This window comes from Homo sapiens, chromosome 13 (assembly GCF_000001405.40).
Source record: "Homo sapiens chromosome 13, GRCh38.p14 Primary Assembly".
Classification (NCBI taxonomy): domain Eukaryota; kingdom Metazoa; phylum Chordata; class Mammalia; order Primates; family Hominidae; genus Homo; species Homo sapiens.
Window position 1 is genome coordinate 47,805,988 of NC_000013.11, and position 576,716 is coordinate 48,382,703.

General features: G+C 39.8%; 5 protein-coding genes, 7 long non-coding RNA genes and 3 pseudogenes across 24 annotated transcripts in view, besides 34 other annotated features; 5 read left to right on the plus strand and 10 right to left on the minus strand.

Annotated features, from left to right (window-relative positions):
• Positions 7,665 to 8,207: an enhancer, noted in NCBI's record as "OCT4-NANOG hESC enhancer chr13:48387787-48388329 (GRCh37/hg19 assembly coordinates)". NCBI's record gives its function as "activates a minimal SCP1, AML or CMV promoter by ChIP-STARR-seq in primed H9 embryonic stem cells {active_cell/tissue: H9 hESC(primed)}" and the evidence as "EXISTENCE:reporter gene assay evidence [ECO:0000049][PMID:30033119]".
• Positions 51,642 to 52,841: an enhancer, noted in NCBI's record as "CDK7 strongly-dependent group 2 enhancer chr13:48431764-48432963 (GRCh37/hg19 assembly coordinates)". NCBI's record gives its function as "activates an origin of replication core promoter dependent on BRD2, BRD4, P300/CBP, MED14 and CDK7 cofactors, with strong dependence on CDK7, by STARR-seq in HCT116 cells {active_cell/tissue: HCT116}" and the evidence as "EXISTENCE:reporter gene assay evidence [ECO:0000049][PMID:35650434]".
• Positions 124,166 to 126,635, minus strand: LINC00562 (long intergenic non-protein coding RNA 562). Its single transcript, NR_047492.1, has one exon. It is a non-coding gene; the product is annotated as a long intergenic non-protein coding RNA 562 (long non-coding RNA).
• Positions 136,669 to 195,286, minus strand: SUCLA2 (succinate-CoA ligase ADP-forming subunit beta). Its single transcript, NM_003850.3, has 11 exons — positions 195,193 to 195,286; positions 190,856 to 191,036; positions 182,895 to 182,994; positions 182,554 to 182,716; positions 167,277 to 167,405; positions 162,608 to 162,746; positions 148,409 to 148,570; positions 148,153 to 148,295; positions 143,496 to 143,616; positions 142,953 to 143,041; positions 136,669 to 137,458 (listed from the first exon to the last, which is right to left on the minus strand). The coding sequence occupies exons 1-11, from the start codon at positions 195,280 to 195,282 to the stop codon at positions 137,384 to 137,386; spliced, it is 1,392 nt and encodes a 463-aa protein (NP_003841.1). The 5' UTR covers positions 195,283 to 195,286; the 3' UTR covers positions 136,669 to 137,383.
• Positions 194,921 to 194,970: an enhancer, noted in NCBI's record as "active region_7717". NCBI's record gives its function as "activates an Ori minimal core promoter by ATAC-STARR-seq in GM12878 lymphoblastoid cells {active_cell/tissue: GM12878}" and the evidence as "EXISTENCE:reporter gene assay evidence [ECO:0000049][PMID:35858748]".
• Positions 194,991 to 195,040: an enhancer, noted in NCBI's record as "active region_7718". NCBI's record gives its function as "activates an Ori minimal core promoter by ATAC-STARR-seq in GM12878 lymphoblastoid cells {active_cell/tissue: GM12878}" and the evidence as "EXISTENCE:reporter gene assay evidence [ECO:0000049][PMID:35858748]".
• Positions 195,061 to 195,250: an enhancer, noted in NCBI's record as "active region_7719". NCBI's record gives its function as "activates an Ori minimal core promoter by ATAC-STARR-seq in GM12878 lymphoblastoid cells {active_cell/tissue: GM12878}" and the evidence as "EXISTENCE:reporter gene assay evidence [ECO:0000049][PMID:35858748]".
• Positions 195,371 to 195,480: a silencer, noted in NCBI's record as "silent region_5330". NCBI's record gives its function as "represses an Ori minimal core promoter by ATAC-STARR-seq in GM12878 lymphoblastoid cells {active_cell/tissue: GM12878}" and the evidence as "EXISTENCE:reporter gene assay evidence [ECO:0000049][PMID:35858748]".
• Positions 195,418 to 196,704, plus strand: SUCLA2-AS1 (SUCLA2 antisense RNA 1). The gene is made up of 2 exons (NR_189308.1): positions 195,418 to 195,835; positions 196,448 to 196,704. It is a non-coding gene; the product is annotated as an SUCLA2 antisense RNA 1 (long non-coding RNA).
• Positions 195,627 to 196,826: an enhancer, noted in NCBI's record as "CDK7 strongly-dependent group 2 enhancer chr13:48575750-48576949 (GRCh37/hg19 assembly coordinates)". NCBI's record gives its function as "activates an origin of replication core promoter dependent on BRD2, BRD4, P300/CBP, MED14 and CDK7 cofactors, with strong dependence on CDK7, by STARR-seq in HCT116 cells {active_cell/tissue: HCT116}" and the evidence as "EXISTENCE:reporter gene assay evidence [ECO:0000049][PMID:35650434]".
• Positions 197,498 to 198,095: an enhancer, noted in NCBI's record as "H3K27ac-H3K4me1 hESC enhancer chr13:48577621-48578218 (GRCh37/hg19 assembly coordinates)". NCBI's record gives its function as "activates a minimal SCP1, AML or CMV promoter by ChIP-STARR-seq in naive H9 embryonic stem cells {active_cell/tissue: H9 hESC(naive)}" and the evidence as "EXISTENCE:reporter gene assay evidence [ECO:0000049][PMID:30033119]".
• Positions 198,694 to 199,291: an enhancer, noted in NCBI's record as "NANOG-H3K27ac-H3K4me1 hESC enhancer chr13:48578817-48579414 (GRCh37/hg19 assembly coordinates)". NCBI's record gives its function as "activates a minimal SCP1, AML or CMV promoter by ChIP-STARR-seq in naive and primed H9 embryonic stem cells {active_cell/tissue: H9 hESC(naive and primed)}" and the evidence as "EXISTENCE:reporter gene assay evidence [ECO:0000049][PMID:30033119]".
• Positions 220,958 to 232,005, minus strand: LOC124903172 (uncharacterized). Its single transcript, XR_007063788.1, has 2 exons — positions 231,619 to 232,005; positions 220,958 to 222,181 (listed from the first exon to the last, which is right to left on the minus strand). It is a non-coding gene; the product is annotated as an uncharacterized LOC124903172 (long non-coding RNA).
• Positions 230,867 to 231,743: an enhancer, noted in NCBI's record as "OCT4-NANOG-H3K27ac hESC enhancer chr13:48610990-48611866 (GRCh37/hg19 assembly coordinates)". NCBI's record gives its function as "activates a minimal SCP1, AML or CMV promoter by ChIP-STARR-seq in naive H9 embryonic stem cells {active_cell/tissue: H9 hESC(naive)}" and the evidence as "EXISTENCE:reporter gene assay evidence [ECO:0000049][PMID:30033119]".
• On the plus strand, positions 231,739 to 246,768 carry NUDT15 (nudix hydrolase 15). Of its 4 annotated transcripts, none has more exons than NR_136687.2 (5): positions 231,739 to 231,917; positions 234,933 to 235,129; positions 239,673 to 239,855; positions 241,598 to 241,715; positions 244,628 to 246,768. NR_136687.2 is itself a non-coding variant. In NM_018283.4 (3 exons), the coding sequence occupies exons 1-3, from the start codon at positions 231,760 to 231,762 to the stop codon at positions 239,810 to 239,812; spliced, it is 495 nt and encodes a 164-aa protein (NP_060753.1). In that variant the 5' UTR covers positions 231,739 to 231,759; the 3' UTR covers positions 239,813 to 241,234. The 4 variants fall into 4 exon arrangements, 2 of the variants coding, with proteins under 2 accessions (NP_060753.1, NP_001291674.1); NR_136688.2 differs by having other exon boundaries at positions 239,673 to 239,812; NM_018283.4 differs by lacking the exons at positions 241,598 to 241,715; positions 244,628 to 246,768 and having other exon boundaries at positions 239,673 to 241,234.
• Positions 231,744 to 232,619: an enhancer, noted in NCBI's record as "OCT4-NANOG-H3K27ac hESC enhancer chr13:48611867-48612742 (GRCh37/hg19 assembly coordinates)". NCBI's record gives its function as "activates a minimal SCP1, AML or CMV promoter by ChIP-STARR-seq in primed H9 embryonic stem cells {active_cell/tissue: H9 hESC(primed)}" and the evidence as "EXISTENCE:reporter gene assay evidence [ECO:0000049][PMID:30033119]".
• Positions 231,786 to 232,025: an enhancer, noted in NCBI's record as "active region_7720". NCBI's record gives its function as "activates an Ori minimal core promoter by ATAC-STARR-seq in GM12878 lymphoblastoid cells {active_cell/tissue: GM12878}" and the evidence as "EXISTENCE:reporter gene assay evidence [ECO:0000049][PMID:35858748]".
• Positions 232,076 to 232,235: an enhancer, noted in NCBI's record as "active region_7721". NCBI's record gives its function as "activates an Ori minimal core promoter by ATAC-STARR-seq in GM12878 lymphoblastoid cells {active_cell/tissue: GM12878}" and the evidence as "EXISTENCE:reporter gene assay evidence [ECO:0000049][PMID:35858748]".
• Positions 260,039 to 261,238: an enhancer, noted in NCBI's record as "MED14-independent group 3 enhancer chr13:48640162-48641361 (GRCh37/hg19 assembly coordinates)". NCBI's record gives its function as "activates an origin of replication core promoter dependent on BRD2, BRD4, P300/CBP and CDK7 cofactors, and independent of MED14, by STARR-seq in HCT116 cells {active_cell/tissue: HCT116}" and the evidence as "EXISTENCE:reporter gene assay evidence [ECO:0000049][PMID:35650434]".
• Positions 260,591 to 260,970: an enhancer, noted in NCBI's record as "active region_7722". NCBI's record gives its function as "activates an Ori minimal core promoter by ATAC-STARR-seq in GM12878 lymphoblastoid cells {active_cell/tissue: GM12878}" and the evidence as "EXISTENCE:reporter gene assay evidence [ECO:0000049][PMID:35858748]".
• Positions 260,666 to 260,960: an enhancer, noted in NCBI's record as "tiled region #3717; HepG2 Activating DNase matched - State 14:Gen5', and K562 Activating DNase unmatched - State 17:Gen3'". NCBI's record gives its function as "activates a minimal TATA promoter and a strong SV40 promoter by Sharpr-MPRA in HepG2 cells, with weak activation in K562 cells {active_cell/tissue: HepG2 | K562}" and the evidence as "EXISTENCE:reporter gene assay evidence [ECO:0000049][PMID:27701403]".
• Positions 265,978 to 267,177: an enhancer, noted in NCBI's record as "MED14-independent group 3 enhancer chr13:48646101-48647300 (GRCh37/hg19 assembly coordinates)". NCBI's record gives its function as "activates an origin of replication core promoter dependent on BRD2, BRD4, P300/CBP and CDK7 cofactors, and independent of MED14, by STARR-seq in HCT116 cells {active_cell/tissue: HCT116}" and the evidence as "EXISTENCE:reporter gene assay evidence [ECO:0000049][PMID:35650434]".
• Positions 266,309 to 266,809: an enhancer, noted in NCBI's record as "H3K27ac hESC enhancer chr13:48646432-48646932 (GRCh37/hg19 assembly coordinates)". NCBI's record gives its function as "activates a minimal SCP1, AML or CMV promoter by ChIP-STARR-seq in naive H9 embryonic stem cells {active_cell/tissue: H9 hESC(naive)}" and the evidence as "EXISTENCE:reporter gene assay evidence [ECO:0000049][PMID:30033119]".
• MED4 (mediator complex subunit 4) lies at positions 269,737 to 289,117 on the minus strand. Of its 2 annotated transcripts, none has more exons than NM_001270629.2 (7): positions 289,073 to 289,117; positions 284,365 to 284,431; positions 280,295 to 280,465; positions 277,384 to 277,441; positions 275,658 to 275,744; positions 273,857 to 273,988; positions 269,737 to 271,324 (listed from the first exon to the last, which is right to left on the minus strand). In NM_001270629.2, the coding sequence occupies exons 2-7, from the start codon at positions 284,416 to 284,418 to the stop codon at positions 271,152 to 271,154; spliced, it is 675 nt and encodes a 224-aa protein (NP_001257558.1). In that variant the 5' UTR covers positions 284,419 to 284,431; positions 289,073 to 289,117; the 3' UTR covers positions 269,737 to 271,151. The 2 variants fall into 2 exon arrangements, with proteins under 2 accessions (NP_001257558.1, NP_054885.1); NM_014166.4 differs by having other exon boundaries at positions 288,967 to 289,117.
• Positions 271,150 to 274,006, plus strand: MED4-AS1 (MED4 antisense RNA 1). Its single transcript, NR_046511.1, has 3 exons — positions 271,150 to 271,364; positions 271,455 to 271,566; positions 273,790 to 274,006. It is a non-coding gene; the product is annotated as an MED4 antisense RNA 1 (long non-coding RNA).
• Positions 288,326 to 288,620: a silencer, noted in NCBI's record as "tiled region #5997; K562 Repressive non-DNase unmatched - State 2:TssF". NCBI's record gives its function as "represses a minimal TATA promoter and a strong SV40 promoter by Sharpr-MPRA in K562 cells {active_cell/tissue: K562}" and the evidence as "EXISTENCE:reporter gene assay evidence [ECO:0000049][PMID:27701403]".
• A 12,940-nt stretch (positions 289,118 to 302,057) lies between the features above and the next one.
• Positions 302,058 to 416,322, minus strand: LOC105370198 (uncharacterized). Of its 6 annotated transcripts, none has more exons than XR_007063789.1 (7): positions 414,412 to 416,322; positions 375,903 to 377,189; positions 374,894 to 375,072; positions 371,270 to 371,349; positions 360,289 to 360,404; positions 323,635 to 323,787; positions 302,058 to 302,563 (listed from the first exon to the last, which is right to left on the minus strand). It is a non-coding gene; the product is annotated as an uncharacterized LOC105370198 (long non-coding RNA). The 6 variants fall into 6 exon arrangements; XR_007063790.1 differs by lacking the exon at positions 414,412 to 416,322 and having other exon boundaries at positions 375,903 to 376,094; positions 376,927 to 377,622; XR_007063792.1 differs by lacking the exon at positions 374,894 to 375,072.
• Positions 327,969 to 328,566, minus strand: POLR2KP2 (RNA polymerase II subunit K pseudogene 2; annotated as a pseudogene).
• Positions 350,628 to 350,747: an enhancer, noted in NCBI's record as "active region_7723". NCBI's record gives its function as "activates an Ori minimal core promoter by ATAC-STARR-seq in GM12878 lymphoblastoid cells {active_cell/tissue: GM12878}" and the evidence as "EXISTENCE:reporter gene assay evidence [ECO:0000049][PMID:35858748]".
• Positions 353,718 to 354,328: an enhancer, noted in NCBI's record as "NANOG-H3K27ac hESC enhancer chr13:48733841-48734451 (GRCh37/hg19 assembly coordinates)". NCBI's record gives its function as "activates a minimal SCP1, AML or CMV promoter by ChIP-STARR-seq in primed H9 embryonic stem cells {active_cell/tissue: H9 hESC(primed)}" and the evidence as "EXISTENCE:reporter gene assay evidence [ECO:0000049][PMID:30033119]".
• Positions 380,399 to 380,628: an enhancer, noted in NCBI's record as "active region_7724". NCBI's record gives its function as "activates an Ori minimal core promoter by ATAC-STARR-seq in GM12878 lymphoblastoid cells {active_cell/tissue: GM12878}" and the evidence as "EXISTENCE:reporter gene assay evidence [ECO:0000049][PMID:35858748]".
• Positions 393,466 to 393,760: a silencer, noted in NCBI's record as "tiled region #1366; K562 Repressive non-DNase unmatched - State 23:Low". NCBI's record gives its function as "represses a minimal TATA promoter and a strong SV40 promoter by Sharpr-MPRA in K562 cells {active_cell/tissue: K562}" and the evidence as "EXISTENCE:reporter gene assay evidence [ECO:0000049][PMID:27701403]".
• Positions 427,095 to 427,454: a silencer, noted in NCBI's record as "silent region_5331". NCBI's record gives its function as "represses an Ori minimal core promoter by ATAC-STARR-seq in GM12878 lymphoblastoid cells {active_cell/tissue: GM12878}" and the evidence as "EXISTENCE:reporter gene assay evidence [ECO:0000049][PMID:35858748]".
• On the plus strand, positions 427,219 to 464,370 carry ITM2B (integral membrane protein 2B). Its single transcript, NM_021999.5, has 6 exons — positions 427,219 to 427,490; positions 447,821 to 447,949; positions 450,190 to 450,396; positions 452,139 to 452,249; positions 452,810 to 452,960; positions 455,152 to 464,370. The coding sequence occupies exons 1-6, from the start codon at positions 427,374 to 427,376 to the stop codon at positions 455,235 to 455,237; spliced, it is 801 nt and encodes a 266-aa protein (NP_068839.1). The 5' UTR covers positions 427,219 to 427,373; the 3' UTR covers positions 455,238 to 464,370.
• Positions 427,465 to 427,674: a silencer, noted in NCBI's record as "silent region_5332". NCBI's record gives its function as "represses an Ori minimal core promoter by ATAC-STARR-seq in GM12878 lymphoblastoid cells {active_cell/tissue: GM12878}" and the evidence as "EXISTENCE:reporter gene assay evidence [ECO:0000049][PMID:35858748]".
• Positions 427,730 to 428,427: an enhancer, noted in NCBI's record as "NANOG-H3K27ac hESC enhancer chr13:48807853-48808550 (GRCh37/hg19 assembly coordinates)". NCBI's record gives its function as "activates a minimal SCP1, AML or CMV promoter by ChIP-STARR-seq in primed H9 embryonic stem cells {active_cell/tissue: H9 hESC(primed)}" and the evidence as "EXISTENCE:reporter gene assay evidence [ECO:0000049][PMID:30033119]".
• Positions 429,532 to 430,119: an enhancer, noted in NCBI's record as "OCT4-NANOG hESC enhancer chr13:48809655-48810242 (GRCh37/hg19 assembly coordinates)". NCBI's record gives its function as "activates a minimal SCP1, AML or CMV promoter by ChIP-STARR-seq in naive and primed H9 embryonic stem cells {active_cell/tissue: H9 hESC(naive and primed)}" and the evidence as "EXISTENCE:reporter gene assay evidence [ECO:0000049][PMID:30033119]".
• Positions 435,314 to 435,814: an enhancer, noted in NCBI's record as "H3K4me1 hESC enhancer chr13:48815437-48815937 (GRCh37/hg19 assembly coordinates)". NCBI's record gives its function as "activates a minimal SCP1, AML or CMV promoter by ChIP-STARR-seq in naive H9 embryonic stem cells {active_cell/tissue: H9 hESC(naive)}" and the evidence as "EXISTENCE:reporter gene assay evidence [ECO:0000049][PMID:30033119]".
• Positions 481,260 to 481,319: an enhancer, noted in NCBI's record as "active region_7725". NCBI's record gives its function as "activates an Ori minimal core promoter by ATAC-STARR-seq in GM12878 lymphoblastoid cells {active_cell/tissue: GM12878}" and the evidence as "EXISTENCE:reporter gene assay evidence [ECO:0000049][PMID:35858748]".
• On the minus strand, positions 490,526 to 497,715 carry RB1-DT (RB1 divergent transcript). The gene is made up of 3 exons (NR_046414.2): positions 497,304 to 497,715; positions 496,352 to 496,505; positions 490,526 to 491,143 (listed from the first exon to the last, which is right to left on the minus strand). It is a non-coding gene; the product is annotated as an RB1 divergent transcript (long non-coding RNA).
• Positions 496,892 to 497,617: an enhancer, noted in NCBI's record as "NANOG-H3K27ac-H3K4me1 hESC enhancer chr13:48877015-48877740 (GRCh37/hg19 assembly coordinates)". NCBI's record gives its function as "activates a minimal SCP1, AML or CMV promoter by ChIP-STARR-seq in primed H9 embryonic stem cells {active_cell/tissue: H9 hESC(primed)}" and the evidence as "EXISTENCE:reporter gene assay evidence [ECO:0000049][PMID:30033119]".
• Positions 497,618 to 498,341: an enhancer, noted in NCBI's record as "NANOG-H3K27ac-H3K4me1 hESC enhancer chr13:48877741-48878464 (GRCh37/hg19 assembly coordinates)". NCBI's record gives its function as "activates a minimal SCP1, AML or CMV promoter by ChIP-STARR-seq in primed H9 embryonic stem cells {active_cell/tissue: H9 hESC(primed)}" and the evidence as "EXISTENCE:reporter gene assay evidence [ECO:0000049][PMID:30033119]".
• Positions 497,764 to 576,716, plus strand: part of RB1 (RB transcriptional corepressor 1) — a 178,140-nt gene continuing 99,187 nt past the window's right edge. For 2 of the 4 annotated variants that reach the window (NM_001407165.1, NM_000321.3), the window contains exons 1-17: positions 497,764 to 498,062; positions 501,293 to 501,419; positions 536,612 to 536,727; positions 539,093 to 539,212; positions 541,838 to 541,876; positions 542,969 to 543,036; positions 554,030 to 554,140; positions 556,828 to 556,970; positions 558,907 to 558,984; positions 561,507 to 561,616; positions 562,540 to 562,617; positions 567,418 to 567,505; positions 570,931 to 571,047; positions 573,607 to 573,663; positions 574,066 to 574,097; positions 574,178 to 574,254; positions 575,260 to 575,456. In NM_001407165.1, the coding sequence (NP_001394094.1) occupies positions 497,926 to 498,062; positions 501,293 to 501,419; positions 536,612 to 536,727; positions 539,093 to 539,212; positions 541,838 to 541,876; positions 542,969 to 543,036; positions 554,030 to 554,140; positions 556,828 to 556,970; positions 558,907 to 558,984; positions 561,507 to 561,616; positions 562,540 to 562,617; positions 567,418 to 567,505; positions 570,931 to 571,047; positions 573,607 to 573,663; positions 574,066 to 574,097; positions 574,178 to 574,254; positions 575,260 to 575,456 (1,695 nt within the window). In that variant the 5' untranslated portion in view covers positions 497,764 to 497,925. Of the gene's footprint in view, positions 498,063 to 501,292; positions 501,420 to 527,029; positions 528,926 to 536,611; positions 536,728 to 539,092; positions 539,213 to 541,837; positions 541,877 to 542,968; positions 543,037 to 554,029; positions 554,141 to 556,827; positions 556,971 to 558,906; positions 558,985 to 561,506; positions 561,617 to 562,539; positions 562,618 to 567,417; positions 567,506 to 570,930; positions 571,048 to 573,606; positions 573,664 to 574,065; positions 574,098 to 574,177; positions 574,255 to 575,259 lie in introns of those variants that run through there. The other 2 variants (NM_001407166.1, NM_001407167.1) reach the window with 2 other exon arrangements.
• Positions 497,916 to 498,205: a silencer, noted in NCBI's record as "silent region_5333". NCBI's record gives its function as "represses an Ori minimal core promoter by ATAC-STARR-seq in GM12878 lymphoblastoid cells {active_cell/tissue: GM12878}" and the evidence as "EXISTENCE:reporter gene assay evidence [ECO:0000049][PMID:35858748]".
• Positions 498,416 to 498,465: an enhancer, noted in NCBI's record as "active region_7726". NCBI's record gives its function as "activates an Ori minimal core promoter by ATAC-STARR-seq in GM12878 lymphoblastoid cells {active_cell/tissue: GM12878}" and the evidence as "EXISTENCE:reporter gene assay evidence [ECO:0000049][PMID:35858748]".
• Positions 498,706 to 498,775: an enhancer, noted in NCBI's record as "active region_7727". NCBI's record gives its function as "activates an Ori minimal core promoter by ATAC-STARR-seq in GM12878 lymphoblastoid cells {active_cell/tissue: GM12878}" and the evidence as "EXISTENCE:reporter gene assay evidence [ECO:0000049][PMID:35858748]".
• On the minus strand, positions 510,702 to 514,568 carry PPP1R26P1 (protein phosphatase 1 regulatory subunit 26 pseudogene 1; annotated as a pseudogene).
• Positions 520,391 to 522,587, minus strand: PCNPP5 (PEST containing nuclear protein pseudogene 5; annotated as a pseudogene).
• Positions 557,201 to 573,887, minus strand: LOC112268118 (uncharacterized). Its single transcript, XR_002957522.2, has 3 exons — positions 573,848 to 573,887; positions 568,173 to 568,253; positions 557,201 to 558,989 (listed from the first exon to the last, which is right to left on the minus strand). It is a non-coding gene; the product is annotated as an uncharacterized LOC112268118 (long non-coding RNA).

Sequence of the window (576,716 nt, forward strand, 5' to 3'; positions counted from 1 at the left end):
TGATTTCTAGTTTTTTAGGCTCCCAGAAAAATGAAATACAAAGAGAACCAAAATAGAATTGCAAATTTATGATTTAAAAAGTAATACTTTTAAGCAAATATGCATATAAAAAGACACTCAACATCATATGTCATTAGGGAATTTAAAATAAAACAACAATGAGATACCATTACACACCTATTGGAATGGCCAACATCCAAAACACTGACAACACCAACTGCTGGCAAGGATGAGCAACAAGAACTCTCATTCATTCATTCTAATTCTGGTGAGAATCCAAAATGATACAGCCACTTTGGAAGAAAGTTTGGCAATTTCTTACAAAATGAATGTACTTTTACCACATAATCCAGCAATCATGCTCCTTGATATTTACTTAGATGAGATAGAAATTTATTTCCACACAAAAATCTCTACATCGATGTTTATAGAAGCTTTATTCATAATGGCCAAAACTTGAAAATAATCAAAATGTCTTTCAGTAGGTGAGTGGTTAAATAAACTGTGATACATCCATACAATGAAATACTATTGGGTGCTAAGAAGAAATTAGCTATTAAGCCATGAAAAGACACGGAGGACACTTAAATGCATATTACTAAGTAGAAGAAACAAATCTGAAAAACTATGTGATTCCAATTCTAAGACATTTTGGAAAAGGTAAAACTACAGAGAGGTAAAATGATCAGTGATTGCCAGGGGCTTAAGGGGAAAGAGGGAGAGAGAGGTGGAACATGGAGGATTTTTAGGGCAGCAAAATGACTCTGCATGATACTATAATATTGGATACATATAATTGTACATTTGCCAAAACCCGTACAGTGTACAACTCTAAGAGTAAATTCTAATGCACACTATGGATTATGGGTGATAATGACATGTCATTGTAGATTCACCGATTGTAACCAGTCTTGTGGGGGGTGTTGATAATGGAGAAAACTATGCATGTGTCGGGGCAGGGAATATGGAAACTCTGTGTACTCTCCACACAATTTTGCTGTGAATCTAAAACTGATCTGAAAAATAATCTATTCAAAAAATTAATGCTTATAACATGTACATACACACACACAAAAATACAAATGTATGTATAACTCCATTGAGAGATAACATCAAAGCTCTTAATTTGAGGCCCATAGCAATTAGTATTGGTAGTTGCAAACAATACTCTCTGGTTTAAACAGAAGGTAATTTATTAAAGGATATGGTTAGCTTGCAGAATTTCTAGAGAAACCAAAGAATTCCATCTAAATGGTGCATATCTTGAAACCATCCACAAGCAATAATCACAGGAAAGACTAGCCACCTTGGCCACCGGCCACTTGTCCCAGAACACACATGGGACTGGATGCCAAAACTCTGCCACAGGAGCCCCAGAAGAACCAGATACCTCCACCATCGCTTACCAGATGGTCAGTCTTCCCACAGCTGCCTCCTTATGTTACTTCTCTATCCAAGTCTTGCACGGATGTATCTGACTGGAAGTACCTGAATCGCATTCTTCCAAATAGCCTAGAACAAAAATTTTTTAATCTATCATGAAATGGTGAGACTACCAACATGGGAAACTATCAAAATGCTGGAAATCTAGAAAGTAACTCAAATCTCAAGTTATAGTAAACAGACGTAGTATGGAACAAGTTAAACCTGAAGAAAATCCAAAAGAGCCCAACAGAGAACTAGATGTGGGAATCTGTAGCAAATTGGAGAGGTTAAGCATGGAGATATACAGATAAGGAATCATAGTATATGGCGATAGTTAAAACCTAGAGAGCAGATGAGAGAGACCAGGAAGAGAACATTCAGTGAAAAGAACAAAGACCAAAGCTGAAGCCTTTGGAATCACCAGTGTTTAAGGGTAAGACGGCGTAAGAGAATTCATGAAGGAGATGAAAACTGATGAAGGTCCTCAGCTTTCAAGAAGAATGGAGTATCAAGGTTCAAAATCAGCAAAGCATTCCTGTAAGATAAGGACTGAAAAATCCCTGTTGGATTTGGAGATCTAGAGACAGCTGGTGAGCACCATGAATGTACCTGCATTCTAACACTACCATGGTACATCAAAATGGTCTGTTTTGTTGGCTCCTCTCTTAGCCTGTTATCTTCTAAAAGGCAGGAATGATGTCTCATTTAACTCAGAATCTCAGCACGTAATACAGTAGATGGAACAGGAAATTCATTAAAGATGTGTTGATCCTAACTGAACTGAGACCTGAGGTTTCCCTTTGAAAGTTCATCCAAGAAGCTAACAGTGAAATTCCTAAACATTCAAATCTTTGTGCTTCTTGACACCCTGACTTGCCAACTTCTCTGATCCAGAATTACTCATTATTAGCTCCTAATATCACAAGTTTAAATGAGACCCCCCTTCCTTGCTTTTTGGAACCTTTCAATAATTACCTTCTCTTTAACAAGGTAATGATAATTAAAACAATAATAGCAGAAATAGCAATCACCTGTAGAGTACTTTACATTTTACAAAGTATTTTAATACTCATAATTCCCATTCAATAAAAATAACAGCCCTGTGAAATGAGTATTTTTATTTTCCCTATTTTGTGACTGATCTAAAAATCACTCATACTTAGAGGTTCCTGCTGGACTCACCAAGGTCCTCTGGCTTCAAATCTCAAGCTCGTTTCTCTCTGCCACACTAGCTGGGATGGCCCACAAAGATGTTGGTTCCGTCATTTTATGCCTCCAGGCTCATATGTGATTAGCATTTGGAGATATAATTTATCAGTTGGCATCTGTTGCTGGAGGTACTGAGAGTGGATATTAGTCATTTCAAGGGATTCAATTTAAACCTAGTGAGTGAGATGATTTCTTAAACTCTTGGAGGAAGATGTTGAAAGACTCACATCTTGATATATTGAAGAGGGAAGAGATTTTTCTAAGTATTTGGGAATCAGGATTCCAACCTGGCCAGTTGACTTGAACTTTGAGTTCCTTCTTACATTTAGGAGAATGATGATGTGGGTGAGACCCAGGGTAAATTATTAGGACTACTGGGGTTGGTGGTAGGTTCTGCTTTACCAGGTTCTGATGATACTGCAACTGACCAAGGAACCCAAAATTCCAGGGTTACAGCAATAGGGATAACGAAAGTAACTGCTGCTGCCCTTGTTTTCCCCAAGTTTTACAAATACTTGCTCTTGTGTCTCGCTCTCTCTCTCAAATTTGAGCACAAAACTCAATTTCAGGCTATATGGTTCAGTATCAGATAGCCCAGAACAACAAAAAAAAAAAGCAGGAGAAACTGGGCAATTTCATTCAAAGCAAATCAAGCAAAGCTGTAACCTGAGCTTTTTTCTTCCTTAAAGGTGTTAAAAATCCTTCAGTACCTCAAGTGGATAGGAAATTAAGATTACGTTCTTTGATTTTAAAATATTTAATTCAGTTTCTTTCCAAAGTTCAGCTCTCAGGATGGCTCAACTCATAGCTCCTTCCTAATGTAAATGAATTCAAAAGCAAGACATGCTGGGATGGGAGGGCAACTTGGAGGCCAGCAAAGTGGGGTATGAGGAAAAACTAGGCAAAAACTTGTAGCAAGGGGCCCAGTAGCAATGGCTGGCCAGGGAGAGCTTAGCCAAATGGTCTAAAGTATCCAAAGAATGTGGTTAGTCCAGATATGGCCCTGGGACTGTAACCTGGCATTCAGGGCAAGTCATGGAGTGAGCCCATGGGTCAGAGGATAATGCAGAGTTGGGAAGAGCTGCATCAGCATCCTGGAAAAGAGCAGAGAAACAACATAGTAGAGAGCTCTGCTACTGAGCCAGAGAAACGTGGCTTGAAATTCAGCTTTGCTCTTCCTTAGCTGTGTAACTGGGGCTCCTCTTGAACCAGTTTCTTTTTTATAATAAGGGATGTTCATACCTTCCTTTTATGATTGCTGTGAGAATTAAAGAAAATATTTATAAAGCACCTTCTATAATACTTCTACAAAACAAACACAAAATGAATGTAAGCAATTATAATTATATAATGATCTGTCCTTTCACCACAGCCACTAACAGTAGCTGGGAACATGGAGAATACAGAGAACGTTAGCCAAAATTAAGAGGAATTATATCAAGATTGGGGTTTGGAAACTTGAAACGGTATTTATTCCATAAATATATGAGGAGCTGCATATTACCCCAGGCATTGGGGGATTTTTCCTTAAACAAAAAATACCAAATAACACATAAGAACAGTTATTATTACTTTTAACATCCCCCTAGTAGAGACTCTTGTGGATAAATTCCAGCTTGGTTAGGAAAGGAAAGATGGATGTGCAAGTATAAGATGCAGCCACGCATTATAAATCATTTCTGACCAAAAGGGCTGTCTAAAGTGAAACTGGCCACTACATCTGATCACAAATTACTTCCAAAGACACATAGAATAATTGGAGATTAAGATAAGAAAGATCGCCTGTAGGAGAGAGTATAGGCTCTGAGTTGTTTCTCTTAAAAGTTTTGATACGGATTTTTCTGAATAGGTCTCCATCCTGAAGAGCAAACCATCAATATAAGCACTCATTACTTCAACATTTGTGTTCATTGTTAAACATGTTTCTCCAGCAAAGATAGGCTAAAAATGCAAGGAAGATAAAATTCAATAAGTTTATTTTGCAATCCTTCTCAAAGACGCTGAAATAAATATTCAAAAAAGTTTAGTGATAGTGATTATCCCTAGGAATAGGGATAGTACATTTCATTTTTCACACAGATCCCAGCTTCATCCAAGGACAATCAAAAAGTCACTAAATGACGAGCTCTGTAAAAATGGCAAAGACGGCCAACAAATTAAGTAAGCCCAGAGACACAGCAGGAGGGAAGCCATGAATCCAAGACACAAAAGGAAATTTGTTCTTTGAACTTTATTTCTTCTTTCCTAAAATTAATGGCCTAAAACTGTAGCAATCATTTGTAAAAATATAAGTCACATATTCACTTACACAATTTGCCCATTTTACTTTCTACATTTACTCTCAAGTAAGCTGACAGCTGGAGAGAAAAAGGTGCAATCAGCCAAGAAAGTGGCTTTAGAATGAAGCTAATAGGCAGTTATTATGTTGGTTAAAGCTGGTCTCATAGCCAGGGTTCTTTAGAAAAACAGAACCAATAGGATAGATTCCACATAAATAGAGATAGAGAAAAGATGTTTCATGGGAATTGGCTCACGTGATTATAGAGGCCGAGAAGTCCTATAACCTGCCACCTGCAACCTGGAGAATCAGGAAAACCAGCGGTGTAATTCAGTCCAAGTTGGAAGGTCCAAGAACAAGGAGCACCAACGTCTGAGGGCAGGAGAAAATAAATGTTCCGGCTCTAACAGGAAGAAAATTGGCTTTCACTCTGCCTTTTTGCTTTACTCAAGCTCTCAGTGGATTGGATGATGCCTGCCCACCTTGATGAGGGTGGGTTGTACTCAGCCTAGAGATTCAAATGTTAATCTCTTCCAGAAACACAGACACACCTAGAAGTACTGTTTGCCAGCTCTCTAGGAATCTTTTAGCCCAGTCTAGCTGACACATAAAATTAACCATCACAGCTGGTAAAAGAATTTCTCATGATAGTTTTCATTGTTCTTCAGGATAAAAATATGAAAATGTTAAAGTGCCCTAAGAAAATTCAGGAAATTGAGAGAAGGGCCTCATTTTGGGAAGGTGAGCAGAGAGCCTCAGTTGCTACCATGCTGAGGAAAAAACAGACTTTGTCGAGTGAAAATGTAAAACTTGATTGATGTGGAAAAATCTCCTCCTCTGCCTTCCCTATAAAACCCTCAGTGACATCTTCTTTGGTCTACCAGGTATCTGGGTAAGTTGCTTCTTTAAGAGATGACAAAGAGTTGCTGGGTCTGCATCCAGGTAGTTACAGGATGAACACAGAGAAGGTGGTTGTGGCTTCTGGAGCCAGAGGATGACAGTACAGCTGACATCTGGGTTACAGGATGTGGGGAATCCAAGAATCAATCCACAGCTATTCATCAAAAACCTGATAAGTACTTAGCATGGACCTTGCCAACCAACGTAGGGAAACAAATTAAAAATAACACATAGTAGGGCTGGAAAGAGAATCTTGAGTGAAGAAAAAACCCACTCATAAAGCACCACTTGGAGTAGACAAGGAAGCCACAAATGAAACCTGAGTTTTCCAAATATTCTTAGCTTGAAAGCAGCCTGTTCATTAGAATAGCACAGGAATCTAGGGAAATCATCACTGATTTCTTCCTTCAAATACATCAAAATCAAAAAAATCATCTTTCTTTCACTCATCTTTTATGTTTAATATCTGGAAGTCTTTTCCATCCCTAGTCTCTCTTCTCTCAGCCTTTCTCACTTCATCTTTAGGTCCACAATATCAGAAAAGAAATGTAGTCATGTATGGTATAGACAGGTGTTTATGTCTCAAAACATTGCCACTTTCCAGTAAACAGTCATCAAATCCAGGAATAAAAAAGAGCCATCTCTCAAAATAAGGATGGACAGTATAGAGTGCCTTCTGTACAGTCAGTTTGGAGACTTATCAAGAGCAGAAAACACTGAGTTTCTTCTTTTGTTTCCTTGTATGTCTGTCTCCCCTATTTGAATGTCTCCCCTATTTGAATGTCTCCCCTACTAGATGCTCTAATGTACACACATCCTCTTTCTTGTTCATTGTTAGAGCCCCAGCACATATGACAAGGCCAGTAGTAACTTCCAAAGGAAAATTTGTTGAATGAACAAATGAATGATGTGTTTTTCCTGAAAACTTGGCTAGTCTATTCAACTCTTCAGGAGGGAAAGATGTGTTGCTCATTTAAATCATTGGAATATTTCTTTAGAATTGTAGTTGTAACAATTGAGGAAGGAAAAAGAGCAGCCCCTGACACCCAGAAGCTGGCCTGGCTCTCACAGGTAGACCCTGTGATTCTCCCATTAGACATGAACCATCTCACAGAAAACCAGCCTCTGACCAGGCAACTTTGAGATCATGATTACATAAGACCAAGCAGGGCCACTTCATAATTTTGTCTAAGTACAGACAAAAGCAAGTCACTGTACCACCCACAAAATACCAAACACCCTATCTCTTGGCTGAAATGAGGACTGCTACTTCTTTACCAATGACAACTTTATTCTCCCTATAGTTTCCCCTTCCTATAGATAAAAGTCATTGAGATCCATAATCAGAGAATTGCCCGGCTTTCTAACACCATCCAATCTAGAGGGAATCCCTGCTACCTCAGACCCTGCCTCAAATCACCCAATCAAAGTCCAATCTTACAAGGTCCTTTCTAACACTCTCTTACTGAGACACCCATAATTCCCATAATGTGTGTTCTCCCTCACTGCAACAAGTAATGAACCAGCCTTATTCAAGTACAAGAGTGTTTCTGGAGGTCTTTGGCTGGACATCATTAATGGAGTATTACATCAAAAAAACACAAAAAACAAAAACATGAGATGAGAGTTAGAAGTTCAAACTTAGAATGATCACAAAATACCAGCTACTGTTAGATATTTGATTGATAATAGTAATAATAGCTAGCACTACTTGAGCTACTACACCCTGCCAGACACCGTGCCCTATCTCCTTTAATCCCTATAACACTATTAGGTCAATTCTATTACCTTCCCCCCTTACAGATGGGGAAACTGAGGCTCAGTGAAGTAACTTGTTCAAGTTCACACAGTAAGTGGAGGAAGTGGCTTTAAACCCAGATATTATACTGACCTTTCTACAGGTGGTTTACTTTCAGAGGGGGTTAAATTTTAATGTACTACATTCCTGAAGTTTCTTGACAAAGATACTATGTTCAGTGTGAGAGAGACAACCTTCAAACCAAGAAAGGTAAGAACTTCAGCATCTGTTCAGAATATCCTGGAGGGCTCCAGGCCTCTGCCAAAGCAACTCTCCAACTTTCACTCTTCAAAGAAGCTTAGTCATTGGCACCAAATTTGCATCACAAAACTACTTCTCAATTGGTATGTTTTCTAAAAGCTAAAAGCAACTGTCTTTCTGTCTGCATAAGTGTTTCTCTCTGCCAGATAAGATAGAATATGGGTTTTGTTCCTGCCAAAGGAAAGATCACTGCTTTCAATAAAAGCAACAGACTACTTTTCCAACTGTGCCATGAATGTTCTCCAGCCATCCCGAATGGGCTGAATTGACAAAATATCACTCTCTCTCTTCTGAACCAATAATAACCAGGAATGGTTATATCTAAAGCTAAAACAGGGCAGAAAGCTGCAAGATTGGCACCCCAGAGAAATCAAAAGAAGTGTCAACAATGCAATATCTTATCAAAATGTGATTCTATTTCTTCTCTCACTTCGGAAGGAAATCTGCAGAATCGCACTGAAGTTGCATTATTGCTCTCCAATGCCAATCCAGGCGAGAGGCACACAAGATTATGAGAAAAGTTCTGAGACACTTGGCCCACATGTAACAATAAAAACAAGACCAATAGCCAGCCAAGAGGCTCTTTGCAATGTCATCATTTGGCTTAATTCTGTTGGGACAAAGCGGGTGTTTACAATATTCCAAAGGAAGGAGACACAGGGCCATATTGCAGGAATATGGTTTCCTGTGTGGGCCTGGCATGAGAGACCTAAATAAGATAAATTCACACAACAAGGAAGCTGGAAAAATTTCTGCAATATGAAGACATTTCCAGGGGGAAAAAGAGGGGCCCCTGGGAACACTTCCATTTCCCACAATAAGAGTCTTTCTTTACAATTTGTTTCCTCTTCTCTAGTAACTCAGTGGCTAAAGCCCAGCCTATGGACTGGGGCTGGGTAATTATTTCACAGAACCCACTAATCCACATACATATTTACTTCAACGAAGTAAACAAAAACATTATTATATGAGGGTCTATAACATCATTTCACTTTGTAAAGAGGCCAACACTGGAAACATTTGGTCTACACCATATCTCCTCATTCTGCTATTAACAATTTCATGCAAAACAAAACTCAAAAGCTTACTAAAGTCAATGCTTGTTAAGCAGCAATTTAATTTTTTTAAACCTACAACTCTCAAAAGAATTTCCAGGTCACTGAGATATGGAAAAATGTAATGAAACTGTGACAATTAAATTTATTTTGGACAAGGATCATTAGATATCTCAAGTAAAAAGTAATCTACTGAGTGCTGCCTTCATATGATTCACACTTTGGCTGTGTCTAAAAGTTGTTTGTGTATTTACTGTCATATTTACTTGTCCCTGGTTTGGGTTCATTAGTTCTCATTTATTAATTCTCTCTATAATGGGTCACTTTTAGAGCAGTCTTAAAATAGTAGATGAGGACTCTGAAGTCAGATGTGCTCCATTTCTCATTATAATATAAATTAAGATAATAAAATATACCAGACCACTCTTTTAGATTTATTCAAACAGTGTTTCTAAGATTTGGAAATTCAGCCCTGAGTATTTCATGCATTTGTTACTCTCTTATCTCCTGTTTTGTCTTCTTAAATTTTTCTTGCTAAATTCATATCCATGTTTCCCAGAAGCTTCTGAGAATTCTTCAGATTTCCATTTTAAAAATTGCAGGAGGAAATGCACTAAAGCTAAGTGATTGCTCCAGACGATGAAAGTAGTTTCTTTTTTTACAATGAGCATATGCTTTTATAATGAGGAAAATATATTAAAAATAAAATGTGGAAATAATAATTCTAACTCCATAATCACGTGCAAACACTGCAGTAGCTAACTTCCTCCCCTTATCATAAATTCTGATCTCTTAGTTTTTACTCAATACTTACAAAAAAGCATTTGCAATAACATTTGATAAAAACAGAAATATCCTAAGACTGTTTCTTGTTCACACAGATCACAGAGGACAACTGGTCCTTCCACCTGTCTTTCCTTGTCGCTCTCGGCAATCAACAACCATGGAGTTTGTACTTTACTTTTTCTGTTTCATATCCTTCCTCCACTACTGGGAAGTAGGACTTTGAAATTTTGGAGACAAAGGAACAACCCTGCATCTGCATCCTTCAGGACTGGTTCTTGATCTACTAAATTAATCTAGAAAATTCTGTCTTACCCATGCCTATTTTCAAAACTTCTTAGTTGTACTGAAAAGATGGAAGGCTATAGGGAGAACTTTGTTTAAAAGAAACATTTAAATGCATCCAGTTATTATTTGTAAGATATTTCCCAGTTGTACATTTTCTGTTTATTGTTGTGACCAATATTTTAAGTATTTTTGTATTATTAACTGGGTTTCCAGGAATAGTCTTAATTTATGATATTGCTTTTAGAGAAAATAAGGACTTAATACAACCATCATATAGGATGGAATTAGGTAGCAAGTTGAAGGCATAAAACCCAGTTTCCTCCTATTTCCACCCTTTTTTTAACCATCTACTTTAACTAAGTTTTCCTTCTTAAAGCAATGGCCTGCCATAATTATTTGACCAGCTTCCACTGTCCTTTCTGACAAAATAAAGAGGGAGCAATGACATTCTGGTTTTCTATAAAGAAGAATATCAAAAGGTGAATGCAGAGACAAAAGAAAACAACTGATGATGTTGCCTGTACCCTGGGGAAGAAATATACTTAACATAATCCATGCCCAGGGAAGTATCCCCTTCTTATATTGATAGGAAATTAGATGCTCGAAAATTAAACTGCAAAACCATGGTGATTTGACCACATATCAAGTTGACACTATTGAAAAAGTAACAGCCCAGATCCAATATTTCAATATCATCAGGCATCTCTAGAACTGTTGTTCCCTTTTCTCTCTGTATGATGCCACATAGAATAAATCTGCCTCCACTAGTAATTTGCATACAGAATCTGGTGACATCCATCTTCCCTAATAACTCAACCAACTTCATTTCTTAGGTTCTCTCCATAGTCCCTAAAAAACCAGCCAGGCACCCTCCCAGGCCACTGTTCCTAAACCTTAGGCTTTCCCTGCACACAGCACTTCTTCGTTGTATACATACAATTGCAGTTATTTCTAACTTGCTTCTCTGTGGTTTATCCTCCCATTCTCAGCAGGGCTTCATTAACATAAGAGTAGGGCATTAATGATCTCCATTCAACCTTCTCTATTCTTATCAGCAATGGAATAATTGGGCCGGGCCGCTGACCTTTCTGGGTCCTGCCTCCCTTCCCACCACCTCAGCCTCACCCAAGGCCCATTTGTGAATATGATCGGTCCCCATTCACTTCTCTCCACTCAGCTCTCTGTGGGGCTTGGAAACATGCCACAAGCATTATTGTGTGTTGTCAGAAAGAGGCTTCGCTCTGGATGGTGTGTTTTGCTCCCTATAATTCATCATTACTTTCTTTGAAAAGATTACTTTTGTAATCCTTCATCCTAGAATATTGATCAAATCAGAGGGGGAAAAAAGCAGGCTAAGAAATATAATTAGGGTCCCTTACTGGGTTGGTGTGAGGGAAGTTACTGACTATTTGTGAAGTAAGAAAAAGAAGAACATAGCTTTAAGGACCACTAGAGGACTTAGGTTTATGTTTAAAGCATTTTGAGATGCTAAGAGATGTTTAAAGGTTAAATAAAACCAGAACATGTTTGGTATAATTGAGAGTACATACCCCTTAAAGACACTGGGCACTTGATTCTGTAGGTTACTGAGGGAGGGCAGAGCTGTATCAGTTAGGATATGCTGGACTGCAAGTAACAGCAACCCTGATTCAACTGGCTTAAATAAATAAGGAAGTTTATTAGATTACATACGAGGAAGTCAATAGTCAAGGGGGCTGCACGCACAAAATGACCAGGGTTCCAGTTTTGTTTGCCTACAGCTCATTTGATTCAGATGTCTTCTATGTGCCTATGTGTACGTTTTGTCTGCAGGTTCCCTGTCCTCATAGGTTACTGAATCACCTGTCCTCATTCAAGAAGGCTACCAGCCATGACTAGCACAACTTACTATCTTGTTTATTTCCTGTAGGTGAGACAATCTCTCCCCTCATCGTGAAACATAAGGCCATGCTTGGGCGTAGTTAAATCTCATGCCTCACCTAGACCAATAATTGACTGCAGAACTGTCACATATTTCTTCCCTAAATCACAGGACTAAATGAAGAAAAGCTGACACCAGAACCAAATCAGAGGACTGTCCTGTTAGGATGGGAGGAAGAAGAGGACAGGCAGCCAATAGTATCCATTGCAAAAGCATCATGATTACAATTGTGGGTTTTGGTGTCCCATGGACCAGCACTGAAATTCCAGCTTCAGACCTTAACCTTAATTATTTAGCCTCTTCTTGCCTCAGTTTTTGCATATGTACAGAATGTCAGATGGTTGGTCTGAGGATTAACTGACACTGCATGTAAAGAAGCAGGCACAATATATGGGATGTTGGTGAGCACTGAGTAAATGATGGCCTATGGGGAATATTCCTAAGGCTACTGTTACTGACATCACTGGGGATGTTGTTATCATGACAATCATTATTCATTATTAAAGTCCTCCTTAGCAGCTCTGATTCTGGGCCCAATTTGTAGATTTGGGGGGTTTCTGAGCAGCTAATGAATCAAGGCTCATAAACTGGACAAGTTCACCCCCTCATCCCTGCATGAGGGGATTTCTGTAAGTAGATAAGAGGTGCTGCCCTCCCCACTCCCAGGGAAGCCATGGCACAGACCTCCACTGACCTTCCACCTTTTAAAAATTCTCCCGATGACTGTGCTTACAGAGACGTGCACCATACCTGCAGACCAGGAGCATGCAGCCCGGAAGAAAGTTGCAGCACCAGTCCTGGGAGTTCATCTTTCCCCTTTCCTGGCTGCCCCTGGTATCCGGTGTCAGAAGAGGCTCCCCAGGAAGTAGCATCTGTGGATCAGGATGGTTTCTGCTTCCCTTTCTTTTTATTATATTCTTGTCTCACACATGGAAAAGGTGAGCCAGTGAGTTCTAAGGATATTTGTTCTGCCACTATACTCCGAAACTAAACCATCTGCCATCCCCAGTATACAATCCTGGTTGAGTACAGATCAGCTACAGGGTAGTTATGAATTTAAGAATACTGTAGTGCCTTTTCCCATTTCCACCATCAGCTATGAGAATTCCAAGGACACCAGGTGAATGTTCTTCCCCGCCTAACTGTCATGCACCATTCTTCCCTGCATCCTGGAGACTACCCCCGCTCCCCTGTCCTGTCATGACCCTGCTCCAAGTAGGTCTGTTGGCCTTGTTAGCTAGTGCAAACCTTCAGACTGCAACAGAGTCTGATGTGTTTATCTTTATTTCTCAGTGTCCTCGCCCTTCTTATCCTCCAAAGCCCTCTCTTTACACATCTCCTCTACCCCTAATACCCCCATTTATCTTCAGCATTAGTTCCTGGGAGCCCTTTCTATTCTTTTGCTTCAGTCAGTGATATGGTTTGGCTCTGTGCCCTCACCCAAATCTCATGTGGAATTGTTATTCCCAATGTTGGGGGAGGGACCTGGTGGGAGGTCCCTTGGATCATGATCATGAGGGTGGATTTGGATCATGGGGATGAATTTGGACCATGCGGGTGGATTTGGATAATGGGGGCAGATTTCCCCCTTGCTGTTTTCATGATAGCGAGAGAGTTCCCATGAGATCTGATGGTTTGAAAGTGTGTGGCATCTCCCCTTCACTCTTTTTCTCTCTCCTGCCGCCGTATGAAGACATGCTTGCTTCCCCTTCACCTTCCAGGCATGCCTCCTTTACAGCCTATGGAACATTTTTATGAGTCAACTAAACCTCTTTTCTCCATAAGTTACCCAGTTTCAGGTATGTGTTTAGAGCAGCATGAGAAGGAACTAAAGCAGGCAGTGATGGTGTTTTCTAAGGGAATCAGCAAAATTGAAAATAGTTTTTCCATGAACAGTGACATTAGTGGCAGAGTGGAAGGAACAGGAATCTAGAGTCAGTCATACCTGGCTTCAGAGCCCAGCACTGCCACAGCCATGTGACCCTGTGGAAGTTACTTAACTTCTCTGAACTTCAATTTATTCATCTGTCTGCTGGCATTTTTTAAAGGTTAAATAAGACATAACTGAAAAGTGCTGAGCTTAGGACCTAGCCCAACAAATGACAGCTTTAAATTGTGATAGTTACAGCACTAACAGAAGTAAGTCAATAAGGAAGATTCTATTTTAGGGGAATTCTCAGCCAAGATAAGGGGCACTGTCTTCTCCTTGTCAAGTCCTAATTTAATAAACAAATCATTTTTACAAGATTGTGAAGGAAAAATTCAGAACACCAGGAGGTGGACATCAACCAGAAGGATTTTTACACAAAGCCCCTTCATTTTCTACTTAGCCCTTGGCTGGTGAGTTTTCTGTCATGAAAGGCTTTAAAAGGGATTTCAGTGAGGACCCCTCTGTTTTTCACAAGTCAAGTAAAAAGAGTCCCTTCTACTGTCAACCTTCATGGACCATCCCTGCTCACTCTTCCTGGAGGTGAGGTCACCTCCTCCCTCTTTTATCCTGAATAATTGACAGTAATATATCCCGTTACAGCTTTTCATTTCTCATTTGGAGCAATGAACAGTGGGCTTCCTCTATTCTCTAATAGTGATATTGGAAAGTTGCAAGTAGGTAAAAATTATCATCACAAGTTATATAGCCAGGTATAGAGATTTTTGAAGTATAACTTATGTTCTCATTCTCTCTCTCTCTCTTTTTTTTTTTTTTTTTCTGAGACAGAGTCTCACCCTGTCACCCAGGCTAGAGTACAGTGGTGTGGTCTTGGCTCACAGCAACCTCCGCCTCCCGCATTCAAGCAATTCTCCTGCCTCAGCCTCCCAAGTAGCTGGGACTACAGGTGCATGTCACTATGCCTGGCTAATTTTTTGTATTTTTAGTAGAGATGGGGTTTCACCGTGTTGGCCAGGATGCTCTCAATCTCCTGACTTTGTGATCTGCCCACCTCAGCCTCCCAAAGTGCTGGGATTACAGGAGTGAGCCACCACGCCCGGCCCATTCTCTCTAAGTGTATAACTTGTATATATCATCTCTTGGGATCCTAACCTCTCTTAGTGACAATTTACTGATGTTATCCTTTTCCAAATGAAGGTCAGATTATTACAGTGTGTCAGTCAGACTCCAACCAGGAGACAGCAACTACTAGCAATTTGAGCAGGAAATTGAATGTAAAGAATTATTGGGGCTGGGTGCAGTGGCTCACGCCTGTAATCCCAGCACTATGGGAGGCCGAGGCAGGCGGATCACGAGGTCAGGAGTTCGAGACCAGTCTGGCCAGCATGGTGAAACCCCATCTCTACTAAAAGTACAAAAACTTAGCCGGGCATGGTGGCACGTGCCTGTAGTCCCAGCTACTCAGGAGGCTGAGGGAGGAGAATTGCTTCAACCCAGCAGGCAGAGGTTGCAGTGAGCCAAGATCACACCACCGCACTCCAGCCTGAGTGACAGAGCAAGACTCCATCTCAAAAAAAAAAAAAAAAAAAAAAAAAGAATTATTAACTAAAATAGGGGATTGGCATGACAGGGGATTGACTAGTAAGAGGTAAAAAAGAATTCTTGAGAATTTAGGAATCACAAAAGGAGGCACAGCCACGACTATGAGGCTGAGGGAGCACCCAGGGAAGAGGCTCCTTCTCTCAGGCTTAGATGCAAAACTCATGGGAGAGCTGTCACTAGATGACAGAGAAGTTGCTGAGGTGCCACAGGAGTGGAACTTGCTGGAAACCACCCCTCTGGGGTGCAGGACAAAGCTAGCCTCAAAAAGGTGCTTCACCTAGGACCTCACTTCAAAGCCCCATGAGGAGTTAAAGAAGGCAAGCATGGGAAGGTGTCTCAATGGCAGCACTCTGCTGTGAGGCCATTTGGAAGGGTTCAGAGGAATCTTCTGGATGCCTATGGAGAAAGCTGCTCCCTGCAGGTTGCTGGAGAAGTCACAGGCAGCAGACACCTGTTGAGAGAACACCAGGACCAAGAAATGTTAGCAACCCCTTGAGGTGGAAACCAGAGTGGGAGAAGAATAGTGAAACATTCTTATATGTAAGAAGGAGCTGGAGGCATCTACGCAGGCATGGGGCACACCTCCCCACATGCACCCCGGGGAGGCGGCATGCCTCTAGGATCACACTGTCCAATAAGGTGGCCACAAGCCACATCCTTGTATCTTCCTTTACATTTTAAATAATTAAGATTAAAATTAAAATCAGTTTTTCGGTTGTATTAGCCATATTCCAAGTGCTCAATTGCCACACGACACCAGTGGCTACCCTCTGGGACAGCCCCGCTCTGGGAGCTGCTCTGCCTGTGTATCTGGCCATCTGGCCTGGGAGCAGCAGTGTGGTATTTGTTGTGTTTGACCCTGAGGCAGTATTTCTGGTTTCTCACAATATTTGTGACACATTCAGGAGATTCAGAATGTCCTGAGTGCTCTGGTGAGGGGACCCAGGTGTTCTAAAAGGGCCAGCTTTATTTTCTTTAGGAGTCTTGCATAGCGTATCAAATTTGTGACCCTATTACACCTATACTTCTTAAACTGGAATCCCTTGGCACATTTAGAAGCCTCCCTGGGGTCCATGTGGGGAGGTGTGCCCCATGCCCACATGGATGCCTCCAGCTCCTTCTTACATATAAGAATGTTTCACTATTCTTCTCCCACTCCTGGTTTCCACCTCAAGGCGTTGCTTACAATTCTTGGTCCTGGTGTTCTCTCGGCAGATGCCTGCTGCCTGTGACTACTCCTTAGAAGTGTGCCAAGGAACCAGTGTTCCATGCCCAATTCAGATTTTTGAAATATTGGGTTAGGGTTCTTTCTACATAACAAACAACGTCCATATACTCTGTTCATCCTAAATTCCTCTACCTGACCTCCATGGCCATGATCTGTATTGCTTTCCCTGAGAGACTTCTCCAAAGCCTGGGAGGCTGTTCTGCCAGTGACAGGCTGGAAGTGCAAGAAATTGGGAGCAGCTATCAGCAATAGCTGACAGAAGTTGGTGTAAAAATAACACAGCTTCTTGTTCCTCAAGTAGGACCATTCTAAGGCATGCATTTCACATAATCTCCCAAAGTTTCCCCTTGGAGTTAAGCTCTATTCACTTTCTTGGTAATGCACACTTTATTGGCTTTCTTTCCATCCTTGTATCACTTTCCTACTTCTCTTCTATCATATCCTATATCTCCCAAATAAATTACTTGCCCTGAGACCCTGCTTTCACAATCTGCTACTAGGAAAACCCAAGCTAAGATACCCTATGTGACTTCTTAGCATTTTAACACACTAATGAACAGTATCAGTCCTCAAGAGAGGCAGAGCACACGCAGCAGCTCCCAAATGTGCTGTGGTTGGGTCTACCTATTCTTGGCATTCCTGTCACATCTCCCTGAACTGTGTTCCATAAAACCCACCTTGGGAAATGCTGGTTTGGAGCAAAAAGATTCCAAGCTTATAACTCTCAGAGTCACTCTAAAGTAGATGTCAGCTTAAAGGCATCAGTCCAATGGGCTGCTGTGGCCTTTGGCTTTATCTTTACAATATTAGGGGTTCTTCTGAGTCAGAATAGAAATAAAATAGAATGCACTTTCCTGTCTCATTCAGAGCCATAATGCATTCCCGAGAGAGCTCTGTGGGAAGCTCTGCTTAAAAAATGGCATCATGCTTGATATGGTTTGGTTGTGTCCCTACCCAAATCTCATCTTGAATTGTAGCTCCCATAATTCCCACGTGTTATGGGAGGGACCCAATGGGAGGTAATTGAATCATGGGGGCAGGTTTTTCCCATGCTGTTCTCATGATCGTGAATAAGACTCACAAGATCTGATGGTTTTATAAAGGACAGTTCCCCTGCACATGCTCTCTTGCCTGCCACCATGTAAGATATGCCTCTGTTCCTCCTTTGCCTCTGCCATGATTGTGAGACCTCCCCAGCCATGTGGAACTGTGAGTCCATTAAACCTCTTTTTCTTCATAAATTACCCAGTCTCAGGTATGTCCTTATTAGCAGTGTAAGAATGGACTACTACAATGCTACTAAGAAGAGTGCAGAGAAGGCAGAACACAAGGCCGAAGGGAGTAGGTGGTAGCCACCTGGGAATACAGTGAAAAGTTAGCCTTGCTGTGTTGGGGTGAAAAGTCAGAAAAGTGATAAGCTAGAAATAAATAAACAATAAATAGCAAAAAATGGAATAAATGTCTTTGTTCTCCACATTTCAGAATATTAGCCTTAAAGGAAAGCTCTTCATGTCTAAAAGAAATACGTCAAAGATAAAATGGAGTAATTGTTACCATATATGGAAGGTACTTCTTGCAACAGGTGTTATGGGATCTTTCCTCACTTCCTACCTCAAGAGTTAAAAACTGAATATAAAAAAAAAAGTGGAGTCTGAAAAAGGTTAACAAATACTGTATGTTCTCACTTATAAGTGGGAGCTAAACATCAGGTACTCATGGACATAAAAATGGCAACGATACACATTGGGGACTACTAGAGCAGGGGAGGACAAGGGTTGAAAAACTACCGATTGGGTTCTATGCTCACTGCCTGGGTGACAGAATCATTTGTACCCCAAACCTCAGCATCACGAAATATATCCATGTAACAAACTTGCACAGGTACCCCCTGAATCTAAAATAAAAGTTGAAAAAGAAAAAAATAAAAAAGATTAAGCAAAATCCTACTCATCAGAGCAATAAAGAAATACTGTTACATGATATAAATTTTGGAATCAAATAGACCTCGGTTGAATAACGGCCCTGCTATTCAAGTGCACCTATCTGCACTTTAGGTTCCTTATCTATAAAGTGAATACAAAAGTACCTACCTTGTAGGATTGTTGTGAGAAATAAAACTAATTAAATACCCAACATAGTGCCTCAATAAGTAGTACTATCATTAAGTCCACAATAAGTTACTAAAGCATTTAGTATGTCTTGGTTATATTGTTCCCAAAATCTACTGTGGCCAGTTTTAGGGAAAACAGCTAAGAACAGGACCCAGGGATGGATGGACCAGGGCAGGACAGGGCCCACCTGGGAAGAGCAAAGCCCAGCCTGTTCTCTACAGCTCCCACAGCAAACTCACAGAGGCCTCGCTCTCCCCTGTCCAGCAAGACCAGATTCGCTGCTACGTTTCTATTACAAACGGTTTCAATCTTTCATCAGTGCCCAGAAATATCTCCAGGCTTTAGATTTTCTGACAGTTTCTCAGTCCTACAAAATCAAATAAAAGCCAGGATGCTGAATGTAGTTTTGCCAGTCCATAGAAACATTTCTGAGCATCCCAACCACTCCCCTTAATAAAAGCCTCTCTTGATTCCATTTTTGCTTCCAGCCACCTCCCAACTTTTCCACTCTCTTTTTATTAGTCCATTCTCACGCCACAACAAAGACATACCCAATACTGGGTAATTTATAAAGAAAAGAGATTTAATTAACTCACAGTTCTGCAGGGCTGAGGAGGCCTCAGAAAACTTATAATCACAGCAGATGGGGAAGCAAACACGTCCTTCTTCACATGGCAGCAGGAAGGGGAAGTACTAAGCAAAAAGGGGAAAAGCCCTTTATAAAACCATCAGATTTGTGAGAACTCACTCACTATCATGAGAACAGCATGAGGTTAACCATCCCCGCGATTCAATTACCTCCCACCAAGTCCCTCCTAAAACACAAGGGGATTATAGGAACTAAAATTCAAGCTGAGATTTGGATGGGGACACAGCCAACCATATCACCCTTCTAAGTACAACTTCTTGCAAGAATCACTCATCCTATCTCCAACCCTCTCCTCCGGTCCTCTCTTGAGCCCACTGCAATCAGGCCTATCCACCTACTGTTGCCAAACCCAATGTTCACTTCTCAGTTTGCACCTACCACAACTGACCCACCAGCAGTGTCCCAGGACATAGTGCTCTCTGCTCTTCCTACCTCACCAGCCCATTGTCAGCCCCAGCTGCTCTTCATCAGGCCTCTCCTCTTCCACATCTGCCTCACTCCCTTAGTGACCTCATCCATGGCTTTCAGTATCCTCTTCAAGATTTTCTAACATGTCTCAATAAGCTGTCAGCTCTCAAAGGTAGCTCACCAGTGTGGACTTCTGCCCTGAAAATAATCCAAAATCCTTCTTTTGTCCTGTCTATGTCCTGCTTCCTTTTGTGAGAGAGACAAAACATTTCCAATGGATCAGGTCCTTTCTTGGGTCAAGGGTGGACATTGACAACAATCCCACATAGATCCATTTATAAACTGACCTGTTGCTTGTGGAAGATCTTTTATCCTCTTTAAGGTTTTCCAACATGACCTCATGACATATGACATTTTCACTTGTTACAAGACTCTGGACATTTCTTAAGCTGTCTCAGTTTGGGATTCTCATCTATACCTCGGCTTATCAACATTTCACCTACAGGCCAGGTATACAAAGAACATTTTAATCACTTCAGATAGTAGAAGATAGAATACAGCGCACAATATTTAAACAATAGTGAGGCACAGATTTTATTTGCTCTCCCAGAGTTTCCCCTTGGGGTTAAGTCCTAGTAACCCACTGCAGTCATTGACTTGGTAATGCACACTTTCAGAAAGTACACATTTTTAAGATCCTCTATTATGTAATATAACCCAAGATTTTTTTTAGAAGTATTTTCCTGGCAGCAAAGTGAAGGGACAGAGAGACTGATTAAGGGCCTAGAATGAGAGTCTAGTGAAGAAATAATAAAGGCCTGAAGTCCGGCAGTGACTTGGAGGTTGGGTAGGTGCCAAATTTTTTAAAAGTCTGAGCTTATGAGTATAAGATAAAAAATGGTATAAACATCTCCAGCATGTGAACGTGGAAGCTTGTGACATCATGGAATAAAACTGGAAATACAGAAAGAGAAAGAGCAGACAAGGGGCTAATTGATGAACCCTTGTGATGGTAGGTTCTTTTTGCCTCAGAAACTAGTAACCCACTTTCTAACTCATAGGAAAAAGGAGGCCTAAAAATAATCATGATAGGCCGGGTGCAGTGGCTCACGCCTGTAATCCCAGCACTTTGGGAGGCCAAGGAAGGCAGATCACAAGGTCAGGAGTTCGAGACCAGCCTGACCAACATGGTGAAACCCTGTCTCTACTAAAAATACAAAAATTAGCTGGGCGTGGTGGTGCATGCCTGTAATCCCAGCTACTCCAGAGGTTGAGGCAGAAGAATCGCTTGAACCCGGAAGGCAGAGTTTGCAGTGAGCCGAGATCACGCCACTGCACTCCAGCCTGGGCAGCAGAGTGAGATTCCATCTCAAAAAGTAATAATAAAAAATAATCATGATAATCATAAAAAGCACCAAGATAATCAAGAATAGGTCGCCCATGTTCCTGCCTTCCTCCTGCTTGTTGGAGATACTGAAAAACTACATATCCAGGAAAATGTTCTGAACTCACCAAGGCAACAGTATTACATGAAGACAAGGCTAGGGGAGCCAGGCCATACCCTAGGCAGGTATTTGTCCAGTCCAATGGGCATGGCATGTTTAGCGGAGTAAATCCACTAGGAGAGCTGACAAATTAAACTAAGAGCACCACTCAGTAGATACGAAAAAGTCCTGCTTGGTAAAGTGATGGGAAATGGCAGAAGTCAACGAAACAATTGACCCTTCAACCAGAGGTCCCACCTGGGAATCAGCTCCAAAGACTGTAACTGGGTTACTGATGATCAGCGCAGCTCATAGGCCATGAATGTGAATGTTTCTCGTCTCGGTTGTCTCACTGTGCTTTCTATTTTTCAGAAATCATTCCTGTTGTTCTGTTTTCAGACTTAAGGAATATGGATGCTGTCGAAATGACACTGCACTCAGAGATGGAAGGAAGGTGTTCTGGCTGTTCAGTTATCCCACTAACATTTTTCAACTCCCACCATGGACCACCCATGGTGGACCCAAACCAGGGATGCTAACATTGCCCACAAAAGACTTTCAGATTAGTAGCCATAACCACAAACATGTTATACAGCACTGATTCCTTTCCAGGCACTGTCCTATATAATTCTGTTATATTTTAGTGCCTTATATATATTAACTCATTTAATCCTCACAACAACTCAGTAAGATAAGTGCACTATTGTTATCATCCCCATTTTAAAGATGAGAAAACTGAAGCAATAAAGGGTAAGAAACTTGCCCAAGGCTACACACAGAATAAGCTAGGATTTCAAATCGGGCTGGCTGAGTTCAGGGGCTGCGCTAGACTATTCTACGCTCTATAGAAACAAATTATCAACAATTGAAATGGAGCATTTCTGGTATTAGATATTAGAAGTGAGGACATGCTGCCCCCAGGGCCAATTTGCATGGAGAAAAGTCAGGAAAAACTTTTCAGCCCTTGAACAGGGTCTTGCCAGATGAATATGGATTCAGTTTCAGAGAGAGGGAAACTTGTGTGCAGAGGCACTAGACAGGCAGCTGGAGGATGTTAGTTCAAGGTGGCTGGGATAAAGGACTGGAAATGGCATAGCAAGGGGGAAATGTGGGCATGTGCCGAGGCCTTATATATTATACCAAAAATAAATAAAAATATCTTGTTTCTGGGCCATACTTTTTCACTTGGTTCACTTAGTTCAGCACTTGAAGTCATCAGAAAATGAGAGAAGCACAGCCCCCGTGTGATGAAATGGAATGATAATCTCTCCAGCTAGCTCAGAACTGCTTTTGTTCAAGGCTCCTTAAGTTGCGACTATAGCACAATGAGCACATGTAGCCGCGTAACCACCACCAAGGCATTTAATGGGGTAACACAAACCAAGCCGGCTTCCATGATTCTTCTGCTCAACAGGGAGCTCTGTTTTTGGGTCCAACGCCAATCAGAAGTGATTCTTCATGCCACGAGATGTCTACAACTCCCTTTCCATTAGACAACAGTCACAGAGCAGAGAAAAGCCAGGCTTAGAAAGCAAAGCTGCAGTACCAAACAAGAAACTATTCCAGGGAAATAGACAATAAGTAAAGCAAGCAGCCAGCACTCCCTTTAAAGTATCAGAATTGGGGTGAGGGAGGATGAAGCCTCCATAGCAAAGCACAGGATAAATAAGGTGCTTAAAGAAACCCAAAGCAAGCACAGATGCACAGACAGAAGATTTGTGCACCTGACTCTGGAAAATCCAATCCTACGTAGACTGGTGTGAGAAAAGAAGTGTGAGACGTGCAAAGGAATCTAGAGAACTCAGACATGGCAGGAAGAATCCAGCCCAGACCGAAGTAATTCCCTGACCACACCAGTAAGGGCTTTGGTTGTTTCCTCAGAGGGAAAGGACAGGATATTTCCAACCGCATCATCTCTCTAGTGCCCTTCTTGCTCTTTCCTCCCCTCAGCCCACCCAGCTTACCTCCATTCCCAGGGTAGGAAACTCGAGCCCCAATCCCCAGCTCACTTCACCTGAGGCCTCAGAGAATCGAAACATAGGAACAGTCTCTTGCGATGGGTACCGCAAGCACCAGTCCCACTCCTGTGTCTCCCAGACCTAAAGGCTGGGTCTGGGTCCTCTGTTCCCACCACGGCTCCACATCTGGAAGAGCAGATGTGCACCCAAGGAAGTTCCCTCCAGCCCCAGACCTGACTGCTCATGGATTGGAGGCAGCGCGGGAGTCCAGGACAACCTTGCCTTTTCTGCCGCTCCATCTGCACAGGGCACTGCAGCCTCTGTCTCCAGACCTCTGAAAATGAACAGGTTGCACACAAGCTCCAGTTCATCCCCCTCTGCTGAAAGGGGCACTTCCTGTCCTTCAGTCCCCCAAAAATGACTCACTCTCCAAAGTAGTGGTCTCTGATACTTCTTGCTGGAGAGAACCAAAGTACATATTTTCATCAGTGAGGAAGCAGTCTACTATATCTATATTTCTGCACTATTAGTTACACATTGTTGACTGCATAGTAAAATGTGTATAGTTCTTTTTCCATAATGTGAACTCAAATACTTTGGGTTTTTTCTCTTCATAAAGTGCTGAGTCACAGGACCACTTCTGGAACAGATCAGTGTAGATTATCTGGTCCCTCATGACAAATATAGTTACAATTCTGATGTCCAGAGCAGACCTCATCTGGATTCATGTCTGCTAGATGTGTTGTAATCATTCAAATTAACCCAAGCACAGAAAACCCTAGAAAAAACAAGATAGGCCTATGTTATAAGCGAAATGAAATATGGATGAGCTACATGGCTCTTCCAAGAGGCAGAGCTGGGTGCTGATTCTACGTATCATCATGTGTGTGTGTGTGTGAAAAAGAGAGAGAGTGAGAGAGAGAGAGAGAGAGAAATTGCCTGAAAGCTTTGGGCTGGCCCTATGGTAAGAATGGTCCAACAATGTCCTACCTCATCCCCTCCCAGGACTCACTTCTGAAATCCTGATTGAAGTCTGTGGTATGCCTGGTGCCCTAGTACTTAGGGAGTCAACTTGGAGATTTATCCCTTAGGATCCCTGGCTTGAATTGTCACTTTCCAGAAGTCACAACTAATTTATTCTTACTTTGCCCAGGATGCAACGCCCCCCACACTCAAATATTCACCTAAGTGGTGATGTAGGGGAAGACTGGTTATGAAGGATTCACGGTTTTCTCAGTCAATTCCAGATTCTGCTTCACATGAGCTGAGCACCACCTCAAAGCCTCAGGCCACTAATCGCTGTCAAGTCACAGCTGTGCCAATCAATGTGCCTCCCTGTAATTTAAATCTCACATGACTGACTTTTTAAAACCTATCTAACTCAAAAATGTTAAGTACATAGGCTCTGGGATATGTTTTATTTTTATCTCAGAACTGTATCTTCTCCCCCAAAATTGTATTTAAGTGGTTATTTCCTTTTAATTTTTGGAATGAAGACACTGCCTTTTGGCCAGATGCAGTGGCTCACACCTGTACTCTCAGCACTTTGAGAATCCAAGGCCAGAGGATCACCTGAGGTCAGGAGTTCAAGGCCAACCTGGGAACACAGCAAGATCTCATCTCTTTAAAAACAATTAGCTAGGTGTTATGGCTTGTGCCTGTAGTCTCAGCTACTCAGGAGGCTGAGGCAGGAGAATCCCTCGAGCCCAGGAGTTTGAGGTTAAAGTGAGCTATAATCATGCCACTGCACTCCAGACTGAGTGAAAGAGTGACTCTGTCTCAAAAAAAATAAAAAAATGCCTAGAAAGAAAATAAACTTGAATTTTGTGGCAAAACAAGTCTCACTAGGAAATACAATTGAGAAAGCATATTGGCTCTTATATATATTTATCTCCTGTAAACAGACTCTAAAATAACTGAAGCACATATGTTGGGGTTAGGGGCCTGGTTCCTTTCTTTATGAAGTGAGTAAAGTAGTCCCAGAAAATGAGAAAAATTACCATTGCTAGAAGACTCTAATTTAAAACCAAACAAAGTTGAAGAATTGCTAATACCTTCAGAATCTCTGATGAAACAAACATCTACTAAGTTCATCAGAAGACAGAAGTAGGGCACCTTGCCTTTTAACACTTTCCACATTTTCCTTTGTGCATCCTCTTAGTTTGGATATACAGTCATTCATTGCTTAACAACAGGGATATGTTCTGGAAATGCATCATTAGGCAATTTCATCATTGTGCAAACATCATGGCATGTACTTACACAAACCTAGATGGGATAGCCTGCTGTACATCTATACTCTATGGTACAGCCTATTGCTCCTAGGCTACAAACCTGTGCAGCATGTGACTGTACTGAATTCTGTATGCAACTGTAACACGATACTAAGTATGTGTGTAGACTGTCCTGCTCCTTACCTCTCACTTCTTATGGAGATCCCCTGCCTCCGCAGCTGGCCACCATGGCAGCAGGGAGACAAATGGAGTCATCACTCAGAGCTCCTTTTACCTTCCTGTCCATAGGACTTCAAGAGGCTGCAACAACTTGCAGAGAACAGAGTGGATAGAGTGTGGCTGAAATGCACCCGTGCTCAGCATCAGCGAAAGCCACCATTCACTGGGGAGCATTGGAAAGCGAGAAATACAGGCAGACTCCTGTCTACACCTGGCTCATCAGAGAGCCAAACCCCAAAATGACCTAGAAAGCAAGGAGCTCAACCCACAGCCCAGGCTTCATTCTGCAGCCACCTTAGAGAAACCCCTCTACCCATCCCCTCCTTTAGTGGATAGTGGAGCTTCGTTTTGAACATTGAGGTTTGTGATATACAAGTATGGGAGCTTTAAAGTGAAGCAAGGACAAACACCATAAAAAGAAAACAGTTTTGAGCATCCCAAAAGAATCTCTGCAGAACACCAAGAAATGTCCAAAAGACACTTCCACAGACTAAAATGCTCTGTGGTCACCATCTTGAAATTCTTAAGAATTTTTTAACAAGGGGCCCCATATTTTCATTTTGCCCTGGGTTCCACAAATTCTGTAGTCCTTCCTGATAGAGTCTTCCCATATTGGCAACACCTGTGTCTAAACAACCAGAGAAAATACTTTGGGAAGAGATGTCATAAAAGAACTGAAATCAGCAAAAACCCCCAGGTGGGATATATTACCTCTCCTGCTTACAAAATTTATCTTTCAGGTTGTCTGAATTTTTTCACTTCACTTTGTCAAATGGCCTGAAATGTTTTTCCCTTGGGAAAAAAATGGTGAAGAAAGGAAAGAAAGAAGAGGAGAAAAATTCTGTTTTCTAAAAAATAGCACTATAAACACACAATGATATCACTCATCCAGACAACAGTGTGAATTAATTTAATCTACCCACTTCTCTTCTTCCTCCTGGCAGAGATCAGCTGCAACACTGCCACTGGGTGGGGAGAGAGAGGCAGAACGGGTGGTCTGGAGAAAGGGCTCCCAGTCACAGAGATGCCACAGTGGCACCTCTGGGTATCAGTTAGGACACTGATGTTGGAGACAGGAGAGTGCCCCAGAAGGCAGATAAGGAGTGCAGAGAAGGAGTCAGAACATGCTAATGACACACTTAGCCTCTTCCATTCTAGAAATTTGCCTAGGACAGGTGAGTGCCAAGGACAAGTCAAGATCCCTTTCCTTTTCTGCATGCACTGAGTCCTATTCCATAATGAATTATAGAATTAATTAACATCAGCAATTTAGCTACATTGTGTCCCAAAGACATTTACAAACAGGCCTAGCACAGTGCATACACAGCAGATTTTCCAAGGGCAACAAATGCCCTTAAAATACCAAAATGCTGCTTTACAAATTAATGTTTAGGAAACTTCTAGCCAAAGGTTAGATATAACCTGAATCCTGTTCCACTGATGCACATAACGAAGGTAAATACCAGAGATATATTCCTACAAATAAATTTATTTTTAATGTGCATCCGTCCTTTCTACGGATACACTTAATTAGTAAAATAAATGAAACAATAACTTTTGGCATCACTTGCCAAGAATGTTGAAGATTGAAATCGAATGATTAAATCTTTTAACCTAGAATGTAATGGGCACTTTTCTTCCCAAAACTCCACCTTCCTAATTCATCCTTATGCGAAATGAACAACGGATGAATTTCCATATTTCCATGGAAACCAGCAGGAGTCGCTTGCCCATCTGACAGGTGAATGCACAAGCCCATAGTGGAACACGTTCCCAGACTAACATTTTTCTCTCTCTGCCGCCCTACGTATCCGTGATCACCAGCACACAGCCCTATGTAGCCCACAAAGTCTTTCTCCCTGTTTCTCTCTGCACACCAGCCAGCAGCAGGTAAAATGTACAAAGCACCAACCATGGGCTGCTCTAAGTGCCTTTCTTCTAATCCTGATGACAGCCGTTGAAACTGGTGCTATTGGCCCAGTTTTGCAGATGGGAAAACTGAGGTTCAATGAAGTAAGGGGTTCACTCAAAGTCACCAAGCAAGCTAATGGTCATGTTAGACTCTCCACCAGCTACTGTGCTGCTTGGGAGAGCAGGTAGGTGGGTAAAGGGAGTTGGGAGAAGGCAGAAGGGGGAGCAAACATTGAAGACTCACTGTTCACTTTACAACTTAACTCTCAGTCAGGCTAGGTATCAACCCAGGTGGACAGAAGGAGGCTCCCTCTTCACCCATGAAGATCTCAGCCCCAGAACACAGCCTGCATATCGCCTTTACAGCAGGAGCTGTGTCCTACCCTCACAACCAAGCCTGAAATCTGTCATTGTATCTCCACCAGGATCACCAGAGAGGCTTTGCATAAGTGCACAGACTGTAAGCGGCTAGGCTGAAGATGACAGGACAGCAGCTATAGCTATTACTAGCATTGTGAAGATTATGCTGTATGTGACCGTGAGCAAAGAGAACGAGAGGGTCTCCTTTCTTCCATGCTTCCTTGTTTTATCATTTTCATGTGCCCCAACAGCTCTTAAGATGTCCCAAAATATCCCTTTGGATCATATATTATGAACATTTAAATATTATCTATTTTATCGCCCTAGGCATTCCAACAAATCTCAATGTATAGCTTTTTTTTTTTTTTTTTTTTTTTTTGAGGCAGAGTTTTGCTCTGTCGCCCAAGCTGGAGTGCAGTGGCACAATTTCAGCTCACTGCAACCTCCACCTCCTGGGTTCAAGAGATTCTCCTGCCTCAGACTCCCAAGTAGCTGGGATTACAGGCGTGCACCACGATGCCCAGCTAATTTTTGTATTTTTAGTAGAGATGCAGTTTCACCATGTTTGGCCAGGCTGGTCTTGAACTCCTAGCCTCAAGTGATCCACCCGCCTCAACCTCCCGAAGTGCTGAGATTACAGGTGTGTGCCATCATACCTGGCCAGCATTTTTATTAACTAAGCTTTGCCACAAGAATGACATAGAATGTGAAATTAACGTAAAGTCATAAGCATGGAAATCATTGACATATATAAATGTTCTCAATTTTACCTTTCTAACTCCTTTATTAACAAATAACTTATGGGCTGGGTGCAGTGGCTCAGGCCTGTAATCCCAGCACTTTGGGAGGCCAAGGCAGGTGGATCACCTGAGGTCAGGAGTTTGAGACCAGCCTGGCCAACATGGCAAAACCCTGTCTCTACTGAAAATACAAAAATTAGCCAGGCATTGTGGCGGGCACCTGTAATCCCAGCTACCAGGGAGGCTGAGGCAGGAGAATCATTTTAACCTGCGAGGCGGAGGTTGCAGTGAGCCAAGATCACGCCATGGCACCCCAGCCTGGGCGACAGAGCGAGACTCTGTCTCTAAATAAATAAATAACGTATTTTCTCCTGGGTTGCTACCCAAAGTCTCACTGATGACAACGATTCTCAAATCTGACTGCACATTCAAATCACCTGTGGATCTTTTACACACCATGGTACCTAAGCCCCAGCCCAGACCAAGTGAATCAGGCAGGGCAAGGCCTGGATGTTGTTTAAAAATTCCTGGATGATACAAAAAAGCTTCTATAACTGAGACACTTTAGGGTAATTTGCATCACCTGGGGATATTTTTTAAGTACTGGTGCCTGGACCACCCCCACCCACGAGATTTCCATGTAATTGGTCTGGGATGAGCCTATACAAAGCTCCCCAGGTGACTGTAATGTGCAGCCAAGTTTGAGAACCACTGCAGAGCCCAAAGAGAAATGATTATTCAATAGAAAAGATGGGAAATTAAAGAGCCAAAAAAAGTAAGAAAACCATTCACACTTCTCTGAGCAGTTGAAACCCAACACTTCTGGTTCCATTCTGGTCTCCTTCCAAACATAAGCATTAGTGGAGGTAAAGCTTGCTCCTCACACATCCTCAGGCTGCCTCCTTTCTGTTCCCTCCAAGACTTCCTGCTTAGCTCTTAAAAGCGTGGACTTAGAAACAAAGAACCCTGGGTTACAGTCGCAGCTGGGTGACTCAGGCAGTGTACTTACCTCCCTGTCCCAGTCCCCTCCTATATAAAGTGATTAGCAAAGAGCTGACACACCGTAAGTACTCAATAAACACTGGCTGTTCTACTTACTGGTGGTCTTTCTTCAACTCTTGTGAGGCAGGAGAATAGGGTCTGGAGGCAGGGAACCTAAGGCTGATTCACTCTGACTTCGTAGAACTAAATCAAAAGGAAAACCCCAACTTTCCACACCTAAGTAACAGAAGGACTGGAGGCTACTCCCTTTGCAAACCCCCAACCCCCTTTCTGCCTGGAAGATGGAAAATTGAAAGTAAGTACCTCTGATTGGTTGCGAAAAGAACCAATCAGATATCTGCATAGGAGTGTAACTTTGTAACTTCACTTCAGCCTTGCGGGCCACTACTTTATTTGCATGAGGTGTACACCAAGTGGCCAGTGGAAAACCTCTAGAGGGTATTTGGACCCCAGAAGATCCTGTAACCATGTCCCTTGAGCCGCTGCTCTGGCGGCTCCCACCCTATGTAGTGCACTTTCACTTTCAATAAATCTCTGCTTTCCTTGCTTTGATGTGTGTTTTGTCCAATTCTTTGTTCAAAATACCAAGAACCTGGACAACTTGCAGTCAAGACCCTCTACTGGTAACATTTGTTGGTAATAACTAATAATGATAATTAACACAAATAGGCTTATGATGTTCTAGGTCCTGTTCTAAATGCTTTACATATATTACCTCATTTAATTCTCACAATCACCCACAACTCTGAGGTAGTCATGAGCTTTGGCAGAAACTAATGTGATCCTCGATCATCCGAAGAGTCCATCGACCCTCTCCCAACAGTTAGGGAGAGCCCAGCACTGCCTTCTCTTTGTCCACCTCTTTGTAGGTTTAACATCTGCCTAAGCAATTTTACCTGTGTCTTTTCCGTTTGTTGAAAGGCTTCAAACAAAATAACTTGTTTAAAGGCCCAGACACAGTGCCCAGCACCTAGGACTTTCAGGCAATATATATTTCCCTGTCGTCCTTAACGAGTTTGACTTCTCAAGCCCCTTGGGGATTATTTTCTCCAGAGCAATGTGCCTGCAGTTCTAAGTTCACAGCCCAGTGAACAGCTGTGCCTTCTGTTCTGGCCCCCAAATTGGCCTGTGGGCTGGCCTACAGGTCCAGTGCTGGGGAATGGCAGCAGGTGTCAGGCATGAAGGAAGCACATCCGGAAGGGACCACCACTCCTCGGAGAGACATCATTGCCCTGACAAGCTGGCATCTGAATGTCATCTCCTTACCCACTCCATCCACCCATTGACCCTACATTCAAGCTAAGTGATTTCCTTCCACCGTTCATTCTTCCCCACAGTCTATAGAGCACTGTACTTCCCCTGAGTTTGCATCCAGTATATATTTTGAACCCTTCCTCCAGGCCTCCCTGAGCCTCCCATTTAGCTTTGTTGGTTCAATGTAAGCACTTCTTCAAAGTCACCCCTGCTTTGATGTGCATCCATGCCAAGAATTACCAGTAATGTCTGTATCTTATTCCTGATTGCCCAAACCTTTTACATAGCTTCCTAGAAGCCAACTTTTAAGGTATGGTTCAGTAATATCACCACTTCTGAATCATCCATTAACTTCCCTTACTTATGGCTCTGCTTTTTGTCTGGTACTATCTGTCTGGGCATCATTTTTGACATTTTCCTGGCCCTTTATTTTTAAGCCATGAAGTTTACAAAACCAGTTCATCTAAGTATGGGTAAAAACAATTTCTCCCCTTCTAGAAACATAAGGAGGAAAGCGCATGTAGAAAACCTTTCCGACTATATTGGGGGATTAGAGGTGGGTTCTGAAGATGTTGTGGAATGCTGTTTCCCCATGGTTTCCAGGATAGCTTTCAGGAATCCTTTTCTGTAGAATAGTCAAAGGGAGCCCCACTGAGTCGTCTGCAGGATTATTATTCAGTGGGAGGAATTCATGATCTGGGGTCCAACTGTGTGAGCTGGGATTCTGAACTCCATTAGGTAGTTGTGAACCTGTGTCAGGTAGCTGAGTATGTAGCCTTAGGCTATACTTCACATTCCTGACTTCAGTTTCCCCTTCTATATAATGAAGACAATAGGATTGTTGGTAAATCAAAGGAGATAATACATTTTAAAGACCGAGCACACAGTTAATATTCCAGAAATTATTGCCGTGGTTTTTATTATCATCTTCATTATGTTTATTGGGAACTTCTATTCTCCAGGCTGCATCAAAAACTGAGTGCTGGAAAACACATCTGAGAATAGGGAGGCAGGACTAGATAGGCGTTGATATTCTCCGACTCTGTGGTCAGTGTGCATGCAGAAGGAAGCAGAGCCCCATCCCTGGCATTTCTGGCCCTCTCCCATCCCACTTTCCCCATCCTGCTGCCTCACTCCTTCCTCAGCTTGTGCTAGTGACAGCTGAGAGTTTCGACCGTGCAGTCTGGCCCAGCATCTATCTCCTTAACCAGTACAAGCCTCTGTCTCCTTAGCCCTGCTCCTCTTCCTCTCCTTTGTTTCCTGAGGGTACTGCTGTAGACTCAGATGAGCTGCTGGTAGCTCAGTGAGGAAGCACTCAGAGCTCATTTTTCCCCCTTATCATATGAATTGTGTTAAAGACTAAAAATGCCAGGATGCACTCTAAACTAGTAACAGCAGTTGGAGGCGTGGAGGTAGCAGGGGGAGAAGGAGGTGGTTGAGAGTGTACGTTTTTGACTTTTTATTTTATATAATTTTTAAGCATTGTGATTACAGGTAACATTTGCCTTCTTTTTAGTGTTTTTTCATTATTCAAATATTTTAACCTGACTCATACCTTTTGAAGATTAAAGAAATGAATAATAAAGATTTATCATTCCAATTAAATGAATTTTTCTCTGAGTCAGGAATTCCACAGCAGTAATGCTTCTTTCATTTGGGTTCTATAGAATGAATATCCCATGCTACATCTTTGAGCCTTGCAAGATGGTAGAGGAAATTCACTGCCATGCATGAGAAAGGCCAACAGGGAGTCTGAAGGGGAGAGGATGAGGTGATCCTTAGAAGGAAAGAAGCAACTGCCAGCCAGGGCTTGGCCTGCAGGTCTCCTGCGTTCCTCCTCCAATACCCTGTATTCTGGAAGAATCTCTGCATTCATCTTCTAAGCTTACTTTGTAGTTGTCTTTTGTAGTTAGGGCACAGTTAAAAAGAGATTTACTTGCTCAATATTTGACACATGGACTCACCTATTGATGCTAAGTGCTAGACACACATATGGAGCAAAGCAATGTTCTTTGTGTTCATTGTTAGGCATGCGGTGATGCTTTTGAAAGGCGTGCAGCGCCAAAGGGTAGATACTACCTTTGCAAACAGTGCACTGTGTATTCTCTTTTTTTTTTTTTTTGAGACGGAATCTCTCTCTGTCATCCAAGCTGGAGTGCAGGGGCGTGATCTTGGCTCACTGCAACCTCTGCCTCCTGGGTTCAAGTGATCCTTCTGCCTCAGCCTCCCAAGTAGCTGGGACTACAGGTGCATGCCACCAGGCCCGGCTAATTTTTGTATTTTTAGTAGAGACGGGGTTTCACCATATTGGCCAGGCTGGTCTCGAACTCCTGACCTCATGATCCACCCACCTCGGCCTCCCAAAGTGCTGGGATTACAGGTGTGAGCCATGGCACCCGGCCACTCTGTGTATTCTTAAATCCAGCTTCAGACCTAGGGTGAGCTCCTATTCAAAACATAAGGTCTAAGTTTATCTCAGTCCATGTGTTGCCAAACTTTCTGCCAAACATCGCCATAGACACATTTCTCTGAATCTTAAATTCATTCCCATCAACTAAATACGTGCTTAGCGTTGTCATTGTACTTTAATTTAAAAGAGTCCAAACCAAGTATAAATGGATAAACCTTTTGGAGGGCAATTCAGCAAGACCTACCAAAATTTATTTTACTTCTATGAATTTACTTGCCTGTGTGCAGAAATAAATGCACACATCTATGCATTATAACATTCTTTGTTAACATACTCATTGGAAGCAACACAAGTCTATTTTTAGAGGACTGGTTAAATAAATTATTCTACACCCATACAATGGAATATATGGAGTCATTAAAAAGAATGAGGTAATCTCTAAATACTGACAATGAAGATGTCTAAGACACATTATCAAGGGGGAATAAAAGAGGTCCACTCTATGTATGAGGAGCCTACTTATATAAGCAGAAAAATAATTTGTTGATATGCTCACATAGATATTAAAAATGTGGAAAATATTTGAAAATCTTTGATTTCATATAGTACTTTCTAATATAAGGCTATGATGTGCCAAGCACTGTTTTAAGCTCTTTATAGATATCAACTCATTTAATTCTCATGAGAACCTCTGGGGTAGGTGCTATTGCTATCCCCACATTTCAGATAAGGAATGGGAAGACAGAGAGCTTGAGGTCACACCCTGAAAGCCTGTACTGGCTACAGCAGATAGTTTGACCCATGCAGTCTGGCCCAGCCTGCTCCTTCTTTCTAGTACTGCTTTAGTTTTTTTTAAATAAGCAGCTATTGCTTTTATTTAAAATTTCAAGAATTAATAGAAAAAAAAGAATCTAAACCCATTTGGGGCATATCAGTTGCCATTATAAGGCATTCATACACATTACTGCCTCAGGTTCAGGTATTGAGGACAAGATTCAAAAATGTGAGCAGGTTACTTGTCTTTTAAGTGATAGAAAAAGCAGAATTTGTTTCAACTCTTGATGTTTCCTGAAATCCAGCTCAAGAGGGAAAGTTGGTTTTAGAGATCCTGTTTTTCAGACATGCTTCTATGAAATCTTGATAGAGGAGCCAAGAGTACAAGCCTTAAGCAAGGGAGCTCTCCAATAAGACCCTCATTCAACAAGGAGGCCGGGGAATAGATTGGGAGAAGTGGGAAGCTGTGTTGGCTGTGGATACCCAAGAGTCATGGAGAGCTTAGGAACAGCATAGCAATTACCCTCCCCTCTAAGGCAGACACTTAAATTGTGGGAAACACCCCACAGGTCACTTCCTATTGGTGGTTTTAGCATTAACAAGCTGGAGGGTTATTTTTGCTGTTCCACTTAGCTGATGGCATCCCACATGAAGGTTTATTAGAAGTACTAAGATGTATACAAGGGTGTGGAAAACAAAGAAGAAAACATAATTAACTGGAAAACAGAAAGAGAGGAAGGTCCATGATCTGACTGAGGAAGGAAAACAGCAACCCTAAGCCACATATATAGAAAGAAACAAACAAGAGTGCAAGAGTGGGGAAGGGAATCCCAAGGACACTCCGGTCTGCTGGGGAGGGTAACCATAACAGTCACAAATTTTGGTTGCAAATAACAAGAACCAGGCCAAGGTAGCTTAAGGAAAAGGTGGTGGGTGCAGTATTACAAGGGTGGATCAGTGTCTCACAGAAGCCAGCAGCCACTCACAGTCAGGTAGGAGCAGAACTGGAAACTGGAAATCCGGAGGCACCCTGGGAGCAGAATTTTCAGACATGCCAAAATTTCAGTCAGTGGATCTCCTTCACCCCACCTACATGGCAGAAGGAAGCAATGTCTGTATTTGGTCATCTTCCCCAAGCTCTAGTGGTTGGCCTCCAAAACTCAAGAGACAGTTCCAACATCTACAGCAAGTTGGCGGTGTCCTTGGCTCCCCGGATTATTTTGCAATCTGCTGCTCACACCTCTTAGCTGTCTTGACAGGAGGAAAGGGAGAGACGGCATTTCCTTTTCTCTGTATGATGCCAACTTCTTTTCTCCCCTCATTTTTATCTTCCTTCTTTCTTCTTCTATGACACTTCTTTGGCTGGCCAGAAAATTACTTACAGTCTCCCTTATGGCATCTTTTGCCCCCTCCCCCAGCCATGAAGCACCCCCATTGTACATTTCTGGAACTGTTCATTGATTGCTCAGAATGGAGTAATTCTCCGTCTGCATCTAAGCCCAATGCACACACAGCAGCAGCTCCCAGGGTCCATGGAACTGCAGATAGCAGGGTCCAGAAACCTTAGACTGCAAATCTCATCTCAGGATTACTAGTTTTCAGATAAGGAACAGTCTTGGTTTGGTTTCTACTGAAAGCAGAGCCTGAGATGAGGACTCAGTGCAGGTAGTTTATTTGGGAGACGAGCCTAGGAAGCAGTAACAGGGGAGTATGAGAGAGAAAGGGAAAATGTCCATTTCAGAGTATGTTATTGAGTCATCTCTGTAGGCAACAGGGGCTCCACTATGCTGGGGACCTTTGGGAAGTGTTCTTATTCTTCCCCTAATTATCAGCCTGAAGTTGTATCCACTCATTCCAACCATCTTCTGTTGAAACGTTATCCCCCAGGGGTCTGTGTGCCTCTCCACTTCCTGGTTGCTCCTGTGCATGGGCCAAGAGGGCTCCCACGATTTTGAAGAAGGTCCTCGAAGCAGAGGAAAAAAAGAAAGCCAGGCTTGGAGCAAGATGCTGTCAGCAGAAGGGAAATCCAACCTTGCAAGGAACAGCCCACTACACTGAGCCAAATTCAGGGGTAGGCTAGGGGGATGTAACACAAAACCCCACCTAGGATTTGTTTTTAATTGCTCAAAGTAATATGTGTACATGGTAAAAAAAAAAAAATCAAATAGAGAAGAGTATACAGTAAAAGCAGCAATCTCCCACTCCACTCAGCCCAATACCAAGTTCCGCTACCCAGAACCAACCACGTGAAACTGCTACTAGTTTTTCTTACCTCCAGTTGCCCCTCATTCTTACTCTTCCTCAAAAGAAATACACTGTAAAATCATCCATCCTCTCCATATCAAGGATTTCTCATGAAGTTTTGGGTTTTGATCCTAATCTACCTTTCACCCAAGGAATCATAGATAGGAAAATATATAAGGGATTTAACCCCAGAAAATTAGCTCTTTGCATATAGGCATTCACACCTAATCAGGGCTGCTCTTAGCACTGAGCTCTTCAGTACAGGCATACCTTGGAGATATTGTAGGTTCAGTTCCAGACCACAACAATAAAGCAGATATTGCAGTAAAATAAGTCACAAGAATTTTTTGGTTTTCCGGTGCACATAAAAGTTATGTTTACACTATGCTTAATAGACTATAATCTATTAAGTGTGCAATAGCATTGTGTCTAGAAAAATGTTCATATCTTAATTGAAAAACACTTTTGCTGAAAAATACTAATGATGGTCTGAGCCTTCAGCAAGTTGTAATCTTTTTGCTGGTGGAGGTTCTTTCCTTGATGTTATGGGCCTTGACCTGGATTAGGCTCTGGTTTATGGGAATGCTATGGCTGATTTGATCTTCTATTTAGACTACTCAAACATTCTTCATATAAGCCATCGGGCTATTTCACTTTCTTATCATTCATGTGTTCGCTGGAGTAGACTTTTAGTTTCCTTCAAGAACTCTTCCTTTGCATTCACAATTTGGCTGTTTGGCTCAAGAGGCCTAACTTTCAGTCTATCTCAGCTTTCAACATGCCTTCCTCACTAAGCTTAATCATTTCTAGCTTTCAATTTAAAGAAACACATGACTCTTCACTTGAACAGTCTGAAGCCATTGCAGGGTTATTAATTGACCTAACTTTAATATTGTTCTGCCTCAGGAAATAGGAAAGCCCAAGGAGAGGAAGAGAGATGGGGGAGCTGCTGGTCGGTGGGGCAGTCAGAGCACACACGCATTTATTAAGTTTGCCATCTATGGGCATGGTTCATGGCACCCTAAAACAATTACAATAGTAACTTCAAAGTTCACAAATCACAGATCACTTTAATGGATATAATAATAATGAAAGTGTTTGAAATATTGAGGAATATGTCCTATTAGTTTGGCTTAGTTTTGAGGGGACTTGATTGAGCTGAAGGATGATGAAGACTTCCAAGGTGATGCAGAATTCTGTGTCATGTTAAAATTCAGTATATTACTTCCAGAACTGTTATGAAACTTATGAAATTTATGTGCCTAAAGTTTAGGCAACTTTTGCTTCTACCTAACTTTCTGAAAATATTTTCTTTTTCAGAAAGGTGTTGAAATAAAAATTAAATACAAGTTGAGAAACATGTTAAGAGTTACTCTCTGTGAAATAAATCTGGAGTCAGAATGTAAACATATGCTTATTGAATAGATCTCAATTTTTTGAGACCAGTTTATTCCTGTTATTGCCACTAGTTTCATTGACTTGATCAATATTATGCACTCTGAATGAATAAAGTTGATTAAATTTTTTTGTGTGTGTTGCTTTTGTATTCAGGCTTTAACCCATCCATTGCCATTTTTAGCATTAAAAAATTTATAGAACTACGGATATTTGGCTGGCTTTCTTTCTTTCTTTCTTTCTCTCTCTTTCTTTCTTTTCTCTCTTTCTCTCTTTCTTTCTTCTTTTTTTTTTGGACGGACTCTCGTTCTCTTGCCCAGGCTGGAGTGCAATGGCACGATCTCGGCTCATGGCAAGCTCCGCCTCCCAGGTTCACACCATTCTCCTGCCTCAGCCTTCTGAGTAGCTGGGACTACAGGCACCCACCACCACGCCCAGCTAATTTTTTTTTTTTTTTTTTTGTATTTTTAGTAGAGACGGGGTTTCACTGAGTTAGCCAGGATGGTCTCGATCTCCTGACTTCTTGATCCGCCCGCCTCAGCCTCCCAAAGTGCTGGGATCACAGGCGTGAGCCACTGTGCCCGGCAGGGTATTTGGTTTTCTAATCAGGTAGCCTGCTATGGATTGAATTTTTGTATCTCCCCCAAATTCATGTGTTGAAGCCCTAATCCTCAGTATGATAGTGTTTGGAGGTGGGGCCTTTGATAGGTTATTAGGTCATGAGGGTGCAAACTTTCATGAATGGCATTAGTGCTCTCATAAGAAAGGATATGAGAGAAATGATTTCTATCTTGGCCACATGAGGCTACAGTGAGAAGAGATGGCTGTCTACAAGCCAGAAAATGGGCCATCACCATTCACCAAATCTGCTGGCACATTTTTCTTAGACTTCCAAACCTCCATAAATGTGAGAAATAAATGTTTATTGTTTAAACCACTCCAGTCTATGGTATTTTTGGTATTAGCAACTTGAACTAAGACATGCTGTATTGTTAAAAATTCTTGAATGTTTTTGTGTTAAAATATTTGTCTGTGTATGTGTGTATGTGTATAGATCAGATATACTTCCTTGTTGCTTTATTCATTGGTCCCTGTTAATTTAGCTCTGATTATGTCTAATCTAGGGAATATTGAAGACAATTATGTTATTGCCTACCCACCCTTACGAGTCTCTTTTTGCAGCAAAAGATTCCCAAGTTGTGTTCCTTACTATCCTCATCACCTACCTTTGAGTCCTGTCCAGTGTGGCAAAGTCCTTAAAAGTAATGTCTCAGGAGTGGTAGCTCACGCCTGTAATCTCAGCATTTTGGGAGGCTGAGGCAGGCAGATCACTTGAGGCCAGGAGTTCGAGACCAGCCTGGCCAACATGGCAAAACCCCATGTCTACTAAAAACACAAAAATTAGCTGAGCTTGATGGCACATGCCTATATTCCCAATTACTTGGGTAGCTGAGTCACAAGAATCACTTAAACCTGGGGTGAGGCTTGTCGTGGGGGAGGTTGGTTGCAGTGAGCTGAGATTGCGCCACTGCACTATAGTCTGGGTGACAGAGCAAGACTATGTCTCAAAAAAAAAAAAAAGAAAGAAACAAAGAAAAAGAAAAAAAATAGAATACGTTGATCATAAGAGGAGACTAAAACAAGTGAGCATTGACATAATCAGCTCTAGTAAATCTACTAGGCAGAGCTAATGAGAATTCTGTGTATACATTTTCCTACTCAAGTAATTTGAAATATTATGTGAAAAAGTTATAACTAAGTCTGTGGTTCATGGAATGGTTTTTAAGCAATATTCCTTAGAAAGGAAGAAAAAGTTGGGTTTTGCTATGTCACCTGTCTTCTTATACATTTTTAAAAAAGATCCTTCATTTTGTTCAAATTATTCATAGACTTTGCATCTGTTTTTGAGTTGGATTTCCTAAATGGTACTATTTGTTCATCTGCAAACACCTGAGTTACAAAAGGTTTTCTCAAATGAGGTCATTCATTGAGTCAGAATATTTCTCCAAAAAAGGCCACAGGGCGGGCGCCTGTAGTCCCAGCTACTTGGGAGGCTGAGGCAGGAGAATGGCGTGAACCCGGGCGGCGGAGCTTGCAGTGAGCCGATATCCCGCCACTGCACTCCAGCCTGGGCGACAGAGCGAGACTCCGTCTCAAAAAAAAAAAAAAAGCCACAGGGAAGGGCAAGTGTTTGTCATCTGAATTTTGCCCTTTCTTAGGAAGTTGCTTTGGCTACATGTTAGGAGACCAGTTTCTGGGGGAAAAAAAAATCTATGTGTGAATGTTCTGGCCTTTCCATAGGCAACAACAAAGGCTTTCCCTGGCAGTCTTCTGGGGAAATCTGCCCTGCCCACACAGCCTTGGTGCACAGCCAGTGCACTGTGGTCTTTGAGGAGACCTGCGGTCTCTTCACTGCAAGAGACAAGGAGTCCTGCCCACTGGCTGGTCATGCTCTTATGCACAGTGACTTCCTAGCCAGGCACCTCCACTGGAAAAGGTGCCTCCTTATCTGTAAACCTTGAAGATATTTTCTCCACTCTGACTGACTCAGTGTCCAGTAACTTTTCCACTTCTAGCCCTCCCCTCTCCTCTGGGTCCCAGGTCCATAAAACTGCAAAAGCCTTTTGTTCCAGGCTTCTTACTCAATGAGACACTGCCCCCTACCCCACCCCCAGGGATCCATCTGATCCTCAACAGGTGCACTGTTCCATGCAGAAATGGAACAGGGAAGAGACGACAGCTTTCTCTGGTTTTAGCCTCTTGCTTTTATTATCACAGTACATGGATAAAGGCTTCACTCTTGCTTTCATTTTGGCGCACTGCTTTTAACTTGCTGCTCTGGCAATTCAGTTCTAGTTAGCTCAGCCTGAGACAGGTCCTGACAACGCAGTTCCCATCAATAAAAGCTTTTACCATAAAATGGGCACACCAGGCAGTAATAATTATAAAAGCCAACATTTACTGAGCTCTTACTGTATGCCAGAAACCATGATAAGCCTTTTAAATATATGATTGCTGTATTGCTCAAAGTGTGGTCCAGGAACTAGTGCCGACTGACACAGTTTGTTACCAATTTAAGACATGATAAGTAGAAAAACTGAGAGTATGTATTTAGAAACTTGTATTTGTCACTGCTATGTAACTGGTATTTTTTTTTGTATTTGTATGAGTATTCGTCCACAACAGATTGAAAATTTTAGAAATATGTTCTTTCACCACAGATGAATGGAGAAGCACTATGCTATCTCATCTAATCTTTAAAACGATCTTTTGAAGTACGTCCCATTAGTACCCCTCATATACTGATGAGTAACCCAAGGCCCAGACAGGCTGAGTAACTTGCTCAGGGTCATGCTGATAAGTAGTGTCAATGCTGTGGCAAGACAGCTCGCTCCAGCTGCTGGGCTTCCTTACTCTAGGGCTAGACTCACAGCTCTTTTTATCAGTGAATATCTTGTGCTACCCAAATGTGATCTAACAAGTGTCCTATGGAGCCACTTGGGTAGAATATCTGTCATTGTGTTTGCCCCAGCAAATCCAGGGTGTACAGCTGCCTTAGACAAGTACCTCTGTCACATAATTAAATGACACTCTCTACCTACATTGGCAAGGAGAAGTTCTGAGTCTTTGCAGGAAGCCCACCACATTCCAAGGTATCTTCTTGTGTTGGATGTAGGGTTTTCAGAACTTCAATTCTTGTTAGAATCAGTATTTACCCAAATCAATTTTCCCTGTCCTTAGCACCAATTTCCAAACTTATAATTCCATTTACTTTCAGTTTTAGGATTCTGCGTCTGTATGGTCACGGGTACGTATTTCCTGCTGTCATCACAGGCATGGAAATAAAATTTTGTGAATCCGAGTATTTCCCATAGACTGAGGTCTCGACTGCTTATACTGGCACACCTCGTTTTATGCACTTCACTTTATTGTGCTGTGCAGATATCGTATTCTTACAGACTGAAGGTTTGTGGCAACCCTATATCCAGCAAATCTATTGGTGCCATTTTCCCAACAGCATGTGCTCACTTCATGTTTCTGTGTTACATTTTAGTAATTCTCTCAATATTTCAAACATTTTCATTATTTTTGGGGAGCAGCTGGTTTTGGTTACATGAATAAGTTCTTTAGTGGTGATTTCTGAAATTTTGGTGCACTCATCACATGGTCAGTGTACACTGTACCCAATGCATAGTCCTTTAACCCTCATGCCCCACCCGCCCTTTCGCCTGAATCCCCAAAGTCTATTACATCATGTTTATGCCTTTGTGTCCTCATAGCTTAGTTCCCACTTATAAGTGAGAATACACAACATTCCATTCCTGAGTTACTTCACCTATAATCATGGTCTCCAACTCCATGCAGGTTGCTGCAAATGTCATTATTTTGTTTCGATTTATGGCTGATTCGTTTTCCATGGTGCATATATACCACATTTTCTTTATTCACTAATTGTTTGATGGACATTTAAGCTGGTTCCACATTTTTTGCAATTGCAAATTGTGCTGCTATAAACATGTGTGTGCCAGTGTCTTTTTCATATAATGACTTCCTTTCCTTTGTGTGAAGAATACCCAGTAGTGGGATTACTGGATTGAATGGTGGTTCTACTTTTAGTTATTTAAGGAATCTCCATACTGTTTTCCACAGTGGTTGTACTGGTTTACATTTCTACCAGCAGTGTAAAAATGTTCCTTTTTCACCACATCCATGCCAACATCTATTTTTTTTTTCATTTTTAAATTATGGCCATTTTTGCAGGAGTAAGGTGGTATCACATGTGGTTTTTATTTGCATTGCCCTGATAATAAGTGATGCTGAGTATTTTTTTTTATACTTTAAGTTCTAGGGTACATGTGCACAACGTGCAGTTTTGTTACATATGTATACATGTGCCATGTTGGTGTGCTGCACCCATTAACTCGTCATTTACATTAGGTATATCTCCTAATGCTATCCTTCCCGCCCCCCCCACCCCCCACCCCACCACAGGCCCCGGTGTGTGATGTTCCCCTTCTTGCGTCCATGTGTTCTCATTGTTCAATTCCCACCTATGAGTGAGAACATGTGGTGTTTGGTTTTTTGTCCTTGTGATCGTTTGCTGAGAATGATGGTTTCCAGCTTCATCCATGGCATTTTTTTATTTGTTTGTTGGCCATTTGTTTATCCTCTTTTGAGAATTGTCTGTTCATGTCTTTTGCCCACTTTTTGTTGGGATTATTTCTTTTTCCTTGCTGATTTGTTTGAGTTCCTGTATACTAGTCCTTTGTTAAATGCATAGTTCACAAATATTTTCTCCCACTCTGTGGGTTGTCTGTTTACTCTGCTGATTATTTCTTTTGCTGTGCAGAAGCTTGTTAGTTTAATTAGGTCCCATTTATTTATTTTTGTTTTTGTTGCATTTGCTTTTGGGTTCTTGGTCATAAAGTCTTTGCATAAGCTCATATCTAGAGAGTATTTCTGATGTCTTCTTCTAGAATTTTTATGGTTTCAGGTCTTAGATTTAAGTCTTTGTTCAATCCTGAATCAATGTTTGTATAAGGTGAGAGATGAGGATCAAGTTTTATTCTTCTACATGTGGCTTGCCAATTATCCCAGCACCATTTGTTGAATAGGGTGATCTTTCCGTAATTTATGTTCTGTTGTGGTGTGTTTGAGACGGAGTTTCACTCTTGTCACCCAGGCTGGAGTGCAATGGCACAATCTGGGCTCACTGCATCCTCAGCCTCCCAGTTTCAAGCAATTCTCCTGCCTCAGCCTCCCAAGTAGCTGGGATAACAGACACCCGCCACTATGCCCGGCTAATTTTTGTATTTTTAGTAGGGATGAGGTTTCACCAGGTTGGCCAGGTTTGTCTCAAACTCCTGACTTCAGTGATCTGCCCACCTTGGCCTCCCAAAGTGCTGGGATTACAGGTGTGAGCCATGGCGCCCAGCCCCCAATTTATGTTTTTGTTTCTTTGTCAAAGATCAGTTAGCTGTAAGTATTTGGATTTATTTTTGGGTTCTCTATTCTGTTCCATTGGTCTACATGCCAATTTTCACACCAGCCCCATGCTGTTTTGGTAACTGTAGCCTTGTATTATAGCTTAAAGTCGGGTAATGTGATGCCTCCAAATGTGTTCTTTTTGCTTAGTCTTGCTTTGACTATGTGGGCTCCTTTTTGGTTCCATATGAACTGTAGAATTTTTTTTTCTAGTTCTGTGAAAAGTGATGATACTATTTTGATGGGAAGTACACTGAATCTGTAGATTTTGGCAGTATGGCCATTTTCACAATATTGATTCTACCCATCCATGAGCATGGGATGTGTTTCCATTTATTTGTGTCATCTATGATTTCCTTCAGCAATGTTTTGTAGTTTTCCTTGTAGAAATCTTTTACCTCCTTGGTTAAGTACATTCCTAGGTTTTTCGGGGTTTTTTTGTTTTTGTTTTTGTTTTTGTTTGCAGCTGCTGTAAAACGGATTGAGTTATTTATTTGATTCTCTGTTTGGTTGTTGTTGGTGTATAGTCATACTACTGGTTTGTGTACATGAATTTTGTATCCTGAAAATTTATTTAATTCATTTATCAGTTCTTCGAGTTTTATGGATGAGTCTTCAGGGTTTTCTAGGTATATGTCATATCATCAGTGAACAGCGACAGTTTGACTTTCTCTTTACTGATTTGGATGCCCTTTACTTCTTTCTCTTGTCTGATTGCTCTGGCTAGGACTTCCAGTACTATGTTGGGTAGAAGTGGTGAAAGTTGGCATCCTCGTCTTGTTCCAGTTCTCAGGGGCAACGCTTTCAACTTTTCCCTGTTCAGTATTATGTTGCTCCTGACTTTATTTCTGTGTGAGTTGTTTCTTCAGGATAGCTTTTCTTTGTAACACAATGGTAGCAGCAAGTTCAGGCTGTAAATCCATATTCTTTGTCATCCAAAAAGAAAGAGATTTCCTGTGTCCCACAACTCCCAAAAAATTTTTCAAAGCATCACATTGATTAGACAACCTCTAAAGCAATCCCTTGAACTAAGGGAATATCATGTACTGAATGGCTTAGTATTCAATTACCTGGAGCAGTAAACATGGACTCAGGGCAAGATGTGGATTTGCAGCATTTGCCAATTTCCATGGTGTAAATATTCCCACGATAGCCAATAAAGTGTGTGAGAGAGAGGAAAAATGGAAACACTATGAAGAATGCCAGAAATATTGTCAAGAGACAGGGAATGAAGAAACAACAGAACATATCTTAAGGCATTGAGGGAAAAATAATATCTTTTGCTGATTTAAGTCTACTTAATAAAATGGTTACACACATAAATACTAGAATAATAGATACCAAACTATGAACAGTTATTATTTCTTGGTGGTAGCCATATGAGTAAACTTCCTTGTATTTTTTAAATATATATATATATGAATAAACAACATATTTCTTTTACAAGAGGAAAATATGGTATTTTCATAATACTATTTGCCAAAACACATCTGGAATTGATGTCAGAATTCAGCACTCCTAATGCAGCATTCTCTACTTAATTATGTAAAATCACTCAACAAACATTCTCCTCATGCAAAGAAGTAGAATGAAATTGTTGGTAAAGGAAATGGCTGATTTTACACATTATAAACTCACTCCTTCTGCAGTGTCATTCAAATATTTATTGATCACCCTCTACCTACCATAATCATTTTCCATGAATTGTTCCCAAAACAATTTTATTGATATTAATCTTTATAATAATATTCCAAACTTTTAATTGCAATAAAAATCATCAAAATAAATGCATGTTATACTGATTTATCATCTTATTTAGCTATTACTGTGATGCTTACTTCACACTACAAGACATGAAAAAATTGAAAAAATGATGAAGTTGATAGACCAGAAAAACTATCTATTAATTATGTGAGGAACTTAAATTATCAAAAACTAAGTGGTTTTCCTTGCTTTAAAGAAATTACAATGTCTGAGTGGCAGATGAAATGAAATAAGACAGAAATTCATCTTTCTTCCTCTGCCCCTCATTCATAAGCCTTTTTGTTCATTTCAAAATGGAAAGCAAGAAGAATTAATGAGATTTTTGCCTGAAGCATATCCCTCTAAACCCACATCTATTTAAATTAAAAATTCACCAAAATAGTGTCTGCATTTTCAGTAATTCTTGAAAAACAATTGTATAGCCTCCAAATGACAATCTCAAAAGATAAAGAAATAATACAAATATATTTAAAAAACAACTGTCTGAATCTATATATTTTTCCTCTTGAGTCTTTTTTCAAATTGAAGTCTTCAGATGAAATGTTTATAAGCCTATTCAAGTGTCTGCACTTATTTCTACACCTAGCATAAGATCATAACATTTTATCGTGTTAGAAAAGCAGCACTTACAGGACAACTGCTCTGAAATTCATATGCCACAGCATATAACTGAAGGATTTTCAGTGGAGTGGTCTTGAGAGTAGATGATTTTTCTCCCCAGGGGTCTGCCTTCCATACTAGATTAGGAACTCCTCAAGGCAAGGGATTTTCTTTATGTCATAGGCACCTTTGCATATTGGTGGACATATAATTGGTTTCAGTGAATATTTATTAAATAAATGAATCAGTAATTGAATAAAGCTCTGCTTTGCCCAGTGGCTCAAATTCATGAATCCAGAAACAACCTTAAATTTGAATAAGCAGAGATGTAAAATTGCATGTAGGACATAGTCACATGGTGGCTTCTCAAGTCATCCGCAGTCCATCCATCCTCAAAACCTCAAAAGCTCCTTGAGCCTTCTGACCACTTTCTAAGGCAAAGAAATTATGGCATCTCCATCTTATTCATTGAAAGGTGTTGCCCAATTTAGGTTTCAAGGGGTCCTTCTAGCAAGCTGTTAAGATAAGCACCCAGTGTGTGACTGGAACACTGAATCCTGAGTTATGGGTGCCCCTCTATCACAGAATTCTCCCCTATCCAGCCTATACTCCTCCCTCTCAGGACTAACATTTTCAAGATCCACCTCTGATGTGCTGCCTCATTTCCTCCGGGCACTTCTTACCCACATTCTCTAACTCCTTTATAGGGACCACTTCACCCTAAAGAAGGGCTCTACTTCCCCATTCAGGCTGAGCTGAGACCTGAATCTGGTTATCGGCCTGAAGGCAATGAGGGTGGTGGACTTGAGCTTGAGGAGAACCAGCCAGTCGACTGCCTCGCCCTCACCTGAAGCTTCTCAAAGTATCCAGACAATGGGAAGCAAGAGGGCTTGTTTTCCTTTGGAAAGGGTGATGGAGCTGCTTCTGCCAATGAGGAGGATCCAGAGGAACTGGGACCCTTACGGTACCCTCCTGTGTCTCAAAGTGCCCATCTTTTCCTCTCAGGGTGCTAAATTTGTCAGAGGAACCTTGTTGAGATGGTGCGCATAATATGTCTTGCATTTCTGCCGCCCTTATAATTAAATCCAGAGCTGGATTTTCAGCACAGGCTTCATGGTAGCTGTGAGAAATGAGTCCTTTAAAGCTGCCTTAGGAACACTCTGGCTGACAAAGCATGGCTTAAATGTGTCTGTGATTCTCTTTTTATAAAGCTACTAATTCCATCAAAAGAAGATACCTCATGCCACAATCCTTATAAATTTTGTTCCTCTCATAACAACCAGATGCATCAGTCACGCATCTACCAATGCCTTGTCTTATAACTACACTTCTCAATAAACCACAAGTGAAAACTTCAGTAATTTTTATGAGTAATCAGCAGAAGAATGCTCCCTGCAGAGATATGTACTTTCCAGAAGCTGTGAATATGCCACTTTACATATAGACAAAAGGGACTTTGTGGATGTGATTGAGGTTAGGTAGTTTGAGATGGGGAGATTATCCTGGATTATCAAATGGGCTCAGTCTAACCATTCGAGTTCTTAAAGACAGAGATACTTTCCTAACTGGGTAAGAAGTGACCATGGAATAAGGGTCAGGGAGCTGCTACTGCATTGCTGGCCTTTGAAGACAGAAAAAGGGGCCACAAGCCAAGAAAGTACAGGTGACTTCTAGAAGCTAGAGAAGACAAGGAGCCAGCTTCTCCTTTGGAGCCTCTGGAAAAGAACACAGCCTTACTGACACTTTGACTTTAGCCCAGTGAGACCTCTATCAGACTTCCACCCTACAAATTTTAAGATAATAAATTAGGCCAGGCTCACATCTGTAACCCCAGCACTTTAAGAGGCTGAGGTGGGTGCATCACTTGAGGTCAGTAGTTCGAGACCAGCTTGGCTAACATGGTGAAAATTCTTTCTCTACTAAAAATATAAAAATTAGATGGGCATGGTGGCAGGTGCCTGTAGTCCCAGCTACTTGGGAGGCTGAGGCAGGAGAATTGCTTGAACCCAGAAGGCAGAGGCTGCAGTGAGCCAAGATCACACCACTACACTCCAGCCTGGGCAACAGTGTGAGACTCCATCTCAAAAAAATTTTTTAAATTTAATTTAAAAAAAAATAATTAATGCCTTGTGTTGTTTTAAGCCACTAAGATTATGGTAATTTGTCACGACAGCAATAGCTAATTCAGGATGCTGCTGTATGCCAGAATTGTCAGCATTTCATTTTCCACAAGCAATGAAGTTCCTAATGCTTTCAGACAGATAGGCAACTCAACCCAAAATCCAGTCTTGAGGGTCTGCGTTCTAGACCCACTCCTCTACCTGCGTTTCCTAGAAAACAAAACCTGTGGCAGTTACCCATGTACTGAGGCTTTATAAAAAAGGACAATCCCAGGACAGCAAGAGTGTGGAAGGAAGTAGATCAAGTTAGCAAATATAAGGTCCACCTCATTTATCCACTTATCTAGCCACAGCTTATAAGACAACACAGCCAGTTGCTTGGCCATGTGGCCCATCTTCCAGACAGATCATGGAAAACCATTTCCCCTCAGAAGAGTCCAGCAGGGGAAGAAAGGGAAATGAATGGAACCTTTGAGCACATCTCCTGCCTTCATTAGTCAGAATGTTCCCTCCACACTTTCAAAGTCTTCACCCAGTAGGGCAACCCACTAGGGAACCCAGGTCCCGCTGCCTGTAGCGCAGAAGTGGAGTAATGGGCCAAGACTCCCCCGATCCTTAGGTGATGGCTGGGTGCAAGGTTGATGCAGCTCCTGCCAAGACATGCACCACGGACACCATGGAGAGCCCAACCATCGCCAAGTGGGCGGGGGAGGACTGAGACCCAGAGGGAGAAGATGAGGGGCCTTCCATTGAGCGAGCTGCTCAGGACCTGGGGGACAGGGCGAGCAATGAGAATCTATGGAGGCACATGAACAAGGTCTCATACAGCAGCTTAGAAAATTCCATAATGCAAGACCTCTAAAATTAGAAACCTAAGACAAATAGCAGAGGCAAAAATTTCCACTTTTAAAAGTTTTGTAATCACAAAATTTCATCAGCACACACACATACACACACGCACACAATCACCTAATTCATAATAACTACATGTTGATATACAAATTTTTGAGTTGGCCAGTCGTATTCAATAGACTTTTTGGACTGCCTTGGAAAAGTTCCACTTTTCTGAGTCTAACGTTTCTATACTAGATTAGCACTTCTTTTGTTGGTCAATGGGGAAATGGGACAAGACCAGACAATCTTACCTAGGTCTTATTGGAAGGGCTGGACCTACTATCCTTTGGTACCCTTTGATTCCAGGATGTCTTCTTGGCAGCCAATCATGCCACTGTCTTAGGTCAGCTCTGGTGTAACTTCTTTTTTTTTTTTCTCCCCAGACAGTGTCTCGTTCTGTCACTTAGGCTGGAGTGCGACAGAGCAGTCATGGTTCTTCCTGGGCTCAAACAATCCTCCCACCTCAGCCTCCTGAGTATCTGGGAACACAGGTGCACACCACCATGCCCAGCTAATTTTTTAAATTTTTTGTAGAGACATGGTCTTGTCATATTGCCCAGGCTAGTCTGAAACTCCTAGGCTCAAGCGAGTCTCCTGCCTTGCTCCCAAAGCCCTGGGATTACAGGCATAAGCCACCCTGCCAGCCCTGATGTAGCTTTTTTTTTTTTGTTTGAAACAGGGTCTAACTCTCACCCAGGCTGGAGTGCAGTGGACAGTAATGCCTCACTGCAGCCTCAACCTCCCAGGCCCAGGTGATCCTCCCACTTCAGCTTCTCGAGTATCTGGGACTACATGTGTGCACCACCACGTCCAGCTAATTTTTTGTATTTTTCTGTAGAAACAAGGTCTTGCTCTATTATCCAGGCTGGTCTCAAACCCATGGGCTCAAGTGATCCACATACTTCAGGATCCCAAAGTGCTGAGATTACAGGCATGAGCCACCGCGCAGGGCCTGGTGTAGTTTCTTTCATGGAGCAATGTTCCTCAGCAAATGTCTGTTGATATTCTTCTTCAATGCTTTCTACCTGCCTGGTTTCTTATACATATACCCCTTTCCTTATTGGCTTTTTAACTCTACACTATTTTTGTATCACAGTTATAGCTATTATAGTTGACCTAGTATTCACAGTTATTAAAATCAAAATTAGTTACAATTAAATTCATAGCACACCACCATAGGATTTTTTTCTCACTGGGCATGAATTTCAAAAAAAAGAAGCCCAGGGTAGACCAAAGAAATAACTTGCTGATTCAGAGGCTTCCAAACGCTGTAGTGGGCTGGGGAACGTTATAGATCACACTTCCTGTAAATATCCAAACTGCTTAGAAATAGACTGTTCCCTACACAGTACAGTATGAGAGTCACTGCAGTTTCTCTAAATTAAAAAAAAAAATCAATGGATTAGCTGACCATATGTCCTTATACATTTAGTATACTGGAGACTTAACTTATGGTCTCTTTGTGCTTTAAGTTTAAATCCATAAAGCAGTACAGCAGCAGTTTTCTTCATGAACAGCTTTTTATCAGCTGTCTGGGCAGTGTCCAGGTAATGAAGCCCAGGGACCTCAGAGAGCTGGCCCTGTGAAATTAATTCCATGGCTAGGGGAACATTCATTAAAATAATGGGTGACCACCGAAGTGTGTTTTTATAAGAGCTACAGTTGTAGTTGTTGTGAAATGTACTCAAGTATTCAAAGTAGTTTCAGTACTTGGCATTTTAAATAAAATACAGTTAGTGGATTGAAATGGTAATAGCCTGTCAGGATTCTTAAAATAAACGGGGCCTGGTAGGATAAATTACTTTATATGGAAATTACCTCCGAGTCTACTCTGATACATTACTGTTTTTGAACGTGTTGAGCAAGATTTAATAAAGCTAACTCCAGTAGAGTCTGATAGCCTATGTTTTCTTAGTGGTTCTTAAGGTTTAGTCAGCTTAAGAATCACCTGACTACTTGTTAAGTATGCCTATCTTAGTTCCTATCCCCAGAGACTTCTGAATCAATAGATCTGAGGTGGGACCCAGAAATCTACATTTTAAGGAGCATTTCCTCTCTTTAGTTGATTCTGACACAGGTAGTTTACAAAGCACTCTCTTAAGATAACCAGTGTGGGAGTCTATGGCTCGATCCACTATCCCAAAACCTCAGTGGGCGCACCAGCCAGGGATACCATGGAGAAGTTGGTAAGTCATAAGCACTGTGTGCAAGGACGGCTCCTACAGCACTCTTCAGATCCTCCCAGGCCTCACTTGTCACCAGTAACTTCAAACTAGCAGCTAGTAGCCTGTTCTCCATGAACTGTGACCAGATTGTGGGTCTGGGACATATGGTCAGCTAATCCATTGATTTTTTTTTTTAATTTAGAGAACTTGCAGTGACTCTCATACTGTACTGTGTAGGGAACAGTCTATTTCTAAGCAGTTTGGATATTTACAGGAAGTGTGATCTATAACGTTCCCCAGCCCGGTACCGGCGTTTGGAAGCCTCTGAATCAGCAAGTTATTTCTTTGACCTACCCTGAGCTTCTTTTTTTGGAAATTCACACCCAGTGAGAAAAAAATCCTAGGGTGGTGTGCTATGAGATTAATTGTAACTAATTTTGATTTTAATAACTATAAATACTAGGTCAACTGTAATAGCCATAACTGTGATACAAAAATAGTTTAGAGTTAAAAAGCCAATAAGGAAAGGGATATATGTATAAGAAACCAGGCAGGTAGAAAGCATTGAAAGAGAATATCAACAGACATTTGCTGAAGACATTGTGACCAGGGATCACAATCCATCAGGATTTCATCTCATGCCTGTGCCTCCCATTCTCACTTCCTGCCCTATGGTTGCACTGTTGGCATAGAGGCATGAGACATCGTGGGTCTCAGCGGCACCCATATACATGCAACCTGGACGTCCTTGGGGAATTAATGTCCCATGATGAAAATCTTGGATCCAGGGAAATGGAGACAGCAGATGACTTTTTAATAATTCTCCCTCAGTGGACGATCAAAAGAGGCAGTCCTTTCTATGACCTCCTGAAACATGGTTCCACTGAGATCAAGCGATGATCACAGTGGATACCTCAAATGGCTCTCTATCCCTGTCATTCCCTGTCTCTTCCTCTTGTTCCTCATGTGCTCTGGGGAATTGCACTCCTTGATAGCATAAGAGCACATAATCTTTGCCTCAGGCTCTGCTTTCTGGGGAACCCAAGCTAAGATACATTCTAGAATTTAGTTATTTAACTGTAGTGCAGCAAATAATTATAAATTCACAAGCTCCTCTGACTAGACCCATTCTTGCTTCACTGCACATGGCTGAGACCTCTGAACTTTGGACAGAACATTTCCACAAGGGACAAAGAAGATATTGAGAAGCCACATCCACCAATACCAGCATGTAGCCTTCATCTTTTGTGTATCTTTGCACTGCTAGCTAGCTAAAGAACCTTCGCCAAGTCTAATCTAAGTTGTCACTCTCACCATTCCCCAGACCTGGACTGACCAAGCTTTATAGTCTAGCACGGCTCAACTGGGTTACATCAACTTCAACTAGATTAAAAGATTTGTCTGTTCAGCTAGAATGTGATTTGAGTTAGAGATCCAGAACTATTATTCCAACAAAACTTAGTTCCATTTCTCAGCTGTATCCTTTTTATGACCTAGATTAGGACATCACTCCCACCACATTCTGTTAGTTAGAAGTGAGTCACCAAGTACAGCTTATGTTCACACTCACATGAACGGAAATTAGACTTCACCTTTTGTACGTAGGATTATCAAGGAACAGAAAGCCACCATCTGGCTTCGTGCTGGACAGGCTTACCAACATATTCACATTTCAGAAGCCCTAGTTAAACTGCCACTTCTCGAGGACAGAATTGTGACCACTTTTCAGTACAAAGCTGTACATACAGTAGACCCCAAATATTTGCTAAATAAATAATCAAAAAAGAAAAGGACTTGATCTTCATGGTCCCCTGCACTTCCATTATTTCAATCATCACTAGAACTAGGCATTTATTCACATCATAGCTATCAGTTCATATGCTTCATATCTTAACTGACATGCCAGGTAGAAAATTGAAGCAGTTAGCTAAATAACTCAGGCTAAAAGTATTTTCACTTCAATTACATGCAAAGATGATGCAGGAATTTTTGCCCATAGTGAGATTTTTTTTTTCCCACCAGAGGCAGCATACTTTCTCCTAAAGATTTTTCCTCCTTCAAGTCAACCTCAAATTTCTTCCAGATGGTTCTGAGAAATTCATAGCAGCAATTTGTCACCATTCCTTTTATTGAAGGTGTAACACACTGCTGCAGTTTTAACTAGTCCCAGGTCAGCAGTAACATATCAAGCACTAATGCCTTCGTTAGCTTCTTATAGGCTGTTGCTTCTGGAATTTCCAGGGACTGAGAACTACAGTGTCTCAACCAAAGAATCAGCAACCCCTTTAGAATCCGCAAGGAGATGTGTGGTGTGCATCAAGTATAAGAGGCCAAATGTATATGCTTTAAATCTATAGTACCTGAGGCCAAAAGCAGTTTTTAAAAATTATTCCATAGCTTTTTCAAGTACATTTATGATTTCATTGTTTGAGTTTAAATATTTTTAAAGTATTATACGAAATGCAGAAGCAGAAAGGATATTGTTGATATATTTAAACAAATGAAAGTATAACATTTCTACAAGGCAAAAATCCTCCATAATTAAAATCAAAAGACAAATAACAAATAAGAAAAAAATCTACAACTCATTTAAGTGACTAAACATTGCTTTTCTTAATATATGAAGAGCTTCTATAATTTAATAAAAAACAACAAGCCAATGAAAAAGTGGACAAAAGATATGAACTGATAGCTTAAGGTCAAGGAAGTGGAAGTGGCTCAAACATATAAACAGATGCCCAACCTTATACCTAATAAGAGAATGCAAGTTGAAAGAACACTAGGGCATCATTTTTACCTATTAAATTTGAAAATACGAAAAAAAGTTTGATAACATTCTGTTAGGGAAGGCGTAGGAAACAGGCACTCTTATATAGCTTGATGGTGGGAGTAAAAACTCCATGGAGACCAATGTGCTCACACTGATCTCTATTACAAATGTATGTGCCTTTTGGCCTCCATGAACCACTTCTAGGACTATGTCCTAGAGTTACTCCCATGCGAGTATAAAATGACAGATATATGAGCCTTCATTACAGCATGGTATAGAATATTAAAACCACTTAAATGTCTACCAAGAGCAGATGGGTTAAACAAAATAGTGCAAATGTGTGCAATGCAACACAGCTACTAAAAAACTAAGTACATCTTTATATACCAATATGGAGTAAGTTCCAAAACATATTGTTAAGAAAAAATTAAAAATAAAGTGCAGAACAATTTACATAGTATGTTATGTTTCTACCTTAAGAATATATATCAAAGCTATATTGAAACAGGGTTGCTGGGAGACAGAGATGGAAAGGAGATCTATTTTTTCATTTTGTTGCACTTAAACCTTTTATATTTTATATTATGAGAATGAATTACTAATTTAATTAATAAATAAAAATTTTTAAATCATGCACTGCCAGAATGTGGTTCTATAATGGGACAAAGCATAGACTTTTCAATTGACCCACCCCCCAATACAGCAAAAGCAGTGCTAAGAGGAAAGTTTATAGCATTACATGCCTACATCAGAAAAGTAGAAAGATTACAAATTAACAATCTAGCAACCCACCTCAAATAACTAAAAAAGCAAGAACAAACCAAACCCAAAATTAGCAGAAAAAAAAAGAAATAACAAAGATCAGAGCAGAACTAAATTAAATAGGACCAAAAAACAATACAAAGGATTAATGAAACAAAAACTTGGTTCTTCTAAAAGATAAAGAAAACTCATAAACCACTAGCTAGAAGAGAGAAGACCCAAATAAACAAAATCAGAAATGAAAAAGAAAACACTACAGCTGATACCAGAAATACAAAAGATTATTAGAGACTATCATGAAGCATTGTACACTCACAAACATGAAACCTGGAGGAAATGGATAAATTCCTGGAAACATAAATCCTCCCAAGATTGAGCCAAGAAGAAATAGAAAACCTGAACAGACAAATAACAAGCTGAGATTGAATCACTAATAAAAAAATCTACCAACAACAATAAAAAGCCCAGGACCAGATGAAGTCACAGCTGAATTCTACCAAACATACACAGAAGAACTAATACCAATCCTCCTAAAACTGTTCTAAAACATTGAGGAGAATGGAATTCTCCCTAACTCATTCTATGAGACCAGTATCAGCAAAACAAGACAAAGGCACAACAAAAAAAGAAAGACACACCAATATCCCTGATGAACATAGACACAAAAATCATCATCAAAATGCTAGCAAACAAAATCCAACAGGACATTAAAAAGGTAACACACTATGATCAAATGGGCTTTATACCAGGGACATAAGGATGGTTTGACATATGCAAATCAATAAATGGGATTCATCACATAAACAGAATGAAGCACAAAAGCCATATAGTCATCTCAATAGACACAGAAAAAGCATGTGATAGAATTTAGCATTCCTTCATGATAAAAACCCCCAAAAAACTAGGCACAAAAGGAACATACCTCAAAATACTAAAAGCCATATATGAAAATCCACAGTCAACATCATACTGAATAGGGAAAAGTTGAAAGCCTTTCTCCTCTAAGAACCGGAACAAGATAAGTATACCCACTTTCACCACTGTTCTGGCTAGGACTTCCAGTACATGCAACATAGTGCTGGAAGTCCTAGCCAGAGCAATCAGGCAAGAGAAAGAAAGAAAGGGCATCCAAATTAAAAAACAAGTCATATTACCCTGTTTGCTAACAATACAATCTTACATCTAGAAAAACCTAAAGACTCCACCAAACAACTCTTAGATTTGATATATGAATTTAGCGAAGTTGCAGGTTACAAAATCAACATACAAAAATCAGAAATGCTTCTTATTTTTGTATGTGGATTTTGTATCCTGCAACTTTACTAAATAATAATGGTCCAATAATGATCCATTAATGCCTCAATAATGACCTAGCTAAAAAGGAAATCAAGAAAGCAATTCCCTTTATAATAGCTGCAAAAAATAAAGTACCTAGGAATAAATTTAACCAGGGAGGTAAAAGATCTGTACAAGGAGCAAAACACTGATGAAAGAAATTGTAAATGACATAAACAAATGGGAAAATATCCAATGCTTGTGGACTAATATTGTTAAAATGACCATACTGACCAAAGCAATATATGAATTCAATGCAACCCCTATCAAAATACCAATATCGTTTTTCACATAATCAGAAAAAACAATCCTACAATTCAAATGGACCCCAAAAAGTATCTGATAGCCAAATCAATCCTAAGCAAAAAGAAAAAAGCTATAGTCACACTGCCTGACTTCAAATTATATGACAAGGATTTAGTAGCCAAAACAGCATGGTACTGGTATAAAATACATAGACCAATGGAACAGAATAGAGAACCCAAAAATAAAACCATATATTTACAGCCAACTGATCTTTGACAAAGCTGAAAAGAATATACATTGGAGAAATGACACTGTTTTCCTTTTTTTTATTATTATACTTTAAGTTCTGGGGTAAGTGTGCAGAATATGCAGGTTTGTTACATACGTATACACGTGCCATGGTGGTTTGCTGCACCCATCAACCCATCATCTACCTTAGGTATTTCTCCTAATGCTATCCCTACCCTAGTCCCCCACCCCCCAACAGGCCCCAGTGTGTCATGTTCCCCTCCCTGTGAGAAATGACACTGTTTTCAATAAATGGTGCTGTGAAAATTGGATTGCCATATGCATAAGAATGAAACTAGACCCCATCTCTCACTATACATAACAATCAACTCAGGATGAAATGTAAGAGCCGAAACTATAAAATTACTAGAGGAAAATCTCGGGAAAACTCTTCTGAACATTGGCCAATGCAAAGAAGTTATGACTAAGACCTCAAAAGCACAGGCAACAAAAAATTAGACAAATGAGATTTAATTAAGCTAATGCACTTCTGCACATAAAAAGAATCAGCGGAAGGACAGACAATTTGCAGAATGGAAAAATATTTGCAAACTATTTATCCAACAGGGAACTAATATTCATAATCTACAAGGAACTCAAACAACCCAACAACAACTAAAAAAACGCCATTAAAACTTGGGCAAATGACATGAATAGACATTTTTTAAAAGAAGACACACAAATGGCCAAGAGGTATATTTTTTAAAATGTTCAACCTCAGCCGGGCGCGGTGGCTGGCGTCTGTAATCCCAGCACTTTGGGAGGCTGAGGCGGGCGGATCACGACGTCAGGAGATCAAGACCATCCTGGCTAACATGATGAAACACCGTCTGTACTAAAAATACAAAAAAATTAGCCGGGCGTGGTGGCGGGCGCCTGTAGTCCCAGCTATTCCGGAGGATGAGGCAGGAGAATGGCATGAACCCACCCGGGAGGCGGAGCTTGCAGTGAGCCGAGATCACCACTGCACTCCAGCCTGGGTGACAGAGCGAGACTCCGTCTCGGAAAAAAAAAAAAAAAAAAAAAAAAGCTCAACCTCTCTATTCATCAGAGAAATGGAAATTAAAACCACAACAAGATATCATTTTACCCCAGTCAGAATGGCTATTATTTAAAAGACAAAAAATAACAGATGTTGGAGAGGATGTGGAGAAAAGGAAATGCTTATACACTGTTAGTGGGAACGTAAACTGTGGAAACTATGGAAAACAGTATCGACATTTCTCAAAGAACTAAAAATAATGGCCAGTGGCTCACACCTGTAATCCCAGCACTTTGGGAGGCCAAGGCGGGTGGATCACCTGAGGTCAGGAGTTCCAGACCAGCCTGGCCAACATGGTGAAACCCCGTCTCTACTAAAAATACAAAAATTAGCCAGGTGTGGTGGCGTGTGCCTGTAATCACAGCTACTCAAGAGACTGAGGCAGGATAATTACTTGAACCTGAGGAGGCAGAGGTTGCAGTGAGCCAAGATCGCACCACTGCACTGCAGCCTGGGCGACAGAATGAGACTCCACCTCAAAAAAAAAAAAAAAAAAAAAAAGGAAATAAAAACAGAATTACCATTTTATCCAGCAAACCCTCTACTGGATATCTACCCAAAGGAAAAGAAGTCAATATATCAAAAACAGTACTTGTATGTTTATCACAGCACTGTTTACAATAGCAAAGATATAGAATTAACCTAAGTGTGAATCAATGGATGATTCAATAAATAAAATGTAGTATATATACACAATGGAATATTATTCAGCCGTAAAAAAAGAATAAAATCAGCCGGACGTGGTGGCTCACGCCTGTAATCCCAGCACTTTGGGAGGCTGAGGCAGGTGGATCACGAGGTCAGGAGTTCAAGACCAGCCTGGCCAACATGGTGAAACCCGGTCTCTACTAATAATACAAAAATTAGCTGGGCGTGGTGGCGCATGCCTGTAATCCCAGCTACTCGGGAGGCTGAGACAGGAGAATCACTTGAACCTGGGAGGCGGAGGTTGCAGTGAGCCAAGATAGCGCCACTGCACTACAGCCTGGGCAACAAGAGTGAAACTCCGTCTCAAAAAAAAAAAAAAAGAATAAAATCATATCCTTTGTGACGACATGAATAGATCTTGAGATTATTATTTTAAGTGAAACAACCCAGACACAGACAAATATTGCATGTTCTCGCTCATAAGTGGGTACTAAAATATGTATACACGTGGGCATAGAGAGTGGAATGATAGACAACGGAGACTCAGAAAGGTGAGAGGGCAGGAGGCAATGGAGGATAAGAAATTGGTTAATGGGTGCAATGTGCATTATTCAGGTGACAGATACTCCAAAAGCCCCGACTTAACCACTATGCAATCTATGCATGTAACAAAATTGCAGTTGTACCCCACAAATTTATACAAATAAAATAAATAAATAAATAAATAAATAAATAACAAAAAAATTGGCCCACCCCCATATGTACCTGGCTAGACCCTGGGTCAGGCACTGGATGTCTTCATAGCCCCTTCCCCTTATTTTGCAGCTTGCTTCTGGTGATATCCTGGGGTCACTTACACTTACACTACACAGTACCATTGCATTTAATAGCTTCTACATTCAGAAGATGCTGCCTCTGACAGTGAGAGATACTAGGATCCAAAGAGAGTTTTTCTGGATAAAGGGGGCTTTTCTTTCTCCTAAGAACCGCTGCATGCAGCTAGATGGAATTGGTTTGTGGTGATAGGAATAGAGAGCTGAACCTTATGACTCTTTCTGATATATTTTTTTGAGTCAGGGTACCTGTTATTCATGCATTACAATTGGCTTTTTTGGCTTTGACCCTTCCTTCCCTCCCTCCCTCCCTCATTCCTTCCTTCTCTCCGTTTGCTCCTTCTTGTATAAATCCATCTGGAAGCAGGTCATAGTTGGAAGTTCTATTTGCCTGTGATTGCAAAATCACAGTCGCCTTTTGGCAACACGGGAATTACCTGAGAAAAGATTCTGCAGCTTCAAACTTTAACTGCATTGCCACTTTTTTTTTGCTAATTCCTTTTCTAAACAATAAAACTATGTTAATGATCACAAGAAAATCATCACATCAACTGAGTTAGAAATTAAGAGAGCAACTGGATGTCAATAAAATATTGACCACAGCTCTGAGAAAGCCAGTTTCATTTGGCGGGAGGTGTGATTCTCAGGGGAAGCATTTATTCTGTGTGTCAGATCCTGGGGGCCGGAGGTGCCATGGTGGGAGTTTACAGGTGGTGGTAGAGGAGAGGAGGCATTGGCCAGATCTTAATTTTGAAGAGCACTCTTTTCCTTCAATGAGGAAGTTCACTTCTTATCTAGGGTAAATTTCTGCATTGAGGTCTTGTGGCCGAAGGTGATACTCCTGACTCTGATTGGGCATCTTGGGTCAAGACAGGCTATCTCCCATCTACAGATGGTGACTGTTCAATAGACTTCCTAAGAATTCATGACTTTCTGAGGCGCCTGGCTACATCCTAGTTTTGGCACTTACATAAGTCAGATTTTGCAAAACATGATGTAAACCTTTCTTATTTCATATGGTTGAAATACTATTTCCTTAACAATTTTAATAATTTCATGTGGGAATCTTGCCTATCGAATTAGATTAGAAATTGCAATCTCTCCTTTCTCCCTCTTTATTTACCTTCCTCTCCCTCCAGAAGTGGTTCTAAAGAAAAGTTCTGCTATAGTTGATAACTGACAAGCCAAAACAACTATCTGATTTTTGCATAAAGCTGAGAATTATACCAACACTCTTGCTTTCATAATTTGATTGAAACACAACATAGAAAAGGGGAAATAAACAAAATGGCCATAAAAATCAATTTGGCAATGAAAAGGCAACCTGAGATTGTCAAAGTGAAACTGTCTGGATTGGAGAAAGAAAGTATTACATCTTTTTTTTTTTTTTTTTTTTTTTTTTTGAGACGGAGTCTCACTCTGTTGCCCAGGCTGGAATGCAGTGGTGCTATCTCGGCTCACTGCAAGGTCCACCTCCTGGGTTCACGCCATTCTCCTGCCTCAGCCTCCCCTGTAGCTAGGACTACAAGCGCCTGCCACCATGCCTGGCTAATTTATTTGTATTTTTTTTAGTAGAGATGGGGTTTCACTGTGTTAGCCAGGATGGTCTCAATCTCCTGACCTCGTGATCTGCCCGCCTTGGCCTCCCAAATTGCTGGGATTACAGGCGTGAGCCACTGCGCCAGGCCGAAAGTATTACATATTTAGAAATGCAAAATAAAAACTGAATTAGACCTTTTATCAAATGTGTTATTAATATATTGCTGAACCTTTCTAGAATTCTAGACCTATGAAGTTCAAGAATTGAAACTTTCAATACTATCTATATGTGTCCCTTCTGTCTTGAGCTTCATAAGGGCCCAGAGGGTGAAATGCAACCCCCATTGGACTTGGGGCACTGCCAGCTCATAGTTCTTTTTAGGGTTGTTTTTCTTTTTGTTTTTTATGTTTGAACGGCTAGCACACGCCCTAGTAGACCAATGGATCTTTTGTGCAATTTACTGCTCTGAGTATGCAATTATTAGGAAACAGTTAATCATTTAAATTGAAGTTGAATGTTATTGATGGCATGATGTTGAGCTTTTAAAGTTTATATCAGCCATATCAAACTGAAACATGGTGAAAAAATTACCAAACTGCTTCTTAACGTTTTTGCATTCAGCAACTATTTTTGAGTATGTGCTATGTTTTTAGCTATATTCTTGAAAGAATTAAGACTTGAATATCCACTTGAAGGATGGATTTGGTGAAAAATAACTTTGTATGGTTATCACTCCATTCCTCTAGGTGCAAGCCCCTTTGCTCTATGGTGGCTCACCTGTGAAAAGCTGTGCTTTTCTGAGTGAGAACCACTGGATTTTTTACAAAAGGAAACTAGGCAAGGCTTATACTTGGACGATGCTTGAGATCCTTTTGACTATTACCAGTGGACAATTCACGGAGCCTATGAGCAAGTGGATTTCTTTTTTATTACTTTATTTTATTTTTTGAGACAAGGTCTCACTCTGTCACCCAAGCCTGAGTGCAGTGGCGTGATCATGGCTCACCACAGCCTTAACCTCCAGGGTTCAAGCGATCCTCCCACCTCAGCCTCCCTTGTAGCTAGAACTACAGACACACACCATCAGGCCCAGCTAATTTTTTTTTTTTTTTGGTAGAGATGGGGGTCTCACCATGTTACCCAAGCTGGTCTCAAACTTCTGAACTCAAGCAATCCATTCACCTTGGCCTCCCAAAGTGCTGGGATTACAGGCATGAGCCACTGCTCCTGGCAGCAAGTGGATTTCTATTGCTATGTCCCTACCACTGAAAAATCCAAGTTCTATGCTTCCTTCTACATTGTTTTTAACACTCAGGACAAATTTTGAAGTAATAATTATCCCAAATTTGTTTGTAGAAAGTCTTAAAAATTAGGAGACTTAATTTATCACATTTCCTTCTATGAGGACATTCCACCAGCGAGTCTGCTCACTGCTTCTGGTGATGTGTGTTATGTGGATGACATAAGACAATGAACTTTTTTGTCTTTCTTTTGGTCCATGTTTAATTCCTCACACTTGGCAACTAAGCAAAAGTTGGTTGGGTTGGTTTTGTTTTGTTTTGTTTTCCAAAAGGGCTCACTCAGGTTGTCTTTTCATTCAAATAATTGAACCAAAATGGCAGTCAATATTCATTGAAGGTTTACCAGGAATGTAGTTTTGTGGGGACATAGAGGAAAAGGAATGTCTACTTGAATGAAAAGGTCCACTTTATTTAAAAACAAAATACACAAAGTAACAAAAAAAAATCTACATATTGAGTTTAAAGGGATGGAAAAGACAAAGGAAAAATTAAGGACGGGAATATCTGAAATTTTTAATAATAAACAATCAAGTCTTGGCTCTACAGAGGAGACCAAGAGTGTTTGCATATTCCACTCTGTATGTGCTTGGCAGGTACAGAGAGAAGTAAATGAAGAAAGAATGAAGACTTTGAGAAGTGCAGTTCCACTCAAGTTCTTGGTTGGTTACAATCAACCAAAACTAACTCAGGTGCCCTTGGTTTCACCACACTTGACGATCCCTGGGCCTTTGAGTCATTCCCTTAAGACTGGAGGGCTCAAGTGGAAACACTGGATTTGCTGAGCCCATGGGACCAGGTTGCTCAGAGAGTGAATACTTGGCCCTCTTTGGCTTCCGTAGAGGAAGGTGCAGACTTGTCTTCCACTTGTGTGGTATTCCCCACCCCCACATTAGAAAAGGTTTTGAGAAGCCCTTTGTATCTATCACAAGTAGGTAGGATTCACAAATGGTATCACTAAGTAGTTTGGATTTTCCCCTTCAAATATCAAAACGCTGCACACTACCTTGGTGAGTTATAAAAAAGCTGTAATTAAAAAATGTTTTCACTGGAGGACTGAAGTCACTAAAGACTATTCCTCGATAATTTGAGATAGATTTCAAATTATTTTGACTATCCTCATTAAGTTTTAAGAGCTTAAAATCTGATTAATAATAATAAAGTTTAATTTTTATAGTCTCAGAGTGCTTGGCTGCTTATGTAGTAATCTGAGGGTCATCTCTTCATTAGGCCTTTTGGGAGATGCTATTTCTTCATGCCAGCCTGAAATTTCATGCTCTGCTTTGAGATGAAAAGAAGCAATTCCAAGAGTTTTTGACCAAAAGCAACACAAATTCAAGTTATAAAATACCCTTGACATGTTCACTGTTCAGCACCTTGCACCAAATGTCAAGGAATTATCAATACTAATTTACTTCCTTTGCCTTTCTAATGACTATGTTTGTGGAAAATTTTGATTAAAATGTGGCTACCTGTGGCCATTTTGCTGGAAAGGGTTTTTCAATAACCTTTGAATGATTATTCTTTCATGTGACTTCAAGGAAGAGATATTTATGAATTGGGCAATTAAAGTAAAATTTAACATTAAGAAAATGAGTGCTGTCCAAGAATTACAATTTTATGTACTGAGCAATTTCCTAACAGGAGAAGCTTAGCTCAGGTCCCAAATGCTGAACATGGCTCGTGAGTGTGTGTGTGTGTGTGTGTGTGTGTGTGTGTGTGTGTGTGTGTTGATCAACAGTGGCTCTCAATCTTGTCTCCAAATTAAAATCACCCCTGGGGAGCTTTCAAAAGTCCCAATGCCCAGTCTACATTTCAGACCAATTAAATCAGAATCTTTGGGTGTAAGTCACAAGCATCACCATTTTCTAAAGCTTCCTAGATGACTCTAATGTGTGGCTAAAGTGGAGAATCCCCTGGTTCATCAGATTGACTGGCACATGACTAACTAATGAGTAAACCATAAACTCTGTATCCTGCTTCATTCTGGAGACCTTAGCTCCCAAATCTACAGCTTTAACTCTGAACCTTCTCCTGAGTTATACACCCATATTTTATTCAAAACAAAAGTCATGCTACTGGCTTTTTTCTTTCCCCAGCAGGCAGACAGCCTATTGTGAGATTTCCCCTTGTAATCGTGTGAGCCAATTCTCCCTAATTAACTCCCTTTTATATATACCTATATCCTACTGGTTTTGTCCTTCTGGACAACCCTGGCTAACACACCTGTGAGACCCAATTAGGGTATCTGATCCCCAGGACTGTAAGAAAATAAATGTGTGTTGTTTTAAGCCAAAAAAAAAAAAGTCATGATCTAGCTTTCACCAATCTTCCCCTTTCCCTTTGTTTTCTTTATCAGTTAGTGGTGTATGAGTTCTTGTAGTGCATTGCATCAGGCCAAGGGAGGTCTGCAATAGCTTTTACCTGAAGTAGTGTTTCTCAGATTTGGGAGATCTTGTTAAAATGTAGATTCTTACCTAATAGGTCTGGAGTGGTTCTACATTTTCTACAGACTTCCAAGTAAGGGCCCCACCGCTGGTCCAAAGACCACACTTGATTGACAAGGATCTAATGTAACACCTGTTCCAGTTATTCTGTTATAATGTCTTGTTTATTTCCTTCACATATCAGAGTTATGTTGCTTAATTATGTGTTTACTTGTTTACTATCTCCCCACTGAATACAAACTCCAATAGTCCTATAGCTATTTTATCTACTGAGTACCTATTATACTACCTGGCATTTAATAGTGGGTTACTAAATATTGAATAAATACATGAATGAAAGAACATGCTAAAGAGACTGTCATAGGAACTGAGTCAAGCTGGAAGGGCTCTTGCCTGAGAGATTCTCGATGGAAATGCTGTCAAGGGGAGCTGAGAGGTAAAAGATAAAGAGAAATTAAGAGTATAAATGGAGAGTAGGAAGCAATTGGATAATTGAGCCTGTTGAGTAGAAGGAGTAAGGGCTCAAGTGCAGAGTGGATAAATATCAGAGCTTAGAGGTCTAATATTAAAATTATGAGCATTCTTTCTATGCAAGCCTTGCACATCATTGCCATATTGATGGTAAGCTAAAGAAGAACTAGCCTGGACAAATATCAGCTTTCATATCCAAGTTCTCTGGAATGTCACAGAAGGTTTCCAGAGTTTACCTTTAGCTCTCTTGTCCAGACTCATCTCCCAACTTATTCTCCCTCTCTCTCCAAGACCCGTCACTGCCCACCAGGCACTGACTATACTGTACTGCTTATTGATATGTGCTCTTATTGAAATTTTATTCATTTTCAGCCCATATTCTTCCTCCTCCTTTAAGCCATATTTAATCCTATTAATATTGCCTTCCTCGTCTATACTGATTTAGCATGTCAATTCCATGTCTAGTCTCATTCTGCCACCCAGGCATGATCTCAGCTCACTGCAACCTCCGCCTCCCAGGTTCAAATGATTCTCATGCCTCAGCCTCCCGAGTAGCTGGGACTACAGGTGTGCACCACCACACCTGGTAATTTTTGTACTTTTAGTAAAGACATGGTTTCACCATATTGCCCAGGCTGGTCTCGAACTCCCAGCCTCAAGTGATCCACCCACCTCAGCCTCCCAAAGTGCTGGGATTACAGGTATGAACCACCGCACCCAGCCTCAATTCCATTTCTTAACATGTTTTATCACCAGTGCACAGGTCTATCTCTCCCAGGAGTTTAGGGTTCTATTAAGGTCAGACCCCTGTCTTCTAAATCTTTGGCTCTCCGTGGTACGTTACAGTGTTATTATATGTAGTTGGAGCCCAACAAATGTTGCTTAAAATGATGTATAACAAAATAATGGTAAAACTTCATATTCATATATGGATATTATAACTTCAAAATACATTCATAGACTCCCTCTTCTGACCATAATGAAATAATAAGGGCTGGATTTTCTTCCTCTCCTCCCACCACCATAAATAATCAGAAAACTGGAAAAATATAAGAGATCTGTTTTCAGACAACAAATGACACAGGGCTGTGATCCTTGAGAAAAGGGAAACAGGTGAGATGGGCCCTATGATCACTTCAGATTTCTGCCTGGTGGTACTCCACATCATGGAGCTGAGTGATAGCATGTTGATCAGAAGCAGACAATGATTATTTTACTGAGTTTAAGAGACAGTGATCAGAGTTGAGAGAGGCCGAGGCAGCTAAAAGTTGTAGAGAATGATGCAGAATAATAACTGTATTAGTCCATTTTCACACTGCTGATAAAGACATAGCTGAGACTGGGTAAATTATAAAGAAGAAAAAGGTTTAATGGACTTATAGTTCCATGTGGCTGGAGAGGCCTCACAATCATGGCAGAAGGCAAAAGGCAAGTCTTACATGGCAGCAGGTGAGAGAGAGAATGAGAGCCAATCAAAAGCAGAAATCCCTTATAAAACCATCAGATCTCATAAGATTATTCACTACCATGAGAACAGTGTTGGGGAAACTGCCACCATGATTCAATTATCTCCCACTGGATCCCTCCCACAACATGTGGGAATTTTGAGAGCTACAACTCAAGATAAAATTGGGGTGGGGACACAGCCACACCATATCATTCCACCCCTGACCCATCCCAAATTTCATGTCCTCACATTTCAAAATCAATCAGTCCCCCAAAGTCTTAACTCATTTCAGCATTAACTCAAAAGTCCACAGTCCAAAATCTTATCCAAGACAAGGCAAGTCCCTTCTGACTATAAGCCTGAAAAATCAAAAGCAAGTTAGTTACTTCCTAGATACAATGGGGGTACAGGCATTGGGTAAATATACCCATTCCAAATGGGGGAAATTGGCCAAAACAAAGGGGCTACAGGCCCATGCAAGTCTGAAATCCAGCAGGGAAGTCAAATCTTAAAGCTCCAAAATGATCTCCTTTGACTCCATGTCTCACATCCAGGTCATGCTGATGCAAGAGGTGGGTTCCCATGGTCTTGGGCAGCTCTGCCCCTGTGGTCTTGCATGGTACAGTCTCCCTCCCAGCTGCTTTCACAGGCTGGCATTGAGTGTCTGTGGCTTTTCCAGGTGCATGGTGCAAGCTGTCAGTGGATCTACCATTCTGGGGTCTGGAGGATAGTGGCCCACTTTTCACAGCTCCACTAGGCGGTGCCCCAGTAGGGACTCTGTGTGACAGCTCTGACCCCACATTTCCCTCCCACACTGCCCTAGCAGAGGTTTTTCATGAGACCCCCTCCCATACAGCAAACTTCTGTCTGGGCATCCAGGTATTACCATATATCCTCTGAAATCTAGACAGAGGTTCCCAAACCCCAGTTCTTGATTTCTGTGCACTCACAGGCTTAACATCATGTGGAAGCTGCCAAGGCTTAGGGCTTGCACCCTCTGAAGCCACAGCCTGAACTCCACATTGGCCCCTTTCAGCCACAGCTGGAGCAGCTGGGATGCAGGACACCAAGTCCCTAGGCTGCACACAACACAGGGACCCTGTGCCCCTTCCATGAAACCATTTTTTCCTCCTAAGCTTCCAGGCCTGTGATGGGAGGGGATGCTGTGATGACCTCTGACATGCCCTGGAGACATTTCCTCCATTGTCTTGGTGATTAACATTTGGCTCCTCGTTACTTATGCAAATTTCTGCAGCCAGCTTGACTTTCTCCTCAGAAAATGGGATTTTCTTTTCTATCACATTGTCAGGCTGCAAATTTTTCAAACTTTTATACTCTGTTTCCCTTATAAAACTGGATGCCTCTAACAGTACCCAAGTCACCTCTTGAATGCTTTTCTGCTTAGAAATGTCTTCCACCAGATACCTTAAATCATCTCTACCAAGTTCAAAGTTCCACAAATCTCTAGGGCAGGGGAAAAATGCCACTAGCATCTTTGCTAAAACATAACAAGAGTCACCTTTGCTCCAGTTCCCAACAAGTTCCTCATATCCATCTGAGACTACCTCAGCCTGGACTTTACTGTCCATATCACTATCAGCATTTTGGGCAAAGCTATTTTAACAAGTCTCCAGGAAGTTCCAAACTTTCCTACATTTTCCTGTCTTCTTCTGAGCCCTCCAAACTGTTCCAAACCCTGCTCACTACCCAGTTTCAAAGTCACTTCAAAGTCACTTCCAAAAGTTCAGGTATCTTTTCAGCAGCACCCCACTCCTGGTACCAATTTACTGTATTAGTCCATTTTCATGCTGCTGATAAAGACATACCTGAGACTGGGTAAGTTATAAGAAAAAAAAGTTTAATGGACTTACAGTTCCAGATGGCTGGGGAGACCTCACAATCATGATGAAAGGCACATCTTACATGGCAGCAGGCAAGACAGAGAATGACAGCCAATTGGAAGCAGAAATCCCTTATGAAACCATCAGATGTCATGAGACTTATTCACTACCATGAAAACAGTATGGAGGAAACCACTCCCATCATTCAATTATCTCCCACTGTATCTTTCACACAACATGTGGGAATTGTGGGAGCTACAATTCAAGATGAGATTGGGGTGGGGACACAGCCAAACTCCAGAAATTTGCATAGGTCCCTTTGTGTCTTTACTGAATACATGAGGGTATAGCATGAAACTCCATGAAGCAGAGCATAGAAAGACAAGGGAGCAGTGATCCAAACAACTGCCTAACCTCTCACAGGGCTTTTGAGACATTTGAGTTAACTAGCCAGTTTGAAGAATTATTGTGATCACTGGAGGCATTCAGTAGACTCCAGAAGAGCCATGCCTTAGTAGTGTGGTAAACTATCATTAAAGAGTAATCTCTGTTTACTGTAATACATCTTACAAACAAGTCTCTAAAAGGCCTAACTGTGCTGCAGTTAACTTAACTGGCTGCTAGAACAAAGACCAATACTCTTTAAAGGAAGAGAACAGAGTATAGATTTTCAACAATGTAAAAATCACAATGTGTATTATTCAACAAAAAATTATTATACATATCAAGAAGCAAGAAAACATGGTACAAAACCAGAAGGAAATGCCATCAATAGAAATGGACCCAGAAAATTAACAGAATTAGCAGACAGAAGGAAAAAAGCTGTTATAACTATGATCAATTATATTTTCTAAAAACAAGAATATAGTGAAGAGAGACATGGCAGATAAAAAGGAGAGCCTTCTGGGGATATGAAATATAGCATCTAAGATGAAAAATTCACTGGTTGGGACTAACAACAGGTTAGACATTGTATTAGTCCATTCTCATACTGCCATAAATAAATACTTGAAACTAAGTAATTTATAAGGAAAAAAGGTTTAATTGGCTCACATTTCTGTAGGCTGTACCAGACACATGGCTGGGGAGGCCTTAAGAAACTTTAAGTCATAGCAAAAGGGGAAGCAGGCACATCTTACATGGCCAGAGCATGTAAGAGGAAGAGAGTGAAGGGGGAGGTGCTACACACTTTTAAACAACCAGATCTCATGAGAACTCACTCACTGTCATGAGAACAGCAAGAGGGAAATCCATCCCTGTGATCCACTCATCTCCCACCAGGCCCCTCCTCCAATACCGGAGTTATAATTTGACAAGAGATTTGGGTGGGGACACAAACCCGAACCATATCTGACACTATATAAAACAATATTAGTAAGTTTCAACACAGAGCAATCAAAAATATCCAAAGTGAAGCACAGAGAGAAAAAAAGACTAAAAAGGAAGGAAAAAAAAAAGAATAAACAGAGCTTCAGTGACTTAGAAAAAAGTCTAGAGTTGTCTCACATTTATGAAACTGAAATCTCAAAAAGAGGGGTGGGGATGGGAGGGGTGCAAAAAAAGATTTGAAGAACTAACAAATGAAAAATCTCTACAAATTTTATGAAAACTATAAATTCTTAGATCCAAGAAGTTTAAAATACCACATGCAAGATAAACAAAAAAGAAAAACACACCAAGGCACATTCGAATCGAATTCCTGAACCTAGTGATAATGCCTGGGTTTAAATCCCTGGGCTGTGTCCTCTTTTGCAGACTGCTTAATTGATGGGCCTGTCTCAGGAGACATGCAAGGTTAGCTTTGGCAATATCCTTGTGTTCCTGACTCTCCTGTGATGGGAGTCTTATCTCAAGATTAAAATCCTTCCATGCTTCACATGCCCTAATTGTTGTAAGTTACGGAGGGAAGGCAAAAGTAGATTAAGTCTGTGTGATTTCTCATGAGGGTGGTGAGGCACATGGGATAGTCATTGCTTAGGCTGTTGTTTTTAACCCCTGAACTAGTGAAAGGGCCTTTGCTATCACGCAGGGTTTCAGATTTGCAAAGCAAGCACCTGGTCCACTTGTTGCTATCTTCCTATGCTTTCTCTCTACAGATCAAAGCAGAACTCTGTGGGATCAAGGATTTCCTCAGACAGGGGTTAACTAAGCATAGGTTAGCTCCTGGATAACCAAATTAAAATTTTGTTATAAAAATAATGCCATGCATAATCATGCACAGTCAATCCTCATTATTTGTGTATTCCATATTTGTGAATTTGTCTACTCACAGGATTTGTTTGTAACCCCAAAATCAATGGTGCTTTCATGGTCATTAGTGGACATATGCAGAGCAGTGAAAAATTTGATTCACCCAATGTGCACAGTCATGGCTGAGGTCAAACAAGGTGACACTCTGCCTTCTTGTTCCAGCTCTCATACTGTAAACAAGAGTCTTTCTTGTGGTCTATTTAGTACCTTGCTTTTTGCATTATTGTGCTTTCTGTGGATGATTTTGCTATTTACAATGGTCTCCCCAAGCACAGAGCTGACGGGCTGTCTAGTATTCCTAAGTGCAAGGCAAGTGTTCGATAAGCTTCCTTCAAGCAGGAGTGATAGTGCCATTGGCCATGAGTTCAGTGTTAATGAATCAACAATATATATTAAATAAGATTGACATAAGACTTTGCATAAAGATCCAGAAAATGTCCATGAGTCCAAGTCCCATCCCAACATCCCTTGTGATGCCTTGTGGGGCCCATGGCATTTCGGTATTGGGAGGCAGGGCAACAGGAAGTATCCTAGGTCATGGCACATAGCTGGTGTCAGTAAAAACCCCAATCTCACAGGGAATGGCAAAGAGCAAACCCATTACCAACTCTCTAAGTGCCAAAAGCAGACAAAACTCAAGAATCAGAGCCATCACCTTAGTACTCATAGCAGAGTAACCAGCAGGAACATTAGCAAAGCGGGACCAGTTCCACCACCCTTGTGGGGCATGATGGCTCGGGATGGGTGTTACATGCCATGGGTTACATCACAGTTGAGGAACCCAGGGCCAAAGTCCTCATACCTTTTAGAGCAAGCAGCAAGAAACAAGCCAATCCCCCTCCTCAGGGAAACAAGCAGTTACATGGTGGTTATACTGTCACTGCCTTGATCGTTCAGTATCAGGAAATGGACGAGCCTTGTGGTCTGGCACAGTTGGCAAGAACATGCAAGATGCTCGGGGCCCATGGTGGGTGGCATCTCCCAATGGGAAGTGTTTATAACTGTTTGTTGAATGAATAAAACGAGCAGAATAGTGGGCTCTGTTTAGAGTGAAAGGTCTTTGTCAGGTTTCATTTGGTGGTTTGGAATGAAAAACTTGTTTCTATCAGTGTATAGTTTTAACTATGCAGTTTTAGCTATAACTTGTTCTCACTATACTTGGGGCCTTGGGGAGTGCTAGAAAGAAATATGGGTGCGTAGGAGGGCAGGACATTGGCAGATGAAATGCAAATTTTGCTGGGAAAATAGAGAGGCATTTTGGGAAACAGGTTGATGAGCCTTAGAATTATTTGCAAAACTGCTAGAAATTCCCACATAGTGCTGTGCTGTGATTGGCTATTAAGTTGCAGCTGCAACTTGAAACAAGTTGCTAACCAAGTTTTAAATAATTCTTTGAAATGTGCAATTCTCCATGGAATGGTAGATTAAAATTCATATTCTCTTTTTTTAATACTTCATAAAATCTTCCTTTTAAAATCCACTTCTATTTGGACAGAGGAAAGCGAAAGATACCAAAGGGAGTTTGTAAAACAACCAAGGTAGCAATACCTGAAAGGAGCTAACTAGAGAGTGTTTTATCTGAGGTTAAGAATTAATAATGTCATCTTTTTAAGACTAAGGACTGCTTGAACTGTTTTAACTGAGAGATTAAATTAGATCAAGTATCAGAGCCCAGGATTAGACTGAATTATTCACTGATAAAATTATGGCTAATGTGTTTTGAATCTACTCTTAACTATGATGCAGCAATTTGATTACCTTCAGCAATCAATGAATGAATGATGAAATGAAGCCTTCAGCCAGGTGCGATGGTTCATGCCTGTAATCCCAGCACTTTGAGAGGCCTACCTGGGCAGATAACTTGAGGTCAGGAGTTTGAGACCAGCCTGGGCAACATGGTGAAACCCCATCTCTATTAAAAATACAAAACCTAGCCAGCGTGGTGGCACACATCTCTAATCCCAACTGCCCGGGAGGCTGAGGCATGAGACTCTCTTGAACCCAGGAGGTGGAGGCTGCAGTGAGCTGAGATTGTGCCACTGGGCACAATCTGTACAGCCTGGGCAACAGAGCAAGACCCCATCTTGAAAAAAAGTAAAGAAAAGAAAAAGAAAAAACGAAGCCTTCAGGTCCCATGTGGACAGTGGCAGAGGATTCACTGGTATGTGCACATACCAGCCCTTCTCTACTCTGGTGCCATTTTCTCCTCATTCTTTGTACTTCTCTTTCTCTCCTCACTCTTACTCATTTTCCAGGGTCTAACTTAGGCCCTGAGATGTCTTCACTGACCACTTCAGCCCCCAGAGCTCTCACCTTGGAGGTGCAAAACCTTATTTTGTATGTCAGTGGTTCTCAGATTTTAGCATGCATCAGAATCACCCAGAGAGCTTGTAAAAACACAGATTCCTGGGTCCCACCCCCAGAGAATTCAGGAGATCTGGGATGGTGTGAGCAATTTTGCACTTCTAACAAGTTCCCAGGAGCTGCCAATGCTCTTTCTAGTACCATACTTTGAGAACCACTGATCTATATTCCTGGTGTTTTTCACTTAGTTGTATAAGTGAAATAAGAGATATATTTCACTCTTATATTTGAGATAAGAGACCTTTCTTTCCATATTGCTATTGAAATTTTCATAAGAATATGCCTGGTTTGGAACACAGAATGTACTCAACAAATGTTAGTTCCATTCACCATCCCTACTTCCTTATTTAAATTATAAATTCTTTGAAGGAAGGGGTATTTAATATATGCAGCTATGTACTTAGGAAGTACTCAATATATATTTACTAAATAAATGGATAAATAGAAGGTTCCTGATTCCGGTGAAGATTTTTTCCTAAGACCTCTAGCTGATTTTGTTCTGTTATGAATACCTTCAGTTTTCCTCAAGACATAGTTCAGTAGTATAGAAATATCTTTTATTAGTTGTGTGTTGTGGAAAGAACTGACAGATTAAAATGTCTCACTTCAATGTAGTTCCCAGTTGGACAGGTAGTTTTCTCTTTCTTGGATCTTTCACACTGCTGAATTGAGTGACACGGTCGTGGGTCTTTCTGGCTGATGTCTCCATAGTCTCTTGACACAGGGCTGCCACCAGGGTTTGGTTCAACTGATGGAGATACAATTTTTCTTTGTCTGAAAGGCATTGTTTACCTTGACCTTAACAGGGTGGCAGCAGGACTGAGGCTGCCTGATACCTGTGATTTTGTTTCTCTGTTATCAATGGGACTTAACTCTTGCATCTATGTCCAATTTGGGAAGAGCGCTTGGGTAGAGAGATATTAAACTCTTACTTTTCGCATGCTATTGGCAAGTACAGGAGCTCCATTCCCACAGAGCAAGCATCCAGGAGCACAGAGGCAAGTCACTGCATGTTTCAAACACACTCTCAGAACTCAGAAGTTGAAAAAAATCCCCTAAAGGGTCCAATAATTTAGGAAATAATAAAAATTACCCCTTAATTGATTTTTTAAATTATTTTCATGTCCAGTGTTATGGATTAGTCCATTCGCTATTTGACATCTAAGATAATGGGTTCTTATTAGCTGTAATTATTAGAGTAACAATTTTTTCTGTCTACAACTATTCCTGTGAGTAAAGTAAAAAGAACACAGATTTGAAAAGTATCTGTTTCTGGCTTCTGGCTGAAGGCTGTGCTTCCCAGCCTGCCAGAACAGCCACCCCGAAGGCTGTTAAATAAAACATAAAATAACATAATATAGATTTGAGGTCACATAGACTAGAGCTCAACTCTTAGCTTTGCCTCTGCATTAGTTCTGGTCTGTTAAGAAGCAGACTGTCAGAAGGGATTAGACAGAACTTCAGATCACGTGCAGGTCTGACACCTGGAGAAAGAGAGAGGGAAGGAGGATGGGGTGGGAGGTCTCAAACTGTAGTGCCAAAAGGACGGTTTGGCCAGGTTTCTGGGGATTCATCAAGTCAAAGGTGCCCATGAGAGGAATCCTGTGTCTCACTGGAATGGCCCTGCATTGGTCCTCACTTAGTGACCCGACTGTGCTCAATCACTGGCTGGGAGAAGCTGGGAGATGTGTGGCTCAGGAGGAAAGTGATGGTGCATCCAGAGGGCAACAGCAGGGGCTGCCAGACAACTCTGTCCTTGCAGCAGGAGATCCGAGGCTCATTCCCATGGCCACCATGGCCTCTAAACACACACTCTGTTTTTACTGCCCCATGGAAACTGTCTCATGGGGATGTCAGTTAGGATGCCACACCTTTCCTTAACTGAACACATCTATGAATGATTTCTTCCTAGAAGTGGTATCTTGAGTGGAGGGACAAAGAAATTAGAAACAACAAAGCTGATTCATCTTAGCAACCACTGCCTTGGTTCATGAGTGAAATTTCTGAATCTGGTTCCCAAACTTTCCTTTCATTTCTTAAATTATTCGCCATCTTCCTGCTCAAACGTCATTATTGTTGCCTGGAACCAAAGAACCCTGACTGATCTGATTAACTCTGATTTTGGGGGGGTCACTCAATCTTTTAGCTCCACTTGTGAAGTGTGGGAATCTGGGAGGATTAAATAAGATAGAATATGTAATAAGATAGAATAGGTAAAACATTTGGTACATGGATCTTGCCCAACAATTTTTCCTCCTTCAACATTGATTTCAGCCAGGTGCAATTGCTCATGCCTGTAATCCCAACACTTTGGGAGGCAAAGGTGGGAGCATCGCTTGAGACCAGGGTTCAAGATTAACCTGGGTAACAAAGTGAGACTCTGTCTCTCCAAAAAAAATTTTTTCATTGACTGCATATTTTAACAACATATATCTCTGATATTTGAATTTGAATTAAATTGCATGAGGTTGTAAATGTTCATTTTTGCAAACATCACACCACCACTATTTATTGACTATTGCAGGGGCAGCAAAACTCTACCTCCATCCTCTTAAAGTCCTGGCTGGGCCTGAGAATTAAATTGACATAAGAGAGATTAACAGGAGAAAAGCAGCATACAAATTCATTTAATACAAGTTTTATGTGGCCTGGGGAGCCCTCATAAGGAAAATAAGACCCAAAAAACCAGCTACAGTCAGTTACTTATATACTGCATTGGACAAAAGAATACTAAGTTGTGAAGAAGCAACTAAATTATGTGGGGAGACTTCAACAATATGAGTTATCTTAACAAGGTCTGTAAAGAAGTCTTTCAGCCTTGGCTTCTCGTCCTTAAGGATACAGATGTTGCTTTTCCTTCTAGTATAGGAAGGGTGTCTTTCACATGGGAATTTCATCTTCTGCTTTTAAGAAACAGAAAAGAGGTCAGAATGATCTTCTTGCAATTTCTGTCTTTCAAATGCCTTTAATTCAAAACAGTCAATATGTGAAAGCGGTATTTTTTAACCCCTTCAGTGTGAACTATGTATGAAGTAAAATTCCACAAAAGATACTCAAGCCATGGTTCCCAGTCTTGGAAGGAAACAATCTCAACTCCCTATTGTCTAGAATAAATTTCAAAATACCTTTCTTATCCTTTAAGGCCACTCAGCATCTGAGCGTGTCTTTCCTCTCTAGCCTTATTTCCCAGTCCTGCCCATCACATTCCCAGAGCACTCACCCAGATGGAACCCACCTTGCTCTTCTGAGCCTGGGGCTCTTCTTATGACACTCCCTCTGCCCCTTTGTCTGTGCCACTTGTCCTGCACTGTGTTCTGCTGTCAAATTCCACCTGTCCTCATGGCTGACCTCAAGTGTCCTCTACATGATCCCTTCCATGGTCTCAACAAGCCCCCATGCCTTCTCCCTGCTCTTGTGTCCTTCCTCATGTTTGGCCCTGCATGTGGCAGCCTCCATCTCACAGGGTGGTCATGGTGTCCATACTTGAACCCCCCACTGAGCTGAGGGTGAGGCTTGCATTGCACTGATCTTTATTTCCCTGAGAGTTCCTAGCATGGTGGTTCTGACATAAATGCTCCCCAAGCCATAACGAAAATCACAGAGAAGAAGGACAGATGGAAGGAATCAACGTGATGGTAGGAAGCAGGCAGGAAGTGGCTCAGTGCACTATGAGAGGCACAGTACAACCCAATTTAAATTTTATCTTGAAATTTCAAACTTAGAGAAATATTGTAGCTACAATTTAAAAAACTCCTGTACATGTTTTACCCTGATTTACCAATTGCTAATATTTTGCCTCATATGCTTTATCATTTTCTCACTGTATGTTATTTTTCTGAACCATCTGAGAATAAGTTGCAGAAATCATGCCACTTGCTCTTAAACACTTCAGTGTGTATTTACTAAGAATAAAGATATTCTCTTACACAGCCATATTACACTTATCAAAATCAGGAAATTTAACGTTGATATAGGATTAATCTATACCTTCATTAAATTTCTCCAATTGACCCAATATCTATTATATCTTTTTTTTTTTCTGGTTCAGGAGCCAATCTATGATCTTATATTAAATCGTGTATTCATGACAGATAAAGTTTTAAGGACAAAAATGGCATTGTTTGGGGGTCCAGATTCTACTCAAATTCAAGGTGCATGTTTCTGCTCATCCCAGCAAATTATGACAGCAAAGCCGGGAGTTGTGTGATCTTACACAGCAATGCTATGCTGCCCATTGTTTTTGATTTGCAGACCTATCAGAGGTTCTGCGCAGATGGAGGCCTCGGGGTGCTCTCCCCAACTGGTGGTGAAAAAGGCTTCCAGTGGAATGAGATGATGCCTGTCTGCTTGCAACTTCTCACATTTCCCGGAGATTGGCAAGTGGACTCCTGTTAGACGCCACATGGCAGGAAACAATCACTCTGAAGTGTTTTTTGTGAAGCAAAATTACTAATGTTAATTATTCATCATATTTATTTCAAGATTCTAAATTAACACAATTATCCACATCTTATGGATTACAGAAATATAAAATATTACACTTTTGACTTACACACGTATAAATACTAATTTTAGGCTTTTATGATTTGAAAGGCAAATCACCCCAAACATTACCAGCTGGAGATGCTAAGGGAGAACAGAGGCCATCTCCTTTGTTCCTTTGGCATGATCCTGACACTTTTAGTATTTGAGAGTCCCAGGTTTTGCTGTTATTTTAAATCAGATCACTTTCAGAAAGGTAAGTCATCTTGCTTGACTCCCACTCCTTTGCAGAAAGACAGAAGATCTTCATCAGGGACCTTTTACCCTGAATGACTTGTGTATACCTTAATTAAATTTCTCCAATTTGCTGATTGTTCCAATATCTATTATGTCATTTTGTTTCTGGCTCAGGATCTAAGATCATATAGTAAAGTGTGCATTCACAACAGATAATGTTTTAAAGAGAAAAAATGGCATCATTTTGGGGCCCAGTTTCTACTCAAATTCAAGATGCGTGTTTCTGCTCATACCAGAAAATCATGACAGCAAAGGAAAGAATTGTGTGATCTTACACAGGGATTCTATGTTTCCTGTTGCTTTTTATTTACAGATCCATCAGAGGTCCTGCATGCCAGCTCTTCTTCCTGGATTGTTCATTCAGGCCTCATTGGAATCTCTATTCCATAGTTAAGATCTAGTTCAGTGGCCACCTCCTCCATGAAGTCCATCAACCCTTCAACAGTTATTTGTCCTCCCTTCCATACACCTTCAGCATTTATTCATTGTTGTAGTAACACACTGTGCTATGCAATGATGTGATGGTCCTTGAGATTACAAATGAATTTCATCTTCATCTTCTCATACCCAACAAGGTTCCTGGAATATGGCCAGTGAGCAAGGAATGAATGAATCCCTGACAGTCTCATACTGACCCTCTAAGACTCCCCGAATCCTCATCACTTTACTTTGGAAGCTGCTAGTTCTAATTCTTTGTGCTTTCCTTCTCTCTGATGCCCTCTGGTTACTTTTCTTTGCACTTGGATGAAATCGATACAGCAGCTTTATTGCAGTTGGGAAGGCTTTTGGATTACAAAGCAGATGTGGTGGTTTGGGGTCGGGGGTAATTGCTTGTGAAGGCTATTGGAAAGCAGAAACTTGGAGGGCTCTGCAAGTTCATCTTGTCACTTCTACTCCTCTTTGACTGATGGGTATTTTCCTCATTCTCAGTGACCTCTGGGGACAGCAATTTTGTATGGCCCCCACTGGAAACCTTTACAGCGGCAGCATGGTGAAGCAGGTGTGAGAGTTTAGATGCATAAAGATGGGTATTCTCAGATGCCCCGGCACAGAATACAGCTTCTCCAAGGCTGTCAGGGCTGGGTTGAAAAGAGGTCTGGCCACACCAAGAATGGTTATCAGTGTGAATTTACCTGATCTCACAGATATGTTCTCTAGTCCCACTGTCCTTTCCTTCTACCTTGCCAATTCAGCAGGTCTGGCCCAGCCCAGACCATTGGCCCTTCCCATCCTTGGCAGCTACTTCTATTAAGTGCATATCTTATCTAATACCACCCTTGCTTCACTCTTGCTTTACCTCCCAGACCTTGAAATTCTATTCATATCTGATCTCAGCCTCCCAGCACCAGCACCTACATATTCTATTAGTGCTGTAATGGCTAGCATATAAAGTGTGGCTTAAAAGAGCCAGGGTACCCATTTGCCAGTAGAGCAAAATTTTGGCATCTTTTTTTTTTTTGTGAGACGGAGTCTCGCTCTGTCCCCCAGGCTGGAGTGCAGTGGCACGATCTCGGCTCACTGCAAGCTCCGCCTCCAGGGTTCACGCCATTCTCCTGCCTCAGCCTCCCGAGTAGCTGGGACTACAGGTGCCCGCCAATACGCCCGGCTAATTTTTTGTGTTTTTAGTTGAGACGGGGTTTCACCGTGTTAGCCAGGTAGGTCTCAATCTGCTGACCTCGTGATCCGCCCGTCTCAGCCTCCCAAAGTGCTGGGATTACAGGCGTGAGCCACCGCGCCCGGCCTATTTTGGCATCTTATGTAATGATGCCTCTTATATTCAGCAAGTAAATTCCATAATGTGTCACCCACCCATTTTAAATGCTAATAAAAGAAATGAGTGCATCTCTCGTAACTATCACAGTAGTGGGAGTTGTAAGGGGAAAAAAAGGCCAGATGCATTTTGCTTTCTTTCTTAGTTACCACTAACATCTTTGCTCTATATTTGTGTCTCAGTGATGTTCCCTTCTTGCTGCTAAGCCTGGTCTATTGTTGGCATGGCACATGTGGGCTGCATGGGTAATTTGTGTCCTAGGAGGTTTCAGTTTACAAAAATAGGCAAAGCTTGACTTTTCACAGTCACTTCCTCTGTAATTAAAATGGCATATTTCTTAAGTTAGGAAAAGATGAGTTTATGGTAAGGGGAATAACAGTCTCTTCAAAGAGACTGAATTTATATTCTTGAACCATTGCCATATATAATAAAAGGCCTAGCAATTACTTGAAAGTCAATTTAAACATTGGATATAACAAAATAGTGCAAATTGGATAAATTAAGCTTCGGGTTCTTTTTTATTGAAGGACATATTGACTTTTTTGTTTTGTTTTGTTTTTTTTTGTTTGATCCTGGGGAAGTGGAGTCAATGGAAGCATTTTGGCACACATTTCTTTAAAAAAAAATGGAGTTAGGAATATGCACAACTTCCTCTGTAAGGGTGGGGAGAATCTGTTTTGTTTTTCAATATTTGCTCCACTGTGAATTTATTTTTGGTGTAATGGTGCGTCCCAACACCATTTGTTGACTGATTCATCTTTTCTCCACTGATTAGAAACACAACATTTTCCTACTGTAAAAAGAAATAATGTTAATTTTATATTTTAGGACTAAAACAACTATATTTACATGTGTTAAGATATTTCCTTATTAAATTTAAACATGTAAGCCACACAAGTTTTAATATCCTGTCTTGGCATTTCTTCACTTTTAAAGATATGCTAAGAAACAAACAGGAAACTGGCCAAGACTTCTGTTAACTGTTGAGAAGCTCCTAGAAATATGACCCACTACCTCACAGCTCTGCCTCTAGCAAGATTCCCCTAAGTCTTGGCCCTAGAGACTTTTAAACAAAGACCAAGACATTCAGGTCACAAGGGCGGTGGCTGCGATGATCTCAGAGCCAATGATGGCAAACTGCTCAGCTCTGGCTCAGCACAGGTGAGGGCTGCAATGACATGGAGGAGATGAGGCACCAACCGGAGTCTAACCTGCTTGCTGCTGTGTCCACTGCTAAGAGTCCTCAGAAGTCACTGACAGCAGAACGGAGAGGACAAGGTGCTGATGAGCAAAAGATAGCCCCAGACTCTGACTGGAAGGGGCCAAGTCAGAGTCCCACTGTATGCTCACTGCCTCGGAGAAGGGCACCGAGTGTGTGTGTGTGTGTGTGTGTGTGTGTGTGTGTGTGTGTGTGTGTGTATAGCAGAGGAGGGGGCTGGCTGGGGAGGCCTCACAGTCATGGTGGCAAGGCAAAAGAGAAGCAAAGTCCCGTCTTGCAAGGCAGAGGCAAGAGAGAGAGCATGAGCAGGGGAACTCCCCTTTATAAAACTGTCAGATTTCATGAGACTTATTCATTGTCACAAGAACAGCATGGGAAAGACCCACCCTCATGATTCAGTTACCTCCCACCGGGTCCCTCCCATGACACGTGTGAATTATGGGAGCTACAATTTGAGATTTGGGTAGGGACACAGCAAAACCATATCAGTTGCTTATGATTTGGAGCAGATTTTTTGGTTTGGTATTGGTTTTTGCTTTGTCCCATAAAATGGCTTCTGAGCCTGAATGTCCTTCTTGTTGCCCTGAATTGTTTTGACTGGATCCCAAAAGGCTTTCCCCAGGGGATGTTTGGAGAAGGAGCTCAGAATAGTTCAAATGGATCTAGTCCTCCTGGCTACTAAGAGACATAGATAGGAATCATATAAACTTGCTTTGTTTTCGGTTCTTTGGTGGCTTTTTTTTTTCTCTCTCTCTCTTGACTCGGAAACAAGTTTACTGCAGGAAATGGATGCAGATAAAAATATATTCAAGTGATTAGGACTTGGAATACCCTACAGAAAAGGTAGGCTATTTAATGTCAGAAAGCATAACAAGAAGATTGTTTTTTTTATAATGAATGTTGAGCTGAATTATGTCCATCCCCTATGGGGTAGGGTTGGTAAAGGGGTAGTATGAACCCCACCCCAAGGGAAGTTATAGTCTAAGACTAGTAGGACAGAGGCAGGAAGCAGAAATATCACTTTTCACAATACAATAACTACTGAGAACATTAGAAAGTACCCATATGAAGGCCCTCATTTTTATAGATAAGGAAACAGAAACCATTTCCAAATAGTTAAGGAGAATGATGAGGCTTCAGGTTGAGTGCTTTGTGCACTCAACATGAAGAGCACTCATTTACTCTTCACCATGGCTACATGGGGTAGACAATGTAGTTACAGCCATTTCCAAAAAGTTTCATTCACTAGGTTCTCAATAAATAACTGATGAAGGAATGAATTAACAACTCTAATGCATTTATTCTTTTACGGGAGATGTTCTTTCTTTAGGCATCCTCTTGATAAGTTCCCCCACCAAGCCTGTTCCTCTTCCAAGGTTCCCTGTCTCTATGAACTGCCCACCTTGCAACCATTTGCACAAGCCAGAAACCTGTCTCCTTCATACCTTCCTCTCTGACACACGCTTAGAGAATTCATTATCCAGTCCTGATGGCTTTGCCGCCTAGAATTCTCCTGAATCCATCCATAGATCTCTGCCTCCACCACCACTACCCTCATCCAAATTGCCATCAACTCTCACCTGATGACCGTGGCCACCTCCTGACTGGGTCCACATATCAATTCTGAGCTCCCCTAAATCTGCTTCCCACACTGTAGCAAGAGTAGCCTTTTCAAAAGACAAATCCCCTCTTTCTATTTATTCGTTTCCTTTCCTTCCTGAAAAATTCAGACCCAAAGCCACTAGGTAGGACAAAGCAAGGCAGGCATTCCAGCCTGAGATGTAAGAAGTTGCCTTAAAAGAGCCCTCCAGGATACTACATACCCTAATGTAGGTACATAGGACCCAAATCAACCCTACTCTGGGATTGGGGGTCAAATATCAAGGATTCCAGCAGTAACAGTATCTGGTGACGAGGCTGAAGTGGGAGAAGAGACCACAGAACACAGCAACAATGCAATATCTCTCCAGATAACAGTTTTCTCAGCCTCTTGACTCTGATGTACATGGAGATCCCATCTTGTTTTTTCACTCCTTGCCCCTTCCTATTGAGCTTTTTACACAGACCCTCGCCATTGCCTTTTAATTCATCAGGAAATAGACAGAGCTTCACAGTGGCAGCAGCACCTGTTCCCTGCCCAGCCCCAAGCACAGATATTGGAAAATTATTCAATTATTAATTAACACTTGCAGCCCACAGTGTACATTCTCAAGTCTAAAGTGAGGGCTAGTGAATAAGGCAATAATATACTGTTTTACATTTTCAAAAATTAAAGAATACTACTACACACCTATCGGAATGGCCAAAATCCAGAATGCTGACCACCCAAATGCCAGTAATAATGTGAACCAACAGGAGCTCTCATTTATTGCTCATTGGAATGCAAAATGGTACAGCTACTTTGGAAAAGAGTTTGGCAGTTTCTCATAAAACTAAACATACTCTTACCATATGGCCCAGCAGTCATGATCCTTGGTAGTCAAAGGAGCGGAAAAGTTATGTCCACACAAAAATCTGCACATGGATACTTACACCAGCTCTATTCATAATTGCCAAAACTTAGAAGTGATTAAGATGTCCTTCAGTAGGTGAATGGATAAACTGTGGTACATCCACACAATGGAATATTAATTCTGTGCCAAAAAGAAATGAGCTATCAGCTGGGCGTGGTGGATCACGCCTGTAATCCCAGCATTTTGGAAGGCCGAGGCAGGTGGATCACAAGGTCAGGAGTTCAAGACCAGCCTGGCCAATATGGTGAAACCTCATCTCTACTAAAAATAGAAAAATTAGCTGGGCGTGGTGGCGGGCACCTGTAGTCCCAGCTACTCGGGAGGCTGAGGCAGGAGAATCGCTTGAACCCGGGAGGCAGAGGTTGCAGTGAGCTGAGATCGTGCCACTGCACTCCATCCTGGGCAACAGAGTGAGACTCTATCCCAAAAAAGAAAAAAAGAAAGAAAAGAAGTGAGCTATCAAACCACAAAAACATGGAAGATGCCAGGTGCATTGGCTCAAGCCTATAATCCCAGCACTTTGGGAAGCCAATGTGGGCTGATCACTTGAGGTTAGGAGTTCAAGACAGCCTGGCCAACATGGTGAAACCCCGTTCCTACTAAAAATACAAAAGTTAGCTGGAAACGGTGACGCACGCCTGTAATCCCAGCTACTCGAGAGGCTGAAGCATGAGAATTGCTTGAACCCAGGAGGCAGAGGTTGCAGTAAGTGGAGATTGCACCACTGCACTCCAGCATAGGTGACAGTGAGACTCCATCTCAAAAAAAAAAAAAATGGTGATGATTATATTAATATAATCTTAATGCCGTTGAATTATACATTTAAGGATGGTTAAAATGATAAATACTATGTTATGTATATTTTACCACAATACTAAGAAGAATAACTAATGCCCCCCTCCACTCATTTTCCACTGTATACTCTTTGTATATTTATATCACGGGCTTGTATTACCTATTTAAAGCAGATGTTTTTAACCAAAAGATTTAACTTTATACATTTATAGGATGTTCTTTCAACTGCATAAAAGTGGCTCTACTGTATCTTAGAAATGAAAAATTATTGAAAAAAACTGCAAAGGGTTAAAACTGCATCTGAGGTAAGTAAATTCATCAATTGCTGCTGTTCCTCCACAGAAAGAATGTACAGCCTCCTCCTTTCTTCCTCTCCTCATAGCCCCACCCCAGCTTCCTGTCATGCACACTGAGAATTTCATCATTCTAGCAACCTCATATCCAAAAAAAGGTCCCTGGCAAAAGATTTATCACTCCCCAAAATTATCATGAAAATTATATTTTAATACCTGGCATATTAATGCAAGAATGTAAGCAATAATTGCAGGACTGTCATGAAAAGATTTTCAGTCTTTTATTTTTCTTTCTAGAATTGAGAACAGTGGTAGATATGGAAGCTGTGACTAGCCTGAAGAGTGCAGACAACCAAAATGAGTTTCCAGTAATATCAAGGCAAACCACAACAAAACAGGTAAGTCAGCCTTTATTTCTCAGGTGACACCTTGCACTGTGATACCACAGTGTTCATAAAAGGTATCAGAAGTATACAAGCCAAGTTAAGCTATTTAAGAACTTTTCAGAGGCTACTGTGTGCCCAGCACTGTAACTTCAAGTCTCTATTCTACCAAATCTATGATGTCAAGTGGAAAAGACAAATTTTCCAGTTCTGCAGTGTACCATGTAGAACTCTTTGAGAGGAGGGAATATGCTTTGCTTCTGTCTACTGCGCAACACAGAGTAGGTGCTTACAAGATGCATGAAGTTCTAATGTTCCATAGCACTGCAGGATGACTACAGAAAACAATATATAGATTCAAATACCTAGAAGGAGGATAATGAATGTTCCCAACAAAAAGAAATAATAAATGTTCAATTTGATGGATAAGCTAATTACCCTGACCTGATCACTATACATTATATATTGAAACATCACTCTGTATCCCATAAATATATACAATTACTATATGTCAATTTTACAAATAAAAGAAAAAAAGATGTTTGAAGTAATGAATGAGTAACAAAATGAAGTGGATGGCTATGCGCAGTGGCTCACACCTATAATCCCAACACTTTGGGAGGCCAAGGTGAGAGGATTACTTGAGGTCAGGAGTTCGAGACCAGCCTGGCCAACATGGTGAAACCCTGTCTCTATTAAGAATACAAAAATTAGCTGGGCGTGGTGGCACATGCCTGTAATCCCAGCTACTCAGGAGGCTGAGGCAGGAGAATCGCTTAAACCCAGGAGGCAGAGGTTGCAATGAGCTGAGTTCACACCACTGCATTCCAGCCTGGGCAACAGAGCAAGACTCTGTCTCAAAAAAAAAAAAAAAATGAAGTGGAGATATGGAGCACCTACCCCATCAGTTTGCATGGCAATAATCAGTTACCTCTTCTTCAACACTCAGAGTGAACACAAGCCGTTAATCATCCCCAACCAAGCTGTGACCATGCTGAGCAGTGGCCAGGAAATTAGGAATAACATTCATTCCATAAGCATATATTGAATGTCTACTATGCTCCAAATAAATGCAGGGTGCAGAGGACAAGGGAATGCTGTCCCTGCTCTTTTACTGCTGTATTAATCATAGCTTTTTGTTTTATATATATCTGATGCTCTGGCATCTGGGGCTTTGCTGACCTTGGAGAGACTGCCCTTCCCAGGGCTAGCCAATTCCTAGAGATAGTAAATAAATTGCCTGCAAGTGCACCTTCCGAGCAATCCAGAGCCCATGCCCCCACCACCTCCTCTATCAGACTCTGACACACAGAGCTTTTATTTCCCCACCCTAATCACCCCCAGGCAGGTACCAGACAACTCAGGACAATCCCTATGCCCCAAAACCCACTGAAATCATTTGAACTAGCCAATCCTAAGATGCTTACCCTTCCTCCCCAGCTCTTTCCCACAGAAACCATGATAAAGGCTCCTGCCCACATTTCCCTCTCACTCCCCTGCCTCCTGACTGACCCTGGTGCCTCCCCAGGTGGCCCAGCATGGTGTGGCATGCCCCTCCTCTTGGGAACTGTGAGCAACAAACTATCTTTTCAGTGGCAATCATCTCTTAATCCGTTGGCCTCACCATACCTGGATAATAATAAAACCCACATTTAAAAAGAGTTGCTTACAGTCTAGGAGGGGACACCAACATATCTCCCTACAATTACAGGGCTGGATGAGAACTTCTACAAAGGAGACGTGAGCAGAGCGCTGTGGGGGTGCAGGGGGGGTAGTAGCTGATGTGGGCACTGCTGGAGATTCCAGCAAGAACCCTAAAACGAGCTTGGGTTGGTCAGTTTGTTGCTAAGGCAGACAATGCAAACATGAGAAAAGGCTGAGGGTTGGAAAGGCTTCACCTGGAGCTGGGAGGAGCCCTCTTCACAAAGAAAGGAGACGGGCACCACTGCCCTCCTGCCTCTGGGACACGGCTGCTAACCTGTGGAAGGTTCTGGCTGACTGTCTTCTGTACCTGCACAGAGAAGGGTAGGTAGTAACTTCAGCCCAGACCAGAGTTAAAAGACGTTGGCCTTGTGGTGGAAGAAAGTTGGGATTCTCTATTTTCTTTTAGCCCAGATTTTAAAAATATGAACATTAAAGAGTTTCTGGCCAGGCGTAGTGGCTCACACCTGTAATCCCAGCACTTTGGGAAGCCGAGGCGGGTGGATCACCTGAGGTCAGGAGTTCAAGACTAGCCTGGCCAAATGAGGAAACCCCGTCTCTACTAAAAATACAAAAATTAGTGGGGCGTGGTGGTGGGCACCTGTAATCCCAGCTACTTGGGAGGCTGAGGTAGGGAGAATCACCTGAACCTGGGAGGCAGAGGTTGCAGTGAGCCAAGATCATGCCATTGCACTCCAGCATGGGCAACAGAGCGAGACTCTATCTCAAAAAAAAAGTTTCCATTCTCCCTCTTAAATTCAGGTTCCTCATCTGTAAAGTGAGTGAGGAGGACCAGGCATCTGAACTCCACTCCAGTCCTTGACTTAGTATCTATTCCAGGTACAGAGAATAATACAGTGTTACGGGCTGAATCATGTCACCCTAAAATTAATTTGTTAAAGCCCTTGCCACCAGTACCTCAAGGTGTGATATTATTTGGATATGAGCATTACCAGCATGAGGTCATGTGGGTGGGCTCTAATCCAGTTTGACCAGTACCCTTATAAGAAGAAAAAATCTGTATACAAAAAGAGAAACACCAGTGATGCATGCACACAGAGGAAAGACCGTGTGAGGACATGTGAGGCAGCAGCCATCTGCAGGCCAAGGAGAGGGGCCTCAGGAGAAACAACTCTGCTCACACCTTGATCTTAAAGTTCCAGCCTCCAGAACTGGGAAAAAATTAATTTCTGTTTTTTAAGCTACCTAGTCTGTGACAGCAGCCCTAGCAGACTATATGGTAACAGATCAATTGTTAAAAACTTAAAGTCTCTAGGAAAAAGACTTCCTCAATAGGAAGCCACAAAATGCTCTCTGGTTATTTTGATGTTCAGCCAATTCACCCAAAACTCTGTGCCATGACTAATAAGATGCAATTTAATATAACAAACATTGATCGAATGCCAGTCACAATGAGAGGCACTGGCAAACACATCTAATTCTCCAAGGTCATGAGGATTCAGACAGGGGGAAGAAAGAACAGGTTCTTCAAAAATCTCACTTTAGCTAAATAAACAAAACCTCTCCCTCTTTTCCATGTGACCTGAGTCTCAAATAACTGATGGATTCACCCCCATCAGGACTGCCTCAGTCTCTCCCAGAGGTGAGACAATCAAGCGTGACAAGGAAGAAAAGTAAAGTATAGAAATCCACATGTGTGGACTGGCCATTCTTACAGAGGAGAAGCTGTGGCTGTTCAATGTGAGAAATTCTCCAACTCAAAAGGAGACAATTGAGAAAGGAACAAGAACTATAAAAACTTTCCAGAGTTTGTCATCAGAACAACCTCCTTCACTAGGGCCATAATCAGCAGAATGGAAAAGAACAGGTGGCACAACACTTAGATAATATTCTTGGATATGCTCAGAAAAGTAGGGAGATGGGAAAACTCAAACCTAAGCTCTGTCTTTGGATAAAAATATAACAAAACAGGGGGACAGGGAAAACAGAGAAATGGCAAAAAGGAAAGAAAGGTCTGGCAATTGGTATATTTTTATCATTAATACCCAGGGATGAACATCTTTAGAAGCCATTTCACTATCACGAATCTTTAAGACATCAACAATGTTAAAATAGAAAAGCAGAGACTAAATATTCTACCTTAATGCCTTAAGAATCAAAGTCCCACAAATCCACCCACTGGGAAGCTAAGCATTCCCAGACATCTCAGGAAGAAAACCTTCCATCAGGAGAGCCCAGAGTCCTTATTTTTCAAGTGGCAAAGATCTAAACTTGATTCTAGAGCATGGTCCTAGCAGGATAGCATAGCACAAATATTTTATTTTCTAAATATTCCTTTTGAAATTCTTTCTATATCCTTTCCCAGCAGAGAAAGCCAGTGGGTTTATCCTTCCAGGGCCCTCTCCTCTTCTTTCTCAAAAAAAGCTGGCAGTTGCTTCCAGGAATGGGCTCTGCACCTCCCATAAGTCATTCTTGCCCCACAATCAGGGCCAGGACTGTGTTGAATCAGAGCAACCCAAGACCAAATTGCAGCCCGTCAGCTAAGGGTACAGCAGGTGGGTGTTGAGTCTCTAAGAACAATCCTCACAGAGAATCAGAGCCTGAGATTTGCATTAATATGATGCTGGTGTTTGGACCTAAAAGAAACCCAATTTTGAAAGGAACCATGAGCAGGAAAACCTCTGGACAGAGTTCAAGATCTGGCTCTATCTTTGCTGTGTGACTTTAAGCAAGTCACATAACTCCTCTGGACCACTGTATTTTTTCACTGGAAGAAAGCAAATATCAGGTGAATTGCCAAGGTTCTTTCCAGCTGTAAAAGTGTAATGGCTTCAGTTTCTTCAATTCATTCTGGTTAATATTCATAGAAAATAATTTTTAGAAAATAATTAATAGAAAATAATTTTTAAATTATTTAAAATAATTTTAATAGCCACATAAGACTGTATTATCAACAATAAGCTGTTAAAGCATCACAGATTGGAAATACAATTTTCTGAATTTATACTTGATATTTCTCATTCTTTTTTACTTTTTTCTGCATTTAAAGAGTCTCCTGGCCGTGTACGGTGCCTGTAATTCCAACACTTTGGGAGGCTGAGGTGGGTGGATCACATGAGATCAGGTGTTTGAGACCAACCTGGCCATCTCTACTAAAAAATACAAAAAATAGCCAGGCGTGGTGGTGCTTGCCTGTAATCCCAGCTACTCAGGAGGCTGACGCAGGAGAATCACTTGAACCTGGGAGGCAACGGTTGCAGTGAGAGAAGATCGTGCCACTGCACTCCAGCCTGGGTGAAAGAGCGAGACTCGTTCTCAAGAAAAACTGAAAACATTAAAAAGAAAAGTCTCCCACCCATAGGAGGTATTATGAGTTGAATTTATGTCCCCTCAAAAATCATATATTAATGCCCATATCTCAGAATGTTACTTGATCTGGAAATAGGGTGACTAATTAGTCAAGATAAGTTCGTAGTGGAGTAGGGTAGGCCCCTAATCCCATGGGACTGGTGTCCTTATAAAAAGGAAAATTTGGAGACAATCATATCCACAGGGAGAATACATGAAGGCTGGCGTTGTGCTGCCACAGCCAGGGAACTACCAAAAACTGGAGAGAAGCCTGGCACAGATCCTTTTCCAGTTCCTTCAGAGGAAGCACGGCCCTGCCGTCACGTTAATCTTGGACTTGGACTTTCCAGACCCGTGAGGCAGGAAGTTCTGCTAGTTAAGCCACTCAGTGTGTGGTGCTTTGCTATGACAGCCTTAGCAAACTCATACAGAAGGTTAAACCTACCTCTCGCTATAAAGCAAGAAAGGCAGCTCCTCACTTTCTCAGGATTCCCTGTGGTTGGGGCCAGGATATGTGGCCTGGGCTCTGCCCATCAGACACATCTGCCACAGCTCTGAAGCAGAGAAGCAGGGACTTCCCTTCAGATGACATGCGGCAGAACAGCAGCCACTCCATGCAGCTCCAGGAGGTGCCTGCAACAGAAGCCCCTGCAGCAGCAGCCAGCGTGGCCCATCCACAGTGTGCGTGGTGTCAGCAGGACCTGCTCCTGATGGCAAGGGCGACTCATCTCCATAGGACTCGTTCTGCAGCCTCTGAGCCTGGTCCTTCTGGAGATTCCATAAGTTACTCCATACTTTCTCATCAATTTCCTTTCTGCTTTAACAGGGAAGGCTTCTATTGCTTGCCTAGAACAGTTCCTGACACAGTAGGTTCTTAGTATTTGTCAGTGTCTAATAAACCCTAAATTGACATAAGTGGTATTATATAAATCACATAACTTTCTAAAATAATTTCAATTTAATACACATATATTTTTGTGAATATCAAAAAAAAAACAACAGTTACTTGTTACCTCACAACAGCACCTTGGGAAGACCTTTCTAGTATCCTGACTTTCACAGATGGGGAAATCCCTGTTTGGAGACTTGCCCAAGGTCCGGAGCTAGCAGATGGCAAATACAAGGTTTGAACCGAGGCATTCTGCAATAGTAAATGTGAACAGTGCTCTCTGGCACAGTACTGAAAAATTTTTTTTTTTACATATTACTAGTCAAAGGTTTGAAGTCTCTGATTCTAAAGTAGTTATACAACAATGTTTGAAATTTGCCTGGGTGTCAATTTGTCTGGAAAAAGTGACATGTGTCTTGCCCTGAAGGAGGAGAACTAGAATAGAAACACTCTGTTTTTTGGGTGATGGTCCAAAGGAGAATGATGTCAATAGCTCTGTAACTTGGGGCACAAATTATTCAGGCAACAGCAAAGTTGGGGACTTAATTTGTCCGAAAAATTGTGTTGTGTCAGCTTGACTTATAAAACCAAATTCATTTTTAAAAGTGTTAGCCATTACAAATTCTGAGATACTTTTTAAAGCTTTAGTTTGGCAAATGAGAACAGTTGGGAAAATAAATATGTGCAGTGAAAAGAGTTAAAATATCTTGTTCAAAAAAGAAATTATGATAACTGTGAAAACTAAGTATCAGAACAAATGTCCATTCTCAAGTTAGGCAGAGATGTCACCCTCAGAATCAAAGCATCATTTTTGGAAAAATGTTGGAAAGAAGCCCATGGTGTAGGTGACAGTAACTAATTTTCTGTTGCAGTTTCTAAGGTGAGGATGAATCAGGTCAGCTGGGACCTGCCTTCCCAGTGTCAAGTAGGAATCCTCTCTTGTAGAACTTACTGCTGAAACCAGGTACTTACTTCCCTGCATGTGGATCCAGAATCATAGCAAGTTCTGTTGATTCATCGCTTCCCACGCTGAGCCTGGAATGCAGCCATACCACCTCTTTCCTGGCCTGTCCTAGATGGAATTTGTGGCTTCTCTGGGCTCTGGCTTTCTCACAAAGTGAAGGGGCCACCTGCCTTATCCTGTCTGATCTTTGATGTCTGATAGTGGTGGCTGGGGTTGCTCCTGAAATTCCTGCAAGGTACTAGAGACCTTCCAGCTAAGCTGCCACTTAGCTCCCAGTTATTTCCCACATATCCTCTCCCCAGTCTCTGGGCTCAGAAGTACTGCATTATGAGTAAGCTGGGGAACCTGAAGCTCACCAAGGCAAAGGCTTCAAGTTCAAGGTTCAAATGAGACTCAGGGAAACTATCTGATCAAATCTACTAAAACTAAATATGTGCCTACCCTATGACCCAGCAATTCTACTGCAGAGCATATGCCCAAGAAACTGAGTGTATGTCTCTTTCAGAAGACATGTGCTCATCATAGACAAAAACTAGACACTATCCAAATGTACATCCACAGTACAATGGGCAAACAAACTGTGGCAGGTTCATATTTTATTACATAACAACAAAAAGAATAAACCCCTTTTATATTCAACAATATGGATAGACATAACATTGAGTAAAAGAAGCTAGACACCAAAAGTACCTACTGTATAATTCCATTAAGTTCAAGAACCAGAAACACAAATCTGTGGTGAAAGAGGTCAGACTAGGGGTTATCTCTGGGGAAGAGGGTGAGTATTGACTGGGAAGGGACATAAAAGAACTTTCTGCGATGCTGGAAGTGTCCTAGATATTTGTCCTAATGGTGATTACAGGGGTATATACATAGGTAAAATTTTAAAAGATGTGTGTTCGTTTACCTATGTAACAAACCTGCACATTAAGCTCCCGTACCCCAGAACTTAAAATAAAAGTTGAAAAAAAAAAAAGATGGTGTTTATCTGTAGGTATATTACATTCTTTCTTTGTTGTTGTTGAGACGGAGTCTCGCTCTGTCTCCCAGTCTGGAGTGCAGTGGCGCAATCTCGGCTCACTGCAAGCTCTGCCTCCCAGGTTCACAACATTCTCCTGCCTCAGCCTCCCGAGTAGCTTGGGACTACAGGCGCGTGCCACCACTCCCGGCTAATTTTTTGTATTTTTAGTAGAGACGGGGTTTCACCGCGTTAGCCAGGATGGTCTCGATCTCCTGACCTCGTGATCTGCCCGCCTTTGCCTCCCAAAGTGCTGGGATTACAGGCGTGAGCCACTGTGTCCGGCCTACATTCTTTTAAAAAATTTGAAAGCATGGGCTATGGGAGCTCAAGACGTCAGTGTTAAAACAGTGATGAGTAAGGGAGATTCCAATTAGGTTGCTCAGGTCAGAGCTATCAGGCTTCAGTGCTCAGTATTTAAGATAGCTCAGAATTCAGAGCTCATAATCAAAATATCTGCAAGTAAACATAATAATTGCTACCAGCTGTTAATCACTTTCTAGGTGCCAGGCTCTAGACAAAGCATTTTATGAACACGACCTCATTTCGTGCCTGCAACAATTTTATAAGGTAGGTGCTAGTAATATTTCCATTTTACAGAATAATGACATGCCTTGCTCAAGGTCATGCTGCTGGTAAGTAGTAGTCAGGAAGCTAAAGAGGATCTATCCAGGACAGAGAGATTGAATGGCATCAAGGGGTGTGGGGGAGCAAATTGTCCAGGTTCCTCTGCTCTGGACACTGTATTTCTTAGTAAGAGATTAATCAGCAAGACAAGGATGCCCTCTCTCACCACTCCAGTTCAACATATTGGAAGTTCCGGCCAGGGCAATCAGACAAGAGAAAGAAATAAAGGGTATTCAAATAGGAGGAGAGGAAGTCAAATTGTCTCTGTTTACAGATGACATGATTGTATATTTAGAAAACCCCATCGTCTCAGCCCAAAATCTCCTTAAGCTGATGAGCAACTTCAGCAAAGTCTCAGGATACAAAATCAATGTGCAAAAATCACAAGCATCCCTACACACCAATAACAGACAAACAGACAGCCAAATCATGAGTGAACTCCCATTCACAATTGCTACAAAGAGAATAAAATACCTAGGAATACAACTTACAAGGGAAGTGACAGACCTCTTCAAAGAGAATTACAAACCACTGCTCAAGGAAATAAGAGAGGACACAAACAAATGGAAAAACATTCCAGGCTCATGGATAAGAAGAATCAATATCATGAAAATGGCCAAACTGCCCAAAGTAATTTATAGATTCAGTGCTATCCCCCATCAAGCTACCAATGACTGTCTTCACAAAATTGGAAAAAAACTACTTTAAAGTTCATATGGAACCAAAAAAGAGCCCACATAGCCAAGACAATCCTGGGCAAGAAGAACAAAGCTGAAGGCATCACGCTACCTGACTTCAAACTATACTACAAGGCTACAGTAAACAAAACAGAATGGTACTGATACCAAAATAGATATATAGACCAATGGAACAGAACAGAGGCCTCAGAAATAACACCACACATCTACAACCATCTGATCTTTGACAAATCTGACAAAAACAAGCAATGGGGAAAAGATTCCCTATTTAATAAATGGTGTTGGGAAAACTGGCTAGCCATATGCAGAAAACTGAAACTGGACCCCTTCCTTAAATCTTATACAAAAATCAACTCAAGATGGATCAAAGACTTAAACATAAGACCCAGGACCATAAAAATCCTAGAAGAAAACCTGGGCAATACCACTCAGGATGTAGGCATGGGTAAAGACTTCATGTCTAAAACAACAAAAGCAATGGCAACAAAAGCCAAAATTGACAAATGGGATCTAATTAAATGAAAGACCTTCTGCACAGCAAAAGAAACTATTATCAGAGTGAACAGGCAACCTACAGAATGGGAGAAAATTTTTGCAATCTACCCATCTGACAAAGGGCTAATATCCAGAATCTACAAAGAACTTAAACAAATTTACAAGAAAAAAACAACCCCTCAAAAAGTGGGCAAAGGATATGAACAGACACTTCTCAAAAGAAGACATTTATGCAGCCAATAGACATATGAAAAAAAAGCTCATCATTACTGGTCACTAGAGAAATGCAAATCAAAACCACAATGAGACACCATCTCATGCCAGTTAGAATGGCGATCATTAAAAAGTCAGGAAACAATAGATGCTGGAGAGGATGTGGAGAAATAGGAACGCTTTTACACTGTTGGTGGGAGTGTAAATTAGTTCAACCATTGTGGAAGACAGTGTGGCGATTCCTCAAGGATCTAGAACTAGAAATACCATTTGACCCAGCAATCTCATTACTGGGTATATACCCAAAGGATTATAAATCATTCAATTATAAAAAGACATGCACACGCATGTTTATTGCAGCACTATTCACAATAGCAAAGACTTGGAACCAACCTAAATGTCCACAATAATAGACTGGATAAAGAAAATGTGGCACATATACACCATGGAAAACTATGCAGCCATAAAAAAGGATGAGTTCTTGTCCTTTGCAGGGACATGGATGAAGCTGGAAAACATCATTCTCAGCAAATATCACAAGGACAGAAAACCAAACACCACATGTTCTCACTCATAAGTGGTAGTTGAACAATGAGAACACTTGGACACAGGGAGGGAAACATCACACACCAGGGCCTGTTTGGGGGTGCGGGGCTAGGGGAGGGTTAACATTAGGAGAAATACCTAATGTAGGTGATGGGTTGATGGGTGCAGCAAACCACCATGGCACATGTATACCTATGTAACAAACCTGCATGTTCGGCACATGTACCCCAGAACTTAAAGTGTAATTAAAAAAAAAAGAGAGAGAGATTAATCAAAACTTCAGAAACAGAAATTCCTCTCTTTCCCCAGGCAACCAAGCCATCAATACACTGATGTGAGGGAAATCAGAAGAGCGCAAATCAGGTCCAGGCGTGAAATGGCTTCTGACTTTGTCAGCCAGTAGATTTTCTCCCTTGTAAAGAAATCACCACAGGAATGAACAGTGCCCCAGCAGGGGCTTATCATTCTCTTCCTTGAGAGTGTAAAGCTCCAGTGCTGACTCACATATGTGGAAGGGGTCAGAACTAAGTCAGGGCACAAGGGCCAGAAGCTCCTGTAGCTGTGGCCTCCAGGCCACCTGCCCACAGCCTTTCCCACACTTGTGACACTTTTATTTCCCTTTCGTGAATTGCCCCCAGAGTCTTTTCAATGAATCCTGTGTTACTCATAGTTAGGGCTCTTGGTTACAGTGAAAACCTAATTTGAACCAGGTTAACTGAACAGAGGAATTCACTGGAAAGATCCAGCGTTTCTCACAAACTTCAAAGACAGGGATGCAGCCAGCCTCAGGAATGGAACCATGGCTGGAGCCCTGTAGAGAACCTGGAGGCATCTCTCTGCAACACCCCATCTGTCTCTCCCTCTATGTCTGCTCTATTCTTCCCTGTTACTACAAACCAGCCTCCTCTGCTTCTCCATCTATGTGGTGGGACCTGGCCACCACTGCTCCCAGGATTTCTACACTCTCAGTCATGCACCCAACAAGAAGCCTATCTCCAGCTCTTACTCCCCAGCCTAAAATCTCAGGGAAATGACTGATTGGCCCCAGTTGGATCAAATGCCCCAGACCAGACAAATGTGGCAGGAAGTCCAGGTTCTGTAGAAACATGGCAACTCCTACCACAATTGTGGGAATGGACTGGGGAAGAAGGAACCAGCAGGAAAGGGAGGGCAGACAACAATCTTATGGGCATCCATCACATGGCCTACCTTAACAAATCTTTTGACAGTGGGGAAAACATCAGCCTTGGAGAAACAGGGACTAGCTCTATCATTTATCAGTTGTGTGATCATGGGCAAGCTGCTTGACTTTCCCAAGCCTTTGTTCCCTCATCTGCAAAGTAAGGACAGTAACACCTACTTCTTGGTGTCACTGAGAAGATTAAGCAAGAAAGAATCTGTGCAGCACCTAGTACAGTGCCTGACACACCTAAATGCTAAATAGTCCTAACCTTATTTTGAACATCAAAACAGTCATGGGAGGACTGAGGGTGCTTTGAGTATAATTAATTGTTTTGCTGAAGAGGAGGTTTTCTTATGCTATGAAGCCTGCCAACTTATGGCATTTCACCAGGGCATCACATGCTTTCAAAAACGTGTTTTTAAAAAAAATGGATATAAATTATCTTTAGTGTTTGTCACAAGAAAAGTGAGAGGCCAAGACTGTAACATACTGCAGGTACCCAAACTAAATCCTCCCTATGAAGCAGATAACAGTAAACTTTGTCCCTGGGATGTTTGGATTTGTTGAATGATAAGCAGTAAGTGTGGACACTTATCAGCGATAAGTTATAAATAAGAAAGTTCTGAAGAGGCTGAAAAGCTTATCAGACTACATGGGGAGGAGAGTTCTAGTTGTCAAAAAGACAGGTGGAAGTTTTCCTTTTTCTCTTTTTATAGAGTAAAGAGAACAATTTTTTATTTTAGGAAATCCTAGACTATCTCAGACACTTCTTTCTAGGTCTGATTTAACACCTTGAATAAGTTGGCTTCATGTCACCCATATCAAGATGGTATTTCAGAAAACAAAGACAACAGATACTGACTTTGAACACAGCATGTTGAAATGGTGAGAAAGTGTCTTGTTAAGAGAAAGGGCCAAACTCTTGAAGTTTATCAATTTGATATATCTTGGCTTAGGATTCTCAGGACTTCTCACTTACAACAGGATCTGTAATAATTCCCATTCTCTGAAGCTGAATGAAGAAGGCCATAGAAATTGCTCCATCTACAGTGCTTGCTGGAAATTAGTGCATGTGTGTCTAATATTCAGAGTAGAGCAGCATTTTGTTTGTGAATATTTATAAGCAACAACTCACATATACTTAACATTTTATATTGAAAAACTGTTTCTCAGGTAGATTAAAAATTTCTCTGCAACCTAAAATTTTAGTGCACATTTTATGATGTGAAAAGACTCAAGGATTTTTTTTTTTTTTTTTTTTTTTTTTTTTGAGACAGAGTCTCGCTCTGTCACCCAGGCTAGAGTGCAGTGGCATGATCTCTGCTCACTGCAAGCTCCGCCTCCCAGGTTCCCGCCATTCTCCTGCCTCAATCTCCTGAATAGCTGGGACTACAGGCGCCTGCCACCACGCCCGGCTAATTTTTTGTATTTTTAGTAGAGAGGGGGTTTCACCATGTTAGCCAGGATGGTCTCGATCTCCTGACCTTGTGATCCGCCCGCCTCGACCTCCCAAAGTCCTGGGATTACAGGCGTAAGCCACTGCGCCCAGCCAAGAATTGTTTAAATTAATCCATTTTAAATTAACAAAGCAAGTATTTCCTCTTTAGCATCATGAAAAACGGAGCATGCTCATATAAGAATCATAAAAATCCACCCAGCACAGGAAATGCCTTTAAAATTTGTAGGACTAAAATAGTCCTACAAATAATCGTTGACCCTCTTGCTTAATACTCTCAAATGATGGGGAGTGACTCACTAATTTATGAGGTGTCCTTGCCATCATTTGCTTTCACTTTCTACCGATCGGTACTTAGTATGTCTCAGAAGCAAAACAGAACAAGCCAGCCTTTAAATACCCTCTCAAAGATGGACAATGGCCACAGGCATCCGTCTGTCCTATCTCCTTTATATCAGACTGAACTTTTGCTATACTCCTGCTACGTTGTTTCACCTAAAGCTGCTTCCTCGCATATTTTAAGTTCAGCCTCAAGGTTTCTGGGTACATAGTGAACTGAAACCTGACTGGATGTGGAAACAGACCGGAACCTGCTCTTGGAACAAGTAGCTAAGTCTCAGCTAATCCCAGCAGCCAGACTTTGACCACTCACAGGCAGCCAACCTCTCAAACCGTGCTAAGAAGGCAAACGCGAGCTGTAAGCAACCCAGCAGTTTCCGTACCTCACTTCCGTTTTCTGTACCTCACTTCCGTCTTCTGTACCTCACTTCCGTTTTCTGTACCTCACTTCGATTTTCTGTACATCATTTTCCTTTATCTGTGCGTATATCCTTTTGAACTCCTGGCAATGCCTGAGTAACTCCGAACCTATTCGGGTTGGGAGGTGGGGGGTAGCTACTCAATTTACAAATCGTTCTTCACTCAGTTAAAATCTGTTCAATTTAATTTGTCTAAAGTTTTTTTTTTTAAACACTCCCAACAAGATATTTTTTCTAGGCCCTTTATCATCTTGAATACCTTCCTCTAATCCATGACAATCTCTCCTGAAACGCCATATTGGGAACTGAATTGGATCCAGCCCACGTTGTGGAGGAGCTTTCTGGTGGTGGGATGTGGTGTGAGCTTTCTTTAGAAACCGCTTCACACCATTGGCTACTACTTTAAAAATAGCAGAAAAACGAACTATTTTCTCTAAGATGTTATCACATCTCAATATTACACATTATTTCCATTTTTCTTTGAAGTTACACTTATTTAAGTAGTTCTATTATAGGCCAGCACTGACCTTAAATGGGTTCCATTGTAAAGGAGCTGACTGCTGGTGCTGATCAGGAAATGATTCTTTTGTTTGCAAGCAGAAAGGTCATGAGAGGGCTTTCATAGAAGACTAAAGAAAATGTCTTCCAAATTGGACATTTCCTTTTAGATGGAGGGAGGATAAGAAATGATGTGAACATCAATTTCTTACATTGGAGGAAAATAATGAGCCATGAAAAGAGGTAAAGTCACATAAAATTACATTTGTTTTGTTAATTAGGTGACACACCATGCCAAGACTGAATAAAATAAAAGGAAGGAAAAGCAACATACCATTTTTGATGCTAACTTCCTGATTCAAAGGCGAGGGACAGCTCAACCACCTGCTCACCCAGAAGATGGGCTTCAAAGAAAGATGCAGTTAGAGAGACTGGTTTTATAATTAATCTTTGGACAATGCGGTTGACATAACCTGCAAAAGACTTATAATGAGAAGCATGTTCCTGGGAGCTGGTCTGATATATATATATATATATATATATGCACACATACATACCTACATACATACACACACACACAATATATTTTAATTCAGGCCAGGTGCCATGGCTCATGCCTGTAATCCCAGCAATTTGGGAGGCCAAGGCAGGAGGATCATGTGAGGCCAGGAGTTAGAGACCAGCTTGGGCAAAATAGTGAGACCTCATCTTTACAAAAAAAAAAAAGCTAGGCACAGTGGGGCATGCTTGCACTCCCATCTACTCGGGAGACTGAGGTGGGAGGATCATGAGCTCAAGAGATCGAGGTTACAGTGAACTATGACCATGCGACTGCACTCCAGCCTGGGTGGAAAAGTGACACCCTGACCCCCCCCCAAAAAAAAAAAAATTAAAACATTCTCATTCCTTCCTTCTAGTTCTTGAATATATCTCAGCTATAACTGGTGAAACTGTAGGTAAAAGTACAAAAACTACTCTTCAAAGACAGGTAACTGACAAAACACAAGTGTGCAGCATGAAAATTAGAATGATTATTGTATCACTTCTCAGTCTTTCAGCTAAAACCAAGTACAAAATGACTGCTGTTACCTGGTCAAATAGTGTGGACTTTCCAATGATGATAACCTAGTGTGCTGTGAAAATGTTCCAGAAGAGAACTGGAAGACACCACACCCACACCCCTCACAAACAAATAGTTTCTTCTATCCAGAGAGTAGCTCCTGGTTCATGTAACTTCAGTTGAATTCTCTTAAGTTACTATTTGAGGAAATATCTTTGCCCTCTCCCCACATACATGCAAAACCACTTTTTAGCACTCCTGGGTATCTCTGAAGTTTGACAAAAACATTTCTACCCTCAGTGATTTCAACTATAATTAATAGAGCATGCTATTTGACATAGATAGTAACATGAAGTTTATGCTCTATGTCCACTCTGAGAATTCCTAGGCCATCCTGGTAGTCAGCATCTTCTCTTTCTCACAATTTTCCATTCCAAATATCACCATTCTGTCACTTTCCACTAGCTCTCAGTCACCTTCACTCTCTTCTAGGACTAGTATTTCTGGCTGTATGCCTGTACCACAACTCATTACATAAAATTTCCTGGGTCCTGGCAAACTTCATTAAAGTTAAACGAGGATTTTCCTGGTTACATCTCTGAAACCACAAATTTTAATCCCAGCTGCACATTAGAATCACTTGGAGAGCTTTTTAAAAATGTCATTGCCAAGGCCTCACCCTCAGAGATTCTGATTTAATTCAGGGATGCCCAGCACTAAGTCTCTTTTTTACTTTTCTTTTCTTTTCTTTTTTTCTTTTTTAGAGAAAGCGTTTTGCCATGTTGCCCAGGCTGGTCTTGAAGTCCGAGGCTCAAGCAATCCACCCACCTTGGGCCTCCCAAAGTGCTGGGATTACAGGCATGAGCCACCATGCCTGGCCAGCATTGATAAGTCTTAAAAGCTTTTCAGGTGATTCTAATCTACAGCCAACGTTAAGATTTAGTGTGCTAATGCCCAAAATACCTGAAATGTGTGATGTATGCCATTAGTAACTGGTTCTCATCACTGCAATTGTTTTCATGAGGCAGAGACAGCAAGATTCTTACAGACAGACAGCTTCTAACACTGAGTCCCAGAACACCTGCAGGAATGAATACAATCAAGAATTAAATGTCAACGCTGGGTACAGTGGCTCACACCTGTAATCCCAACACTTCGGGAGGCTGAGGTGGGTGAATCTCCTGAGCTCAGGAATTCAAGACCAGCCTGGGAAACATGACGAAACCCTGTCTCTACCAAAAATACAAAAAAAATAGCCAGGTGTGGTTGCATGTACCTGTGGTCCCAGCTATTCAGGAGGCTGAGGAGGGAGGATCATTTGAGCCTGGGAAGCAGAGGCTGCGGTGAGCTGAGATTACACCACTGCACTCCAGCCTGGGTGATGGAGTGAGACTTTGTCTCAAAAAAAAAATAAATAAATAAATAATAACAAGAAAATAATTAAATTTCAGATAAGAGATAATGCTTAAGTTCACATGGAAAAATAAACACACTGAAGAGTTAAGAAAACACTGACAAGGGGCTGGGCACAGTGGCTCATGCCTGTAATCCCAGCACTTCAGGAGGTCAAGGCAGGTGGATTGCTTGAGGTCAGGAGTATGAGACCAGCCCGGCCAACTTGGTGAAACCCCATCTCTACTAAAAGTACAAAAATTAGCTGGGCATGGTGGTGCATGCCTGTAGTCCCAGCTACTTGGGAGGCTGAGGCAGGAGAATCACTTGAACCCAGGAGGTGGGGGTTGCAGTGAGCCAAGATTGTGCCACTGCACTCTAGCCTGGGTGACAGAGCAAGATTCCATCTCAAAAAAAAAATAAAAAGAGAGAAAGAAAAGAAAACACTGATGACAAGGAAGGGCTCTGAAGAAAACAAGTTCAATCGGATATTAAAAATACACTACACAGCTCTTGAGGCTTCCAAGATGGCTGAATAGGAACAGCTCCAGTCTGCAGCATCCAGCAAGATCAACACAGAAGACAGGTGATTTCTGCATTTCCAACTGAGGTACCTGGTTCATCTCATTGGGACTGGTTGGACAGTGGGTGCAGCTCACAGAGGGCAAGCCGAAGCAAGGCAGGGTGCCGCCTCACCCGGGAAGCACAAGGGGTCGGGTGATTTCCCTTTCCTAGCCAAGGGAAGCTGAGACAGTCTGTACCTAGAGGAACAGTACACTCCTGCCAAAATACTGTTTTTTTCCCATAGTCTTTGCAACTGGCAGACCAGAAAATTCCCTCCTGTGCCTGACTCAGCAGGTCCCACACCCACGGAACCTTCCTCACTGCTAGTGCAGTGGTCTGAGATCGACCTGTGATGCTGCAGCTTGGCAGTGGGAGGGGAGTCCAACATTGCTCAGGCTTGAGTAGATAGTTTTGTCCTCACACTGTAAACAAAGAGGCCAGGAAGCTTGAACTGGGCGGAGCCCACCGCAGCTCAGCAAGGTCTACTGCCTTGCTGTAGATTCCACCTCTGTGGGCAGAGCATATCAGAACAAAAGGCAGCAGACAGCTTCAGCAGAACTAAACGTCCCTATCAGACAGCCCTGAATAGAGCAGTGGTTCTCCCAGCACGGCGTTCGAAATCTGAGAACGGACAGACAGCCTCCTCAAATGGGTCCCTGAACCCCATGTAGCCTGATGGTAGACACCTTCCAGTAGGGTCCGACAGACACCTCACAGGCAGATGCCCCTCTGGGATGAAGCTTCCAGAGGAAGGATCAGGCAGCAATATTTGCTGCTCTGCAGCCTCTGCTGGTGATACCCGGGCAAACAGTGTCTGTAGTGGACCTTCGGCAAACTCCAACAGACCTGCAGCTGAGGGTCTCAACTGTTAGAAGGAAAACTAATAGAAAGGAATATCATCAACATCAACAAAAAGCACATCCACACCAAAACCCCATCTGTAGGTCACCATCTTCAAAGACCAAAGGTAGATAAAACCACAAAGATGGGGAGAAACCAGAGCAGAAAAGCTGAAAATTCTAAAAACCAGAGCACCTATTCTCCTCCAAAAGGTCGCAGCTCCTCACCAGCAAAGGAACAAAACTGGATGGAGAATGAGTTTGACGAGTTGACAGAAGTACGCTTCAGAAGGTCGGTAATAAGAACTTCTCCAAGCTAAAGGAGGGTGTTCGAACCCATCTCAAGGAAGCTATAAACCTTGAAAAAAGGTTAGATGGATGGCTAACTAGAATAAACAGTGTAGAGAAGACCTTAAATGACCTGATAGAGCAGAAAGACACAGCACGAGAACTTCTTGACGCATGCACAAGCTTCAAGAGCCAATTTGATCAAGTGGAAGAAAGGATATCAGTGATTGAAGATCAAACGAATGATATAAAGTGAGAAGACAAAATTAGAGAAAAAAGAGTGAAAAGAAATAAACAAAGCCTCCAAGAAATATGGCACTATGTGAAAAGACCAAATCTATGTTTGATTGGTGTTCCTGAAAGTGACGGGGAGAATGGATCCAAGTTAGAAAACACTCCAGGATATTATCTAGGAGAACTTCCCCAACCTAGCAAGGCAAGCAAACATTCAAATTCAGAAAATGCAGAGAACACCACAAAGATACTCCTTGAGAAGAGCAACCGCAATACACTTAATTGTCAGATTCTCCAAGGTTGAAATGAAGGAAAAAACGTTAAGGGCAGCCAGAGAGAAAGGTAGGGTTACCACAAAGGGAAGCCCATTAGACTAACAGCAGATCTCGTGGCAGAAACCCTACAAGCCAGAAGAGAGTAGGGGCCAATATTCAACATTCTTAAAGAAAAGAATTTTCAATCAGGAATTTCATATCCAGCCAAACTAAGCTTCATACGCAAAGGAGAAATAAAATCCTTTACAGACAAGCAAATGCTGAGAGATTTTGTCACCACCAGGCCTGCCTTACAAGAGCTCCTGAAGGAAGCACTAAACATGGAAAGGAACAACCGGTACCAGCCACTGCAAAAACATACCAAATTGTAAAGACCTTCAATGCTAGGAAGAAAGTGCATCAATTAACAGACAAAATAACCAGCTAACATCATAATGACAGGATCAAATTCACACATAACAATATTAACCTTAAATGTAAATGGGCTAAATGCCCCAATTAAAAGACACAGACTGGCAAATTGGATAAAGAGACAAAACTCATCAGTGTGCTGTATTCAGGAGACCCATCTCATGTGCAAAGACACGCATAGGCTCAAAATAAAGGGATGGAAGAAGATCCACCAAGCAAATGGAAAGCAAAAAAAAAAGCAGGGGTTGCAATCCTAGTCTCTGATAAAACAGACTTTAAACCAACAAAGATCAAAAAGGACAAAGAAGGGCATTACATAATGGTAAAAGGATCAATTCAACAAGAAGAGCTAACTATCCTAAATATGTATGCACCCAATACAGGAGCACCCAGATTCATAAGGGAAGTCCTTAGGGACCTACAAAGAGACTTAGACTCCCACACAATAATAATAGAAGATGTTAACACCCCACTGTCAATATTAGACAGATCAACGAGACAGAAGGTTAACAAGGATATCCAGGACTTGAACTTAGCTCTGGACCAAGCCGACCTAATAGATACAGAACTGTCCACCCCAAATCAACAGAATATACATTCTTCTCAGCACCATATTGCACTTATTCTAAAATTGACCACATAATTGGAGGTAAAACACTCCTCAGCAAATGCAAAAGAAGAGAAATCACAACAAACTGTCTCTCAGACCACCGTGCAATCAAATTACAACTCAGGATTAAGAAACTCACTGAAAACCACACAATTACATGGTAACTGAATATCCTGCACCTGAATGACTACTGGTTGAATAACAAAATGAAGGAAGAAATAAAGATGTTCTTTGAAACCAATGAGAACAAAGACACAATGTACCAGAATCTCTGGGGCCCATTTAAAGCAGTGTGTAGAGGAAAATTTATAGCACTAAATGCCCACAGGAGGAAGTAGGAAAGATCTAAAATCAACACCCTAACATCACAATAAAAAAAACTAGAGAAGCAAGAGCAAACAAATTCAAAAGCTAGCAGAAGACAAGAAATAACTAAGATCAGAGCAGAACTGAAGGAGATAGAGACACGAAAAACCCTTCAAAAAATCAGTGAATCCAGGAGCTGGTTTTTTGAAAAAATCAACAAATAGACCACTAACAAGACTAATAAAGAAGAAATGAGAGAAGAATCAAATAGATGCAATAAAAAATAATAAAGGGGATATCACCACTGATCCCACAGAAATACAAACTACCATTAGAGAATACTCTAAACACCTCTACGAAAATAAACTAGAAAATCTAGAAGAAATAGATAAATTCCTGGACACATACACCCTTCCAAGACTAAACCAGGAAGAAGCTGAATCTCTGAATAGACTAACAGGTTCTGAAATTGAGACAATAATTAATAGCTTACCAACCAAAAAAAGTCTAGGACCAGATAGATTCACACCCGAATTCTAACAGAGGTACAAAGAGGAGCTGGTACCATTCCTTCTGAAACTATTCCAATCAACAGAAAAAGAGGGAATGCTCCCTAACTCATTTTATGAGGCCAGCATCATCCTGATACCAAAGCCTGGCAGAGACACAATAAAAAAGAATTTTAGGCCAATATCCCTGATGAACATCGATGCAAAAATCCTCAATAAAATACTGGCAAGCTGAATCCAGCAGCATATCAAAAAGCTTATCCACCACAATCAAGTAGGCTTCATCCCTGGGATGCAAGGCTCATTCAACATATGCAAATCAATAAACGTAATCCATCACATAAATAGAAACAATGACAAAAGCCATATGATTATCTCAATAGATGCAGAAAAGGCCTTCGACAATACTCAACAGCGCTTCATGCTAAAAACTCTCAATAAACTAGGTATTGATGGAACATATCTCAAAATAATAAGAGCTATTTATGACAAACCCACAGCCAATATTACACTGAATGAGCAAAAACTGGAAGCATTCCCTTTGAAAACCGGCACAAGACAAGGATGCCCTCTCTCACCACTCCTATTCAACATAGTGTTGGAAGTTCTGGCCAGGACAATCAGACAAGAGAAGGAAAGAAAGAGCACTCAATTAGGAAAAGAGGAAGTCAAATTGTCTGTGTTTGCAGATGACATGATTGTATGTTTAGAAAACCCCATCGTCTCAGCCCAAAATCTCCTTAAGCCGATGAGCAACTTCAGCAAAGTCTCAGGATACAAAATCAATGTGCAAAAATCACAAGCATTCCTATACACCAATAACAGACAAAGAGAGAGCAAATCATGAGTGAACCCCCATTCACAGGTGCTACAAAGAGAATAAAATACCTAGGAATCCAACTTACAAGGGATGTGAAGGACCTCCTCAAGGAGAACTACAAACAACTGCTCAGCAAAACAAGAGAGGACACAAATAAATGGAAGAACATTCCATGCTCACAGATAGGAAGAATCAATATCGTGAAAATGGCCATACTGCCCAAGGTAATTTATAGATTCAATGCCATCCCCATCAAGCTACCATTGACTTTCTTCACAGAATTGGAAAAAAATACTTTAAAGTTAATATGGAACCAAAAAAGAGCCCGCATAGCCAAGACAATCCTAAGCAAATAGAACAAAGCTGAAGGCATCACGCTACCTGACTTCAAACTATACTACAAGGCTACAGTAACCAAAACAGCATGGTTCTGGTACCAAAATAGATATATAGACCAATGGAACAGAACAGAGGCCTCAGAAATAATACCACACATCTACAGCCATCTGATCTTTGACAAATCTGATAAAAACTAGCAATGAGGAAAGGATTCCCTATTTAATAAATGGTGCTGGGAAAACTGGCTAGCCATATGTAGAAAGCTGAAACTGGATCCCTTCCTTACACCTTATACAAAAATTAATTCAAGATGGATTAAAGACTTAAATGTAAGACCTAAAACCATAAAAACCCTAGAAGAAAACCTAGGCAATACCATTCAGGACATAGGCATGGGCAAAGACCTCATGAATAAAACAACAAAAGCAATGGCAGCAAAAGCCAAAATAGACAAATGGGATCTAATGAAACTAAATAGCTTCTGCACAGCAAAAGAAACTATCATCACAGTGAACAGGCAACCTACACAATGGGAGAAAATGTTTGCAATCTACCCATCTGACAAAGGGCTAATATCCAGAATCTACAAAGAACTCAAACAAATTTACAAGAAAAAAAACAACTCCATCAAAAAGTGGGCAAAGGATATGAACAGACACTTCTCAAAAGAAGATACTTATGCAGCCAACAGGCATATGAAAAAAATGCTCATCATCACTGGTCATCAGAGAAATACAAATTAAAACCACAATGAGATACCATCTCATATCAGTTAGAATGGGGATCATTAAAAAGTCAGGAAACAATAGATGCTGAAGAGGATGGGGAGAAATAGGAATGCTTTTACACTGTTGGTGGGAGTGTAAATTAGTTCAACTCTACTGTGGAAGACAGTGTGGCGATTCCTCAAGGATCTAGAACTAGTAATACCATTTGACCCAGCAATCTCATTACTGGGTATATACCCAAAGGATTATAAATCATGCTACTATAAAGACACATGCACACTTACGTTTACTGCAGCACTATTCACAATAGCAAAGACTTGGAACCAACCCAAATGTCCATCAACAATAGACTGGATTAAGAGAATGTTGCACATAAATACCATGGAATAACATGCAGCCATAAAAAGGGATGAGTTCATGTCCTTTGTGGGGACATGGATGAAGCTGGAAACCATCATTCTCAGCAAACTATCACAAGGACAGAAAACCAAATACTGCATGTTCTTACTCATAAGTGGGAGTTGAACAACGAGAACACATGGACACAGGGAGGGGAATATCACACACTGGGACCTGTTGGGGGGCTGGGGGCTGGGGGAGGGATAGCATTAGGAGAAATACCTAATGTAAATGGTGAGTTGATGGGTACAGCAAACCAACATGGCACATGTATACCTATGTAATAAACCTACACGTTGTGCACATGTACCCTAGAACTTAAAGTACAATAAAATAAATAAATAAATAAAATAAAAATAAAAATACACTACACGCCTCCATAGCTAAAACAGTGTAGTATTGTCATATGACTGGACAAATAGATCAAAGAAATAGAAAGTTCAGAAACAGACTCAACTATTTATAAAGATCAAGCATATAATAAAGGTGATATATCAAAACACTGGAACAAATGTAGTCATGTGCAGTAAATGGTGTTGGTACAACTAGACAGCCATCTAGAAAAAATATAAAATTAGATTCATTCCTTAAAGCGGAGAAAAGAAAAAATCTCAAATGGATCAGAGGTCCAAATGCAGAAAAGGAAAATATACAAGTACATGAAGAAAACATGAGTGTATTCTCCTTTAACTCTGGAGTAGAAAAAGCCTTTCTAATCATGACTCAAAATTCAGAGGCAATAAAAGAAAAGACTGATAAACTTGACAACATTTAAAAAGATTAAAACTTTTGGCCGGGCACGATGGCTCACTCCTGTAATCCCAGCACTTTGGGAGGCCAAGGCAAGAGGATCACTTGAGCCCAGAATTTGAAGACCAGCCTGGACAACATAGTAAGACCCCATCTCTACAAAAACAAACAAAATTAGCCAGATGTGGTAGTGCATACATGTAGTCCCAGCTACTCAAGAGGCTGAGGTGGGAGGATAGCTTGATTCTGGGAAGTAGAGGCTGCAGTGAGCCAAGATCATACCACTGCACTCCAGCCTGAGCAACAGAATGAGACACTGTCTCAAACTTTTGCATGATTAAAAATACCATAAGCAAAGCTGAAAGACAAAAAACTGGGAATAAATATTTGCATCATATATAATAGCTAATGGGCTAATATCCCCAATTCACTTTTTAAACTTTAAAATTGAGGGAAAATGATCAAAAATCGTATGTTAAATAGGCAGTAGACATCAACAGATAATTCACAAAAAGGATACAGTATACGAATGGATTTAAAGCAAATGAAAAGATGTTTAATTTCACTCATAATAAATGCAAATTAAAACTTTACTGAGTTAGCATTTATCACTTATCAGAAAAAAATAACAAATCAGACCAAAAAACTCAAAAAGTTTCAATATACTTTGCTGGCAACACTGTGGGCAAATGGGCACACTCATACATTGTTGGAAGGAAATGCAAAATGGAATAGCCCCTATGGAGGACAATTTGGCAATATCTAAAAAAACTACACGTACATTTACTCTTCAAATCAGTAAACTCACATCTAGGAATTCACCCTAAAAAAGATACAACTTCAATAACATCAAAATACATGACCACATACATTAAAGCATTAATTATAACTGCAAAATATTGGAAACCACCTGTATGTCCAAGCAAAGGGGATTGGTTGCATAAAATATGGAAAATACACACACAAGAGTACCACGCACCTAAAAAGAATGAGGAAAATCCTCTGTGAACTAATAATAGATTTCCAGGAGATACTGCCCAGTAAAAAAGAAGAAAAAAAGACAACTTTTAGGTAAATTTATTGAAAACAAGAAAAAAAATCATATTTTCTTATCATTCCAAAAAAAACCAGAATAACAAACTAGTAAACAATGTAATTCATTACGTACAAAGGATGAGGAGGGAAGGAAAAATGGGAAAGTGATGCTTCTCTGAATATATCTTTTTGTATAGTTTTGACTTTTGAAAGCATATTTATATCTTACCTGTTCAAAACGATAAAGTTAAATCAATAAGATTAGAAACTGGGGGGAAAAAACTCAAATTGAAAGCAATTTCAAACAAATGAACCTAACTGTATTTCAAATAAATAACATAACCACAGCAAAGGGAAAAACAATAAAAAGAGAACTAGTGCAAGTAACTTATGAATACAGTATAGCAAAGTATTTGACCATATATCCTCAGTCTGGGGAGGGTAGAATATGGGACAAGGGAAAGAAGCAAAAACAAATCCTAAACGCTTCTTAATAGGCTTCGTTTTATAGTGATATAGCAAAACGGTTCTGTAACTACTGTGGATGTATTATTGAACTGAGCAAAAGAGTGAATATGTTGATACTGTAGATATATAGGATTTCATCATGGAATAGATATCAAATGGGAGACAGCAAGAAAAATCCCTGTTGATATAGATTGAAATTAGAGTATTGGTGTGAGTTCATGATTTCTAAAATAAGTATACACACACACAGGGTGTATATACATCTGCATGTGCATACACATACATACACGTGTGTGAATATTATACATGCATTAATTTACTAGTTCTGTCTGCTAAAGGGCCAAGAAGCAGTGACATCCCAGTAGAAATGAGTATACTTACAGCCCAGATCTTGGTCTCTAGTACTACTTCCCACTAAAGGAAACAGGGATCCTGGGAGAAACTTCTGATTCCATGGATAGAACAAAGTAAGCCTAAGAAGAAAGTGCTTTAAAAAAAAAAGATGAGGCATATCATGAAGACATAGAAGCCAGCTTGAAGGGGTTTCCATTGGTCAAATCTGGTGTAAACTGAGCACCAAAATAGTTTAAAATAGTAATGAGGTAGGGAAAAATGGTGAATAGGGGGCAGGACTAATTTGCAGCTCCCACCTGGATGAAAACAGAAGCATGTGGAGACTCACATTGTGAATTTTTACTGCAAGAAATACTGCAGAAATATACCAGGAAGACCAAGAGAATCCACAGACCCTTTAAAGGAAGTGGCTTGCTTCTGCAGGCTCCATGAGACAGCCAAAAAACTGTGAGTCCTCAAAGTGTGAAGGGAGACTGTCCACCCCTGAACACACATCCTCACTGGAGAACCTGAAAGTCCAGATCATGGGAGAAGGATTAGACCTAACCTGGAGCTGAGACAAATTTCGAGAGTTGAGCAAAATATAGGGGTAAAGGAAGCAGCAGGAAGAGCCCTGTGGGCACTTCCAATCCCCAGGGAAGCCATTTCCGACTTTGTCTTGCAGGGATCCTTGAGGAGGGCTGCTAGTGGAATTGGGGAAAGGTCATAGGGAGAAAGAAACTTCCAGCTGAACTCTGTTAACAAGTTAACAATTTCAACTGAATGCAAAGTTTCCCGGACAGAATCTGGGAGAGAGGGTAAACCGGGAGAGCAGGTACCAGCACAGAAGCCATGGCAGCCAAGGAGTGGTGAAACCCAAAAGCCCTGCTTGCTTTCTCAGCAGGGAGGTTTGTAACCTGAGGCAAGTTCTCAGCCCTGCTTATATGCTGCCTGGAAATAAACTCAGTGCTGTTGAGGGGGCACAGTGGGAGTGAGACTGGCCTTTCCAGCTGTGTGAGACCTGGGTGAGGCTTTCCCCCATTTCCCTGGGGACCTGTAAGAAGCAGCAGAGGCAGCCATAATCCCCCTGGGACCATGACTCCATCAGCCTAAGAACCACACCCCATCCCCCTCACTGGCACAGCAAGTTCCACCCAAAGACGGTCTGAACTCAGACACCCCTAACCCTGCCCCCACCTGATGGTCTTTCTCTAGCCACCCTGGTAGCCAAAGACAAAGGACATAATCTCTTGGGAGCTCTATGGTCCCACCCACCACCTGAGGAACAGGAAAACTTATCCAGGCAAGCTTAGGCAAGCTTGTATCCTCCCTATACTACCATAGCTGGTGCTCTCTTGAAAGCGCCACCTTCTAGCTGGAGACCAACGAACACAAAACCAGCACGCTAAACAAAACTGCAACCAAGGACCCTCACAGAGTCCACTTCACTCCCCCACTACCTCCATCAGAGCAGGTGCAGGTATCCACAGTTGAGAGACCTGAAGATAGTTCACATCATGGGCCTCTTCGCAGACACCCTCCAGTACCAGCCCAAAGCCCAGTAGCTCTGCTGGGTGACTAGACCCAGAAGAGACATAACAATCACTGCAGTTAGGCTCTCAGAAAGCCACATCCCTAGCAGAATGGGGAGAGCACCACATCAAGTGAGCATCCTGTTGAACAACAGAATTTGATCAGCAGCGCTTGAGCCCCAGATCTTCCCTGTGACATAATGTAACCCAATGAGAAGGAACCAGAAAAACAATTCTGATAATATGACAAAACAAGGTTCTTTACCACCCCCGAAAGATCACACTAGGTCACCAGCAATGAATCCAAACCAAGATGAAATCTCTGGATTGCCAGAAAAAGAATTCAAAAAGTCAATTGTTAAGCTAACCAAGGAGGCACCAGAGAAAGAAGAAATCCAACTTAAATCCAAAAAGTGATATAGGATATGAATGAAAAATCTCCAGTGAAAGAGATACCATAAATAAAAAACAATCACAACTTCTGAAAATGAAGGACACACTTAGAGAAATGCAAAACTCACTGGAAAGTCTCAGCAATAGAATCAAACAAGTAGAAGAAAGAACTTCAGAGCTTGAAGACAAGGCTTTTGAGTTAGCCCAATCTGACAAAGACAAAGAAAAAAGAATTTTAAAAAATAAACAAAGCCTCCAAAAAGTTTTGGATTATGTTAAACAACCAAATCTAAGAATAATTGGTGTTCCCGAGGAAGAAGAGAAATGTAAAAGTTTGGAGAACACATTTGAAGGAATAATCAAGGAAAACTTCCCTTGTCTTGCTAGTGATCTAGACATGCAGATATTAATACCAGAAGCTCAAAGAACACCCAGGAAATTCACCACAAAAAGATCATTGCCTGGGCACATAGTCATCAGATTATCTAAAGTCAAGACAAAGGAAAGAATCTTAAGAGCTGTGAGGCAAAAGCATCTGGTAACCTATAAAGGAAAACCTATCAGATTAACAGCAGATTTCTCAGCAGAAACCCTATAAGCTAGAAGGGATCAGGATCCTACCTTTAGACTCCTTAAACATAACAATTTCCAGCCAAGAGTTTTGTATCCAGCAAAACTAAGCTTCATAAATGAAGGAAAAATCGTTCTTTTTAGACAAAAAAGCGCTGAGAGAACTCACCTCCACTAAGCCTGCACTACAAGAAATGCTAAAAGGAGTTCTAAATCTTTAAAGAAATCCTCAAAATACACCAAAATAGAACCTCCTTAAAGCATAAGTCTCACAGGACCTATAAAATCATAACACGATGGAAGAAAAAAAACACAAGGTATTCAGGCAACAATTAGCACAACAAATAGAATACTACCTCACATCTCAGTACAAACATTGAATGTAAATGGCCTAAATACTCCACTTAAAAGATACAGAATGGCAGAATGGCTAAGAACTCACCAAGTATCTGCTGTCTTCAAGAGACTCATTTCTTTTTTCTTTTTTGTTTTGAGACGGAGTTTCACTCTTGTTGCCCAGGCTGGAGTGCAATGGCACAGTCTCAGCTCACCACAACCTCCGCCTTCCAGGTTCAAGTGATTCTCCTGCCTCAGGCTCCCAAGTAGCTGGGATTACAGGCATGTACCACCATGCCCAATTAATTTTGCATTTTTAGTAGAAACAGGGTTTCTCCATGTTGGTCAGGCTGGTCTCGAACTCCTGACCTCAGGTGATACCCACCTCAGCCTCCCAAAGTGTTGGGATTACAGGCGTGAGCACCGCGCCCAGCCAAGAGACTCATTTCTAACACAGAACAACTCGCATAGGCCAGGTGTGGTGGCTCATGCCTGTAATCCCAGCACTTTGGGAGGCCAAGGCAGGCGTATCACCTGAGGCCAGGAGTTCAAGACCAGCCTGGCCAACATGGCGAAACCCTGTCTCTACTAAAAATACAAAAAAATTAGCCAGGCATGGTGGCGCACACCTGTAGTCCCAGCTACCTGGGAGACAGAGGCAGGAGAATGGCTTGAACTTGGGAGGTGCATTGAGTGGAGATTACACCATTGCACTCCAGCCTGGGTGACAGAGTCAGACTCCATCTCAAAAAAAAGAGGGGTGTGGAAAAAGATATTCCATGCAAATGGACACTAAAAGTATGTAAGAGTAACTATTCTTATATCATACAAAACAGACTTTAAAACAACAACAGTTAAAAAAAGATGAAGAGGCACATTACATAATGATAAAAGGACTAGTCCAACAGGAAAATAGCACAATCCTGAATATATATGCACCTAGGACTGAAGCTCGCAAATTTATAAAAACAGTTACTACGAGACCTAAGAAATGAGATAGATGGCAACACATAATAGTTGGGGACTTCAATACTTCACTAATAGCACTAGACAGGTCATCAAGACAGAAAGTCAACAAAGAAACAATGAACTTAACTACACCCTAGGACAAATGGACTTAACAGGTATTTACAGTACATTCTACCCAACAACAGCAGAATATACATTCTATTCCTCAGCACACGAAACATTCTCCAAGATAGACCATATGATAGGCCACTTTTCAAGTCTCAATAAATTTTAGAAAATCAAAATTGTATCAAGTACTCTCTCAGACCACAGTGGAATAAAATTGAAAATTAACTCCAAAAGGAACCCTCAAAACCATGCAAATACATGGAAATTAAACAACCTGCTCCTGAATGATCATTGGGTTAACAATGAAATCAAGAAGGAAATTTAAAAATTCTTTGAACTGGACAATAATAGTGACACAACCTATCAAAACCTCTGGGATACAGAAAAGCAGTGCTAAGAGGGAAGTTCATAGCATTAAATACCTACATAAAGCAATCTGAAAGAGCACAAATAGACAATCAAAGGTCGCACCTCAAGGAACTAAAGAAATGAGAACAAAGCAAACTCAAACCCAGCAGAAGAAAAGAAATAACAAAGATCAAAGCATAACTAAGTTAAATTGAAACAAACAAACAAACAAAAAACAATGCCAAAGATAAATGAAACAAAAAGCTGGTTCTTTGAAAAGAAACTGGAAAACCTAAAGGAGATGGATAAATTCCTGGAAATATACAAACCTCCTCGATTAAACCATGAATAGAAACTCTGAACAGACCAAGAACAAGCAGCAAGATTGAAATGGTAATTTTAAAATTGCCAACAACAAAAAAAGTCCAGGACCAGACAGATTCATAGCTGAATCCTATCAGACATTCAAAGACAAATCAGTACCGATCCTATTGACACTATTCCAAAAGATACAGAAAGAGGAAATCCTCCCGAAATCATTCTATGAAGCCAGTGTCACCCTAATACCAAAATAAGGAATGGATATAACAGAAAAAGAAAACTACAAACCAATATCCCTGATGAACATAGATGCAAAAATCCTCAACAAAATACTAGCTAACTGAATCCAACAGCATATCAAAAAGATAATCCACCACAATCAAGTGGGTTTCATACTAGCGATGCAGGGATGGTTTAACATATGCAAGTCAATAAACGTGATACACTACATAAACAGAATTTAAAACAAAAATCACATGATCAACTCAATAGACACAGAAAATCACTTAACAAAATCCACCATCCCTTTAACATTTAAACCCTCAGCAAAATGGGTATAGAAGGGACATACCTAAATGTAATAAAAGGCATTTATGACAAACCCACAGCCAACATAATACTGAATGGGGAAAAATTGAAAGCATTGCCCTTGAAAACTGGAACAAGACAAGGATACCCACTTTCACCACTTCTATTCAACATAATACTGGAAGTCCTAGTCACAGCAACCAGAAAAGAGAAAGAAATAAAGGGCATTCGAATTAGAAAAGAGGAAGTCAAACTGCCAATATGATTGTATACCTAGAAAACTCTAAAGACTCGTCCAAAAAGCTTCTAGAACTGGGCTAGGCACAGTGGCTCATGCCTGTAATCCTAGCACTTTGGAAGGCCAAGGTGGGCAGATCACTAGAGATCAGGAGTTCGAGACCAGCCTGGCCAACACAGCAAAACCCTGTCTCTACTAAAAATTCAAAAATTAGCTGGGTGTGGTGGCACATGCCTGCAATCCAGGCTAATCGGAAGGCTGAGGGAGGAGAATCACTGGAACCCAGGAGATGGAGGTTGCAGTGAGCCGGGATCGTACCACTGCACTCCAGCCTGAGCAACAGGGCAAGACTCCATTTCAAAAACAAGACAAAGCAAAACAAAACTCCTAGAACTGATAAATGAATTCAGTATACAAAATTAATATACAAATCAGTAGCATTGCTATACACAAACAGCAACCAAGCTGACAATCAAATCAAGAACTCAACCCCTTTTACTATAGCTGCAAAGAAAAATAAAATACTTAGAAATATACCTAACCAAGGAGGTGAAAGACCTCTACAAGGAAAACTACAAAACACTGCTGAAAGAAATTACAAATGACAAAAAAAAAATGGAAACACATCCCATGCTCATGGATGGGTAGAATCAACACTGTGAAAATGACCATACTGCCAAAAGCAGTCTACAAATTCAATACAATTCCCATCAAAATACCACCATTATTCTTCACAGAACTGGAAAAAACAATCCTAAAATTCATATGGAACCAAAAAAAGAAAAAAAAAAAAATCCCTGTGTAGCCAAAGCAAGACTAAGCAAAAAGAACAAATCTGGAGGCAGGCATCACATTACCCAACTTCAAACTAGACTATAAGGCTATAGTCACCAAAAAAGCATGGTACTGGTATAAAAATAGGCACATAGACCAATAGAACAGAACAGACAACCCACAAAATCAAGCCAAATACTTACAGACAACTCATCTTTGACAAAGCAAACAAAAACATAAAGTATTTGGCCGGGCGCGGTGGCTCATGCCTGTAATCCCAGCACTTTGGGAGGCCAAGGCAGGCAGATCACGAGGTCAGGAGATCAAGACCATCCTAGCTAACACGGTGAAACCCCGTCTCTACTAAAAATACAAAAAATTAGCTGGGCGTGGTGGCAGGCGCCTGTAGTCCCAGCTACTAGGGAGGCTGAGGCAGGAGAATGGCATGAACCTGGGAGGTGGAGCTTGCAGTGAGCCAAGATCACGCCACTGCACTCCAGCCTGGGTGACAGTGCAAGACTCTGTCTCAAAGAAAAAAAACAAAAAAAAAAAACCATAAAGTATTCAACAAATGGTGCTGAGATAATTGGCCAGCCACATATAGAAGAATAAAACTGGATCCCCATCTCTCACCTTATACAAAAATCAACTCAAGATAGATCAAAGGCTTAAATTTAAGACGTGAAAACATAAAAATTCTAGAAGATAACATTGGAAAAATCCTTCTAGACATTGTCTTAGGCAAAGACTTCATGACCAAGAACCCAAAAGCAAATGCAACAAAAAACAAGGATAAATAGGTGGGACTCAATTAAACTAAAAATCTTCTGCACAACCAAAGAAATAATCAACAGACTAAACAGACAACCCACAAAATGGGAGAAAATATTCACAAAGTATGCATCCAACAAAGGACTAGACTGGCCAACATGGCAAAACCTGGTCTCTACTAAAAATACAAAAAAAATAAAATAAAATTAGCTGGTCACAGTGGTGCATGACTCTAATCCCAGCTACCAGGGATGCTGAAGCAGGAGAATCACCTGAACTCAGGAGGCGGAGGTTGCAGTGAACCAAGATCACACCACTGCACTCCAGCCTGGGTGACAGAGACTCAAAAAAACAAAGAATCATATCCAGAATCTACAAGGAACTCAAATCGGCAAGAAAAAAGAACAGTTCCATCAAAAACTGGGCTAAGGACACGAGCAGACAATTCTCAACAGAGGATATACAAATGGCCAACAAACATATGAAAAAATGCTCAACATCACTAATTATCAGGGAAATGCAAATCAAAACCACAATGTGATACCACCTTACTCCTGACTCCTGCAAGAAAGGCCTTAATTAAAAACTCTAAAAATAATAGATGGTGGTGTGGATCTGGTGAAAGGGGAACACTTTTACATTTTTGGTGGGAATGTAAACTAGTACAACCACTATGGAAAACAGTTGGGAGATTCCTTAAAGAAATAAAAGTAGATCTACCATTTGATGCAGCAGTCCCACTCTCGGGTGCCTACCAAAAGGAAAAGAAGTCATTATATGAAAAAGATACTTGCACACGCATGTTTTACACTCACAATTTGCCCTTGCAAAAACATGGAACCAGCCCAAATGTCCATCAATCAATGAGTGGATAAAGAAAATGTGGTATAAATATACCATGGAACTCTACTCAGCCATAAAGGAATGAAATAATGGCATTTGCAGCAACCTGGATGGAATTGGAGACCATTATTCTAAGTGAAGTAACTCAGGAATGGGAACCCAAACATCGTATGTTCTGACTCATATGTGGGAGCTAAGTTATGAGGACACAAAGACCTAAGAATGATACAGTGGAGTTTGTGAAAGGTTGGGAGGGGAGTGAGGGATAGATACAATGGACTTTGGGGACTCAGCAGAATGGGTGGGAGGGGAGTGAGGGATAAAGGACTACATATTGGGTTCAGTGTACACTGCTTGGGTGATAGGTGCACCAAAATCTCAGAAATCACCACTAAAGAACTTATCCATGTAACCAAACACCACCTGTTCCCCTCCACAAAAAAAAAAAAAAACCATTAAAATTAAAAAAAAAAAATTAAGACAGATGGGAAAAACAAAAAAAGTAAAAAGTAAAATAGTAGTGAATTGTAAACCATTGAAAAACAGGAATTCACGAGTCCAAGCAAGAGATGGCTCCTGCTTGTAGTATTAGGTTGGTGCAAAACTAATTGTGGTTGGCCAGGCGTGGTGGCTCACGCCTGTAATCCCAGCACTTTGGGAGGTCAAGGCGGGCGGATCACGAGGTCAGGAGATCAAGACCATCCTGGCTAACACGGTGAAACCTCGTCTCTACTAAAAATACAAAAAATTAGCCGGGCATGGTGGCGGGTGCCTGTAGTCCCAGCTACTCAGGAGGCTGAGGCAGGAGAATGGCGTGAACCCAGGAGGTGGAGTTGGCAGTGAGCCGAGATCGTGTCACTGCACTCCAGCCTGGGCGACAGAGCGAGACTCCGTCTCAAAAAAAAAAAAAAGTAATTGTGGTTTTTGCCATTACTTTCAATGGCAATTACTTTTGCACCAACCTAACAGAATGCTGAGGGGTGACTAGTCAATGCAGAACAAATTGGAAAAAATCATCATTTGGGGGCTATCACTGTGATGTCTGGATAAAGCAAGAAACATCAATGGATGCTAAAACCAAGGGGGAATTTTTAATGAGCACAATATTTGGCTGGTCTTAAAAGTGTCTCCCTACAGAATGCATATTAATTACAAAGAAAAAAGAAGAGAGGTAATGGTAATGTGTAATTGTAAGTGTAAATGTATTACAGTGGAGAAATGGAGGAAAACTTTGACAAAGTAATTGAAATGATCACCAGTGAGGGCCAGACAGACACCATGCACTTGTCAATGCGCTGAGAGCACAAAATGAATGACACAGTGCTCTTTCAAGCCAAGAATGCAGAATCTGTATCTAATCATAAGAAAAAAACTAGATCAATATAAAATTTAAAACATTAAAGTTTGTTAAAGGCTGTGGAAATGTTTCAGGTTAAAAAAAGCCTGAGACATGACAACTACATGCAATACCTAACCCTAGACTGAATCCTGCACTGGAGGGAGAAATGCCACAAAAGACATTATGAGGTCAACTGACAAAACTGGAATATAGATGGTAAAGAATTCTATCAATGTGCATGTCTCACACCGACAACAGTACTAATGTTATATAAATGAATATTCTGTTATTTGAGAAGTTTATAAATAGTTTCTTCTATTGACATTATGCAGAATTGCAGTATCATCCACAATGTGAGTACAGTAACTGAAACACAAAGGAGAAAGCAAGGCAGTGGCGTCAGGGTAAGGTTCAATGCGTGGCCTGACAAAGCCCAAGAGTTCTCTCCTTTAGTATGCATCTCCTACAAGCAAATAATATCAGTTCATTGTTTGAAGGAGAGTAGCCTATGCAGGATTCATTTATTGTTCAGGTGTCTTTTCCAAAGTATGATAAAACAGGAGTAAGTTCAACAATGAATATCTGCAATCCAAACCAATTTAGCTATAATCAAGGATATCTGTCTTATCTATTATCACAAACATCCCTGTTGCCTCCATCTGTCTTAAAAGAGTTTTTCAAAAGTAAAGACACAATTAATTATACCTTATTAATTTCCTCAAAAACAAATAAAAAAATGTGCGTACCACTCAGCATACAAAAGTTACACATTAAACGTGCATATATATACATATATATCTCTTTCTTAATTGGCCCAGTCATGAAATTTACATTATTTACATTTGGCCATCCTCACTTTTAACATGTACAGAATTCTTCATGTAAATGTAGATGACCATACAATTTTTTAAAAAATTACTTCCATATAGTACATGCTTCCTTCATGAAATCCTAACCTCAGTTCTCTATATTGTAAACTTGGATAAACCCACAGTTTTTTGGACAGCTAACATACAAGCATCACGAATTTTACTAAAAATTTGGGCCAACTCATTGTACATTTGCCCCCTGAAATGAAAAATACACTAGAATTAAAGCAGTATATTGCCATAACTGACCTTAAGGGTAAGGAGATTCTCCTATATTTATAGACTAAGACTGGAGACATGACTGGTAATCTCCAATAAGAGTGCTTTTAAAGATAATCTAATTTTAAGCTTTGAGGTAGCATAGGATGAACCCTATAAAATTCATTTTTCTTTTCTCAAAATAATGGAAGAGCCTTTTAAAACCTAATATCTCATCAATATTACCGCATTATAGAGCTAATGCAATCCTGATAGCTTGATCAAAAAGACAAAATACAATAGAAAAATTAAGGTATTATATGAAGGAGAGAAGACATTGAAGATAATTTAAGGCCTTGAAGTGAATTAATCAGTTTAATTTAAAGCTGAAGAATAAATCATAAATTATTCACCTGAAATGCAAGCAGTATGCTTTTTCAGCTTCTGTTCTGTGGATAAAACAATAGAAGAGAATATTCTTATCCTTAAGAAATACTCAAAGCATTTAGGGAGAAAGAGCCATGATATATGTAGCTTACTCTCAATTGGTTCAAAAAACATCATGAAGAAAGAAAGAGAAAGAGAGAGCAAAAGATTAAGCAAATGGAGTGAAATGTTAAGAATAGGCAAATTTGGGTGAAGGATACATGACTATTCCTTGTACTATTTTTATTTTAGCAACTTCTAGTAAGTTTGGAATTATTTCCAAATAAATTTTTAAGTCTTTTAATACTAATATTCCAGGCCAGATTAAACAAAAGATTCAACCAATGAAATACTAACCAATAATTCCTTTGTGCTGTCAAATTGAAGACGTACAGTTTGTTGGGCCACTTGTGGTTTTCACAGATCATTTCCCATGTATTTGGCAGCTAGTGGATTTATTTGCCACCATTAGATGTAGAAAATCTAAAGTACCTTTGGAAGACAAGGTTGAAGCTCAGAAGAAATGATTAAGACTCCAAGTCCCACAACAAGTGGTTACAAAACAAATTTAAATTCACCTTACAGGTGTGAAGTGTAGAAGTAAGTGTCCTTTCTCTATTATGCTGTCATTCAAGAATAACTACTCATAAAGATCCTTTGAGCCCTGGGCCCTACTGGCTGCCTGGAAACTCAGAAATGAATGGAGGAACACCACTACCTTCATATTTCATCACCTAGTCCTCCTCCCTGCTTCTATCCTAATGTTCCATTTCTAGGCTAGTGTCCCTGGGCACATGGTACCTGCTCACAAGCCACAGTATCTCACCTCTCCACGTGTGCTCAGTCCCTCCAGCCTACCTGTCCCCACCTGGTAGATTCCTACTCCTGCTTCAAGATCTGGCTTTGAAAGCCTTCCCTCTCTCCACACCATCTCTTCTCCCTCAGCACCCTGAATATACCATTGTGAAAGCTACAGTCTAGTAAAAGGGCAGCGTGTTTTTCCTGTATTTCCCTCGAAGCTCCTTAAAGGGCAGAAATCATGCCTCAGTCATCTTTGCACTCCCTATTTCCAACTAAGTGTCTATTTTGTTTAACCAAATGGAACTGCAAGTCTTTTGCTGTAGCCACCAAAAGTCCTTTTGTTGAAAGAAGAATATAAATAAAACTGAAATATGAAATAGATTGAGTTACGAGGTAAGCAGTAGCTCTACCTCTCAGAGAAAGAAACGATCCCTCCTGCAGACGCCCTTTTGCTGGATCTTAGGTGTGTCACCATAGAAAATAAGGACAGAACCTTTAACCCATAAAGAACTATTTGGTTTAAGTTGAGGAAAATAAATCTCTGATGCTGTCTTTCAGGGTGATAGAGATTTCCATATGAGAAAAAGCAGCTAATTCCTGGGCAGTTAATAATAGCACTATCTTGTCTAAAAACGGCAAAAGCAGTATCCTGGCCAATGCCGACCTAAGGTGACAGCTTATAGTAAAATGAAAGCAAATTGTAAGCACAAATCTTACTCTGCATAAGTTATTTACTACCCAGATATGTATTCTTTGCTGATTAAAGGTACAGCATCAGTGAACTACTGGAGTTATTTTTAGCCAGAGACAGAAGAGATTTTTTAATCCTTGAAAATTAAGGGGCAAGATGTTCCTTACACTATGCTGCCTCTAGGGAGTTCATGTCTCATTCCTTCTCATAAGGTCTGATATTCTTTCTACTCCCATGCAACATTAACAGCTTTTCTGGAATATGATTATAACAGCACTATCTTAGTCCATTTGTGTCGCTATAAAGGAATACCTGAGACTGGGTGATTTATAAAGAAAAGAGGTTTATTTGGCTCATGGTTTTGCAGGCTATACAAGAAGCATGGAGCCAGCATCTGCTTTTGGTGAGGGCCTCAGACTGCTTCCACTCATGCTGGAAGGTGAATAGGGGCTGCATATGCAGAAAGCACATGGCAAGAATGAAGCCAAAAGAGAGAAGGGAGGTGCCAGACATTTTTTAACAACAAGCTCTCAGGCTCTCACAGGAACTTATAGAGTGGGAACTCATTCATTACCTCAAGGATAGTACCAAGTCATTCATGAGAGATTCCTCCAAGACCCAAATACTTCCCACGAGGCCCCACCTCCAACCCTGAAGATCAAATTTCAACTTGAGGTTTAGAGGGTCAGATATCCAAGCTATAGCAGCACCATCCCATTATACATTTGGTATCTATGTCCTAAACCAAAACTCCCTCCAGCTTTACTGTAGTTTACTAAGTTGTATATTATACTTTATGTGGGATTTTCTCACTGCCCCCTAACATGGAGCATAGAATCTACTGCTGGAGCAATTTCCTCCAAATACTTTTCAATTTGGTGGCTTAATGGGTATGCTTATTGCACCTCCTCTGCAGACTCAGAGGTACTTGGAGTCTGGCCACTGCTCGTGCCAATGACAAAGAATGCTTTAGCTCTGAAGTCAGAGCTCAGACCATGAGAGTAAAACCTATGTATTAGCAGAAGAGAAAAGCAAAAAGAAAAACAAAGAATAGAAAAGAAAGGCAGGGAAATGAAGGGAAGCAGGGAAGAGGAATAAGTGAAACGAATCCCAGGAGTGGTAAGGCACAGTGGGCGCCACCAGGAACTGCCCTCCGATCTAGTTCTCCTAACATGCAGAAAAGGATCCTTTGTAGATTGAACTCACTATTCTTCCAGCAACAACTATCTGATGTCAGAAATTCTAAAGCCTAACATCACTTCCACTTTAAGACCAGCAAGGTATGGAGGAGGTGGGTAGTAATAGAGTATGAAGAACATGAGGCTGGGCACTGTGGCTTACACCTGTAATCCCAGCATTTCGGGATGCTGAGACAGGAGGATGGCTTGAACTCAGGAGTTCTAGACCAGCCTGGGCAATATAGCAAGATCCTGTCTCTACAAAAAAATACAAAAAAAAAAAAAAAGAAAGAAAGAAACAAAAAACATAAAATTTGAAGGCAGAAGGCCTGGTTCAGGTCATAGGCTATGACACACAGGGTAAGCCACTTCTTAACTTTTTCATCTCAGCGTCCTTATCTGTTAAATGGTGATGATAACACCTGGCACACAGGATTGTTGTGAGCATCAAATGACTGCACATGAAAGGGTAAGTTTCTATTTCAACCGTGATGGAGAGATGGTTAACATGCCTGCACTTCATAGATTCTGAGAACTAAAGGACAAATACACCCAACAAGCAAAATTCGAGGTGCAATTGCTTTATTAGATGATATCCAAGTACTCGTGTATCTACACATATTTCTCTATATCAGCTAACAAAATGGGGAGCCTTAAAAGAAACACAAGTATTTTTTTCAAATATTTGAAGGGTTCCCAGAAAGAAGGATTAGCTATTTCCAAACTGGTTCAAATATAGAACCTTAGTCAGACTAGCAGGTAAAAGCTACAGGGAAAAGGATTTGGGATCAGTATAATAAAGAGCTTTCCAATATTTCAAACTGTTTAAAAATGAGACAACTCCCCATAAGGAGATGAGTTCTCTGATAGTGAAGATGTTTAAGTTGAAAGGAATGACCGACTGTCAGGATATGTTAAACGTTGGGTGAGGTGCAAGTTGCATGAGGGGAGGGGGTGTGTGTCTGTTTTGTTCACTGCTATTACCCCGTGCCTAGAACAGTGCCTAGCATGTGGAAGACTCCCAGATACAATAAATAAATGAGCAAACTGGGCATGGTGGTGCATGCCTGTAGTCCCAGCTACTTAAGAGGCTGAGACAGGGGCATTGCTTGAGCCCAGAGGTTTGAGTCTAGCCTGGGCAACATAGGGAGACCCTGAGAAAGAAGAAAGCAAAGCAAAGCTAAAAAAAAAAAGAAAGAAAAGGAAGGAAAGAAAGGAAGGAAAGAGAGAAAAATAGAGAGAAAGAGAAAAAGAGAAAAGAGAGAAAGGAAGGAAGGAAGAAAGGGAAGGAAGGAAGGAAGGGAGGGAGGGAAGGGAAGGGAAGGGAAGAAATGAGCATATCCTGTGATCACTTTGAATCTAAGCCTATAATTTTATGATAGATGTTCAACAATTCTTAGTTCTGTTGAGTCTGTGTCCGCTCAGCAGCTCAGCTGGGCATCTCAAAGGTCAAATCATTTAAATATTTTCTCTGAGTCAAATTCACAAACACAAGAGTTGATTCTACATCTGCAGACAAACAGGTACCAGAAAGCCCTACCTCACTGTTACACACTAAGAGTGTGGAATGAACAGCAGGTGAAATAGCCAAACCTACACAAATCAACCAACAAAATCAAATGGGAGTTGAGGAGAGGCGTAGGTGTTACTCAGGTATAGTGCCAAGTGGATCTGAGGACAAGAATGTTCTCCTATGCATCTCTGTATCCTTAATACTAAGCACAGTGCCTGGCACAAAATAGATGCTCAAAAACCATTTGCTGAATTCAACTGAACTGAAATTTATGTCTGACAATTATTAACTATTTGCCTTTTCATTTCGTATGAGGTTCACGATTCATTGTTATATATTTATTCATACATTGACTTGGATTTAATTGCTTATATCTCCCCCACTACATTACAAACACCATAAGGGACCATGTCTCCTATTGATCATTGTATACCATGTAGCCCTGGTACATTGTGTGGCACATAGGAGGTGTGCACTTAATATTTGTTGAATGAAGTGAATAAATACTGGAAGTGGATCTCTAAAATAACTGTGTACTTGAAAGAATTCTAGAATCATAGAATCTTTCTAATCCTTTTAGTTATTATTTGTTTATTATCAAGTCTTCCCATTTAGACTGAACCATTTAAGAAATGAAGCAATTTAATCTAGATAAAATAATGGTAATGCAATAGTAATATCAGAATATTTCTTCTAAATTGATGGTCAAAAATGCTCATGAGAGTCCCCAGAAACACTCAGCTTCAAGTTTTGTTTTTTCTTTTTTTTTGAGACGGAGTCTTGCTCTGTTACCCAGGCTGGAGTGCAGTGGCGCTATCTGGGCTCACTGCAAGCTCCGCCTGCCGGGTTCACGGCATTCTCCTGCCTCAGCCTCCCGAGTAGCTGGGACTACAGGCGCCTGCCACCACGCCCAGCTAATTCTTTGTATTTTTAGTAGAGACGGGGTTTCACTGTGTTAGCCAGGATGGTCTCGATCTCCTGACCTCATGATCCACCCGCTTCAGCCTCCCAAAGTGCTGGGATTACAGGCGTGAGACACTGCGCCCGGCCTCAGCTTCGAGTTTTTTAGGGAAACATTTTACTGGCCAACACTCCCATTTTCAAACAGACTTCACAGTCAATCCAGAGGCTGCAGATAACTAACTTAATCCTCTTCTTTGGGCTATATAACTGGGTTTGTCTTTTTTTTTTTTTTTTTGGCACTTCTACTGAAGGGCATACTAAGCAGAGAAAAGAAATCCAGTCAAACCATAAGCATGAATTTTGGCAGCTTTTATAACAGCCAAGCCTAGTGAACAGTTAGTATTTGGTGACTCCAATGTTGTCTTTCTGGACCTTTTCCCACCCAGTCATGGAGATATCCCTCCACCCAAAGCTGCTCCATTCATACCTAAGGCTCAAATGGCTGTGAAGACAGTGTTTGTTACCGGTCTGCAATAAGATAACTTACATCAGAATATAAATGAAAGCACTGAAGCTTCCTGCATTGGAAAAGTCTTGCTACCTTGCTACCAAGATAAAAATATATTTCAGATGAACTAAATAGTGTGCTTCATGACATAATTGACTTAAATCCTGGCAAAAGATCCTTACCTGGTTGCAAGTCAGGAACAAAGAGCTTCAGAGACTGGCGCTTTGAGCAGCATTCTGCTAAGCCATAAAAAGATATCTCCTCCTGCATATCTGCATTTTAAAGGACAATAAGAAGCTTCAAACTGAAGGAATCATTCCCTAAGCACAGGTTCTCACAAACATAGGGATATTATGTCTCGAACAGGTGGACATGGTATTTGGGGTTTAGAAGGGAACCACTGAAATGAGGCATCCTGCCATAACCAGATCTAGTACATAACACATGCATAAAACGGTATCAATTCCTTTTCTCCTACATCCTGACCCAATCCAATTTTTTTTCAAAGGAACACATGCATTAGAATCACCTAAGAAATTTATTAAACATGCCTGTTGCCAGGCCAGCTGAATTAGAATAGCTGGGTATGGGCCTAGGAATCTGTATGCTTAACAGGCATCCAAAAGATTTATGTACACTGAAATCTGAGAACCACTGCATTAGATCAGCTGAGGCTACAGAAAAGATCTTTGCAACTGCAAAGGAAACAAAAATAAAAGTCCAAAGTGAGCACCAAATAGGAACTTTTGTCCCTGCCACAGATATTTCAGAAAGCAAGTGAATACAGCATAGCCGATCAACTGATGCAAGCACCCCCTACACCACAAATAGGCTTTGCCCTATAGCATTTGCCAGTTACTGTTTAAGCAAACCATTGTTTAACTGCCATTAACCTCATAGGATTATTGACACTGGGTATCCATTTCTCAAAGAGATGTCAGATATTTGACTAGGTTAAATTGAGAAACACTGGATTCTTTGGCTTGGTTTCGTTTTGTTAATGGAACTTCCTCACCTCAGAAACAGCATGTAAGTCAATTAGCCTTTTTCTAACTAAGGAAACAATGGACTTTATTCACATGGTATTTCACTCACAAGTCCCCTAAATTACTGGCTTGCCAAACCCTGCTCAAGTAAGCAGGCTGAGTGACAATAACAAAAGCTAAATCATTTGGCATTTCAGTGACAATGTATAACAGTGTATAAATTTTTTAAATCCCCTTACTGTTCTGCCTTCTCAGCAATGACACATCTACAAAATGGGCACTAGGCCAAGTACCCTACCACAAAACAAAATCGTTGCCTGTTGTGGTATTAATGTTCAGTGAAGCAACTGGTCTCAGTACACAGTCAAGTAAACAGGCATCAAAGGGTAGAACCTAACTGTTAACCCAAAGTATCTGAGACGGGTCTCAGTCAATTTAGTAAGTTTTTCTTTTGTCTTTTTGGCCAAGATTAAGGAGGCACCCGTGACACAGCCTCAGGGGGCCCTGACGACATGTGCCCAAGGTGGCTGGGGTACAGCTTGCTTTTATACATTTTAGGGAGACATGAGACATTAGTCAACATGTGTAAGATGTACATTGGTTTGGCCAGGTAAGGCGGGACAACTCAATGTGGGGGCTTCCAGGTTAGAAGTAGATAAAAGACATTAGGGTGCATTCTTTTGAGTCCTGATGAGCCTTCCACTCAATACACAACTTAGTCTGACTCAGTGAATCTGCATTTTTACATAAACAATAGGGCAAAGGAAGCAATCAGATATGCATTTGTCTCAGGTGAGTCTCAGAGGGATGACTTTGAGTTCTGTCTGTCCTTTGTCCACAGTGAATTTCCTTGTGGACGAGGATCTGTGGCAAATTGCGAGGGAGGTATGTAGCTATGTTATTTAGGAATAAAATGGGAGGCAGGTTTGCCTGACATAGCTCCCAGTTTGATTTTTCCCTTGGCTTAGTGATTTATTTTCCTTTCACATAACCACAGAGGAGAATGCCATGGAGAGGGGCAATAACAGGCACTGAACATCAGGAATGCTGGCAGGCGAGTCAGATATGGCTCCAAGTCTGTTCAGTGGTCTCCACAAGGCTTCCACAAAGGCCAAAGGTTTCATGCTGACGTATGATAACAAACACAAGAGAACCAACAGCCTGGGCAAATTAAATCTACGGTTTTTTATGAGCTAGTCCATAATGAAAAGTCTCTCACAGACTGAAAAAATGTTCCATATCAATCGAATCACAATATTTAAGAAAGCCATGACCAATTTGCTTAAGACTGCTCCTTCAGCTGCCCCTCTTCAGCATCCCTCCCAGAGGAAGAAAAAGCATTAGACAAAAAGATTCAGATCAACACTGCCCCCCTTCAAGAGAGTCATGGCACACCAGACACAAAGCAGTGAATCACCTGTCATTTGTTTCCAGTTCTTCCTCATCAGCCCACAGTCATACATCTGGCATCAAATAGTATAGCTTTTACTTTTTTCCTAGTAGAATCAGTGTCATTCAATTGCAAGTTGAAAGTTAGGAAAATGGAAAGTTCAATTTTTCTACAAATAAGCAAGGATAACTTTGACAGGCGCTGCAACACTCTCTGTCATGGTTTCAACAGATCTCTTTCCTACCTCCTACTTTAAGTAAAAGTTAAATAAAGAGTCTCCCTGTATGTGCCAGTTTCATATACACGCAAGAACATACAGGAAGTTAGTATATGATAAAGATGACATTTTAAAATTGGTGGGAAATAGATCAAATAGGGAAAAGTAAATCCCTTAAGGGATAAGTAAATGGTGTTTGGGAAACAGATTAGGCATTTGAGAGGGGAAATTTGCATTCATAACTCAAGTTCAGACTTTGTAACAAAACAATTAAGCCTTTCAAAACATATCATGAAAACTAGAAACCACAAAGACTAATACATTTCATTATATTTAAAATGACATATGACATATATATAAAATACATAATAGGCAAAAATGGTTAATCTCAAATATACAAAAAGTTATTAATACTAGGAAGAATGAACAGTCAATAGAAAAACAGTCAAAGAACATGAAAAGGGCTGGGCGCGGTGGCTCACGCCTGTAATCCCAGCACTTTGGGAGGCTGAGGCAGGCGGATCACGAGGTCAGGTGATCGAGACCATCCTGGCTAACACGGTGAAACCCTGTCTCTACTAAAAATACAAAAAATTAGCGGGGCGGGTGCCTGTAGTCCCAGCTACTCAGGAGGCTGAGGCAGGAGAATGGCGTGAACCCAGGAGGCGGAGCTTGCAGTGAGCCGAGATCGCACCACTGCACTCCAGCCTGGGCGACAGAGCGAGACTCCGTCGCAAAAAAAAAAAAAAAAAAAAAAAGAACATGAAAAGGAAGTCACACGCTGACACACACAAACACACACACACATACACTTCCACAAATGCCCAGTCAACAGATGAAAGCTCAATCAACATTAAACAGGACATGGTTTTTGCCCATTGGAATTAGCAATACAATGTTATCAAGTATGGAAATATTATTGTGCATTATGAATGGAAGAGTAACCAAAAGAGACTTTCTGGAAAGCGGTTCATGCTTTTACACAGCTATTCCACTTACAGGTTTTTACCCTAAGGAGAAATTACCCATGTGCTGAAAGACATATGCACCAGAGTGTTCACCTATTATTTATAATGTTAAAGACATATAAACCAAATGTCAATAATTGCAAGGCTAGGTTAAATAAACCATGATATACACATTCTCTTGTATGTGCAGCTATTAAAAATTATGTAGTCCTATATTTGATGCCATGGAAAGATCCTTATTTGAAGAAATGCAGATTATAGAACATTATGTTTATGATCCTATTTATATAAAAGTGTATTCATATCTATCCACATATGCTCATATTTAGAGACGACCAGAAGATTGTTTACAAAACTGTTAACATTAGTTATTTCTGGGTTCTGGCACTGCAGGTGATCTTTACTTGTCTGCACTTTCTTGTATCATTCCAGTTTTGAAGGGGTTTATTTTTTCAATGAGTATGTGTCATTTTTACTAAAACAAAGATATTTTTTCTAAAACGATGCTGGTTTCATCAAACAAGGATATCAAAAACAAATAAAAAGATGCTTCTCTGCTTTAAGAACAAATCATAGGAATAATCATAAAGTAGTTGAGGCTTTTCTCCAGTTTCCTTCATATTACATGCTCAGCTGGTCACTCTGGAATTGTCACTCTCAACTGATGAACTGCAGGCTCTCAACTGGTGGTCAATCAACTCCTATTGAAGACATTAATAGATGTTAGTGTTTAGTTGGTGATATGGTTTGACTGTGTTCCCACAATTCTCATGTGTTGTGGGAGGAACCTGGTGGGAGGTAATTGAATCACGGAGGTGGGTCTTTCCTGTGCTGTTCTCGTGACAGTGAATAAGTCTTGTGGGAGCTGATGGTTTTTTGGTTTTTGCTTTTTGGGTTTCTTTTTTTTTTTTTTTTTTTTGAGATGCAGTCTCGCTCTGTCACCAGGATGGAGTGCAATGGCACAATCTCGGTTCAGTGCAACTTCCACCTCCCGGGTTCAAGCAATTCTCCTACCTCAGCCTCTGGAGTAGCTGGGATTACAGGCACACACCACCATGCCTGGCTAATTTTTGTATTTTTTTTTCAGTAGAGACAGGGTTTCACCATGTTGGCCAGGCTGGTCTTGAGCTCCTGACAATCAGGTGATCTGCCTGCATTGGCCTCCCAAAGTGCTAGGATTACAGCTCGTGAGCCACTGGTTTTATAAGGGGGAGTTTCCCTGCACAAGCTCTCGCTTTGCTTGCTGCCATCCATGTAAGACATGACTTGCTCCTTCTTGCCTTCCACCATGATTGAGGTCTCCCCAGCCATGTGGAACTGTGAGTCCATTAAAACTCTTTCCTCTATAAATTACCCAGTCTCAGGTATGTCTTTATTAGCAGTGTGAAAATGGACTAATATAATTGGCAACAAATGAACCAGGAAGCTTAGGCCACTCCTGGCCCTTTCAATACTTCTCCCAACTTGCTAAACTTAGTGATTTCTGTGTTACTGTATTAGTGCTGACTAGACTCTAGGGCACCCAACAGTCATGACTTCTTTAGTTAATGGCAATTGTTTCGCAGATTTACATAGCTATGAGTACCATAATGTTAATCACAACTACTCAATGCTGAGTCTCTTATCCCTAGACATTTGTTTATAGCTTACTTCCAATTTGTGTTTATATCTTCACAAATTGGATGTGATGGTGCTTTTTTCAGTCCTGCTCAAAATGTTATCTGTGGACTGATGCCAGTCCACAAACAGATCACAAATCTGCAAGTGATAAACAGATATTTTAAAATATTTAGAAACTTCTACAGCAGTTTGAAAGAGCAATTTTATCCTGTAGAATCAAAAATAAATGAATAAAAGAATTGAGGCTTTTCTGTGCTTTTTGAAAATTTCACTTTTCTAGTAATTGTTTTTTATAAAAGAATCAGTCCATTATAGAATTTTAATTTCCAATTTAAAAAAAATGGCCCTTATTTTTAAAAACTCATCTTTCCTCTCAGTTTAAGAGCTGGCTTATTATAACTTATGCACAGAAGCATAAATATGGTAGTGTATTAAATTTCCTAACTCTGCCATCAAAAATTAGCAGCAATTTCATAGCCTAAAACAACACAAACGTATTATCTCACAGTTCTGTAGGGCAGGCATCTGGATAGGCTTGGCTGGTTTCTCTGCTTAATTTCACAAAACCAAAATCATGGAGTCAGTGAGCTGTGCTCTCATCAGGAGGCTGTGAGAAGAACCTACCTCAGAATGCATTCAGATGGCTAGCAAAAGCCAGCTCCTTGCACTTGTAGGACTGAGACCCCCACATCCTTGCTCGCTGTCAGCTAACAGCCACACTCAGCTAAAGGTCTCTCTCCAGTCCTTGCACACAAACCCTACATCTCAGAAGCAGCAACAGGGCATTGAATTGTTGCCTCCAGCTGTGGATTATTCTTTGCTTTTAAGGGTTCATGTGATTAGACTGGGCCTGCAGGGAAATCCAGGATAATCTCCCCTATTTTATGCCACCATGCCTGGTTTTTGTATTTTTAGTAGAGATGGGGTTTCACCATGTTGGCCAGGCTGGTCTTGAACTCCTGACCTCAGGTGATCCACCTGCCTCAGCCTCCCAAAGTGCTGGGATTACAGGTGTGCTCCACTGCTCCCAGCCTACTTTTTTCCTCATTTTATACTGCAAACCTCTAAATCTGTTTTACCACTACACGTTAAATTATAGAAATCTAAAAGCCACAGGACTTTCCTCACCCTTTACATTTTGACAGGACAAAAGAGTATGACTAACTACAGACCTCTACCCTTGACCCACCATCCAACATTTACATCCATCATTTTGCAACTTCTTTCATTTTTTTATTTTTTTGAGACAGAGTCTCGCTCTGTCGCCCAGGCTGGAGTACAGTGGCACGATCTCGGCTCACTGCAACCTCCACCTTCTGGGTTCACGCCATCTCCTGCCTCAGCCTCACAAGTAGCTGGGACTACAGGTGCCCACCACCACGCTCGGCTAATTTTTTGTATTTTTAGAAACCTAACACGGCTTTCACCGTGTTAGGCCAGGATGGTCTCGATCTCCTGACCTCGTGATCTGCCCACCTTGGCCTCCCAAAATGCTGGGATTACAGGCATGAGCCACTGTGCCCGGCCTTGCAACTTCTCTAAATAGAATTCTTTGCCAGATGGAAACAACTCACCAAAATATTAACAGCTTCATTGCCTTCTGCTGGAGTTTTGAGAGTTGGTTTCTGTTTTTTGGTTTTTGCCTGCTTATTTTTCCCCTTCATGGGCATCTGCTACCAAGTGCCAGAATCAAGCTGGCTTGGTCTAGGCTTTGCAACTGCAAGGTTAACAGTCAAAATTGGTTATACTCTTGGTACAAACCATAGTATTTAGTATCTACTCAACTATACCTTAGAGAACTCAAATGTTAAAATAGGCTTTTTTCATATGAAGCGGGTAGGGCCACAAGGAAGCAAGTATCAGCACTGCATAAAGAATACTCAAGGTTTTATGTGTTTTAGGAAATGAGGTGTGAAGGTGTGTAAGTAGCTACCAGCTGGTTGTTTCAAGTCTCCATTCTCCACAATCATTCTCCATAACCATTCTTGCCAAGACTAGTTAGTTTCAATTCCACTGGTTACTTTTTAGTCCTTACTATACTTGACTTCTGAGCTGCATTAGATACCATTGATGACTCTATCCTTGAAATATTTTTCCCTTGCCTTCCCTAAAATTTTGTTACAGTTTTCCCCTTCAGTCACTTAAGAAACACTTTAAAGCCATGCACTCTTCTTTTTGCATTCCAAGCATCAGACGTCTTCCAAACTCCTAGCAGATTCGAAGTACCACCTCTGTCCTAGCAGCTACTAAACTCTGAGTTAACTCAACATCCACTGTTTGTTCTTTCAGTCTCCAAGCATGAATTGTGATGGTTTTGAAAAATGTTAACAAAATATTTGATGCTTCTCCCTTCAAAAAGTGGGGCTTAATTTCCCTCCCCTTTGTGGGCTGGATTTTCTAATAAACAGTGCAGCAGAAGTGACAATGAGACTAGAACACAAAGGCACTGTGGCTTGGGGGGCAGGGGGCGGGCAGCAAAGAGCCAGCTGCCATGTCACAAGGACACGAGCAGCCCTGTGGATAGGTCCACATGGTAAGAAACTGAGGCCTCTGGCCAACAGCCATACAAGTTAGCCACCTTGGAAGTAGGTCATCCAGGCTCAGTGTCACCTTTGAATAACTGCAGCACAAGAACTAATCCCAGCTAAACTGATCCCAAACCTACAGATATGAGATATAAATGAGATAGTAAATGTTGTTGTTTGAAACTCACTAAGTGTTTGGGGTAATCTGTTATGCAAGAATAGATAACTAAAACACTAGTATTACCAATAATCTGTATTATATCCTCTCTGATATACCAAGCATTGTTTTTAACTCCTAAGTAGACCTTGAATAATACAAATAATACAAATAATGCCAATCTTAGTTAATCACTGGCTGGTATTCTTTGGAATGAATCTTTAAAAAGTAAAAACTAAATGACTGGACTTTTAATTATCACAAGTTTTGTTTTTTTTTAAGATGGAGTTTTGCTCTTTGTTGCCCAGGCTGGAGTGCTGTGGCGTGATCTCAGCTCACTTCAACCTCCGCCTGCCTCCCAGGTTCAAGTGATTCTCCTCTCTCAGCCTCCCAAGTAGCTAGGATTACAGGCGCCCGCCACCATGTCTGGCTAATTTTTGTATTTCTAGTAGAGACAGGGTTTAACCATGTTGGCCAGGCTGGTCTCAAACTCCTGACTTCAGGTGATCCACCCACCTCGGCCTCCCAAAGTGCTGGGATTACAGGCGTGAGCCACCGCACCTGGCTATAATTTTAAATGGTTTATGGCTCTGATACTCTGTGTCATATATATGTAAACTACCAAATATATATTTGGCTAAAAATACATATTGTTTTCTACATATAAATTCTCTCACATATTTTTGTTCTCTTCCCTTACTAAATAAACTTCACTGATAAGAAAAGAGCTAAGTAAACTGAGGGACACTAGCATTAAAACTTACTCTAAGGCAGAAAGACTGCTTGATGCCAGCCTGGGCAATGTAGCAGGACCCCATCTCTATAAAAAATAAATTAGCTGGGCATGTTGGCATGCACATGTAGTCCCAGCTACAAAAGGAGGCTGAGGCAGGACGATCACTTGAACCCAGGAGATTGAAACTGCAGTGAGTCATGATTGTGCCACTGCACTCCAGCCTGGTTGACAGACTGAGATCCTGTCTCAAAAAAACAAAAAACAAAAGAAGCCCTCATACAGCTAGTAAGTAGTGGATCCAGATTCAAAGCAGACAGTCTACTTTCAAAGTCTGTGCTCATCATCACTACGTTATGCTGCCTCTCATAGTATATACATCTGATCACACTTTAAGAACATCACAATAGGTAGAAGTTCTTAAATCCATCAGTATGGTTAAATAGTCTACTGCTTGGTCAACATTTCCTTCCATGGCATTAGTTAACTACCAAGTTTTATGCAGTGAGCAAAAGGTCAATATGTATATATACACACACACATATATTTACATATATGGACAAAAAGAACCATGTGACTACAATCTGTCTAAAAATATCCACCTGTTACCATATAAAACATCATACAGACTTTGGGAGTCCGAGGCGGGCAGATCACGAGATCAGGAGATCAAGACCATCCTGGCTAACTCGGTGAAACCCTGCCTCTACTAAAAATACAAAAAATGAGCTGGGTGTGGTGGCAGGCGCCTGTAGTCCCAGCTACTCGGGAGGCTGAGGCAGGAGAATGGTGTGAACCCCAGAGGCGGAGCTTGCAGTGAGCTGAGATCGTGCAACAGCACTCCAGCCTGGGCAACAGAGCGAGACTCCATCTCAAAACAAAAACAAAAACAAAAACATCATACAAATTTAGACATGTCCAAGACCAAAAAATAAACTCAGCTTCTCTCTTCCTCAGTAAAATAGTTAAGAAAAGGCTTTGAAGTTAGGCATCTTGGATTCAATTCTCCCCTCTGTTTCCTTTAGAGGATATACTAGATGGCATACACATAAATAGCAGACTTCCAGTGAACTATCTATCTATAAGTAGCTGTATAATATGTATGGTTGGCTGGGTGCAGTAGTTCATACATGTAATCTCAACATTTTGGGAGGCAAAGCCAGGAGGATTGCTTGAGCTCAGGAGTAAGAGACCAGCCTAAGCAACATAGTGATACCCTGTCCCTACCAAAAAAAAAACAAAAATCAAAAACAAAAAAAAACACATATGTTTTTTTGTGGTGTGTGCCTGTAGTCCCTGCTACTTAGGAGGCTCAGGTGGGAGGACTGCTTGAGCCCAGGAGGCAGAGGTTGCAGTGAGCATGATCATACCACTGCACTCCAGCTTGGGTGACAGAGTGAGACCCTGACTCAAAAAAAAAAACAAATCACTGTCATGGCAAGTATATGATCTAAGAATTGGTGCTTAGACCTCTATACTGCAATAACGAACAAATCAACTTCTACTGTGTTTACCTCAAAACAAGCAAACAAAAGCCATGAACCCAAATCATATTGGGAGATTTTTATTAACTTAAATTGACATTCTTAATTTTGTCTGTAAGTCCTTGGTATATATGCCTTTATTTGAAGCAAACCTACAGGTGTTTCTTAATATGACAGAATCATGAAGACTTGCAGTTAATCAGTGTTTCCTAATGATTAAAACAATGTTCAAATAATTACAAAGTTACTTCATCAAAATACTTAGAAGAATATTCTGAGGAGTGTTTGAAAGCTCTGTTTATAAATAGTGATTGATACATTTATCATGTATTTGGTGCTGAAGATAAACACTTTTTACATAAAACATTGTTTTAATATACTGCTCTACTAATGAGGCTAGTTATTAGATATACTGTATTTTAACACTAAAGAATAAAGCTTTATCTTCGTATTTATCTTATTTATAGGACTCTTATCAATGAAGAACTTTGTATCCAACAATAATAAACTGGCAAATTGCAAGTTACGTTTTGTAGGAGAAGCAAAAAAGACTGGCTGCGACAAAAGAAAGAAGATAACTGCATTATACATGCTTCGTACAAACAGTCCATTCTGAATGGTACAATTAAATGCAGTCCAAATCCTTTTAAATGTTTGTGTGCCTAGATGGCAATTACAATCTCCACACACTAAAAAGAAAAAGAACAATAACACAGAACACAGTATTCTTAATGATTATAGCACATTTAACACCTTCAGCCATCCACTGGGTTTTCAGATCATATTGGCAACTGAAATTTCACATCCACATGTGCTTGCTTCGCTAAGGTCACTATTTCAGAGAGCTTTACAACCTAAAAGAAAAGAACGAAGAATTTTCACAAAAAGGTAAATTCAGAACTACAGGTCAGTGCAAAATTAATGTACACTCAATTTTTTCCATTTAAAACATCTGGACTATTCTGACATTGCTATAAATCACATTACGTTCTTATAAGCAAATGACATTCTCAAAGGATAATCAAGTCTGACACTCCTCATAGTCCAAACTTCAATTAAATACTTTCTGATTAAGATGTTATACCACCTGCTAGGATTACACATATGTATTACATAAGATTATATATGTGTGTATAAAATGTGTGTGTATGTATGTGTGTGTGTGTGTGTGTGTGTATATATATATATATTATTCTAAATTTTATCTTAAAGACAGAAACAGTGAGTGTCTTTGTTGGATACTCCACAACTCAAAGCACATCTAAGTAAAAATTTGTTTTGAAATAAGTATACAATCTTAACTTAAAATGTTGGGATAGAAATTTGGGTCTACTAGTTAGTATTTTACTTTTTGTCAGTAAGTTAACAATTGCTAACCTGAGTTCCAATTCTCTCTACAATCTGTCTAAAAATATCCACCAGTTACCATACAAAACATCATACAAATTTAGACATGTCTAAGACCAAAAAAACAAACTCAGCTTCTCTCTTCCTCAGTAAATTAGTTAAGAAAAGGCTTTGAAGTTAGATATCTTTGGCTGCAAATCCCCCCTCTGATGCTTATGACATACAACCTTGAATAAGTTAACTTATCTAGCCTGTTTCTTCATCTATAAAAATGGAAATTTTATCACCAAATTCATATTAAATGAGATAATCCTTGAAGAAAACAGCTTAGCATTGCATGCACAGTAAACACTCAATAAACAGTAGTAACTGCTAATATCATCATCATCTCATTCAATATTATTATTGTTATGACTTCTATAATCTCCCAGTCAATAAAAACACTGTAGTCATAATTTAAATCAACTGTTCACTTTTACCTCTCATGATCTATTTGATCAAGGTCCTACTGGTTCTTCTCCTTCTTTTCATGTCCTCCAAGCTTTTCTTAATTTAAGTTTTCATTCCAAAAAAGTGCACTTTCAGAGACAAGTTATAACCTATTTATTACCTTCACCTTTTCTCATATCTAAGTATTGCACTAGATGGACTCCTACTATCTCTCCCCTTTTCCCTTCAATATATCCCACATCTCAAAGTCAAAATAGGCTTTCTGAAATACTTTCTCCTACTATTCCCTTGCTCAAATTCTTTATTTTTAATTCAGGTTTAAGTTTAAATTCTTCTGTCTCCAAGCTAGAGTTAAATTTTGTTTACTAGTAAGTACTTTCCCAAAGAAGGACATAAGACTTTTATTATTTTTGTGAAATGACATCACATTAACTCGGTAAATTCAAGAGTCTGGCCAAGCCTGGGGGCTCATGCTTGTAATCCCAGCACTTTGGAAGGCCGAGGTGGGAGGATCATATGAGGTCTGGAGTTCGAGACCAGCCTGGTCAACATGGCAAAACCCTATCTCTACTAAAAATACAAGGCTGGGCGCAGTGGCTCACACCTGAATCCCAGCACTTTGGGAGGCCGAGGCAGGTGGATCACAAAGTCAGGGGTTCAAGACCAGCCTGACCAACATGGTGAAACCGCATCTCTACTAAAAATACATAATTAGCCAGGCATGGTGGTACATGCCTGTAATCCCAGCTGCTTGGGAGGCTGAGGCAGGAGGATTGCTTGAACCTGGGAGATGGAGGTTGCAGTGAGCCGAGATCACACCACTGCACTCCAGCCTGGGCAACAAGACCAAAACTCTGTCTTAAAAAAAAAAAAAAAAAAAAAAAATTAGCTGGGCGTGGTGGCACACACCTGTAGTCTCAGCTACTCAGAAGGCTGAGACACAAGAATTGCTTAAACCCAGGAGGCAAAGGTTACAGTGAGCTGAGATCACGCCACTGTACTCCAGCCTAGGTGACAGAGCAAGACTCAGTCTCAAAAAAAAAAAAAAAAAAAAAATCAAGAATCTACTATTGATTAAGCTATAGAGCCCAAAGAGTGTTCGAGTGTTCAATGAAATGTCTATAAACATAATGGAAGGGAAGACAAAAAATTCTCATCTCTCTGTATCTACTATGAAGTGTTCTCTGATACACATTATTGTTAAGTAAAAGAAACAAAGTATAGATTACCATTAATCTAAAGTGGGAAAAGGGAGACACACACACACACACACACACACACACACACACACACACACAAAGTCCCCCCCTTATCCAATTTCACTTTCTACAGTTTCAGTTACCTGCAGTCAACTGTGGTCCAAAAATTTTAAATGAGAAATTCCAGAAATAAAAAAGTCATTAAGTTTTAAACTGTGTGTTGTTCTGAGAAGTGTGATGAAATCTTGCACCATCCTGCTCCAAGTGGAATGTGAACCATCTCTTTGCCCAGCGTATCCACGCTGTATAAACTACTCTTCCATTAGTCATCAACATTATCTACTCTTGACATCCAACAATCAACATCATGGCTCAATGATCCAGGATGAACCAAAGCAGATGATTCTCCTTCTGTTACATCATTAGGTCAGTAGTAGCCTAACACTATGTCACAATGCCTTCATCATTCACCTCAGTTCATCTCACCAAGTAAGCATTTTATCATCTCATTATCACCACAAAGGTGAGTATAGAACAATAAGATATTTTGAGAGACCACATTCACATTTATCACGGTATATTGTTATAATTGTTCTACTTTATTATTAGTTGTTGTTAATCTGTTACTATGTCTAATACATAAACTTTATCAAAGGAATATATGTACAGGAAGAAGCACAGTATATACAGGTTTGGAACTATCTGTGATTCAGGCACCCACTAGGGGTCTTGCAACACATTCCCTGCAGATAAGGGGGGACTACTGCACACATACATATAGTTATATACATACAATTAGCTTATGTTTTTAAGAAGTGGAAAGATAAACCAAAACTTTCTTAAAAAACAAACAAAAAAAAAAGGTAAAAAGGTTGCCTGTTGGGGAAGAAGTAAAGAGGGAAATATATAAAAGCTAGATTCCCTGATAATACCTTGTTCTATACTTTCCACTTTGGAATCATGTAAATACAAAATAAAAAACAAAAGGTTGTGTTTTTTTTTTTTTAAAAAAAGCAATCCCTTTAAAAACAATGAAACTATACAAAGCTGAGACAAAACACACAGAGAATTATTTCACATGAATTTTAAAATCCACTAAGTTGTGGGACATACCCTAAAGGACAGAAAGAAATGCAGATATAATTGCTTTCAGTAATCAGACTGTTGGTATTCTTATTATAAAACTGTCATATCTGTACTAAGGGACAAAGCAAATGAATAATTATGATAGTATGGCATGAACGAAGGTACAAACAGATGTCAGATAAGAAAAAAAAATCTATACTCCTGGACTTGCATTGAAAATATCAGTATGAACTCAAGTATTACCTCTTTAAAAAATACATGTTTTCTCAGACTTGCCACTTAAAAAGCTCAGAAACAATAATCAACCCAGTATCTATGAATACTCATAAGGCCAAATTGTGCTCTCTAAATACCATTTGGCCCATTCAAGTTCTGACTCAAGAAACGTAAAGATGAGCCTGAAACATTTTATCATACCAGATAGAGGGCTTCTCAGAAGGATGCAACAGTTAACCTGAAGAGGTTCCCAAAGACCAAAGGTTGGACAATTTCAATCACAACTTACATGAACTGAACTACATCAATGTTTTAAGTCATAAGTTCAAAACAGTATGCCAGTGGAACACACATGTGTATGCATGTGTATGCACACACGCACAATACACACACACACACACACACACACACCTGAAAACAAAAAGTAAACAAAATACAAAAAAAACAAAAAACAAAAAAAACCCTAGGTCACCTTTATTGGACATAATAGAACAAACATTATTTTGAAAATTGGTCAATAAAGGCAAATAATCAGGTAATTATCCTACTTTTCCTATGCAAAATGTACTCCATGGTAACAAATGGTTGACACGTGGAAGTATTACTTTTTAGAAGCATTACATATAATAAGTGAAGAATGACAGAATTACAATAGCAACGCTTTGCAACACAAACAAAATACTGGATCTAAGCTATGATGTCAATGGCTAGTAATACCACAAAAAGATTAACATTGTATACGTTTTGATGAAATTAAACACCTACTATGAAATATTCTTGTTCCCTGCTCCCCAAAATCAAATATGAATATGGTCAAGCCTACAGACTGAACTCCCAGTTTACAGGAAATACACAAGGCAGAGAACACAGAGAGGGCAGAGAACACAGTAAATGAATGACAGCCTAAAGATGCAACCATTAAAATCCAGACTATGAGAAACTTAACAAGACCATCAACCTGGATTTTTCAACAAATAAACCACAGAAAATACTTTTCTTTTTAAAAGGGGAAACCAACAGATTAAGAAACTTACTGACATATTAACCAACTACAATGCAGAGACTTATTCTGACCCTTACAAAGAACTTAAACAAAAGATATAAGAGACTCAGAAATTTCAACAGACTGTATTTTTATAAAACATAACCATAATACCATTACCCCACCTAAAACAAGTAACAGTAATTTTTTTATACCATTATCAATACCTTTATCTTTTACAGATGCATGATGAAATGTATGAAATGATATAATGTCTGGGATTTGCTTGAAAATAATCACAGTTGTGGGAGGAAGTAAGAATACAGACAAAACAACAAACAAGATTGGGCAGGAGCTGACCGTTGTTTAAGATGATCACAGATATAAGACGTTCTGACAAAGATTCTCTCCTTGACCAAACTCTCTTTTGTTTTTTCAATATATATTTATCGAATATATAGATAGATACACACACATACATACATATGCGTGCATGTGTGTGTGCGTGCATGTGTGTGTGCGCACATGTGTGAAGATAGGGTCTCCCTATGTTGCCCAGGCTAGTCTCAAACTCCTGGACTCAAGCAATCCTCCTGCCTCAGCCTCCCAAAGGCTACTCTGAACTCTCTTCTCAACTTGGCCCTAACTTTTGGACTTCTGTATTTGTCCCTGCATAGTCCAATTTTACCAAGAATCTTGCTTAAGTCAGTTTAGCCAGGATCCTCCCTTACCCATAATGTATCCTTTTAGTAATTTTTCATCCACTGCCCCGACCCTCTTCCTTGGTTATAAATTCCCACTTTTCCTTGCTGTATTTGGAGTTGGGCCCAATCTTTCTCCCCTACTGCAAAACTCCACTGCAGTAGTCTCTATGCTTATTGCAACAGTCCCTCTGAATAAAGTCTGCCTTAACATCTTTCAGCAAGAGTCATGAATAATCGTTTTCTTTAACCATTCATTACACTCATAATATTTAGCTGAAACACAAATTATTAGCTGTATTAATAATTAGGTTCATTTTAGAATCTGTGTTTATAAATCCTCCTTAGATGAACATGGCCAATTTACCATTCTAGCAGCTTCATCCAAGTCATCACAAGCAAGTATTTTAAGTCCACTGTCCGCTATCAGTGCCTTAGCATCATCGACTCGTGTACCTGTAAATGATTTATGCAAATATAAATGTTTTAAATACACACACAAAAGCATTTTAAAATGTTTGCCAAAACATGGTATAAGAATAAAACCTCAACAGAGGAGACTTCCATTATTTAGTATAAACACTTCTAAACCAAAGAAAACACTGTAAAAGCCCAGGTTATCTTATAAAATATTTTGCCTTACAATAATTCTGACTTGCTTAGTAATTCAGGCAAGTCAGAATTCAAGACAAATCACAACAAATAAAAAGTGTATCAAATTATACCAAGCAAAAGTATAAACATTTTGCCCCAATGTTAAAATGTTTTAAAAACTATAGTTTTAATTTCATATTGTATAATGCTTTCAAAGACACAGCTATTTAAAAACTATGTTTTAACAAACTGAACTCCATGGAAATGTGAACTTTTAAAGAATTAGGAACAACTGCAAGATACCTTTTATACTCACCTTGTAACCGTACCACAACAGGTATTTTAATTTCCAAGTCTTTTACTGCCATGACTATACCCTGTGCAATAACATCACAGCGCATGATTCCTCCAAAAATGTTGACCAGAATAGCCAGTACCTATGAATAAAGTGTTCTGATAGATTAAAATTTAAAAGAAATTTAAGTTCTTTTCCCCAAAAAATACTAGTATATGTGCTTCATGATAAACATTAACTTGATAGAAAGATTTTCAGACCAAACCACAATACCCTCTTCTAGCTCTCTTTATTGAAGTCTATGTAGTCCACTGCCCACCAGAACTTATTTCCATCTCCTTGGGTAATTTCAACACCTAGTTCACATTTCCTTCTCTACTATATCCCATATGAACAAGACCATCTAATTCCATTTACTTTCTCTTGTTAAATTTGGCCATTCACCAACGTGACTACCCCCAGATCATACTGTAAGATAGTCTCATGTGCAAGATCTCCAATTTAGTGTTTGTCACCTATCATTTCCTCATTTATCCCTGTAGGAAAAGGGCGTGTTGTGTGGCAAGAGTAACACCATCCTGAAGCAAAACTGTCATAATGACTAATGTTTGACTCCTGCAGAGCAAGGCCTTCTGCAGCAAGGTCAAGAAATACTGCCTGTAACATAGATAACCCTTATAAAGAAACAATGCCTGTAGCATAAATGACAACTCATAAAGATGTTTACCTAACTTCCTCAATGGTCACAAGTTTGACAAGAGGGTCTGAGATGTGACCAGCTGTGCAAGTGTTACCAAGAAAAAAAGCTCACTACATAAAGGATAATTTCTGGAGGGCTAGTGTGGGGATCCACCATCTCGCAGCCACCCAAGCCATAGCTTCTGTTTCTAAGTCCCTATATAAATTTAGTTTCTTTCTGAGAACTGGATTTGCCAGCCTCTTTCTCTGGCCTCTCAGATCCCCTGGCCTCTGGGGGTACATATGCATAGACCTGCTCACTGCAAAACAATCCCCATCAATGTAATCAACGTTTTACACAAACCAGGCCCTAAGAATCACCCAGCTTCTCCTGTATGGCCCTCTCTTGGGTACATTTCACATCCAAATCTCAGGACCTGTTTGGGTCAGCATTCTTTCAACATCACAATGATAGTTCTGAATCAGTGTTCTCCTATCCTTTCCAAATAATCTCTCTTTTTTAAAAAAAAGAGGTTTAGTTCACTCAGCTATACCAGGGCTTCTCAAACAATGAGATTAAAATGCATTGTAGATACACCAAAATATCATTCCCCTCAATTCTTGGGGCAGCTAGTAATGTTCTGGGGCAGCAGGAGCCTCAGGGCCAGTGGACTCTGACTACAAGCAATCTTCTCCATCTACCTCCAAGGCCCCACTGAAATACCTTCTGTGAATGCCATGACATGAAAAGGGGTGAGACACACTGAGCTATACTATACATTCTTTACCTTACCACTATTATTCCCAGACCTTTAAGAAATGAAGCTCTGGAATTCATAACAGACTAGAACTCATAGCAGCCTTTGGCATCTCTCATCTCTCTCCCTCTCACCTCATTCTGGAGAGTTTCCATATTCACCACCAGGCACCATCTAACACTCCAGCCTTAAAGTTCTTGGATCTTTACTCTACCAAGCCACTTTCACCTGTAGTCAATTTAAACGAATTACTACCATGGATAAATCCTGGACTAGGCCAGAATGAGTGTCTCTAGAATATTAAATGTATAAATCTCATTCTCCGCTCAACCTCCTTCCCCTTTCACTTTAATGCCTTTCTCCTCTAGCTCTATCAAACACAATCTTTTCTTCTTAAAAGCCTCTAGTCCGCCACCCCGCCCCCGCTCCCAAGAAAAAGCCTCTAGTCCCTCAATCCCTCTCTAATCTTCTACTCTATTAGCTCTCAATGGAACTGACTTTCTTCACTATAGAGCCTGGGACATATGGCTAAGCAATTCAGTGTCACTGCCACCTGCATGCTCAATTCTGTCATACCTATTCCTCTGCCATCCTACTTCAAACAATGCATCTTTGGATGATTCCAGCCATAGCTTATTCAGGGAAAAGTAAAAAAGTAAAAACTGAAAACAAAACTGGAAACACTAGCATAACCTGAAGAGCAATAAAATAATAATTCATCAGCAATCCTCAACTTAGCAGTCAGCCTCATACCTTTAACTCTCTTCATAAGCCTTCTATCCCATGCAAGCTCTCTAACTTTTAGCATACAACCTTCCTTTCTTTAGTGGCACCTCAAGAAAGGAGTAACCACCTTTCCAAAGCTGACCTGGCCAGATAATTATCTCCATCTATTTACTACATAGTATTTCCTCCAGGTCTTCACCCCTCTAGCTACATTCACTCTCTTTATTTTCAAATCTCTTCTCTTCCTCCAACTAGAAAGAGCTCATCTTCTTGATCTTCTAAACAAGCAAGAAAACATACACCACAAAACTCTCCTCAGTCCTACTGCCTTTGACTGATAGCACTGCATCCCTTCCATGCCTTTGTAAAAAAAAAAAAAAAAAAAGTCCTGGAAGAGTAATCTCTCCTGGATATCTCTATTCCCTCAATTCCTCATCAAATCAATCCATTACAATCTGGCCTATGCCCCCATCTCTTCTACTATTCTTACGAAGGTTCCCACTCACCTCTTTCAGTTCTTACTCTGTCTGAATAGTCCTACAACATTTGACATTGTTTCCCAATGCCTTACTTCTCAAAACTCTTCACCTTGGTCCTTCGATGTCACCACTCTCTCCCGATCTGTTCTTATCTCTGTCATTTGTTCTCTGTTTTTCATTTGGGTTTTCCTTCTCTATTCAACCCTTCAACAAAAATGGAGGGGCCAGGTTCCATTCTTGGTTCCTCATCTCACTTGCACAGATCACCTCACCAACTCCTAAGACTTCAACTTTTCTCCAATATAGGAAGTACAATATCTTTTCAATGAACTGTCTACTAGATATAGTCACCACAATCCAAACTTGACATTCATTCTGAAATACCTATTCCTCGACTTTGCCTCTGACAGCATGAAAGTCATCACCACCCAATGATTCTCCCCAGCCCAAAGTCCTAATGTTAACTTAACCAACCCTTCTATGAGGCTCCCAGAAAAGAAGAAAAAAAATGAATTTAATGACCCTATCTCAGAAATGCCTCTAATTTATTCTTACTGATATTGCCTTTGTCAGGGATCTCTTCCACAAGAGAATTCATTATGAATTCTCTTGTGTATGTGCTGGGGTAGGGAGTTAAAATCCAAACTCCTTAACTATAGATAATAGGGATCTTCACAAATGTGGTCACAATTTGCCAACATTATCTCTTATCATTTATCCCAATAATGCCATATTCTTACACATAAGCATCTTACCACCCCATGAACATAATGGCCCTCTCTGGATTCTATGTCTTTGTACATTTTCTTCCTCTTGCCCTCATTTAATTTTCAAGACAGCTTAAGGTATCATCCATTCAGTGAAGGCCACCCTGATTCTCCCAGTTTTTGCCTCTGTCCTCTGTTCTTCCACAGCACTACTTTGTGTCAATCACCCCAGTAAAACTATAAGTAACTTAAGAGAAGGGCCCATGTATTTCCAAGTCCAAGCACAGTGACCATCACAAAATATATGGCCACTTCAATGCTATCCACATTGACACCCTGGGTTACCATTCTGTTTCCAACTCTGACGCCCATCATGTCAGTCCCCTACACTGTAACTCTTCATATACTTTTCTCCATTCTTGCACCTGGGCCCTAAAAGCCATGCTTAGAAAAATAAACAACTAGAATTCTAATTCTAGTTGTAAGTACTCAACTCAATTCTAGTAGTAAGTACTCAACAGTTAGATAATTAGATTGTCTTTAATACTCTGCTTCTCGAGTTTGTCAAAAGAAGCTATAGAAATATAGTTCTAATAAAATGTTTACTTGTTTTAGTAATTACTAAACAAGGGAAATAATGCACATTTTACATCTCATTTAGTTTAATCCTCCTTGCAAAATTAATAAATATGGAAAATAAGGCTGTAGGCTCAAAGGAAAAGGCATTGAAATAAATTTATATTTTAAACAATTCTACGGTCTAACACCACAAATAAAAATATACATTGCCAGCAGCATCATCAATAATAAATATTGATTAATGACCTACATATGTACTGGGCATTATACCAGACACTACGAGAAGCAACAATTAGTAAGATATCATCCCTATCAGTGAAGAATTCTCGGTTTAAATCCAGTAAGAATAGTTCCACAGAGATTATTATCTTTTTTGTAAGCCTTACAAAATCTACACTGGCCACACAATAGATACACTCCTTAACAAATATCTAGTGATTAATAATATATATGTCTTTTGAATTATGATACTTCACATCCCTTATACTTTGATAATCATTAATAAACACATAGTTCTAAATTATGGCACATCTATAATGACAGATTACACAAACATTAAAATGAGTGTTTCAGAAGAGTCTCTTGGTGAATTGCAAAAATCTTCAAGATATGATAGCAAAAAAAGACTCAAAATATATATTAAAAGACATATATATGAATTCTAAATTCTAAAACATAAAAATATACATTTTTATAAGTATTTATTTTATATATTTACATGATATAAAAATATATCAAGCCCTGCCCTTACCTTTTTATCTGAAGTGATAAGCTTAAATGCTTCTGTTACTTGATGGACTGTAGCACCACCACCAACATCAAGGAAGTTGGCTGGAGTCCCTCCATGAAGTTTTATTATATCCATTGTGGCCATAGCCAAACCAGCACCATTTACTATATAGGGGAAAATGATTTGTATAAGCAACAAACACAGAGAAAATAAATTAAACTTAGTAAATCCAAATTAAACTTAGTGAATCCAATTCTAACATAAAAACACATGGTACCTAGGCAGCCTATATTTCCATCGAGGCCAATGTAGTTGAGATTTGCCTTAGCAGCATCTTTGTCCCTTTCATCTTCCTGGGTCCAGTCCTGTAGATCAAAGATTTTCTTTTGGCGATAGGCTGAATTAGAGTCAAAATTGATCTTTGCATCCATACACAATACTTTGAAGGGAAAAAGAGAAAAATGACCTTAATTTCAAGACAGATACAATAAAGTATCAAATAGTCAAATGGTCTTTCATTTAGGGAAAAGACACATTTTAATTTTGTTACTTAATGAAAATATTTCAATTTATGTTCACTATGAATTCAAACTGTTCTTTAAAAAAGAATATTTGGGAATTAAAACTGCCCCATCAAAGTTATTGGGTCTACATCCATGCTATGCACTACATAAAGAAAAAGAAAACCTCAAAAATATTTTAAATTATTTAAAAATTGTCAAAAATTAACTATCCTTGTTCGTAGCTAACCCCATCACTTGGGCCCCATATCCCATCCCCTCTCCTCTACTCAAAAATAATGTTCCAGCAATTCTGTCTCCCCTACATTATAAATCTGCCTCCCCCCACCCCTTACCTTTCTATTGGCTAAATCTTGCCGACTTGCTAAAACAGTTTTATTTCCTCACCTTAATAAAAAGAAAAAAAAATCTTTTAACTCCTATCTCCCCCTTACTCTTTACTACATAGCAACTCCTTGAAGATTTGTCTAATTAAAAGAGGGGTCTCAGAACAAGGGTTTCTGGGGAAAAAAAAGAAATAGAGGGGTGAGCAAACTATGGCCAGATTCGGCCTGTGCTTGTTTTTATTTTTTATTTTTTTGAGACAGGGTCTCGTTCTCACACCCAGACTAGAGTGCAGTGGCATGCTCTCAGCTCACTTCAACCTCCACCTCCCAGGCTCAAGCAATTCTCATGCCTCAGCCTTCCGAGTAGCTGGGAATACAGGCATGCACCACAACACCCAGCTAATTTTTGTAGTTTTAGTAGAGATAGGGTTTTGCCATGTTGGCCAGGCTGGTCTCGAATTGCTGACCTCAAGTAATCCACCCGCCTCAGCCTCTCAAAATGCTGAGATTAAAAGTGTGAGCAACTGAGCCCAACTTGTGCCTGTTTTCAAATGGCCTGTAAGCTAAGAATGGATTTTACACTTTTAAAGGATTATGAAGTCAAAAGGGGAAAAGAAAGAGAAGAAGAAGAAGCAAAACAGCAGCATCAAAAACTATATGTGATCCATAAAGCCTAAAATACTTATTAAATGCCAACCCCTGTGCTTAAACTCCTTGTACCAAATTTTTTTCCTGCCATTCTCTCTTATACCCACTCTAATCAGGCTTTTACTCCCAGCACTCTACCAAAATGGCTCTTAACAAAGGTCACCTCTCTGACTTCACCTTTCAGTACCCTACCCCTTCCTCACTCCAATCTAACCACAACATTCTCCTTGCAGCTCCTGAAAAGATACAGGGTTGAAAGAAGCAAGCAATTTCAGCTGCTGCCCAACACAGGAGAAAAAGTTTGGAGCCCAGCTAAGTTAAGTACCCTTAATACCAAAAGTCAATATTCTTTCAGAGGAAGATAACAGAATTCAGTCTTTACACCATAGCTCCCAAAATGCACAGTGTATGAGTCAAACTTACTAGATCCGTAATGAAACGGGGAAATGTAACCACTAGTAAAGAGAAGAAACAGTCAACTGAAACCAAACCCACAGTAACCCAAATTTAGAATAATCAGAAGACTATTATAAACTTTTTAAAACATGTTTAAGGATTTAAGAGAAAATATGGTCATAATAAATGAACACACAGGTAATCTAAGCAGAGAATAAAACAAGGGAACAACATGGAAAATCCAGAACTAAAAAGTATAATATCTGAAATAAAAAATTCACTGGATGAACTTAACAGCAGACTGGTGATGGGTCAGTGAACCTGAAGACAAAGAGAAATTATCCAATCTGCAGGAAGAAAAAAAAAGAAAAAAGAAACTGCACCTCAGTGACCTCTTGGACAATATCAAGAAGTCTAATGTGAAACTGGAAGAAAAGGAGAATGGGACAGGAAAAAAGTGATGAAAGAAAAATATATCAAGCCAAGATTCTATATCCAGTGAAAATATACTTCAAAAGAAGGACAGAATAAAGATATTTGCAGAATAATGGAAACAATATTCATCACTAGCAGACCTGTGCTAAGAGAAATGCTACAGAAAGTTCTTCAGGCTCAAGGGATGTAACGTGGAAATCTGAATCTAAAGTAGTAAATGTCAAGAAGGGGCAGTTTTGTCCCACAGGGGACATCAGGAAATGTCTGGAGGCATTTTTGTTTGTCACAAATGGAGGTTGCTACTGGCACCTGAATGCTACTGGATAAACATCCTGTTAAACATCCGACCAAGCACAGGACAGCCTCCCATAACAACAACAAAAAAATCAACCTACCCTAAAATGTCAATAGTGCCAATGTTGGTAAATCTTCATCTATGGGTAGGAAAGAACAACAAAAATATATGAGCAAATTGAAACCAACCCAATAGTCCCACAGACTATTCTTTTGGATAAACAGTGAAATTGATCTTTCTGGTCTTAAAGCTTGAAGCTTACATTTGTTTTATCTCAGTTCCTTCCTCAGGAAGGGACCTTCATGGCTCTCAAAAAAATGTGTCAAAGAACTGAAACTCACCAGATCACCACATCCAGACAATGAGACTAGACTCTGGACCTCTCATTCATCATGATTGCTTCCTTGACCCTCCCTAGTTCCTATTTTCTTACACATTGTTACATTTTTTTCCTTGCTATATAAACCCCGAGTTTTAGCCAGTCAGGGAGATGGATTTGAGACTGAGCTCCGATCTCCTCAGCTGCAGCACCCGATTAAAGCCTTCTTCCTTGGCAATACTTGTCTCAGTAATTGGCTTTCTGTGTGGCGAGCAGCAGGACCTAGACCAAACCCCTAGTGATTCCGTAACAGATTTTGGTTAGTTGACAGGGAACATGTTGCTTGTGACTCAGCTGATGTGGGCAGGGAGTCTCAGAAGCCATCCTAAGCAGCTGCCCACCCAGTTTTGGCTGAAGGTGAGTGTCAGTCTCTCTCTGGCCCCACCACAGCCGGCCCCAACCACATTCCTGATTGCCTCATTAGAACTGCCTTTGAAACTTGACATTGCATCGATATAGGTAAGTGTCCCTTATGGGCCTAGACATAAGGATTTGCTCCTCTCATTTTGGGAAATCTTTAAAGAATTTTCATTTGTAGATTGAACAAGCCCAAATGACTGAGAGAGGGAAGCACCCTAACTGTTTCAGTAAGAACATTCTTGGAGGTTTTTCTGTAATTGCGTGTTGTGTCCGGGCAAGTGAGCGTCCTTTGTGGGTACCGGACAGTTGGATCAGCTCCTCTCAATTTGGGAAATTCCTAAGGAATTTTTGTTTGCAGTTGACCAAGCCCAACTAATGGAGAGAGGAAGCACCTCAAGTGTGTCAGTTTGGACACTTTTGGGGCTTGTTTGTTGCTGTAGCAGCTGGATTGTGTTTGGGTGATTGTGTTTCATATAGTCATGAGAAATTAGAATTTGGTAAAATGATACACTTTTGCAATACTGTTTGGTCCCAGTGTTGTTTGGAATCTGGGGTTTGCTGCTGAATGAAAAAGTGGGATGGAGTTGTGTGTTACCCAGACTTTTGTGCTGCTACGCTAAGCAGGGTTGAGCCTGGTTAGTATGTGATGTTCTCCTTTGCTGATGTTTGGCCCCAGTGTTCTTTGGAGTCTGGGGAGGTTTGGCCTTTAGAAAATCAAACTGCCCTGAAAACTGCTTTACCCAAAGTTTTGGTTCACAGCTTTCAGTGAATTACCTATTGGAGTAAACAAAGTGTAACCATGTAAAATCAGTGAGTTTGTATTGCTATCTCATGGCTAGAGTTCCAAGGTAAACACTACTGGATTTTCATTTGTGTGTGTGTATACATACATGTCTAGATGTGTTTATTTGTATGAACACTTATTGTTATATGTTGTGTCTACCAAATTGGCTTATAAGTAAAAGAGCACTCATAAATTAAGTCCAAGCAATTTTTAAGTTCATGTGAGTTAAGTAAATCTTTACTAAACAAGCTAGCTTTAAAATAGTTAGTAAAATGAAAATAGCAACGTCCTCAGAATTGTCAGCATACATTTTTGCCTGGATTTTATATTTGTCTCTGGTAGGTATTTTGAGGTGTCAGGGTTTGGCATAGAAGGTTATAAAACTATAAACCCAGCCAAAACAAAATGATCTTTGTGCAAATTTTTTGAAAAGAGTAATTAAGTTATTGGTTTAATGAAAATAGTTATTGGTGAAAATGCCTATGTAGTTAACTTTAAAGTTCTTATTTCAGTGAATGACTGATATTCATAGATTATAAAATGGTTAATAAGGAAATAACTTTAAATGATGGCATCTAATATATGTTTTCAGAAGTAATCTAGATAAACTGTTTAAAATGAAAGAACTGAATACTTGTAATTGGGATAAATGTTTTAGGTAAACTTCTTGTGTAATTTAAAATTTTGAAATTATTTTTGATGCTCATTGGATATCTGGGTCATTTCCAGTTAAGAAAGGGTTGTGATATAGGGAAATACGTTTCTAAAAATTGTGGAACTGTTCTCATCTATAAAATGCTAATATAGTTCAGGACTGCTTTCTAGGGTTTCACTAACATTTAAGGTTACTAAGGATAAGATATAATTCTGTTTAAAAAATGTGCCCCAAAAAATGTTATGAGAAAAATAATAATTTTGTTTAATTCAGAAGTTATCTAAAAGTTAATTCAAATTATGGGCTTGAAAAAGTTTTTTATGAAACAAGGTAGTAAGGAAACAAGTGGGGGAGAAAGGTATGAAAAAAATTATGTATATGATGATCATGTATTTTTGGTAAGGAAGGTTATAAAGATAATAATTTTGTATGTGAAAAGATCTTGCTGTCCTGGAGTAAAATGATGTTATTTAAACAAATAAGAAAGAAGAAGGGAGAGGGAGAAGGAGGAGGGAGAAGGAGGAGGAGGGGGAGGAGGAGAGGTGGAGGAGGAGGGGCGGAGGAGGAGGGGGGAAGGGGAGCGGGGGGAGGAGGAGGAGGAGGAGGAGGAGGAGGAAAATCTGGGACTGATCGGAAAGCCCAGGAGAAGGAGGAGGAGGAAGAGGAAAAAAATCTGGTACTGATTGGAAAGCCCAGGCATGTCATGGATGGTCTGTGTAAGTCATATGTAGCTTTTCTGGTTTTCCAGTGTATAGTCTATCTTCATGCACAAAAAGAGAAAACAGAACACAGAAGAGTTTAGACAATAGATTCTTTAAAACCTGAGAATGAGAGAAATTTGGCTAATTAACATTTCATAGTTAAAGCTCTTAGTCTTGATGAAGGTAAAATAAGAAATACTGTAAAGAAATGCATCAGCAATTTAGCAATTCTTAATAGTTAAGCATGAAGCCAGATCTAGTGTGGACCCATATTTCACATACATGCTTACATTGCTTCACACTATGTTAGCTGTTTTGCATGGATACTGCTGGAGTATTTACTGATCATGGGCCTAGAGTGAATTTCTTGATTGCACAAGATGTATGGTGATATTGGTGGACTTAAGGTTATTGAATTGTGTACCAGGAATAAAATATTCATCATGTGGTTTTTTTGGGAGGTTCTGGGTAACACTGTAGCCTCCAGGGTAGACTGAGTAGGGGAAAGATTGAGGGCTGGGTTTCCTGTTTGTTTTTTGCTTCTAATTTTCATTTGTTTGCTGTTGTTCTCCTGTGGGTTTTGCTTGTGTATACATATATATAAAACCGTAAACTTTTTAAGTTTCTAATGGAAAGCTTTTGTTTGGTTCTACAATTTGCCCTATTTATCTAAAGTTCCTAAGCTACTGTGGTCAAGCCTTTAAAAATTGATAGAGGACACCAGCCATTTAAAATTTGGTGGATTTTGCTTACCTCTGATGATCTAAAGAACTACAAGAGCTTTAAGATTTCTGGCACACACACAAAAATAATAATAAAAGACAAGTTCTGAACAGTACATTATATATTCTGTTATTTGGAAAAAGTAGGGGAGAATAAAAATGTTTAAATGTTTATATCCAAGATAATTCAATTCAATCAATAATTTAATGAAGAAAAACTGTGATGTGGGTACAAAGTTTTAATGTTCAGAAAAGACGGGCCCTGTCATTAAGGAAATTATATTGATTAGGATTTCTCTTCAAACTAATTTAGTTGTGTGGACCATTATTAAAATTAAGTGACATTCATTTGAATTAAGTAGTTAAAAAAAAAAAAGAGAGACTTTCTAGTGACTTTTGATCCCAAGAAGTTTATCAATGATGGGCTTTCATCTGTACTTGTAAACAGAATATGTGCAGGTGTCGCACTGGTTTGAAGATGAACACTCATAATGAACTGCTTTTATGAGACACAGGGCCAGAAGTTAAAACGATTCAATCCCTCTAGGCCCAGGGATCACTGCGGAAGAGGTAGCCATGTAAGACTGTAAAGGCCGATTTTGAGGGATAAGATCAGAGTTTTTCTATAAATTAAACATTAATACCAAAAGCACACTGATGCAAGGCCAGCATCTGGGTCTATGTGTTAGAAGAACATGGTTTTCTTGGAGCACTGATATGCTCTTTAAAAAGAAAATTGGGGCCAGTTATTAAAAGTTTATGGAAATCTTACCTTATGGTCAAACTGATTAAAATTAGATAGATTTGTTTATATAGTTTTATTAACTTTAATAATATATAAAGGAAAATTTTGGTTTTTGCTTTTGAACAAAATGTTTGTGTAATATTAAGAGATAAAAGATTTTGTTTGCCTTCTGAGTAAGTTGCAAAGAGAAAATGGAGTGGGGGGGGCCAGACAGGTTTAGTTGGCATGCTATCTTTATTACATCTTATTGCTTAGGAAAATTAGTCTCCTCTCTATGAAAAAGTAAATGTTTTTGTATAATTTTGGCTAAATGAATGACATTTTACAGTGACTTTGTGATTCTATTTTGTGATAACAAGTGTCTTAAAACTTTGATATTTGGCAAACTTTCTATAAGCAAAATTTCAAGATCGAAATTCAGTCTTTTTGACCTCAAACTATTTTTTTTGGATATTAGGTTCCCTGACATCCAAGAGAGATATATCAGGCTTATTAGGCTTGTTATGTTAGAATTATACAGGAAGCATTATCAAATGTGAGGTAGTATTTAACTGTCTTTGGGTTATATTTATTTAGATATGTTGTTAATATGCATTCCAGGATTCTACGACATTCCTGAAATTCTGATGTGTCTTAATATATGTTGTCAGTAGTAATTATGATTATGTTAAATTGTTGTATGCCACACAAGTAACCAAATATCCTTATCAACTGTGTCTTTATGACTGTCTTATGACTTTCAACATCCACAATTGATATATTGCTTTTAATCTCCTCAAAAAGTGACTTATAATCACCTATGGTCCAGGGCTTGCTTCTTTGGAGGAGTTCATGAAAAGGATTCTTTAATGCAGGTTTCTAAAAACTTTGCAGTTTGTGCCCCTGGATTAGAGAGACCTTTCAGGACTCTAATTAAAGAGCTGATGTGTTTATAAAGATTGCTAACCCAATATGAAGCAGAGCAGGAGTTCATTGCATGGACTGAAATAATGAAGACTGAAATAATTTTTATGGCTTTTTTTGTTTGAAATATTGATGATTCTTTTGTTTGTTTTTTGTTTTTCAGAGTCTGGAGAATATGTTCCTTTTGAGCTATATATAGCCTTGATATATACTTTAAGTGTATTGAGTAGAGGATACTTTAATAAGTAGAATTTGAGGCATATTTCTCTCTCTGCCTAATTTCTCCAGAATTTGGAAACTGTGAATATTCTTAATTCATGGAAAATGTGTTTATTTGCATATATTTAATAAAAACCTGTTTTCTTTTGTAATGGGACACAGCCAGAGGAACTGGCTATTTTCCTAGGACTTTGACTCAAATGACCTTGTGAAATGTTCCAGCAAAGCCAATTTGGAAGAATCTATGGGCAATGATTCTTGTCGCACTGTGTGTGGGTAATCAGGCCAAGTATATGGGACTGAAGATTATTTTGCAGGTAGATTGGTAGAAGCTTATTTTGCAGGTAGATCCTGCTGTGATTTGTCTTTGGTGGAAGTGGTACACCAGAGAGAGAAATATTATGTGTCAGAAGAAACTCTCTATTAGATGAAACTTTGATTCCTGGGTGGCTACATGGTCACCTATGGTATGGAGCTGCCTATGACACCCTTCCTCAGCATGAAGCAGCCAGAAAGACCAATGACTGGATTCCTCATGATTGAGGAACTGATAAATAGAAAGGGAAGACTGAAACTGACCCAACAGTCCCATAGACTGTTCTTTTGGATAAACACAGAAATTGACCTTTCTGGTCTTAAAGCTTAAAACTTAGGAGTTTTTCCTCAGGAAGGGACCTTGGGACCTCTCAAAAAAATGTATCGAAGAACTGCAACTCACCAGATCACCACATCCAGACAATGAGACTCTTACCACGTATTCATCATGACTGCTTCCTTGCCCCTCCCTAGTTCTTGTTTTCTTACACATTGTTACGTTTCTTCCCTGCCATATAAACCCCTGGTTTTAGTCAGTCAGGGAGATAGATTTGAGACTGAGATCCTATCTCCTCAGCTGCAGCACCCAATTAAACCCTTCTTCTTTGGCAATACTTCTCAGTGATTGGCTGTCTGCGCAGCAGGACCTTGACCAAACCCCTGGTGTTTTGGTAACGAAAGGAATAACTATATTGAAGCTAATAAAAACCATTTATGTAAATGTTGAATAAGAAAATTATAAACATAGAAAGTGGTAAAGCTAGAATGAACCTTGAAGAACTCAAGTGGAATTAGAGTTATCAGTATAAATTTGGAGATTTTTAAAAACACAGATAGAAGGCCAGGTGCAGTGGCTCACGCCTGTAATCCCAGCACTTTGGGAGGCTGAAGCAGGCGGATCACCTGAGGTCAAGAGTTTGAGACCAGCCTGGCTAACATGGAGAAACACCATCTCTACTAAAAATACAAAAAAGTAGCCAGGCATGGTGGCACGTGCCTGTAATCCCAGCTACTCGGGGGGCCGAGACAGGAGAATCGCCTGAACCCGGGAGGCGGAGGTTGCAGTGAGCTGAGATCACGCCACTGCACTCCAGCCTAGGCAACAGAACGAGACTCTGTCCCAAAACAAACAAACAAAAAAAAAAACAGACATAAATATAGGTGTGTTTTTATGTACGTGTACAAACATATACATACACATACACACACACATACTTCTTGGTTCTGTTTGTTGAAAAGGCCTGGAAGCAATGACACAAGATTAGCAATATGCATTAAGTAGTATGTCTATCTTGGTACCTATTAATAAATATTGTTTTCCACAAAAAGAAGCCAGGGTCCTTTGGAGAAAAGGTGGATTGCCGAACTGTGACAAGGAAAACTGAAGATAATCCTGGAATATCTTGTTGCACAAAATGTAAAAGGCTTGCTCAAATAAAAATATGGGCATATCAAAAGGACAAAGGGAGGACTTACAGTCACACAAACCTTGCAAATGTTTGTAGCAGCTTGTTGGTAATAGAAAACTACCGGAAATAACCCAAATACCCTTCAAAGTGTAAACGGTTGAATGAAATCAGGTACTTCTATACAGTGGAATGCTACTCAGCAATGAAAAAGAAAAAGATGCAACAACCTGGATAGACCTCAAAGGCATTATGTATAGTAAAAAGGTCAACCTTAAAAGGTTATATATTATATGATTGCATTTATATAACATTCTCAAAATAAAAAAAAAACTATAGAGGATGAAGAATAGACTAGTGATTTTCAGGGCACAGGGACAGGGTAGGAAAGAATTGGTAGACAATGTGAATGCAAAGAGGTCTCCTGTGTTGATGGAACAGTCTGTATCTTGATTGTGGTAGTGGCTACTCAAATCTATGTATGGAATAAATTAAATAAAATTATACATATACACACAAATAACTGCAGGTTTAAAATGTTAAAAAAAATGTTGAAAACTAAGTAAAATATTTAGTCTAGCTAACAATAATGAACCAATGTCAACTAACTGTTTGGGTATATACAGCTAAATAAGATGTCATCATTGGGCCAGGCGTGGTGGCTCAAGCCTGTAATCCCAGCACTTTGGGAGGCCAAGGCGGGCGGATCACAAGGCCAGGAGATCGAGACCATCCTGGCTAACACGGTGAAACCCCGTCTCTACTAAAAATACAAAAAATTAGCCGGGCGTGGTGGCGGGCACCTGTAGTCCCAGCTGCTTGGGAGGCTGAGGCAGGAGAACGGCATGAACCTGGGAGGCGGAGCTTGCAGTGAGCTGAGATCGTGCCACTGCACTCCAGCCTGGGTGACAGAGCAAGACCCCGTCTCAAAAAAAAAATGTCATCACTGGGTGAAGGGCATGCAAGACTATTAATTTAACAACCTCCTGAAAGTCTGTATTTGTTTCAATATTGTAAGTTAAATTATAATTTTATTTATAATTTTTCATTTATTTAAAAAAAAAAAAAAAAGAGGCCACAGGAGCAAGCCTGAAAGTGGCCTCTGCTGGCCAAATCTGGGACAGTCTGCGTAACAAAATAAGGATTAAAATGGATAACTCATTGATTAAAGAATGGATGAGCCCATCCTGATACAAACGAATGGGGCAGAAGAGAAAGCTCTTCCGTATAATACAAAGCCAACTAGTAAATATAGAGGGAATGATGTAGTTAGAAAATCATCAGCAGATGCCAAAACTAATGGGTAAAAGTTTGACAAGGAATATAATATTTTCCCACAAATTTCATAGTAATTACAACGGGAAAAACTAATGACTCTATAATGAAAAAAGCTTCTGGAAACGATCTTAAACAAGTGAGCCAAGTTAACATTATCAATACTGGAACAAACCAACATAATGTACCTCCTGACATTGTGCACTATGAAGGAAAAAAAAACCATGAGGGAACATCAAACAGAGAAACACAAACTGAAGGGCATTCTATGAAATAAATGACCCCTTCTTTAAAAAAAAAAAAACAAACAAACAAAAAAAAAAAACAAAGAAAAACAGGAACAACAAAAAATAAGGTCAAGAAATAAATCAAACTTCCAGATCTGTTCCAGGTCAAATGGATGTGACAACTCAATTCAATGTGTGATCCTGGTGGTCCTGGGGAAAAATAGTATAAAGGACATCAGTAGGACAGCTGGCTACATTTGAATATGTATTATGAATTAGATAATATTTTCTCAGTATTAAATTTCTTGGTTTTAATAAATGTAGTCAGGTTATATAAGAGAACGTTCTTGGCTTGCGCCTGTAATCCCAGGACTTTCGGAGGCCGAGGCAGGCAGATCACGAAGTCAGGAGATCAAGACCATCCTGGCTAACATGGTGAAACCCCATCTCTACTAAAAATACAAACAATTAGCCGTATGCGGTGGTGAGCACCTGTAGTCCCAGCTACTCGGCAAGCTGAGGCAGAAGAATGGTGAGAACCCGGGAGGTGGAGCTTGCAGTCAGCCGAGATTGCACCACTGCACTCCAGCCTGGGCGACAGAGCAAGACTCTGTCTCAAAAAAGAAAAGAATATTCTTGTTTTTAGACACTAGAAGAACAATGTCTCCAACTTACTCTTAATGGTTCCAAATATATTTGTATTTTTATACACACAAATGCATGTGTACACAGACAGAAAGAGAGCAGAAAGAGAATAAAACACAGGGTGAAATGTAAACAACCGGCAATGTTGACTAAAGTGTATTTAGGAGTTCCTTATAGTATTTATTTCTGTATCAAAATTTAAAAGTAAGGGGAAAAAAGCACACATGGTACCATATTCATAGTAAGGAATGATTTAGTTCAGCAAAACATCACCCATTAAATTAAATTAATGCTGTTGAATAGGAAAAAAATTGGCAATTCTTATCCTTTTACTTTCCATATAAATTGCATAAGGATCCACTCTTGGATGGTTCTTGGACAGTTTTTAGTTAATCCTTAGATAATTACATTTAAGTTAGATAGGCTGGTGCAAAAGTAATTGCCGTTTTTAAAAAAAAAAAAAAAAGGCAAAAACTGCAATTACTTTTGCACCAACCTAAATATTAAGAAACTGACCCCTTTGATAATGAGTATTCCTCACAATTCCTACATTCCTTGCAGTTGTTCAGTTTGAAATATTTTCTCATTTCCATTATTATTTCTTCATTAATTCAGAAATTATTTTCAAGTATTTTCTTTAAATAAAAAAAAAAAAATAGGCTGGGTGTGATGGCTCACACCTTTAATCCCAGCACTTCAGGAGCTGAGGTAAGAGGATGGCTTGAGTACATGCGTTGGATGAGCCTAGGCAACATATTGAGGGCCCGTCTCTACAAAAAATTTTAAAAAGAATTAGCCAGGCATGGTGGTGGCATGGGCCTGTAGTCCCAGCTACTCAAGAGGCTGAAGAGGGAGGATCGCTTGAGCCCAGAAGTTTAAGGCTGCAGTGAGCTGTGATTGTGTCAGCGTACTCCAGCCTGGGCAACAAAGCAAGACCGTGTCTCAAAAAATTTAAAAATATAATATTTTATATTAATTTCCAATGTTATTGCTTTGTGTTTACAGATCATTATCTGTGTTATAAATTCTTGGATATCTGCTGAAACTTTTTAATTTGTGACTCAGTATTAAGGTTTTTTAAATCAGTATTTGGATTAAAAAAGTGTTTTTCTAAATGTTGGGTAGCCCATTAAATTTTTAAAAAGTTGGGGGAAGAGGGGCATAAGGAACATCTAGTGAAGGCAATTTAATCTAATTTTAGTTTTACTAGAAAGCTTAAAAAAAGAAAATAAAGTTCTCACTGCAGAACCTTTACTTTAGCATTACTAAAAGTAGAATAAGATACTCTAAAAAACTAAAAGTAAAGCTAAAGTAAAATATTAATTGATTAAAGACTTAAAAGTAAAAATGAAACAATTTAAAAAATAGAACATCTCTAACTAAACTGACCCAAAAGAAAAAAACAGAACACATTGAGGATGAATATTTACTGATCTTAAGATGGAGAATAAAAAAATCTCTCAGCATAAAAGTAATGGAACTCGGCTGGGCGCAGTGACTCACGCCTGTAATCCCAGCACTTTGGGAGGCAGGGGCAGGCAGATTACCTAAGGTCAGGAGGTCAAGACCAGCGTGGCCAACATGGTGAAACCTCATCTCTACTAAAAACACAAAAAAAATTATCCAGGCGCGGTGGTGCATGCCTGTAGTCCAAGCTACTTGGGAGGCTGAGGCAGAAGAATTACTTGAACCCAAGAGGTGGAGATGGCAGTGAACCCAGATCACGCCATTGCACTCCAGTGTGGGCGACAAAGCAAAGCAAGACTCAGTCTCAAAAAAAAAAAAAAAAAAGTAATGAGATTTGAGTACATGCAAAAACAAAAATATTTCCCCAAAAATCAAATAACATTAAACAATAAAGGACAATCTCAGAAAAAGATTCACACCAAATGTCAGAAAAAAGATTGACATCCCTAATATATAAAGACCCCATATACATAAAGAGTTCCCCAGGATATGTTATTAAGTGAATAAAGAAAGATGCAAAATGTATATAGTATGCAATCTATATATCCAGATAGCTAATTCCATAAAATTACAGCTCAATCACCACCACACTGCATACACTAACCCAGCACTGCCCAATAAAACCTTCTGCAATGATGGGAATGTTCTGTGTGTGTGCTCTTTTAATATGGTAACCACATTTGGCTATTGAGTATTTGAACCATGACTAGTGCAACTGAGTAAATGAATTTTTAAATCTTATGTAACTTTAATTAATTTTAATAACTACGTGTGGCTGATAGTCACTGTATTGGACAGTACAGTTCCGACCCCTCTGTGCACGTCTCTATAAGGTGTTTGTTTTATTTTTTGTTTGTTTGTTTAATGGGTCTAATAGTGTTTTGTTTTAATGGGTTTAATATTTGTTCATATTCATTCTATCTGATTTTTTTTTAAAAAGCTTCTACATAGGTAGAAGTTTAACTACTTTAACTTCTATGATTTAACTTCCTTAGGGAAGCATATTAGAGAAATAAATGCATAATCATGTTAGACAAAAGAAGATACTTTACCAGCTCCATCTGAATCTTCCACCATTGGATTTATTTCTATCATGGTTGCATCGTATTTCAGAAAAAGGCTGTAAAGCTTGACCATGTTTTCTGCTGCTGATTCCACAATATTAGGTGGAAATCCCATCTTCTGTGCAAGCTGAAATCAATATGTCTTTTTATTATAGGTAGTTTGCATATGTCTAATCAACATTACTATAAATAAAAAGCCTTGTAGTTTATCACTTAAATGATAAACATGAGTCATTTATAGTCAAACATTACTGAAATAGCAGCTACCATTACTAAATGGTTAAACAAAACTTTTTATTCAAAATCTTCAAAAGATAGATATTATGCCCATTTTATAGATAAGAAAGAGATTCAGAGAGATCAAGTAACTTGCCATTCATTGGCCTAGATTCCAGTTCCATAGTGTCCATACTGCCTAAGCTTTACTGCCAACCTAAGCTGAAAGAAGAGGTTTATATTTTATTAAAACTATATATAAAATGTGAGCCGGGCACAGTGGCTCACACCTGTAATGCCTGCAATTTGAAAGACTGAGGGGCCAGATCACTTGAGGCCAGGAGTTACGGACCAGCCTGGCCACCACAGTGAAACCCCATCTCTACTAAAAATATAAAATGTGGACTGACAACCCTTATGGTCCAAAGAAAAGCCAAAATATTAGAAGACCCTATTTTACCTTTTGTATAATTTATAAAGAGTGTCTACCAAGCAATAAGAATACATGTCATACAGTCAAATGAGTGTTATCCCATTTATTCAAAAATCTACCAAGCACCTATTACATTCCAGGCACTGTGCTAGGCCCAAAAGATAAAGATGTTTAACTTTATAATAAAAGAGTTTACAGTCTTGAGGGATTCCCAAATAGAGATACCCACAGAGCTTTTAAACAATACAATATCAAGGTCCCAACTCAGAAGTTCTGGTTGACAAGTTTTTTACTGGATCAAGCATCTATCATGTTTCAAGTTCCATGAGCAATTCTGAACCACTGGTACAGAGGATACATGTCTATGTGTTTATTCTAACAGTGCTGCCACTGCTCAGGAACCCTATAGAGAATTCTTTCCTCTTTTTCAGTTGCTATCTAAGGTTGTAACACATTCTTTTGATTTTCAATAACAAAAAATCTTAAATTCTTTGAAGATGAAGAAGATATTTGCAAAGAGTCAAATGCCAATAAGTAAAGTGAATGATCAAGCTAAACAATGTAGGCTGGGCGCAGTGGCTCAAGTCTGTAATACCAGCACTTTGGGAGGACAAAGAGGGCGGATCACTTGAAGCCAGGAGTTTGAGACCAGCCTGGGCAACATGGTGAAACACTGTCTCTATCAAAAATACAAAAATTAGCCAGGTGTGGTGACGCATGCCTGTAATCCCAGCTACTCGAGAGGCTGAGACACAAAAACTGCTTGAACTCAGGAGGTGGAGGTTGCAGTGAGCCGAGATCACACCACTGCACTCCTGCCTGGGCGACAGAGTGAGACTCTGTCTCCCCCCCACAAAAAAAAAAAAAGCACTAAGGAATGTAATCTTTTGTTTTGACCTATTTCAAATAAAGAATAATATGAAAGTACCATTTTATTATGAAAGTTTTTCACTATGTCACAACTCACCTAAAAAAACAAAAACTAAAACCAAATGTTTAGGCTTAAACATTTGAAAACTACAAAGTAATTCTGATCAATCCATTATGACATCAATTTTCTAATGCTAGGCTCTATTTCCACTCATCACCATCATGCAAAATGCTATAATCTTAGATTATTCCTCCATGTATTCTTGTAAATCAAGTATTTTCTTCCTCATCTAAATTTCACTCTCCAGTCATCATCTTCACGTAACTACCTAATAAATCAAATCCATGCCTTTTAAACATTTATATCATTCATTTGCCAAAATCAATTTGCTTTATTCTCCATCAGAAACATTTATCTCCTTAAAACTTTGTGCCGGTCAAAATTCTTGCACTTGGCTGGGCACGGTGACTCACGCCTGTAATCCCAGCACTTTGGAAGGCCGAGGTGGGCAGATCATGAAGTTAGGAGTTTGAGACCAGCCTGGCCAACATGGTGAAACCCCATCTCTACTAAAAATACAAAAATTAGCTGGTCATGGTGGCGGGCGCCTGTAATCCCAGCTACCTGGGAAGCTGAGGCAGGGGAATCGCTTGAACCCGGGAGGCAGAGGTTTCAGTGAGCCAAGATCATGCCACTGCACTCCAGTCTGGGCAACAGAGCAAGACTCCGTCTCAAAAAAAAAATAATTCTTGCACTTGCTGTACTTCAATACCACAAACTTATTCTGACATAGTTTTCTCATTAAGAAATGTTTAAGGAGAATGGTGTGAACCCGGGAGGCAGAGCTTGCAGTGAGTCAGGATCGCGCCACTGCACTCCAGCCTGGGCGACAGAGCGAGACTCCGTCTCAAAAAAAAACTAAAAATAAAAATCAATAATAAAAAAAAAGAAATGTTTAACTTCGAAGTCCAATATTCAAATTCTTCTTTTAAGGTGAGTCATTAGGCCAGGCGCGGCGGCTCACACCTGTAATCCCAGCACTTTGGGAGGCCCAGGCAGGCAGATCACTTGAGGTCAGGAGTTCTGGAGCAGCCTGCCAATATGGTGAAACCCTGTCTCTACTAAAAATACCAATGAAAAGTTAGCTGGGCATGGTGGTGCATGCCTGTAATCCTAGCTACTTGGGAGGCTGAGGTGGGAGGATTGCTTGAACCCAGGAGGCGGAGGTTGCAGTGAGCCAAGATTGCGCCACTGCACACTCCACCCTGGGCGACAGAGCAAGAATCTCCATCTCAAAAACAAACAAACGAAAAGATGAGTCACTTATTTTTATATCCAAAGCAAACAATTTAATTCGATAGCAGCATTACAAATATTACCAAGCAACTCTCACAGGCCTTAATATTAAACTCAATGGGGGCTTTTTTTTAGTGGGGGGAAGAATGGAGGGGAAGCAGCACACAAGGACAATAGAGAAAACCAGTAAAACTGTAGGCAAAATTTTATTGTGAACACATACAAATTGAAAGAATTGAAAGAAGGACCACAGCGTTCATCGAATTCTTAAAATCATTCATAAACCACAGCTCTATTATGGAGATATATAAGACAGTGTCCCATCCATTCTACACAATTTACAGAAAATAAAGGGGACACAGGAATATTTTAAATGTTTAACCACTTAAACCATGGAGATATAAAATCCAGACTACGAAAAACAATGAATAATAATCACCTCAGTTTCTTCAACAACTGAACTGAAAGAAAAAAGATGACAGCAAAAAAGAGAAACCTGTAAGTTATAAAAGACCTATGAGACTTATCAGTCAACAACAATGAAGGGACCGGACGCGGTGGCTCACGCCTGTAATCTTAGCACTTCAGGAGGCCGATGAGGGTGGATCACCTGATGTCAGGAGTTCAAGACCAGCATGGCCAACATAGCAAAACCCCATCTCTACTAAAACAAAATACAAAAATTAGCCGGGCATGGTGACGTGCGCCTGTAGTCCCAGCTAGTCGGTAGGCTGAGGCAGGAGAATAGCTTGAACTCAGAAGGCAGAGGTTGGAGTGAGCCAAGGTGGCAACACTGCACTCCAGCCTAGGTAACAGAGCAAGACTCCATCTCAAAGAAAATAAATAAAATAACAATGAAGAACCGTATTTGGATGCTGACTCAAACAAATTGTAAATGAAAAATTGATTTGAAACAACTAGAGAAATTTGAATGACTAAGTGATGATACTAACAAATTATTGTTGGCTGGGCGCGCTGGCTCACGCCTATAATCCCAGCACTTTGGGAGGCCGAGGCGGGTGGATCACCTGAGGTCAGGAGTTCGAGACCAACCTGATCAACAAGATGAAACTCCATCTCTACTAAAAACAAAAAAATTAGCCAGGTGTGTTGGCAGGTGCCTGTAGTCCCAGCTACTTGGGAGGCTCAAACAGGAGAATTGCTTGATCCTGGGAGGCGGAGGTTGTGATGAGCCAAGATGGCGCCACTACACTCCAGCCTGGGTGACGGAGCAAGACTCCGTCTTAAAAAAAAAAAAAAAAGAAAGAAAGAAAAGAAAAGAAATTATTGTTAATTTTACTAGATAGGGTAATGGTATAGTGACTCTTTTTTTTTTTTTTTTTTGAGATGAGTCTCACTCTGTTGCCCAGGCTGGAGTGCAGTGGCACAATCTCGGCTCACTGCAACCTCCGCCTCCTGGGTTCAAGCGATTCTTCTGCCTCAGCCTCCCGAGTAGCTGGGACTACAGGCACGCACCACCATGCCCGGCTAATTTTTTTTGTATTTTTAGTAGAGACGGGGGTTTCACCATATTGGCCAGGCTGGTCTCGAACTCCTGACCTCATGATCCGCCCACTTTGGCCTCCCAAAGTGCTGGGATTACAGGCGTGAGACACCGTGCCCGGCCAGTGACTCTTTTAAAAGAATCCACATTGAAATATTTATAGAGATATGAAAAAATTGTAAATAATTCCAAAATGAGCTATTTCAAACAAGTTATTAACTTTCCTGACACTCAAAATGTTTAAATAAGTTTTGACAATTACTTCAGTTGTACGGTTATCTTTAAGTATCATAATTCTCTAATCATAAGCTAGAAATTTTTCAGGAATACAACATACCTGGAGAGCTTGTTCCTTTTTGATGCCTTCTTCAATATCAATAGGTTCTTTAATTATTGCTTCAGGAGACTCAGCAGCAACATCTTCAATGTTGACACCACCATGTGAACTTCCTATTAATACAGGACCCTGGCAAGGGAAGTAAACAACCAAAACTCTAGATTTATTTTAGACTCATCAATGAAACTTTAAAACCTACCCGTGCATAATATCAGATGTAAGCATCTATTACTCTCTACCCACATTTTAAAATTTTCTTGAGAATTTATCCTCACATCTCCAGCACAGTGCCCTCTTATAAATATTCAATTAAAGCAATGGATAAAAAAGTAAAAAAAGAAGAAAATAATGGCTTGCCTGCAAGGAAAATAGATTTAAAATATACACAAAAACTTATACCACAATAGCAACAACTTGGAACCAACCCAAATGCCCATCAATGATACACTGGATAAAGAAAATGCGGCACATATACCATGGAATACTATGCAGCCATAAAAAAAGAATGTGTTCATGTCCTTTGCAGGGACATGGATGAAGCTGGAAACTATCATTCTCAACAAACTAACACAGGAACAGAAAACCAAACATCACATGTTCTCACTCGTAAGTGGGAACTGAACAATGAGAACACATGGACACAGGGAGGGGAACATCACATACCAGGGCCTGTCAGGGGGCTGGGGCAAGGGGAGGGATAGCATTAGGAGAAATACTTAATGTAGATGACAGGTTGATGGGTGCAGCAAACCACCATGGCACATGTACAACTATGTAACAAACCTGCACTTTCTGCACATGTATCCCAGAACTTAAAGTATAATTAAAAAAAAAAAGAAAAAAAACTTAACACCAAATATGTAAACATATGTATGTGAAATATAACCTATGCATTTTTCATAAAAACTGAGGGGACATTAAAAGTATTGCTTAAAGCATAAACACTAGAAAATCCTGAAAACAGATATTTGAAAGAAAAAGCCTAAGAAAAGGGAAAGTCTAAGCTCTAGCCCTACTGCAAGACAATAAAAAAGAAAGCTGGCCAGGCACAGTGGCTCACACCTGTAATCACAGCACTTCGGGACGCCAAGGCAGAAGGACTACTTGAGTTCAGGAGTCAAGACCAGCCTGGGCAACATAGTAAGACTCCATTTCTACAAAAAATACAAATAAATTAGCCAGGCATGGTGGCATGCCCCTTTAGTCCCAGCTACACAGCAGGCTGAAATGGGACGATGGCTTGAGACTGAGAGATCAAGGCTGCAGTCAGCTGTGATCACACCATGGCACTCCAGCATGGGGACAGAGAAAGACCCTGTCTCAAAAAAAAAGTAAAATACAATAAATAAAAGAGAGAGCTAACTAGTTTGAAAGAATAGCTCTGGCTATTGTCATGAACAATATGAGAAGGTAAGGTATCAATACTAACAATTATTAACATTTAAGGCCTTGAAAATCAATCAAGAAAAAATCATAAATTATCTAATAGATCTACTAATTTATGCATTAAACTAGAAATAATGTTAACATGAAAAAAAGAGAAATAGTAAAACTGCATTTAAAGATTGTTTACTGACAGGAAACTACTGATCTGTAGTGGGTAATGTAGTGTATGTGTACATGTAGTGTTACGTATGAAAAAAATGATACAAAGCCCTAGGTCGTTTTCTCAATTGTATTATTTTTTAACATAAAGTGCGTTTCAAGTGCTCCATATTGACAGAAACAATAAAAGAGTGGGAAATAAAACATTAAAAGACTTTTGTTATTTTAAATGCAACTATTTTCCAAATAAAATTTTTTTACAATGAACATACTACTCTTACATCCAGAAAAAAAAACAGGCATGACAACTTTTTTTTTTAATCAAAAGACTAATTCCACTTTTCTTTCTTTCTTTTCTTTTTTTTTTTTTTATCTGGAGTGTCGTTCTGTCACCCAGGCTGGAGTGAAATGATGCGATCTCAGCTCACTGCAACCTCCGCCCCCCAGGTTCAAGGGATTCTCCTCTCTCAGCCTCCCAAGTAGTTGGGATTACACGCATGCACCACCATGCCCAGCTAATTTTTGTATTTTTAGTAGAGACAGGGTTTTACCATCTTGGCCAAGCTGGTCTCGAACTCCTGACCTTAGGTGATTCACCTCCCAAAGTGCTGGGATTATAGGCATGACCCACCATGCCCAGCCTAATTCCACTTTTCTATCCTAGCACTTAGTGTTTTAGTAACATACTCATTTAAAGTATAAATTAAAGGAATAGGATTGCATTCATTACTGTTTAGAGAACGAAACAGTCCTTCAAATACTTAAAATAAGGCAATAACAAAAATTAAAAAGAAGAATCTATCACTTTTTTAAGAGTGTTAAACTTTTATTTAGGAAAAAAATGATTTTGTACCATGTATTCGATTTCTGTATACATTTGTAACAAGGAATTCGGATGACTTTTGTCCCCAGGGTCTTGGAAGTAACTTCTAAACCCTCCAACCACATCTGATAGTTGATGCGACCAAGGAGCCGCATGGTGGGCCCCTAGACAGTTTACACTAAGGAGATGACTCAGGTGGGCAATGGCCATGCCAGAAAGATTGACAATGTGATTAGAGGTTTGGGGCTTTCAGTCAAATTGTATCAACCCACTCTGCATAGAAGAAATGGGCTAAGTCAACTGCACAGACAATGATTCAATCAGTGATACCCAGGCTGGGTGTGGTGGCTCACATCTGTAATCCTAGCACTTTGGGAAGCCAACGCAGGAGGACTGCTTGAGTCTGGGAGTTCGAGACCAGCCTGGGCAACATAGTGAGAACCTGTCTCTACAAAAATTTAAAATTAAAAAAAAATTTTTGTTTAATGCCTACACCATAGAACCCCAATGAAAACTCTGGACACCAAGGTCAGCAAGATGACAAAATAGGAAGCCCAAGACCTTGCTCCCTGACAAAAACACTGACTTTAGCAACAATATATGATCCAAAAACCTTTTATGACAATGACAGTAACCAATTAGGAAGTCACAGTACCCCAGGTAAGCTCAAAGCCAAGAACATCTGCAATGAAATCAGTAAGAAAAGCCATTTCATTTTATCCACATCAGCATCCTTCCCCCCACCACTCCAAACTAACATAGTTTGGGATTAAGAAGCTTCTCCATTGGGAGAGAAAGAGAAGAGTAGAACACATGTTCAACATTCCAGCTTCTTGGAGGGCTGTCCAAGGGACTGTTTCCTGTCTCAACTGATATGGGTGCTGATGGGGAACCAGCATACTCTGGATGCCTGTGGGGCATCGAGAACAAAGGAGAGTACACAGGCTCATGGCAGTACCAGAAAATGTGTAACATCCCAGAGGGAAGTTGACACAGCTTGCTACAACTAAGAAAACACACCCAGCTCCTGATTTTTTAACAGGTTGAGTACTCCTCATCTGAAATGCTTAGGACCAGAAGATTTTGGATTTCTTTGAATTTTGAAATATTTGCATTATACTTACCATTGGAGAATCCCAAATCTAAAAATCTGAATTCCAAAATGCTCCAATGAGCATTTCCTTTAAGTGTCATGTCAGTGCTCCAAAAGCTTAGGATTTTATAGCATTTTGGATTTCAGAATTTCAGATTTGGGATGCTCAACCTATATTTATACCACAAGAAACTAGAAAAAGAATAACTAAACCCAAAGTTGGCAAAAGGAAGAAAATCATAAAGATTAGAGCAGAAATAAAAGAAACAAGGAACAGAAAAAAAAAAAATCAACAAAACTGCATATTGGCTCATTGAAAAAGTGAATAAAATTGACAACCCTTTAACTATAAAAAAATAGAAAAGACTGAAATAACAAAAATCAGAAGTGAAAGGAGACATTACAGCTGTCACAGAAAGAGTCTGAGACTGCTATGAAAAATTATGTATCAACAAATTGAATAACCTAGAAGACATTGATAACTTGCTAGAAACAATCTTCAAAATCATAAAGAAATAAAAAATATGAACAGCTCTATAACTAGTAATGATACTGAATCAGTAATCAAAAACTTCTAAGCAACAGGAAGCCCGGGACCAAATGGCTTCACTGGAAAATTCTATCAAACATTTAAAGAACTGAACCAATCTTTCCCAAGCTCTTTTCAAAAAATTGAAAAGGACGGAAAATTTCCATACTCACTCTATGAAGCCAGCATTACCATGATACCAAAATCAGAAGGTATTAAAAGAAAACTACAAGCTAATAGCTCTGAAAAAATAATGATGAAAAAAAAACTCAAAAAATACTAGCAAACTGAATTCAACAACACATTAAAGGGACTTTACATCATGATCAAGTGGGACTTAACTCCTAGAATACAAGGATGGTTCAACATACAAAAATTCAGTGTAATACATGCTATTAACAGAATGAAGGACAAAAACCACAATAATCTCAATTGATACATAAAAGGCATTTAACAAAATTGAATACCCTTTCACGATAAAAATACTCAACAAAGACTGAAGGAAACAACCTCAATATAATAAAGGCCATATAAGAAAACTCATAGCCAACATCATACACAATAATGAGAAACTGAAAATCAATGTGCAAAAATCATAAGCATTCCTATACACAAATAATAGACAAACAAGAGTCAAATCATGAGTGAACTCCCATTCACAATTGCTACAAAGAGGATAAAATACCTAGAAATACAACTTACAAGAGATGTGAAGAACCTCTTCAAAGAGAACTATAAACCACTGCTCAAGAAAATAAGAAAGAACACAAAGGGAAAAACATTCCATTCCATGCTCATAGATAGGAAGAATCAATATCATGAAAATGGCCATACTGCCCAAAATAATTTATAGATTCAATGGTATCCCATCAAGCTACCAATGACTTTCTTCACAGAATTAGAAAAAACTACTGTAAATTTCATATGGTACCAAAAAAGAGCCCATAAAGCCAAGACACTCCTAAGCAAACAGAACAAAGCTGGAGGCATCACGCTACCTGACTTCAAGCTATACTACAAGGCTACAGTAAACAAAACAGGATGGCACTGGTACCAAAACAGATATATAGACCAGTGGAACAGAACAGAGGCCTCAGAAATAACGCCACACATCTACAACCATCTGATCTTTGACAAACCTGACAAAAACAAGCAATAAGAAAGGATTCCCTATTTAATAAATGGTGTTGGGAAAACTGGCTAGCCATATGCAGAAAACTGAAACTGGATCCCTTCCTAACACTTTATACAAAAATTAACTCAAGATGGATTAAAGACTTAAATGTAAGACCTAAAACCATAAAAACCCTAGAAGAAAACCTAGGCAATACCATTCAGGACATAGGCATAGGCAAGGACTTCATGATGACGAAAACACCAAAAGCAATGGCAGCAAAAGACAAAATTGACAAATGAGATCTAATTAAACTAAAGAGCTTCTGGACAGCAAAAGAAACTATCAGCAGAGTGAACAGGCAACCTACAGAATGGGAGAAAATTTTTGCAATCTATACATCTGACAAAAGGCTAATATCCAGAATCTACAAGGAACTTAAACAAATTTACAAGAAAAAAACAACCCCATCAAAAAGTGGGAGAAGGATATGAACAGATACTTTTCAAAAGAAGACATTTATGCAGTCAAAAAACATACGAAAAAAAGCTTATCATCACTGGTCATTAGAGAAATGCAAATCAAAACCACAATGTGATAGCATCTCATGCCAGTTAGAATGGTGATCATTAAAAAGTCAGGAAACAACAGATGCTGGAGAGAATGTGGAGAAACAGGAACACTTTTACACTTTTGGTGGGAGTGTAAATTAGTTCCACCATTGTGGAGGACAGTGTGGTGATTCCTCAAGGATCTAGAACCAGAAATACCATTTGACCCAGCAATCCCATTACTGAGTATATACCCAAAGATTATAAATCAGTATGTTTATTGTGGCATGATTCACAATAGCAAAGACTTGGAATCAACCCAAATGCCCATCAGTGATAGACGGGATAAAGAAAATGTGGCACATATACACCATGGAATACTATGCAGCCATAAAAAGGATGAGTTCATATCCTTTGCAGGGACATGGATGAAGCTGGAAACCATCATTCTCAGCAAGCTAACACAGAAACAGAAAACCAAACACCGCATGTTCTCATCATAAGTGGGAGTTGAACAATGAGAACACATGGACACAGGGAGTGGAACATCACACACCGGGGCCTGTCGGGGGGTGGGGGGCTAGGGCAGAGATAGCATCAGGAGAAATACCTAATGTAGATGACAGGTTGATGGGTGCAGCAAACCACCATGGCACGTGTATACCTATGTAACAAACCTGCACATTCTGCACATGTATCCCAGAACTTGAGTATAATAATAATAAAAATAAAAAAGAAAACTTACAGCCAACATCATACACAAAAATGAGAAGCTGAAAGCTTTTCCTCTAACATCAGAAACAAAGCAAGGATGCCCACTCTTGCCGCTTCTGTTCAACACAGCACTAGATGTCCTAGACACAGAAAACAGGTAAGAAAAATAAAAAGCATCCAAAGAGAAAAGGAAAGGTAAAATTCTGTGTTTGCAGATGAGATGTTGTCATATGTAGAAATCCCTAAAGATTCTGCACACACACAAAAAAAACTCTTAGAATAAATCAGTTCAGCAAAGTTGCAGAATACAAAATCAACAAACAAAAATAAGTTGCCTTTTAATACAGTAACAGTGAACAATGTGAAAAGGAAATTATGGAAATAATTCCAGTTAAAATCAAAGAGAATAAAATACTTAAGGATAGCCTAATCGAGGAGGCATAAGACTTATGAACCAAAAACTACAAAACACTGCTGAAGGGAATTAAAGAAGACACAAACAGGCAGGGCGCGGTGGCTCACGCCTGTAATCCCAGCACTTTGGGAGGCTGAGGCGGGCAGATCATGAGGTCAGGAGATCGAGACCATCCTGGCTAACACGGTGAAACTCCATCTCCACTAAAAATACAAAAATTAGCTGGGCGTGGTGGCGGGAGCCTGTAGTTCCAGCTACTCGGGAGTCTGAGGCAGGAGAATGGTGTGAACCCGGGAAATGCAGGTTGCAGTGAGCTGAGATCATACCACTGCACTCCAGCCTGGGTGACAGAGTGAGACTCCATCTCAAAAAAAAATAAAAAATAAAATAAAAATAAAAAGACACAAACAAATGGAAAGACATCTTGTGATCACAGATTGGAAGACTTAATATTGTTAAACTGTGCATACTACCCTAAGCAATCTACAGATTCAATGTAATCTCTATCAAAATCCCAATGGCTTTTTTTTATAAAAATAGAAAAATACACTAAAATGCATACATAATCTCAAAGGACCCAGAACAGTCAAAACAATCTCGAGAAAAAAAAAGAAACTAGAGGCCTCACACTTCTTTTAAAATATATTACAAGGTTACAGTTATCAAAACAGCATGATAATGCATAAAAAAACAGACATATAGACCAATGGAATAGAACAGAAAACCCAGAAATAATCCCTAAGGTATATGATTAAATGATCTTCAACAATGGTGGGAAAGCTACACAAGAGGGCAAAAAGAACAGTCTCTTCAACAAATGGTGCTAGAAAAATTGGATATCCACATGCAAAAGAATGAAGTTAGACCCTTACCAATACTACTATATGCAAAAATTTACTCAAAATAGATTAAAGACCTAAACATAAAACCTGAAACTATAAAACTCATAGAAGAAAACAGGGAGAAAAAAGTTTATGACATTGGATTTAGCAATGATTTCTTAAACATGATACCAAAGGCACAGGCAGAAAAAAAGCAAAAATTGACAAATGGAACTCTATCAAACTTAAAAACTTCACAGCAAAGGAAATAATCAACAAAGTAAAAAGGCAATCTACAAAATGAGAGAAAATATTTGCAATCCATATATCTAGTTAAAAGCTGAAATTCGGAATATGTAAGATCTTCTACAACTCAATAACCAAAAAAGTAAAAAATAAAAAACCCAAACAAAAAAATTTAAAGATGGGCAAAGGACTTAAATAGACATTTCTCCAAAGCAGATCTGCAAATGGCCTGTAAGCATATGAAAAGATACTCAGTATCACTAATAACGGGGGAAATGCAAATAAAAACCACAGTGAAATATAATCTCACACCCTTTAGGATGGCCACTACCAAAAAAACAGAAAATGAATATTGGCGAGGATGCAGAAAAACTGGAAGCTTTGTCTGCTGTTAGTTGGAATATAAAATGGTACGGCTCAGCTAGGTGCAGTGGGCTCATGCCTGTATTCCCAGCACTTTGGGAGGCCAAAGCAGGCAGAACACCTGAAGTCAGGAGTTCAAGACCAGCTGGCCAACATAGTGAAACCCTGTCTCTACTAAAAATACAAAAACTAGCCGGGCATGGTGGTGCACGCCTGTAGTCCCAGCTACTCAGAAGGCTGAGGCAGAAGAATCACTTGAACCCAGGAGGCGGAGGTTGTGAGCCGAGATCGCACCACTGCACTCCAGCCTGGGCAACAGAACGAGACTCCGTCTCAAAAAAATACAAAAATAAAAAAATTAGCAGGGTGTGGTGGTGGGTGCCTGTAATTCCAGCTACTCAGGAGGCTGAGGGAGAAGAATCACTTGATCCCGGGAGACTGGGGTTGCAGTGAGCCGAGACTGCACTACTGCACTCCAGCCTGGGAGACATAGCGAGACTCTGTCTCAAAAAAATAATTAATTAAATAAAACGGTACAGCTGCTATGGAAAACATTATAGAAGCTTCTCAAAAAAATTAAAAATAGAATTACCATATGATCCAGTAATCCCACTTCTAGGTATACATCCAAAAGAAATGAAAACAGGATCTCAAAGAAATATTTGAACATCTATGTTCACTGTAGCATTACTGACAATAGCCAAGAGATGAAAGCAATCTGAATGTCCATCAAAAGATGAATGGATAAAGAAAATGCAGTATATACATAAAATGGAATAGTACTCAGCCATAAATAAGGAAACTTTGTCATATGCTACATCATGAATAAACCTTGAGGACATTATGCTGAGATAAACCAGTTACAAAAAGACAGCTACTTCAGGTATCTAAAATACTCAAACTTTTAGAAACACAAAGAATGGAGATTACCAGGAGCTGGAGGGAAGTGGGAGAGGGAAAAGGGAGCTGTTCAATGAATAGTTTTAATTTTGTAAGACAAAAAAAGTTCTAGAAAAATTAAAGAAAAAAAAAGATTTGGATATCTGTTCTGGAGATGTTGCACAAAATGTGCACAAATTGTTTTACTCTGTTCCTTTTACCAAAAGAGAAATTAACATTCTCCTTCCTTCCTCTCTCCCTCCTTCCTTCCTTCCTTCTTTCTTTCTGAGAATGCACTATTATACTGCATACTCAAAATGGGTAAGGTAAATTTTTTGTTATATTTTTGACAATCTAAAAAAAAAAAATCTCTGAACACCAAAAGCTTGGGGAGCTTTGGGTTGGCAATATTCTGCATACTGCCACACATTAAGATGCTAGCAAGACAAAACATTCCTGAGAACAGTGGAAACTTAGTGTTTGGGAACCCTCCCAGACCTTGTTGGCTGGTTATGATTTTTATATCCTTTGGCTATAATAAAACTGTAATACTAAGTTTAACATTTTCCTGAGCTCTGTGAGTCGTTCTAAGGAATTAACCCTCAAATTTGTAGCTAGCTAGTCAGAAATGAGGGTAACCTGGGGACCACCAAAATTGAGACTGGTGTCTAAAGTAAGGGCAATCAAGTGCAGGACTATGCTCTTAGCCTCTGAAGTTTAGCTAAACCATGGGCACTTAGTATTAGAACTCCTTTCAATATAAAAAAAAAACTTTTTTAAATAAAAGAATTCAGAGCCTTCTGAGGCTAAAGAAGAGAACATTAGCAAGTCTAAGTAAAGAGAAATGTTTGAAATGATGGTTTAATTTTCAGTTCCTCTATAAATTTCAAATGAAAGGGTATTCTTCGTTTTCTCTCTAGCAAGGCAGTGCATAATTATTAGCTTTTACAAAGATCTAAAGAGCAGGAAAAAATTCTGATTGAAGAAGAGGCGGTTCAGTTTTAGTCATGCCACTGAAATAGAATATAGACAAATCTACAGATAACCATAAAATATAATTTTATTCAACAGGAGAGGTACAGACCAACAAATCTTTAAAATATTCTAACATTTTAGTTTAGTTTTCTTTTCCCTTTTTTTTTTTTTTTTTTGAGACGGAGTCTCGCTCTGTCGCCCAGGCTGGAGTGCAGTGGTGCGATATGGGCTCACTGCAAGCTCCGCCTCCCGGGTTCACGCCATTCTCCTGCCTCAGCCTCCGGAGTAGCTGGGACTACAGGCGCCTGCCGCCACGCCTGGCTAATTTTTTGTACTTTTAGTAGAGACAGGGTTTCACCGTGTTAGCCAGGATGGTCTCGATCTCCTGACCTTGTGATCCACCCGCCTCGGCCTCTCAAAGTGCTGGGATTACAGGTGTGAGCCACCGCACCCAGCCTCTTTTCATTTTAGTTTTACTCTCTTTTTATACCAACTGGTAAAAGAAATGAAAAGCCACAGAGAAGGCAACACGAGGAGAAAAGTTAATATTAAATTCTCACTAAAGTAAAAATTAAGTCAACAATTGGTTATAAGTTAGAAAAAAAAGGAAACAATAATACATAGAAGAAAGTGGAGTCTCTATTTGTCTTAATTCCACAACCAATTAGAAAGAAACCAACTTGCATGGGTAAACGTTAAACAATGACTATAGTTCCACATTTAGTCAACACTGTAGAATGAATAGCTATTTCATGTTCAAACGACTTGGCTTCACTTTTAAATCTTAGTAATAAACTTTCAAAACAATTTCATTTCAAGCAAGTAGCTGAAATTTCAAATATATTAATAATTCTACTTTTCACTTTTTTTTTTTTTTATTTTGACACAGTCTCACTCTGTCACCCAGGCTGGAGTGCAGTGGTGCAATCTCGGCTCACTGCAAGCTCCGTCTCCTGAGTTCATGCCATTCTCCTGCCTCAGCCTCCCGAGTAGCTGGGACTACAGGCACCCCCCACCACGCCCAGCTAATTTTTTGTTTTTTTTGTATTTTTAGTAGAGACAGTGTTTCACTGTGTTAGCCAGGATGGTCTCGATCTCCTGACCTCATGATCCGCCCGCCTCAGCCTCCCAAAGTGTCGGGATTACAGGTGTCAGCCACCACGCCCAGCCCTACTTTTCACTTTCTTAACCTAAGTTCTTCTTCTCTTGTTGGTATTTTTTTAAATTTGCCTTAAAATAGGCTTAAATGTAAAAGGCTTAAATGAGAAAGCAGCCACATGATATAATAAAGATCTGTAGCAGGGCATCGTGGAATGCACCTGTAATCCCAGCTACTTGGAAGGCTGAGGCAGGGGAATCACTTGAACTTGGGAGGCGGAGGTTGCAGTGAGCAGAGATGGCACCACTGCACTCCAGCCTGGGCGACAGAGCAAGACTCTCAAAAAAATTAAAAATAAAAATAAAAAATAAAGATGTGTATTTAAAAAAAATCACACGAAGTAAAATTAGAATTCTTAAGCACATTTTATAACTATTTCAGGTAAAGTCAAAAATTGACACAGGAAAATGTCCCACTCATTTGCAGAAGACTGCAGTTGTTTTACCAGAAAAATAAAAGTAGTAAATGTGATTTATTAAATAGACTTGACTCAGACCAAAAGTACCCAACAGGCACTAGGCAAATGTTAAGAAATCTAATTTAACAAAGGTATCACACAGAGAGTAGGTACTTGAATTCACTTTCTGGCAAGCCAACCCCATAGAAGTTACCTCCCGGAATCAGGATGTGAAAGGTACTAAAGACCAGTAGAACCTATGATACATCTCCTAAAAACAAGTCAGTAATAGAAGTAATTGTTTTCTGTTTTGTTTTAGTTTTGCTTTGCTTATTCTTTTTTTTTCTCTTCAACTTTTAAGTTGAGGTGTACATGTCCAGGATGTGTAGGTTTGTTACATAGGTAAACATGTGCCATGGTGGTGTGCTGTACAGATCATCCCATCACCCAGGTATTAAGCCCAACATTCACTAGCTATTCTTTCTGATGCTCTCCCTCCCTCCACCCCCACCCCGACAGGCCCCAGTGTGTGTTGATCCCCACCTTGTGTCCATGTGTTCTCATCATTCAGTTCCCACTTTTAAGTGAAAACACACGGTGTTTGGTTTTCTGCTCCTGCATTAGTTTGCTGAGGATAATGGCTTCCAACTCCATCCATATCCCTGCAAAGGACATAATCTCATTCCTTTTTTATGGCTGCAGAGTATTCCATGGTGTATATGTACCACATTTTCTTATCCAGTCTATCATCGGTGGATGTTTAGGTTGATTCCATGTCTTTGCTATTGTGAACAGTGCTGCAGTGAACATACCGATGCATGTATCTTTATAACAGAATGATTTATATTCTTTTGGGTATATACCCAGTAGTGGGATTGCTGGGTCAAATAGTATTTCTGCCTCTAGGTCTTTGAGGAATTGCCACACTGTCTTCCACAATGGTTGAACTAATTTACACTCCCGTCAACACTGTAAAGGCATTCCTTTTTCTGCAAAACCTCACCAGCATCTGTTGTTTTTTGACTTTTTAATGATAGCCACCTGAGTGGCATGAGATGGTATCTCATTGTGGTTTTGATTTGCTTTTCTCTAAAGATCAGTGATGAGCTTTTTAATCACATGTGTGTTGGCCATATGTATAGTTTTTTTTTTTTTTTTTTTGAAACGGATTCTTACTCTGTCGCCCAGACGGGAGTGCAGTAGCACAACCTCGGCTCACTGCAACCTCCACCTCCCAGATTCAAGCCATTCTCCTGCCTCAGCCTCCCAAGTAGCTGGGATTACAGGAACTCACCACCATGCCCAACTAATTTTTTTATTTTTAGTAGAGACAGGGTTTCACCTTGTTGGCCATGCTGGTCTCAAACTCCTCACCTCAGGTAATTCGTCCACCTCGGCCTCCCAAAGTGCTGGGATTACAGGCGTGAGCCACCACACCCAGCCTGTGTCTTCTTTTGAGAAGTGTCTGTTCATGTACTTTGCCCCCTTTTTAATGGGGTTGTTTGCTTTTTTTCTTGAAAATTTGTTTTAAGTTTCTCATAAACTTTGGATATTAGACCTTTGTCGGAAGGATAGATTGCAAAAATCTACTCCCATTCTGCAGGTTGTGTGTTCACTATGATGATAGTTTCCTTTGCTGTGCAGAAGCTCTTTAGCTTAATTAGATCCCATTTGTCAATTTTTGCTTTTGTTGCAATTGCTTTTGGCGTTTTCATCATGAATCTTTGCCCGCGCCTATGTCCTGAATGAATGGTATTACCTAGATTTCCTTCTAGAGTTTTTATAGTTTTGAGTTTTACATTTAAGTCTTTAATCCATCTTGAGTTAACTTTTGTATATGGTGTAGGGAAGGGGTTCAGTTTCAATTTTCTGCATGGCTAGCCTGTTCTCCCAGCACCATTTATTAAATAGGAAATCCTTTCCCCATTTTAACAAAAGCAATTTCTAATGATTAGTTAATTCCCATGCATGGGACATTAACTCAATCACAAGTGCTCTTTGTAGTTTAAATAGGTGACTAATTTTTGTTGTTCAACAGAGATCTGTCCACAGGGATTCCCAAAAACATGGCTATACCCCAAAAAGTAACACCAACCAACTCTACATTGGTCTAATGTGATAATATCAAAGAATTTATAATGTCTTCGGTCAAACAGTTTTACTGGTACTACAGTATTTTTAACCTGAATTATAACCACGTATTATTAGTAAGCAAGTATTAAAATAAAAACATTTTATCCTCAACAAGACCTAAATAGTTGTCAGGAAATTCAAGTTCATAAGATGAACTCAAATTTGATCCTTTTCCCAAATGCCTTAAACATATCTTTAATAATACATATTCAGTATCCTACCTTTACTACAATAAAGATGAATTACTATGGATAGAACTCCTATCTCAATTCATCCAGGTATTTATACCTTGTTTCTGGCTACTGTAACAAAAAGTAAAAACATAACTAACAAAATGACAGATGCCGATATATAATGTCAATGAAAAGAAAAATAAAATGTAGTGAAAATAAGTGAATGTGTAAAAATATAATTTATGTAAATTTTGGGTAATATATGAGGTTACTGTCATGGGATTTTTAAAATAACTTACAAACTAAATTCTATCACATAGAATATCACTTAAGAATAAAACAATGCTTCTTAATTTTATATTCTGAGTGGATTTTTACTACCATCTAGTGTTATATCTTTAGAAATACTTCCTTATAAAAATTAAAAGTTGCAAAAGACATATCATTCAAACATTAATAGATTTAATTGTAAATAAGAAAAATCACAATACAGAAAGTTGTTATTTTTAAAAAAGTTGTTCTACATAAGAAAATTATTTTCATGACTCTTAAAATTTTTGTTACTCTAAATTCTACACAATTAATGTTCTACATGAAATCCGTACTGGGGCTTTCAAATATATACCCAGTTGCTTCAAAAAACAAGCTAGTTAACACACAGATTCAGCTTGTAAAACCTAATACCCTCGAAAAACAGATAATTCTAGTATAAAATGATTATCAATGCTCTCTTCCAAACACCAGGTCTATAAAGGGATTTTCTCTTCACCAGAAGCTTTATGTTCAACATTTTAGGTTCCATAAAGAGAGGAGAGCTGTGCTAATGTAATACTCCTTAAAACCATATTGTTTGCTACTTAATGTCATCCCTCAATTTACCAAATATTGAATCATATAGTGAAACAAACCCGAAACTATTAAAAAAAAAAAAACAAACCCAAGAAGTTGAGAAAACAGAAGATGAGGCAATGGATACACATTCTTCTAGTGGGTTCAGCAACTTTCTCTTTCATTAGAATATTTTACTATGCTAGATATAATTTTCTCAATCTGGAGATGATCCAGAGATGATTTAAGCTGCTTTTAGTGAATTAACAATTTGAGAATCCCATGAAATTTATTACAGCAGAATTTTTCCTATAATTTTAAGATCATGATATTATATATCAAATTTTACGGCATTAAAGAAGCTGTTTTTTAAATGACATAAATATCATGCTCATGACATACAAACAGATTATAATTTGTACTTTTAAAATCTTTCCCACATAAATAGAAACAATAATGGACTTTTGAAATTGAATGTCATAAATTTATCCCGTATGTATCATGTCTACAATTACTCACTTGAAATGACCTTTCCATTGTTATTGCAAAGTAGTATTCTCTCCTGGGATATTTTCGCTCACAGACCAATACTTGATTGCATATTCTGCCCTTTTCTCCCGTTTGCTTGGTAAACAATTTTTTCCCAATCATTTGTGAAGAAACAGCTTTTGCTTCTTCTGGACTAAAATAAGAAAAAGAACTCAAATTTTTCTTTCCTCCAGTTGAGAAAAAGCAAATCCACATAATAGCCAAAATTTTATCTCATCTAATATTTAAATTTCAGTATTTTCATCAATTCAATAAGTAATCTTTAATCAGTCTTTAACAAGGATGATTTTTCCTTAAAAAATGTGACTTACGAGAAAACTATCTTCACTCCTCCTTTGAGGCCACTTTCAAATGTTCCTTTTCCTCTACCACCAGCTAAAACCTGTGCCTTTATCACGACATCTTTTGAACCTAGAAGAAAAACACTTCTATTAAATATGAAGCATGGAGCAGCATGCCAGACATAGTATTTTGTTATTTAACATACATATTGACAGGTGTTATTAAATCAAGTCTAATTTATTCACAATGTCCAAAAATAAGGCATTCTCTTTATGTAGATTTTCTAGATTAGAACACTAAAATAATCACTGTCTAAAAGGCCCACAATTTTCAAAATTCGTCACTTACATTAAACCATTTCTTTTTTTTTTTTTTTGAAACAGAGTCTCGCTCTGTCGCCCAGGCTGGAGTGCAGTGGCGCGATCTCGGCTCACTGTAAGCTCCGCCTCCCAGGTTCACGCCATTCTCCTGCCTCAGCCTCCCGAGTAGCTGGGACTACAGGCGCCCGCCACCATGCCTGGCTAATTTTTTTGTATTTTTAGTAGAGACAGGGTTTCACCATGTTAGCCAGGATGGTCTCGATCTCCTGACCTCATGATCTGCCCACCTCGGCCTCCCAAAGTGCTGGGATTACAGGCGTGAGCCAGTGCTGGGATTACAGGCATGAGCCACCGCACCTGGCCACATTAAACCATTTCTTAAAAGTAAACTGAAAATAATTTAACCATTTCTTGACACTTTGGAAAGTGTCATCTAGAACTCTGGAAAGTATCAAAAGTACAAAATTGAATTTCATGTCTTCCTAACACGTCCCTCCCTCTCTATTCACATGTAAACTTGCTGTCCTGAGAACATCTGAGTTATATCGCTATAGCAGGAATATGTCATGATTTGGGGGATATTACCATTACCAGTATTGATACTGATTTATACTGTCCCACTAAGAGAAAGTTCTATTAAAATACATTATTGAGCAGTACTGCATGAGTAGTACTATCAGGAGTTATTAAGGTATCTGTATCAAAAGATTTCAGAATTCTATGCTTGCAAAGCTTATGCATATTTTTAAATAAATGGACTGAATTTTTCTTCTTTAACAGGTAGACTGATTACTATTTATCCCTTTTCCTCTCCTTTCTAATTTGCTGTGGAAAACCAGCAAACTGGCTGTTTAGCCTAGATAGTACTCATCATTCATGATCAAGAGTAAATGGGCCCGGTGCGGTGGCTCACTCCTGTAATCCCAGCCCTTTGAGAGGCTGAAGCAGGCGGGTCACATGAGGCCAGGAGTTCGAGACCAGACTAGCCAATATGGTGAAATCTCATCTCTATTAAAAATACAAAAATTAGCCAGGCATGGTGGTACATGTCTGTAATCCCAGCTACTTGGGAGGTTGAGGCACAAGAATCACTTGAATCCGGGAGGCGGAGGTTGCAATGGGCCAAGATTGTGCCATTGCACTCCAGCCTGGAGGACAGAGCAAGGCTGTCTCAAAAGAGTAAATGCTCTGGGTGATGGGTATCCTAAATGCCCTGAATTGATCATTACACACTCTATGCATGTAACAAAATATAACATGTACCACAAAAATATTATGTATCAGTTAAAAAAAAAGAGTAATACCTCTTAGAAAGGCATTCTCTGTGTACCAGACAGGCAGAATTCAGAGCCTCCTCATTTTGCCTCTCATAGCATTTTGCCCACACTGGCAGGGTGGCACCAACTATACATTATGGCAAAATAACCTTTGAGATCAGGGCTAAAGGTCTCACTGTATTCATTATATCCCAAGCACAAGGAAGTCTCTGGGATATAACAACTACTCCATAAACATGGATTTGAACAGACTGAAGTAGAGTCCTCTACAACTAGGATGTCACTCCACGATGCATTTATCAAGCAGAATGAGAGGAAGCTCCCACCTAATCAGATGAACCAACCAAATCAATGAGGTAGGAAATGGAGTTTGAAACCAAACAAAAACAACCTAAAGTTTACACATTAACAATTATTTTAAAAGAACATTTAGAAAATTACTGATGTAAGCCTTCACCAGAAATACATGCTATTTAAACCAGATGATGACCCTATGCGTAGTCAGCCAAGAGAGTGTTTAAAAAACTTGTCTTTCTCAAACCCCACTTCCATTCAGCCAGGAAATCATACTGGTTCTATCTTCAAATTTATCCAGAATCTTCACCATTCCTCATCACCTGCAGTTTAGACTCTGATCCCAACCACCACTATCTCTTAACTATATGACCTTTGTCCCCCACAGAATATTCTCAAGGCAGCAGCCAAAGCAGGCACACCATTCCTCTACTTAAAACCTTGCACTGAATGCCAGTCTCACTCAGTTAAATGCCAAAGTGCTTACAATGGCCTAGAAGACCTTATAATACCCTCTACACTTTTTATCTCCTAGGCCCTCCTGGTTGCTCACTCTGTTCCAACTGCACTAATCCCCTCACTATTCCTGGGCATGTTCCTGCCTTCAGGACTTGGCTCTAATGCACCCTCTGCCTAGAATACTCTTCACCAGGTGTCCATGTGGGAAAAGCCCCCGATCCTTCAAGTTTCTCTTTAAATCTCATGTTGCCCATGAAGCTTACCCTACTAACCTGCCCACCTGTGACCAATCCCCCTTACCTACTACACTTCTTTCCGCCATAGAATTCATCATCTTCGTACATATGTAATTCTCTTACATATATCATTTGTTGTTTTGCTTCCCCATCAGAAAAGAGGCCCAGGAGGGCAGAATCTTTGTTGTATTCATAGATGTTAACAAGCGTCTGGGAGAGTTCCTAGCACATAATATTTTGCTGAATGTTGAAAAAAAGGAACATTTAAAAATATGAACAGAATTCTTATAAATCTAGATTTCTTCACTGCTCTTACGAAAACTCCCAATGGGAAAAACTGGGTGCACAGTACTACAACTAGAGCTGATTAGAAAAAGTATCTTGTTTAGATAAGACAAACCCTTTTCAATTACCCTGTCTCTACTATTCACAAATGTATCACAACTAATATTAGGTAACAAATAGAAACAACTCAGAAATTTCCTTAAAACCAACAATAACGTTCTTATTGAGAATACTACAGGTTGTCTCTGAACCATGGCAAATTAGAGAGTTTGTGCCCAAACGGAAGGGAGCAGCCACTATTTATTCCACTTGTTTCTGTTTACCTGTCCAGTCCTGATTTTCCAGCACTTTAAATATTTGTTTATATCCGAAGAAGAGAACTACAAGGCAAACAGTGCAAATGTAATGTAAAAAATGGTCATAGTTACACTGTGCTTTACTGAGCTAAATTCAATCATTCCTATTCATTAAACTGGGAACTTAACACATTGACCTATTAAGAGTAACGAAGCTCTATTTTTTCAAAAACACTTGGCAAGACAGAAGGTTCTTCTCTTCCCCGCAAAGTGTCAATTTCCTTTCTTTAGGAATATAAAGTCTTTAAGGGCAAAAGATGATTCTTCGAAAGTTCCTTCTAAAAAAAAAAAGCCCTTCACAACGAAAGCAAAAAAAAAAAAAAAAAAAAAATTTTTCATGAAATACAGTCTCATCAACTATCAAGAAAGGAAGAAAGATTAGAAGAGAAGTCTGAGGACAACTGGTCGAAACAAACATTTTATTCAATTCCATTAATTCACTCAACAGGTTCATCTACATACCAGACACTGTGCTAGCGTTGTAGATACAACAGTGAGTGAGACCTCTCCTGCCCTCATAGAACCTGCAGTCTTATTACATTTGGCACTGCTCTAGTCAGACAAGATCTTTTTTGGATCCCAAGACTGTCTCTAAAACACAATCACTATCCCAGCTACCTTTAGTCACTCACAAACATTTTAAGCATTCCTTGTATACAGGTATCTAACTAATAAATATTTAAAAGAAAGAAAGAAGGTAAAGTCCTATTATATGCCATTAGAAATCTCCCTCCGGGCTGACATTCATTAATCAGCACCCTTTACATGTATCTATTCAACCAGATAGGGATTCCACCTTAAATATACTAGAAGCCAAACTATCTTTCTATAGTCAATAGGGAAATTATAAAAATTCTGCCAAATCTGTGCCCAGGCGCAGTGGCTCACGCCTGTAGTCCCAGCACTTTGGGAAGCCAAGGGTGGGTGGAAGGCTTGAGCCCCGGAGTTTGAGACCAGCCTGGGCAACATGGTGAAACCCCATCTCAAGAAAAAATACAAAAATTAGCCAGGCATGGTGGAGCACACCTATAGTCCCAGCTACTCAGCAGGCTGAGACGGGAGAAGTGGCTTGAGCCCAGGAGGTCGAAGCTGCAATGAGCCATGATCACACCACTGCACTCCAGCCTGGGTGACAGAACAAGACACTGTCTCAGAAACAAAACAACAAACATTCTGCCAAACCCTTACTAAAATCATATTTCCTTGAACTATGAACTGTTAGAGATAATTTGCTCTCAGAACTGACCCCAAATAATATCTACTACATTTATCTGTGCTAATAACCATCCCTTTGATAATCTATTCCAGAAACTTCATGATCTTCAAGCTCACCAACCTTCATTTTGGGGACTCATATAGTCTTTTAAAATATTAGAATTAGATTTCTTTCTAACCATTCCTCCATTCCTAACCTCAATTATTCACAGCAGGTAAAACTTGCCTACAGGACAATGCCTCTCAACTTTTTTCACATCATCACACAAACAGAAAATGATGGACATGGTAGGAAATACTGGGTAAAGAGGCTCAGTGGCCCCAAACCCCATGCTAACTCAACTTCTCCTGCCACCACAGGACTGGGAAGAAACAATAGTTTGGCACACCTGTAAAGCATTTATGTTCTATTATGTCACTTGTTGAGCAAAGCGCTGAGTTAAGAGTTTTTATGAAGGCCAGGCCTGGTGGCTCACGCCTATTGTAATCCCAGCACTTTGGGAGGGTGAGGCAGGTGGATCACCTGAGGTCGGGAGTTTAAGACCAGCCTGATCAACATGGAGAAACCCTGTCTCTACTAAAAATACAAAATTAGCCGGGGTGGTGGCACATGCCTGTAATCCCAGCTACTCAGGAGGCTGAGGCAGGAGAACTGCTTGAACCCAGGAGGCAGAGGTTGCTTGAACCCAGGAGGCGGAGGTTGCGGTGAGCTGAGATGGCGCCATTGCACTCCAGCCTGGGCAACAAGAACGAAACTCCGTCTCAAAAAAAAAAAAAAGAGTTTTTATGAAATGAAAATTAGCATTTTATGAATTTTGCAGAAAGTCAAAAAGCAAAAATCACCCTGAAGTAATGAAAACTCAGCATTGGGAATTGCTAGCTACATGAACAAAACCAAGTGTATTTCTAAGGTCCCTCATTCTACACCTTGTGCAACTAGATCCCATAATCGTTATCTTTTGTTATCAATGACTCACTAAAAACACAAAATTGGGCTGGGTGCGGTGGCTCACGCCTGTAATCCCAGCACTTTGGGAGGCCTAGGCGGGTGGATCACAAGGTCAGGGGTTCGAGACCAGCCTGACCAACATGGTGAAACCCCGTCTCTACTAAAAATACAAAAATTAGCTGGGCATGGTGGCGGGCACCTGTAATCCCAGCTACTCAGGAGGCTGAGGCAGGAGAATTGCTTGAACCTGGGAGACGGAGGTTGCAGTGAGCCGAGATCGCGCCACTGCACTCCAGCCTGGGCGACAGAGTGAGACTCCGTCTCAAAAAAAAAAAAAAAAAAAAAACCACGAAATTGTCCTCCATATTTTCATAGACGTTTCTAAATTTATCTTTTAAAAACTAGCATTTCTGCTCCTCTAGATTTAAATTTCCTTGTTAATTATTAGTCTCCCTCCCACACTATAATCATCATTTGCAATATTCTTTGACAAAAAACACACTTTCTAAATGAACAAGGTATCTGTTCCAAGGGGCTCAAAATCAGAGCTGCCTACCTGCTTCTTATTACTTGTGAGTTCTGGTCCCAGAGAACTTGCCAGAAATACTCATAGTTACAGTTTATCCTGCACATATTATTTCTTTCTTCTGTACCTAAGAATCATTAAGTTTTTATAAGGCATAATCAAAACAGATTGGCATCTGAATTAATCCTATTCATTTTATGAAAAAGTTTCTATGCAAATTATTTTTTCTGACAAAACAATGGAATTTCACTAAATGAGAAAATATACGGAAAACTAGTTAAAGAAACCAATTATAATACTCAAAAAATAGACACAGTGGCATGTGCCTGTAGTTCCAGCTACTCAGAGGCCTAAGTAGGAGGATCACTTGAGCCCAGGAGTTTCAGACTAGCCTGGGCAACATAGTGACCCTATCTCTAAAAAAAATTTTTTTTTGGAATTTTAAAATCTGGAAACAAGAGGAAAACCATTTTTACCGACGTAATTATATATAAATCAGGTCCCATTAACATTAACCATGCAGAAGTTCCAATTATAGGTCACCATTAACAAAAATTTCACCACAATTAGTATGAACTTATACAAAGCTTTTGCTTAATAAAAAGTTTGCTTGTAATCTGATTTAAAATAATTCTTTCTGATTAACAACAATAAAAACAACAAAACTATAAATGAAAAATCATGCTTCCAAGTCAAGGAAATCATGGCCATCTCATTCAAAAACATAGCTTATATGACAGTTTTCTGAACTTGTATATATCCTTAATTTTGAAAGAAAAATCCATTCTAGATACAAATAAGTACTACACAAGATGAATACTTTTAAAATTTCAATCACTTTGAAAATGCTCATCTTTCTTAAAAAATATAAAAGCAAAGTATTCACCAAATCATATTTAAAGCCTATTAATTAAATGTACATAGAAGAGAGATTATTTATGCTAATCTACGTAAAATTGGTGGGATTTAAAATACTGCTAAAAAGAAACTGCAGTGTATAGCTAGTACATCAGCTCATGGTTTTCATGCTAAATCTTTAAAAATGTAAGCTTATTTTCTGAAATCAAAAATTATTTTTTGATTAAGAGATTAATTCAAATTGACAAAAGCTATTAAGGCTTCTGTTATCAATAAAGGAATCTGCTAATAAACATGGGCAACTATTAAATTCATTTAATATTTATTCATTTAGTATTTATTGATTACCTAAGTGTCAGGCATTCTTCTAAGATTTTGGGATATATCAGTGAACAAATAAGAAAAAGAAACTCGGGCTGTATGTGGTGGCTCACACCTGTAATCCCAGCACTTTGGGAGGCGGAGGCGGGCAGATCACGAGGTCAGGAGTTCAAGACCAGCCTGGCCAACATAGTGAAAACCCGTCTCTACTAAAAATACAAAAAAATTAGCCGGACATGGTGGTGGTGCTTGTAATACCAGGTACTCGGGAGGCTGAGGCAGGAGAATCCCTTGAACCCGGGAAGCGGAGGTTGCAGTGAGCCAGGATTGCACCATTGCACTCCAACCTGGGCAATAAGAATGAAACTCCGTCTCAAAAAAAAAAAAAAAAGAAAAGAAAAAGAAACTCTGCTCTCAAGGAGTTTACATTCTAGCACTCTACTTTTTGTTCCCCTTTGGTTCCATATTTTTCATGACAAAAAAATGGAGGGGGAAGCACGGACCTCTCCTTATAAGCACATAAACAGCTAAGATTTTCCTTCACCATTTCCCTGAAGAATCATCACAACTGCCATCCTTTAAGCTCCAGAGTAGTTAGAGTGGTAGTAGTAGAATTCCCTTCCCCATAATTATATTCCAACTAAAAACAGGACTTCAGCTTCCTAATGCCAATGTAAGTGACTCCCACGTCACTGGCATTATGGGTGCTCATAATAATAATAATAATAATAATTTTAGAATTTCAATAATAATAAAGTTCTACCTTCTATTTTAAGCAAAGAAAATGTATTTTTTTTAAAAAAAAGCTAAAAGTTGTTATCAAACCAAAAACAAACTTCAAATCTTCTCAGAGCTCTCATGTCAAGGTGGCAAAAGCTTTTCTTAATTTAGTACCTAATTTTTTGGCAATTGCATAAGCTTCATCTGGTGACTTTGCCACATATCCTTTGGGAACGGAGACACCAGCTTCTTGCAATAATTCCATACTCATGTATTCATGTAGTGAGAGATTCCTTTGCTGTTGCTGCTGTACTTGGAGTCCATGGTTATTAAACAATCCAGAACTTCCCAGAACCTAGAAAGATTGGGGACATATTTATATATGACAGTGATTTGGCAGTCACTCTTGCTAACTACTTGGTTCTTCATAACTATAACAAAACTGTTACATTACATTAGCAAAGTACAATATTCAGAGTACCTGAATTACAGCATAAAACTAAAAGCTAGCCTATCAGCTAAATATCACTGTTACCACTGTCATTTTAATTATTTCCTCATCATCTCTATTCCTTATTTCAGATTTCAGCTTTACTATCATATCTCCAATGATCTACAGGGCAGTTCTACCTCAATGCCAAATTCAGCGGATCTAAAACCAATCTCATCTTTTCCACCAAACCAAAAATCCTTCCCAATTTTCTTCTCTCTACCATTCCTCCACACCTAACAAGTCACCTGGCACTAGATATGTAATAATAAAATGATTTGATACCATTACTCTTTCATACACTCGATATTCAAAACCATGGCTTCATCTGTAGTGGATGTTGCAGTATGCTGCCCAGATCTCCCTGGCACTCCCCATTCAGGACCAAGGCATTCATAGCCCCCACTGCTGCTGCTGGGAGTGCTGGTTGCTGACAGCTCTCAGCCAAGTCCTCTTACTGGAGCCTACTTGCCCAAAGTCACACCTCCTTCCCACTGTCAGCCTGCACCCAATGACTGGTCAATGGAATCACACATTTAAATGTTATCCACGCATTTCCATAATCTCAATACAGAATGCAGTATACTGAAACATGGTTCATATGAAACACACAGTGTCCTAAGAATTAAATTTAAAGAGGTCATAGAAACAATCTGTTTCTTAAAGTAGGTTCATAAGCTTTTGCCTCAAAATTAACTGGGTGCTTGTAATCTGCAGATTCCTGAGACCCATTCTCAACTGCACTATTAGAATCTCTGGACTGGGCCCAAGGAAATCTGCATTCATAACAAGTCACTCAGTTGATTCTTAAGAACCCTACAGTTATGAGAACTACTAGTCTTACAAATCAATCATATATAATAGCAACTTATTTCTGATCCATTTAGCAAGCTAAAATCCTTGGTAACATTTGACCTAGGTAGCTCAATTCCTTGATTTAGTGTCACTTCAATATTAAAAGCCAGCAACCAAGCTGGGCACAGTGGCTTACACCTATAATCCCAGCTACTCCTGAGACTGAGGCAGGAGGATCCCTTCAGCTCAGGAGTTTGAGACTGCAGTGAGCTGTGATTTCACCACTGTCCTCCAGCTTGGTCAACAGAGCAAGACCCTGTCTAAAAAAACAAATAAATAAGTTAAAAAAAAAAAAAAAAAGAAAAAAAAACCCAGCAACCTCTCAAACTACTGTTTAGTATACCTCCACCTTCTGACTCAGAAATCCCATTCCTGGGTATGTATCAATAGAAATTAGTCCTTACATCTGTCAAAAGGCACACATAAAAATGTCTAGAGTGTCCAGAGCAGGCTTATTTATAACAGACAGAAAACAGAAATTAGCTGATTGCCCATCAACAGGAGAATGGATAAACTGTGGTATATGTATATAATAGTATACTACAGAGAAATAAAAAGAAAAAAAGTACTATGGCTCACACATCGATGGATTAATCTCACAAACATAATGTAGAGAGAAAGAAGCCAGAAACAAGAATATATACTTACATGATTTATTTTTATAGCGTTCAAAACCAGTCAAAATTAGCCTATGGTGACAGAAGTCATAATTGGTTGCTACCTTCTGTCAGGGAGTATTGATAAGAGAGAGGACATGAGAGCCTTCTGAGGGCTGGAAACATTGTATATCTTGATGCAGACGATGGTTACACAGGTGAATACATACATAAAAATTAATCTAGCTATCCACTTAAGCTGTACATCTTACTGTACATAAATTATACGTCAAAATAATAATAAAAATTAGTGGGTAGGGGAGTAACTAGCATAAGCCTGGCAAAAAGTCATACACTCAAATATTTTTTGTGATGACTATGAACTAGACAGTGGGCTAGGGACACTAAAAAAATAAAGACACTTGGGTCCCAGCCACAGAGTTCACAGGCATGTAAATAAACAACTGCAACACATATAAGAGCACTAGGTCACTAGCACATAAGTCACTAGGTGGCACCTAATTGGTTAGTTGGTCAGAGAAAATGTCACAAGGTCTCATCCCAGTTTAAATTTTTAAAAAATCTAATGTCTATAAAGAACACTTTGGGGACAACTAGAAAAATCTGAATCTAAACTATATATATTCATGTTACAGCAATGTTGAATTCCTAAGTATGATCACTGCGGTTATTTGGAAGAATGTCCTTATTCTTAAAGACATATGCTGAAATATCTATTTTCAACGAAGGTACACTAGGCTAAAGATACCAAGAAATTGGAGGAGGGTCAGAGAACTTAAACAAATGTTTAAAACAGGCCGGGTGCGGTGGCTCAAGCTTGTAATCCCAGCACTTTAGGAGGCCGAGGCGGGAGGATCACGAGGTCAGGAGATCGAGACCGTCCTGGCTAACACGGTGAAACCCCGTCTTTACTAAAAATACAAAAAATTAGCCGGACGTGGTGGCAGGCGCCTGCAGTCCCAGCTACTAGGGAGGCTGAGGCAGGAGAATGGCATGAACCCGGGAGGCGGAGCTTGCAGTGAGCCAAGATCGCGCCACTGCACTCCAGCCTGGGCGACAGAGCAAGACTCCGTCTCAAGGAAAAAAAAAAAAAAATGTGGAAAACAAATTGCTAAATTAAATGTGTGACCTTGAACGAGTTTCTTAAGACTCCGTACTTCTATGTCCTCATCTACAAAAGCAAAGGGTTGGACTAAGGTCCTTCCAAACTCTAGAGCTGCATTTCTTAATACCAGGGTAGAAGACAGCAACTGTTATAAAGAAAATAATATTGGAAATTTCCATAAGGAGAAATGAAGGCTTTTAAATGAACTTCCAAAAAGATAAAGATTTTGACTAGAATGAAAACGTATTTGTCACTAAATTCCCCATTTTCTAAAAACTAAATAGCACTCTTCTAAGATTCATAAGAAGGAAGTTCAAGGTCAAAAAGTCACTTCTATCGGGAAGCAAACTCACAGAACTCACTACCCCTAGGCTGAAAGTATGAACAACTTCAATAAAAATGAAAAAAAAAAAAAAAGGTAGGGGCGGGAGGGCCCTAAATCAATTCATACTATGACATGTATGAAGAGTTACTTCAGAAAAAAACCCAAAACTCTGGAATTGACTTAGGACACCAATAATGCCCTTCCACAGTTTTTTGTTGTCAAAGTTGGAAGGAAGATGTTTGTTTTCGAAGTTGTGGAGCCAACTCAAGTACACGGCTTTAGAACCAGACACCTCTGGGATTAAATCTCAGCTTTGATCTTACCTCCTATATGACCTAGTCCAAATTACTTGTTCTCTTAACCATAATATGTTCAACAATGATGCAGGTGTTGAATGACTTCCTCACAGTTGCTGAAAAACCTGAGAAACTACACGTAAAGCGCTTAGCACATTACCTGGCACACATCAAATATTCAAAACAAGGCCAGTAACTATTATGCTATAGCCTATCCAGAAATAAGGCTATACAAAAGATTATTTTCTTACCTCTCCAACTGGTTAGGTAGAAAACATAATCTTATTACTGCTATTAACAAGTAGAACAGTATACAACTACTTGGAGGAGAGGGGAAACTTCCCTACCTTGCCCCACAAAAGGCAAGTCAGTAAGCACCGCTGGTCCTCTGACATTCCCACCTATGACAGCTCCCAAGAAACACAAAAGTACTTTTGAAGGGCATTCCCCCCTGCCCAAAAAGGGGCGGCGCAAGTCTCAGCCCACCGTGCCAGACGCCGGAATGGCAGCAGAAAATGTCCTGACCCCCTCACCTCCACTCAGAGCCCACCTGCTCCCGCCCATCTCTTAGAAACTGCAGGAGCAGCCACGGCCGGGCCGCCGGGGATCCTCGCGGACTAAGGGCTGGGTCAGAGCCGCGCAAACATGGGCTCGCTCGTAGTCCTGGCGAGCAGCACTCCCAGGCAAGTCGCCCGAGGGCCTTGCAGGGCACCCAGAAAATGTCACTGCCGGCGAAGTGACCCCGAGCCGGGCCACGGGACCCCTCACACCTCACCCTTTCTCCTGCCGACCCTCGAGACGACAGCGGACTGGAAGGCATTACCTGAGCAGCAGCCCGCTGGGCCGTCCGAGGCCGGTGGTTCCGAAGGGTGGCCACGGCCACTAGCCTGCCGTAGAACATGGAGGCCGCCATTTCTGAGTCGGACCCCGTCCCCTCGGCGCCGCGCGCAGGCGCACAGGCGACAGGCGGCCCAAGGCGCAGCCTCTCTGCAGCGCTCACCTACGCCCCGCCTCGCGCCACCCGTTGGGGGCGGGGCCTCGGGTTAACACTGCAGCCGCTAGACCAGCTCCCTGGCGGGCGCGGAGCAAGCTTTGACCTTTGGAACTGGGCACCGCAGCCCCAATATCTGCCCTGCGGTCAGAGCAACCTGAACACTTCCTAGTGAATTGCAATGTAAAGGTGACCAGCGCCGCCACTTGGGTGATCTTAACTTCTCTCAGCCTCAGTTGCCTCATCTGTAAAATGTGTTTCATTCAAGAAATGATTACCCAGTGTCTACTTCGTGCTAAACAGCCTTGAGCCCTTGGCCTACAGCAATGAATAAAACCATTTGTGATGCTCAAAGAGAAGATGGTCGGTGTAACGCGCTTGTGATGCTCAAAGAGAAGATGGTCGGTGTCATGCGCTTCTGATGCTCAAAGAGATCGGTGTCACGCGCATCCGTGTGAAGACACCGCCAAACAGGGTGTGAGCAATAAGGCTGTTTATTTTAACTGGGTGCAGGCGGGCTGAGTCCGAAAAGAGAGTCAGCAAAGGGAGATAGGGGTGGGGCTGTTTTATAGGATTTGGATGGGTAGCGGAAAATTACAAAGGGGGTTTTTCTCTTACGGGCAGGGGCGGGGGTCACAAGGTGCTCAGTGGGGGAGGTTCTGAGCCAGGAGAAGGAATTTCACAAGGTTAATCACTCAGTTAAGGTGGGGCAGGAACAAATCACAATGGTGGAATGTCATCAGTTAAGGCAGGAACCGGCCAATTTCCCTTCTTTTGTGATTCTTCACTTGCTTCAGGCCATCTGGATGTACACGTGCAGGCTTGGGCTCAGAGGCCTGACAGTCGGCCACTAGTTACCAAAGCTGGTGGCAGGCTGGAGTCTCCAGGGAAGCTATTGATTGATTGATTGACTGATTGACAGGGTCTTGGTCTGTCACCCAGGCTGGAGTGCAGTGACGCGATCACAGCTCACTGCAGCCTCAACCTCCCATGCTCAAGGGATCCTCCCACCTCAGCCTCTGGAGTAGTTTGGGACCACAGATGTGTGTCACCAGGCTTGGTTGATTTTTTTATTTTATTTTTTTAGGGACAGAATCTCTCTATGTTGCCCAGGCTGGTCTCCAACTCGTGGGTTCAAGCGATCCTCCTGCCTCAGTCTCCCAAAGTGCTGGGATGACAGGTGTGGGCAACCACACCCAGCCAAGGATCTGGTTTTTGAAAAGATAAATAAATTTAACAAACCTCCAGCAAGACTGCAAAGAAAAAAGAAAAAGAGAAGACACAAATTACCAATGTGAGGAACATACCAGGGAATATAATTACAGAACCTTCAGACACCAAAAAGGAATGCCATAAATAACACCACATAACATAAATTTGACAACTTTGACAAGATGAGCGAATTCTTCAGAAGGCACAAATTACTACAAATAACCTAATATGAAAAGGTAATTTAAATAGTCCTCTAACTAGAGAAAATTGTAATTGTAATTTTTAAACTAAAAAAAAAAAAAACCTGAGATCTCCAGGCCCAAAAGCTTTCACTGATGAATTCTATAAAATGTTTACACAAGAATTAACACCAATTCCATACAGCCTCTTCCAGAAGATAGAAGAGGAAGGAACAGTTGCCAATGTACTGTATGAAGTTAGAATCACCCCACTACCAAAGCCAGCAAAAGACCGTACAAAAAGAAAAAAATACCAACACTTCTCATGAATATTGATGGAAAAATCCATAGCAAAATATTAGCAAATATAATTCAGAAATATATAAAAAGAATTGTACAATATGACCAAGTGGGATATATTCCAGAGATGTAAGTTTGTTTTAATATTTGAAAATATGTGTAATGCACTATATTAAGTTAGAAAAATCACATGATAATTTCGATCAAAACAAAAAAAGTAGCTGGGCACAATGGTTCATGCCTGTAATCCAAACACTTTGGGAGGCCGAGGTGGGAGGATTGCTTGAACCCAGGAGTTTGAGACCAAACTGGTTGGGCCACATAGCAAGACTTCATTTCTATAAATAATTTTAAAATTAGCCAGTCATGGTGGTGTACACCTGTGGTCCCAGCTACTCCAGAGACTGAGATGGGGGGGAAATCACTTGAGCCCAGGAGGTCCAGGCTGCAGTGAACCGTGATCGTGCCCCTGCACTCCAGCCTGAGTGACATAATGAGACCCCCATTACAAAAAAAAAAAAAAAACAGGCCAGGCATGGTAGCTCACGCCTGTAATCCCAGCACTTTGCGAGGCCGAGGCAGACAGATCATCTGAGGTCAGAAGTTTGAGACTAGCCTGACCAACACAGAGAAACCCCGTCTCTACTAAAAATACACAATTAGCTGGGTGTGGTGGCATGTGCCTGTAATTCCAGCTATTCAGGAGGCTGAGGCAGGAGAATCATTTGAACCAGGGAGGCAGAGGTTGCAGTGAGCCGAGATCGTGCCATTGCACTCCAGCCTGGGCAACAGGAGTGAAACTCCATCTCAAAAAAAAAAAAAACAAAAAAAGCATCTTACAAATTCCAACATTCATTCATGATTAAAAACTCAGATAAACAGGAATAGAGGGGAACTTCCTCATCTTGATAAACCGGATTACAAAAAACTTACGGCTAATATACTTAATGGTGAGAGAAGACTGAATGCTCTTCTCATAAGACTGGGAGCAAGGCAAGGGTGTTCGCTCTCACCACTTTTATTCAATATAGTGCTGGGAGTTCTTGTCAGTGCAATAGACAAGAAAAGCAATTACAAACATATGGAGTGAAAAGAAAGAAAGAAAACTCTCACTATTTACAGATAACATAATTGTTGCTATAGTTTGGATATCTGACCATCCAAACCTCATGGTGAAATCTGATTCTCCAATGTTAGAGGTGGGGCCTGGTGGAAGGTGTTTGGATCACGGAGGCCGATCCCTCATGAAGGGCTTGGTGCTGTCCTCTGGGTAATGAGAAGTTCTCATTGTATTGGCTCCTGTGAGAGTTCTCCCAAGAACTCATTGTTAAAAACAGCCTAGCACCTTCCCTCTTTCTCTCTCTCACTTCTGCTCTCTTCCAGTGTGATCTCTGCACATGCCAGCTCCCATTCACCCTCTGCCATTTGGGGAAGTTTCCTGAGTCCCTCACCAGAAGCAGATGCTGGCTCTAGGCTTTTTGTTTAGCCTGCAGAACCATGAGCCAAATAAACCTTTTTTCTTTATGAATTACCAACCCTCAGGTAATTTATACACAATTTTCACACGCGTCCATGTGAAGAGACCACCAAACTCACTTTGTGTGAGCAATAAAGCTTTTTAATCACCTGGGTGCAGGCGGGCTGAGTCGGAAAAGAGAGTCAGCAAAGGGAAATAGGGGTGGGGCCGTTTTATAGGATTTGGGTAGGTAAAGCAAAATTACAGTCAAAGGGTGTTGTTCTCTGGCAGGCTGGGGTGGGGGTCACAAGGTGCTCAGTGGGGGAGGTTCTGAGCCAGGAGAAGGAATTTCACAAGGTTAATCGCTCAGTTAAGGTGGGGCAGGAACAAATCACAATGGTGGAATGTCATCAGTTAAGGCAGGAACAGGCCATTTTCACTTCTTTTGTGAATCTTCAGTTACTTCAGGCCATCTGGATGAATACGTGCAGACTTGGGCTCAGAGGCCTGACAAGAATAAGATGATTGTCTGTGTATAAAATCCCAAACATTTTACCAAAAAAAAAAAAAAAAAACTCTTTGAATTGATAAGTGAGCCCTGCAAGATCTCAGGAAACAAGAAAAATATACAAAAATCAATTGTATTTCTAGGTACAAGCAATGAACACATGGACCCAAATCGAAAATACAATACCACCTAAAATTCCTTTTAAAAATGAAATGCATGTAAATCTAATAAAACATGAACAGGACTTACCTGCTGAAAACTACACAATACTGATGACATAAATCAAAGAAGATAAATAAGTGAAGAGATATTACCATGTTAATGGATTGGAAGACCTAACACAGTAAAGATGTCAATTCTTCCCCAAATTGATATATACATTTAATGTATTTCTATTAAAATTCAAGCAAAACTTTTTATACATACAGACGTAGTATTATAAACTTTATGTGAAAAGACAAACTAGAATAGCTGAAACAATTTTGAAAAGAACAAAGTGGGAAGAAACAGTCTGAGTTCAACATTTACTATAATAGCTACAATAATCAAGACTGTGTGGTATTGCTGGAGAGAGAGACACATAGATTGATGAAACTTAATAAGAAACCTAAAAATAGGCTCACACAAATATGCCCAACTGATTTTTGACAAAGGTGCAAAAGTAATTCAACGGAGGAAATATGGTCTTTTAAACAAATGGTGCTGGAGGAATTGGACATCCATAAGCAAGCAAACAATCAAAAAGAGCCCTGACCAAAATCTCACATATTATACAAAACTTAACTCAAAATTACCTTAACTGTAAAACACAAAACCATAAAACATTTAGAAAAAAATAGGAGAAAATTTCAAGATCTAAAACTAGGTAAAGAATTCTTAGACAACACCAAAAGCATGATCCATAAAAAAAAAATTGATAAATTGTGCCCCATCAAAATAAAAGCTTTGGCTTTGCAAAAGGCCATGTTAAGGTAAAAATTCAGCCAGGTGTGGTGGCTCACACCTGTAATCCCAGCATTTTGGGAGGCTGAGGGGGGTGGATCACCTGAGGTCAGGAGTTTAAGACCAGCCTGGCCAATGTGGCAAAACCTCATCTCTAATAAAAAAATATAAAAATTAGCCAGGTGTGTTGGCGCAGACCTGTAGTCCCAGCTACTTGGGAGGCTGAGGGAGGAGAACTGCTTGAACCTGGGAGGTAGAGGTTGCAGTGAGCCGAGAATGAGCCACTGCACTACAGCCTGGGAGAGACTCCATCTCAAAAAAAAAAAAGGATAAAAAGTCAAGCTACACACAGAGGAAAAATATTTGCAAACCACATCCAACAAAGCTAATACATAGAATATATGAATTACTTTCAAACACAACATATAAAAGCAAATAATCCAATTATAAAATAGGCAAAAAACATGAACATATATTTTCCCAAGGAGGACATATAAACAGCAAATAAGCACATGAAAAGATGTTCAACATCTTTAGACATTGGGGGAAATAAAAATTAAAACAACAATGTGGTATTACTACACACCTGTCAGATTAGCTAAAATAAAAAGTAGTGCAATAAAAATGCTGACATGGGCATGAATCATTCACACATTGCTGGTGGGAATGTAAAATGGGAAACAGTTTGTCAGTTTCTTCAAAAAACTAAACATGCAACTACGGTACAACCCAGGAAATGCACTCCTGGGCATTTATCCCAGTGAAAGGAAGACCTGTGTTCACACAAAAACCTGTACACTAATGTTTATAGCAGCATTATTCATAGTAGCCAAAAATTAGAAATAATTCTGATGTCCTCTAATTAATGAATAGCTAAACAAATTGTGATAAATTCATACCACAGAATACTAAGAAATAAAAAGGAATAAACGATTAATACATTCAGAATTCTACTGAGTTTAAAAAGCCAATCCCAGCCAGGCATGGTGGCTTATGCCTGTAATCCCAGCACTTTGGGAGGCCAAGTCGGGCAGATCATTTGAGGTCAGGAAGGAGTTCAAGACCAGCCTGGCCAACATGGTAAAACCACGTCTCCACAAAAATACAAAAATAAGCCAGGCATGGTGGCACATGTCTGTAGTCCCAGCTACTAGGGAGGCTGAGATAGGAGAATTGCTTGAACTGTGGAGACAAGGGTTGCAATGAACCAAGATCCGGCCACTGCACTCCAGCCTGGGCAACAGTGAGACTTTGTCTCAGAAAAAAAAAAAAAAAGGCCAATCCCAAAAGGTTACACATTATATGATTCCATTTTTTTTTTTTTTTCTTTAGACGGAGTCTCCCTCTGTCGCCCAGGCTGGAATGCCATGGCGTGATCTCGGCTCACTGCAACCTCTGCCTCCTGGGTTCAAGCGATTCTCCTACCTCAGCCTCCTGAGTAGCTGAGATTACAAGCGCATGCCACTACGCCCGTCTAATTTTTGTATTTTTAGTAGAGACTGGGTTTTACCATGTTGGTCAGACTGGTCTCGAACTCCTGACATCGTGATCCACCCGCCTCAGCCTCCCAAAGTGCCGGGATTACAGGCGTGAGCCACCGCGCCCGGCCTATATGATTTCATTTAAATAACATTCTCAAAATGACAAAATGGAGAACAAATTAGTAGGTGCCAGAATGAGAGAGAGGTATGGGAGAGAAGTATGGCTATAAAAGGACAACAAGAGGGATCCTTATTAGTGATGGAAATGTTCTGTATCTAGACTGTATCAATATCTTAGTTATGATGTTACTATTGTTGGAAACTAAGTAAAGGGTCCAAGGGATCACTCTGTATTATTTCCTACAACTGCATGTGAACCTATAATTATCTCAACCTATAATTATCTACCTATAATGAATGTAAACATTAAAAAAGAATGTATCATATTACAAGTCATTAATAAAATAAAAATTCATGGGCCCATAATTTAAAACTTAAATTAAAATGGGGGGAAAGGCCGAGCATGGTGGCTCACGCCTGTAATCCCAGCACTTTGGGAGGCTGAGGTGGGCGGATCACAAGGTCAGGAGTTCAAGACCAGCCTGACCAACATGGTAAAACCCCGTCTCTACTAAAAATACAAATATTGGCTAGGCGTGTTGGCGTGTGCCTGTAATCCCAGCTACTCAGGAGGCTGAGGAAGGAGAATTGTCTTAGCCGATAAGTGACGGAGCTGACCTTCTAAACCAGACTTGGCGACTCTAGCTGCAGAATTTTCCCCACAATACCACATTTCCTCTCTGCCCTGCCAATGGAATACAGAAAGATCTACTTCTTTTCTTCCTCCTTAATATGTCTGTAGCCTGTAATCTCTTGATCCGTCTACCGGGTCCCTCCCACAACAGGGAGGAATTATGGGAGCCACTATTCAAAACAAGATTTGGGTGGGGACTCAGAGCCAAACTCTATCAGGATTCAATGCAAGGGACAACTCATCTTGGAACCCTTTCCTGACTGCCTCTGCCTACCTCTCATGCTCCACTCTCACCGTGGCTGAGGCAGAAGTTGTTGTGCTGTGTATGCCTTTTCACAGCACATATCACATTATATTGAAATCACTGGGGTATTTGACCTCTTTTCCTCTCCAGACTTGAGCTCCTTGAAGGCAAGTCTATGCGCTTGATCTTTGGTGCTGATTCAGTGTCAAGAAGTTAAGTGCTGAATGAATGAAGAAATTTAACCAAAAAATAACTATTGAGTGAATGCCAGCTCTGTTCCAGCTGTGGATCTAAGCAGCTGAAGGTCCAATGGCAAGCAAAAATCCACACAGCATCACTGTTCACGTGACTTACACTCTACTTGGAGTGCAGACACGAGTTAAATACCCACACTAATGAATAAATAACTAAAACTAAAATATGTGCTTTGCAGGATGAAGAGTACGGCTCAACAAGAGCAGTTAAAAAGGACCATGACCTTGACTATTTTTGTTCCTTTCATTTTGTTTTCATTTGTTTATTTGTTTGGATTTTAGATGGAAGAGATCTGAGTATGATTAAGACTTAATGGGAATAATTCAGGTGCATGTGAGAGGTTAAATAATAGCAAACAATAAAAGGAGAGAAAATGATTAAATAACACAGTAGGCCTCTTGAGGATAGAAAGAATTCTACAACTCTTGTCGAGACACTAGCCTGGATGAGAGAAGAAACACCTCTCCTGAAGCCACAGGAGGGAAAACTGAGGAAGTAGATGCAGAGGTAGGTAGAGGGTAGGTTTTGTACAAGTGAATTGAATGAGGTCCTGTCAAAAGCTTAGATTTTGTCTGAGTGAAAGGAGTCAAAATGATCTACTGGAAATTAGGTGAAAGGTGAGGGAGTCAGAAATTTGAAGGGAGTGAAGAGGGTTTGAAGTTTTCATTATAGAGTGCAGGAAAGAAAGTTAACAGAAAAAAGTAGCAGGATTGCTGGGGTGTGTTAAGAACCATCTGAGGTTGGTGATGGTGACTATATACCTACAAAAATGTGCCTATTGTGTAATTTTTCTCCAGCAGCCTGGGAGGCCCGGGGCAAACACAGGGAAAGCAAACCATTGTGTTCATTCAGGGTGTGGTTTTGCCAAATTGTAATGAGGAAGTGGCAGTGGGTCAAGGCAATTTAGAGTATTTGGTGAGAATGTTATTGAAATAAAAGACCATGAATCCAAGAGGAGAAGCCTGATGGACTGGAAGGAGTAAAGGAGAGGGGGCAGTAGTGGACTGGAGGACCCAAGGAGATTAAAGAACAACAATAGCGAAAATGGTTGAATATGAGGCTAGAAGGGAAAGTAGAAGCATGGCTTGTGGAAAGTGGGGTGGTGGAGCTACCCCGAACGTTCTCCAAACATTGCACTTCTTCAACAATGTTCAGGATATTAAAATTATGATGAAAAGGTATTAGAGGATACAGCATGAAAGCTAGGCAGTGAGAGCCAAGATGCAAAGACAAGTAGTAAAAGGTGATGACTTTTTAGCATCCTTGTTGCTCCTCTGTCAATCACTATTAGCACAGGCCTCAGATTACACTCTACGCTCTACCCCCTCCCAGGTTCCATCCTCCCAGGGTCAGAGACCGGCTGGGACTGTTAAGAGGGGAGGGCATGGTTACAGATCAAAATGCTTAAATTTGCTATTTTGAAGGTAGAAGGTCCAGGTGATAACAGTGTCGTGGAAGTACATGGAAGAGGTAGAGAGATTAGTGGAAATGAGGAAACTGGAGTTTTTGAGGGCCCTCCACGGAAGGTGAGGGCACACTGGAAAGAGAAGTCTGTGAGCCACACATCTAAGTCTTTGTTGAATGATAGAGTGTAACCTGGAGGCAAGTATGGGACAGGGACTAGGAAAGAGTCAAAAGGTATGACTTGCCAGGCGCGGTGGCTCACGCCTGTAATCCCAGCACTTTGGGAGGCCGAGGCAGGCAGATCACGAGGTCAGGAGTTTGAGACCAGCCTGACCAACATCGTGAAACCCCGTCTCTACTAAAAATACAAAAAGAAATTAGCCGGGTGTGTGCCTGTAATCCCAGCTACTCTGGAGGCTGAGGCAGGAGAACTGCTTGAACCTGGGAAGCGAAGGTTGCAGTGAGCTGAGATCGTGCCACTGCACTCCAGCCTGGGTGACAGAGTGAGACTCCATTACAAAAAAAAAAAAGTATGACCTGTGGTATGAGATAATTTGTCTCAGGAGAGTGAGGCAGTAATGATCTAGAAGAAGCAGTGGAAAGCAAGGCAGACACAAAACCTCATGGCAGATCCTGAGGTAAGTGCAGCAGAAAAGAGTAAACAGCCAGCACTAAACGTAGAGAAAGAGACATGTTAGAAGAATCATTGCCTACGCTGTGCTCCAGTGGACTGTGTCAGCTCAAAAGGTATGCCTTTCAAATTGTTCAGACCCACACTCTGGGCTAGCTTGGCCTTGTCTGGGAAAGTGCTGACCTCAGGAAAAACCAGATTTCAGTTAAGATACGTTGATGAAGAGATGGAGGAAAAAGGCTATTTCTGGTATAGTAGAATAAATAAATATTCATTCATTTAAGAGAAAACAGATTGGCCGCCTCTAAGATTGTGTTTTATCACTTGACTAAAAGCTGTGTGAGGCTGGGTGCAGTGGCTCACACCTGTAATCCCAGAACTTTGGGAGACAGAGGGGGGTGGATCACCAGGTCAAGAGATAGAGACCATACTGGCCAACATGGTGAAACCCCCCATCTCTACTAAAAATATAAAAATTAGTTGGGTGTGGTGGCAGGCACCTGTAGTCCCAGCTACTCGGGAGGTTGAGACAGGGGAATTGCTTAAACCCAGGAGGCGGAGGTTGCAGTGAGCCGAGATCATGCCACTGCACTCCAGCCTGGGTGACAGAGCAAGACTCTGTCTCAAAAACAAAAAGTGAGAATGAATTAACTCTTGCTCCAGTTGTAGTATGGAAGGGATGTGGGTAGGAAAATTCACAGTTTAAACCTCCATCAGTGGAAATAAGGTGGATATAAAGCACAAAGTAAATTGAAAGTTGATATGGTTTGGCTGTGTCCCCACCCAAATCTTATCTTGAATTATAATCCCCATAATCCCCACATATCAAGGGAGAGACCAGGCGGAGATAATTGAATCACGGGGATGGTTTCCCCCAGGCTGTTCTCATGATAGTGAGTGAATTCTCAGTAGATCTGACAGTTTTATGAGGGGCTCCTCCCTTTCACTCAGCACTTCTCCTTCCTGCTGCCTTGTGAAGAAGGTGCTTTGCTTCTCCTTTGCCTTCCACTCTGATTGTAAATTTCCTGAGGCTGCGCCAGCCATGCTGAACTGTGAGTCAATTAAACCTCTTTTCTTTATAAATTACCCAGTTTCGGGCAGTTCTTCATAGTAGTGTGAGAACAAACGAATACAAAAGTCTATACTCTCAAGAGAAGCTTTGCAAAGTGCCTCTGTCCCTGACTTCCAAAGTCATTGTTTCAGAAATTCTCTGGAAAGCTTCCTCCCCAGGTGAGCTTTCAAGTACTATAGCAGAGGCTGAGCAGTAGTGGAAATAGGGGAGAGAAAGAGAGGAAGAGAGAAATAGGAGAGAAAGAGAGACCTGTTAGAAGAGGGTGTAACTAGGAATCACCTGAACTCAAAGGTGGAAATTCAGGTCTCAATTAATTTTATTCTAAGTTTTATCTGAAGGAAAGAGCAGTGGCTAGATAAGACACTTGCTAATTCTTAGAAGGACTGGAAAGAAATACAGCATAATGTTAAAAATACCATTGTGGTCTCTGGCTAGGAGACATTTTTTCTTCTTTGTACAATTCTTTATATCTGTATTGTCTATATCGAATATATATAATTTTGATATTTAGAAAAACTGTAGAAAAATATTTATGCCCTGTTAAAATTCCTCACAAGCACATAACAGCTATTTTTAGGGTAAAATTGGTTGCAAACTAAAGGAATTACAAAGCTCCAAAATAAATTATCTCCAATAATTTCAGTAGTAGTACAGTAATGATGAAGAATCAATATAGTAAATTTCATAAAAATGAAACGTGTTAGAAAAGCAAACAACATGCTAAAACACCAGCTGTGTGACTTAATGTCAATACGTATCACAAAACACCATCTACAGTATATAAAAGAGAAAATTCAGAGCTGCAGGAAAACTTGTTACCTATAATGGGAGGAAGATACACATTTTAGGAAATCAGCATGACAAGCTACTAAAGTGGAAATAAGTAAATAACTATTATTTTCAAATAGTTTCAGAGTAATATTAGTCACTAGATGAGAATTTTTAAATTAAACACAATTTTTCCTTAAAGTATCAACAAGGATATATCCTCTATTTCAGCACAACTAAGAACCAAAAATGTGTATTAGTCTGCTTTAGCTAGATTGTGTTACAGTAACAAACAGCCCCGTAAATCTCAGTGGCTTACAACAATAGTGTATTTCTCACTCATGTTACATGTTAGGGGCTGCAGGTTGGCTATGGCTTCACTCCATCTTTCTTTTCATTCTAGGACTTAGGCTGAACAAACAGTCTCCACTGAGACATATTCTCAAGTCTGAGGAAAATATTGACTTACTGGCAAACAGCAAAGACTCAAAGCTTCTACTAAGAATTGGATATTGCAACCTCATTTTATTGGTCAAAGGAAGTCACGTTGCTAAGCCTGATACTATGGCAGGGGTGTATACTCCTTCCAAGGGATGCACTAAATTCACATGGCCTTGGACAGAGATGTGCAATCCTTTTATAGGGAAAGGGACAATGAATATTTGGCATAATAATATAATACATCACAAAATTCATTCACTTACAGAGCATTTACTATGGTGGTAAACACTAGAAAAGTGCAGTGAAGAAGGCTGGGTGTGGTGGCTCACACCTGTAATCACAGCACTTTGGGAGGCCGAGGCAGGAGGATCATGAGGTCAGGAGTTCAAGACCAGCCTGGCCAACAGAGTGGAACCCCATCTCTACTAAAAATACACAGACACAAAAAAATTATCTGGGCATGGTGGCGGGCGCCTGTAATCCCAGCTACTTCGGAGGCTAAGGCAGGAGAATTGCTTGAACCCAGGAGGCAGAGGATGCAGTGAGCAGAGATTGCGCCATTGTACTCCAGCCTGGGTGACAGAGTGAAACTCTGTCTCAAGAAAAATGCAGTGAAGATAAAAAACATTGTTTATATCCTTAGGAGCTTAGTGGATAGCTACCATAGAATGTTTGCTATAGATATATACCACACTATATCCTGTACTTATGGATCCCATTTAAGCCTTTCAGTAGCTCTATAATGTATTATAGGTATTTATCATTCATATTTTATTTAAGGGAAAACTGAAGTTTTCCAATTAGCCCAAAGTATGTGTGGTAGATTGGGAAAATGATCAAAATTCTTCCTCTTCTGGCTACCATACCCTTGCATGTCTTAAAATATACTTGTTAAAGTGAGAACGCCTGTAATCCCAGCACTTTGGGAGGCCGAGACAGGCGGATCACGAGGTCAGGAGATGGAAACCATCCTGGGTAACACGATGAAACCCTGTCTCTACTAAAAATACAAAAAAATTAGCCGGGCATGGTGGTGGGTGCTTGTAGTCCTAGCTACTCGGGAGGTTGAGGCAGGAGAATGGCGTGAACCCAGGAGGCGGAGCTTGCAGTGAGTCGAGATTGCGCCACTGCACTCCAGCCTAGGCGACAGCGCAAGACTCCGTCTCAAAAAAAAAAGTGAGAATGAATTGACTGTTGCTCCAGTTGTAGTATGATGGGGAAATGGGTGGGAAAATTCAGTTTAAACCTCCCTCAATGGAAATAAGGTGGATATACAGCACAAAGTAAATTGAAAGTCTATCCCCTCAAGAGAAGCTTTGCAAATTGCCCTTGTCCCCTGACTTCCAAAGTCACTGTTTCAAAAATGCAATGTACCCTGGAAGCCTCCTCCCCAGGTGAGCTTTCAAATACTATAGCATATCTGATCTTCTCAGCAAGAAGTGTAGACTCTTTCTCCACTCTTAAATCTGAGCTAGTCATGTGAGTTTCTTTGACTAACGGGCTATTAACAAATACAGCAAGCAGAGGCTTGAAATATGTTTGCACACAGGGACTTGCCCTTTTCCTGCTCTTGGAACCATGCTGCCATGATCACCCTTCTAAATGAGTGACACGTGGCTCAGCTGCCCCTATTGTACTAACTTATAGCCTATACATCACCAGACAAGTGAATGAGGCCACCTTAGATCATCTAGGCATGTGCCAGTGCACCACCTTGCAACAGATACATGAAAGCCCAGCAGAGACATGCTGAGATGGCCATCCACCTGGGCCTCAGAATGAAAAGCTAAATAAATAGTTGTTGTTTTGAATCACCAACTTTTGGGGTGGTTTGTTATGCAGAAAAAGCTAACTAATATACAGGAAGAAAGGACAGAACAGAAATATATATACAAGCCTATCTGTTTCCAAAGCCTTGTTCTTTCTATTAAGCTATACCTCCCTCTCTGGGATGGAAGAGGGATCTTGAAAAGTCAGGTACTCCATTCACGCAAAATGAATCTAACAGATATTTACTGGGTGACCAGTTTAGCACGTGTCAGGCACTTTACTATGTTTAGATGCACTGTATTGAACAAGAAGGAAATAGCTCTGTCATCAAACAGCTTACAGTGTAATGGCTAGGGGAAAGGAGTAACGAGTAATAATTACATAAAAAAAGAATGTATTATTTTACCCTTGATCCCAGGAGGTCAAGGCTGCAGTGAGCCGTGCTTGTACCACTGCACTCCAGCCTAGGCAACAGAGCAAGACCCTGTCTCAAAAACAAAAAACAAAAAAAGAATTCATTATTTTACATTGTTATGAGAGATACAAAGAAATCCAACATAATTATGAGAAAACTATGGGATAGAAGAAAAACAGGGAGTTAGAAAAGGAGCTCTAGTGTAAGTAGAGGTGTAAGGGGAGTAAGTCCTCTCTAAAGAAATGGTGCCAGTTGTGGTCTCCAGAAAACAGAGGTTGAGATGGAGTTAGGAGTGCAATGCGTTTAGCAAAGAGTAATACTTGTTTTCCAGAAGGTGAGAAAGAAATATTGGACAGAGAAAAACCACATGATTATCTCAATAGATGCAGAAAAGGCCTCTGACAAAATTCAACAACCTTCATGCTAAAAACTCTCAATAAATTAGGTATTGATGGGTCGTATCTCAAAATAGTAAGAGCTATCTATGACAGACCCACAGCCAATATCATACTGAATGGGCAAAAACTGGAAGCATTCCCTTTGAAAATGGGCATAAGACAGGGATGCCCCCTCTCACCACTCCTATTCAACATAGTGTTGGAAGTTCTGGCCAGGGCAATCAGGCAGGAGAAGGAAATAAAGGGTATTTAATTAGGAAAAGAGGAAGTCAAATTGACCCTGTTTGCAGATGACATGATTGTATATCTAGAAAACCCCATCGTCTCAGCCCAAAATCTCCTCAAACTGATAAGCAACTTCAGCAAAGTCTCAGGATACAAAATCAATGTACAAAAATCACAAGCATTCTTATACACCAATAACAGACAAACAGAGAGCCAAATCATGAGTGAACTCCCATTCACAATTGCTTCAAAGAGAATAAAATACCTAGGAATCCAACTTACAAGGGATGAGAAGGACCTCTTCAAGGAGAACTACAAACCACTGCTCAATGAAATAAAAGAGGATACAAAGAAATGGAAGAACATTCCATGCTCATGGGTAGGAAGAATCAATATCGTGAAAATGGCCATACTGCCCAAGGTAATTTATAGATTCAATGCCATCCCCATCAAGCTACCAATGCCTTTCTTCACAGAACTGGAAAAAACTACTTTAAAGTTCATATGGAACCAAAAAAGAGCCCACATCACCAAGTCAACCCTAAGCCAAAAGAATGAAGCTGGAGGCATCACACTACCTGACTTCAAACTATACTACAAGGCTACAGTAACCAAAACAGCATGGTACTGGTACCAAAACAGAGATATAGACCAATGGAACAGAACAGAGCCCTCAGAAATAATGCCGCATATCTACAACTATCTGATCTTTGACAAATCTGACAAAAACAAGAAATGGGGAAAGGATTCCCTATTTAATAAATGGTGCTGGGAAAACTGGCTAGCCATATGTAGAAAGCTGAAACTGGATTCCTTCCTTACACCTTATACAAAAATTAATTCAAGATGGATTAAAGACTTAAATGTTAGACCTAAAACCATAAAAACCCTGGAAGAAAACCTAGGCAATACCATTCAGGACATAGGTATGGGCAAGGACTTCATGTGTGAAACACCAAAAGCAATAGCAACAAAAGCCAAAATTGACAAATGGGATCTAATTAAACTAAAGAGCTTCTGCACAGCAAAAGAAACTACCATCAGAGTGAACAGGCAACCTACAGAATGGGAGAAAATTTTTGCAACCTACTCATCTGACAAAGGGCTAATATCCAGAATCTACAATGAACTCAAACAAATTTACAAGAAAAAAACAACCCCATCAAAAAGTGGGTGAAGGATATGAACAGACACTTCTCAAAAGAAGACATTTATGCAGCCAAAAAACACGTGAAAAAATGCTCATCATCACTGGCCATCAGAGAAATGCAAATCAAAACCACAATGAGATACCATCTCACACCAGTTAGAATGGCGATCATTAAAAAGTCAGGAAACAACAGGTGCTGGAGAGGATGTGGAGAAATAGGAACATTTTTACACTGTTGGTGGGACTGTAAACTAGTTCAACCATTGTAGAACTCAGTGTGGCGATTCCTCAGGGATATAGAACTAGAAATACCATTGACCCAGCCATGCCATTACTGGGTATATACCCAAAGGATTATAAATCATGCTGCTATAAAGACACATGCACACGTATGTTTATAGCAGCACTATTCACAATAGCAAAGACTTGGAACCAACCTAAATGTCCAACAACGATAGACTGGATTAAGAAAATGTGGCACATATACACCATGGAATACTATGCAGCTATAAAAAATGATGAGTTCATGTCCTTCATAGGGACATGGATGAAACTGGAAACCATCATTCTCAGCAAACTATCACAAGGACAAAAAACCAAACACGGCATGTTCTCACTCATAGGTAGGAATTGAACAATGAGAACACATGGACACAGGAAGGGGAACATCACACACCGGGGACTGTTGTGGGGTGGGGGGCGGGGGGGAGGGATAGCATTAGGAGATATACCTAATGCTAAATGACGAGTTAATGGGTGCAGCACACCAACATGGCACATGTATACATATGTAACAAACCTGCACGTTGTGCACATGTACCCTAAAACTTAAAGTATAATAATAATAAAATTTTTTAAAAAAAGAAATATTGGACAGAGGAATCATCAAATCATAACCTGACAAGAAGCCAGAAAGACCGGAGCCCAACACGGAGCTCTGGAGCAGAGATTGCCTGTTAGAGGAATTCCATATTGGGTGGAAATGCCTTATACCACTGATTCTGACAATAATCACAGTCACTGGCTGGGGACACCCTGAGAAAAGTGTGACCTCAGTTCAAATAGAGGGGGACCCTGAAGGAGCCACCACTGGACACTGTTGCCTAACCATGCTCTTCACAACTGGGCAGTGAATCCTTTTTTTCTTTTTTTTCTTTGATTATTATTATTATGAGACAGGGTCTCCCTCTGTCACCAAGGCTGGAGTGCAGTGGCATGATCACAGCTCACTGCAGCCTTGACCTCCTGAGTAGCTTGAGCTACAGGCACGTGCCACCACACTTAGCTAAGTTTGTATGTTTTGTAGAGATGGGGATTTGCCATATTGCCCAGGCTGGTCTCCAACTCCTGGGCTCAAGCGATCTGCCCACCTTGGCCTCCCAAAGTGCTGGGATTACAGGTATGAGCCACCATGCCCAGCCAAAATTTACCCTTTTAAAGTGTACAGTTCTGTAACATTAAGTACCTTCACATTGTTTACTAACCATTACTACCATCTATCTCCAGAATTTTTTTATCTTCCCCAACTTAAATTATGTACCCATTAAATACTTCCCAATACCCTTTCCTTTTAGCCCCTCGCAGCCAATATTCTATTTTCTGTCTCTATGAATTTGCCTACTCTAGGTACCTCATCATAAGTGTAAAATCATACAATATTTGTCCTTTTGTGACTGGCTGACTTCACTTAGCATAATGTCTTCAAGGTTCATCTATGTTGTAGCTTATGTCAAAATTTAATTAATTTTTAAGATGGAATAGTATTTCATTGTGTTTATATTCCACATTTTGTTTGTCCATTCAAACATCAATGAACACTTGGGTTGCTTCCTTGTTTTAGCTATTCTGAATAATGCTGCTTTGAACACAGTATGTAAATATTTGTTTAAGTCCCTGCCCTGCCTTCATTTATTTTGTATATGTACCTAAAAGTGTGATTGCTGGATTATATGGTAATTCTACATTACATTTTTTTGAGGAACCAGCATACTGTTTTCCACCGTGGCTGTACCATTTTATATTCCCAACAGCGCACAAGGGTTCCAAATTCTCCACATTCTCACCAACACTTGTTATTTTCTGGTTGTTGTTTTTTATAATCCATCTTAATGGGTGTGAAGTGATCTCATTGTAGATTTTTTTTTTTTTTTTTTTTTTTTTTTTTTTTTGACAGTCTCACTCTGTTACCCAGGTTGGAGTACAGTGGAGTGATCTCGGCTCACTGCAAGCTCCGCCTCCCAGGTTCAAGTGATTCTCCTGCTTCCGCCTCCCAAGTAGCTGGGATCACAGGCACCTGCTACCACTCCGGGCTAATTTTTGTATTTTCAGTAGAGACAGGGTTTCACCATGTTGGCCAGGCTGGTCTTGAACAGCTGACCTTAAATGATCCATCCACCTCAGCCCCCCAAAGTGCTGGGATTACAGGCATAAGCCATCATGCCTGACCTAATTGTAGCTTTTTTATTGTATTTCCTCAACAATAAGTGGTGCTGAAAATCTTTTCATGTAGTTTTTTTTGTTGTTATTGCTGTTTAGACAGAGTCTCACTGTATTGCCCAGGCTGGAGTGCAATGGCACGATCTTGGCTCACTGCAACCTCCACCTCCTGGGTTCAAGTGATTTTCCTGCCTCAGCCTCCCAGTTAGCTGGGATTACAGGCATGTGCTACCAGGCCTGGCTAATTTTTGTATTTTTAGTAGAGACAGGGTTTCACCATGTTGGTCAGGCTAGTCTTGAACTTTTGACCTCAGGGGATCCACCCTCCTCGGCCTCCCAAAGTGCTGGGATTACAAGCATGAGCCACCGCACCCGGCCAATCTTTTTATGTATTTATTAGGCATTTGTATATCTTTTTTGGAGAAATGCCTATTCAAGTCCTTTGTTCATTTTTTAATCAGGTTGTTTGTTTTTTGTTGTTGTTGTGTTATAGGAGTTCTTTATATATTCAAAATATTAATCTGTGGCTCAAGACACTAGAGATTGTTGGGATGGCTTCAAACAGGCCATATATCTGGAGCAGGTCTGAATTCATGGATGTGTGACCTGTGCTTACGCAATAATAAAAAGGTCCCACCATCTTGAAGTTCTCAACAAATTTCAAATAAGGAGTTCCACATTTTTATCATTGGGCCCTTCAAATTATGTAGCCAGTCCCTCACTTCTGGTTGTCAGTTGGGTTCTTCATTCTTCTCTACCTTTTGTCTGCATACACAGAAATGTCAAAGATGACTTCTTTATGCACATATCTGGTTGCCTGTGTTGGAATGGATGAAAAAGTTACGGATGGCCAAGCATCTTTGTCCCTTTCTCCTGTTTTTTTTTTAGATGATGTCGTTTATTTAAAATGTTTACTCCAAGAAATATATATATATATATATATATATATATATATATATATATAAAATAAGACAATTATAGCACTAAACCAGTCACCTTCAGCCAAATCACAACCTCCTCTTTGATTCCCCTTCACGCTAAGCCTCTTTCAAATCCTTTTTCCTGAGCTGGAAGACCAGTCAGATGCCCGCGGGGTCGTGCCAAGCACGTTCCCAGCCGGACAACTGTGTACCTTTCTCTAGGAATGCACGACACTCTTCCCCCCCAACTCCTTGTTTTAAAGGATTTAACCCATTAGGAAACCCATTGTTCAATCTAAGCCAGAAGGAGGTGCAGGACAAGGCAGTCTTCACTTTGAAGGTCCATTTCCTGCTCCAGTCCTTGGGCTAGGGTTCTAGAAGAGGCTGGCTGCCGAGTTTACATGAGGCCACTGAAGATCTAAGTCCAGCTCCGCCCAGGGCGGCTCCTGAAAAGCTTTGTCCGTTTCTCTACATAGCCTCCCTATGTGGCTAGCATGGGCTTCTTTAAAACATGGCAGTTGTATGGCAATCATACTTTTTACATGGTGCTGATTTTCCTCTAGAGTGAGTAGTCTAAGAGCCTGAGAAAAAAACTGCAAGGATTCTTATGACCTAGCCTGGCAAAACATATAGCATACTTTATGTCACATCCTATTGGTCACCAGCCTGCTTGTACCATCTGGTCCTTCTGCTTTTCAAGAGGCACTATAAAAAATTAAAAAGCTTCCAATTATGTGGTCAATTTTAGAATAAGTGCGATGTGCTGAGAAGAATGTATATGCTGTTGATTTGGGGTGAGGAGTGCTGTAGATGTCTATTAGGTCTCCTTGGTCCAGAGCTGAGTTCAAGTCCTGGACATCGTTGTTAATTTTTTGTCTCATTGATCTGTCTAATATTGACAATGGGGTGTTAAAGTCTCCCACTATTATTGTGTGGGAGTTTAAGCAAATGCAAAAGAACAGAAATCATAACAGTCTCTCAGATCACAGTGCAATCATATTAGAACTCAGGATTAAGAAACTCATTCAAGGCTGGGCGCAGTTGCTCACACCTGTAATCCCAGCACTTTGGGAGGCCAAGGCGGGCGGATCACCTGTGGTCGGGAGTTCAAGACCAGCCTCACTAACATGGAGAAACCCCATCTCTACTAAAAATACAAAATTAGCCAGAGTGGTGGTGCATGCCTGTAATCCAAGCTACTCGGGAGGCTGAGGCAGGAGAATCACTTGAACCGTGGTGGAAGTGGAGGTTGCAGTGAGCCGAGATGGTGCCATTGCACTCCAGCCTGGGCAAAAAGAGCGAAACTCCGTCTCAAAAAAAAAAAAAAGAAACTCATTCAAAACCGCACTACTACATGGAAACTGAACAAGCTGCTCCTGAATTACTACTGGGTAAATAACAAAATTAAGGCAGAAATAAAGATGTTCTTTGAAACCAATGAGAACAAAGATACAATGTACCAGAATCTCTGGGACACATTTAAAGTAGTGTGTAGAGGGAAATTTATAGCACTAAATGCCCACAAGAGAAAGCAGGAAAGATCTAAAATTGACACCCTAACATCACAATTAAAAGAACTAGAGAAGCAAGAGCAAACAAATTCAAACAGTAGCAGAAGACAAGAAATAACTAAGATCAGAGCAGAACTGAAGGAGATAGAGACACGAAAAACCCTTCAAAAAATCAGTGAATCCAGGAGCTGCTTTTTGAAAAGATCAACAAAATTGATAGACTGCTAGCCAGACTAATAAAGAAGAAAAGAGAGAAGAATCAAATAGACGCAATAAAAAAATGATAAAGGGGATATCACCACTAATCCCACAGAAATACAAACTACCATCAGACTACTATAAACACGTCTACACAAATAAACTAGAAAATCTTGAAGAAATGGATAAATTCCTGCAAACACACACACTCCCAAGACTAAACGAGGAAGAAGTCAAATTCCTGAGTAGACCAGTAACAAGTTCTGAAATTGAGGCAGTAATTAATAGCCAACCAAACAAAAACAGTCCAGGACCAGATGGATTCATAGCCAAATTCTACCATAGGTACAAAGAGGAACTGGTACCATTCCTTCTGAAACTACTCCAAACAATAGAAAAAGAAGGAATCCCCCCAACTCATTTTACGAGGCCAGCATCATCCTGATACCAAAACCTGGCAGAGATACAACAAAAAAAGAAAATTTCAGGCCAATATCCCTGTTGAACATCGATGCAAAAATCGGCAACAAAATACTGGCAAATGAAATCCAAGAGCACATCAAAAAGTGTATCCACCACGATCAAGTCGGCTTCATCCCTGGGATGCAAGGCTGATTCAACATATACAAATCAATAAACCTAATCCATCACATAAACAGAACAAATGACAAAACCACATGATTATCTCAATAGATGCAGAAAGGCCTTTGACAAAATTCAACAGCCCTTCATGCTAAAAATTCTCAATAAACTAGGTATTCATGAAACATTATCTCAAAATAATAAGAACTATTTATGACAAACCCACAGCCAATATTATACTGAATGGGCAAAAACTGGAAGCATTCCCTTTGAAAACCGACACAAGACAAGAATGCCCTCTCTCACCACTCCTATTCAACATAGTATTGGAAGTTCTGGCCAGGGCAATCAGGCAAGAGAAAGAAATAAAGGGAATTCAACTAGAAAAGAGGAGGTCAAATTGTCCCTGTTTGCAGATGACATGACTGTATATTTAGAAAACCCCATCATCTCATCCCCAAATCTCCTTAAGCTGATGAGCAACTTCAGCAAAGTTTCAGGATACAAAATCAACGTGCAAAAATCACAAGCATTCCTATACACCAATAACAGACAGAGAGCCAAATCATGAGTGAACTCCCATTCACAATTGCTACAAAGAGAATAAAATACCTAGGAATCCAACTTACAAGGGATGTGAAGGACCTCTTCAAGGAGAACTACAAACCATTGCTCAAGGAAATAAGAGGGAAACAAACAAATGGAAAAACATTCCATGCTCATGGATAGGAAGAATCAATATCATGAAAATGGCCACATTGCCCAAAGTATTTTATAGATTCAATGCTAACCCCATCAAGCTACCAATGACTTTCCTCACAGAATTGGAGAAAACTACTTTAAATTTCATATGGAACCCAAAAAGAGCCCGCATAGCCAAGACAATCCTAAGCAAATAGAACAAAGCTGGAGGCATCACGTTACCTGACTTCAAACTATACTACAAGGCTACAGTAACCAAAACAGCATGGTACTGGTACCAAAACAGAGATATAGACCAATGGAACAGAACAGAGCCCTCAGAAATAACACCACACATCTACAACCATCTGATCTTTGACAAATCTGACAAAAACAAGCAATAAGAAAGGATTCCCTATTTAATAAATGGTGTTGGGAAAACTGGTTAGCCATATGCAGAGAGCTGAAACTGGATCCCTTCCTTATACCTTATACAAAAATTAACTTAAGATGGATTAAAGACTTAAACATAAGACCTAAAACCATAAAAACCCTAGAAGAAAACCTAGGCAATACCATTCAGGACATAGGCATGGGCAAAGACTTTGTGACTAAAACACCAAAAGCAATGGCAACAAAAGCCAAAATAGACAAATGGGATCTAATGAAACTAAAGAGCTTATGCACAGCAAAAGAAACTATCATCAGAGTGAACAGGCAACCTACAGAATGGGAGAAAATTTTTGCAATCTATACATCTGACAAAGGGCTAATATCCGGAATCTACAAAGAACATAAACAAATGTACAAGAAAAAAAAACAAACAACCCCATCAAAAAGTGGGCAAAAGATATGAATAGACACTTCTCGAAAGAAAACATTTATGCGGCCAACAAACATATGAAAAAAAGCTCATCATCACTGGTCATTAGAGAAATGCAAACCAAATCACAATGAGATAGCATCTCATGTAAGTTAGAATGGCAATCATTAAAAAGTCAGGAAACAACAGATGCTGGAGAGAATGTAGAGAAATAGGAACACTTTTACACTGTTGGTGGGCGTGTAAATTAGTTCAACCATTGTGGAAGACAGTGTGGCAATTCCTCCAGGATCTAGAACTAGAAATGCCATTTGACCAGCAATCCCATTACTGGGTATATAACCAAAGGATTATAAATCATTCTACTATACAGACACATGCACATGTATGTTTACTGCAGCACTGTTTACAATATCAAAGACTTGGAACCAATTCAAATGCCCACCAATGATAGACTGGATAAAGAAAATGTGGCACATACACACCATGGAATATATGCAGCCATAAAAAGGGATGAATTCACGTTCTTTGCAGGGACATGGATGAAGCTGAAAACCATCATTCTCAGCACACTAACACAACAACAGAAAACCAAACACCTCATGTTCTCACTCATAAGTGGGAGTTGAACAATGAAAACACATGAACACAGGTGGGGGGGCATCACACACCAGGGCCTGTCGGGGGCTGGGGTGCTGGGGGAGAGATAGCATTAGGAGAAATACCTAATGAAGATGACGGGTTGATGGGTGCAGCAAACCACTACAGCACGCGTATAACTATGTAACAAACCTGCACGTTCTGCACTTGTACCCCAGAACTTAAAGTATAATAAAAAATAAATAAGCGGGTGCAGCACTGGGGAGAGGGAACCATTTACAGTGGTAGTAGAGAGCTTCTTAGGAAATCAAGCTAATGTAGTCAAACATCAAGTAAATCTGGGCCAATAGAAAAAATTTTCAGAAACCAGAGATCTGTGTGGTGTGGTTACATTTCTGTCAATCAAAAGGACAATACTACTTGCTTCAGAAGAATAGAGTTAAAAGGCTGATGGCTCGGTCTGGAAGATGCTTACCAAGTCCTGAAACTTAGAGAGCCAATGGTTGCAGTCAAGAGTTACTTAAGGAAAAATGATATACACCACCTTTTGGGATTCTGTACCTGGGATACAAATAAGGTTTAATATTAAGGTGTACTCTCCTTGTAGCAAACACGAGGGTAATGAATTATGAACTCTTACTTCCATGCTGTGATGGTTAATATTAGGCATCAACTTGACTGGATTGAGGGATGCCTAGATGGCTGATGAAGCATTGTTTCTGGGTGGGTCTGTGAGGGTGTTGCCAGAAGAGATGGAAATGTGAGTCAGTGGACTAGGAGAGGAAGACCCACCCTCAGTGCAGGTGGGCACCATCCAATCAGCTGCCAGGGCAGCTAGAACAAAGCAGGTGGAAGAAGGGGGATAAGTAGCGTGGCTTTCTGAGTCAGATTTCTCTCTCTCTTCCTGTGTGGTGCTGGAAGTCAGCTTTTCCTCCTCCTGTCCTCTTTGGACATCAAGCTCCCAGTTCTTCAACCTTTGGACTATGGGACTTGCACTAGCAGCCCCCCATGGGCTCTTGGGCTTTTGGCCTCAGATTGAGAGCTGCACTGTCAGCTTCCCTGGTTTTGAGGCTTTCAGACTTGGACTGAGGTACTACTGGCTTCTCTCTTTCCCCAGCTTGCTGGTGGCCTATGGTGGGACTTCACCTTGTAATCATGTGATTTAATTATTCCTAATAAACTCATATATATATAAAAGCAAACTGTGCACTGAGATAAAATATCTGCAAAACAAATATTTGATAGAGGGACTGTAAGAAAGTCACTATTGGCAGCCCAGATCCAAAGGAAGGGAAAATAAATTCCACATCTCAATGGAAGAAGTAGCAAAGAATTTGGCTAATATTGTCTTTAATTTACCACAGGCTGACATACGACTAACACATTCATTTTGCAGGGCCAAATAATTAGTGTTTGTTGCAGAAGGAATGCAAAGAGATAGACCAATGTAATATTCGATTTCTTTTTCTTTTTTTTTTTTTTTGTTGAGATGGAGTCTTGCTCTGTCCCCCAGGCTGGAGTGCAGAGGCGCAATCTCAGCTCACTGCAGCCTCCACCTCCTGGGTTCAAGTGATTCTCGTGCCTCAGCCTCCCAAGTAGCTGAGATTACAGGCATGCACCACCACACCCAGCTAATTTTTGTAATTTAGTAGAGATGTGGTTTCACCATGTTGGCCAGGCTAGTCTCAAACTCCTGACTCAAGTGATTCGCCTGCCTTGGCCTTCCAAAGTTCTCGGATTACAGGCTTGAGCCACCGTGTCCAGACTAAATATTCAATTTCTAACATTCAAAATAGGATTATGGAGTAAGGCAATATGCCTGCAAGTCGGACCTATATCTCTCCCTTAAGAATATGAAAGATCAGGGCTAGTCCATAAATTATAGATTTTATAGAGTGAGGGTGGTAACCTTCCCCTTTCTGTCCCATAAGGATAGTAGTAAATAGAAATAAAGAGGAAAGACTGGAGTGAAATGTTAGTTTTTCATCTCTGTGATCTTTACTCTGGTGAAAGAAGGTGCATTAGATAAATGAGGATAGTGTTGAAGGCAGGAGGGGATTCTCCTGTTCTGCCCCAGCCTTGTCGTGCTTCCCATCTGAGGCCTCATCTGAGAGGTCATTGCAGTGAGCTGAGATCACACCACTGCACTACAACCTGGGTGATAGAGTGAGACCCTGTCTCAAAAAAAAAAAAAAAAAAAAAGAGGCACAAGAAGAAGAAAGATGACTGAGAGGACAGCCCTTTAAACCAGGACAGAGTGAACATGATTTAATGAGACCAAGTTGAACCACATTGAACATTTGATTCATTTTACACAGACCCATATCCCAACTAATGACAAAGAGATTTAGGAAAAAATCAGACTCCCTATTAAGAAAAGAAAGAAAGAAACTCATTTTCTTCACACATCTGAGTTGCAGTGTGAGTTAAATTTGTGATTCAGTTACAATACATACCATATAATACTACATGAAACCATAAGGTGGATTCTTGAGTTTTACATATGAAGCTTCAAATATCAAACATAGGGATAGACCAGAGGAAAGAGGGAAAAGAAACTGGATGAGTTTAAACAAGAGGCTCAGGTCTGGGAGTAGAATCAAGCACATCCAGTCCAGCGCGGTGGCTCACGCCTGTAATTCCAGCACTTTGGGAGGCCGAAGCAGGCGGATCATGAGGTCAGGAGATCGAGACCATCCTGGCTAACATGGTGAAACCCCGTCTCTACTAAAAATACAAAAAAATTAGCCAGGCGTGGTGGCAGGTGCCTGTAGTCCCAGCTACTCAGGAGGCTGAGGCAGGAGGATGGCATGAACCCGGGAAGCGGAGCTTGCAGTGAGCCAAGATTGTGCCACTGCACTCCAGCCTGGGCGACAGAGCAAGACTCCATCTTACAATAAAATAAAATAAAATAAAATAAAATATAATTAAAATAAAATAAAATAAAATAATAATCAAGCACATCCAGTCAGCACAGGGTTGCCCAGGGCAGGGTGGGGTGAAAGAATGGTTCCAGCTACAGTGGACTCTCTCTTCCAAATCAATCTCCTGAGAAAGAGTTACAGGTGAAGGAAAGAGGAATTGGGCAGCATGACCTTAACTGCATTATTTCACCTTATAACCTAACTGTATTCGTTACATGTTCTTCAGGTAAATTAAGGAGGGCCTGCTTCATACTTCATTGCTAGGAATATTCTCAGCCTCAGTTATCTTCTGGTAAAAAGCTGACTCAATAATAATAGATACATAAAAGAGGTATGAAAATAGAACAGAGAGGCTGCCATTAACATAAGGATATACTGGAGCAGAACAAAATAGCCAGTATGAGGAGCATTCCAGCATCCCCCAGACTGAGGCTATTTCTGTGTAAATGGAGGGAGGAAAATGGTGCTCTCCTGGTAGAGTCCTGGAATTGGGCAGGAGAGGGGCCTCTTTGCCTGGATCACCTTTCCTTCATCTAGGAATCTGGAAAAATGCAAAAGAAAGTGTAGCAATAAGGAGCTGCATCAGGTTCTCATGCTGCAATAACTCCTGGTAGATCCTGTTCAACTGGTTGAGAATCCTGCAGAAGGGAATTCAATATGGGGGTTCTCTAATTAGAGTAATATTTATGTGGGTTGACACTTCTTTTATATGATTCATAAACATCAGCTTGGTGCTTTTTTTTTCATGACCATTTGTACTTTATGTGAATCATGCCACCTTTCTCCACACAGGCTAAAGTTTTCAGGAGAAGAAAAATGTTTTCTAGTTTAACTATTTAAAAGGACAGATGCTCCTCGACTTACAATGGGGTTACATCTAAATAGACCCATTGTAAGTTGAAAACAAGATTTTCAACTTGACTATATTTTCAACTTACAACGAGTTTATCTGGAAATAGCCCATCATAAGGAGCCTACTGAATGTTATTGCTTTTGCACCACTGTAAAATAGAAAAATCATTAAATCAGACCATTTAATCTGGGGACATCTGTATTTTGTTACACTGGTATAAGGTAGAGCAGCTTTTACTCAAATACTCATTTATGGGGTACATATGTGTTAGTCACCATTTGGGTACTAGAGATACTGACATCAAAGGCATCCTCCTTGACTTTAATGCTTCTCTGGGCTGATGCTCCTTTCTTGTCATTCCTTTATGGGAGGGTAGACTTAGGCTATTCCAACTCTTCAAAGCTTAGTAAAGATCAGGCTATAACATATAACCAGGTTTTATTGAAGGTTTTGGGATAATAAAATGCAACTACTATGCAATAAAAGAAAACTTTAAACTGGCTAGCAAATGTGACTTCTGAATGTATAGGTTCTCCTATTCACCTTCCCATCCCCTCTTAGCCCCAGATTTCCTACTTACTATGTTCTAGGAGCGGCCTACTCACCTCAACAGGAATGCCTGGGACGATGAATACCATCACCCCAGAGCCAGGCTCTCCAAGTCCTCTAAGGCCCAGAGAGAGGAGGAACCTGCTAAGGCTAGCCTCTGCAGATATATAATCTTCATAAACTCAGCTCCACCCACAAGGATGACCACTTTTGATATTAAGTGGAGCAGTTCAGCTCAGCTTTGCTTTGACCCTTTCTACTGCTGAATTGTATCTTGATTTTTTTCTTTCTGCAAATCCACGTTACATTTTTCTTTTTTTGGCTTTTTAAAAAAGTTTGATTTTAGTTTTAATATACAGATAGTAAAATTCATCTTTTTTAGTGTGCAGTTCTATGAGTTTTAACAAATACATCATCATATTACCACCATGATAATCAAGATACAGAACCATTCCATCACCCCCAAAAAATCCCCCATGTCCTTTTGTCGTCAACCCCTCTCCACATCCTCAGCCCCAGGCAAACACTGGCCTGTTTTCTATGTCCAGAATTTTGCCTGTTCCAAAATGCATATAAATGAAATCATACAGCATGTAGCCATTTATATCTGATTCTTTTCATGTAGCATAATGCAGTTGAGATTCATCCATGTTGTTGAGTGTATCAGATGTTTGCTCTGTTATCTTGCTGAGTGGGTTTCCATTGTATGAATTTACCACAGTTGATTTATCCATTCACCAGTTGAAGAACGTTTGTTTCCAGATTTTGATGATTATGAATAAAGCCAGTGTAACTGTTACATACAGGTCTTGGTATGAACGTAAGTTTTCATTTCTCGTGAGTAAATATCTTGGAGTAAGGTTACTGGGTTCTATTATAAGTGTATGATTAACATTATACATGTTTTCCAAAGCAGTTGTGCAATTTTGCATTCTCACCAACAATGTATGAGAGTTCTAACAACTCTGTATCTTCACCTGCCTTTGGTATTGCCAGTTTTCATGGGGATTTTTTTCTTATTCATTCTAATAGATGTGCAGAGGTACCTCAGTTTGGTTTAGGCTTTTATTTTCCTAATGACTCATGACGTTTAGCATCTTCTCATGTGCTTATTTGCCATCATATCTGATATGGTTTTGCTGTGTCCCCACCCAAATCTCACCTTGAATTGTAGCTCCCATAATCCCCATAAGTTGTGGGAGGAACCCAGTGACAGAAATTGAATCATAAAGGCAGTTTCTCCCATACTGTTCTCATGGTAGTGAATAAGTCTCATGAGATTTGATGGTTTTACAAGGGGTATCCCTTTTCACTTGGCTCTCATTCTCTCTTGCCTGCTGCCATGTAAGATGTGACTTTCACCTTCCACCACGATTGTGAGGCCTCCTCAGCTACATGGAACTGTGAGTCCATTAAATCTATTTTTCTTTATAAATTATCCAGTCTTGTGTATGTCTTTATAAGCAGTGTGAAAATGGACTAATACAATATCTCTTCTTGGTGAAATATCTGTTCAATTCTTTTGTCCATATATTTATCAGGTTGTTTGCTTTATTATTGATTGCTGAGGATTCTTTACATATTCTAGGTCCAAGTCCTTCATAAGATATGTTCTTTGCAAACATTTTCTCCCAGTCCACAGCTTGCCTTTTTGTTTTCTTAACTAGTGTCTTAGTGAACTGAGGCTACTATAACAAAATACCATAGAGTGAGTGTCTTAAACAAGAGACATTTATTTCTCACTGTTCTGGGGGCGGGCAAGTCCAAGAAGATCAAGGTGACAGTAGGGTTTCTTCCTGGTCAGGGCCTTCTTCCAGGCTTGCAGATGGCTGCCTTCTCACTGTCTTCTCACAGAGCAGAGAGATTGTCTTAGTCTGTTTTGTGCCACTATAAGGGATGGTTTCTGTTTGGTAATTTATAAAGAACAGAGACTTATTTCTGACAGTTATGGAGGCTGGAAAGACCAAAGTCAAGAGACGGCATCTAATAAGGGCTTTCTTGCTGTATCATCCCATGGTGGAAGGGTAGAGGGTTAAGAGAACATATATGCACACACGTGTGCATGAGAGAGAGAGAAGGGAAAAGTTGGAAGGGCCAACTCGTCTCTTTATCAGGAACCCACTCCCACAATAACTAACCTCCTCTCAAGATATTAGCATTAATGCATTCATGAGGGCTCTGCCATAATCACCTCTTAAAGCTCTCACCTCTCAACACTGTTGCACTATGGATTAAGTTTTTAACACATGAACTTTGGGGTACATATTCAAACCACAGCAGATAGAGTGACAACCAAAATGAGTGATTGAGGCATAAGTCTCAAATCACCCAGGTTTATTGAGCCAGCTTGAGGCTGTGCCTGGGAAAAACGTAAGTCACAGAAGCATCTGTGGCTATTTTTTCCAAAAAGGTTCACAGGAGCTTTAGTATTTATACATTTTCCTTAAAAAACAGGAGACAGCAGTGAGATAAATGATTACCTACTTATGAGACTTTAGTTAAAGCCAAGTAAATCTATATTTTACATATGATAAGGTGAACATTTGAAGAAAAAGGGACTAGAGGAAGCAGCCATCTAGGGGAGAGGTAAAGGAACCATTAATCTCATCTTATCTCAGGGACTGGTGAAGGAACTATTAATTTCATCTTGTTTTTGTTCTACACCTGGGAAGATAAAACTAGCAGTCTTTTGAAAGGGCTAGCTTCTGTTCAGCCTTTAGGGAAGAAAACCTAATGACTGTTTTTTGTGTTTTTTTTTTTCTGAGACACTTTCACTTTGTCAGCCAGGCTGGAGTGCAGTGGTGCAATCTCGGTTCACCACAATGTTGGGGTGATCAGACCCAACACCAGGTCATGGGGGGTGATGAAGTCCGGCAGAGTCAAAGGAATGAGAAAAGACAGTTTGAGAGAGAAAGTGGGTCCAGGGGGCCAACGCAAGTATGGAGGCTGTGAAGGCCCTGAGCTCTGGAAGCCCACGCTATTTGTTGGTGATCAAACAAAGAAACAGGTGGTGAGGATGTGGAGGTTGAAAGGTAGCGATGCATCAAGCAAATAAGCTATAGCTGTGATGCTTTAGCATTTTCTTTGAAGCATATGGAACATGTTCTGCTACTTGAGATAATGGGAGTGCTAGAAGCAAGGAGCCAGCAAGTCTGACACATTCCAGAGGCCGTGAGGGGTTTTATGCCCTGAGCCCTGGGTTCCATCCAAGCCATGAGGGGTTTTATGCCCTGGCCTTAGATTATGGTGCGGCACGGCAGCCTTCCACCCTTTAGCACAGAGCTTGGTGTTCTAAAGGCCACGAGGGGTTTTAGACCCTGGACCCCGGACATGTTCCAAGACTCTTTCACATTATATCAGACATGCAAGCCCTGCCTCAGCTTCTCTCCCAACACTCAGCTTTTCTCCCAACACACAACTTCCACCTCCTGGGTTCAAGCGATTCTCCTGCCTCAGCCTCCCAAGTAGCTGGGACTACGGGCACCAGCCACCGCGCCTGGCTAATTTTTGTATTATTAGTAGAGACGGGGTTTCACCATGTTGGCCAGGCTGATCTCGAATTCCTAACCTCAGGTGATCTGCCTGCCTCAGCCTCCCAAAGTGCTGGGATTACAGGTGTGAGCCACAGAGCCCGGCTGAAAACCTAATGACTGTTAACAAGGGAGGGGGTATAATGAGGTGTGTCCAACCTCCTATCCTATCATAGATGTAAATTCAGCATCCAAGGTTTCTCTGGCATTCCCTTGGCCAAGTTGGGGGTGTGAGGGGTCCATTCAGTCAGTTGGAAGCTTAGAATTCTGTTTTCATTTCGCAAGAGCAAGAAAGCTCTGTGGTCTCTTCTTACAAGGCCACTAATCCTATCATGAAAACCCTAGCCTCACGATCTCATTTAACCTAATTACCTCCCAAAGACCCCATCTCCAAATACCATCATTTTAGGGATTAGGGCTTCAACATGTCAATTTTGTGGGAACACAGTTGAGTCCACAGCAGTATCTCTCAAAGAGAAAAAGGTTTTAATTTGGGTGAAAGCCAGATTATCATTTTTTAAGGGTCATTCTTTTCATAGCTACGAAATCTATACCTAACCAAAGATCACAAAGATTTTTACCTATATTTTCTTGTACAAATTGTATACTTTAGATGTTTTTATTTAGGTCTACAATCCACTTTGAGCTAATTTTTATATATGGTGCCAATTATAAATCAAGGCTTTTTGTTTACATTTATGTCAACTTGTTCCAGCACCATTTGTTAAAAATACTATCTTTTCTTTATTGAATTGCCTTTGCACATTTTTCAAAAATTAATTTATATATGGATATATACATATATATGGATCTATTTCCAGTCCATTTTGTTTCACTGATCTATATGTCTATGTTTTTACCAACACCATACTCTCTTGATTACTGTGGCTTAATCCTAAGTCTTGAAATCAAATGGTGTGAACCCTCTAAATGTTTTCTTTTTAAAAACTGTTTCTATTATTCTAGTTATTTGTGTTTCCATACCAATTTTAGAATCAACCTATCTATTTCTACTGGAAAGGGAAGCCTTCTGGTATTCTGATCAGGACTGCATTGAATCTATATAAATTAATTTGTAGAGAATTGATATTTTAACAATATTGAGTCTTCTGATCCATGAGTATAATATTTCTCTTCTTTTACTTAAGTATTTTATTTTCTTCAGCAACATTCTATCAATGAAAAGAGTCCAACTCTGGCAAACTACGCATCTGACAAAGGACTAGTATGCAGAATCTACAAGGAATGCAAACAAATCAGCAAGAAAAAAACAAACAATCCCATCAAAAAGTGGGCAAAGGACATGAATAAACATTTATCAAAAGAAAATATACAAACAGCCAACAAACATGAAAAAATGTTCAACATCACAAGCATCAGGGAAACGCAAATTAAAACGTGAGATACCACCTTACGCCTGTAAGAATGGCCATTACAAAAAAGTAAAAAAACAATAGATGTTGGCCTGGATGTGAGGAAAAGGGAACACTTTTACACTGCTACTGGAAATGTAAACTAGTACAACCACTATGGAAAACAGTATAGACATTCCTTAAGGAACTAAAAGTAGAACTACCATTCAATCCAGCAATCCCACTACGGAATATCTACCCAAAGGAAAATAAGTCATTACATAAAAAACACACATGCGGCCGGGCTCGGTGGCTCACGCCTGTAATCCCAGCACTTTGGGAGGCCGAGGCAGGCAGATCACGAGGTCAGGAGATCAAGACCATGGTGAAACCCCGTCTCTACTAAAAATACAAAAAAATTAGCCAGGCGCAGTGGTGGGCGCCTGTAGTCCCAGCTACTCAGGAGACTGAGGCAGGAGAATGGCGTGAACGTGGGAGGCGGAGCTTGCAGTGAGCCGAGATTGCGCCACTGCACTCCAGCCTGGGCAACAGAGTGAGACTGTCTCCAAAAAAAAAAAAAAAAAAAAAAACACATGCACATATAGCAGCACAATTTGCAATTGCAAAGACATGGAACCAACCTAAGTGTCCATCAACCAACGAATGGATAAAGAAAATGTGGTATATATACACCATAAAATACTACTCAGCCATAAAAAGGAACAAGATAATGTCTTATGCAGCAACTTGGATGGAGCTGGAGGCCATTATTCTAAGTGAAGTAACTCAGGAATGGAAAAGCAAATATTGTAAGTTCTCACAAGTGGGAGTTAAGCTATGAGGATGCAAAGGCATAAGAGTGATACAGTGGGCTTTGGGGACTCGGAGGGGAAAGTTTGGAGGGGAGTGAGGAATAAAAGACTACATATAGTGTACACTACTCAGGTGATGGGTGCACTAAAATTTCAGAAATCACAGCTAAAGAACGAATCCATGTAACCAAAAACTTGAAATTAAAAAAAAGGAAGAAGTCAAACTCTGTAAAATAGTTGAAGGGATGTATTCTGAGCCAAATATGAGTGACCATGGCCTGTGACACAGCCCTTGGGAGACCCTGACAACATATGCCCAAGGTGGTTGGGGAGCAGCTTGGTTTTATACATTTTAGGGAGACATGAGACTTCAATCAAATACACTTAAGATACAGATTGACCATTGGTTTGGTCCAGAAAGGCGAGACAACTTGAAGTGGGGCAGGGGTTCCAGGTTATAGGTAGATTTAAATTTTTCTGATTGGCAATTGGTTGAAACAGTTATTATCAATAGAAAGGAATGTCTGGGTTAAGATAAGACGTTGTGGAGACCAAAATTTTATCATGCAGCTGAAGCCTCCAGGTAGCAGGCTTCAGAGAGACTAGATTGTAAATGTTTCTTATCAGACTTAAGGTCTGTGTTAATGTTAAATGCTAGTTGGCTTTTCCTGAATTCCAAAAGAAAGGTGGCATAATGAGGCATATCTGACCCCTGCTCTGTCATGGCTTCAACCAGTTTTTCAGGTTAACTTTGGAGTGCTCTGGCCAAGAGGAAGGAGTCCATTCAGATGGCTGGGGGTGGAGGTGCTTAGAATTTTATTTTTGGTTCAGTTTTATAGTCTTCTGTATACAAGTGTTCCATATCTTTTGCTAAATATATTTCTAAGTATTTTATGTTTTTTATGGTATTATAAATGGTATTGTTTTAAAAATTTACTTTTCAATTGTTCATTGCTAATATATAGAAATATAATCAATTGTGTATATTAACCTTGAATCCTACGACCTTGCTAAACTTATTTCTTCTAATGGCTTTTTAATTAATTCCTCAGGATTGTTTTAAAAAAAAAAGACGGTTACTTATTCCTTTCCAATTTAACTACGTTTTATTGATTTTTAAATTTTATGAGTTGTGCTAACTAGAATCTCCAGCAACATGATGACTAAACGTGCTCAGAGTGGATACCCTAGCTCCTCCCAAATCTTGTCTTTCACCAAGATAAGGCTAGGCTAGTGCTATGGCTGCCATAACAAAGTATCAAGCCATAACAAAGTATCAAAGATTGTGTGGCTTAAATAACATAAATTAATTTTCTCACAATACTGGAGGCTAGAATTCTAAGATCAAGGTGTCAGCAGACTTGGTTTCTTCTGAGGCTGCTCTCCTTGGCTTGTAGACGGCTGCCTTCTCCCTGTGTCATCATACAGTCTTCCAATAGAACACAGTCTGGGTTCTAATCTCTACTTCTTGCGAGGACACCAGTCATAACATTAGAATAGGGCCTACCCTAGTGGCTTCATTTTAACTTGATCCTGTCTCCAAATGCTGAGGTACTGGGGGATAGGACTTCGACATAGGAATTTTGAGGGGACACAATTCAGCTCAAAACAGTCATTAAATATGATGTTAGCTGTAGGTCTTTGTAGATGCCATATATCATGTTAAAGTTTCATTTTATTTCTAGTTTGCTCAGAGATTTTGTGGAGTTTTTTTAATCACAACTGAGTATCGGATTTTATTAATTTTTTTCTGCATCTATTGAGATGATTATATGTATTTCCTTTCTCCCTCTGTTAATATGCTGAATTACATTGGCTTTTCAAATATTAAGCCAACCTAGTATTTCTGGGATTAATCTCATTGTTCAATATATTATCCTTTTTATATACTACCATTTTTTGAGAAGATATTGTAAGTACCTTTGTAATGAATGTGAATGTTGATAGTGAGGAGAGATGCTGTGAAAAGCTTAATACCCATTTAGTATAACATGGAGAGTAAGCATATTACTTAGAAATAAGTAGGCAAATATCAGAAATACAGTTCAAAGAGTTAAAAGTGATTGTTTCTGAAAGTAGGAGGGTCAGGTTGCTCTTGTTGCGGTTTTTGCACCATTTTACTTCTTAAAATTATAGCTATAGGTCAGGCGCAGTGGTTCACGCCTGTTATCCCAGCACTCTGGTAGGCCCAAGTGGAAGGACTGCTTGAGGACAGGAGTTGGAGATCAGCCTCGACAAAAGACCGACAGCCCACCTCCACAAAAAAAAAAAAAAGAAAGAAAATTAGCTAGCTTGGTGAAAATTAAAATAAAATAAAATTACCAGTATGTGCACATTACTTTGGTAGAAGTAAAAATAATGAGAAAGAGAGAAAACCCTCCCAGTAACTAGTCATTTGTTTTTATGATTCAGCTGGTTTGTATTTTGCATGGTGCATGGTGTGCAAACATCTGAAAATGTCTGTTTTCCACTGTTTGTAACTAACTCTTCCCAGCATGATTTATCAATTAGCCTTTATTTCCTCCCATGACTTATGAATATACCTTAAGCATAGTTGTTTATAATGGGATGTTTCTAAACGACCTATCCTTATCCTGGTACCACGCTGATTTGAGCTACAGGGCAAATGGGTGCACCATGGTGGGCGAGGTCATTCACGGAAAAAAGAATGTGCAGTGGTGCCGAGGTTGGTAAGAGCAGGCGGCTTGTACATGTAAATGCATGGTTTGCAGGAATCTGGGAGTGGATAGGCTGACGGGTGATGAATATTCAAAGCACAACTGTAAGCGACTTTAGTTACAGCGAAACTCTAAGGCACGCTGCCCTTCGGAAGGAAACACGGCATTCCCCAACCTGATAGCCCTCCGCGACGCATTACGCACCGCGGACAGCTGGAGAGGCCGAGGCGCTCTCGCTTTGATTTCGGCGCCTCCGCCCTCGCGGGGAGAGATTGGCTGCGGCCGCGGGACGGGGTAGTGAGCGCGTCACTTCCTGCCGCTGCCAGGCGCGTCCTCCCGCGCGCTATGACGGCCAGCGCACAGCCGCGCGGGCGGCGGCCAGGAGTCGGAGTCGGAGTCGTGGTGACCAGCTGCAAGCATCCGCGTTGCGTCCTCCTGGGGAAGAGGAAAGGCTCGGTTGGAGCTGGCAGTTTCCAACTCCCTGGAGGTCATCTGGAGTTCGGGTGAGCAGCCGCGGACGCGAGGAAACCGGGGCGTGCGCAGAGGGACGAACTCACGCCGTGCTTGCTTCCGTGTGCCGTGCGTGAGAACGTCCGCGCTGACGCTGCGTCCTTTCTTGCGCGTTCCCTCGGTTCCTCCCCTCGACTTCTGGGCGACGTAGGATCGCGCCCAGGAGGGGGCGCTGTGCTGGGTCAGGCGAGGTCTTTGCTAGCTGGGTCTTTCCGGCTGCGCCCCTGCTGGGTGGTGGTTGGGAGTTCGTCTGTGAGGTGTGTTTCTCACAGCTTACACACAAAAGGAGGAAAGCAGGTGTGTGTAAACCTCCAGCAGCCCGATATTGTCAGCTAAGACATTGCACCGTTTCCATGTGATTGATTGATTGATCGATTGATTGATTTGAGACTGTGTCTCGCTCTGTAGCCCAGGCCAGAGTGCAGTGGTGCTATCTCCAGTCACTGCAACCTCCGCCTCCTGGGTTCAAGCGATTTTTGTGTCTCAGCCTCCTGGTAGCTGGGATTACAGGCGCCCGCTACCACGCCGTGCTAATTTTTGTATTTTTAGTAGAGACGGGGTTTCGCCATGTTGGCCAGGCTGGTCTCGAACTCCTGACCTCAGGTGATCCACCCGTGAGGTCAATGACCATAGCCAACATTGAGCTCTAATGGGCTTTTTGTTAAAGGCTGGATAATATGCCAAGCTCTTTGCATGTATACTTTCATTTGATCTTTACATAACTGGCATACTCAGTGGGCTAAATTTGATGGGAGAACAAACAGGAAATGGTTTTATTTTCTCCTTCCACTGCCTTCAAACATGATTTTTTCTTTCCCTCTTCAGTGACGTTTCCTGCAAATTCTATAGTTTTCTTGTCACTTGGTTATAAAAATAAATCACATTTGGGTCAGTATGATTCACTTCCAAGCATTTAAAAGTCCAATCCAATTTAAACCTTCAGTGTCACTTCCAGTTTCTAATCCCTCCCCTGCAGTGCATAAAGGAGGTGTGAGCCATTGTTCTGCTTTTCTGTATCCTCCTCCTCTTCTCACCTGGCTGTCTCTGAGTTTCCTTCTTTCTCCAGTGTGTTGGAGGAGGAGAGAGAGCAAGCCATTCAGGTGACTGATGCTGCTCTGATCCATCCATTGGTGTCCTCTGGGCATGATATCCACATGTGTGCTTTCTCAGGGTATGTTTGTCAGTTGTTGGGAAGTCCCACAGAGATTTTCCTGACATAGGTGACGGGCTTTCTGTGATGCTGGCCCACCTCCTAGCTCTTGCTTTTAGCACATCACCCCACATTTTCTTTCTACTGGGATCTCCTATTTGATTACCCAGCAGTCTCTTGTGGCATCTGCTTGGCCCAAAGGAAACACACAATGGGAATGATATTTCCACTGCTGCCCTTTTTCCTTGCTCTACCTCTGTATTCATCTGCATCTGGAAACTCCGAGGGACACATTTCAGATTTACCCAAGAGCTTTCACCCTTGTAGCACACCTTTTCTGATGCACTGGGGTAGGCCTGTGAGTTTCTGCAGCTCAGGATGTCTTTAGCAGGGGAGTGACACACTGAGTATCTCCTTCTTGAGTCACTCCCAATCTTGTGACTGATTCTCTTGGAATGTTCCTCACCTGTCTTGGGGGGGCAGAGTTGGCCCCTTGTAGTCTGGAAGGGAAATGCTCCTACTAGGCTGAAAACTCCAAACTTTCCTCTGTCTCAAACATCTCCTTTTTTTTTTTTTTTTTTTTTTTTTGAGACGGAGTCTCGCTCTGTCACCCAGGCTGGAGTGCAGTGGCGGGATCTCGGCTCACTGCAAGCTCCGCCTCCCGGGTTCACGCCATTCTCCTGCCTCAGCCTCCCAAGTAGCTGGGACTACAGGCGCCCGCCACTACGCCCGGCTAATTTTTTGTATTTTTAGTAGAGACGGGGTTTCACCGTTTTAGCCGGGATGGTCTCGATCTCCTGACCTCGTGATCCGCCCGCCTCGGCCTCCCAAAGTGCTGGGATTACAGGCGTGAGCCACCGCGCCCGGCCTCCTGTCTTTCTTATGTAGCCTGGATACGGAGAAGTCACAGGTCTAGTCTGGCCTTCCTTAGCTTGAGCTTGAGCTCAGATGACATCTGTTTGCCCTTTTGCTTGAGAATTTAGAAGTGCTTTTTACCTATTGTCTTCAGTTTTGAGGCTTAAATTGAAATTCTGAGACTGCTGGAAAAGACATAGTGGCACTTCTTGATACAATTACAGTGACCCCATGAGGAAGTAATATAATCTCTTTTTACTTGTCCAAGGTGGAAAGTAATGAACTTTGAGCTCAATCCCAGGTCTAGTTGACTCCAAAGTCTGCTCTTAATGCACTAAACTGCCTCCTTGTTACACACAGGTTCCAGGGCTGTAAATTAGTGCTGAGATGGCTAAATGTTAATTTTTATTCAATATTAAGTCCTTTTCATCTTTAGATAACTAGATACAGGATATAATGTCAAGGGCAAGGTTGCTGATTTACTGGTTTTAAATCTTTATCTTTTTAATTAATTATTATTACTATTTTTTGAGACAAAGTCTTGCTGTTTGTCCAGGCTGGAGTGCAATGGCACCATCATGGCTCACTGCAGCCTTGACTTCCCAGGCTCAAACTATCCTCTTGCCTCAGCCTCTTGAGTAGCTGGGACCACAGACCATAGGCACGCACCACCATGCCCGGCTATTTTTTTTTTTTTTGAGAGATGAGGTCTCACTATGTTGGCCTCAGCTGGTCTCCAACTCCTGAACTCAAGCTGTCCTCTTGCCTCGGCCTTCCAAAAGATTACAGACATGAGCCACATGCCCAGCTGATTTGTTGTTTTAAAGCAGGAACCAATTACAGTTCTTTTTGTTTTACACTAGAATTTTCTAGCCAAGAATTTCATGGCAAAATATATACACACACACACACGTATATACATTTATATATATACATATATATACACACACATGTGTATATATAAAAAAATAGAATTAATCTAATTTTTGTTTCTGTTTTCCAGTGAAACCTGGGAAGAATGTGCTCAAAGGGAAACCTGGGAAGAAGCAGCTCTTCACCTGAAAAATGTTCACTTTGCCTCAGTTGTGAATTCTTTCATTGAGAAGGAGAATTACCATTATGTTACTATATTAATGAAAGGAGAAGTGGATGTGACTCATGATTCAGAACCAAAGAATGTAGAGCCTGAAAAAAATGAAAGTAAGAGAATTATATATAATCATGCATTTTTCTTTCAGGAGAGCAAGTGGTCTGGAGGAATATTACAGTATGTTGCCATATGAAGAGAATGCTATTGTCTGAATGCTTGTGTTCCCCCAAAATTCTATGTAGAAATCCTAACTCCCATGACGAGGTTTTAGGAGGTTGGGGCCCTTGGGAGGTGATTAGATCATAAGATAATGAATGGGATTCATGCCCTTATAAAAGAGACCCCTGACCCCTTCCATGATGTAAAGATACAGAGAGAAGATCGTTGTCTGTGAACCTGGAAGTGGGCCCTCCCCAGATATGGAATCTGCCAGTGTCTTGATCTTGGACTTCCCAGTCTCTAGAACTGTTGAGAAATAAATTTCTGTTGCTCATAAGCCATGTAGTCTGAAGTATTCTGTTATAGCAGTCCAAATAGCCTAAGATATATGAATGTAGAGATGTAATATAGAGATATAGATAGGTAAATATATTTGGACCATGAGGAACCAGACTGTGTTTGTGTCCTGGTTCTTAGAGCTTTGTGACCTTGGGCAAATTATTTCATGCCTGGGCCTCTTTTCTTATCCGTGATAATAATAAGTACCTTGGATGGATTCTTGTAAGGATTTACATACGAAGAACCTCGTGAACACAGTAAGTTTTATTGTTATTGTTTAATTTTGTTTCAGGCAGTAATTTTAAGGAAAATATTTTATCTGTTTTACTCAGTTTTCTCACCTGCGCAGGAGAGTTAATACCATCCATTTACGGTAAATAATTACACTGATAAAACAATTATTGTTTCACAGCAGTTGGGTTCTTCTTGCCTGCCACCCAGAAAAAGCCAGTACCCTGAGACAGTAGGAGTTGTAGCAGAGAAAGAGTTTAATAATCACAGGGCAGCTGCATGAGGAGGACGGGAGATAATTCTTAAATCCTACCCATAGAGAATTCAGAGGCTAGGGTTTTTCAAGGATGGTTTGACAAGCAAGGGGCTAGGGAATGAGAAATGCTGCTTTGTTGGGTTGGGGATAAAACCATACGGATGTCAAAACTGTCTTCTTGTGCTGAGTCAGTTCCTCGATGGGGGGTTCACAGGACCACTTGAGTCAGTTTCTTTGTGTGGCTTACCGATTTGGGTGGTACCAGTTGGTCCATTAGAATGCAAAGTCTGAAAAATATCTCAAACACTAGTCTTAGGTTTTACAATAGCAATGTCATCTGTAGGTGTAAATAGGAAAGTTATAAATCTTTTGACCACGGGCTACATGCTTCCTGAGCAGTAAGCAGTTACAAAAAAGCAAGTTATAAAATGATGCCTGGTTAGAGTTTAACTATGCCTACATCTTTATTAATAGAGTTCTGGCCCTTACCATAATTTTAACCTTGTGGCCTTTTATTAGTTCTACAAAAGCAGCTTTGGTCCCTTAACAAGGAGGGGGTTAGTTTTGGGAAAGGACTATTACCATCCTTGCTTTAAAGTTAAACTGTAAACTAAATTCCTCCCATAGTTAGGTTGGCCTGTGTGTAGAAATGAGGAGACAGTTTGTGAGGTTAGAAGCAAGGTGGAGTCAGCTTTGTTAGATATCTCTCACTGTTATAATATTGCAAAGGTGGTTTCATTATCTGTTACCCTCTATGTTGAATTGAGTGCACTGAAAGTTTATTTACCGTGTGCTAAGCATTGTTCTAAGGGTTTTCTGTTTACCATCTCTCCTCAAATTCTCATAAAACAGTCAGAAAAGGAACTAAAGAGAAAAATATCAAACTTTTTGAATATATTCCTTGCCATATGAAACTTTATCCAAGTGGTCTTATGTATTGAACCTCCCCTCTAAACATTTAATTTCTTCTCTAATAGGGAAGAATCTTTTCATTCAACAGATACCTATTGAGTACAGTGTTTTGAGTATTGAGACACTGTTCTAGGCACTAAAGAAACAATGGTGCGTAGAACAAAGTCCCTGCCCTCTTGGACTTTACATTTTAGTGGGCGGGGGAAATGACAGATTACAGATATTTTATGATAGTAGCAATAAGGACTAAAAAGAGCAATAAAGCTGTGTAAGAAAGGGATATATGAGTGCTGTATCAGATAGGGTGGTTAGGAAGGGTCTCTGACAAAGGGATGTACACACATATACTGGGCAACATAGTGAGACCCTGTCTCTACAAAACTAAAAATGTTAGCCAGAGTGGTGGCACATGCCTGTAATCCCAGCTACTTGGGAGGCTGAGATGGAAGGATCATGTGAGCCTGGGAGATCAAGGCTGCAGTAAGCTATGATTGCACCACTGCTGTCCAGCCTGAGCAGCGACAGAGTGAGACCCTGTCTCAAAAAGAAGAAATGGACTAAACATTTTCTTATTTTTCTTTTTTCTATGGGCAAATAAAGCTGAGACTAGAAGAGACAAATATGATGGAATAGTTTTTTTTTAAATTCAGTATCCTTCACAGGAAGCAGATATAGAAAGCCTTCATTTTTAGAGAAGGTGCTATAGAGAAAACACCAAGGTCACTGACTGTCCCACAAGCTTTATTTGACCATTCTCACCAAGCCACCTCTGGGTGCTTCCTCATTCTTCAGTCCTCTTTTTGCCCTGTCTAGCCTCTGTAGGGATTTGAGTTGGGGAATCCTGATGCAAGTTATAATTTTGAATCTCACTCCTCTGAGCTGCGGGCCTGTGTTTCCAGTTGCTTTCTAAGTATCTTCCCTTAATGTTCAGAAGGCATCTCAAATTCAACTCAACTTCAAATTATGCTCATTATTTTTTTTACTGAACTTTGAATCTATAAAGAACAGTTCTTTTGGCTTATACATTTTGAACTCTTCCCTGCCAAACACAGTGTCTGACTCATAATCAGAATTCAAAATATGTTGAAGGAAGGAAGGACCCAGTGAATGAACATACAAGCCAACCTCTTCCTGTGAAGCTGTCATTTAGTACTAGACTGCCCTACTTTTTAATAACTTCCATAAGATTACTATTCTACTTTAAGTACTAAATCATGAGTTTTTATAACCATGTAACTATATGTATTGTTTTATTCCTCTTAGGATATAGTAGTTAGGAGTAGTTTTACATGCTTTGTGGTTTTTAAAATTCATTTATGTAACTTTTTTATTTGTTCACTTTCATTTTGTTAACTCCCTGACATGAACCTTGCTAGTAGTCTCAAATAAAGCAGTATGATTTACAAGGTCCAAGATTACTAGCATCAAATCAGATTTGATCAAAAACATTTATTGCTCTATATCTGTTAGTAACAATACAGCAGGAATTATGTTCACTTTATTCCCAGTTGCAGCCTGATAACCAACTACACTGATAACCAGCTGCAGCCTAGCCAAGGTACAAGGACTTGGTGGGTCTTTGTTTTATTTCTAGGATAAAGACACAGTCTCTCTATCCCGTGCTCCTCAGGCCTTGGATCTGGGTAGCCTGCTTCAGTTTACTATTTAGTGCATCTTTCCTCCAACCATCTAATTATAGTTCGGAGGCTCATCCAGACACTTCATTTTCTAGGGGATGGGGTAAACTTCATGGATGGGTTTTTGGAGACCTGGTTAATTAAGCATCTTGCACCACATTGTTGGGTACTCAGTCTGTCTGTGTCTGTCTGTCTGTCTCTCTTTCTCGCTCTCTCTCTCTCCCTCTCCCGCCCTCCCTCTCCCCCTCCCGCCCCCACCTCATTAGTGTATGGTCACAGTTACTGATCACAGTTACTCTTCCTGTACTTATTCCAGTTTCATGGATTTTCGGCCCCTGCATTCCCAAAGTGAAAATACGTACCTATATACCTGTATTTTATGGACAGAAAGATACTTAGTGCTTACACATAGTAAAAACAGGTGATCATAAAGAAACTAGAACATGGAGTGTGTATCTTAATATAATATGTAGGTATTTGTCATAAGCATCTGTGCGTCTATGTTATTTACATTTAAATCATGAAAGAAACACCATTCTCTAGAATCTTTTTCTAGAATTTCATGTACTTTATAACTGATAGACACTGTTAAATCTTTGTTTCAATGGATTTTTAAAAATCATCTCCTTCTGTATTTGTTTAAAATATACCAAGGTACAATATTTTATTTTCCTCTGCACAGCTTTCTACTTTTTTAAGAGATGGAGGATATCTTAGAAACTTTGTAATCTACTTTATTTTATAGGTGAAGGAAGTGGTTTATTTTAATGTAGTATAACCTATAGTATATAACGTTATTTGCATTTTTTACAAAAATATTTACATAAACATTGACTAATACTAAATCTGGGTTTACCATGGCATAGCCTTTGTAAACTGGGCTTCACATTCAAATAACACAATGTTTTAAATGACCACCATTCTCTTCATAAGACCTTCATTCTACATGCAAATTATATTTGTATAGCCAAGCAAATGCAAAGCATCACTATGAGTTTATTAGTAGCAAGTTATTTTTAAATTCAATTAATTTTTTCTAAATATAGGTTAGCTTACCCAAATAAACACCCTTTGTTTTCTGTTATCTAAATAAATTGATTTAGCATCTTTCTTTTCTAGGTTGGGAGTGGGTTCCTTGGGAAGAACTACCTCCCCTGGACCAGCTTTTCTGGGGACTGCGTTGTTTAAAAGAACAAGGCTATGATCCATTTAAAGAAGATCTGAACCATCTGGTGGGATACAAAGGAAATCATCTCTAGGTGGCCGAGAAGATTTGATTTTCTTTAAAAAGACAAGAATAAGGTCTGGTTAGGGAATGAAAAATGTATACATTTCGGAACAACTCCATTTTATCTAAAAAAGTTCTTGTGATTGCCAGTTTATTTGCAGTCTCTTAATGTATCCCCCACTCTTTCAGCCAGTACTTGAGAAAATTTTTCTGAAATATGTCATTGAATTGTATTCCAGACACAGAATACATGATAAATACTGATATTATGGGTAATCTGCTTTCCATATTTACCTATGATATTTACTGTGCAGTTTGTCATTACTAGCTTGCATGGAGTAGGATGCAGTCAAATTTGCCTTAGTGTTTCTGTTCAAATAGAGACCTGAATTCAAATATTGTAGTTTAGGTTCAAACAGAGTATGGCTGTTGCAAAATTTACCAAATTTGTTGATTACCTCTTTTATTAAAGAAATGTTGGGGAGAGGGTAATATATTGTGACAATTTTTGCAACTTACAGGGAATAGGACAGGTCATTAGGGTGTATTTCCCAGGTTTCCAATTGAGAATCTAAACCAAGAGAAGTGAGACAAACCATCTAATATCTGTATCATGCTATTAATAGGCTGTGATGTTGAGTTTCTCACTTACTCTTTCTGAGGTCCAGGGTCCTTATATGAAGAGATTCATATATATGAAGAGATTCGTCTAGAGCAGTGGTTGTCAAAGTGTGGTCTGGGGGGGCCTCAAGAGCCTTTCAAGGGTATTCTAGGTCAAAGCTGTTTTTATAACACTAAGACATCATTTCACTATTTATAGCTTTTCCTTTTTTTTATTTGAGAAGGAGTCTTGCTCTGTTGCCCACATTGGAGTGCAGTGGCACGATCTCAGCTCATTGCAGCCTCCGCCACCTGGGTTCAAGCAATTCTCCTACCTCAGCTTCCCGAGTAGCTGGGATTATAGGCACCCACCACCACACCTGGCTAATTTTTGTATTTTTAGTGGAGACGGGGTTTCACCATGTTGGCCAGGCTGGTCTGGAACTCCTGAGCTCAAGTGATCTGCCCATCTCAGCCTCCCAAAGTGCTGGGATTACAGGTATGAGCCACAACGCCCAGCCATCATTTATCTTTTTCACTCATTTTTTCATGAGTATGCAGAGGAGTTTTCAAGAGGCTATCTGGTGTGATATTGTAATAGGCTGAATGCAAAAGCAGATACAAGATTCCAGCTTTCGTCTGTCATCAGACATTGAAGAGATTTGGAGAAATGTAAAGCAGCAGTACTCTTCTCACTAATTTTTGTTGTGGTTAGTTAGAAAAATGGTTATTTTTAGTGGGTTTTAATATGTGAAAAAAATAAAATTAGCTATTTGCCAAAAATGTTTTTATGTGTTTATATATACTTGGTTCTTGTTACTTGCAAATGATTAATAAAAATTTTAAGAAATTTCTCAGTTTTCATTTCTATATGATAAATATTTCTAGATAAAACCATACAAAAACAAAATCTCTTTGTGGTCCTTGGTAATTTTTAAGAGTACAAAGGGATCCAAATTTTTGCCAGATTAGGCCAAAAGCTCACATTTTTAATTTTGAGCGCACTTCTGTGAAATCCTGTGCTTCTCTTAGAGTTGATTACCTTTGAATTTTGCTCTTTCAAAAGACCCCAGTACTATCATAATACTTGCTAAGGAATCTTTTTCCAGTGAGTATCATTTTTTAAGTTCTTTCTTGTTTGCTTTTTCAAAATTATATATGTACATTGTATAATTTGTCATGTAGAAATCTCATTTTCTTTTTTTTTCTGAGACAGGGTCTCACTCTGTCAACCAGGCTGGAGTGCAGTGGTGCAATCTCGGCTCACTGCAACCTCCAGCTCCCAGGCTCAAGGGATCCTCTTGCCTCGGCCTCCTGAGTACCTGGGATTACAGGTATGGTATGCACCACCACGCCCAGCTAATTTTTGTATTTTTAGTAGAGATGGTTTCACCATGTTGCCCAGTTGATCTCGAACTCTTGACCTCAAGTGATCTGCCCACCTTGGCCTCCCAAAGTGCTGGGATTACAGGCATGAACCACCACGCCCTGCCCATATTTTTGATGTTAGATGCATGATTTTGAAATGTTTGAAGAGCTCAAATATAATAAGTGTGTATGTATGCCTTGTTCTTTGGATATATGGATTAATTTCACACTAATTTTTCTACTCCTATTTGATTATTCCATGTCCTTCTGTTGCTTGCTTCCTCATTTTACTTAATTTCAGTAAAATTCAGTCCCTCAGTTGACTGAATCCCTGTCCCTGGCTTCTCCTAAGTGATAGACATGTGAAGCTTGATAAGAAAGCAGGCGAGCTTATGGATTAAATCCTTTCATAGGTTTATCTCAACTACAGTTCATTGGTAATTCATTAAGATATCTCTTTATGTTAGTACTTATCCATGCAGATATTTTATAGCTTCAAAAACTCATCACAAGGCCTGGCACAGTGGCTCACACCTGTAAACCCAGCACTTTGTGAGGCTGAGGTGAGAGGATTGCTTGAGTTCAGGAGCTCAAGACCAGCCTGGGCAACACAGGGAGACCCTGTCTTTATGAATAATTTAAAAATTAGCCAGGCATGGTGGCACATGCCTGTGGTCCCAGCTACTTGGAAGGCAATGACAAACTCATTGAAAGCTTGTGAGGTTTGTTTGTTTGTTTTTTAACTCAACCAACTTGACATGAAATGTGTTTCAATGGAAAGAAAAAACTAACCAGGAGTTTTATTCATAGGAAAAGGTAAAAAGGTAAGAATTCCATATTAATTAGAAGGGGATTGTGTGTACATCAGCACTTAATGTGCTCAGGTGGCATTCAGTGACAACTCAGTAATTAGGAAATATTTCTTTAAATAAGTCAATGAATGAAGCAGGATTTAGAACTGTTAAGAAAGCAGTTAATGCCTGGATGGTTTGAGTATTGCCTTTAATAGAAAAAAAACTAAAGCTGACTAGCAACATTCTCATAAAACTAAATGTCAGCTAGAGTTCCGGAAGTGTACTTTACTGCCAGGTTGCTGGGAGGGAAATATCTTTTCGTCTATTTGCTGGACCAACCCTGAGGTGTCATCTGTCCCAGGATAGGCAAGTGCTCCTATACTGACTCTGGCAACACCTTACCAAAAGTCTTCCCAGTGGAGCCTGAGGTGAATTCGGCCTCTTTCCGATCCACTTGGAGGAGTCACTTCTTTGTTATCTTGACTGCCAGCTTCCCAAACAAGGCAAATACTTTTAGGTGAAATAGTCTCTTCTTTGTGGCACGAAATGATCACAATAAATGGAGATTGTGGGAGAAAGCAAGCTCAGGGAATCATTCATATAAGAGAAGACATCCAAAGTCTTCTTTCAACATAAAATCATATATTGAAGCTGCCTCTGTTTTTAGTAATTATTTATGTTGTACGCAGATGTCTGTGCTGCACTTGAGTAGTTTTTTTGTTTTTGAGATGGAGTTTCACTCTTGTTGCCCAGGCTGGAGTGCAGAGGCACGATCTCGGCTCACCGCAACCTCCGCCTCCCGCGTTCAAGCAGTGCTCCTGCCTCAGCTTCCTATTTGGGTTTACAGGTGCCCACCACCACGTCCAGCTAGTTTTTGTATTTTCAGTATAGATAGGGTTTCTCCATGTTAGTCAGGCTGGTCTTCCGACCTCAGGTGATCTGCCTGCCTCGGCCTCCCAAAGTGCTATGATTACAGGCATGAGCCACCGCGCCCAGCTGAGTAGTTTTATAAAAAGTGAAAATTAAAGGTAACAATGTGCATTGTGTTCCACATCTTCCATTTTATGTACTTCAATAAATTAAAAGTATAAATTAATACTTAAGGTTCTCCAAAACATCTAATTTTTCATCTATTGTGTGCCAAGTCGTATGATAAGGACTTTACAATATTTGTACTGTCAGTTAAACCTACCACACTTCCTTAAATTCCCATTCCAGACTTTTTCTCATTTTCATGTTCAAAATGTTTAAATAGGCCAGGCACAGTGGCTCATGCCTGTAATCCCAGCACTTTGGGAGGCCGAGACAGGTGGATCACCTGAGGTCAGGAGTTCAAGACCAGCCTGGCCAATATTGTGAACCCCTGTCACAACTGAAAATAGAAAAATTAGCCGGGTGTGGTGGTATGCACCTGTAGTTTCAGCTACTCAGGAGGCTGAGACGGGATAAGTGCTTGAACCTGGGAGGAGGAGGTTGCAGTGAGCCAAGATCACACCACTGCACTCCAGCCTGGGGGACAGAATGAGACTCTGTCTCAAAACAGAAAAGAAAGAAATGTTTAAATAGCCAGGCACAGTGTAATCCCCACACTTTGGGAGGCCAAGGCCAGAGGATCACTTGAGCACAAGAGTTTGAGACCAGCATAAGCAACATAGTGAGACCCTGTCTCTACAAAAAGTTAAAGATTAGCTAGGTGTGGTGGAGTTGGTGGGACATGGTGGTGCTTGCCTGTAGTCCCAGCTCCTTGGGAGGCTGAGGTGGGAGGATTGCTTGAGCCCAGGATATCGAGGCTACAGTGAGCTATGATCCCACCACTGCATTCCAGCCTGGGCGACAGAGTGAGACCCTATCTCAAAAAATAAAATATTTAAATATTTGGCTTTTTGCATAATAATATTGGTTAATAACGTTGTATTCAATCATGTATCACTCTTCATTTTGTTTATCAGATCAATTCGTGGGCAAAAGCAACATAGTAGCAAGTAAGCCAAACTTTTCACGAACTTCAGTTTGGCTTGATACTTGTTATTTTTGATAACAAGACTTATTTTTGATAACTTGATACTTTTTGTTTTCCTTCATAGATTCACTTTCTACCTATTCTTGGATGACTCCCCAAACAATATTATCTACAGCCCAGATGTTTCTAAGCTCCAGGCCCCACCGCACACCAGGCATCTCTACTTGATTGTCCACATCCTTCTGGCTTGCTGTGTTTCAGACTGAACTTCCTCCTATTCTTCTCAGAGAAGGGCTCTACCATCTGCTGAATTGCTCAAATTTGATTCCCTTCCCCGCATCCAGCAGTTGCTCTTTCTTGTCCATTCTGTTTCTTGTCTCTTGAATCCACCCCCATCACATGGTCCCACCTGCCTCTCCCCTAGGCCAGGCCCGTGCCACCTTTTCCCCAGACTCTTCCTGCAGCTTTACTCCGCCAATCAACTGAATGGCTTATTTTTATTCTTGTGGTAAAATACACGTAACATAAAACTTACCATCTTAACCCTCCAATTCATTTTTGACATTACTCCTGGAGTGACTTTTCAAAGCATAAATTTAGTTATGTCTCATCTTCCCAAACGTCTTTGGAAGTTCCCATCACCTGTAGAATAAAATCCCTAACCTGACGTATGAGCTTTCCTAATTTCCCTGGACTAATTTTCTCATTATATCACACCCTGCTGTTGCACCCTGCACTCTCAGCATCTTTGTGCTTCATCCAGTGCAACAGGCTGGTTCCTACCTCCTTGCCAGTGCGCCTGCAGCTCCTTCTGAACTGAATGCGACACCCACCTTCAATGTGCCTTAACAGATCCTTACTAGTTTTTCGTACCTTAGTTCAAGGTTCCTTCCTCTGTGAAACCTGGACTCACCCAATTGGACCTTGACATATCTCACCTTACACCATTTCTACTGTATGTTGACTTCAGAGGTAGCGCTTGATTTCATAAGGCCCTAGGCTTAAATGAGACATGTCACAAGTTGTGTTCTTCCAAAGCCGCCCATTTTTGTCTTTTTGAATAGCATGGTTTAAATTTCTAATGGGTTGAATTCACCTCTGATGCATTTGTGAAGCAATAAGTTAAATTCTGCAGATAAAATGCCCGCAAGTCAGCCTCCTCCTTCAAAATGGCTGAAGACAAGTATACATCAATATTGTAGTTTTCATAAGTGCTATTCATGTGAATGAAAAGGAAATATGTTCACCTTTCAGGGATCACATGTGACTCTGGAAGGGTATTTTCTGTGGCTGAGCACAGCTTTGATTATTTGAGGATTTAGGTCTGATGCATCTGATAAGGCTGCCAGTACTTGTATATTATGGAAGATGTCATGTTGATTTCTATTGATTGCTTGTCTCCCCAGTAGAAAGTAAACTCCTTTAGACTAAAGACCATGTCTTTCTATTATATACCTAGCAGCCAGAGTGGTAACTGCTAATGCTAAATGCCTAATATATACTAGCTGAATGAAAAAAGTGACCTTTTAGTATTTCTTTTTCTTAACTTTTTCTTTTTCTGGGTCAGAAAGAAAACAAGTAGTATTGAGGATCCTCAGAATAGGAAATGCAAATACTGCATTCCAATTATTGGCAGGGACATGAAGAATATCTGTTTCTATAGTAAGGAGGAGTTAGGGTCCAAAATAGAAACAGAAGTGATACTCTGGCTAAAGATGTACACAAAGTTCACAACTGGGTAAGGAAGCTGAAATCCAAATGCCAATTTACTAATGTGAGGAAAAATGAGGGTAACTTACTATGTTGTAGGGGAAATTATTAAGTAACATGCATGTGAAATGTACCTTATAACAGGTTCTGTATTTTTAAAGGGATATAATTATGTGTTCATGCATATTTGAGAATTTTATTATGTTGTGTTTTATTAGTGGAAATAAATCAGTAGAATTAGATAAACCTGACTCACACAATAAGATGTTTCAATCAACAAGATACTTGGGATGCAGAGAAAGTGACTATTTAGGTAAGATATTCTTGCAACCCCAAGAGAGGTAAACCAGACCACAGGTGGAAGTCTGTCAAGTAGGAGCCATGAACTGCCTTGAGGGAGTTGGAAGCAGCTTTAAGACAGTATGAAGAAGGGCTCAACTTGTCCACAAAATGTTTTAGGTCTACCAGTTTGAGAACTGCAGGACACACACCTGCACTTTGTTCCTCCCTCTGTTGTTGCCATTGGTGAAAATAAACCAAGTGCTCTCGACCACACATTGCTTCACCCGTCTTTCTTATCAGCAGTGCTACACAGAAGCAATCCATGGCCAGGAGAGTTTTCATTTTCTTAATGGCTTTTGCGTACACTGGGTTTACAAATACTTATGGCAGTTCACTAACTTAACCAACGTCCCTGCTCATGCCACCACCAAAGAGTTGAATTCAAATGGAAGGAGAAAGAATAGGTGGTCAACAGGTTCAGTAATGAAAGATGCCATGTTGGGCAAGAACCATACTAAGGGACTAAAGGGCTGGGGGATGGAATGAGGAGTTTAGAATCAGGGAAATAGTAGATCAGCAGGTCAGAACAGGAGAGTGCAGTGAGGTCCCGAGAGGCCACCATCCCACCCCAGCTACCATGCACGGATTTTTCTCCATGAGCCATCCCAGGTGAACTGTTTGGGTGTCTAGCTGACTGACCCAAAGGGCTAGAAGTGAAGTGGCCAGGAGAAATAGTTGCCAGAACCGATGGTAAGAACGGTGGTAGAAACACCAGTTCAGTAGCTAGTTCTATCCCCTAAGAGTTTGTTTTATGTAGGATCTAACAAAACAGGCAAGCAATATAACCAAGAAGTATTTATTAAGCAATCTTCTGTGCTAAGTAAAGAAGGCTCTTGCCAGGCGCGGTGGCTCACACCTGTAATCCCAGCACTTTGGGAGGCCGAGGTGGGTGGATCACTTGAGGTCAGGAGTTCGGAACCAGTCTGGCCAACATGGTGAAACTCCATCTCTACCAAAAAAATACAAAAATTAGTTGGGCATGGTGGCACACACCTTTAGTGGCAGTTATTCAAGAGGCTGAGGTGGAAGGATCACTTGAGCCCAGGAGGTCGAGGCTGCAGTGAGCCAAGATTGTGCCACTGCACTCTAGCCTGGGTGACAGAGTGAGCCCCTATCTCAATAAATAAATAAATAAGGCTCTTTAGGTATCCTTAATGCCTAGTGTAGTCCCTGGCGTTTTAGTAGGGCTCCATAAATATTTGAATCTATTTGAAAGATTCAAATGGATTATGGAAACAAGACGATAGCTAATTAAGTAAAGTGGCAGCATTTTTTTTTTTTAACTTTTAAATTCAGGTATAGCATGCACATAGGCTTTCAATGAACTTTTACAAAATGAACACACCTATATAACCACCACCTAGATCAAGAACTGTTTTACCATCACCCCAAAAGTGTCACCTTGCGAAGATAACCACTATTACCACCATCTCATAGTTTGTTTCTAATTTGGTCTGAGTGGAATCATACATTATGCATTTTTGTGTCTGGTATCTTTCAGTCAACATTGTTTTTGAGATACTTATCTCTGTATGGCTGTAATTCATAGTATTCCATTGTTTATAACAAAATTTACCTAATGTTGATGTTCACTTGCGTTGTTTCTAATTCAGGGCTATTACAAATAAAGCTTCTATAATGTGCACATCTGTTTTACATGTGCGTGTGTGCTTATTTCTGTTGGAAGAATATAAACCTAGGAGTGAAAAGGCTGGGTCATGGAGTATATGTGTTTTTGCCAAACAAATTTTCATATGCTTGTTTGACTTATAAGGTGCTGCTGCTGGCTTTAATGGGGACATATAACACATGGTATATAAATCCTATTAACCTTCCAAAATGCAAAAAAAGAATTTCAAATTCTGAAATACATTTAGACCCAAAGGTTTTGGATGAGGGGTTATGGAGCTATATATATAAATACACATGAACATGTACATAGCAATTTTATTTCTTAGAGGCACATGTGAAATTCCCATTTCTTTTTTTAAATTCACTCCCCATTAATGCTTCTTAAAAGTAATCTATGTATTCTTAGTTCTACCTGTTTTTCTGTTTGGGTTTCTTTGTTGTTATCTTTGTCTATGTTGGCTTATAAATAAAAACGCCTAGGGGAAAGAGGTGCTAAGATTCTCAGATAGTGAATGGCAATGACTAAGACAGGTCCTTAAAGGCTTCAGGGCTCCAGTGCTCAAATATGCATAGGGTCTCACACAAAACTTCCCATTCAGATGGTAAGGAACAGGTTCTTGAATCACTCTTGTAACAAACACCCAGGTGATTCTGATATGCATGGTTCATGGTTACACTTTGAGAAATACCACTTTGAAATTTAACAAATGGTCAGGCGTGGTGACTCACGCCTGTAATCCCAGCATTTTGGGAGGCCGAAGCGGGTGGATCACCTGAGGTCAGGAGTTTGAGATCAGCCTGACCAACATGGCGAAACCCTGTCTCTACTAAAAATACAAAAATAAGCTGGGCGTGGTGGTGGGCGCCTGTAATCCCAGCTACTTGGGAGGCTGAGGCAGGAGAATCGCTTGAACCCGGGAGGCAGAGGTTGCAGTGATCTGAGATCATGCCATTGCACTCCAGCCTGGGCAACAAGAGCAAAACTCTGTCTCAAAAAAACAAACAAACAAAAAATAACAAATATGACCATTGTGCCTTGCACAAGTCTAACATCATTAGTATGGGGTGTGCTTTTCCTAAAGGTAATTGTAGGTTACTGAAGCACATTATTTCAAACCTTGGACACTTTAAATAGAACACTGTTATAATAAATTTGACCAAATATCAACATTACATTTCATCAAAATGAGACTGTCAGGCCTCTGAGCCCAAGCTAAGCCATCATATCCCCTGTGACCTGCACGTATACATCCAGATGGCCTGAAGTAACTGAAGAATGACAAAAGAAGTGAAAATGGCCTGTTCCTGCCTTAACTGATGACATTACCTTGTAAAATTCCTTCTCCTGGCTCATCCTGGCTCAAAAGCTCCCCTGCTGAACATCTTGTGACCCCCATCCCTGCCTGCCAGAGAACAACCCCCCTTTGACTGTAATTTTCCTTTACCTACCCAAATCTTATAAAATGGCCCCACCCCTATCTCCCTTCGCTGACTCTCTTTTCGGACTCAGCCTGCCTGCACCCAGGTGAAATAAACAGCCTTGCTGCTCACACATAGCCTGTTTGGTGGTCTCTTCACATGGACACGAGTGAAAGAGACCCTACTGTTACACAGTAGGAGGACACGGTACTCTCTGTGTACAGAAAACTTACCCAGGTTAGAAGAGGAGTGAGTACAGGACATTTTGAAAAAGCCCTTTCTTATAGTACTTGTGATGCCTGCGGATATTTCATACCAACCCACAGAAAGGGTGTTTTTGATGACAGAAATGAGTAATGTTGGGCCGCTGACTAGGGATGATTTTGTTGTGAGAAAATAAAGGTATTTTGTGAACTATAATTTGGACACTTCCCCTTGCTTCAGATAGAACATTTTAGTGTGAGAAAAACAGTGTTCCCAAAGCGTGACATTTCTTGCTTTTGTTTTAAATTGTATGCAAACTTTGGATTGTACTTCATAAGAGACCCACGTGTTTATAAAATGTTTTGTCATATCCTTAATCATAATATCTTTAACACTCAAATATTTACTTATTTGTCTTTGAATACCTTTCTGATCTCTGCCACAGCCCTCGGGAGGAATTTTTTACCTCCTTTTGAGAAACAAGGGTGTTGTAATAATTGTTGAATTAGGAATTCTTCATTCCTTATATTTTCATTTCTTTATTATTGTCAGGCTTCTGAGCCCAAGCTAAGCCATCATATCCCCTGTGACCTGCACGTACACATCCAGATGGCCAGTTCCTGCCTCAACTGATTGCCTTAACTGATGACATTCCACCGCAAAAGAAATGAAAATGGCCTGTTCCTGCCTTAACTGATGACATTATCTTGTGAAATTCCTTCTCCTGGCTCATCCTGGCTCAAAAGCTCCCCTACTGAGCACCTTGTGACCCCCACTCCTGCCCGCCAGAGAACAAGCCCCCTTTGACTGTAATTTTCCTTTACCTACCCAAATCATAAAATGGCCCCACCCCTATCTCCCTTCACTGACTCTCTTTTCGGACTCAGCCCGCCTGCACCCAGGTGATTAAAAGCTTTATTGCGCACACAAAGCCTGTTTGGTGGTCTCTTCACACAGACGTGCATGAAATTTGGTGCTGTGACTCGGATTGGGGACCTCCCTTGGGAGATCAATCCCCTGTCCTCCTGCTCTTTGCTCCATGAAAAAGATCCACCTACGACCTCGGGTCCTCAGACCCACCAGCCCAAGGAACATCTCACCAATTTTAAATTGGATAAGCAGCCTCCTCTTACTCTCTTCTCCAACCTCTCTCACTATCCCTCAACCACTTTCTCCTTTCAATCTTGGTGCCACCCTTCAATCTCTCCCTTCTCTTAATTTCAATTCCTTTCATTTTCTGGCAGAGACAAAGGAGACACATTTTATCCGTGGACCCAAAACTCCGGCGCCGGTCACGGACTCAGGAAGGCAGCCTTCCCTTGGTGTTTAATCATTGCAGGGACGCCTCTCTGATTATTCACCCACGTTTCAGAGGTGTCTGACCACGCAGGGACGCCTGCCTTGGTCCTTCACCCTTAGCGGCAAGTCCCACTTTTCTGGGGGAGGGACAAGAACCCTGACCCCTTGTCTCCCTGTCTCTACCCCTTCTCTCTATCCCTTATTTCCACGCCCCGACCCCTTATCTCTGCGCCCCAATCCCTTATTTCCATGCCCCGACCTCTTATTTCTGCACATCGATCCCTTATTTCCGTGCCCCAACCTCTTATCTCTGTGCCCTAACCCCTTATTTTCCAAGCCCCAACCTCTTATCTCTGCGTCCCAACCCCTTATTTCCATGCCCCGACCCCTTCTCTGCTTTTCTGGGGGACAAGAACCCCCCCGACCCCTTCTCTCCGTGTCTCTACCCCTTCACTGCTTTTCTGGGGGGCAAGAACCCCCCACCCCTTTTCTCCATGTCTCTACTCTCTCTTTTCTCTGGGCTTGCCTCCTTCACTATGGGCAAGCTCCCGCCCTCCATTCCCTCTTCTTCTCCCTTAGCCTGTGTTCTTAAAAACCTAAAACCTCTTCAATTCACACCTGACCTAAAACCTAAATGGCTTATTTTCTTCTGCAATGCCCTTGACCCCAATACAAACTCAACAGTGGTTCCAAATAGCCAGAAAATGGCACTTTCAATTTTTCCATCCTACAAGATCTAAATAATTCTTGTCGTAAAATGGGCAAATGGTCCGAGGTGCCTGACGTCCAGGCATTCTTTTACACATCGGTCCCTCCCTGGTCTCTGTTCCCAATGCAACTCGTCCCAAATCTTCCTTCTTTCCCTCCTGCCTGTCCCCTCAGTCCCAACCCCAAGCATCGCTGAGTCTTTCTAATCTTCCTTTTCTACAGACCCATCTGACCTCTCCCCTCCTTGCCAGGCCGAGCTAGGTCCCAGTTCTTCCTCAGCCTCTGCTCCTCCACCCTATAATCCTTTTTATCACCTCCCCTCCTCACACCCGGTCCAGCTTACAGTTTCCTTCTGTGACTAGCCCTCCCCCACCTGCCCAGCAATTTCCTCTTAAAAAGGTGGCTGGAGCTAAAGGTATAGACAAGTTTAATGCTCCTTTTTCTTTATCCCAAATCAGATAGCGTTTAGGCTCTTTATAAAAACCCAGCCCAGTTCATGGCTCATTTGGCAGCAACCCCGAGACGCTTTACAGCCCTAGACCCTAAAAGGTCAAAAGGCCGTCTTATTCTCAATATGCATTTTATCACCCAATCCACTCCTGACATTAGGAAAAAACTTCAAAAATTAGAATCTGACCCTCAAACCCCACAACAGGAATTAATCAACCTCGCCTTCAAGGTGTACAATAATAGAGAGGAAGCAGCCAGACGGCAATACATTTCTGAGTTACAATTACTTGCCTCTGCTTTGAGACAAAACCCAGCCACACCTCCAGCATACAAGAACTTCAAAATGCCTAAGCCGCACACACCTAAGCTCAGCAGTCAAGCATTCCTACAAGACCTCCTCCCCCAGGAGCTTGCTATAAGTGCCGGAAATCTGGCCACTAGGCCAAGGAATGCCCACAGCCCAGGATTCCTCCTAAGCCACATCCCATCTGTGCAAGACTCCACTGAAAATCGGACTGTTCAACTCACCTGGCAGCACTCCCAGAGCCCCTGGAACTCTGGCCCAAGGCTCTCTGACTGACTCCTTCCCAGATCTTCTTGGCTTAGCAGCTGAAGACTGACACTGCCCGATCGCCTCGGAAGCCTACAGGACCATCACAGACACTCTGGGTAACTCTCACAGTGGAAGGTAAGTCCGTCCCCTTCTTAATCAATATGGAGGCTACCCACTCCACATTACCTTCTTTTCAAGGGCCTGTTTCCCTTACCTCCGTAACTGTTGTAGGTATTGACGGCCAGGCTTCTAAACCTCTTAAAACTCCCCAACTCTGGTGCCAACTTAGACAATACTCTTTTAAGCCCTCCTTTTTAGTTATCCCCACCTCCCCAGTTCCCTTATTAGGCCGAGACACTTTAACTAAATTACCTGCTTCTCTGACTATTCCTGGACTACAGCCACATCTCACTGCCGCCCTTCTTCCCAATCCAAAGCCTCCTTTGCGTCCTCCTCTTGTATCCCCCCACCTTAACCCACAAGTATAGGATACCTCTACTCCCTCCTTGGCGACCGATCATGCACCCCTTACCATCTCACTAAAACCTAATCACCCTTATCCCGCTCAATGCCAATATCCCATCCCACAACATGCTTTAAAAGGATTAAAGCCTGTTATCACTCGCCTGTTACAGCATGGCCTTTTAAAGCCTATAAACTCTCCTTACAATTCCCCCATTTTACCTGTCCTAGAACCAGACAAGCCTTACAAGTTAGTTCAGGATCTGCGCCTTATCAACCAAATTGTTTTGCCTATCCACCCCGTGGTGCCAAACCCATATACTCTCCTATCCTCAATACCTCCCTCAACAACCCATTATTCTGTTCTGGATCTCAAACATGCTTTCTTTACTATTCCTTTGCACCCTTCATCCCAGCCTCTCTTCACTTTCACTTGGACTGACGCTGACACCCATCAGGCTCAGCAATTTACCTGGGCTGTACTGCCACAAGCCTTCACTGACAGCCCCCATTACTTCAGTCAAGCCCAAATTTCTTCCTCATCTGTTACCTGTCTCGGTGTAATTCTCATAAAAACACATGTGCACTCCCTGCTGATCGTGTCTGACTGATCTCTCAAACCCCAACACCTTCTACATCCTAGGCATGGTTGGATACTTTCGACTTTAGATACCTGGTTTTGCCATCCTAACAAAACCATTATATAAACTCACAAAAAGAAACCTAGCTGACCCCATAGTTCCTACATCCTTTCCCCACTCCTTTTTCTGTTCCTTGAAGACAGCTTTAGAGACTGCCATCACCCTAGCCCTCCCTGACTCATCCCAACCCTTTTCATTACCCACAGCCAAAGTGCAGGGCTGTGCAGTTGGAATTCTTACACAAGAACCGGGACCGTGCCCTGTAGCCTTTTTATCCAAACAATTTGACCTTACTGTTTTGGCTAGCCCTCAAGTCTGCGTGCAGCGGCCGATGCCACCCTAATACTTTTAGAGGCCCTTAAAATCATAAACTATGCTCAACTCACTCTCTACAGTTCTCATAACATACAAAATCTATTTTCTTCCTCACACCTGACACATATACTTTCTGCTCCTTGGCTCCTTCAGCTGTACTCACTCTTTGTTGAGTCCCACAATTAACACTGTTCCTGGCCCAGACTTCAATCTGGTCTCCCACATTATTCCTGATACCACAGCTGACCCCCATGACTGTCTCTCTCTGATCCACCTGACATTCACCCCATTTCCCCATATTTCCTTCTTTCCTGTTCCTCACCCGGATCACACTTGGTTTATTGATGGCAGTTCCACCAGGCCTAATCGCCACACACCAGCAAAGGCAGGCTATGCTATAGTACAAGCCACTAGCCTGCCTCTTAGAACCTCTCATTTCCTTTCCATCGTAGAAATCTGTCCTCAAGGAAATAACTTCTCAGTGTTCCATCTGCTATTCTATGACTCCTCAGGGATTATTCAGGCCCCCTCCCTTCCCTACACATCAAGCTCGGGGATTTGCCCCTGCCCAGGACTGGCAAATTGGCTTTACTCAACATGCCCCAAGTCAGAAAACTAAAATACCTCTTAGTCTGGGTAGACACTTTCACTGGATGGGTAGAGGTCTTTCCCACAGGGTCTGAGAAGGTCACCGCAGTCATTTCTTCCCTTCTGTCAGACATAATTCCTCGGTTTGGCCTTCCCACCTCTATACAGTCCAATAGCAGACTGGCCTTTATTAGTCAAATCAGCCAAGCAGTTTTTCAGACTCTTAGTATCCAGTGAAACCTTTATATCCCTTACAGTCCTCAGTCTTCAGGAAAAGTAGAACGGACTAAAGGTCTTTTAAAAACACACCTCACCAAGCTCAGCCACCAACTTAAAAAGGACTGGACAATACTTTTACCACTTTCCCCTCTCAGAATTCAGGCCTGTCCTTGGAATGCTATAGGGTACAGCCCATTTAAGCTCCTGTATAGATGCTCCTTTTTATTAGGCCCCAGTCTCATTCCAGACACCAGACCAACTTAGACTGTGCCCCAAAAAACTTGTCATCCCTACTATCTTCTCTCTAGTCATACTCCTATTCACCGTTCTCAACTACTCATACATGCCCTGCTCTTGATTACACTGCCGGTTTACACTGTTTCTCCAAGCCATCACAGCTGATATCTCCTGGTACTATCCCCAAACCGCCACTCTTAACTCTTAAAGTAAATAAATAATCTTTGCTGGCAAGGCTATGCTGAACCTCCTTAGGCACTCTCTAATTAGATGTCCTAGGTCCTCCCAATTCTTAGACCTTTAATACCTGTTTTTCTCCTTCTTTTATTCCCTTTAGTTTTTCAATTCATACAAAACCATATCCAGGCCATCACCAATAATTCTACATGACAAATGTTTCTTCTAACAACCCCATAATATCACCCCTTACCACAAAATCTTCCTTCAGCTTAATCTTTCCCACTCTAGGTTCCCACGCTGCCCCTAATCCCGCTTGAAGCAGCCCTGAGAAACATCGCCAATTATCTCTCCATACCACCCCCCAAAATTTTCGCAGTCCCAACACTTTACCACTATTTCATTTTATTTTTCTTATTAACATAAGAAGACAGGAATGTCAGGCCTCTGAGCCCAAGCTAAGCTGTCATATCCCCTGTGACCTGCACGTACACATCCAGATGGCCGGTTCCTGCCTTAACTGATGACATTCCACCACAAAAGAAATGAAAATGGCCTGTTCCTGCCTTAACTGATGACATTATCTTGTGAAATTCCTTCTCCTGGCTCATCCTGGCTCAAAAGCTCCCCTACTGAGCACCTTGTGACCCCCACTCCTGCCCACCAGAGAACCCCACTTTGACTGTATTTTACTTTACCTATGCAAATCTTATAAAACGGCCCCACCCCTATCTCCCTTCACCGACTCTCTTTTCAGACTCAGCCCGCCTGCACCCAGGTGATTAAAAGCTTTATTGCTCATACAAAGCCTGTTTGGTGGTCTCTTCACACAGACTCACATGAAAATTATACTTAGCACTATCTGACTTATTCTATTTATTGATGTGCTTATTATCTGTCTTCTCCCCTACTCCCCCAACCCTGCTCCTCTGACTCATAAATTCTGGTAAGGCAGGCTCACTCTGTCTTATTCACTGCCATATCCTCAGCACCTAGAGAAGTGCCTGGCACACAGAGGTTCTCAAACATATGGTGAATGATGATTGACAGCTATGAGGACACTAGGCTGCACTGGGTATGGTATATACTGTTTCTCACTGATTGAGCCCAGATTCAGCCTAGGAAGCCTTTTCAACACAGCGACCAGCGTCACTGGATGGGTAATGGTGCACAACTGAAACGTATTCCATATCCCTGAATTGCATGCCCTCAAAGGTCTCTAATGCTAATATTCTTTGATTCTACGTATCAGAAGTTAAAATAGCCAAAGCATTTAAAAGAGAGGTTTAAGCAAAAGATTCAGGAGAGAATACTAAACTCCTTATTAGGAATTTTAAAAGTAGCTACTTTGTAGCAACCAAACTTTCCTTTAAAATGCCATGAAGTCAGTTGTTACAAAGAAAACCATTTTCCCATTCAAATATTATAATTAGGGAGATAATATCACTGATCAAAGGTTTAGTCGTATAAAAACTGCTGGAAAGAACTATGTATTGGGCTGGACCAGGTGGCTCATGCCTATAATCCCAGCACTTCGGGAGGCCAAAGCAGGCAGATCACTTGAGCCCAGGGGTACAAGACCAGCCTGGGCCACATGGCGAAACCCTATCTCTACTAAAAATACAAAAAATTAGCTTGGCATGGTGGCGCTTCTAATCCCAGCCACCTGGGAGGCTGAGGTGGGAGGTGCACCCAAGTCCAGGAGTTTGAGGCTGCAGTAAGCCGTGATCATGCCACTGCACTCCAGCCCGGGTGATGGAGTGAGACACTGTCTCAAAAAATAAAATAATTACATATTAATTCAACATTTAATTAATAAAGTTTATACAGGCTCTTGGGTGGTGTTATGCTCTGAACTGTGTCCCACCAAAATTCATGTGCTGAAGCCCTAACCCTCAGTACTTCAGAATGTGACTGTATTTGGAGATAGGGCCTTTAAAGAGGCAGTTTAAGTTAAAATGAGGTAATTAGGGTGGGCCTTCATCCATTCTGACTGGTGTCCTTATAAGAAGAGAAAATCTGGACACACATGTGACACTAGGGATGCATGAACAGAGAAAAGGCCACAGGAAGATTCAGCGAGCAGGTGGCCATAGGCAAGCCAAAATCACTGCATCTTGTTATGGCAGCCCTAGCAAACTAATCCAGATGGCCTAAATCTCACAGCTGTGTTCAAAGTACTGTGATAGAGTCAATAAATATTCACTACAGTGGGCCCCACACACTCCTTCCACATCTATCATCCTTGAATTGGAATTCTGGCAACATCAAGGACATCTTTAGAGAGTGCCCAAACTTTTCCACTCCCTGGCATTTTAAAACAGGGTATTGGGGAAATACTTTTGATGTGGAGAACAAAGGAATTTTTTTTACATGAAAAATTTAAAACATACCAGAAATAGAAAATAGGGCAATGAACTCCCACACACCTATCACCATTCAACGAGTACCACGATTTCACCTTATTTGCTTCCTTGTCTCCATGCCCCCTATTTTCCTTAGCTGTAGTATGTTTTTTTATTCATCACCATTTTATTTATTTATTTTTAGACGGAGTCTCGCTCTGTTGCCAGGCTGGAGTGCAGTGGAGCAGTCTCGGCTCACTGCAACCTCCAACTCCTGGGTTCAAGCAATTCTCCTGCCTCAGCCTCCCAAGTAGCTGGGACTACAGGTGCACGCCACCACACCCAACTAATTTCTGTATTTCTAGTAGAGACAGGTTTTCACTATGTTGGCCAGGCTGGTCTCGAACTCCTGACTTCAGGTGATCCACCCGCCTCAGCCACCCAAAGTGCTGGGATTATAAGCATGAGCCACCATGCTTGGCCCATCAACATTTTATTTTCTTCAATGCACTATGGGATGACTTAATTTATGTATATTGGTATACATACAAAGGTAAAGAAACTGAACTAAACTGAGAAAACATATTTACACTGTCAGAATTCCAAACTATAATACTGACTCTATGCCCTATAATATTTCAAGTTACCAATCTAAAAAACAATTTTGTCCCTGGGAAATTGCAGAAGTTGAAACACAAATTTTTTAAGTTGTTTCCCTACATTGACATATTTCAAATTCATATTATACTTTTTCATTGAGATATAATTCACACACCATAAAATTTACCCTTTTAAAGTGTGCAATTCAGTGGTTTTTAGTACATTCATAGTTATTCAAGAACCACCATCTAATTTCAGAACATTTTCACTGCACTGAAAAGAAACCCAGCACCTATTAGTTGCTCCCCATTGCTCCCTCCCCCATCCCTTTGGAAACCACTCATCTACTTTCTGTCTCTGAAGATTTGTCTATTCTGGACATTTCATATACGTGGAATCACACCATATGGGGCTTTGTGTCTGGCTTCTTTCACTTAGTATCTATTTTCTTCAAGGTTCATTCAGGTTGTAACATATATCAGTACTTTATTCCTTTTTATAGCCGAAGCATATTCCATTATATGGACTTAACACATTTTATTAACCCACTCATTAGTTGGACAGTTTGGTTGTTTCTGCTATTGACTATTATGAATAATGCTTCTATAAATACTTGTGTACAAGTTTTTGCACAGATGTGTTTTCAAGTCTCTTGGGTATATAACTAAGAAGTGGAATTGCTGGGTCATAAAGTTTAACTGTTTTTAGCTTTTTTACATATATATTTTTGAGACAGAGTCTTGCTCTGTTGCCCAGGCTGGAGTGCAGTAGCATGATCTTGGCTCACTGCAACCTCCACCTCCTGAGATGAAGCAATTCTCGTGTCTCAGCTACCTGAGTAGCTGGGATTACAGACGTGCATCACCACATCCGGCTAATTTTATTTCTGTATTTTTCTTAGAGACAAGGTTTTGCCCTGTTGGCCAGGCTGGTCTCGAACTCCTGGCCTCAAGTGGTCCACCTGTATTGGCTTCTTAAAGTGCTGGGATTACAGGCATGAGCCACCACACCCACCCTTGTATTTAGCTTTTGAGGGATTGTTAAAAGGTTTATCAAAGTGGTTGTCACATTTTATACCAGCAATATATGAGAGTTCCAATTTCTCCATCTCCCTTCCCCACTACCGCTGGCAAAAACTGTTCTACTTTCTGTCACTATGAGTTTGGCTACTCTAGGTACATCATATAAGTGGAATCATATAGTATTTGTCCCTTTGTGACTGCCTTATTTCACTTAGCATCATGTCCTCAAAGTTCATCTGTATCGTAACAAGTGTCAGAATTTCCTACCATTTTAAGGTGGAATGATATTCCATTGTATGTATATACCACATTTTTAAAATTGATTCATCTGTCAATGGACATGGGTTGGTTCTACCTTTTGGCTATTATAAATGATGCTGTTATGAGCAAGAGTGTACAAATATCTGTTCAAGTCCTTGCCTTCAATTCTTTTGGGTATATCAATGATATTTTAGAGTTTATAATGTAAGTCTTACAATTCTTATGTTCAATGTGTTTCTTAGTGTGTTGCTCTTTTTTATGCTATGGTAAATTGAATTATTTTATTAATTTTATTTTCAGATTATTCATTGCTACTGTATAGAAATGCAGTGTTGCATGTTGATCTTGTATTCTGCAACCTCACTGATTTTACTTACTGATTCTAATAGCTTTTTAGTAGATTTCTTATGGTTTTCTATACGCAAGATCATGTCATCTGTAATATATTGTGTATGATCCTTGAAGTTTTACTGTTAGTTTAGTGGTTAGCTTATGATTAGACAGAGGTTTCCATAATTACCTCAAACAAGTAAGTCTCCCTGCCTTTGCCAAGTGAGCTCTACGTGCATGTTGGAGCACACTTTCAATGCTTTTGCAGGCAGTTTACAACTCTACCGTGCCTTCACTCCCTGCTTGCCGGAAGCCTCAAGGTCAGACAGAGGTGACAGATTAGGGCCATCTTAGGTATTACCTGGGCATACACACAACACTGAGCATGCATGTCACCTTCTAGATTTCCAGGAATATGTCAGAGCTTTTCAAAGCCCAATGTGGATATCTTATTTTCCAAACTTTCCTTTCTACGTTTTAAGTCAGCTGTTTATTTGCTTCAGTTGTTATTGCAGCCTCAGGCAGCTGTGATACTAAACTCTTGTCACTGATTGTTTTTGACAAATGCATCCAGAGAAAAGACTGTTCACAATGAGAGAGCGCTCAGTCAGGTCAAATAAAGACAAACCTTATTGAGACAGCCAAATGCCTAGGCAGATAAAAAGGGGTCCCCAGAGAATCTCCAACCTGCCCCACAAGTGTTTACATCAGATACTTTTGCACAGAGGGAACCTGCCCAGGGCTTGTCTGGGCATGCCCATAACTGACTGGATCCTGATATGCACATGGGGGGAAGTGGGTGGAGCCAGAGGGAATTCACCCCTTATGCAAGGGAGGAGCCTGCCCTCTTCAGCTTGTGTGGTGACCTGGGAATCAATCTGTGAGGTGGGGGGGGCCTGTTAGCAGGACTACATTTTGCTTTGCTGAGTTTTATTCTTTTTTTCCCTTTCACCCAATAAAATCCTGCTCTACTCACCCTTCAATGTGTCCACGTGCCTAAATTTTCCTGATCGTGTGACAAGATTCTGGTTTTAGCTGAACTAAGGAGCAAAATTCTGCTACATTTTGGCACCCAGATGTAGGACTTGAGGAAGAGTAAGATGCAAACCAAAAACTTTTTTCCTTTTGCTTCTAAGCCTTTTTGTCCTCGAACTTCTGAAGGTAGAGAAAACTATGCCTCCCTCCCCCCCCAACCACTGTTGCTCCCAGGGGTTGGGAATGTCAGCCTTTTCCTTCTTTTTCTGGATAGACAGGCAAACTGGCAGCTCCCCTGCTCCCCTCTTAAGTTTCTCTCCCTGTTGGAAGAACCCACTTGCATTTAAGAGTAAGAGGTTCTTCCTCCAGGTGTCTTTCCAACCCTGCACTTTAAACTTTTTCCTTTTCTCTACCCTGTCAGCAGTTAACTTTTAAGTAAGAGTTTTTTCTTTTTTCTTTTTAGAAGACATTTTACTAGGCCAGAAATGATAAGGATCATTGTTTATATTCTCTGTAAAGTTTTAACTATGAAAAAGGATCTGTAAGGTTTGTCTTAAGCTGTAGCCAATCTGGTGTGCTTTGCATGACTTTCTGTATAGTCAGCAGCAAACTTCGCTGCAGGCCTCCATCTTGTTTTACATCCTTGAGAGCATGACCTGTAACCATGTGGCAATGTTTTGTTTAGCCCATTTTACAATGGCAGCTGGGTTCAATCCTGGCTTAGGGAATGTATCCTTTCTGGTCTGATGTCTGTGCAACCTTTGCTATTTGTTGATTCTCTTCCCCTCATGAACCACTTTGGATTTTCCTTTCTCTGAGCCTCTAGTAAAGTTTGAAAGCAAATAATATGGCCGCTTGGTATGTCTAAAGTCAGATAACAAGGGATTTAAAAGGATTTTAGTAAAGAGCACTCAGGTTAATTAAAAGTGGATATCTAAGTTATCAGTATATTTAAAAGGCCTTTATGTTTTTCTTTTCTTGGATCTTGTTTTGCTGGAAAAAGGGTTTTTTCTCAGTCGACCGAATTATTTTTCTTCATTTTGCCTTGTCACTCTCAATGCATGCATGACAAGCCCCAAGATAACTCCTGGGGGCATGGGACTACTTGGGAAAAACAGAGAAGGCACCACTGACTCCATTTTGGGAAGAAACTTGTTTTCCTCATGGAACCCCAGGAATTAAAAGTGGTTGGATCCCTCTCAAAATCTGTTTTTGCCCAACCTATGCCTGTTTATTAGGCCTTAGAAGCTGCATGTTTTTCTAGCCCTGTCTCTTAAAGGGCTCCACCTGGAGGCCAATAATCCAATTAGGAGATTGGCAAATGAAAAATCTTAGGGCTGCTAAAAATCCTTCTGCCTGTCTGTGTAGTTACATATGTGTGTGCATGTGACATCTATAAAAAAGAGCTCTAATTTACTTAAAGAAGGATAAGCACTTGAATCAAATATTTTGTAAAAGGGAGGATAAAAGGTGTGGTACCTTTCAGTTTACATGACTTTAATCTTTGAGAAATAAAAACAGTCTTAAAGATTACTGGTAAAATGCAGATGTGATCAAAATGTAAATAGGTGGACTAAATTATGCAGGTCAGATACTAAGTTTGCTAAATATTTTAAGGTAATAAACTGCTTTTTTGGTCTTTGAGAACTGTTTGACTTGCCTGTTTCACAACTGGTAAGCCCTGGGGACATACGGAATTAACCACAACCTTAATTATGCTGGAAGGAGTCAAAACTTGGCTGCACCTAGCACGTAATTAAAACATCTTAACAGGTTTTACATTAAAGTTACAAATTGCTAGGAGTTACCATTATAATGTAATTGAAACTACTGGAAATAGATTTACATGAGAGGTGCATAAGAACAGTAAAGTAAGTCTTTAGAAAAAGATTATAAGAAGGTGTGGAAATGTAAATTCTTGCCTAAGTTAAAGGATTGCCTTGAATTAGATAAGCTAAAAGTTCAAACAAGTTGTGGAAGGACTGTAAAAATTAATCTTGCAAAAGAAATTCCATGTGGGAACATATTGACTAAATTCACAAAGGTATTATATGGTTTTTCTATAAATTGAGCATTGAAATAAAAGCACAACAAAGTCCTCTTAAGACACTAATCTCTAGCAAAATTTGTAAAGGGTTATAAAAAGTTTTTGCTTTTTCAAAATTTCTGAGTCATCATTTTGGCAAAATAAATAACTTACAGTAATCTGGAATTCTGTTTCATAACATCAAGTGTTTTAAACCTCTAACGTATTTAACAGGCTCCCCAAAATAATCAAACTTCAGTTTCAAAATAGTCTTTCCTGATGCTTGGATTTTGGATGTGAAAAGGGCCCCCGGAGTATCCAAAAGAGAGGTAAACAGGATTATTTGACATGTTTAGGTACATGGGATTGTCAAAATGATATTCAATCTTCTTTAGGTTATATTTTAGTGAATACTACTACTATATGTTCCAAAATTACTTGGGATTTCTAAAATTCTAATGTCTGAAGTATATGCTATCAATCATAATTAAGGGGGTTATGTCTTTGTCAATTATGTTTCTAACTGTAACTACTCTGGACATTTTGTTATCATAGACAATTGTTGTCTTGTTTGGATCCTCTTCAAAAGATCGTTTATAATCAGCTGTATATCTTTGACAGGTGCTCTCAAATACAGGTTTCTAATAACTTTGGAGATTGTGACACTGGGATAAAGGAAAAATGTACAGGAGTCATGAAGAGCTGAAATGTTCATGAATATCAAGCAAAACAAGAGTTAACTGAATGGAGTGAACTAGTAGAAAACTGAAGTAATCTTTTTGACTTTTGCTTGGAATATTGCTGGTCCTTGTTTTTTTTTGTTTGTTTTTCAGAGTCAAGGAAACTTATTTTGAGCTATTTATAGCCTTTAATAATTGAGTAAGGTATACTCCTGTGAACAAAATTTGGAGCATATTTGTCTCTCTCTCTCTGCCTGGCTTCTCCAGAATTTGGGAACTACTTGTGAGTATTCTTAACTTATGGCAATATAGTTGTTTGCATTGGTGCAAGAAAAATCCATTTTCTTTTGCAACAGGATGCAACCGGAGAAACTGGTTGTTTTACCAAGGCTTTGACTGGAAGGATATGCTTCCCTTTAAGGAGTCAAGCTCGACTTGCAGAGCCAATAAAAGCCCCTCAGGAAAACTGGCTTCATGCCCTTGTCTACACAGTCCCTGTAGACTACAGCTTCCTGACCTGTAGTCAGTAAAGAATGTCACTTTCTAACAGGCCCAGGAGCTCCAAGTTTATCTTGGGACCTTAAGAGGAGAGGATCACCCAACTCACAGGTATCTGAGGATACAAACCTATGACTGGGCTCAGCTTTAAAAGATCTTATCTGAGATTTCTTGTGGAACAGAGTTCCACCAAAGCCAATCTAAAAGGCCTATGTAGATATAGTTATTCTTACTGCACTTTATGCAATAATCAGGCTAAGTACAAGACTAAAGTCTATTTTGCAAACAACTCAGTCCTATCATGATTTTTTTTTAACAAAAATGAGGACTGGAGAGAGAGAAATTATATTTCAAAACTTATACATTTGTCATTAAATTATAAACTCATTAGTTGTTTTTAAGTTTTTGCCTACATTTTAGACTAACCATGCTTGTTGCTGTGAACTAACCAGAAATCTCTGGCTGCAGCTCAGAAGGAACAAAAGAGAATGGGTGATATAAAAATCTGGATCAATAGTCTAGTTTTGAGCAATTATCCTGCGAATCCTGCCAGGTGATGGGAATAAATAGGGTGCTCATAACATGGGGGTTTCCTTTTTGGGAAAGTAAGACCAAGGGAGCTAACCAAAGCCAAGCCCCATGCACCCAAATCTTAGCAAGCATAACTATAGCCACCAGTTATCTGGGTGTGTAACAGGACATTCTTTTCTCTCCCTTGTTGGAGGAGGACTCAATCCCACAGCTTCACCTTAGCATTTGGCTTATGATGAGGAGTCAGTGCAACCCCTCAAGACACAATTTTGTCCCAAACTCAATTCTAAGCTTCGAGTTGAAGCCCTTGGAAAGAAAACTGGGTCTGAGGGATCCAGAGGCAGATATGGAGGTTAAAAGGCACAGCATAGGTGAGCATGACTAATTCCTGGCAATAAAGCCAAGCTTCCCATTTCATGGATAAAGGTCATGCTAGTATCCATAGCATAAACAAGGTCTAGGGAATTCAAAGACTACTGATAGCAGGGGAGGTACGGTGTACATGGGTAAGAGTGGATACTCCCACACCCTAGGCCCCCGTTAACATGGGTGAAAGCCGCTTTGACACCCATGGGTGGCACCATGTCACGGTTGCTGGGAAATGGGGATATAAGGACAGAAGACAGAAAGAGTGACACCTTGCTTTCCCCCCCTCACATACCCCGGGTATTTGCTAGGAAGAGAAGGGAACCTGGAATGCCTCATTCCCCTCGTTCTAAATGAGTAGACATTCATCTTCAGTCTGTACTCCTTTCTTTTTTTTAAGATGGAGTCTTGCTTTGTCGCCCAGGCTGGAGTGCAGTGGCACTATCTCAGATCACTGCAACCTCCACCTCTGAGGTTCAAGAGATTCTCATGCCTCAGCCTCAAGAGTAGCTAGGACGACAGGTGTGTATCACACCTGGCTAATTTTTGTATTTTTAGTAGAGATGGGGTTTCACCATGTTGTTCAGGCTGGTCTCAAACTCCTACCCTCAGATGATCCACCTGCCTCAGCCTCCCAAACAGCTGGGATTACAGGCATGAGCCACTGCACCCGGCCAGTCTGTACCACTTTCAAATGCATCCTGAACATCTGGGACTCCTCTGGAAAAAACACCTTTTTTCCTTTTTCCTCCTGTCCTCTCTTCACTAATAAGCAATTATGTCTCCATACTATGGGACACTCCCCTGAGATGCATCCTCCAAACTGGGAAGAATTAATTTCCCAAACCTTAGACTTTGGCTTAGGATTGGGCTTAGGGGAAGGCAACCCAGAAGCCTGACATGCTGGCAAAAGGGTAAAAGGTCTTTTACCAGTGGGGCTTTTGGCCTCTTTCTCCGTGTGCAAACTGGTAAAAGGCCTCGGGATTTCTGAGCTGTCCTTACCCCCGCCCTGCTTTGTTTTGATATGTTTTCCAATAACCCAGTTTGTCTCTTCTAGCCTTTGGGCCGTCAAATTCCAAATAGTCATGCAAAGCAGCCTCAGAGGATGGTCCCTTTTGCCAGGGACCCTTAGGTATGCCTCTGAGGGAAATCTGACTGCCATTTTCCCAAAATAGCACTGCTTGTTACCAGGAAGCAGTTAAGCTCGATCTTCATCCTTATCCTTATCCTTATTCTAAAAGCAGTTAGATGTACTTCTTTAGAGGAGGGAATAAGACAGCCAGATGCCTAGGCAGATAAAAAAGGGTCCCTTGAGAATGTTCGCCTCGCCCCATAAGTGTTTATATCATATGCTTTTTTGCACATGAGGGAACCTGTCCAGGGCTTGTCTGGGCATGCCCACAAAGGACTGGAGCCCAACATACGCACTGGGGGAAGTGGATGGAGCCCCAGGGAATTTGTGTCTCACAGGGGAGGAGCCTGCTCTCTTCAGCTTGTGTGGTGACTGATCTCAGAATCAATCTGTGGGGTGGGGGGCCTATTAACAGCACTCCATCTTGTTTTGCTGAGGTTTCTTTTTTCCAATAAAATCCTGCTCTACTCACCCTTCAATGTGTCTGCATGCCCAAATTTTCCTGGTTGTGTGACAAGATCCCAATTTTAGCTGAAGGAGCAAAATTCTGCAACATTGTGAAGGGGGGTTTCCAGAAAAATGCCACACAGAACTGTCAGGTCAAATAACAATTCTCAGCAGATGGTGTTTTGAGGGAGCTTCAGAGCCCCTTCTACACCCTCCAGTGGCTGCTGGTTTTCCCTGGGATTGTGGCACTGTTGGTTGTCAAGGCTAACACAAAGTTTGGGAGATGAGATGAAATTAGGGTTAGTGGAAATGCTACAAAGCAGGCTGTTCTTGCTGAGATTCAGGTGGTTTTCTTGAGTAAAACTTCCCACATTGCCTTTGGTTAATTTCCTGAATTCTGGAGTTCATTTTGACATATTTGTTGTTCTCATTGTTCTTAAAGAGTGGCTTTTCATAGGTTCTTTCTCTACCATTCCCATTGGTATCTTAAAGACAATCCTTGGCGTCACCCCATTTCACTCTTACGGTTCAGCTCAATATGCAGACATAGCTCTACAGAACCACACTGCCATTGTTTAACTGCTCACAAAATTTCGTTATCATCTAATACTCAATTTATAATTAAATAACATCTATTACCTCAGAAATGCCTCTTTATACGATATTATTTGTTATTTTCTCTTCTTTCAGTGAGCTATGGGAGGTTAATTCTTTGTATTGGCTATATAATTAGGGGAGATGCAGGTAGGGCACCCCGCAAGGGTCTAGCGCTAGTTAAGTGGATTCTGGCTTTAAACAAGAGGTGTAAAGGGGGCCCTTAGAGTTTTCTTTAACATCTTCAAGCCAGTCCTCCAGGGACATAAATTGAAATTTATTCTTTTTTTGAGAGAGGGTCTTGTTCTGTCACCCACGCTAGAATGCAGTGGCACGATCACAGCTCCCACACTCAAGTGATCCTCCCACCTCAGTCACCCCTAGTAGCTGGCACTATAGGCATGTGCCACCATGTCTGGCTAATATTTGCATTTCTTCTACAGATGGGATTTCGCCATGTTGCCCAGGCTGGACCCAAACACCTGGACTCAAGCAATCTGCCCACCTTGGCATCCCAAAGTGCTGGGATTATAGGTGTGAGCCACTGCACCGAGCTGAGATTCATTCTTGCAATAATTATTTACTGGGGGCCTGGGGGCCTACAAAGTGCCAAGCACTATGCTGAGAAGGCAGAAACCTACTCAGAACACCCCTGCATTTCACATGTCACAAGTATGGCAGAAGTTTAGGAGGATAAGATTAGTGGAAGAGAGACCCTTAAACAGTTACAAGTCTTTCTAGCACCAAGATCATTTCAAAAAAGCTGACCGACATCCCCAGAGTTAAAAGTTATACTTATCAGTAGGAAAGAATAAACAGCCTACAGATTTCCTTAGAGGGGACATTGGAGAAACAAATACAAGATAGTAACTTCCTATGAACAAATTTAGAAATCTGCCTACAGAAGTGTGGCTTTGCAAATGTTTTTCTTCCTCTACCCTTTGTTTTTATCCCCAAGGTGTTTCCCTTTACCACTTAAAAATAACTGCTGATGCAGCTGAGGGATGGATTTGTCCACTCACAACCTCAGAATACATAATTCTTAGGCAGATCTCACTCTAGCTTCCCAAAGCGACAACTGCACAAAGTTATACCAAGATCAAAAACTGGTACTTCTGAGCCCAGCATGGTGGCCTGTAATCCCAGAACTCTGAGAGGCTAAGGCAAGAGGATTGCCTGAGGCCATGAGTTCATGAACAGCCTGAGCAACAAAGTAAGACCTCATCTCTGGAAAAACAAAGAAACAAACAAACAAAACAGGCACTTTTGGGCTAGATTTGTCCCACAGTTTATATAATCTAATTTTAAAAGCCTGGGCATACACTCTAGTTTTGGCCAAAATTTCTACCACTCCCTGTTAAGTAATATCTAGCCAACTCCTTACATTTGTGTGAGTGGCCTCGTCTCTGAAGATAAATTTGAGTTTATGACCTTTTATAGACATCATTTCCAGAGGCAGTTATTTTAAGGGCATCTACTGGGACACACACAAAAACCTTTAAAAAAATTTTTCAGGCTGGGCGCAGTGGCTCACACCTGTAATCCCAACACTTTGGGAGGCTGAGGAGGGTGGATCACGAGGTCAGGAGATCAAGACCATCCTGGCTAACATGGTGAAACCCCGTCTCTACTAAAAATACAAAAAAATTAGCCAGGCGTGGTGGTGGGCACCTGTAGTCCCAGCTACTCAGGAGGCTAAGGCAGGAGAATGGCGTGAACCCAGGAGGTGGAGCTTGCAGTGAGCCGAGATAGAGCCACTGCACTCCAGGCTGGGTGACAGAGCAAGACTCCGTCTCCAAAAAAAAAAAAATTCAGAAATATATAGACTTATGATATTGACTTAGTACTGATAGAATGTATATTTGTGTAATTTTCAGGGGAAAAGTTTGGATTATTTCTGATAGGCTGGATAATGACCCCCTTTCCCCAAAGATGTCTAAATCCCAATCTACAGAACCTATGAATGTTGTTTTGTTACATGGCAAGGAAGAATTAAGGTTGCAAACAGAATAAAGGTTGCTAATCATCTCACTTTAAATAAGAAGATTATTCTGGGTTATCCAGTGGGCTCAGAATGATCACAGGATCCTTTAAATATGGGACAGGTAGGCAGAAGAGCATCACAGTAATGCAGAATGAGAAACACTCACCAACCAGGGGCCTGGAGCAGGACCAAGGGCGGCCTCTAAAACCTGGAAGACACAGGGGACAGATTCTCCCCTATGGCCTCCAGGAAGGAATGCAGCCCTGCTCACACCTTGATTTTAGGTGAGACCCACTTCACATTTGTGATGTACAAAACTAAGATAAATTTGTGTTGTTTTGAGCCAAGTTTGTGGTAATTTGTTACGGCAGCAACTGAAAACTAATACAGTATTAAAGAATTTGAAAAACACAATCCTTTTGAATCTACCCTAAAGATTTGGTGATAAAAACAGGCAGTTACATTATGGCACATACCACAATAAAATTTTAGCCATTAAAGTAAATCTTTCAAGAATGTATACACATGGATCAATATTCCTAGTATACGGACAAGGCAAGGTTAAAATTAGATATTGTGTTAGTCCATTCCTAAAAATAACCCTGGAGGGAAAGACATTCAAACATTGTATGTCCTTAATTCTAGATGGTGAAAATATAAGATTAATCTCCTATTTTCCAATTTTTCTAGAGATCGAAAATAATCAAAAGGAAAAAATGATGGAAAAATGGAATTCTCAGTTCATTTGAAGAATACAGATTAGCAATTAAAAAATACAGCAGTATCTCAGGAAATAAACATTATTCTCATTTTACAAAAAAGTGTATGTGAACTTTAAAAAAATCTACACTACAATATGAATTGATATTATCTCTGGGTAGAATGCTAACAATTTTATTTTCTCCTTTACTGTATTCACTAAATGTTTCACATTAAATGTTGTATTACCTTTGAAATCAGAAGATACATTGTCTAAAACTGATACATCAAGAAATAGTTGTATAAGCATATTACCTAAACACAGAGGTTACCAACAGAAATTAAAAGTGGTTAAAAATGACTCCTGGGGAACTGTAAGAAGAGGAAGGTGAAGGGAAGAAATGGTTGCTTTCCATTCTAAATCTTCACACAATCTATTCTTAAAATCAGACAAGGCTGTGGTAAATTTTTTCAATTATTAAAAAAAATTATTTCTTCTAATAGGAATAGGCCTTTGAGAACCCTATTAATTGTAATAGGTTTCAATTCAGTTAGTCACTCAAGTATTATAAAATGCAACTGGATTTACAGAAATAATTTCCTACCTACACTGACAGTATATTTAAACTAAAAAAAAAGCATACAATGTACAAACAAATTTATTTACAAAAATTACAATTACAAACTGTACAAATTGAGACAATTTCCCATGCCTCCAACAGAAGCCAAGAGCCTTTACTGTCAAATGGCAGTTTTTGTTACTTTTAAATGACACACAAAAAGAAATATGATGCCTATTCAGTCATCCACTGCCAGTTTAAAAATGCTTTTCTAAATAATTCCAAGAAGCCTATTAGTGATATGTATATGGATAATTTCCCTCAACTCTATTTCTAGAATGGCTATGTACAAATCCAGCAAAACTGGAACAGAACAGGGTAAGAAAGCACATAGCAACTGCTTTTTCAACAGTAAATTTTGACTATTCCCCTAAATATCTACCTAGTGGCTTAAAACTAAAACTATGGTCTTTGGCTTTAAAAAGAAAGTCAAAAAATTTTGACTTTTAATGACTGCACAATTCTACCAAAGCCAGTGTTTACCTGGGTATTTTTTGTCACCTGTAGTTTACATTTCCCTGCTACTGTTAAAGAAACAGAATTCTACAGTATTCAATTCTGTATATTGTCTTTTAAGGTTTTTCAATCAGACTCACTACTACTGCTTGAGGAGTCCGTTGACATAATCTCTACATCATCTTCATTTTCTTTATTATGCCCAGGAGGTTCCAACAAAAAGTCACTACTATGATTTGGTGGTAACATATTCATCGACATGTCATTTGACTGCCATGGATACTGTGGAGCAAGGACATCTGGAGAAAAAAAGAAGCATAGATAAGAACAGCTCTATCTGTAATTAATCTAGTTCTTACTTTTCCCTTTATGCAACAATTTGAAGTATTTTTTTTAATTTTACTTTTTTCTCTTCTTTTTTTGACACAGGGTCTCATTCTGTCACCCAGGCTTGAGTGCAGTGGCACGAATACATCACTGAAGCCCTGACCTAGGCTCAAGCAATCCTCCTGCCTCAGCCTCCTGAGTAACTGGGTTACAGGTATGTGCCACCATGCTTGAGTACTTTTTAAAGTTTTTGTAGAGATGAGGTCTCACTATGTTAACCAGGCTGGTCTCCAACTCCTGGGCTCAAGCTATCCTGCTACCTCAGCCTCCCAAAGTGTTGGGATTACAGGCATAAGCTATTGTGCCAATTTTTTTAAGACTAGGAAAAAAATACACATTTAGCCAAATTAATAAAAATCAAATTTATCAAGGAAAAGTTGATATTTTAGCAACTGGGGACTTTTTTAAAAAAATCATACTACTCTGTAAGAAACTATTTAGTCAGTTGACATAATTTTTCTTTTGTAAGACATTTGTAATTACAAATTTTTCCTGTATCTATGTATCTATTATATGCATATATAATACATACTTATGTATACTAGGTTATGTAGATTATTCTACATATTATAAACAAGTAATAGGTACTTTAGTATTATAATAGATTTGAATGATTTCTTGATAGAGGAACTGCTATTGTAAGTGACTCTCATCAAAGAGAGGTTGATTAGCAATGTATGCATATGAAATACCTTAAAAAAGGGCCCAAGTTACATTTAAAGTCTGTATTTCTGAAGCAAAGGGACAGAGCACATAAACAGGTATAGTTCAAGACTCAAATAAAGAAGGCAGATTTTTAAAGGGTCAAAAGAAAGAGTTATGGTATTAACTAGAAAGGTATGCCAGTTAGCCTCAAATCTACCCTTCTCTCTGGCCCCTGAAACCATTTCTCCTTTGCCAGCTGCCACAATTAAGTTTTGTCAGTAGAGGGCACAGGTGGGACTCCACTAGCAAACAAGTTTCACTTCCTGGATCAGGTGGTTTTGTCTCCTTTACTGCTGTGATGCCTGGTTGGTGTGCAGGACATTAAGTGGTGTTCACCACAGCAACTTTCGGTGGCGCCTCTAAAGGTGGTTTCCTAGCAGGTTTCACCAGAATCCCAAAGGGCAGCTTCCCAGCAAGTCTCCCTGGAACCCCAGTGGGTAATTTCCTGCTTGCCAGCTCTGGCCTCTGATGCCTCATCTAACTTCTCTGCCATGGAGTGGGCCACATTACACTGCACCCTCTCCAATGACAGCACCATGATATGAGAGTATCGGCCTTGGGATGGAGCTGGGGAAGACTGTTTTTAGGTCTGTCCCTTCCTTGGTCCAAAATGTGGCAGTGACTCCCCATATCTGTTTTTCCTGTACTTTTAAAACATGAGAAATATGAGGTGATATCCAAGGATATCACAGTTGAGTTCCCCTGGTTGTACTTTAGGTAGCTAACAAAAATGATGCATACAAAGCATTATTAATGACACAGGGACAGCCTTATGATGTAACATTAAGCAAAAAATGTATAGGGGAAAAAAGGAAACAGGCTAAAATATTTAAAGTGACTGCCTCAGAAAGGGTATATTTTTTTCCTTTTTTAAATGCCTTTTTCTACTTCCCAAATGTTCTACCACATCAAAACAAAAGTCACCTACAAACTATAAAAGATGAGGAATAATATAAAACAAATATATATAAAAATAGCACAAACCTATGAAAAACTTGAGGAAAACTGAAGCTCAGAATGAACTGGGTCTCACAGAAATACTATTTTATAAAGTTATAAAAGTTTATAAAAAGCTATTGTTATTCATTTTGTTAACTTGGGGGTTGTTCAGGAGTGTGTTCACTTTATTCCGTAAACTATCTTACTCTATTTACATAGCATGTTTCACAATTATAAAAAAGCTATGTTTAGAGCAATAATTTAAAAAGAGAGGCCAAATGCCTGAGGAAGACAGTGTAATATTTACAAATAAGAGAAAGGCAGCTTGTTCTAATTTCATACCTCCCTCAAGGAGAATCTTTAGAGCAGAATAAACCGGCAAAGAATCTAGCTATTACAATGAACTGGGTCTGAGAGGCAGGCACACTGGCTCACACCTGTAATTCCAGTACTTTGGGAGGCTGAGGCAGGTGATTGCTTGGGGTCAGGAGTTCGAGACCAGCCTGGCCAACAGAGCGAAACCCCATATCCACTAAAAATACAAAAATTAGCCAGGCCTGGTGGCACACACCTGTAATCCCAGCTACTCGGGAGGCTGAGGCACAAGAATCACTTGAACCTGGGAGCCAAGATTTCGCCAACACGCTCCAGCCTGGGTGACATAACAAGACTGTCTCAAATTTACAAAAAAAAAAAAATTGTGTCGGGAATCTCAAACTTGCTTTACCGCCAGATATTCCAACCTTGTCATCTCTGGAAAACCCTGATCTGTTTGAAAACACTCTTCGGCTTAACATTACCTGGCAATCTTCCTGCTGCAAGTGCATCTCCTGGTAAATGGCCATTCACGCCATTAGTGGAAGGATTGTTCATCTGACCCAGTAACCCACTTCTCATCTCTAAATCAGTTGGGTAGGGTCTCCGGGGGTCCCCTAAAACAATAAAGACTGCATTTAATTCAATCATATTTTAAAAAATAAGTGTTAATATGTTATTTGACATACTCATTTTCGCTGGTTCATGCTGAAAAGTTCAGGCTACATTTTCAATTTTGAAATACAGAAGTCATCTGGCCAGGTGCAGTGGCTCACGCCTGTAATCCCAGCACTTTAGGAGGACGAGGTGGGTGGATCACCTCAAGTCAGAAGTTCAAGACCAGCCTGGCCAGCATGGTGAAACCCCGTCTCTACTAAAAATAAGAAAATTAGTCAGGCGTGGTGGCACGCACCTATAATCCCAGCTACTCGGGAGGCTGAGGCAGGAGAATCGCTTGAACCCGGGAGGCAGAGGTTGCAGTGAGCTGAGATTGCACCACTGCACTCCAGCCTGGGCCACAGAGCAAGACCCTGTCTCAAAAAAAAAAAAAAAAAAAAAAGAAAGAAAGAAATATAAAAGTCACCTTATAAATTGTTATTAATAGCATATTACTTTTTAAAATACACGCATTTTAATTTCTTTTCTGAATCTTCCCAAGAATATACTATTTTCTACACTTTAAAAAAAAAGAGATGTCATTTTTTTGTAGACATTCCAGATGACAACTTAAGAAAATTATAATAATCTCAATTATTCAAACTTAACTGTATTTTCTAGCAAGAAAATGACAATGATTATGCTGCAAGGGAGAAAAAAATCATGACACTTATAAGACAGAAAGGACTGGAATGTTTAATAGAAGGACTGTCTCAATTTAAAATCTTTTTTTTTTTTTACATTTTTCATCTTTTTGTTTTACTTTTATTTTCCTCATGCCACCTTGTCTAAGATAAAACCTTTTTCTAACCAACCTCTTTGATCTTGTAATTCAGAAACTAATTCGTGTAAGTGGCAAAATAGCAGGAGCAGGTAATGTCCATCCCAAACATGAAAGCACACTAAATAGCAGTATGTGGTTGACAAAAACTTGACCAGATTTGGATTGACTTTTTGGGCACATCTCACCAACTGCAGCTTATCCATCCCCAAAATTATAGTCACCCTTAGTGCTTTCAGCATGGTAACACAGCACCTTCAGAAGTTATTTTGAAGTGGAGATAACTACTAATATTTCCCCTTCCTCCAATAAGGCTGCTACCTTACGTCTCCTGTTTTATGTTTCATCCACTGTCAATATAGTTGCAGCTTGATCCTCTCTTTTGCTGTCTAATTATCCCAGCTCTTTCCAAGCCTGTATGTTCACTGTTGGGTGCGTAGTGCTTTGTCTTTAGCATCTAAGAGAACTGGAATTGTCTTTCTCAGGCTGGAACCTTTGTGGAAATCCTAATGGCTCTAAAGAGTTTGCTTCTGGCCAGCCCTGATAAAATGGTATATAAATCCAAAGCTTTAGAAGCATCACATTATTATCTCGTACTTTAAAAAATTATCAATTTATTATTTCAAAAGACGAAAGAAACACAGTCCCTAGCAACAATGGCTTCACAGAAAACCAAATTTATAAAACCCATGGCCTATATCATTACTTATAAACCATTAAAGATGTGAAAATATGTGGCAGAGGTTTCTAAGGATAAATACATTTTAAATTAAATCTATGTCTGTACATAGTCACCTAAGAATCTTCAAAACCACATATATCTAGTATAATAAGACGAGTATGTTTACCTGGAACCCAGGTCAGTGGAGCACATACAGCATTACTTGCACTGATCCTATGTGCATACTTAATTATTTCTTCAGAGGAGATAGCACCTGAAAGAGTTTTAAGAGGACAGTATAACCTGTAGTCTAACAAACATACAAGTTTAGAAATGTATCTATCAGTTACACATCGTATTTAATTTTAAATTATCTGAAAATAAAATAATCTCAGTCACCTGCCTTCCTTAACAATACCTACATGTTTAGTATAAACTTAAATCTCCAAAAACAGGACACTAATCCAGAAAAATTAGCTGACATAAACAAATTTCGGAGATTAGCACCATAGCACTCAATAATCTCAATTATTAACTACCGTTAAATACCATTCCTCTTCTGAAAGCATAGTGAGCACAAATAAAATAGAGAAAACAGTGTTTCATTTCTCAAAGACATCCAAGCTATGAAATCAGAGCAGACAGTTCACACCACTCTGTTCGATCAATATGCCCTAAGGCTCTTAAGTAGACCTAAATAGAAAGATGTCTACAATGTATTCATTAGGTAAAAAAAAAAACTAAACTGCTAAATAATATGTACGGTATGACCCGACTGTTCAAAATGTATGTACATATGTGTATTTGTATTTTTATTACATACATACTCACAGATCTAGAAAAAAAAAATCTAGGACATATACCAAACATTAATAGTTACCTCTGAGAAGTGAGAACCACACACTTCATTTTACAAACTTTAGATACTGTTTCAATGTAACAAAGTGTATGTGTGTACAGTTTTTGAAGATTAAAAACAGAATCAAACAACGGTCTAGAAGTCAACAGCCAGCCTCAGCCATCTCTCCTAGAGATTTGTTTCTTGCTACAGAAGCCTAACCTAACTCTCAAAAGAATATTAGCTATTTGGCTGGGCGCAGTGGCTCATGCCTGTAATCCCAGCACTTTGGGAGGCCGAGGTGGGCAGATCACGAGGTCAGGAGATCAAGACCATCCTGGCTAACACAGTGAAACCCCGTCTCTACTAAAAATACAAAAAATTAGCCGGGTGTGGTGGCGGGCGCCTGTAGTCCCAGCTACTCGGGAGGCTGAGGCAGGAGAGTGGCGTGAACCCGGGAGGCGGAGCTTGCAGTGCGCCGAGATCGCGCCACTGCACTCCAGCCTGGGCGACAGAGCGAGACTCCGTCTCAAAAAAAAAAAAAAGGAGTATTAGCTATTTAACAGAAGCCTTTGAAAAAGGGACAGCAGGGCAGGAAGGCATGTGGGCCTCTGCACCACCAAATGTGCTTATATGCCAAGGGTATAACTGGCTCTGACTTCATGTACGTCTGGCTCTGACTTCATGATGTTTCAGTCCCAGCGCAGTTGCCCAATGGATGTCTTTTCACTCTCTCTGTCCTAACCTTCAAGATTTGGTACAAATCCCACTTCTAACCCATACTTCTCTTTCCCTCTCCCACCAATTTTATAAACTCACTGTTTTTACTGCACATTTGGGCACACAGCCATAAACTGCCTTGTATTAATTGCTTTTTATAATCTGAAAAAAGATGTGATACTTCTACCTCCCTCACAAAACCCAGCACAATGCTAGAACACAACACACTTTACAATAAAAATTTACTGAATCTTTTCAACAGCAGCAAATGATTATCAGTAATATCCTCTTGTATTGGTTTCCTGAAACCAGAACCTTAACTTTTCAGGTCATTCAGTCTTCCCATGATACTAACCTTTTCTTGCTTTTTCTATTGACTTGAGTTTCTCCTTCGCTTGGTAAACAGCTGTTGCCTAATTTAAACAACATTTAAAAAACGTGGTTTATTCTTCAACTATATCAAACTTAGTTTTTGGCTTAATTCACAAGATCCTTTAGCCTACAAGAACAATCTTTGAAACTTGGAAATCCCAACAATTTATTTGTAATGTTCTGAAATACCACTTGACATTATTTATTTCAGTCATATTTAATGAAAGAAATATTATATTTATGAACTAGTCTCCCATTCACAAATTAGTTGTAGAAACAAAACATAAATTGGATTGTCTTTTTCTTCACGTCTTCTACCATAAACATGCAGAAGACACCCAGACTATGGACGACCCCAAAAGCATCCTATTCTTGCAACTAGTTCAAGAATAAAATACCCTTTTTTCCCCTAGTTTGGAAGATACAACCTTGAATTCATATTCTTATTCGTTTATATATCAGCTCAATGTTTAATGACTTTATCACAAAAACACTCCCTCCAAGCCCTCAGGTACACTAAAGGACAAAATGAAGTTAACCTAGTATATGCATATCTTCGACTATGACACTGTGGTTAAGAGTATGGAGTCAGGCCAGGCACAATGGCTCACACCTGTAATCCCAGCATTTTGGGAGGCCGAGGCAGGCAGATCATTTGAGATCAGGAGTCTGAGACCAGCCTGACCAACACGGTAAAAACCCATCTCTACTAAAAATACAAAAAATTTATATGGGCATGGTGACACACGCCTATCTCAGCTACTTGGGAGGCTGAGGCAGGAGAATCGCTTGAACCCAGGAGGCAGAGGTTGCAGTGAGCCAAGACTGTGCCATCGCACTCTGGCCTGGGCAATAGAGCAAGAGCAAGACTCTGTCTCAAAAAAAAAAAAAAAAAAAAAAAAAGAGTATGGAGTCAGAGAGATCAAGGTTTAAATTCAATCTACTTTTTAGCCTCCATGGGCAAGTTAGTTATTAAAGTATTGGTTTCTTCCTCTAAATGACGACACTGACTTGATATAAACTGTTAGGAAGATGGAAGTAATGCATATAAAATGCAAGGCACAGGGCCTGGTGCCTAAGTGCTCAATCAATGTTAGTTACTACTATTTAAGTCATGAAATTCAGTTTTATGGTCCTGTGTTCACTGTCTTTAATTATTTATAACACAAAGTGGGAAAATCAAACAAAGTGGATACAATTATATGAAAAATGCTTAAGTTTCAATAAACAGTAATTGAAAGTCTGTTAGTATCCTGCTAACTACAATTACCTAAAAAATTAATACACCTGAGACTCAAAGGAAATAGACCAAACTATGAATAGTGGCATTCTTTCCGCAGCTGAACTAAAGACAATTTTTTCCCTCTTCTTTCCATTTTTCTGTATTTTCTGAATTTTGTTTGATAAGCAAGTATTACATACATAAGGATTTTTATATACATATTTACAGATTTTAATATATATATAATATATACAAACATATAAATAATATATTTTGAGACAGAGTCTCCCTCTGTCGCCCAGGCTGGAGTGCAGTGGGGTGATCCCAGTTCATTGCAACCTCTGCCTCCCGGGTTCAAGAGATTCTCCTGCCTCAGCCTCCCAAGTACCTGAGATTACAGGCGTGAATCACCATGCCCAGCTAAATTTTTTTGTATTTTTAGTAGAGATGGATTTCACCATGTTGACTAGGCTAGTCTTGTACTCCCGACCTCAGGTGATCTGCCCACTTTGGCTTCCCAAAGTGCTGGGATTACAAGTGTGAGCCACTGTGCCCAGCTAATTTTTTTTTTTTTTTTTTTTTTTGAGAGTCTTGCACTGTTGCCTGGGCTGGAATACAATAGCGCAATCTCAGCTCACTGCAACCTATGCCTCCCAGGTTCACGCGATTCTCCTGCCTCAGTCTCCTGAGTAGCTGGAATTACAGGCACACACCACCACACCTGGCTAATTTTTTGTATTTGTAATAGAGACAGGGTTTCACTATGTTGGCCAGACTGGTCTCGAACTGAGACTGGTCTCAATCACAGACTGACCTCGCGATCCACCTGCGTTGGCCTCCCAAAGCCCTGGGATTACAGGCATTAGCCACCATGCCCGGCCTGATTTTAATATATTTTTAAAAACTATTTACTAGTGAGTTGTTTCCTTAGTAGAGGTGATTAATTTACCCTGAACTGCCCAGGCTTCTAGTTACTGGAGCTCATTTTAATACATTTGTTAAGAGATTAATCAGTGGTAAGGATGCCAGCAATGTCTGGTCGACATGAGAATCAAGCTCAGCTATTTCTGCAATACTATCATGTTATATTAGTTAGTATTTAGTGAAGTAACTGGGCAAATAATAGCAAATAAGTTGCCTCTTTGAAATAGTAGCCAAGAACAGCAAAGGGAAAACTAGGATCCTTGATCTATGTCCAAATCCTACCTAGATGAGGATGAATGACTAAATTAATGTCAATTTTAATCAATTTATAAAATGTGTATATATTTTTATTGATTTCAAAATATATAAAAAATGAAAAATTTCCCTGATTTTTATGCTAAGGATCAGAGACCAAAAAAAAAAAAAGAGAGATTTAGACTACTGATAATTAAAATTTATATCAGACCAGGATAAAAGTAAAACTTTCCATTTCTATAATTCAATACTGTAAAATCTTTAAGCATCGAAAATGTGGCTCACAAGTAATGCAGACTATTTGAAAACAGTAAGTAAAAAAGAGAATGACAATAGCCTTTCATTTAACCACTGGCAATGGTGAGTGACAAGATATCACCTTTAGACTTGGAAAGTCTAGTTTTCTGCTCTTCAAAATATTGATAACAGATTTTTCAGAAACAGATTAAACAACATCCTTTTTAACCTTAAGAACCAACCTCTGTCAACTTACCAGTATTTGTTCTGCTTCCTTTAGCTGTTTTTGTAGCTGCTGAATATCACTGTCTCTCTTCTCTACTTCTTTTTCTAAAACTTGCATTTCATGATGAATTTTTCCCTGATTAAGTGCCAATTTCATTAGTTCTTGAAATTCCCCATCTCGGTGAATTAACAACTCCAGGACCTGTCAGATAACAGTCAATTAAATCAGACAATAGACTACTGAAAGGCTGCATTCCAATGAAACAAAGAATCCGTAACTGAATTGGCTAGGCTATAAATTTCAACACCTTCAAAATTTTATTCCTAATTCTTGTTAAGAATAAAAAGAGCCTACCTATGATTATTTTGGGAAACATTAATATCAAACTTTTCTACTTTTTCAGATATTCTTTCATACAAAACAAAATAAAACTAGCCTTTCAGAACTAGCAATATGGCAACATGAGCAAGTTTAGTGATTTCCTAGGGAAGACACGATTTTAAAGTTTATCCTTATGGCTGGGCACAGTGACTCATGCCTGTAATCCCAGAACTTTGGGAGGCTGATGCGGGCAGATCACTTGAGGTCACGAGTTCTAGACTGGCCTGGCCAACATGGTGAAACCCCATCTCTACTAAAAATACAAAAATTAGTTGGGTGTGGTGGCGCCTAAAATCCCAGTTACTCAGCAGGCTGAGGCAGGAGAATTGCATGAGCCTGGGAGGTGGAGGTTGCAGTGAGCCAAGATCACGCCACTGCACTCTAGCCTGGGTGACAGAGTAAGACACTGTCTCAAAAAAAAAAAAAAGTTTATCCTTAAAAATACAATATAGGCCAGGCGCGGTGGCTCACGCCTGTAATCCTAGCACTTTGGGAGGCCGAGGCAGGCGAATCACCAGAGGTCAAAAGTTCGAGACCAGCCTGACCAACATGGAGAAACCCCATCTCTACTGAAAATACAAAATTAGCTGGGCGTGGTGGTGCATGCCTATAATCCCAGGTACTCAGGAGGCTGAGGAAGGAGAATCGCTTGAACCCGGAGGCAGAGGCTGCGGTGAGCTGAGATCGCGCCATTGCACTCCAGCCGGGGCAACAAGAGCGAAACTCCATCGCAAATATATATATGTATATATAAATAATGAAAGTTCTCCCAAAATTTGGTATTTGAGATGATTTTAGGTGGCACCAAGAACTTAAGAAAACTTTTACACTTACACATTTGTGCTAATATATATTAGAAAAAACTGAGACACTGAAACTCTGAGTTTATGCACAGTATTGTTTACAATGAAGATGATCTTAAAAATACGGTGATTTCGGCCAGGCGCAGTGGCTCATGCCTGTAATCCCAGCACTTTGGGAGGCCGAGGTAGGCGGATCACAAGGTCAGGAGTTTGAGACCAGCCTAACCAACATGGTGAAACTTCGTCTCTACTAAAAATATAAAAATTAGCCGGGGGTGGTGGCACATGCCTGTAATCCCAGCTACTCAGGAGGCTGAGGCAGAAGAATTGCTTGAACCCAGGAGGCGGAGGTTGCTGTGAACCCAGATCACGCCACTGCACTCCAGCCTGGGTGACAGAGCAAGACTTCGTCTCAGGAAAAAAAAAAAAATACAGTGATTTCATAAAACAGTAAACAAACAAGTGGTATGCAGATACGGCAAAAACCATGAAGGCTAAAACACATAAAATAGAAAGTCTGGTGGTTCATATCTCTAGTCCTCCATCTGCTAGCTGTGTGACACAGGGAAAGTTACCAGCCTCTCTGAGCCTGTGTTCTTAATAGGAAAAGGAATATAATATTAATAGTAGCCATTACATGAAGCTATTGTGAGGATTCATGATATATTGCACTTTAAGTACATACAGGAAGAGTTCAGCAAAGGCTAGTTATTACGATCACTACCCCAGTACAGAATTAAGATGCAAGTCTAGTCTAAATATCCTTTACTGTGCTAAGTAGAGAATACTACTTCAGAAAGAAAATATCTATCAAAATTCAGAATCAATTTTAAAACTATTTAAAAAGATTTGTTGAAGACTAAAAAGTACAGGTATGCCTCTTCAAGATCCTTTTGACATGAAGTTCTTCTCATTTTATAGGAATTCTTCTAATACAATAGACAAAAGACTGAGCTACAAACTGCCAAATATTAAGAGTATTTTAAATAACAACAGAAAGCTTTTTCTGTAAAAAGTAAAGTATATTCTATTTATTTAACAGACTTCTAATCCTCATTCCTCCCACATCGTAGGAGAAAGCTAGGTTTCCATTTCTATAAAAGCTGTATTATTAAAGCAAGTAGTACACAGTAGTTCCCTGACAACTTTCAAGAAGTTTACACAGGTTGAATTAATTTGTATACTACCCATGAGTAAAAAATATTCTCTTTAGATCTTATTGTTCAGTAGAAAAAAATTATTCAACTAAAGTCAGAAGACCTAGGTTCTGGTTCCACTCACCATTAACCTCTACCTCATCCGTCCACCCTGGAGCTTATTCTCACAGGAGGTTGAACTGAACATCGTTAAGATCCTTTCTAATTCTAAAATTCTATATAAAATTATAAATATCCAAATAAAATGGTGGCTAGAAAATTTTCAAATGGGCACATCCCTCTCTAATAGTAACAGTTTCAATGAAAATTACATAGGAATCCACAGTACTAAGACACAATTCACAAATTGCTACTCTTTAAAAAGTGCAAGAAAGATCAGTGCTGATTATAGGTCTTAATTATCACCTTCTGAATAATCTGTGTGCCTGGCTCATAGCAAGCATTTAATAAGTGTCTATCAAATAAAGTCAAGCCTTGCATTTTACTTCTTGCATACTTTGTATAAATTCCTATTTAATCCCACGGGTATTAACAGAGTACCTGAGAGACTAGTAGTCTTCTATTAACATATTTATCTCTAGCCTCTTTCTTTTTTGAAAAAAAACAAAACAAAAACCTTACTACCCCTAAGGTTAGCTGTTTCTCCTAGCTTGTGGCCTCATCTGGATCCCCTCCTCCCCTTTTGAGGCTCACTGACACTTTTCTATTGAGTCCGTCAGATTTCCCTGCCCTCAAAACGTAAGACAGAACTAAGGTAATGATGCAGACAAAAGATTTATTACTGTCTCCTCTTCTCCTTTACATCATCTTTAGAAAGGTTAATCCTCTCCATTCATTTTCTCTTAAACATTTTTTTTGGCCAGCTATGGTGGCTCATGCCTATAGTCCCAGCACTTTGGTAGGCCAAGGTGGGGAGGATCCCTTGAGGACAGGAGTTCAAGACAGTTCAAGACTGACCTGGGCTACACAGTGAGACTATGTCTCTACCAAAAAAAAAAATTTCTTTTAAATTAGCAAGGCATTATAGCGCATGCCTATAGTCCCAGATACTGGTGAGGATAAGTGGGAGATCGCTTCAGTCCAGCAGGTTGAGGCTGCAGTGAGCAGTCATCATGCCACTGCACTCTAGCCTGGGCTACAGAGCGAGAACTTGTCTCAAAAAAGAAAAAACTGTGCCAAAAACATAATATAAAATTTATCCTCTTACCTCTAAAAAAATTCTGAATCAGGAAAAAAAGTCTGTTCACCCACCATGGAAAATTAGAAAGCACCGAAAAGTGAGCAAATAAAAACTGCCCGTACTTTCACCCCTATAAGGCAATGTCTAATAAGAGTTGTATGCTCTTTTATTTCCCTGCATGTTCAAGTTGCATTAGGGAACTATACTTACAATACACGGTAAGTTTTTGAGCATTAACTTTTGATTCTAAATATTGTTGTAATCTCCATACAACAAGCCTTTCTTGGTTAATTCAAAGGACAAAAATAAATAAACATGTAAGTGTGACTAGAATTGTAAGAGAAAATAACAAAATACTGCTAAACCCTCAGGCAACTATTCTTCTTAAGCGCACTGTTATCTTAAGTAAATGATACAAAGAAAATACCAATATTAAAGTTTTAATTAATAACTTAAAAGGATCCAACATTCCTGTTCCCACACAAAGTAAATATAAAGAGGAAACTTGCAGAAATCAAGTTTTTTTCTTTTAATTAAAAAACAAAGAGAAATTAACTAATTTAAAAAGAAGCCACTTACCTGGTTTTCCTCTCCAGCCTGTAACAACTTTTGGTTTCTTGAAATTGCCAGCATTTCTATAAGTTCCCTAAAAAAAAAAAACCAACAACAACAAAAACCCTTTCACAGCATACTGAACACTCAGGGCTACTCCCTACAGTCCGCTATTGACTGTGAACTACAGCTCACCAAGACTCGCTTGTGCCGGTTACCAAACTTATTTATAAAAGTTCTACTTAATACTATCATTATATAAATAGCTATCACCTAAATGCCAATGAAAGACTATTGTGAATAGAGAGAGTTCTTTCTATAAAAACCTAAGCCTAATGCTTGGAAAGACTCTACAGAGGCTTGCAAAGGACAGCTATAAAGAAAGGACCAGGGAAAAGTCATAAAAACTAAGGGTCTGCCCTAAGACTGCTTGATAAGAGGATAAGTTCTCATTTTGATTTGATCTAGAAATCAAACTACAAATTGCAGACAATGCATTATGAGCGATTTATGCAAGAAAAACTCATACATCAGGGGTCTACAGGCCAAATCCAGCACTTCTGCAGTTTTTGTAAATAACATTTTCCTAAGACAGTCTGCCCATTAATATACAAATTGTCTATGGCAGTTTTCCCTAAATACAGAGGCAGAGTTGAGTTGTTACAGCAGAGACTATATGGCCCATAAACCCAAAAGTATTTATTATCTGGCCTTTGCAGAAAAAGTTTTCTGACTCCTGTCTTACATAACATGATTAGTGAATGAACATATGTTTATATATTTTAAGGTAAAATAAAACAATTAAGGGATGCATGGACCATTTTTTAATGATTCTCCACTTTATTTGAATTTTTTAAATTAAACATCAACTAAGAGGGATCCTTACACATAATAAAATGATATCCTTTTAGAATGCTCATTTAATAAATATGACAATTTCCCTGTATGAAAATTAGTATCTGATGAGCAAAATAAGATTGGGAAAAATGTATAGCAGGTAATGTTTATATATTAGTTTCAAACTTGTTGATAGATGGGACTTTTGAGAAATTATGCAGAAGGGGCAGCTTCACAACTAGCTACCTGACACTGCTCTGATCAGCCTGAGCATTTGTACTTTCTCACTGGCTACCAGGCTATTTTTACCTTCAAATTTCCACCTTCCTTCCAGCTAGCATCATATCATTTTTCTGGATCATGTCAATTAGACCCAACCCTTCCCACTACTACTTCCCCATACCATTATTTATGAATTAATCAATGAATGAAAAAAGTAGATATAAGAATGCAAAGTCTTCATTTATTCACTAATTCATCAAATATTTATTGAGTGCCTATCATGTGCCAGGCACTTTCTAGATACTTGGGGTATCAAAGTGAACAATGGCACTTAAATTCTAATACAAGAGACAAGAAGAACTAAGAGAAGAAATAAACCTAGAGTGATAAGGGTTGGGAAGGAAATAAAGCAATGTTTTATTAGAGACTACTGGGGGAGTGGGTTGGCTACTTCAATAGGGTGGTCAGAGAAGGTCTTCCTAAGGGCACAGCTTTGACATAAGACACGGATTAAATGAGAGAAGTCAGCCAAGATGTCTGGAAGGAAAGAGCACAGTAGAAGACACAGACAGTTCAGTGCCCCAAAGATGGAGCTGAGGAGGTGTAGCCAGGGCCTGGCACAATGGGGAGAGGAAAGCAAAGTGAGGATGTAGCAGCCAGGTGGCTAGGGGTGAGATTACGTAGGGCCTTATAGTTATGGTAAAGATTAGTGTTTCATTCTTTTTTTATTTTTTATTTTTTGAGATGGAGTTTTGCTCTTGTTGCCCAGGCTGGAGTGCAATGGCGCGATCTCGGCTCACCCCAACCTCCACCTCCCGGGTTCAAAGAATTCTCCTGCCTCAGCCTCCCTAGCAGCTGGGATTACAGGCATGTGCCACCACGCCCGGCTAATTTTGTATTTTTTTTTTAGTACAGATGGGGTTTCTCCCTGTTGGTCAGGCTGGTCTCGAAATCCCGACCACAGGTGATCCGCCGGCCTCGGCCTCCCAAAGTGCTGGGATTACAGGCATGAGCCACTGCGCCCGGCCTAGTGTTTCATTCTAAATGCAATGAGAAGCCACTGGGTTATTTTAAACAGGGAAATGGCATGACCTGATTTATACTTTTAAAAACTGTTGAGTGATCTGGTAAATAGACTGTAAGAGGGCCAGAACAGGAAGTAAGTTAGGTGGTTTCTGTAGTGTTCCAGGCAAAAAATGACACTGGTTTTGACGAGGTTATAGCCTCCAGGACTTAGTAATCGTGATGGGAGAAACATGGACAGATTTCAGATATCTTTTGGAGGTAGAGCTAACAGGACTTGCTGATGGATCAACAGCGTATGAAAACAGCATGTTAAGTAAACTTTTTAGTGTACGCCACAAGTGAGACATAGACGGTTGAGAACCTCTGGTCTAAGTAAAAGCTGGTTTCAGGTGGGGCAGGAGTGGTGCTGACTAGAGTGGGGCTATGGTAGGAGATGTGGGATAAGCCTTCCTCTGTTCTTGCAAATCTGGGAGCGTGAGTCCACAGAAGGCTTTACAAGGCTTGCCTTAGGCGCCGGAGTAGAGGGGAGGTAGAAGTCTCTAAGACTTAGTCATGTTCTGTAACAGTCCAGGACAAAATAGAAACCCCTGTCCTCCCCAACTGCGAAAAAGAGGCCAAAGGAAGCCCCCACACTCAAGAGCCCTGTCCTGCTAAAAAGAAGGTGCATTCCCAGCATACTGCATTAGAATCCAGACACAATTCCCCATAGAAATAAAATTTCCATAGCGGTTAGAGCCTACATTATTAGCAGTAATACACTTTTCAGGTAAACAGAATTAACAGGCTGGTGTGGAAAACTCAAGATTCCTATCAACATGGTTCTGTGGAACAATGAGTTTTGAGTTACAAATGGGTTAAAAAAAACGTTTAGCCTACAACCTGTGTTTCAACTTTTTAAGACTATCTCCTTGCATTACATTTTATAAACTAATAAATATCCCGAAAGGCTATATAATCAGGTTAATAGAAAAAAAAAGATCCTAAGTTATAAATCCACTATTTTTAAAGAGGCTAAATCTAAAAATATGTAAGGTATATTCGTGATTTTTCTTCTCATTTTCATAAATGCAAGCCAGACACAAATTACATTCAGAGACTGACAAACTTCACAGATCACAGAATCAGTACACATAACTACCTCTGAGTGAACACATGAGACCTTTCTGGAAGCCAGTCACACCACCAGAGCAGCTTCATTCTGTGAAGAAGTTCCAATGATCCGCCCGCCTTGGCCTCCCAAAGTGCTCGGATTATAGGCGTGAGCCACCACACCCGGCCCTAATACAGTTTATTTTAAACAGTGGATCAAACACATAAGCCATTTAATTTCTGCTGTCTAGGTGTTTTCGGGTTTTCTTCCATCATTAAATATTGTGCTGACCTGGTAACTTGGTAGCAATACGATGGCAAGGACTAAATTTACACCAAAAATAAAGTGCTGATTATATCACGTATATTTTAAAATACAACAGGTAAGATTTATTCTAAAGCTGTCAAAGAATGTTGGCTATAGAAAAAGTGACATTTGAGCTGGATTCTGAAGGATATATGAATCATTCACCAAATCGGGAGTAGACTGGGAATGGCACTGAAGATGTGGAAGTCTGACTAAAGAATTTGAACTTTACCTCACTGGACAACGCAAACCTACCAATGAGGTAGCTTTTATATAATTTTTCTGCAGAAAAGTGATATAAGATGCCTTTTAAAACTGGTATCGGCCAATATAAAAGGATAAAGTGCAGAAGCATGAGGCAATTAAAACTGTTTGGGAGGCTACATTTAAGAAGGAGTTATGAACAGCGGGGTTGGAACGAGAGGGCAAATTGGAGCGACACTTTAGGAGGTAGAACCAAGATAATTTACCATCCAAGTCAATGGGAGGGAGTCAAGGAAGGCTTCAACTTGAAAGACTTATCATGAAAGGTGACAGAATATGAAGAACGACATCTAATTTCATCTCCTATCTCTGACACACAACCATCCTAAACAACTTGCAACTCCACCAAGCCAGGCTTTTTGCACTTGCTGTTCCATCTATCTGTGCTGCCTAGTGAGTTTGGCGAGCTCATGCTTCCCAAGCAGCACTTTCTTCAGAGGGCCTGCCCTGACTACAACCAAAAAAGGTGCCTAGTCCCTGTGCTCCAGTACCCCGCAGCGCAGCCCTCTAATAAAAACAGGCCCCAAGCCAGTTTACACATCTGTCTCTCTCTCGACAGCTGGCATCCAGTCTACCCTTCACTACCGTCTCCCCAATGCTGAGCCCCCAAGGAGCGTTCCATAAATGTTAAGTGGCTGGCCGCGGACGAAGAGGCTCAGACCGCGCGAGTTCTTATCATTACTAAAATTCCCTCTAACGGGAAAAACCGCCGCCCAGAGTGCCAGAGGGCTGCGGACCCCACGTCCATGACCCTCATGCACCCGAAACTCCCGAGCTGGCCCTCCCCGCCGAACCCCGAGAACGAGCACAAACGCAGGGCCGGCCGGCTCCGGGGTCAGTCCCCCGGCCCAGCTCCAGCCCGGCTCTCAGGCTCGCCGCATTACCTAGACAGGACCTCCAAGTCCTCAAGCGCAGACAGCAGCCGCTCTCGTGTGCTGTTACCACCCGCCACTCCCAAACCGCCTCCCAGCCGCTCCTTCTCCTTCTCACCACTCGAAGACGCAGCCATTTTCCCCAGAGTCCCGCCACCGGCGCACGCGCAGAGCGAGCTGACGCAGGTGCGTGGCGAGAAGGCGGGCTCGGAAGGCGGAAGAGTCACCCAGGAGAGGAAAAAGAGGCCTGGCGAGAGCGCCCCCTTTGGGCCTGGAGGCGCACTGCGGACACCGGCGCCATCTGTTGGGCCGGCGAGGGCTTTCTGGTCCAAACCCTGGGAGCGACAGCTGAACTGAGAACAGTGGGGGCAACGCAGTCTGATTCTCCTGGGCCTAATGGTTTTTTTTCTTTCTTTCTTTCTTTTTTTTTTTTTGAGACGAGTCTCGCTCTGTTGCCCAGACTGGAGTGCATCGCCGCGGATGTCTTGGCTCACTGCAAGTTCCGCCTCCTGGGTTCACGCCATTTTTCCTGCCTCAGCCTCCCGAGTAGCTGGGACTACAGGCGACCGCCACCACGCCCGGCTAATTTTTTGTATTTTTAGTAGAGACGGGGTTTCACCTTGTTAGCCAGGATGGTCTCAATCTCCTGACCTCGTGATCCGCCTGCCTCAGCCTCCCAAAGTGGTGGAATTACAGGCGTGAGCCACCGCACCCGGCCCACCTTAACCATTTTTAAGTGGATAGTTCAGTGGCATTAAATACATTCATACTGTTGAGCAACTATCCATCTCCAAAACCTTTTATCTTGTAAAACAAACTCTGTACTCACTAAATGCTAACTCCTTATCCCTCCCTTCTCCAGGCCCTGGCAACCACCATTCTACTTTCCATTGCTGTAAGTTTGGCTACTCTAGGTACCTCATATAAGCAGAATCATACAGTATTTGTCTTTTTGTGTCTGGCTTATGTCACTCAGCATTATGTCCTCCAGGTTCATCCATGATGTAGCATGTGCTGGAATATCTTTCCTTTTTAAGACTAATATTCCATTGTATGCATATGGCACCTTTTGTTCATCCATTCATCTGACGATGGACAGTTAGGTTACTTCCACATTGCTATAATCCATCTTTATAGCCATACATCTTCCAACAAAATGTTTTGCTCATTACTCAGGTTAATTATTGAACTGAAGGAACCAATACAGTACATAAGTAGTAGTTAATTAACATAGTTTAAGTCATTGATGTACCACACATTCCAAACCAGAACTGGTTGTCAAAGGCAAAAATACGTCTTAGCCTACTTTTCCTAGGGATAACAATGTAGTAGGGATCACTCTCTACCAGAAAAAAGCAAAGTTACAAGCCTATTGGGAATGAGGATTCCATATTGCTATTATAAAAGATGGTCTGGGACTGCCTCACTCCCATGAGGTAGTAGTACCTGTAGTCCTTTCATTTCAGGGTCTCATCCTCTACTCTGTCTTTTTGGAGGTGCTAAACCTGACTCCTGGGCACCCAGAGTTGACAAGTCTTTTAGAAATTCATGTTAAATAAATTCACTCATAGCAACTGCTGCGTAATCTAGAATGCTGATTTACTCACTTACGATGAAAAGTAATAGTGCCAAACATATCTTTTTCCCATAGACAAAACTATATGAGAAGCCATATTATCACAGGATGTTGCTTGTTAAACTTGGATCAGAACAAACAAGGATAGATTAAAAATTAATGACACAATCATGAGGCTTTGTGTCTCCACAGTGTAGGGATATTTGTGTTCAAGAGATTGGATTATTTGTGTTCATAGGTCAGGGTACCTTTTCCTCTAGACAGTGCAAGAGATCCTTGTCACCTTTTGTTTTCTGACCGTTCCCTGCATCTGCTGTTGGCTAACCCTTTTTTGTTAATGCAGTCAATTCTCAGGCAATGGGCTAAAGTAGATTGAAGCTTTGTTCATTACACTTGCATTCTAAACATGCCTCTCAGTACTCTAGTCAATCATTTCTTATGTTAAGTTTCCAGGGTGCCAAACTTCTGCGGTATGTGTTGGTTTTGTTTACTCAACTCTCACGGGTCATATTGAGCCATGACTCTGGTAGGAGGAGAGAGAACATTATATTAGTGTAAACATAAAAATTCTAGAAGGATTCTAATTAGTTAAAAATGACCAATTATAGTCCTACTTTGCAGACACTGAGGATCAGTGTGTGGAGCATGTATGTGTATTGTGAACTCCTGACCTCCTCAGATTTATTGCAAATTCATATGCATATTAAACAGTTTCTATAGACTGATAAGTAATAGCATCTTTCACAGATATACTGTCTTGCAAATTGTACAAATCCAGGCGTGATAAACAAATATGAATTATTTTATATAGTATTACTGAATTCATGGTAATTTGGAGTTAGGTACATATTTTCTCAATCTGTAGATTCAAAAAGGACACTACTTTCTCATGAAATTTTATTGACATGGTGGGCAGTGTTCTAAGCACTTCAAAAATATTAACTTGTTTAATTTTCCTAACACTCCTATGAGGTAAGTACTGTTACTATCCCTATGTTACAGATAATGAAACTGAGGGGCAGAAATGTTAAGACACATGCCGGGGTCATATAGTAAATGGCAAAGCTGGAATCTGAACCCAGAGTCTGGCTCCAGGGTCTGTGCTCTTTACCACTGGTTATCCCAGCTCTCTGTAAAGAAAGAAGGATATTCAGGTACTAAAAGGACTGGGAACCTCTGACCTAAAATATGAGAGGACTTCAAAAAGTTCATGGAAAAATGGAATTAAAAGATAATAATTTAAAATATAAACTTTATTTCTCAACATAAGCTCCATCTAGTTCAAGACACTTTTGTAAATGACGATACCAGCCATTTAGTTCATCCCTAAATAAATGAGGGCCCTTGGAATTTAACCGTGTCAATGCTGTCTTTTTTACTTTTTTCTTTTCTTTTTTTTTTTGCCACAGGGTCTCACTCTCTGTCACTCAGGCTGGAGGGCAGTGGTGCAACCACAGCTCACTGCAACCTTGACCTCCCAGGCTCAAGCAATCCTCCCAATACATTATTAACTGAAGAAAAATGAGTGCCCTTTACAGATTTTATTTATTTATTTAGTTTTGAGACAGAGTCTTGCTCTGTTGTCTTGCTCAAGCTGGAGTGCAGTGGCACAATCTTGGCTCACTGCAACCTCCACCTCCCGGGTTCAAGTGATTCTCCTGTCTCAGCCTCCCGAGTAGCTGGGATTACAGGCATGTGCCACCATGCCTAGCTAATTTTTGTATTTTTAGTAGAGATGGGGTTTTGCCATGATGGCCAGGCTGGTCTCAAACTCCTGACCTCAAGTGATCCACCCCCCTCGGCCTCCCAAAGTGCTGGGACTACAGGCATGAGACACTGAGCCTGGCCCAGATTTTTTTAAGATTAGGAAACAAAAAGAAGTCAGATCAGGACTGTAAGGTGGATGTTCAATGATTTCCCATTGAAACATTTCCAAAATTGTCCTTGTTTGATGAGAGGAATGAGCAGGAGTATTGTTGTGGTGGAGAAGGACTCTCCGGTGAAGCTTTCTCGGGTGTTTTTCTGCTAAAGCTTTTGCTAACTTTCTCAAAACACTCTCATAATAAGCCATTGTTATCATTCTTTGGCTTTCCAGAAAGTCACCAGACAAAATGCCTTGAGCATCCCAAAAACTGTTGCCATGCTGTTTGATCTTGACTGGTCTGCTTTTGCTTTGACTGGACCACTTCCACCTCTTGATAGCCATTGCTTCGATTTTGCTTTATCATCAGGATTGTGCTGGTAAAGCCATTTTTCATCTCCTGTTACAGCTCTTCAAAGAAGTGCCTCAGGATCTTGATCTCACTTGTTTAAAATTTCCATTGAATGCCCTGCTCTTGTCTGCAGGTGATTTGGGCATAACAGTTTTGGCATCCATTGATTGGAAAGTTTGCTCAACTTTAGTTTTTGAGTCAGAATTGTATAGGCTGAACAAATTGAGATGTCTATAGTGTTGTCTATTAATTGCTTGTCCTCTGCAATTAGGGCACAAACAAGATAAATATTTTCCTTGCAAATTGATGTGGATGGTCTGCTGCTGCAGGCTTTATCTTCAACATCATCTCATCCCTTCTTCAAATGAGTTTTCTATTTGTAAAACTGCTGATTTCTTTAGGGCATTGTCCTCATAAACTTTTCATAAAGCATCAAGATTTCACCATTCTTCCACACAAGCTTCACCATCAATTTGATATTCTTGCTTCAATTTTAGTAGAATTCATATTGTTCTGATAGGGGCTCTTGTCAAACTGATGTCTTATCCTTCTTGTGCCTCAAACTAGATCCTGTTCATACATGTTATAACAAGTTAGTATGACTTTATTTTGGTGGAAAAATATTTTGAAATGCATCTATAGTTTTTCTATAATACACACTTTTCATGAACTTTTTGAAGAACCCCTCATACAAACACTATCAAATAAATGCACAGCTTGAAATTCTGAGCAAAAAGCAGCTGCAAGCAGTTGGTGTGGAGGTTTGGAGGTGCAGCGAGAAACTCAACCAAGGCTGTCCCTAAGGGTAGGCGGAATAGATAGCTGAATACACTATGTATCTTTAAAAAAATTTTTTTAATTTTATTATTATATTTTTGAGACAGAGTCTTGCTCTGTCACCTAGGCTGGAGTGCAGTGGCACGATCTCAGCTCACTACAACCTCCACCTCCCAGGTTCAAGCAATTCTCCTGCCTCAGCCTCCCAAGTAGCTGGGATTACAGGCATGTGCCACCATGCCTGGCTAATTTTTGTATTTTTAGTAGAGATGGGGTTTCGCCATGTTGGCCAGGCTGGTCTCGAACTCCTGACCTCAGGTGATCTGCCCGCCTTGGCCTCTCAAAATGCTGGGATTATAGGCAGGAGCCACTATGCTTGGCCTATTTTATTTTTTTAAGGCAGAGCCTTGCTATGTGAGCCACTTCACCCGGCCTATTTTTTATTTTCATCAAACAACATATATACATAGTCTAAAGTCAAATGGTACTCAGAAGCTTCTAATGAAAATAAAAAAGTTCTAAATTACCACCTCCTGAGCCCCACTTCCTAGCATATCCTTCTCACTAAAGGTGGGCACTCTCAGCATTTTTAACCATTACTTCTATTCTTTGCTCACATATTTTAAAATAATATGCATATATTCTATATCTCTATTCAACTGCTTTTGAAATTTATTTCCTATTATGATAAATGAGGATTTTATCTCTCTTACATGTGTCATTTATCTTCCCATTAGTTAGAACACAGTTCTGGCCAGGCATGGTGGCTTATGCTTATAATCCCAGTACTTTGAGAAGCCAAGGCATTTGAGACCAGCCTGACCAACATGGTGAAACCCCATCTCTACTAAAAAAGTACAAAAAATTGGCTGGGCATGGTGGCACATGCCTGTAATCCCAGCTACTTAGGAGGCTGAGGCAGGAGAATCGCTGGAACCCAGGAGGTAGAGGTTGCAGTGAATCAAGATCATGTCATTGCACTCCAGTCTGGGCAACAAGAGTGAAACTCAGTCTCAAAAAAAAAACAAAACACAATTCTTTGTTAAGTCAATAGTTAGTGTTTACATTACTACACTATATCTACACATAACTATGTAATTATTATTTGTTTGACATGCCTAACATATCCCTGTGGAGATTTTTTTTAATAGAAAAGAAAATATCTAAAATATCAAAGTGCATTGTGCATCTTGTGGAAACTTTTTTCACTTAAATATCTAGGTATGTGTGCACTGGGTCAAATGTAAAATGTATTTTTTACTTTGTACTGAAAAAGTGTGAATGCTTTGGAGATGGGGTCTTCAAAGAGGTGATCAAGTTAAAATGAGGCCATTAGGGTAGACCCTAATTCAATCTGACTGGTGTCCTTTTAAGAAGAGGAAAAGATGCCAGGGATGAGTGTGCACAGAGAAAAGACCATGTGAGAATATGGCAAGAAGGCAGACACGGGCTAGCCAAGGAGAGAGGCCTTGGAAGAAACCAGTCCTGTTGACACCTATATCTTGGACTTTTGGCTTCCAGAATTGTGAGAAAATAAATTCTTGTTGCTTAAACCACTCAGTCTGTGGCATTTTGTTATGATAGCCCTAGCAGACTAATAAAGAGGGGTTGCAGGTCAATGGGCATCTGGAGATGTCTAATCATTGCCTTGCACATACCTTTGACTTTCTTGCCCCCATCTTGATTTGTTTCATTCCCTTGGCAAGGCCACGCACTGAGCTACATGCAGCTGTGCCTACTACATGCCTATACCAATGCAGCTGAATATGGATGGAGAAAAACACAAAAGCCAGTCAGTTTGTTGTAACTGAAATTCATGACTTTAACCCCCAAATCTTCAGTGGGTCCTTAGTGCTTCTGGGTAATGAGACTATGCATCCCTATTCTGACCCCTCTCCACTGTCCTTCATACAATTTCACACCATTGCCTCTCTCCACCCCTCAACATCTCCTTTCCCTTCCTCTTTCTCAATTTAGGATCTTGCCTCACTTGATTCACTGAGGAAAACAAAAAACAAAAAACAAAAAAACATATTCAAGGTCAAGGTTCAGATGGAAAGTCAGAGTCAGGTATTTCTTTCCTGGCAGGCAGGTAGTGAGAGAAGGAAAACAGAACAACTGCATTCACTAACTCTTCTCCAAGAAACAAAAAGAGTTGAAACTCTACCTCAAGACATGAACCTCAGAGCCTTTAATCCCAAGTAAAAATAACACTCAATTCAGTATCAAGCTCCAATATCAAGAACCACCATTTATGGTTTCTGAAGACATAAATCACCTCTCAAAAAGCTACTGGGAGAAAGGGATGAATTCCCAGCAAGTTGCTGGCATATAGGGAAGCAAATCTAATTTTTAAATAAATTACAAAGCCTCAAAATGTGCCATTTTAACTGCTTTTAATTAGCCAAGTTATCTCACTTAGAACCAACTAGGGCTGCTCCACCTCAAGAGAAGATTCACCCCTTACTCCTTCACGCCCCCATCCTAGTTACATTTTGAGGCTTTCCTCAAAAGAACCTCAGCCTGCACTTTCAAAAGCAATACAACAAAAAACTCCCACTCTTCAAAATTACTCAGTTAATTAAAGTCATTAGCCCTCTAGTAACTGTGGCATTTGACTTTAACTCCCTACATTCTTGTGCCTTGAGAATAAAAAACAGTTTAGGTTAAGCCTCTCATTCCCTTTATTTATTTATTTTTATTTATGTACTTATTTTGAGACTGAGTGTCACTCTGTCACCCAGGCTGGAGTGCAGTGGCACAATCTCGGCTCACTGCAACCTCTGCCTCCGGCATTCAAGCGATTCTCCTGCCTCAGCCTCCCGAGTAGCTGGAATTTCAGGCGTGTGCCACCACACCCAGCTAATTTTTGTATTCTTAGTAGAGACAGAGTTTCGCCATGTTGACCAGGCTGGTCTTAAACTCCTGACCTCAGGTGATCCTCCCGCCTTGGCCTCCCAAAGTGCTGGGATTACAGGCGTGAGCCACTGCACCTGGCCTCATTTCCCTTAAATATTTGCAGTGTGATATCGATGGAAAAATCTCCTGGAATTTATCAGACTCTCAAATACGAGAAATGTCATCCTCTCCCTGAAATTCTCCAGGCATCATTAAAAATTTACGACTTCTCAGTAACTCAGAAGAAGGGTGGGCATCATCTTTGACCTCCTTTGGTAGATTCGTTGATTCTTTCAACAAATATTTATTAAGTTCTGTGTATATGCCACACTAAATGCTAGGCCTATAGAGGTGAGCAAGACAACATTGGTCAGGAAAGGCCTCCTGGATGGGGTGAAAGCAGAGATTCTTAAGATAGAAGGTGGCTGGAATAAGTATCAGAGGTGGGCAGGAAGATTGGCAGGTCTAGAGGAAGAAGGACTAGAACAAAGAATCAGTATCAGAAAGCAAGTTGTCAAAATGCCTCACAAACTTCTTAATTGTGGATTGAATGGTGGCCTTCCCAAAATATATGTCCACCTCCCAGAACTTGTAAATGTGATTTTATTTGGAAAGGTTTTTGGAGTTGTAATTAAGGATCTCAAGATGAGATGATCCTGGATTATCCAAGTTGACCCTAAATCCAATATCGAGGTGTCATTATAAGAGATACACAGAGGAGAGACACAGAAGGAAGAGGAGAAGGTCATGTGAAGACAGAGGCAGAGACTGGAGTTAGGCAGCCACAAGCCAAGGAATGCCTGCAGCCTCCCGAAGCTGGGAGAAGCAAGGAAGCACTCTTCCCTAGAGCCTCTGAGGGAGCACAGCTCTGTTGACACCTTGATTTTGGGACTTCTCGCCTCTGCAACCATGAGAGGAAAATTTTCTGTTGTTTCTAGCCACGCAGGTTGTGGTAATTTATTATAGCAGCCCTAGGAAACCAATACAAGATGAAAAAAAGTCTAGTTTGAATGAGTAAAAATTCTCAGATTATTCTAAGAAAATACAGGTTCATTTTATCCTAATACATAAAACAAATCTCTAAGTGTTCTTGGGTGCTTGGAGAGATGAATAAACTAAATGTATTTATATTAACAGCATCAATTTGTACATCGTGAGCTAAAACAATTAAAAACATTTTGTGTTCTTAAGTAGAGGCCCAGGTTATGGAATAAAAGCTAAAGAGATCTCAGAAGTCATCTGATCTAGCCTGATCCCAGCCTGTGATCAAACCCTTTCTGGTAGAGGGGAGGTGGCTACCTCACATCAGCTAATTTTATGTATAATAAGCCCAAATGTGCTTCAAGATAATTTTCACATATTGAGCACAAACTCTGTCTTCTGAAGTCATAAACAAAACATTTAATCTGTCTTTCACACAACAGCCTAATTTTTTTAAACCACAATTTATTAAGATTTTTTCTTACAAAATTTCATATATACATGCATATTTTTATTGCTTTTTAAAATTTTCTATATTTTCTATGATGCATTTTTTATATTTTCTAGATTTTCTGATGCATATATATGCTCATATATACATCATAGAAAATATATATTATGATTATGATTATGATTTTTATTTATTTATTTATTTATTTATTTATTTATTTTGAGATGGAGTCTCACTCTGTTGCACAGGCTGGAGTGCAATGGCACAATCTCAGCTCACTGCAACTTCCACCTCTCGGGTTCAAGCTATTCTTGTGCCTCAGCCTCTCAAGTAGCTAGGATTACAGGCGCTTGCCACCATGTCCGGCTAATTTTTGTATTTTAGTAGAGACAGGGTTTCACCATGTTGGCCAGGTTAGTCTCAAACTCCTGACCTCAGGTGATCCACCCACCTTGGCCTCCCAAAGTGCTGGGATTAAAGGCATGAGCCACCGCACCAGGCCGATTTTGTTTTTATATGTCTAGATTTACTATGATGCATGTATATGTGCATATATATGATGCATCATAGAAAATCTAGAAATATATGAAAAAATAAATATCGCCTGTTAGCCCACCATTGAGAGACACACGTTGTTAACATTTTGGTTTATTTCATCTCTAATATTTTATTTTTTCACCCATGTAATCATCCCTAGTTCCTTCAGTCAAACCTCATTTAAAAGGGTTTCCAGACCTTTCATCAACTTGATCATCTGTTTCATACATTCTAGTTTGTCCTTCATAAAATGTGACAACCCAGAGTAAAGATGATGTTGCAGGTCCAGTATGTCTAGGGCTGCATGAAAGGAAACTTCTCTTTTGGTCTGGGGAATCACTGTAATGAAGTTGAATGATCACAGCCTTCGTAAAATGACTAACCTCAATTCAAGTCCTGGTTCTAATGATTTATAGTCTCTGCATTTCAGGTTCTCAGTCTATAAAATGGGGAAATGAAGCTTTCCCTATTTTTGCTGGAAGGCATAAAGGGATGTAAGTAATGTGCTTGCTGCATTGCATGTACAAATAAAAATAAATTACAGAAGTGGGTAATGTCTACTGGACTGGGTGTTGTTTCATACCCTATAGGTACAATTGCTATCCCTGTTTACAAAAAAGGACACTGAGGCACAGAGAAGTTAGGTCATCCATCTAAGACCACATACTGGGGGGTGGCAGCACCCAGGCAGTCTAAAGTCAGAGCCAGTATTCTTCACCACCATACCGCAATGTCCAGCAGCTATCATCATAACTATTATACTTCCTTCAGCATATCCCAATGCATTCAGTAAGTTTTTTGGAAGTCATATTACTTTGTGGATACATGAAAGTTTGCAACATATTAAAAAATTCTAACTGAAAGTAACCAGAATGTCATTCAATGGGTTGGATAAGTAATGGAATTACATAACAAACATTAGTACATCTATATAATGAAATACTATACAGTAACAAGAAGGAATGAGCTATCAAAGCCACCCTAAGACATGGAAGAATCTTAAATGTGTATTGCTAAGTGAAACAAGCCAATCTGTAAAGGCTACATGCTATGTGATTCCATTTATATGACATTCTGGAAAAGGTAAATCTATAGAGATAGTAAACAGATCAGTGGTTACGAAGAAATCAGAGGATGAGGAGACTGGAGTAGGCGAAGCACAGAGGATTTCTTTAAGGTACAGAAACTATTCTGTATGATATTGTAATGGTAGATACATGAAACCATGCATTTATAAAAATCCACAGAACTTTACAGCACAAAGGATAAACCTTAATGTATGCAAATTAAAACAATTATTTAGGAAGTTTGATGATCCCAGTATGGAGTGCAGAATGTGAAAAAAGAATCTAACTGTATTATGAATGTTTCATCCCCTGAAAGAAGGGAGGAAAAAGTTGCAGAGAAGGGGAGAAGGCTAGAATGATCCATGTGGTACTGGATTAGATCAGTATGAACTCTTATATAGCTTAACATAGGTACACAGGGTTACAAATAGAAATATTTATGGATATGTTTCTATATGCTGATTGGTATACATACATGTATCTCTTTGCTTTTAATTACCCAGGTTCAAGGAATCCTTTATAGTTTATTTGCATTGCTATAAAGGATTCCTTGAACCTGGGTAATTAAAAGAGAAGTCATTTATTTGGCTCACAGTTCTGCAGGCTGTACAAAAAAACATGGCAAGAACATCTTTTTTTTTTTAAGTTTTAAAAATATTTAAATAGCAGAGATAGGGTCTTGCTATATTGCCCAGGCTGGTCTCGATCCCCCTGCCTTCACCTCTCAAAGTGCTGGGATTATAGGCATGAACCACTACATTCAGCCAAGCATCTGCTTCTGGTAAGGGCTTCAGGGAGCTTCCAATCATGGCAAAAGGAGAAAGGGGAGCAAGTGTGCCACACAGTGAGGGAGGAGGAAGCAAGAGAGAGAGGAGGAGGTGCCAGGCCATTTTTTACAATCACATCTTGAGGTACCTAATAGACCTGGAACTCACTCATTACCAGGAGGATGCCACCAAGAAGTTCATGAGGGATCTGCCACATGATCCAAACACCTTCTCCGAGGCTCCGCCTCCAACACTGAGGATCAAGTTTCCACAAGAGATTTAGAGGGGATGAATATCTAAACTATATCAGAGGCCGGGCGCAATGGCTCATGCCTGTAATCACAGCACTTTGGGTGGCCAAGGCAGGTGGGTCACCTGAGGTCAGGAGTTCGAGGCCAGCCTGGCTAACATGGCAAAACCCCGTCTCTACTAAAAATACAAAATTTAGCTGGGTGTGGTGGTGGGCGCCTGTAATCCCAGCTACTCAGAGGCTGAGGCAGGGAACCGCTTGAACCTGGGAGGTGGAGGTTGCAGTGAGCCGAGATTGCACCATTGTACTCCAGCCTGGGTGACAGAGCAAGACTCCATCTCAAAATAAATAAATAAATAAATAAATAAATAAAATTAAAAACTGTATCAGAGATTGGGGGTGAGGGAGTAACTTACAGAGGAGGAGCCTGACAAACACTACTTCAGCCACATGATCAAGGACAACGGCGAGAAGTCAGTTGATAGTACCTGTTACAGGCTGAATTGTGTCCCCCTCCTGCCCAAATTCACATGTTGAAGCCCTAAGTCCCAGGACCAAAGAATGGGACTGTATCTGGAGACAGGGACTTTCAGTAGGTAATAAGTTAAAGTGAGGCCGTTACGGTCCCTATTCAAGCTGTCTGGTGTTCTTTTTTTTTTTTTTTTTTTTTTATACTTTAAGTTTTAGGGTACATGTGCACATTGTGCAGGTTAGTTACCTATGTATACGTGTGCCATGCTGGTGCGCTGCACCCACTAACTCGTCATCTAGCATTAGGTATATCTCCCAATGCTATCCCTCCCCCCTCCCCCCACCCCACCACAGTCCCCAGAGTGTGATATTCCCCTTCCTGTGTCCATGTGATCTCATCGTTCAATTCCCACCTATGAGTGAGAATATGCGGTGTTTGGTTTTTTGTTCTTGCGATAGTTTACTGAGAATGATGATTTCCAATTTCATCCATGTCCCTACAAAAGACATGAACTCATCATTTTTTATGGCTGCATAGTATTCCATGGTGTATATGTGCCACATTTTCTTAATCCAGTCTATCATTGTTGGACATTTGGGTTGGTTCCAAGTCTTTGCTATTGTGAATAATGCCGCAATAAACATACGTGTGCATGAATCTTTATAGCAGCATGATTTATAGTCATTTGGGTATATACCCAGTAATGGGATTGCTGGGTCAAATGGTATTTCTAGTTCTAGATCCCTGAGGAATCGCCACACTGACTTCCACAATGGTTGAACTAGTTTACAGTCCCACCAACAGTGTAAAAGTGTTCCTATTTCTCCACATCCTCTCCAGCACCTGTTGTTTCCTGACTTTTTAATGACTGCCATTCTAACTGGTGTGAGATGGTATCTCATAGTGGTTTTGATTTGCATTTCTCTGATGGCCAATGATGATGAGCATTTTTTCATGTGTTTTTTGGCTGCATAAATGTCTTCTTTTGAGAAGTGTCTGTTCATGTCCTTTGCCCACTTTTTGATGGGGTTGTTTGTTTTTTTCTTGTAAATTTGTTTGAGTTCATTGTAGATTCTGGATATTAGCCCTTTGTCAGATGAGTAGGTTGCGAAAATTTTCTCCCATTTTGTAGGTTGCCTGTTCACTCTGATGGTAGTTTCTTTGAAGAGGAGATTAGGACACAGGGAGAGAAGCCCTAAGAAGGTGGGTGCATGGAGAAAGAGCCATGTGAGAACACAATGAGAAGGCAGCCATCTGCACGACAAGGAGAGAGGCCTCAGAATAAACCGACCCTGCGGATTTTATATTTCCAGGCTTCATAACAAATTTCTGTTGTTTAAAACACACAGTCTGTGGTATATTGCCATGGCAGCCCTGACTGACTAACACCAGCACTCTTGACAGGATGTGATGGAAATGGCACTTTACCTTTGGGGTTTTCCTCCAAACTCTAACTCCATCAGATAAATCCCAAGTGAAGGGCTTTCTACAAAACACCTGACCCATACTCTTCAAAATATTCAAGGCCATTAAAAACAAGGACGCTCTGAGAAACTGACAGCCAAGAGGAGCCAGAGGAGACACTGTGACTAATGGTAATGTGGTGTCCTGAATGAGATCCTGAAACAGAAAAGCAACATTAAGTAAGAACTAAAAAACTCTGGAAAAAAGTATTGACTTTAGTTAATAATAATGTATCAGTATTGGTTTCTTTTCTTTTTCTTTTCTTTTTTTTTTTTTTTTGAGACAGTCTCACTCTGTTGCTCAGGCTGGAATGCAGTGGCATGATCTTGACTCACTGCAACCTCCCAGGTTCAAGCAATTCTCCTGCCTCAGCCTCCCAAATATCTGGGATTACAGATGCCCACCATCACACCCAGCTAATTTTTGTATTTTTAGTAGAGACAAGGTTTCGCCATGTTGGCCAGTCTGGTCTTGAACTCCTGACCTCAGGTGATCCACCCACCTCGGTCTCCCAAAGTGCTGGGATTACAGGTGTGAGCCACACCGTGCCTGGCCCAGTATTGGTTTGTTAATTGTAACAGATGTACTTAATTATTGTAAGAAGTTAATAATAGGGAAAACTAGTATGAGGTAGATGGAAACTCTTTACTATCTTCACAATTTTTTCCCAGGATGGAGTGCAGAATTTTTTCTCAGCTCACTGTAGCCTCGACCTCCCTGGCTCAAGTGATCCTCCCACCTCAGCCTCCCCAAGTAGCTAGGACTACAGTCACGCGCCACCATTCCCAGCTAATTTTTTTGTATTTTTTGTAGAGACAGGGTTTCACCATGTTGCCTAGGCTGGTAAAACTATTCTAAAATAAAAAATTTATTTGAAAAAATCTTTGTGTTTTTCAGATCCATTACCACTAAATTCTATTTAGATATTCAACAATGTTTTCAGTATAGTAACTATGTAATTGCTGCTCAGGGCAGAGCCAAGTAGGGTATTATGGTGATAATTTCCTTCCTATACAGCTTTTAGTTCTTCCAGTAGTTTCTATTTCTTTTTCTTCTTGTAACCTCTTACAATAATTTTTCATTTGTCTTCCAAAAGTTCCATCATATCCAGAATTTTATTTGTCTCACCTTCTTTTTGGGGAAACCTTGCCTCTCAGAGCCTCTGCGGCCAGCAAAGGTCATTTGGTGAGAGGCTAATTTAATGTGGTTCAAGCATACGGTCTTCTGGTGGCCTAATCTGATTTAAGGATAGAATTTAGGGTAGCTAAAGAAGTGAGTAAATGACATATACAGTAAATGTCCTTTCCCACTTTACTCATCTAGCACTTGGTGGTGAAGTTGATATAATTCCAGTTCACAGCAAAGATATTTGATATTTCAGTTAGTCCCAATAGCATTGATACTTTTAAGAACCTTCTGGGATTCAAGGACTCAAGGTGGAGGCTGACTACTCTCAGCAACCAGTAAAAAAAAATCAATGGTGCTGAGGCACAGCCAATTAACCAAAACAAAACCACCTAATGATATCATCACCCAGTCCACATTTCTTCATTTGATGGACAAAGAGTCTCTGATAGATTTTGCCAAAGTCATAAACTTCAGATAACAATAACTCTTAACTTTCTTATCCTTCTAACATTCCTAAATAACAACAACAAAGAAGTTTTGAGGACAAAGGAAATTTTTTGGCACAGAATAGTACCTGTTTTGCACAGAATAATATATTTTTAAATGTCTTCATAAATGACACCATATCTTTTCAACTTCCTATAAGCAGTACCTACCACAGAGTAAGTGACCAGTATTTAATTGAAGTTCTTTGACTTATCTAGTATCTGAATGGGAAGGTCAGTTTTACATTCACTTAAAATTTTGTTTTCTCCCAGATCAAAATATTTGTTTTGGCTCTATAAAGAGAGATTTCCCAGAAAAAATTTTCCTTTCTGGCTGTTAGTAAGTTAGTTCACTTCCTGTCTCTGAGTCTGTGGAAACAATTCAGAAAAGATCAACTATAATTCCCATTTTCCACCTTGTTTTTCATTTCTTTGCATTTCAAATCCTGTTTGTTTTTGTGTGTTAGCCTCTCACATAAGTACCTGCTTGATAAATACTTACTGATTTGATTTAATTTAGAAAAACACTTTATGATTTACACAATATTGTTTAATTGGCAAAATTTGCCTCTGATGGTCGTACCCTGTCTCTGAATGTTTATCACAATTCAGAAAGTACTACATGACCCTGTGTGCAAATGAGTCACTGTATCTCCCCTACAATGGCACAGAGATTAACATCGAAGTGGCAGGAAATGAAGAATCGAATCCAACTCAAAACCACCAAATTCCCAGCTCATTTAGCCTTCTTGGTAACTACAGTATCATTACTTTCCATTTACTTTCAAATACATCCAAACTCATGCTATCTGATTCTGACCCTGGCCAGAATATATGTATATATATATATATATATATATATATATATATATATATATATATATATATATATATGTATGTGTGGGTATATATATATTTATTTATATATATATATATAACCATTAAAAGCCATAAGGATGAGTTTACCGTTAAATCTTTGAGTAAAAGCAAAGAGGTTAAAGGAGGTTTCTTGGCACTTGTCAGGGCAGAACAGTGGCTTCTTTGTCCTTTCAGATTCTCTGTGGCTTGGCCTTTGCCTCTTCTTGGATAAAACGTTGCTCTTTGACATGCTGGGCTTCAGCCAGGTCTGCTCCTCAATCCTCCCCATAAGTTATCCCTTTCAGCCAGCCCCAGTCCAGTGGTGAACACAGTGACTCCCTGTCTCAGCAGTTAGCTTTCCAGAAAGTTGCCTGCCCACTTTGTGAATCTAACACCTGATATAAAATTTCTAATTACAAACACCAAATTCTTTCTCCTAGGAGATCTGAAACTGCATGCTCTGCTCTTTGTTTCGACCTTTTATTTTCATTGGAAAGCCCTTGCCAAACATTGGGAACATTTCACTCCATCTGATACAGGCTTTTATCTCTTCTCAACTAGAAAAATGCATAATGCTTCATTTTCAGTATAACCAGGCAATCCATTTCCAAGATCTGCTGTATACAATGCTCCTGCCTGGCCAGTATGCTGTGCAAAGTGCCTCAAAGGTATTTCTCAGATTCTGGCAGGACCACTTTGTTGACATTCCTCAACAAAGGCCTTACAATTTCAAAGGCAGTTTAGCTAATTTGATTTTAGAAGTGTCAGTGGTTCTTCTTTAAGTCCTTAGACATCAAACCCACAGAGCCCTTAATACCAGATTTAGATGTGAAGTGGTGGAATTATAGAACACAAACATCATGTGGCAAGTGACCATCTGACAGATGCATATTTAAATCTGTTTGCAAAAATGTACCCTGTTGACTTGTTGGCATCCTAAGGTGTTGGTTAATAGACTTTACATCCCCAACACAATTGAAGAGCCTGGCCCACGTCTATTACCAAGGAAAACAAGGTAGGGAGATGTCCAGGGATTACAAAACTCTAATAAATCCTGTTTCTTATTCCACATAATACTTAGTATACTCACAGTTTCTATTTGGTTTACACCCCTGCAGAAACCTGGATAAGTTCAGGGTGGCCCCAGGAAACAGGGAGAAAGGAAGACTGCAGGGACTGGCTGTCAGTCAATGTCAATGTCAGAGGTTGAAGTAAGGGGGAGGGAGAATCAGGGATCCTGGAGGAGTCTGCAGGGGAGAACAGACTATGCAGCAGCCTCTATCAGGACAGTTGGTGTACACTTGGCTGAACTGTCTCCTTTTTGCATTTTTCTTAGGAAACTATAATGGCAGAAAACTGAAGAGAGTTCAGATAGAAATCTTGTGTTCAACTCTGAGCACAAGACTTTCTGTTCATTTATTCATTCATTCATTCTGTATATTTATTGAGCAACTATGTTTCTAAGAATTGTTTTAAATTCTGGTGATACAGGAGGACCAGTCAAACAATTCCCAGCCCTCCTAAAGCTTACTTTCTACTGGAGGTGGGGCAGAGTGTTAACAAGTAAATTTACCAGATAATTTTAGTTTATGATAAGTGTTGCGAAGAGGTGGGAACCACATTACACAGCAGGGCCAGAGAAGGCCTCTTTGAGGAGGGTGATGCTATGGCTAAGAACCAAGAAATGGGGCTGGGCGCAATGGCTCACGCCTATAATCCCAGCACTTTGGGAGGCAGAGATGGGTGGATCACCTGAGATCAGGAGTTCAAGACCAGCCTGGCCAACATGGTGAAACCCCATCTCTACTAAAAATACAAAAAAATTAGCTGGGCATGGTGGCGTGCCCCCGTAGTCCCAGCTACTCGGGAGGCTGAGGTAGGAGAATCGCTTGAACCCAGGAGACAGAGGTTGCAGTGACCCGAGATAGCACCACTGCACTCCAGCCCGTGCAAGAGAGTGAGACTCTGTCTCAAAAGAAAAAAAAAAAAAAGAGCTAAGAGATGAAAAGGAGAACATAACTGTGTGACCACTGAGGGAAGAGGTCCAGGTAGAGCGAACAGCAAGTACAAAGGCCCCGAAGCAGGGAGGCTGGGGGGAGGTGTTTGAGGAAATGAGTCTGAATTAGGTTTCTGTCTGCTAATGCAGGAACACAAGCCTTTAAAACCACCTTAGTCTAGTGTCCTCATACTTACTTATTAATATACTGTGGTAAGTGAGAAGACAGGTGAGCACAGGTTCTATGGGTTTACAAAGAGCATTTAGATCAACCTGGAGGTTCAAAATATGACATCTAAGCTCAGATATAAAGGATGAGTCATAGTTATGCAGGGGATTTCAGTAAGTGCAAAATTTTAGGTGTACAGTAGGCCCCCTTTATCCATGAGGGATATGTTCCAAGACCCCTAGTAGATGTCTGATAGTACCAAACCCTCTATAGACTATGTTTTTTTGATCTGATAACAGAGATGTCTACCAAGTGACTCACGGGTGGATAGTGTATACAGCATGGATCCCCAGGACAAACGGAAGATTCACATCCCAGGCAGGATGGAGTGGGAAGGTGCAAGATTTCATTATGATACTCAGAATGACATGCAATTCAAGTTTACATATTTTTTTTTCTGGAATTTTCTGTTTAATGTGTTCAGACCTCAACTGACTGCTAGTAACTGAAACTGTGGAAAGTGAAACTGTCTAAAAGGGGACTACTGTATTTGGGAGGAGTTGGAATACCAGAAAAAGTGAGAGGTAGGAAATAGCAGAATAAAAGCCTGGAATGTTAAAAATAAGCCATGAGGCTGGGCGTGGTGGCTCATGCCTATAGTTCCAGCACTTTGGGAAGCTGAAGCAGGAGGATTGCTTGAGGCCAGGGATTTGAGACCAGCCTGGGCAACATAGCAAGACCTCATCTCTACAAGAAACTAAAAATAAATAAATAAATAAATAAATAAATAAAGAGAAGCCATGTCATGAATGGCATTTTTTATCTCCAAGATCAAAATCTTAGACTTGGTTTTATAAGTCACTGAAAGATTTTTAAGCAAGGGAGTGACAGAACCACATGGTGACTAGGTTAAAGGGGAATGAGGAAAGACAAGAGGAAGGAAATCAGTGGATATGTTACAACAATCCAAGAAAGTAATAATGTGGGTCTGACTTAAACAGTGGGGAATAAAAAGGAATAGAAAATTTGAGAAATATTTAGTAGATAAAATAAGAATTGGCTGATTGACTTGGGAGGACAGGGAGTGTGTCTGAGGCGGTGGGGGAGGAGTTAAATGGTTAGATTAGATGATGGAGACTGGAGGCAGTGTCACTAGTTTAGGTGAATAATATAAAAGAAGGAATAGGTTTTGAGGGAAATGGAGAATTCAGCTTTGGGCTCATGGCACTTGAAGAACATAGCCTGTAGTCCAGTTTATAGAGAGAAAGAAAACTGCAAATTGCTATTACCATTATGACTCTCCTTTTTTTGCAGAAGAAATTCATAGCTAAGGCCATGAAAGGTGAGAGTGTCAGGGTTCCTTTTATTTGGTGCCTGATAGAGACCAGGTGCTCCTGGTGGGAGCAGCCAATCAAAAGTACTTAATAGGGAATCTATTGAGGCCAGGAGTTCAAGGCCAGCCTAGGCAACATAGCAAAATCCAGTATCTGGGAAAAAAAAAATTTTTGTTTTAATTAGCAAAGGGTGGTGGAACATGCCTGTAGTCCTAGCTACTCGGGAGGCTGAAGCAGGAGAATTGCTCGAGCCCAGGAGTTCGAAGCTGCCATGAGCTATGATTGCACCACTGCACTTTAGCCTTGGTGACAGTGAGACTCTGTCTCTTTTTTTTTTTTTTTTTTTTTTGAGATGGAGTCTCGCTCTTGTTGCCCAGGCTGGAGTACAGAGGCACGATCTCGGCTCACTGCAACCTCCGCCTCCTGGGTTCAACGAAAGAGTACTTAATAGGACTTTACACTACCCATCTCTTACACCCAGGATTTGCCTGGGAATAATTAAGAAACATGTTTCTTAACATATACACATGTTTAGGTGTATGCTTATGATGAGGGCAACAAATGTCCAATCAAGGTAGGAAGATAAAGCTAAGGTCTATATAACAAATGTCCACTAATGCAATACTTAATTCTAGACAAGGAGATAGGACTGTGGGTGGCACAAGAAGAGGAGCTTTGATTTAAAAGGTCAAATCGTTGGGAGGCATAGCCATCTTTCAGGTACTCGGAGAGTTTCCAAAGAATGGCTTATAGCCAAGAATAAGCTTCATGTGTTGGGGGCAGGGGGTGTGAATCAGGACCCAGGGGCACACTGGGTGGGTGGAGGGTTGGGAGTGGGACACAGGGTGGGGCTGCAACCTGGAAAGGAGTTCAAACTCAGCAAGGCAGACAAAGGGTGATGTGGCAAAGATTATGTCAGTAAGATAGTTGCTTCCTGAGCTCTTACATAAATTAAAGTCATTAAAATTAATTTTACTATGTGATTTTTTTTACACTCCTAGTGAAAAAGATGATACCTGGCAAATTTTCCCAAGAGTGTCTCTATACTTCTTTGGATAATTGATATCCAAGGCAGATGAGATTCAGGAGAGACTTTTATCCAATATAGACAAAAACAGCCTTGCCTTTTGCTTTCACGTTTGAGGATTAAAGGACTTCGATTATTTAAGGGGGCTTAGTAAGTGTTGATTGCAATGACTTAGAAAATCCTTTCAGTGTCAAATGATGATGCAACGTAAGCTTTCTTGAAGAGTGAACTTAACTGTTACTGCTCTAAAGGCAGGTAATATAGAGGACATGAACAAAGAAACAGACCTGCTTTGGCCACTGAGGAGTCTCAAGTAAATGGCATGACCTCTTTCACCTGCAGTTTTCTAGTCTGTAAAATGGGGATTGTAATTTTTTCATTGATTCAACAAATATTTTATGAGCATCTCCTGGCACATCTCCTATGTGACAGGTACTGTTCTACCCAGTTCATAAAGTTATTTTGAGAATTACATGAAATAGCGTAAGTGAAAAATGCTTAGCATAGTTTCTACACTCTATCAGATGCTGATTGTATTAGTTTTCTATCCAAGAAGCTTTTTCAGCTTGAAAAAGATGGATGTTGAATGTTGGAGCCATTACTGGGTCAGGCCAACAATGGCGAAGACACTCAAGAGTGTTTGTTGTAAATATCAGGGTGTCTTGCACAGGGGAAGAATTGACTAAATTGGGGATCCAAGAATGAAAAGACTTTTAATTTAATGATTTTCTTTTTTTTTTTTTTTGAGACAGAGTTTCACTCTTGTCGCCCAGGCTGGAGTGCAATGGCACAATCTCTGCTCACTGCAACCTCCGCCTCCTGGGTTCAAGCGATTCTCCTGCCTCAGCCTCCCGCGTAGCCAGGATCACAGGCACCTGCCACCATGCCCGGCTAATTTTTTGTATTTTTAGTAGAGACGGGGTTTCACCACGTTGGCCAGGCTGGTCTCAAACTTTTGACCTCAGGTGATCTGCCTGCCTTGGCCTCCCAAAGTGCTGGGATTACAGGCATAAGCCACTGCGCCTGGCCCAATGACCTGTTTTTGAAATAGTAGGATGAAGGGCAAAATGTTGACCTGGGGAAAATAGAGCAAGTGTCAGTCAAAATTATTCTGGGAAGTCTGCAGAGGTTGCCATGAAGCAGCAGGGGTGATCCAAGTTAAGACTCATCAGAAACATGAATGTCCCACTGGGTCTAGAATATCAAGAAAGAACTCCAAGATAGTTTGCTTCATCAACATGTTCAGAGTTGAGGTGCGTGACAAAATAATTGTTTTTCTGAAGCACTTTTAACTGTGAACATTACAACATACCCACTGAACACTGGAAAGTTAATTTGTAGTTTGAAGAATTGACCAGATAAGGACCCTGATACTTCGGATATTAACATTTGCCAGTGCTCTAAGTAGTTCATTTTAAAAAGGAAAGGAAGAAAAGCTGACTTAAGCTACAAAACATGTTTTCTCCCAGTATCACTGATATATTACCTTTGCTTCTGAAGTGGGTTGGTTCATTAGCAAAGGGTGCAGCATTTTCCACTTCCCTTTTACAAACTGAACTTTAGCGCAGACCCTGAAGAGTCTATGGAGGTTGGTCAGTAATCACAATGGAATAGGATATGCCTTACCCTCAAAGAGAGACGTGGAAGGTCAAGGTCATTTGCAGGTGCCTCCCTCAGTGCTCGGAAATGGTATACATTTCTTATAACAATATGTGATACTGTAATTACCTACTTATTTTTCAGTCTTTTCCAATAGACTATAAGCTCTTCAAGTGCAGAGACTGTGTATTATTAATCACTGTAAGTCCAAATGCTTAAAAAGCCACTAACAGGAAGGGCTCAGTAAATGCTTTATACAAAGTGAGTGGATCAATGTACAGAGGGATTGATGGATGAATGGATGGATGGTTGGATGGATGGATGGTTGAATGAATGGATGAATGGATAAATGGTTGGTTGGTTGGATGGATGGATAGATGGATGACTCCTGGATTCCTGCCATTAAAGAAAAACCATCACAACAATAAAGAAAATGGTGCTCAAGTGAAGGGTGGACAAGATAGATGAGATTGACTTGGGCCCAGAAGAGTCACTAAAAGGGCATATAATCCTAGAATCATTGGGAAGAAGGAAACTTGGATCAATTTTTGCCACTGCTTCTTCTAATCCATCCTCCCAAGAGTCTGGTCTGTACCTCCAGTAGAGAAAACTGCTACTGGGTAAACAAGGTTATCTTTGTGGGACTGAAGAACAAGTAAGAGCTCCAAGACTTACTGAGAAGGACAGAAGGCCTGTCTACCTTATTCCTGTCCATGGAGTAGAAACCCTGAGAGGCAAGGGCTCCATGTGCCTGAGGGAGACAGAGTTATGGGTTTCTTGGGCCACTGAACAGTCGTCATGACTATAGTCCCAGAATAACTACTTCCCATAAGGGATGGACTATGGGGGAGTGAGGAATGAAGGACCTTTGGGAGTGCAGTCAGCAAGAGCTTGTTTGCAGACCTCAGTGAGCTCCAGGGGACTGCATTTGGTAGCTAGAGATTTGGTAGGGTCAGCAGCAATAAGGCACCAGCAATATAAACTCTTTTGCTCCCAGGAAATCTCAAGCTAGAGACTGATATGATTGAATAATAAGAGAACAGCAATCCATCAACCTCTCCGAGACACACAGAAACTGCCCCTAGTGAAGGTTTCTGCAAACCTGTAGGCAATGAGGTGAGGGCAACCTCCAGGGATAGCTCATTGGTCTCCCAAGCAGCCAGGAGCTGAAAAACTGGCGAGGGGTGGGTGGTGCCAGGGGAGAGTTGAGGGACCGCACTTCCCCTCCCTGAGCAATGCTGACCCAAGGGCCTTTGGGAGGAGGTTGTGCCACAGGACCGGTCATCAGAGAAGGAAGTCATTGCCATTCTACTAGCAAGTGAAGCTTGGGAATATAGGCAGGCTTTCAACTAGCTGCATGGAAAACAGCCCCAGGGTTCATCTGCAGGGTGCCCCCCTCCCCAGTACATGATTAACGTGGACACCTAAAAATCCAAGCTTATAATTTATACATTTGTCAAGGTGGGGTATGTTGGAGAAGGCGGGCCAAGCTTACTGTATAAAAGGAATGCTTCATTTCGTAGAATGTTATTCCCCTGCAGTTGCCTCTCACAGGTAGCAGAGCGTGGTGTTTAAAAGCATGGGTTTTGGAGCCAAATGCCAGGGTTACAATCATGACTAAATTCCTTCTGTTCTGAGACCTTGAGCAAGTTTCCTCACCTCTCTAAGTCTCTGCTTCCTCATCTGTGAAAGAAGATAATTAGAGCACCCACCTCATAGAATTGTTAAGAGGACTAATTCAATCAATCCAATTAAGTGCTGATATATAAGAACTCAATAAATACAGCATACATACAAAATAAGATTTGAGTTATTAAATTTGAATCATACATGTGGCCAAGCATTCACAAATTTCCTATGTAATTGCGAGTGGAGTAGTAGTTTGTCACGAGGTGGTGATTGGTGCAGAGGAACTGGGACACCAACCAAAAATATACATTGTGATACATTTTTTTCCCCTAAGATACTCAAGGATTTCTTGTTTTTGTTTTTTGTTTTTTGTTTTTTGTTTTTGAGACAGGGTCTTGTTCTTGTCACCCAGGCTGGAGTGCAATGGCACGATCTCAGCTCACTGCCACCTCCACCTGCTGGGTTCAAGCAATTCTACTGCCTCAGCCTCCTGAGTAGCTGGGACTACAGGAGCCCGCCACCACGCCTGGCTAATTTTTGTGTTTTTACTAAAGATGGGGTTTCGCCATGTTTTCCAGGCTGGTCTTGAACTGCTGACCTCGTGATCTGCCCGTCTCAGCCTCCCAAAGTGCTGAGATTACAGATGTGAGCCACCACACCCAGTCTGTTTTTGGTTTTTGTTTTGAGACAGAGTCTCACTGTCACCCAGACTGGAGAGCAGTGGTATGATCTCAGCTTACTGCAACCTCTGCCTCCGAGGTTCAAGCAATTCTCCTGCCTCAGCCTCCCAAGTAGCTGGGATTACAGGTGCGTGCCACCATGTCCAGCTAAGTTTTGTATTTTTAATAGAGACAGGGGTTTGCCATGTTGGCCAGGCTGGTCTCGAACTCCTGACCTCAAGTGATCTGCCCGCCTCGGCCTCCCAAAGTGCTGGGATTACAGGTGTGAGCCACCGTGCCCGGCCAGATATTCAAAGATTTCTTGTCAAACCCCTGAAGTTTTTATGGAACACAGTTTGGAAACCACTCCATTACTGGGCCAAAAAACAAAGCTATATATCCTATGGTGATTATAGTGAGGTTGAGTCCTTTACATCTGGCCCACTCATGCTAAAATAACCACTGGCAACTTATAAAGCTGGCTCCACTGAGAGAATTCCTTCTAACATCTTGGTGACTAGGCAAACAGACATGATCCTGGTCTTTTTTGAAGGGTATATGATTGACACTGCCAAGGAAAACAGTTAACAGGAGACACTAACTTAGAAGAAATAAAACCTGTTATTTTGGAGGGTACTATGAGTAAACAAAGGAGCGTTAAAACATATAATATAATCTTGGTGAGGTAATGAATAAAAATTTATTTATTAAAATATAACATTTCTTCATATAAAAATGTAAATAATGGGGCTTTAATAAAGAACATTTAAAAAGAGTAATGAGCTAGTCAGAAAACAAAGACTAAGAGGTCAACAACCACCTCAAGCTTTCCCCAAGCTATAAGAAAAACTGCCTGGTGTTTCTGATGAACCAAGTTATTTATGACATTTAAAACGGTGATATGAGCTATGATCTCTATTTCTGTTAAAAAAATAAAGAAATAAAAAGTCTTTAAAAGGTAGATTGTCATTCATGGATGACTGGAAGTTACATCTGAGAATCGCTGCCTTTTAAGCCTTATAGTTTAAAAATATTACCTCTGGGTGGTACAGTTTAGGAACAGGCCCTGGGAGAAAGTAATCTCAGGCCTTTGAATTCTTTCTATCCTATCTACCCTCCCACATAGCTCACTTAGGGTTGAGAGTTGAGTTTCATGTATTTAATTACATGCACCTGGAGGCAGGACACAATGACCCACGCTATGATCAAATGGTAATGCTACAAGAGTCACTCATTAAAAAGGCTAAGCATATGTGAGTTTAGCTTTTTCCAAGTAAAGACTAATAAAGTGAATATTTTATATATTTAATCACACGCTATTATGACACTGATAGGCAAAGAGACATAATTGGTAAGCAATTACATATGTAGCTGGTGTTACTTTCATACATGAAAATTATACTTTTACTGCTCCGATCTTCTCACTTTTGGTCCACACGACAGTATCATAAAAAAGCAAGGTTGCAGTGAGGACAACCTAGGTCAAAAGTTGCCAGGAGGGCAGAGGATTCATGAAAATAGACCCCATGCTTCTGTTGATTGGAGGGAGGTCTTGGTTGAGAGTGAGAGGAAAAAAGACCAGATGCTAAGAGTGAGTAAAAGGAACATTGTTCCTGTTGAGCCAGGAAGGAACAGGATAGGAATCGAGAAGGGCAATTTTAAAAAGGCAGGGGATGGGCAGTTCTTGTCAGGTGGGTAGACCTGTGCTTTTGCAGAAGAGGAACCTTAAGCAGGTTTCTTTCGAATACCTTCAAGGGTAACTGAATTTTTTGTTGCTTTCGTCTCCCACTTTCCCTCATCCCCTCAAAACATTTGTGGTACCTGAAATTCCTTAAACAGGGAATAAAGTTTTTCATTACGCAATTAGAAACAAAGATTGACCACAAGCAAATCAGCTGGCAGAGGTGACATGAAACTTTGCTCACTAAATGTTAATGGCTGATAGTGGATCATTGGCTATTTTGATAGGAAGAGGAAGTAAGAGAATGGGAGGCCCTGGGATGAGGTGGTTTTCCAGAGAAGGAAAGGAAGCATATTAAATGATAAGAAAAGAAACAGCTCACGGTTATTGAGTATTTATGTGCCAGGCTCTGTTCCAAGTGCTTTACGTGAATTAACTCTTTCAATTTCGCAGCACCCTGCCTGAGGTAGGTACTATTACTAATCTCATTTTACAGATAAGGAAACAAAGTCATGGAGAGGTTTGGTAACTTGCCCAAGGACATAGCAGAATGGCCAAGAGTTGATTTCTGGCATTTCTAGCCCAAGAGTCCACACTTTTGGCCACAGAGTGAAAGAAAATTGTCTCAGAGAAAAAATGACCCAGGAGACAAACTTCCCTACATAGACAATGTCGCCAAAAGTCAGCCTGTTCACTTCTGAGTATTAGGGATAAGGAGAAGAGGTGTTTTATGGTGCACAGCATTGAGTATCTGCTACTTAAAGGAACATTGGTGCTGGAATGGTTACTATGCTCAGTCTTATGGACCCTTTTGATACATTCTTGGTCTTACATGTGCACCGCTCAACTGCCTGAATTAGTGATCCTGTGGCAGTTGTTTAAACCCTCTGCACCTCTGAGTCCACATTTGGAAACTGGGTTATTTCCACTTGTCAGCTCCCTGACTCAGAGGAATGCAGGGAGGGCTAATGGGCTGATCTATGCTAAGTGCTCTGGGCCATAAACCAGGACTAACTGAACTTTCAGAGAACACTATGACTTGGCAGTGCTACTTAAATTGACAGAAGTGGTAGAATATTCTCCTAGCAGCTTCTTTACATGTCTTGGTTCAGCTGCCTAATCGCCCTTTAGGACAACAGCAGTCGGTCCACTGCGGCTGAATTCCTTGCTAGACTTACACTGTGTTGCTCCAACAGAGGACGACTGTCTGGTAGACTTGGGAGATGCCCATATTGTCTGGGACTGTTCAAATTATCCAGAGATAAGAATTCCTAATTCAAAATAAGGATCTTCAAGCCAGGACTTTGAAAGCAACTGCTTATCAAAAAAAGATGAAAAGAACTGGTCCCACTCCAAGGAAACTTTTAACCTAATAGCAAATATACCTTAGCATTTAATTCAAATGATAGTGTCCTAATTGACACCATCAAGGGCAGAACCAATTGCAAAGTTTCTTTAAAAAGTAATGATTTGGCCAGGCCCGGTGGCTCAGCACCCACCCAGCACTTTGGGAGGTCGAGGCGGGTGGATCACAAGGTCAGGAGTTCGAGACCAGCTTGACCAACATGGTGAAACCCCATCTCTACTAAAAATACAAAAATTAGCGGGGCATGGTGGCATGTGCCTGTAATCCCAGCTATTCAGGAGACTGAGGCAGGAGAATCACTTGAACTCGGGAGGCAGAGGTTGCAGTGAGCCAAAATTGTGCCACTGAACTCCAGCCTGGGAAAAAAAAAAAAGTAATGATTTACAAAGAGATGTGGAAGAAAGGATGCCTGAGACAAAGGGAAGAGGGAGAGAAGCAGTCTCAGCTGTAGCTATGATTAAGGACCAGTGGACACATAAGGATAAAGCCAGTTTTTTAAAAAGGAAAAATGTGTCTAATTAGTCCACACTCTCATTATCTAATGGATTTTCCCTCCCATGTGTTTAAGCATAAGAATACGCCACCTATGACTTCAAACAAAACAAACACACTAAAAGCAGAAGGGTGATCACACTATTTTGAACAGATGCAGTTATTCAACTCAATAATTTATCCTTGAATTCATGTCTTCTCCATCACAGAATCCTATCCTATCCTATCCTATCCTATCGTCAGGCTTCCTCAGACCTGAGAAAGGAAGCAAGCTTTGTGAGCTAATAAATAAACACGGCCAGTAGGAACCAAGGTGGATGTTCAGGATCAGAAATAGGGTAGATGAAAATAGTTTATAAAAAAAGAGTTTGAGAGAGGGGGAGGGAAACTGAATAACTAACCGAAAGCAGTAGGTGGTCAACACCATACAGTATGAAGGAACCACGAATACAAAACAAGGAAAACAAAAGACAGATTTTCAGAGTGCTGCCATGATGCACACAATTTCAAATAAAAGCTATGGTGAGTTTTAGCAAAATTTGGATATAAGAGATTTGGTTTTCAGATCCTGAGTCTCCTTTTTTGGCAGTGTTTTCTCATATCTGCGGTCTCTTCTCTTTAAGCACCAGAGGCCCCTCTATTCCTCACCAAGGAGAAAATATTGATGTAGACTCTTGGTGTGTAAGGCAAGACATAATCTTCCAAGAGTATCTGAAAGCTTCATCTTTATGTGGAAGGAATTTTCAGGTAAAAAGCTGGTGTGGAATTATACGAACCTTCCTGGTGTCCCTTCTCTCAAACCTCCCTAGAGGCACTTTCTATTTTTACTCTCTCTTCCTTGGTGCCATTTGTAACAGTGGGTATCTAGTTTACAAGGCACATCTTCACCCTGTCTTTGACTGGATTGAAAGAGGTTCCTTTCTCTAAGAAACAGCAGAATTCATGTAAGGAAAAGGCTATTTAGGTGAAATCGTGCTATGATATTTTGCTATGTCCAATCTATGATAAGGTCTTTGAAGGCCTATTATTGAGATGTGAAGTGTAAGGAAGCCAGTAGTCATTGAAAATTGCATTTCACGTAGAAACGTGCATCGCATTTGCTGAGGACATGAGTACCAGGGCTGGTGCTCTGAGCATGCCAGCGCTTGTTTACATGGGGCTGAAGGATGGCTTCCTCACTCGAACTACAAGGGCTGCCCCACCCTGCACTGGACTCAATGGAAGGAAGGGCGGGGTTGGCACAAAAAGTTTTGACAATACTCCAGTTCTTTGCACCCCAAATATTTACTGAAACAGTCGGATAATTCTTTAGGGAGACCAGGCCTAACACTACAAAAGGTGGCAAAGAGCCAGGAGGAGAAAAAAATGCTCCCGTTTGGTAAGGTTGTGTTTATTTTTGCCTGTAATAAATGCAGAAACAACAATACAGAAATACAGAAATTGTCCTACACACACCCTCTTCAAACTGATCACGCATTTGAAAATTTAGCTTCAGGGAAACCAGCCACTGCAGCTTCTATTCAGGCATTCCTGGTCCTGCAGGCAGCTGTTTCCTCTGCTTGGAATAGTGTCTCTTCTCACTGAAGCCCACCTTTCTTCTGATTCCTCTGCAGTCTTCTCCACATCCCACTGCCTGTATTAAGCCTCTCCCAGTTGTCCCAGCCCACAGTAATCTCTCTGTTCTTGGGCCTCCTACAGCACTCACTTGGCAAGTGTGGTGGCATTTATCTGCTTGTCCACTCAGCTCCTCTCCTTACCACTGGACCTTACACGGAATAGTCAACCTTCACTACATACGCCTACAAACAATGACAAGTTATTATAGTATAGTGGTTTAGGTGCACCATTGTCAAGTTCATGTTTGTGTGATTTGTAAACTCAAATGAAGAAGTTGGGCCAGGCGCGAATGCTCAGGCCTGTAATCCCAGCATTTTGGGAGGCCGAGGTGGGTGGATCACAAGAGGTCAGGAGTTCAAGGCCAGCCTGGCCAACATGATGAAACCCCATCTCTACCAAAAGTACAAAAAATTAGCCAGGCATAGTGGTGGGCACCTGTAATCCCAGCTACTCGGGAGGCTGAGACACGAGAATCACTTGAACCTGAGAGGCAGAGGTTGCAGTGAGCCAAGATCACACCACTTTACTCCAGCCTGGGTGACAGAGCGAGATTCCATCACTCACAAACACACACACACACACCCATTAAAAAAAAAAAAGTTTTCCTTTGTTACTTTTGAAATGTAGTAAATCCCTAATGTGTAATCATTTTCAAACATCATGGATTTTGTTAGGAGGCATAAGAAACAGCACGTGGGCTAGGCACCGTGGCTCATGCCTGTAATCCCAGCGATTTGGGAGGCCGAGGCAGGTGGATCACGAAGTCAGGAGTTCAAGACCAGCCTGGCCAACACAGTGAAACCCCATGTCTACTAAAAATACAAAAAATTAGTCGGGCGTGGTACCAGGCGCCTGTAATCCCAGCTACTCAGGAGGCTGAGGCAGGAGAATTGCTTGAACCCGGGAGGCAGATGTTGCAGTGAGCTGAGACCATGCCACTGCACTCCAGCCTGGGTGACAGAGTGAGACTCCATCTCAAAAAAAAAAAAAGAAAAGAAAAGAAAAGAAAGAGCACCTGGCAGATATGGGTAGAGAGATGAAGAACTAACTGAAGAGAATGAGAAGAGCAAGGAACTGGTTCACACAGTGCGAGCCCCATTGGTGTGCTTTACGTGGTCTGCTTCACTTGGGATTTTCTTGTGTTTGTTTGTTTTTTTTTTGTTGTTGTTTTTTTTTTGTTTTTTTTTTTTGTAGAGACAAGGTGTTGCTAAGTTTTGCCCAGGCTGGTCTTGAACACCTAGCCTTGAGCAATCCTCCCAAGGCCTTCTATCTTGGGTTTAACACTGAAAGTCCTAGGCAACCCCTCAGGCAAACCAGAAAGGTGGGTCACCCTACCAGGTGGCCAGTAAGCATCTTGACAAGAAGGAAATAACGTTTTAAGTCATGAACAGAGCCCTCTTTACTTTCTTTCACTTCAAATTCCAGTGCCTCGGCCTCTCCAAGGACATTCCACTCTCCTATAACAAGCCGAGGAGCAGGCAAAAATGCCCAGGGACTAAGCAGGAGTCCTGGGTTTATTAAACTCTCTCCACTTCAGAAGCAATGCCAGGCCCATTAGGACAACTGGTGAAGGGAAAAAGCTTAAACATAGTTCTCACAAACAGAAACGAAAGGGAATATTCTGAACTGGAAACAGTGACCTTTATGGCATTATTCCAAAAGGAAAGTCAAAGGCAGAGCCTCAGGAAGGCAAATGTCCAGGATCCACAGGAACTCTGACTTATGCGGAACATTCCACACGAGGCCTGCTAATTACAGCGCTGGAGCATCTGTTTTGATAATGTTCTTTGAAATCAACTCAACCCTGAGAATGTGTGCAAATAGACGAAAAAGAAGACTGGACTGTATGACTATGAATACATTTTGGATATTGTAGCATGTAGAAGAACGAAGTAGTACATTAGGAGCATCAAAAATATACATCACTTTTTTTTTTTTTTTTTTGAGACTGAGTCTTGCTCTTGTCACCCAGGCTGGAGTGCAATGGCACGATGTCGGCTCACTGCAACCTCCGTCTCCTGGGTTCAAGCTGTTCTCCTGCCTCAGCCTCCCAAGCAGCTGGGATTACAGGCTCCCTCCACCATGCCCGGCTAATTTTTATATTTTTAGTAGAGACGGGGCTTCGCCATGTTGGCCAGGCTGGTCTCGAACTCCTGACCTCATGATCCACCCGCCTCGACCTCCCAATGTGCTGGGATTACAGGCGTGAGCCACCGCACCCAGCCACATATTTTATATTGTGTGCATTTCACAGAACAGACACATTTGAAAAAATGAAATGGGCCTGAAATAAGCATAACAATAACAACATCATTAATAATGTCATGCACAAAACTAATTAGGGCTATAGAGTTTGTGTAGTAATGGGGATTTTTTTTCCATAATAAAATGATAAAGCTAAGGATTTTAATATGTGTAATGTATAACACAGTAATTCTGAACAAAAAAGCATAATAGGAATATTGGAAATTCTAATGCTTGTTTCTCTGTATGTAATGCAGGAATAAAACTGAGTTAGTTTATACAGACTTCTGTGACCAAGAATGCTCCTGTGTACCCTGGTACAAGTGTAAGTAGGTAACTTGGCTGGGAGTTGAAATTTAGGGGATGTGGTGCAGAGATATAATTTTACCACCAGGGGGTGTTCTTTCCTCTTCCGGAATGTTGATGAGTTTATGTAATCACAAACTAACCCTAAACCAGCCCCACTAAAAATGGGCCAGGCCAGATCCCAGGAAATGGGATTAACTTACATCATTCACACAAATTCCCTCTTGCCCTTCCATTTTAGAGACTGTTGAGTTTTCCTTCAGTTGAGAGAATCATGCTGGCAGCAAGCCAATCTACATGAACTGTCGAAAACAGATTACACCCCTCCTGCTGATCAAAACAGGAGAATGATGACTTAAGAAGTTAGTGCAGGTAGCTATTTCTGATTATCCCCGGGGAGCAGGAGTTTCAAGTAAGCAAGAACTCAGCAGTTAGAAAGCAAACATCGAAAGGGTCTGAGGGGTAGAAAAGTCTCCTGCTTGAATTTTGATCTAAGCTGATTTACAACTGAAAAAGGTTGATGCCTCATTAAAGACCAGAAAAGCCTAGGAAAATTACCAGAGAGATTTTGACAGCTTCCAGAGTCAGCCAGGGAATCTGTCCCAGCCCATTAGTATAACCAAGTTTAGAAAGCAAGGCCTTGGAGAGGTGCCCCAGGGAGATGCCCAAGGGAGTCCGTCTGAACCCAGCCAAATGCTTACTCTTGAAAAAGGAAGACTTTGTCCCCTCTGTCAGCTTAGTGCCAGAAGCTCTGTCAGGGAGAAAGGCTGTGAAGCTAAGAAATATGGGATATTAGGTCACCTGCTCAACTGAAGCAAGTTCAACAAATTCAAACTTTGAGTCAATACATTATTTCCCCTTTTAATGCCCAAAAGTAATACTTGCTCATTGCTAAAACCAACAATACAGAGGCTAAAGTAAAAATCAAAGGACTGTCCTCTCATGACCAGCCCACTCTCCTCAGCCCCACTTACCAGAAATACTCACAGTTGAGAATTTGCTTATATTTTTCGGGGTTTCCTTTTTCCCATGCATTATTTCTGCAAAATGGATCAGTCTATCTGTCTGGCTCTCCATCTATTCATTCTATGCATCTATTAATCACCCATTTGGTTTGGTTTGGTTTTTGCCAAAAAGATATATATATAAAAAATATATATCATATTATATATAATATATATCATATAATATATTATATATGATATATATTCTTTTGTGTAAGTTTTTTATTTAATTGAAATGAAACTTCATTTCAATTTAATGAAGCCGACTTTTCCAAATCAGATCCATTCTTTCTTATAGTGACACAATATTCCATTGTATGGATGGTCCATAACTTTACTAAGCCAGTGCCCTACTGACGAACATTTGTGCTAGTCCCAGTTTCTTTTTCTATTACAAGAATGCTATAATAAAATTCTTAATTAAAAGATGTGGTTATTAATGGATGTGTTGTGTTAAGGATCAGACATTGTGCTAAGCCCTCTACGGGATATTAGGATGAATAAAATATGTTTCCTGCCATCTTGGAGTTTACTCTTTTGTATGGGAGAACTATTAAAAAAAATTGACATTGCAAGGTGCAGTGGCTAACGCCTGTAATCCCAGCACTTTGGGAGGCCAAGGCAGGCAGATCACTTGATCAGGAGTTTGACACCAGCCTGGCCAACATGGCAAAACCCTGTCTCTACTAAAAATACAAAAATTAGCTGGGCGTTGTGACACATGCCTGTAATCCCAGCTACTTGGGAGGCTGAGGCAGGAGAATCACTTGAACCCAGGAGACAGAGGTTGCAGTGAGCCGAGATTGAGCCACTGCACTCCAGCCTAGGCGACAGAGCAAGACCAGTCTCAAAAAAAAAAAAAAAAAAAAAAAAAAAAAAAAAAAAAAAAAAAAAATATATATATATATATATATATATATATATATATATATATAAAATGTAAGAAAAATGATTTACATACTAAATAGTTGGATTAATTATAACATATCTGCCCAGGGAGTAGAAAGTTAGGTGCTACCAATTCTGACAGTTGGAATTAGGGAAGATTTCACTGAATTGACTTCATCTCTGTAGGGATTTGCTTTAGTCTGTTTGATGTGGGGCAGTTGAGGTGGAAGCTTGTACTCTTAACAAAGTCATCCTGTTCACCATGCACTGAGGCAAGGAGCTCTACAGTTTTTGCTATTTGAATTTCCTCTAAAAATAATTTCATAAAGATCTGGGAATGATTTGTCCTTCTTTTTTCTTTTTTTTGAGATGGAGGTCTCACTATGTTGCCCAGGCTAGTCTCAAACTCCTGGGCTCAAGCGATCCCTGCCTCAGCCTCCTGTGAGATGACAGGCACATGCCACTGTGCTCGGCTCTTGCTTTGTCTTCTTCTAAACTTGTTTCACTGAGTTTAGTCTACAGCTTTGTCTGATAATCTTAAAACTCATTACAAATATTCAACATGGCACCGCTCCTTGCTCTGTCCCAAAATGTTCTGGGTAAATGTCTGATCTCCAAATCAAGTATGCCATAAATTGTTGAATTAGTATTGTTATATCTGGTGTGACTGTCTAGAGAAAGCCATTTTATCAGTACATGGAATCTAACAGTATGATTTTGAAAGAAAACATATGAAACAACTCACCTGTGATAGCAAATCTCTTTGAGTCAGAACCTTCCCAGCAATCATGTAAACATACTGGAAGATGAGTTTTTATTTTTAAGCAATCTTAATTAGCAGGTCTCTTTCTTATTAACATCTTCAAAGGGCTTTCAGCTCCTCCCTAGATGAAAGGTCCTGTGTAAGGACAAATTATTAGTATGCTCACAAAATACACACACTAAATGCAGGAAAAGTGCAAACGGTTTAACTCCACAGCCTGCAATGCTCTTGAGATGCTTTGATCTGCCAGGATAGCCATCAATTATTCTATATCCTTTACTCTTTAAATGCATGCATCAAAGCATGTTCATGCCCACCCTTGTAAATCCAGTTGTTTATTTCAAAATAGTTCTTCTGAATTAACCCTTGTTTCCTTTTTCCTTTGTTGAGAGCTGCTGATTCAGCTTATTGGGGAAAGCGTATATGTAACCTTGGGTTTAGAGTAGAAAATAATCTTTTTTTGCTCTATAAAGATGTCCATGGGCCAGGCGCAGTGGCTCATGCCTGTAATACCAGCACTTTGGGAGGCTGAGGAGGGCAGGTCACCTGAGATCAGGAGTTGGAGACCAGCCTGGTCAACATGGTGAAACCCCATCTCTACCAAAAAATACAAAAATTAGCCGGGCGTGATAGCAGGCGTCTGTAGTCCCAGCTACTCGGGAGGCTGAGGCAGAGGAATCGCTTGAGCCCAGGAGACAGAGGTTGCAGTGAGCTGAGATTGTATGACTGCACTCCAGCCTGGGCGACAGAGCGAGGCTCCATATCAAATAAAAAAAAAGATGTTCATGACATAAAAATGTACATTAATAAAGATTCATTGGTAAACTGGGAAAATATATATAATAAGTGAAAAAAGCGTGATACAAAAATTTATAGAGTATTATCACAACTGTAATACTAATAATTGCTAACATTAATTAAATACAACAGTGCCAATCACTGACCTGAATGCTTTACCTGTGTGATATACTTTAATCTTCACAATGAGACGAATATTGTCATCTCTCTTTTACATATAAAGAAACTGAAGCTCAGAAAGTTTAAGTAACTAGACCATGATCACACAGCCAATCAGTGGTGGAGCTCATGGGGTTCTATCTGGTACTGACTGACAACAAAGCTTTGTGATGGTCCTGCTGCCTTTTAACAGTGAATATACCTAAGCAGAGAGATTTAGGGTGATTTTTCCCCTACTTTTTTACACTTACACTTTTTTTAAGAATAAGCAAAACTAACATACTAACTAATGAAGTAATCAAATAAAATTAATAAAGAGGGCTGAGTAGCTCTTTTATTCATGGCATGATAACTTGAGATAAATATAGGTAACATGTCATTAAGCTCAAAGTTGTCTGGGCCTCTGCTGCCTTATCTTTAAAATGAAAGGGTTGCACCAAGCAATCTCAAAGACACCTTTCAATTTTCATATTACTTTAGTTCATTGTTTCTGATTATGCTTCAGAGATGGCACTTTTCCTCAGCAATAAGTTGGTTGTAGTTCCCTAAATTTGCTCAAAGAGCGTACCAAAGGAAGAACCAGAGGACCGATTGGGATTCATCTTTAACACCACAGAAGAATAAAGACTAGCTTTGTTAATGATGAATCTTGAATAAGTATTAATGTAAAATTGTTACATACTTATTAAATTGTAATTGTACATAAATAATAAGCATATAAGTTTTTATTGTATATATTTAAGGTTTACATAATGTCTTGATATACATATAGAGAGTGAAAAGGTTAGTATAGTTAGCAAATTAACCTATCCATCATCTCAGTTATACTTTTTTTGTGTGTGTGGCAAGAGTACCTAAAATCTACTTTTTTAGCAAAAATTATTAAATATAGTTCTCATGTTGTACATTCCATCTTTAGATTTGTTCATCCTTCATATCTGCTATTTTGTATCCTTTGTCCTGCAGCTCCCCATTAAGCATATTTTTCTGATCTAATTCCAGAGTGAAAGATAAGTTGTGTTGGATATCAGTGCTAGGTCTTTTTCTGACCAGGGTTTAGTTTGGACATGTCTGGAATGCAAGAATGAGAAACCCTTTGAAACTGCATGGAGAGTAGGTGTTTCCAGCTGAGAGGAGCATTTGATCTTTACTTGGAAAAAAAAGTACCTGCACTACAAAGAAAGGTTGCTTGTCTCCACAGAAGGATGAGTTCCTCCACAGGAAGCATGTGGCACCAACCGTGAAAAAAGAACAGAACTATCTGTCGTGCTATAAATATTAAGATGTCTGGGAAACATGAAGAATTTTTATTTCTGGCTACATTTATTTATCATTTCTATTTTTGATAATAGACTAGTCTTTATTTGGAACTCTTTCATTCCCAGTGTTGTATTTTTCAGCACATAACAGGTATCCAATAAATACTAGCTCAATGAAGAAAATATATTAACATTTAAGCTTTAATTAGAAGTACAGCTTTTTTAAGGTAAGTTTTAGGAACAGTTCTCTTCCTTTGATTAGTATCCAGAATTTCATCTTCTGAAGACCCTAGCATCTTCACATCAACTTTTAAAAACTTTCCATACCACATAGACCAAAGATTCAAATAATTTTTATACTAGATATGGAAGAATTTATTTATCATCTTAAAGTGGGGAAGGGCTTTCTACTATTTCTAAAAATCAAGAGCTTACAAATTAAAATGATAAAGTTAGTAAAGTTAATAGAATAATTAAAATCTTTAGTAAAAGCAAAGAACAACAAAACATATGCACATAATAAGAACAATTAAAAGATTAACAACAAACAAAAAAGGTTTGCCACCCATATCAAGATAAAATAACAATCTACCAATATATGAAGAGTTCCTAGCAATCAATAAGAAAAGGACTGATAAACAATAGAAAAAGGGCAGAGAAAATGAATTCAGAGTTCACAGAAAAGGAAGCATGTAAGGCTCTTAAACCTAAAAGCAGATGCTCAACTAAAGTCATAATTAGAGAAACACAGGATATAATTGTACTAAGTTGTTGTGCCCCATGCATCAGATTGCCAAAAATCTACGAATTTCATACATACTCTGTAGTCAAGACCTCGGGAAGGGAAGACTGCATTATGAGTGGGAGGGTAAATTGGTACAACCTCTATGGAGGACAATTCAGCAATATCTATCAAAATCACAAATCCACGCAGCCAAAGGATGATTTATCCTGAAACTAACAAAGCATAAGCTTCAGGGACCCTCACTTGCACAACCCCTTTTCGAGGCTCTGGGAGGAGCCCTAATGATTTTTCAATATATTATATGTTTTTGGAATCTTTGCCAATTGAGGGATTTTAGTTACAATTGGTTAAGACCACTGCTCTCTTTCTACTTGGACATCTCCTCCATCATACTTTCCTTTGTGAAGTGTGGCAATGGAGTGGCATCAGGAACTTTTGGGATCTAGCTAAAGGGAAATTGACTTGGAGATTCATTAAGGTTTGGGTTTATTAGGATGAATTTATGTCTTGTGCAATCTCCACATGTATAGCCAGGTTATTGCTAGGTGTCCTGGTGTAGGAATGGTTTCCAGAAATACTCCTACCACCCACTGTGCTAACCACCTGCCACTCTAACTAGAAGATGTAGAACCAGAGGTCGTATTGAAACATAAACATGTCTTATAACGCTTGATACCAGAATTATGTAGGTAGTAGAAAAGAAACAAGGCTGGAAATACGTGGAGCCAGAAGCCAGTCTGTGGAAAATTATTTTAATACTAGCCATGTAAAATAACGAGCAGAATGTTTCATTATTACAGGTGCCGGGTCAAAATGGGTGTTTTAATCTATCAGGAATGTACCTGATGATGCAGCAATTAAAAAACACACCATAGATTCATAGTCTTTTTTTAAAAATGGGAATCACATGAAATAGAATTTCTCAGAATTTCCGGGTTGTAGGATACAAACCTATAGCAGCACTAGACATAGCAAGCATGTCTGTGTGAAACTGAATGCTTAATGCATCACAGCTGTCAATAATAAAAAAAAAGAATTTCAATCAACCATGCTAAAGAGAAGACTGAATTCACTTTCTGCTTTCTGTCTTTAAAATGATGTTACAAAACTGTGGTCACATAAGGACGTAATCCAAGTCTGTACAGCAAAAAAAGATAGAGAAAAAAGCTTTATAAATGTGTGTCAGAGTTAATTAGTAAAAATATTATGTTATTTTTCAAGGTTCTGTGATAGTTATGGTATTTGTTAGCTTTTTAAAATTAGTAATTTATTGTGATTTCATTTTATTGTTTACATTAGTTATTTGGTTTTGTACCTACTTTAGATTTGATAATTTGTATTCTTTTTGTTTGTTTGTTTCCAAGGAACTTACTTAATCAGAACTTCAGAGGGCCCTAGAAAGCTGCATTTTTAAAGAGGACCTCCCCTCTGGATGCCCTTCCCCACTTCCCCTCATTTTAATGAGGATTCTAGGTGAATTAAAAGTATGTTTTGGGAAGTAATTTTAACCCTCATTGTGTGTCAGGTTATATATACAGTAATATTAAGTTGTAAATCATGTAATAGAAGAAAAATTTTTTTATACAAAGTGTTAATAGAGGCCTAAATATAATATGGTTTTTAAAATAAAATAAAATGAATTCATGTGTATATTGTTATAATCATAAAGATAAGAATGTTAAATTGAAAGCTACACAATGAGAAACATTAATGGCAAATCCAAGTACAAACGAAAATGTTCTCTGAATTCCCAGGTTTCACTGGGCATCAAAACCCACCAATATTTCAGTCCTTTTCTTATATATTATTCTGTAACCACATTCTCCACATTTGACTGGATCCCTGGACTTCATGTCATTTTCTGTGTGACATTCTCTACAGTTATATGCCATTGGCTGCTGCTTTGGGGTTTGAATGTCCTTCTGGGTGTCCATTGTTAGTCCCTACACAGCATGATGAAATTTCTCACTCTTGTATTATTTTTCTTAATGAAGGCTCACAAAATTATAATTGTTCAGGTATACAACCTGGATCAGTATTTGTAATTACCCAAATGCCTCAGAAAAATTTCAACCGGGGGAATTTATCTTAGAGTTGTTCTTGTACAGTTATGAAATGGCATGTGTACAAGGTTAGTCACTGCAAAACTGTAACAGAAAAAGGCTGAACTCAGTGGGGATCTGGTTAAACAGATCATGGTACATCCTGCATAATGGAATACTGTACAGCTCTGAAAAATGAGGACACAGTCTATATTCTGATATGGAAAGGGCTACAAGATATATTGCCCAATGAAGAAAAACAAAGCTTAGAACAATGTGTACAGTATGCTACCTTTCATTTTAAAACTAAAGAAGGAAGAATAGAAACATTAACTTTTGTTTATTTTTACATAAATAAGTTCTGGAAATGAATACAAGTGATTGTAGGGAGGGGACATTGAGTGGAATGCACTGAGGTGGGAATGAGATTGTTCACTCTATAGCCCCATACAAGAGATGTATATTCACTATTCAGAAGTTAAATGAAAAAAAAAAAAAGTATGTATATACATATTTTTTTCCCCCTTTTGAAACAGAGTCTTGTTCTGTCACCCAGGCTGGAGTCCAATGGCAAGATCTTGGCTCACTGCAACCTCTGCCTCCCAGGTTCAAGCGATTCTCCTGCCTCAGCCTCCCGAGGCTGAGGCTAATTTTTGTATTTTTTGGTAGAGATGGTGTTCCACCATGTTGGCCAGGCTGGTCTCAAACTCCTGACTTTAGGTGATCCTCCTGCCTTGGCCTCCCAAAGTGCTGGAATTACAGGCGTCAGCCATCGTGCCTGGCTAAATTTTAATATATTGTTCTTCACTTTGGCCACACTCATGGAGGGGGGTATTTCCAGACACCTTTTTGGCATCTTTTTGAAATGCTGTTCAGTTGCTCATTAGCCATCAAATTAAAATTCATACCTATTCATTTCTGCAGTATTCATATAATCAGCTCTCTATCAAAAAAACTATGAAAATTATCTGAGTGAATTTAAGAGTTTAAGAAAAACTGGATAATACCAATGAAAATATTTAATTATGTGAGAAATTTAAAACATCCCCACTTCAAAAGAAATAAAGGCAAACAAACACTGGGATTTATTATCTTGAATACCCCCATTTACAGAAAATAAAAGGAAAACATTAAAACTGTCTAATTGATAATGAGCTACAGACATGAATAAGAAATTCTAAAAACATAAAATTATTAAGCTTAGACATCATCATTAGCTTCCATCATCTGCTCCATACAAATTCAACACACTGCAAAGTGTTGTCAATTTTGCCTTCTAAATATCTTTCCATTGTTCTCACCCTAGTCTAAGCCACCATTTTCTCCCTTTAAGACTAGCACAAAATGGGCAAAGAACGTGAATAAACATTTTTGAAAGAAGACACACAGACTCTCATGCCTGTAATCCCAACACTTTGGGAGGCTGAGGCAGGAATATAGCTTAAGTGCAGGAGTTCGAGGCTGCAGTGAAGTAGGATTGCCACTGCACTCCAGCCTGGGCAACAGAGCAAGACTCTGTTTCAAAAAGAAAGAAAGAGAGAAGACATATAAATAGCCAACAGGTATATGAAAAAATGCCCAATGTGACTGATCATCAGGGAAATGCAAATTGAAACAACAATGAGATATCATCTCACACCCATTAGGATGGCGATTACCAAAAAGACAAAGCTACAACAAGCATTGACAAGGGTGTGGAGAACAGTGAATCCTTATGAACTGATGGTGGAAATGTAAATTAATATAGACATTATGGAAAATTGTATGGAGGTTTTTCAAGAAATTAAAAAATAAAAGTAGCATGTGATCCTCAATCCTACTTCTGGGGTATATATCCAAGGGAAATGAAATCAGCATGTGGAAGAGATATCTGCATTTCCTTGTTTATTGCAGCACTATTCACAGTAGCAAAGATATGGAAACAATACAAGTGTCCATCATCAGATGAATGGATCAAGAAAAACACACACACACACACACACACACACAATGGATACCATTCAGCCATAAAAAGAATGAAATCCTGCCATTTGTGACAACATACATAAACCTGGAAGACATCATATTAAGTGAAATAAGCCAGGCACAGAAAACAAATACCACATGATCTCATTTATATGTGGAATCTAAAAAAGTCAAACTCATAGCAGCAGAGAGTAGAATGGTGGTTACCAGGGGCTGAGAGAGGGAGGCATTGAGGAGTTATCAGCCAAACTATACAGAATTTCAGTTACACAGGAGGAGTAAGTTCAAGTGATTTATTGTTCAACATGGTGAATATAGTTAAAAACAATATTGTATTCTTGAAAAATTGCTAAGGGAATGGATTTTCAATGTTCTTGCCACAAAAAAAAAACTGATAAGCGAGGCAATGCACAATGCCATTTAGCCTGATTTAGCCATTTCACAAAGTATACATATTTCAAAACATGTTTCACACCATAAATATATACTATTGTGACATAAATATATATATTTATGTGAATTAAATTTGTGTCAATTAAAAAATTTGTGTCAATTAAAAAAAAAAAGACAGGCCAGGCATGGTGGCTCACACCTGTAATCCCAGCACTTTGGGAGGCCGAGGCAGGCAGATCGCAAGGTCAGGCGTTCAAGATCAGCCTGGCCAACATGGTGAAACCCCGTCTCTACTAAAAATACAAAAATTAGCCGGGCATGGTGGTGCATGCCTGTAATCCCAGCTACTCAGGAGGCTGAGGCAGGAGAATCACTTGAACCTGAGAGGCGGAGGTTGCAGTGAGCCAAGATGGTGCCATTGCACTCCAGCCTGGGTAATAGAGTGAGACTCCAACTCAAAAAAAAAAAAAAAAAAAAAAGACTAGCACAACACCCTTTAAATGGCCTTCCTGGACTCCCTCTACATCTCCCTCATTGCATTTTCTACACAGTGGGATCATTTTAAAAGACGAATCTAATTATATCTCAAATGCACACACCTTTAAGACCCTTCACTGACCTCCCAGTGCTTATAAGGCAAAGATTAAACCTCTTTACGGCTTCTTCTCCTTTCAGGGCTTTTAAACACTGGTGTACCCTCCCCGACTGCCCTATCCTTTGTCTTCACTCATCACTCCACCTCCTGTGACCTAACCAACTCCTCCTCACACCTCAGATCTCACCTAAAAGCCCACTTTGTCAGGGAGGCTTTCCAAAGCAGTCCAGAACCCCCGTTGCACATTAGTGAAGCACCCGTACAGCTCCTTCATGGCGCTTTGCACAGGGATCATTCCAATTCACTGCGGGAGAAGTGGGGAGGGATGGCCTCCTACACTCCACCAGGGCAGTGGCTGCTGTTCACTGCACCTAGCACTGCATGTGATACCTGGAAGACCCTTATTAAAACATTTGTTGGGCAAGTGAATAAACATTACTGATAATAAAATAAATGGACCTTAGAACAAACAGACACTAATTTGGCCTGTAAAACAGGCAAAAAAAAAAAATTAAAAAGAAGGCCACTGTTCATTTGTCACGAGCAGGTGTAAAGCACCCTTCTACATTTTCATATCTTTTAATTGAGGTGAATTTTGCATAATATAAAATTAACCATTGGAAAGCAGACAATTAAGTGACATTTAGTACATTCACAATGATGAGCAACCATCACCCACCAGCTCTACCTAGTTCCAAATATTTCCATCACCCCGAAAGGAAACCTAGTACTCATTAAGCTGCTGCTCTCTGATATGGTTTGGATCTATGTCCCCGCCCAAATCTCATATTCAATCATAATCTCCAGTGCTGAAAGTGGGGCCTGGTGGGAGGTGATTGAATCATGGTGGTTGTTTCTCAGGAATGGTTTAACACCATCCACTTGGTGCTGTTCTCGTCATAGTGAGTGAGTTCTTGCAGGCTCTGGTTGTTAAAAGTGTGTAGCACCTCCCCACACTCTCTCTTGCTCTTACTCCTGCCATGTAAGACGCCTGCTCCCCCTTTGCCTTCCACCATGAATAACAGCTCCCTGAGGCCTCCCCAGAAACAGATGCTGCCATGCTTCCTGTACAGCTTACAGAACCCTGAGCCAATTAAACTCTTTTCTTTATAAATTACCTTGTCTCAGGAATTTCTTTTATTTATTTATTTATTTATTGAAACAATGTCTTGCCCTGTCGCCCAGGCTGGAGTGCAGCGGTGCAATCATGGCTCACAGCAACCTCTGCCACTGGGCTCAGGCGATTCTCCCACCTCAGTCTCCAGAGTAGCTGGGACTACAGGTGCACATCACCATGCCCAGCTAATTTTTGTAGTTTTTTTTGTAGAGATGGGGTTTTGCCATGTTGCCCACGCTGGTCTCAAACTCCTGTATTCAAGCGATCTGCCTGCCTCAGCCTCCCAAAGTGCTGGGATTACAGGCTTGAGCCACCAAGCCTGGCCTAGGAATTTCTTCGTAGCAATGTGAGAATGAATTAACACACTCCCCAACCTCCCCTATCCCCAGCCTCTGGCAACCACCAATCTGCTTTCTGTCTCTGGATTTACCTATTCTTAGCCTTTTATATAAGTGGAATCATACAATATGCAGTCTTTTGCGTCTGGCTTCTTTCACTTAGCATAATGTGTTCAAGGGGGTTCATCTAAATTGCAGCATGGATCAGAACTTCATTCCTTATTATAAGGGAATAATATTCTACTGTATGTATATACCACAATTTTTATATCCATTAATCTGTTGATGAACATTTGGGTTGTTCTGCCTTTTGGCTATTGTGAACAGTGCTGCTATGATCTCTTACCTTTCTGATGGGCGTGTAAACTGGTATTGGGCAAACTGATTACCATGCTTGCTAGGCTCTCATCCAGGCATCTGGCAGGGTTGCTCCATAATGGCACATTGGTTGGGACTGGTCCTCCAGTGCCTGTGCCATCAGTGGTTAAATATTTTGAATAATTATGAACAGATTACCATAAATTCAACAAAGTGGGGGACATGTTCTGCTCCCCTTAACCCCACAAAGGACTAAGACAGAGGTAGGTACTTTACCAAGGACAGCCAAATATAATGTGTGCGAGTGACCAATGAGGTAGCCAGAGGGAAAATTCCGCCTAAATAGGCATGATGACTGTTAGCTAAGCCAGTCCGATTTCTTATGTGGGGAAAATGAACTAAAAATATGGATGGGAATTGAAGAGTTGGTAATGGGAGCAGAAGATGAAAAAGGCCAGCTGTGAATGGCTGATTTCTGGAGCAGAGCTTCTTGAGCTGTGACTGCTGATGGGGGACAAGGTAGCTGGTCCCCAGAGCTCCCCTGCATCCTGAACGACCTGCAGTTGCACCCTGTGTGGCTCAGTGAGTTCTTATTTGTTCTTTGCAGTTACTATGAGGCCTGGTTTCATGGCTTAGATTCCTGCCCTAAATATTTCTACAATTGTCATTCCTACAAACCTCCCAATGACTGAGGTAATCTGAGTGATTCTTTGCATCCAAAGGAGCTTAAGGAAAACACCTCTGAAAAGAAGTTAGGTTATAGATATCAAGAGCTTTATAATCATTCAGTCTTTGATCCAATAATTCCTCTCTGGAGCTCCAGTCTAAGACAATGATCCCAGAGTCAGAAAAACCACATACACAAGGAAGTTAATCTCAATTTTAGTTTAGTGCAAGAAATTGGAAACGTGTCCAAATGTTGGCAAATGATTAAAAAAAGGAAAAAAATAAATTGCCTAAATTAGATTAAAAACTTATTTATTAAGAATTATGTGTATGAATAGTTTTATATTCATACTGAAATATTGTTCTATAATGCTTTTATTTTTAAAAGGCAGGAAATATATATTTATATGGAAAATATTAACAGAAAGACACATAATAAAAGATGAATAATGATTATCTTTGGGTGATTTTTTTGCCCTGTTATTTAAAATATTTTTATGAAACATGCATGTGTTGTTTTTATAATAAGAAAATGCTTTTTTAGGATGGGGGTGGTGGCTCAAGCCTGTAATCCTAGCACTTTGGGAGGCTGAGGCAGGTGGATCATGGGAGATCAGGAGTTCGAGACCAGCCTGAGCAACGTGGAGAAACCATGTCTCTACTGAAAATACAAAATTAGCTGGGCAAGGTGGCACATGCCTGTAATGCCAGTTACTCGGGAGGCTGAGGCAGGAGAATCGCTTCAACCCAGGAGGCGGAGGTTGCAGTGAGCCGAGATCACACCATTGCACTCTAGCCTGGGAGACAAGAGTGAAACTCTGTCACACACACACACACACACACGCACGCACACACACACACACACACAAAAGCTTTTTTAAAAAGCAGGGTGTAGTATGGCTTTTAGGCAGAAACAAATCATCCTAAGCTGATATTTACTTCTTAGAAAAGAGGGAGGAACAAAAGCTTCAGTACTAGTAGAAAACTAAAAGAAAAAGATCACAGAGACATGGAGAATTCAACCTCCACCGAATTCCTGAAGGAGCCAGATGGTATTCCCGTTTTCCAGAAGGCACAGGATACTGCCTTTTGAGGGAAGGTCAAAGAAGGGTTTGCTGTAGCTGGGAACACTATGCCAAATCTAAGTCCACAGTGGCCACCCAGACACAGAGCTTATTAGGAAAAGCTCATGCCATTCCAGATGACAGTTCCAAATGGACAGACTTGTAATTTTTCCATGTGGATCAGAAACATATACCCACCATACAGCATTGCAGTGAAACTCCAAGAATGGTAGCAGGAAGGAGGTAGAGCAGTTAATTAATTAAACACTTATTTATTGAATGTTTACTATGTTTGGGCACTATTGTGAGCCATAGGGATAAAAATTCCTGCCCTCATGGTGCACACATGCTACAGTGTGGGATTGCAAGATAAGGAGAGGGGGAAACAATACATAAAAAGTAGCAGCAAATGCAGCAATGTTAGACACATATGGAGAAAAATAAAACAGTGGAAGGGGTTTGGGAGAGTCTGTTGTCCGGTTCTTAGAGTTTAAAGAGGTGATGAGGTAAAGTGGTGCAAGGATATTTGAGTGAAGATGTGAAGAAGGTGAGAAATTGAGTTCAAGAAAAACATTCTAGACAAAGGGAGCAGTCTGGGCGCAGTGGCTCACACCTGTAATCCCAGTACTTTGGGAGGCCGAGATGGGAGGATCACCCAAGGTCAGGAGTTCGAGACCAGCCTGACTAACATGGAGAAACCCCGTCTCTACTAAAAATACAAAATTAGCAGGGGCCTGTAATCCCAGCTACTCAGAAGGCTGAGGCAGGAGAATCACTTGAACCTGGGAGGCAGAGGTTGCAGTGAGCTGAGATCACGCCATTGCACGGCAGCCTGGGCAACAAGAGCGAAATTCCATCTCTAAAAAAAAAAAAAAAAAAAAAAAAGACAAAGGGAGTAGCAAATACAAAGACCCTGGGGCAGGATTGTATCTGGCCTGTTCAAGGAATGCAAGGTGGTCAGTGTGGTTGGGAACAGAGTGAGCAATGTGGGGGTGGGGAGTGGTGGGAAGAGAAGGAGTGGAGGAGGGTCAGGTCATATATAGCCTTGAAGGCCATTGTAAGGAGAAAGAAGGAGACCAATGCACCCACAGATGATGACTGATAAAGATGCATGTGGCAAAGATCAGTCCAAGACCCCTAGCCCAGGTCACTAGGAGTAGGTCATGTCATTTGCTGAGACAGCAAACAAAGAGGAAGGTCAGATTTGTGCCAGGGAGGGCATGGGAAGAAAAGAAAGGAAGAAATCATAAATTTGTTTGGGAAGTTTTTTTCGGTGTTTTGGTTTTTTTTTTTTGGAGGGCCAGTGGGGCCCAGAAGTTAGAACTGGTACCTCAGGAAACTGGTCGGGATAGAGATGCAGTTGATGAATTAACAGCAGAGTGCTCAAATTATGAAAGTGAATGAGTAAATGACAGTAGGACATGCTGATAAACAGTTGTTGAATCAACCTTGTGAAACTGCTCAGGAATGTATTTTATTAGGTTCTTTTGCCAGAAGAGGAACAGAGATAAGTGACCTCAGATACTGAGGTTATTGTAAAGCTGCACAGGAAGCTAGAATACATTGTCACACAGCAATCAGGACTCATGGAGCCTGAAAGGTCATTGAGGTGCAGTTATTGGGACCAGCCTACGTGTTCACGTGCCCATCACAGGAGTCCTTCTAGTCACAGAGCCACTCTGCCTCTGCTTCTATTGCTCTTGATAGGGTATTTCTCTTTCTCCCTCAATCTCAATCTCAACCTCTATCCATATTCCTCAAAAGAAATTCTCTAATTTATTTGGTTAGTGATCACCTATGAGAGAGAACATTTGATCAGAATTCTTTAACATTTTTTAGACTGGGCATGGTGGCTCACACCTGTAATCCCAGCACTTTGGGAGGCCGAGGTGGGTGGATAACCTGAGGTCAGGAGTTTGAGACCAGCCTGGTCAACACGGTGAAACTCCGTCTCTACTAAAAACACAAAAAAAGTAGTCAGGTGTGGTGGTGGGTGCCTATAATCCCAGCTACTCAGGAGGCTGAGGCAGGAGAATTGCGTGACCCCTGCAGGTAGAGGTTAAAAAGTTAGCAGCTATGGTGGTGCACATCTGTAGTCCTAGCTACTTGGGAGGCTGAGGTGGGAGGATTGCTTGAGCCCAGAAATTCAAGCCTGCAGTGAGCCATGATTGTACCACTGCGCTCCAGCCTGAGCAACAGAGCAAGATCTTGTCTCTAAAAAAAAAAAAAAAAAAACATGTAGATGATGTTTAAATAATGGGATTGATGAGATTACCAAGTAGAGATTGTAGAAATGAGAAGACCTGGAAGCAACCAACATTTAAAAGTCAGACATAGAGGCTGGGTATGGTGGCTTTCACCTGTAATCCCAGCACTTTGGGAGGCCGAGGTGGGCAGATCACTTGAAGGAGTTCAAGACCAGCCTGGCCAACATGGCGAAACCCCATCTCTACTAAAAATACAAAAATTAGCCAGGCATGGTGGTGTGCGCCTGTAATCCTAACTACTCAGGAAGCTGGGGCAGGAGAATCGCTTGAACCCAGGAGGCAGAGGTTGCAGTGAGCCGAGATTGTGCCACTGCACTCTGGCCTGGGCAACAAAGCGAGACCCTGTCTAAAAAAAAAAAAAAAAAAAAAAAGTCAGACACAGAAAGTAAGACCAGCAAAGAAGACCGCAAAGGAAGAATGAAATAGGTGGGAAACCAGGAGAGCATGGTGTCAACAGAGGCCAAGATTATTTCTGGAAGAGGAGTGGAGTGAACTATGTCAAATGCTACTCAAAGTGAAGTAAGATGAGGACCGAGAAATGACCATTAGATTTGGCAAAATGGAGGACACCTTAATAAGAGCCATTTATTAGAGCGATGAAGACAAGCCCGACTGGAGTACATTGAAGGGAACTGGAGGTGAGAAAGTAGAGAGAACAAATACATATGTCTCTTTTGAGATGTTTTACCATGAAGAAAAGCACAGAGGAAATATGGGGTTAAGGAGGTTTCAAGAGGGATGAGCAATATTAAGGCATGTTTGCAAACTGTGGGAAATCATTCCATAAAGAGAGAGACTAACAGTGCAGTAAAAGGTGAATAATTGCAGGCATAAAGTCCTTGAGAAGGAGGACAAAATAGAATCCAGAGAACTCCAGAGAAGTTTTCGCCAACAGATTTTTTAACCTATGGGAGAGCAGTTTTAGGAAAACGGAGGAGGCAAAATCCAAACTGTGCGAGTTTAAGGAATGAAATATGGAACTAAAAATAACACAACTAAAATGACATTAGTGGTTCTCTCTGGGTAATACAGGATTTGGGATAATTTTTTTTTTCTGTGCTTCTTTTTACATTTCTGTGACTTTCAAATTTTCTGGAAGGAATTCTTACCACTATCATAATTAGGAAAAAAATGCAAAAAGTTTAAGAAAAGTGACGTCAGTAAGTGTACTGAATTGCATCTGTCTTGGAAGTAGGCCCACCCCTGAGAATACAGGAAGTACAGCAACAGTATCTAGACACAGACGTGACCCTGGCAGGAAGGCCGTGTTGTTCATGATGAAACTGTTTCTCCTTTTCAAATCCCCAGTCCCATATCTGCTGGGTACTACTAATTCAATGTACTCCAGATACAGGAGGAAGTCCACCCTAGCAGGCAAAACACAATAGCTAAAAAGGGTGGCTGCAGTCATTGCAGTTGTTCAGTATTGTGGTTGCCTCAGGTGAGGCTTGGAAGTCTAGGCAGATGGACACTTCACGCTACAGAAATGTCTACATGTAGGCAGCCACGCTACCAGAGTCCAAGACCAGGACTGGTGGGGTCAAAGGTGGGCTTGTAAGAACTAAGCCCCATGGCCAGGCACAGTGGCTCACGCCTGTAATCTCAGCACTTTGGGAGGCCAAGGTGGGTGGATCACCTGAGATCAGGAGTTCAAGAACCCATCTCGAACTCCCACCTCTACTAAAAGATGGGAAACCCAATCTCTACTAAAAATACAAAAATTAGCCGGGTGTGGTGGTGAGTGCCTGTTATCCCAGCTACTTGGGAGGCTGAGGCTGGAGAACTGCGTGAACCCGGGAGGCAGAAGTTGCAGTGAGCTGAGATCATGCCACTGCACTCCAGCCTGGGCAACAAGAGTGAAACTTGGTCTCAAAAAAGCAAAACAAACAAAACAAAACAAAACAAAACAAAAACAAAATTAAGCCCCCAGCAGGCGCACCATAGTGCTCCATTTAACAGAGGCCTCACATTCCTAAAGGACCTCTGAGCTGGTTATTTCCAGGTGAGGCCTCACATTTTACAGTGATGCACTAAAAGGACTGAAAGAAGGTGACTCTTACCATACAGCTTTGAACATGCTTCCCATTACTAAACCATTCATCTGTCCTGCATTATAAATTAAGGTATTTATAATCCCACAATTATTTTATGAGCAGCACAATTACATTGCATATTTTTCTTTGATTTAAAAGCCCCAAGGTTTTAGAGACATTTAAAATGTATCACATTTAAAACTAGCCCTGTTATAGTATTTCTTTATTTTCTGAAGTTAATAGACTTAATTTTTTTAGAATAGTTTCATATTTACAGAAAAATTGAGGCCAGGTGCAGTGGCTCATGCCTGTAATACCAGCATTTTGGGAGGCCGCAGAGGATAGATCACCTGAGGTCAGGAATTTGAGACCAGCCTGACCAACATGGTGAAACCCTGTCTCTACTAAAAATACAAAAAATTAGCTGGGTGTGGTTGTGTGTGCCTGTAATCCCAGTTACTAGGGAGGCTGAGGCAGGAGAATAGCTTGAACCCAGGAGGCAGAGGTTGCAGTGAGCTGAGATTGCACCATGGTTGCAGTGAGCCAAGATCGCACCACTGCACTCCAGCCTGGGCAACAGTGCGAGACTTCATCTCAAAAAAAAAGAAAAAAAGAAAAAAAAAGAAAAATTGAGCAGATAGCATAGAGTTCCGATGTTCTCCCTCCACCTCCACCCTGCTCCCAGCACAGTTTCCCCTATTATTCATATTTTGTGTTAGTGTGGTTTATTGTTACAATTGATGAAAACCAATATTGGTACATGATTGGTACCAGTTATTGGACTTTACCAACTAAAGTCCATAGTTTACATTCGGGTTCACTCTTGCTGTTGTACAGTTCTATAGGTTTTGACAGAAGTATAAGGTCATGTATTCACCATCATGGTGTCATACAGAGTAGTTTTGCTGCTCTAAAAATCCCCTGTGCATCACCTGTTCACTTTTCCCCCTCTTCACTCCCCTTGGCAACCACTGATCTTTTTACTGTCTCTATAGTTTTGCCTTTTCCAGTATATCATACAGTTGGAATCATAGAGTATACAGTCATCTCAGATTGGCTTCTTTCATTTAGAAATGCTCATTTAAATTTCTTTTTGTGACTAGATAGTTCATTTCTTTTTATCACTGATTATTATAACATTGTCTGGATATACCACAGTTTTTTTATCCACTCACCCATTGAAAGACATCTGGTTGCTTCTAATTTTTGGCAATTGTGAATAAAGCTGCTATAAACATCTGTGCACAGGTTTTTGTGTGGCCATAAATTTTCAGTTCAATTAGGTAAATACCAAGGAGCATGACTGGTAGATCACATGGTAAGACTATGTTTATCTTTGTAAGAAACCATCAAACTGTCTTCCAAAGTGGCTGTGCCATTTTGCACTCCCACCAGCAGTGAATGAGAGTTCCTGTTGCTCTATATCCTTGCCAACACTTGGTGTTGTCAGTGTTCTGGATTTTGGCCATTCTAATAGGTATGTAGTGGTAACCCATTGTTGTTTTAATTTCCAATTTTCTAACGCTATATAATGTGGAGCATCTTTTTATATGAATATTTGTCATCTATATCTTCTTCCGGGAGATGTCTGTTATGTCTGTTCAGACCTTTGTCCACTTTTTAATGGCCTTTTTTTTTCTGAGACGATGTCTTGTTCTTGTCCCCCAGGCTGGAGTGCAACAGTGCAATCTCGGCTCACTGCAACCATGGCATGATCTTGGCTCACTGCAACCTCCGCCTTCGGTGTTCAAGCGATTCTCCTGTCTCAGCTTCCCGAGTAGCTGGGATTACAGGCAGCTGCTACCACGCCTGGCTAATTTTTGTATTTTTAGCAGAGATGAGGTTTCACCATGTTGGCCAGGCTGGTCTCAAACTCCTGACCTTGTGATCCACCCGCCTCGGCTTCCCAAAGTGCTGAGATTACAGGCGTGAGCCACTGCGCCCAGCCTCTTTTCCTATTTTTGAGTTTTAAAAATTCTTTGTATGTTTCGGACACAAGTCCTTTATCAGATATGTATTTTGCAGATATTTTCTCTTGGTCTATGTCTTGTCTTTTCATTCACTTAACGTTTATTTAATATACTAAGAGCCTAAAAAATTGCAAGTGTCTCAGGCTTCCCTTGACCTCTGAGAAAGTACAGATGAGATAGGTGATGCAAATAAGAATTTCCGGACCTGTTTGGCCATGAGACATAGCAGCTCCTATCCACTCAGACCACTAGTCCTTGGGGATCAAGGAAGAAAAGAGAAATAGTCATATCACCCTACCATATGCCAAACACAAAGCATTTTACATACATTATTCCATAGCTACCTTAAGTAAATCGTGTCGGGTGCAGTGGTTCACACCTGTAATTCCAGCACTTTGGGAGGCTGAGGCGGGCGGATCACGAGGTCAGGAGTTAGAGACCAGCTTGGCCAATATGGTGAAACCCCATCTCTACTAAAAATACAAAACTTAGCCAGGCATGGTGGTGTGCGCCTGTAGTCCCAGCTACTCGGGAGGCTGAGGCAGGAGAATCGCTTGAACCGGGGAGGCGGAGGTTGCAGTGAGCTGAGATCGAGCCACTGCACTCCAGCCTGGGTGACAGAGCAAGATTCTGTCTCAAAAAAAAGAAGTAAGTCGTATCATTTAGATAGGAAGAAACCCATCAAAGCTATTAAGTATCAAACAAGTGAAACTATCCAAGGTCTCATATCTATGATGTGGCAGAATTGGGATTCAACTCCATAACAAACATCCCTGGGCCAGATACAAGACTACCCTGTCTCAAGGCAGGTCCCACAGGGGATGGAGAAAAGCGCAGTCCACCGCATGTAGAGGGTGCTGGAGTGGGGCTCATTCTGTGCCAGGGTTGAGATCTCAGGGGCTCTGCTCGCGGGTGGAAGAACTGCTCCCATTAAGATGGATCTAGAAGGTCTCTTTGGTTTCAAACAAGATCTCAATAAACAGTGGAGATATAGGGAATGGAGTCTAATTTTTCAGGGACAAGAAATAGGCAAAAATTAAGCAGGGTATTAAGGCTTTAAACAAGCAGGCTGAAGCCCAGCACAAGCCTGCGACAGAGCTAGGGAAATGGAGCAGAAATGAAGCAAGCTCGGTCACACTGCCACACCAGCAACGTGGTGGGATGCTGAGAGAACCTACTCCTAAGGGGGTGAGAGAGCCTGGGCCTACCACAGGATCCCCAGCTACAGACAGCAAGGCCCACTCCTGCACTGCTGATTGGTGGGTCTGAGTCTGTCTTCTCAGGGACAAACTGAAGGTCTGCACATGGTTAAGGTTTCCTGTTAAACGTCCTCAGAGCCTGCCATGGAAGGGAACAGTCCAAAAGCTTCAAGGAAAGCAGAGACCGCAAGCAGAGGCTCAAGCCATAAGTCAGGACTTGGGGAAAAAAGCGAAGAACCCAATTATCAGAAGTGAGCACCAAGCTCAGCACTAACTGATGCCTGTTCTCCGTGCTGAGCTAGGAAATGCTGAAACTCCCCTGACTTTAAGACCCATCCCAGAGGTGAGCTTGGGGTTTTTAGCTTAAAGGTGGGGCCTGGTGGGCCTAGTGATAGAAACAAGGCTGTAGTAAATGAAGAGCACACCTGTGCCAGGCTGGCAGCTGGGACTCTAAGGGGAAGAAGACTTGGTCAACAGACTCTGCGGACCAGAAAAATTCTGCAAACCGAAATTCCAAACCCTTTAAGATTCAGGTGCACTGTATATAATGCAATAGAAATGTTCCTGAAAAGCAATATATAAATCAAATTTTTGTAAATTGATACTTTGAGTGACCCAGAGGAATTTGCTGCTTAAAGGAAATTATTATTTTTGTAAATCTGGTTTCAACTCAATTGGATTTTCTTAAATGGAGCGTTCTTTTAATCTGATTTTCTTCTATCAGAGACTGAGACATATATCTCTGATATGTCAAAAAAAAAAAAAAGTAATACAGCTGGGCATGGTGGTACATGCCTGTAGTCTTAGCCACTCAGGAAGCTGAGGTGGGAAGACTGCTTGAGCACAGGAGTTTGAGGCTGCAATGAGCTATGATCACAGCACTGTACTCCAGTCTGGGTGTCAGAGCAAGATCCCGTCTCTGAAAAAAAATAATTAAAAATAATAGATACTACTAGTACATCTTGATTTTAGCAAGGTTTAAATTGTATTCCTTACAATATATTCATTAAATTAAAAAATGTGGTCTAGGCCAGGTGTGGTGGCTCATGCCTGTAATCCCAGCACTTTGGGAGGCTGAGGTGAGTGGATCATGAGGTCAGGAATTCAAGACCAGCCTGGCCAGCATGGTGAAACCCCGTCTCTACTAAAAATACAAAAAATTAGCCGGGCGTGGTGGTGCGTGCCTGTAATCACAGCTACTCGAGAGGCTGAGGCAGGAGAATCGCTTGAACCCAGGAGGTGGAGGTTGCCGTGAGCCGAGATTGTGCCACTGCACTCCAGCCTGGATGACACAGCAAGACTCTGTCTCAAATAAAAAAAAAATAGATAAAGTAAAATTAAAAATGTGGTCTAAACCAGTGGTTCTTACATCTGACTGTACACAGAATTAAACTGGGAGTTTTATAAAATACTGATTCCTGGGCCCACCACTTCAGCTTCTGATTCACTGGGAAACACAGGAGGGTACCAGGGGCTCCCCAACAGGAGCCTATGGCTTAGAAGCCTTTGTGCAGCCATAGACATTGACAGCAAAATGAGGTTAACCCAGAGATGATCTCACTGCCACCATCCCAGGACCTCCCTTCCCCAGTACCTATGGAAAAACAGTTCCAGCTTACACTGAGCACAATGATCCCATGATGATGGGGGCCACTGGCCACATAAGGTGGGGGTTCTCTAAAGCCAAGAAGTGGCAGCCACTCTCCATACCGACGTGAGACCAGACCCTGGTTACAGCAGCTCCCTTGGCTTCAGAACCAGGCCTTCAGGTACAAGGCAGGGTGTGTCATTCTCCCCAGGGGCCTATGACCTTCATGGAGAATTCTAGCAACATGATTTTATATCCACTTGCATCATACCTAAAACTTATTAGAAGAAAACTGAATATGGTCTTGTGATAAACAGAATAATACCCATCCCCTCCCCCCACCAGTGACGTCCACATCCTACTCCTTGACACTGTGAATATGTTAGGTCACACAGTAAAAACAGATGGTTGCTAATCTACTGTTTTAACTGACTGACGGATGGGAAGATTATCCTGGTTTCTCTGAGGGGGCCCGAAGTAATCACAAGGGTCCTTAGAAGCTGAACAGGGGGGCAACAGAGAGATCAAGAGAGATAACAGCATGAGAAGGACTCAGCTCCACATTGCCAGGAAATGGGGCCACAAGCCAAGGGATGTGGACAGCCTTTAGAAGTTGGAAAAGGTTGGCTGGGCATGGTGGCTCATGCCTGTAATCCCAGTGCTTTGGGAGGCCGAGGCGGATGGATCACGAGGTCAGGAGACCAGCCTTCCAACAGAGTTATGTTGTAACCCCATCTCTATTAAAAATATAAAATATTAGCCAGGTGTGGTGGCAGGCGCCTGTAATCCCAGCTACTCAGGAGGCTGAGGCAGGAGAATCTCTTGAACCTGGGAGGCGGAGGTTGCAGTGAGCCGAGACCGTGCCACTGCACTCCAGCCTGGGCAACAGAGCAAGACTCCATCTCAAAAATAAAAAAAAAAAGTTGGGAACGGTGGCCTGGCCCAGTGGTTCATGTCTGTAATCCCAGCACTTTGGGAGGCCGAGGCAGGTGGATCACCTGAGGTCAGGAGTTCAAGACCACCCTGGCCAACATGGTGAAACCCCGTCTCTACTAAAAAATATATAAAAAATTAGCCAGGCATGGTAGTGGGCACCTGTAATCCCAGGTACCCAGGAGGCTGAGTCAGGAAGAATTGCTTGAACCTGGGAGGCAGAGGTTGCAGTGAGCCGAGATCGTGCCACTGTACTCCAACCTGGGCGACAGAACAAGACTCTGTCTCAAAGAAGAAGAAGAAAAAAAAAAGGTTAAAAAAGGCAAGAGACAGATTGCTCTACTCTAAAGCTATCAAAGAGACACACATTGCTGCTGACACCTTGATTTAGCCTAATGAGACCCACATCAGGCTTCTGACCTCCAGAACTGCAAGATAATAAATTTGCATTGCTTTAAACCACTAAATTTCTAGTAATTTTTTTTTTACAGCAGAAACAGGAAACTAAAACCCATGACCAAGTTCTCAAATTTTGTTTTTTGTTAGAATGCAAGGAAAGGAAAGTAGAACTTAAAAGTCTGGCAGATTCTCCTTTTTGTTGCAAGGCCCTGCAAGTCACCCCAATATTTTACTTTTCTTCTCTTTAATAGACAAAGAAAATTGTGTATCTAAGGTGACCGGGCTCATTTATCAGGCCAAGTTTTTAGCACAGTATGATAGGATTGTGGTAAGATCCAGGATCCATATTTTAAAAATCTCCCTAGGCATCTCTAATATGCAGCCAGGTTTGCAAACCACTGGTCTACAATTTAAATTCTAACCAACATAATTACGACGTGGCTGCATTCCTAGAGAATGAGTACCGGTGGGTTATCATTAATCTGGGAGGACAGAACACAGGTGATGAAGATTCTCATTCTGTGACCTGCAGCATGGAATGGCCAGCATGTGAATTCAATGTGAATGTGGCACCAAATGGAAAACAGGAGGAGGAGGGCATTTTAATTCACTAATGAGGGTTGTTAGGACGGACAGTTTATTGATTCTCAGGGCAGGTGACAGCAGACTGAGGAGGTGCCAGATGAGTTGCTGGGAGTTGAATGCAGTTCAGAGAAGGCAAATGCAGGATAATATACCGTCTGTAACAGGGAAGGACACAGCACAATAACTGGCAGGGCTGGGGAAGACCTTGCAAAATTAGAAAAGTGTCCAGAGACAAGGTCAGTGCTGCAGAGTAGGGGGTGTGAGGGGATGCAGGAGGGCCACTGGCGTGGGCCTCCATTCACATATGTCCTGAAATTTAGACTCCTGACATCTCTCAATATCTGATAAGGTGTTTGTTAATGTAAAAACATGCAAAGCATGCCAGTTTAATAATTTCATTTTTGCATCGTTTCCTTTGTTAATGTATGGGGAGCCTGAAAACATGAGGCTAGTGGCCCAGATGTCTCAACTTCAAAAGTCCATGGTGGCTCACAAGATCCATTCAGCCCTGCAGTTTATGAAGCAATCCTAAGTGGACCCCCATAGGATATTTTTGGAAGGACACACCAAGAACAGTGAGGGTCTCTAGTGATCTGGGCCAGGAGAGTTGGAATCCAGAGAGGAAAAGAGATTTACTTGTTTTTTTTCCTAAATACAATTTTAATAGATCCTATTTTTGTTTTCCTCTTTTCCTCCCAGAGTTATACATGCCTTTAATCCAAAATGTCAAACAAGTCTTGTTATTAAAAAAAATAGCAGTCCTTTAATCTCTCCTCCCCATTTTCTACACTTTAACCTTTTAGATAATTCTTTTGGTATTTACTTTCAGGTGTCTACATTAACATGCTTGAAATACTGTTCCTTGATTTTTCAACTATAGCCATTATCTATAGATAATGGGTAGAAGATTAGGATTTGGTGTCTTTCCTCCTGCTGTCCCAGTGGGATACACTTATCCTTCCCCATCTCCCATCCTTCCAACAGAATTATGTTGTAATGCTGGTAACGTGAATGTTCAATGTGTATGTTAGAGCAATAGTCACAGCTAAGCCATATAGTAAACTATGACCACTTTCTCTTTTCTGAACACCTTTTTTTTCTTTGAGACAGGGTTGCTCCTGGAGCTAATAACTGTTTTGGTTTTCGTTTGCTTCATTTTCTGTGTACAGTATTTATATTTTCTATTGGTCTATGTCTGCTGTCAAGGCATTCAGAATTTTCAGATAGTCTAATAATTTCACCAGTCTCCTAAAAAAAACTCTCCCATAGCCTTATAGAATATGCTCTAACCCGCACCTGAGACATAGCTCTCATCTTGGAATCTCCCTTCACCAGCATCCCAGAGATTCTCTTGCCTTGTTCCTGTTTAAACTTCAGAGTCCTCTTTCTTAGTTTATTATTTTGACATATGTTTGGGGACATCCTAAGGCAGGGACATGGAATATAAATTCTCGAGAAGTTGGATGTCAGAAAATGTTTATTTTTACTCTACTCTGACACTTGATGGATTCTTTGGGCCAAGTATAGAATTCTAGAGTGGAAACAATTTTTCTTGAGAATTTTGAAAGCCATTCCAATCTGGCCTTCAGGGTTGCTATTGAGAAGTCTGATGCCATTCTGATTTGTCATCCTTTAGGTAGGACTTGTTTGCTCCTCCTCTTTGGAAGCCTGTAGCACCTGTTCTTTGTCCTCACTGTTTTGAGATATCACACTGGTGTGCCTTAGCGTCAGTCTATTCTCTTTGTGCTGGCATTTGGTGGCCCTTTCATTCCAAAAATGCATGCTTGTTAGTTGTGGGAAATTATTTCTTTAATGACTTTCACTCCTCTGGTTTCTCTGTTCACTCTTTTTGGAAATCCTATTTGCAATATTAAACCTTCTGTTCTGTTTTCCTGATTTTCCTTTCTTTTTTTTTTTTTTTTTTTTTGAGACAGAGTCTCGCTCTGTCGCCCAGGCTGGAGTGCAGTGGTGCAATCTCGGCTCACTGCAACGTCTGCCTCCCAGGTTCAAGCAACTCTCATGCCTCAGCCTCCCAAGTAGCTGGGATTACAGGTGCCTGCCACCAAGCCCAGCTATATTTTCCTGATTTTCTTGTATTTCCTTTCGTTTGTCCTTCTGTTTTCTCTTTTGCTCTAATTTCAGAGAGATTTGCTTTTCTTTATTTTCTAACTCTTATTGAATTTTTAATTTTGTTATCATATTTCTAATTTCCAAGAGCTCTTATGTGTTCCCTGAATGCTCCTTTTACTAATGTTATATTCCTTTTTGATGGTTATATGTCTTACCTCTGAGGATATTAATCAGAGGATATTTGACATTTTCTTCAACCTGTACAGTCTCTCTTTCCTTGAAGTTGCTTTTTCCTATTCATCTTGGTCTCTGTTTTTCATGTGAGAGGTTTTCCTCAGTGCCTGTTAAACCTTGATTATCTGTTAATATTTAAGAATGGAGCTAAAAAGCTGAGTAGATATTTTGAACCAATAGGGCCTTGTTGGCCAGAGGCTCCACGACACGTTCTGGCTGGGTTATCTGGCTAAAGGACCCACACAGCACTGCCTTTAAATTTTCACTCTTGGGGAGATCAAATTCCCCTTAGAAGACTCTTCCGGGCTCATGCTCAAAGGATATAATTCTGGCCACCACATCATGGGAGCTCACTGGGGAAAGAGCAGTGGGTCTCAGTGTCTGTCCACTTAATTTCTCGGTTTCCAGCACAGCACCCAGCCCTCATCTCTGCCCAGTGTCCTCCTATCTGTGGACCTTCTGTTATAGACTCTGCGGTGCGGACAGGCTACCGGCCTGGTTGTGCAGAGAGGGGAGGGACCTGAGAGTCAAACTGCTTCCTAAACAGACTTTGAACCACTCCTAGTTTTAGGAGGCCCCACATCACTTCCAGGAACCTGGCGCTGCCAATTCCTGAGCCTTTGTGGGATTCTGGTTGGTTTCTCAAATTTCCTCACTGCTGACTTAGGATTCAGTTTTCCTAGGTCTGTTGTATTGTTGGCCACACTTCTTACTTTCTAGCTTTCAAAATATTGTTGCTATGGGGAGTTGAAAAAAAATGTTGTTGCTATCATTTCTTCCCTTTTTATCAGAAAGATAAAAAATGCCAAATGCCAGCACAAAGAGAATAGACCCACACTAAGGCACACCAGTGTGATAGCTCAAAACAGTGAGGACAAAGAACAGATGCTACAGGCTTCCAAAGAGGAGGAGCAAACAAGTCCTACCTAAAGGATGACAAATCAGAATGGCATCAGACTTCTCAATAGCAACCCTGAAGGCCAGATGTGTGTGTCTGTGTGTGTGTTTTGTTCTCCATCTGCACCTGGAAGTTGGGAGATTTACTTATCACTCTTTAATTTTTTCTGTTGTTTTATTGTTTAATCAATGTTTTAGTTACAAACTATTAATTATCGCAAATTGTTTCACATTTTTTTTTTTTTTTTTTTTTGAGATGGAGTTTCTCTCTGTTACCCAGGCTGGAGTGCAATGGCGCAATCTCAGCTTACTGCAACTTCCCCCTGCCGGGTTCAAGCGATTCTCCTGCTTCGATTCTCCTGCTTCAGCCTCCTGAGTAGCTGGGATTACAGGTGTGTGCCACCACACCCAGCTAATTTTTGTATTTTTAGTAGAGACGGGGTTTCATTATGTTGGTCAGGCTGGTCTCAAACTCTTGACCTTGTGATCCGCCCACCTCAGCCTCCCAAGGTGCTGGGATTACAGGCGTGAGCCAAGTGCCTGGCAAGAATTGTTTTGCTTTTTAAGATAATCTAGTTCATTTTTTTCAAAGCAGCTATGAGAGTATAGCATGTAAAAACTGCAAAATAATGATCAGCCTTTAAGGCTTTGAGTGGTTCCCAAGTGCTGAGCTCTGTCATATCTGCATGTATCTGCATGTATGTGCATGTATATTTACAAAGGAGACAGCTGTGGCTGACATGGAGAAGGTAATGTACCCACAAATTGTGACACAAGACCAATAAAAAATAATACAGCTATAAGCAGGAAATGAAGTAGGTCACAATGAGTCATCATCCGTTGTGTGAAATTTCTTAGGTTATTGTTACCTCAGCCCAGAGAAGAGTTTTCAATTCAGTTGCACACGAGTTATCCCACTTATAATGAATCTTCTGAAGCCATTAGTTGTTTCCTAATTTTTTGATTGTACATCCTTATAAGAAAAACATTTCAGCATACCCTCAAATATGTAAATGTATTTATTTGCAGGTTATACATGTCATATCAATATCAGTACAATACTAACATCCAAATAAGTAGAGATTTTTTTAGAGGATGCAATAGAAAATAAAATTAGAAGTTCTAATATTTTCCTTGAGTACCTCAGTGGATCATCTTAAACACCATGGAATTTTCCACCACGATGAATATCCAAACACTTAGACAAGGTTTTTGAAAGACTCCTACTCAGACCCTACCGAGGCATTCTGAATCAGAACTTCTGAGGGTAAGGCCCTAATGAGACAGCCAAACGCCAAGGCAGATAAAAAGGGGTCCCCGGAGAATCTCTAACCCTCCCCACAGGTGTTTACATCAGATGTTTTTGTGCAGACGAAGGAACTTGCCCAGGGCCTTGTCTGAGCATGCCCACATGAGCCCTGGGGGAGCAGGGTGGAGTCACAGGCAGGGGGAGGAGCCCTGGGATTCAATCTGTGAAGTGGGGAGCCTGTTTTCGCTTTGCTGAGGTTTTTTTTCATTTTTCCCTTTTCACCCAATAAAATCCTGCTCTATTCACCCTTCAATGTGTCCACGTGCCTAATTTTCTTGGTCATGTGACAAGAACCTGGTTTTAGCTAAACCAGGAGCAAAATTCTAAAACACTAGCAAGGACATTTTGAAAAAGTTTCCCTGCTGATTCCCATGTGCACCTTTGGTTTAAAAATACAATTCTAAAGATACAAGAATTAGAACCCCTAAAGGCCAGGTGCAGTGGTTCACGCCTGTAATCCCAGCACTTTGGGAAGCCGAGGCGGGCGGATCATGAGGTCAGGAGTTCGAGACCATCCTGACCAACATGGTGAAGCTCCGTCTTTACTAAAATACAAAAATTAGCCCAGTGTGGTGGCGGGTGCCTGTAATCCCAGCTACTCGGGAGGCTGAGGCAGGGGAATTGCTTGAACCCGGGAGGCAGAGGTTGCAGTGAGCCAAGATCGCGCCACTGTACTTCAGCCTGGGCGACAGAGCCAGACTCCATCTCAAAAAAAAAAAAAAATTAGAATCCCTAAAACACTGAACATAGTAGTCAAATGGCTACTGAATGCAAAGATCAGTCAATTAACTCTGGGAAATGTATAGTTCAACAGATTATCTGGATCATCATGTGCCTCAAAAAACATTGTGCTCTCCTCCCAACTCCATATTTTTCTTCCTCTGACTCTGTCCTTTCCTTTCTATTTTATTAATTTATTATTATTATTATTTTTTGAGATGGAGAGCTCTCTAAGTTGCGCAGGCTGCTCTCAAATGATCCTCCTGCCTCAGCCTCCCAAGGTGCTGGGATCACAAGTATAAGCCAACATGCCTGGCCTCCCCTCACTTTTAATATAACTTGAACTTTACTATTATATGCATAGATATTCATTATAGAAAATATAGATAAGCAAAAAAGAAGAAAATAAAAATGAATTCATAATTCTACCATTCCAAAATAATGAAAATGTTTACTCATAGCTTTCAATATATTTATGCAAACATGTATTTAAAAGGGAATCGGCCGGGGGCAGTGACTCACGTGTGTAATACCAGCACTTTGGGAGGCCGAGGTGGGCAGATCACCTGAGATCAGGAGTTTGAGACCAGCCTGGCCGACATGGTGAAACCCCGTCTCTACTAAAAATACAAAAATTAGCAGGGCATGGTGGCAGATGCCGGTAATCCCAGGTACTCCAGAGGCTGAGGCAGGAGAATTGCTTGAACCCAGGAGGAGGAGGTTACAGTGAGCCGAGATCGTGCCATTGCACTCCAGCCTGGGAGACAAGAGTGAAACTCCATCTCAAAATATATATATAAATAAATAAATATAAAAGGGAATCATACTGTACATGCCATTTTTAACCTGACTTTCTTCACTGTGTAATTATGTATTTTTTTCCGAGAAAATAAGAATGAAAGCTCTGACAGAGCCAGGAACAGTGGCAAGAGAGCTGATCGGCAAAGAGCAGGTGGTGAGATCAGAAACTCCCCCACTAACCTGCTGAACTGCCATCCTCTCCCTCATATTCTCTTCCCTCTACCTTCTGATCCTCCCTGACTTCATCTCTCTTCCTCTGTTTGCCTTCTACATGCTCTTTCCCTTTCTCTTTTCTTTCACCTTCTACCCTCAATTCTCTCTACTAAAGCAACCAAGGCCTTCAGGACAAGGATTAATATTTAATAGAATTAAACTTCCTGTTAATTTGACAAGGGATGCATAACCAGGAAGCTGGAGTGACAGCTGCACCCTCCTCTGAAGTGGGGATTTTCTGAGCAAGCCCAAGCAAGAGCCCTCTGTTCTTCTACTTTTTTTTTTTTTTTTGAGACAGAGTTTCGTTCTTGTTGCCCAGGCTGGAGTGCAATGGCATGATCTTGGCTCACTTCTCCTGCCTCAGCCTCCCAAGTAGCTGGGATTACAGGCATGTGCCACCATGCCCGGCTAATTTTGTATTTTTAGTAGAGACGGGGTTTCACCATGTTAGTCAGGCTTGTCTCCAACTCCTGATCTCAGGTGATCCACCTGCCATGGCCTCCCAAAGTGGGATTACAGGCATGAGCCACCACACCCAGCCTGAGCCCTCTGTTCTTGATAACTATCTGTTATTTCCACTCGGGAGCCCAAATTAAAGTTCCTTATTTGTCTTAGAAGCAAGGTGCGGCCAGAGGCAGCGGGGTACCCAGGTTGTCAGAGAAGAGCCATGTCAGGAAGATTGCATTTCTGGAATTGAAACCAAGGGAGAGATGGTTGACAGAAGGTGAGGACTGAGAAGGAGGCAGGCATGAAAATCCAGAACAAACCAGCTGTGGAGCTTTCCCACTGGTGTTACAAAACCGGTCACAGAAAACCAGTTCCTCTTGCTTTAGGTGGCAAGAATCTTCTACATGCTGGTTACCTCAACCCCACTGACAAAGACATTTCCACCTGCAATTATTAATCCACTGCTAGTGAGGAAAGTTTTCTGAACTTTGAAAACTTCATTGGGCTGGTGTGAAAGAAAGTAAGCACTTTCTACTACAGTGAAGCCAAATTGTGTTTTTCAGAGGCTGTGGAAAATTATTATTTTCATTAAATGCAAATCATTGCCCTCAAACCAATGACGTTCTTAGGCATGAAATTGTCATTGGCTTTATTAACTAGGAGAGGCTACATTACCCAACTCTCTAAAGGCACTCTGCTGTAGAAGGTTCTAGAAAATGAATGGAAAGTGACTCATTCTCCACCTTCATCCCCAAAACCAAAACTCCCCCTGCAGCAAAACACCCCCTGCAGCAGCAGGAGTTTATGGATCATCCTCAGAGTGGGGGTGTAGCACATGGGCCACTAGATGCTTCAGGGGGCAGCAATTAAGTGCTTCACCAGGGGCATTAGTCACAGTGGGTGGGACCCTCCCTGTCACCCTGCAGAAATGGGAGCCAGAGAAGCTGGTAATAACTGAAGAGAGGGAGGCCCCATCCCCTACAACCTCTCCCTTTTCCCAGCAGCAAGTACTGAATAAGCAGCACTTAGCATATGTACAAGGTCAGAAAGGAGGTGAAAAATAGGGAGAAGGTGTTTTGACATAAATATTTCCAGAAAGGATCTCTTAAGGGAGAGCATCTCTGGCTTATGGCAGAGTTAAAACTTAAAAAAGAAAAAAAAATTATTCGAAAAAAACTAGAAAAAGTTTTCCTCCTCCTCACCCCGAGAAACAAATCTCTACTTGTAGTGGCGCCTGAAGTTTAACCATTAGTGACTCATTCCTTTGTGAACTGCAGGAGACTTGGCATTTAAGAGGTCTGTATTGAAATGCAAATATTTATGAGACCTGCCAATAATTTTCACTAGTATCAGAATCCTTGAGATGACCTTCAAATACAGATTCCTGGTGGCATAGACATGCATAGTTTGTACCCCTAGTCCTCACTACAACCATGACCTTCAGGCAATAGATGGGTTCTCCAGTTCTCTGGCTTCTGATGGGACCCTGATGTAGTTAACTTAAGTTCTTGCTTTTCCAGGTTAGAAAATGATTTCCACTGTGGCGACAGTTTGGCTACCTCAATCAGAACTGACCCTTTATAGTTAAAGATGGAAGCAAAATGGAAAACTGTAAATAGTTGGGCTTTTTAAATTTTGGCATGTCAAAAGGGAGGGCGGCTATACAGGAGTAAACACTGTCACCTTCCTCCACTGAATCCATGGCCCCTTCCTATATCTTGTCTCGTTCTTTTCTCCTTGGTTTCTCTACAATTACATTCTCTTTCTCCTTTTTCTCCTACCCCTCAAGACACAGACATACTAGGAATGCAATCATATTTGTCTTATATGTACTTAATAATTTAGTACTTTCTTTACACAACATGGTGAGAAATAAAATTCTAAGCCCCCAACTGACTGAATGGACCCTCTCTTGGCCAAAGGAGCCCCAAAGAAACCTTGGAAGCTGAATTCATGGCCACAGTCTGACACCTCCTCCCTCGATAAAAGTCATTAGGTTTCCTTCTCGAAGGTCTAAACAGAAACCAGCCCTTTCAACAGACTACTAGCTTGTCTTCCCAGACACAGTACAAAGACAAGATGAGGTTAATGGTTCCTTCATCACTCCCCAAGACCTCTGCTTCCTCTATTCCCTTTTTCTTCAATGCTGGCCTTACCTTGTGTAAAATGTAGATTTTGGGGGCACTAGTTAAGTCTCACAAATACATTCTCATTGGTCTCACTGTCACCCCTCCTCCACCCCTTTTAAAGGAAAATGAATAAATACTAAACCTCCTGAGAATCTCTTTGGAAAAAACAGCCACAGATGCTTCTGTGACTCATGTTTTTTTCCCGGGCACGCCCTCACACTGGCTCAAAACCTGGATGATTTGAATCTTATGCTTCAATCACTCATTTTGGTTTTCAATAGGTTTAATATTTTACTTGAGAATAGAGTCGTGTCAGTGAGCTGGACTTTTTTACTCAATGGGCTTAGCAGCCATGACAGGGGAAAAAGGGTCTTCCCTCTGTTTCATGATGTTAAGAGTGAAGGGATCATTGATCAGGTGCTGAGAGCCACAGGGCCACCTAAAGAGTGTCAGAGGATAATAAGGGTGAGTTGGGGGTTTGAAAAAACAAGACCAAGGACAAGATCCCCCTCCTTCTCAAACTGGCAAAGAACAAGTTAAAATCAGCCCTGACCAGTGAGCCCTGGTTAACAGTCCACCCTGGGGCAGCAGCAAAGACCCCACAGGTTGCTCTCTGCTCATGCCCTCTGTAAGATTTCCTCAGGTGGGGAGGGCACATGGGGCCCAGGGTTATTCTGTAGAGTTGGGACAACCATAATGTACCTCTTCTGCCTGTTGGCCTCCTTTTCCCCACTTCAATACATACAGGTGAAATCAAATGAAAATTAACACCAAGGACCCCACAAAGGGTAAAGAAGCCACTACAAGCCAAGAAAGCAGAGTGTGTGGACAAAAGAAGGGGGGAAGTAAGTCACTCCAGATTCTCTGGGTTGCTAGGTGTAGTTTGGAAGACAAAGTTACTGATATTTTCAAGCTTCAGCTGGCCAAGCCCTCTTCTCCTCTAGGTGGGATGCCTCCATGAGCTCCAACAGGCAGCCTCGCCGACCTCCCAGCTCTGCTCAGTTGCTCAGCACCCCATGGAGAAGGTGAAGCCCATAATGAACACACTGCCCTGGCCACTTACTTCCTCCAACCAAAGAAGCCCTCATCTCCCGGGCCTAGACCATTTCCGGAGACCAGCTTGTGACAGAGCCACAACCTCCGGTCACTCTGTCAGCTATCTGCAGTTCCTCCTTTTTCCTTTCCTCTCTCCCCTCATAAACAATGACTGTTGATGTTTCCACTAGCTACAGATGCTGATGCCAAGATTAGCTTTGGTCAAGATGATATTCTCCATCCTCCAAAACAATGACCAAAATGTTTTATTTTATGGCTAGGAACTTTACTTTCTTTCATATGAAATATTTAATGTATTTTTCACTGTGCTCATTTTTGTTTTGTGTGGTGATAGTTAATAGCAAAACTTATGCTACCCCATCAAGAAATAAACAAGGAACTTCTTGATAACAGGAGGAACTAACCATGCAACTGAAAGCAGAGGCGCAAAAAAGAGCTTTTTCTATATTTGATTCCTTCTCTGATTTGTATAATCTCCCCATCAAAAAAAAAAAAATCAATGAATTGTGTAACTCAGTTTCTCAAGTGTCATAACAACCTGTGCTCCCTGTTCCACTCTCCCCACACACAGAATGCTTAATAAGAGATTAAAGCACACATAGACATCTATCGTTTTAAGCAGGTAGCTATATGCTTCTGCTGCCACTCACCAAAGACAGGGAAATTTCTCATTTGTATAAAGCCCAGTTACCAATACTTAACAGCTTTCTCTTCTATAAGTTCAAGTCTAAAAAATAGAATTTCAGAACAGTGGAGGAAAATATGAATATTACAACATATAATATTAAGGCAACCATAGTCTCATGGGAAAAAAAACAGGACAAAACCCAGATGATGCAGAGTTTTAAGTGTAAAAATAAAAGAATAAAAGTAATAGAGAAAAAATGGTTTTTTAAAAATACTTTTTGGAGGCTGGGCGTGGTGGCTCACCCCTGTAATCCTAGCACTTTGGGAGGCCAAGGCGGGTGGATCATGAGGTCAGGAGTTCAAGACCAGCCTGGCCAACATGATGAAACCCCGTCTCTACTAAAATACAGCTGGGCATGATGGCAGGTGTCTGTAATCCCAGCTACTCAGGAGGCTGAGACAGGAGAATTGCTTGAACCCGGGAGATGGTGGTTGCAATGAGCTGAGATTGCGCCACTGCACTCCAGCCTGGGCGGCTGAGCGAGACTCCGTCTCAAAAAAAAAAAGTTTTTGGAGTAAGGAGGACCTTTCTAAGTATTACATATAGCCAAAATACCATAAAAGTCTGATAGCTTGAACAATATACAGTTTTTTTTTTAACTTCCAGAAACAAAGCCAAAAAAAGACTAATGACAAAATGAGAAAAATGTGTTGGCAACTCTCATCACAAACATGTAATTTCCTTCAGATAAAAAGAACTCCAAACTTAATACTGTAAGACCAAAAACCCAACAGAAAAAAAAAAAAGGAAAAGGATACAAGCAGATAGTTTACAAAAAAGGAAATAGAGGTGCCTCATAAACATGTAAGAAAATGTTTTCATAAGTTAATTTAAATAATTCAATTTTACCATATTTAAATATAATTTAAATTTAAATTACGCTAATATATCATTCTCTGCCTATCAGATCGACAGACTGCAAAAAGTTTGATAATGTACTTTGCAGGCAAGGCTGTGAGAAAACAAGCATCTTACCTGTTGCTAGTGAATGTAAAGTGGTACCATCTCACCAGAAGGCAATTTAAACAATATCTTTTATTTTGCAAATGTATATAACCCTGACCTGAAATTCTACTTGTAGGACTTTATCCTATAGATATACCCATATATATGAAAAAAGCAAGTACAGAGAAATTTATTTGCAACTGCTCTGTTGATTTGCAAATAGATTATTATGCAGAACTGTAGAAGAGACTAAGGAAGTTCTGCATGTACTGGTATAGAATGATCTTCAAGATGTTTTATTAAATGAAGAAAAGCAAGGAGAGAGCAATGCGTGTGTGTGTGCATGTATATGTGGGTAACACGTGTGCAAATGCATTTAGAAATATTCTAAATATTTATTATTGTATAACTTTCTGGAAGTATATTTTAAAAATCCATTCACTTATCTCTAGAAAAGGAAATTGGCCAGCTGGGGGACAGACGGGGAGACAGACCTTCTACTGTATATCTTTTTTGTATATACCTTCTGCATTTTGAACCATGTAAATGTATTACTTTCTCAAAAATAAATAAAATATTATTATTATTATTATTATTAATTTATTTATTTTGAGATGGGGTCTTGCTCTGTTGCTCAGGCTGGAGTGCAGTGGCAGGATCTCAGCTCACTGCAACCTCCACCTCCTGGGTTCAAGTGATTTTCCTGGCCTCAGCCTCCCTAGCAGCTGGGATTATAGGCATGCACCACCATGCCTGGCTAATTTTTGTATTTTTGTAGACATGAGGTTTCACCATGTTGGCCAGGCTGGTCTCAACCCCCTGACCTCAAGTGATCTGCCCACCTCGGCCTCCCAAAGTGCTGGGATTAGAAGTGTGAGCCACCACATCCAGCCTAAAAAGAAATATACTATTATAATGAAGAATAAATAAAGAAGCAGTAATACATGAGTTTGAGTGAACTTCAAAAAGGATGAAAAGGATAGTGGATTTTATGTTATGTAAATTTTACCTCAATTTAACAACAACAACAAAAAAAAGGAGCAGGATTGCAACAGGGAGCTAAAGGCAAAGCCTGTCCTTCCTCCAGTGCACCTGTCTTTTTGGCATGGCTCTACTAATGATGTGCTGATCAAGGTTGAACAAAAGATACCTCCCCACCACAATAAAAAGCACTGATTTGTATCATTTGCCAATTTGTATCAATTGTATCGGTTCCCACCAATGAACATGGAGTTGGGACAAAATGCATACAATTGGCTCTTGAGAGCCAGTGCAATTGAGACCCAGGACACCACTGGAATTTACCCAGTTACTGAAACCAGAACCCTGGGAAACATCCTTGATTCTTAAACCTTTCCTACCCCTCGCTACCCATGGTCTGCTCAATAGCCATTGCACTCCTCCCACATTGGGTAGAAGCCTTGTAGTTTAGGAATGGATCCTGTCCCCAGGTGGTCTAATCCAATATATATACTGCCACCCATTGATATGCAAAGACATTTATCCTTTGGGATAGCCAGCTGAATCCTGGGCCACCTGGAGGCCCAGGATGCTTGCTTTGAGTCATTCCAATCTGCTAGCTATGTAAGCATTATTATTTGTTGAAAAGATAGGGAGGCTCCGGACTAAGGGAATTATAGTCATCTATTCCTCTCACTGGTGACTGACTCAGGACCTCAGTACTAAGTCATTTAGTGCATGCTATTCCCTAGTCACAGAGATTAGCCCAAAAGTGGACTCATGACTCAGTTCAGGCCAATGAGATGTGACAAGAGTTTTGCTGGAGGCATCTGAAAAATTTCCTACTCTTCAGAGAGTTGCAGGAAGAGATAATTTCTCTCTTCCTTATACAGAAGATGAGGTCTGGAACTGCCACCACCATCTTGTCCGGCAGCCTGAGCACAAATCCCTCCCCCAGAGGTGGGAGGGCCAAGTGGACGGCCAGAGCCAGACACCCCAGCCTATGTTTGGACAACCCATGCTGTAGGCCAATACATTTCCTATGTTTAAGGTAGTTGGATTTAGATTATCTGTTTCTTGCTGTTGAATGCATCTTAAGCAACATAGTTTTGACCTGTTTGTGCTGGTTTATTTTATGTGTCAACATGGCTAGGCTACAGTACCCAGTTATTCAGTCAAACACTAACCTAGGAGTTACTAGTAAGGTTTGCAGGTGTGATAACATCTACTAAAAATGACTTGAAGTAGATTATCTTTGCTAATCTGGGTGGGCTTCATCCAATCAATTGAAAGTTCTTAAGAGAATAAACAAGTTTCCTTGAAGAAGAAAAAATTCCACCTGCAGACTGCAACATCAGCTCTTGCTCAAGAGTTTCCAGCCTGCTGGCCTGTCCTACAGTTTCAGACTTGCCTAGTCAGTCCCCACAATCACATAAGCCAACTCCTGTCACAAATCTCTTGCTCTCCTTCTGTCTGTGTATATATGTATATACGCATATATATATATATTTATATACTGGCACTGTTTCTCTGGTCTAACCCTGATTAATGCACCTCTTTTTTCCTTTGTGATACTTATCTCAATTTGGGATTATATACTTTGCATTTATTATGTATATTCCAATATTCACAGTTAGACTATAGGCTTTATGGACATATGTGAGTAATTCCAGAAGTAGAATTTCTGGTCAATGATTATACACATTTGGAAGATGAAAAATATTGCTAACTTACCGTCTTCAGAGGTTGTACCAATTACACTCTTACTAGATCATAGCCTTCATGTCTTTTGTATTACTATGTGTTCCTGGCACATAGTAGGTGTTCAATAGATATAAACAGACGGAATTCTAGGAAAAGAAACACAAATTAAGGCAAAAAGACATAAAGGTATGCTACATTGGGAAGTTTTTTGTTTGACTAAATCACTTTTTCTTTTAGTTCCCCTTTCCTCTACAGGTGACTTGAAAATTTGGAATAATTCACAACCTGGTGCTTATTCAGCAGCAACAGCAGCAGCAGGCAGAACTCTGAGTTTGGGGTAAGCCCTCAGTTTGAACACAAACTCTGTGACATTCAAGCTGTCCAACCTTGGGCAGATCCTTAGCCTCTATCATCCTCAGCTTCCACATCTTTGTGGAAATGAAGCTGATGACCTTCCAGACTGGAGTGAAGATCAGGAGATAAAGCACCTGGTCCATTATGCACTGTGGACATGGGGATTATAATAAGGTCTTCCCTGCAAATTTGGGAACAGAAAGCAACAATGTGCTCTAAAAACAATGGAAATTGAGCACATAAAGCACCTGAGCAGAGACATAAGGTGACCATGAAGAGACCAGCAGGATATCAACCAAGCTGAAGTTGGTAAAACACCTAAAGGAGGATATGACAACTAGAAGGGGATTGTCAGACACAAAGCCTAGAAAAAGCAGAGTTAGAGACAAAGTGAGGCTGTGCCTCTGAAGGCATGTCCCATCAGGCCCCAAAATTCAGCCCAAAAGGTCATTCCAATCATGAGAACACATCCATCTGGCTGCCTGAACTTAATACTGTTCTACTTTTGAATTACATAAACAGCCCTTTTTGTTCAGATTCCACATTGACCAAAACCTTTCTGATAGTTTGGGGTCCTATTTGGCCTGTCCACAGGGAATTTTCTCCGGTCAGGCTCACCTGGCCAGCCAGCTCTCCTGACCCGGCATCCCACTCAAACACCTGTGTTCTCTTTTATTTTAGAGGTTAGGCAGGACAATCTGACCCAGATGGGGGAGGAAATTGCAATCATGTTTTTGTCTAATTCACAGCTCTAATTAGGGGATAAGAGAAAAATAGAGCATGAGAAGAAATGGTCCAAGAGCTGGAAAATTTGTAAAAGCACCCACATCCCTATGGGGAAGGCACCCTTGTGAACTTTGCCTCTACAGCTAAGCTGACCTCATATCAACTCTGCAAGGAAGACAGGGCAAGCACTTCACATTGTATTTATTTATTTACTTATACCCAGCTTATTCCTTAAAGGACTTAAGGCAAGCAGGCTTTAAGGGCCATCTTCCCTGACTAGTGATAAAACTAAGTGATAAAAATAAGTTTGTCCAGAATCACATACTTTTTATATAAAAGTCCAGAGACCAAACCATGACTTTCTTAGTCTAGGTCAAAGCTCTTGCCAAGGAACCAAACTGAAGATGAGAAAAGAGTGCATTTGTTCTAAACAGAATGCTGAATTCAGAAGACTTAAGGATGGCTTTAGATTAGGACTGAAGTTTGTAATCTGTGATTCAGTTTTTGTGCTTTTGTAATTTCCTTATTCCAGTCTTTTGAATTCTTTTAGATTTTTTATTTATTGTAAAATAGAAGACGTTTGATTCCAGCCATAACAGCGTAGCTTATATTGAGCTAACCCTCCCGTTGAAAACAACTGTACCAGATGGACTAAGTACATAGCACAACATTTGAAAGCATTGGAGGGCAACCAAGACAGATGATCCCTAAGAGAAGGGAGGCACATCAAAGTGATCTCTATACTCACCCTGGCCCAACTCACAGGTCAGGGAATAAAGTAAGTGGCAGTTCCATTAGGCTGAAGAGACGGATTAGAGTTTAAAGCTGCTCAAGTGGCTGCGACTTGATGGTAAAATCTCAAGGAGGAGAGAGTTGCAGAGAAATAAACCCAAAAGGCTACATGCAATCTCCCCTTGAGATGTCTGCAAACTCCTAAGCTGAGCAAGCACAAGCAGAGACTGCAGGAGAACCAAAAGAAAAGCAGCAGCTAGGAGGCTGGAGAGCTGGGCAAAGATTTTTGCAGCAGCATGGTACTGAGAAGATAGAAAAACAAAGCCCACCAAGGTGAATAGGTAAAAACTATTGGTTGAAACCCCGAGAAAGACCTGTGAATAGTCACTGCACTCCAGGCTGGGCAACAGAGTGAGACCCCCTCTTAAAGCTGATAACCAATAAGTTAAAACAAGAGAGGAAAAAAAGGAATAATAAAAGTACTTGATTCTCTCCCCTCAAAAAGCAAGAAAGGAGAAATAAAGAACAGAAATAGAAACAAGTTAACAAGGTAATAGAGTTAAACATAAATATTTCAATAATTACATTAAATGTTAATGGATTAGTACCCCAATTAGAAGATCAGAATTACTTTAAGACAAAAAAGAAAAATACGTATTCTGTTTACAAGAGACTCAATTTAGGCTGGGCGCAGTGGCTCATGCCTGAAATCCCAGCACTTTAGGAGACCAAGGAGGGTGGTTTACTTGAGGCCAGAAGTTCAAGATCAGCCTGGCCAACATGGCAAAACCCTGTCTCTACCAAAAATATAAAAATTAGCCAGGCATGGTGGTGCATGTCTGTAATTCCAGCTACTCAGGAAGCTGAGGCAGGAGAATCGCTTGAGTCAGGAGGCAGAGATTGTAGTGAGCCAAGATCACGCCACTGCACTCCAGTCTGGGTGACAGATGAGACTGTCTCAAAAAAAAAAAAAAAAAAAGAGAGAGAGAGAGACTCAATTTAAATAGAAGACACAAAGTTTAAAGAAAAAGAATGGAGACATGGAGACTGGGCACAGTGGCTCACTTCTATAATTCCAGTACTCCTGTACTTTGGGAGGACGAGGCGGGTGGATCACTTGAGGCTAGGAGTTCAAGACCAACCTGGCCAACATGGCAAAACCCCATCTCTACTAAAAAAAATACAATAATTAGCTGGGTGTGGTGGCATAAGCCTATAGTCCCAGCTACTCTGGAAGCTGAGGCAGGAGAATCACTTGAACCTGGGAGGTGGAAGTTGCAGTGACCAGAGATCATGCCACTGTGCTCCAGCCTGGGCAACAGAGCAAGACTCAGTATCAAAAAAATAAAAATAAATAAAAATTAGCTGGGCATGGTGGGCACAGGCCTGTAGTACTAGCTACTCCAGAGGCTGAGGTGGAAGGATCACTCTTGAGCCCAAGAGTCCGATGCTGCAGTGAGCCATGATCATGCCACTGTACTCCAGCCTGGGCAAGAGAGAGAGACAAACCCTGTCTCAGAAAAAAAAAAAAGAATAGGAGAAACAAAATGCCATGCCATGCCAACAGTAACAAAAAAAAAAGCTGGTAGAGCTGTATTAATATCAGACAGCACAGACTTTAGAGCAAGAAATATCTCTAAAGAAGGATGTCTCATAATGATAAAAAGATCAATTAACCGTCCTAAATTTAAATATACCTAAGAATTTATAATTTATAAATCTTTTAAAAAATGTTACCCAGCATGGTTTCAATACATATTAAGCAAAGTTGGCAGAACTAAAAGGAGAAATAGACAAATCCACCATCATTATTAGAGATTGTTTCAATAGCTGATAGAACAAGCAGACAAAAAAATCAGTAAGGATATATAAGATTTGAATAACAGAAGTAACTAAATTGACCTAGTTGACATACATATATAGAACACTGCACTTGAAAAATGCAGACTAAATACTGTTTTTCAAGAGCACATGAATACTTATCAAAATGGACCATATGCTAGCGTGTAAAGCAAGTCTCAAAAATTTCAAAGGACTGAAATTGTATGAAGTGTGTTCTCTGACTACAATGGAATCCAACTAAAAATCTATAACAGGAGGATAACTAGAAACCCCTCCCAACAAGTGTTTGAAAATTAAGCAACATATTTTTAAATAGCACATAAGTCTAAGAAGAAATAGCAATAAAATTAGAAAATATTTAAAACTAAATAATAATAAAAATAAGGCATATCAAAACATCTGAGATACAAGTAAAGAGGGTTAAAAGGCCGCGTGTGGTGGCTCACGCCTGCAATCCCAGCACTTTGGGAGGCTGAGGTGGGCAGATTGCCTGAGCTCAAGAGTTCAAGACCAGCCTGGGCAACATGGTGAAACTCCGTCTCTACTAAAATACAAAAGATTAGCCAGGTGTGGTAGCATGCACCTGTAATCCCAGTTACTCAGGAGGCTGAGGCAGGAGGATTGCTGGAACCCGAGAGGTGGAGGTTGCAGTGAGCCGAGACCACACTACCACACTCCAGCCTGGGCAACAAGAGCCAGACTCTTGTCAAAAAAAAAAGGGGGGGTGGTTAAAAAGAAATTCATAGCTTCAAATGTATACATTTGAGAAAAAGAATGATTGCAAATTCACATGATTTAAGCTTCTATCTTAAGAAGCTAGGAAGAGAACAGCAAATTAAACCCGAAGGAAGTCAATAATAAAAAGATAACAGCAGAAACCTTTGAAATAGAAAACAAATATGCAATAAAGAAAGTCTATAAATTCGAAAAGAAACTTGAGGCCAGGTGTGGTGACTTACACCTGTAATCCCAGCACTTTGGGAGGCCAAGGCAGGTGGATCACTTGAGGTCAGGAGTTTGAGACCAGCCTGGCCAACATGGTGAAATCCTGTCTCTACTAAAAATACAAAAAATTATTCAGGCATGGTGGCATGAGCCTGTAGTCCCAGCTACTCGGGAGGTTGAGTCAGGAAACTCGCTTGAACCTGAGAGGCAGAGGTTGCAGTGAGCCAAGATTGCACCACTGCACTCCAGCCTGGGTAACAGAGCGAGACTCTGTCTCCAAAAAAAAAAAAAGAAACTGGAGATGCTTCCACTTGTTTCTTAGTCAAAGCTTGTTTTAGTTCTTCCTTCCATATCTGTGTACATTTTATTTCCTTGTCTTGTCCTATCGCACTAATAGGACTTCCCATACATTGTTGAATAGGAGAGATGAGAAGGGACGTCCTTGCCTTTTTTCTGATCAGACAGGAAAAGCATACAATTTCTCACCATGAAGTATGATCTTAGCTGTAGGCTTTTTGTAGATGCTCTTTATCAAGTCGAAGAAGTTCTCTCTATTCCTAGTTTGATGAGAGTTTTTATCATGAATAAGTGTTGGATTTTGTCAAATGTTTTTTCTGTATCAATTGATATGATCATATGATTTTTTTTTTTTTAGCCTGTTGACATGGTGGGTGACATTGATTTTTTTTTTTTTTTTTTTTGAGACTCTCTCTGTTACCCAGGCTGGAGTGCAGTGGTGCAATCTTGGCTCACTGCAACTCCGCCTCCTGGGTTCAAGCGATTCTCCTGCCTCAGCCTCGAGTAGCTGGGATTATAGGCACCTGGCACCACGTCTAGCTAATTTTTGTATTTTTGGTAGAGACAGGGTTTCACCATGTTTGTCAGGCTGGTCTCGAACTCCTGACCTCAGGTGATCCGCCTGCCTTGGCCTCCCAAAGTGCTGAGATTACAGGCATGAGCCATTGTGCCTGGCCACATTGATTGATTTTTGAATGTTGAGCCAGCCTTATATATCTGGTATAAATCCCACTTGGTCACAGTATACAATTCTTTTTATATAGTGTTGGATTCAATTTGTTAATATTTTGTGTTAGAATACTTTTGCATCTATGTTCACGAGAGATACCGCTGTGTAGTTTTTCTGTTTGTCTTTTTTTTTTTTTTTTTTAAATAAGAGATAGGATCTCGCCATGTTGCCCAGGCTGGCCTCGAATTCCTGGGCTCAAGTGATCCTCCCACCTCAGCCTGCTAACTAGCTGGGACTACAGATGTGTGCTATTGTGCCTGGCAGTTTTTCTTTCTTGTAATCTCTTTATCTGGTTTGGAGATTAGGGAAGAACAGATTAGGAAGTAATGGTTTGTTTCAAAACATTCCCTGAACCTTGACTATGCTAAGGAGTGATCTTTCTGAGATCTGGATGGCCCTAGTTGGAAGGCCTGGGAAGACCTGGTAGGAATGGAACAGAAAACTAGGTAAAGATCTCAGACGTAAAGATTGTCGGGGAGTAGCCATAGTTATTTGCTCCCCTGCTAGGTTAATATCGCATTGGGAAGGTTATATACACATTTATGAATATTAAATTAACAATGGAGGCTGGGTGTGGTGGCTCACACCTGTAATCCCAGTGCTTTGGGAGGCCAAGGCAGGTGGATGGCCTGAGCTCAGGAGTTCGAGACCAGCCTGGGCAATATGGCGAAACCCCGTCTACTAAAAAATCCAAAAATTATCTGGGCATGGTGGCATGCAACTGTAGTCCCAGCTATTCAGGAGGCTGAGGCAGGAGAATCGCTTGAGCCCAGGAGGAAGAGGTTACAGTGAGCTGAGAACACACCATTGTGCTCCAGCTGGGGCGACAGAGCCAGACCCTACCTCAAAAATAAATAAATATAAACATTAACAGTGGAAGACAGTATATTGGCCAAAAAACCCCCCAGAAACCAAAAACACCTTAGAGACAGTAAATGATGTAGGATTTGAGAATGGGATGTTGGTAAAGTCTTTCTTCTTCTAAACTAAGTTTACGGTTTCTTTACCTCTTCTCCCACCTATATGGCTGAGGATGGAGGAATGAATATGTGAAACACTGCCATGATTCAGCTGTTTTTTTTGTTTGTTTGTTTTGTTTTGTTTTGAGACGGAGTCTCGCTCTGTCGCCCAGGCTGCACTGCTGGAGTGCAGTGGCGCGATCTGGGCTCGGCTTACTGCAAGCTCCGCCTCCCGGATTCACGCCATTCTCCTGCCTCAGCCTCCCGAGTAGCTGGGACTACAGGCGCCCGCCACTACGCCCGGCTAATTTTTTATATTTTTTAATAGAGACGGGGTTTCACTGTGTTAGCCAAGATGGTCTCGATCTCCTGACCTTGTGATCCGCCCGCCTCGGCCTCCCGAGTGCTGGGATTACAGGCGTGAGCCACCGCGCCCGGCCATGATTCAGCATTTTATGCTCGGGGAAACATAAACACACTACAGTAAAATCATATTAATTTGAGTTCCTAAAAATCAGACACATTATTGTATTCCACGTTGACAAAGGCGTACCTTTGTAACATGGAGATAGAGACTGCTAATGAAGTTAATGGTGTAAGCAAAATTGTGTTGGAGGTAGAATTGAAAGAAGGAAGGATTTGGACTTATTTAAAAAGAATAAACGCTTCAAGCCCGTTAATAATTATGGTAAAGCCCCATTAAGTTGGACTGTACCAATTTGGCATTTGTGCCAAAATTCATGCTAGTGCTGAATTTTACCTAGGCTAAACATATCTTTCTTCAAGATAAAAAGGTATTTTAAAGGCTCTTTCTCCGATTTCTCAAAACACCATTAAAAACAAATTAATTGTTCCTTTATAGGATATTCTTACTTCATAGAATATCCTCTATTTTAAGACACTGTTAATTACAGTTTATCATTAATTTGTAATAATATTCATGAGAAAAGAAACACTGATAAGCAAGCAATTTTTTTTTTTTTTGAGACGGAGTCTCGCTCTGTCACCAGGCTGGAGTGCAGTGGCATGACCTCGCCTCACTGCAAGCTCCGACTCCCTGGTTCAAGAGATTCTCTTGCCTCAGCCTCCCAAGTAGCTGAGATTACAGGCACGTGCCACCACAACCAGCTAATTTTTGTATTTTTTTTAGTAGAGATGGGGTTTCACCATGTTGGCCAGGATGGTCTCCATCTCCTGACCCTGTGATCCTCCCGCCTCAGCCTCCCAAAGTGCTGGGATTACAGGCATGAGCCACCGCTCCCAGCAAGCAAACTGAATTTTAAGATACATGATAATTTTGGAAATAATAAATGTGAATAATGTCCATTTTAAGATTAAAGATATTCTGTAGCCCACCTCTCCTTGCTCAGCTTTAGACCCTTATAATCCACCTACTTGTTGGACACATCCACTTCTGTTTCGATGCCCCTGAAATTCAATTCATTATTCTGTCAATCCCCTTACCCTAAACTGCTTTCATTCCTCTTACCCATTTCTATTTCCGTTATCAAAACTTTGCTCAAGTCAGAAAGCTTGGCTCCTTCTTTCCTCTCACCCTCCACATCCGATCAACCACCAAGTTCTGTCCACTTTACCTCCGAGATATGTTGAGAACCCACCCACTCTCTCACATGACCCCTGCTACCATCCTTGCTCACACAACCAGCTCTTCTCTCCTGGAAGATTGCAACAACCTCCCCACTGATTTCTGCCTTCTCACTCCCACTTCCCTCTGCTGGAACAGTATTTTTTTTTTTTTTTTTTTTGAGACGGAGTTTCACTCTTGTTGCCCAGGCTGGAGTGCAATGGTGTGATCTCGGCTCACTGCAACCTCCACCTCCTGGGTTCAAGCGATTCTCCTGCCTCAGCCTCCCGAGTAGCTGGGATTACAGGCATGTGCTAACACACCCAGCTAATTTTGTATTTTTAGTAGAGATGCGGTTTCTCCATGTTGATCAGGCTGGTCTCGAACTCCCTACCTCAGATGATCTGCCTGCCTCGGCCTCCCAAAGTGCTGGGATTACAGGCATGAGCCACCACAGCCGGCCAGTCTTTTTTTTTTAGAGATGGGGTCTTACTTAGTTACCCAAGCTGGAGTGCAGTGGTGTGATCATGGCTCCCTGCAGCTTCTACCTCCATGGCTCAAGTGATCTCCCACCTCAGTCTCCCAGTAGCTGGGACTACAGTGTGCACCACCACGCCTGGCTAACTTCTTGATTTTTTTAGTAGAGACAAGGTCTCCCTATGTTACCAAGGCTGGTCTCAGACTCCTAAACTTAAGTGATCTGCCTTGGCCTCCCAAACTCCTGGGATTACTTGAGCCACCATGCTCGGCTGGCACAGTCTTTTCCAAAATCTGTACTTGAGATCTTTTTAATAGACATCAAGACCTTTAGAATAAAGTACCAGATCCTTATTATGGCATCCAAGGCCCTTGTGATGGGAGCCAGTGCTTGGTTCTGCATCATCTCCCTCCACTTGCCTCCTTGCTCAAGAAACTCCAGCTGTCTTGACTTCTTTTAGTTCCTCAGTCATTCATAGAATGCGCTGTCACACTATGCACACATCTTACCAAAAGGTTCCTTCCTCAAGAAGGCACTTTCTGAGCCCCAGATTAGACTGAGTCCCACTGCTCTATGCTCCCACTACACACAGGTCCCTCACAGTCATAACACTCATCACTGTTACAATCATCATTCAAATCCACCTTCCTCACTAGAGTGCAAACTATGTTCCTGCACTGCACTTAATGCCTGGCACACAGTAAGCTCTCCCTAAAATGTAGGTAAATACATTAAAAAGTAATGTCATTAAAGAATAAATATTACCAAAGAGTAAGCATTCACATACATGCTGCATAGGGCCTAGACTCTGGAATCAGACTGCTGGATTCATATTCCAACTTCCCCACTTATTAGCAAAGTAATAATTGGTATAACTCTTTGTGTCTCAATTTCTCCCTTTATAATGAGTATAACAATGCATAACAATGCTACCTACTTCGTGGGGAGTTTTGAGGTGTGAATAAATTTGTCCAAATAAAGCACTTAGGCCGGGCGCGGTGGCTCACGCCTGTAATCCCAGCACTTTGGGAGGCCGAGGCGGGCGGATCACGAGGTCAGGAGATCGAGACCATCCCGGCTAAAACGGTGAAACCCCGTCTCTACTAAAAATACAAAAAATTAGCCGGGCGTAGTGGCGGGCGCCTGTAGTCCCAGCTACTTGGGAGGCTGAGGCAGGAGAATGGCGTGAACCCGGGAGGCGGAGCTTGCAGTGAGCCTAGATCCCGCCACTGCACTCCAGCCTGGGCGACAGAGCGAGACTCCGTCTCAAAAAAAAAAAATAAATAAATAAATAAAAAATAAAGCACTTAAAACATTGTCCAGAGCATAGTAAGCATTCAACAAATATTACTTATTATTATCTCATTTATCCATTCCAATAATCCTAGAAGGAATTATATTCAGTAAACTGAGGGATACATACAGTAAGAGTCCCCAGAATTTGAGTAATGTAAAGGTCACTGTCTTGAGATGGAACTACTAAAAAAGCATAAAATCAGCTGTCAGCTGAAGTTGCCCTTCCTTCAGTGATGAATTGAATATAAGCTGCTGTTGATACAGCTTTGGGAATCATCCAGATGAATTGAGGTAGCAGAATGCATCTTCGGGTCCAGACTCCGAGATTAAATGAGATAATGCTCACTATGAGCATTTAGAAAACTTTTTTTTTTGAGGCGGAGTCTTGCTCTGTCTCCCAGGCTGGAGTGCAGTGGCGCAATCTCGGCTCACCGCAGGCTCTGCCCGCCCGGGTTCACGCCATTCCTGCCACAGCCTCCCGAGTGGCTGGGACTACAGGCGCCCGCCACCATGCCCGGCTGATTTTTTGTATTTTTAGTAGAGACGGGGTTTCACCGTGTTAGCCAGGATGGTCTCGATCCCCTAACCTCGTGATCTGCCCCCTCGGCCTCCCACAGTGCTGGGATTACAGGCGTGAGCCACGGCGCCCGGCCTAGAAAACCTTCAAGTGTGATATTGGTGGCATGACTACTGTTATTATTAGTAGAGTAATTCCATTACCCAGTCAATATTATAATCTGATTGTCTGAAGCAACGTAATTGCATGTACACACAAGGATCTAGCAGAAGGGCAGAGGAACTGAAAAGCTGGGAGGGCAGGCATTAGTAATGTTTATCCAGCACCATCCAAACAAGAGGCATGTGCTTGAGAGACAACACAGGTAAAACTCATAGAACAAAGTTTCTCCTGAGACCCTACAAATACCTTGGCTCTAATTGTCACTGTGACTATACAGTGGTAAGTTAGATAAGTTAGTGGTAAGTAGTTCCTGCCCTCATGTCCAGAGGGAAGACGGACAACAAATAATCACACAAATAAAAATATAATTGCATCTTGTGCTACTTACTGTGTTAGAGGATTAGGAAAGTCTTTTCTTAAACTTTAAGTGGAGCTAGGAGTTAACCAGATGATGGGTTGAGGGGAAAGCTGTAAAGCAGAAGGTAGTAAAGAGCTTAGTGTATCTGAGGATCTGGAAAGGCCGATACGGATTGGAAGGGATCAAGGGAGAGAAGAGCACACAGGAAATGAGCCTGGAAAGGTAGGCAGGGACCAGGTCACAAAGGCCCTTAGTGGCCACTTGGAGATAGTTTGGATTTATTTTGAATATGATATGTAAGGATAAAATTATATATGATGAGATTTGCGCTTTAAAAAGATCCTTTGGTTGCTGTGTGAAAAATTGATTGGAGGCCAGGTGCAGTAACTCACGCCTGTAATCCCAGCACTTTGGGAAGCCCGAGGTTGGTGGATACTTGAGTCCAGGAGTTTGAGATCAGCCTGGGCAACATGGTGAAACCCCATCTCTACTAAAAATACAAAAATTAGCCAGGTGTAGTGGCACGCACTTGTAGTCTCAGCTACTCAGGAGCCTGAAGTGGAAGGATCATCTGAACCTGGGGAGGTCAAGGCTGCAGCGAGCCATGATTGCTCCACTGCACTCCAGCCTGGGTGACAGAGTGAGATCTTGTCTCAAAAACTATATAAATAAATAAATAAAAATTTTAAAAAATGGTTTGGAGGGGTCATTAAATTAGAGATGGTGAGACCGGTTGGGAGAATTTTGCAATAATCTAATCACAGGATAATAGTTCATGATGATCTCTTGTTCCCATCAGTTTATAATTTAGTTTTGCCTAAGCACTTTCTTTGTTCTATGGTGTTCCCTTTGAGATCACAGATGTCTACATTTATTCACAAGCTTGTGATGACTTGTAGGGATCTATTCTTGAAAGGTAGAAAGAGCTCTTCTTAATTGCAATTCTATGCCCTGAATTTAATCTCATTCCTGTCTGTCACTCACTGATTCTGCAGTTTTAACTAAATTGCTTAAGCTTTCATAGTCACTTTTTCCTCTGTACAATGGGGATAATAATCTCTGCTGTGTTTTAAAATAGAATTGCCATGATGGAATGGTCTGCTGTTTGTTTTGGCTAGCTACCTTACTGGAGTCATGACGGAGGAAGAAATGATTATGAAGTTGTTCCAGTTAAGAAACCTGATTTTATTAACCCATCCGGAGTTGATAGGCTGTAGGAATCTGACTGATGAGAACATAACTCACAAGAGACTGGTGGTTCTCTTTGCTTCTTTTCTACATTTTCTCCCTAGGTGACTTCTCTAATCCTAAGGGCTTTAAATGCTTTTTATACACCAGTGACCTCCAAATGTCTGGGACAGTCTGGACCTCTCTACTAATCTTCATTGCCATATACCTAAATGGCCACTTGGCATTTCTCCTGGGAGGTCCCATATGCTTCTTAAACTTAACATATTCAAATTGAACTCATGTTCACTCCATAATACCTGCATTCCCAGCCAGAGCCACATCTAATCTATTCCCCCTTTACCTTTGCTCATTTTAATGAATGGATCGTATCTCTTCAACCCAATTGCTTAAGCTGGAATCCTGGACTGTTCCTTCATGCTCCTTCTCTGCATCCAATCTATCTCCAGCTCTTTTAATCCTGTCTCCTAAACCTATCATCAATCTACCCCCTTTTACTACCACTCTTGTCCAAGTTACCTTCTACCTTTCAAGAATAGATCCCTACAGACATCACAACCTTGTGAAGAAATGTAGACATCTGTGATCCTGAAGGAAGACCAGAGAACAAAGAAAGCTCTTAGGCAAAACTAAATTATAAATCAGTGGGAAGAAGAGATCATCATGCACTCAGGAAGCTAATGCAGCCTCCATACATATGTGTACTGTGAAGGATAAGAAGGAATTAGAGTAGGTGAATGGAGAGGGGCAAAAGTCTCAGGTTTAAGAACATAATTCACCAAAACACAGGGCACACAAGGGGCAGGCCTTACCAAAAAAAGCCAGTGACCAGTGAGCTATGGCTCAGTGCAGAAGGATTGGCAGGATCTGTCAAGAGCAGGAGATAAGGAAGTAGAGGCACAACAGACTTACCTTTCCTGGACTACAGAGTCTGTATGGGTGACTACGTAAACATATTTGGATAACTGGAGTAGGACCAGATTATGTCTGCCTGGAAAGCCACGTTGAAAACGTTGAATTTAATTTCATAGTCTACAAAGTGGCTGTATAGATTATTGAAGAGGGAGAATATATAACAAAATTTTGGAAAAATTACTATGTTGGTGGTGCTCTAGGTAAGATAAAGAAGGGAAGGACTGGAATCCCAGAGGAAAACTAGGAGGCTCTTAGCCTAATAAATCAGTGGCTTTTGAAACTTTCCTTAGGAGAGAACACTTTCTGAAAATGAAATCTTATGTGAAATACTAGTGGTATAAAGCAGACAAAAAACCTGGGTTGTTAAAGTAAGCATGGTTTATGTTATAGTTTTAAACATATAACCTGCGTTTATAATAGAGTCGACCAAAAGATAAAGAAAACCGATTAAATAAACATAAACATTTTAATTCTGGGGGTGATGGAAGATAGCTGCATCTTGCATTAGCTTTAGCATCCAAGTATCCAATTTATTTCTGAATTTTATTTTGGTTTTACGGTACTAAGAAAAATCCTGATTCACTTTGATTCACATGATAAGTACTTACATATGGTAATTTTTATTTTTATTTTTGTATTTTACAATTTTCCTGCAATCCCAAGGTACCCTTCAATTAAACTAACTCAGAAGGTAGTGTCATAGGAATTTTTGTTTCCATAGTAAAAATATGAATAGCAAGAAGCCTCCAAAGCAAGAACAACGACAAAAAAAAGTGGTCATCTATAGCGTGAAGTGATCATGACAGGCCATGGCATAGGCCATTTGCTCCTGCCCAGTCAATGTGGCAAGAGAGTGACAGTGCTTGAAAGATGCTATGGAGCCTGGCTAGGCATTTAATCAGGCGCAGTGTGCCTGCACAGTAGTAATGGCTTCATTTGCAGTTTTATAGGAGCAGACGTGCACAGTCTGAAAGTGAGAAAACAACAGTCTACTATGTCAACTTTCCCAATATTGAAGACTTTAGGCTTTACATTTATGTTAGGATCTGCTGGCGTCACAATTCTTTTTTTCATTTGGATTACCCTAAGACTCAAAACTAATGTAGGTGGGGAGTTGGAGGAGAAGAGGAGGCGTCAGGTCTGAGATATTTTTATTTTATTTATTTATTTATTTATTAGTTTTTGAGATGGAGTCTCGCACTGTTGTCTGGACTGGAGTGCAGTGGTGGGATCTCAGCTCACCGCAACCTCCGCCTCCCAGGTTCAAGCATTTCTCCTGCCTCAGCCTCCCAAAAAGCTGGGATTACAGGTGCCCACCACCACGGCCAGATAATTTTTTGTATTTTTAGAAGAGACGGGGTTTCACTATGGTGGCCAGGCTGGTCTCAAACTCCTGACCTTGTGATCCACCCGCCTCAGCCTCCCAAAGTGTCAGGATTACAGGTGTGAGCCACTGCGCCCAGCCAGGTCTGAGATATTTTTCTAGCTAACAGAAGAGTCTCCGTAATTTATTTAGTGATAGGCTTGGATTAACACAAATCATGTACTCACCAAGTGAGCAAATTCCATTCCATAGTACAATGTATTCCAAATTACATATCCAATGTTGAAGGAACTTTGTATTTAAAAGATAACTTGAAAGGTGCTCATAATTCATCTCGTCAGATTAATGAAGGGTGTTTTGAGTCACTTATATTCCAGAAATTTCAGAACCATAAGGAGTATAGAAACTGTGGGGAATAAGTGTCATTTACATTTAAACATATTTAGGCTCTATCTTTTGATATTGTGGAGGTTTATTCATTTGTTTTTAGGTCTTGGGCAGGAAAGGAATCTTTAGAAGTAGAAAAAACTATTTACACTTACTGGGATAGCAAATTAATATTCCATTTTTATTACACAATTAAGAATCTAGTTTTTCTTGAGTTTAAATTACTAATCTTGTTATGCAAATGAAGAATAATTCACTTTTCTATGATTAATATTTGGTGAGCTGATATTAAAGAAACCAAATTTAATTAAACAATTCAGTACCATTTACAAAGTAGATAATTAAATCTCCTTAAACATTTTAAACTGTATTTATAAATTTAACAAGTCAGTTTTTATTTTAAACATTTCAAATGCCTGAAGAGCTAACTTATAACCTAATAAGCAAAACCTCCCCCAAGTACTTAAATAATTCTTATCAACCTAACACATCAAATGTACAAATGTGGCAAATTAAACTCCCTTAAACATTCCAATTTCTCAGAAAAAGCAAGAGTATTAATACTGAACCAAATGGGGAAATTGGAAAGGGAAGACGGTGTCGTAGAGCTATGCTGATAGCAACCTTTAAAGTTGTACTATAAGGAATTGAAACTAAGAGTTCTGGAACTGTGGTTCTCTGAAATCAGAATCACTGAGTCCCTTGACATACAGTTGCCCAAGTCCCACCCGAGACCTACTAAATCTCATCTACTATAAATATTTTGAAAACATTCCCTGTTTCCTGATATTGTCCAACTCCCCAAACTCCCTACTCCATACTCCCCTGTCTGTGCCCCATATATTATACCTTCTGCCTAGCTGACTCATTGGCTGGAGCGCAGAGAAAAGCTGCTGTGGAAATGCAGATTTGACAGTGATCACCTGGAGAGAATAGTGTGTCCCTTCATAAGCAACTTCCATAGAGCAGATGGTTAGTTAGAGAGTCTAGCACTGACGCTTGGGAGGACACCCATAGTGAGGGGAGAGAAAGAAGATAAGCCTGAAAAATAAATGATAGCACTTTATATCTACCTATAGCTCTAGGACAAAATTACAAAGTCCTAAAACCATTTTTCCTTAGTACATATGTGAAACTAAGGCCTGAGTTTTACATGCCAAATATATACAAGGGAACTGACTTCTTTTTTTATTTTTAATTATTATTATATATTTTTTTGAGATGAAGTCTCACTCTGTTGCCCAGGCTGGAGTGAAGTGGTGTGATCTCAGCTCACTGCAACTTCCACCCACTGGGTTCAAGTGATTCTCCTGCCTCAGCCTCCTGAGTAGCTGGGGTTATAGGCACCTGCAACCTTGCCAGGCTAATTTTTGCATTTTTAGTAGAGACGGGGTTTCACCATGTTGGCCAGGCTTGTATCGAACTCCTGACCTCAGGTGATCCACCCGCCTCAGCCTCGCAAAGTGCTGGGATTACAGGTGTGAGCCACCACATCCGGCCACAAGGGGACTGACTTCTAAAAGTTCATGGAAAATGCATTTAATGAGAAAACTATGTGTAGATTTCAAATTTTTTTTGCACTAAAAGAAGCTCATACTAATTTGTTATAGCATGTCTGAACGGGATCTCCTTGAGGCACTAAGAAGGATGAAATATCAGTTTGAAAAGAGCCTCTATCAGAGCAACATGAATTCTGCTAAAATTGAAGAAAGAGCAAATATCAAATTGATGGTGAGGCTTGGGTGGAAGAATGGTGACATTATTGATGCTTTATGAAAAATATATGGGGACAATGCACCCCCCAAAATCAGCAGTTTACAAATGGATAACTCATTTTAAGAAAGGACGAGGTGATATTTAAGATAAAGCTCACCATGGCAGACCATCCACATCAATCTGTGAGGAAAAAACTCATCTTGTCCATGCCCCAAATGAAGAGGACTGGTGTAACAGCACAAACAGAAGCCAACACAATAGGCATCTCACTTGGTTCAGCTTACACAGTTATGACTGAAAAATTAAAGTTGAGCAAACTTTCCATTTGATGGATGCCAAAACTGTTGAGGCCAGATCAGCTGCAGACAATGGAAATTTTACACAAGTAGGATCAAGATCCTGAAGCATTTCTTTGAAGAACTGTAACAAGAGATGAAACATGGCTTTATCAGTGTAATTCTGAAGACAATGCACAATCAAAGAAATGGTTACCAAGAGGTGGAAGTGGTGCAGTCAAAGCAAAAGTGGGTTGGTTAAGATTAAAAGTCATGGCAACAGTTTTTTGGGATGCTCAAGGCATTTTGCTTAAGCATCCCAAAAAACTTTCTGGAGACTTTCTTGAGGACCAGAGACTGATAACTTCTGCTTATTATGATTACATTTTGAGAAAGTCAGCCAAAGCTTTAACAGAAAATGCCTGGGAGGGCTTCACCAGAGAGTCCTTCTCCACTCTGACAACACTCCTGCCCATGTCAAATGAGGGCAATTTTGGGAGAGTTTTGAGGTAAAATTATTAGGCATCTACCTTACAGTCCTGATTTGGCTCCTTCTGACTTCTTTTTGGTTTCTAATCTTAAAAATCTATAAAGGGTACCCATTTTTCTTCAGTTAATAATATAAAAAGGATTGCATTGATATGGGTAAATTCCCAGGACCCTCAGTTCTTTAGGAATGGACTAAGTGGCTGGTATCATCACTTACAAAAACATGTTGACCTTGATGGCACTTATGTTGAGAAATAAAGTTTGCATTTTTTATTTATGTATTTTAATTCAATTTTTCCATGAACTTTCTGAAGTCCGTGTGTGTGTGTGTGTGTGTGTGTGTGTGTGTGTGTGTGTGTGTGTTTATAAAATCAAATGCTTAGAATTAGAATAGAAATCTGGTGCTGTGGTAAGGGTTTTAACCAATAGTAAAATATTTACAAGTTCAATGCAGGGTTGTGATAGAGACTAAAAGGGTCCCTGCCCTGAATGACACAAACAAATTAATCAATCTTTTTATTTTTTGATTTTAAAACAGGAACTGCCATATGCCTAGCCCCCAGTGAGGCCCCATGGAAGTTGTGGGAGAAACTTAGGTGATATTCCTTTCCTCCAGACTGCAATATTGTTGAGGAGATGAAATTAACCACACATAACAATAAAAGATGGTGTATAATGAAATGCTAGGCAGAGTGCGGCACTCCATAGGTGGAGTGGGAGATGGGAGAAGGAAGGTTTGTGGAAGAAAGCAGGTCAGGCTTTACAAAAATGCAAAGACATCAGCTGATTCTCACAGAATGGGTGGGACGTGAACCCCAACCCACACAGAGGTGTCTGGGTACCTTGAAGAAAAGGCCCGTTAGGGAAATACTGACAATTTTGAGTAAGCTGACCACATTTTTCATAAAAATATCAGTACATATGGTCTGACACATGGTCTAACAACAGGAAAGAATATTTTTAATTGGGGCTGCCCCAGAAAATCTAGAACATATGGTTACTTTATTTACAGGCCAAGAAACTCCTAATTACAAGAGAAAACGGAACTGACCAGCCCTCGGTAGACAAGACCTAGCCACTGCCATGCAAGAAGCTGCTAAACTATTTCCCTCCAGTCATCAAAGTTTATGTTCTTTTTTAAGGTTTCTGTTAGTATTTTCAGATAAAAGGTCAGTGCCTGAACTATACAAGACAAGCTGGGGAAATTCTACTCAGATTTCTTCAATTGCATTCTTTAACAGTCTCTCAAATTGCCTCAAATAATTTTTGTACTAGGCAGGGTATAAATAATGAATGCAAAAATGTTTCTTCCACCTGGGATAATAAAATAAGTCCAATTTAAAATTTCCTTCCCTTGAAGAAAAGGGGAACGTCTATACCCACGAAGTTTTTAGCTTGTTATCAGAGTTCTCATCTATATTGAAAAATACATTTTAAATTATCAAGATTGTTATATGTAATTTTGTTCTTTGCTTCTCTGATGTTTCACTGTTTTGCTCTTTAGTAGCTTACTGTCTGAAACAAAATACATGCCACAAGCTTCCTTATCCAGTTTTGCAATTTAATAATCTTAGCAATTATTGGAAAAGAAACAGTTTAAAAGGCTTTAACTCAAGTCTTGGCAGGTTAGAACATCTTCCATTTCATCTTTCACCCCATCCCAGGGCTCAGAGATCACTTGCCAACTCATTACTAATATTATCAAGGAAATGCACAGTTTTCTGCTTTTATGGTCAGTGAATACACTGACCAAGATGATGTGGTAATCACTGTGGATGAACAACAACAAAGCTACACATTTGAGCAAACCTTTTTCCTTATGTCTTAAACAAAATCTTAATTAAATGCATCTTAAAATACAGGATAAATGTTTCTGATAAAAGCAAAAAGATGTGCTTTTAATGAGATTTTCTGGGCACCAGACTTGTCTTTTCTCTTTCAATCTTCCATTATTATTTGAGGCCTCAAAATACTTACACTGATGGGCCGGGCGCGGTGGCTCACGCCTGTAATCCCAGCACTTTGGGAGGCCGAGGCAGGCAGATCATGAGGTCAGGAGATCAAGACCATCCTGGCTAACATGGTGAAAACCCGTATCTGCTAAAAATACAAAAATTAGCTGGGCATGGTGGCGGGTGCCTGTAGTCCCAGCTACTCGGGAGGCTGAGGCAGGAGAACGGCGTGAACCCAGGAGGCGGAGCTTTCAGTGAGCCGAGATTGTGCCACTACAGTCCAGCACTCTAGCCTGGGTGACAGAGCGAGAGACTCCATCTCAAAAAAAAAAAAAAAAAAAAAAAAAAGAAATACTTACACTGAAAGAGCCCGATTTTCATTAGCTGCGGTTGCTAAAAATGGGGAACCACCTAAACACACAACAATATAAACTGGGCCAGGTGCAGTGGCTCAGGCCTATAATCCCAGCACTTCGGGAGGCCGAGTAGAGTGGATCACCTGAGGTCAGGAGTTCAAGACCAGCCTAGCCAACATGGTGAAACCCCGTCTCCACTAAAAAAATATATATATATAAATTAGCCAGGTGTGCTGACAGGTGTCTGTAATCCCAGCTACTTGGGAGGCTGAGGCAGGGAGATTCCCAGCTACTCGGGAAGCCGAGGCAGGGAGAATCACTTGAAACCGGGAGGCAAAGTTTGCAGTGAGCTGAGATGGTGCCACTGCACTCCAGTCTGGGCGACAGAGTGAGACTCCGTCTCAAAAACAAAAAACAAACAAAAACCAAAAGAAAGGGAATATTTTACAACCACTAAAATTTAAAACTTAATTCAGCCTTAAAAAGGAAGAAAATTCTGTCACATGCTACAAACATAGATGAACCTTGCAGACATTACACTAGGTGAAATAAGCCAGACACAAAAGGACAAATACTATATGATTTCAGCTACAGGAGCTACCTAGAGTAGTCAAACTCACAGAGCAAGTAGGATGTGGTTTCCAGGGGCTGCTGGGTGAAGGGGGGATGGGGAATTGTTATTTAATAGGTACAGAGTTTCAGTTTTGCAGGAAGAAAAGAGTTCTAGAAATGTATAGTGGTGTTGGTTGCACAACAATGCAAACGTACTTAATGCCATTGAACTGTATACTTAAAAATGGTTAAATGACAAACTCCATGTTATGCATATTTTACCACAATTTTTTAAAAATGAAAAGTCTAATTAATGCAAATAATTCTAAATGTTGACATTGCTGGTTATCCACATGGATAAAAACTCTCTCTTCCTGTCACCACACCTAGGTCTAATGCTGATGGTGAATTTTCCATGGTCTTTGGATAATTGGGCACTCAGTAAATGCAAGTGGTGTTAATGATGTGACAGTTATTTGCCTGGTCTCCTTGAATAAGTAAGTATTGATATATTAATATCTTTATTTATTTATTTATTTATTTATTTATTTATTTATTTATTTTGAGACAAGGTCTCGCTCTGTCACCCAAGCTGGAGTGTAGTGGCATGATCATGGCTCACTGCAGCCTCAACTTCCCAGGCTCAAGCAATCCTCACACCTAAGCCTCCCCAGTAGCCAGGACTGCAGGTATATGGCACAACATCTGGCTAGTTTTTGCATTTTTTGTAGAGATGGGGTTTTGCCATGTTGCCCAGGCTGGTCTTGAACTCCTGGGCTCAAGCGATCCACCTGCCTCGGCCTCCCAAAGTGCTGGGATTACAGCATGAGCCATTGTGCCCGGCCAATGTCATTTTTAATAATAGCTGTAGCTAAGTTTCTTAAGTGCTTGCTATATACTGAGTACTGATCTAAATAGTAAAATTCTCAAAGCAACCCTATGAAAGTTTGTATATGATGTGTCTAGTCTCAGAGAGGTAATTTACCCTCTGTTGCTAACCAGCAAGTGGAAGAGCAGGGGTATTAACGTAGTGGTATGATCCAGTGCTTACCCTTTACAACATTAGTCTCAAGCCAGATTCTTAGAAAACAAAGGAGCCTATTATAACTACCACATTTTCATGGGTGAATCTCTTTACTAAATCTTTCATTTCTTCAACAAAAAGTTTGTTAAACACTTACTATGTTCCAGGCAATGGGCCAAGTGCTAGAGATTCATAAAACTAATAAGACATAGTCTTACAATCCAATAAAAAGAGAAAAATAAGTGAAAGATAACACGAGATGGTGTGATTAAAGAATACTGGGGGAGGGGGACCACAAAGAGGAAGGGCTCACAGTTTCGCTCAGTGGGGCACTTCACCTATTTTTTTCCCTTTGTATGCTGTGGGAAACATTTTTCTCTTTAATTTAACTGGTATAACATGTAAATAGATTGGGCAACAAAGAAAACTAAAATAAGTGTCAGAAGATATTTGAGGATACAAGATAAAAGAGGATAGAAAACATTCTAGATGGTCTATGTTAACAAAAGGATACCAGCTAGAAAAGCCAGATTAAAAGGTAGAGGAGAGTAACTGGGAGAAAAAGCAATAAAAAGGCCAGTGTAAGCAATAAGTGATATTTAGTGTATATCCTCAAATAGTAGGATCATGTACAAAATAGTTCAAGGACTTGTGCTGTATTGCCAAGGAGCATACAATCTAACAGGCACAAATAAGACAAAAGGCACAAATAAGAAACATATTTTTCAAGCAATAATTCATAAGGGCAAATTAAAATAATGCAGAAGATGAGTACCATCAAGGCAAAGGAATAAAAACAGCAAGATCCTAGGGGACTGGGGTCCAATTTTGAAATAAAGGAGGAGTACTGCTGGTGAAGAGGAACAGGGCATTGGAACTAGGAAGAGCAACCACGGAGCCATAGAGATTGGAAAAAATGAAGCCCTATAACCCCAGCACAATGACTTTAAGAGGAAGCAAGCAGCAAGTGGGACTGTGCTATAGGGAAGAATTCACAGATGACCTGGAGAAATTCAGGAGAATGAGAAGTGCTTACACATTAATGAAAGAACTCCAAAATACATACTTCCAAACTTCTACAAATTTTAATTTTGCCAGCCATAGAAAGGGAATCACTGCAACTGTGTGTATCCAACAAGCCAAAAGGTGAACTTCAAAGAGTGAAGGGGTCAGGTGTTTACCTTATTAAAATGTCATCAACAAGAGGGCTCAAAGTTGTCATAGAGCATTCACTGTTGATTCTGAACTAGCCCTTGGGTAACTGAGCTAAGTCTGGACACAGTGTGGGAAAAAGGCAAGAGAGAAAGAATGCATCAAAGACAGGAAATCAACTCTGCAATGTATAATAATTGAATATTGCACATGTTCTTGAATATTGCACATGTCACTGTGCCCCAGGAACTATTGTAAAGGGCTCCTCGGGGAGCTCTATTGTAAAGGAGGGTTTGCTTATTTCATTTTCACCATCCTCCTGGAGGTGGGGAGTGGTAGAGCTGCTCCCAGGAGCCCAGACCCTTCACCACCAGACTACCCCATCTTTTTACTGCTTCTGAAGTGATTATGCAAAATTCTGTCTCTTGAAATGGACGGGCAATTACTTGTATATATGAATGTAATATAACAAGTATTTTCCAACTGTGATCTATGCAGCCTAAAGAATCTGTTTTATTTTTAATGAATTTACTTGTAGTCTGCCACATGCCATAAAGAATTTGATGCCAAATGACAGGTGTATAGGAAGTAGATTGTGAATTTAGTTAGATTTTATACATGGTTCCATAAAAAACTATTCTTCTGAATTTTGAAAAGTATTGAAAACGAATCACAGAGAAGTTATTAGACAGGGCAGAGTTCATTCTCCAGAACTCTGTTAACAGCTTTAGGGACTTAGAACCAGCCAAGCCCTTCTTGGAAGTCATGCCATATACTCATCTGGGCACTTAGCAAGTATTGATTCACACCCCAATCTGAACTCTGAAAGATAAGATAATGACTTTGTAATATCAGTCATCAAATAATAAATATTCATTCTCTGACTCTCTGAAGAGAAGATACATTTAAAATGTCAGCTGCATTTTATTGTAACTAGATGGAAATTTGTTTTATTACTCCTAAGCTGTTAAATAAAGAAGCTACAAACCATGCACTGAAGAAGACTAAAAGCAAATGCTGAAGTAATAGTAATCACACCATTCCGCAGAAATTACCAGTAGTGCTAGGAGTGTAAGGATACTATTTAGTCTTAATCTCAGCTTTTCCAGCCCTTCTTTCTGAGGCAATTTTTCTTTTCTTTCTTTTTTTTTAAGATGGAGTTTCGCTCTTGTTGCCCAGGCTGGAGTGCAATGGTGCAATCTTGGCTCACTGTAACCTCTGCCTCCTGGATTCAAGCGATTCTCCTGCCTCAGCCTCCCAAGTAGCTGGGATTATGGGTGCCCACCACCACGCCTGGCTAATTTTGTATTTTTAGTAGAGATGGGGTTTCTACATGCTGGTCAGGCTTGTCTCGAGCTCCCAACCTCAGGTGATCCACCCGCCTCGGCCTCCCAAAGTGCTGGGATTACAGGTGTCAGCCACCGGAGCCCGGCCTGATGCAATTATTTAATTGCTAGATATTATGGGTTGAGTTGTTCCCCCCAAAACTTATATGTTGAAGTCCTAACTCCCTTTGATTGTGACTATATTTAGAGATAGGGTCTTTACAGAGGTAATTAAGTTAAAATGAGATCATTAGGGTGGGGCCCTAATCCAATATAACTGGTGTCCTGATAAGAGGAGGAAATTTAGACACAGACACACAGAGAGGGAAGGTGATATAAAGACACAGCCAGAAGACAGCCATTTACCAGCCAAGGAGACGGGTCTCAGAAGAAACCAACCCTGCCAACACCTTGGACTTCTAGTCTCTGGAATTGTGAGAAAATTAATTTCTGTTGATTGAAGCTATTCAGTCTGGAGTACTTTGTTATGGCACCCCTAGCAAACTAATCTACTGCGCACTCCCCTAGACTAAGCTCACTGAGGGCCAGCACGAGTCTGGGCGTCTTCTTTACCCTTGAATTCCCAGTACATTTTGTGGAGCCTAGTACACAGTAGATGTTTATTGAATGTTGTTGAATGAATAGCTGAACTTAGCTGAATGTTTTGGCCCATTTCTCTGGAGTACAGGGATTTAATGATTACCAAAAATAATCAAAGGACATTTTCTTCCTTTGTCAAAAAATAACTTCAGATTCAGATTTTTAAAATAGTGATCATACATTGTGAAAAATAGCAGTATAAAGAAGGAAAACACAATCATCAGATCTTGCCACTTAGATGTAACTACTTTACATTCTGACACTTCCCAGTCTTTTTCTATACACATACATATTTTAACACAGAGGAAATAATAGTGTACCACTTATCATTATGTCACATTTCCCCTACATCATTAAAAATTATTCATAAGCATTTGAATGGCTATAAAATATATAATATCATATGCATCTTTCATAATTGAAATGCTTGGCTGAGCACAGTGGCTCATGCCTATAATTCCAACACTTTGGGAGGCCAACATGGGAGAACTGTTTGAGCCCAGGAGTTCAAGACCAGCCTAGGCAACACAGAGAGACCCTGTCTCAATACACACACACACACACACACACTGAATTCCTTGTAGTTAGACATTCAGGTGTTTCTAGCTGTTTCTATCATAATTAGCAGGGCAATGAGTTTCTTTGTGTGAGAAAGCTTTTATCCACTTTTCTGAATTCTTTAAAGCATGACATCCTAGCACTACCGTTATTGATTCAAAAGGTAAGGCCATTGGTAAGGCTTTTGGTAGACATTCTTCCATCGCTTTTTAAGAAATTAAACCAATTTATACTCTACAAGCAGTCCATGAGATTTCCCATTACACTTAACCCTTAAGCATTACTTTTACAAATCTTGCTAATTGGATAAGTTGAAATGGCATCTGAGTGTCATTTTAATTTGCATCTTTTGAATATTAATGAAGCTTCCGATTTTTCTACATGCATTAACCACCCATAACTTTGCCTTTTGAATTGCCTGTGTGTATTTTGAAAGGGGATTTTCTGAACACCTTTGATGAAGTAGTTTTCTAGCCAGGCTCCTACTGCAATGTTGCCTGCTCTTCAGCAAAGGCCTCTGCTTCTGAGGGAATGAGACTTTACACCCTACAGCTGCCCGAGAATCTTATCATGGGCTAATACACAACAATGAAGTCTTCACTGTTCTGAATTGACAGAGAGAGAAACCTGTTCCAATTATTTACCTCCTTCTAACAAAATTTTGATACATCAATTGCATGTGGATATATTTAATCTAGCTATCTAAGTGTGAAATCAGTTTTCCTTGTAAAACGAAAAGAAAATTCTCAGTTCAAAAAAAAAGAAAAACAACCCAGAATTTTGTAAGAAAGGCAGATAGCTTTGTATTAACAACATAATTTTGGAAGTACGTCTATTTCCCAGCTGCACTTATTAAATTCAGGACACAGAGGAAATTAAAAATACATATATTTTCCAACTAATTTATTCTAAAATTCACATCTGTAACAAAACAAAATGTTGTAGCTTGCATAAACCGTAGAGGTCTTCTGATCAAATACCTATATGTTCAGATGGGAAAAATGTCAACAGAAATGATTTTGGAAATGGTAGTTAGTGGCATAGATTAGTTTTAGAGTAAGAAATAGATCAGAGGGGCTGAATTCTGCCAGCATATTGGTGATACAGAGCAGGTAGGAGGAGGCAGTTCAGTACAGTAAAAAAAAAAAAAAAAAAAAAAAAAAAAAAAAAAAAAAAACGGCCAGGAACTGAGGCTCATGCTTGTAATCCCAGCACTTTGGGAGGCCAAAGTGGGCAGATTGCTTGAGCCGAGGCGTTGGAGACCAGCGTGGGCAACACTGGTCTCCTCTCTACAAAAAATACAAAATTTAGCTGGGAGTGGTGGAGCGCACCTGTAGTCCCAGCAACTCAGAAGCTGAAATGGGAGGATCACTTGAGCACAGGAGACGGAGGTTGCAGTGAGTGGAGATAGTGCCACTGCGCTCCCGCCCATGAGTGTACCCTTGATACAGCAAGACCCTGTCTCAAAAAGATAATAGAAAAGAAAAAGAAAAGAAAAGAAAAACTATGCAATTCTGACTCCTTTGATGTGTTTCCCTTCCACTTCCTCGCTTAGTCAATCCTCACCCATTCTTGCTCCCTTTTCTCATAAGCACGGTGGAAGATACGTCCCTACCCCTTTCCAAGGCTAATCCCACCCTCCCTTTTTTGTTCCCTCCCCTCACACCTCCGGATGTCATCTGTCTCTTCCCTCTCTTGCATTGTCATCCTTCCCTCTCTCTCCATCTGTTTCTCGAACTAAAAATACATTCAATTTTCCCCTTCCTAAAAAAAAGCTAGGCTTCCTAGCCAACATTACCCTTTATTTATAACAATATTTGTCCCCTTTTCAAACTCCTTGAATGTACAGTTTGTTTCTTCTTTTCTCCAATTTCCTTCCCACATGCATACACCAAGGTAACTGCTGTTATGGCTGTACCCCCACCTCCAGTTAGGTTTGCCTGTTCTTGAACTTCATATAAATAAACTCAAACAGTATGTACTCTTTTGTGTTCGGCTTCTTTATGCATTTATTCCTCTTTTTGTTGTGATAAAACACCTATAACATAAAATTTATTATTTCAGCCATTTTAAATATACAGTTCAGTGACATTAAGTACATTCAAATTGCTGTGCAACTAACATCACCATCCATCTCTAGAAATTATTTAACTTCCCAAATTGAAACTCTGAACCCATTAAACAATAACTCCTCATTTTTCCTCCCCCAGCTCCTGGTAACATCAATTCTACTCTGTCACTATGATTCTGCCTATTCTAAATTCTAAATTCTATAATTCTGCTCATATGAGCAGAATTATGCAATTTTTTTGTGTGTGGTTGGCTTATTTTACTTAGCATAATGGTTTTGCTTGTTTGTTTGTTTTTGAGACAGGATCTCACTCTGTTACCCAGGCTGGAGTGCAGTGGCACAATCTCCACACACTGCAACCTCCGTCTCCTGGGCTCAAGCGATCCTCCCACCTCAGCTTCCTGAGTAGCTGGGACTACAAGGACCACAAAATCCTGGGCTAATTTTTGTATTTTGTGTACAGACGAGGTTTTGCCATGTTGCCCAGGCTGGTCTCAAACTCCTGGGCTCAAGTGATCCACAAACCTCGGCCTCCCAAACTGCTGGAATTACAGGCATGAGCCACCACACCTGGTCAGCATGTTTTTAAGATCCATCCACATCATAGCATGAATCAGAACTTCATTCCTTTTTAGGCTGAATAATATTCCATTGTATGTATAAACTACATTTTGTTTATCCATTCATTGATCAATGGACATCTGCATTCTTTCCACCTGTTGGCTATTGTGAGTAGTGCTGCTATGAACATTGGTGTACAAATATTTGAGTCCCTGCTTTCAGTTCTATTGGGTGTATAACCAGAAGTAGAACTGTTGCATCATACCAAACATTCGATATTAAACAGTCTATCTTTAACTTGCTGAGAACCCACCATACTGTTTTCCACGGTGTATACACCATTTTACATTCCCACCAGCAATGCACTTTTTAATACCCTCTCCAACATTTGTTCTTTTCGGGTTTTTTGATAATTGCCATCCTAATGGGTGTGAAATGATATCTCATTGTGGTTTTGACTTATGCATTTTTTTTTTTCCTGAGACGGAGTCTTGCTCTGCCACCCAGGCTGGAGTACGGTAGCATGATCTCAGCTCACTGCAACCTCTGGCTCTGGGGTTCAAGCAATTCCCCTGCCACAGCCTCCTAAGTAGCTGGGACTACAGATGCATGCCACCATGCCAGGCTAATTTTTGTATTTTTAGTAGAGATGGGGTTTCACCATGTTGGCCAGGCTGGTCTCAAATTCCTAACTTCCGGTAATCCTCCCATCTCAGCCTCCCAAAATGATGAAATTATAGGCATGAGCGACTGCGCCTGGCCACATTTATTATTAAAATGTTATCTGCCCTTGGGCTCATGGCTTTTCTATTAGTTCTTTGTTTGTTTCTCATTCTTGGCAGACTTCCCCTTCTCTCTCTGACTCTTTAATCTAGGTTTCCCTGGGTTTCCCCTTAGCTTCTTCTGCTTTCTGTGCACATAGTCCCTAAAGAGCTTGTCCACTCCCATGATAGAAGTATCACACCCATGCCAGGGACTCTCAGATTTGTATTTTCTGAGTCGGGACTTCTTTCTGAGCATAGTGTTTGCCTTCAAATACTCTGAACACAGTATTTGTCTTCAAATAATCATTTGGAAATAAAAGAGTGTGAAGTTTAAAATCTGATTAAAAATATGGACACTGTTAATGGTCTTTGTTGCTGGCAAATGGGATTGGGGAATGGGGAATAAAGAAAAGACATAATTTTTTAAATTGTGGTTTAAAAAAACACCACAGAACATAAAATTTACTATGGTAACTATTTTTTTAATAGACTTTTTTTATTTTTTATTTTTTTGAGATGGAGTCTCACTCTGTCACCAGCTGGAATGCAGTGGTGCGATCTTGGCTCACTGCAACCTCTGCCTCCTGGGTTCAAGAAATTCTCCTGCCTCAGCCTCCCAAGTAGCTGGGACTACAGGCGCATGCCACTATGCCCAGCTAATTTTTGTATTTTTTGTAGAGACGGGGTTTCACTCTGTTGGCCAGGATGGTCTCGATCTCTTGACCTGCCTGCCTCGGCCTCCCAAAGTGCTGGGATTACAGGTGTGAGCCACTGCGCCCGGCCTAGACTTTATTTTTTAAGAGTAACTTGAGCTTCACAGCAAAACCAAGTAGAAGGTACGGAGGGTTCCTATATATCCCTGTCCCTACATATGTACAACCTCCTCCACCAGCAAAATTCCGAACCAGTATGGTACATTTGTTATGATAAAAGAAAAACTTTAGACAAAATAAATGCAACAGAGTTTGTTTGAGCGAAGGACAATTCTTGAGTTGGGCAGCCCTCAAAACCAGAGAGGCTCAGAAAACTATCCTCTGCAACATGGTCAATGGGTATTTATAGACAGAAAAAGGCTGAAGAGGTCAGGTGCAGTGGCTTACGCCTGTAATCCCAACACTTTGGGAGGCCAAGGCTGGTAGATCATGAGGTCAGGAGTTCAAGACCAGCCTGGCCAAGATGGTGAAATCTGGTCTCTGCCAAAAATATAGAAATTAGCTGGGCGTTGTGGCAGGTGCCTGTAATCCCAGCTACTCGGAAGGCTGAGGCAGAGAATTGCTTGAACCTGGAAGGTGGAGGTAGCAGTGAGCCAAGATTGCGCCACTGCACTCCAGCCTGGGCGACAGAGTGAGACTCCATCTCAAAAAGAAAAAAACAAAGAAGGAAAAGAAACAGGCTGAAGAAAGCAGAAATAAGGATGAAAAAGTGGATTGGTCATTTCAAAGTTACTTTCCCAGTAAAGGTTAAAGCCAAGGCAACTTCTTTAGAATGTTGGTTAAAAACGGCTTATTCAAGGATTTGGATATTATCTCTCTCTCTCCGGATTTCTTGGAAATTCAGATAAACAACTTAGTTTCGGTTTGGTGGCACAGAACTTCAGCATGAATGACCATATTTTGGTTTGGTCTGTTGGGGCCTAGTGCAGGAACTCAGTCCAAATCAATGACCTAATTTAAATTTTATTTAACAATTATAATTAATGCACCCACGTTGAAAAATCGTTATCAATGTTGTTATCAATTGTTGTTGTACATTCTATGGGTTTTGACAAATGTATAATGACATGTTTCCATCTTTATAGCACATACAGAGTCATTTCACTGCCCTAAAAACCCTATGTGCTCTGCCTACCTATCACTCCCTATTCCCAAAACTCTGGCAACCACTGATTTTTTTGTTGTTGTTGTTGTTTGAGATGGAGTCTCACTCTGTCACCCAGACTGGAGTGCGGTGGCACCATCTTGGTTCACTACAACCTCCACCTCCCGAGTTCAAGCAATTCTCCTGCCTTAGCCTCCTGAGTAGCTGGGATTATAGGCGTGTACCACCATGCCCAGCTAATTTTTGTATTTTTAGTAGAGACGGGGTTTCACCATGTTGGTCAGGCTGGTCTTGAACACTTGACCTCGTGATCCACCCGCCTCAGCCTCCCAAAATGCTGGGATTACAGGTGTGAGGCACCGCGCCTGGCCACCACTGATTTTTTTTTTTTTTTTTATTCTGAGATAGGATCTTGCTCTGTTCGCCAGGCTGGAGTACAGTAGTGTGATCATGGCTTACTGCAACCTTGGACTCCTGGGCTCAAGCAACTCTCCTGCCCCTGCCTCTTGAGTAGCTGGACCTACAGGTGCATGCCATCATGACCAGCTAATTTTAAAACTCCTCTGTAGAGACAAGGTTTCACTGTGTTACCCAGGCTGGTCTCAAACTCCTAACCTCAAGCTATCTTCCCACTCAGACCTTCCAAATCTCTGGGAATGCAGGTATGAATCACACCATGCTCAGCCTCCAATATCTTTTTACTATCTCCATAGTTTTGCCTTTTTCCAGAATGTCATATAGTTGGAATCATACAGTACGTAGCCTTTTCAGAGTGGCTTCTTTCACTTAATAATAGGCATTTAAGATTCCTCCATGTCTTTCCATGGCTTGATATCTCATTTCATTTCTTTTTATCATTGAATAGTATTCCACTATATAGATGTACCACAGTTCATTCATCTATTAACCTTCTGAAGTCATCTTGGTTGCTTCCAAGTTTTGGCAATTATGAAAAAAGATGCTATAATCATCTATGGACAGGTATTTGTGTGAACACAGTTTTCAATTCCTTAGGGTAACACCAAAGAGCATGATTGCTGGATCATATGACACTATGGTTTAAATGTATCCCCTCCAAAATTCAGGTGTCGAAACTTAATGGCCAATGTGATGGTACTGAAAAGTGGATCTTTTTTCCTTTTTTAAAGATAGGGTCTTGCTATGTTGCCCAGGCTAGTCTTGAATTCCTGAACTCAAATGATTGTCTGGCCTCAGCCTCCCAAGTAGTTGGAACCATAGGCAGATACCACCACATCTGGTGAGGTGAAGCCTTAAGAGACAATTAGGCCATGAGGGCTACTCCTTTGTGAATGGAATTAAGCACCTTATAAAAAAAAAAAAAAGGCTTTGTGAAGCATTTGCTCCTCTTGCCTTTCTGCCCTCTGGTGTGTGAGGACACAGTGTTCTTCCTTTCTGTGAGATGCAGTAACAAGGTACCATCTTGGAAGCATGGAGGATCCTTTACCAGACAGTGAGCCTGCTGGTGCCTTGATCTTGGACTTCCCACCCTCCAGAACTGTGAGAAATAAAATGCTGTTCTTTATAAATTAAACAGTCCCAAGTGTTTGTTATAGCAGCACAAAACAGACTAGAACATATTGTAAGAATATACTTACCAAACTGCCAACTGTCTTCCAAAGTGGCTGTTCCATTTTACATTCTACCAGAAATAAATGAAAGTTTTTGTTGTTCCTCATCTTTGCCAGTATTTGGTGCTGTTAGCAAAAGAATTGATAAGCTGGATTTTGTTAAGATTAAATACTTTTAGGTCAGGCACGGTGGCTCATGCCTGTAATCCCAGCACTTTGGGAGGCTGAGGCAGGGGGATCACCTGAGGTCAAGAGTTTGAGACCAGCCTGGCCAGCATGGTGAAACCCCGTCTCTACTAAAAAAACACAAAAATTAGCTGGGCATGGTGGTTCACGCCTGTAATCCCAGCTACTTGGGAGGCTGAGGCAGGAGAATTGCTTGAACCCAGGAGGTGGAGGTTGTGGTGAGCCGAGATCGGGCCATTGCACTCAAGCTTGGGCAACAAGAGCAAAACTCCGTCTCAAAAAAAGAAGAAAAATGCTCAACATCATGTCAGTAGGAAATTGCAAATTAAAAGCATGAGATATCCCTACAGAGCTATTAGAATGGCTAGAATCCATCGTAACTATTTTTACATGTACAGTTCAGTAGTGAATGTAACAGTACATTCACGTTGTTGTACAATAGATTTCTAGAGCTTTTGCTTCTTGTAAAACTGAAACTCTATACTCATTAACAACTCCCTTTACTTTGTCTCTATAAGTTTAACTACTTTTGTTACCTCAAATAACTGGTATTATACAGTATTTGTCTTTTCGTGACTGGCTTATTTAACATTTACCATAATGTCTTCAAGCTTCATCTGTGTTGTAGCAAGTGAAAGAATTTCCCACATTTTTTTAATTTTAAAAAAGCATTCATGTAGGTCAGGCGCAGTGCCCCATGCCTATAATCCTAGCACTTTGGGAGGCCGAAGTAGGTGGATCACCTGAGGTCAGGAGTTCAAGACCAGCCTGACCAACATGGCAAAATCCTGTCTCTACTAAAAATACAAAAATTAGCTAGGCATGGTGGTGCATGCCTGTAATCCCAGCGACTTGGGAGACTGAGGCAGGAGAATCGCTTGAACCCAGGAGGCAGAGGTTGCAGTAAGCCAAGATCATGCCACTTCACTCCAGCCTGAGCAAAAGAGTGAAACTCCTAAAGAAAGAAAGGAAGGAAAGAAGGAAGGAGCATTCATGTTTTCAATTAGGTAAAATAAGCTATGCTGGCTGATTGTCTCACCTGTGTGCTCTCCCCCACGATCACCGATTCTCCATCCTTCTCCCCCTGCTCTGAGACCCAGAAGCTGACCTCTACAGATTGCCTCACCCATGTTCTCTGGTTTCTGGTTGGGGGGCTAATGGGAGGCACCATCAGGAGACAGAGAGCAAGAGGTCTTTATTTTTATTTTATTTATTTATTTATTTTTGAGACAGAGTCTCGCTCTGTCACCCAGGCTGGAGTGCAGTGGCACCATCTCAGCTCACTGCAACCTCCGCCTCCTGGGTTCAAGTAATTCTCCTGCCTCAGCCTCCTGAGTGGCTGGGATTACAGGCACGTGCCACTATGCCCCACTAATTTTTGTATTTTTAGTAGCGATGGGGTTTCAGCATGTTGGTCAGGCTGGTCTCGAACTCCTGACCTCGTGATCCACCCACCTAAGCCTCCCAAAGTGCTGGGATTACAGGTGTGAGCCAGCACACCCAGCAAGAGGTCTTTATTTATTGCCCCACATGAACACCCACTTCCTGGCTCACTACTATTCAGGCAGTAGCTGCTTTTCATTCCTCTTGCTTAGCACAGGCTCACTTGAGGCTTCCTCACCATCATTTTGCCCCACCCCTGCCCCCTTTCCCCTTCAGGCCTAGAAGTAGAAATAAATTCCTGCTGTTGTTAGTACCTGCATGCTTCACGACCTCTTTTTTTGTTCCTTTAACCTTGCCCACACCTAGGTAAATAGTCCTTTGGTTAAAGTCTCTTTATTAAGCCCTTTTGAGTATGCCATCTGTTCATATGCTTCCTGCTAAGATCCTGAGTCAGACACATGCAACTATTAAAAAAAAGTTAACAGTTTAGAAGGCTAAGAAGGGAAAAATAAAAATCTGTGTTTACCCCCATAGCCCTTGACTCCATTCCATTCCATGTATAATTGCCATTTCATTTGGTGAGTTCTAATTCTTGGGTAAGCCCTGATTAGTCTTAGATAATTATGTTACATCCTTCTCCCTTACCAGTAACTGGTTCAGAAATCCAGGCCTAAGCCATTGGCAAAGGATATTTTCCTGTCCCAGGGACTGTGTTGAGAATGGGCACATGAGTCGCTCTCATGGCCCAGTTCAGAGTAATGAGATTCAAGGAGAAATTTGCTGGGGGTTTCTTCTCAGAGAACCAAGGTTGGAGGTGACCCCCAAATGTGGAACCAGTTTGAGGAAAAGTCAGCAGAGGAAGCTGAGCCACGAGAATCACAGAAACAGAGTCAGGCCACTGGATTAAGCCACTCATACCAACCCTAAGCCTAACCAGCCTCTGCACTTCCAACTATGGAACCTAATATATTTCATGGTTTTCCATTTATTTGCAACAAAAGCAACCTAGCCAATACACACACACACCACATACACACATATATACACTATAAAATACACATACCCAAATGGGATCATTTTATATATGTTTTACTGTAAATTGCCTTTTTCACTAAATGATATATTGTGAACATCTTTCCAACTAAGCACATTCAGTTTTGCTTCATTATTTAAACACTGGGTACTATCTTGTGGAAGTGACACAACATAGCTTCTCCTACTGTGGAATATGTAGGTCGTTTGCAGTTTTTCCCCATTACAAACATGGCACAGTGACACATATTATGGTATGTCTGTATCAATATGTGCATAAAATGAATTTCTAGTGGAATTGCTTGGTCAAAAAGTCTGAGAATTTAAAATGTTCATAAATACTGCTATATTGTTGGAGACTCTTCCAAGATGGTAGAAGACAGGCAATTTCTGCATTTCCAACCGAGGTACCTGGTTCATCTCATTGAGACTCGTTGGACAGTGAGTACAGCCCACAGAGGGTGAGCTGAAGCAGGGTGGGGCATCACCTCACCTGGGAAGCACAAGGGGTCAGGGGATTTCCCTTTCCTAGCCAAGGGAAGCCATAAGAGACTGTACCGGGAAGAATGGTACACTTCTGCCCAAATACTGTGCTTTTCCCATGGTCTTTGCAACCGGCAGACCAGGAGATGTCCTCCAGTGCCTGCCTTGAGGGGTCCCATGCCACAGAGCCCAGCAAGCTAAGATCCATTGGCTTGAAATTCTCCCCACTAGCGCAGCAGTCTGAGATCCACCTGGGCCACTCAAGCTTGGTGGGGGGAGGGGCATCTGACATTGCTGAGGCTTGTGTAGACAGTTTTACCCTCACAGTGTAAACAAAGCTGCCAGCAAGTTCAAACTGGGCAGAGTCCACTGCAGCTCAGCAAGGCCGACTGCCTCTCTAGATTCCACCTCTATGGGCAGGGCATATCTGAAGAAAAAGCAGCAGCCCCAGTCAGGGACTTATAGATAAAACCCTCATCTCCCTGGGACAGAGCACCTGGGGGAAGGGGCAGCTGTGGTCACAGCTTCTACAGACTTAAACATCCCTGCCTGACAGCTCTGAAGACAGCAGTGGTTCTCCAGCATGGTGTTCGAGCTTTGATAATGGACAGACTGCCTCCTAAAGTGGGTCTCTGACCCCCATGTAGCCTGACTGGGAGACATCTCCCAGTAGGGTCCAACAGACACCTCATACAGACAGGTGCCCCTCTGGGACAAAGCTTCCAGAGGAAGGATCAGGCAGCAATATTTGCTGTTCTGCAGCCTCCGCTGGTGATACCCAGGCAAACAGGGTCTGCAGTGGACCTCCGGCAAACTCCAACAGACCTGCAGCTGAGGGGCCTGACTGTTAAAAGGAAAACTAACAAACAGAAAGGAATAGCATCAACATCAACAAAAAGGACATCCACACCAAAACCCCATCCGTAGGTCACCAACATCAAAGACCAAAGGTAGATAAAATCACAAAGATGGGGAGAAACCAGAGCAGAAAGGCTGAAAATTTCAAAAACCAGAATGCCTCTTCTCCTCCAAAGGATCACAACTCCTCGCCAGCAAGGGAACAAAACTGGACAGAGAATGAGTTTGATGAGTTGACAGAAGTAGGTTTCAGAAGGTGAGTATCAACAAACTTCTCTGAGCTAAAGGAGCATGTTCTAAGCCATTTCAAGGAAGCTAAAAACCTTGAAAAAAGGTTAGATGAATGGCTAACCAGAATAACCAGTGTAGAGAACATAAATGACCTGATGGAGCTGAAAAACACAGCAGAAGAACTTTGTGAAGCATACACAAACTTCAATAGCCGATTTGATCAAGCGGAAGAAAGGATATCAGTGATTGAAGATCAAATTAATGAAATAAAGCGAGAAGCAAGATTAGAGAAAAAAGAGTGAAAAGAAATGAACAAAGCCTCCAAGAAATATGGGACTATGTGAAAAGACCAAATCTATGTTTGATTGGTGTACCTGAAAGTGACAGGGAGAATGGAACCCAGTTAGAAAACACTCTTCAGGATACTCTCCAGGAGAACTTCCCCAGTCTAGCAAGGCAGGCCAACATTCTAATTCAGGAAATACAGAGAACACCACAAAGATATTCCTTGAGAAGAGCAACCCCAAGACACATAATTATCAGATTCACCAAGGTTGAAATGAAGGAAAAAATGTTAAGGGCAGCCAGAAAGAAAGGTCGGGTTACCCACAAAGGGAAGCCCATCAGACTAACAGCGGATCTCTCAGCAGAAACCCTACAAGCAAGAAGAGAGGGGGGGCCAATATTCAACATTCTTAAAGAAAAGAATTTTTAACTCAGATTTTATATCCAGCCAAACTAAGCTTCATAAGTGAAGTAGAAATAAAATCCTTTACAGACAAGTGAATGCTGACAGATTTTGTCACCACCAGGCCTGCCTTACAAGAGCTCCTGAAGGAAGCACTAAACATGGAAAGGAAGAACCGGTACCAGCCATTGCAAAAACATGCCAAATTGTAAAGACCATCGACACTATGAAACAACTGCATCAACTAATGGTTAAAATAACCACCTAGCATCATAATGACAGGATCAAATTCACACATAACAATATTACCTTAAATGTAAATGGGCTAAATGCCCCAACTAAAAGACACAGACTGGCAAATTGGATAAAGAGTCAAGACCCATTGGTGGTCTATATTCAGGAGACCCATCTCACATGCAAAGACACACATAGGCTCAAAATAAAGGGATGGAGGAAGATCTACCAAGCAAATGGAAAGCAAAAAAAAGCAGGGGTTGCAATCTTAGTCTCTGATTAAACAGACTTTAAACCAACAAAGACCAAAAGAGACAAGGCCATTACATAATGGTAAAGGGATCAATTCAACAAAAAGAGCTAACTATCCTAAATATATTTGCACCCAATACAGGAGCACCCAGATTCATAAAGCAAGTTCTTAAAGACCTGGAAAGAGACTTAGACTCCCACACAGTAATAATCGGAGACTGTCCAATTAACACCCCATTGTCAATATTAGACAGATCAACAAGACAGAAAATTAACAAGGATATCCAGGACTTGAACTCAGCTCTGGACCAAGCAGACCTAATAGACATCTACAGAACTCTCCACCCCAAATTAACACAATATAAGTTCTTCTCAGCACCACACCACACTTATTCTAAAATTGACCACATACTTGCAACTAAAACACTCCTCAGCAAATGTAAAAGAACAGAAATCACAACAAACTGTCTCTCAGACCACAGTGCAATCAAATTAGAACTCAGGATTAAGAAACTCACTCAAAACTGCACAACTGCATGGAAGCTGAACAACCTGCTCCTGAGTGACTACTGGGTAAATAATGAAATGAAGGCGAAATAAAGATGTTCTTTGAAAACAATGAGAACAAAGACACAACGTACCAGAATCTCTGGGACACATTTAAAGTAGTGTCTAAAGAGAAATTTATAGCACTAAATGCCCACAAGAGAAAGCAGGAAAGATGTAAAATCGACACCCTAACATCACAATTAAAAGAACTACAGAAGCAAAAGCAAACAAATTCAAAAGCTAGCAGAAGACAAGAAATAACTAAGATCAGAGAAGAACTGAAGGAGATAGAGTCACGAAAAACCCTTCAAAGAATCAGTGAATCCAGGAGCTGGTTTTTTGAAAAGATCAACAAAATAGATAGACCACAAGCCAGACTAATAAAGAAGAAAAGAGAGAAGAATCAAATAGACGCAATAAAAAATGATAAAAGGGATATCACCACCGATCCCACAGAAATACAAACTACCATCAGAGAATACTATAAACACCTCTATGTAAATAAACTAGAAAATCTAGAAGAAATGGATAAATTCCTGGACACATACACCCTCCCAAGAGTAACTCACAAGAAGTCGAATCTCTGAATAGACCAATAACCGGTTCTGAAATTGGGGCAATAATTAATAGCCTACCAACCAAAGAAAGTGCAGGACCAGACGGATTCACAGCTGAATTCTACCAGAGGTACAAAGAGGAGCTGGTACCATTCCTTCTGAAACTATTTCAATCAATAGAAAAAGAGAGAATCCTCCCTAACTCATTTTATGAGGCCAGCATCATCCTGATACCAAAGCCTGGCAGAGACACAACAAAAAAAAAGAGAATTTTAAGCCAATATCCGTGATGAACATTGATGTGAAAATCCTCAATAAAATACTGGCAAACTGAATCCAGCAGCACATCAAAAAGCTTATCCACCATGATCAAGTCGGCTTCATCCCTGTGATGCAAGGCTGATTCAACATACTCAAATCAATAAATGTAATCCATCACATAAACAGAACCAAAGACAAAAGCCACATGATTATCTCAATAGATGCAGAAAATGCTTTTGACAAAATTCAACAGCCCTTCTTGCTAAAAACTCTCAATAAACTAGGTATTAATTGAATGTATCTCAAAATAATAAGAGCCATTTATGAGAAACCCACAGCCAATATCATACTGAATGGGCAAAACTGGAAGCATTCCCTTTGAAAACAGGCACAAGACAAGGATACCCTCTCTCACCACTCCTATTCAACACAGTATTGGAATTTCTGGCCAGGGCAATCAGGCAAGAGAAAGAAAGAAAGAGTATTCAGTTAGGAAAAAAGGAAGTCAAATTGTCTCTGTTTGCAGATGACATGACTGTATATTTAGAAAACCCTATCGTCTCAGCCCAAAGTCTCCTTAAGCTGATAAGCAACTTCAGCAAAGTCTCAGGATAGAAAATCAATGTGCAAAAATCACAAGCATTCGTATACAACAATAACAGACAGAGAGCCAAATCATGAGTAAACCCCCTTCACAATTGCTACAAAGAGAATAAAATACCTAGGAATCCAACTTAGAAAGGATGTGAAGGACCTCTTCAAGGAGAACTAAAAACCACTGCTCAACAAAATAAAAGAGGACACAAACAAATGGGAGAACATTCCATGCTCATGGATAGGAAGAATCAATATCATGAAAATGGCCACATTGCCCAAAGTAATTTATAGATTCAATGCTATCCCCATGAAGCTACCAATAACTTTCTTCACAGAATTGGAAAAAACTACTTTAAAGTTAATATGGAACCAAAAAAGAGCCTGCATAGCCAAGACAATCCTAAGCCAAAAGAACAAAGCTGGAGGCATCATGCTACCTTACTTCAAACTATACTACAAGGCTACAGTAACCAAAACAGCTTGGTACTGATACCAAAACAGATATATAGACCAATGGAACAGAACAGAGGCCTCAGAAATAACACCACACATCTACAGCCATCTGACCTTAGACAAACCTGACAAAAAGAAGCAATGTGGAAAGGATTCCCTATTTAATAAATGGTGCTGGGAAAACTGGCTAGCCATATGTAGAAAGCTGAAACTGGATCCCTTCCTTACATCTTATACAAAAATTATCTCAAGATGGATTAAAGACTTAAATGTAAGACCTAAAACCATAAAAACCCTAGAAGAAAACCTAGGCAATACCATTCAGGACATAGGCTTGGGCAAAGTCTTCATGACTAAAACACCAAAAGCAATGGCAACAAAAGCCAAAATTGACAAATGGGATCTAATTAAACTAAAGAGCTTCTGCACAGCAAAAGAAACTATCATCAGAGTGAACAGGCAACCTACAGAATGGGAGAAAATTTTTGCAATCTATCCTTCTGACAAAGGGCTAATATCCAGAATCTACAAAGAACTTAAACAAATTTACAACAAAAAAAACAAACAACCCCATCAAAAAGTGGATGAAGGATATGAACAGACACTTCTCAAAAGAAGACATTTACGTAGCCAACAGGCACATGAAAAAATGCTCATCATCACTGGTCATCAGAGAAATGCAAATCAAAACCACAATGAGCTACCATCTCACACCAGTTAGAATGGCGATCATTAAGAAGTCAGGAAACAACAGATGCTGGAGAGAATGTGGAGAAATAGCAACACTTTTACACTGTTGGTGGGACTGTAAACTAGTTCAACCATTGTGGAAGACAGTGTGGCGACTCCTCAAGGATCTAGAACTAGAAATATCGTGTGACCCAGCAATCCTGTTACTGGATATATACCCAAAGGATTGTAAATCATGCTGCTATAAAGACACATGCACATGTATGTTTACTGTGGCACTATTCCCAATGGCAAAGATTTGGAACCAACCCAAATGTCCATCAATGATAGACTGGATTAAGAAAATGTGGCTCAAATACTCCATGGAATCCTATGCAGCCATAAAAAAGGATGAGTTCATGTCCTTTGCAGGGACATGGATGAAGCTGGAAACCATCATTCTCAGCAAAATATCACAAGGACAGAAAACCAAACACCGCATGTTCTCACTCATAAGTGGGAGTTGAACAATGAGAACACATGGACTCAGGAAGGGCAACATCACACACTGGGGCCTGTTGCGGGGTGGAGGGTTGGGGGAGGGATAGCATTAGGAGAAATACCTAATGTAAATGACGAGTTAATGGGTGCAGCAAACCAACGTGGCACATGCATACCTATCGGGGGAACCAGCCCCCAATATTTCAGCGTAGGTTTTTTCTATTTTCCCTAAGTGTCGGCCAGTCTGAGAAATAAAGAGGAAGAGTACAAAGAGAGAAATTTTACAACTGGGCCTCTGGGGGTGTCATCACATATTGGTAGGACCATGATGATGACCCCGAGCCGCAAAACCAGCAAGTTTTTATTAGGGATTTTAAAAGGGGACGGGGTGTACGAACAGGGAGTACATCACAAGGATCACATGCTTCAAAGGGCCATAAAGATCACAAGGCAAAGGCAAAATTAGAATTACTGATGAGGTTCTATGTCCCACTGTGCACATATTGTTTTGATAAACATCTTAACAGGAAACAGGGCTCGAGAGCAGAGAACTAGTCTGGCTAGAATTTACCAGGCTGGAATTTCCCAATCCTAGTAAGCCTGAGGGTACTGCAGGAGACCAGGGCGTATTTCAGTCCTTATCTCAACCATATAAGACAGACACTCCCAGAGTGGCTGTCTATAGACCTGCCCCCAGGAATGCATTCCTTCCCCAGGGTTATTCCTTGCTGGGAAAATAATTCAGTGATATTTCTCTTATTCGCACATCTGTCTATAGGCTTTCTGTGAGAAGAAAAATATGGCTCTATTCTGCCCAACCCCGTAGGCAGTCAGACCTTAGGGTTATCTTCCCTTGTTCCCTGAAAATCGCTGTTATTCTGTTCTTTTCAGGGTGCACTGATTTCATATTGTTCAAACGCACATGTTTAACAATCAGATTTCATATTGTTCAAAACATACATGTTCTACAATCAATTTGTACAATAGTGTTCCTGAGGTGACATACATTCTCGGCCAATGAAGATAACAGTATTAAGAGATTAAAGTAAAGACAGGTGGCCGGGCGCGGTGGCTCATGGCTATAATTCCAGCACTTTGGGAGGCCGAGGTGGGCAGATCACGAGGTCAGGAGATCGAGACCATCCTGGCTAACACAGTGAAACCCCGTCTCTACTAAAAAAATACAAAAAATTAGCTGGGCATGGTGGCGGGTGCCTGTAGTCCCAGCTACACAGGAGGCTGAGGCTGGAGAATGGCGTGAACCCAGGAGGTGGAGCTTGCAGTGAGCCAAGATCACGCCACTGCACTCCAGCCTGGGCGACAGAGTGAGACTCCGTCTCAAAAAAAAAAAAAAAAAAAAAAAAAAAAAGACAGGCATAAGAAATTATAAGAGTATTATTAGTATTAGGGAAGTGATAAATGTTCATGAAATCTTCACAATTTATGTTCAGAGACTGCAGTAAAGACGGGTGTAAGAAATCATAAAAGTATTAATTTTGGGAACTGATAAATGTCCATGAAATCTTCACAATTTATGTTTTTGTGACTCAGCTCCAGCCGGTCCCTCCGTTCGGGGTCCCTGACTTCCTGCAACATACACCTATGTAACAAACCTGCATATTGTGCACATGTACCTGAGAACTTAAAGTGTAATAAAAAAAATACTGCTATATTGCCTTCCAAAAGGTTATATCAATTTCTACTTCCACTAAGAGTATGTGAGCCTACTTACTTCTTCACATCCTTGCCAACACTGGATACTATAAAAAGTTTAAATCGGCCAGGCATGGTGGCTCACGCCTGTAATGCCGGCACTTTGGGAGGCCGAGGCAGGTGGATCACATGAGGTCAGGAGCTGGAGACCAGCCTGGCCAACATGGTGAAACCCTGTCTCTACTAATAATACAAAAATTAGCCGGGTGTGATGGCAGGCGCCTGTAATCCCAGCTACTTAGGAGGCTGATGCAGGAGTCACTTGAGCCTGGGAGGCAGAGGTTGCAGTGAGCTGAGATCGTGCCATTGCACTCCAGCCTGGGTGACAAGAGTGAAATTGCGTCTCCAAGTTTAAATCTTTAATAATCATATGAAAAATACATCCATTACATCCATTTTATAGGCTTTTTGTTGTTAAACTTTCATGCCTTTTGCCTGCTTTTCTATTTAATTATAATTTTCTTGTTGATTTGAAGCAGCTGTTTGTATGGTTTTTAAAAATAGCAATTTCTCATAGTATTAAAAATTGTATCCCCCTGCTTTTGTTATCTTTTTAGTTTTTTACGGTACATTTTTCATGAGAAAGTTTATGCAATTTAATGTACTGATGTTTTCCTTTATTCTTACAGGATATTATTTTATGCCTAGAGTCCTTCCCTCATTCTAAGATAATTATTTAAATTCACCAATATTTTCTTCTAGTAATTTAAGGTTCATATTTACATTTAAATCTCTGCCCCAAAGGAAGGTTTTTTGCTCTATGCAAATCTGTACTCTTCAATTTTTTTGTTATGATGAGCATATATTACTATTATAATTTTTTAAAACATGGTCACAAGCTAGTGTAGTACAGATACGTCTTTCTATGAAAATCTTGACAAAAACCAAACCAATAGCAAATGTAATTTGAAAAACACCAATATGGTAAAAGAATGAAAGTAGGCTTCCCATATTTTACTTTGAAATTTGAAAGATCACCATATGTGTGCCTCCCCCTGGTACCTTGAAACTACTCTCTCATGTGTACACACTGTTCAGTACAAGGGGCCTGCCAGCTTGGTACTTACGGCCACCCTCCTCTTTAGTTAGGCTTGAAAAAAAGGAAGAAAAGAAGTCAAGAGAAAGTAACAAAGTAAGATACAAGTAAACCGTTGGAAGTGGAATCAGCATTTACTGCCAGCCAGTAACAACTCTTTCTGAAATGTCTGAGTGCCCGGTAGTACAATGAATTTCTCTACTTCCACCCTAGGAAACGTTTCAAAGCCTCCAGTACTTCCAGTCTCAGTCTATAAACCCGAAGTGTCTCCACTGCACACAAAGTTAAGAGCATAGGCTTTGGAGCCAGACTGCCTGGTTCACCCTGGACTCTGTCACTAGTTGTTAGGGACATTGCTTGAACATCTGTGAGCCTCAATTTTCTCACCTATAAAATGGGGATAATAGTAATACTTACCTTGTATGGATGTCCTGTGGATTAATTACCTGAGTTAATACATGTAAAGCACCTAGATGCCTGAAATATAATAGTGTTCAATCAATATTTACTATTATCTTTACCAGAGAATAGTTAAGTCTACATGAGCCACAAGTGCATTGCAAAAGTCCAGTGGAATAGCAGAAAGGAATTACGGGATGTCCCAGTATTGCTGTTGTTTGACAGCATTGAAAAAATCATGCAAACTCTGTCTTTCTATTTTCCTGAACCTATAACACGTGGATGATTAGTTTCCTATTACAGTTAACAACTAATTGTAAAGTGCAGTTAATATGCAGTTTGAGGGCTTCTATTATTTGTAGTTCTTACTCACTTGACTTAAGACAGGCTATTTTTTCTCCAACTGACTCAGTGCTCTACTCACTACTATTGTGCAATAAAGTTAGAGAAAGTACTGAATCATTTCAAACCTGCTTATTGATACTAAGATCTCACCATGTAATGACACGAAAGATCTTAGTCACACATAAGGTAATGGTAGTGCAGTTGAGAATAAAGGAAAGTGTCTTACTTCGTGAGCTGCACAAATGAGGTTCATCTTGTGATAATAATTCTCACAATAACTCTATGAAGTAAGGATTTTATAAAGTTGTCCTAGGAAGTTCCCCTCCTATAGAAAGGAAAAGAAAACGGGGCCATTTTAGAAGACTACCTATCATATCTATCTGTAGGTATAAGTTTTTTCTGTCACCCCCCCAAAAAACATACAATTGTGCAATTAAGATGCATGAACTTATTGTTTTATTCCTTTTTCGGCTGTGCTTTCCATCTCTGTGTGGTGTGCTCCACTTTGGCTGGATTCTTGTCTCATTTCTTACAGTTCACTATTTTATTCTTTGCTATATTTATTCTGCTATTTGGTTTATCTAGTAGGCCCCTTATTTCAGTGATTATATTTTTTCTTTTCTTTTTTTCTTGTCTTTTTTTTTTTTTTTTTTTTTGAGAAAGATTCTCACTCTGTCGCCCAGGCTGGAGTGCAGTGGCATGATCCCGGATCACTGCAACTTCCATTTCTGGGGTTCTAGCAATTCTCTGGCCTCAGCCTCCTAAGTAGCTGGGATTACAGGTGTGTGCCACCACACCCGACTAATTTTTGTATTTTTAGATGAAACGGGTTTTGCCATGTTGGCCAGGCTGGTCTCAAACTCCTGACCTCAAGTGATCCACCCACCTTGGCCTCCCAAAGTACTGGGATTACAGGTGTGAGCCACCATGTCCGGCCTCTTTTTTTTTTTTTTCCCCTTTGAGATGGAGTCTCTCTCTGTCACCCAGGCTGGAGTGCAGTGGTGCAATCTTGGCTCACTGCAACCCCCACCTCCCGGGTTCAAACGATTATCCTGCCTCAGCCTCCCGAGTAGCTGGGACTACAGGCACGTGCCACCAGGCCCAGCTAATTTTTGTATTTTTAATAGAGATGGGGTTTCACCATATTGGCCAGGCTGGTCTCGAACTCCTGACCTCAGGTGATCCGCCTGCCTCGGCCTCCCAGTGTGCTGGGATTACATGTGTAAGCCACCGTGCCTGGCCCCCTGGCCCATATTTTTTATTTTCAAAATCAATAACTGATTCTTTAAAAACTATCTGCTATTGTGGTTGCAGTATCCTTTTATAGCTCTAAGGTTTTTAATTATAGTCCAACTTAAAATCTTGTTTGCTCTATTGACTGTTTCCTTGGGCATTCATACTTATATTTATTGGGTTTGGTGCCTGTCTTTCACAGTGTTGGTTTTCCTTAAAAGTCTGGTGATTCTTGGCTTGCTGCTGGTCTCTGTGATTGCACAGCCCTGCTTGTGGATGAGCCAGGCCAGACACATCAAAACTAGCAGCCCATCCCTTCTTCCACCCCTCTTCTGGGTTACTACGTTCTGGAGCAATGCTTCTCAATCTTTTTTTCATTATCACCCTCCTAAGGAAACTTTGTAGACATTTTTTTCCTAATCACCACCTCTCCTTCACGAAATGTCAGTACCACAGATGGGCTACATCTCTGTGTACATACTGTGGCCTGTTGGAGCCACAGACTATAGCAATATTTAGGTTTTTTTGTTTTCTTTCCCCAAAATTTCCCACCCAAGACCTAAGTTTTGCCCTGGTGGGAGTAATATCACCTCCAGCTAAAAATCATGCTCTGAAGAACGTCCCTGTTTTTCTGCATTAACTGTCCTACCAGTAAATGTTATTTTTGCCTTCTGCTTCCAAAGCAGTTGACCAAAGAATTCTCCTCTTCCTTTATCCAATGCCTAGAACATAAGCTAAATCCAAAGCTTAGAACATGTGAACATTCTTACAACAACTCCTACCTGTAAAGTCTCTGGTACACTAGGTTTTTTGTTATTTTGTTTTTTAAATTAATAGACTTTATTTTTTAGGGTAGTTTTAGGTTCAAAGCAAAATGGAGCTGAAATTACATAATCCACCCACTCCCACACACAGCCTCCACCACCAACATCCAGCAGCAGTTTGGTACATTTGTTATAATCTGCACTAGGCTTTACATTACATTTTAAACTGAGGTTTGCTCTGTTAATCTGATAATATGCTTTCAATATTTCTGGAATTTAAAAAAAATTTAGATATACTGATAGCACATTTTGTTATTTTCAAGCAATAGTATTAATTTTTCTCTCCTTCATAACTTTTTGCAAACTTAAGGCATTGGAGCAGGTGGGTAGAGAGACCCTTCTGCACAGTCCTCCATTCCAATTTAATCTCCTAGAAAGATAGTTCTACCATGATAACAAAAAGCATGCAGAGAAGAGTGGGCAAGATTTAACTTTATAGACTATTGCTTTAAGTTGTACCGGAAGCCTCCAAGTTATAGCTCAGTGATTCTTCTAAATTCTAAACGGCAAGTAAATTATTCTTAACTAAATATTCCATGTTGTTAATCAATAGTATCTACTAGCCTATACATGATAAAAGTAGGATGGTTCTATTTTTTGAGTTTTTTTAACAGCTTTGAGTTATAATTCACATATCATACAATTCACTCAAAGTGTAAAATCCAATAGTTTTTAGTATGTTCACAGAGTTGTGAAACCATCACCACTATCATTTGAGAACATGTTCATCCTCCAAAAAAGAAACTTAATAACAATTAGTACTCATTCTCCATTTCTCTCCACCCTCCAAAACCCATCCTTTCCCCTCTGCCCCTCCAGCCCTGAACAATCATGTATTTATTTGCCTATTCTGGACATTTAAAAATTCCTCCTATATAGCTGTAATTACATATTCTTTGAACAACATCTCCCAGTCCCGTTGTCCCCTAACTGCTCAAGCTCTGGTAATCACCATTCTATTCTCCTCTTCTATAAGGTCAGCTTTTTTAGATTCCATCTATGAGAGAGTTCATGTGGTCTTTCTGTGCCTGGCTTATTTGCTTAACACAATGACCTCTAGTTCTATCCATATTGCTGCAAATGACAGGATTTTGTTCTCTTTTATTTTTTATATTTATTTGTTTGTTTGTTTATTTATTTATTTTTGTGACAGGGTTTCACTCTGTCACCCAGGCTGGAGTGCAGTGGCATGATCTTGGCTCACTGCAGCCTCAAACTCCCGAGCTCAAGTCATTCTCCTGCTTCAGCCTCCCAAGCAGCTGAGACTACAGGCACATGCCACCACACTCAGCTAATTTTTTGTAGAGATGGGGTTTTGCTATGTTTCCCAGGCTGGTCAAGTGATCTGCCTGACTGCCTTGGCCTCCAAAAGTGTTGGGATTATAGGCATGAGCCACTGCACCTGGCCATGTTCTCTTTTATGGCTTAATAGTACTCCATTGTATATATAAACCACCTTTTATTTATCCATTCATCCATTGATGGACACTTAGGTTGATTCCATATCTTGGCTATTATTATTATATACATTAATATATTATTATTCCATATCTTGGGTAATATATATATTCCATATATTGGCTATATGTGCAATAAACAATGGAGTGCAGCTATCTCTTCAGCATATTGATTTCATTTCCTTTGGATATACACCCAGTAGTGGGATTGCTGTATCTTTTGTGAGTTCTTTCTTTAATGTATTGTATTTATGATTTTTGGAGTTTGTGATACATTTAATTTATATAGTGTGTTAAAATCATTTATTAGTACCATATATTTAAGCAAGTTCATAGAAAAAAGAACACAATGACCATTCAATTATATTTCTATTGTTCTCTATTCACGTCTAATCTGTCATTATATATATATACCTGTTGCACAATTCTAGTACTTTATGCATACTATTTTTGTGTTGTTTTGTTAGTGTGTCCATTTACTTATAAGTTTACAAAGTTGCCATTTTTACTAGCCATATAATTATTAAACAATATGGAATCACCATGTTCACTAACTTCTTATTAGTATTTAGAATGCTTCCATATTTTTATATTATTTCAGAGTATGAATACTATCAAGAAGTGTTCAAAAAAACTTAAACCAATTTATAATGTACCTTCAGCCCTGCCAAACACTGTTCAAAATTTTTAATTCTTTTGGAGATTTTTAATTTAGCATTTTTTACATTGTTACTGCATTTTCCCATCTCACATCTGACTTCCTATCTGTATTGTCACATATATAAAAGTGTTTGTGGTAGAGTATATTCTTCCAATCTGTCTGCAGCAACCAAACAACCCACATGCTCTTCTTTGACACTCCTCTCATTCAGAAGTGAGATCTATGTTCTCCTTGATTCTGTCTGGTCTTGTGACTGACAGAACTGACACTGTGTGACCTCCAACTCTAGGTTATAAAATGCAAAACAACTTCTGCTTGGGTTCTTTTAATACCCTTGCTCTTGGAACTGGTCTACCATTCTGTAAGGAAGCCCAAGAAGCCAATGAGGAAGCCTAAGTGGAGCATAACCAAGGGCCCCAGCTTTCAGCCTAGGCTGTGCTGGGTAAGCAGCCAGCAGCAACTTGCTAGCCACATGGGTGAGTCATCTTGAAGGGATATCCTTCAGTGCCCAAACCAGCCACCCCCGATGATGCTGTGGGATAAGGCATCCTTGCTGAGCCTTGCCCAAATTAAAGATTGATGGGCAAGATAAATAAATAATTGTCTTTGTTGTAAACCACAGAATTTGGGGCTGGTTTGTTACTGAGTGACATGGTTCAGATGTGTCCTCACCCAAATCTCATCTTGAATTGTAGTTCCCATAATCCCTGTGTTGTGGGAGGGACCTGGTGGGAGGTAATTGAATCATGGGGGTGGTTACCTCCATGTTGCTCTTGTGATAGTGAGTTCTCACATGATCTGATGGTTTTATAAAGGGCTATTCTCCTTTTGCTTGGCATTTCTCCTTCCTGAACCATGTGAAGAAGGATGTGTTTGTTTCCCCTTCCACCATGATTGTAAGTTTCCTGAGCCCTCCCCATCCCTGTGGAACTGTGAGTCAATTAAATCTCTTTTCTTCACAAATTACCAGTCTCAGATATGTCTTTTTTTTATTTTTTATTTTTCTGAGATGGAGTCTTGCTCTGTTGCCCAGGCTGGAGTGCAGTGGTGTGATCTCAGCTCACTGCAACCTCCACCTCCCAGGTTCAAGTGATTCTCCTGCCTCAGCCTCCCAAGAGCTGGCATTTTAGGCATGCACCACCATGCATGGCTAATTTTTGTATTTTTAGTAGAGATGAGGTTTTGCTATGTTGGCCAGGATGGTCTTGAACTCCTGACCTCAGGTGATCCACCCATCTCAGCCTCCAAATTGTCGGGACTACAGGTGTGACTCACCATGCCCAGCCTCAGGTATGTCTTAATTAGCAGTGTGAAAACAGATTAATACAGTAAATTGGTACCATAAAGAGCAGAGTGCTGCTGTAAAGATATCAAAAAATGTGGAAGCAACTTTGGAACTGGGTAACAGGCAGAAGCTGTAACAGTTTGGGGGGCTCAGAAGAAGACAGGAAAATGTGGGAAAGTTTGGAACTTCCTAGAGACTTGGAGGACTCAGAAGACAGGATGATGTGATAAGTTTGGAACTTCCTAGAGACTTGTTGGTTTTGACCAACACACTGATAGAGATATGGACAATTAAGTCCAGGCTGAGGTGGTCTCAGATGGAGATGAGGAACTTCCCAGGAATTAGAACAAAGGTGACTCTTGGTATGCTTTAGCAAAGAGACTGGCATTTTGCCCCTGCCCTAGAGATCTGTGGAACTTTGAACTTGAGAGAGATTATTTAGAGTATCTGGTGGAAGAAATTTCTAAGCAGTAAAGCATTTAAGAAGTGAATTTGCAGCCTGACAATGCAGAAGAAAAATACATTTTCTGGGGAGAAATTCAAGCCAGTTGCAGAAATTTGCATAAGTAACAAGGAGCCAAATGCAAATCATGAAGACAATGGGAAAAATGCCTCCAGGGCGTGTCAGAGACCTTCATGGCAGCCCCTCCCATCACAGCCTCAGAGGCCTAGGAGGGAAAAATGGTTTCCTGGGCCCATCCAGGGCCTCCCTGCTGTGTGCAGCCTCAGGACTTGGTGCCCTGCATCCCAGCCACTCCAGCTGGGGCTAAAAGGGACCAAGGTACAGCTCAGGGTGTTGCTTCAGAGGTTGCAAGTCCCAAGCCTTGGCAGCTTCCAGGTGGTGTTGAGCCTGCAGGGGCACAGAAGTCAAGAATTGAGGTTTGAGAACCTCTGCCTAGATTTCAGAGGATGTACGGAAATGCCTGGATATCCAGGCAGAACTTTGCTGCAGGGACAGAGCCCTCATGGGGAACTTCTGCTAGGGCAGTGCAGAAGGGAAATGTGGGGTCAGAGCCCCCACATAGAGTCCCGACTGGGGCACTGGCCAGTGGAGCTGTGAGAAGAGGGCCACTGTCCTCTAGACCCAAGAATGGTAGATCCACCGACAGCTTGCACCATGCACCTGGAAAAGCTGCAGACATTCAATGCCAGCCTGTGAAAGCAGCCAGGTCGGGGGCCGTACCCTGCAAAGCCACAGGGGAGAAGTTGCTCAAGGCCATGGGAGCCCACCTCTTGCATCAGTGTGACCTGGATGTGAGACATGGAGTCAAAGAAGATCATTTTGGAACTTTAAGGTTTAATGACTGGTTAAGTTTTAATGACACTTTTATACATGAGACAATACAAATAGGAACTCAGCTGTGAAGCGGGAAAAATGCAGTCACAATGTAAAAAAAATGCTAACTTAAAAATCTCAAAAAGAATTAAAAATTTTGAACACAGCATTTGGCAGGGCTAAAGGAACATTATAAGGTTTAAATCCTATTGGATTTTGGACTTGCATGGGGTCTGTTGGGCCCTTTGTTTTGGTGAATTTCTCCCATTTGGAGTGGGTGTATTTGCCCAATGCCTGTACCCCCGTTGTATCTAGAAAATAAATAACTTGCTTTTGATTTTCCAGGCTGATAGGAAGAAGGGACTTGCCTTGTCTCAGATGAGACCTTGGACATGTACCTTTGCGTCAATGCTGGAATAAGTTGAGAGTTTGGGGGACTGTTGGAAAGGTATGATTATGTTTTGAAATGTTTGGAAATGAGATTTGGGCAGGGATGGAATTATATGGTTTGGCTGTGTCCCCACCCAAATCTCACCTTGAATTGTGGTTCCCATAATCCTCATGTGTCATAGGAGGGACCCAGTGGGAGGTAATTGAATCATGGGGGCAGTTACCTCCATGCTGTTCTTGTGATAGCGAGTGAGTTCTCATGAGATCTGGTGGTTTTATGAGAGGCTTTTCCCCTTTTGCTTGACACTTCTCTTTCCTGCCACCATGTGAAGAAGGATGTGTTTGCTTCCCCTTCTGCCATGATTGTAAGTTTCCTGAGGCCTCCTCAGCCATACTGAGCTGTGAGTCAATTAAACCACTTTCCATTATAAATTACCTAGTCTCAGGTGTGTCTTTATTAGCAGTGTGAGAACAGATTAGTACACTCAGCAATAGATAACTGATACAGCATATATATGTGTTTTAACCACCTATTGAGTGCAATTTGGGATGTTGACATATATTTGTTTAATTATTTGAAATAGCCACTTTTTTTTTTTTAAGATGGAATCTCACTCTGTTGCCCAGGCTGGAGTGCAGTGGCATGATCTTGGCTCACTGCAACCTCTGCCTCCCGGGTTCAAGCAACTCTTTTGCCTCAGCCTCCCAAGTAGCTGGGACTACAGGCAAGCGCCATCATGCTCAGCTAATTTTTGTATCTTTGGTAGAGACAGGGTTTCACCATATTGGCCAGGCTGGTCTCGAACTTGTGACGTCATGATCCACCCACCTCAGCCTCCCAAAGTGCTGGGATTACAGGCATGAGCCATAGCACCTGGCCCAATAGCCACTTAAAAAAAAAATCAGAGAGGAATAAAGAAGCAAGAGGCAGTCTAGCATAATGCATTAGAGCACTGGAATTACAGTGCCTGGAATTAGAGTCTAGAATTTGACTGCCTGGGGTCTAATCCTGGCTCTGCCAATTACTAGCAAATTAACAGCAGATACTTTGTCATCTCCTAAATGGGGATGATAATGGTAACCACCTAATTAGAAGTACTGTAAAGATTAAATTAGTTAGTATATATAAAGAATTTAGTCCAATGTCCAACCTATAATAAATACCAAATAAATCCCATTTAAGAGTTAACCATTCCTAGCAGTTACATATTTTCATATAAATTCTGTATTTTGTTGCTTTCTCTTTTTAAAATTGCATTAAGACATATACGGTTTCTTTATTTTTATACTTTGTATCAGTTAAGATTCTGTGTAGTACAATATTAGGAAACCAAATAAAGACTGATTTAAAGAAGAAGGAATTGTCTTAACTCAGTTAATAAGAGGTCTGAACAGGGCAAAATCTGCAGTTGCTCAATATATCCTTTCAGTAATGCCATCATACACCAAGTTCTATCCAGCTCTTAGATTTGCAAATATTGGTAGCAAAGTGGCTAAGTAATCCCAAGCATCATATCCAGATATGGCAAAGTCTAGAGGAAGAAGGGACTATCTCCTCCTTGTAGGTACCCAATACAGAAACAAATACGTGGCAATATAATTGGACTGGAATGAGTGTTTGAACATCCACCACAATGCCCACTGAACACTTTCAAGCATATACATCTTGTTTCTGGTAATATGCCCCATTTTATCGATAGTTCTGATTCCGGCTGGGCGTGGTGGTTTGCACCTTTAAGCCTATCGCTTTAGGAGGCCAAGGTGGGTGGATAGATTGAGCCCAGGAGCTCAAGACCAGCCTGGGCAACATGGCAAAACCCCGTCGCTACAAAGAAAATTACAAAAAATTAGCTGGGCATGGTGGCATGTGCCTGTAGTCCCAGCTACTCATGAGGCTGAGCGGGGAGGATCACCTGAGGCTGGGAGGTCATGGCTTCAGTGAGCTGTGATAGCACCACAGCACTCCAGCCTGGGCAACAGAGTGAGACCCTGTCTCAAAAAAAAAAAAAGAAAGAAATTCATCTTCTACAAACCAATTTGTTCTTCAATACAGAGTATCATCAACATCCAATTATAATTAATAACAAAGATGACCAGTTGGATATAAGATACTGCTTCAAGCTTTTGCAAAAGTCAATAATACCACTAAGGTTATTTAATCATCCAGTTTTTTATTCACTTGTGCCTTGTAGGTGTTACAAGTAATTTTATATGGAACTCCCCAAATAGTGAAAAATGTAGATTGTCTCTGAAAAACTGCAGGCTTTAAAATTGCTAATATTTTCTATTCTTTTTAAATAAAGATCTCCTTTATTTGAACTCATAGCATTTATAATCTATACTATATGACTATCTTCTGTTTTGTAGAGTTTCTATTTATGTCACTTGTGTATGAGTCTTTTCTTCCAACCATATTTGTCTTTTACTTCAAGGCAGAGGTTGTGTTTCACACTTCCTTTGTTTTGTTGCTGCAACTTGGACAGAGCTCAGCACAGAGCAGGTGCTCAAAATAAGCACTTATTAGTTAGTGTTCTCCAAGTCGTCCAGTGATGACTCCTAGTATATATATCGAGTGTTACTATGTATGTGAGAGAGAACAGAGTGCATGCCTATAGTAGGCTGAATGATGATCCCAAAGATATAAGGTTCTAATCCCCAGAAACTATAAACATTACCTTACATAGAAGAAGGGTCTTTGCAGATGTGATTAAGAATCTTGACATGGGGAGATTATCCAGGATTATCCAGTGAGCTGTAAATGTCATTATAAATGTCCTTATAAGAGAGAAGGAGAGGGAGATCTCTCTCTCTCTCTCTTTCTCTCTCTCTCTCTCACACACACACACACACACACACAGACACAGAGAGAGAGAGAGAGAGAGATTGAGAGAGAGAGGATGATGTGAAGGAGCAGAGAAAAATTTGAAGATGGAGTGAATGAAGTGATAAAGCCACAAACCAAAGAATGTCAGAAACTGGAAAAGGCAGAGAACAGATTCTCACCTGGAGCATCTGGAGGGAGGACAGCTCTGCCAGTACCTTGATTTCTGCCTGGTGACACTGATTTAGGACTTCTTGCCTCCAGAACTGTGAGAGAATAAATTTCAGTTGTTTTAAGCCACAAAATTTGTGATAATTTGTTAGAGCAGCCATAGGAATCCTAACACAATGCCAATCAACAATATATTTTATTATTGGGAGGTTTAAGAATCATGCATCTGGGGTCTTCTGGATCCCTATCTGTCTTCCAATTCCGACCTAATGGCACCATTACAAGTCAATTCCACTGTAGACTGTATAAAGGAAGCCACTCTGCAACACCTTTCAACACATGTTATCAGTCATATTGAGTAATTTCTCAAGGAGGCCCAATAATATCTAGACCAGCAGGCATTTCCACCCACTGCTCTACTAATGCCATATAGGTTGGTTTCTTCCTCTCAAATTCTCTGATCTCTCAGCTGACTATAGGCTTTAGCGGTGCCCTGTGTGATGACAGCAGGGTTTTGGATATAGTAAGTAGGAGCCACTTTTGGTATCTAATAGGAAACAAAAGGATCTATGGAATTGACCCATTGGTAAAGTGAGATTGCCTTCAAACCCACAAGAAAACTCCACTAGCTTCCTAAATAAAATTTGCTTTCATTTTCAAATTAAGAAGAATATAGAAATGCCCTAGTTTCAATAAAACCTGAGTTGAACACAACTTCCTGCCTACAAAATGCCAATCGAATGAAAGCTGAAGGTGGAATTGGCTATACAGGGACGGCATGCCATTCCTCTGCTCACACTGGACAGAGCATCTTTGTGTCTAGGTCACTCTAGAACCAGCTGGGGGCCTAGGGGCACTGGAGATAGATGCAAGGGCTTTACCGTTGTTCAACCACTTTTTAAAAATGGTTTGTTTTGGTTTGTTTTGTTTTGAAAACCAGGAAAGCAGTCTGCCTTTCCAAGGTCATTAGCTCCATCACAGGCCTCTTCTTTTCACAACCATATTGTTTTGTTTTCTCTAACCTGGAAGACGACTCAACCACAAATGTAATGTTTATCTTTCAAAATAGCAGCTGAAAAAAAAGTACAGGATGTGTGAGACTAAAAACACTCTTTCGGCTTCCTCTACTTTTTTTGTGACTTTCCTCGGGTTCCTCCCTGAGGAAGAGTCTGCTATATATAAGTAATATTCTTCATTTGGCTTAGTGGTGCTCTAAATGAGAGCAGCGTAACCTCAGGAACACAAGCTTGTCTGCTCTGTATCTGTTGGCAGGCACGGGGTGAACTGCAGTTTAGCAATGATTTCTCACCACCTTGTCTTCCTCATTATTTAATGACTCCAAGTGTATGCATCTTGACTTCTCTCCACAGTTGTTTGAAAATACCATTTGACCATGGACACCAGAGCTTCTGAAATACTGGCTTTCCCTTGGGTACTCAATAAGAAAAACTTCTTAGAAATCTGTCTTCAACCAACTGAGCTGTTTATTTTCTTCTTGGGTGCATTCCATTAGACAACAGGATTTATTAGTTCAAATTCCTGTTTCACAGAACGACTTGTTCTTAATGACATGTGTCCTTTCTTCTACTTCCCATACCCCACGCCCTCTCTGCCCAATTTCTCTCTTCCTTTATGTCTGTATCTTTGCACAGTCTTCTGCAGCCACCCACTTACTCGCCATTAACAAGGAACCTTTTTCATCTCCATGATGATGAACGTGATTTTTATAAAGTGAATAGGTAATGTGGCAAAGGTTTTTAAACAGTGAATTGAATTGCTTTTGATTAAATACCATTAAGACTCCAAGTTTGCAGTATGTATGTGTTTGTTTCTGTTATACACAGTCCAATTCTTCATAAAACTAACGCTGGGGGCCCGGCATGGTGGCTCACGCCTGTAATCCCAGCACTTTGGGAGGCAGAGGTGGGCGGATCACCTGAGGTCAGGAGTCTGAGCCTGGCCAACATAGTGAAACCCCGTCTCTGCTAAAAATATAGAAATTAGCCAGGCGTGGTGTTAAGTGCCTGTGATCCCAGCTACTCAGGAGGCTGAGGCAGGAGAACCACTTGAACCCGGGAGGCGGAGGTTGCAGTGAGCCGAGATTGCGTCACCATACTCCAGCCTGGGCAATAGAGTAAGGCTCCATCAGCCTCAAAACAAAAAACAACAAAACTAGCGCTGGTATCTCAGAATGATAGTTGTGCAATTTCTTAGTAATGACTATAACGCAATGTTTTACTATGCCTCCAAGAGTATCCTTTTTCCTTGCAAAACGTAGTTTCACTTTCAGAAAGAGACGAATATCAAAGTTTAAAAATGGATCAAGCCAAAAAAAAGGAAAAACTAGTTAAGATATACATGAAACAGCAGGCTCCCTCAATAGTATGACCCATAGTACTAAAGACAAAGGCATTAAAAGAGTCAAGTGGGACAAATACTAACAGTGCATAGCTACACTGAGGTATTATTCCCCTCATTTAGTGACTCACTGGACTTTAACTGAGACTAGACTACTTGAAGAAGTTTCTGACTGTATGGGTATTTCTTGAAACACTAGCGATTTTTGTTTCTTTTCTGTTGAGTAGAGGTTTATTTGCAGTTCCATGTAATTTTATTCTCTTAGGGAATGTCTTATTGTGTTCATTCCTCTAATCCTTCTATGCCTAAAAAATGGCCCCCTGAGCGTTTAGAAAGGGAAGGGAGGTACTGACTATTTTCTATTCCTTAGCTATTTTCACTGGTGAAACCAAAAGCAGACTACTTCCTTAGTATATCTTTTAGCATCTGATCAGATTCTCTTTTATAATTTTTTTTCCCCTCTGTGTGTGGTCTCTTAAAGCAAATGGCAGTTAAACATGCTATTTCTGCTTTAGGTCATGCACTTTCTCTAAGATGGAATTTACAGGGCTTTTATGCTGTGCAATCAACCAAACCCAAGTATCCCAAGGAGAAACTTCCATGTTTCTCTCTACATATAAATATACTATATTTATATAATATACTATATTATGTATAATATAGTATACTTAACATGCTGAATTTCCCTTGGCCTTCCAAAGGTATATCTTGACACTGTGCTTATTTTTATCTAAAACCTCCTCTAAGGAAAACTTTAAAAATTCAAAAAGGAGTTTTTATGTAAATATTTGTATCTTTGTTCTCTGGAATTTTAATAAATCAAACCTTTCCTCCCTTTTCTGAAAATAAGCCAGAGGAAAAGCAGATGAAAGATTATACAGAAACAGTCTTTTTAGATGCTTTCTGACTCAAAGTACGAATTTATCTTGGTTATATGTTCTCACTGTAATTCAATAATTCCAAGCACAAGGAAGTTGATTATACCAGATTCAAAGTAAAAATCTTCCCAGCACTTTGGGAGGCCAAGGTGGGTGGATTACCTGAGGTCAGGAGTTCAAGACCAGCCTGACCAACATGGCGAAACCCTGTCTCTACTGAAAATACAAAAAATTAGCCGGGCGTGGTGGTGCACACCTGTAGTCCCAACTATTTGGGAGGCTGAGGCAGGAGAATCACTTGAACCCAGGAGGCAGAGGTTGCAGTGAGCTGAGTTCGTGCCACTGAGTCCAGCCTTGGCAACAAGAGCAAGACTCCATCTAAAACAAACAAACAAAGTAAAAATCCAAGTAGATTTCTCTTGTTTTGGTGGACTTGTTTGCATTTCTCTTTTTTTTTTTTTTTTTTTTTTGAGATGGAGTCTCGCTCTGTCAACCAGGCTGGAGTGCAGTGGCGCAATCTCAGCTCACTGCAACCTCCGCCTCCCGGGTTCAAGCGATTCTCCTTTCTCAGCCTCCCAAGTAGCTTTGACTACAGGTGTGCGCCACCGTGCCCAGCTAATTTTTGTATTTTTAGTAGAGACGGGGTTTCACCATATTGGCTAGGCTGGTTTACAACTCCTGACCTTGTGATCCACCCATCTCGGCCTCCCAAAAAAGTGCTGGGATTACAGGCATGAGCCACCGCTCCCGGCCCATGCATTTCTCATATTCTTTCACAAGTAGGTTAAATTAGCCTGGAACCCAGGCAGATTTGGGAATAAAATAATCCCCTTTGTATTGAAGTGTGCTGTAGGAAGCCATCCATAATGGGAGGGGTCTCAAACATACTTCTTTCAGGCCTCATTTGGTTCCAGGCATGGGTCACCCAGCACAGTTCATTTCATATACTTTCATCCCACCTGGAGCTCCTTTAGTTATAACCTCCCAATTTGCTTTACAGCTATCACTTCACTAAGGGGACACATTTGTTTAATAGTCTCTTCTTCAACATCAAAACAAATCTTTAGAAATTTTAAAACAGGAAGTATTGGGGCAGAACCCAGGAGAACAAATTCATTGCATCAACCCAAAGATCTTGCAGTTTTCACCAAGTTTGAGATACGTACCTTTCAAGTACAAGCAATACCCCCGCATTCCCTAGGTAATGATTCAAGGAGTCTGGACAACACAGACTCACTGTGCCACTCACTTCTAAGGGTTTGTCAATAACTCATTGTAAGGCCTTTCCCGGTCTATGTGTCTACTAAGGGCTGGGAATATGGGGGATGGGTTTAACTAGGCATAGTCTATCATGTTGGACTAGGAAATGATCCCAGAGTTAATAGAAAACAGTCTCAACAGTATCTATGGCTAGGTTGCATACCACCCAGAAGCCAGGAAGACTAAATGTGGGATAAAGCTCTTACTGTTTCAATCCCATTAATTATGTTGCTTTATGAATGTTTTTCTTGCTTAATAACTATTGCCAGATGCAATGTGTCTTGGGGTTTCAAATTGGAAAGATCACTTTAGTGTCTGACCACCTATAGCTGCCATTGACCACAGCTCTTCTGGAGATAAAAATAGTTCAAGTTTTCCTTGATTTTTTCAGTATATTTGTTAAATGATCATAAGAAAAGTAATTTTGTTGTGGCTCAAAAAAAAAAAACAAACGAAGTCTGTCTAAATAAGCATGATCTTCCCATTAGACTGGGTTGCAATCTATCCTTGGACTAGGCAGAAAAAGAACTATCAGAAGTCATCTTAAAGCCTTTTTTTTTTTTTCCAGTTCTTTGATTCTATTAGCTAGAACATTGTTTGAACACAAGGCAAAGTCTTCTGGCTATTAAGTCTGAGAAGATGAGACTTCAAATTTATGGTTTTCAGAAATTTGAGTTTCCCATGCCAGCCAAGTTTGTTTTTTGATTTCCTGACCAGCACTTTTTTTTCCTATTTTGACTTAGATTTAAATTGCACATATGCCTTAGATATAATAAGTATTTACAAAATACAGTCATCTCTCAGTATCCATGAGGGACTGGTTCCAGGACTCCCCTCAGATACCAAAATCCACAGACGCTCAAGTCCCTTATATAAAATGGCATAGTATTTGCATATAACCTACGCACATCCTCCTATATACTTTAAATTATCTCTAGATTACTTATAATACAAAATACAATGTAACTGTTATATAAATTATTATACTGTATTGTTTAGAAAACCATGACAAGAAAAAAGGTGTGTACATGTTCAGTACAGGCACAACCATCCTTTTTTTTTTTCAAATATTTTTGACCCCTGGTTGGTTGAATCCATGGATGCAAAACCCACAGATACAGAATACATAGATATGCGGTGTCAACTGTCCAAGATATAACATACAAAAATATTTAGAGATGTGGTATATCATGTATATATTTAAAGATGTGGTATATCATATAACCATGGTTAGTCTATGTCAGTCTTTCTCGTAAGGGTTCTGGGCAAAATTTTAAAGTTAGTTAACAATTAGATTTATCAAATGTTTCCAGGAAATAAGGTACATTTTCATACGTTCCACTGATGAAAGCATCCACACTTTAAAAGATATTTTCAGAGTCTAGGTTAAGTGATAACCTTTTCTTTTTTCATTAAAGTGCCATAATGTTAAATAATTCATAGCAACTCACATAAAGTTACCATTGCTTTTGTCCTAGCTCTGGGGAAAAGGTTAAAAAAAAGAAAAGAAAAGAAAAAAAAATATTTAGGGATCACATGAGGACTTTAAATTAGATCTTAGGGTAATTGATACATCTTTAAAAATCAAGATTAGATGGAATCTGCCTTCAGGAACCTTTATGTGTCCTACTACATATGTGTCAGGTTTATCTCATTTTAGAAAAATGGGGAAAAAAGAAAATGGTACTTTGGAAATTTGATCAATCTTCTAAGAAACCCACTGAAAGAAATTTCTTCTTACTAACTTAATATTCCTCTTTTGTTATAACAAAATTTGCTACATGCTTTCTCTATCTTAATTAATGATTTTGATAAAGATAATAAGCAAGGCAGATTCCTACACTAAACGCTGGAAAGAACAGAGTGGAGAGAGTACATGAGAGATATAAGGTTGGCTTGGTGGGATGTCACCACGCAAGGTTATGGAAGGCCTTAAGAAACGTATAGAGGAGTTTAGATCACACACACACACACGCACGCACACCCCCGCCACATATTATAAATGCAATCATGCTAAATATTAGTGTCTCCTCCTACAATCCTTGTTGTCAAAAGAATGGCTATGACAACATCAATGCCTTTATGCCATTTGCCTGGAAGTTCAAAGCCTTCCTGGATGAAGCCCAGTAGGACACTTGGTAAGGTTCAACCAAAGGAGGACAGATTTTTACAATGTTCTGCCAGCCTTGGTGCATATGTCTTTTATGTCACTTGACTTATAAATACAAGTACTGTTTATTAGACATTGTTATTAGTAATGCTGGATTTATTTGGTATTCTTTCTTCCAACATAAATAAAAGGGCATTAGAATCTTATCTCATTTATCCTCATAAAAAAGGAGAGAAGCTATTTGAACTTCTCTTTCTGCTTCTGGTGTTTCCTCCTTTCCCACTCACTCAGAAAGCCAGATCAATCTTTATAGAGCAGCCTTTTATTTTAAAAACTGATATTTGCATGGCTGGGTGCAGTGGCTCATGACTGTCTGTAATCCCAGCACTTTGGGACGCCGAGGCGGGCAGATCACTTGAGGTCAGGAGTTTGAGACCAGCCTGGCCAATATGGTGAAACCTCATCTCTACTGAAAATACAAAAATGAGCCGGCATGGTAGCGCGCACCTGTAATCCCAGCTACTCGGGAGGCTGAGGCTGGAGAATCGCTTGAACCCAGGAGGCAGAGGCTGCAGTGAGCCGAGATCACACCATTGCACTCCAGCCTGGGCAACAGTGCGAGACTCCATCTCAAAACATAAATAAATAAAGTAAAAAACAACTGATATTTGCAGAAACTTTCCACAGTCCCTTTGAGGGTAAAGTCCATACGACTAATTCTAACAGGACATGCAGCTTTATCACTCCATTGCCCATCCAGCTGTGTTCCCCACAATTACTCAGCATACACCCTCAGCCTGAGTGGGGCTTCTCTCCTCTTGCCTCAGTCCTCTTTCCTGGTCTCAGTTCTCTTCTTCATGCTCTTCCCTCCACTCAGGCTCTTCTTCCATTTCCTTTGTCTTTGCCTAAACCCTTTCCATTTCTCCAACTAAAATTTTGTCTCTTCTGTGAAACCTTACCAGGCTGCTCCAGCTCAGTCTAGACTCCAATATCATGCTATAAACAGTTGGTTTATTTGCAGAGTATTACCAGTGAAAATATGAAGCATGGTGAGGTTCAGACAAGACAAGGGTCTGAGTCCTCTGAGTGGGTTCTATCCATTCAACCACCAACCTTTGTGCATTTCTCTCTCTTTCATTTTAATAAACATTATGTTTTGAGCACTTTTAGGTTCCCAGCAAAATTGAGCAAGAAAGTATAGAGAGTTTCCATATACCCCCTGTCTCCACACACATACAACCTCCCCCACTGTCTACAGCCCCCACCAGGCTCATACACTTGTTAAATCAATGAACCTACATTGATACATTCTATGGATTTTGACAAATGGATAATGGCATTGTAGTATCTATCCACCATTGTAGTATCATGCAGAACAGTTTCACTGTCCTAAAAATCCTCCCTGCTCCTCCTATTCATCCCTTCCTCCCTTGCCACTAACGCTGATCGTTTTACTGATTAGTGGTAACCAGTGATCTTTTTACTGTTTCTATAGTTATGCCTTTTCTAAAATGTCATATAGTTGGAATTATACAGTATGTAGCCTTTTCAGACTGGCTTCTTTGACTTAATAATATGTCTTTACATTTCCTCCATGTCTTTATGGTTTGATGGTTCATTTCTTCTCAGTGCTGAATAATATTTCATTATCTGGATGTACCACAGTTTATCCACTCATCTACTGAAGGATATCTTGGTCGCTTTAACATTTTGGTAATAATGAATAAAGCAGCTATAAACATACATATGCAGCGTTTTTTGGTGGACATAAGTTTTCAACTCCTTGGGGTAAATACCAAGGAGCATAATTGTTGGATATTATGGTAAGAGTGTGTTTAGTTTTGTAAGAAACTGCGGCTGTACCATTTTCCATTTCCATCAGTGATGAATGAGCGTTCCTGTTGCCCAGCATCCTCATCAGTAATTGTTGTGGTCGCTGTTGCCGATTTTGGCCATTTTAATAAGTGTTCAGGGTATTTCATTGTAGTTTTAATTTGCAATTCCCTAATGATACAGGTAAAGATAGATGTGGAGTATCTTTTCATATGCTTAATTGCCATCTGTGTATGTTCTTTGGTAAGGGGTCTCTTCAGATTGTTTGCCCATTTTTTTAAAATGTGGTTATTGCAACTAGGGAACTGGATTTTTTGTTTTATTTAATTTTGATTTGTATTTATTTATTTGTTTGTTTATTTTTAGGGACTCCTGTGCTCAAGTGATCTTCCTGCTTCAGCCTCCCAAGTAGCTGGAACTATATAGCATGCACCACTACACCCTGTTAAGAAAAATAATTTTTTAAAATAGAAACGGGGTCTTGTTATATTGCCCAGGCTGGAGTGCAGTGACTATTCATAGGTACGATCATAACGCACTGCAACCTTGAACTCCTGGACTCAAGCAATCCTCTGGCCTCAGCTTCCTGAGTAGCTGGGACTATAGGCTTGTGACACTGCACTTAGCTTGGTGGCCTATTTTTTAATGAGGTGGTTTGTTTTGTTATTGTTGAGTTTAAAGAGTTATTTGTGTATTTTGGATTCAAGTCTTTCATCAGATACATGTTTTGCAAATATTTTCTCCTAGTCTGTGGCTTGTCTTCCCATCTTTTGATTTCACTCTTTCTATGGTTTGTGTTTCTCATCTTTTCCATCTTTTTCCTCCCTTTCTCTCTCTCTCTCTCTCTTTTTTTTTTTTTTTTTTTTTTTTTTTTTTTTTTTTTGAGACAGAGTTTCGCTCTTGTTGTCCAGGCTGGAGTGCAATGGCGCAATCTCGGCTCACCGAAACCTCTGCCCCCTGGATTCAAGCAATTCTCCTACCTCAGCCTTCCGAGTAGCTGGAATTACAGGCATGTGCCACCATGCCCGGCTAATTTTTTGTATTTTTGTATTTTTTTTTTCTTTTTTTTGAGACGAATTCTGGCTCTGTTGCCCAGACTGGAATGCAGTGGCGTGATCTCGGCTCACTGCAAGCTCCGCCTCCCGGGTTCACGCCATTCTCCTGCCTCAGCCTCACGAGTGGCTGGGACTACAGGCGCCCGCCACCACACCCGGCTGATTTTTTGTATTTTTTTTTTTTTTTTAGTAGAGACGGGGTTTCACCGTGTTAGCCAGGATGGTCTCGATCTCCTGACCTCGTCATCCGCCCGCCTCGGCCTCCTAAAGTGCTGGGATTGCAGGCGTGAGCCACCGCGCCCGGTCAATTTTTTGCATTTTTAGTAGAGTCGGGGTTTCTCCATTTTGGTCAGGCTGGTCTGGAACACCCGACCTCAGGTGATCTCCCTGCCTCGGCCTCCCAAAGTGCTGGGATTACAGGCATGAGCCACCTCACCCAGCTTCTCCCTCTCTTTCATCAGTGCAGAGCATATCCAGTCTTTTCACAAAGCAAAACAAAAATCCCAAGTGCCACAGCCAGTCAAATCAAAAGAGATCTGCATTTGTTATTAGGATAATTCCTAAAGGGTCTCGGGATATTATAGAGCCCAAGATTTGAAAAAGAAAAAAAAATGCATCTGCTAGTTCAAGGAAAATAATGATAAATTATTTTAAAATTACATGAAAATAATTTATATAAAATAAATTAAAATAATTGAAAAGCATATATAATATTGAAATAGGAAGTCGGTAAGAAAAATAAACAGTGCTTAAGTCTCTGAAGAGGTCAGTCAAAGCCTTCAAAGCTCTCACCTAGAAGAAACACTTCTTTTATGAAAGTTCAGACAAAGCCACAAGATGACCAGCTAAACTCACACATTGGGTTAAGAGAAGAGGCAACAGGAGCACATTTCAAAGGGCTTATTCAGTGACGTTGTTTCACCAAGGACCCTATACTTGTGAAAAATAAAATAAAATAAAGTTTTCCAATCATTCTGTAAAACCACAAGAAATTTCTCTGAATAAGGAATTGTTTCCTTGAGAAAGAACAGACAGAATAGAGATGTAAAGAACCTAAAAAGAAAAAAAAAATCCCTGTTGAAGCACATAATGCAAATCTATTAAAATATTTTAGAATTCAGTTCCCCACTTCCATTTTTTCCTCCCTCCTTTGGTAAGCATAAAAACAAACATGGTTGCTGGTGATATGCAGAGCTGGAATCAGATTCATCTTGCTCTCTCAAACTCAACGTCAAAAAGGAAAACAAAGGTCCTCTAAGACTCCCTTTACATTTGGTAGTTAATAGTAACTTATAACTATGTTTTTAACTTTCTTTTGTTGAGTCATGGACTCTCCTCCTCCCTGGCTCCTAAGTTTTCAGGGTCAACGGGCAACCTTTTCTAAATCACAAGACTGGATTTGCTATGTTTGGTCTTGCTCCAGCGTCTTTATTATCCCTGCTGTTGTGCACTACACAGTTCTGTAGACACATGAGATAAAATGGAGAAAAAAAACCAGGAGATTATTCCCAGACCGGTTGCCAACTGATTTTAAACTGTTGCTCACTGCAAGTACACAAAATAATGAATGGTCTTTTATTCATGAGTCTTTCAAAATAGAAATCCTGGGGCGGGGAGGATTTCTAGTTTTGTCAACCTCATTTGTTCATCCTTTGCCTCAGCTTCCTAGTCTGTTCAGTAGTGTTGTTCACGAAGAATTTTGTTTTATTTTCTTCTGTAATTCCTTTTTTCCCCCCGGAGTATAATGACAGCCAGATTCTTCTCTATCATCTACTGCAAAATGCCTTGAGTATTTTTCTACCATCTTATTTTAACACAGAACGAAGTAGGAAGGATGTACATATAATTATTTATAATCCTCCAGATCTTGCTTCCAGAAATACTTAGTCTTCAACTGTAATGTCTCAGGGAACCTATTAAACTAGGGAGCTGGAAGCAGTCGTTGACTTTGAGGAATTAGATAACATTAGATACTATGAAAGTCCAGTCCATAGAGTCAACCTCACAGAGCCGATGCCTGCACAAGGGCGACCCAGGAGTTTAAATAAGTTGCTGCAAGTATGGTTAGCTACTGTTAAAACTCACCAGAACTGGAACCTAACTCATCCTCCTCTTGGTTGAGCAGATTTCATTTTGACAGGAATTTCTGAATACCCAAAGCAAACTCAAAGTCTGGCCTGGGTTTCTATCTCAGCCCAGGATGCTTCTGAAATACATGAACAGAAGGATTTGGAGATCTTGGGCTGTTTCCCTGGGACTTATGATCTGACATTCTATGGAAATACCCAACTCCCTCCTTGAGCAGGGCCAAATCCCCAAAGATCTCAGACTGAACCCACTTTTTTCAGGGTTGGCCCAAGGCAGAGCTGACACAGCTGTAACATTCTAGAGCACACCCACAACTCTGGATGAACCAGGACAGAATGGGGTGGAAGGATACAAGATAACACATTTGTCCAAGGGGGCCGTCTGTTGACACAGTAATGAACGCAGTAACGACGGGAGCCAGTATTCTACCTCGCATTAGTTGTAAATGAAACGTCTTCAAAACATGAGAATTTTGCGTTATCCTTAATTATTTTTTCATTTTGCAGAAAAATAAAGGGACTCGTCATCGAGTACTTTGAGTCACAAATCAGCCAAGTGTGCATGTGGTTTTTTTCCAAGTACGCACAAGAGTGGAACATTTCGTTTTACGAGTGTGAGATGTTTGAAATACAAATCTGCCAAGAGCTTCCTCCACATTGGTCTGGGACTAGGCAGAACAGGCCCTGACCTCCTGAGAGAGGGAAGGAAGACCAGGCAGGTCTGAGCCAGGTAAACGCCCTTGGGTGAGGTCCGTGAAAGATAAAGTCAGATCTCAAGGACAGAGAGCTTTAAACATGTTTGTGCTCCACTGAGTCGGTTACCTAATAAGTGAGAAAATGAAGATGTGGATGCACAAAAATTCCATGGCCTTTAGGCTCGCGGTGGGGACAGGGTACAGGGAAGCGGCGGTCTGGTGCTGCCAAAGGTTAGTCCCTTGTACCCGGCGAACTCAGGAAAGTTCACTCGATTTCGCTACAAACCTGCAGCACTCGGCCTGGAGGTAACCTGGTTGGGAGCGAATTCAGAACTGGAAATTCCAGGCGGCCCAGAGGGACACCCATCCCTCTCCGAGGCGCGCCGGGATCCGGCGCCCAGCTGCGGGGCGAGGGCAGGGTCCCGCGCAGCACCCCACCCCCGGCCGCTGGCCCCGCCCCCGCCCCCGCCCCGCCTCCCAGGGGATGTGCGAGCAGTCTCCGCCCTCGCGCGGGAGCTGGGAGGCTGCGAGATCCCTACCGCAGTAGCCGCCTCTGCCGCCGCGGAGCTTCCCGAACCTCTTCAGCCGCCCGGAGCCGCTCCCGGAGCCCGGCCGTAGAGGCTGCAATCGCAGCCGGGAGCCCGCAGCCCGCGCCCCGAGCCCGCCGCCGCCCTTCGAGGGCGCCCCAGGCCGCGCCATGGTGAAGGTGACGTTCAACTCCGCTCTGGCCCAGAAGGAGGCCAAGAAGGACGAGCCCAAGAGCGGCGAGGAGGCGCTCATCATCCCCCCCGACGCCGTCGCGGTGGACTGCAAGGTCCGAGCCCGGGGAGGTCGAGGAAGCGGGTGCTGGGCCCGGCCGGGGAGGGCTGCGCGGACTGCAGCGGCAGTGCGCCCCGAGGTGGCGGGCGCGGGGCTCGCGCCGCGGGGACAAGTCCCCGAGAGAGCCCGGCGCTCCCGTTTCCTGTGGGTCCGCAGCTCCTTTGTAAGGAAGTGCGTGTGCTGGAAGCGGTGCCTGACGCGGGGTCGGGGGCTTGGGAGGCCTGGAGAGGGAACGATTGGCTAATTGTGCCGAATTCCCGGTCGTTTGTGCAGTCCGGGGAGCGTGCGTGCAGCCAGGACTTGGCTTGTTCGATCTGGGGACCGGCAGCGACAGGCACAACAACAACAACCGAGTTTGGCACTTCCTTCCCAGTATAAATAATGTACCTAAAATGGCTGACATCATTACAAGCCTAAACCTCTGTTGTTTCCCACTTTCGTTTCTAGGCTTGAACAGCACTTGGACTAAGTCCAGCAACTGTAAGCGTCTTAATTTTAAAAGCGTTTCTTTACCTCCTTTTTCCACGGCCCTTCGGTAGTGGCAGGTGAACTTCACCTGGAGAGGGGACGAAGGGACAGTCCGCCCGAAGTAGGTTTGGGCTGTCTCTTACCATTACTAGTAAAGGCCAGTAATGACTATGTGGATGTTAGTGAAAAACCAATTGTTGGCATTTAAATTGTATCAGCGTCTTTGTGAGGACTCCTGCTGCGTGAAACTAAACATGAGAAATTTGCCCCCGGGTCCCTAATAAAATTCTCCTTTATTTTACAAAATCTCCCTTTAATCCTAGGAAAATTCATGAAGTGGGGCTGTTACTGTGTTGACTTTTAGTAGGTTACGATCATATTTACTTAAATATGAGTGTAATTGTCTCATAAGTTAAAAAAGCCCACAGCCTCTTACCCAGACCCTTTTTAGGCTGCAAAAATTAGAAATTAACTGTAAAGTTATGTTGCTTATCTTATTTTTTGTTGTTGTTAGCATTTTTCAAGACCTATTATCAGTAGGGTAAATTTAGTTTTAACTTAAAAAAATTGGTGTGCCACGTATGAATAATGGGAGTTTTTATATGGACGAATGAAAATTATTGCTGAAAAACAGGCCACTAATATACTGTAAAAAATTCACAATATAATGGTAATCTAGACATCATATTATAATTTATTATATTCTGAATATAATCTATCTTCAGAATATAATGGTAATCTTACTTTCTGGAAATGTTCTGATAAAAACAGACACGTCAGAGGTTGATTTCTAAATGACTTGCCTTGCCTTGAAATAGGAACAGTGAACTGATTCCCTAAAAGGATTAAAGGTTTTGGTTTTCGTATTGGTATTGTTTTCCTGAAGCCATTGCAAACAATCTTGGTCTTTAAAGAAAATGTTTGGAATGCACAGATGAAAATTGCAGTAGCAAATTATTATGTTAGCTCTTTGTTTATCTAACATTCGTTGTACCTAAAATAGATTGAGAGTCAAGTATCCAGTCACAACAGTCTCAAATATATGTAGTCTTAATGCTATCACATATATATATATACACACATACATTTAAAAATCCTATTAACAAATATAACTGCTCCCATTTAGAAAGGAGAGAGTGAGCGAGCATTGGATGATGTCACTTCAGACAGCTTTTCTCTGTTCCGCTGTAGTGGAGATTTGAAACTCTGGACAAACATCAGAATTACATTTGCTGAGCACCATTAAATCTGACTTCTGACAATTTTTGTCATTTCTGAAATAGTGACTCTGCCAGATTCTCAAAATTGCTCACGAGTTCACCATATTTAAATTTTGTGGTCATTGCAGCTATAAGTAATCATTGGTAGCTCCGTGCTTTGTTTTCCATTTTTTATTTTCTCAGATCCTCCATATCCAAAGAAAAATACTACTGGGACTAAAGAGTGAGGGCCAGAGTCGTCTTTGTAAACCACCCAGCAGTCACGGATGAGTTGGTAGATAAAAAATGACTAATTCTTTTTCCAGCTATAAGCTGAAAGACTTCTTTAGGGGATGACAAAATATTTCTCTACATTAAAAGTAGAATCCTTATAATCAGTCAGTCGCTTAACGGGAAAAGGAAAACCTTAATGACAGACTTTTGTGAAAGAAGTTCTGATCTCTTCATTTCAGAGCTTGGGCAGTGATTACATAATGTTCTCTGGCTCCTTGCGGGTGGCTCTGTGGCAGCCACCTTGTCTGACTGCCTGGACTGGGAACAGAATCAGCCTTAATGTGTTTTGCCGAGGGCATTTCCTTTGCCTGGTTGGTTGAAAGAATCAAACCAAGCTAGTTAATGGCCTAGAACTCCTGAACAAGAATTTTTCTTATCTTTAACCCTCCCAGATCACAATATCCCGCAGACCATTGTTTTCCAAAATGTGCTCTTAGGGACCACCTGCTCTGGTTTTAAAATGCAGATTCTGTTACCTTATGCCACAAGAATTCTGATCACTCTAATCAGCTGGCTTATATAACATGCATTCCAGTACTTTTACATTGCTCCTGTCTTTCTATTTTTTTCTTCTGCAGGGTGAGAACTCTCCAGAAACAGTTCTATTACCCCATTTTTCAGTCTTATCTTTTCAGCAGCTATTAATCCTAACAGCCATTTCTATTGATAGTTTTATCTCAACTAGCTTGCTGTTTATTCTTTTCCTGCATTTTCCCCTTAATTGTTTTCACCTTCCTCCTCTCCTAGTAGGCATAAAGCTCTTAGAGCTATAGAGACAGCAAAGATGGGATGTATTTTGGGTAGCAGAAGTGAATTTGAAATTATATACATGTTTTATGCTATAGGCAACAATTCATATATTTTTGTGGCAATACTTTGAACCTTGGGAAATTGTTTTATATTTGCAGATAACAAAATACTTGATGTACTGTATCAGAAGTCCCAGTTTTGTCATTACATAACTACTTGATCTTGGGCTTAAATTTTTAGGTTTTCTGTCTGTAAGATGAGAGGGTAGGACCAGATGGCCTGTAAGGATTCTTCCAGTTTCAAAAATCTATGAAGATGCTAGGATTACATAATTATATTTGGCAGACATTAAATTGTTTTAATTGTGAAAAATAGCAACTACCTCCTCACTCTAACCAGACTATTCCCTTTCTTCCTTTTGGTGTTTAACATGTTACATTCTTCCCTCATATCAAGTAGCAGTGGGTCAAAGAGAAAGGAGATGGGTAGAGGTATTATGTAATAAAGCACATTGTCACTTCTGTTTACCTCACAGTGAACAGTGAAGTTGTCAGCACCTCTTTGTTGCAATGCCTGCTTATGAAACCCCTTTTCCAGTATCAGGCCACAGAATAGCTTAAGCTTGCTTCATATGTATCCCTGCAAGTTGTTTTGCTGACAAATAGTGTTGCTTTCTCTCTACCCCACTTTGTAGATATTCTTTAAAAGGAGAGAGAAAAGTAAAGTGCTGATATAGGAGAGAAAATAGTGGCAGGGTGAGTGCAAGAGAGAAAGTGAAGGCCGACTCACCCAGTAAAAGTTTTGAGTTACCCATGACAAATGGCTGTTTAGACCCTGGTTCTTTACCCTTTCTGGTTTTCCCTATTCACACAATCAAGACTGAAGGTTTTGATAATTAAGCTTTTCGTTTGTGGTGGTGGTTTTGTTTGTGTGTTTTTTGGGGAGTGAGGAGAAGGGACATAAAATGCATGGCTGGCCATTTACTATAATGTTGATATAATGCTCTCAAGGGATTGAGAGCTTGGTTCTCTTTAACCAAAGTGCATCTTATTACCTAGTTATGTAATTCCGTGTTTGCAGATATTGGCCAGTGAAACTTTTACATTACATTTTGGTTCTCCATGAGGATATTAATATCTGAATTGAGGGTTTAGTGCTGGGAAATAAATGAATTGCGTCTGTGCATCCCAAATGCCTTGGCAGGACCTCCTGTGTACACATCCCTGACAGGACACTGCTGTAGCATATTGGGTGTGCAAGGTTGCATATTGCACAGGATTGTAGTCTTCCCAACTAGACAGAAATGAGTATAATATACTTGGCATAATAAGCCTGAGTGACCTCATGGAATTCAACTCTGACATATAAAAGGTTTATGTGACTGGAAGTATTTTTTAAGCAGAAATATCTCAAATACGTTTATGTTACAGGCCTATTTAAATTAATTTAGAATTTGACTTACAAGGTGTTTATTATGCATTTCCAAATCTTGACTTGTGGGTAAATGTACATAGAAACATGTACTAAGTAGTCATTGGGGGAGATTTTATTTCTCTTAGTTTTATCATACCATAACTTAAATGTCTGGCGTGTCTATTCAAAACCCACATTCTTTTTCCAAAAGGAAATACTACTTCCTGAATTCCTAGATTTAACTAAAGCTTCTTGTACTGCTTTGTATGTCAGTGTCAGTAAAGGAAGACTCAGAAAAAAAAATCTTTTTGGGTTACCAGTAAAATCATCCTCTTAAATTTTTTGGCAAACGTGGCATTTTATTAGAGCTTAAAGACTAAAGGAAAAGAAATTAAGGACTTTAGACCGTTACTGAAACCTGTTAAAGGATTTGACAATTCTGAATTTCTGAATGAGGTGATTTTTGCCTAAATGATATACAAAATATTAACACTGGAGCTGTGCTTCACAATGAAAGTCTTTTCCAAAGTAGACAGCTGAAAGTTGAAAATTGGAAATTATAACACTAAGGACATCATTTTTGAAAAATTTCCACTTAATTGTGATTATCCCTTTTAATTAGTACTTACAACACATATTTTTAATAGCTTTAAGGAGATCTACAATACAACCTCATTTTATAAGTGTTATCAACAATTGAATGAACAAGATTATTTTAAATTATTGTGCATTCTTTAAGCTCTTTTATTAGAGGAAAAAACTTTTTGCAGTATTTCTATAATTGTACTTGGGGAAAAATCAGGTAAGAATGAACGTAGACTTTTTATTCTTAAACAGAAAAGTTTGAATCTTGAGTTGTAGCGATGAGGAAATTACCCTTGTTTTTATGGTAGAGATATATTCTGATTTTTCACTTAATGTTTTATCTTTCAGTACTGATAAGTTACCAGCAATAATTTTATGATGTTGAACTAACATAAGTACGACAAAAGAGAAATAAAATTTTCACAGCTTATATATAATACCACTTCTGAGTTAAATATCCTGGACGTTTATTTGGGAAAGTGATACTAAGTATGGTGGTGGATATTTTGTACTTTGAAATTTTGAAATATTTGCATAAACCGTTTTTGGCATAGTTGAATTTCATACTTTAAAAAACAAGTTTGGTGGATTTTTGTGTTTATTTGAATGATTAACTTTAAGGCTCAAATTATTATTTTTTTTTAGTGAAAGCAAGTTTATTAAGAAAGTAAAGGAGTAAAAGAATGGTACTGCATAGGCAGAGCAGTCAAGATGCAAATTATTTTTAAAAGTTGTTTGTTTTCAGAATGAGTTAAGGATAAAGCTTAAGTCTTAACTATTTTCTCTGCTTATATATGATTATAATGTTTTAAATTATTTTATATAAAAATTTTAAAAGATGCATTGTTAATTAAATCACTTGAATCTCTGCAGTATCCAAAAGCAGACCCATTTTTATGCTGGGGAAAATGATTTTTGAGAGCTAGTCTATTTAGCTTTGCATTATCAGTTTTCAGTTTTTCATTTTATATAACTTTATCCAATTCATTTTTTCCTCCCTTTAATACTGGGACATAAAATTTCCTGTCTATCAGTTTTACCTAGGGCCGTGCTAGGCATCTTAAGCAGAGAAGGCAAATTCAGTGTCTCCTGGGCTGAAGCAGATGAATTGTTGAAGCTGGACTTTTTGCATATGAAACAAGTAAGAATATTCTTGGTTTTCCTGCCAGGCGCAAGCCACCGCCTGTAATCCCAGCACTTTGGGATACTGAGGCTGGTGGATCACCTGAGGTCAGGAGTTCGAGATAAGCCTGGCCAACATAGCAAAATTCTGTCTCTACTAAAACAAAAATTAGCCAGGCGTGGTGGCATGCGCCTGTGATTCCAGCTTTTTGGGAGGCTGAAACAGGAGAATCGCTTGAATCTGGGAGATGGAGGCTGCAGTGAGCTGAGATTGCGCCATTGCATTCCAGCCTGGGTGACACAGCAAGACTCTGTCTCAAAAAACAAAAGAATATTCTTGGTTTTCATTTTTAAAACATGAGTCCAGTGTTGCTGGATCCTCCAATTTTCCAAGGCAAGCTAAAAATCAGTACTATTTTAATTTATACAACAATTTTAGCCCAAAACACTGAAGGCATGGGCCACTATTTTATAATCTCCTTTAAAGTGGAACGCAGGACTGGCAAATTATAGCCTATATCTTCAAATACTGCCTGCCTGCTGTTTTTCTGTAGCCCATGGGGTAAGAATGATTTTTATATTTTTTAATGGTTGGGAAAAATATCAAAGGAATGATATTTCTCCTTTTTGCCCAGTACCCTCACTGAATTGTTGGGGAGGGGCTGCTGCTATTCAGGAAGCAGCAGCACTAGCAGAATTCAGGTTATACAGTCATTCTTCAAAAGATTTAAATTTTGTCTCTATCACTTACTTTGATACCTTGGGTAAGTTACTTCAGTTCTCTGTGTCTCAGTTTTTTCATCAGCAAAATAGGGAAAATAATAATCTGTAACAATAATAGCACAATGCCTGGAACAGAGTTAAAAATTAGTAGATTTCAGCTACTGTTATTTTTATTTATTTTTTTGTTGAGAAACAGTCTTGCCCTGTCACCCAGGCAGGAATGCAATGGTGTGATCTTGGCTCACTGCAGCCTCTGCCTCCCGGGTTCAAGTGATTCTCCTGCCTCAGCTTCCCAAGTAGCTGGGATTACAGGCACCTGCCACTATGCCTGGCTAATTTTTTGTATTTTTAATAGAGACGGGGTTTCACCATGTTGGCCCGGTTGGTCTCGAACTCCTGACCTCTTGATCAACTACTATTATTAAAGTCCCAGTTTTCTCTCCTCATCATTCTTGTTTTGGAATATTACTTCTTATATTACTGTTACTGCTTATCCCTGCCTCACATGTCAGTAACAATATTGTTGGTACTTTTTTCACAGCAAGGCATTCTGGTAAAGATTGATTCCTGCAACATAAAAACCCTTAGGATTCAGTAGCTGTACCGATTTCATTTAAAAATGTTATTTATTCATTACATAATAGGTGTTAATAGAATTTGAGTTTTACCAAAGTAATACTAAATTTTAATATGCAAATATATAGTCCTGCCCTATGTCAGAGGAACATACTTTAAAAAAATTGTAGCATCATTGTATACAGTAAAATGCATAGATCATGAGTGTACAGTTAGATAATTTTAAGTCTGTATACCTGGGCTCTAACTCCCAATCAAGCTGAACATTGTTATCAACTCAGAAAGTTATCTTGTGTCCTTTTACAATTTGTTCTCCTTAGAGGTAACCACTATTCTAATTTTTCTCCCCATAGATTAATTCAAAGCAATCATATTCACTTATTAGCTTCTTATGGTCTTTTATTACCATGGTGACCACTAGACCCTCTTCTGCCTTTGTGCAATTTAGAAAAAGATCCCCTCTCTGGTGGTTTGGAGAATAGAGCATCAGTTGGTTTCTAGACCTACTGATTCCCTTGGCCTGGCATCCTTGTACTGGAAACAACCTGCCCAACCATACATGGCGATCTTAACTCCATGTTTCTCACTTTTTGCCCCAGTAGGGCGTGGTGCGGCGGGCAGCAGAGTCTTGCTCTGTCACCCAGGCTCGAGTGCAGTGGCATGATCTCGGCTCACTGCAACTTCCGCCTCCCAGGTTCAAGTGATTCTCCTGCCTCAGTCTCCCGAGTAGCTGGGATTACAGGTGCCCACCACCACTCCCAGCTAATTTTTGTATTTTTAGTAAAGACGGGGTTTCACCATGTTGACCAGGCTGGTCTGGAACTCCTGACCTCAAGTGGTCCACCCACCTCGGCCTCTCAAAGTGCTGGGATTACAGGCTGAGCCATAGCACCTGGCCCTCCATGTTTCTCTTTTAACTCCCTATTTCTCTAAATCAGTGGTTGTTAAACATTTTGCTCTGAGAACTCCTTTATAGTCTTAAAAATTGTTCAGGATCCCAAAGAGCTTTTGCTTTATGTAGGTTATATATATTTCCAAATAACCAAAAAGATTTAAGAAGACTAACAGTAACATTGTTTTACATTCGGCAGTGCCCTTTATTGAATAGCTTAATAGAAGATAGCCGGATTTTCCTATCAAATTCTTCATTCAGTCTGTTGTGATATGGTGCTTAGCTTCTGGAAAATTGCACTGTACAATTTTTATTGTATATAAACATAGCGAGAGAATGAAAGTGAAAATGACAGTTTTATTATTTAAACTAACACAGTCTTAGTTTTATTATGAAAAAAGTTTGACCTTGTGGACCCCCTGAACGGGTGTGTTCCTGGACCACATTTGCAGAACATCTATTCTAAATATTTGCTTATACTGCTGTTTCATGGTTTGTTTTCATTTGTTTTATTTTTTGCAGTTTTAGATAATACCTATTGATAATAGCTACATGGAAGGTGAATATTTAGCTTTTTCTGAATATTTACACACTGCACACATGATCTCTTCTCCTGTTCTAGCAATTTCTGGTTAAATTGATATTTAGTGTTTTTTATTATAATTAACATAAACATTAGTTACATTTGAGTATTGTAGTATACTTTTATTTTACTTCCATTCTTGTATAACAACTTTTTATTTTCCCTGAATTTGATCATGCTTCTTGGGGCAGGAGAGAGGGTTCCTTAATTTTCTACATACTTACTGCTCATTCATTCCTCAGACTCTGACAGCAGTATAATTGTCTTTCTGTGTCTTCAAACTCACCAGGTAACTTACCAAGTTTCTTTCTTTCTTTCTTTCTTTTTTTTTTGATGATTTCTTGCCCATCATTCATTAGTTTTCTATTCCAGACTGGTTGCACTCATACAAATGTCCTGAGAGTCATAATCATCTTGGAAGAATTGCCTTTGTCTTTATCACATGCTAGATCTACAGTTTCATAAATCTGAAGAAAAAGATAAATTTTTAAAAAATCTTACGTGTCTCAGAATCGTTATTCCATCCTCATATTTGATAATTTATCTGGGTGTAAAATTCTAGGTTAGCATTCATTTTTCTCTCAGCATTTTGATGGCATTGCTCCATTATCTTCTAATGTGATGCCATTCTGATTCCTTGTTTGTACATGACTTTTTTTCCCCCTTTGGTTGTCTACAGGCTGGTGATTTTCTCCTTATATCTTTTTTTTCTTTTTTCTTTTATGCTTTCAGCTTTCAACATTTTTATTGACATGACTTGTCTGCTGTCATTCATTTTCATTCTTTGTGGCTTAAGGTTTATTTGTTTTATCCCTTTACTGTCGCTTTATTGAGCTTTCAGGAGGAAGTAAACAAACATTTCACTGGAAATCAATATTAGAACTTCAACTTAGCTATCTTGATAGCTTTTTAAAGATTTGTTAGAATATTTCCTTTTACATTAAAAATTGACTTAATGATAATTAATAATGGATAATAATGGAAACCATCTGAATTACCATTAGCATTAATTTAAGATCAGACAGGATGGTCTAGAAAGATTGATGAGGCATCCTCTGATCGTCCTCTTCAAAGTTCCAAGATTGTCTCCTTCATGAGGAATTTTAGAGGCAACTCATTACCAACTTTGTAGTTTTGCTTTGTGGCATTATTACTCCAACTAACTTAAAAAAGTTTCATTTTTGTAATTAATATGTTGCCTTTTTCATTTATGTTGAAATGCTTATGTGCTGGTGTGCCTTAGTTATTTTCCTTTATTGTTTTAAGTTCACATGTATGTGATTTTAATACTTTTTGCTACCATCCTTTGTAATTTGTTGAACAACAGAGAAAAGCCCTATTAATTTTGACAACATATTAAAAGTAATATTACTGCCTTTGTAATAGTTCACACATGTAGGGCTTATTAGTGTGGGTCAATTTAAGTAAACCTTTTACAACAGTAGAAATTCATGCTGTGGGCCGGGCATGGTGGCTCACGTCTATAATTCCAGCACTTTGGGAGGCTGAGGCAGGAGAATTGCTTAAGAACAGCCTGGGCAACATAGTGAGACCTCCACCTCCACAAAAAAATTTAAAAATTAGCCATGTGTGGTGGTGCACATCTGTAGTCCCAGCTACTTGGGAGGCTGAGGTAGGAGGATCACTTGAGCCCAGGAGGTTGAGGCTGCAGTGAGCCGTGATTGCACTATTACACTCTAGCTGGGGTGACAGAGCAAGACCCTGTCTCAAAAAAAAATTAATTAATTAATTAAAAAGTATATATATTTAATAAAAAAAATCAGGCTATGTGGTTTCTGGTTAGGAGTATTATCCAAGTGTGACATGGTGTCTGTCACTTCATTTATTACCAGAGTTAATTTGCCTAAGCTGTTTGAGTCAGTTTCCTTAAGCAGCACATAGAGTCAAGATAATATTCAGACTTTATTAGCTCTGTGATATTACATAAATAATTTTACTTCTCTGGGCCTCATATTTATCTGTAAATGATGTATTGGATTAAACTACCTTCATGGTACTTCCATAGGGGATCTATTCCTGAGAACTGTATTGATCATATATTCAGAAGCACCTACTGGATAGCCAGGTACTATACCTGGAATTTAAAAATTGCTAAACACCCCAGCTTTCAAGAAACATTGTGTAGCTAGGGAAGACCAACCAGTTATGAAAACCAAATTAGTCACAACCTATTTAAATGCCTATATTTATTCTTAGAAGAAAATCACACCGCTGGATCCAAGAGCCAGGAGAGTGGTGGAGTAAGGGAGCAACATTCAATATTACCACTGAGTTTTTACTGCACATGCCTTCAGTGCTAGGCAGTAGGGCTCATAGGATCAAAGCACTTCTCACATGTAGAGAGACAAGTATTCCTGATCTTTAGAACTATTTTTTCTAGTAGTCATCTTGTTTAACATTTAGAATTCCAAACTTGGACAGAAATTTTCTCTTAACTATCCACATTTAAATTATGTTATACTTTCAGATGAATATACTTGGAATTTTCTTACCAAAAGTTCTGCATTTTAAATGAAATTACCCATATTTGAATATGAATGTATAATTATCTTGTTGAAAGACATTAAAAGCCAGCATTTATATAAAAGTGAGTCTAGAACAGGTTTGTTCTTTTTTTTCTTTAATCTTGACACTGAATTTTATAATGAATTATATAAAATTAGAGCATTCGAATTGTGCTTAAAATTTTTAGGGAAACTGTTGATACTGGTAACAATGTGGAGTTTCATTCAGCCAGTGGTAGAGAAAATCTGTCTTCACCAATTTATCCCGGTAAAGGATATTATTAACAATAAATAACATTTGTATATAATGCTGTTGTTTATGAACATTTACCTGTTTGTGCTAATCTAGGCTTTTTGCTATCCCAGTGCCTTTTACTCACCAATATGAATTTGAAATTCTGCTAAAATTTCACTTTATAAAACGGATACAAGGCCGGGTGCAGTGGCTCATGCCTGTAATCCCAGCACTTTGGGAGGCTGAGGCGGGCGGATCACTTGAGGTCAGGAGTTCGAGACCAGCCTGGCCAACATGGTGAGATCCCGTCTCTACTGAAAATACAACAGTTAGCTGGGCCTGGTGGCATGTGCCTGTAATCCCAGCTACTCGGAAGGCTGAGGCAGGAAAATTGCTTGAACCTGGGAGGCAGAGGTTGCAGTGAGCTGAGATGGCACCACTGTACTCCAGCCTGGGTGACAGTGAGACTCCGTCTCAAAAAAAAAAAAAATGGTTACAGTTCTGTTCAGCATAGATTGAATAAACACAGTAGAGAAATGATGGTCATTTTTTAAACTATGTAGAAAAAAGAATAAGAGATTTTAAACTTATTATTCATATAAATATTCTACTTTGCACTAATCTGCTTGTCTCTGATACAAAAGTGATTAAGTTATGATCCAGTTCTAAATGCATTGCGTTGATAATCTGCCTGTTGTTTTTTTTTTCAAGTTCCAACCTATTTTTATTTAACCTAAAACTGTGCTAGTTTTATGTGATGCTAATAATTTGGTTCAAGTTTCATAGATTTCTGACAGTAGTTACATTATTATGCAGTGGCTTTAAATTTTAATTTTTTTTCATTCTATATTACTGCTTTTATATTGCAGGATTTTTTAACAAAAAAGTATGTTAATGAGGAATCTGTTTTATAGACCTTGTAGTTTAAGTTCTTTTTTTTTTTTTTCGAGACAGAGTCTTTCTCTGTCGCCCAGGCTGGAGTGCAGTGGCATGCAGTCTCTGCTCACTGCAAGCTCTGTCTCCTGGGTTCACGCCATTCTCCTGCCTCAGCCTCCCGAGTAGCTGGGACTACAGGCGCCTGCCACCACCCCTGGCTAATTTTTTGTATTTTTAGTAGAGATGGGTTTTCACCGTGTTAGCCAGGATGGTCTCAATCTCCTGACCTCATGATCCACCCGCTTCAGCCTCCCAAAGTGTTGGGATTACAGGCGTGAGCCACTGCACCCAGCCTAAGTTCTCCTTTTTAAAGCCTTCCCCTGTTCGAATTCCAGTACAGAATAATTCCATAACTTCATTAATCATAACATGTTGGTATAATTCCCAATTTTGACTGTAAATACTAATTTAACTTAACTAAATGAAATCTAATATTGACAGAAGGTCAGAGGCCTTTGTGAAATAGAGTACTCACAAATATAGAGAGCAGCTTTCTGTGTAATGCCAGACACTAGGAAAACTGCTTCCTTTTTATGTGTCAAACATTTATCACGTGGACTTCCTCACTACAGTCAAGACAGCAGCAATCTCATTTCAAAAGGCAAATTAAAAAGCAAAATTCAGATACTGATTTAAGTGAATAAGAAAAAATGCAAACAAATGTTTGATGTCCTCATGGATTGTTAACTTCTCAGCCAGAGATTTTGTGTCTTACATATACCAGATATATTTGATAATCAGTGCAGTTAATAATTAGCGGATCACCACATCATGTCCTTTTGATGCTTTCATACTGAGGAAAGAAACCTAATGTAGAAACCAAATGAATATGTCCCAGTGTACAAAACCCAGAACTCAAAACCCTTTATATGGAGAAGTAGTTTAGATTGATTATTTAATATAAATAGGATCCCAGAAGGAAGTATACCCAGTCATAGCTGGAAGTGAAGATCAGAATTCAAAACCTATATTTGGTCTCCAAGTAGAGAGAAAAAAAAGATAAGAGAGAAGTTGAAAATACTAGAACATTGATGGGAAATTTAGTTTTTGGTTTTGTTTTGTTTGAGATGGAGTCTCGCTCTGTCACCAGGCTGGAGTGCAGTGGCATCATCTCAGCTCACTGCAACCTCCGCCTCCTGGGTTCAAGCGATTCTCGTGCCTCAGCCTCCCGAGTAGCTGGGATTACAGGCACAAGCCACCACACCCAGCTAATTTGTGTATTTTTATTAGAGACGGGTTTCACCATGTTGGCCAGGATGGTCTCGATCTCCTGACCTTGTGATCCACCTGCCTCAGTCTCCCAAAGTGCTGGGATTACAGGCATGAGCCACTGCGCTTGGCCGGGAAATCCTAGTTTTTAAAAGTGCGAATCACTAAATTTTTTTAATGTCCCAGCTGTTTTGCTGTTTTGGAAAGCATTATACCAGCCAAACAACACATCTGTGGGCAGCTGTCCTATGCACCCCCATATTTACCTATGTTACCCAGCATGTTTCTGAGTAACTAAATCTATTTCTGAAGGTTCAGTATATTTTGAGTTGAATAAATGGTATTGGTTCTTTTTTTATGTATATTTTTTGATAATATAATTTTTAACACTAAGAGTTGTTTTCCTCATTAGTATCCTGATTCCTAAAGCACTGTTGTTGAATTTGATACAGAAATGTAAAATATTGTATCTGAGCACTTTGAAAAATGTCTCTTAAAAGCTTCAGTCATCCTGTAAAAAAATGTTCAAATAGAGGTGCCTAAGAATATAAAGTGATTTGTTAGTTTGAGAACAGAATTGAAATTATACGAAAAAATATACATTTTATTTAAGTTTATAATTGAAGCACATTTACTAAAGCCTCTTAGGGAACTGATTGAGGTGACCTAATTCTTAACTAATTGAAGTACCAGAAAAGAATTTGTCCTTCATTTTGTTTAAGATATAACTTCTTAAGTAATTTTATTTTATTATCCAATGCTGAGATTTATTTGAACTAGAAATTAGTACTGTGCCAGAGTGAGAGTGCTCCTGAAAGCCAGGTCTTTCTATATCTACTGTTGCAAGGTGGTTATAGGCCAGCGTGTGCTGCAGTGTCTTCTTTTATAAACTGGGCTAAAAAACTTGAGGTTTAGGAAGATTAATTAGATGATAATTGTACAGCACCTGTGGGAGTTCTGTTACCTTTTAAGCGCGATGCAAGGTGCACCAGTTTTATTGCAGTAGAAGGGAGGAAACGTCTCGGTGACTTGTTTTAAATTAGGCCAGGTAAAGTTATATACCCCAGTGAAGAAGCTCTTACTTGTTAGTGGTTTTTTTCTTTTTAAAATTATGAAATATTTCAGGCACACAAAATACAGAGAACCTGAAGTATATTTTATATGTTTTGAAAGTCTTAAATATCACATACTTACATAATACTTAAATATGTGGTGTTATATGTTGTGCAACGTGCCTTTTTTGGGGGGGTCAGCAATTATGTTTCTTAGGCTTATCTAAAAATCAGCAGTGCTAGTACTTTTTTTTTTTAATTTTTATTTTTTAAAAGAGATAGGATCTTGCTATGTTGCCCAGGCTGGTCTGGAACTCCTGGGCTTGAGCAGTCCTCCTGCCTCTGCCTCCCAAAGTGCTGAGAGTATAGGCACGAGCCACTGGGCCTGGTCACTAGTTGAATCTTTTTAGCAGTATTATATGAATCTATAATAATTTATTTCGAATTTTTTTTTTGTTGCTGACAATGTAGTGTATATTCTTGGACATATTTCCTTACATATTCAAAAGTTTATCCAGGATTTATACCTAGGAATGGAATTGCTAGGTCATAAGATAAATGTATGTCAGAGGTGTCCAATCTTTTGGCTTTCCTGGGCCACATTGGAAGAAGAATTGTCTTGAGCCACACATAAAATACACTAACAATAGTTGATGAGCTGGGAAAAAAAATCACAAAAAAAGTCATAATGGTTTAAGAAAGTTTGTGAATTTCTGTTGGGCCACATTCAAATCTGTCCTGGGCCACACACGGCCATGGGCCACGGGTTGGACAAGCTTGATGTATGTTTATTAGATACTGCCAAATTGTTCTCCAAAGCAGTTGGACCTAAATTTCTGTCAATTGAGTGGAAGTTCCCAAGTTCCCTTTGTTACACACTTTTTCTAGCACTTGGTGTTAGACATTCTTTTATTGCCTGGTAGACAGGAACTCAGTTGATTTCTTCCCCACCCTCCATATCAAAATATAATTTACATGGAATAAAACTCCTGCATTTTATGTGTACAATTTGATTGAATTTATGGTAATTGTATAAAGTCATATATCCACCCCAACAATCAAGATACGAAAGATTTCCATCACCCAAGTAATTAGTTTCCTCATGCCTGTTTGTAGTCAGTCTCCCCTTCCCCAGCCAGTAAGCTGCTTTTGTCATTATGGTTTTGCCTTTTCTAGAATTTGATAAAGATGTGATCATATAGTGAGTAATCTTTTGTGCTAAACTTCTTTCACTTAGCATGTTTTTGAGATTCAGTCCCGCTGGTGTGTGTTATTTTGTTCCTTTTTATTGCTATCTATTTCATGGTATGAATATACCACAATTTATTCATCAGTTGATGGATATTTGGGTTGTTTCTAGTTTGGGGCTAGTATATAAATAATGATGCTGTAAATATTCATGACTAAATTTTTGACTCAGTTGATTTTTGATTATTGATCTTTAAAAATCTTGCCACCCTCTAATTAGTTTAAATAATTTGACTTTCTTAGATTTTCTACATAGACAGATTATTTACAAATAATAACAGTTTTTTCTTTTTTCTAATACCTAATCTTTTTATTGTTTGTGTACTTGCTGTAGGATCTCTAGTACAGTGTTCAGTGGAAACAGTCAATTTTAGTGGGCATTCCTGTATTCCTCAATTAAAAGGGTATGGTGAAGTATTAAAGTTTCACCATTAAGTATGAGGCTTTCTATAGGCTTTTGATTATTAGCCTTACTGATGTTAAAGAATTTCACCCTTTGCTAGTTTGCAAAGATTTTTTTTTAATGGAAGTTGAATTTTGTCAAATACATTTTCTGTATATTTTGAGATAGTCATGGGGTTTTTCTTCTTAAATCTCACGTGGCTTTTTCTTTAAGTAAAGCTTACTCTTTGAAGTGTTAAAATTTAATCACTCTAAAAACACTTTTAATAAATCTCTTAGATTAAAAACTTTTAAATCTTGAGCATACTTTAATCCCTTCTCCATGACTCGGATTGTATTATGGAACATCATTTATCTATCATACGTGATGTTAATTCTTGACTATAAATCGCTCAAAGTAGGAGCCATGTCTTAATCACATTTGATTTCCCACAGGATCTAGCACAGTATATTGCAAATAGCAAGCCTTACTTAATAAATGCTGAACTAGGCTACTGCTCTTGCTAAATAGCCACAGTTTGTTTTACGTTATGAATTATGTTGCATCTCTCCCTTCCCTTATTATCACGCTGGCTGCTGGTATAACTTTTATGAATCATAAAAAATTAAATAACCAGGCTTTTTAAAAAAATAGATCTAAGTTGGCCGGGTACGGTGGCTCAAGCCTGTAATCCGAGCACTTTGGGAGGCCGAGGCGGGTGAATCACGAGGTCAGGAGATTGAGACCATCCTGGCTACACGGTGAAACCCTGTCTCTACTAAAAATACAAAAAATTAGCCGGGTGTGGTGGCGGGCGCCTGTAGTCTCAGCTACTCGGGAGACAGAGGCAGAAGAATGGTGTGAACCCAGGAGGTGGAGCTTTCAGTGAGCTGAGATCGCGCCACTGCACTCCAGCCTGGGCAACAGAGCGAGACTCCATCTCAAAAAAAAAAAAAAGATCTAAGTTTTATTCACTCATCAAATATATGAGTGCCAGCTAATGCCAAGCCTAAGCTTGGCTTGGAGCTACCAGTAATGCAAAATGAATATGAATGGATACTTAAAAGATCTTATAGCCTAGTAGAGAGAGATAAGATCTTTATGTGAATTATTCTCATGAAAGAAAAGTGATAATTAGGAATTTAGAGAACAAAGATTAGATAGACTTTGAAGATTAAACAGCTCTTCTATGAAGTACATGATGGTGGTGCATAGGTTTGGGGTCTATAATTTGGCTGACCAAAGACTCTTGTTTATTTCCTGATTCTTAAGCCACGTTTCACGTTGTTGAGGTGCTGAATAAATTGACCTGTGGATAAGTGAAGTATTTGTAAGTGAAATTCCTCAAGAAATTGAATTTTAAAAAAATATTCAATAGTGCTGAGAAGTGATTTTTGAATGAACATGAGAAGTCAAACTCTAGCATGGTTTACAAAGGTCTTTTGTGACCTGCACCAGCTTCTTGTCCATCATTTCTCATACTCATCTCCACCATATTGGGCACTCCAGCCAAAGCACATGTGGCTCTTGGAAATGTCATGCATTTTAGCTCCATAAATTTTGAAAAATCATTGCCATATATAAAATTTCCTTTAACTCTATCTTCTGCTGAGGTAATGAGTATTTGTCCTTTAACATTCCACTAAAGTATTTTCTCCCTTGGGAAGTCTTCCTGAAACTCATCCCCTCTTATGTGCTCTCTGTGCATTTTCCTATTAGAGTTTGTATCATATTTATTTTCTTTTTGTATATTTATCTGTTTTCCGGACTGATCTAACAGGTCTCTTTCTTGGCAGAGCATACATTTCCAGTGCCTAGCACAGCTCTTGGCACATAGTAGACATTTATAATTTATTCTCAAAATGATTGTTGAACAGTTAAAAATGATATATTACAATGCCTTGAAACTTGTCATCAATTTGCCAGTTGGGGCTGCGTATTCTTTTACAGATGTCTGCCTGTGCTGTTTGGCTATTCATTTATGTACTATTGGAAGAGAAAGCCTGCCAAATGGGGTGGGTGTGTGCGCACATTTGGCTGTCCCAGCAGCTGATACCAAATGTTGGAAATAACTATTTCCATCTGTCATTTTCATCCCCCCCACTCTCCTTCCACTCTAAAATTAATTATGTTAGGAATGATTTCTTACCTCCTTAGATATTTATGTCAGACAAGGGCTCAAGCAAAAGATGTATACTTCGTCATTAAAGTTTCATAATACCTTATGACTCCATGGAATTCTTGTAGCTTTCTTTTCACAGCTGGGATATCTTACATGGCTTGCTAAATTCTTCAGACTTATTCTCATTACATACTTTTCTTCCTTGCAATACGCTCATTGTCTTTCACACATAGTATATTGACAAGTGCTACAGAAACCATGACATTCTCATAGCAATGCACTGATTCTTAGAATACACATTGTTTGTTGTTCAGTGTTAAATTCTATGTTTGAAATCTCAACCTAGGAACACACTGTATCGTATCACATTGTTCTTGGTTGCTTCAACATCTGGGATTAGACCTTTTTCAGTTGTATCATGTTAAAGTTCCTCATTTTAGAATTAAAAACATATAATCTTAGGTTTCATTCGTAACTGAATTCTTGCTTCAACCAAATCTATGTTCTAATACCGGGGTCCCCAACCGCCAGGCCACAGACCAGTACCGGAACTGGTCTTGGCTAGGAACTTGGCTGCACAGTGAGCATTGCTGCCTGAGCTCCGCCTCCTCTCAGATCAGCGGGGGCATTAGATTCTCTTAGGAGCGCAAACCCTATTGTGAACTGTGCATGTTAGGGATCTAGGTTGTGCGCTCCTTATGAGAATCTAATGCCTGGTGATCTTCTGAGGTGGAACGGTTTCACCCCGAAACCATATCCCAACACCCCTCAGTCTGTCTGTGGAAAAATTGTCTTCCACAAAACTGGTCCCTGGTGCCAAAAAAGGTTGTGTAGTGCTGTTCCAATGACCGATCCTGTTTTTGTGCATCATTCATAGTTTTTCTTTCTAATTTTATATCCTATTATATAGGTTTAGGTGAAGTCTGCTTTCTGCCTTAAGCCTACTCCATAGTGGGTTTTCCAAGTAAAGGACAGAGTCATGTACTTCAAAGAGGCTGTTCATGTATACTATGAATTTTTGCAGTCTTTACTATTTATTGAGTGACTACTTATTTAAGTATCTTTGTTTTCTTAGCTCTTTGCACATGAACTTGGGTACAAATCAGAAATTTGCTGTAATTCTAAAGTGACAGATTAGAGGGATCAGGTTAGAAGGGCACAGGGAGGGAATATCTAGGAATTATGAATGTCATGACCCCAAATAATGTTCTAATGCTAAATTGTTTTCTTAAGTGGATAGAAATGAAAATTTTATAAAATTCTGTGCTAGTTTTGTTTCTTGAATTTATCAGTAAATTTTTATCATTGAATATGTTCTCATTTTTTTCTACTGCTTCTATCTTTAAAAGAAAGTGAAGAATTTTATCAGACCATGGTTTAGGGTAGAGCAGTGGCATAATAGGATTATGTATTTCTATGTATATAATTTTGTCCTATTTTTTGAAATTCTAATTGTTTAAATAATTTTAGTATCATTGTTTGTTCTTTTCCTTATTTTCCTGTAATTTTTTCTTGTGGATGGTTTAGAATAGTTTTATACCTGGTATGAAATATAAACCACCTGTAGCAGGCCTAACACATAATTTCATAAATGATCAGATAGAGAGATGCCCTGGATTTATAATGTACAAGGCTCATCATCATATTATGTGACTAAGTTGTAGCATAACCTCTTCTAAATTATTAAATTATAGAATATATCACCAAAAGTTGTGCATGGAAAGTAAAAATTATGGAGTGTATCATTGCTTGAGGCAGGGTTAGCAGGTAGGGTGTTGAGATTAGAAGTAGACAACTCTCCTAGAGACCAATGTCCCAGTCCAAGAACCATTAAGATGAGCCCTGGAGCTACCACTTAATCATTCCTGGGTTGATTTTGATGAGAGACACAACTCCTTTGGTCTTTGTGTCTTCATTTATTAAAATGATAATCATTAAGGTTTTTCTAGTCCTGAGCCTTCTGTTATTCTGTCTGGAGATAAGATATTTAACTGTCTTTTTCATATTTTAGGACCCAGATGATGTGGTACCAGTTGGCCAAAGAAGAGCCTGGTGTTGGTGCATGTGCTTTGGACTAGCATTTATGCTTGCAGGTGTTATTCTAGGAGGAGCATACTTGTACAAATATTTTGCACTTCAAGTAAGTGGAAAAATTATTTTGTGTCTCTGATTTTTTTTTTTTTTTGCCTCTCCCGATGTGCATTACAAAATTGTTTACAACTTGCGCTAAGCTTGTACTTTTTATCTGTGACCTTCAGCCAGAGTGGTAGTTCTATTTTAAAGCTGTGTTTAAACATCTCTCCATGATATGTTTGCTGAGCCCATCACACACAGTCACTAAAAGCAGAGTAACTTGAAATGTTGGTGACTAAGGGATTTATTTAGGTCATTGGGTGATTTTACTAACCTTTATTTTCCTACTATAATTAAGGGTTGAGAGGAATAGTATTATCAATTGCCAGTTGAATAAATACATCAGCCACAAATGTTTTCATGTTGATAGGCCATAACTTGATAGTCAGCTTGGACTCCCCTATGGTCCTGCTGTACCCTTGGGCCCAGAATACAGTAAGACCATGTCTCTGCTTCTTTTCCAGTCATGGTTTCACTAAAGAACTGGGTGACTTCAGCAGTGATATTGAAATAACATAGGATGAAAGTTGTTTATAACTTTGAGTGTTTAATAGTAATCCCAGTGGGTTAAGACAAAGGTCTTCCTTGTGATTGATTATAATTTACAATCTATTTTGTAATATATTTCTCTTGGCAATAATACACAATTTTTTTTTTTAGGAGTTTTGAAGGGGAAATTACTTTCAAGGTTTTATGACTACTTCAGCTGTTTCAAAATTTGGAGAAACAGTTGACAACTAGACTTATTAAAATAATTTAACTAATTTTGAAACATTCTCAATTTCATGCTCATTTTCTGTGTTGTTCAAGATAATCAATCACATGTTGATAGACATTACCAAAATACTAGTCATCTTTTTAAATACAGTTTTATTTACAAGAAATACATATAGTATAGAAAAAATCATCGCAATTCCATTTTCCAGAGATAACATTTGGTGCATTAACTTTTTTTTTTTTCTTGAGACAGAGTTTCTCTCTTGTTGCCCAGACTGGAGTCCAATGGCGCGATCTCGGCTCACTGCACCCTCTGTCTCCCGGGTTCAGGCAATTCTCCTGCCTCAGCCTCCCAAGTAGCTGAGATTACAGGCACCTGCCACCACTCCTGGCTAATTTTTGTACTTTTAGTAGAGACAGGGTTTCATCATGTTGGCCAGGCTGGTCTCAAACTCCTGACCTCAGGCGATCCACCCACCTTGGCCTCCCAAAGTGCTAGGATTACAGGCGTGACACACCATGCCTGGCCCTGTGCATTCACATTTTGTATACCCTTAGTCTTTATTGTGTGTGTAGTGTGTGTAGTGTGTGTGTGTGTGTGTGTGTGTGCGCGCGCGTGTGCGTGCGCGCACGTGTACATGTACTGTGTGTTTGGCTTTTTTTGAGATGGGGTCTCACTCTGTCATCCAGGCTGGAGTGCGGTGGTGCAATCACAGCTCACTGTAGCCTCAACCTCTTGGGCTCAGGCAATCCTCCCGCCTCAACCTCCCCAGGAGTAGCTAGGACTACAGGTGCGTGGCACCATACCCAGCTAATTTTTTTATTTTTTGTGGAGACAGGGTCTCACCATGTTGCCCAGGCTGGTCTTGAACTCCTGGGCTCAAGCAGTCCATCTGTCTCAGGCCTCCTCCCCACAAAGTATTAGGATTACAGGCATGAGTTACTGCACCCGACCTTATGTACTGTTTTTTCTTTTTGTAAAAGTGAGACAGTAGCATAAAGATTTGCTGTAATCTAATATTTTCCACTGAATTGTGATATAAAGGGAAAAGTAGAACTACGTATATGCATATAGAAATTTCAGAAAAATTATCCCTTTTTTGGCTAATAAGAAAAAAGTCATTTAATTAGTAGACCATATCAAAACTTTTTAATATATTCTTTCAGAAAAACTTGACTAGTTTTGGAATGTATTCTTCTATAAAAACTGCTTACAGGTAGAGTAGGTCTGTTGTTTCTTTATATTTATTTGTTACTGGATAGCTAATTATTTTTATGTTCTATTTTCACCTACCAGGAAAAGTAAAGGGAAAACCAGCTGCCTTTCTTCTGAAGCTGTTCTTTTACAGTGCTTCAAAACCTGATCTTAAAGAATATGTTAACTCTGTAATTAAACTGTCTGACTTGTCATCTAAAAGCAAGAGTTTGCAAGCAAAATGCTATTTAGATAGAGGTGGCAGCTTAAGTAATGCTTATTTAAAAACCTGTCTCATGCTGAATTGCTGAAATGAGTCTTTAAACTCTCTATAGCCAGATGACGTGTACTACTGTGGAATAAAGTACATCAAAGATGATGTCATCTTAAATGAGCCCTCTGCAGATGCCCCAGCTGCTCTCTACCAGACAATTGAAGAAAATATTAAAATCTTTGAAGAAGAAGAAGTTGAATTTATCAGTGTGCCTGTCCCAGAGTTTGCAGATAGTGATCCTGCCAACATTGTTCATGACTTTAACAAGGTGAGCCAAGTGTCCAGAATTGTAGAAAGAATGCAGGTTCTGTAGTTTATGCTTTTTGTAGTTTTAATTTCAATATTTGCTAATTTATTATATTTAGAGTTTAGTTTAATAAACTGTCAGCATTTGGTGGGCTCTGCTATGTCTGAAGCAGACCCTGCTGATGCAGCCTTCTCATATCTTATCTCTCCTTCCCCTTGCCTTACCTACTCTTAAAGCCCACCTCATGACTGTTCCTCCTTTGCTGGCAAACTAATATTTTTTATATGTTCCCACATTTTCTTAGATAAGAGGTAATTTATGTTCCTGTTTCTTGGTAGCATTTTCAAAATCAATAATTTTGTTAATCTGTTTTTAAGTTCTCATTCTATATTTTTCCCCAGCTTTTGAGCATTTTTATGTAATGCAGAAAAGTTGAATACCCAAAATCCTCCACTTTGTTCCAAATATTGCCATATTTGCTTCATCTCTTTTTCTGTCATTTGACATAAGTACTTATGCTATTATCTCTCAAGAATGAGTTGTCCTCCTACGTAACCACATAATTATCACATCTAAGAAAATTAACATGATCTTATAGGACAGTAGTCCCCCCTTATCCGTGGGGGATACATGCCAAGACCCCCAGTGGATGTCTGAAACTGCATATAGTACCAAACCCTGTATATACTATGTTTTTTCCTGTTAGTGTACATATATACATATGTTAAAATTTAATTTACAAATTAGCCACAGTAATAGATTAACGACAATAATAATAAAACAGTTATAACAAAATACTATAATAAAAGTTATGTGAAGGTGGTTTCTCAAAATATTTTATTATGCTGTACTCACCTAGGTATTTGTGGACTGTAGTTAACTAAAGGTAACTGAAACTCGAGAAGCACAACCTCAGATAAGAGGGACTACTGTATTTAATATGTTTACATTTCTGTTTATGTTTACATTTCCCCAATTTTTGTCCCAAGAATTTTTTGTTTTTTCAAATCAGGATTCAGAGATTCAGAAGTTCATGTATCACCTGTGATTTTTATGTCTCTCTGTAAGCTTGCCATTTTGAACACTCGAATATATTACTGAAGTTAGCTTTGCAAACATTTCGTGCCTGATAAATACATCTGATGGATGTTTATAAACCAGTTTGAAAATTTACTTATTTCAAGGAAATAAACTTCCAAAGCAAATAGTAAATAATAATAGTTAACACTTACTGAGCTCTTAGGAATCAAAATGTTGACATTATTTGATTTAAGTTATTCTTAAAAACCGTTCTATGAGACAGTCTTTCTCAACCAGCGTTTCTCATTTGAACCACAGAACACAAAATCATTTAAATGACTGTTTTTCTAATGTTCTAAGGATGGTAGTATTCAAGATACATATGAGAAAATTTAATCTTTACAAACAATGGACAGATAACCTTAGAGGGCATTTGAGCTTATAAGTGGGGAAGTTAAATTGCTTAATTATATAATAAGTATTTGCAGTTAATTTGAATAGGTATTATTACTTATTATAGAAATATACCCTCGATGAGCATTTTATTTACTGGTAGCAATATTTTTTCCTCTCCCATTCCCACTTCCAACTTTATCCAGCCAAATTCTGAATTTGTTGAAATGCAAGTGATTTATACATTCTAAAGCCAATTCATTTTAATGATACAAATTATTCTTAAAAATCCAGTTGCTGCCTGTTTTTGCAAGTATTACTGTAACTACACTGTATCTTTTTCTTCCCAGAAACTTACAGCCTATTTAGATCTTAACCTGGATAAGTGCTATGTGATCCCTCTGAACACTTCCATTGTTATGCCACCCAGAAACCTACTGGAGTTACTTATTAACATCAAGGTATAAGAATGTTGACTGTTTTTGATGAATGATGCCTTCATAGTGTTCTGGAATTCCCTGTTGAGAAATTAGCCCTATAGGAGCCCATTTTATCAGACTGTAGTTAAGAATTTTACAAAGAGGAACTAATACTCATGGTTTTTGTTTTTAATGTTTTATATCTTGAAATTGAAATAAATTTCTCAAATAATGTTTTAAGTTTTCCTAAAGAGCCAGGGAGTAAATATTAGCCAACTACTTAATTCTGGTGCCATAGACAATACGTAAAACAGATGAACATGACTATATTCCAAAAAAAATTCTACTTATAAAAACAAGCCGGGGGCGGTGGCTCATGCCTGTAATCCCAGGACTTTGGGAGACCTAGGTGGGAGGATTGCTTGAGGCCAGGAATTTGAGACCAGCCTGGACAACATAGTGAGAACATAAACAAACAGATGGTGGGTAGTAGTTTGGCAACCTGTTCCATACCATAATGTGTAAGAATTTTGTCTTGTTTCTCTAGTCTACTCAGTGTATGTTCTGAGATAGTCATGTCATGTATTCTTTTCTGAATGTAGGCTGGAACCTATTTGCCTCAGTCCTATCTGATTCATGAGCACATGGTTATTACTGATCGCATTGAAAACATTGATCACCTGGGTTTCTTTATTTATCGACTGTGTCATGACAAGGAAACTTACAAACTGCAACGCAGAGAAACTATTAAAGGTAATACTTTTTAAATATTAAAGTGTTGGGCAGAAAAGTTCATTGCATTAAACTAGATTTAGGTGAAGCCTAGTCATTGTTACCAATATACCTGCCATGAGTGAGGTAATATTGTGTCGTTATATAATATTTCCAGGTTTCTATAGAATTATCTTAATTCCATTTAGTAAGTCCACTCTTTTCAGGTGGAGAGAAAAGGTCAATGTGAAATGTCATTGCCTTGAGATGATGGTACCTCATTTTCCATCTAGTTAGTCACCCTGTCCAACTTCCCATCCTACCACTTTGGTTGAGCCATACTGAAAGGGTTTTTATTATCCAGAGGGTGTCTTGGGACCAGCTCTTCAGCTGTGTTTTCAGGGATCTGGATTCTAAGCAGGCTGTTTGCCTTTTGGATCATATTGGGAATAATCACTGTCAGGGTAGTTGGAAAGGAATTTGGGTGAAGAACTAAGAGCATTGATACAACTAATGTTGTAGCTTTGCCAAATCATTTAACTTTTATTTTCTCACCTGAAATATAAGAATTACAGTATCTCCCCATTTCCTTTTAAGAGCATTGTGAAAATAAAAAGAAAGTACATGTGGCAGCTGTGGAAAGTAAGAAGTGCCATTCAGATACACTGTGGTGTGATTTCTTTGGAATTGTGTCACCCAGTAAAAGTGCTTTCCTGGCTTTTTGCTAGCATTTTAAATAATACTGTTCTCTCATCTCCGGCGGTTGAGTCATCTGAAACCAGCTTGATTTCTTTTTTTTTTTTTTTTCCAACTTTTATTTTAGATTCAGGGGTACATGTGCAGGTTTGTTACAAAGGGTATATTATCTGATGTGAGGTTTGGGGTACAGATGATCCCATCACTCAGGTAGTGAGCAAAGTACCCAATAGGTAGTTTTTCTTTTCTTTTCTTTTTTTTATTATACTTTAAGTTCTGAGTTACATGTGTACAATATGCAGGTTTGTTACATAGGTATACAGGTGCCATGGTGGTTTGCTGCACCCATCAACCTGTCACCAAATTAGGTATTTCTCCTAATGTTATCCCTCCCCTAGGCCCCCACCTCCCGACAGGCCCCAGTGTGTGATGTTCCCCTCTCTGTGTCCATGTGTTCTTATTGTTCACCTCCCACTTATGAGTGAGAAGATGCAGTGTTTGGTTTTCTGATCTTGTGATAGTTTGCTGAGAATGATGGTTTCCAGCTTCATCCACGTCCCTGCAAAGGACATGAACTCATCCTTTTTTATGGCTGCATAAAATTCCATGGTGCATATGTGCCACATTTTCTTAATCCAGTCTATCTTTGATGGACATTTGGGTTGGTTCCAAGTTTGCTATTGTGAGTAGTGCCACAGTAAACGTACATGTGCATGTGTCTTTATAGCAGCATGATTTATAATCCTTTGTGTATATGCCCAGTAATGGGATTGCTGGGTCAAATGGTATTTCTGGTTCTAGATCCTTGAGGAATTGCCACACTCTCTTCCACAATGGTTGAACTAATTTACACTCCCACCAACAGTGTAAAAGCGTTCCCCAATAGGTAGTTTTTCAACCCTTACCTCCTCCCTCCCTCCCTCCCTTCCTTATAGTCCTCAGTATGTATCATTCCCATCTTTATGTCAGTGAGTTCCCAGTGTTTAGCTCCTATTTATAAGTGAGAGCATTGTAAGGTAGGTATTTGGTTTTCTGTTTCTGTGTTAATTCATTTATGATAATGGCCTCCAGCTGTATCCATACTGCTGCAAAGGACATGATTTCTTTTTTATTGCTGTGTTGATTTCTTACATTTTAAAATTCTCTTGGTTCATAATTTTTTTTAAAGTCAGCCTTACACGTGCCATGAAATTTACCCTTTTTAGTGTGCAACTCTGAGTTTCCACAAAGATACACAAGGTCTTGCAAGCACCACCATAGTCAAGATACAGAACATTTTCAATACCTTCAAGTTCATGAATTTGTAAGCAGTCTGGATAGCATTATTAATGTTGCTGTGATCTGTCAAGATATTAATACTTGGTTCAGAAAAGGGAGAAAAATTACTTTTCTTCAGTGTAAACATTCAAACTGTAGAAGTTTTTGTGGAATATAGAGTGAAATACTTCTATATGTCTAAATAATAACTATAAAAATGATGTGAATATTTATTATTAAAGAATCAAAATTTTAAAAAACTTTTTTCCCTCTCCAACAGGTATTCAGAAACGTGAAGCCAGCAATTGTTTCGCAATTCGGCATTTTGAAAACAAATTTGCCGTGGAAACTTTAATTTGTTCTTGAACAGTCAAGAAAAACATTATTGAGGAAAATTAATATCACAGCATAACCCCACCCTTTACATTTTGTGCAGTGATTATTTTTTAAAGTCTTCTTTCATGTAAGTAGCAAACAGGGCTTTACTATCTTTTCATCTCATTAATTCAATTAAAACCATTACCTTAAAATTTTTTTCTTTCGAAGTGTGGTGTCTTTTATATTTGAATTAGTAACTGTATGAAGTCATAGATAATAGTACATGTCACCTTAGGTAGTAGGAAGAATTACAATTTCTTTAAATCATTTATCTGGATTTTTATGTTTTATTAGCATTTTCAAGAAGACGGATTATCTAGAGAATAATCATATATATGCATACGTAAAAATGGACCACAGTGACTTATTTGTAGTTGTTAGTTGCCCTGCTACCTAGTTTGTTAGTGCATTTGAGCACACATTTTAATTTTCCTCTAATTAAAATGTGCAGTATTTTCAGTGTCAAATATATTTAACTATTTAGAGAATGATTTCCACCTTTATGTTTTAATATCCTAGGCATCTGCTGTAATAATATTTTAGAAAATGTTTGGAATTTAAGAAATAACTTGTGTTACTAATTTGTATAACCCATATCTGTGCAATGGAATATAAATATCACAAAGTTGTTTAACTAGACTGCGTGTTGTTTTTCCCGTATAATAAAACCAAAGAATAGTTTGGTTCTTCAAATCTTAAGAGAATCCACATAAAAGAAGAAACTATTTTTTAAAAATTCACTTCTATATATACAATGAGTAAAATCACAGATTTTTTCTTTAAATAAAAATAAGTCATTTTAATAACTAAACCAGATTCTTTGTGGATACTATTAAAGTAACATTTAAGCCTCAACCTTGAATGATGTTGTTTAATATAAAATGCTTTTATTTTTGATGGAAAGGCAATCAAAGCCTAAAGTTTCCAAGGAACGTAAAATAACTGTGCTTCTCTGAGAATGCCCGCCTCACAAGTGGAACATTTTGAGTTAATAATGATGATTTTTATGTTTCTAAGGTTGCTTCCTCTCTGAAATAATTCAGAATCCACCCCCATTTAATAAAATACCTATGATTCATTTCACCTCAAGTTCCTAAGACAAAAAATTTCAATTCTGACTTTAGGAGGTCAGAGTTTTTAAAGCTTCCAACTCTTAAAGGATTTAGTCTAGAAACCAATTCTAATTCAAAAGGATATTATTTACTCATGGCTTTTCATTTCATTTCAGTAATATTGTCAGAACTTTAAGTCAGTGAGTTGGGTATTCAGGAATTAACAATTTTAGAAGACAATATGTTTCAATAAAATGAGAATTGGTTTTTCCTACTTTCCAGGCTCTAAAATTACATGAATTTTCAGGGAGCTGTGAACATTTAGGAGCACATTATTCATTCAGCATCTTTTATATGCCCAACATATGATATTGTGTTGAAGATATATCTGCAAAGAAGAAAAAAAGCCACTGCCGTCGTGGAGACTCACAATCTAGGAAAAGAGAGGGACAGCAAACAACTCATTACAATACATTGGGATCAGTAGTGTGAGGGAGAAAAACAGGTCTAGGTTCTTTGGAAAACATTTAGGAGAGTCAATGAGACTTTCAGAATGTGAAGTGCATGGGATTAGGTCATGGAAGAAGACCATGTATGTCATCTTGAGGACTTCATTCTGTAGACCATGGGCCACTATTGAAGTTTTGCATTTTGGAAGGAGCTTATTAGTTTGTTTTCCTGTTGATTATAGTAGTAATGCAGTATCAGGGTAGCTGAACTGCAATAATAATCCCAACATCTCACTGGCTTCATGCAGTAGGAATATGCTTTCATCACAGTCCAGTATGGCAGGCAACCTCCAGACTCCCAGGGACCCAAACTTACACTTTACTAAATGTAATTCTTTCATTTGAATTTTTAAAGGTTTTTGTATAATCATCTTAGTAAAACATTTGATAATTCTTCACAACATTTGCAATCATTGATTTGGCCAGATTGGTCTAACATGGTACCCATGATTTTACTTCATTTCCAGTACTATTCTGATAATTTCCTTTAGAGTCAATTGAGTAGAGAGTACCCCTCTCACCTAAGCTTAGTCATGTCCCAGGAATTTTGGAACTCCAACTGAGATTTCAGGCTCATTATTCATTCTAGGGCTGAATGAATAATGTGCCCTTTGAACCCTTGTGCCATGCTGGAAACTGTGGTCTTGGTGTGGCATGGAAAAACCAGAGGGTGAGGGATGTGGATGAGAAGATGACAGAGAATCAGACATGCAGAGAGGACTGCCAGGTCTCCCAGTGGGTTCCAGGGAGACTCAGCTATCCTTCCCTCTTCTTGAGTTCTGTCTTAGTCCATTCGGGCTACTATAACAAAATACCATAGACTGAGTGGCTTTAAACAACAGAAGCTTGTTTCTCACAGTTCCAGAAGCTGGAAAGTTCAAGATCAAGTCACCTGCAGATTCAGTGTCTGATGAGGTCCTCCTTCCTCACAGAAAGCTCTCTTCTCTCTGTGACCTTATATCACAGATGACTCTGGGTTCCTCTTACAAGGACACTAGTTCCATTCATGGGGGTTCCACTCTCATGACCTAACACCTCTCAAAGGCCCCATTTCCTAATACTGTCACCTTGGGGGTAAGGATTTCAACATGAATTCTGGGGGGACACAAACATTCAAACCATAGCAAGTTCCATAATGCACCCCATCATATGTGTGTGTGTGTGTATTTATTTATTTATCTAAGATAGCTCTAGTTTGCTGCTTTGCAACACATTCTGCCCCTATTGCATTGGTTTAAAAAAAAAGTACAGAAGTCAAGATGAGACTATATAAATCTTGACAAGTTGTTGGCCGTGATTGCTCTTTTGTGATGCAGGAGTGAGAATCTGGAGAATCTGGCTTAAGAGGTGGCTGAGAATTAAAATAATAGGCATGAAAATGCTTCATACAGCTCTGTACAGTTGTTGACAGTGCCTTTTTTGAAACCTATCACTGCTATATGTTAGCAAGCAAACACTGATCTTGTTTTGTAATGTGTAATTGTTCACTTCTGCTTTCCCTGTATCCCTTTTTAGATTCCACACCCATATTAGTGAGAAGCAAGAAAAAAAAATGTACACAGTGTCCTAAATGTTGTTTATCTCGAATAATAGAAGTAGGAGTGTAAAACTTAAAGGCTGATTAATAATGCAAATGAAAAGGCAAATGGATTATTGAATAGAAAAGGTCTAGATTCTATGTTTGAATGTGGTTATGAATTAATATGGGCAGAATCTCTAAGATTCTGCTAAGTGAACATTTAGTAGTTTACTAGACATCTTCTCTTCCACCTAGCAAAGAGTTTGTTGCCCAGAGTTATATAAATCCTACTCTATTGCACACTAATCTTTGCATGTTTAACTCTTTGGGACTTAGGTTCCTAGATAAGGACTTCATGTGTATCTATTTAGAAAAAGAACATTTCTTCATTTCCACAAAGCTACACAGCCATCAGTTCGTTCAATATCTTGTCCAAAGTTATTGCTAGCGTTCTTCTTTCTGAGTCTTTGTGGCTAATGCTTTTTTGAGGAAGAAGCATGATTTAGTCTCAGCTCTCTATTGATCATTTTAGGCTTTTATCTTACTGAAAAAATTAAGCACAATTTAAGATTTTTTTTGAAATATTTACTGAATTTTGAGGCCATAAATTATTTCCTGATAGCACACATGTATGGGTTGTAGATTCCACACTTTTAATCTTCCAGCCACCTATTGCAGATTGGTTCTGAGAAGCAGGATGAGTGGGAGTGGGCTTAGGGGTCAAAATTGAGACCTAAGTGGTATAAAACAAGATAATCCTAGCTTCCTCCCACTTAAAATAATTTGATGGGACTTCTGTATCTGATTTTTAAGCTTGCATTTGTGTTTATATTTTCATTGTAAAAATATCAAATAATACAGTTTTTGAAGGTAAAAAGTAAATGTTCCCGCCCTTCTACCATCCTCCTTCCTCAGTCCCATTCCCCAACAGTTTAACGTGCGATACAATAATGTGTGACACAAAATGACCTAGTTCTTGCCCTAGTGACTAAGCAGATGCAAACGCCTTCTTCTTTCCAAACAGTGTGGTCTTATCCCCGTCGCAAATGGAGGATATTTAAGAAACCCAAGCCAGAAACCCCACAGTCTTCACAGTCACTGTGTCCTCCACCTCCTAGCAGCTTCCTGCTGTTCTGCTCTAGTGGTTCTCTCTGCTTCCCCACACCCACCCGTAAGCCACAACAATCTTTCCAAAACACGAACTTGATGGTTTCATTGTCACACCCCAGCTTAAAACACTTTCCTGGCTTCCCCTGGTTCTTAGGATAAAGACCAAAATACTTAATGCTGCACAGTCCAGTCCCAACCCACTCTCCAGCTTCATCTTAATCACACCCCTCTTTGCTCCTAGTGTCCTACCACATTGCCTGACTTACTGTTTCTTGGTAAATGCTATTCTTACTTCCTGAAGATTATTTCCATCTCCTCACCCGACACCCTTCAGTTAGCTTCCACTCAACCTTCAGAATTTAGTTCAGGTGACCCTTCCTCAAGAGAAGATTTTCCTGAACCATTAGGAAAGGCTTCTCTTGTTTCTCAGTCTCATAGCATCATCTGTCTCTTTTTTGTGACTTGAATATAATTAATATTTTATATTTTGTCCTTGTTGCTTGTTTGGTTAATAGATTTCCACCACTAGACTGCTCAATACGTTAGTAGGGCACCTGACACATAGTTGCAGCTCTTATTTATTGAATGAATGAATGATTCCTTCCCGTACCACCCTAGTCTTGCCCACTGTCATTTTTATTCTGGGTATTATATTTCCCAACCAGTTGTCTGACTTTCTCCTCAGATCTCATCCCCATGGGTCTGAGTGAGTTGCCTTGAATATAAGATTCAGTGATGGTGTCCTGCTGCACTTAAGAGAAAATCCTTTTTTCAAGCCCTAAAATCCTGCCCTCACTAGACTTCTCTCACCATTTCTCTGTTTGCATCCTAGCCTTTTAGTTTTGGCCTCATATAAGCTTGCAGCCCTGCCTGAAACAGTTGTCTCTGTCCCCACTCTACCCCCTGCCCTCCACAAAGAAAAGTTAACTCTTACTCATCTTTCAGATCTCAGACTAAAAGTTTCCTCAGAGATGCCACCATAGCTCTCTATTTCTCATACCTTTCATGATACTTCATCACCTGTCTTCATGAAGTCCTCCTCTAGACTATTAGCAAAATGCTCATACTGTGTCCTCAGTATTTGGCACATAATAGGTTTTCTTGACACTGAAGGAAGGAATAAACATCTGGTAACTATAGCTAGAAAAAAAGGAAATACGGTATCTACTTCACTAAAACCAAAGGGGGTTTTTTTGGGCAGACAATCTTCATTATTCAGATGGAAATTAATGTTTGTTGAATGAATGAGCTACATTTCATGGATTAACTCCATGAAATGGAGTTCAGCTAGTAAGGGTTATACTTTGAGGCTATTTCATCTTGATGGGCTTGTTGTTCAAAGTTAGAGCCTCATTTTAAGTAAAATGTTCTGTGGGGGCCATATTAAGATTTTCATATGACAGAAGTGTATATATATCCACAAATGTTTCAAGCCAAGATTATGTCTTCTTCCATAATGCCACCTTCTTCTAGGATAGTATTTTTGGGCCAGATGGTTTTCCACATTTAAAACATACCAACATTCTTTTAAGGCCCAGTGATTATCAAAAGGGATTGGCACTACATTTTAAAATGTAGGGGGGATTTTTGATTGTCACAGGACTAGAGGATGCCATTTGTATTTAGTAGATGAGGCCAGGCAGGATGCTAAATGTCTTAAAAGTCCGGGAGTCCTGCACAAAAAATTACTGCCCTTCTTGATTTGCCAATTATGCCCCTGCTGGGAAGCATGAAAGGAGAGAGAAGAGCTTTCAGAATGTCAGGGATAAATATATCCATTAAGCCTTCAGACTAAGATGCAGGAATAGTTTTCCATTTGGGTATGAATACGGCAAGTTCTTAGAACATTTCTTAAAACATAATTAGCCAAATACTAGTGTAACAGCTACAACTTATCTAGTTTTAATCAACTCCAGGGAACATTACACTTTATTTAACCCCTAATTATCTGATAACCCAAGTTCTGTCAGAAACACTGCTGAGGCATCCAGGAAGATGAGCCTGTGAAATTTGAGAATCCTTCATGTCTCTGGAATGAGTCCCTAGATTCTAGCCCTGCAGCTAGCTGACACTCTAAAAAATTATGAGTGCCTTCCTTTAGCTCCCCATAGAAATGTCTTTGTATAACCATGGCATGATATTATTCTCTTGACTTTTGTTGAGGATTGATAGAAATAAAAATGAGCCAGAAATGTTTCTTCAGCTTTTGTAAAGTGCTGTTAAAAGCATTATGTCATATCTAGTACTTCTTATCTAAGTATTTTAAAATTTAGTGTTAGGAAAATTTTTTTCACATAGGATACATGTTAATATTAGGTAGTACATCTAAAGAATTCATTTGCTTCCCTTTTGCCTTGGTTGCTGGGAAACTCAGAGCCAAACTCGGTGCTTAGATTAATTACTTTCAGCCTAGGTTTTTCTGTATATCACCCTTTCGGTAGGGCTTGAAGTAACCCTTCAGTTTGCTCATATTTTGTTGTGAGTTTTATAGATAGTTTACATGCAACGAAATGCATATATCTTAAGTGTTCAACTCAGTGAGTTTTGACACTTTTCTTTGTCCATGTTAACAATCATCAAAACATTTTCATTGCCCCAGAAAATACCATTGTGCTCCTTTCCGGCAAATATTCCTTCCCTCTGCTAAAACTACTTTTTCATTTCTATGACCATAGTTCAGTTTTTGGCTATTCTTGAACTTTATTTGAATGGAATCGTACATATATAATCTTTTTGTTTGGCTTTTAAAACTCAGTATAACGTTTTGACATTTGTCCATGTTGTTGCATGACTCAGCAGTTCTTTCTTTTCAGTTGCTGTGTAGTAGTCCATTTCTTTTGGTTTTGTGTGTGTGTGTGTGCTTTTTAAATTTATTTTTTATTTTTTTTTTTTTGAGACAGAGTCTGGCTCTGTCAACTCAGGCTGGAGTGCAGTGGCATCATCTCGGCTCACTGCAATTTCTGTCTCCCAGGCTCAAGCCATCCTCTAACCTCAGCCTCCCGAGTAGCTAAGACTCTACAGGCGTATGCCACCATACCTAGTTTGTTTTTGTTATTTTTTTTAGTACAGATGGGGTTTTGCCATGTTGTCCAGGCTGGTCTCGAACTCCTGGGCTCAAAGCAATCCACCCTCCTCGGCCTCCCAAAGTGCTAGGATTACAAGTGTGAGGCACTGTGCCCTGCCAGTATTCCATTTTTTGTGTATACCACAATTTATCATTTTTTTCTGTGTAGGTATTTTCATTGTTTCCAAGTTGGGAAGTATGAATAAAGTTGCTATGAACATGCATGTACAAGTCTTTGTAGATAGCTCATGTTTTAAAAAGTGTTTGTTTAATGATTTCATTGCAAAATCATCTTTATTGTAAACATATCTTTTTGAGGGTAGATTGGTAAAATATACATAATAAATACATGACAATGCAGGAGTCCAAGTATTATTAGGTTTACAGTCATAACAAACACCAAGAACCATTTATAAATTTCAGTTTCTCATTGTTTTAGAATGGAAGGTCTAACCAAATATGTAATGTATCCCTTCAAGTAAACTAGTATAACTTGGGTACCTTCTCATATAAATTCCCCTTAAGGCATACGTTGCTGTCTTTTCCAAATTCCCATTTTGCTTGTCCAATAGGCATTATCAGATACAACATGTTCAAAGGCAAACTTGATTTTCCTCCCATGGTTTCCTCATCTCAGCTCCTTTTTTTTTCCAGTTGCACAGGCTAAAAATAGGAAGTCATTCTAGATTCCTCTCTTTTTCATAAACCTCACATCAAATCCATCAGCCAATCTGGTGTGCTCTACCTTCAAGATACGGATTATCCAGAATTCAGCCGCTTCTCACTGTCTCTACTGCTAACATAGTAGTCAAAGCTGCTATCATCTCTTGCTTGGATTGGTGCAATGGCCTCACAACTGATCTTCCTGCTTCCATACTTGACCCCTAGAGCCTCTTCTAAACAGAGTAGCTAGAGCGATCTTTTCTAAATCTAAGCCACATCATGTCACTCCCCTGCTCAAATCCCAACATTTTATTCAGAATAAAAGTCGAACAATGCCCTACCTGTAGGTAATCTAGGCCTCCAAAGCTCTTCTTACATCACCTCCTGTAACTCTCCCCCTTTCTCACTCCTCTACAGCCACACAGCTGCCTCACTTTCCTTTGAACGTACCAAGGGCAATCCTGCTTCAGAGCCTTTGCACTTGCTGTTTCTGGGCCAGGAATTCCACACCCTCCTTCCCTCACATGTATCCCAAGGCTCACTGCCTTCCTTCAGTTAAGTCTGCTGGAATGTCACTTCATTAGGTATTGCCTGATCACCTTTTCTAAAGTGAGTCTCACCTCCACCCTCAATGCTGGCAATGTCTGTCTGTAGTGTATTCTTAACAATACAGATTAGCACAATGCAGGCCAGACCATGAAGACTGTTTCAAGTTCGAGGATGGGCAAAAATAATGACTAGGACTTGGCTCAAGATTCCTCAAACAGCCAATAAACAATGCAAAGAATAAATGAGAGAGTAATTGGAGACAAGCTTTCCCTTGGCTTCCCTTCTTTTCTCACAGAGGCTTTTCCAGAAGGTGGTCATTTCCATAGCCCATGTGGAATGAGATGTCCACTAGGGCAGAGAAGCACAGAACCGTGGGCACTGCTTCCCTTCCTTTAACCCTATCATATTGCTGCCCAGTGAGCAATATGGTCATTGGTCAAGAAGGCTTATGCCCAGGTATCCCTGTGGCTATGAGCATTGCTCCTTATCTATGCCTCTGCTCTTAGACTTTTCCATTCTGCCCTCTTAGGGGCCTTCCTGGCCATGACCACACTACCTTATTTTTCTCTATAGTACTTATCACCATCTGACATGTATTTATGTTTGTATTTGTTTATTGTCTGTCTCTACAAATAAAATGTAAATTCCCTAAAAACAGAGACTTTATTATTTTTGTTCATGTTACATCCTCAGCACCTAGTAAAGCACCTGGCACGTATTAGGAACTCACTAAATATTTACTGAATGAACTTTGTTCAATAAATTTAACATGGTTCTATGTAGCCTCCTTTTTAAAAATTGGCTCTGTTATATAGACTTCAGGGGCAACTGATAACAAACAAAACCAAACTTGGCTTTTTTCCCTTTTTTTTTTCTTTAATTGTAGTTTCAGAATTTCATCTGGGAGTGGGAATGGCCACAGGAATGCAAGTTCTGTACACCTCAGATTTGGTGCTAGTGATGTTGCCATGTTAAGAAAGTGAGCTGGGCCTTGTGCCTTCAGTAGACAGAATCAAAATCTATTACTTTATTTTAATACCCGAAGTTCAAATTACCTCTTAGGTAGGGATCCCTTAAATGTGATAGTGCTGAATCACAATGGAGGAAAAAAATGGCAAAGAGTATATTGAAATTCAGACTGATTCACAGGTAAAAGGCCTCTTGGAGACAACACTCTGAGAAAGGGACTGCTTTTTTAAAAAATCTGCATGTTTTGGGGTCGAATGGGTTTGGATAGTAGAGACACAAAATGGAAATGGTAGCTGCTTCTCATTGATTCATTTTAATGTAATTTTTAAATTTTAATTTTTTTTTTTTTTTGAGACGGAGTCTCTCTGTCGCCCAGGCTGGAGTGCACTGGCGTGATCTTGGCTCACTGCAACCTCTGCCTCCCAGGTTCAAGCAATTCTCCTGCCTCAGCCTCCCAAGTAGCTGGGACTACAGGTGCCCGCCACTACACCCGGCTAATTTTTGTATTTTTAGTAGAGATGAGGTTTCATCATATTGGCCAGGCTGGTCTCGAATCCCTGACCTTGTGATCCACTCGCCTCGACCTCTCAAAGTGCTGGGATTACAGGCGTAAGCCACTGCGCCCAGCCAAATTTTTAAATTAAAAAAATATATATATTTATGTTTTTATTTTCTGTGGCGATGAGGTCTTGCCTACATTATGTTGCCCAGCCTGGTCTCAAACTCCTAGTCTCAAGAGATTCTCCCACCTCAGCCTCCCAAAGTGCTCAGATTACAGGCATGAGCCACTACAGCCAACCCAACAAATAATTTTGTCAAGTATCTAGTGTAATTCTATTTTTTGGAAGTCAACATTGTCATTATAGTGAAATACTTGCTACAACATGACCCAGAAATTCAAATTTCCTGGTAGCTGATTAGTAACATATAGTGAGCACCCATATGTGCAGATTACAGCACTAAACTCTGCCCTAAAGGAGGTTACAGGTCTTATCTGCCTGGGAGTATTGGTTGAAAGGAGAATAATGAACTTGGCTATCTTTCTCTGGGGAGTTGATCATAATCCCCAAAAATAACAATCCTGGAGGCCATAATCCCAAATGTTGAAATCCTGAAAGAGCAAAATCCCAAAAATATAATTCTGGAAAAAATAACTTTAAAATTATTTAAAAGTTGCTTGTTTACATTTTTCAAAGGGGATTTATTTAAGAAACATAAAAATATGACAATACTTCATAGGCCACTCTACACGTTAAAATAGGTAATAGTAACATTTTTGCAAGCATAAACACTCAGGCATACTAATGGCAGTTGCACAGGTCTGACAATTATGAGCAGATGAACCATATTCATAAATAAATAGCTTATATAACTGTGGTCATCTGAAATACCATGATGGACAACCTAAGTCTTTTGAGGAGATCAGTCGAAATCCATGATGGGTCATCACCACATAGGCAGTCGTCCAAAGAACCAAAATCTCAAGAGATTTTACCTTTCACAAATGCAGATGTACAAAAAGGACATCTTTTCACTTATTGAGGAAGTTTCAATATCTTTACACAAAAATGTTCATACAAAGTACGATGTTTACACACAAAGTCGTTGTGAGAACACTTGTGGAGTCAAATTTGCAAAAAAAAAAAGATGCATAAAATGAGAACTCTCTAAAAGTCTACACAGTTCATATCTCGGGTACTGGAAATGATTCAAAGCATAGCAAATTGTAAAAACCAATGCTGACAATTTAAAATAGTGGGAAAAAAAATTAAAAAAAAATCCCAAAACACAAATAATAAGAAAATTAAACATATTAAAAAGTATATTACAGGGATAGAGTATGAGCAATTGCACCAGAGCTAATTTCTAAGAGCTGGCCAACTTTCATGATCATTTTGAAGTCTTGGGTCTCTATGAATAGCTGCCTTTTTTTTTTTTTTTTAAAGCATGGCTCTCTTTCACATTCATTTTCTATTTGGCACTACTTTTTTTGAAATTCTTCTAGGATTCAGTATACATGGACATAAGCATTCCCTATAAAATTTTTGCATTTTCATTTTCTGTGTAATGCTTCTTTGTTGTTTTGCGCGCATGGAAATCCATTTCACATGCACTCATCATATACAGACCACAGATTCAGGAGAAATAATATTGGTGCTTGAACAGCAACACCATCGTGTAAGTGTCTTCTTATTCTACCACGCACTTAATTATTTTTGAACCAGCCAACTTTTTCAGGCACATGCTGCTTTAATTTATTGAAAGCTCCTGGCATGTCATCAGCTAGAGGGAATGCCAATGCAGGCAAGTGACACCTTTTTAAACTGAAGTTTTCATCATTGCTGTATTGCATGACCAATCCACTCATCTGAATTTTCAAATGCAAACACATTTGGTTGAATGTAAGAGACAAACTTTGTTGGCAACCCCTCAAAATTTGCTTTTAGAAACCTTGGTTTTACCTAATTCCAAATCTGTCATTATGGTTTGGGGATTCATTTAAAATCTATTTTCTTCTACACTAAATCTTCAAATAAGCATTTATGAAGTGTTTCACTTTTTCCAGTCATTACTACATAAATGAGTAAATAAGTTCTAGAATTTTCAGATTCCACAGGGGCATGAGTTGTATGTAGTTAATAAGAAACAGTTTTGAAAGTGCCATCCATTAGCCAAAGTGAAGCCTGTGCTAGTTTTTCTATGTTAGATTTAATGGTAAATATAAGTCTATTTTATGTGGCAGTCAAATCCCTAATTAATAGTTCAACATTTAATGTGATTTTTAACACTGGAAGAACCTCAATATCAGCAAGTGTCTTTGGTTCAGAAAGTCACTGAGCTTGTCAAATTCTTTTTATTCGTCAATGAAGGGCATTGTTTAAGATAAGCATGGTGCTTTGTGTGAAGGCACAGAAGTTGTACACGATTGGATAATTTAACAGGAGAGATTCCTTGTATTTTTCGCCTGATTTTAACTTCTGTGATCTGTGAAACAGTTACTGCACTTGTATTTGGAAAGTGGTTGTGGTCCACGAATTTTGTAGGTATATGATGTCCATTTAAAGTCTAGTTCCTGCCTGGACATTGCAATTAAGTGATTTTCTGCTTTTGCAGTACCAATAATGATTAGCTTTTAAACTTTCATCTTTACCATTGGTAAGTACACTTATCACAGCATTTTTGTGAGGGGACAATTTCACAGATCTATTCCATTGTGTTGTAAGGAATACAGTTAGAAAGGTTGATACTTGGCTCCCCAATACCAAATCCATATTAGTCAGGGTCCTCCAGGGACACAACCAATAAGATACGTATATGGATATATGAAAGAGGATGTATTAGAGGAATTGGCTCACACAAATATGGTGGCTGAGAAGTCCCACAACAGGCTGTCTGCAAGATGGAGACCCTGGAATGCCAGCAACATGGCTCAGTCCAAGTACCAAGGCCTCAGGACCAGGGAAGCTAATGGTTAATTCTCAGTCTAAGGCTGAAAGCCCCAGAACCTGGGGGGCCATTGGTGTAAGTCGTGGAGTCCAAAAGCCAGCAAATCTGTCTGTCATACTGATGTCCAAGGCAACAGAAGAAAAATCCATCCCCGCTCTCAGAGGCAGACCAATTTGCCTCCTATATTTGTTCTCTCTGGGCCCCAGGCAATTGGATGGTGCTTGCCAATGTTCAGGGCACATATTCACCACTAAATCTACTCAGATTCACACACTAACCTCCCCTGGAAACACCCTCACAGACACACTCAAAATAATGTTTTACCAGCTCTCTTGATATTCCTTAATCCAGTCAAGGTGACACCTAAAATTAGGTCTACGGTCTACCCCTTGTCAACTTGGCACCCATATGCCTCTCCTTCAACCATATTTAATTTCCAAATAAAGACAATAGCAAGGTAATAGTTCCACCCAACATGATATACCTACCCTGTGATTGTGATTTTTGGGATTTTAGATTTTAGGGATTTTTTTATTTTAAGGGATTTCAGCATTCAGGGTTATGGCATTCAGGACTCTGTCTTTTGGGATTATGATTCAAACTCCTTTCTCTGTGAATCTATTGCTTCCAGTGGAAGAAAAGATATTGACATATCAGATTTGATATAATGTCTGCTCATTTTGGAGTCAGACATGAGGCTCAGGCCTGAGAGGGTTATGAATCTTGAATATGTAGCTCATCCTCCCCAGATACTTAGAGAACATGGTCAGGAAGATGGTTATTATGGTCTTGCAAGCACAAGGGCATTCTACCCACCAAATTCTAATCAGAATTAATAAATAGAACAGAGTAACCCACTTTTTAAGTATCAGAGTATACACAAAGTCTGAATCTGCAAAGTAAAAAATGCATGTGAATCATTTGCTCAATTAAAGTCTAGTATAGATCAACACTATGGAACAGGGAGTTTGGCCAAGGATGGGGAGGACTGGCTCTGGTTGATCACAGATCTACAAACACAGGGCATTGCAGACAAGGAAAATTTAAACCAGAATGGAAAAGTCACAGATAAGAATTCAGACTGGCTGGGTGCAGTGGCTCACGCCTGTAATCCCAGCATTTTGGGAGGCCGAGGCAGGCGGATCATCTGAGGTCAGGAGTTTGAGACCAGCCTGGCTAACATGGTGAAACCCCGTCTCTGCTAAAAATACAAAAAATTAGCTGGGCATGGTGCCACGTGCCTGTAATCCCAGCTACTTGGGAGGCTGCGGCAGGAGAATCATTTGAACCCGGGAGGCAGAGGTTCCAGTGAGCCGAGATTGCGCCACTGCAGTCCGGCTTGGGCAACTAGAGCGAAACTCTGTCTCAAAGAAAAGAAAAAAAAAGAGTTCAGACTAACAAAAAACAATCAATTCCACATGAAGACACAAGGTAACAGGCAGAAACTTCCTTGGCTCAGTGTTGATGACGATTGTCGATGCAGTCCCCTTAAAATGATATTCTTAAGATGAGTTGCTACCAATTAACTTGTGATCTCTCAAAGAATCAAGCCTTAGCTAAAAATTGGAAGGTCCTTTCTTCCGTGAGTCATACATTACCCAAAAGCCTTGGGCTTCCTGGAATGACTGTTAAAAATTTCGAATCTCCCAGCAATGAGTTTGAAACACAATTTTCAATGTTACTGACCTACCCAGCCATTTCTAGATGTACAGCAGGTCCTTGAATAATGTTAGTTCATTTGACAATGTTCTTTATAATATTGATGAGGGAAAAAAAAAAAAAAAGGATTCCTGGCCAGGGCCATTATCTGGGTGGAGTTTGCATGTTCTCCCCATGTCTGCATAGGTCTTCTCTAGGTACTCCTGTTTCCTCCCACATCCCAAAGTGGTGCATGTTAGGTTAACTGGTGAGTATAAATTGTCTCAGTGCGAGTGAGTGAGAGTGCGCCCTGCAATGGGATGGTGTCCTGTCCAGCACTGGCTCCCGCCTTGCGCCCTGAGCTGCCGGAATATGTTCCAGCCACCTTAAACTGGAATGTTTTTATTAATCTTTCTTACATGAATATGTAGCTCACGTTTATTTTGATGTTTAATACTAGGTCTTTATTTAGAAATTTGGTGATGTTTTTGTGACCAGAAATATAGAGTAGGAACTTAACTCTTGTTTACATCAATTAGCCTATGGTAAAATTGGTTTTGTTATACGTTGTTTCACTTAAAGTCACAGTTTCTAATAATTTATCAATGGCATTAAGTGAGGACTTACTGGATAGATGAAGTGTTCACACAGTGTGTGATCAGGACAGGGGACAAGGCAGGGAGCACAGCAGGAAACAACCAGGAACAGAAGAGACACTTTTGTCCATGGACTACTTCCTTTTTGTTTTTTAAAGATCACATACATTTTTTACTTTTTATTAGGGAAATTTTTAAACACAGACACAAGAGTGGCAAAAATGATATAATAAATTCTCATGAGTCCATCACTCAGCTTTACCAATTAGCAATAATTTGTCTTTCTCATTTCATCTCTATCCCCTTATTTGATTTCATTTTTATTTCTGCTGGAGTATTTTAAAGCAAATTCCAAGCATCATATCATATCACCCATAAATACTGCAGTATATATCTCTTTTTTTAAACAAAATCCCAGTACTATTATCTGTCTTCAACAAAATTAATAATCATTTTTTATTGTCTACTGCACACCTACATTTGTGTTCAAATTTGCTCAGTTGGCTCAAATATCACTTTTTATAGTTGGTTTGTTTGAATTGGGATTCAAACAAGGTTTACACTTTGCATTTGGTTGCTATATCCCTTAAGTCTGTTCTAATCTATAAATTTCTGTTTCTGTCTCTACCTTCCTGCCATTTACTGATTGAAAAGTTGGGTCGTATGTCCTGTAGAAGTCCCCTCATTCTGGATTTTTCTGATGGAATCTCCACGGTGTCATTTTAAATGTCCTTGTATCCCCATGTGTTTTGTGAACAGATAGGTAGACAGGGCTTCAATTCAATTCTTATTATTGTTAATCAGTTAATCTGTGGGGCAAGAATACTTTATTGATTGTGTTATAATCTTCCTATTGCATCACATCAATGGAAAGTGATGTTCAGCTTAATTAATTGGTTCAGGTAGATTCATCTAATTTTATGTAAGATTCTTAATTATGAATGTAATATGTTCATTGTGGAAAAATTAGAAAATACAGATAGCAACAAAGAGGAAAATAAAAAGCAAGGGTATTCCTATAATCCAAAGAGGCCTGCTGTTCACATTTGGCATATACCTTTTCAGTTTTTTTTCTATTTGGTTGATCAATCTTAAAACTTCCTTCTTTCTCTTCCTTACTGACTTTACACTGCCCCCTTAAAGATTGTCCAATAAGCCCACTGGTTAACAAATATTTTGGATGGATATTATTTTTGTGATTCTGGAAAGAAAGAAGGAGGGAGGGAGGGAGAAAATACAGTTTGAGCACCTGCTATGTAGCAATTACTTGTACATTACTTGTATTTATCTTCACAATGACCTTGTCAGCAAGGTCTTGTATTCTCACTTTATAAAAGAGGAGATTGAGACTCAGATCTCTTGGAGTCTTTAATTCTAAGTCCAAAGAGTTGTGGAGTCTTTTGATTCCAAGTCTGAAGTCCTAATATTTATTTCCTTCCTGAATGTTGTGGTATTGATGTTAAACAAGACCATTCTATCTAGCCAGTTAAGAATGTACTTGATGGGCATGAAAAAACCTGATAGTGGCTTAGAATGCTTGAGAGATTTTATTTGACATTTAGCCAGGCAAATTCATTTAGGCATATGAAAACAAGTACAGAAAGTTCTCCATTTTCATAGATTAAAAACACAGTTTTGTATGCTTTCCATGTTTGGCCTCATCTTTACTGTTGCTCTTTTCTTGTGGTACTGGTTGTTAGAGTTTTTAACTTAAAATAGATAAAAGAATAGAAAGGTAGGCAAAAATCTGTAATGGAGGACATTGGGTTTTGGATTATCTATAAATCTTATGTCATACCAATTTTAATCACATGAGTTAATTCAAAGAAGCATAGAATATTAGAATTGACAGGTGTCTTAAAGATTACCTGCTGGAATATTCTCAATATGTAATGAAGAGGCCAAAACTCCAATGGGTTGAGTGATTTTTCAGCAGCTCATCCAACTACTTTGATATCAAGGCATGAATTGAACTTAACATCTTTTACTCCTTCAGTTGTATATTACCATTGTATGAGTTCGACCTGTTCTGAGGATTTTTTCTTCTATGAACAGAAGAAAATGCTTAAGTAATCTTTTCATTACACTTAGGATGAGTAGTGAACTTACTGGATTCAGAAGCATGTCTTACTGTTGTAAAACACATACCAAGAAGGGTTTCCTACTATTGAGAAAGCTGAGGACCAGTTTTCCAATAAGGACATCAGACAGGGAGAGAAAACACATTTTAAATAAGGCTAAGATTATATTTTCTCTTGGGTTTCTTTATTTTTACCTAATTGCCTACATGATTAAATTTAAATAAATATGTCTTTTAAGAAACATTCAACCTTTTAGTTCCAAAAGAAAGGTAGTAGAGAATAAGGTTGCTTGTAATATTACTGAACATACTTTTATATAGAAATGCTTGAATATAGAAATGTACAAATATGGAAAACTCACTAGGGAAAATTGATGGAAAATCTTTCATCATGCTATACTTTAAAATGCAAACAGAAAGGGCAGAAACAAATGGCAGGAAATAGCTAATTGTTCATTCAGCAACGGATTCTTGGGACAATGGTTTGAAGCAGCTAGATGATGTGCTTAGTATCCAGTTTCCTACCATTTCATATAAACATTGCCTCTCTGTTTCCTTCACGGATAAATTTAACCTTAAAATCAGTCCCAGTGTCTCCAGTGCTGTCCTGTTTGTAGGGCAGTAATCAGTCAACAGGTTTTTGACACTTTGTGGCTTACAGGATATCTTTCAGCAGACAGACATGTTCATTAGTTGTCCAGTTTCTAATGATATTTCTGGATTGTGTACAGGAACTGATAGTGCCATGTGGTAAATGGCCATTTATTCTGGCTTCTGAGCAATTGAAATGCGGGAACTATTTAGTTCCATGGTACTTGACAGAAGGAAACAGATTTACTACACAAGATTGAAAACAATTCTGTCATTGTGAGCTGAGAATAAATTGACAGAAGCATAGCATATTTTCTATATGCATATCCAGTAGTAAAGAATAGTATAGAGATACCATCCATGTTCAAACAAAAGGTATTTTTAAAAATATATAGTGAAGCCTAATGTGATGGCTCATGCCTGTAATCCCAGTGCTTCGGGATGCCAAGGTAGGAGGATCACTTGAGGCTGGGAGTTCCTGAGCAACATGGCAAGACCATGTCTCTACAAAATTTTTTTTAAAATAGCCAGATGTGGTAGTGCATGCTGGTAGTCTCAGCTATTCAGGAGGCTGAGGTGGGAGGATTACTTGAGCCCAGAAGTTCAAGGTTACAGTGCGCTATGATTGCACCACTTCATTCCAGTCTGGGCAACAAAGCAAGACCTCTCTCTCTCTCTCTCTCTCTCTCTCTCTCTCTCTCTCTCTCTCTATATATATATATATATATATATATATATATATGACACAATATCATTACATAGCTGTCCATTCCCTGCTTCCCGTAGCCCCTGATAACCACCATACTACTGTGTGTCTCTATGAATCTGACTGCTCTAGGTACCTCATATAAGTGCAATCACACAGTACTAGTCTCTTTGTGACTGGCTTGTTGCACTTAGCATAATGTTCTCAAGGTTTATGTATAAATGTACATATATATATATGTAGGGGGGGGTGTGGGTGTGGGTGGGTGTGTGGGTGTGGTTGGGTGTGGGTGTCAGAAAAAGTAACTCTTATGTACCCATCAACCAATTTCAACAATTATCAACTCTTAGCCAGTCTAGTTTCATCATTAAGTATACAGTTACTCTTGAAATGTCCTGAATGATCTCATAAATGTTTTGTTTTCTTCCTGAGTTTGTATGTTTGAATCAGTAACCAGATAAGATCTATACATTTGCAATTGACTTATAATGTTTTTAATTAATTTATTTATTTATTGAAAAATTTTTTTTTTGTGGAGACAGGGTTTCACCATGTTGCCCAGGCTGGTGGTCTCAAACTCCTGGGCTCAAATGACCCACCTTCCTCGAACTCACAAAGTTTTGGGATTACAGGTGTGAGCCACTGCACCTGGCCTGATAATAATTTTTAAATTAAAATTAAAAATTTTTTTAATTGTGGTAAAATACACGAAACTTAAAAATGTACCATCTTAAGCATTTTTTGTTTTGTTTTGTTTTGTTTTGTTTTGAGATGGAGTCTCGCTCTGTCGCCTAGGCCGGAGTGTCATGACACTATCTCGGCTCACTGCAACCTCTACCTCCCAAGTTCAAGTGATCCTCCTGCCTCAGCCTCCCGAGTAGCTGGGACTACAGGCATGCACCACCACGCCCAGCTAATTTTTGTATTTTTAGTAGAGTTGGGGTTTCACCATGTTGGCCAGGATGGTCTCGATCTCTTGACCTCATGATCCACCTGCCTCAGCTTCCCAAAGTGCTGGGATTACAGGTGTGAGCCATCGCTCCCAGTCCCCATCTTAAGCATTTTAAGTGTACGTTCAGTAGTGTTAAGTACATTCACATTGATTGTTTTGCAACCAATCCTTAGAACTCTTTCCATTTTGCAAAACTGGAACGCAATATCATTACATAGCTGTCCATTCCCTGCTTCCCCTAGCCCCTGATAACTACCATACTACTGTCTGTCTCTGTGAATCTAACTACTCTAGGTACCTCATATAAGTGCAATCACACAGTATTAGTCTCTTTGTGACTGGCTTGTTGCACTTAGCATAATGTTCTCAAGGTTTATGTATGCATATTATGTGACAGAATTTCCTTCCTCTTTAGGCTGAATAATATTCCATTGTACTTATATACCAAATATTTTGTTCATCATTTTGTACATAGTTTGTTTATTCATCTGTGAATAAACATTTGGGAGAATTCACATATTTATAATGTTGGCTTCTAATCCACAAACATTGTATAATTTATCATTTATTTAGGCTACCGAATCAGAATTACCTGGAAGGTTTATTAAACACAGCCCACCTCAGAGTTTCTGATTCAGCAGGTCTGGGGTGGGGCCTGATAATTTGCATTTCTAACAATTCCCAGGTGATGTTGCTGCTGCTGGTCCAGGACTATACTTTGAGAACCACTGCCATACAATTTTGAAGATTTAGAAAAATCTGGCTAATTTTTGCCAAATAAAAAACAATAGAGCATGTGATGTTATTTCAATTCTATCAAGATTCATTTTAAATAATAGTTGTGTCATCTAAAAACCAAACTTAGAAATGTAGAATCTATAGATCTTTCCTACTGTAGTACATGTGGTTGTTTATGCTCTTTGTCAGACAACCATTGAGATCAGGAGACATAGAGCTGCAAATCAATTTATGACCTTTGTGAAAGGGAAAATTTAAAGGTCCTTTATCTCCCTCTAGCCTTTAATTTAAAATTTTGCAGGTTGGATACTTGCCAAAAAAAGCAATTAGAGAGATTCTTAAACTTTGCATTGACTTATTGGGCAGAAAGCTGAACAAAGGGCCATGTAAATAATACATAAATATAAAAACGAATTCAAATAGTGTGCACATTAGGGAATTCTAAAGAACCCTGAAGGAGCCAGGGGAAGGAGATTGGAAAGAAGGATTTTATTTCTCTTATCTGCTCCATCTCTTCTTAGTTTAAATCCCATTGAACCTCCAACTTAGATAATATTAGATTCACCCTTCCTTTATTGAAACATATAGTGCACGAATAATCCTAAATTGTTGGGTTGAATTGGAAATGGATGGGAGGCAAGAGATGTCACAGCATTTTCCTTTCCTGGCAGTAAAGTTTTATCAGTGTTCTTTCCTGGTGGCGTGGCTAGAAATGGCAACCAAGAAAGTGACTCAGTTTACCCCTGATTTTCAGTTTGTACTGGGGGCAGTGAGTGGGAGTCCCACCTCTATCTGCACTTAATGCTGTTTGACTTGGGCAGCACTTTCCATACTTGCCACCTCCCCATGTCCTCCAAACCTCCCAACAATCTGATAGAAATCATCTGTTCTCCATCATTTTCACCAGGAAGCTAGGACAGTGGCTCAAAGTGTAAACTGAAGGTCCCTGAGATTCCCTGAGATCCTTACAGGGAGCCATTGAGGTCAGAACTATTTCTTGATGAGTTAAGATATTATTTCCGTTTTTCATTTTTATTATCTCAAGTATGCAATGGAGTTTTTCAAGGAGTTATATGACAGGTGATATTGCAACTCATTGAATGCAGAAGACATAAGAATCCAGCTGTCTTCCACTTAGAGATTTTCTAAAATAAGATGTGACTCTCACTAAATGTTTTTATTTTGGAACGAATTCATAAAACTATGTCATTTTTGCTAACATGTAATGGGCTTACTATTGTTATTTTAATTAAATTGATAAATATATATTTAAAATGTTCTTAGTTTAAATTTCTAATATAGTAAATATTGATAGATACAACCTACATAAACAAAAGCTATATGGAGTCCTCAATAATTTTTAAGAATGTAAAGGGATTCTGAGGCCAAAATGTTTGAGAATTGCTGGGCTAGGATTGTTCAAGCCTCTCTGGGGCATATGCTAATTATCTTAAAGCCACCCAATCATCACCCACCTTCCCACCAATGTCTTCGTACTCACTTCTTGTGAGCCAATCCTCACAGTCAGGAGGCAGTAGTGTTAGGATGGTTGAAAGTAAAAGCACAAAGAGATTGAGTTCAAATTCTTTCTTGGCTACCTGTGAAGTTTGTAACTTTGACTAATTTACTGGGCCCTTCAAAAGTCTCAGTTTTCTCATCTATAAAAGGGGTATAATGGTAGTACCTACCTTATACGTTTGTGAGAATTAAGAAAGAAGGCACATAATTTATGTTAGCTATAATAGATGAAATTCTTTAGAGTTTTATTTGTGGTTATCTAATCATAAGGATTGGAAAGAAGTAAAGTCCATGCCAACTTGTTTTACTTCTTTGAAAAAGAGAAACAAGAGGTATAGTAACGTTTAATGTTTGGTTTAACATGTACAGTGGATGAGAGGGCATTCTATATTGATCTCCTCAATCTGGCCAGAAAAGTGTTGTGATTTCTAACAGTTTATTTTCACATTTTGTTTCCCTAAGTTCAATGAGCCCTCCACTTCTAATGAGGTGGCTTTAGGGTAGAGAAATCAAAAGGCAGTTGGCTTTGTTGTGACGGGCAGATCTGGATGGAGCATTATAAGGGTGAGGCTGCTGAGTTTCCCATCTTGCTTATACATATGATGCTTTGAAACCTACGCTGACCTGTTTTAACTCTGGCCTAAAGACAGGCCAGGTGAACAGAAATAGAGCCAGCGTCTCCACTGGCAACACAGCCATCCTGAAGAGGAATGTCTGTGTGTGCATCTGCCACCAGAAGTGGGATGCTAGAGAGGCATTGATCTCTTTTTTGATATTGAGTTTTATCCAAGTACTCATTAAGTAGATCCCTTTTATTTTCAAAATATCTGGGGTTAATGTGCTTAATTTGGTTAGACCTAGTGAGTGAGCTATGGAGAACTGGAATCATTTTATATCAGTTCCTCATCTTTGCTCAGATTCATTCTGTACTGCCTGTCTCTTCTGCTTCTTAGACAAAGATTGAACTTGCAGGCCAGGTGCAGTGGCTCATGCCTGTAATTCCAACACTTTGGGAGGCCGAGGCGGGCAGATCACTTGAGGTCGGGAATTCGAAACCAGCCTGACCAACATGGAGAAACCCCGCCTCTACTAAAAATACAAAGTTAGCTGGGTGTGGTGGTGCATGCCTGTAATCCCAGCTACTCAGGAGGCTGAGGCAGGAGAATTGCTTCAACCCAGGAGACGGAGATTGTGGTGAGCCGAGGTGACGCCATTGCACTCCAGCCTGGGCAACAAGAGTGAAACTCCATCTCAAAATAAATAAATAAAAAGATTGAACTTGCTACATGCTTCTATCTCTATCTGCCTTCTGTGCTGCCAGCTCCTGCTTCTAGCAAGAAGCAAGAGAACTTATGTTTTTTCAACCCCTAGTTCTCTCCTGGTAAAACTGTGAAGAATCTATTTGCATATCTAGCCATTCTACATGCATAAAAATGCTATATCGACACAAAGAAAAGACTTGTTCATAGGCTCATAGTTCTGATACAAGGCTTACCAGCTGAATTGCCCACAGTCAGGCCCTACAGAGAACTCTGCTAGTTTGATACTCCTATTAATATACAGCTAATAGGTGGTCCTGTATCCTACAGCTGTGGCCAAGGTCCCACACACAATCAATTTTCCATTCCGTTAGACTGGGAGGGAGATTGTTAGCTTTCTATGAACATAAGAAGATCCCCTGATGGAGCCATCTACATAGGATAGGTTTTTGTATAGGTTTAATGACCCTTCAGAGTTGGTAAATGGTCCACAATTTCTCTAACCTTCACTTCCTGGACCCAAAGAGAGATTGGCACCAACTTTACTGTGTCATTAATTTCAGGAGTCATTCACTGACCTTCTCCAGCAGTGGCAGCAACTCCCCAAGTCAATCAGGCAATAAAACCAGCTGTACCAAAAATGTAACAACAGTTCAAGTTTACTTTATCCAGGGGCCTCAAGTATTCAAGATTGACGTCCCTACCTCCCCATCTCCAAGGATGCCCCCCCCTCCCCGCCATGATGATACCCAAGAGTGAGTCAGTGTAGCCAGGTACCATTGCCCACAGGAGGCTCAGCTTTGTCCCTTTCAAATGATCCTCCCCAAGGGCTTCTGTTTCTCTTACTTCTAGCCATTTGGTCTTAGCCATTGTGTTTCCTGTGATCCATATGCCAAGCCCCCACATCTTACATAGGCCATTGGAAATTTGGGTGCTCTGGGAAACCTCATTAATCAAACCATGTCCTGCAAGGCTGACTGCCAACCAGCCCAAAGACTGACCTGGTGTCACAGAGATGTCCTGAAGGCCTTCTCCTCCTGGTGAAGCCCATCATCAAGAAGATGTTGGACTTGCAGATCCAGACAAGAGAATATGAGGATGTTCTTACCACATCAGGCAGTAATACAATGGCCTCCTAACTGGTGTCCTTGTGCCCGTGCTTTTCCTCTTCTCCATTCCCCATACAGCAGTCAGGAAATCTGATTGTGTTCTTCCTTTGTTTAAAACCCTTTCCTGTGTCCCACATGATGGCCTGCATGATCCTTCATGCCCTTGACCTTGCCAACCTCTCAGGTCTCATCTCATGCCACCTTCTTCCTCCCTGCTGTGCTCAGGCCACATGGCCTTCCTCTAGCTCCTCAAGTGCCTAGAGGCCCTTCCAGAGGCTGGTCCCTTTGACTCTTCAACTCATTAATTTCCACTCATCCTTCAGAGCTCAGCTCAAATGTCACTTCCTCGAGGCGACTGTCCTTGAGTCCCCACTCGCTCATCATACTTTTGCTAGCTCTGCGTCCCGTTCCATCATAGGTTGTAATTACAAGTCTGAGTAATGTGTGCCTCCTTTAGTGGCTTGTAAGGTTCATGAAGGCAGGATCTATATCTATCAAAGTTCCCCCTGAATTCTGAGTACCTACACAGTAGGAGTCTGATAAATATTTATTGGACAAATAAATCAACAAAAATAAATATGGAAAAGTTGCTATTGTGGGCTTCACCAGTTGGTGAGTACAGATGTAGTCCTATAACTTCATACACTTTCAATTGCTCTATCACATTTGTGATAGCTATGAAGTTTTTCCTTCTATGCAACATGCTGCTATTAGACAGCTACAGGAATGAGTGAATAGCTTCTCCTCTAGTTTCTTGTCCTCAATCTCTCTCTTTCCTCCCCTCTGGCCCACCCTAAATACTTATACAGGCGAGTGTGGACACACACACACACACACATCCTGTGAAGAGGAATGAGAGCACAAAAAGTTATATACAATTCATTGTAATATGAATCAGGAAAAAGCTTCCTGACTTCAGCCTAAAGATTCCCTGGGCTGAGGGGAAAGGGAATGTCCAGATGGCAAATGGAGTGAGGAGAGAACTTATCCTGGTGGGTCACTGAAAAGAGTGCTAAGCCTGCTCCAGTGGGGAAGAGGAAGATGACAGAAATGTCAGGTAAGTTTGTGGGAACTGAAAGGGGAGGCAATCTAGAAGTGTTCTCAGGCAAAGGCCCAAGGAGACCCAAGATCTCAGAGACTAAGGTGCTATGTGGCAGATATGAGTCTGGGACAGCTTACAGAGTCCCATACGTCACAGTGTGGCCTGGAAGCAGATGGATGGTTCTGGGGCCTGAGAGTGCCGCAGGAGTCCATGGGTCTTGGGTCACAGCCTGCAGTTTCCATGACTCAGCCTGGCAGTGGAATGACTTCCTGGGCACCCCAAAGGCTTTATAGAAGTTGAAAGGATAGTTGTCAAACGTGCAGGAGCCTTTTAAATGGGATCATAGGGACAAGGTAGCAATCATCTGCATGTCAGGAAACGAACACTAAACAGGATGATGGATGGCCCAGTGAAGGCCCAGGTGATAGCAGTCTAGAACCAGGTACCCCATCTCCCCACATGTTGACATGCCACAAGCACCCCAGAAATTAGTTATTTCCCTGCAGTTACATATTGACTAATTTTAAATTGTTACTGCTTACAGGATGGAGGCTCTAAATAGAAAAAAAGTTAGAGAGAAACATAAATTTGTTATGTTTTTATACAGCTGGGTTTGTGGGCTGCAAATTGAAACCATTATACAATTCTCTTTTAAAATGCAAATATCCCTCATACGCATATCATGTGGACAAAGTGTTTGTTTTATTAATAGCATCCCCTAACCTAGTTTCACTATTAAAAGGTAGGTCTGAGTGGGATGTGGGTCCCTAGTGACCTAGTGTGAGAATAGAGGGTGTTTTGTTTTGTTTTGTTTTTGAGACTGAGTCTCGCTCTGTTGCCCAGGCTGGAGTGCAGTGGCATGATCTCGGCTCACTGCAACCTCTGCCTCCTGGGTTCAAGTGATTCTCATGCCTCAGCCTCTTGAGTAGCTGGGATTAGATGTGCCCAACACCACGCCTGACTAATTTTTGTATTTTTAGTAGGGATGGGGTTTCACCATGTTGGCCAGGCTGGTCTCAAACTCCTGACCTCAAGTAATCCACCCACTTTGGTCTCCCAAAGTGCTGGGATTACAGGCGTGAGCCACCACGTCCGGCCTTAGAGGGCATTTTAAGGGAAGAAGAGAGGAGTTGGGAAAGGATCTTCTTTCTAATGGGAAGAGAAAGAAGAGACAATAGAAAAAGGAAGAAGGAAAAGGGCCCAATGAATGTCCAATATTCCTTTTGTTTTCATTGTGATTCTCATACAGAATTCATAAATACTTCAACCTAAACCATTGAAATTGGAATTTAATCTGAGGTATGAAAAAAATGCTAGGTTTAAAATCACAACCCAGGTTGAATTTCTTACTTTGCCCATTAATAGATGTGTGACCTTGAGCATTCTCTTAACTTCTCTGAGCCTCAGTTACTTCAGTTGTAAAAAGGGTCTAATAAAACACATCCCACTGAATTACTGAGAGGATTGATCCAATTACATGAAAGAGCTCTGAAACAATAAAAAGTTGCACCATCTGGGGTATCAGTTTGCGGTCGAGGAGACAATGGGGAGAAATAATGTAAGTGTTGAGCACATCTGCGGTCTTTAAACAGAGAGCTCAACACAAGGACATGGGCATATTGGAAAAAACTATTTCAGAAGAGGGGAAAAGGGAGAAAGGGGGATATGTGGGTATTAGAGGCAAACCCAGATATCCTGCCTTGAGGTCAAATAATTATAACATTAAATCCTGTTTACTGATGCTTAGCTGTCAGGCTCTTGCTCATTTACCTTGGAGATCCATTTAGAATTAGTGTAAGGTGTAATTGACCTGTACTTAGAGTTCCAGAATAGGACAATCACTTCCAAATGCCCTCAGTATAAGAAATTAACAGTACTTGGGGCTTTAGAAATCAATGTTCAACCTTTCAACTACTAGAAAGCCTTTTTAGTTATTGTGCTTACTATGAAAGCCCTTGGCTGTCAGTTCAACAAGTCGTTCTTGCTTTGTGACATCTCTGGAAGTTTAATAGTTCTGTGAGAAAGTCCTTGTCAGTGTTCTGAAAACTGGGAATTAGGAAGTCGACTTCCAATCAAGCTTCAGATGACATGCGACATGCGTTAAGTTTAGAAATAACGTTAGTGTTTCTAATTTAGCATCGTGTTGGAGTCCTAATTATGAAATGACATTAAGAAAATTCCATTCCTCAGAATTCTTGTGCAGTAGCATTGGGTAGAAACACCATTGTGTTCTGTGACCTGGGGTAGGGATGATATCTCAAAAACGCATGCTCAGGTTGCCCATGGTGATAGCTAAACTGTCTTCTCAGGAGAGGAGCAGGCTTTATTAACTGGAACTCACCAGATTTCACAGAACATTTTGAAGGGCTTAGGATTGTGAGTTTGGAGGTAGATGCCAAGCAGAGGTAAACATTTTGTATAACAGAAGAAACATATTTGATATGGGAGAGAGACAGAAATCTTGTGGAAAACTCCAGAGCCATCAAAGCTGGGACAGTGTTAAAGACGAGCACCCTGGAAGTGAGGAGCCAAGTGTGGGTTTTGAGGAACAGATATATTAAGGGGGATTCTCACAAATGTTTTATTTTGACAAATATCAATAATTTAGAAAAGTTGCAAGAATAGTATAGCAATTATTCATATACCCCTTCCATATAGTACACAGAAAAAGAGGGTATATATTTTAATAAATATTTGTGTATACACATTTTGTGTATAGATAGGCAGATAAATAGATAAAGAGACAAATGTGCACCTGTGTATAATTTTCTGAACTGTTTGAGAATTGGTTGTAAGCATCACGACACTTCACCACCAAATACTTCAGCATGTGTCTCCTAAGAACAAGGCTGTTCTCTACATGACCACAACATAGTTATTTCACCCAGAAACTTAAACTTGATACAATACAATATCTAATATTCAGTCCATATTCAAATTTCTCCTATCATCCAAATAATATCATTACTAATCTCCAATATAAAGAGATTTAAAACATGTTTTCCATGTTCAACATAAATGTCTTCTCCATTTTTCTTACAAAATCATCAAAAACAACTACGTTTCCCATTTATACTTTTACACCAGTAGTTTCTTTGGAGGAACTTGCACTTGTCCCACATCCAGATTGGCAGGGGATAAAATAGAAATAATAAGAGCTGGCAGAAGAGAGGCTGGTTGATGCTGATTACATTCAAAATAACTATTTGGAGGAAAAAGCACTGATTCTGTTCCTGGGGTGTTGAGTTTTTTCTTCTGACCTCATATTTTAATCCTGTCCTTTCTTAGTCTTTTGTATGTGATAAATCTCCCAGAGCATGCCCTTGCAGTGCTTGTCTCCCAGATCTTCCTAATAAATTATATAAAAATTTGCTCTCATAGGTTTTGGTTTTTAAAAAAACAAATTTTAATTTTAGAGCAATTTTTTTTGTTTGATGGTTTGCTTTTTGGTGTGGACAAACCATATTCAAGCCATAGCAAAGTCCAAACTAAAGCACTAACATGAGTAATGATTATCTTCCTGTGAGTGGTGGATGGAACAAGAACTTTGCATTTCTTTTTTATAATTGACACATAATAATCGTACATATGTATGGATACAGAGCAGTGTTTCTATATATAATGTGATCAGCTCAGGATAATTATTAATAGCATATCTGTCATCTCAAATATTTATCATTTTTTGTGTGGGGAATTTCCAATACCTTCCTTCTAGCTATTTGAAACTGTATAATATAGTATTGTTAATTAAAGTCATCCTACGGTGGTATAGAACACTAGAACTTATTCCTCCCACCTAGCTGTGAGCAGTTTTTCATTAACAGAGAAGTAGATAAAATGGTACATTTCCCATACCTTCCCACCTCTGGCCCTGCACATAGTTTCTCCTATTATTCACATCTTAAGTTAGTATGGTACATTTGTTACAAGTAAGGAACCAACACTGAAACATTATTATTAGCTAAAGTCCATACTTTATTCAGATTTCCTTAGTTTTTATCTAATATCCTTTCCTGTTCCAAGATTCCATCGAGGATACCCCATTATATTTAGTCTTCTTTTCTCCTTAAGCTCCTGGAACTCTGATAGTGTCTCAGACTTTTCTCGTTTTTGATGTCCCTGACAGTTTTGAGCTCATAGGTCTTTTGACTATTTATTCTCTGTACTTTGCTTACACTAGAGTACCACAACAAATATTACTTTGAATTAGGTAATATCTATAATTGGTGAAAAGCAAATCATGTTTGAAGTAGCTACATGGTAAGGATGATCAAGTTATCACTGAAACTTGTTTGAGCAGCTTTGGTTGTGTATAGCTTATTTTCTGACTACGTATTGATTAGATATGGGATATGGAGTTCATGGCTTTCATTGAAGGGATGATTTTCTTTGGGTGGATTGAGTCAATGAAGCTCAAAGCAAAAAAGATCAACTGAGAGGGCACAACCAGTCACAGGTGTCTTTTTTTTCCCAGAGCCTTATGTTCTTTCAGACTCCACAGGGCATCAGTTAGTCTCTTTATTTTTGCAAGTGTCTTGGGGGTAATTTGGCTGAGACATGCTACCATCCTTTAGCAAACAGATAGTTCCCTTGTTCTTTGCTTACTAAAATTTTTTTTTGAAAATTGAAGTATAATTTACAAATAATAACAAACACAGATCTTAAGTTCCAAAGTTTTGATGAATGCATATACCTCCGTGACCTACACCTCAAGACACAGAACATGTCCATCACTGCAGGAAGTTATCCCATTCCCTTTCCAAGTCAATGCTTGCCCTCAATCCCCAGAGCATCCACTGGTCCAATTTCTTTCACAATAGATTATGTTTGCCTGTATCAAAATTTCATAAAAGTGAAATCATACAGTTCATACTATTTTGTGTCCAGCTTCCTTAGCTTAGCATAATGTTTTTGAGATTCATTCATGTTGTGTTTATATCAAAAGTTCATTCCATTTTATGGCTGAGTTGCATCCATTGTACTGTATTAATATACTATAATTTCTTTATCCTTTTTTGTATTGATGGACTTTTTTTTCCTGATTTTTAGCTATTACAAATGAAGTTGTTATAAATAACGAGGTATTTATAACATAGGTATAAGTTTTTGGGAGGGACCTATGTTTTCCACTTCTCTAGGGTGTGGAATTGCTGGGTCATTTGGTTGGTGTATGTTTAATGCAATAAGAAAATGTCAAACTATTTTCCAGAGTGGTTGTACTATTTTATATTTATCTATTGCTATGTAACTTAACAGCAACAACTTAAATATTGCTGCAAAATTAACAGCTTAAGCAACACAGATATACTATCTCACAGTTTTTATGGGTCAGAAGTCTGGATACAGCTTAGCTGATTCTTTTTTGAAAGGCTGCAATCAAGTTGTTAGCCCAAACTGGATTTTCAGATGGTAGTTCAACTGGGGAAGAATCTGCTTTCAAACTCACATTATGTGTTGGCAGAATTCACGTCCTTGTGGTTTCACAACCTAGGGCTTCAATTTCTTTCTGGATGTCAGCTGGAGGGCACCCTCAGCTCCTAGAGGCTGCCTGCAGTTCAAATAGAAAATAATTCTCTGTTGCAGAAGTTATGGCCTTGCTCCAGAACCTCAGGGGTGTGCCTCCTATTGGGACTTTCCAGGGACACCAGATAGCATTTATCTACAGCAAATACCTCTGACACCACTGGATCTGCTGGATTATATAGTTCAAGTAGCAGCTTTCACCACAGCCTGGAGCTAATCCTGAGATGTCTCTGACTACGGTACCCACTAGCAACTGGACATTTTCTAAGTCTCCTGATAAATGGGTTGAAGCTGTATTCCCAAAGACAGTACATGCTGCCTTCAAAATCAGAGGAGGCCCACTAAGTGATAAGCCACTTTCTTAGTGGCAGGGGGTGAGAAGTGCAATAAATTGTCATTTACATTAAAGGTGATGCTCCCAGCATACCCAGAGCACTGAATCTTAACAACTTGATCAATGTGGCAAGCCCTCAATTATCTTGGAGTTTATCTCCCATTCTTTGGGTTACATGTATTTTACTGGCCACTTAGCCTGTCTACTCAAAGTGTAGTCTACAGACAGATGTTGGCTGGTGAACACTTGGTTACTAGCCTGTGGAAAGATAAATTCATAAATTGAAAATCTATATTTAGAAATTTTATAGCAATTTGCCATTGCTGTGACTTCCAAGCACATGATCAGAAGACTAATCTCATTGAACAAAGTATAGATCATTGTGATTATTGTCAAACTCATATGGTGATTTGCACATGCAGCAAGATACCTACTGTTCAAGTTCAGTTATTTCCAAAAGTATTGCTCCAAGACAGTTTGGAAAAAATAAAAAAAGAATTGGAGAGTTTCAGAAGCACTGATCCAGAGTATTTGCCCCTTTGTACTTTGTACTCCCTCCCGGACAGAGAGCAGGAGAATTAAAATAGCCCTGGGCCAGAAAGTAAACGTGTATTCTTATCTTTTGTATATGAGGGCAAACTGCTTTTGATCCTTCCTGCTGATGGGAATCAAGAAAGGCACATTTACCAAGTTAGTAACTGCATACCAAGGTCAATGTTGATTTTCTCAGGGGAAGATACCACATGCTGTATGGCAGCGCCTCTTGGAGCTAATACCTGGTTAAGAGTATAGTTGTCTACTGTCATCTGCCATGATCCCATTTTTTGCAGGGGTCAGACGGGAGAATTGAATGGTAATATAAGGGAAACTACAACCCCTGCATTCTTTAAATCTTTGATGGTGATGTAAATCTTTGCAATTCTTCCTAGAATGCTGTCTTGCTTCTGATTTACTATCCTGACTTGGGGTGACAGTGGCAGTTTCAAAGGCTTCTACTTGGTCCTCCTACATAATGACTATTAATCCATGGGTCAGGGAGCCAATGTGAAGGTTTTGCCAGCTAAGATTGACTACCTTAATTAGACATTCAGTGATTTAAACATAAAATGCATTCATGGGCAATCAGATCCACTGTGAGTTGGAATTGAGCCCAAACTCCACTGGTCCCTATTCTAACTGGAGAATTACATTGGTATCAGGGTCAGCTCAGACTTTGTATCTAACAGTTCTTGAATACTTGATATTCCTCTTTCTTCCACTGCATGCTCTCACCTAGCAAATGGCCACGAGTCATTTTGGGGAGCCACCTATCAAAAGGAGTCATTACATAACTTATAGGCAAGAGAAGACTTCTCAAGCTTGAGGTGGTGCTTCTGCCAGCCAGAGGGTTCAGAGCACTAGTGGGCTGCAGTGAGCACATTCCACCTTGCAGAAGCCATTTGTGTGCATTTCTTTTTAATTCTGTGTTTGGTGACATTATGCTGGTAGCTTGAAATTGACCAAGGTGGGAGTGTTTACATAACAGAAATTGGCAAATATTAAAATGTCCTTCCCCACCACCCTCTCCCCTGAGAACTGGTTGTTAAATTTCTTTCCAGTACATTACAGAGTCAGGGGTAACATAGAAGATTCAATATTCTCAGGCTCATCTATCCAAATGCCCTATCCTAGGTCTTAGGGTAATACTCTTTTTCCTTTCAAGAACAAGATGTGGGCTAGGAGACCCTGAAAGTCCATGCATTTGGTTGCCTTTTCAACTCTTCTGCCCTTACAATCAGCTTCCGTGACTTCCTGTAGCCTAAAGCAAACTACACTAAATATTACTAAAAATTGCCAGTAGAGGCCCTCTGGCCTTCACGGTGTGACTTAAGGTGACAGGTGGCTGCCCTGAGGCATCATTTTGTTTTACAAGGTATACAATTCCATCAACAGAATCAAGCCCCTCTATAGTCCTTACAGTTATTGTCCCCACACTGTTCAAACAGTATGGCTACTACCTATCCCAATGCCCCACCTTCTATCTGCACTGCATCTCAATTAGCTACAGGTGGGAAGCCTTTGTAATCATGGTATCACTGTGTTGCTTCATAACTACCCACTCACTGTGCCATGGGTCTTTATTGCCACACGGTCGGTAAGTAACCCAACTCTAGCATTCCATCCTGAGTGTCTGCAGGACGCTCCTGGTGCCAAGTCTTTTAGCCTGGGTTCTGTAGAAAACAGAGCCTGAGTGTAGTTTGAGAGAAACTGGAGTGAAGACGAACGGGCTGGGCAAAGAAGGAAGAGAAACTATTAATAATAAAATAGTGTATTACCGAACTAGCTACCTCTTGGTATCAAGCCCGGGTGATTGGTCAGTATCATGAGGGTCATATTTTGAGAGGTAGTATGGACTACTGTGTTTCAGGACAATCTGTCTGGGTGGAGGAAGGAGAGGAGTTTATATGCTGGACCCATCTTGTTTTGATTAGATTTACCCCAAGGACATTAACTCCACTGCACTTACGGCTACACTTTGTTAGAAGCCCAACAGTTAGGCACTATCTCAGCCCTCTTGGGGTGGGAGGTGAGATGTGTGTGGCTTGGGGAAAGGGAGGGGAACCACTGGGATGTGCCAATGTAAAGTCTGTTGCTTCAGTAGTCTCTGGGCAGGGCCCATACAGTTGGTTGCTATGGTGGCAGTTGGGGAAAACAAGTGGTCAATGACCCTGGAGTTAGGCCAGGCTGTTTGGCTTATAGGTGACATATACACTGCTTGATATGTCTACCACACTGCCCTTCTTGAATCTTGGTTTTCGGCATTTCTTTAATTCTATTTAGTGTTCTTCCAATAAATTCTCATTTTTTGGTTGCTAATCAGAGCCGATTTCTGTTTCATGAGGCCAAGGAAACAATTTTAAGCAATATTTTATACTCTCTTTAGTGCTCCAAACACTGTTGTATACTTATTTGGTGCTAATGCTCGATGAACTGCAGAAATTTGTCTATGTACTGTACCACTTATCTATCGCTGTATAACAAATTGCCCCCAAATTAATGACTAAAGCAATAATGATTCACTGGTTCTTCTGCTGATCTTCTCTGGTAGGTGGGTGGGTATAGGCTCAGCCTCTTTCTCCATGTGGTCTGTCATCTTCATAGGGACTAACCCACACTTCTTACATGGCACCTGGATTTCAGGACAGCAAGCCCTAATGCACAAGCACTTATCAAGGTGCTTGCTGAGATCCTATTGGCCAAACAAGTCACAAGGCCAAGCCCAGCATCAGTGTGGAACTCTGCACAAAGGCATGAATGTCAGTAGGTGTGATTCATTGTAGGCCATCAGTGTTAGTCTACCACCAGGTATTTACATTGTTCTTTAGAGCAGAGACTTCCGGTGGTCCCCCAACAGCTGTTCTCCCTTGCTTCTGTATTAAGAGATCCCTGAATTCTGTTAATGAACTCATGATTGTCAAAAAAAGTTTTTTTTCCCTGTACCCCACAGTAAGGTGTGGCTTTGCATCCACGTTTTGATCAATGGGATGTAAGCGAAGGTGTATTGTGGCAGTTTCCAGGAATTTTCCTTAAGTGAGAACAGGCGTGTGCCTCTGGCTTTTTCTTTATGCCTTCCAGCACCCTGCTGTTTAAAACGTAGGTACGACTTTTGGCTGCCATCCTGGACCCTTAAGTACCCTCCAGGGATGATAGAGTTATGAGCTGAAGGTGCCTGTGTCCCTGAGGACTTCACTGAGCAGAACCTTCACTTAGTCCTAGAATTCCTACCTCTAGACTTTTACCTGGGATACTAATCTTTTATTTAATCTATTGTTATTTTGGGTTCTGTTATTAGCAGCTAACATAATCCTGTCATACTATTGAAATATAGTCTCTCTATGTTTTTAGGTCATACTCGACAGTATGTAATTTTTTTTTTTTTTTGAGACAGAGTCTCACTCTGTTGCCCAGGCTGGAGTCCAGTGGCGTGATCTCAGCTCACTGCAAACTCCACTTCCTGGGTTCAGGTGATTCTCTTGCCTTAGCCTCCTGAGTGGCTGGGACTACAGGCATGAGCCATCACGCCTGGGTAATTTTTGTATTTTTAGTACAGATAGGATTTCGCCATGTTGGCCAGGCTGGTCTTGAACTCCTGGCCTCAAGCGATCTGCATGCCTTGGTCTCTCAAAGTGCTGGGGTTACAGATGTGAGTCACCAAACCTGGCCCACAGTATGTAATTTCTTACCTTCCGCTCATCTTCACCCAAAACATTCTGATAGCCCTTATTGATTAGAAGAGGAGGAGAATGCATTAAGTTTAGTTGGCAGAAATTGTGTGAATTTAAAATCATGCATTTAGAGAAACATGTGTGGCTCATCAAGCCATTAAGAAAACAAAAAAGAGGAAACTACAAAATGTTTGCATTCCTGTAGCCCACAAGAGACAAATCTAGAACAATGCTGGGGTCTGGTCAAGTAGGGAAAGCTCTCAGTAAGACCAAGCACAAACCCCACTTCTGGTTTCCTTGGTTTGGGGCTGTCTCATGTTAATGATATTTTTCATGAGAAAAACCACATGCAAATGAAACAATTCGTTGTCCCCACTTGGAGGTGCAGTGGTGGTGGTGGGGAGAACTAGGGAAGGGTTTGTGCATCAGACAAAGGTTGGGATTACAAGGGTTGTAGATGAACGAGATGTGCCTTTAGTTACAGCCACTTCTTGAGTGCTGTATGTCTATGTGACTCCTGATGACTTGGTCAAAGAAAATATCAACACATTGCCTTAGCTGTTTTCCTTGATGGGGAGAAATCGACACACTTGGAAATGGAAGAATTTCCTCTCTTGTTGCAGTGGCTTTGTGCATTGGCTTGAGCTGCAGTCATCTGGCAGTTTGTTGCTTCAGTCACTGGCCCTGGCCCTTGCCACTGCCAGGCAGAGTTGAGCCTGCACTGAAGACATGAGAATACTGGATCAATACAAACGTTATGGAAAATGTTTTAACTTTTTCTTTTTTTAAAAGGCCTGCCTGTTATCTTTATACCTCTGTTACCCGCCCCACCACCCCAGAAATGAGCCAGAGCCTTTGTGATGGCTAGATTTGTTTGAACATTTAATCTCCTTCCCCATCTGTTTTGAGAAATATCTAGCCTCTTTATCAGAAGAGAGCTTAAAGTCTCACCAACATTCTTGCCCCAGGTGTCATGGGCTGAACTGTTTCCCTCAAATTTATATTTTGAAGTCTTAACTCCCAGTACCTCAGAATGAAACTGCATTTGGAGATAGGGTCTTTACGGAGGTAATTAAGTTAAAATGAGGTTGTTAGAGTCATTCATTGGAAAAGTATTTGTCAAATGTCTACTATGTGCCAGGCACATGTTAGGCATGCAGCCCCACTGGTTAGGAGAACAGATATAGACCTACCTTCAGAGACTGTCTGGCTTCGTGGACATGTAGCCTGTGTAGTCACTTAGTTCTCCATGTTAGAAAGACCCTGTGGTTGGTTTAATGCTCTGTTGCCACCATCTTGAAATTCTTAGTAATTTTTCAATGAGGAGTTCTGCATTTTTTTTCCTCTGGACCCTGCAAATTATGTAATTGGTCCTGCTCATGGAAATTGGTATAGTAGGAGAATCAATCATATTCTCTGCACTTAGGAGTGTGGTTTGGTGGCATGGAGAGAAGGTCAGTGTAGCAGAAGTAGTACAGTATAAAAAGATGAAGATGATAATATTCACAATGGCGGGAAGGAGTGGAGTCTGCTGCTGGGGGATGAAAAGATACATGAGTGGAACAGCAGGGGTTCTTTTTTGTTTTCTTTACTTTTCCTCCCAGACCTTATTATTAACCTTGAATAATTCAGATAAACTGAACAGGTCTCTGTTCCTTGAAACCTGAAAGAATCTAACATGCACATATGGGAAGTTATTTAAGTCATGGGATTGAAATAGAGCAAGAAGAGAGGAGGATTGAAGACGCTTGAAGACCAGTGTTTCCCACACTATCTGTGAAGGAACTTTTCATTCTTTTTCATTAACTGTTTGTCATGAAGTGATATTAACACTTTGGAATGTAAAATAGAAACAAATTGCAAAAAATTATAATGAAAACAGAGGCACACCAAATATTGTACAAGCTCACATTTTTTAGATTAAACAGAAATAGAATTACATTTCAATAAAAATTATCAGAACAAACATAAATAAAAGAAAAAATTACAAAATGTACATTGCTTATTGAAAGTGTCCAGATAGATAATTAATAAAGAGAATTGCCATTATCCTCCTAATATTTATCACCTCACAGCCGTAACAACTAACAAAAAGTTGGGAGTGAAGTAGTAATTTCCCACTAAACAACATGAATGTTAATATTTGAAGTTTTAATGTGAGAAATGAGTGGGCTCTTTGCTTGTTAAATTATCTAATCTAGGTTGGATTGGTGACATGCTACTTGCAGGAGATGATGTATATCTAAATTGTTTTTATATTTTATTTTAACAACACTAGTAGTAGAAAAACTAGTCTCTCAAAAATATGTTGAAGGGAACAGAAGAAGACTTAAAGCAATTTAACAATATCAGGATAATCACTTTTAACTTTTATCCTTAATGATGGAAACAATGCGTTATTTTCAAAATTCATCTTCAATCTTTCATCAGTAGCCAGTTTCAAAAACTGTCACTCAAGTTATCTTTCAATGAAATAAACGGATTTTGGATCCATGAATTTCTTGCATGTGGAGCTTGTTTTGATAGAAAATACTCAGATATTTTATCAAATTTATAATTAGTTTTTTAATATTTTGTATATAAATGTCCTTTAAGTTTGATGGCTTTATTGTTTCATTAGTCTGTAATGATTTTAGCACTTCACTATGAGTTATGGCTACAAACTCAATAACAAGGGATTATACTTCTGAGTAAAATTAGTACAAACTCCTATTTGTTTAATTCTTTGGAATTACTTCTCTGATCATTATTTAGTTTACTACTGTGATTACTAACACATTACTGATGTGTGTCTTGTATTGGCAAAATTGGACAGTAAGGATTGTTTTGCCATCTATAATTTAGGGTTAAAAACAAATGACACAAATTTTACTCCCCTAATTTAGCTAAGAATTTACAAAAAATAGGCTTGATTAAAAATGAAAATGATTGTAAAAATAACAAGTTATATAAGTAAATAAATATTTACATTTTCATAGATTTTTACTCTTGGGTTGCAGGTGACAAACCTTGAAATTTTACTCATTGTAATATCGTACTATTGCATATGACAGGGACACAACCATGCCACCTGCAACTCAAGAACCAGGTTGAAGAATACCTGAACTGTTTAACAAGCAATGTCCAATGATCATGCACTCGGATATTCCTGAAATGTCAAATTGATATAAACACTGCTAAGCACTTATCCTTTTAATTTCTGTACTTATTTCCTTGTGGACTAAACACAAACAGTTCGCAGACTGTCACTGGTCCAAGAACTACACTTTGAGTAGCATTACTCTAGGGAGCACTTGCATTGAAGGGACCGGCAGAAAGAGAACTAATGAAGGAATTTGTGAAGTAACAAGGGAGGAGAACAAGGAGACCATAGATTTGTGGAAGACTAGGGAATTTTTAAGAGGAAGTGGTTAACTATATTGACTGCAAGAAAGGTCAAGTAGGTTGAGGACCAAAAGAAGCCATGGGATTGACAACTATCATCAGTGACATTTGAAAGAGTGATTTCAGAAGGGGGCTCTTGGTGGTAGTGAAAGAAAGCCAGGGGCCAGCAGGCTGAGAAATTGGGGAAGCAGAGAGAACCAATGGGGACTACCCTTCTAAGAAGCTAGATGGTTAAGAAATGGAAATAGTGTGGTAGCTTGGGGGTATAAAAACTTTGAAGGAAGGCTTTTTAGAACGATGAAGACTTTTTAGACCCTTCCCCAAATTTTAATATCACTGAAGGAGTCTCAAACTGAAGAGAGTTCCCTCTCTAGATAGAAAATCTAAGAAATACATATATTTTTTGTAGGAGTCTTACAGCAATCTTCTTAAAATTACCAAGCAGGTTGGAAGAGATCCATGAATTTCAAGAAGTTCAGGGGGAATTTTTTTAAGACTCTGCTGAAATATATATATATATATATATATATATATATATATATATTTTTTGAGATGGGGTCTTGCTCTTGTCGCCTAGGCTGGAGTGCAGTGGCATGATCTCAGCTCACTGCAACCTCTGCCTCCTGGGTTCAAGTGATTCTCCTGCCTCAGCCTCCAGAGTAGCTGGGATTACAGGCACCTGCCACCACACTCAGCTAATTTCGTATTTTTGGTAGAGATGTGGTTTCACCATGTTTGCCAGCCTGGTCTCAAACTCCTGACCTCAGGTGATCCACCCGCCTTGGCCTCCCAAACTGCTGGGATTACAGGCGTGAGCCACCGTACCTGGTCTAGACTCTGCCGAAATTCTAATACTTCTTTGGTAATGCAACAGAAAACTAAAGATTTTGATGGTGAACTCAATTGCTTCTGAGTTGTGTGGATGAAAATATATTTTATTATTTTTTCCTTCAACTTTTAAGCTCCCAGGTATATGTGTAGGATGTGCAGGTTTGTTACACAGGTAAATGTGTGCTATGGTGGTGTGCTGCACAGATCAACCCATCACCATGGTATTAAGCCCAGCATCCATTAGCTCTCCTGATGCTCTCCCTCTCCCCACCCTTCCCCGCTACAGGCCCCAGTGTGTGTTGTTCCCCTTCCTGGGTCTATTTTATGGTATGTATGTGTGTATGTGTGTGTGTGTGTGTGTGTGTGTGTGTGTGTGTGTATCTATTTATGTGTATATATTATGATATATACACCACACTTTTTTCAAACTATTATTTTAGGTTTAGGGATACATGTGCAAGTTTGTTATATAGGTAAACTGTGTGTCTCTGGGGTTTGGTGTGTACAGATTTTTTCACCACCCAGGTAACAAGTGTAGTACCTGATAGGTAGTTTTTTGATCTTCTGTCCTCTCACCCTACACCCTCAAGTAATCCCCCAGTGTGTGTTGTTCCCCTCTTCATGTCCATGTGTTCTCATTGTTTAGCTCCCACTTATAAGTGAGAACATGCAGTGTTTGGTTTTCTGTTCCTGCGTTAGTTTGCTGAGGATAAAGGCTTCTGGCTCCATCCATGTTCCTGCAAAGGACATGATCTCATTCCTTTTTATGGCTGCAGGAAAATATATTTTACATACTAGTGAACATAGTTAAATTAATCCATGGTCAAGACATATATTCTTTTGTAAATTGAGAAATCTCTTTATCATAATTGTAATATGGTAATAAATAAATCTAGATTACATAAATGTAATCTAGATGTTGATAAACTGGTTTTAAATAAAGCAAGTGATATCTACGTATGAAGAGAGTTTACTTCAGTTCCTAGAACTTTCCTTCACTTTCCTGCCATCCCTACTTTTAGTAAGCAAGCATTTACTGTGTGTGTAACACTGTGCTAGGTACTAAGGCAATGATGATACCCAAGATTTGGTCTCTATCCTGAAGATAAGCACAGGAGAAACATTATCAGTCATGATGCTTTCTGTTGCAAACAAGTGAAAACCTCAGCTCAGCTTAGGTCAGCTCCAGGGCTGGCCAAATCAGAGGCTCATTTATAACACTGAGGATCCAGATTCTTTTGAAATTCCTCCTGCACCAATATCAGCATTTCTACCTTCTCTGTAGGTTGGCTTGCCTCACGTTACAATGGCTGCAGCAATCAGAAGTGTCACATCCTCAGTAATACTTAATATTATTACTATTATTTAATAATATTTAGAACTGTGCCATCCCTGTTTCAATTTATCAGGCTCCCAGCAGACTACTCCTTATCTTTCAAATGTCAAAACTGCATCCTGAGCTCTTGCCTAAACTAATCTGGGGTGAGGTGAATGGAAGTAGCACTTTAATTGTATTCATTCTTTGTAGCTGGACCTGGGCCTGGGCCCTATCTCCTGACATTTGCCCACAAGAAAGATTTCTGAAGTTAGGTAGGACTGGCTGTTGAGTAGGCCAGTGCTTGCCAAACCTTTACACATCCTCACATATGTCATAATATGCAGATAAAAAGATAATCCCTTATACAACTTGCTGGGATAAACTCAGGAGGCTTACAGCCATGACCTGCTTGAAGGTTCTTCCTGCCTTAGACCTTGCTCAGCTGCTCCAGGATGAGGGGATTTACATCACAGCACAACTGTATTTTATTCACAGCATAAACCATCTCTTTCCTTCTCAGTTGACGAGTTCAGATGGGCAATAACAGTGTCTGCCAAAGAGAAAAAAAAATGTATTCAAACTAGATAATCTATTGGTACAAATACCGAGACACAGAAGTGATAACAGCTTTAAGCCAATGTTTGATGGTGGTAGTCCCAGCAAGCTCTTTTCTGATGTCTTTGTGCCTTTGCACATGCTCCTTCTCTGTCACTGTTTTCTTCATCAAACATAATATAATGGACAAGTGGAATCAAATAGAATTGAGTTCAAATTCTCTGCTACCCATCGGCCCTGGTATTGGACAAATTAACTCCTCTGAGCCTGTTTCCTCATCTGCAACGTAGACTAGCTAATACTACCCATTGGAAAGCGTTGTTTCTTAGCTAATGCATGCAAGGCTTAAAACCTAGATGACGGGTTGATAGGTGCAGCAAACCTCCATGGCATACGTATGCCTATGTAACAAACCTACACGTTCTGCACTTGTATCCCGGAACTTAAAGTAAAAAAAAAAAAAAAAAAAGAAAAGAAAGAAAGAAAAAGAAAAAAAAGGCTGTTTCTGGGGATTAAATAAGACAATTATGTAAGGTGGCCAGCACAGTTCCTGGTACATAGTAAATGTCAGGCCTGCCTGACAGACTTCTATTCAGCAGCTACTGCTCCCCTGAAAATCTTCCTCAGACGTTTCCACGGTGCTTCCCGTTCTTACACCACTACAATCCTTTATTACACTACTATCCGTTCATTCCCCACAGCTCCCTCCCTTCCTTTCCCTAACCAGTGATCCCAAAAGGCCAGCAAGTGTCTAACATTTTCTATCTTCTAAGTGACTGGTAAAGTTCCGCACCTATCAGCGCTCCAAGTTTGTTTTTGTTTTGGCCGACTTTGCAAAACGGATTGGGCGGGATGAGAGGTGGGGGGCGCCGCCCAAGGAGGGAGAGTGGCGCTCCCGCCGAGGGTGCACTAGCCAGATATTCCCTGCGGGGCCCGAGAGTCTTCCCTATCAGACCCCGGGATAGGGATGAGGCCCACAGTCACCCACCAGACTCTTTGTATAGCCCCGTTAAGTGCACCCCGGCCTGGAGGGGGTGGTTCTGGGTAGAAGCACGTCCGGGCCGCGCCGGATGCCTCCTGGAAGGCGCCTGGACCCACGCCAGGTTTCCCAGTTTAATTCCTCATGACTTAGCGTCCCAGCCCGCGCACCGACCAGCGCCCCAGTTCCCCACAGACGCCGGCGGGCCCGGGAGCCTCGCGGACGTGACGCCGCGGGCGGAAGTGACGTTTTCCCGCGGTTGGACGCGGCGCTCAGTTGCCGGGCGGGGGAGGGCGCGTCCGGTTTTTCTCAGGGGACGTTGAAATTATTTTTGTAACGGGAGTCGGGAGAGGACGGGGCGTGCCCCGACGTGCGCGCGCGTCGTCCTCCCCGGCGCTCCTCCACAGCTCGCTGGCTCCCGCCGCGGAAAGGCGTCATGCCGCCCAAAACCCCCCGAAAAACGGCCGCCACCGCCGCCGCTGCCGCCGCGGAACCCCCGGCACCGCCGCCGCCGCCCCCTCCTGAGGAGGACCCAGAGCAGGACAGCGGCCCGGAGGACCTGCCTCTCGTCAGGTGAGCGAGCAGAGCCGCCGTCGCCTCACGCGGGAAGGGCGCCCCGGGTGTGCGTAGGGCGGGCGCCAAGGCGGCTCGGCGGGGATCCGTCCTCGCCAGGGGCCGGGTCCCGGCGGGAGGAGGCGCCCTCCCTGCCCCCCGCCACGGCGGAGCGTCTGCAGAATGGTGACAGGATTCTGGGTTCTTGGGCGAGGGGTCTCGGCTTCAACTTGACAGGTGTCGGGCGGGTGGGGCTAGGGTCCTGAGCGAAGTGACAGGTGCAGTTCCCTCTTGTGAGGCTCGGAGGCAGAGGGTCGTTGCGAGCGTCCATCAGACGCAAAAAATGAAAAATAAAAATACAAAAATGGTGTCTGTGGGAGAGTTTTTCACCGGAGAATTGGAGTACTCCGGTGGTCGTCTGACTTTCTGTTTTGGTTCACGCGATGCAACAGTTGGGAAGTATTTTCTTCCGGGCGTGCACTGCATCTGAAGTCCATTTGTGGGAGAGGCCGACCAGAAAGCCTTGGACAAGAAGCGCAGGGTCCTGAGTGTCCATTGCCCACAGGATACTCGGCTCAGGAGCTTTGCGGCGTTTCCTTAGAACAATAATGCATCGAGGCCTTGGGGACTCAAAGCCATCTGTAGTGATTGATGGAGCGTAACTCTTTAGAGGAACTGAAACATGGGCAAAACTTTCATGAGACATTTACCAGAAGTGCTTGAAAGTTTCTAAACTTTTTTTTTTCCTGTTTGATGAACTCTTCTTGCGTGTTAGTCGGCTTCGGCTTGTCTCATTATTTCTTCCATTTTGCCTTTTGACTTTGAACCAGCAAGGATCTTGGTGTCCCCTCTTTTTGCCTTTGTTTTTGGCACAAAATTAGTGGTTCTGTGCGCAAATGGAAATTTTCGTTTTCCCTTATTAAGTGGAATCTAAATTTAAGCAAGTCCATACGAATGCACTAGATCTTGAAGGGAAGTATTTATTGTATTACAACATCTTACTTTTCTTGATTTTTCTACTTTATGGTTAAATAGCTATGATTGAAAGAGTGTAATTGTCATTATTGTCAGCACTGGTTCTACTTTGAGACAAGTTCATTGCAGAGGGAATGGGACTTGTTTCTGTTTTTCACTATTTTCTCTCCCATTCTTGTCTATCACCAAATCCTTTCACCCTCACCCATTTCTTTCCACTCGGTATACACTAACAATTCACGGCAGAAAAGATTGAAGTGGGATTTAGGAAATGGCCCCTGGAAGGCTATTAAAAATTTATATATTTAAATGGACTGTCTTATAGGTCAGTTAAAAACCATATTCGTTAAAAAACCAAAATAACAACAACAAAAAATTAAAAACCACGTCTGGGGCATGTTCTGGGAAAAGACATGGCTTTAGTTTCTGATTAAATTCTGATGTATCCAATTCTTGCAAATTTCCCTTGGGAAAATGCAGTAATGGCTACTCTAAAGAATTCCATGTTATGCACACAGCTTTGGAAGCATACTCTAATGTAGGGTAACCAGGAATATTGACGTTGTGGCCACTGCTTGGAAAAAAGAGGACTGTTTCTTTCATTTTTTAACTCATTTTATATATTTTAAGTAATGGAACTATAAAAAATTCTCTTATAAGTCAAAACCATACAAGATACAGTCTGTTCTTGATTATCCATACCCACAAAGGGTTTCATTAACATAGACAGTTGAACTCTATAAATTAACCAGCAAGGGTAGAACCGCTGCCGTGCAGTCTGATACTGAGCATCTTGCCTGGAGATGGAATCAAGGCTCAGTCCAACTGCACCTCCAGTGACAGATTCCATTCCTGATTTGAGAGTTTAGATCTTATTTCTGTTGCCTTATCTCTGGCCTAAGTAATGTAGCTGGAAGGGAAACTGTCACTAGGAACAGCATACCACATTCATTGTTGAAATAATCAAAGGTTAATCATGTTTCGAGCTGGGTGTGATGGCGCGTACCTGTAGTCCATGCTACTCAGGAGGCTGAGGCAGGAGGATCACATGAGCTTGGGAGTTGGAGGCCAGCCTGGGCAACAAAGCAAGACCCCAGTCTTTAAAAAAACAAAAAAGCTGACCAGGCATGTTGGCTCACGCCTGTAATGCCAGCACTTTGGGAGGCCAAGATGGGAAGATTGCTTGAGGCCAGGAGTTTGAGAGGAGCCTGGGCAACAAAACAAGACCCTGTCTCTAAAACAAATTTTAAAAAATTAGCCAGTGGCTGTGGCACACCTGTAGGCTCATCTACTCAGGAGGCTGAGGTGGGAGGATCCCTTGAGCCCAGGAGTTTGAGACTGCAGTGAGCCATGATTTCACCACTGCACCCCAGCCTGGATGACAGAGTGAAACCCTATTTCAAAACAAGAAAAAAAAACAAAAACTAATTATGTTTTGAAGGAGGAATTGGCAGTCTAGAATAGTGGTCAAGGGCATGGATTATAGAGTTAGACTGTTGGGCTCACATAGTGGTTTACCTCTTACCGGCTGAGACCTCAGGTAAGTTCTTTAACTTCTCCAATTTGACAGACATCTGTAAATGTCTACTTTTACAGATGAGAATACTTATCTAAAAGGGCTGATGTCGGGATTCAGTGAAACCATATGTTTAAGGTACTTTCTACAGGATCATAGTAAATACTCAAAAATTATTAATTATTCTTCATACTATTCTTATTAGTAGATAACACATAGAAATTAGATGAATGAAAATGAATTAGCCAACAAGAATTTATTAAATGCTTGTCTTTGTTAAGGGGAAAGGACAAAAATAAGCAGTCGCATCATGTAAGATGTGCTAGTAGGTAGAGAGATATATGAAACATTGATAAGAGAAGACTACAGTTTAACAAAGTCACTGGCGTTGAATTGTATAATATTATCTATGGGTTTTTATCTTTTTGTTGTTATCTTTATCCTATTTTCCCAAACAGCTTTAGCTATTACATTTACTTTCCTTCACAGAAGTGTTTTGCTGCTTTGAAGTATATTTGACTTACCATGCAAGCAAATATTTTTCACTGTGTGGTATCCTTATTTTGGAATGACCATGAAAAAGATAATCATATGTTTAAATTTGAAGTGTAATGTTTTTCTAAGATAAAATAAGATCTTAAAGTATTTAATAATGTTCTTTTTCACAGTAGTGTTATGTGCAAACTATTGAAACAAGTATGTACTGAATCAATTTGATTTATAAGTATATGCCAATTATATGATTATTTTCATTTGGTAGGCTTGAGTTTGAAGAAACAGAAGAACCTGATTTTACTGCATTATGTCAGAAATTAAAGATACCAGATCATGTCAGAGAGAGAGCTTGGTTAACTTGGGAGAAAGTTTCATCTGTGGATGGAGTATTGGTAAGGATTTTCTTAAAACGTTTTGAAATTTTTTTTTCTCATTTTAAAAACAACTTCAAATCACTATACAAAAATTGAAAGATAGAAAAATATAAAGACAATAAAAGCTAATAATAATTCCATTACCCAGAGGAAATTTACCTCTGCTAACATTAAAAATGTTTGAGGCCGGGCACGGTGGTTCATGCCTGTAATCCTACCACTTTGGGAGGCTGAGGCAGGTGGATTGCCTGAGCTCAGGAGTTCGAGACCAGCCTGGGCAACATGGTGAAACCCTGTCTCTACTAAAATACAAAAAAAAAAAAAAAAATTAGCAGGGTGTGGCGTGCGCCTGTAGTCCCAGCTATTTGGGAAGCTGAGGCAGGAGAATTGCTTGAACCCAGGAGGTGGAGGTTACAGTGAGCCGAGATCGTGCCACTGCACTCCAGCCTGGCAACAGAGCGAGAGTCTGTCTCAAAAAAAAAAAAAGTTTGAAAAAAATTCCTCCATAAATGCCTCCCACCAAACTATTTTAAAGCAGGTCTTAGTTATATTTTATTCACTATGATACAAGGACTTTTAAAAAAACACCGCCATACCTTATAAAATAATTTTTATACCTTCTAATATGCAATCAGTGTTCAGATTTCCTGACTGACTCAGAATTAGTTTTGTTAGAATTCAGGATCTTGAAAATATATTGATATATTCCTTTCATTTTTTCTTTGCGTAAGTATAGATGTATATGTTTAATAAAAGGAGCAAATAATTACTAGAGTTTTATATGTACTGGGGCAATAGTATAAGAATTTTACATAGCCGGGCATGGTGGTGTGTGCCTATAGTCCCAGCTACTTGGGAGGCTGAGGTGGGACGATCACTTGAACCTGGGAGGTGGAGGTTACAGTAAGCCAAGATCGCACCACTGCACTCCAGCCTGGGCAACACAGGAAGACCCTGTTGCAAAAAAAAATAAATAAAAATAAGGCTGGGCGTGGTGGCTCAAACCTGTAATCCCAGCACTTTGGGAGGCCCAGGCAGGTGATCACTTGAGGTCAGGAGTTCTAGACCAGCCTGGCCAACATGGTGAAACCCCATCTCTACTAAAAATACAAAAATTAGCCAGGCATGGTAGCAGATGCCTGTAATCTCAGCTACTTGGGAGGGTGAGGCAGGAGAATTGCTTGAACCTGGGAGGCAGAGTTTGCAGTGAGCCGTGATCATGCCACTGCACTCCAGACTAGGCAACAGAGAAGACTCCATCTCAAAAAAAAAACAAAAAAAACCCCAGAACTTTACAAATCTACGAATAACTCATTTAAAAATCATTGAGATATGAAATATAAAATCTTTTTTTATGTGTAAAATGTGAAATGTTCATTTAACAGATGAAGACACTGAGTAGAGTGAGGTTGAGTAACTTGACCAAGGTCCCTAGGAAATAAGATCTCAAATATAAATTTGAGATTATACATGTAGTTATGTATAGTTACCTGTAGTTACACATAGTTTTGTATTTTCCTGTTTTTTTCTCATATGAGCATTTTCTTATTAAAGTTTTTTTGTAATATAGTTTCTAGTGATAGTATAATATTTTAGCTAGTGGATGTATTTTAATTTGTTAACTCTTACTGGATATTTGGGTTTTTTCCAACTTTTTGATGCTATAAAATAATGTAATAAACATTTGTATTCGTAAGAATAATGCCTGGCACAAAGTGAGTCCTTGATAACTTGTTAAATAAATTAATGAATGAATCTCTGATTATTTTATTAGAATAAATTCTTATAAGTTGAATTACTAAATCAAAAGCTATGAACATTTTTATGACTCTTGATGATTATTGCTAGATTACACTTCAGACAGATACTTTTAATGAATTTACTTTCTCAACATAGTAGTATAAGAGTATATATCTGTTTTTACTGATCTGATTAACACAGCGGAATGTGTTTATGTATGTCCCATAAGAAAATTGTTTAAAACCATTAAATAAAATCTCTGGCAGTAAAAAGGAGAAAACAAGTGTCATGATTTCCAAAGAATTGAACATAGTCTCACATTTCTTATGTAAAAAGAGAGGAATACTGAAGTATCTTGAATGTATGACTTGGGTATTATAATCCCCAGGCATCTAATGTATATTTTAACTGACTTGGGTACCTCATGTACAAAGCTGTTTTTGTGCATATACAATTAAATGGGATCAGAGCTCCTTCACTTTTCTCTTCCTAAAATACTAGATTTTTAGTGTTCAGAAATTTTGGAAGGGATAGCTGATTATAAAGAGCATTAGTGAATATACATACTGTAGTTTTCAATTTATAAGTGCATTGTGTTCCAAATCTGTTTGCAAGTTTGATATAGTAGTTAGGTTTCCAGCCTGGTTCACATAACTTATTTTTTTTTGTACTAAACTATAACAATAATAGTTTTAACAGTAGAGGCTCTTTTGAGCTTCAGAATTGAATACATATATAAGCAAATGTTACTGCTTTATTACCCTTTTTCATCCTGGCTTTGTCTCTACCTTCCCTGGGAACTGGCCCAGTTTGAATCTTATTTCCTAATGGAGCTCATAATGGGGACTAGGATGTGTGAAATTATTTATGGCTAGGTACTGGAGGAAGGTAAGAAAGGAATTTCATGTTATTTTTGGGATTTGAGGTGTGCTTTTGAAGGGTATGATGGAAGATGATGTCCTGTTGTCCTGTTGTAAATCAACAGACTTTTCCTTGAAATATGATTTTAAGTTAGAGTTACGTTTTTGAGGTTTGGCCTGAGAATTTAACCTTCATTTATATAATAATATCTAAGGGAGAATGTGATACAGTGTGTTCTAAGAAGCAAATGTAATGACAGAATAAATGTGTTTCCAGTGCAGCTATTCTAGTGGCAGTTGTCTCTCTTCTTTGAAACAAGAGGAGGAATATTGTCAAAAAGGAAACCCTTTTTAACAATAGAAAGTAGGTGATGTTTATTGGGATAGAGGATGGGTTAAGAGCAAGGATTAAGAGTCAAACAGATATACCATGTCCGAACTCCATTATCTTGAACATGTTATCTACAATTTTCAAGCCTTAGTTTTCTTACCTGTAAAAGGGACTGACAGTAATTTCTGGATCTTGGAGTTATGTGCAGATTAAATAAATTAATGCATATAAAGCTCTTATTAGAGTCAATGAGTATGTATATTAGGTCTTGCAAACAGAATAATTTTACTTAAGAAATACCCCAGAAAATTTTATCATTGATGTATTTTTTTTTAGGAGAACTTAGGATATCAGTTAAAATGGTTACAATTTTAAATGCATTGTAGTGATTTTGATGTAGTAATGTTTGTTAAAATTCTTATTTTTAAGTACTTTAGCATCAGAAAAGTTGTTTATGCATACATGAAAGCATATATTAATCCCTTTAAAGGAAAAGTTTGTGGTATTTTGTCTAGAAAAGTGTTTTCTTTTTTTAAAATAAATATTTAGTAAAGTGTAATAATAAAGATTAGCTTTGTTCATAAGGTTAGATTGTATTTATGCTGATTATAGCATATGAATAGGACTTTCCATTAAGAAATTGGCTAAGGTGATGTTCATATTGTGACTTAAGGTGAATCAGCTGTTAGAATTTTGGTTTACTTTCTGCATCTTGATTGGTAGTATGGTAGAATGGAAAATGCCTTGGACCTCAAGGCAGGAAACTTTGGTTGTAATTATATTGTAGCTATATGATTTTAGGCAAATTGGTTAATTCTGTGAGTCTCAGTTTGCTCACCTGTAAGGCAGAAATAATGCCTGAATGTGAACCTCATAGGCTTTTTGTTATACATACATATATATGTATATGAAATGTATGATATACATATCTCAAAGAGCTTTGGGATATATTGCTCTTGATAGAACCACTTACTTATTTTTGTGATATGGTGGTTATATTTTAAATAAATACAGTCATGTGTTGCTTAACAATGGGAACACATCTGAGAAATGCATCATTAGGTGATTTCATCGTTGTGTGAACATCATAGCATGTACTTACACAAACCTGGATGGTATAGCCTATGACACACCTATGCTGTGTGGTATATAGCATGTTGCTCCTAGTCTGCAAATGTGTACAGCATGTTACTGTACTGAACATTGTAGGCAATTGTAACACAATGGTAAGTATTTGTATATCTATACATAGAAAAGGTACAGTAGATCATCCATATCCTTACTGATTTTCTTTCTATGTGTTTTACTAATTATTGAGGGAGAAATATGAAGCCTCCAACTATAATTAGAATGGTCCTTTTAAATTCTGTTTTTTATTAATGTATTTTTTATTTTATTTTATTTTGAGATGGAGTCTTGCTCTGTCACCCAGGCTGGAGTGCGTGGCACGATCTCGGCTCACTGCAACCTCTGCCTCCCGGGTCCAAGCGATTCTCCTGTCTCAGCCTCCCGAGTAGCTGGGATTATAGGCATGCGCCACCACACCCGGCTAATTTTTGTATTTTTAGTAGAGACGGGGTTTCACCGTGTTAGTCAGGCTGGTCTCGAACTCCTGACCTCATGATCTGCCCTCGGCCTCCCAAAGTGCTGGCATTACAGGCGTGAGCCACTGTGCCTGGCCTTTATTAGTGTATTTTAAAGCTTTATCCTTGGGTACATACAAGTTTAGAATTTTTATGCCTTTTAGGTAAATTGGTACCTTTATCATTATGTAATGTGCTTTTTTATCCAAATTTATATCTTTTGTTCTGCAGTGTCCACATATCGATTCCACTTTTCTTGTGATCACTCTTTACAATGTGTATCGTTTACCTTCATTTTGATTTTAACCTATTTCTTTTTTATATTTAAATGGATTTTTGTTGTTTTGTAATCAGCATTCATTAAAAATTTTTAGCTGAATACTTTTTACTTTTGTTAGGGTTCCCTGTGTCTCTTCCTTTCATGTTGTGCCACAGATGAGCCATTATTTATATCTTTTCTCTCATTGGAGGTTCCTTTTTTTAGGGGAAATTAAATAATCTGAAATATAAGGAAAGGATATGTTGATTTCAAGAAAGGTTGTTTTTGTTCCTTATCTGGCTTGTTCTTGTTGTGAGGGTGGGAGCAATACTCTTTGCAGCTTTCTGCATTCTAGGAAGAAGTGGAATTTTACACTACCATTTGCTTTCTTTACAGGTTTACCTTGGTATTCAGTGTCTGTCCATAGGACTAATTAAAACTATACCAGACTCCTTCTATTTTAAACCTATCCGTTCAGTCTCAAGTTATCTTTTTGCATTGCCTCTCACGTCTGTCCCTTCATTTCTTTTACCAGCAGTGCTTGGTTTTTACTGTTTGCTTTGGTTTTAATTTCCTTTTTATTTTTTTAATTTCAGAAGGTGGAAGCTTATGTCATTGACTTGAGCATTTTTTATGCATGTTTTAGTGCCTCTTTCTGACTAGTCTCTTCTTTTCTCCATCCAATCCATCCTGTGCCTGATTTTTAGAAAAGACTGGTGTACAGTTTGCCCCTTTTGCTTTAAAATTTATTTTTCATTGTTACAACCCACTCTCAGTAGCCTCCATTGTAACACCCTCCCATGCTCCCACCACCATTATGAAGAAGTAAAGTCCAAACTTTCTCAGTATTTGTAGTTCTTCATGGTCTGTGCTTTAACCTTCCTTCCAGTCTTATTTTTTATTTCCATTGTTGGCCCCCAATGCCTGTGTTCTCTTCCCTTCCATATGAATCTTCCATATGAATATCTTCCATATGAATATGATAGTATTCATATTCATGCGATCTCCCCTTTTTTTGGAATACCCTTCTTTTTTCTTTTAGCCTAAATTCTGTTTTTAAGATGCAGTTAAAGCTTCTCCTTTATGCATATCTCTTATAAGATATATTATTTGCAGACTTTTCCCCCCATTCTGTGAGTTGCCTTTTCACTTTCTTGATGATGTCATTTGCAGCGTAGGATTTTAATTTTGATGAAGTCCAGTTTTCTATTTTTTTTTTGGTGGTGGTTTTTTTTTTGGTTGCTTGGGCTTTTGATGTTGTATCTAAGAAGGCCTTGACTAACCCAAGGTCATGAAGACTTATTCTGTGCTTTCTTCTAAAAGTCATATGGTTTTTAGTTCTTGTCAGTCTTGGGTTTTTTTTTGTTTTTTTTTTTTGAGTTAATTTTTGTGTATGATGTGAGGAAGAGGTCTAACTCCAGTCTTTTGAATGTGGATATCCAGTTGTCTCTGCACCACTTATGGAAAAGACTATTCTTTCTTCATTGAATTGTTTTGGTGCCCTTGATGAAAATCAGTTGACTATAAAAACCAGGGTTTATTTCTGGAGTCTCAGTTCTATTCCATTGCTCTGTATGTTTATTCTTTTTTTTTTTTTTTTTTTTTGAGACGGAGTCTCGCTCTGTCGCCCAGGCTGGAGTGCGGTGGCACAATCTCGGCTTCCTGCAAGCTCCGCCTCCCGGGTTCATGCCATTCTCCTGCCTCAGCCTCCCAAAGAGCTGGGACTACAGGTGCCTGCCACCACGCCCGGCTAATTTTTCTGTATTTTTAGTAGAGACGGGGTTTCACTGTGTTAGCCAGGATGGTCTCGATCTCCTGACCTCGTGATCGCCCACCTCGGCCTCCCAAAGTGCTGGGATTACAGGCGTGAGCCACCGCGCCTGGCCGTATGTTTATTCTTATGATAGTACCATACTGTTTTGTAGTATGTTTTATAGCTTTGTAGTATGTTTTGAAATAGGGAAGTGTGAGTTCGACAACTTTGGTTTTCTTTTTCAAGATTACTTTTGTTACTCTTGGTACTTGAATTTCCATGTGAATTTTTAGGATCAATTTGTCAATTTCTGTTTTAAAAAAAGGCAGCTGGGATTTTGATAGGGATTATGTTGGATCTAGATCAATTTGCGGAATATTGCATTCTTAACAACATGAAGTCTTCAGATGCATGCATATGGAATGTCTTTTCGTTTAAGTCTTTCTTTCACCAGTGTTTTCAGTTTTCAGAGTATAAATCTTACTAAATATTTATTCTTGGTGATATTATTATAAATGGAATTGTTTTCTTTCCTTTTTGGCTTATTCATTGTAGGTGGATAGAAATAAAATCTATTTTTTTTGGATAAGAGCAGCTAAAATCAGTTGGGCACGGAGGCTCACGCCTGTAATCTTAGCACTTTGGGAGGCCGAGGTGGGTGGATCACTTGAGGTCAGGAATTTGAGACCAGCCTGGCCAACATGGTGAAACCCTGTCTCTACTAAAAATACAAAAAATTAGCTGGGTGTGGTGGCATGCGCCTGTAGTCCCAGCTACTCTGGAGGCTGAGGCAGGAGAATCGCTTGAACCCGGGAGGCGGAGGTTGCAGTGAGCCGAAGTCGTGCCACTGCACTCCAGCCTGGGCAAAAAAAAAAAGAAAAAGCAGCTAAAATCTATGTATTTAACAAAAATCTCTAATACAGTACCATTTTATTTATTATAGTCCTCATGTTGTATATTAGATCTCTGGACTTGTTCATCCTATGTATTTGCTACTTCGTATCCTTTGAACTACATCTTTTCAAAGGATGAAATTGGGTAATGTGATGCCTCTAGCTTTGGTCTTTTTGTGTAGGGTTGCCTTGACTATTCGGGCTCTTTTTCAGTTCCATATGAATTTTAAAATAGATTTTTTTTTTCTTTTTCCTAACTCTGTGAATAATGTCATTGGTAGTCTGATAGAAACAGCATTGAACCTGTAAATTGCTTTGGGCAGTGTGGCCATTTTAATGATATTGATTCTTCTTATCCATGAGCATGGAATGTTTTTCCATTTGTTCGTGTCATCTCTGATTTATTTGAGCTGTGTTTTGTAATTCTTGTAGAGAGCTTTCACCTCCCTAGTTAGCTGTATTCCTAGATATTTTATTCTTTATTGTGGCTATTGTGAGTGGGTTGCATTCTTGATTTGGCTCTCAGCTTGGGTATTGGTACACAGGAATGCTAGTGATTTTTGTACATTGATTTTATATCCTGAAACTTTGCTTATCAGCTGAAGGAACTTTTGATCAGAGACTATGGGATTTTCTAGGTGTAAAATCATCATCTGCAAACAGGAATAGTTTGACTTCCTTTTTTCTTATTCCGATGCTCTTTATTTCCTTCTCTTGTCTGATTGCTGTGGCTAGGACTTCCAATACCATGTTGAATAGGAGTGGTGAGAGAGAGCATCCTTATTTTGTTCTGCCTTTCAAGGGGAATGCTTTCAACTTTTGCCTCTTAAGTATGATGTTGGCTGTGGATTTGTCATAGATGGCTCTTATTATTTTGAAGTATGTTCCTTCAATGCCTAGTTTGTTGAGCTATATACCACACTTTCTTTATCCACTAATCGGCTGATGGGCACTTCAGTTGATTCCATACTTTTGCAGTTGTGAATTGTGCTGCAATAAACAAGTGCAGGTTTCTTTTTGATATTATGACTTCTTTTATTTTGGGTAGATACCCAGTAGTGGGATTGCTGGATCGAATGGTTGATCTGCTTCTAGTTCTTTGAGAAATCCTCACACTGTTTTCCATAGAGGTTGTGCTAATTTACATTTCCACCAACAGTGTATAAGCATTCCCTTTTCACTGCATCCTCGCCAACATCTATTGTTTTTTTACTTTATTTTCCATATAAAAAGGGGTTTATTTAGATGTTAGAATCATCTAGTGATTCAGAAAGATTGGACATGAATCCACCCAGGCCCAGGGCTGAGCTGCAGAGCAGCCGCTGACATCCGCGGGGATTTCACATGCAACAGGGAGCTCTCACGTGCTTGCTGGCCATTGTGCTTTAAATCGTTTTTTCCAGCGGACAGCTGTGACTGCAGTTTTCAAATGTGCTCTGGCCTCCAAGGACCAGGGGGGCGGTGGGGGGCGGGGGTGTCCTCTGTATAAAAAGTGCTGTCCTGCGAGCTTCCCGACGGACACTTTGGGGCATCTGAGCGATTCCCGGGGAGGGCAGCTCTGCCTTCCTCAGGCTACCACTGCAGCCACCGACGGACATTCTCACCAGCAATCAACCAAAAAACATCAGAGTCTCTGTGAACTTGGCTGCGATGATAAGAACCAAATGTTTTCTAATCTAAGACTTGTATGCAGAACACAGGAAATTGCAATTAGGAACACCCTACAAAATTGAACAACAGTATTTTCTAAAAATATTTTTTACATCACTTTAAATAATTTACAGAAAGCTACAGAAATCATATTTACCAGGACACATCTGTTAAATAAAAGCATTGTTTCATGTTGGTGTACGTCTATACAGGGCTATGTATAACCGACTCCTGTTTCTCCTCCCTGCAACCACAGAACCATCACACACACACACACACACACACACACACACACACACACACACACACACACACACACACACACACGGATACACGCACAGATACGCTCCTTTCCACAAATGCACGCAAACCGGGACGCAAACCCACAACTCGAGGGCTTAGACCTTCACTGCTGAGCTGCCGCCACTGTCCTCCGTGCGCGGAGTGTCGCTGAAGTCACTGGCGTCACTAACCAAGGCGTGCCCGCCCAAGGTGCCCTGGTCCTGGTCGTCCCTATCGATGACCCTTCGTCAATACCTCAGGTCTAAAATGCTTTCCTCCGAGCCCGAGTTCCTCCTGTCGGGCAAACTCCGCCCTGTCTGTGCCTTGCTGCTTGGCCAGGGCCCGCCGTCCTTCTTCGCCAGCAAGTGTGGGCTTCCAAAGACAGGGCTGGGCCCGGCCTGGGCCTCCCTGAAGGCAGAGAAGGACGGGCCCTGTGGAGGCAGCCCCATGTCGGGCTGAAGAGGCTGGCCTGCCTGCCCCCCTGGGAGACACCCTTTCCAAAATGGAAGAGCTGGGTGGACAGCGCGGGGAGAAGCCCACAAGGGGTAGGCTGGGCAGGCCCCAGGCGGGGCCCTCGGACCCCTTGTCTTTCCCGCTCCCGACGCCCCGCCTCCACTCCGCATCTCTACTTTCCGAGCGCAGCGCGCACGGGTTCCGGTGGGTGAAGTCGCTCGAGGGCAGGGTGTGGTCAGCCTGGGCTCCAGAGTCCCTTTCAGCTTCCTGGCTAGGGGTCAGGAAGCCCCGGCTCCCGCAGCCCATGTGAAAGCTCCCCCCAGCACCTCCGGCCTCGGTGCCCGCTGTGGCACTGCTGGGCAGCTGAATAAAAGCACTTCTGGCAGCATGCTCGGCCCCTCGTGAGCGCTGGTCTTTCTGAATGTAAACATTTCTCCTGCTCGCTGAGAGCCCCTTGGCGGAGACACTGCCACTGGTGCTCCTGGGCGGTGCCGGATCCCCTTGGGCGGGAGCAGCGGGGAGCCCCTTCCTGCCCTGGCTGAACAGGTCGGCTGTGCCCTGTGCTCCAGCGCTCTCTGCACCTCATGGCCCTTCTGCCGGCTGTGGGACCCCCCTGGCCCACTGACTCCGCGTGCACACGCCAGGCGGTGGGGCCCGCTCCTTCCTGCACAGCAACTCTGGCCTGAATGAGCCCCATTTCCCGAGAGCAGCAGGGCCCTCTGCCTGAACTTCTGAACTGCTCAGACTCCTTGGCCTTTTCCGCCAAAAACTTACTAATCTACAGTTCGATGCTCTCGTCACTGTCCACTGAACTCCTGTCGTCAGACAGGGAGCCGGGGCTGGGAGCTGGGCCCTGGCATTCCCTGGGGAAATGGATTCCCTTCAGAGGCGGAGGCAGAGGCGCATCCCCTCACTCGGAAGGCCGGGGCCGTGTCCTGGCTCCTGACGCCCTCCTGCTTCGTCTTCTCTGCCATACTGCCACAGACACTGGGAGGTTTGTTCCCTGGACCCTCGCCGCTGTCTCTCTTGGACTTGGAGAGTCAGCTATTAAGCACCGGCGGGCTTCTGTCTTTCCAGTCTCTCGGGAGCCCGCCCAGCTGCTCCAGGAAGTGCATCTGGGCAGTGCTGAACCTGACCTTCCTGCACGCAGCCCTGGGTTCCCTGCACCTCTTCTTGAGCTTTCGCTTGGACCTTAAGTCCTTGATGGCCGTGTCCAGGTCCTCGTCACTGTCCAGGGAGCTGCTCTTGTCTTCGGAGCTCTCCTTCTCGTCCAGGTGCCTCACCTCGTCTGTCTTACCCTGGCCCTGCGTCATGCGAGTGTCGCCGGGCCCCTTGGCTGCGCCCTCCCCTCCCGGGACCTCGCTGGCTTTGCCCTGGACGGGCAGGTCCCGCCCCTCATGGCCGGGCACGGCTCACGCCTGGCTGTGGTCGGCATCCTGGCCACCATCTTTCACCACCTCCCGCGTTTTCTTGGGCGTGGACGGCCTCATGGCATGGCCGCCGCCTCTACGTTTCCTTTTGCAGCTCAGCAGCGGGTCCGGTGTTTTAGAGAGGGGGGCCTTGGGGCCACTGGTCTGGCTGTTGGGGCCAGGCGGTGAAAGTGGGCCCTGGGCAGCCTGCGAGCAGCTCTCACCTCTGGCCAGCAAACTCCCCGACTATGCCTTGAGGGTCAAAACGTCTGGATTTCCTGATCGATGCTGTCGTCGCTGTCCACGGAGCTACTGTCGCCGTCAGAGCGGGAAGGCACGTTCAGGGAGTAGAAGCGTGGGCTTGCAGAAAGGGACCTGTTGCTGCCTTACATGGGGGCCGGCAGGGTAGTCTTGGAAATGCCCAAGATTGCTTCCGCGCGCGTCAGTTCAGCGGACGTGTCTGCCTGGCACGAGGACCGTTCTACAAACTCGTTCCTGGAAGCCGGGCTCGCTGGAGGCGGAGCTTTGGTTTCCTTCGGGAGCTTGTGGGGAATGGTCAGCGTCTAGGCACCCCGGGCAAGGGTCTGTGGCCTTGGTGGCCACTGGCTTCCTCTAGCTGGGTGTTTTCCTGTGGGTCTCGCGCAAGGCACTTTTTTGTGGCGCTGCTTGTGCTGTGTGCGGGGTCAGGCGTCCTCTCTCCTCCCGGCGCTGGGCCCTCTGGGGCAGGTCCCCGTTGGCCTCCTTGCGTGTTTGCCGCAGCTAGTACACCTGGATGGCCTCCTCAGTGCCGTCGTTGCTGCTGGAGTCTGACGCCTCGGGCGCCTGCGCCGCACTTGTGACTTGCTTTCCCCTTCTCAGGGCGCCAGCGCTCCTCTTGACCCCGCTTTTATTCTGTGGTGCTTCTGAAGGGCTGCAGGGGGCTGCTGGCTTCGGGCTGCCCTTGTTCTCCTGCTTGGTCGTGACCCTGGACTTGAGGCTTCTGGGCTGCACGTTCGTCTTTGCTAACCGGGGAGGTTTGCGAAAGGCGAACTCTTTATGGGCGCCCTTCAGACCCTGCCGATGCGCCACCTTTGCGGCTAGCTCTTCGTGGGATTTCAAGAGTGACTTGGTCGAATTTTCGTTTGGGTCTGGTTTTTTATCTATTGACCCCATCACATTTTTGGGTCGCATGCTATCTCTTCTCATTCAGAAGCTGTTCTATTTCCGCCTTAATGCTCTGCTCGAAGGAGTCGTTGCTGCTCGCTCTGACCGGGAAGGCAGAACCCTAGTCCTCACTGGATCTCACCTGGCTGCCAGGGCCACCACCTGAGCCAGGTACAAGTTTTGGGGGGACACACGGAAGTCGGGGCACTGCCGTGAGATAGTTCTGGCTTACATCTACTGCCACTGCCTGCAGCCCTGGAAGGCTGGGCTGCGCCTGGCTGGCCCCTGCCAGCCCCGGGCTGTGCGGCTCCACTCTTTGCCTTTAGGTACTCCCGGATGGCTTCCGCAATGTCCCGGTCCACGGAATCATCATTGAATCTAGCACCAACGGGCCAAAGTCTGCAGTTTCCTCCTCCCTCATGGGGTCAAAGTCAGCAACAAGACCACAGGCAGGCAATGCGGGCTGCTCCTTGTGCACGGTGGGCTTGGCAGCTGGCTTGGCGTCTGCCCTGTGGCCCCTCTGTGCAGCGCGCTCATCGGTGGTGCCCCGAGCAACCCCGCTGCGCTGCAGCGTGCTGATGAGCATCTGCACCCGGGCGCTCACCGACACGCTCTCCACCCCCTCGTCAGCCTCCGAGAAGCACCCGGGGAACCTAAAGCTCCCTGGTGGGCCAAAGGCCTCCCATTTGGACTGGGGAGCAACCCCTGGAGTAGCGTTCCTGAGAAACATTCTAGCAGAAGGGGAGGGACGCGCAGAGGGACGACGCTTTATTTCTCTGCCAGCTTCATATACTCAAAAGGTTGGCAGCGGGGTGCAGTGGCTCAAGCCCGTAATCACAGCACTTTGAGAGGCCGAGGCGGGCGGATCGCGAGGTCAGGAGTTTGAGACCCGCCTGGCCAACATACTGAAACCCCGTCTCTACTAATAATACAAAAATTAGCCGGGCGTGGTGGTGTGAGCCTGTAGTCCCAGCTACTCGTGAGGCAGAGGCCAGGGAATCGCTTGAAGCCGGAAGGTGGAGGTTGCAGTGAGCTGAGATCGCCCCACTGCTCTCCAGCCTGGGTGACAGAGCGAGACTCCGTCTCAAAAAAGAAAAAAAAAAAAAAGAGTGGCAAGTGGTGCCCATGAGATAAAGTCTGCAAATGCTTCTTTGCAGTTTAAAAAGGACGACGACTATAAACCCAGGATCAGGACGACGTTACGCATAGATTTATTCTTGACCTGACCAACGAGCTCTTGAAATTCTCTTTGCAACTAGGTCGACTGTGAAACTGCAGCCAGTGTCCCCAAACGCCCCAAGGATAAGGCCTTTATCACTCCGACGCATCCTCTCTCTGCTTTTTAAATAGACTTTTGACTCGGCCAGGCCCCCTGCCACCCACCGCGCTGACCCTGCCTGCGCTTGCGTCCCGCGTCCCGCATCCGGGGGGAGGCGGCGGGCCCGGGTCTCTGGGGCTGGCCCATTTACTTAGTTTTGTTTTTGTTGCATTTGCTTTTGGTGACACTCCCTTTTTGATATTCCACATATAAATGAGGCAATAATTTTCTTTCTATGTCTGCTTATTTCACTTAGCATAATGGTCTCCCTGTCCACCTCGGCTCCCGCGCGGGGAGGAGGGGCAAGGGCCCTCCGCCCGGGCCCCGCCTCCCCGCGCGCCGCTGCCACCGCCCCGCACCTTTTTTTGACTTTTTAATAATGCTCATTCTGACTGTGATAAGGTGGTATCTCATTATGGTTTTAATTGGTATTTCCCTTGTGATTGGTGATGTTGAGTATTTTTCATGTTTCTTGGCCATTTGTGTATCTTCTTTTGAAAAATGTCCGTTTGGCTGGGCGCGGTGGCTCACGTCTGTAATCCTAGCACTTTCGGAAGCCAAGGCGGGTGGATCACCTGAGGTCAGGAGTTCGAGACCAGCCTGGCTAACATGGTGAAACTCCGTGTCTACTAAAAATACAAAAATTAGCTGGGCGTGGTGGCATGCGCCTGTAATCCCAGCTACTCTCGAGACTGAGGCAGGAGAATGACATGAACCCAGGAGGCGGAGGTTGCAGTGAGCCAAGGTTGCGCCATTGCACTCCAGCCTGGACGACAGGAGTGAAACTGCATTGCAAAAACAGCAACAAAAAAAATCCATTCATCTAGTTTGTCCACTTTTTAACAGGATTATTTGTTTTCTTCTTGCTGATTTTCTTGAGTTTCTTGTAGATTCTGGATCCTTTGTTGGATGTATAGTTTGTAAATATTTTCTCCCATTCTGAGGGTTGTCTCTTTTCTCTGTTGATTATTTATTTTGCTATGCAGAAACTTTTTAGTTTAAGTCCCATTTACTTAGTTTTGTTTTTGTTGCATTTGTTTTTGGTGACACCCCCTATTTTTTAGATTCCACATATAAATGAGATCATGCAATAATTTTCTTTCTGTGTCTGCTTATTTCACTTAGCATAATGGCCTCCATGTCCACCTGTGTTGTGGCAAGTGACAGGATCACCTTTCTTTTTATGGCTGAATAATATTCCATTGTTTATATATACTACATTTTGTTTATCCACTTCTCTGTTGACAGACACATAGGTTGTTTCCATATTACTTAGCTGTATATAGAAATACAGGTGGTTTTTGTATGTTGATTTTGTACTCTGAAAACTTGGTGAACTAATTTATTAGCTTCAATAGTTTCTTAGTGAATTCCTTAGGATTTTCTAGATGTAAAATAATGTCATTTGCAAATAGAGATAGTTTTACTTCTTCCTTTAAAATCTGGATACCTTTTATTTCTTTTTCTTGCCTAATTGCTTTGTCTAAAATCTCCAATAGAATGTTGAATAGAATGATGAGAAGGACATTGTTGTCTCTTCCTGGATCTTAGTGGGAGACCATCCAGTTTTTCACCATTAAGTAGATGTTAGCTGTGGGGTTTTTGTAGATGCCTTTCATCAGTTGAAGAATTTTTTATTTCTAGGGTGTTGAGTGTTTTGTTATGAAAGGGTGTTGGATTTTGTCAAATGATTTTTCTGCTTCTATTGATATAATAATGTAGTTCTTGTTCTTTATTGAAATGGTGTAGTATATTAGTTGATTTTCAGGTGTTAAACCAACATTGCATCTCTGGAATAAGTCCCACTTGGTCACAATGTATAATCCTTTTGATATGTTGCTAGATTTGGTTTGCTAATTTTTTTTTTTGAGGATTTCTATACGTGTATTTATAAGAGATTTTGGTCTTTAGTTTTTTTCCTTGTGCTGTCTTTGTCTGATTTTAGTATCAAGATAATACTGGCCTTTCACAGAATGGACTGGGAAGTGTTCCCTCCTCTTCTGTTTTGATGGGGCAGTTTGTGAAGAATAGATATTAATTCTTCTTTAAATATTTGGTAGAATTCATCAGTGATGCCATCTGGGCCTGGACTTTTCTCTGTGGAAAGTTTCAAAATTACTAATTCAGTCATTTTACTTGTTATAGGTTTATTCAGTTTGTCAGTTTCTTTCTGAATCAGTTTTTATACTTTATATTTTTCTAGGAATTTGTCTACCTCATCTAAGTTACCTAGTTCATTGGCAAATAATTGTTCATGGCATTGCCATTATAATCCTTTTTATTTCTGTAAGGTTAGTAGTAATTTTTTTTTATTTCATTCCCGATTTTGGTTAATTTGAGCCTTCTCTCTTTTATCTTGGTCAGTCTAACTAGAAGTTTCTCAATGTTGGTGATTTAAAGTTTTTTTTTCTGGTTTCATTGATTTTTCTTTATTTCTCTATTCTCTAAAAAATTTTGATCAAACGATTTTTCCCTGTTTTTTCACTACCCAATGTTTATACTTAATGTGTGTATTGGATAACTCTATTAAAGTTCATCATCATGTACTTTCATCATGTAATAGTCAGATATATCTTATATATAATTGTACTGCCTACTTTTAGAATTGCTTGTTCTTTAAGGCTTTGACTTCATAAAAGTTTTCACTCTTGGCCAATATTATTTACTACAGCGTGTTTTCTTCTTCATGAGGAACCATGGAAGAAATCTTTGGTCCAAGACCCATTAAGCTTTCCTGGAGAAGCTAACTAATTAATTTAATTTAACCTTATAGATACTATGAATCTTATAATTGTTTGTTACTGTTTTAACTGCCAGCTTTCATGATAGCATGCATTTTGGGGGATACTAACATTTTTCTTGTCATTTTTTTCACCTTTCTATATTTTACTTTCACAATTATAAGTAAATAAAGACTTGTTTTAACATAAATCACACTTTATAGTAATAAAGAGCGGATCTCTGTTGCTCTCCTTTTTTACTTTAAAATTTTTTATTTTTAATTATTATGGAGACATAATAGGTGTACATATTTATGGGATACATGTGATGTTTTGATACAAGCATATAATGTGTAATGACCAAATCATGGTAGTTGGAGTATCCATCATCTTAAGCTTTTATCATTTATTTGTGTTAGGAGCATTCCAATTCTAATCTTTTAGTTATTTTGAAATATACAATAAATTATTGTTAACTATAGTCACTGTATTGTGACTATATAGTGTTTCCATAGAACACTAGATCTTGTTCCTTCTATCTAACTGTCTTTTTGTACCCATTAACCAACTCCTCTTTTATCCTCCCATCCCCACTACCCTTCACAGCTTCTGGTAATCATCATTCTACTCTGTCTCCATGAGTTCAATATTTTTTTTTTTTTTTAAGCTCTTGCTTGTAAGTGAGAACATGTACTTGTCCTTCTGTGCCTGGCTTATTTCACTTAACATGATGTTCTCTGGTTCCAAATGACAGGATTTCATTCTGTTTTATGGCTGAATAACATTCCATTGTTTATATGTACCACATTTTCTTTATCCATGCATCCATTAATGGGCATTCAGGTTAATTCCATGTCTTGGCTGTTGGGAAAAATGCAGCATTCAACATGGGAATGCAGATATCTCTTTGATATACTGTTTTTATTTCTTTTGGATATATACCCAGTGGTGGGATTGCTGTATCATATGGTAGTTTTATTTTTATTTTTTTGAGGAACCTCTAAACTATTCTTTTATAGTGGCTCTACTAATTTACATTGCCACAAGCAGTTGTGCTTTTGTTTTTTTTTTGTTTGTTTGTTTTTGTTTTTGTTTTTTTTTACTGTTTTAACATAATTATTTGGAGCTTCATTCATGATGGCATATGCATCAACAATTTATTTATTCTCATTACTGAGTAGTATCTCACTGCATGGGATTTGTTTTTTTTTTTAAGTTCAGGGGTACATGTGCAGTTTTGTTACATAGGTAAACTTATGTCATGGGGGTTTGTTGTACAGATTATTTCATTGCCCAGGAATGAAGTCCAATACCTACTAGTTGTTTGTCCTAATCCGCTTCCTCTCCCACCCTCCACCCTCTGATAGGTCCCAGTGTGTCTTGTTCCCCTGTGTGTGTCCATGTGTTCTCATTATCTAGCTCCTACTTATAAGTGAGAACATGCAGCATTTGGTTTTCTGTTCCTGCGTTAGTTTGCTAAGGATAATGGCCTCCAGCTCTATCCATGTCCCTGAAAAACATTGCTCTTTTTCTATTCCTAGTTATATCCATAGAAATGACCATTGATAGTTTTTGCTTACTCTGTCCCTCCAGTTTTTCCTTCCTCCAGCATATACACAAGGATTTTAATTTTACCCAATTGAAGTCTTACTTATCTACACCTTTTAACAAGTCATCATCAGTAATTTTGGAATAGGCATTAGATTCACATGGTTCAAGATTCAAACGAAAGAAAAGTATAAACAGTAAAAAGTCTCCTCATTCCTTTCCCTAAGCCACCCACTTCTCTTCAGAGGCAACTAATAAAAGTTTCTAGTTTTGCATTATTCTACACCTTGCTTTTTTCATTTAGCAATATATCTTGAAGAGCACATCTCCCTCTGTATTTAGCTTAATCCTTTTAGTGGATTTTTTTTTTATTTTTTGGGTATATCATAATTTATTTATGAATTTCATTGTTGAGAGACATTTAGTTTGTTTTTGAATGTGTAATACTACAAACCGTTGCGGTGAATTATCCTTATATATACATTTTCATGCACAAATGAGAGTACTTTTATAGTGTAGATTCCTAGAAGTAGAACTGCTAGGTCAGAAGGTATTCACATTTAAAAATTTTAAATTTGCTCATAGAATGAAGTCTTTGCTCATAGAATAGTCTTTGCTCAAATCTCACTTTACCAAAGAGGCCTATCGTGACCACTCTGCTTAATACTGTAACCTGCCCCTACTTCTCCCTGAACTTCTCTATCCATTGCACTCTATTCCTTTTCTAGCATAGTATATGGTTTACCTATTTATACTGCTTTTTGGTTACTGTCTTTTTCCCTCTGCTCCAAGAAACAGGAATGTTTGTTTTGTTCACTAATATATATTTCTAGCAGTTAGAATAGTGTTTGATGCTTAGTAGGCATTTAGTAAATATTTATTGAATAAATCGAATACATAAGCAAACAGTATCCAAAATTATCCTCCGTAAAAATGCCTAATTTCTTTTTTTTCCTCTGTATCTCAATGAATAAAAAAAAATACTGTCTTTCTTTACCCACTTATTTTGGATTTTTTTGGTCTTGTTTTTTGTTTGTTTGTTTGTTTTTGAGTTTGACAAATTTATTGGTATTTTATTAAAGACATTCATCTCAGTTGTTTCTCTCTCCCAGCTTGACCTTAGGTTAATATTTCATTTGGGTCAAGAAAAGAATATCAGAAGAGGTATGTTATTTTAACAAACAGGAAAATGGACAAAAATGGATAGTTTGCCTACATTAAAGTGAGTTAAATTCAAGTATCTTGATATAATTAAATCATATAAGAACTAAGAGTTCTATATACATTTCCATTGTTTTACCTGGGGCTTATTCTAAACTTAAATACTAGTTAACAAAGAGTTAGGAATATACACAGGTTGCTTCTCTGAGTTATTACCGACTAAAAGAGCTCAGCGAGCAGTTACCACCAATAAAACGGTCTGAAGCTGCCTCCAAATACAATATTGTAGTAGGAGTTTTCAAGGAAATTTTTATACTGTATTTTTTTTTGTCTGTGACTGTGCTTTTAAAGATGTGTTTAACTGTCACATTAAAAAAAAAGTTCGTATACAATACAAAAATACAAAAAGAAAACACCCTACAATACACAAATTCACAAAGTATGTGTGGTGAGATTCCAAAAAATGTTTGAAGATGCATTTTCTTTCCTTCTATTTCAGTATCTAAAATGTGCTTTTTGAGAGGCCATTGGTCAATATGTATACATTTAAAATAAACCATATAATTTTACTAGTAAGAAAGCCAGTAGTTAAGTTCAATTCAAATTGGATTTCACAAGTTAGTAATTTAAATCCTTGGACAAAGTTACAGAAAGTGCATCTTCTTGTTTTCCATCTTCATACAATGTTAAATTTTTTTTTTTTGGTGTTTATACCTTTTAAAAAATAAAAGCAGCCAAATACTTAAGCAATATGTACATTTAAATTTTTGGTGGTGGTTTGTATTTTAAAAGAAACAGTTTTCTTATGATTCGCTTCAAGTTCTGGTGGAAATGCTTACAGGAACTAGCTAATAAACAAAAAACAAGAGAAGCACATTCAAAATACTGATTTACTTTGGTAGCAAATGGTTTTTCTTTGAAGATTAATGAAGATAGACAAGACCCATTAAGGTGAAGTGGGCTATTTCAAATATTCAACAGTTTACATATAAAAAAGTTATTTTAAGAGCTAAGCGTCTGTATCCACTGATAGCAATGCAACACCTAGTTTATGATGACTTGAAAGAAAACAAATGCCCATGAAGAAAAAAGCTGTATTTTAATTTTATCTAAATGTACTTTCAGTCAATAGTTCAGTAACATTTTCCTCCCAATACAATACTCCCTCTCTCTATAAGGCTATTCCTGGGAGCCAGACAAGTTTAGGTAATAAGGGAGTTAAGAGAGTAACTGCTTGCAGTTTTAAATAGACAATTAACTTTTTGCTTCCCTCTTAATGTGCTAATAGTTGTGTCTAAAAAAATAGGCAATTCTTAAAAAGGTACCATTTCTGATTTCTTTATTATCTGTAAACTTTGGAAACTAATCACACAAAACTACCAAATTAGCAAATGTCTTGAAATCTGTATACAAAACATAAATTACCTCTAATTTCAAACTCTCATTTATTGGTGTACCACTCAATCTTTTAAAAAGATGAAAAAGAAAAAAAAAGTGGCTCCAAAGGTAGTCTTATACCATTCTTAAAAAAAGGAAACTGTTCTTTTTAACTTTATACCCACCCACACCCCAATTTCAAAACATCATTTAATTGTCTTGGTCATAGACATTTCGAAGATGAGATTTTATATTCCACTCCCATAGCTTCTGGTTATCAGAAAACCCATGCTTTCCTTTATTGAAGGAGTTTGGTCCAGCTGATGTTGGTGTATCCCTTGCAATATTCTTCATCCTCATCTTTGCTTCTGGAGGCCTTTCCTCTGATTCACTATCTTCATCTTCATTAAAAGCTGCTGCTACTGAAAGAGTTTTTGGAGCAAGAGTTGGAACAGTTTCTTTAGGCTTACTTGATCCAAGTTTGATGGATATGGGTGATGCTTTCTTTGTCGTCTGACTACCTATGGCAAATCCAAAGTTGGAGATCTTTGCAGGCTTTGTTGGAGGTCTGCAGCTTCTTCTTCAGCTGATCGCTTCTCAGCGCTGCGGCTGGAACTTTCCTCTCCATTACTCCAGCAGCTCCAGCTCATTGCGACTTTTCCGGCTTCTCCTCTCCCGCCTTCCCATCAGCCATTTCCCCCGCCGCATTGTTTTTTTAAGATTTCAGAAATCTTTCTAATACAAGTTGGGATATAAATAATTAGATATAGAAAATAGCTACAAGGTATTTCTTTTAACTTTCTCCACCCCCAGCTCCCAGCAGTCAAGAGTCAAGCCCTAAGTCTTGTCCTTTCTGTCAGAAATAGATACAAGAAGGATACAGCAAACACTGCTATAACACCTCTCTCATAGGATTCAAATCAGTGTGGAGATTATTATAGGCTCCAGATGAGTTAGGATATCTTTAAGTCTCAATTTAATAAAACTAATTGTTTTCCTGTGCTTTAAATATCTCTCCATTCTATATAAATATAATATAGATCTAACAGATGTAGTCTTGAAATAGATGGCTATAATGTCAGTGAAGTATTTTTTTCCTTATTTATATACATTATAACTTTCCTTATTTATGTACATTATAATTTTAAAGGCCTGATAGTCATAATTATTGATGTTCAGATTGGTAGTTATTTCTGTCTCTTATGTATTCAACTATAAACATTTAATCAAGTTTATGAGACCTAGATATTTAGCAGAGTTTTGGAGTAAATTATTTTATTAAACAAAGAATATAAAATAAACATTTCTACTTATGTTCCTGTTTTAATTTACCTCATTTATATGCATCTTGATATTGCATTTTCATATTCTAAAAACTATTTTTAAAGACAGGTTGATTCAGAATTACAGTGTACTTGAAAATCATCAGGTACCTATTATTAGTTTTCACCCACATTGAATCTGTGTTTCAGAAACTGTCTACCAAACTTTGTTTATTAAGTAATTATTTTCCCTAGTTTTATTCAAGATATACAAAGCTGCCAACTAGTGCTTTTCATCAGCATCAGGTAAATTGTGTTACTATACTGCGTTGAATTTTAGCAAAGGTAAAGTATTTGCTATTTTAGTTATTGTAGCTTTATTGAAAGCAAACATATAGGTTTTTTAAAGTATTGGAAAACTCGCCAGATTATCATTATATGACTTGGAACCCTAGAAACTCCCAGACCACGAGACTTAATGGTTAATGATCTCTTTCAGTTCTCTTTCAACTTGGAATTCTCTTATTCCAATGCCAACTCATTGCTCTTTTGGAAAGACCCATTCTTTCCTCTATTGTCTTGGTACCTCCTCAGGACATATTCCCCAAAGTGGAAATGTCAGTTTAAGATAATTTTCAGCATTGTGTAGAATAAGAATGGTTAGACAGCTGATGTCAGCAAGATGGTGGAATAGTAGCGCTGTCCTTCAGAAACACCAATTTTGACAACTACCATAGAAAGAATGCCTTTATATTTGAGCATACATGGAACATTCTCCAGGATCAATCATATGTCAGGCCATAAAACAAGTATTAATATATTTAAGAAGATTGAGATAATATCAAGCATCTTTTCTCACCATAATGGCATAAAACTAGCAAGCAAAAATAACAGGAAAACTGGGAAATACTCAAATATGTGAAAATTAAACATGTTCCTGAACAACCAATAGTCAAATAAGAAATCAAAATGGAAATTAAAAAAAAAAAATGTGATACAAATGAACATGGAAACAGCACATCAAGATTTGTGGAATGCAGCAAAACAGTTCCAATAGGAGATTTCATAGTGATAAACACCAACATGAAGGAAACAGTAGGACCCCAGATAAGTAACCTAACTTTACATCTCTCAGAACTAGGTAGAAAAAGAACAAATAAGCCCAAAGTAATAGAAGGAGGGGGATAAGAAAGATCACAGCAGAAATAAATGAAAGACTCAAAAAACAATAGAAAAGAGCAACAAAATGAAGAGTTTTTTTGAAAAGATAAACAAAATTGATAAACTTTTAGCTAGAATAAGAAAAAAAGAAGATTCAAATAAATAAAATCAGGAATGAAAGAGGAGACATTATGACTGATATCACAGAAATACAAAGAATCCTGAGAATACTTTGAACAAATTATATACTAACAAATTGGATGACCTGAAAGAGACAGATTGTTTGCCACATACTACCTGCTAAGACTGAATAGCAGAAGAAATAGAAAATCTGAATGACCAATAACAAATAAGGGACTGAATCAGTAATCAAAAATCTACCAATAGAGAAAAGCCTCAGGACCTGATGGCTTCACTGGTGAATTCTACCAGACATTTGAAGAATACCAATCCTTCTCAAACGTTTTCAAAAATTTGAATAGGAGGAAACACTTCCAAACTCATTTAACAAGGCTAGCATTACCTTGATACCAAAGTCAGGCAAGGGTATCACAAGAAAAGAAGATTATAGGTCAATATCCCTGATGAACATATGTGCAAAAATTGTCAACAAAATATTAGCAACAGCACATTAAAGGGATCATACATCATGATGAAATTGGATTTATCTCTGGGATTCAAGGATGGTTCAACATATGCAAATCTATAAATATACCACTTCAACAGAATGAAGGACAAATTATGTGATCATCTTAATAGATCCAGAAAAAGTGTTTGACAAAACTTAACATTCTTTCATGATGAAAACTCTCAACAAGTTAGGTATAAAAGGAATGTACCTCAACACAACAAAGGTTATACGTGATAAGCCCACAGCTAGCATTATACTCAGTGGGGAAACCTAAAATCTTTTCCTTTAAGATCAGGATCAAGACAAGGATCATTTGTCACTTGCATTCAACATAGTACTGGAAATCTAGCCAGAGATATTAGGCAAGAAAAAGAAATAAAAGACATTTGCTACAGTTTGAATGTTTTCCCCCTCTAAAACTCATGTTGAAACTTAATTCCCAATATGGTAGTATTAAAGATGGGGCCTTTAAGAGGTGATTGAGTCCTGAGGCCTCTGCCTTTATGAATGGATCAATCTATTCATGGATTAATTGGTTTTCCTGAGAGTGGCATCAGTGGCTTTATCCCAAGCTAACATCTTAGCATGCTCAGTTCTCTCACCATGCGATACCCTGCACCACCTCAGGACTCTGAGGACTCACAGCTATTATTCAAAAAGTCAGAAGATAACAGATGTTAGAGAGGATGTGGAGAAAAGGGAACTATTGTTCAATGTTAGTGGGAATGTAAATTGGTATGTCTTTTATGGAAAACAGTATGGAAGCTCCTCAAAAAATTAAAACTAAAACTACCACATGATTCAGCAATCCTACCTTTTGGTAGATATCCACAGGAAATGAAGTCAGTATGTTGAAGAGATACATACACTCCCATGTTCATTGCAGCATTATTCACAGTCGCAAAGATATGGAAACAACCTAAGTGTCTGTCATTAGATGTATAGATAAAATGTGGTACAGATTGTTTTAAACTAATGATTGGTTATATCCTGATAAACCCATTGTAAGTCAAAAATATCTTAAGTTAAAATTGCATTAAGATCATGACAAACCCAGTTGAAAAATCGCAAATTGAACCATTGTAAGTCAAGGACTATCTGTTATATATATTGGAATTTTATTCAGCCTTAAAAAAGGTAGGAAATCCTGCCATTTGCAAGAACACGGATGAACCCGAAGGACATTATGTTGTATTAGTCAGACACAGAAAGACAAATACTGCATGATCTCATTTATATGTAAAATCTTTAAAAAGTCAAATACATACAAACAGTAAAAAGGTGGTTAGCAGGGGTGGGGAGCCTGGGGAGAATGTGGAGATGTTTGTCAAAGGGTACAAACTTTCAGTTATAAAATGAATAAGGGTTAGATGTGGCAGCTCACGCCTATAATCCCAGCACGTTTGGAGACCAAGATAGGAGGATTGCTTTAGGCCAGAGTTAGAGACCAACTTGGGCAACATGGGGAGACCCCCATCTCTACGAAAAATTAAAAAAAATTTTACAGGCGGTGACATGTACTTGTAGTCCCAGCTACTTGGGACTCTGAGGTAGGAGGAGTGCTTGTGCACCCAGGAGGTTGAGGCTGCAGTGAGCTATTATTGTGCCACAGCAATCCAGTCTGGGTGACAGAGTGAGACCCTGTCATGAGACCTGTCTCAAAAACAAAAACAAAAAAAGTAGTAGTTCTGGACACTTAATTTACAGCATGGTTGATTATAGTTAATAATAATGTTTTGTATTCTTGAAATTCACTAAGAGAAATCTTAAGTATCCTTACGACATACACACAGACAAAATGGTGACTATGTGAAGTGATAGATATGTTAATTAGCTTAATTGTAGTGCAGTAGTGCCCCCTTATCCTCAGAGGATATGTTCCAAGACCCTCAGTAGATGCTTGAATCCACAGATAGTACTTAACCCTATATATACTATGTTTTTTCCTATCCTGTACATATATACCTGCATTAAAGTTTAATTTGTAAATTAGCCACAGTAAGAGATTAGTAACAATGACTAAGAAAATAGAACAATTATGACAAGATGCTGTAATAAAAAGTATGTGAATGTAGTCTGTTTCTCTCAAAATAGGTACTCCGCTCACCTGTTTTCAAACCATGGTTGACCATGGGAAACTGAAACTGTGGAAAGTGAAACCGTGGATATGGAATGACTGATGTAATCACTTCTTATTGTATAGATGTATCAAAATATCACATTGAACACCTTAAATATAAACTTTTTCGTTTGTCAATTGTACCTCCATAAAGCTGGAAAAAAATGTGACCTCATTTGTTTGTTGGTGATTTCCTTTTTTGAAACAGCACATGTCATATTTGGTAAAAGGAGTTGATATTGTTAATCCATATAATTGGATCTGAGTTGTAGGAATTAATCTCCTTACTCAATGGTTTTCAACCTTGTTTCCAAGAGTAGTAGATATCAGTTTTGTAGCTATTTTTCAGAAAAGCTAATTAGTAGCCCTTTGAGTATGGTGGCAGTTTTCTTTCCTATATGGTTATACCTTTTTGGATGGATCATTTTTGGGCTTTGAGCTCAATAATCTAAGCAGAGAGCTTGACCAGAAACTTAGTTCTAGGTAGGTTATGTATCATCTGTTCAGAAAATGAGGTCTGTAATGTCGTTCTTTGTGTGTGTGTATGTGTGTGTGTTACCCTTATTGATACTTACCAGTTTGCTATTAATGTGTGAATGGGAGCTGAAGAAACTATAGTGGAACCAACAGTCTTAACTTACACTTTGGTGGTTCAGTTGCTGCTTGTTTCTCTGAGCATATGGAGAAAAAAAAGAAAAAAAAACAAAGAGAGAAAAAGCCACTCTGTAGCTACTGCCACAACTTTTTTTTTTTTTCCTTTTTAGAACTACGCTAGTGTTAGTGCTGGACACTACAAGGCTCTTGGGGTAAAGTAGTGAATTAGATACAATATTTCTGCCTTCAGGATGCTTACATATTCATAGTTGAGATAGGGACAAATGAGCAAGCAAGCAAGTCACAGTTCAGTTAAGAGCTGACAGGTTTATGAACTGAGTTCCATAGGAGTTTTTCAAATTTATTTTAATTTTTCTGATCATATGCTGCATGATCTGTAAGAGTTCTTAAGGGAGGGAGTCCCAGGTGCTCAACTTTTGGGCAGATGGCCAGGTAAATCTGAATTTGCCAGGTACATGTTTTTCTGGAAATAGAATCAACTTTCTTACCCACAAAGGCATTGTGTAACTGGGTGACTGATTCACATGGTGTTCACCCCTGCATGTTGTTTCAAAAATGTGATTGAGTACAAGTAAGGTCAGTTTTTACATTCCTCTTCTTGGCTTTGCCACTCTTGCCTTTTACTTCTGTGCACATCCAAGAATGTCCTTAACACTAGACTGCTGTAAGCTCATATTATACAGGTGAAATTTTCTAGCGTCTTAGCCTGTTATTCCTTCTGTTCCTACGTATCACCTAGGTAAGGAGGAAATCTAGGAGCAAAAGATAAAGGCAGTTCTTCCCCCTATTTCTCTGTAATACCTTCATATTTCATTTAATGTAACCCTACTGCTAATTACTTATTACAGTCTCATGAACTATGCGTAAGGATATATCTTTTGACCCTGAGGTAGAGCACAAAAGCACATGTTTCTTATGACTTATTTTCATCTTTCATATTTCACAAAGTGCAAGCTAGATAGAACATTATTTTTAACTTTTGAAATTGCAACTTAAATTTATGTCAGTTGTGACAGCATACATAGTAGTACTTTTCTGATAGTTCCAGGATGATTTATGTCACCACTTGGTGGAGCTCTTTTATAAGTAAGTGCATTGTTTAAAAAAGCGAGTATAAGTTGTCACTAATTAGGGGTTATCATTAGATTGGTTCAAATGAACTCAACTAAATGATGGTATAATTGGTAATCTCTTCAAGTACTGAGTGTAGATTTTGTTTTAAACTGTAATGTATGTGATTAAAATTTTGATAAAGATTTTTCTCGAGTATTTCTAATTTTTCTCTCTCCTGCTTTATGTAAATGTAGCACTTATTGACTTTTCTCCTATTTTACAATTGTAGATAATTTAAAAAATGTATGCAGGATTAATAAGGAAAATGAAAACTGTTCGTAATCCTACCATGTAGAGATAATCGTGAACATTTTAATATATATTTTCATTTTCTCTTCTTTTTTGTTTTTTCACAAAATTGGAATCAAAATATGTGCAGAACTTTTTATTCTGTTTTTTTCTTAACGTTATATGTTGGGTATTTTTACATATCCCTTTAATATTCCTTGAAACTGTTTTGGGTTTTTATATTATTCTATGATATAGCTCTATCACAATATGTTTAACCATTCTGTTTTAAGATTTTTAGGCTCTTCCTACTATTTTTGCTATTATAAATAACTTTTCAAACATCTATTACACTAAATCTTTTTTTAATTTTTAAGTTTTGTGGGTACATATCAAGTGTACACATTTATGGGACATATGAAATGCCCTGATGCAAGCATGCAGTTCTGTTACTCTAAATCTTGACTCAACTCTATTTTTACTTGTTAAATTCTTAGCTATAAAACTGAGGTATTTTAAGGATTTTTATGTACCTTAACAAAATGTCCTTCAATTGACATTATTCTCAAATATGTTTGTTGAAAATATGTTTGTTGAAAGTACCTTTTTTTTTTTGCAAAGTGCTTGTTCTTTGCCCATTTTCCCCCCATTTTTTGTTCTTTTTTTGGTGTGTGTGGGGGAATTGTTTTGGCTAGGTAAGAATTACTTTTCTTCTGTTTCAACAATTTTTAAAGTGCTATCCTGAGTCCTTTTCATAATTTTCAAGAAAACACATCAGTTACAGATTTTAGGTTGCAAATTGTTGTTGGAAAAGGAGACCTGGACCTTAAAAGAGGAATCAGGCTGGAAAGCAGAATGAGATATGAGAATCATCTGTATATGAGATGATGAGGGCTGTAGGAGTGGATGAGAGTGCTGAGGAAAAAAGAGAATGGTGGGAAAAAAGCCCATGGAGTTGAGAAACCCCATGAAAAAGTTGTGAGAGGAAAAGAGAAGAGAATGAGGATGTGAGGGCATTTAAAAAAGCTACTGAAAAAAGTTGCATGGAGGTATACTGAAGGAGAAAAATTGCAACAGTGTCAGATGCTGCATAGAGGTCTTTCTGGATTTTGCATCCATGTTCATCAGGGACATCAGTCTAAAATTCTCTTTTTTTGTTGTGTCTCTGCCAGGCTTTGGTATCAGGATGATTTTGGCCTCATAAAATGAATTAGGGAGGATTCCCTCTTTTTCTATTGATTGGAATAGTTTCAGAAGGAATGGTACCAGCTCCTCTTTGTACCTCTGGTAGAATTCGGCTGTGAATTCATCTGCTCCTGGACTTCTTTTGGTTGGTAGGATATTAATTACTCCCTCAATTTCAGAACGTGTTATTGGTCTATTCAGGGATTCAACTTCTTCCTGATTTAGTCTTGGGAGGGTGTATGTGTCCAGGAATTTATCCATTTCTTCTAGATTTTCTAGTTTATTTGCGTAGAGGTGTTTATAGTATTCTCTGATGGTAGTTTGTATTTCTGTGGGATCTGTGGTGATATCCCCTTTATCATTTTTTATTGCATCTATTTGATTCTTCTCTCTTTTCTTCTTTATTAGTCTTGCTAGTGGTCTATCAATTTTGTTGATCTTTTCAAAAAGCCAGCTCCTGGATTCATTAATTTTTTGAAGGGTTTTTTGTGTCTCTATTTCCTTCAGTTCTGCTCTGATCTTAGTTATTTCTTGCCTTCTGCTAGCTTTTGAATGTGTTTGCTCTTCTCTAGTTCTTTTAATTGTGATGTTAGGGTGTCAATTTTGGATGTTTCCTGCTTTCTCTTGTGGGCATTTAGTGCTATAAATTTCCCTCTACACACTGCTTTACATGTGTCCCAGAGATTCTGGTATGTTGTGTCTTTGTTCTGATTGGTTTCAAAGAACATCTTTATTTCTGCCTTCATTTCGTTATGTACCCAGTAGTCATTCAGGAGCAGGTTGTTCAGTTTCCATGTAGTTATGCGGTTTTGAGTGAGTTTCTTAATCCTGAGTTCTAGTTTGATTGCACTGTGATCTGAGAGACAGTTTGTTATAATTTCTTTTCTTTTACATTTGCTGAGGAGAGCTTTACTTCCAACTATGTGGTCAATTTTGGAATAAGTGTGATATGCTGAGAAGAATGTATATTCTGTTGATTTTGGATGGAGAGTTCTGTAGATGTCTATTAGGTCCGCTTGGTGCAGAGCTGAGTTCAATTCCTGGATATCCTTGTTAACGTTCTGACTCATTGAACTGTCTAATGTTGACAGTGGGGTGTTAAAGTCTCCCATTATTATTGTGTGAGAGTCTAAGTCTCTTTGTAGGTCTCTAAGGACTTGCTTTATGAATTTGGGTGCTCCTGTATTGGGTGCATATATATTTAGGATAGTTAGTTCTTCTTGTTGAATTGATCCCTTTACCATTATGTAATGGCCTTCTTTGTCTCTTTTGATCTTTGTTGGTTTAACGTCTGTTTTATCAGAGACTAGGATTGCAACCCCTGCCTTTTTTTGTTTTCCATTTGCTTGGTAGATCTTCCTCCATTCCTTTATTTTGAGCCTATGTGTGTCTCTGCACGTGAGATGGATCTCCTGAATACAGCACACTGATGGGTCTTGACTCTTTATCCAATTTGCCAGTCTGTGTCTTTTAATTGGAGCATTTAGCCCATTTACATTTAAGGTTAATATTGTTATGTGTGAATTTGATCCTGTCATTATGATGTTAGCTGGTGATTTTGCTCGTTAGTTGATGCAGTTTCTTCCTAGCCTCGATGGTCTTTACAATTTGGCATGTTTTTGCAGTGGCTGGTACCAGCTGTTCCTTTCCATGTTTAGTGCTTCCTTCAGGAGCTCTTGTAAGGCAGGCCTGGTGGTGACAAAATGTCTCAGCATTTGTTTGCCTGTGAAGGATTTTATTTCTCCTTCACTTATGAAGCCTAGTTTGGCTGGATATGAAATTCTGGGTTGAAAATTCTTTTCTTTAAGAATGTTGAATATTGGCCCCCACTCTCTTCTGGCTTGTAGAGTTTCTGCTGAGAGATCCACTGTTAGTCTGATGGGCTTCGCTTTGTGGGTAACCCTACCTTTCTCTCTGGCTGCCTTAACATTTTTTCCTTCATTTCAACTTTGGTGAATCTGACAATTATGTGTCCTGGAGTTGCTCTTCTCGAGGAGTATCTTTGTGGCATTCTCTGTATTTCCTGAATTTGAATGTTGGCCTGCCTTGCTAGGTTGGGGAAGTTCTCCTGTATAATATCCTGCAGAGTGTTTTCCAACTTGGTTCCATTCTCCCTGTCACTTTCAGGTACACCAATCAGATGTAGATTTGGTCTTTTCACAGAGTCCGGTATTTCTTGTAGGCTTTATTTGTTTCTTTTTACTCTTTTTTCTCTAAACTTCTCTTCTTGCTTCATTTCATTCATTTGATCTTCCATCACTGATACCCTTTCTTCCAGTTGATCGAATCAGCTGCTGAAGCTTGTGCATTCATCACGTAGTTCTCGTGCCATGGTTTTCAGCTCCATCAGGTTATTTAAGGATTTCTCTACACTGGTTATTCTAGTTGGCCAGTTGTCTAATCTTTTTTCAAGGTTTTTAGCTTCTTTATGTTGGGTTAGAACTTCCTTCTTTAGCTCGGAGAAGTTTGATCATCTGAAGCCTTCTTCTTTCAAATCGTCAAAGTCATTCTCCATCCAGCTTTGTTCCGTTGCTAGCGAGGAGCTGCGTTCCTTTGGAGGGGGAGAGGCACTCTGATTTTTAGAATTTTCAGCTTTTCTGCTGTTTTTTCCCCATCTTTGTGGTTTTATCTACCTTTGGTCTTTGATGATGGTGACGTACAGATGGGGGTATGGTGTGGATGTCGTTTCTGTTTGTTAGTTTTCCTTCTAACAGGACCCTCAGCTGCAGGTCTGTTGGAGTTTGCTGGAGGTTGACTCCAGACCCTGTTTGCCTGGGTATCAGCAGTGGAGGCTGCAGAACAGTGAATATTGCTGAACAGCAGATGTTGCTACCTGATCGTTCCTCTGGAAGCTTCGTCTCAGAGGGGTACTCAGCTGCGTGTGGTGTTAGTCTGCCCCTAGTGGGGTGTGCCTCCCAGTTAGGCTACTCAGGGGTCAGGGACCCACTTGAGGAGGCAGTCTGTCCATTCTCAGATCTCAAACTTCATGCTGGGAGAACCACTACGCTCTTCAAAGCTGTCAGACAGGGACATTTAAGTCTGCAGAGGTTTCTGCTGCCTTTTGTTCGGCTATGCCCTGCCCCCAGAGGTGGAATCTACAGAGGCAGGCAGGCCTCCTTGACCTGCGGTGGGCTCCACCCAGTTCAAGCTTCCTGGCCGCTTTGTTTACCTACTCAAGCTTCAGCAATGGCGGGCGCCCCTCTCCTAGCCTCGCTACTGCCTTGCAGTTTGATCTCAGACTGCTGTGCTAGCAATGAGCGAGGCTCCGTGGGTGTGGGACCCTCCGAGCCAGGCACAGGATATAATCTCCTGGTGTGCTGTTTGCTGAGACCATTGGAAAAGCGCAGTATTAGGGTGGGAGTGACCCGATTTTCCAGGTGCCATCTGTCACAGCTTCCCTTGGCTAGGAAAGGGAATTCCGTGACCCCCTGTGCTTCCCAGGTGAGGTGATGCCTCGCCCTGCTTTGGCTCACACTTGGTTGGCTGCACTCACTTTCCTGCACCCACTGTCTGACAAGCCCCAGTGAGATGAACCTGGTACCTCAGTTGGAAATGCAAAAATCACCTGTCTTCTGCATCGCTCACACTGGGAGCTGTAGACTGGAGCTTTTCCTATTCGGCCATCTTCTAGTCTTTAATTTTTCATCTGTATGATGAGAAGTGAATCCAATGACTTTTTTAGATTGAAAAATTTTGAATCAAACTCAACTAAAATGAACAAAATATATGAAACTACAATAATGAAGACGTTATGATATTGGTGAAAAAAGACAAGTAAATCAATGGAACAGAACAGATAATCCAGAAGTAGACCCACATATATATATTATTATAAGTTCATTTTCTACAGAGGTGCGAAGGTAATGGAGGAAGGATATTCTTCTCAACAAATAATGCTGGAGCAATTGGGTATCCAAATGCAGAAAATGAACTTCAATCCTTACCTCACACCATTTATAAAAACTAACCAGAAATGAAGCATAGACCTAAACTTCTAGAAGATGACATAGGAGAAAGTCTTAATGAGCTTGGGTTAGGCAAAGATTTCATAGATACCTACCACTGAAAACATAACCCATAAAAGAAAAAAAATGAATAAATTGAGCTTAATCAAAATTAAAAACTTCTATTCCTTGAAATATACTTCTTATGGAAGTCAAAACACAAGCTGCATCTGAAATAAAGGTTACATTTTGCTCATAGGAAAGTTCTTCAGGTCCTTAAAAATCAGAACCTACTTGTAGAACATTTCACTTATGCATTTTATCATATCAGATGATCCTGTGTTTCATTGTTTTGACTACTAAATGTTCTAATAAAATTCGCTGTTTTAAAAAAATGAATAAACAACATACTAAATTTTAGCAACTTTCGCTTCATTTTTTAATCTTTAAAAGAGAGAGAGAGAAAAAAAAAGGCTGGAATTGATGAAAGGACATATATTGAGAGCAGTTATTGCCTGAGTGCAAAGAAACAAACCAAAATGGTAAGAAATAAGCATAAAAATTTAAAGACTATGGTAGTTGGGGTTATTTATTAAAGAGACAAACAACCTTTGACATCTTATTAGTTCCCAAGAAATTGACCATATTAACATAAACACAAATACAGAAGTTGATTTTTGTTCATTTTATTAAAATATATATTTTTAATTAGTCTTGAAAACAGTGAAGCAGTGTATACTTTGTATCTTCAATTTCAGAAACAGTAAGTATGTAACATAGTTTCAAAATCAGATTTATTGAGGTATAATTTACATACACAAAATATGCCAATTTTAAGTGCACAGTTCAATACGTTTTAACAGACATATTCACTCATATAATCACCACCATTAAGATATAGAACTTTTTGATCACTCCAGAAAGTTCTTTCATTCCCCTTTGCAGTCATTTCCCAACACCTCCCCTCTGTTCCGCAGGCAACTACAGATCTACTTTTTGACTTTAAAGATTGGTTTTGCCTTTTCTAGAATTTCATATGAAAGGAATTATTCAATGCATCCTTTTGAGTCTGGCTTTTTCTCAGTGTAATAATTTTGAGATTTATCTATATTGTTATATATATTAGGACATTTCCTTTTGATTTTCAAATAACATTCCATTGTAGGGATATACCCCAATTTATTTTTCCATGCACTTCTTTTTTTTTTATATTTGGGTTGTTTGTAGTTTTTGGCCATTATGACTGAAGCTGCTATGAACATTCACATATAATGTTTTCATTTCTCTTGGGTATGAATATCTGGGAGTAGAATTGCTATGTGTTATGAAAAGTGCATATTTAACTTTATAAGAACTTCCAAACTTGTTTTCCAAAATGATTGTGCCATTTTACATTTTCACCAGTGATGTTTAAGTGTTCCATTGCACTACATCCTCACTGACCCTTGATATTGTCAGTCTTTTACATTTTAGCTATTCTAGTGGGTGTATAATTGTAATTTAAGTTGTAAAATATTTACATCCCAAGTAGCTAAAATTAAGAAAAAGTTTAGAGTTGGATGGTGGTAAACCTTTAATTACCTGTAAAATTTGGTAATCTGGAACAACTCACTTATCCTAAAGCTTTTATATAATTGATATTTCAAAATAATGTAAGATGGTATTACATGCTTTTTAGCTCTATTGTAATCTCCAGTTAAGAGTAAGTAAATAGTTCCAACTATTTAATGAACATTAATTTGACATTTCTTTTGTTTCCAACTTAATGTAATCCAAAATTACCCATAAAATGTAATATTTAGGGGTGGTATATATTGTGGGGAAAAATGTGTTCTAAAGATAATGAAAAAGTACTCTAGTGATAATGATAGCCATCAATCATTAAGAACTGACTGTATACTATATACTACGCCAAAGGCTTTATAAATATAATTTCATTTAATTGTTACAAAATGGGGTACATATTCTTATTTTGATTTTACAAAGACAGTTAAGGAACTGAAACATGAAATACAAGGTTAAAAATAATTGAATAAATAAATTGATAAAAGGAATGAATGAATAGAGCAAGGAAAGAATAAGCGAATAAGAACGTGGGCTTGTTTTTTTCAAACAAATTATATGTTATGGACTCTAGATCTCTTAACTTAGCTTCAGTGACATTGGATTATTGAAAAATGAAACTATTTTGAGGAATTGACTGACCCCTAAAGTTTCCACAATAACTTATTTAATTTTTTATCTTTCTAATACTTTTTTGCCTTATAATATAAAATTTGAATGTTTGTTATTAGTGTGAAATGAAATCCTTTCAAATATATGCCATCAGAAGGATGTGTTACAAATATACAGTATTACAAACATTTATTTTGTATGCTGAATAAGAAAAAATCAGTTATAATACAGTTTTAACATAGTATCCAGTGTGTGAATTATTTAATGAAATATTTGATCTTTATTTTTTGTTCCCAGGGAGGTTATATTCAAAAGAAAAAGGAACTGTGGGGAATCTGTATCTTTATTGCAGCAGTTGACCTAGATGAGATGTCGTTCACTTTTACTGAGCTACAGAAAAACATAGAAATCAGGTAAAGTTTCTTGTATAAATATAAGCCTCTGCCATAAAAGGAAACGAATTCTGGATTTTCCTCTCAATAGACTTTTGTGAATTAGTGAGAAATGCTAAAATAAAGTAAAACAAAAAGAACTTGGACCAAATAGTGAACTGCCATTCTCTCATGGAGCCGTTATGAAAGTGTATTTATGCTGTATTTCTTTAAGAGGTAGCAGTTTGTGTCCTGGAAAAATTTTCATTGTGTCTCTCACTATTCATGTGTAAGCTTTCTTAATTGTGGCTGTTAATAAAGTGAACAGAAAAGCAAGGATTTGTAAATAGGCTTGTTTTATATTAAAACCTTTATATAAGTAGTTTGAGTTTATCTTAAAGGTATTTAGGTAAGATTTATTAAAGCCTAAGATTGTTTTAACTAGAGGATATTATAACTAAATGCTTTTTTTCAGATTATATATTGATTTGAACATGCTACAATACTTGAACCAGTTAATTACTTAATAGGTGTTTGTTGTTGAGTTTATAAGCCTCATAAGAAGAGTTTATTAATGTGTTTTCAATAATGTATGAACTTTATCTTCAGAAAGTATCCAGGACTTCCAGTCATTTTCTTTGCAACATATTTACAAAAATGCAACAGTATGTATTTTTACCAAATAGGTAATTATGTTTCTCCTTGAACAAAGACATCTAGAATTAAACATAATTGATATTTTATTTAAACGAGATAGATTAAATTGTTGCATTTTTGAAATACTTTTTTTGCTATATCTAAATAAAATGTGGAAACAAAGGCCTTGTATATTTGTAAATATACAAAATAATAGAAATGACATAAATAGTTCATAGAGTCAATACCTGCAACACCACAGGCACTCACTGCTTCTCTCCCTTCCTTGTTTTCTTCCCTTAAGTTTCCCCTAGAAAAAAGGCTTTGTTGTAACAATTCAGTTTTCATGGTAATCTCAGGACAGGTATTGCCATATACCTCAAAAAAACTGGAACTGAGAGTAGTTCTTTAATAAATGCTATTCTGAGGCTGATTTCTTTTTCTTTGGATATATCTGCACTTTTGTTCCTTTCTCTTTTCTCTTCTAATCAACATTCTGATCTTCTATTCTTTGTCATTTCTACTCTTTCTTTATTTGCTTTTTCACATAGCTTGTCATGGCTCCCCCATTCCTTTCTGTATCATAGGAACTTTAATAACCTTTTGGTTCCCCTGCTGATTAGCTGAAGCTTTTATTTCCCCAGTGTTTGATTGGTCCAGCCCATTTTTTTGAGTGAGGGCTATAACTCATTGGTTGCTGGACAGCCTATGGATGGGTCAGGTGACTATCTTTTGTTTCAGTTAGCTGCTTTGGTATAATTCCTTATACAAAATTCATGATTAGAAATTAGCATGTGAGATGTAGTTGATGATTGCTATCTTTAATATCCTATTGGAAAATGTATATATTGATGTTTCAAATACGTTAATTTTTATGGAAAAGAGTAACGAAGAGTGATTTAAAGTTATTATTTAAACTGCTTAAATTATTTAAATCAACTTTCCTTTTCCAAAAATAATTCAATTCTAAAATCATTGGTGGGGCAAATAAAGTATGCATTTTGGTGTGTATCTCTGACAGGAGGGTGCCACAGGGCCCAGAGCAGGATGTTAGAGTCAAAGTAGGGTGAGGAGGGCATCCTTTGTGTGGGGGCAACCTGATGGGGCTGCTTTGTGTGCAGTGTCAGAGACTAAGCAGGGTGTGCAGGCAGCCGGTGCACAAGTGAGGTGAGGAGGGCAGCCTGCTGTGGGGAGTCAGAACCCTTCCACAGTGAGGAAGTGTCTATGCTAAGGGGTGGGGTAAGTCCAGAACTGGGAGTCAGTTCTGAGAAGAACAGAAAAGTGTCCACACGGGGGAGGGGGTGGCTTTGGAGATAGAAAATGGTTACTTACAGGGGGATTGATTAAATGAGTAAGTAAACTGAGGATGAATGGGTTCCAGGTTTCCCACTGTCAATGAAGAGTTACAAATATAGAAAGGGAAACACTAAAATGAAGCATATGGTTTTATATTGGAATTGGATGAATGGATGTGAACTCATGTTTTTTAAAACACATAGACAGATACAGAATAAATATACGCATATCTCTTCTTGACCCTTCGTTTTCTTATATTCTCAATGATGAATAGATATAAGCATAGGTATATAGATAATAGAGGTGTAAGTTGAAGGCTAATTATTTTTGCAAAAAGTAATTCCTTCCAAAGGATATAGTAGTGATTTGATGTAGAGCTGATAATCTTTTGAATTGAAATATCTATGATTTGAAAACGAAATAACACAAATTTTTAAGGTTACTGATTTACTTTTTTCTATTCTTTCCTTTGTAGTGTCCATAAATTCTTTAACTTACTAAAAGAAATTGATACCAGTACCAAAGTTGATAATGCTATGTCAAGACTGTTGAAGAAGTATGATGTATTGTTTGCACTCTTCAGCAAATTGGAAAGGTAAAGTAAACATTTTATTAGGTTTACACTCTGATTTTTTATGTCATTGTTCACAATTAGATTCTGGGAATTATTTAACACATTTAGTAAAGTTAGTAAGTATTAATTCTTAGACTTGTCCCTTTTAATGTTAGCTCATTAATTCTTAGCTTTCTTATTTATCCAGTAATATGCATTCTGAATGCTTCCTGGAAAATTAACCGTTTTATTATCCTTTCATGTCTTCCATTTGTTTTCAAAAACTTTAAGCTTATCTCCCATTTTAGCCTTCTTTGCCAGAAAACTTCTAGTTCTGAATAGAATGGTGACATAAATTTAAACTTCTTCCTAATAGTGTTATTTAGTTTGGAACGAGAAAACACTTGCAATGGATGGTGTATGTGACCTATACTATAAAGTAATGATTTGTACTCCCAATGGTGGCTTAGAGGACTTTTTCCATTACAGTTCGAGTAGGAGCATAATTAATATGCTTAGGTTAAGTTTTTTCTATACTTTTCATCAAAACTGTACTTCCCTACCCCAAATGTTTCAGCCCTTAATTTGGCATATGTCTGTTATCATGTTTGTTTTGAGGCTCATTTCATTTGCGGTTAAGAGAATATGAAAGTTACAGTGTTAGCTAAATAAGCAATTGTGTAATAGCATGGTAAAGGGAGAAGGGTAAAAGAGGCATGGCCCTATTCTGGAGAGAATGAGGATGGAGATAGAGGTGGAAAGAAGCATCTCCTTAGGAGGATGGCTCTATTTTCTCCCCCTTTTTCTTTTTTGACCACTAAAACTTCACAACTGTGGTGGAGGATGAGAAAAATTAGAGAAAAAACTCAAAGGCCTAGGGCTTTTGAAGGACTGTCTTTTCTTGCCCCTGGTTTTAATTGTAATATGGTAGCATTGGCCATCTTTTTTTTTTTTTTTTTTTGGTCTTTTCTTGATGAGAATAGAAGCTTTTTGCACAAGAAAAAGGGAAATTTTTAATTATTAATGGAGATAAATTATCTAAATAATTTGCATAACAAACATGAACTAATTATAGAATACTTGGAAAACACAGAAAGGCATAAATAAAATATGAATCGACCAAAATGTCAACAGTGGAGAGAATCACTTTTCATATTTTAGAATGTTTCTTTCCTTTGGGTATTGTTTCACATTGAGTAGAATATTATATATATGTGTGTGTGTGTGTGTGTGTGTGTGTGTGTGTGTGTGTGTGTGGCTTTTAAAATTTACCTAATTGTGACTTTCTAAATTTTTTTCTATTCTTTAAACTTGTTTACAACCTTTTTAATTCATATCTGGTAGCTTATTTTAATATGATCCTAAATACAATGTTGCTTTAGAGTTTTTTTGGTACAATATTATTTAGGCCCCTGAAAAACTGGAAACAACTGATATTCACAGCTGAAGTTAAACAATACATATTAAACATATCTAAACATAAAATGTTATAAATATAAAATAAAATGTGATAAAGAATAATGGCAATATTGGCAAGTGCTTCTAATGTTAAACAAATGAAGCAGGATATACTCTGATTATGACTGTGTGTAAGGAAGAAACCTAGACCACTAACGCATAGAATGAAATGACTGGAGAGAAGTTTACCACAATGTTAACCCAAGTTTTATATGAGTAACTTACATTTGTAAGGAGGATGTATTACCTTTCTAGTAAACAAAGCAAGCAAAAACTTCTTTAAGCCAACTTTAATGAGTATTCTATACATATAAGTACTTTAAGATCTATAATCATCAGGGTTTTTTTTTTTCTAGATATAGAATTTGGGGACTCATTGGTAGGAGTGATTTGGGGTACAGTTCTGATTTTTTTTCCTGCTATAGTAATTTCGACTGGATGCTTCCAAGTTGTTTGCTCTGCTGTCTGAGATAAGGAATCTGCTTGGATATTTGTTTCTGTTGTAAGAAGCAGGAATTACATAGTGGACAAAGCATTACATTGTATATGTTTAAGGGTGAAGGGTAACTATAGTGGTGATTTTGGTCAGAGAAAAAACCATAGAAGGCAATGTCCGAATAGGGTTTACAGGAAAAATAGAAATTCACCAAGCAAAATGAGTGGGAACTGGGAGCGAGCATCTTAGAGATTAGCATGTGTACAAAGCCAAAGCAGTGATATCAGGATGTACTTTGATATTGCTAATGGCTGAAAGGTAAGAAGGGATCAGATTGGTAGTAATCTTGGGCTTTGCCCTGCAGGCAGTGGAAACTCCTTGAATGATTTTAAACTAGGGAGTAACAGTTGGATTTGGCCTCAAAAGACCACTCAGGACTTTGTAAAAGGGATTTAAAATTTTTATTGACAAATCATATGAGATAATTTAAAGAGTAAACTTTACTAACCTTAGGTGGATCAGCTGGGTGTTTTCTATCTTATTTATACCTTTTTTTTGAAGACTAATTGAGAGGATTAACTGTAATTATATATTAAAGTGATGTGAGATGTCATAAATTGGGAAAATCTACTTGAACTTTGTTTTATAATGCTATATATTTTTTGTTTTTAAAATATATACTTCTTAAAAGAAGATAAATAAAGCATGAGAAAACTACTATGACTTCTAAATTACGAAAAAATGTTAAAAAGTCATAATGTTTTTCTTTTCAGGACATGTGAACTTATATATTTGACACAACCCAGCAGTTCGTAAGTAGTTCACAGAATGTTATTTTTCACTTAAAAAAAAAGATTTTTATGGAATAATCTCAAACATCTTGATAGTTAGGGTTAGTTTGATCGATTATAGCAGGCTACTTCATAAATTAAGCCCATAGATTTAAGTCCTGTGTAGATTATTTATCTTCTCACAAAGAAAATAGTATAAAATACATGCCTTGTACTACAAAGAAGAACTAATAAGGTGGAATTGATTCAGGACAGCATATCACCAACTCTGAGAAAAATGCAACAAATGCAAATTCATTGACTAAATCTTTATTGAGGGTCTGTTACAGGCACTTTATTAACTAATAATCAGCATAATTTCTGTGTGAGAATAAATGTAAAAATCTGTATTAAAATTTCCAAATGATTATTTTAAATGTATAATGCATGCTCTAACAGTATGCCCATGTAGAGCTCCAGAGTTTTTTCTTGGAAACAGAATGAGTAGTACATGAGATTTTCTGCCTCATTGGAGTAGTATTGAAGATAATTAATATAAAGGGAAATTGTATATTTACTGATTAATTGATATCAATCTATTAATTCCAACAAGTGAATGTCTCTGGAAAGATTATCAAGGCAAAGTGTTAAATTGGCAAACTAAAGTCATCCAAACCTTCATTTTTCTGCTCACAGTGTTGATAATTAATCAGAAAAAAGAGCAAAAAATATTAAGGTAATTTGAAACAAAGTATGTTATAACATACTATGTTTTTTATATATTTTTATATTAGAATTGAAATATTCAGTATTTCTTTTACAAAATTTTTCTTTCAAAATGTATACTTTTTTTTCTTAATTTTTTTTTTTGCAGCTTCTCATGGTCAAGAATGTATACTATTCTGTGGGCTAAATATCATATCTTAGAATTATAAGACATAGAAACATTAAATGAATAGAGATAAACTCAGGTGTAAATTATGCAATTAAAATGGACTGCATTCTATTATGCATTTAACTAAGGTCATTTTTTTTTTAATGCACAAAAAGAAACACCCAAAAGATATATCTGGAAAACTTTCTTTCAGTGATACATTTTTCCTGTTTTTTTTCTGCTTTCTATTTGTTTAATAGGATATCTACTGAAATAAATTCTGCATTGGTGCTAAAAGTTTCTTGGATCACATTTTTATTAGCTAAAGGTAAGTTCATTATATTTATTAAATGCTAATATTTCAAATGTAATAATTAAATTGGCATTCCTTTGGACTAAATTCCCCAATTTTTATTGAGTAATGTACTCCTCCCTCATTCTCTGCTTGGCTTATTAACTGTTAGCAAGTTCCTATAATTCTGGTACTAGAAACAACCTTGGAAATGCTTTATTTAATTTTTGTTTCTAATATTCCATCTTCCCTCCCTTTCTTTTTTTTGAAGAATAATGATGTTACTGTTTTCATAAAAATGATATTTGCTCATGATAAATAATTCAAATAAAATAATTTTGGTCACAAAAGCACAAAGAAAAATTATCTAAAATCCACCCAGGGATAATCGGCATTAAAATTACATAATTGGGATGCAGTTAAGGTATAGAATTTTTATTATTTTTGTTTGTTTATGCAAACAGTGTTAACTTGTTATCAGTTGAAATAATGGGTTATAAGATAGTATTTGCAAGCCTCATAGTAACCTCAAACCAAAAAACATACAATGTAGACATGAAAAATAAAAAGCAAGAAACTAAAGCATATCATCAGAGAAAACTACTTTCACTAAAGGAAGACAGAAAGGAAAGAAAGAAGGAAGAGAAGACCACAAAACAACCAGAAAACAAATAACAAAATGACATGAGTAAGTCCTTACTTACCAATAATAACGTTGAACATAAATGGACTAAAGTCTCTAATTAAAAGACACAGACTGGTTGAATGATGGAAAAACAAGACTCATTTGATCTGTTTCCTACAAGAAACACACTTTGCCTATAAAGACACATACCGACTGAAAATAAAGGGATGGAAAAATATATTCCATGCCCACAGAAACCAAAATAAGAGCAGGGGTCACTATACTTATATCAGACAAAATAGATTTCAAGAACAAAACTGTAAGGACAAAGAAGGTCATTATATAATGATAAAGGGGTCAATTCAGCAAGAGGATATAACAGTGTTAAATATTTATGCAACTAATACTGGAGCACCCAGATATATAAAGCAAATATTATTAGAGCTAAAGAGAGACATAGGCCCCAATACAATAGAAATAGCTGGAGACTTCAACACCCCACTTTCAGCATTGGACAGATCTTCCAGACAGAAAATCAACAAAGAAACATCAGACTTAATCTGCACTATATAGACCATATGAATCTAATAGATATTTACAGAACATTTCATCCAAGAATATACATTCTTCTTGTCTGCATATTGATCATTCTCAAGGATAGACCATGTGTTAGGCTTAAAACATTAAAAAAGCATGAAATAATATCAAGCATATTCTCTGATCACAATAGAATAAAACTAGAAATTAATAACAAGGTATTTTGGAAACTGTACAGATACATGGAAATTAAACAATATGCTCCTGAATGGCCATGGGTCAATGAAGAAATTAAGAGGGAAATTAAAAAAATTTTTGAAACAAATAATGGAAACATAACAAACCAAAACCTATGGGATACAGTAAAAGCAGTACAGAGGGAAGTTTATAGCTGTAAGTGCCTACATCCCAAAAGAGGAAAACATCTTTTTTTAAAAAAACTTTTAGGTTCAGGGGTACATGTGATGGTTTGTTACATAGGTAAACTTGTGTCACAGGGGTTTGTTGTACAGCTTACTTCATCACCCAGGAATTAAGCCCAGTATCCAATAGCTATTTTTTCTGTTCCTCTCCCTCTTCCCACTTTCCACCTTCAAGTAGACCCCAGTGCCTGTTGTTTCCATCTTTGTGTTCTTCAGTTTTCATCATTTAGCTCCCACTTATAAGTGAGGCCATGCAGTATTTAGTTTTTTATTCCTGCATTAGTTTGCTAAGGATAATAGCCTCCAGCTCCATCCATGTTCCTGTGAAGGACATGATCTCATTCTTTTTTATGGGCTGCATAGAATTCCATGGTATATATGTACCACATTTTCTTTATCCATTCTGTCATTGATGAGCATTTAGGTTGATGCCATGTCTTTGCTTTTGTGGATAGTGCTGCAGTGAACATTCACGTGCTTTTGTCTTTATGGTAGAATGATTTCTATTCCTTTGAGTATGTACTCAGTAATGGGATTGCTGGGTCCAAGGGTAGTTCTGCTTTTAGCTCTTTGCGGAATTGTCAGACTGCTTTCTACAATGTTTGAACTAATTTACACTCCCAACCAAGAGTGTATAAGTGTTCTCTTTTCTTTTGCAACCTCACCAGTATCTGTTATTTTTTGACTTTATAGTAACAGCTATTCTGACTGGTGTGAGATGATATCTCATTGTGGTTTTGATTTGCATTTCTCTAATGATCAGTGATATGGAGCTTTTTTTTCATATGCTTATTGGCTGCATGTATGTCTTCTTTTGAAAAGTGTCTGTTCATGTGCCTTGCCCACTTTTTAGTGGGGTTGGTTTTTTTTCTCTTGCAAATTTGTCTAAATTCCTTATAAATGCTGGATATTAAACCTTTGTCAGATGCATAGTTTGCAAAATTTTTCCCCATTCTGTAGGTTGTTCATTTACTCTGTTGATTGTTTCTTTTGCTGTGCAGAAGCTCTTGAGTTTAATTCAATCCCACTTGTCAATTTTTGATTTTGTTGTGATTGCTTTTGGTGTCTTTATCATGAAGACTTTGCCTGTTCCTATGTCTAGGATCTATTTTTTTTTTTTGAGACAGAGTCTCACTCTGTCACCCAGGCTGGAGTGCAGTGGCACAATCTCGGCTCACTGCAACCTCTGCCTCCCGGGTTTAAGTGATTATCTTGCCTCAGCCTCCTGAGTAACTGGGACTACAGGTGTGCACCACCATGCCCGGCTAATTTTTGTATTTTTACTAGAGATGGGGTTTTACTATGTTGGCCAGGCTGGTCTTGAACTCCCTACCTCAGGTGATCCATGCACCTCAGCCTCCCAAAGTGCTGGGATTACAGGAATGAGCCACCACACCTGGCCTGGCCATCTTCAATCCATCTTGAGTTGATTTTTGTATATGGTGTAAGGAATGGGTCCAGCTTCAATCTTCTGCATATGGCTAGCCACTTATCCTAGCACCAGTTAATGAAATGGGAGTCTTTTCCCCATTGCTTGCTTTTGTCAGCTTTGTCAAAAAGATCAGCTGGTCCTAGGTGTGCAACCTTATTTCTGGGTGCTCTATTCTGTTCCATTGGTTTACATTATTCTGAAAAAAATGTGCCTGTTTTTGTACCAGTAACATGCTGTTTTGGTTACTGTAGCCCTGTAGTATAGTCTGAAGTTGGATAATGTGATGCCTCCAGCTTTGTTCTTTTTGCTTAGGATTGCCTTGGCTATTCAGGCTCTTTTTTGGTTCCAGTTGAATTTTAAAATAGTTTTTTTTTTTTTATTTCTGTGAAGAATGTCATTGGTAGTTTGATAGGAATAGCCTTGAATCTGTAATTTTTTTGGGGCAGTATGGCCATTTTAATGATATTTATTCTTCCTATCCATGAGCATGGGATGTTTTTCCATGTGTTTGTGTCATCTCTGATTGCTTTGAGCAGTGTTTTGAAATTCTTGTTGTAGAGAGCTTTCACCTCCCTGGTTAGTTGTATTCCTATGTATTCTTTTTGTGGCAATTTTTAATGGGATTGCCTTTCTGATTTGGCTCTCAGCTTGGCTCTTGTTGGTGTGTAGAACTACTAGTGATTTTTATACATTGATTTTGTATCCTGAAACTTTGCTGAAGTTGTTGATCAGCTGAAGGAGCTTTTTGGCTCTAAGACTACAGGGTTTTCTAGATATAGCATCATGTCATCTGCCACAGAGATAGTTTGACTCCCTCTCTTCCTATTTGGATGCCCTTCATTTCTTTCTCTCACCTGATTCCTCTGATTAGGACTTCCAATACTTTGTTGAATAGGAGTGGTGAAAAAGGGCATCCTTGTCTTGTGCCAGTTTTCAAAGGGAATGCTTCAAGCTTCTGCACATTCAGTATGATGTTGGCTGTGGGTTAGTTATAGGTGAAAAAAAGAGGAAAAACTCAAATAAACAATCTAACATTGTATCTTAAAGAAGTACAAAAATAAGAGCAAATCAAACCCAAAATTAGTAGAAGAAAAGAAAGATCGAGCAGAAATAAATGAAATTGCAATGAAAAAATTGCAAAAGATCAATGAAACAAAGTGTTTTTTTAAAAAGTTAAACAAAATTGACAAGCCTTTAGCTAGATTAACTAAGGAAAAAAGAGAGAAGATACAAATAAGATCAGAAATGAAAAAGGAGACATTACAGCTGATACTGCAGAAACTAAAAGTATCATTAGTGGCTTCTATAAGCAACTATATGCCAATAAACTGGAAAATATAGAAGAAATGGGCAAATTCCTAGACATGTACAACTTACCAAGATTGAACCAGGAAGAAATCCAAAACCTGAACAGACCAATAACAAGTAATGAGATTGAAGCCATAATAAAGTCTCCTAGTAAAGAAAAGCCTGGGACCTGATGGCTTCACTGCTGAATTGTACCAAACATTTAAAGAAGAACTAATACCAATCCTACTTACAGTATTCTGGAAAATAGACTAGGAAGAAATACTTCTAAACTCATTCTACAAGGCCTGTATTACCCTGATACCAAAACCAGATAAAGACCCATTAAAAAAAGAAAACTATAGGCCAGTATTTCTGAGGAATATTGATACAGAAATCTTCAACAAAACACTAGCAAACTGAATTCAATAATACATTAGATAGATCATTCATTATGTCGCAGTGGGATTTATCCCTGCAATGCAAGGATGGTTCAACATAAACAAATCAATGTGGTATGTCATATCAACAGAATGAAGGACAAAAATCATATGATCATTTAAATTGATGCTGAAAAAGCATTTGATAAAATTCAGCATCCTTCATGCCCAAAACCCTAAAAAACCTGAGGATAGAAGGAACATACCTTAACGTAATAAAAGCCATATATAACAGACCCACAGCTAGTATAATACTTAATGGGGAAAAATTGAAAGCCTTTCCTCTAAGATCTAGAACATGATGAGGATGTCCATTGTCATCACTGTTATTCAGCATAGTACTGGAAGTCCTAGATAGAGTAGTCAGACAAAAGATATAAAGGGAATCCAGATTGGAAAGAAAGAAGTCAAGTTATCCTTGTTTGCAGCTGATACAATCTTATATTTGGAAGAACCTAAAGACTCCACAAGAAAACTATTAGAACTAATAAACATGTTCAGTAAAGTTGAAGGATAGAAAATCAACATACAAAAATCAGTAATGTTTCTGTATGCCAACAGTGAATAATGTGAAAAAGAAATTTAAAAAGTAGTCCTGTTTACAATAGCCACACATAAAATAAAATGCCTAGGAATTAACCACAGAAGTGAAAGATCTCTATGATGAAAACCATAGAATACTGATGAAAGAAATTGAAGAGCACACCAAAAAAATGGAAAAAAATTTTATGTTGTTCATGGATTGGAAGAATTAATATTGTTAAAATGTCCATACTACCCAAAGCAATCTATAGATTCAATGCAATTCCTATCAAAATACCAATGACATTCTTCACAGAAATAGAAAAAACAGTCCTCAAATTTATATGGAACTACAAAAGACCCAGAATAGCGAAAACTATCCTAAGCAGAAAGACGACGTTGCTTGACTTCAAATTATACTACAGAGCTATAGTAACCAAAACAGCATGGTACTGGCATAAAAGCAGATACATAGACCAGTGGAACAGAACAGAGAGCCCAGAAACAAATCCACATGCCTACAGTGAACTCATTTTTGACAGTGGCCAAGAACATATGCTGGGGAAAAGACAGTCTCTTCAATAAATGGTGCTGGGAAAACTGGATATCCATATGCAGAAGAATGAAACTAGACCCCTATCTGTCACCATATACAAAAATCAAATCAAAATGATTAAGGACTTAAATCTAAGACCTTAAACTATGAAACTGCTATAAGAAAACATTGGGGAAAATCTCCAGGACATCAGTCTGGGCAAAAATTTCTTGAGCAATACCTCACAAACACAGTCAACCAAAGCAAAAATGGATAAACGAGATCATATCAAGTTAAAAAGCTTCTACACAGCAAAGGATACAATGAATGAAGTGAAGAGACAACCCACAGAATGGAAAAAATATTTGCAAACTACCCCTCTGACAAGCAATTAATAACCAGAATATATAAGGAACCCAAACAACTCTATGGGAAAAAATCTAATAATCTGACCAAAAAATTGGCAAAAGAGTTGAATACACATTTCTCAAAAGAAGACATACAAATGACAAACAGGCATATGAAAAGGTGCTCAACATCAGTGATCATCAGAGAAATGCAAATCAAAACTACAATGAGGTATTTATCTCACTGCAGTTAAAATGGCTGATATTCAAAAGACAGGCAATAACAAATGCTGGCTAGGATGTGGAGAAAAGAGAACCCCCGTACACTGTTGGTGGGAATGTAAATTAGTACAACTACTATGGAGAACAGTTTGGAGGTTTCTCAAAAAAATTAAAAATTGAGCTACCATATTATCCAACAATCCCACTGCCAGGTATATACCCAACGAAAGGAAGTCAGTATATCAAAGAGGTATCTGCACTCCTATGTTTGTTGCAGCACTGTTTACAATAGCTAAGATTTGAAAGCAACCTAAGTGTCCATCAACAGATGAATGGATAAAGAAAATATGGTACATATACACAATGGAGTACTATTCAGCCATAAAAAAGAACAAGGTCTAGTCATTTGCGACAACATAGATGGACCTGGAGATCATTATGTTAAATGAAATAAGCCAGGTACAGAAAGACAAACATCACATACTCTCATTTATTTGTGAGATCTAAAAATCAAATCTGAACTCATGGACCTAGAGAGTAGAAGGATGGTTACCAGAGGCTGGGAAGGGTGGTGGAGGTTTGGGAGAGGTGAGGATGGTTAATGGGTCCACAAACATAGAAAAAATGAATAAGACTTTATAGCACAACAGGGTGACTTTAGTCAATAATACCTTAATTGTACATTTTAAAATAACTTAAAGAGTGTAATTGGATTGTTTGTAACTCAAAGGATAAATGCTTGAGGAGATGGATACCCCATTCTGCATAATGTGCTTATTTCACAGTGCATGCCTGTATCAAAACATCTCACATACCCCGTAAATATATGTACTATGTACCCACAAAAATTAAAATTTAAAAAATTATGTAATTGTCATTCCAGATATCTTCATATATACATTTTGATTAAAAAGATGGGTAGTTGAGTGCATTCACGAATATAATTTTCTAAAACTAGGTTCATATTACAGTGCTACCTTTAAAATATAAAAATTAATTTCACTGAAATTTTATAGAAGAGAGAAATGGAAGGAATTGCTTAAATTTAGATAAGTATTTTGTCACTTTAAGTGATATTATTTCTAAAATTATTTCTCTAAGATTATGAAAAAATGTGAAAAAATTAAGAGGTTACAATCTTTATTTAAGTTTGTGTTTTTATTTAAAGCAATATACTTTAATCTGGTTTGAAGAAGGTTACTATCTTCACTCTTCCTGGTGCCTCCCCCTCTCCATTTTCAGATTAGTCCATTTTATTGTTATGACATTATCAAGTATTATAACATTTAAATTCTATTTTGTCACTATAATTATTGCATTTGGTTAGTCTCAGTTCTGTATTTAAATGGATTCTAAGGTTATCATAACTCCTATATCATAGTTTCTCCATTTCTCAGTTCTTTATTTTTATTCATCTCTTAGCTGGCTGTATTTTACAATCAACAAGTTTTTAAAAATATGCTTTTTGGTTCCATGTTCTTTATGTTTGACATGTTTAGGAATCATGTCTATAGCTTTTATACTTGAAGGACAGCTTTGTCATGTATTCTATTCTTGAGTCATATTTTGTTTCCCTCAGGACAATATTTTCTGGCATTGAACATTGCTGTTGAGAAAGCTGAGACTAGCGTAATTCCGCTCCTCATTTACTTCCTGAAGAATTTTTTTTTTAATTTGAGGTTTAATACCTTAAACAGGATAACATTTCTTGATTTTGTTATTCTGTATTAGCTTTTTTTTTTTGAACACCGTATCCCTTTTTAAACTGAAGGTTCTGCTGTTCATTTTAGAAAATCTTAACATACTCTATTTAAAAATATTCTATTCAGCTAGGTTGTTCTATACCATTGTATTTTGGGAACATTTTCTTATGTTGGATTGCTTTTATTCTCCCTATTTATTGTCTTCTCTCATATTATTCTGAATTTTTAAATCTTTTTCTTACATATTGGCTGTTTTTATCTCAAGCATTTTTTCCATTTTGAGCTAAACTATTTTTGTAATGGTGTTATTTGGTCCTCATCTTTTTTCTTAGCTTGTCTAGTTCCTTCCTTTTATATAATTTGTTCATTAATTTCCTTTTTATGATACATTTTTATTGAATTGGATTTATAATAGACGAATTATTCAATAATATGTATTTGGATCACTAAACAAATATATTGAGAATAGCAAATGGATTTTAACCCTCCTGCTAACCCAGATCAATTGCTAGTGGCTTCCCGGCCCATTGTGTTAAGAAGGACTCTAGATTAGCATCAGGTCTCTACAGGGAGGGGTACACTTAGTGATGTGATGGCTGCCAAGTAAAAGCTATGAGGTGGTGATGGTGATGCTACCCTCTTATCTCAGAGGCACGTTTACATTTCATATAGTACATTACAGGTGACTAAAGGTCATGGTTGTGCATCAGAGAGGGTAAGATGATGATCAGGAGAAGCTTCAATATTACCATTTATTTATTGATTCAACAGTTAGTTATTTATTAGAATTTACAATGTCTCAAGCATGATATTACGTGCTAGGTTAAAGTGGTGGAAGATGTATATGTTCCCTGCTCAGCTAGAACTTACAGTCAAGTAAGGGAGATAGACATTAAATGAACAATCACAGAAATACTTAACTACATTTGCGATAAGGAATGTAAAGGGAAAGTGTAATCCCCCAATGGGTTCTTCCTGCTGGCTGCACAGACAAAATCAATCCACCAAGATTGTGGCATTGCAGTAGAGATAGTTTAATTGACCACTAGGCTGACCCATGTGGGAGAACTGGAGTTATCACTCAAATCAGCCTCAGCTGGTTAAGTTCTTAGTGCAAGCACTCATAGGGCATTTTCTTCTTTTAGATTATCTTTCAGATTGGGTTCTCTGTCTGATTTTTTTCCCCTTCTTATGTTGTGATTCTTTTTTGATTTTCTATGTTTACATAATCACTGTGCTTTTCCCCCTCGTATTGCTGGGACTGTATATGTGTAACCCTGATTTGATGTTCTGTTTTCTCTGATTTAATGTGAGTGAATATCCCTTCACTCTGCACTTAATCTGTGACTTGTTTATGTTCCCCAAAGAGCTATGGTATGGGAGCAGGCATTTTTATTATATCTGCTTTTAGTCAGGAGGTAAGGGAGAAAGTAGATAATTCAACTGTAATGATACAAGCCGTTGTTCTGAGTTTTTGTTAGAATGAACTTTATAACAGAACACTTCTAGTGGCAGTTTTATCTTTTTTCTATAGCAGGATTGTTTTGGGATTCAAATTGTCCCCAGTTCAACACAGTATGCAGAGTCTCTGTGTTGTCAGAAAAATAAGCTATAGTTGTTTACTTCCTCCATTTTACTCTTCTCTTATCAGCAGTTTCTCCCTCCAAGTCAGAGAGGCAAAAGATGAGGATACCGTTTGAGTTAGTCTCGCTCAGTCAGTCTCTCATTTGATATTGGTACCAGCACTTTAATACCTAATAAAATGAAAGCAAAAGAATGTACTTGAGAGAGATTCTTTCATCTGACTTCACCGTTTTTACCTAGAAATCCTTGATATCGTTCTTTACCACTATGGTATTTTAAAATAACTTATTTGTGAATATATTGCAGACATATTTTTTGCACCATACCATTGTATCTAGAAAACCTATAAAGATGCAACGTTATCTGTTTTCTCACAAAGTTTCTGCACATCCAGTGTTTGCTGAGATTATTACTGGTTTAGCAGTCAGATACTCAGAAAATAGAAAGTGAATCAAATTGAACTTCTCTTTTAAAAATAATGTATGACATGGAGCCATAAGCAAATTTGTAATAGCTGTGTTTTATCATGATTTGTATATTTTATGTAGCTACACTATTTGTTTTCTTAGGTATCTGTTATATGCATTTATTTTCTCACAGCCATCTAGTTGTATATATATTCTAATAACTTTAAAGATTTTATGGTGAACAATTATTTTATAGATGACTTTAAATTTATATACTAATTTTGTTATCTCTTAATGGTTTTGGTTATTGTAAGATTTTAGAGGGGTTGAAATTAAAAATATATAAGGTTTAGATATAAATAATTGGAATAAAATCATAATTTTATAAATAAAATAATTATTTTAAATTTTTAGATAATGAGAATTAATTGAATCATTGGAATTAGAATAAATTCTAATAAACTTAGTAATTTTATATAATAAATATACTTATAAAAGTGGAATTAAAAATTTGAATTCTAATTATTATAATAAAATATTATACAAATATAAATAAAATATTTATAAAATTAGAATTAAAGATTAGCATTTATCATACTTCAAAATCTTTCTCTGGAGTAATACATTCTATAGTTCTTAAAATTAGAAATAAATTTAAAAAGCAAAATTTATAGTGATTTTAGACATAAAGAATTAATTATAACAGAAATACTTAAATGTAAAATTCTCAGAGTAGACTTAACACTTGATTTATAATTCCATAACTTTACATATTTCTATTTTACATATTTTATACCTTTTAAAACAGATTTTTTTTTTTTTTACAAAAAAAAGAAAGAAAATCTTTACCATGCTGATAGTGATTGTTGAATGAATAAATTTATGGATATACTCTACCCTGCGATTTTCTCTCATACAAAGATCTGAATCTCTAACTTTCTTTAAAAATGTACATTTTTTTTTCAGGGGAAGTATTACAAATGGAAGATGATCTGGTGATTTCATTTCAGTTAATGCTATGTGTCCTTGACTATTTTATTAAACTCTCACCTCCCATGTTGCTCAAAGAACCATATAGTAAGTATTTAATTTATGCCCCTTTTACTTTCTCATTCAGCAGTTGCTTATTGAATGTCTAGTGGGTACCAAACATGGTTCTAAGGCTGACAGGATGATAAAAAATAAATCAGACATGGACTTTGCCCATAAGTAGTGTAAGTTATAGAAGGAAAGATAAGACATGGAAACAAATGATTAGAGTATATGGTAGAAAGTGGTTTGGGTCAAAATACAACAAATGGAGGTTTGGGAGACAAGAAAGTTTTTCCAGCTGTGGAAGACCAAAGAATACCATATAAAAGAAGTAGTATTTGAAATTAACATGGAAGAGTGGTTAGGATTGGGGAAAGGCATTCTCAGTAAAGTGTTGGGGGAGGGCATTCCCAGTGAAGAAAAGCAAGAAACAAGAAAAAGATATGAATGAAATTGCATGGGGAAGAGTGGCCTATTCTAAGGGAACAGCTTAACTAAGTTTTTATTACTATTGGATGTTGTAATAACTATGTATTTTTTTGTATATAAGCTATAACTCATACTATTTCAGTGGGTGATGAGTGATGAGATGGGAAGTATATTTAAATAAAAATAACTTGCTAATATAATTAGATAGCATTAAGGAAGTATGAGTAAGGTATATTCCTTTTAGCCTAGAATTGCTTCCTTTCATGGCTTCAAGAGTAGGATTTCAAAGTCACTTATTATATTATTATATACAGAAAAATGTAAACTTACTTAAGGTCAGACTAATTCCTTGCTTCTGAAATGATGAAAGTATTAATGCTAAAAATAATAGATAACATGGAAGTTTCAAAGTGTTGTTGAAATGGATGGAAGGATGAAGGCTCATTAAACTTTGTGAACAAGAATTTAGTGGAAAAATTAAGTATGGAGCAGAATTTTGAAGATGTGTTGAACATGGTTTGGCAGAGAAGGCAGAAACCTTCATTTAGCAGAAACCACATGCAAAGAAAGAAATAAAAAAAATTCTATATAGAAAACAAATATACTTCAAATTTTCTCCCAAATTTTATAAATTTCCTTTATATACCCTTTCCCCACTTTTTTCAATGTTATAACTTTAATAAGTTGATGTTGCAAGTTACTTTAGGTTGACAATCTTTGTTCTTTTGGATAATTCAAATGTACATGTGAATTCTCTAAGTGCTCTGTTAAAGAGCAATCAGCATGGGGTATTATTGAACTGACTGAATATGGTAACTCTTAGTTAATTTTTGTTGTAGAGAATTTCAAATGAATACAAAAATAGTAGTATAATAAGCCTCCATGTACTTATCATGTAACTTCAACAGATAATTTACAGTTAATCTGTAGCCCCATTGCCTGCTCAGTTCCCCCAGCTGTATTATTTTGAAGCACATCTTTGCATACCATTTCATCCTTATACATCTCAGTATATATCTCTAAAAAATACTTTTTAAAAAGCATAATTACAGTGCTCTTTGTTATCACACCTACAAATCAATAAATAGTGACTCCTTAATATTACTGAATATCTAGAAAGTGCTCAGATTTTCTTGTAAAAATAATTAAAAAATTTTTTTACAGTTTGAATGAGAATCTAAATAAGATTTATACTTTGTGTTTGGTTGACATGTTTTAAAAACTCTTTTAAAAGTTTCTCTTCCATCCTTTCTTTTTTTCCTTGTAATTTATTTTTTAAATAATCAGATTGTCTTGAGTTTTCCACAGTGTGGTTTTTGCTGATCATATTCTGTGGTATAGTTTAACATGTTCTTCTGTCCTCTCAATTTCTTGTAAGTTGTTGATTGGATCTAGAGGCAATACATACTTTTTATACTTAATCATCTGTAATTTTTTTTTTTTTTTTTTGAGGCAGAGTCTCACTCACTCTGTCGCCCAGGCCTGGAGTTCAGTGGCGCGATCTCAGCTCACTGCAAACTCTGCCTCCCGGGTTCAAGCAATTCTCCTGCTTCAGCCTCCCGAGTAGCTGGGACTATGGGCATGCACCACCACACCTGGCTAATTTTTGTATTTTTAGTAGAGACGGGGTTTCACCGTGTTGGCCAGGCTGGTCTTGAACTCCTGACCTCATGATCCACCTGCCTTGGCCTCCCAAAGTGCTAGGATTACAGGCGTGAGCCACCACACCCAGCCATCTGTAATATTTTTAATAGCTGAACCTGTATTTAGTTTGGATTGGGAATGCTGAAAATAATCCAGGAGATTTTTTTTTTAAATCACAGTTTATTATCATATTATTATATTTACTATAATATATTTTATACCTATCTTTTAAAGACATCATAATTTACTAAAACTTAAAATATTGTTTTTATGCTATGTCTAGAAATTGAATTCAGAAATATTTGCTAATTATTTTTAAGACTCTAGGACAGAAAACTTTTTTTTCCTCTTGCAGACTAAAATACGCTTAGATTTAGTTTGAAAGTTGGCTATTTCCATGCCTTCTCTTTGTATTTGTTTATGAGACTGTAGTTTACAGTTCTTTTTGGGAGCAGAGTAGAAGAGGGATGGCAAAAACTAATATTAGTACATAATTTGTAGTAGATATGGATGAAATTGTTATCCTTCTAATGAAACCTAATAAGTAAAAGTAGTAGAATGTTACCAAGATTATTTTTGACCTAAGTTATAGTTAGAATACTTCATTATTTTATATGATGGATGTACAATTGTTCTTATCTAATTTACCACTTTTACAGAAACAGCTGTTATACCCATTAATGGTTCACCTCGAACACCCAGGCGAGGTCAGAACAGGAGTGCACGGATAGCAAAACAACTAGAAAATGATACAAGAATTATTGAAGTTCTCTGTAAAGAACATGAATGTAATATAGATGAGGTAATTTAACTTCATGATTTCTTTAAAACAGTTAAAGTAGATTTAGATGTAAGTTCTCCCTAACAATATTTACTTCTTTTGTTATGAGCATGTTTTTTTTGTAATTAGTGCTAACTCTTTTGCAGTAGCAAAATATTTAGAAAAAATTAATTCGTTATATTTAGTTACTTTGATTTTAAAGAGAGTAGCTCCCTCACTCTGGAATCACTGAAAAGTATATAATCAAGACAATAGTTTTCAAATGTAGTTTTTTTTTTTTTTTATTCCTCTGAGGTTACTGATACCCCTAATGTTTTAAAATACCCTGCCAAGGCTGGGCATGGTGGCTCACACCTGTAATCCCAGCTCTTTGGGAGGCCGAAGTGGGAGGATTTCTTGAGGCCAGGAGGTCTAGACCAGCCTGAACAACATAGCGAGACTCTGTCTCTACAAAATACATATTTAAAAAAATGAACTGGGCATGGTGGCATGTGCCTGTAGTCCCAGCTACTTGGAAGACTGAGGCAAAAGGATTGCTTGAGCCCAGAAGTTTGAGGTTACAGTGAGACATGATTGCACCACTGCACTCCAGCCCGGGCGCCAGAGTGAGACTATGTCTCCAAAAACGAACAAACAAACCAAAAAAGCCCTGCTTAGAAAACTCTAGTGCTCTAGTGTTTTAGTTTAGTGATAAGTGATACCAACATTAAATTTCTGTTTGGCCTTCTATAATTACTCTCTTTCTAAATATTACAGCACATAATGACTGCTGGAGAATACATATGAATTCCCAGGAATTACTTGTCTTGTTCATAGAATGTGGATGTTAGAAGGAATCTTACAAATAATGTATTCAATCTCCTTTTTATAATGAGTAAACAAGCTTCCAGGGACTGATAGCTTATTATTTACAGCGTCTACATTAGACTTTGGGATATCTGGTACTATTGCTTCTTTCCTTTTTACCATACAGTTTTTCTCATAGTTTGTTTTATTGTCCACAATCACTAACACCAGATAGCAGTAAAAAATGTTACATCTTTGAAATTTCTCTGTTAACTTTGGGAAGGAGTGAGAGTGTGGTCCTAAAATCTAGTTTAAGAAGTATTAGAATGATTTATCAAGATATATCATAGTTTTTGCACTATGGCTTACTAATTTCAACAAATATACAGTTGACTCTTGAACAACAGGTTTGAATTGCATGGGTCCGTTTATACACAGATATATTTAATTACATATATTAGAAAAAATTTTGGAGATTTGCAATAATTTGAAAAAATTTGTAGCAAACCGTGTAGCCTACAAATACAGAAAAAATTAAGAAAAAGGCATGTCTTGAATGTACAAAATATATGTAGATACTAGTCTATTTTATCATTTACTATACCATAAAATACATACAAAACTGTAGCTGCAGATGCCTGCTGTTTCAGGCGGACGATTTTTGTTAACAGATGACATAAACTTACTGTAAATGTATTTTGTCTTCTTACAATTTTCCTAATATTTTCTTTTCTCTATCTTTATCATAAGAAGATGATATATTTAGTATGTATATATAGTACATATACAAAATATATGTGAATTCAATCTTTATGTTATTGGTTGGCTTCCAGTCAACAGTAGGCTGTTAGTTAAATTTTGGGTACTCAAAAGTAATCGATAGGTCTGTAGTCTCAGCTACTTGGGAGGCTGAGGTGGAAGGATGGCTTGAGCCCAAGCATTTGAAGCTGTAATGCATGTGATTGCACCTGTGAATAGCCACTACACTTCAGCCTAGGCAATATAGAGAGACCCCTTCTCTAAGAAAATAATAAAAAATAAAAAAGTTATACACAGATTTTTTACTGCATGGGGGATTGACACCTCTAACTTACCCTGCATTGTTCAAGAGTCAAGAGATTAGATTTTGTTTTAAATTTTAATGATCATGTTGTAACTTCATCTTTTTCAGGTGAAAAATGTTTATTTCAAAAATTTTATACCTTTTATGAATTCTCTTGGACTTGTAACATCTAATGGACTTCCAGAGGTAATCTGAAAGGAAATTTAATAAAATATTAATGTTTTGAGACTGTGGAGGGAGGATAATTGTCTAACTTTCTTAGATCAATTTACTGTGTATCACATTTTTTTTTTGCCCAAGAAGAATCTAGCCAAGTAGAATTGTGGTGAAACTAACTTTTGTATAGTAACAAAAAGCTTTTGAGTATATAATCAAATGTATTAGCATCATTTTGTGATTTATACTAGAAATCAATCTTTATTGAATTTTTTCCAAAATCAAAGTATAGACTTTTAAACTTCTAAATACCATTAAATAGCTAAATTTTAATAGCTAAATATAAACCATTAAATTTGCTTTGGTAAGCCTCATTAAGCGTAGGAACCATGATTAATGCCATCAACATTATTGGCATTACTACATTGTGGAACATCTCTTTTGAGGATTTTTAAGAACTGCTTAATTGAAAATACAAATGTATTTGTTGAAATGACTGTGACTATTGCAGAAGTGTTTTACCTTAGTGATATTCCATCCATCTACCTGTTTTGTTTCGCATTTTGCTACAAATGTCTTTCCAATGAGAACAGAATAACTGAGAGCTTTGCATGGTAAGACGAAATATGTGGAGAAAAGGATGCTGTGATAGATGATGAAGAACAAAACCAGTGTTTTAGAAGACATAGTATTAGTCACTATGACCAAAAGGCATGAAATAAAATAGCTAGACTGCTAGTTCTGTAACCTGAATTGATAGCTAGTTTTTGAATTAATTTATTAATTCAACAAATATTTTTTGAATGCTTAATATATGTCAGGCACGTGCTAGATACTATGGATACAGAGATTTCACTCTCAGTCACTATCCTTAAAGTGCTAGTGGGAGAGGCTGACAAAGAAATAGAGCATTACAGGAGTCTACAAGAGTGTGAAAAAAGTATTCACAGGGTTCTGTGATATCTCAAAGGAGAGCTACCTAATCCAAACTAGGGCTGATAGGTTTTGTGGAAAATAGTTTAGAGGTGATGTGATTTCAAATCTGAGTAAGCATTACAGATATAGCATTTCCAAGGGTTGGACATTGTAGATTCAAAGGTGCAGTGATGTATGATAGTATGGTCTGATCAGTGAACTCTAAGTAATTCATTAAGGTTGGGATACAGGGCAGAACAATTAAAATATGGTACTGAAGAGGCAAGAAGGGACCAAATGTTATATTAATGAGTCTTGTTACCACTTTTGGTACCAAAAACTAGGCTGTTCATAACTTTAAAATCTGTTGTAGCAATCTTTTTTTCTCCTTTAAAAGGATTATAGTTTTAATATAAATCTTAAGAGTAATTTTACTTTTTCTCCAATATTTCACATAATATAGCCAATCAATAGATGACTGGTAATTAGTGCCTCAACTAAGGTAGGACAGGAACAATGATTAAACATAAGCATGGATTACTGTTCTATCTAATACATTTATGAAGATTAATGAAAAGTTTGCATTTAATTGGATTTCTTCCTATCACTCCTTTTAAAATGCAATTTTACTTCTCTGAGGTTGGAATCACTTTGGCGTTAAAAGTCACAGTAGAAGGCATGCCAATAGTTTTCTCTTGGGCATTGGTTTTTAAAGTATAATTAAAAAATTATGGATCAGAACTGATGAAAGATTTACAAATTCTAGCAATTGAAAAAGTATCTAAGATTGGGAATAAATTGTGCAAGTGTGTTAATTGAACTGATAAATTGAGCTAATTGTCTTGCCCAAGATACTTAACTGAAGGGTACTGGAGTGAACCAAAGGGTTTAGAAAACATTGGTAGAATATGTAATCAAGAGGATTTGCAACAATGTTTGAAAAAATATTTTATATTGATAAGCATAAAAGATTAAAAGCAGGCTGGGCGCGGTGGCTCACGCCTGTAATTCTAGTACTTTGGGAGGCCGAGGCAGGTGGATCACCTGAGGTCAGGAGTTCAAGACCAGCTTGGCCAACATGGCGAAACCCCGTCTCTACTAAAAATACAAAAATTAGCCGGGCATGGTAGCAGGTACCTATAATCCCAGCTACTCGGGAGGCTGAGGCAGGAAAGTTGCTTGAACCCCGGGGGCAGAGGTGGCAGTGAGCCGAGATTGTGCCACTGCACTCCAGCCTGGGCGAAAGAGCGAAACTCCATCTCAAAAAAAAAAAAAAAAAAAAGATTAAAAGTAAAGCATATATGGGATGTTTGGAAAATCTTGGCAGTTAAACAGTTATTATAATACCTATTTTTATCTTAGGTACTGTTTTGTAGCATTGGCTATCTTTGTCTACATAAAATTCTAATAAATATTTTCTATGCACGAAATAGACCTAAAATCAAAGTTGAACAAATGTTGCAATTTTCTGTACCTCACTTTTAGATAGACCTTATTTATATTGCATGCGAACTCAGTGTATATTACAAAATTAAATGTATATTATACAAAAATTCTTTAATGAAATCTGTGCCTCTGTGTGCTGAGAGATGTAATGACATGTAAAGGATAATTGTCAGTGACTTTTTTCTTTCAAGGTTGAAAATCTTTCTAAACGATACGAAGAAATTTATCTTAAAAATAAAGATCTAGATGCAAGATTATTTTTGGATCATGATAAAACTCTTCAGACTGATTCTATAGACAGGTATTGCACATGGTATATTTGATTGATTTGCTTTAGATATAGGTTGATACTGATATAGGTAGATTATATAGTCTTTAGCTTAGTGACCTTTAGATATCATTTATAACAAATTACTTTCAAATGTCTTTATACAAAGAAAAGTTTAACAGTATTTTAAGCATATAACTTATCTACAAATATAGATTTAATGTGAATTGTGTGTCCTATAACAGTTACCTTTTTGCAGTTAACTGAATATAATTTTTTAAAATGTGCACCAAAAGATAATGGCTAAAGTAATTAGTTTCTTCAAATAGTGGTCTCTACCTTATTTCTATCCTTTCATATACTATTGCCTGCCTGGTTTATTTAAAAAAGTTTATACAAAAGTGTAGTCTCTGTTATTATCATGTAGAAACCTAAAATTGGAATGGTTGAGAGTGATTGTTAAAATTTTTGACTGATCATAAGTAAAGTTAATTTTGTGTCTTTAGCATGAACTCTTTTAATATGAAACTGAAAATATGCGTAATTTAGAAGTTAAACACAGTAAAATGTTTTAAATTTTATTTAAGTGGAAATAAAGTTTTTAGAAGGAATAATGCATTGAAAAACTTGAGTTTTAATGCTTTTTAATACTGAACAACTTGGTTATCAATACCACCAGGGAGAAAGCATCTGACTTTCACTTTTAAAAAAAGACTTAATGATTGGTATACCTCTTTGTCATAAACATAATGGAAAGAGACCCACAATTAAAAAGAGTAGTGAAAAATATTTTATTTAAGCAGCAGCTGGGTCATCTATTTTCTATCCTATCTATTATTGAGTTATCATTTTATATGATTTTATGAGACAACAGAAGCATTATACTGCTTTTTTGATGCATAAAGCACAAATTGTAAATTTTCAGTATGTGAATGACTTCACTTATTGTTATTTAGTTTTGAAACACAGAGAACACCACGAAAAAGTAACCTTGATGAAGAGGTGAATGTAATTCCTCCACACACTCCAGTTAGGTATGAATTTTCCTACTTTTAATTATATTATAATTTTGTTATTCATGGCTTTATAGTGTTTCAGATTTGTTCACGTTTCTTTATGTATTCATACATACATGTAAGAAATATATATTGAAGGCCAGGTGTGGTGGATCACACCTGTAATCCCAGCACTTTGGGAGGCCAAGGCGGGCAGATCACCTGAGGTTAGGAGTTTGAGACCGGCCTGGCCAACATGGTGAAACCCCGTCTCTACTAGAAATACAAAAATTAGCTGGGGGTGGTGGTGTGTGCCTGTAATCCCAGCTGCTCGGGAGGCTGAGGCAGGAGAATTGCTTGAACCCGGGAGGCGGAGGTTGCAGAGAGCTGAGATCGTGCCATTGCACTTCAGCCTGGGTGACAAGAGCGAAACTCCGTCTCAAAAAAAAAATGTGTATATATAATCTTTGTGTGCTGGGCATTTTACTGGTTGCTGAAGATATGGTTATTGGACCTAGTTTTGTCTGTTCTTAAAGAACATAACCTAAAATAGGAATGTGTTCCATTTCAGTAAATAAAAAAGAAAAAATTAAAGTATCACTATTTGATCTGCATGCAACCTTAAAGGATTAGAACTATTTTTTATGTCTTTTTCCTCACTCATTTCCCACATCAAAATCTGTTATCAAGGCTTGTTGAATAATCTACCTCCAAAATATTTCCTGAGTGCATCTACTTTTCTCCATTTCTGCTCTCACAACTCTTGTCCAAGACATTGTTCTCTTTCTCTTGGATTTTTTGCAGTAGCCTACTACCTGATCTTGCTCCTTCTGGTCTCATCATTGTTCCTGTCTCCTCACCATCAAAGATATTCTCCATAGAGCCCCCAGAATTTCTCCTAGAAATGTAAATCAGTTACATTCACCTTGCTGTTAAACCCACTGACTGCTTCCCATTGCAATTGGTATACAGTGCAAATTCCTTAACAATGCCTAAAAGATCTTATATGGTCTGGTTTCTGTTGCCTCTCCAACCTCATCTTGTTTTCTTTCTCACTCTGTGTTAGCCACACTTTGGCCTTCTCTGTTTCTTGGGCTTTCCAAGTTTTTTGAAAACCCTCGTACTTGATATTCCCTCTTCTTGAAATTTCCTCCTTTTCTTTCCATGGATTACCAACTGCTACTCTTCATTCAGCACAAATATTGCTTTTGAAAAGATATTTCTCTCTGAAGTATTTTATTATTTCTCATATCATCCTGTTCCATTCCTTTATAGCATGTATCCCAATTTATATTGATAGATTCATTTGTGTTTGCTTGCTTTTACTAATACCCAAAATAGCCTTAAAATTCCATATCACAGAGACCATAACCTTTTTGTTCACTGTCTAATAATTAGGGCCTGTTATAAAACTTGGTACATAGTAGGCAATCAGTAATATATTTCAAATGACTGTATAGATATGTAAATGGATACATTTTCATATAAGTATAGTATATACTTTGGACAAGATAATGAGATGACACAGAAGGGACTATAAAGCAATGTCTGAACTGAATTTTGAAACATGCAAAGGCCTGTGTCACAGGATAAAGATTTTAGGGAGTGGGAACAGCATGTTCAAAGGGCTGGAATTGTGAAACATGTAAGTGGAGAAAACCCTGCTGTCACACCACCGACAACAATCAACACAGAAGACTTTTGTGACCAAATGTGGGAAAGTTTTCCTCACCAAGAAACAAGCAATCAGTTCTGCAGCAGTCACCAGCTGGGTGTCCTCTAATTTACTTCTGACACTGCTTACCTGGAGATAGTGTCAGATCCCACAGGTTGAGGGCTCAGTCCCCAAAACTGGCCCCAACTTCAGATGCCAGTTGCAAGTCTGGGTTTTTGGATCTTCTGACCAAAGGGCTTCAAGTTGGGGTTCCCATGACACCTCTTAGGTTCGATTAATTTGCTAGAGTAGTTCACAAAACTCAAGGAAACACTTCTGTTTACTGGTTTATTATAGATGATATTACAAAGGATGCAGATGTAAAGATGCATAGGATGAGGTATGGGGGATGGGATGGGAAGCTTCTATGCCCTCCCTGGCCAGACAGCTGTCCAGGAGCCTCCACATGTTCAGCTATCCGGAAGTTCTCTGAACCCTGCCCTTTTGGGTTTTTATGGAGGCCTCATTGCATAGGCATGACAGATTAGATCATTGGCTATTGATTATCAACCTAACCTTCAGCTTCCCTCCCCTTCCTAGAGGTTGGGGGCTGGGGCTGAAGGTTCCAACCCTCTAACTCTGCCTCGGGCTTTCTAGTGACCAGCCCCCATCCAGATGCTTCCTAGGGGCTGCCAGCCATGTCAATTCATTAGCACACAAAAGGACATCACTGGAGTTTCTAAGTATTTTACGAGTTGTATGTCAGGATATGGGGTCAAAGACCAAACATCTATTTCACAATATCACACAACACAATGTGTCTGGGGAACTATTAGCAGCTCTGTATTGATTGACTATAAAATGAGAGTAGGAAGTCACAGGAGAGGAGAGTGGGTACTAGATATGAAGGGCCTTATATGCCATACTCACAAATTTGGAGTGTAGCATGTGCATGATATAGCCTGTGCTATAAATGGATGTTAAGCAGGGGTAAGGATAAAATCAGACATAATTTTTGCAAGTTCACATGGTAATAGTCAGTGGGGGGATAGACTGAGGAGAATAAGAAAAAGTGAGAAATAGACCTGTCAGTCTGTCTCAGTGGTTCTTAACCATGTGTGCAAATTAGAATAACCTGAGGAATTTTGTTTTGTTTTTTCTTTTTAAAAATTTTGTGTCCCATTCCACTGAGGAATATGCCTAGGCCTTACTACCACAGACATAGTGTATAAAAATCTCTGGGCTTGTCTGTTGTAGCAGTTTACTTGAGAGTTTTTAAAGATCTGAACCAACGATAGTGGTGGGAATGAAGGAACAATAACAGATTTGATAAATATTTGATGAATTCATACTTAGAATGTTGTTCTTGAGGCATTTCTGAAGAAGATATCTAGTAAGCAGTAGGATAGCCTTCTATAGATTTGGGAATCATCAGGGGAGTTAAACCCATAAAAAAAAATGAGATTGCTTGAAGGGAGGGTGCATAATGGCAAGAGTGGGTGGCTAAGGGCTGAAGCCTAAAGGATGCTAGCATTAAGGACTAGACAGAAATTGTTAGGTTCTAGAGCAGGGGTCCCCAATTCCCGGGCCAGAGACTGGTCTGTGTCCCATTACGAACTGGGTGATACAGCAGGAGGTGAGTGGTAGACAGGCAAGTGAGCATTACTGCCTGAGATCTACCTCCTGTCAGATCAGCAGTGGAATTAGATTCTCATAGGTGCATGAACCTTATTGTGAACTGCGCATGTGAGGGATCTAGATTGTATGCTCCTTATGAGAATTTAATGGCTGATGATTTGAGGTAGAACAGTTCAAAACCATTCCCCCTACTCTCCATGGTCCATGGAAAAATTGTCTTCCATGAAACCAGTCCCTGTTGCCAAAAAGGTTGGGGACTGCTGTTCTAGAGAATGGGAAAGTATGATTGGGGAGTGCAGAGATTGAAGCGAAGAAAGCTGAGGGAGGGAGGGAGTTTCATTAAGAGCAAGTATTTCTCTAACAGTGTCAAATGCTTCAAGGAAGGTCAAGTATTAGAACAAATGAGAAAAGTCTTTTGTTTTTATCAGTTGGTCATTTGTGGCTTTAATCACTGTAGCTTAAATATGATTAGTGGACACAGAAGCATATAGAAGCTGTGTTGCAATATATTTGAAAGACGAGGCTGGGTGTGGTGGCTCACGCCTGTAATCCCACTTTGGGAGGCCAAGGTGGGCGGATCACCTGAGGACAGGAGTTCGAAACCAGCCTGGGCAACATGGCAAAACCCCGTCTCTACTAAAAATACAAAAATTAGCCCAGCTGGGCACCTGTAATCCCAGATAATCAGGAGGCTGAGGCAGGAGAATCACTTGAACCCGGGAAGTGGAGGTTGCAGTGAGCCAAGATTGCGCCACTGCACTCCAGCCTGGGCGACAGAGCAAGGCTCCTTCTCAAAAAAAAAAAAGAAAAAGAAAAGAAAGATGAGGAAGTGTAAATACTGGTTTAGACATGCTTAGCTGAGAACACTGAGCATATTTTACTAAATAATAGTTGAGGATCTTTTCAGCCCTAAACATTCTACAGTTCTTTGCATAATTAAAGTGTCCCAAATGTTCAGCTACTCCAAAATTGTAACATTGATATTTACCATATACTGCCCCCTTCATAATACACACACATAAAATTATAGAATTAACAAGATCTTAAGAGATTGACCTAATTTTATGCTGTGAAAGTGGTGATTTTTAAATGTATCCAGGATCTTAGTATCCTTTCTTCTTGAAGGTCTCTGTAAAGAAAAATCATCTGATTCTTTACTTGAGTTGCTAAGTATCTTATTGTCTTTAATTTGAAAATGTTTAATATTTGGTTGTAATAATGTTTTCTTAAAACAATACCATTTTGTTGCCAGTTTATATAGTTTCTCCTAAAAATAATGCCACTATTTTATTGATATGTAGTTTTATTAGTAAATAAGTATATCTGTTCTATAACTATAAACTTATTGATTGTGAATACATATTTTCTTAAAGATTTAAGTAAAATGTAATTTCTTATAAACCACAGTCTTATTTGAGGGAATGTAGAGACAAGTGGGAGGCAGTGTATTTGAAGATACATTTAACTTGGGAGATGGAAAACATTTCATTTTTTCTTTTTTTCTCCCTTCATTGCTTAACACATTTTCCTATTTTTATCCCCTCTAGGACTGTTATGAACACTATCCAACAATTAATGATGATTTTAAATTCAGCAAGTGATCAACCTTCAGAAAATCTGATTTCCTATTTTAACGTAAGCCATATATGAAACATTATTTATTGTAATATCTTGGCAAAGAAACTTGAAATTAAAAGTTAAAGTACTGAGTTCTTTTTAAAATACTAATCTCCTATCTAACATGTAGTTATCCATAATCTTTTCTTGCTTTTTTAATCTTACAAATTATATATTATTAGTAGTATTGTTTTATTTATACAGTGTTATTTAAAACATTTTTATGTTTACCTATTTGCCTTGCTCACCATTCTTCCTTGCAACTTATGCCTCACTTCTGAGATAATTTTTTTCTTCTTCAGATATATCCTTTGATAATTACTTTAGTGGTATTAATTTGGGATGAACTTTTTGAGGTTTTATTTTGTTTTTTGATCTGAAATTTTCTTTACCCTTATTTTTTTGTGAGATAGCTTTGCTCGATCTTCAATTCCAGGTTGACATTTACTTTTTAGACTCTTATAAGTTTGAAGATAATACATTACCTGGATCCCATTTTTGCTAATTAAGAAGTCTTATGCCACTCAATCTAACTGTTGTTCCTTTGTAGTTAATCTGTCTTTTTCTCTCTGGCTACTTTTAAGATCTTTTCTTTGAATGTAGTATTAGATAGGACTTAACATTCCCCATACCCCTACAATCTTTTTCATCCAATATTTAACCCATTTTTATTTACAATTCTTACCTGGCCCTGTTAGCATTATAGTTTGCAACTCCTGATAGACAATAAGTTTAATATCTGAAGGCATCTGATACCCTCTCTCCCCTAAAGACAAGGAGAAAGAAAGAGAGAGAATGAAACTATCATCTATATTGCTTGCTTGCTCCTTCACTCCTTACTTAAACTCAGATGAGGATTGGGACCCACTGAAATGCTCATCCACTAAAATTGGACATAGGGTCAGGAGACTTATTAAAATTTGGCTTATTTCAGCAACTGTGCTTTTTGTACTTGTTAACAATTCATTCATTGCCATAACCTGCCTGTGATTTTGTCATAATCTGTTGTCATCTCTTGCTATGTTCCCCCAGGAATTAGCAAAGTAATTTCTGTCATCATGTTCGTAATTGTTTTGGCTCAGAATTGATTTTGTTTGTCCAATATGCATAAAGTCGCTTTTGTTTATGAGTTATCTATAGCACAAGAATATATGCCAAAACATATGTACCCCAATTACCTAAACCTTTTAGCAAGGGCTAATGAAAGAATTTAAAAGAATGATAAGCCCTTTCTTCTCATATCATTTTGAATACTTCCTCCAATATTTGGAGTATGTAGGAGTTCTTTTTTATTTAAAAAATTCTGCCTCAAAGACTTTTTTTTAAACTTGGAAACTATATGATCTTTTTTTATGTTTTTATACAGTTTTTCAACCCTCGCTCTCTTCCTTCCCTCCTCCCTCTAGTAGTCTCCAGTGTCTATTGCTGCCATCTTTATGTCCATGAGTACCTGATATTTAGCTCCCACTCATTAGTGAGAACATGCAGTATTTGGTTTTCTTTTTCTGTATTAATTTGTTTAGGATAATGACCTCCAGCTACATCCATGTGGCTGCAAAGGGCATAATTTCATTCTTTTTTTATGACTGTATAGTACTCCATAGTGTATAAGTACCACATTTTCTTTATCCAATCCACCACTGAAGGGCACCTAGGTTGATTCCATGTCTTTGCTATTGTGAATAGCATACCAGTGAACATATGAGTGCATGTGAAAGACATTTTCTAGAGCTCAATTTAAAGCTTAACTTTTAATGAAGCTTAAAAGCTTAATTATGTAGATGATAAGTTGCATATGTCAAAGTGAACATGTCTTGAAGGTCATTATGTTTTTCCTTCATTTTACTTCCTTATTAGTTCAAATTTCTTCATTTTTAAAATTAATGCCACCTTCCCTCCATGTAAAATCTTAGAAGCTATGAACATTTTAATGGACATTTTGGCAACAATTCTTTTATGACAGGAAATGCTTGTTTGTTATATGTTTCTAAGTTTGTGTGCTGTTTTTTTTTTTTAGGAATATAGAATTGCTGATATTCTAGAATGTGAAAATGTCGCCAGACAATGCACATTACAATGAAAATTATAATCTTATTTTTATTTATATATATATATATTTTTGAGACAGAGTTTCACTCTGTTGCCTAGGCTGGAGTGAAATGGCATGATAATTGGCTCACTACAACCTCCATCTCCTGGGTTCAAGCGATTCTTGTGACTCAGCCTCCCAAGTAGCTGGGATTGCAGAAGCCTGCTACCATGTCCAGCTAATTATTGTAATTTTTGTGGAGATGGTGTTTCACAATGTTTCCCAGGCTGGTCTCAAACTCCAGACCTCAGGTGATCTGCTCACTTCAGTTTTCCAAAGTGCCGGGATTACAGTCATGAGCCACTGTGCCTGGCCATAATCTTAATTTTAGAAACTTTATTTTTGAATGTATATATTGAATGTGTTTTATGTATAAAGGATAAAAAATAGAATAAATCTTTGTAGCTGATGAGAATCATGCTGTGATTACTTTTTATATATCATAATATGAATTATATAATATTATATAATATGCATTTTAATACATCATCTTGTGATGTGTTTTAATTATTAAAGTTGAATAGCCCCACTCCAAATGATACATGTATTGGAACTTCTTTTGCAACAATTTCCCTATCTTGTATTTCTGAAAATGTAATCAAATGATTTAGCTAATTCATAACTCTTTCAAAGCACGTTTTAAAATTAGGAAATGGTCCGGGCATGGTGGCTCACACCTGTAATCCCAGCACTTTGGGAGGCCAAGGTGGTTGGATCACCTGAAATCAGGAGTTCGAGACCAGGCTGGTCAACATGGCAAAACCCCATCTCTACTAAAGAGACAAAAATTAGTGAGGCGTGGTGCGCTTGCCTATAATCCCAGCTACTTGGGATGCTGAGGCAGGAGAATCACTTGAACTTGGGAGGCGGAGGTTGCAGTAAGCCGAGATTGCGCCACTGCACTCCAGCCTGGGCGACAGAGTGACACTTCATCTCAAAAAAAAAAAAAAAAAAAAATTAGTAAATGATACCAAGCTCAAGCCTTGGTTTTATTTCATTTGCTTTTTCGGAAGCAACATACATCCCAATATAACTCTTAATTGAAGGTATTTTATGAGAATGTATGAGGCTCTTTCTGATGGATGGAAAGCTTAACAAATTTGCTCTTCTCTAGCCTAGTGGCAGAAAATTTAGATAATAGGGTTTTTTAGTTGTACTGTAGTATTTTTTGCTCATTAACATCCAGTGAAATGATATTGTCTGCTTATGTTCAGTAGTTGTGGTTACCTAGTTATTATGGAAGTGTTTCCACATTTTTATGAACAATTTAAAAAGTCATATATTATGGAGCAGAAAATATTAATTCTGATTACACAGTATCCTCGACATTGATTTCTGTTTTTACCTCCTAAAGAACTGCACAGTGAATCCAAAAGAAAGTATACTGAAAAGAGTGAAGGATATAGGATACATCTTTAAAGAGAAATTTGCTAAAGCTGTGGGACAGGGTTGTGTCGAAATTGGATCACAGGTAACTTGAATTCATTGTAATTCGTGGTACTATAGAGTAATAATATTAAAAGCAGCATCTTTCCAGTTCGTATAAATACTCTAACAGTATTTGTCTAGTAGTATAAAATACTGTCAGATACTATATCCCTGCTGCCTGTGTATGCTGCTATTTATGGGTAACTTTATGGAAAACTACCTCCCACCCCATTATAAAAACTATGTAATAAAGGAACACATAGCCATTGTAGAAATTTTGGAAAATACAACTAAGAAAAAAATTGAAATCTTTGATATTAAATTTTTGATTTTGCTTTGACTTCTACATGTATGACTGTTCATGTATGCATATCCTAATGTGAATGGGACTATACATGCCATTTGTCAGTGATATTATTGAGTGATATTATTTCAGGAAATCTAAAGCTAATATAATAGGTAAGAGTATGGGCCATGGAGTGACAGCCCTGGGTTTATATTTGGTTCTACCATTGTTGATCTTGGACATGTCATTTAACTTCTCTGAGATTCAGGTTCTATATTTGCTCTGCTTTGTTGTGTGGCATTAATGAGGATAATATACAAAAATATATTGGAAAACTGGAGTCCACTGTACACATTTATTTCAGTGTAGTGAGGTTATATTTTGATGCCATCAGTGTTTTAAACATTGATATTTAATGGTTCTTTTTGATTCTACAGCCATGCACCACTTAACAGGGATATGTTCTGACAAATGCATCATTAGGCAATTTTGTTGTGTGAACCTGGTAGAGTGTGTCTGTACAAACCTAGATGGTATAGCCGATTGTACATCTAAGCTGTATGATATAGCCTATTCATTCCTAGGCTACAGGCCTCTACAGCATGTGTACTGAATACTGTAGGTAATGGTAACATAATGTGTTACCATTTGTGTATCTAAATATATCCAAACATAGAAAAGGTAAAGATATAGTACAAAAGATAAAAAATGGAACATTTGCACAGAGCACTTACTATGAAAGGAGCTTACAGGATTGAAAGTTGCTCTGAATGAGTCAGTGAGTCGAGTGGCAAGTGAATGTGAAGGCCTACAATATTACCTATGACATGACTGTACACTATCGTAGACTTTATAAATACTACACTTAGGCTAAACTAATTTCATAAACATTTTTTCTTTCTTCAGTAGTAAATTAACCATAGCTCACTGTAACTTTTTTACTTTATAAATCTTCAGTTTGTAAGAAACTTTTGACTCTTATAACACTTAGCTTAAAACACAAACACCTTATACAGCTGTACAAAAATATTTTCTTTCTTTATAATCCTTATTCTGTACACTTTTTTCTATTTAAAAATTTTTTCAATTTCATAAAGATTTTTGCCAAAAACAAAGGCAAACACACACATTAGCCTAGGCCTACACAGGATCAGGATTAACAATACCACTGTCTTCTGCCTCCAAATTCTGTCCCAAGTCTTCAGGGACAATAAAATGCATAGAGCTGTCAACTCCTATGATGATGATGCTATCTTCTGGAATATCTCCTGAAGGAGCTGCCTGAGGGTGTTTTACATTTAACTTTTTTTTTTTTTTACAAGTAGAAGGAGGATGCTCTAAACTAATAAAAAGTATAGTATAATAAATACATAAACCAGTAACATGTTCATTATTAAGTATTATGTACTGTACATAATTGTATGTACTATACTTTTATATGACTGGCAGTGCAATAGGTTTATTTACATCAGCATCATCACAAAGATGTGAGTAATGTAATGCATTGCACTACATTACACTAAACAATAGGAATTTTTCAGCTCCATTATAATCTTATGGGACTACTGTTAGATATGCAGTCAGTTATTGACCAAAAACGTTGTTATGCGGTGCATGATTATATATGAGATTTTTGCTCTTAGTTTGGAAGGAAATAATATGGTGTGTGTTTATATTTCTAAAATTTGGTTATTCTTTCAAATAATGGGAACTAGTTATTTGGCTAAAACTTCTTGCTCATAAGGTCAGTTTGATCTGATTTTTGCCTGTGTCAGTTTTACTAAATTTATGGACAAAGACTGTCCTCTTAATCCTGGACAGCTATCTTGAAAATACATGTCCTAGGTCATGAGAAATGTTATATAAGGTACATAAAGTGCTTAAAATAGTACTGGGCACATAACCTATCTTTAGTATGAATGATATAAACTGAAATGGAGTTAAGGAAATCCAGGTACTGGACCTACCCTCTTGTTAATTTACTTGGGAATGTTAATCACCACTTAATACTTAAGTTGTGAGTTTTAGACAAGCTAGCTTTTGTGTTGTCTTGGCGGCCATATTTGTAAGAAGGGTGAGAAGTATGTTTTAAGAAAAGGCTTTTTAAAAAATTTTAGTAATTGTCAGCTGGGTATAGTGGTACATGCCTATAATCCCAGCCTCTTGGGAGGCCAAAGCAGGAGGATCTCTTGAGCCCAGGAGTGTGAAGGCCAGCCTGGGCAAAACAGTGAGACTCCATCTCAAAAAAAAAAAAAATTTCATAATTGTGATTTTCTAAAATAGCAGGCTCTTATTTTTCTTTTTGTTTGTTTGTAGCGATACAAACTTGGAGTTCGCTTGTATTACCGAGTAATGGAATCCATGCTTAAATCAGTAAGTTAAAAACAATATAAAAAAATTTCAGCCGGGCGCGGTGGCTCACGCCTGCAATCCCAGCACTTTGGGAGGCCGAGGTGGGCAGATCAGGAGGTCAAGGCATCAAGATCATCCTGGCCAAAATGGTGAAACCCTGTCTCTACTAAAAGTACAAAAATTAGCTGGGCGTGGTGGTGTAGACCTGTAGTCCCAGCTACTTGGCAGGCTGAGGCAGGAGAATCCCTTGAACCAGGGAGGTGGAGGTTGCAGTGAGCCAAGATTGTGCCATTTCACCCCAGCCTGGCAACAGAGCAAGACACCATCTAAAAAAAAAAAAAAAAAAAAAAAAAATTCAATGCTGACACAAATAAGGTTTCAATTAAACAACTTCTTTTTTTTTTTTTAAATTATCTGTTTCAGGAAGAAGAACGATTATCCATTCAAAATTTTAGGTAAATTTTTTACTTTTAGTAAAAAATTTTTTTCTTTTTATAGAAGTAAGTATTTTATAATCTTTTTTTTTTTCCTTTAGCAAACTTCTGAATGACAACATTTTTCATATGTCTTTATTGGCGTGCGCTCTTGAGGTTGTAATGGCCACATATAGCAGTAAGTTAAATTTTCATAAATAAACACTTTTGTTCAATTTAAAGTTAAAATGTGGTGTGTTTCTTTGGTCGGGGGAGAGGGATAGTGTGAGGTTAAGGAGAAGGAATGCTTATTTTAGATCACTATATACTGAAGAATGTAATTGGTCATTATAAGCCATTTAAGAGGCTTATTTGAGTTATTTGAGGCCATCTTGGGGATAATATTTCACTAGGCTTCTCTTCTGAGTATACTGGTATACTGAATCCAAAAAAGGTACTTTTTGAAATCCCTCCGAAGACCTTTGAGATTGTAGAGTGCCAAAGGAGTATTCAAGAGTGGCCTCTACTGATATGGAAGCACTGCTGTAACCTCCATGGTTATGAAACTAAAGATTGAAGCTAGAATCCACTGGATAAACAGAACAAAGGCCAATTACAATGTTTTTAAAAACATAAATGTATATCACTTTGCAAATTATGTTGCAAATGTTAAAAGAAAGTTTTGCTTGCAGAAACAAAAGGAACATTTGTATAAGGATGCAAAACACAGAAAAAGAGGAACTTTTAGTTTCCTTATTAGTAAACAGATAAGGAAAACTGTGAATCCTCATTTATAACCAAGAAATGCATATTTTAATGAGATACCATTTTGTAACTAATGAAATTAGCAGAATCTTGAAGAATCTGTCTATCCTCTTACCAAGGATTAATGAGAATTAAAATAGATATGCCAATGGCTGATAAGATACTAAACCTGTTCCTGATATAAGTTTAGGGTATTTAAATCTTTGAAAATTTGAGATCAGCTATAAGTCCTTTCTCTAGGAAAAACACAGATTTGCTTACACTCAAAATTGGAAGGCTATTTCCTATGAGTCCGTAGACTCCAAAATAAAAAATTCTGCTCTAAATAAAAATGGTTTAACCTTTCTACTGTTTTCTTTGTCTGATAATAACTTCCAAAAAAATACCTAGCTCAAGGGTTAATATTTCATAAATAGTTACTTTTTTTTTTCATTTTTAGGAAGTACATCTCAGAATCTTGATTCTGGAACAGATTTGTCTTTCCCATGGATTCTGAATGTGCTTAATTTAAAAGCCTTTGATTTTTACAAAGTGATCGAAAGTTTTATCAAAGCAGAAGGCAACTTGACAAGAGAAATGATAAAACATTTAGAACGATGTGAACATCGAATCATGGAATCCCTTGCATGGCTCTCAGTAAGTAGCTAAATAATTGAAGAAATTCATTCATGTGCATATGGCTAACAAATTATTGTTAGTGAGAGGTGTTTCTTAACATCTACCTCAAGAACATATAGGGAATTTAATGAATAATGTTATTTCAGTCTATAGCCCAAGGATCAAGTGGAATATTAGAATGGAGCTTTAATCGAGCACCCTAAACCATCTAATACAGCACAGTGATTTATTTAAGAATAGCTTTTCTTAAAACATGCCACTTTAAAACAAAACGGATTTTTTTTTTATACTTTAAGTTCTAGGGTACATGTGCACAACGTGCAGGTTTGTTACATATGTATACATGTGCCATATTGGTGTGCTGCACCCATTAACTTGTCATTTACATTAGATATATCTCCTAATGCTATCCCTCCCTCCTCTCCCTACCCCATGACAGGCCCCAGTGTGTGATGTTCCCCACCCTGTGTCCACGTGTTCTCATTGTTCATTTCCCACCTATGAGTGAGAACATGCAGTGTTTGGTTTTCTGTCTTGGCAATAGTTTGCTCAGAATGATGGTTTCCAGCTTCATCCATGTCCCTACAAAGGACATGAACTCATCCTTTTTTATGGCTGCATAGTATATATGTGCCACATATTCCATGGTATATATGTGCCACATTTTCTTACTCCAGTCTATTATTGTTGGACATTTGGGTTGCTTCCAAGTCTTTGCTATTGTGAATAGTGCCACAATAAACATACGTGTGCATGTGTCTTTATAGCAGCATGATTTATAATCCTTTGGGTATATACCCAGTAATGAGATGGCTGGGTCAAATGCTATTTTTGGTTTTAGATCCTTGAGGAATCGCCACACTGTTGAACTAGTTTACAGTCCCACCAACAGTGTAAAAGTGTTCCTATTTCTTCACATCCTCTCCAGCATCTGTTGTTTCCTGACTTTTTAATGATCGCCATTCTAACTGGTGTGAGATGGTATTTCATTGTGGTTTTGATTTGCATTTCTCTGATGGCCAGTGATGATGAGCATTTTTTCATGTGTCTTTTGGCTGCATAAATGTCTTCTTTTGAGAAGTGTCTGTTCATATCTTTCACCCACTTTTTGATGGGGTTGATTTTTTCTTGTAAATTTGTTTGAGTTCTTTGTAGATTCTGGATATTAGCCCTTTGTCAGATGGGTAGATTGTAAAAGTTTTCTCCCATTCTGTAGGTTGCCTGTTCACTCTGATCGTAGTTTCTTTTGCTGTGCAGAAGCTCTTTAGTTTAATTAGA

Bases quoted from the DNA above. Each gene is read 5' to 3' on its own strand.
- ITM2B (NM_021999.5), top strand. From the start codon at position 427,374: ATGGTGAAGGTGACGTTCAACTCCGCTCTGGCCCAGAAGGAGGCCAAG. The intron at 427,491-447,820 runs GTCCGAGCCCGG...TTCATATTTTAG, and splicing joins CCGTCGCGGTGGACTGCAAG to GACCCAGATGATGTGGTACC. The intron at 450,397-452,138 runs GTGAGCCAAGTG...TTTTCTTCCCAG, and splicing joins TTGTTCATGACTTTAACAAG to AAACTTACAGCCTATTTAGA.
- SUCLA2 (NM_003850.3), bottom strand. From the start codon at position 195,282: ATGGCGGCCTCCATGTTCTACGGCAGGCTAGTGGCCGTGGCCACCCTT. The intron at 191,037-195,192 runs GTAATGCCTTCC...CAATCTTTCTAG, and splicing joins CCCAGCGGGCTGCTGCTCAG to GTTCTGGGAAGTTCTGGATT. The intron at 162,747-167,276 runs GTATGTTGTATT...TATTGATTTCAG, and splicing joins AAAAGGAACAAGCTCTCCAG to CTTGCACAGAAGATGGGATT.
- NUDT15 (NM_018283.4), top strand. From the start codon at position 231,760: ATGACGGCCAGCGCACAGCCGCGCGGGCGGCGGCCAGGAGTCGGAGTC. The intron at 231,918-234,932 runs GTGAGCAGCCGC...TCTGTTTTCCAG, and splicing joins GGAGGTCATCTGGAGTTCGG to TGAAACCTGGGAAGAATGTG. The intron at 235,130-239,672 runs GTAAGAGAATTA...TTTCTTTTCTAG, and splicing joins AGAGCCTGAAAAAAATGAAA to GTTGGGAGTGGGTTCCTTGG.
- MED4 (NM_014166.4), bottom strand. From the start codon at position 289,091: ATGGCTGCGTCTTCGAGTGGTGAGAAGGAGAAGGAGCGGCTGGGAGGC. The intron at 277,442-280,294 runs GTAAGTTGACAG...TGTTTAAATTAG, and splicing joins AGGAAGCAGAACAAATACTG to GCAACAGCTGTTTACCAAGC. The intron at 271,325-273,856 runs GTAATGTTAAGC...TTTTTTCTCCAG, and splicing joins TGCAGCAGGAAGATTGCCAG to ATGTCCTTGCTCCACAGTAT.